Here is a 576716-nt window from a genome sequence, read left to right on the forward strand (position 1 = left end):
GCTGCTCAGACAATTTGCATGTTTTAGTTTCATCCAAAACAGAGTGGTTACGAGATTCTTCTAGCTGCCTGGATACAGACCCGGGGAATCAAGCTTTGGTAGAAAAGACGGCAGGATACTATGTATATTTGCCATGGTGAGGGGAAGAATATATTCATTGGGTTTAATCGGGCACAATCACAAAGATATATGTACAGGGATTTTCATTGAGACAAGATCGGAAACAATTTAAATTTCCAATGGTAGAGAATTGGCTCGATAAATTATGGTAGTATTCACCCAAAAAAGTCATTAAAATAATTAAGTAAAATATTAAAAATGAGGAAGTAGATATGTGTTTAAATATATATGTATCAGTATAAAAACGTGATTTAGCTGTGGATTATTCATTAACATAAGTAGTTAATAAGGTGATATATGTATAATAAAACTTCACTTATATAAAAATAAATGGTTTATTTGTGTAAATTATTAGAGGTGAGAGGTGAGGATTTGGCACTGCTGTAATGGTGGTATGGTCAGGGGTACAGGAATGCCAGGTTTCTGCCACACTGAGCATATGTCTTTCTCAGGTGTTGCCAACCAAGCAAGTGATACTCAAGGTACAATAGGAGACAGCATTGTCTACCAGTAACTGGATAAGCGTCTAGTTCACCCTGGGAGCTCTCTGTTAAAAGATCGATAGGACAACAAGGAGAACATGGTTAAATCCGGAGATCTGTAAGTGAGGCCTTCTAAATCAAAGATGGCTAGGTCTGTCCTGGCTTATCTATTTAGTTATAGATATAGAGCAGATGGGACATACACACACACACGCACGCACACACAAACCAAAATAGTCTTTGGTTTTCTTATCATAGAATTGTATAGAGAAGTGAGCCAAGGACTGGAACCTTTAGGGAGAGCTTGGGGTCTTTAAGTCATAATAACTTGGCCGACTGGTTAAATATGGCACAGAGGCCATTTTGAACTCAGGCTAATCAAATGACCAACTATCCATTCCTAGGTGATGTTTGAGTGGAGGTATGTGTGGAGTTGGTAAGATGAGCAGAAGGGTAGATGTATTTTTTACCAGAACATGCATGTATAGAAGAAAGGCTGGAAGCATTTACACCAAAATGCCACAGTGTTTTTGTTCTGGGTGGTGGGATTATGACTGATTATGATTTTTTATAAATTTTATACTTCTTGGGTTACATGGGTTTCTTGTGTAATAAAAAAGTTATGCACGTAACCTCAGCTTTGATGTCATTTTAAACAAACTCCCCTTACCTCCGCCAAACACTCATGTTCTAATCAGCAGATATTTTGCCTCTGATAATTTAAAGGTATTTTGAAGAAATAAGCTCCTTCCTTTTTAACCTTAGGTTGCTCATTAGCCAGCCCATTTTTCAGATAAGACTTAAGTGAATTCTCATGAGCTCTGATCAGAACCTTCACTGAACGCCGGTAGCATTGGCTACCCAGATGTACCTGAGATGTAAGCACATACAAGGAAGATTATAACTTGCCTGGAACCTTTAGAGAAGGACATTGGGGGAAAGAAAACCAATAATAATAATGATAATAAAAGTTAACACTAAACTAGAGCTTGCTGTGTACTAGGGCCTGCAAAAAGCTTTACTTGACACATTTGATTCCCACAACTCCATTAATTAGAAATTATTGTAATTCTCATTTTACAGATAAAGCCCCAAAGGGTCAAATGATTTCCCAAAGCTCACACAGCTCATAACTGGCAGAGCTGGGATCCAAACCCAGGCAGTCTGTCACCAGTGTCCAGATATCAACCCCTCTGCAGTGTGTGGGTGGCTGCAGGTGGGGCACCCTATCCTGTGGCTAACTCCTACTTGCTCTTTAGGCTAACCGTGATCCCATCCATTTAGCTAGGAGGTTTTCAAATTTTATTCACAGTATCTGAAGCACTGGTCACATTGAGTTGTGATTTTTTTTTTTTTTTTCCACAGTCTATCCCTCTCCTAGACTGTGAGATCCTTAAAGATAGGGGTTATATCTTGTGGTTGTCTCCCTGGCAATTACTCTGTTGCCTGACTCACAGAAAGTGCTCAATCAATATTAGGTGAATATTTAATTTGCCAGGTATGGTGGACCCACCAATTCCACGAATTGTAAACTTCCACTGACTCATGAGTAGGAACTGAAAATATACCCAAGGGATAGACTAGTTTCTTCCAATGATGTGACTGTATGGGCAAAATGTCCTCCTCAGGAACTGGCTCAATGAGTTGCCCATATGCGTGGCCCGGGGCTTAGTTACATGGAGAAATAATTAGGTGTAATCTCTGCTTTCTAAGAATTTACAGTATAGAGAGCCAGACATGAAATTACCATCATATGTTGCCTATAAAGGAAAAAACAGTTTTGCTCTGGGTTGAATATCATGCTTGTCATTTTGTGGACTACAGAAAGAAGTAAAAGAACATAGCCCTAGTCTTAAAAAATGTTATGATTATTAAGTCAAAAAACTATACATCCGTTGTTTTGTTTTTTCTTTTTAATGCATTGAATTAAACAAAAATAATTTTGTGATTTGTGAAAACAACAATAATAATTATAGTCAGCAGTTCCTATCAATGATTTTTTAAATTTATTTTGTTTATTTTTATTTAAGTGCATTACATCTCTTGCCTTATTTAGTCCTCACAATAACACTTTGAGGCAAACACTATTATTATCTCCATGTTATAGATGTGACTCCAGAGTTTTCTAGACAACACAATTCAATTTATTTGTTTTAATCATTTTAACTGAAAAAGTAATAGAATCATATTTCAGAATTTTGTAGAAGATATAGGACAAAATGTCTCATAGTATTCCAAACCAGCATAGTAGCAAACTATTACCAAGTACTTTACTCAATTTTGCTTCTTAGAGCTAAACAGTGTGACCTTATTGCTAAGCACATGCAGAGTTCAGAGCAGACATTTCTTGGAGGAGATGACTTCAAGTTTGTCCTTGAAAGATTAAAAAAAGACAAGTTTAATGTTTCTTTAGAAATATTTGATTTTCAACTTTAAAAAAGCCTATAATTGTGCACTTCTTTCTTCCTCGTTGCTGATTAGTCTGCAGATGAGCAGAGGATTCTGTGCAAAGCGACTGATTTCTGCATAGGCTATAACATTTATTATTTCCAAGAAGTTGTCCTCCATCACTGAGAATCAGGACATCAGTTCCACAAATATGGGTCTCTTTCATGAATCTTCCCTAATTCCTGGTATTACATGTCTAAACTTAAAGGCAAAACAGGTGGGAAATTTGTATTTAGTGACAATCAGTAGGAAGAAGTAAAAAACGTAGAAACATATACCAATTCTATTACGAGCAATCATTGGAAATTCTGAGGCAATATGGTGGGATGCTGTGTTCTCCAGATTTTCCTTTAAAAAATCCTTGAAGATATACAGTCTTTTCAACAGCATTGGAAATGAATGATAAGAGTAGGCTGGCATTTGAGGTGAGTTTCCACTAATTGAAGTTGATTGAATTCAATTGAGAAATATTTCCCTAGGTTATGCATGAAAAGGTCTTGACTCATTTTCTCTGTCTTCCTCTAGCTCAAAAACAAAAGGGATATACTAACCAGGCAGGTCACCCCCATGCTGCACAGGAAATATTTTCTGAAGCAGTAAAGGTCTTATACCATTGTCGCAGTGTTCCACCTCCCACTCTAACCCAAACAAACAAATCATTTTTTTCTACCTCAATTTTATACTGCAGCTTCCAGAACACATCACTAGGAGAGAGGAAGATGTGTATTAATTCCTTGCATCCTGGGATATGTTATGTATTTTATTACCTAACATGGAGAGTCCAACAGTAAAGGAGAATATTTCAGCAGAACCACAAAGGATAAATGCTTGCTATATACCATATGTTGTATTAGGGATATACTCATTATTCTGTTTCTAAGCTTGGATTTGAGATAAGCCATCTAATACCCCAAATGCTCAATGAAGAGATGCTTGAGGACACACTATTTACCACGTCTGTTGGCAACACTAGAGTTGAACAGATTCAACTTAGTCAACCGTGAATATAAAAAAATAAGCAAAGAAAAGCAAAATAATTTGGTCTGTGAAATATTCTACAGCACCAAGAAGAAGTGATGTTAACCTGAAAGTTCAAAGGAAAGTAAACCTCTAAAAATTATTTATGATAAGAAATAGAAGAATATCCAGGTAATCTATTTAGTGTTCTCAATGAAAGGTTTGAAGGTATGACCTTTATGAAGTGTGAGTAACTAATAATAAAGAGAAAATTGTCTGGGATAAAGGGCAACGTGAAATGGAATGTAGTTGTTATGAGGAAAAGAATTCAAGGAATTTTAATACATACAAGCAGAACCAAATTATCTGTAGGATGCAAAATTGACATTCTAGAAAATTTAATCACTGAGATGAAGAAAAACTTTCAAAGCTTCATAGACTAAAGTAGAAAAGTACTTCTATAGACTAAAGTAGAGAAGTAAATACAAAGAGATAGAAAGAAAACAAAGCAATAGAAAAAGTTAATAAATGGAGAGTCTACAAATTTTAAGTGTTCCTAAATAAGATAAAAAAATATAGGGGCCGGTCCAGTGGCATAGTGGTTAAGTTTGTGTGCTCCACTTCAGCGGCCCAGGGTTCACAGGTTTGGATCCCAGGTGCGGACCTACACACTGCTCATCAAGCCATGCTGTGGCAGCGTCCCACATAAAAACTAGAGGAAGATTGGCACAGATGTTAGCTGAGGGCCACTCTTCCTCAAGGAAAAGATTGGCAACAGGTGTTAGCTTAGGGCCAATCTTCCTCACCAAAAAAAAAAAAAAAATATATATATATATATATATATATATATATATATATATACGTGTGTGTGTGTGTATATATATATATCTCACAAGCACTAATGTACCCTAAAATAGATACAGAATTTCCAGTTGTCTACAAATTATAAAGGATTTCTGTTTTCTAGGTAACATTAATGGTAGTATATCCATTATCAGGCATCATAGAAGGCATTTTAAATTTCAGAAGTAATGGAAAAAATCCATGATCATCAAGGTGGAAAATAAAATCCAGATTTGTTTAAAGGAATGCGAAGCAGGCTGACTTCATACTTTTAAAATACAACATGCTATAAAAAAATGAGGCAACGTAAACAGAAAATACCCAGTGGAGTTGCCATTCATGATCATATATTAAGGCAACAAATAGATTTTTAATGCAGTCAAAGCTTTAGGATATGCCAGTTTTGTGAACTGCATGAAAAAATAATTACTCAAAGTCATTCTTTGATTGAGAGATTCTTTTGATTGAGAGTTGAATTATTAAAAGTCAAAAATTAAAAAAAATGAAAAAGTCATTAGATGAGTTTTGAAACAGTATATAGAAGTCAGAATAAAAAATGTTTTAAATAGAGTAACAAAATAAAATCCAAAGGTTTAAAAATTCTCAAAAAGAATATAGATATAAACAATATTGTAGTACTAACCTGAAATATGAACAACTGATTCCAGGCACTTTTGGTTCTAGTCACAATGAAGTAGCTGGTATTGGATTTCACCTCCGATAGTAAACAACTACACATTGGAAAATACGTAGGAAACAACGTTTTCAGGCATTACACAGTGGACAGCATGGATCTGCAATCTTTGAAAGAAGGGAAGCATGTGAGATAAAATCTACATTCACTCCAGCTTTCTGTCAGGGTGCATTTTCCAAATGCAGTGAAGTGGAGCCCAAGCAGAGAACATTAGCCTCCTTGGGCAGAGGAATCTGAGATTGGAGTTTGTGGTTGATAACGTAGCTGAATTCAAAGGACAGAGTATCAGAGCAGAAGAAGCTGCAAAGAAAATTCAGAAATTTGTGTAGGGGTTCCTCTTGGGTTTTTGCCAAACCCTGAGCTGTGCGTTGGCAGGCGGGATAAAGCTATTCAGGGCTGGCAGAGAACAGCTGCTGGGGCAGAAGAGAGATCACGCGGTACTGAGGAGATATTGGTGTTCTGACCCAGCCAGAGTGGAGAGATCTTTGTCAGCATCATGATTACATTTAAGGTTTTAGAAAGGTTCTGCTTAAGAAGTAGGTTCTAGGAGTAAGGGCTGTTTTAGTTTTGAACTTAGTCTCAGACACCTAGGACTAAAATATATATGATACCTAGACACTTAGGACTAAGTTCAAAACTAAAAGAGACCAACTCTGAAAAAACCTAAAATTAAATATCTATAGGATTAAAGTGATCCACCAGTAATTTATTGTCTGACAGATAAAATATAGCCTTCATTAGAAGAAGATGACATAATCCAGAGTCTCCATAGTGTCTTATTTACAATGTCCATCAGACAATAAAAAACCCACTAAGTATTCAGAAAGAAGAAAACTGTGACCCATAACCAAGAGAAAAATTAGTCAATAGAAGAAGGTCTAGAGATGACTGAGATGTTGAAATTTGCAAAGACTAAAATTTCCATTATAAACATATTATTTATATAAATATAATTTAGAAGAAATAGTAGATAAATATAGTTGAACACATGTGGCATTTTAGCAGGGAAATGAAAACTCTAAAAAGAATTAAATGGAAATTTTTAGATTAAAAAATACAATATTTTAGAACAAGCACAAAACATAAAACAGAGTATCTGGGACCTGTGGCACAATATGAAATGGTTTAATATATGTGTATTGGAAAGCTCATAAGGAGAGGAGAGAATGCGGTAGAAAAAGTGGATAAACCTTTTCTGAAAATGATGAAAGACATCAACCCCCAAATGCATATCCTACAGAGGATAAATACAAAGAAGACCACACCCGGCACGTTCTAGATTAACTTCTAGAAACCAAAGGTAAAGAGAAATTCTAAAAACAGCCAGAGAAAAAGGACACGTTGTATTTAGTAAGACAACTGACTTCTCATTAAAAACAAAAGGAAGCTAGAAGATTAGAATGTAAGCTTTAAAATTCTGAGAGAAAAAAAATGTCGCCTGGAATTCTATATCAAGTCAAAATGTCCCTTAAAAATGGAGATGAAATAAAAAATTTTTTAGAGAAACAAAACACTGGACAATTTGTTGCTATCAGAAACAAACTATAAGAAATTTTTCTATAAGAAGTACTTCAGGCTGGAGAAAAATGACCCCAGATGAAAGCAGAGCACTAGAAGCGGTCAACCTGTGCATTAAAAACGTCCATTAAAATATCCTTAAAAGATAATTGATTCTTTAAAGTAGAAATAATGAAAATGTGTGGTAGGATTTATACTATGTTTGGAGGTAAAATATATACGACAAAGTGACGCAAAGGGCAGGGAAAGTTAAAAGGAATTTTATTTTATGGGTTCTGACATTTTATGTGAAGTGGAATGACATTAATTCAATGTAGACTGTGATTGTGAAAGGTTAACAATTCATATTGTAATCTCTAGAGCAATTATCAAAGAAAATAAAAAGAGATATAGCTAAAGGACAGTTAGAAAATAAAGGTAAAATACAGAAAGTACTCAATTAATGGATGAACACTCTAATTAAAAGACAGATATTGTCAGACTGTGTATTTTAAAAAAAACAAATCCAACTATATTCTGTTTACAAGAGACATTTTCTTAAATCAAAGGACAGATATGGTGAACATGAAAAAAATGGAAAAACATATATGTTACTAATCTTGAGAAAGGTAATATGGCTATATTAATTTCAGACAAAGTAGATTTCAAGACAAAAAGTATTACCAGCTATAGAGAGGGATTCTTTGTAATAATAAAATATTGTTTCATCTAAAAGATGTGAAATTTCAAACATTTGACTTTCAAATGTAGCTTCCAAGTACATGAGGAGAAAAATGACCAAATTAAAAGAAGAAATAGACAGTTAAACAATGATAATTGGAAATTTAAAAACTCCTCTGTCAGTGATTATTTGAACAAGCGGACAAAATTCTTAAGAACATAAATTTGAACACTATACGCCAGCTTGATCTAACTGACAGTTAGGAATACTGTATACCCAATAGTCATAGATTATACATTCTTTTCCAGCACACATGGACTATTCATTAAAATATGGTCCATATACTGGAGCATAAATAAATCTTACAAATGTCAAAGGTTGGAAATCATATTGAATATGTTCACTGACAGCAATGGAATCTTCTAGAAATCAATATTTTAAAAAGTAACTGGAAAATCTCCAACTATTTGGAGATTTAACAATATACTTCTAAACAGCCTATGGAAATTAAAAAATATTTCAACTCTAAACAGTAATGTGGGTAGAACATTTCTAAATTTGTGGGATGTAACTAAATCAATGCTTAGAGGGAAATTGATAGCTTTAAATGCACATATTAGAAAGGAAAGAAAGGTTTAAAGTCAGTGATATGAGCTTTCACTTCAAGAAGCTGGGAAAAAATAGCAAATTAAAAATAAGAAAAAAAACAAGAAAGCAAAAGAAAGGGCAGAAATCAAACAATAGGGAAAATTAACAAACCTCCAAATCTCTTTTTTGAAAAGATTTATAAAATTGAAAATGAAAGAGAGGAAATAAAAATACAGAAAAGCCATTTAAGCAAACTAAGAATTGTTACTTCCTTAATATGGTAAAATATATACCTTAGCCCAAAAGCCCACGTTGTAATGGGAGAAATGTTATAGGTTTCCTTGATAAATGCAAAAGCAAGATAATAATATCTACCCTCTTTACTACTTTTTAACATGGTGTTGGAGTTATTAGCCAATGCAAATAGATAAGAGAAATAATTAGAAATATAAGAATAGAAAGAAGAGATAAATATTATCTCTTTATTTGCACATATGATTATGTGCTTGGACACCCCAAAAGATTCCAAGTAAAAATTACTCTAAACAATAGAAGAACTTTTAAAGTAGCAGGTTGCACAATCAACATAGAAAAACCCATAACTTTCATAAGTACAGAGTTATTGAGGAGATATAAGGAGAGAGGGCATCAGAGAAAATAAAATACTTAGGCATAAACAGCACAAAATGGCCATAATTTATTTGAGAGAACTATAGACACTCCTAGAAGACAGGAAAAGTAGACTTGAACAAATCAAAGACGTATGATTTTCTTGAACGTAACAACACAATGTCATACAGATGTCAGCTGCCCCTAAATTTATTTATAAATTTAATGCACTCTTAATAAAAATGACATCAGCGTTTTTGGTTTTTTAGCTAGACAAATTGGTTATAACATACACTTAGAACAATAAACAAGCAAGAATAATTAGGAAATTGGTGGAAAAAGAACAGCAATTCATGGCCATAGCCCCACTACGTGTCAATGCCTTGATATAGGTGCATGAATAGACAAACAGAAAGAACAGAACAGAAAATCCAGAAATAGACTCAATTACATATGAAGATTAACTTATGATAAATCTGGCACCTCAAATAGTAGGAAAAGATGGACATTGTAATAAATGGTGATATGATAACTGAATTGTCACATAGAAAAAGATAAAATTAGTTCTATTCCACAAATTGTGACCAGGATAAATTCCCCAAAGGATCGGCAATTTAAATATAAAACATGAAAGCTTGCAAGGACAAGAGTAAAACTTGAACTCCTTCATTAGCTAGACGTGGGGAAAACATTCCTAAATAAGACCTAAAATTCAGATGCAATATGAGAAAGAATTGATAATCTTGAAAATGTAAAAGTAAGTTAAAAAGATCATGCATGAAAAAAATCATAAGCAAAATTTTTAAAAAACCCAATAAACTGGAGGATATATTTGCAAATATATAAAAACTGAGCATTAATATCCATAATATACAAGGAGTTTCTACAGATAGAGAAAACGATGGTAAACAGACTTATGGAAAATCGAGCTAGAAAAAAGAACAGACAGTTCAGAGAAAAAGAAATGCAATTTGTTCTTACTCTTATGAAAATATGATCAATTTGCTCATTATAAGAAAAAAGCAAATTAAAGGTGCTCCGTGATTGTACTTCTCAATTATCAGATTGGAAAAATTCAGAAATTTGGTGACTTATTCTATTAGCAGGGCTTTGGGGATATAGGTACTTTCAAAAATTGGTGGTGAGAAAGCAAAACAGTAGAACCACTTTGAAGTAAAGTTGATAATATCTAGTAACGTTATGTAGGAATTTACCTTTGACCCAGCAATTCTACTTTAGGATTCTATTCCAAGGGTCACATACAAAGTTATATACAAAGATATATAAACAAGGCTATTTATTGTAGGCACTATTTGCAATAGCTTAAGTCTAGACAGAACTGAAATGTTTATCAATAGGGTATAGTAAACTATGAAATGTTCCTACAATGGAATACTATGCAGCTAAAAAAAGGGAAAGAGGGTTTATTTACTATTACAGAATGATATTTAGGATCATTTAAATAAAATGAAGGTTGAAAAATTATGTGGTGTCTGATCCAAGAAAGGTGGTGGATACACACATATTTGCTTAAGTTAAAAAATGGAAAGACAAACTAAAATTTTAATGAATGGCTATAAATGGGAGAGGGCAGGTATTGGAGGATGTAACCTAGATTTATTTCATGAGAACATTTTTTTAGATCTTATTTGAAACCATGTAAATATTTTCTACCGTTATAAAACAAAGTTAAATTTAAAAAGCAATTTTTAATAATTAAAAACATAATGAAATAAGTGAATTTAACTTTTTACTGCATTGGTAGTAACCAAACAGAAAGGAACTATTTCAACTGTTTTTAGAACTCAGTAATTTTTACATTCTTAGTGGGATATACTTCAGTATAAAAAGAACTAAAAAGATCTTAGATTGTTTTCAATAATTATATTAACAGCATTGGTTGTGCGTGGCTTGTGTGATAAAGCAAATGGACAATTATGTCAGCATTGTGGAAAGCCAGGATTTTTGGCATTGTTGAAAGGACATGCAGATGTAATGTTGATGGGGTTAAGTAAGAATCTTGTCATTCTGTGATGAATTTGAAATGGAAGTATCAATTTTATATTATGTATTTTGTCTTAAAAATATGTACTTTCTAGACCTGACCAGCAGCAACAAGCTCACTAGCACCTAAATTATGTTCTCTAAATGTCATTTTCCCTGAAAAGAAACTGAACTTCTTGGAAAAAGGGCTGATTCCATGTCTGAGGAAGGAAATGTGTAAGGTGAGTCTGGAAGATTATGTTAGATCAGACAGCAAGGAAGCTATTAAAGACTAGTATGGGTGACCTAAAGGACTTGGAAATAAACCTGAACAGGATCACACCTGCTGAAGATGGGATAATTTTGAGCATCCATAAGAACAATAACTGCAATGGGTTGAAACACATCAAATATGTTTAAATCCAAGTGTTTGTATTTACACTAAAATTAAAAACAACAAAACTCATTGAGGTTTTAGAGGACGCCAGGAAATCAACTCTTTGTTTTAAAATCTGATAAATGGAGGGAAAGGTAAGACTTGTCTTTCCAGTATAAATTGTACGGGTAACCAAGTAGTTGACACAAGGAAGATATTCCAACTAATAAATGAAGAAGAAATGATAGAATGAGAATATTACCATTTTGTAATCCCTCTGTGTCCTGATATTTTTCTCTTGATCCTCAAGGGGACACTTCCTGCTCTAAAATTACCCAACTCTCCTCACCCTTCCCCAGGGCCTTTTCTCCTCTAATTGTGGGAGTCAAGGTGAGTTAGTGGACATGTTATTCACTTTATCTCAGAGAAGCTGATCTTATGGCCCAAATTTTAGGAGCAGGAGCTGCATACCCAGATATTCTCTAACACTGTTAATTAGACACAGGCAGACCAGGCATTTGACCCAGATTGGGACAATCAAATTCTTTCTGTTGGCCATTAGGACACAGAATTTCTGGGTAGTATCCAATGAACATTTGATCTGGGAGGTCAACTAGAACTAATGAAGAGTAATATAGAAGGCTGTGCATACATTTTTTAATAGATTTATTTTTTAAAACAGTTTTAGATTTACAGAAAACTGTAAAGATAGTACAGAGTTCTCATACATCTTGCACTCAGTTTCTGCTGTAATTAGTATCTTATATTATTATTGTATATTTGTTACACTTAATGAATCAACATTGATATATTATTATTAACTAAAGTATATAGAGTATTCAGATTTCCTTAGTTTTTACCTAATGTCCCCCCCTTTTTTTTTTTGGTTCTAGGATCTCATCCAGGATACCATCTTACATGTAATTGTTATATCCCCTTAGGCTCCTCTTGGCTGTGACAGTTTCTCAGATTTTTCCTTGTTTTGATGACCTTGACAGTTTTGAGGAGTATTGGTCAGGTATTTTGGAAATATACCTCTAGTGGAATTTGTCTGATGTTTTTCTCATGATTAGAATGGAGTTATGGGTTTTGGGGAAAAGGATCACAGAGATAAACTGCCATTTTCATCCCATCACACCAAGATACATACTATCAATATAACTTATTGCTGCTGATGTTGACCTTTGTTCATTACTTGCCTGAGGCAGTGTTTGGCAGGTTTCTCCACTGTAAAATTACTCTTTTTCCCCCCATTTCCATGCTATATTCTTTGGAAGGAAATGGCTATGCACAGCCCACACTTCAGGAGTGGAGAGTTATGCTCCACTTTCTTAAGAGCAGAGTATCTACATAAATTATTTGGAATTCTTTTGCATGGGAGATTTGTCTCTTTCTCTCTATTTATTAATTTATTCACTCTTTATTTATATCAATATAGACTCAGGGGTATTTATTTTATACTTGTGTTATAATCCAATACTACTTTGATTTCTTGCTCAAATTCTTCCAGCTTTGGTTATTGGGACCTCTTTCAGTTGTCCTCTGTGTCCCTTTAACATACTTACTACCATAAGTGGTTTTTGTTTCTTTCAACATTTCTTTGCTTTGGCACTACGAGACGCTCCAAGCTCATCTTGTATATTTTCTCTTTCAGCCCGGTCCTAGAATCAGCCATTTCCCAAAGAACTTGGTTCCTTCTATTGGACAATGGTATTAGAAACCAAGATGTGGGCACTAATTGGGCTCATTGTTACTGTTAGCCTCTTTTAGGCTCTCTCAGTTGACCTAACAAGGAAATATATGTGTGTATCCTAACACGCGTATCTACACATATCTATAAATATTTCTATATGTGACCATTTATATCTTTATTAAGGTAAATATGAGTTCATTCTGATGTTTCCAACTCTAATCCATTACTTTAGCGTCCTTTCTCTGCTATCTGGAAATTCCCAATCCAACAGTGGGAAGCCTGACTCCCATCATCCACCATCAATTTACTTAATTGTTCAATTCCAGTATACACTTATAACAGTATCAAAATAGTTAGACCGTATCCCTGTGGAAAGTAACTTTATCAACTAGAGTGCAGTGCTTATGTGTAATTATTTTTGCCTTTAGTCTTACAGAATCCACTCATTTCCAAAGTTATTTAAATCAGCATCATTTTCCCCACCTATTCAGTGAGGTTGGTCCATACATTTGTTATACAATTAGATTCTCTTGTCACAGTCTGCATTTCTTTCTGGGATCTTTGACCTCCTAAATGATTTTTTAAAAATTGCATACCTCCGGCCGGCCCCGTGGCTTAGCGGGTAAGTGCGCGCGCTCCGCTGCTGGCGGCCTTGGTTCAGATCCCGGGCGCGCACCAACGCACCGCTTCTCCAGCCATGCTGAGGCCCCGTCCCACATACAGCAACTAGAAGGATGTGCAGCTATGATTCTCCAGCCATGCTGAGGCCCCGTCCCACATACAGCAACTAGAAGGATGTGCAGCTATGACGTACAACTATCTACTGGGGCTTTGGGGGAAAAAAAAAATAAATAAAAATTTAAAAAAAATAAAAAATGAAAATTGCATACCTTAAGGTTCAAGCTTTTTATGCTCTGAAATTCTATGGGTTTGACAAATGCATAATGTCCTGTATCCACAGGATACAAATAATTGATGGATAAGCAAGAGGAGAAGATTATATAGACAGTTACATCACCTGTGAACAGACAGTTTTAATTTTTCCTTCCTAATCTATATGTAGGAAATATTTAGAATAAAAAAATATTTTGCTAGAAGTGGAAGGAACGATTTTTGCTCTACTCATCATGTGATATTTTCTTTGAGTTTATCATATGCTGTTCTCTTTCCTTTTATGTGTCTCCAAAGCTTCAAATAGAAGAATTTTGTTTTCCAGCATAAAGTTGCCTTAGTTACAAGAGAAGACCATTTGGAGCAATAAAATTTTCCTTTCAGGGCTGGCCAGGTAGTGTAGTGGTTAAGTTCACGTGCTCTGCTTTGGCGGCACAGGGTTCACAGGTTTGGATCCTGAGGGTGGACCTGCATACTGCTCATCAAACCATCCTGTGGCGGCATCCCACATACAAAATAGAGGAAGACTGGCACAGATGTTAGCTCAAGGCCACTCTTCCTCAAGCAAAAAGAGGAAGATTGGCACCAGATGTTAGCTCAGGGCCAATCTTCCTCACCAAAAAAAAATAATAATAATTTTCCCTTCAGATCCGATATTAAAAATGGGAAAAATGTCTTTTTTTCCATTCACTTATTTAAATCCTAGTTCAGTCTCATTTGATTGAATATAGACATAATGCAATTCTATGATTTGGGATTTCTAGGTGAGAAATTGGCTAGTCTCACTGAAGATTAATATACCACGGGGAAAAGCACAATCACCATAAGCAAGGTCTTTGTCTTTTGTGAATGTGAGGATCAGTGAGTATGTGGTTCTGAGTTCTTAAAGCATGCTCTTTATTTCATATGTTCTGCCCATGCAGAAGAGCAAAGAAGAAAATTTCCTACCCAGACAGAGCTTGGGTTTGTCAGGTATGATTTATGGCTATTTTACTTGCTGTATGAGTAATCAAATTTTCCTTGACAGTCTACACTACTGTTTAGTTTTGCCCAGTTTTTAATAATGAATAGAACTGAATTTGAAAATTGAAATGGCTCCAGCAGTATATGTGAATGTGCAGGGAAGGATATAAAGGAGAAGAAGGGAGTTCTCTGAAGGAGGCAGCTGTGTCATTCTTGACTTTCTTGTTCCTGGCACTGAGACATAACGGGTGCTGAATAAATGCCACTGAGTAAATGAAACAGTAAAATGAAAAGTGACCTGGTGTCATTTTTACAGAATGGTACCAGGAATGGAGATGGACCAACACATATCCATTGCAGTTATTTGATAATTCAGAAGTGGGATTTATTATGGTCTCTCTGGCAAAATTTCCAGGCCTACAATAGTCCTTCTATCTGCAAAGTCAGATTTATTTTGGTTGTAAGTGGCAGAAACACATTCATTGTAGGCAAAAAAGGAAGATTAGTTACTGCTATGGACTGAATGTTTGTGTCCCCCCAAAATTCATATGTTGAAGCCCTAAACTCCAATCCAACTGTATTTGGAGATAGGACCTTTTTGGAAGTAATGTAGTCCTAAGGGTAGGGCCCTGATCTGACAGCATAAGTGTCCTTTTAAGAAGAGGGAGAATGACCAGACCAGAGCTCTCCTCTATGCATGTGTAGAGGAAAGGCCATGCGAAGATTCAGCAAGGAAGCGGCTACCGGCAAGCCAGGAAGAGAGAGATCACCAGAAACCGAATTGGCTACCACCTTGATCTTAGACTTCCAAACTTTTAGAACTGTAAGAAATAAATTTCTGTTGTTTAAGCCACCCAGTCTATGGTATTTTGTTACAGCAGCCTGAGCAGATGAATATAGTCACTCATGAGGTAGAAAAGGCAATGGCATACTTACAGGGTTGTAGGGAGAGCTATAGGAAGTCTAGCCTCAGGGAAAGCCACCAAGACTTGCTCTCTCTCTGTCTGTTGTGTGTGCTTGTGTCTGCTTGAATTTGTCCTGTAGAAAGAGTCTCTACGTGGCAGAAAAAACTACCCAGACTCAGATTTACGTTCTTCCAGTCCAGCAATCCCAATAGAAAGTTCTGTTTCTCATGTCTGAAAATGAATCCTGGAGAAGGACTCTGATTGGCTCTGCTCAGAACACAGGTTCACACCTTAGGATAAATCTCTGTTGTTGAGAAGGTAGTTAGTTATTGTTCTTAAAGCATAGGTCACATGCCCATTGCAATTACCGTGGAATAGAGAAGAGTCAGGTGCAACCCCATCGAAACTATGCAGAATGGGTTAGTGGTGGTTCTTTAAAGGAGAGGATGTGTTAATATGAAAAGAACATATGTCCACTCCAAATATGCTGGGCCAGCCATATCTATGATTTGGGGGAATTGAAGCATCTCCAAACCAATGCTCAGGAACTCAGAATCAAGCCACATTTGAACTATATAGCTCTGATGGTGCTTCCCATTTTCAGAAAATAGGCTTCGGTCTAGTTCCTGAGGCCAAGTTGTTGTCCAGTACCTTGGCTCCGAGTATCTCAACACTATTGCGTCCCCATTTCCATAAGATCCTCCATCATCACATCTCTGGTATTCCTAGTTCTTCTTGACCTGAAATTACTCAGGAATTAGAGTTCTATGGTTGGACCACTACTTTGAGATCAATTTTCTACCTTTTGATTCCTGAACATAATTTGCTTCTGGATTTCATATTGCCATGCTATGGCCATAGTATGTTTATTATAAAAACCCATTCCCTGGGGCAGGCCCAGTGGCGCAAGCGGTTAAGTGCGTGCGCTCTGCTGTGGTGGCCCGGGGTTCGCTGGTTCGGATCCCGGGCGCGCACCGACACACTGCTTGGCAAGCCATGGTGTGGCAGCGTCCCATATAAAGTGGAGGAAGATGGGCACGGATGTTAGCCCAGGGCCAGTCTTCCTCAGCAAAAAGAGGAGGGTTGGCATGGATGTTAGCTCAGGGCTGAACTTCCTCCCCCCCCCCAAAAAAAAAAAAGAGAGAGAGAGAAGGATTGGCAGATGTTAGCACAAGGCTGATCTCCTCACAAAAAACCCCCACTTCCCTCATTTTAGACTCCGTGAGGCTGGCTGATGTCCTGGACTAACACTTACTACAAATGTTTGACCCAGTGGGAGGGAGACTCTCTAGAAATTTGCAGAGCAGTTGAGGTCCTCCTGATCCCCTTACCAGCTTCAGTAGATGAACTGACTCCAGGTTTCTCTCAGTCCTCTTCTATCTGATCTGTCCTCCTGCACTTTATGGCTTTACCTGAGATGGGGGAAAAAAAACATTCCTAACTCATAAATTTTACAGCATGTGTGCCATGCCTTTTGATATTCACAGTTCATGTAGTTTCCCATATTGACTCTGGGCTTTGGTAAGTGGGACATTAGCAAACATGACACAAGCAGAGTTGACAGACTGTCTATAGCGGCTAAAATGCTTATCAATCTTACTTTTTCTTCTGAACTTTCTTAGACTCCTGCTGCGTTTTCTCGGTGGCCCCCAGAACACAGGCATCTGACTAGGGTTTTGCAGGTGGAATGGGGCTCCATCTCCATCTAACTGACTGAAGCTTTCGGCTTCTTTGTCTTTAACTTTGAGGGCACAAAATTTCTGGAAGTATTTGTCAAGGAAACGGTTTTTTTCACCTCATCTCTCTCCACACTTCTGAAGCTGCACTCCCACCATGTTCTCATGGCTGCACTCTTCCCTCAGGCTTCCAGTACCTGTCCTGTAATCAAAGTGAGTCCCTCATCCCCATGTCTGGATTTTTTTTTTGTTATCCGACAAATCCTTACCGTTATGGATTTGGCTATTTTCCCAGCTTCGATTATGTTTAGCTAGGGCTGTGACGCACAGCCCTATTACAAGCTACCCATGGAAACTGATTATGTCATTCGGTGGCCTCAGCCTCATCTGAAAATATGATTTTTGACAGATCCATCCACAGCTCTGAAATATGTTATGGAAAGATAATTGGCTAATGCCCATGTGATAGCTCTCTCTTCTTTGGGGATTAGGCATTGAGAATATTTGAAAGAAAATGAGCTGGATAATGCACAGTGTGATTATTAAACTTTTCTCCAAAGGTTATACTAGTTGAATATACAATCTCAAATAATATTTAATTAAAAGTTAGAATTTCTAGTCTATGGGTTTTGGAGCATCAGAATTTTTAAATAAAGCTTTGTTTGCACTGGTATATTTTCAAAGGTTATTAACCAAAAATACAATTTGAAAAAACCTGATTTTTAGATCAAGCCACTAACTAACTTTGTGCCCTTAAATAGGTCACTTAACTTCTCTGGGCTTCCACCTGATCATCTATGAAAGGACAGGTTAGATATGCCAATAAATTTGGATAAATTCCTAAAAAAATAAAATTTAAAAAGAAATAGAAAGCCTGAATACTTTAATAATCATTGTATTTATTAATCCGCTTAGGCTGCTATAACAACATACCATAGACTCGTGGCTTAAACAACAGAAATTTATTTTCTCGAAGTTCTGGAGGCTGGGAAGTCCAAGACCAAGGTGCTGGCCAATTTGGTTCCTGGTGAGAATTCTTCCTGGCTTGCTGCCTTCTCACCGTGTTTTCACATGGCAGAAGGAGAGAGCTAGCTCTCTGGCATTTTTTCTTATAGGGACACTAATCCTATAGGATCAGAGCTCCACCCTTATGACCTCATTTAACCTTAATTACTTCTTTTTTCCAAATACAGCCACACAAGGAGTTAGACCTTCAACGTATGAATTTGGAAGGAGCATAATGCAGTCCATAGCAATCATTAAATAAATTAAATCAGTAGGCTCTTTTCATGGAGAAAATATGTGGAAAATATAGTTTTTATGAAACGTTCAATGAAAAGATCATTCCGAACTTATATAAACTGTTTCAGAGCCTAGGAAAAGAGTGAATATTTCCCGAATCATTTTATGCAGCTAGATAGAGACTTGATAGTAAGACCAGAGAAGAATAGCATGAGTAAGAAAATTACTAGCAAATCTCTTTTGTGAATATAAATGCATAAATTCTAAAAAAAAATTATTAGCAAACCAAATCCAACAGTATATAAAAGGATAATACATCATAAACAAGTTTGGTCTGATAGAGTAGTTTAATATCAGAAAGTCTACAAATGTCATTTGTCTCATTAACAGATGAAAGTAGAAAAATAATATATAGTCTTCTCCAAAGATGTAGAAAACTTATTTTTTAAAATCAGCACCCTTTCATGAGAAACACCCTTAGTGAAATATGAATGTAAAGCAACTTTCTTAACATAGTAAAGAGGATCCAAGAACAATTGAACACAAACATCCCTTTTCATGGAAAAATGCTTGAAGCACTTCTTTTAAAATTAGAAGTAAGATAAAAATGACCATTATCACCTTTTCTGGAGGGCCTAGCTAGCATAGTAAGAAAAGACATCAGACAAAATGTGTAAGAATTAGAATGAACAAATCTGTCAATATACAAAGGTGCTATGATTGAATACATAGAAAATGCAAAAGAATCTACAATCAAATTATTAAAAATAATACAAATGTTTAGTAAGCTGACTACTTTTGGTTTTATCTGAAAATAGAGTCTAAGAAAGGGGCTAAGATGCATATCATTTATTTAGGAGGTGACCTCAGAGAAATAGCAGTGAGGTGGCTAGAAGAATGAGGTAGAGAGTAAGAAAAACCAATACGTGGTGTGTTATTGAGTTAGTTACTGCTATGGGCAGCTGGAGTTTAATCCCACTGGTGACTTTCTGAAGATCTGTGTAGAATGTGAGTTAGAACCGTCTTTCCAAAAGATGAGAGGTTGGTGGAGAGACACCACGGTATATGCTTGAGGTAGGACACTGGCAGTAGGTATCAAATTGCCCACCACTGTTGTGCTGAAATTGGAAGCAGGATGAAGAAATGTGGAGCAGGGCACAAAACTATCTGCTGCGTTGACTGGTTATAAGACCAACATAAAAATTGAATTGGATTTCTACATATAAGAAATAAACAAAAAAACCCCCCAAAAAACAATTAAAAATATGTGTAGACACGTATGGAGAAAACTATAAAAATTATAAAACTTCCTTGAATGTTATTATATATGGCTGAATAAGTGGAGAGATTTACCATATTCATGGAAAATGTCTTAATATTGTAAAGTTGTAAATTCTGCCAAATTGATCTATAGAAGTGAAATCCTGTCAATATCACCTTCCAGTTTTCTTTTTGTTTTTTTTTAATACATGTGGATTTTTCTTGTCTTCCCAAAGACAATGAATTATAAGGAATTTATATCAAAGCAACCTGATAAAGTGGAAAGAACATGCACTTTGGAGTAAAACAAGACGTTATTTTAATGCTGTTCCCAGCAAAATACTTAACCTCAGAGAGGTCATTTCTTTAACTTTGTGAAAGAAGGGGTAATACCTAAACTCAAAGAATAGTGAGGGTTAAATGGGAAAAATGATTAAGTGAGAATGTAAATCAAAATGCCTGGCACATAGTAGGCATGTAGGAAATGTTCCTTTTCTTCTTTTCTCTTTGAAGACAGGCTTCCACTTCTGTGGCTTTCAGTATCTCCATTTCATGATCAATGAACTTGGAAATAGAAAGTAAATTTTACCAGCTGCTAAACTTTTTGGAGAATTAAAAAAAGTAAATATCAAGTGAACAAGCAATTACAATCATTAGTTTGAAATGTCAATATTCCCTTCACAACTGGACCTCTTTTTTCTATCACTATCACCTAAAACCCTGTTGTTTGTCACTTTCTTTATGGTGTTCCCTTAGACATTTGTGATTTTAAAGAAATCAATTTTATCAATCTTTCTCTTATGCTTAGTGCCTTTTTGAGTATTATTCAATAAATTATATGATTATAGCTTTATAATAAATCTTGATATCTAGTAGAACAAGTATTCTGTATTATTCTTGTCAACTATTCTTGGGTCTTGGCCCCTTCATGTTAATTTTAGAATCAATTTGTCAAGTTTATCAACAAACTATGTTGCGATTTTGATTGATATTTCATTATTCTATAGAGTAATTTGGGTGGATTTACATTTTTAGAATATTGAGTTTTTCTATTCATGAACACAGAATATATCTAATTTATTCAGCCTTATTTAATGTTTTTTAAAAAGTTTTAATATTTTTAAGTTGGATGTTGAGTTCATGAGTGTGTGTTTTGTGGTTATGCTTCATAACTTAAATGTATGCATTATATGTCAAATATAACATAATCTTTTTAAAAATGTGAAAATGTTCTGTGAGTAGAATGTAGCCATTAAAAATGATGTAAAATTATTGATATGGAAAGATCCACAGCATATTAATAAGTGAGAAGTTCCTTTTTTCATAATAGCATATGTTTTATGTAAATGTCATTTATTTAAATATATGTAAAATTATGAGTATGGAATAAAGAGAGATATTTAGAAGGCTTTTAAAAATGCAGAGTCAGAGACAAGAGTCAGATAGATAAGCATGTCCAGAATAGTGGAGTAAAGACCTTTGAAAATCTATTCCTCCTTCCAGAAAAGCAACAAGAACACTGGCAAAAGTTGTCAAAATTAAAATTTTCAGAACTCTGGAAATTAAAGAATCGCAACATTTGAGGAACATTTGTTCAAGAAAATCAACTGGATCATAAGAACGTTGAGCTTTGTGGTGTTTTAACTTGCTGTCTTCCATCTCCCTTTCCCTAGATCTGCATTAGCTTTGAAAACCAACACCCTCACAACTACAATAGCTGTAATAACCAGCAAACTAGTGGCTACTGGAGGGAGTGATTTGTGTTTAGATCACTCTAAAAGCCCCTTTCCCCAGAAATTTGGCATTATTTGACCTGTCTGGTAGCTCACTAAGAAGTTCCATTCCCAGGGCTTGTCTTTATTTGACCTGACTCAGAACTCACTTTATGTGAATAGTCCTATTCCTGGATCATTTGTCAAAAATAATTAGCAGTAGTTGTTTAACACTGCCCAAGGTGGTGTTACCAACTGGGGCTAAAAGAGGCAGACCACAACACTTAAAAGGAAAAAGTTGAGAACGAGATGTCTACATGGGGTTTTGAAAAGCTCCAACATATTCACAGGACTCTAGAAGGCCACACACGTGTATGGACATGTGCATGCCTAGGAAAGACCTGAAAAGGCCCTAATCTCTCACTGACCTTGAAGCTGTACAAGCAGGAAGTGAAGGCTAAAGAAGAGTTGTAAACTGCCTGCCAGAGCATTGAAGGTGTGCCCCGATATATGCTCAGAGCCCCTCAGCAAAGACTGGGCCACTTATTGGCTCAAGGCATTTAAGGAAATCTCTGTCCAATTATTAGCTGACCATTAAGTTAATCAAACAGAGACTTCACTGGCCACATACAAGAAAGAATACAGACTTTACAGTGTTAGTTCAGAAAAGTCACTAGACAAATAACAACAAATCCTGGGTAGGAGAGGGATCAGATTTTTATGTAATTGAATAATAATTATATTGTTTAAAATATCTAGTTTTTAATAAAAATTAAGAGACATGTAAAGAAATAAGAAAGTATGGCCCATACCCAGGAAAAAATGCAATCAATAGACACTATCTCTAGGAAAGCCAGACATTGAACTTACTACACAAAGATTTTTAATCAGCTGTTTTAAATATGTTCAAAGAGCTAAAGGAACTATGTTTAAAAAACTAAAGGAAAGTATGAGAACAATGTTTTGCCAAATAGTGAATACCAATAAAGAGATAGAAATTATCAAAAGGAACCAAAAAGAAATTCTGGAGTTGAAAAGTACAATAACCGAAATGTTAAATTCACTAGAGAAGCTCAATAGCATATTTGAGCAGGACAAAGAACATATTAGAGAACTTGAAAATACATTGATCTAGATTTTGCAATCTGAGGAACAGAAAGTAAAAAAGAGTAAAGAAAAATGAGCTTCAGAAGTCTGTGTGACACCAGTGAACCAACATATACATAATGGGAGCCCCAGAAAGAGAGAAGAGAGAAAAAGGAACAGAAAGAACATTTGAAGAAATAATGAATGAAAACTTCCCAAATTGATGAAAACCTTAATCTACACATCTGAGAAACTCAACCAACACCAAATAGGACAAACCAAAGATCCATACCCAGACACATCAGAGTCAAACTGTTCAAAGCCAAAAAATGCAGAATGTTGAAAATAATAAGAGAAAAGTGACTCATCATGTACAAGGGATTCTCAATAATATTAATAGTTGACTTTGCTCATCATAGGCACCCAAAAGCAGTGAAATGACATATTTAAAGTGTGGAAAGAAAAAGACTATCAATTAAGATTTCAATATCCAGCAAAACTATGATTCAAAAATGAAGAAGAAATTAAGGCCTTTCCAGATAAACAAAAACTGAGAGAATTTGTTGCTAGCAGACCTGCCTTGCCAGAAATACTAAAGGGATTACCTTAGACTGAAAAGAAACGACAATAGATGGTAATGGGAATCCATAAGAAGGTATAAAGCATACTAGTAAAGGTAACTACATAGCTAAATATAAAAGACAGTATAAATGTATTTTTGTTTGTAATACTTTTTTCTCTCCTATCTGATTTAAAAAAGAATTGCATAAGGCAATAACTATAAAATTCTGTTGATGGGCTTATAGCTTATGAAGATGCAATTTGTATGACAATAATAGCACAAAGGAGGCGGGATCAAAGCTATATTGCAGCAAAGTTTTTGTACACTATGGAAATTAAGTTGTTCTTATCTAAACCAGAAGGTTTTAAGTTAAGATGTTACTTTTAATACTCCAGGGTAACCACTAATATAATAACTCAAAAAAATAATAAAAGAAACAACAAGGGAATTAAAATGGTATACTAAAAAATATCTATTAAACACAATAGAAGCAGTAATGGAGGAAAAGGGGAACAAAAAAAGACATAGACTTATAGAAAACAAATAGCAAAATGACAGAAATGTATCTTGTCTTATCAGTAATTATATTAAATGTAAATGGACTAAACACTCCAATCAAAGTCAGAGATTGGCAGAAATAAATAAAAAACATAATCCAACTATATTCCTTGAAGAAGAGGCACACTTTAGATATCAAGATCAAATAGATTGAAAGTAAAAGGATGAGAAAAGATATCATGCAAACAATACCCAAAAGACAGCTGAAGTGGCTATGCTAATATCAGCAAAATAGATTTTAACAACAACAAAGTCTGACTATAGGATAAGAAGAATATCTTATTGACCCTTAGAAAAGGGTCAATCCATATCAAAATTACTGGGATACGGGAAAATCAGTGCTTAGAGGGAACTTTATAGCTTTAATTACAAATTTATAGCTGAGAACTAATAAAGGAGTCAGCAAGATTGCAAGGTACAATATCAATATACAAAAGTCAGTTGTATTTCTATACACTAGTAATGAACAATTCAAAATGAAATCAAGAAAAGTAATTAAGATATTAAGAAAATGAGAAAAACTCCATTTACAATAGAATAAAAAAGAATAAAATAGGAATAAATTTAACAAAAGAAGTATAAAATGAAAAAAAAATTTTTTTTCTTTTTCTTGTTTTTTTCATCTACATGAGATGATGGAAGTTAACTGAGCTTATTGGTAGTCATTTCACAATGTAAGTCAAATCATTATGCTGTACACCTTAAACTTATACAGTGCTGTATGTCAATTATATCTCAATAAAATTGGAAAAAAGTATAAGACATATACACTTAAAACTACAAAATATTGTTGTAAGAAGTATCGGTGAGAATGGAAAAATTACAATCCTCATATACTGCTGATAGAATGTTGTAGCTGCTTTGGAAAACAGTTTGCAGTTCCTCAAAAAGTTAAACATAGAGTTACCCTATGGCCCAACAATTCCACTTCTAAGTATATATCCAAGAGCATTGAACACATATGTCCATACAAAAACTTGTACACAAATGTTCATAGCTGCATTATTTATAACACTAAAAAAGTGGGAGCAACTCACATGAATGGAGAAACAAAATGTATTATATCCACACAATGGAATATTATTCAGCTGTAAAAAGAAAGGAAGTACTGATAAAAGCTGCAACAGGGATAAACCTTGAAAACATTATGCTAAGTGAAATAAGCCAGTCACAAAAGGCATATTATATTGTATAATATTGTTTAATTCCATTTATATGAACTGTCCAGGATATGCAAATTCTTAGAAACAGAAAGTACATTTGTAGTTGCCGTGAGCTGGAGAGAAAGGAGAACAGGAAGTGACTGCTAATAGATATAGGGTTTCTTTTGGGGTTGATGAAAATTTTCTTGAATTAGGTTGTGGTGATGGTTGCACAACTCTGTGAATATACTAAAAACCACTGACTTGTATGCTTTAAAAATTTGAATTTTATGTTATGTAAATTATGTCTCAATAAAGCTTTTATTAGGAAAATACATTCCAAGGTCCTTTTTAGGTCAGATATTTTGTTTTAAGGCACATTACCCAAATGCAATAAGTAGCTATAGCAAACCTAGATAATCACAAAATCATTTCTAAAAGTAAACTTCAATTTTTTTTTAGTGCCATACCCATAAATAGAGAATTTTTTGTACATATTTTACCTGTACAAAAACTGTTTGAAAGTGGTTCAGTTGGAAGTCCCTGGCTGCCAAGCCAGACCAAGGGAGTGACTGCAGTTGGTGGGCCTGACTCGTTGCATGGTTCCAGAATTGGAAGATCACCTTCTTCTTTGCCTGATAGAAGAGGGAATGTTGCCTAGTTTTTAAAATGTACAGATTCCACATCCCTCATTATGCTGAAGTTCACCTCTGCTCAACTGGGCCGTTTTCTGCAGTTGTATCTGGCCACTCTGGACTCTTGGCAACTAGAAGAGTGAGCATTCAGACACCCTGGTCTCTTAAGAGGGGAGAGTTCTTGTAGTAAAGCAACATAAACTTAAGTGATGCAATATGAAAATGTACAATCTTTTAAAACAGCAATTTATTATATTTAATTTTTTTATGTTGAAAATAATATATGTACTTTAAAAAATATTCAACAAGTATAAAAGAAGGGTCTTCCTTTGTCACTAAACCCAAGTTTCACTCCCGAGAGGTAACCATGGTCAGGGAGTTACTGTGATATTCTGCCAGTCATTTGCCTATTTCTTTCAGATCCTCTCTCTCCTCTGTTCTGTATTGCAGAGAAATCATTTCCCATCCTCAGGTTTATTCCAGGAAGGTTCAGACGATGGAATACACTGGTGGGAGACTGTAGGGTGGGAAGAGGGAGAAACCCACCTCAGCTTCATGTGACGCTTCTAAGGCAAGTGCACATCTTCTGTGGTCCCATCTCCCTCTAGGGGAGCCCATCGTGGTTCCAGCTTCCTTTGAGTGGCTCAGCATCTGGGATTTGGTGACTGTCCCCTCCCTGTGTTCCTCCAGCCTAGGGGTAGTAGTGATTTCCTGCTTTTGCTAAACTCTGCATCATCTTACGCTATAGCATTTAACTTCTTAGCTTTTTCATCATCTGTTACACAGGAGTGTTAAGTTCCTCTATTTGAAATACCTAGAATAGTTTGTTCTCTGTCTTGGACATTGACTGATACAGTATTCTTCCAGAAATTTCCTGTGATTATATATTCATGTACACAAATATCCTTTTTTATATAAATGAGATCATAGTATTTATATATTGCCTTTTTGTTTTAAAATATATCTTGGAGAGCTTTCCTATAAGCCTGTGTAGATTGACATCTATTTTTTTGTGAGGAAAATCAGTCCTGAGCTAACATCTGCCAATCCTCCTCTTTTTGCTGAGGAAGCCTGGCCCTGGGCTAACATCCGTGCCCATCTTCCTCCACTTTATATGGGACGCTGCCACAGCATGGCCTGACAAGCAGTGTGTTGGTGCACGCCCAGGATTCGAACCTGCGAACCCTGGGCTGCCGCAGTAGAGCATGCGCACTTAACCACTTGTGCCACAGGGCTGGCCCCGGCATCTGTCTTTAAATAGCTGCATATTATTCTTTTGTGGGGCTATTCCATAGTGTATTTAACCAGTGCTCGATTCGTGGAACGTTATGTTGCTTCCGGTTTTATGTTATTACAAACACTGATGCATATATACATCTTTGTATATGGAAACATTTGGAAATTTGAGAGAAGTTGCCACATTGGTTTTGAAAGAGATTATCCAAATTTTTACTCCATACCAGTGTGTATAAATACTTGTTTCCTTCTAGTCTTACTCCTGCTGTATATTATCGAACATTTGATCCTTTCCAATTTGATAGAGGAAAAAGTGATTTCTTATTGTTTTAAAGTTAGTTTTCAAATAATGGATGTGATTAAGGGGACCTATGCCCTTATGTAGAGCAGCCCTGGGGCATGACCTGGAAGTCGGAGGTTGAACAAAGCAGGAGATGGCTATAGCCTGCATAAGAATGAAAAGCCAGGGCAGGGGCTGTGCGGATCATAGAGATATTCTTTCTTCAGTACAGGTCAGTAGCAAACTGATTCTGAGAACAAATGCTTGTTTTGTGGAGGTGCAGTGTGTGTGTGGGGGGGTGTGCATGTCTGCTGGCATGCTTCTGTTTCACTGGATTTCATGTTTACTCCCTAGAACACTAGGCAGAGCCCTCATTTGGCACCTCACACTGACATGGAGGGCCTTGACCCAAGAGGGTCAAGCTCCATCCTCTTGCTGAAGCTTTTGGAGAGTCAGCCTTAAGTAGCTTCGACTTCCGGAAGAATTAACTGCTGAAGATTAACTCCTAGAATAAGAACAGCCCCCAGTTGAGATTGGGTGTTTGGGGTCAGTGGGGTTTTTCTTCGTGGGATTGAGAGTCACACATTGGAGGCTTGATGACAGAGTTATTCTCCTAAAGGAGAGCAGATGCCAGGAAAGGGGACCAAGCCTTGGGTTGGACTTGGGGCCCTAGAGTTCCAAGCTGTGGCTAGTAATGAAGTGGACAATAAAGGATGGGAGTTGGGGTGGAGGAGTTGAGATGCAGGGAAGAAGCTTCCAGGGGGACAACCCGGGAGTAGTTGTTGGGGAAAATCTACATGGGGGAGGCTGATCTATACACCTCAACATCTCTGTGGCCCTTTTCACTACGGCACCGCCACAGGTAGGTTGGCCAAGGAGGGAGAGGGTGTGAGACTGTAATCAGGAAAAGGTGAGTGGGTGATCTTCTGAAGGTCACACTGAAGGTCACACTTACCCAGTTCAGGGATTTACTCTTGCTCCTGCCTTAATACCCTTCAAAAGCTACAGATTTGGTGTTTCTCCATTTTAAAGTTTTTAATGTCTTAGCAGAGAGCTCATTCTTTGCCTTTCTGTGTGGTCTTCCATTTACCTTAAATGACGGAGAAGGATGAGAAAAAGGGAAGAGAATGGAGAAAAGAAGAGATGTGAGATGAGGAAAGAGGAAGAGGAGGAGGAGAAGGATCTAATGCCCTAAATGAGTCTCGTACTCAAGTCTAACTGCCATTTAATTATTTTTGGAATCCAGTTCCCTGTCAGTTTAAGTCGTGTAGATGAGATTCCCTCTATTCATTCTCCTCGGTCCCTGTTCATCCTCAGCTGTCTCTAATTTTGAAGAGCAAAACTCTTTTTCGCCAGGCGTTAAAAGTGGAATTGCTTCTTTGTTGTCTATATAGATAAAACTGTTTCTGAATATCGAAAATCTACTCAATCAGACAGAAACTGCTACTTTTCCAAGCATCCTCTCCCTCTTAACAGAAGGGAACCAACCATGAAAACTGCCCTGCCTTCCAAGAGGCACCCACCGCATACTCTCCACTGACCTCGGAACCTCGGAAACCCCGGGGTAAACAGCCCCATCATCGCCTTTACTCCACAAGGATCTTCCAGGAGGAGGAATTCATAGCCTGCTAAATGGAACAGGCTAAAACTGGAAAGGAAATAAGTTGTATTTTTCTGCTTCTATGAGCATGTTATAAAAATAGAAGCTGAAATTAAAAAAAAAAAAAGAATTCTCAACTGTAATGTGATGCATAGAACTGAAATTTCCCTTAAGAATTTTGGTTTCAGGAAAACCATTCTTGCAACTTTTCACAGCATCATGAGTGTGAGATATTAAAATATTTAATAAATATTATCTTTAATTCAGGATAGCTGAGTCAACAAAGGTGACTGTCCCTCTTGGTTTCCTCTTCCTTGCTATCTTCTGATTAAGAGGAATTTTCAGCCAGGCACACCTGAACTGCTTTCTAGCTAACCTGCAATTGCCTTGGCCTCTAGGCAAGATATTGCTTAACTGGATAGTATGTTATTTAAAATATTTTGCATATTCTCCTGCAAATTATTTAAACATAAAAGCAATCAAACAAACCTATGACCCCTGCTATTGCTATTAGGAAACACAGCTGCTAAAGGAAGCACATGGATTTCCAGATATACCATTTGCACAGTTGTATTAAACAGTGTATTTCCCTACTGTAGCTGGGACAAATCAGGCACAAGGAAGCTTGACTGTCAGGGAGTTAGATGTAATAGATTGTCTAAGAAGCAGGGACATGCTCCTCGTACCAGGGGACTGTGTGCCGCTGGAGTTAACACACATCAGATGAGATGTCACACTTTCAGAAGCTCTGGAGAGGCATTTAACTCAGGCCAGATCTCTGCTTTGTACACTCCCTTTTCCCCATTCATGTGCCTGTGGTGAGAGCTGAATTTATAAAACACCAGAGTGGGGCTGGAAGGCTGACAGCCAGTGGGAATTGGAAAGAGCAGAGGTGAGATTGTCTGTGATATTGGGAGCCGGTGGAAGAGAGGTTGACCTTGTATTCTGTTGCATTAGGGTAATGTGCTGGGACAGGGATGTACTGAGGTCTTAGATTGCTCTGTGTTGCCTGCATGCTGAGAGGGTCCTGCAGTTGGTTCTGAGCAAAATGCAAAATGCAAGATGCAAGATGCTAAAGGGCTGGGTATCCCTAGATACCATGTTTTAATGGTGGACTTCCGGGGATATTGTTTCTAGCTTTGCGGCCCAGCCTGGAGAGTGACACATAGTGGGGATTTCAGGCAAGAAAGAACAGGGTGCTATGTTCATGTAGCGAGAGATAGTTGACCAGGCCCCCAGTTTTGTCGTTCTTGTGGCATCCACTGCTCTCTGGAGGGTGGTCCTTTATCGCTTGCTTTGACTGTTACAATAACCAGCTACCCTTGACCCTGTCTCAGGTTTTTTCCTATTCCAGTGTACGCGTCGCATATGCCACACACTGTGCTTGGTGCCAGGGATACACACAGAGGTGTGGTCTCTTCCCTGAAGGATTCACAGCGTGTGGGAAATGACGTAAGAGACCAATTAACTACAATTCTGTGAGAGTTGCCAAAGACATGGACAGAGTGCTGGGAGAGTATCAAGCATTGTTTTCTCCTGTAAACCCTTGAGATTGTTAACTATTGATTTTAACTCAAGGGAGGAAGTTTCTTTATTATAAATAGCCAGTTAGATTTAGAGTCTTTTGGTAGGAGGAGTGGGGTTTATGGTCACTACAGGTAGTCATAAATAAAAATAGTCATCTCCAATTTATTAATTGGAAGCAAGGAATCCAAATCCAAACATCAAAAAATCATTCATATATATTTTAAACATGTTTCAATATATAACCAGTTATACAAGCTTGTATCACTCATCATAAGAAAATACATTTCCAGAACTTAACAGAGGAACTCTAACAAAATTTCTATCAAAGCTCTGTACTTATATTAATAGTATGACTCAGGACAACTCTCCCCTTATATTCACGATTCCCTTAAATCTAACACATATCTACTAAATACGTACTAGGTACATAGTCCAAATCCCCATGCTAAGCCCCAGAAGCAAAGAGAAGAGGGAGAGAGAGTAGGCTGGGAGGACCAGTGGCTGCACACCATGGCTTCACTCAAGGAAAGGAAGTGAAACCTTGAAGTGTCTGTAGGAAACCAGAACTTCAGTTCTTGGTGTAGGCTGATGCCTTTACTAGCCCTTTATACTAGGATTTGGTGAATCCTTTAAATACATTTTTCATTAGGCACCCAGGTAACCAGAAGACATATGGTGCTAATGTTTCCCTGGCCGTTTATGAAGAGAAGCAGCTGGTAAGCAGAACGAAATTTTTAAAAAAGGAACAAGTGAGCCTAAGGGGATTGAAATTGTTATCAATCAGTCCTGAATTCTTCAGGCTTCACTCATCTTGAACTATCCAGAGGGGGTGGAGAGAGTACACAGAACCAGCTCTGCTTTGAAGAGCTTGGCTGGTACATGTGTCACTTGTGGCAGGAACAGATGTGATCCTCTCTGGGCTTATGGGCTTCCATCATGACAATATACATGAAAGGATTCTGTTTCAACAGGCAAGAAGCTATGCCAGAGGCTCCAGGGAAGGTGGAGGGATGCTGGTTGGTGTTGGCTGTGTGGGCTGTGGGTCGGGGGGTGGTAGGTAGGGAGTGGCAGGGATTGATCAGACTGCCCTTGTGTTGCTCTCTTAGTTCTCAGAAGCAGCTCACATCTGATTTTGTAAATCAAAACCATGACGACTAAACTTGGAACAAGTCCAATTAACCAACTGGAATGGTTCACAATCTCATTGAGAGTTAATTTTTTTTTCAACTAACTAATTTCAGATTATTAGACTCCATTTCTGTACCTTGTTTTGCCTCCAATGTTAGGCAAATTCTATTTCCTTTGAAACCCCTATTATGATAAACATTGTTTCTTGAAGGCTGAGCACCTACCAAGTGTTGTACTAGACACTTTGTATTCATCATCTAGTGTGAGTCTTGTAAAGAACATGTTGCCCTTTCTTATTGACATAAGGAACCTTAGGCTCAGAGAAGTTAAGCAATCTGAAGGTTTATCTGGCTAACAAGTGGTAGAGCTAGATTTTAACCCAGCTTCTCTGACTCCAAAGCCGTTCTCTAACTAGCCATTTGTGGTATTGGAGGAGTTGTAATTGCTGAGGTCTTTCCATGACCCCAATGTAATCTTAGACAAAGATTGCCCAAAGTTGTGTATTCTGATGGTGAAAAGGATGAGGATAAATTTTCTAAAGGATTATGTAACTCTCAAAGGATTCAGAGACTGGCATTGGCCTGAATTTTGCATCTTTGGCAGGGGGAACTCACGGTAGCACTGGCTTGGTGCTCCTGGAAGTTTGGCCTCACGGGAGGAGGGAGCAGAGACTGAGTTCTGCTTGGAGTGTATTCTTTGACTCCGGTTCTGAAACTTACAGGGAAACTTACTGCCAAAGCTCCAACTCCTACGTGCCCTGGAAAACATTTCATTCTCCTCAAAGCTCTTTTTTTAAACATGAGGTGAGTGGTCCTAAAGAGGAAGGGGCAGCAATCATTCTTCTGAAAGAAATAAAGATTTCAACATCCACTGCCAAAAATGTGCTCCATTAAGCAGCTGAAAGAAAGAAAACCGTCAGTTGATTTCTTTATAAATTGTCTAGGTGCTGCTGGCCGGTTCCTCTTCATCTAAAGGCCCAGACAAGCAGCTCTGCTTCTTTTCCTTAGCTCCTAGTCCTTCCTGGGAGAGGAGATTATCAGACCTGGTGCTTGAAGGAGACAAGAGAAAGAGTCCTCTTTTCTCAAGCCCCACCTATAAAGTGCAGGGTTAGCCCTATAGTCTCTGCCTTTTCTATTACCTGACTTTGAGAATAAGTCATCTTGCTGACAAGGCCTGACATGCTTTGTCCATTCATATAAGTGACCACAGGGCTTTATGTCTGCTGAAGGTCCAGCTTCCTCCAGTGACTAATCCCTCACACTTTTATATTACTATTTATCTAAATGCTTCCAAACACATTATCTCATTTAATCCTCACATTACCCTACGGGGTAGGTATTATTATCCTCAGATGATGAAACTAAGGTCAAGGTCCTGGAGCTTGTAAGATGCAGAGCTGGAATGCAAACTCAGGACTGTCTGACCCCGAAGCCTATGTGTCTTAACTATTACACCACACTTCTTTTACAGACATGGAAATGAGGGCCTGGAAAGGTGAGGCAGCCTGTTTGACACAGAACTAGTAAGGGGACACAGAACTGATTTTTTTTTTTTTTTTTTTTTTGTGAGGAGATCAGCCCTGAGCTAACATCCGCCAATCCTCCTCTTTTTTTTGCTGAGGAAGACGGCCCTGGGCTAACATCTGTGCCCATCTTCCTCCACTTTATATGGGACGCCGCCACAGCATGGCTTACCAAGCAGTGCGTCGGTGCGCGCCCGGGTTCCGAACCAGCGAACCCCGGGCCGCCGCAGCGGAGCGCGCGCACTTAACCGCTTGCGCCACCGGGCCGGCCCCGAACTGATTTTTTTTTTATTACAACTCTCTGCCTTTGGCTCTTAAAAAAGAAAGTGCTATTTTTTATTATTTATTCATTTATTAACTCTTTTTTAAAATAAACTTTACTTTTTAGAACAGTTTTAGATACATAGAAAAATTGCAAAGGTGCCATAGAAAGTTCCAATATACCTCTCACTCAGTTTCCCTCATTATTAACATTTTATATTAGTATGACACATTTGTTATGATTAATGAACAAATATTGATGCATTGTGATTAACTAATGTCCATGTTTTATTCAGATTTCCTTAGTTTTTACCTAATGTCCTTTTTTCTATTCCAGGGTCCCATCCAGGTTACCTTATTACCTTCAGTTGTCACGCCTCTGTAGGCTCCTCTTGGCTGTGACAGTGTCTCAGACTTTCCTTGGTTTTGATGATTGACAGTTTTGAGGAGTACTGGTCAGGTATGTTGAAGAGTGTTCTTCTATTGGGATTTGTCTGATGTTTTTGTCATGACTAATCTGTTACAGGTTTTTGGGTGGAAGACCACAGAAGCAAAGTGTCATCTTCATCACATCATATCAAGGATGCATACTATCAACATAAGTTATTGCTGTTGATGTTGACCTTGATCACTTGGCTAAGGTAGTTTATGTCAAGTTTCTCCACTGTAAAGTTTCTCTTTTCTCTCCCATCCCAAACACTGCACAGCCCATGTTTAAGGAGTGAGGAGTTATGCCCCATTTCCTTGAGAGCAGAATATCTACATAAATAATTTGGATTTTCTCTGCACAGGAGATTTGTCTCTTCTCCTTATTTATTTATTTATTCAATCATTGACTTATATCAGTATGTATTTAGGGATACTTATTTGTTCCTGATGTTAAAGATTATCTAGTCTACTGCAATGATAAGGAAGTAGATTAGTAGAGCCTCATCTTTTTCTAGTTACGTAGTAAAAGTTTCTAATTATTCTGAAGGGGTAGTGTTATATTTAAAGGGCATAGTCTGTCTGTGGGCTGTGTATTGACTCATGGAATGTTGGTGCTGGAAAGTATCATGGGTGTCTTTTGTTTTACTGATGAGGAAGTGTAGTCACAGCAATATGACACCACTGGCCCAGTTCATTTCTCACCTGCACCATCTCTCCCCATTGCCCGCACCTGGCCAGATACCAGGGGACCCCAGTAGCTTCTCTGTGACTCAGAGAACTGTGTCCATTCCTGATCTGAATTAAGACAAGCAGCTTATATCTCATGGCATGCAACCCCATCCAGGGTGCTCTCATCTTTGCAACATAGTGAGGACCAACAAGCCATACTCTTTCCTTTTAAGGCAAGGAGGGAAGGACCAAGTAATCCTTAGTGCACTTACGCTCCTTTAGGAATAAGAAGAATGTGGTATTGTTTTCCCTTAAGTACCTATTGTGTTGTGTGGGACCCATTTTGGCAAGAGAAGCCAAATATATCTGGGCAACAAACGTTAGTGTGATTTGTGCATATTTTCAAATTGAAATGATAAAATTTTGGGATTTGCACCAGCCTAGCATGGGAAAAACTGATTAGTAAGCCTTTGCAGCAAGAGTGAAATCTTATCCACCTACTCATGCTGTCCATATTAATCATCTCTGCCATGTACTGTGGTGAACGAAGGTCTCCTCGGCATGCCCTGACGGTTGCCAGCACAAAGTGGAGTGGAACCCTTACCTTCCCTCCTTTCCATGGCTTTGGTAAGGATGAATAGCTTGTATGAAGAAACAGAGATCTACTGCCTCTCATTTGGAAAATCTCCATACATATCTAATTCTTATAAGAATAGTCTTGGCTTTCAAGTATCATTTTTTGGGTAAGAGCATCTTGCTGATCTAGAACCTCTCCAGGGTGTCAGTAATTACCAACCATATTTGCTTTCTTGTCTGGTGCTGCTCCAAGACTGAAATTGTTTTGTATCATTATTTCAATGACATAGTCTACCTTTCTGGGACACATAAAGTGTAGTCTGGTCCAGTGATGCAGACAGTTCTGCAAAGGCAGAAAGCTGCCGGATAATACTTGGTTTATTGGTGGAAAGCCGACCTTCAAAGAGTGCTGTGGGGTTACCTCAGTCAACTTGCATGTGGGAAGTGGAGGGTTCTAACACTACTGTCAAGCAGTGTAGACTGGTGGTAACTGCTGATGTAAATAAGAGAGATTTGAGTTGTAATCCTGCTCTGTTCCTTATTAACCAAGTGACCTTGGGCAGTTCTTAACCCCTGTGAATCTCTGTTTCCTCATCTGTAAAGTAAATTTAGATATACCTATTTTATGTGATTTCTATATGGATTAAATGAGAAAAAGTATGTGAAGAACCTGGAGCATGATAGGGGATCCATAAATGATAGTAGTTATCATTCTCCTCGTCAAAACATTGGTGTTGTATTCTCTGTGATTGCAATTCCAAGATTCTGAAACACACATGGTACATTCCAACTTCTCTCACTTTGAGCTTGGCTTCTATGAGAAGTACTGCCCTTCATGAAGGAAAGTGTCTCTTCTGACCCCCCATCACTACAGCATCGCTTTGAATTATTTTCCACAGTAGGCTAATTTGTTCAGACACGTTCTCTCTCTCTCCTGATTTTATTTATGTTCAGTGATGAACATTTTATAGGATCACTTGCCCTGAATGTGATGTACTCACAGCTCAAATAAAGAAATGGATGTTGCTACACAGGGATTGAAACCAGAACCATGACCTCACAACTTTGAGCAGAGCTGAATTATCCTAACAGGTATTGGCACACCCTGGCAGACTGTCTCTGAACCTGCAGGTGGCTCACTCGCTTTCATCATGTGTGGGTGGTTCCTTTCGCTCTGTCTCCCCACAGGCAAAACAAACTAAAACTGCCTTTAGTGATGTGTAATCTCTGTTTGTTAGATAGAGATTGCAGCTGCTTTAAGGTTTTACCTGATATGTAACCACAGATGCTCAAGTCTGGAGGAGACCTCACTAGTCCTTTAGTCTTAACTACCCCCAACCTGGGAACCACTTGTGGACAACTTGGGGTATGTTTTCACTTTTCTACTGGGTTGGACAAAAAGAATATAAGCATCCACTTGCTAGAAAAATGTTTTTGACTTTCACCTAATACAACATGTCTTAGCAACCTCTCCATATTCCTGGCTAGGCCCTCACATTATCACCCTACTTATACCTTTGCTTTGACCTTCAAGAGAGTAGACACTATGGGGCTGGCCTGGTGGCGCAAGCGGTTAAGTGTGCGCGCTCCGCTGCGGCGGCCCGGGGTTCGCTGGTTCGGATCCCGGGCGCGCACCGACGCACTGCTTGGTAAGCCATGCTGCGGCGGCGTCCCATATAAAGTGGAGGAAGATAGGCACAGATGTTAGCCCAGGGCCGTCTTCCTCAGCAAAAAAAGAGGAGGATTGGCGGATGTTAGCTCAGGGCTGATCTCCTCACAAAAAAAAAAAAAAAAAAAAAAAAAAAAAAAAGAGAGTAGACACTATGCCTGTTCACTCCTTTTCCCAGCTGCACTCTGCATCTTGTCTCCACCATAATTCTGAAGTTGCTCCTTGGAGGGTCATATTCTTAGTAATCTCGTGGTGGTCTAACAAATTACCTTTCCTCAATCCTGTCTTCCTTCCTGGTGTATCTGACACTGCATCACCCTTCTCTTTCTGCTACTGCTTCCTTGACTTCTATTCTTTTATACTACTCAGATTCTCCTGCTACTTGTAAGATTATTCATCTGTCTACTAGGCTGATTTTTCCTTCTTCACTCACCTTAGAAATGTAGGCATTCCCAAAAGGCTGATTCTTGTCTGTATTCTTTCATCTTCCTTCCTACTCATTTTCTCACTCATTTCATCCATTACTATGGCTTCAAATGTCACCTTCTTACAGATGGCTCCCACATCTTTATCCAGATCTTACCTCTCTTTCAATCTCCTGTTCTCTCTTCAGTTGATTGCTGAACCTTTCTACCTGTGGATCTGTTGCTACCTCAAAAGCAGTATCTCTAAATCTCAAATTGTTTTCCAGACCCCTAAGGTTTATGAAAATGCCTTAAGTGGTACTTTGGGGTGGGGTTAGTGGTTGTGAGAATGAGGGCAACAGTCTTCCAACTCAACTAACTGGAGCACCTTTGCTTTTCTGTTTTATATGTGGGACCTCCAAGTAAGATTTCATTTTTCTCAGGATTGCAAAAATGTTTAGAAACCACTCAGTTACCCAAATTTGTTCTGAACTAGTTCCTTCTACTCTTGACTTGTTAATTTCAGTTATTGTTACTAGGAGTCACTAACTCAAATGCCTACAGGAGCCAAGTAAGATATGTAAATGAGTAAAATGCCCTGAGTTTAAGACAAAAGAGAGTAGTAGTAATTGTGATGTACTGAAGATAACATACCACTTCTAAAGGCCTTCAAATAAAAAAGTTAACTCAGTGTGTGAGCCATAAATCTACATCTGTAAACTTCATCTTCCCAAGAGTTATAAATTGGCAATCTTTGGATAGCAGTAGGATCCTAATTACCCAGGCGGGACACCTTGGAGAGACTTCCTTTCTTCCTTTTTCTTCCTTGTCATTAGTTTTCTTCCTTGTCATTTCATTCCCATTTCATTAATGACCAAATGTAAGGCTTCTTCCCTCTCAATGGTTCCCTCACTCCTTTTCATCCTATGCTTATTGATCCTGGTTTAGACTCCTTATCAGCTGAAAATTGGTGAGAAGCCAATTACCTCAGATTGGCTTTCAAGGCCATTCACCTTTCCACCTTATCTTTGTATTTCCTCAGAACCTAATTATAATCATCCACTGATGTTTACTACCTTCTGTATCTTCTGTCTTATAGTTATTTATATACATATCTCATTTATGCTACTAGATTGTGAACTTCTACTGTTTCATTTAATGTAGGTATTTTTTAGTACCTACCATGTCTAACAGGTACTGTTTTAGGTGCTTTGGACATAGCCTTTATCCTTAAAGAGGTCACAGGTAAGCCGTGAAGACAGTCATGCAAACAAATAATTAAAACATTAAATAATGAAGGTTAATACTAAAGATATTAGTAAATATACAAAATGTTATGGGAATACAGAAAAGGAAGTAATTAATTCTGAACAGGTTTTGGGGGGCATGGTGAAGGATAGGGGAATGTGACACTTGTGCTGGAGCTTGAAGGAGATCCCCTTGGGGTAGGAGTTTTCCAGGATGTAGGAAAGAGAAGAGAAAAGAATTGTAGGCATTCCAGATGGCTGAAATAGGATCTTGGAAATAATGTTATATAAGGAAATGTAGAAGATATTGAGGCTATTTTTCTGGAGAATAGGTAACATATTTGAAGAGGAAATGGACTCTTCCCTAGGTAATAATAGGACTAATTCATATAGAATTTATATATATATATATATATATATTTTTTTTTTAATATAGAATTTATAGAGGGAAATTTTGGATTCAATGTGATAAAGATCTTTTCCCTAGCTAAGGACTCTGAGCTTGAGCATGAGTTGGTTCAGTAGTGAACTCTCTATGAGGTGGAAGCTGAATGAGCACCAGAAACTATTGAAGACGGATTTCAAAATGGAAAGTTTAACAATAAAGTACTTTAAAAATAACATTTAAGGGTGTTTCTGTATCAGCCAGTCTGACTATTTTGGCCAAATTGATTACAGCATTATTAGACTAATTAAATGTGTTGGTTTTATCTATACTGCTTAGCACAGGAAAGATTCTCTACAATAGTGGAATTGAATCCAAGTGGATGAATAAACTGTCTGTGATCAATAGACTGGTTTCTAAATAGGAGCTTTGTAGAATATTTTCAATTACTGTGCTTTCAAAAACTCTCTCCAGGGAATTGGGAAATGGGTACTTTTATCCCCTGCTGGTGAGAGTGTAAGTTAGTGTAACCTTTCTGCAGGGCAATTTGGCTTTACATATAAATAACTTCAGCACATTCATATCTTTTGACCTAGTAATTCTATGTGAAGCAATGTCTCCTAAGGCAATTGACTGTCAAAATTTATCTGTGAAGATGTTCATCATAGAAGTGCTAATAACAGGAAAAATTGGAAATAATATAAAGGTCCATCAATAAGTAATTGGTTAAATAAATTACAGTACATCTATACAATGAAATATTATTCAGCCACTAAAAATAACATCATAAAAGAACATTTAACAACATGGGCAACACGTTCACAACCTATTGTTACCTTTGAAAAGCAGGTTTCCTAAGTACTGTAATTCTACTTTTATTCTATGTAGGCATTGATTTCTGAGTTGAGTGATAATAAAAGATTTTAATTTTTTCCTCTTACTTATAGCAGTAAACATTTTTCTACAATAAACATATAATACTTTTGTAACAATTAAAAAAGCTAAAAAAAACCCCACAAAACCCCAAACCTGTCTGCATTGGTGTCTCTGCTCCCTTGGAATCAGAGCCACGACATCTGCAGTATGGAATCCACGGAGGTACATAACCTGGAAACCAGACCAAGCTGGAAGAACAGAGAGGTCCTGAAGGAGTGTTCAGTCTCTTTGGTCAGGAGGACATCCCCTGTCTCTGGCAAAAGGGCTGCCTTCCTCCTCTGCACTGTATTGGCCATGAATTCATATAAGAAATTTTCCTTTCTTTCTTTTTAACTTTTCCTCCTAAATGACTTACCTCATTTGCACTTCCTAAAGCCTTTCTGTGCTTTTCCTCTTCTACCTTCTCTCCCTCACTCAAGTCCTGACTGGCTCGCTGCATCCAGTGAGCTAGTGCTAGGCGGTACTGTGGATGCACAGACAATTAAAGTGAGTGCTCTCGTTTAGTAAGCTTGAGGAATAATTCATGTACTTCCTTGGGTGGGGACTTGGACTTCCGCTGCTTTTGCTACTGAAGTGGGCCTACTGGCTTCCATTCTTTTGCTACCTTCTCTTTCATGGAAGTAAGAGGAGAGAAGTAGCTCATGGAGGACAAGTACATGGTGTAAGGAGCTGAACTACATAAATCAGAGCTGGACCTTCATCTGCCTCTATGAGAAGGTGAGAAGAACATAAAAAGAGACCTGCCTGGGCAAGCTAAGATGGCTTCATTCTTTTTCTGGTGGTTGGGACTTGGACAAAATGACTTTCCTGCTCTGAGTTTATGTGATTTCATGATGATTATGTTCTTTTCTCCCTTACTAGACACAGAGATCACCCTCAATATAAACTACTCTATTTTAACTTTAACCCTGTATTTAGGGAGAAGCATTTTCTTTGTATTTGCCCTTCCCAAAGTGAGAAACTCCCGGTGGTGGGATCACATCCATTTTATTTTATTTTTCATTTATTTTAAATATGAAAAACATAATGGACAGTGGTACCATGCTGGGGCAGCAGCAGCAAAAAACCCTGGAGCTTGTAGGAAAAGTGCTATAGAGTAACTGTTCCTACATTTATCCAACAACAACTTATGTGGGAACTTTTGCGCCTTGGGCATACAAAGAAGATGAGTCATAGTTTCTGCCCTTAAGTAGAGGAAATAGACTTTTCCAGATGATTTGAGATCATTACAGTGTGTGTTAAGTTCAAGGGCAGAGGAATGCATAGAGGTTGGAGGATTGTGAGCAGGGACTCCTCGGGTGCTGGTGCTGGGAGTAAAGCTAGGATGTGAGGATGAAATGAAGCCTGAACTGAGTCTTAAAGGATGAAAGGAGGTAGGCCAAGACAGAGGAATAGGGGAGATGTTCCAGACAAAAAGACAGCATGAACAAAGGCGTGAGGTGTGAAAGTGCATGTTGTGTTCAGGTAATTAGAGTGTGATGTGATGCTGGCTTAGATAAGCAGATAAGGATGCAGAATTGGGCATACCCAGGTCTTGGAGGACCTTGTGCACTTTATTAGTGAGTTTCGACTTATCCTGCAGGCAGTGGGGAACCATTAAGGAGTTTTAAGCAGGAAAGCTACATAATCATATTTGAGCTTGAGAAAGGTCATTTGATTAAAATGATATTGAACAGAAGGAAGCTGGATGAAGGGGCCAGTTAGGAAGTACCAGTTGTTATAGTTTAGGGAGGGATGGTAAAGGCAAAGGTAGTTAGTAGTTTGGAGAAATACTTAGAAAATTAACAGGATTTGGGGATTAATTAGATGTGTGTGTGTATGAGAGCACAAAATTGGGAATCAAAGAAAAGACATGGATTTCAGGTGACCAGAGCTGTGAATAATGAAAGCCACACGCTTCTCTGGGTTCCATTTTACCATGAGCAGTTGTTCCATGGTCACAGTCGTGGGTGTCAGTTGATTTGGCTCGGCATTAGGATAAATTGGTTGAAGGCATTTTCTTATTAAAAGAATACAAGGCAAACATTTTTCATTTAAATTTTCTTTCTGTCTCTCTCTCTTTTTTTTAATGAGGATTAGGAAAAATTAAAAAAGATGGAAAAGAATCCCTAATTTTTTATTAAAAGAGACACATTTAAAACATTTTTTAGAATTGAATTATAGCCTCCTTGGTATCAAGGCATTGGGGATTAATGGCCCAAATCAGTTCTAACTTTGGATGTGAAGAATTAAACGTTGGCAAGCAAAATATCTGTTGCTAAAGGAGTAATTTGAATGCCTAAATAGGTAAAACCCAAGGTAGTTAATTAGACTAAGTGCTGGTGGGGAAGGCTCTCCATTGGAGTACTGCCAGGAGAGATGATTAAGGATTTAGAAAAATTAATTTTGCATCCAGAGAGAGGTGAAAGACACCCAATGATTCATTCAGTGGCTGTTAAGGACGTTTTGGCATATGAGCTGTAAAACAAAATGCTGTCTTTGTGTGAATTATGTTTCCCTAATGGTTCCCTGGTGGACGCCGCTGGGTCCAGGGCTCACCTTTCCTTCCACGTGTTCTTTCAGTGGAGGGGAAGAGGCGATGATGCGGGGAAGATTATGGATAAATGAGAAAAGATAGAGGAAGCTGTACTTACTTTAGGGACCACTTTGAAGGGGGACACCCCTTTTCTCAGTAATGGTGCTTTACATCATAGTGTAACCATGTTCCTAAAATTTATTCATATTTCTCTTTTTTCCTTTCTCTTCTCTCATCTCTCCTCTTTCTCTCCTCTCCTCAAACCTCTTTTCCCTCTCTTTTCATAAACCCAAACATTTTATAATAAACTCAACATGGCAAACAGTAAAAAATCAATTTATTTTACAATTTGCAAAGTAAAGGGCACAATCTGCAATTTTTGGCTCAAGAGCTTAGAGTTCTTAGCTATGCACATTTCAGCAAGTGAGATTCAGAGAGGGGTGGCCCAGTGGCACAGTGGTTAAGTTCCTGTGCTCCACTTCAGCAGCTGGGGCTTCGCAGGTTCGGATCCCAGGCACATACCTATGCACCACTCATCAAGCCATGCTGTGGCAGTCATCCCACATATAAAGTGGAGGAAGATGGGCACAGATGTTAGCCCAGGGCCCATCTTCCTCAGCACAAAGAGGAAGATTGGCAACAGATGTTAGCTCAGGGCTGATCTTCCTCACCAAAAAAATAAAAATAAAAAAATAAATTCAGGGAATACTGACAATAGTCTTTCACAACTAAACCCAAATGTCTGTGTGGTTATGCTTGATATATATTAACTTTACAAAGATCCTGAAAGGTACCCTAGGAAGTGAACTCACATTTATAACTTCTAACTCTAAAAAATATGTATCTATTCAAAGTTCTCCTGATTTCAGAGTAATTTCTCTAAGCAAATGCAATTTGAAAATGATACTAATATGTCAACAGGCCAATAGGTCTTTGAGTTAAAAAAACTGCAACAGCATGATGGTGTCAGTGTTCAGTTCAAAAACATGTTTCCTATGGGTCTAAATGCCAATTAGTATGATGTAGAAATTGGTGACACAAATGAGGGGTGTAAATGTCAACATCATTAATTATCTCTAGCTGTTAATTAGGCAGTAGATGCATGGCTAGAAAAACTCAGAATGTCCTAAATCTGTTAAATGAATGTTAAATGAACTTTCTTGTCCCCATTTTGATTCAGCAATGGAACTCTCCTTGAAAAGATACAATAGAACATATGAACAGAAATGTTTTGTTATTATATTCTCTTTGGATCCAGTTGGTCATTTTTTTGGTTGATTAATATCCATTTCCCTTACCTAAAAGCATCCTAATTTACTTCCGGGAAATAACCTCATTCTCACTGGGTATAATTTGATTGAAATGTTAAACATGTGCATTGACCTTCCTAGCCAAAGGGCAGGCATTTGACAAATGTTAGATAATTGGATGCTTCCTCCCTGAATTTTTTTTTAAATTAAGACTTGATTATTTTAGAGCAGTTTTAGGTTCACAGCAAAATTGAAGGGAAGGTATGAAGAATTCCCATACACATACATAACCTCCCCCATTATCAATGTCCTCCACCAGAATGGTACAATTTGTTACAATGAACCTACACTGACACATCATAAGTATTCTAAGTCCGTAGTTTACATTACAGTTCACTCTTGCTGTTGTACATTCTACGGGTTTGTATCCATCATTATAGTATCATACAGAATATTTTCACGGCTCTAAAAATCTTCTGTGGTCTACTTGTTCATCCCTCCCCGTGCTTCAGCCCCTAGCAACCACTGATCTCCATGGTTTTGCCTTTTCCAGAATGTCATACAGTTGGAATCAAACAGTTTGTAGCCTCTTCAGATTGGCTTCTTTCCCTTAATGATATGCATTTAAGGTTCCTCTATGTCTTGTCATGGCTTGATAGCTCATTTCTTTTTGGTGCTGAATAACATTCCGCTGCCTGAGTGTATCACAGTTTATTTATCTATTCACATACTGAAGGACATCTTGGTTGCTTCCAACTTTTGGCAATTATGAATAAAACTGCTGTAGGCATCCGTGTGCAGGTTTCTGTGGACCATGTTTTCAACTCCTTTGGCTAAATACCAAGGAGTGTGATTGCTGGATCATATGATATGAGTATGTTTACTTGTGTAAGAAACCAGCAGACTGTCTTCCAAAGTAGCTGCACCATTTTGCATCCCATAAGCAATGAATGAGCGTTCCTGTTGCTCCACATCCTTGTCAGCATTTGGTGTTGTCAGTGTTCCAGATTTTGGCCATTCTAATAGATGTGTGGTATCTCATTGTTGTTTTAATTTGCATTTCCCTGATGACATATGATGTGGAGCATCTATTCACATGCTTATTTGCCATCTGTATATCTTCTTTGATAAGGTGTCTATTAAGGTCTTTGGCCCACTTTTTAATCAGGTTTTCTGTGTTATTATTGTTGAGTTTTAAGAATTCTTTAAATATTTTGGATAACTGTCCTTTATCAGATGTGTCTTTTGCACATATTTTCTCCGTTTGTGGCTTGTCTTCTCATTCTCTTGGCATTATCTATTGCAGAACAGAAGTTTTTAATTTTAATGAAATCCAGCTCATTAATTATTTCTTTTGTGAGTCATGCCTTTGGTGTTGTATCTAAAAAGTCACTGCCATACCCAAGGTTGTCTAGGTTTTCTCCTATGTTATCTTCTAGGAGTTTGATAGTTTTCTATTTTACGTTTAGGTCTGTAATTCATTTTGAGTTAATTTTTGTGAAGGATGTAAGCTCTATGTGTAGATTCATTTTATTTTGCATCTGGATGTCCAGTTGTTCCCGCACCATTTGTTGAAAAGACTATCTTTTCTCCATTGTATTTCTTTTGCTTCTTTGTCAAGGGTTGGTTGACTATATATATGTGGGTCTATTTCTGGGCTCTCTAGTCTCTTCTATTGATGTATTTGTCCATTCTTTCATCAATACCACTCACTCTTGATTACTGTAGCTTTATAGTAAGTTTTAAAGTTAGGTAGTGTCAATCCTCCAACTTTTTTCTTCTCTTTCAATATTGTGTTGATTCTTCTGGGTCTTTTGTCTCTCCACATAAACTTTAGAATCAGTTTGTCCACAAAATAACTTGCTGGGATTTTCATTGAGATGGCATTGAATCTATAGATAAAGTTAGGAAGAAATGACATCTTAACAATATTGTCTTCCTATCTATGAACATGGAATATCTCTCCATTTATTAAGTTCTTTGACTTCATTCATCAGTTTTGTAGTTTTCTCATATAGATCTTGTACATATTTTGTTAAATTTATTCCTAAGTGTTTCATATTTTTGGGTGCTAATGTAAATGATATTGTGTTTTTAATTTCAAATTCCACTTGTTTGTTGCTGATATGTAAGAAAGCAATTGACTTGTGTATATTAACCCCCTATCCTGAAACCTTGCTATAATTGCTTATTTGTTCCAGGAGTTTTTTTGTCAATTTTTTCTGATTTTCTACATAGACCATTATGTCATCTGCAAACAAAGACAGTTTTATTTCTTCCTTCCAATATATACACCTTTTATTTCCTTTTCTTGTTTTATCAAATTAGCTAGGACTTCCAGTATAATATTGAAAAGGAGTGGTGAGAGGAAGCATTTTTGCCTTGTACTTGATCTTAGAGGGAAAGCTCCAAGTTTCTCACCATTAGCTATGATGATAGCTATAAGTTTTTTTTGCAGATTTTTTTTATCAAGTTGAAGAAGTTTCTCCCTATTCCTAACTTACTTAGAATTTTGATCATGAATGATATTGGATTTTGTTGAATGCTTTTTCAGCATCTATTGATGTCATCATGTAATTTTTTTTTAGCCTATTGATGTGATGGATTACATTAATTGATTTTTGAATGTTGAACCACCCTGGGGTAAATTCCACTTGGTCATGGTGCTTTTTTATCCTTTCAAGAAATTTTCAGTTTTTTTGCGCTAACTGCAGTTGTTTTCTGTTTCTTACAGTCTAAGAACCTTAACCAACACAGACAGCATATGACAATAATTGCTTTGAATTTTCATAATTAAACTTGCTTGAATTAGGCCCCATTTGGACCTTATAAAACTAGCGAAATAATAATGTCCATCATATTTTCATATATAGGTTTCATCCTTTGTAATCCATGATTATACAACTGAAGCTTATTCATGTCATTTGAGTTATGTTATTTCTGCCCAGTATATTGAGAAAATTCCTCTGATGATAGGTCAGCAATAGAGACTGATAAGTGTGTGTGTGTGTGTGTGTGTGTGTGTGTGTGTGTGTGTATGTGTGAGAGAGAGAGAGAGACTTCGAAGACCAGAATTTTTCTGCTAGTTTCCATTTCTTATTCCACTTGCAAACGTTTGATTAACAATAACAGTAATGATGACAATGATGATAATTTTATGAGAATCATATATTTCATTGCAACTGGGAAAATAGCTAGTATGGCTTTTGAAATAGTTTAGCACAGTGTGTGGATGGCTGAAAATCCAACAATATATGACAGCAAGTCTTCTCTACCTGTTTATGTCCACATGTTGTATATGTTGGTCTGCAATTGCAGCCATCACAAAAAGTTTCTTGATGGTTGTCGTTCTACCTCTGGACACAACACGTTTGCTCAAGAAGAACAAGGTCCTCCTGGAATTGCCTGAGGCTAGGCCTTTGAGCCAACCTTTTTTATAGAGACCTTCAGATGTACTGCATCATGTGAAATAGAAGATCAAGTTCAAACTGTCACTGAGTTGTCCTTGAACTGTCCATGGTCAGAAGCTTATAAGGTATCCACTTGTAATTTGTTTTCATCCCCTTACAATACAGTTTCAATATATGGCATGGCCCTTACTATATGGCATGACTGAAAAGTAAAGATGGTGTCACACTTACATACTGAGAAAATAACAGCACTAGCAAAAATCTCTTCAAAGATTCATTTTTTCTTTCACCAGAATAGAACTTTAGGTGGAGCAAAAAGTCAGCCAAAGTGCAATAATGGGTATTGACCTATTTCTCTGGGAACACTACTAATGGGGGAAAGGGAGGGGAAAATTGAAGGAGTGAAATCCTCGAGAGGGTAAGAGGGGATTGGACCCATAGCATAAGTGGAAGGGTAGCTTTAATGGTAGCACAGACCCCTCACACACAGTAGTAGGAAGAAAAGCAGAGAACGTGGGTATAGGTGCCCGAAGGTGAGAAGAGGAGAGCATTCTTATCTTTTCTTTTCCATGAAATTTGAGGCAAGGTTATCAACTGAGTGTAGTGTGTGAAAGTAAAGAGGATTTTCAGAGGAAAGTTGTGAAAAGGTTATTCTGTAGACTGGGAGAGTCTATATGTTCAGGAGTTATAATAGGAGTGCCAGGCCATGATATGTGCCCATTTGAAATTGGTGGTCATGAATTCAAAGGAAGAACAGTCAGAACAGTGTTTTATTAGTCTCCACGCTTGTTCAGCCCCTCAAATAATGACTCAGAGAAAGTTGAGTTTAAGCAGAATTGAGTTATTTCAAGTTAGGATAATATAGTAAGTGACATGAGAGTGGTTACCCAAATGGATTGCGTCAGGTGAAAGTGAAAAAGAGAGAAGTGACAGATAATGAAAAAGAAGTTGGGGTCAATATATGAGATGTCTTGATGGGAACAGGAGGTAATGATCAGAGAATGTGAAGCTTAGAATCTAGATTTCAGACACGATATAGTTATTGGAGGTGACAAGGTCAAGAATAAGACTGAGAAATTGGGTAGCTGAGGAAAATTGTATAACCAAGGAAGTCTTGATGAGCATGTAAATTCATGTATAGTAAATCTGAAATAGTGATAAAAAGCAAGTTTCTCCCTATATTTTATTTCTGTGTTGACTCTCCAACTATATTACTAGGTGCAATGCATCAGAGCTATACACCAATATATTCAACTCTTGATCACAGCAACCTTCCAGATGCAGGATTCCGTAGAATTGAACTTGCTTCCACATTTAGAAACAAACATCAGTCCATTCCTTTCCAAATCTGTGTACTTGGAGCTATGTAAAGTAGAAAGGCATGGTCTTTTAACACATCCATCACCTCACATATTTACCTTTTTTGTGTGTGATACCATTTAAGTTCTAGTCTTGTAGAAAATTTCAATTATACAATACCAGAGCTAGAGAGGAGCTTACGGGTAACCAAATCCATTGAGTCCTTGCATTGTCATTGCTGAGAGCACTGTTACATGTTTCACTACTGTGGTCAGGAAGGTTTTGTCTACTATGTAAATTGAAAAAAAAAGAAAGAAAAACATGGTTTAAATCACTCTTCACTATCAATTTAAGGGCATATAGTTTTAGTGTACAAGGTTAGCATTCAGTCTGGGCACTCTCTGGGACCCATGTAATATATCTTTTAGACAGACTCCTTTACCAAAAACAACCCCATGGATGGAAGAGTGAATAGGACAGGAAAAACAAAAAAAGAATAAAAACAGTTCCTGTCTTTGTGATATGTATGTATGTATATATATGTGTGTATTTAATTCTTATATAAAATAAGTAATTTTTTGAAGACCTAGTATACGACTGACCATAGATTTGATATTGTTGATTGAAAAATAATCATACTCTCTTCCCTCAAGAGGAGGTGAGTTAGTGGGGAGAGAGACATGCAAATCAGTTATTATAATATAATAATTACTATAAATTGAAGTTATTGTCAAGAGTAGTGGAAACACTGGAGAAGGAGAGTCTGTGTCCCAGAAAGAGTCAGGGAAGTCTTCCCATAACAATCTGCTCTCTTGCTGATTCCTGAAGACTTAGCCCTTGAGATGTCAGTTTAGTTTAAAGGGTAATCATATATTTAAATAGGGAAGTTAATGTGCCTAAAATATAGGTACAGATCTTTCTTGACTTAAATGGTGTTATATCCCAATAAACTCATTGGAACTTGAAAATATCTAAGTCCAAAATGCATTTAATACACCTAGACTACCGAACATCATAGCTTAGCCTAGCCTACCTTAAATGTGTTCGGAACACTTACATTAGCCCACAGCTGGGCAAAATTATCTACCACAAAACCTATTTTATAATAAAGTATTGAATATCTCATGTAATTTACTGAATACTGTAGTGAAAGTGAAAAACAGGATGGTTGTATAGGTACAGAATAGTTATTGTAAGTGTATCAGTTGTATACCCTCGTGATCTCATGGAGGGAGCTGTGACTTGCAGCCACTGCCCAGCATCACAAGAGAGTACTGAACTGCACATTGCTAGCCCAGGAAAAGATCAAAATTCAAAATATGAAGTACAGTTTCTATGGAATGTGTATTGCTTTGCATCATCATAAAGTCGAAAAGTCCTAAGTCGAAAAATCCTGCATTGAACCATCGTGAGTCGGGGACCATCTGTATACATAAGGCGCTGTAGAAGCTCATATGAAAAGACAATTAATTTTGCTGAGTGAGGATTAGAGAAAGGCACAGGCATGAAGTGCCACTGAAGCTGGGCTTAGAAGGATGAGCAAATGGAAGCACAGAAAATGGTAGTGTGGCCATTTATCCATGGAATACAAGTCAGCAGTGAAGTCAGACATAGACAAGTTACTGCCCACCCAGGGGCTTATTTTCCAGTCCATCATCCTGAGTAATTATAAATTATTACTCCTCCCTATAGCCAGGTCTTTAGATTAATCTTTGGCATCATGTCACTCTGGGGAATTTTCTTAGGCTCATCTTTCAAGACTTCAAGTATTTAATGGAAACCATTATTGAGAATGACATGATTTTTTCCCCATTAAAACCAAATACACACACACATGCACAATTTTCTCACATATAATATTTATTGGACATAACACTTTTGCAGTGCCATCTAAAATCTCATTATTCATCCTTTATAGGAAGATTAATTCAAAGATGAAAAAATAGGTGGGCACATGAATGAACAGAAGCAAGTGATAGAATGCGGGAATCTATGCATTCATGCGTTAAAGTGTGATGACCACAGAGCACTGTGACAGATCTTGTAAACACTCTTTAATACAAAAACATAAGTAATATGACTTGCCAAAACCAGGGAAGGAAAAAATGCATTTTCTCTTTCTTATGCTTGAAAAAAGTCCACCCCTACGGAATGATATGCTCATGTAAATTGTTAAGGGCACTGTGTATGGCATTGCGTTCTTCAGAGGATAAAAACATTGTGTGATTTTAAGTTTTAAAGAGCCACTCACAGCAGGTATGTGTTATGCAAAAGGCCCTCCCTGGCATAACTTGTGAGGATTTCTTGGAAGGCGTGAAATTATGTTTTCAATAAGCACAGACTTATTTCTAACCATTTTATCCTCAGGAAGGGCCATAAACGTGGATTATGGCAGCTTTATTTATTTTTTTTAACTAGTCCTTTTTTTTTTCAGTTGGTTAGTTCTTGAGCTCCTGAGATGAGAGAAACCAATAGGACTCCATTTGAGATGGAGGGCTCATGCCCACCGCTTAAAACCAGGCATTGGAGTGGGACTCTTTGCCACCATCAACACGTGAGAAGAGGTTGAAAGAAACTGCTCTGAACTGATGCCCAGGGTTATCGCTGTGGCAAGCTGAGGTCCAAGAGAGTAGGAGGATATGGACACAGTTTCTCTGTAAGAATATGAGCAAAGGCATTTGCTGGCTCTATGGCTTGGTGTATGATAGTCTCACTATTATCATGAGGCAGTTACCTTGAAAAACCCACTTGAGGCCTGGTTCTGGCTCAGTGACCCAGAAAACCAGGTAGAGAGAACCATAAAACTAGTTTTGTGGATGGGAGAGAAAAAAAGAGGGAGGAAGGAAAGAACATGTGTTAAGCAATCAAACAACACTTTTCACTCAAAATAAGACTGGGAATGAAGATTCCCAAACTCAAAAAGATAATCAACAATCAGAAGAAGTTGAAATTAATGCTGATGAAATTACTATTATAACATAGCCTAACAAAAAATTTAGAATAAGTATTTTGAAGATATTCAAAGGCCTAAATGAAAGTATGACTTTATTAAAAAGAACCAGAAAGTTAAAACAAACAAGATACAAAAAAGAAAGAACAACATATATGAAAACTATAGTTATTGAAATAAAAAAATGCAATCAATGCAATCAATTCTAACCAGGACCTATAGTGAATTTGCCCATAGTATAGTTTCCACATACAAGGAAGGACACTATAAAAAGAATGGATAAGAGGCGTGGAAGATGGATTGAGAGGCTCTGTATTAGTTACATATTACTGTGTAATAAATTACCCCAAAACTTAGTGGCTTAACACAACATTTATATCTCATAGTTTCTGTGGGTCAGGATTCTAGCTTAGTGGTTCTGGCTCAGGGTCTCCCATGAGGTTGCAGTCCAGATGTTTCAATCCAGTTGTTGGTTAAGGATGCAGTCATCTGAAGGATTGACTTGAACTGGAGAATGCATTTCCAAGCCCACTCAGCTAGCTGTTAACACAAAGCTTCAGTTCCTCACCAGCTGTTGGTTGGAGACCTCAGTTCTTTACCATATGGGCTTCTCATGACATGGCAGCTGTCTTCCCTCAGAGCAAGTGATCTGAGGGAGAGACACCAAGACAGAAGCTGCAATGTACTTTATAACTTAATCTCAGAAGTTGCACACTGTCACTCTGGCATATTCTATTGGTCACATAGACCAACCCTAGTATAATGTGAGAGGGGACCATACAAAAGTATGAATACCAGGAGGTGGGATATTTGGGGGTCATCTTGGAGGCTGGCTACCACAGTCTGACCTCTAATGATTCATGTCCCACCCACATGCAAAATATACTCACCCCAACCCAAGGCCTCCCAAAGTCTCATCCCATTACAGCAACAACATAAAGTCCAGAATGTCATCATCTCACCCATTTTATTACGTTGATCCTACAATTCTCCTGGTTTAAGCCGCCATTGTTTCTTGTCTGGATTATTGCCATATCTCTTAAACAATTACTCTACTTCTGCCATTGCATCTGTGAAGGCTATCCAGAATGATCTTTTTAAAATGTAAGTCAGATCACATCTCAAAATTCTCCACTGGTTTCCCATTTCACTCTTTAAAAAAGGCTTTAAAAAATTCTTGTTATAACCTACTCTGCCCTGCAATATCTGCTCCCGTTACCACTCTGACCTTCTCTCCTCTTACTCTCCCCCTTATTTTCTCTACTGCAGACCTGCTGGCCTCCTTGTTCTGTAACACACTATGAGCACTCATGTGCTTGAATTTAAAGTTCAAGGAGGAAGCAAAGTCAGGCTCCAGTAGAGACTAGACTGCACTAAATCATGTCCTTAGTCAATGTCATATCTTCAGAGAGGTTGTCCTTGACCGTCTTATACAAATTATTCCATGTCCGAACCACTCTCTAGCCCATTAACTTGTTTTGCTTTTTTCTCCATAGCATTTACTACTCTCTGGTTTTATCTCATATGCTTATGTGTTTATTTCCGCATTTCTAGAAAGTAAGCTCCGTGGAGGCAGGAACTTCGTTTTTTCTTCCTTTCCTTTTCCTTTTCCTTTCCCTTCCCTCCTCTCCCCTCCCTCCCTCCCTCTATTCTCTCTCTCTTTCTCCCTTTTTCTCTCTGTGTGGTTGTATTACCAGCATCTACAACAATACCTGACACATAATAGACAATAAATATTTGCTGAATGAATAGGTGCATATTATATCATTGAATTCCACAATTATCTAATCTACCCTTTGTTGATACATATATGGTCTTGCAAAGAACATCCTTATACATATATCTTGGGACACATGTGCAAACCTGTTGTTAGAGATAATTCTTAAGGAATATGTGTATTGAAAATTGTGAAAGACACTAGCAGTTTCCTTCAAAGTGGTCGCAACAATTACACACTGTATGAAATACTCAACTCCCCATACCTTGATGTACATAGAATGATCTTTGCAATCGATAGGTGAAAAAAATGGTATTTCAATTTTACTTGTTTAATTACAGATGAGGTTGAACATGTTCACGTCCATGTATTCATAAGTCATTTTGGTTTATTTTCCTGTAAACTGTTTGCCCATTTTTCTATTGGGTTGTTGGCATTTCTTTAACATTCTTTCAGCAAGTAATTTTGAGGGTCTGTTATGTTCTAGGCACTTTTTGGGGTGCTGTAAATATAGCAAAGAACAAAATAGACAAAAATTTCTGCCCTCACAAAGCTTACATTCTAGTAGGGGCAAACAGATATACAAGTAAAATATATAATATGGCAGGTGAAGGAAAGTGAAGGAGGGAAGGAGGAGAGGAAGAGCTTGGAGTGGGGTACAATTTGTGATTTTTAAACAAGAATAATTGTACCTCACTGAGAAGGTATTTGAACACAGGCCTAAAGAAGGTGAGAGCACAGTCCCTAAAGGTATTGAGAGGGACAGTACAGGGGCAGGGGCAGCACGTGCAGAGGTGGCATATACCTGGCGTGTTCAAAGAACAACAATTAGACCACTGTGGCTGGAGCAGAGTAAGAGAAGTAGGAGATGATGTCAGAGAAACAGTATGGAAGCCAGATTGTATAGGGACTTGAAACATTTCTTTCTCATTCTGAAAAAAGAAATGAAAGCCATGTGAAATGGGAAGCCTTTGGAACAGAAAAGTGAGTTGACATATTTTTAACTAGATTACATTAGCTGCTGCTTGAGAATAGTTTAAAAGGAAGCAAGGGCAGAGAGAGAGAGAGACCATCTAGGAGGCCATTGCAATAATCCAGGTAAGATATGATGGTGACAGGACCAGGGTAGTAGTGTAAAGGGGATGAAAAATACTCAGATGCTAAGTATATATTGGAAGTAGAGCCAACAAGGTTTGTTGATATACTGGATGTGGAACTTTAAAGAGTTATTTCTATGATAATATTAATTCTTTGTTAAATGTGTTAGATATTTTTATAATTTTTTATTTTATATACACATTTTTGCCACAAATGAAATTTTAATTTTTATGTGGTTGATTTGATCCATTTCCTCCTTTGTAATTTCTGGGTTATGTGTGTTCCCTATAAAAGCTACCCTCTCTACTTCAAATCACACAAAATATTCTCCTTTTTTCTTCCATCTGGAATTTATTATAGTGTTGAGTGTGAAGTAGGGCCTTATTTTTATCTGTCCTTTAATGGTCACCCCAGCCATCCCCCAAACAATCATATTTTGCCCAATTAAATGTGATTATCTAATTAAATTTTTATTTTATCTTTTGTTGAGATTACATTAAATCTAAGGATAAATTTAGGGATATGTACATCCTTTCCTTTATCTAAGTCATATTTCTTTATCTATCTAAGTCTTAGCCAATGTCCCTCACAAAATCTACCTTCATGTTTTTAGGTATTCCATCTTTTCTGCTGCTACAGTAAGTGGGATATTATATCAACATATTTTGGGCAGTTTTATTGAAGTAAAAATATAACATAAAACATAAAATTTTTCCATCTTAAGTATACGGTTTGGTGATTTTTAGTAAACTTATAATTTGTGCAATAATTACCCCCAAAAGTTCCCTCAGGCCCATTTGCAGTCATTTCCTGTTCCCACCTCCAGCCCCAAGGAAGGATTAACATGCTGTCTCTATAGTTTTGCCTTTTCTAAAAATTCTATATAAAGGGAATCATATAATGTGTAATCTTTTGTTCTTGATTATGTCAGGTGTTTATTTTACTATTTTTTAAGAAACAGCTTTAGTGTTTAATATGTATTATATACAGTATGGATCATTTCAATCCATTAATCTTTTATCTTTATTAATTGCTTTCTTCTCTTTTCCTTGACTTTTTTTGTTGTTACACTCCTAATTTATTGAAGTGAACCATGATTTTATTTACTATTGTTCTTTCTTGCTTAGTAATTAAGTATTTAGGGCTATGAATGTCTCTCAAACCCTGTTTAATTGTATTCCATAGATTCTGAGGTGTACGTCTCTGTCATTTTATTTTCTAAACTTTCTGCACTTTGGTTTTGATTTTTCTCTTTGGCCCAAATTGTTTAAGAGAGAGTTTTAAATTTTCAGCTGGTCAAGGTGTTTCTTTCTTTTCTAAAAATTAATTAATTAATTTCTAGATTTTATAGTTTTTGTAACAACTGAAAAGAGTGTGGTCTTTATTATTTCTACTTTTTTGACTTAATGACACTTTCTGGTCACTTTTGTAAACATTCTATGGTCATTTGATTATCAATTGTTTATTCTGTTTAGTGTATATTTATATCCAAATATGTTAGTACTACCTTAGTAAGTATATAATTTACACTCTCTATAACAGTGCATGAGGATCATTTAAAGTGCTCGCTAAACAAAATGCAGATTTCTGGGAACCACTCCCAGAATATTTGACCCTATAGGCTGGGGTAGGGTCATGGAATATACTTTATTTCATAAAAGTCTAGCAAAGTTTGCTGCAAGTGATCCTTGCACCACACTTTGAGAAACTTTTCTCTATTCTTATTTTTATTGTATGCTTGATTTTTTATGAGCTAAGACAGGTGAATTAAAAGTACCTTAATATTATTCTACTTTCTGTTGTTGTTTTTGGTTGGCATTTTGAATGATGATACTATGCTATTTGATACAGCCAAATTTATAAACAATTTACACTTTATTATTATCAATTGCCATTTGTTTCCTCACTTTTTCTTTTTAAACCCTGTCTGATATTAATACCTAACTTCCAGTTTCCTTATTTACTTACGTATGTGTGTATTTTCCTAGTATGATTCTGCGCATTTTTTTTAACTTCCCATCTTTCTAAATGACTTTGCTGCAAATGGATTTCTTATGGACAGAAAATATTAGTTGGTTTTTTTTTTTTTTTTTTGGACCCAGTCTGACAGTGTTTTCCCTTTAATGGTTCAGTTTTTTCATTTTCATTATGACATATGTGTGATCTTGGGCTGTCATTGTATTTTGGAAAAATGAGACTTTGTGTTGGCTTTAGATTTAGAAATTGTCAGAAGCACTTCCATTTAATTCAAGCTTGTCATAAACAGCTGTAGCAGGGATCACTAATTATAAAACCTATCTCAACCACCAGAAGTTACTCTGAGTTTTTATAGTGTGTGTTGAACAGGGTTTCATCCAAGGTGAAAAAGAAGAGAGAGGAAAGGAAAGAAAATTTGCAGTGAATTCTCTTGCATTTGAAATGATCAACTATAGACACAGTTCTGAGCTATTAAAATGTTATATATGAGCTAAGTTTATAAAATTCTAAAACATATTTCACAAACCTAGAGAGCCATATACTCAGAATACTACTTTCTCAGCTTCATAGAGGTATGTGATGTACAAAAACTGCATCTATTTAAAATGTACAATTTGATTAATTTTGACATGAAATATGCCTGCAACCATAACCACAATTAAGTTAATGAATATATCCATCACCCTTAAAAATGTCCTCATTCCCCTTTGTAAGTTCTGCATTCTATGCCCACCCCCATCCCCACCTCAAGCATCTGCAGTCAACCACTCATCTGCTTCCTGGCACTATAAATTACTCCACATTTTCTAGAATTTTAAATAAATGAAATCATGCAGTAGGGATTCTTATATCTCTTTTCTGTACCTCAATACATGATCATTCTGCGATTAATTTTGTTATTGCATGTATCAATACTTCATTTTTCTTGCTGAGTAGTATTCCTTTCTATGGATATACTGCCATTTATTTATCCATTTACCTGTTGATGGGCTGTCTCCAGCCTTTGGCTATTACAAATAGAACTGCTATGAACATTTGTGTACAAGTCATTGTGTGGACATTTGCTTACACTTCTCTTAAATAAAAAACCTAGGAGTAGAATGACTGAGTCATAAGGTAGGTATATGTTTATTTTAAGAAACTGCAGGACTGTTTTCCAAAGAGGTTGTACCATTTTACATTCCAACAAGCAACATATAAGAGTTCCAAAATTTTTCCCATGTTTTCTAGTTTTAGCTTTTATATTTAGATCTGTCATCCATTTTGAGTTAAATTTTGTGTGAGAGTGTGAGGAAAGAGTCCATACTGATTACAGTTCTTGCATAATTAGTCAAACTTTTATTTATTTATTTTGCCATTAAAATACCTTGCCAACTTTGTGAAAAATCAATTGACCGTATATGTGTGGGTCCATTTCTAGAGTCAGTAATCTGTTCCATTGTATTTATTTTTACATCAGTACCACACCATTTTGATTAGTGTAGCTTTATTAAATCTTGAAATCAAGCAGGGCAAATTCTTCAAATTTGTTCCTCTTTTTCAAAGTTGTTTTGGCTGTTATTGTTCCTTTCCATTTTCATATAAATTGTAGAATCAGCTTTCAATTTCTACACAAATGCCTATTGGGATCATCATTCAACATTGTATTGAATTTATAGATCAATTTCATATCAATATCGAGTCTTCTAATTCGTGATCATCATGTATCACTCCATTTATTTGAGAATTCTTTAATTCCTCTTAGCAAATTTATTTTTTAGTTTTCAGTGTACAAATCTTGCACACTTTTGTAAGATTTATCCATGAGTATTTTGGTTTTTTGGTGCTTTGATAAGTGGGCTTGTTTATTTATTTTCAATTTCTAGTTGTTTGTTGCTAGTATATAGACATACATTGGATATTTGTATATTGATCTTGCATCCTGAAACTTTGCTAAATTCACTTATTAATTCTAGCAGCTTCTTTTTTAGATTCTATTGAATTTTCTACATAAATATTACAGGTCATCTGCAAATAAATACAGCTTAACCACTCTTTTCTAATCTGGATGCCTTTTGTTTCTTTTTTTTTGTTTTATTGAACAGCCAGAAACTCCAGTTGAATGAGAGCAGTGAGAGTGGCCATCCTTGTCTTTCAGAGTCTTCTTGCTAGTATGTTGGCAAGCAGTCTCATGTCAGCTAGAGTTGAGTATTTTTTCCCCTAAAAAATATTGCATTTTAATGTTGAAGTCCCATAACTTTCTTTACCCAGAAATATCTTGCTATATACTTTTCTATATAATATGCCCCCTTCTACATTACATGTGGTATGTCCTTTCAACCAGCAGATTCAGGTTTTCATTTATTTCAGAAAAGTTTTCTGCTATTATATCTTTGAATGTTTTGTTTTCTGTTCCATTTGTTCTATTCTTGTCTTCAGGAACACCCATTAGATATTTTCTGTTTTTTGTATGTATTCTGAATTTATTTTATTTTCTTTAAGTCTATTTAACTCTGGTCTTTTTAATTTCATTCTATTCTACTTTACAATGATGTTCACCATGTTCTGGACCTCACTTCTCCTTTTTATGGCTTTCAATGTAATTATATCTTGGTAATTATTTATTTTTCTCTTCAGTTTCTTATTGAAGTTCATGGCATCTTGCTTTGAATCTACTTTGGTTGTCTTATCATCTCTTGTTTGAAATCTCTTGTTTCAGAGAGACGATATTTTGTTTAATTCACCAGGTGATTATTCAAAGTTTTTCTTTTATTTGATATGATACTTTTAACTTTTTCTCATTTTTAGTTATTTACTTTCATTTTCTTATACTATATGTGCACTGTTTCTTCACTGTCAGACATCACTGATCTTTAAACAGGGGCCATTTTTTCTAGGCCTGGTATTTAAGGGAAAACAATGTAAGGGAAAGGTAAAGGGAACAAGCTGGAGCAGTAAGCAACTTTAATTATTGCCTATATTCATGATGAGGTCTCTCAGTTACACCTCTGCTTTGGGTGACCTGGACATCTGCCTGGTTAATAATGAAACTACGCATCACACTGGCCCTTCATATGCCAAGCTAACATTGACTTCTCCATACATTGCAGAGCTGATTGCTGCTCACTCCTCCTCTTCTACCCTGCCTCACTAACAGCCTACTTCTTTGAAAGATGACAAATCTGAAGGAATCTTTTTTATGCCTGTTTCTTCCACTCCATGGCTCAGTGACTTTCATTTTGCCTAGTCTGCTAGATCTTGCTAGTTCAAGCGGTGGATCATTGATTTGTTACATCAATTTTGCCACCCGTTTAGGTGGATTTGGGGTACTACCAGAGTTTTACAGAGACAGGTTTATGTGCTCAATGTCCTCCTGGATTTGGTCCAAATTATATTGTATTTGAACCCTGTCCTTCATATATTGTCCCTTAGAGTTGTAGCTGTTTCCTAATTTGATCAGAGACCCAGCAGAGTTTTTTGTTTTTTGGTTTTTTTGCTTCTCATTCTTTCCACTAGTTTTGGTTTTGAAAAGGACATTGTAAAAGGACAAAAATCACTAACTAAACATAATCTTTATTATTCCACCTTAGTTAACTTTAAGATGTTAAAACCATCTTTCTCTCCTCATCCCTGGGTCAGTGTTTAGCTGAGGAGAGACAGGAGAGCAAAGAGATGGGAAAGGACTTTGCTATAAAGAACTTTGCAGGAATCTGTTTTACAGAGTAGGTGCCAAATTCACCTGGCAGGGACTTTCTCAACATGGATCCCATGTGTGCCCTGCAAAGATCACCAGACACTCTGCCTTATCAAACAGATTTATCAAACAGCTTGTCGCTAAGCCAGCTGAGATAAAAGGGACTGCAAATTTCCAGAATAGATAAATTCACAAAGCTACCATTGACTTACCAGTTTCTGGGAACCTTCCTTATTCCAGATATGTACCAGTGTCCACTGTCCATTTAGCCTGGATCATTTCTAGCTCTCATTCTTCAAGTCCTGATCCCTGATTATGAATCTGGTACGTGTTTGCCCTCCAGTAGCCTGCCTGAGCGCTAGCAATTTTTTTTATATACTGTGTGAAGAAACTAAGGTTCGGAGACGTTAAGTGACACATTCACAGATATTAATTCAGACATTTCAGAGCCAAGACTTAAATCCATCTTCTTAGACCCCAGGTGTTTTTATTTCATTAAAAAAAATATTATCTCCAATTACTGTCCTAGGAGGATTGTATTATTTCTGCAGGAAGTGAGTCAGAGACTATAAGTCACTTGCCTCAGGTCATATAGAGGATAATGGTAGAGCTAAGCTAAGACTCAGATCTGACCTAAATCCAGAGAACTTTCCAATGCAGAAGGCTGCACCCTGACTATGCTGATTAACCAGTGCTTCTTCCTCTTTCAGCCCAGCAGCTCCAATCACACTTCCTTCGCTATATTACTATATTTTTAAGCCTTGTATATGCTATATGCATTCCTCTGATAATTTCTTGAATTGGTCGAAACGGAACAGGTCAGTTTTTCTCTATTATGCCCTCGGGCTCTGAAAGATTGTGCTCCCTGCTTGTGAATATTTAAAACTTTTCATCCTTTGTGCTCATACCAAGGCAGTTTCAGGCTTTGAATGAAGCCAATGGGGGAAAATCCTTGCTTATTTATAAACCCTTTATTGATACTGCTCTAAAATGTCACCAAGGAATAGAGATTTGGAAAGTTCCCACTATAACCAGGATACGTGAATTATCCAGCTGTGAGATACTGAGTTAGAGGCTCTAGAAGTGAATAGTCTTGTGTTGTAATGATTGCAGCACTGAGTTGAATTTTCTGATCTTGTTTCAGTTTTCACCCTACCCTGAGAAAGATTGGGCTGCTTAACTACCTGGGATGGCAGAATTTCCATGAATTATCTGAAGTACTATGCTGTGTCTGGTACGTAGGAAAATTATTTTCTTGAATTCTTTTAAAGGAATCTTTAAAGATGCCCACCTGCATTTAGAGATTTCTTTTCTTTTCTTTTCTTTTTTGTTAAGGAAGATTGGCCCTGAGCTTACATCCATTGCCAATCTTTCTCTTTTTACTTGAGGAAGATTGTCCCTGAGCTAACATCTGTGCCAGTCATCCTCTGTCTTTTTTGTATGTGGGATGCTGCCACAGCCTGGCTTGATGAGTGGTGTGTATGTCCCCGCTCAGGATCCAAACCCACGAACTTCAGGCTGCTGAAGCGGAGTGCATGATCTTAACCACTATGCCACTGGTCCAGCCCTGGAGATGTTAATAAGATAGCTTAACATTTCATGAAACTCAGCTGATTTGAGCTCAGTACATGGGGCAGGCCTCAAACTATAGGGTTACTGGGGACTGTGGGGCTGAGGGGTTTAAGCAAACATCTTAAACCAAGTTCTAACATACTTAGTTAAATAAAAACTTGAATCATTCCTATGCAAAATATCTTTGTTATTTTACGCTGAATTTCAATCAAATGAATATCAACTTTAAAGGATATGCTGTATTTTTTTCATTTACAGTTATCTGATTGCAATGTCATTTGAAAAGAACATTACCTTTTTGCTATTAAAAAGGAGCATTGATGTGGTTAATAACTAGTGAGTTTAAAACCTGTAACACCTGAATGGTGGATGCAGTTTGGCTAAATGTGTTCTGTCTATTCTTATCTAAACCAGACTGGTTTCTAAGAAGGACTCCACTAATGCCAGCCCCAAAACACTAAGGCCCATATCAGGTTTTGCATTTTGTTTTGTCAAAGCATCATTGCCTCACTTTAGGAGATGTGTTTCTAAGCCTTTCTAGTATTCTAGATTTATCATGCAACCTTTCTAGTAACTTCTAGTCTAGAAATATCTGAAGATCGTTAGCTATCTCTCTAAAACTGATTACATATAAATGATAATCAATTGCCTGTGAATGAGTTTTGACTGCCACGATGCCTGATATTACAAAACTGACTACGTCAGATCTTTTCATTTTGGTTTTTTTACTGGACAACCCATGGAATTGCAATTGTTTGCCCTGTTACATTTCTCTTTTGAAAAATAACCCCAGGAAGTTCTTTCTTCAGAAATTGTTAGGCTTTCGGGCAAAAGATCTTGTTGTCTTGGCCATGACACATTTATTGGAAGATACGTGCTCTAATCAAAGTAAACATCTATAAGAGTGATTCCTAGCCTGAGATCTGCAAATGGATTTCAGGAACATTTGTGCAAATTTCTTTGAAAGGGTCTATAGTTTTACTGAATTTTTTAAGGCAGCATTTCTTAAAATGTGGCTAATGTATCGCTCAGAATCCCTGTAAAGCTATAGAGTACTCAGCGGGCTCTTGGCAATTTTAGAAGAAAAGGTGATGGAATAATTTCACACAAGTACATTATATATTTGAAATGTAAGATTGATTACATTTTCAGAGAAATATACTATTCTCTATTTTAATCACTATGTTCTTAAAGACTGACTGATTTAGGATGGCATTCATGTCTTCTATAATAGTCAGTAATCAGGGTGAAGTTTAAAATGGCTAACCTATTTTTACATCATTTATATGCTGTTGTGCCTGCTGAATTTACCTTTTCGCTGTTACTGTGTGAATTACGTTACATAAACAATTCATAAAAGACAAATCTATGTCTCAAAATGACAGTAATTTAAATACTACAACTCCCAAGACCGTACATAATGGACACGGCTCCGTTGCCAGTTACGGATTGTGACAGTTTATGAGCTTGAATAACAAAATATAAAGTGTGATCACTTTCTTAAGGGTCACAAAAGTAATAAAGAGTACAACAAAGGCTCTGAAAATACCTGACCCTAGACCTGTCTTATAAAACTTTGAAAAAACATGGCATGAACTCTTAGAGGATTTCATGCTAAAGCACAATGACCCCTCCAGTAAAATCAAATTTTTCCAGAATAAGCATAACATATTGCTTCCAGTATGAAAGTGATACATTTTGATGTTAAAGGCAGAGAAGAAACGAAAACAAAACAATGGATCATTAAAAAGTTATACTCTATATACCTAAAAAAGATATGTGTTATTGTACGGCCAAGAAACTTATAAAACCAGTGCAAACTTAAGTAAATTGATTTCCCCAACATAACAGACTAAAAGCCACATCCCATTTGATGGGATTATCAAAGAACTGCTTCATCTTTGAAAAGTAAACTGGAAAAAAACTCTGCATACTATCCTTTGAAGTTGAAGTATAGATTTGTTTTTATTCAAGAATCTAATGGGGTAAAAAAAAGTCATTCCTAAGAATGACACCCCCTTACCCTAGCCCATGGAAGGCACAGGCATAAGTTTAAAATTTAATTACACATAGTGCAATTATATCAAATTGAGAAATAATTAGCATAAAACTATTCTGAGAAGTCTTCCTCATTTGGCCAAGATAGAGTACTGGGATAAGATTTACGTTCCTACCTGAAACCTCTAAAAACACAGACAAAATATATGAATCAAAGGATCTCATCAATTGGGCATTAGGTGATTAAAGATGTTGGTCTTTAGACATGGGAAAGAAATGAGGTGAGCCCTGTGATTGCCCCAGTTTATGCCCTGGAAAAAGTTTCCAGGACAAGGCTGGGGTGGGGAGGAACCTCCTCCCTGAGTTGAGGAGACAGATCTGGAAGTCTGGAGAGTAAGGAAGGCAGAGTAAGGCAGCTAGAGTTTGCATGACAGAATAACAGAGGAGAGAGCTGCACAGAGAGAAACTCCAGAAATCAGTAGACCAGTAGACACTCCTTCAAATATGTCATAGAGTACTGATCAGTACACGCATGTGCGAAAACTACCCAAAGAGTGGCAAAAGGAAACCCCCAAAGAGTAGAGGGAACAGTGCCTAGAGCTCACATGTGGCTGGGAATAGTGTTTATTTCCAACAACGAGAGTGAAAAACCACATTAAATATAACTGTTCTAGACATTCTAATCAAAAGGTAGAGCTTGTCAGATTAGATAAAAAAGACATTATTATATGCTGCCTATAGGAAACCTACAAGAAACTTTAAATATAAAGACACAACTAGGTTAAAAATACCGAAAGAATGACCACAATATACATACCACAATAACCTTAATAGAAAGAAAGCTGCAGTGGTTATTTTAAATTTAGACAAATTAGATTTCAGAGCAAAGAATATAACCTGGGATGAAGAGGATAATTTCATAATGTTACAAAGGATCAATTTATCAAGAGGGCATAAGATTCTGAAATGTTTGTGCACCTAATAACACAGTGCCAAAATAAACAAAACAAAAACTGATAGAATGGAAAGTAATTGACAAATCTACAATTATTGTTGGCTATTTTAACACCTCATCTCAATAATTAATAGAACAAGTGGACAAAAAATCAATAAGTAATAAAGACTTAAACAGTACTATTGACCAAATCGACCTGTGTCATTTATAAATTGCTCAAACAACAGATACTTTTCAAGTGCACACAAACATTTATTAGGATAGACCATATTTGGGGCCGTAAAACAAGTCTGAATACATTTTAATGGAGTCAAGTCATACTAAATATGTTCTCTGAACAAAATTAAATTAAATCAAATAAGTAGCAAACAGCAGAAATATATCAGGAAAAAACCCACAATATTTAAAAAACTAAAAAAAGTTGATTAAAAGTCTAGCATAAAATCCAAAATAAAAAACAAGCACACATAAAAACCTGAGCTCGTGGATATAGAGAATAGATTGGTGGTTGCCTGAGGCAGCAGGTGGAGGGTGGACACAATGGGTGAAGGGCGTCAAAAGGTACAAATTTCCAGTTATAAAGAGTTAAGTCATGGGGATGTAATGTACAGCATGGTACTATAGTTAATAATACCGTATTGTATGTTTGAAAGTAGCCAGGAAAGTGGATCTTGAAAGTTCTCATCACAAGGAGGAAAAAAAATTGTAACTATGTATATTGATGGATGTTAACAGGACTTATTGTATTGATCATTTTGCAATATATACAAATATCAAATCATTATGTCATACAACTAAAACCAATATAATGTTATGTCAATTATACCTTAATTAAAAAAAACCTAAATAACATACTTCTAAATAATCCAAGATTCAGAGGCGATAAAAAATTAAAAATATTTTTAACTAAATGGGAATTAAAACAACATTATCAGATGTATGTGATGTGGCTAAAGAAATATGTACAGGGAAATTCCTAGCACTAAACAATCGTGTTAGAAAAGAAAAACAATTCTCAAATCAATGGTCTTAACTTTTACCTCATTAAGAAGCTAGATAAAGAAAATGAAACCTAAATTAAGTAAAAGAAATAAAATAATAAAGATCAAACTGGAAATCAATAATATTGAAAATATAAACCAAATAGAGAAAAATCAGTGAAAGTAAATGCTGATTATTTGAGAAGATAATAATATAGAAAAGCCTCTAACCAGAATAATCAGAAAACAGAGAAGACACAAATCATTAATATGAAAAATGAGATAACTGACAAAATTATAGATTCTACAAATATTAAAAGATTTTAAGGGAACATTATGAAAAACATTTTGCCAATAAATATAACAACTTAAATGGACAAATTTCCTGAAAACACAAACTTTCAAAGCTCACAAAAGGAAAAAATAGCTAACCAGAATAGCCCTGTATCTACTGAATAAATTAAATTTTATTTAAAACCTTCAGTTAAAAACTTTTCCCTAGGCATCCAGTTTCCACTCTGACATGTAATGAGCTTGGAAGTCATCATTGCCATCCTCACAATGAGAAAAAGCTGGACAAACTGAAATCAATGACTTTTCTTGGACCTATTAGTGAACTGAAGTCTCAGGGCAAACTGCCATGCCAAAATCTGGACAGACAGACACATCCAGAAAGATACAGAAACCAAAATCTGCTTACCTGGAACAGAAACCATGAGAGCCAAAATCTCTGGTAGGAACACTTAAATGGTAAGTTTGATGAATTTCTGGAGGCTATGTGGAGATTTGCATAAGAGTGAGAAATTCTGGGGTCACAGCCTTAGGGGCCCCCCAGACTTCTAATTAGTCATTAGGGAAATGCAAAGTAAAAGCACAATGAGATGCCAGTATACAGTTATTAGAATGGCTAAAATTAAAAAGACTGTCCGTATCAAGTATTGATGAGTATGTAGATGACTTGGAAGTCTCATAGTCTGTTAGTAAGAATGTAGAATTAAAATTGTACAATCACTTTGGAAAACTGTTTGGAAATTTTTAAAAATGTAAACATATACCTTCTATATTACCCCAACACTCCATTCCTAGATATTTTCCCAAGAAAAATGAAAGTATATGTCAATACAAAGACTTGTATGAAAATGTTCATAGCAGCTGTATCTATAATTTCCCCAAACTGGAAACAACTCAAGTGTTCACAGCAGGTGAACTGATAAACTTTAGTACATTCATACAATGTTATACTACTCAGAAATAAAAAGAAACCAATTATTGATAAAAAATAACAACATAGGTGAATCTTAAGATAATTATAGTCCAATGAAGTGTCAACAAAGAGTACATAATCTATGATTCCACTTATACAAGGATCTAGAAATCGCAAACTAATCTATAGTGGCAGAAAGCAGATCAGTTGTTAGCTGGGGAGGAGGGAATGAGGTGTGGGTCAGGAGGAAGAAATTACAAAGTGGCACAGGAAACTCTTTTGGGTGATGAATATGTTAATTATGTTGATTACAGTAATAATTTCATGGGTGCACAGTATGTCAAAATTTATCAAATTGTACAGTTTAATCATGTGAATTTTATTTTTATGTTAATTATACCTTAATAAATCTGTTCAAAAATTACTGGTCTAGGACTGCTGAAACCTTTGGAACCTTGCAGTAGAAAAGCAGAACTTTCTAGAAGAGATACTTCTACAGTCCAGAGTACTTGTGATTATCCAGGAGAAAATACACCTAGAAGAAAAACAGCTCACAATAACAAAAAAATTATAAACCACTCTGTGAAAAATAGTGAGTATAACACTAAGTAGTAAATTAGATATAATTAAACAGAATTAGTGGGCAAAAATGGTGCTATAAAAAAATCTTTCAGAGAACAGAATAAAGTGACTGAAAATATTAAAGAGTGATTAAGAGTCGTGGAAAACATTTTAGAATAACTACAAGAGAGATAATATGGAAAGAAGTGGTGGTTAAGAATTTTCCATAAATTAATAACTTGTTAGATGAATAAAATAAATAGAAACCTGGATACATTATAGTGGGGAAAAAAAAGATAAGTTCTCTGAAAGGAGTACCAATTAGATTGACACCAAAGTTCTTATCAACAGTTCTTATCAATGAAACAATAGTAGCTAGGGCATAATGGAATAATATATTGAAAATGCTGAGTGAAAAATAACTGTCAACTGAGGATTCTATACATCTAAACTTTTTTTCAAGAATAAGAGTAGAAAAAAAGACAAAGACTGAGAGAGCTTACTAATCACAGATCAACCCTTACTGAAAAATCTGTTAAAAGTATACTTCAGAGGCTGGCCCGGTGGTGTAGCGGTTAAATGTGTGAGCTCTTCTTCGGCGGTGGGGTTCACAGGTTTGGATCCCGGCTGTGGACCTACGCGTCGCTTGTCAAGCCATGCTGTGGCGGCATCCCATATAAAGTAGAGGAAGATGGGCATGGATGTTAGTCCAGGGCCAATCTTCCTCAGCAAAAAAAAAAGAGGAGGATTGGCATCAGATGTTAGCTCAAGGCTAATCTTCCTCACACACACACAAAAAGTATACTTCAGAGAGAAAAAATTGAATCAAGAAAGCAATGCAAAAGTACCAGTGTGAGTAATGAAACTAGTCAACATAATTGTTTGCATTAATACTGACTAGAAATCAATATCTTTAATACAATTAATTTAAGTGTTTTTAAAAATAAGGTAGAAATAAAATTCTAGACAAAAACATAACATGGAAGTGTGGGGCAGTGAAGCAAGGATTTCAATGTCAGAAAAATCTGCCTATTTAATTCTCTGAATTTAAACATATAAAAGAAGAAAAAATATGACCATTGCAATGGATACAGATAAGGCAGTTCATAAAAATCTAACAGCCATTCATGTAAAAAACTAATGACAGAGTAAAAATAGATGCCCTCAATTTGATAAGGAATAATCTATACAAAACCAAGAGTAACTATCACATGTAATGATGAATTTTGTTTGAGTGCTCTCATTAAAGTCAGTCAGCAACAAAACAAGAATGCTTGTTATTATTACTCCTATTACTGGTCCTAGGCATTGCAATAAGATATGAAAAATAAGTAAAATTTATGATTAAAAACAATGAAACAAAATTGTCATTTTTTGCAGACTATATGATTGTCTACATAGAAAATCCAAGGTAATTGACAAATAATTAGAATTAAAAGAATGCAGCAAAATTTCTTGATAGAAGCTTTATATAAAATAATGTTACATTCTTATACACCAGAAAAATTAAAAGAATTTTAAAAGGTTGATATCTACAATGTTACTAAAACTATGAGATACTTGGGGAAAACTTAAAATAGTGTACTGTTGATCCAAAAATAGATTAACAGAGGGGCCGGCCCGGTGGCGCAAGCGGTTAAGTGCGCGCGCTCTGCTGCGGCGGCCCGGGGTTCGCTGGTTCGGATCCCGGGCGTGCACCGACGCACTGCTTGGCAAGCCAGCACTGCTTGGCAAGCCATGCTGTGGCGGCGTCCCATATAAAGTGGAGGAAGATGGGCACAGATGTTAGCCCAGGGCCGTCTTCCTCAGCAAAAAAAGAGGAGGATTGGCGGATGTTAGCACAGGGCTGATCTCCTCACAAAAAAGAAAAAAAAAAAAAAAAAAAATAGATTAACAGAATAGAATAGAGAACTCAGAAACAGGCCCACATGGTTACTGAAACTTGGTACATGAAAGCTGGCACCTGGAGGGTGCCAGCTTTCATGTACCTGGATCTACACACTTTAAATTACACGTAGAGGCAGAGGCTATGAACGGGGACGCAAAGTGAAATGGGTCTGTGTTTCTAGTCTACAGTAATAAGTGCAGGAACTGGATAAGCAGAAGGTGACAAAAGCCCTCCTGAACCTGATTTGGTTCAGAGAAGCAGAGGAGGCAGGACTACACAAAGAACTACACAGACAAGCCATGTTTGCAGGAAACAGTCTAGTATTTTAACTCTATCTGTAGTGTTGATGTTAACATCAATGTTCATGTTCATTACATCTGGGAAGTGTTTGTCATATTATTCTTGTATTATTCCATATGTTTAAAATATAAAAACAAAAACAAAAGGACCCAACATTAATGACTAATATTATATTTAGATAGAAAGCCAAATGAGCTATTGGCAAAATTCCCTCACATTGACTTCAATATGGAATAGCAGTAACTAGTATGTTTGCAAGCTAGCGTATATTTCAATTTCGATTTGATTGAAAGCCATGGGACTCAGATGATAAATTAGATGTGGATACATAGAGGGTGCTTATATAAGAAGTAGTCAATGATTTTGGTGGTTGTTCTGTTCATTACGAACTTATGCTACAGGGAAAGAGATTTTTAGTTTTGATGAACAACTATTTTGTGAGCCATAATTAAGACTAAAGAAATAAGAGCTATGTCTAAAGCAAGATTAGATTTGCTACACAGATAAGAGGTTGTAGCTGAATGTGTGTCTATATACAGCTTCTCCATTCAGAAAATAAGTGGTGTCTATATTGTATCTCTTACTGTTGGCTCACTATTAATGGTAATAGCAATATGATACAGTGTGAACCACTGAGCCTGACTTCATTATCTTATGCAATGTCAGACCCAGATATTGTGGGATCTGAGGCTTATACAATTTTGAGAACCCCCTTGAAGAAAAATATTATGAAATTACAAATACAAAATTAGAAGCTAAATTAATATTTATCTCTTCTGTTTTCATATTCATTATCTAAATATTCTTAGATATTGTGATTCTTTTCTTGAGCTTCGTAATTTTGCGCATCAGAGGTTTTAAATTTTATTTAAAATTAAAAGAATTTATGACACTTTGAAGTTTCTGCCTGCTTATATTATCAGTTGGACACTGATAATATAATATTGAGCATATCTTAAAATAAAATCACATTCACATGCTGTAACAGAGCATGAAGAAATACTTTTCAGAACTAAATGCAATCAAAAGAATCCAGTTACTTCCACCTCCAAAGTTGGAGTATTCAGTCTTCTGGCATATGAACATCATATTTTTGTCTATTTAATGTCTTCTGGAATCCTGAAACTAGTCATCAGTAAGATGGTTCTCCATAGTTTCTGAGTCCACATTCCATCTTAGAATACAAAACTATCTGGAAAAAAAAAAGACACTAAACACTTACTGCTATTGCCAATATTGTATTATTTTGACTTTAGATTTTTTAATTTTGTAGAAGTTAAAATTAAGATGTGAAAGGTGACATGAGTGAAGCCATATTAAAATAGAGCCAGAGCAGCCATTTCAGAGGAACTGTCTTGCATGTCTTGTTTTCTTTATCTTCCAAACTGGACCAAACCACCAACATTTTGAGAAGTCAGTAAGGACAAGAATGTCCTGTCTGTAAGAATTGATGGAACTGGACTTTGCTGATGACCAAATCGCTAGTCAATGAAGTATGAACGTAGCCTTTAGCCTGATGACCGGATCGCAAGCCAATCTATGAAGTACAAACCTAGCCTTGCCTTGCCTTGCCTCATCCAGCACCAATGAACTCTTTTTTTTTTTTTTTTTTGTGGGGAACATCAGCCCTGAGCTAACATCCATGCCAATCCTCCTCTTTTTGCTGAGGAAGACTGGCCCTGAGCTAACATCCGTGCCCACCTTCCTCCACTTTATGTGGGACGCCGGCACAGCATGGCCTGACAAGCAGTGCATCGGGGTGCGCCTGGGATCCGAACCGGGGCCGCCAGCAGTGGAGCGCACGCATTTAACCGCTATGCCATGGGGCCGGCCCCTGAACTCTTCTTTAATACAACTTACCTCATCTTCTTTCCTTTTTCCCATAAAAACCCTGAGCCCCTCTCCTATAATTGGGACACTGGGTTTTTACCTGAATCTGTGCTCCCTGAATTGCAATTCTTTGATCCCAAATAATACTTTGCCTCAAACTGATTTCTGGTTTTGTAGGTTGACAAAGAAAAGAAACTTCCTATGATAAGAAACAACCTATGATTTAAGCTCTCACTGATCTGTATAAAAACATATTATCTTCCCTCTTACTGAAACAATATTGTTATTAAAATATTATTCATATGTAAAAAGTATGCTTTTATTATTTAAATGTTTTATAATTCTCATACAATTTTAACCTAAAATTGTTATTGGAGGTATATGTACAAATGTCCGTTTAATGATCCAAGATACTAAAATTTTGAGAAACATTCTCTAAGTTTCTTGTGACCCCTGAGAGATTAAGACCCACTCAACTAAAGATTGAATTAAAGGTTTATAAGGTGACTCAATGGAAGAACTGTGTTCAATAGGGTGTATGTGTAATGGATGAAGACATTCTTACCCAATAAGATTCTCTCTTTTGGGGAGATGAAATCCATGTAGAGGAAAGGCAATAGGAAGTATTAGATGCAGAGAAATTAGGCAGTAGAAGTGAAAGTGTGCAGAGAAAATGATAAACTACAACACAGACACGGCAAAGACACTAGAATATGGAGTAACAGACCTTGTTTCTGAGAAATGACAAGCTTACTGGGGCAGAGCTGCTGTAGGGTCATTGGAGTGAAGTGATTCAGTTATTCTGAGTGGTGATGAATGATGCCTGTTCCCCTAGTCCTGGAGCATGGCTGCTAAAATGGCTTCCGGTCTTGCTTACCATTGTGACTTTGTTAAATTAACACTTGTTAAGTAGAGCCCCAGGGTGTCGTACACGTTCAACAAAAAAACCCAAGGGAATTAAAATAGGGAATTTTATTACTCACAGGTCCTGGAGGAGGTACAGAGCCTGCCTCGAGGGGCCACACGGAGAGGCCAAAGAAGCAGTGCAGGCAGGGAGAGCCTGGTAGGACCCAGGGTATGCCATTACTATGGTCGGTGAGTGTAGTGCTTTGGGGTTCCCAGGCTAAGGCCAGATTGGTCAATTCAAACCAAAAAGAGCTGGGTTTTGGTAAGCTTCACAGGGGTCTTATCTTAGAGGTGTACAGGGGAAGGCCTTGGGAGATGAGTACATTTGCTAGTCACTCTGTGGGCTTTTATCTAGGGCATGCACTGGAGGGAGGGGCCGGTGTCAGTTCAAGGCCCCTGCAGGCCCCGTGGCCACACAAAATGGATGTTGAGGCAGCAATATTATAGAGTAGTTTAGCTAAATTCTCAACATTCACCGTTTTCTATTCTAATATTTCCATTACTTCAGAGTGACTGGACCTTGCAATTAAATAGAGCCTGTTAATACAGAATAACTCTAATGGTTAAAGCACTTCTCTTAAAATCATCATTTTGTGATGAGCCTGCCATATTTGCAAACTTTATTTTCTTTGTGATTTTTCTGTTCTTCATTCAGTTCTGAATTTTGCTCTTATCTAGTAGACCACTAAGTAAATCTGTTGTCATTCTAGTGTCTTAAGGAAGTACTAAATTTATTTAAAATTAAAGATTAGAGTTTAAACTGAAGGCTAATGAAACTGATTCCAAAGGACCTTTTGTGCATAACAATGCTGTGAATTAGCTGATGTTAAATTAACTGCAATCATGTGTAAAATGGCCAAGGGCAAAAGAAGGACAACCTTAAAACATCATGAGATAATAAAACCTTGCCATTTATAACAAGTGAATATATTATGACTAGTTTGATATGGAAGGATTTTTAGAGAAAGTAAGGAGCAATTATCAAAACTGGTCTCTCATCAGGACATGAAAGCTAAAAGCAATTATTAAAAACTACATACTTCCATCCTTTCCCTTTGTGAACTCAGATTAGAGATAACCTACAGACACATTAATGTAAACAATATATGAAAGGTCTCATTCCAGAGTAATTTGTCTTTCAGAGGAGAAATGTTTTCGTTTTCCCAACAAGATTGCCAGAAATACTTTAAGCACAACCACGTGACCCACTAACCTTTGATGCTCTCCACAGATTGGGTTGCTTTGGAAAGAAGTCAAATGCTGTCTTCTCACGGAAGCCAGAAGTCAACATTTCTTACACGTAGTCACATAGTCACCTCCTGGCCTTTTCAGCAGAAAAAAGCAGTTAAGGAAACCCCTGCCCAAGACAAGAAGAAGATCAGAGATAGACGGATCAGTGCACAGAAACAACTCTGGATGACATAGAGCGTTTTGTCAGAGGGTTCTTATTTCATATGAAATATAAAGAGGGTGAAATCATCAAGCAAGTCTTGTGTTTACTAAAGGCATGGTAAAAAATGTCATAGATTCATAAGAATTTAAGACAGATAGATCTCTAGGAAGAGGAGAAGGAAGTCCCATTTATTGGTTACTTGCTATGTATCAGGCACTTTACGTACCTGATCACATTTAACACCCAGGTTCCCTGTTTTCCATATGATAAGAGGTGACAACTTTGGCTTAGCTCCCCTAATGAAATCTTGTTTTCACACATCTTCAAAGACTTGCTGGTAACCATCAATGATTGTCCGTTTACTTGTTAGTCTCCTCTGCTACACTATTAGCTCTCTTACAGTCTGGACCATGAACTGTTTTCTCTGTGGTATTCAAGAGTTTTGCAGACTGACACAAAGTATTAATTTAGCAAATGTATGTTGAATGATTGAACAAACCGGAAAGCAGTCAGGCTGCCTCAGGACTGGGCTGCCCCAGGTAGTTGTGGTATATTACCGACCTATGGAATTATCCGTTCAATGATTCCTCCTCCAGCAAGTATATTTGGGTCTACTGTTAGAGAAAGCCAGATACTCTGCTAAATATACTTCATCACTACAACAACCTATGAGATGGTTGTTGCTATTCCTTTTTTATAGACAATGAAACTGAAGGCCAGAAGGGTAAAGACATTTTCCCAAGGTAACTCAATCACTTAATTGAGCTGGGATTCAATACCCAGATCTATCTGACTCGAGTCTTCCCACATTCCTCTCCTACACTAAATTCCCAGGAAGGCTTCCATTTTATTCTCTGGCTTTTTGTGATTTCAACTCATAGAGCCTTTCAAGGAACTGTTTTCCAAGTTGGGGGTGGGGTGTGGGTGAGTAGGCAGTATTGTTTCTGGTCTGTGCAGGGATAAACTCCCTTAATGTCTGTGGAAAATTTACTGCCCTCAGGGAATATAACTCCTCTCTCAACTACTCAGTTAATATCAGTCTTTGAGCCAGATACAAGTTCTTTCTGGCATTCTCTGGAGTTCTCATTTGCCAAAAGAGGTTACTTCAGAAACCACATTTTTGGATTCAGAATTTGTTTATCAAATTGCATTGACTCCCAAAATGTCATTGGCTCCTTTCTACCTCTGCTCTAAGAGTTAAGCATTTCCAAATTGAATTCTCCTTATCCACAGCTGACTTCAAGCACCAGTGTCCCTTAGGCAGTCTCCTATCCACCACTGCCACCTCGGGAATGTAAGAAACACGCAGAATTTTTCTCTAAATTCTAACAATTCCAGCCTCTTCTTTTTATTTCCCTGGTCATGTAAGAGCTACTTCCTAAGTTTGCTACCTCTGTGATATCTTTGTGTTCTCTTTTTACCTCTCCAGGGCCTACTTAATCGTTCTGTACATAAAAGTCTCTCTGTTGAAATTACTGGTGTGGATTTTGTGTCATGACTGAACACTGACTGACACAAGGATTCAGCAGCAGCAGATTATGGATTTTTTTCTTTTTAATCTAGAGCAGAGCCATCACAGTTACTCAGAGCAATGAAACTTTCTCTCTGGCCCCAAGTTTTATTTTTTCAAATGTTCAGGACAGATTGACTGATATGTGTCAGGAGCCTACTCTTGGATCAATCAGCTTTGGTAAATGGGAAAGGGATAGGTAGTTAAAACATGTTTCCCTGGCAGCCGGCTCCAGAGAAGGAGGAATTATGAAGAGAACATCTACTATATAATTATGACTTTAGGTAATTAAAGAAGGACTCTGTTAAAGGAATCTGAATCCTTCTGAATCACAAAAGGAAGATAATAGTATCCATCCAGATTTAGTATTAATTCTATTACACCATATTTTATTTTTTTAAAAATTCATAATATGTGTAAGAACATAATTTAACTCACCATTATATGGATGATTTGGTAAATAAGAATATTCCAACTTGCCCAAAATCAGAGTTTAAAATACCTAGTTTCCAGAAGTTTGTATTCTTGGGTACCTTAAATATACACTTTTAATTCCTCACCCTCATACTAGGTTCAGAACTCTATTTCATCATCTCCTTATTTTAGCACTTACCTATTTTATAAAATAGGAAATCTAAGTGGAGCTGAGGATTGGGAAAATAAGGATGCTTGAGTCTTCTCCTAGGTCAGGTCTGTAAGAAAGTGATTAGCAGAAATTCATAATTTCAGGTTCATGATGTATTTTAAAAAAGAGTAAATCTTTAATAAGCTCGCTGTTCAGACAGTAGATATCACTGCAAAGTAGGAATTCAAATGGTTAAAATAAGTGGTGTGAGGGAAAAATGAAGCAAACATAAAAGGGGTAATATAATCCCAATTACACTCACCCAGTGGAAAATTTGCTCTATTCAGTAAGCCTGGTTTTCAGAAGCTTTTCTTGCATTTGTAGCCCATTGCGTGGCAAACGAAGTCAAAATGTTGCAAGAACAGACTGTGGTAAAGGGGCACATACATATGGTGACAGATAAAAATTAGACGACTGGTGAACACAATGCAATCTATACCTAAACTGGTAAATAATAACGTACACCTGAAATTACACGATGTTATAAACTATTATGACCTTAATAAAATAATTGAAAAAAATGTTGCAAGAACAGACTGGGGTGAGGGGTAGGGGGTGGGGGAATCCCTACTGCTTTGGAATGCAAAGCATTCTATTTTTGTTCTTACCCTTTAGTTTTGGATATTCTTTAAGTTTTTTTTTTTTTAATTGATGTTTTAATGGTTTCTAACATTGTGAAATTTTGGGTTGTACATTTTTGTTTGTCCATCACCCCATATATGACTCCCTTCACCCCTTGTGCCCACCCCCCACCCCCACTTCCCGGGTAACCACAGTCCAGTTTTCTCTGTCCATGTGTTGGTTTATATTCCACATATGAGTGAGATCATACAGTGTTTGTCTTTCTCTTTCTGGCTTATTTCACTTAACATAATACGCTCCAGGCCCATCCATGTTGTTGCAAATGGGACGATTTTGTCTTTTTTTTATGGCTGAGTAGTATTCCATTGTATATATATACCACATTTTCTTAATCCAATCGTCAGTCGAGGGACACTTAGGTTGCTTCCACTTCTTGGCTATGGTGAATAATGCTGCAATGAACATAGGGGTGCATAAGCCTCTTTGGATTGTTGATTTCAGGTGCGTTGGATAGATTCCCAGTAGTGGGATGGCTGGATCATAGGGCATCTCTATTTTTAATTCTTTGAGGAATCTCCATACCGTTTTCCATAGAGGCTGCACCAATTTGCATTCCCACCAGCTGTGTATGAGGGTTCCTGTTTCTCCACATCCTCTCCAACATTTGTTGTTTTTTGTCTTGGTGATTATAGCCATTCTAACGGGCGTGAGGTGGTATCTTAGTGTTGTTTTGATTTGCATTTCCCTGATGATTAGTGATGTTGAGCATCTTTTCATGTGCCTATTGGCCATCTGTATATCTTCCTTGGAGAAGTGTCTGTTCATTTCCTCTGCCCATTTTTTGATCGGGTTGTTTGTTTTTTTGTTGTTCAATTGTGTGAGTTCTTTATATATTATGGAGATCAACCCCTTGTCAGATGTATGTTTTGCAAATATTCTCTCCCAGCTGGTTGGTTGTTTGTTCATCTTGATTCTGGTTTCATTTGTCTTATAAAAGCTCTTTAGTCTGATAAAGTCCCACTTGTTTATTTTTTCTTTAGTTTCCCTAGTCTGGGTAGGCATGTCATCCGAAAAGATTCCTTTAAACCCAATGTCAAATAGTGTGTTGCCTATATTTTCTTCTATGAGTTTTATAGTTTCAGGTCTCACCTTCAGGTCTTTGATCCATTTTGAGTTGATTTTTGTGAATGGCGATAGCACATGGTCCACTTTCATTCTTTTGCATGTGGCTGTCCAGTTTTCCCAACACCATTTATTGAAGAGACTTTCCTTTCTCCATTGCATGTTCTTAGCACCTTTGTCGAAAATTAGCTGTCCGTATATGTGTGGTTTTATTTCTGGGTTTTCAATTCTGTTCCATTGATCTGTGTGTCTGTTTTTGTACCAGTACCATGCTGTTTTGATTACTATTGCTTTGTAGTATGTTTTGAAGTCAGGAATTGTGATGCCTCCTGCTTTGTTCTTTTTCTTTAGGATTTCTTTAGCTATTCGGGGTCTTTTGTTGCCCCATATAAATTTTAGTATTCTTTTTTCTATTTCTGTGAAGAATGTCATTGGGATTCTGATTGGGATTGCATTGAATCTGTAGATTGCTTTAGGTAATATAGACATTTTAACTATGTTTATTCTTCCAATCCACGTGCATGGGATATCTTTCCATTTCTTTATGTCATCGTGGATTTCCCTCAATAATGTCTTGTAGTTCTCATTGTATAGGTCCTTCACCTCCTTGGTAAGATTTATTCCTAGGTATTTTATTCTTTTTGATGCAATTGTAAATGGTATTATCTTTTTGAGCTCTCTTTCTGTTAGTTCATTATTAGCATATAGAAATGCAACTGATTTTTGTAGATTGATTTTGTACCCTGCAACTTTGCTGTAGTTGTTGATTGTTTCTAACAGTTTTCCAACAGATTCTTTAGGGTTTTCTATATATACAATCATGTCATCTGCAAATAGTGAGAGTTTCACTTCTTCGTTACCTATTTGGATTCCTTTTATTCCTTTTTCTTACCTAATTGCTCTGGCCAAAACCTCCAGTACTATGTTGAACAGGAGTGGTGAGAGTGGGCAGCCCTGCCTCGTTCCTGTTCTCAGAGGAATGGCTTTCAGTCTTTCCCCGTTGAGTATGATGTTAGCTGTGGGTTTGTCATATATGGCCTTTATTATGTTGAGGTACTTTCCTTCTATTCCCATTTTATGGAGAGTTTTTATCATAAATGGATGTTGTATCTTGTCAAATGCCTTCTCTGCGTCTATTGAGACGATCATGTGGTTTTTATTCTTTGTTTTGTTGATGTGATGTATCACGTTGATTGATTTGCGGATGTTGAACCATCCCTGCGTCTCTGGTATAAATCCCACTTGATCATGGTGTATGATCTTTTTAATATATTGTTGTATTCGGTTTGCCAATATTTTGTTGAGGATTTTTGCATCAATGTTCATCAGCGATATTGGCCTGTAATTTTCTTTCTTTGTATTGTCTTTGTCTGGTTTCGGTATCAGGGTGATGTTGGCCTCATAGAATGATTCAGGAAGTGTTCCATCTTCCTCTATTTTTTGGAATAGTTTGAGGAGGATGGGTATTAAATCTTCTTTGAATGTTTGGTAAAATTCACTGGAGAAGCCATCTGGTCCTGGACTTTTATTTTTTGGGAGGTTTTTGATTACTATTTCAATCTCTTTACTTGTGATTGGTCTATTCAGATTCTCCATTTCTTCTTGGTTCAATTTTGGGAGGTTGTATAAGTCTAAGAATTTATCCATTTCTTCTAGGTTGTCCAATTTGTTGGCATATAATTTCTCATAGTATTCTCTTATAATCCTCTGTATTTCCATGGTATCCGTTGTAATTTCTCCTCTTTCATTTCTAATTTTATTTACTTGAGCCTTTTCTCTTTTTTTCTTAGTTAGCCTGGCTAAGGGTTTGTCTATTTTGTTTATCTTCTTGAAGAACCAACTCTTTGTTTCATTAATCCTTTCTACTGTTTTTTTGGTCTCAATATCATTTATTTCTGCTCTGATTTTTATTATTTCTCTCCTTCTGCTGGCTTTGGGCTTTGTTTGTTCTTCTTTTCCTAGTTCTGTTAGGTGTAATTTAAGGTTGCCTATTAGGGCTTTTTCTTGTTTGTTAAGGTGGGCTTGTATCGCTATGAGTTTCCCTCTCAGGACCGCTTTTGCTGCATCCCATATGGTTTGATATGGCATGTTATCATTTTCGTTTGTTTCCAGATAGTTTTTGATTTCTCCTTTAATTTCATCAATGATCCATTGGTTGTTCAGTAGCATGTTGTTTAATCTCCACATCTTTGTCACTTTCCCAGTTTTTTTTTCCTGGTTCATTTCCAGTTTCATAGCCTTATGGTCTGAAAAGATGCTTGTTATGATTTCAATCTTCTTAAATTTATTGAGGCTTGCTTTGTTTCCCAACATATGGTCTATCCTAGAGAATGTTCCATGCGCGCTTGAGAAGAATGTGTAGTCAGCTGTTTTTGGTTGGAGTGCTCTGTATATGTCTACTAGGTCCATCTCGTCCAGTTTTTCATTTAAGTCTAATATTTCTTTATTAACTTTTTGTCTGGATGATCTATCCATTGCTGTAAGTGGGGTGTTAAGATCCCCTACTATTATTGTGTTGTTGTTGATTTCTCCTTTTAGGTTTGTTAATAGTTGTTTTATGTACATTGGTGCTCCTATGTTGGGTGCATATATATTTATAAGTGATATGTCTTCTTGATGGAGTGTCCCTTTTATCATTATATATTTCCCTTCTTTGTCTTTCTTAACCTGTTTTATCTTGAAGTCTACTTTGTCTGATATGAGTATGGCAACACCTGCTTTCTTTTGTTTGCCATTAGCTTGGAGTATTGTCTTCCATCCTTTCACTCTGAGCCTGTGCTTGTCTTTAGTGCTAAGATGTGTTTCCTGAAGGCAGCATATTGTTGGGTCTTGCTTTTTAATCCATCCTGCCACTCTGTATCTTTTGATTGGAGAGTTCAATCCATTTACATTTAGGGTAATTATTGAAATATGAGGGCTGAATGTTGCTGTTTTGTCACTTATTTTCTGGTTCTTTTGCATTTCCTTTGTTTCTTGTCCCATTTGTTTTGGACTGCCAGTTCAGTTTGGTTGTTCTGTCTTATGATTCTTCTAGTTTTCTCTTTGTTTATCATATGTGGTTTTAATTTGATTATTTGTTTAGTGGTTACCTTGAGGTTTGGGCGAAAAATCTTCTGTATGAGATAGTCCATTATCTGATAGCCTCCTATTTCCTTATACTAAGTCAATTCAGTCACTTTCCTCTTCCCCTTCTAAGTTGCTCTTGTTATACCTTATTCTATCTTGTGTTGTGGCTGTGTGTTTACAGTGATGAGGTTAAATTTATTTTTGGTGAATTTCTTCCTTTGATCTTTGAGTTTAGTATTTAAGTGGTTGCTAACCTAGTCTGGTAAAGATCTACTATTTCTCTGATTTTGTCTACCTACTTTTCTCCTTACTCCAAGCTTTGTGTTCCCTTTCTCTTCTTGTTTTCAGGCCTGAGGGCCTTCTTGAGTATTTCTTGTAGTGGGGGTCTTGTGGTCATGAACTCCCTTAGCTTTTGTTTATCTGGGAGAGTTACTATTTCTCCATCATATTTGAAGGATATTTTTGCTGGATAGAGTATTCTTGGCTGAAAGTTTTTGTCTTTTAGTATTTTGAATATATCATTCCAGTCTCTTCTAGCCTGAAAAGTTTCTGTTGAGAAATCCGCTGAGAGCCTGATGGGAGTTCCTTTGTACGTTATTTTTTGTTTTTGTCTAGCTGCCCTTAATATTGTTTCTTTGTCGTTGACCCTGGCTAGCCTTACCACTAGGTGTCGTGGTGAAGGCCTTTGTCTGTTAATATATATAGGCGTCCTGTTGGCTTCGCTTACTGGTATTTCCTGCTCCTTCCCCAGATTTGCGAAATTTTCAGCTATTATTTCCTTGAATAGGCTCTCTGTTCCTCTTTCCCTCTCCTCTCCCTCAGGAATACCTATAATTCTTATGTTACATTTTCTAATAGAGTCCGATATTTCTCGGAGTCTTTCTTCATTTCTTTTTAGTCTTAGTTCTCTCTCTTCTTCCATCTGGAGTATATCTGTATTCCTATCCTCTAAAGTACTAATTCTTTCCTCCATATTGTCAGCTCTGTTCTTTAAAGATTCCAGATTCTCCTTTATCTCCTCCATTGTGTTCTTCATCTCCATCAGCACTGATAGGTTTTTCTTTATGATTTCAATCTCTTTTGTGAAGAAACTCCTAATCTCATTTAATTGTTTGTCTGTGTTGTCTCGTATTTCGTTGAGTGTTTTTATGATAGCTATTTTGAAATCTCTGTCATTTAGTTTATGGATTTCTATGTCTTCGGGGTTGATTTCTGGGTGCTTGTCATTTTGTTTCTGGTCTGGTGATTTCATATATTTTTGCATTGTGGTTCCTGTGTTGGTTTTGATTTTCCTCATCCTGGAAGTCTCTGGTTGCAATTTCCACCTGCTGCCACTGTCTGGTGGTAAAGGGCTGTGTAGTCTAAGCCCCCTGCGCTCTGCCCCAGTTTTTCTGCTGCGATCCGCAGTTCTGTTTTGTTTTGTTTTGTTTTTTCCCCACTGCGATCCACGGGTCCAGTCCAGTTTGTTCAGGTCTGCCTCGGATCGCTAGATCTGGTCGAGCTGCAGACTCCAGGTTGCGGGGAGGGGGGAGCGCTCTCTTTTGCCCTCTGGGTCCCTGACGTGGGAGGCTTCTCGTTTGCCCCTCTTTATCCGCTCTCTGGGGTGCTCAGATGTTGATGGTAGCCCTGTGGCTCCTCTGAGCCCTCTGTGCGGGAGTTTCCCACTGGCTGAGAGCGCCCGAAGAGCTACAGTTTCCCGCCGAGGGCCGCCCCTCCCCCCTCTCTGGGAGCCGCGCGGACCGGATCGCTGATCTGATGGGGAGGGAGCGGAGTTCTCCTTACCTCTCCCCACTTCCTCCCGGGGCCCAGCACGTTCCGCTCTCAGATGTGCGGCAGTGTGGATCCCTCCGCTCTAGCTTTTCACTGTCTGGGATTCCGTTGTTGGTCTGTGGCTATTGCTTTTGTTGTATCTTGTGGGGGAAGAATTCACGGGAAAGCTCACTCCGCCATGATGCTGACGTCACTCCCCTATTCTTTAAGTTTTAAGCAGAATTCTCAAATCAAATGGAGAAAATTGATGTAGGAAAATTAAGAATGCTGTTGCTCCATTATAAAGTACAAATAGATTTACAATGATTCTTTCTGTCAGTGTTATTTATATTCTGCTATTATTATTTATTTCCTTTTGTTAAACTGTTTTCTCTCTTTAACATTCTGATTGATGATCACACATCTACATATACAAAAATATTTATTTGTAGGATTGAATAAATTATAAAGCTTTTCATATACAGATGTAGAAAAGTTTTTACTACATGAATGTGTGTCTGCGTGTGTTTGACCCTACTAAATATATATTATTTGATGTTCTTCTAGGAACTTTAGTATGATATTTTATTGCCTAAAAATTATTTCTTGTGTACTTGAAATGATCATTTGTATGATTGTTTATCTTAAAATAACATTTCAAAGTAGTTTACCCACTAGCTCTAAATAGTTTTTAAAATAGATACAACATATACACTTTGTAATAAACTATGTATTTAAGTATATTTGAAAATTTACTGTCTTTATAGAAAACCCTAATAGGTCTTATTGTTGATTTGGTCGACCAGTCAATCTTCTGTGGAGAAAATTTGTGATCGTAAAAGGAGAGCATTCAGTTTTTCACCAGTAAGTATGATGTTAGCTGTGGGTTTTTCCCGGGATGTGCTTTATCGGGTTGAGAAGGTTCTCTACTATTCCTAGTTTGTTGAGTGCTTCATTGTGAAAGGGTGTTGGATTTTGTCAAATGCTTTTTTTTGCATTTACTGAGGTGATCATGTGGTTTTTATCCTTTATTCTATTATTCTGTGGTGTGTTGCATTGATCAATTTTCAGATGCTAAACCAACTGTGCATTCATGAAATAAATTCCACATTGTTGTGTTGTATAATCCTTTTTATATGTTGTTGGATTTGGATTGCCAGTATTTTGTTGAGGATTTTTACATCTATCTTCATAAGGGATATTGGTTCGTAGTTTTCTTTTCTTATGTTGTCTTTGTCTGGTTTTTCTGTCAGGGTAATACCTCATAAAATGAGTTAAGAAGTGCTTCTTCACTTCTATTTTTTGGAATAGTTTATGAAGGATTAGTATGACTTTTTTAAATGTTTGGCACCAATGAAACCATCTGGGCCTGTGCTTTTCTTTGTGGGAAGCTTTTTTTCCGGCAAGAAATTTTAAAATTTCATTCAAGGATTAGAATATTGGTCAGATAAAATAAAATCTCCGACTTATCTGGATGAAACAATGTAAAATCTGGTTGCTTTTGCAACACTATATACAATTATGCATCTTGATTTTTACATTAAACAATATATCTTGGAGATCCTACTATATCTGAACATAAAGAGCTTCCTCACAGTATTTTCAGCTTCATAATATTCCATTATATTAATTCCATTATATTGAAGTCCTGCAGGTGGACTCTGAGATTGTCTCCAAACTTTTGCTATTATCAGCAATACTACAAAGAATGATTTGTACACAAGTCATTTTGCTCATATGCAGTTATATCAGATAAATTCCTGGAAGTGGAATCGTTAAGTCAAAAGATAATAGCCATTCATAATTTTGAAAAAATTGCCAAATTTCCTCCACAGTGATTGTATGTGGGAAGTTTTAAAATTACTAATCCAGTCCTTTTATTTGTTATAGGTCTGTTCATATTTTCTATTTCTTCTTGATTCAATTTTGGTAGTTTGTATCTTTTTAAGAATTTATCCATTTCATCTAAGTTATCTAATTTGTTGGCATATGGTTCTTCGTAGTATTCCCTTATAATCCTTTTTAATTTTGTAAGATTGATAGTGATGTCTCCTCTTTCATTCCTGACTTTAATAATTTGAGTCCTCTTTCTTTATTCATGGTCAGTCTAACTAAAGGTTTGTAAATTGTGTTGATCTTTTCAAAGAATCACCTTTTGGTTTCATTGATTTTTCTCTATTGCTTTTCTACTTTCTAGTTTGTTTATTTTTGCTCTAATCTTTATTTCCTGTTTTCTGCTTGCTCTGGGTTTAGTTTGCTCTTCTTTTTTCTAGTTTCTTATGGCAGAATGTTAAGTTTTTGATTTGAGATCTTTCTTCTTTTTTAATATAGATGTTTACAGATACAAATTTCCCTCTAATAATTACTTTAACTGAATCTCATATGTTGTAGGATGTTTTGTTTTGTTTTCATTTACCCAGAGAATTTCTAATTTCTCTCATGATTTCTTTTTTGAGTCATTGGTTATTTAAGAATGTGTTGTCTAATTTCCACATATTTGTGTATTTCTCCGGTTTCCTTCTTTTGGGTTTCTAATTTCATTTCATTGTGTTTAGAGAATAGACCTCATATGATTTCAGTTTTTTAAAATTTATTGAGGCCTGTTTTATGACCTCTGTGGTCTATCTTGGAGAATGTTACATGTGTGCTTGAGAAGAATGTGTATTCTGCTGTTATTGAACAGTGTTCTCTAGATATTTGTTAGGTCTAGTTGTTTTTTTTCAAGTTTTACATTTCCTTATTGATCTTTTGCCTAGTAGTTCTATCCACTTTTGAAAATGGAGTATTCATGTCTCCAACTATTGTTACTGAATTGCTTATTTCTCTCTTTAATTCTGTTGGTTTTAACTTCATATTTTTGGGGCTTTGTTGTTAGGTGTGTATATATTTATAATTGTTGTATATCTGTGATGGATTGATCCTCTTATCTTACAAAATGTCCTTTTTCTTTAGTAAAAATTTTTATCTTAAAGTTTATTTTGTTTGATATTCATATAGATAACCCAGGTTTCTTTTGGATAATACTTGTGTGGTATACCTTTTTATATCCTTTTTATCTCAACTTGTGTCTTTGAATGTAACATTTATCTGTTGTAGACAACATGAAACTATATGCATTGAATCTATAGGTGGGTAATATGGACATCTTAACAATATTAATTCTTCTAATCCATGAACACAGGATATCTTTCCATTTGTGTGTTCTTCAATTTCTTTTGTCAAAGTATTGTAGTTTTCAGTGTACAAATCTTTCACCTCTATGGTTAAATTTATTCCTAAGTATTTTATTGTTTTTGATGCTATTGTGAATGGATTGTTTTCTTTATTTCTTTTTCAGATATTTTATTGTTAGTGTGTAGAAACACAACTGATTTCTGTGTGTTGATTTTGTATCCTGCAACTTAACTGAATTTGTTGATTGGTTATAACTGTTTTTAGTGGAGTCTTTAGGATTTTCTATATATAAGATCATATCATCTGCAAACAGAGGCAATTTTATTTCTTGCTTTCTGATTTGGATGCCTTCTATTTCTTTTTCTTGCCTTATTGTTCTGGCTAGGACTTCCAATACTATGTTGAATAGGAGTGGTGAGAATGGGCACCCTTCTTGATCTTAGAGAAAAAGCTTTTAACCTTTCACCATTGAGTTTGTTAGCTGTGGTATGTTGTATATGTCCTTTATTATGTTTAGGTGTGTTCCTTCTATATCCAATTTGTTGTTTTTTTAATCATGAAAAGATGTTGTATTTCATCAAATGCTTTTTCTGCATCTATTGAGATGATCATATGATTTTTATCTTTCATTCTATTAATGTCATGAGTCATATTTATTGATTTACACAAGTTGAACCATCCTTGAATCCTAGGGATAAGTCCCACTTGATCGTGGTGTGTGACCCTTTTAATGTGCTGTTAAATTTGGTTTGCTAACGTTTTGTTGAGAATTTTGCATCTATATTCATCAGGGATATTGGCCTGTAGTTTTCTTTTTCTGTAGTGTCATTATTTGGCTTTGGTATTAGGTATACAGGCCTCATGAAATGAGTTTGGGAGTGCTCTCTCCTCTTCAATTGTTTGGAAGAGTTTGAGAAGAATTGGTGTTTAAATGTTAGGAAAAATATTTTTTAACAGTGGGAAGAAACTTGGGATAACTGGGTCATTAGAATCAATCTTATAATAGGGCCTGTACTAGTGATTGGCCTTGGACCTTGTAGAGGCAGTGTGACAGTATTGGTCGCAAGGTGAAAGGGAGGGCAAAGCCAAAGGGAAATGGTGCAAAGGAATTTGTGTTTATACACCCACTAACCTGACGCATTCGTGTAACGGCCTACTCCATATTGTCATAATTTCTCTTTTTTTTCTTACATCTGATTCCCACCAACCTTTTATTTTTACCAGTGTGTGCAGGTATCTTCCAATTTACCCTTCCATATTCACTCTACCCTGTCTTTGCCCCAGAATTCTTGACCCACAGTAACAGGCTTCTTATTCCTCTAGCTTCAAGATAAATTTGGCTAAGAGGGACAATCCCAGGAGTTGGAAGGAGGAAGAGAGTGAGGTCAGGGTATTTATTCCCTTGGTTTCCTCTCTCCAGGGTCAGCTTTGGGCTTGTTCCTTCCTCCTTGAATGACAAAAGGCCACAGTGACTCCCACGTGGCCCTCTCCACACTGTTCTCTTTGTCTCCAGGTTCTAGTTACCTCTTCATTTCTTCATCGTTTCAGGCCTGAGGGTGAATGGAATCATCAGTCCATGTGATTTCCATGATGATTGCTCAAACCTTTGTAAATAATTCCTTTATTAAACTCTCCTCAAATTCTCCAATTTGAGTGTGCCAGCTGTTTCCTGCTGGGACCCTGACTGATATAATCACTATGCTCACCATCTTGCTGTCTGCCTCGCTCTATTATCCGTTCTTTATTTGAAGGAAGCAAAGGATGAATGCCTTTCCTTTGGAACAGCATGTTTTAGTTAGGGTTTGTTTGTTTTGTTTGTTTATTTTGTTTTTAGGTTTCAAAGAGCTGAGACATACTCATGCTACCTTAAGTAATAGGAGTTGATTGTGAGGACATCAACAGAAATAAAGGAGACAGTAATTTCTATCACAAAGTTAGCCTTTACAGAAGAGCTGATACTACACACAGCTAGATCTCAAGGGAACTGGAAGGCAGTCCAGTTTCTTTTAAGTCATAATTCCTTTTCATACTCCTACAGAACATCAAGGACTCCTATATACATTTTTCTAAGTTCTCTCTTGACCTTAACTCTCCTTGGAAGGTCCAGGGGTCCTATCCATACCCTTTGAAACCAGGAAATTCAAGGCCATATGCTTAGTGGCTAAGGGTTCTAGATTTTGCATCTGGTGGCCCTGGCTTGAATCTAAACTTCATTTACTGGCTGTGTGCCTTTGGGCAAGTTACTTAATATTTTCTAAGACTTAGTTAGTCTACTTGTAAAATGGGAATAATAACCAGTCTTACTTCATTTGATTCTTGGGAAAAATTCAATCTGATAAAATGGGCTGGGTAAAGAATAAATGCTCAGCAAATGTAAGGTACTGCCACTGTCATTTTCATTAGAAGCAAATTGTTTTGGCAATGACTTAGGGGAAAATAAATCACTGAACCCCAGTCTGGCTAGCAGCCCACAGCAATAAGACAAGCCTCTGATACTTACATGACCTGATTAAAGGAGTTTTGTTGACAAGGACTACGTACAAAGTTGCCGAAATGGGCATAACCAGGGTCAAGATCAACTATTGTTAGGATGCCTTGGGAGACTGGTTGCAGCACCAGCTACACAGGGAACTCTGGTAAACCTTGTGTCTTAGTTGCTAGTTAGGGCTCATTCACTCCTCAATGGAGTTGGGTTGGAATAGCCTCTCAGCTCTAGGGAGCAGACTTTCTCATGGATCCCTCACGGCAGGATTCTACATTCTTTCCTTTAGTATGATAATAGCTTCTCACTTTGTCTCTGCTATATTCTGGGTGTTGTATCTTAGCTTCTAGGTCTTCAGTTCTCTATGTCTCAAGTTCAAACTCTCTCAGAGAAGCATATGATCAGTATAGGTGGTCACTATCTTCTCTGCTGGGCAGACTTTTTTATTATCTCACCTCATGGGCTAAGGGGTGCCTGTAGACTGGTTGACTTTGGGTCTGGAGCCCATTCCTTATTGAAGCGGCTAATTGGTAGTTTGAGGGGTGATGTGGCAGCAGCATGATGACTTAGGTGAAAGTAGTTAAGAAGGAAACTCTAGGCAGGAACACCTTAGAAGGAGATTTGTAAGTAATGAGTATTTCAGTGATTTTGCCCATCCAGTAAAGGATATAAATTCTACCCCCTGAATGAATTTTATGGCATATAAATTATACCTGAATAAAGCTGTTTGATGGAATTGGAATAGAAAAGACAAATGATACTGAGTAGAGTATGGTAATGACTGTTGGGGGCATCATCTAACAACACGTTATTTGTTGATATCTACTATGTGTTATATACCATACTAGCTATTGAATATAAAATATAAATAGGTATATTCCCTGTCCTTCTTGATATAATACTTGGGGTATTAAATCTATATTTCACTTCCTGGTAGAAGTGCAATATAGATGGCATTGTAGTACGGATTTTGTTTCTCTGGGCATGTGATAAAAAGCCATATTTCTGTGTCTTATCTACTAAGTATGAAAATGTTTATGGAGTGACACAGAGTATGTCAAGAAAAATTATGTTCAGATCAGGCAAACTTTCCCTCCAGGCTATCACTTCAAATATTGAGTAGAATTATAATTTTGGTGACTTTATATCTAACTGACAATATAAAACTAACTGTACCTATTTTTTCATTTTCTGGATATGTCAAAGAAGTAGTTCTTGCCCTAATAACAATGAAAATACTTTTAAAGTTGTTGCTGTCATAGGTGTAAAACTTATTCTTTTCATGGCCTTGGCGCAATCTGTTTAATTTACTATTCTCCGTGAGATACTTCTTTCTTTCTTTTTTGTGGATCTGAGTAGAAAAGAGTGAGAGAGTATATAAGAAGTGGCTGGGGCCAGCCTGGTGGCATAGTGGTTAAGTTCACATGCTCCACTTCGGCAGCTTAGGGTTTGCAGGTTCAGATCCGGGGTGCCAACCTGCACCCGCTCACCAAGCCATGCTGTGGCGGCGTCTCACATACAAAAAGTAGAGGAGGATTGGCAGAGACGTTAGGTCAGAGATAATCTTCCTGGGACAAAAAGAGGAAGATTGACAACAGATGTTAGCTCCGGGCCAATCTTCCTCACCAAAAAAACAAAAAAACAAAAAAACATGGCTGTTTGGTTTTCCTTTAAAAGAGTGTTTTAGCTACACTATTGAGCAAAGATAGTCATTATCTCTTTTTCTTTATGCAGGCATACATAGTTGGTACTTTGCCATATTTTATGTTGCTCAACATTTATTGATTTATCTATTCAGCAAACATATTTTTAGTACTTTGTTTGTATCAAGCTGTGATCTTGCTGCTGTATATAAAAATGCAAACTATGGTCCTTTTACAAAAAAAATTACTGTCCATTGAATGATGATCCATGTCCTGCATATGGTCTTCCCTTCAAATTTTGTAAATTTTGTAAAATTTCTTTCAAATTATGCCTGTGTGTCATAGTGTTTCAAAATAGAGAAATAATAGTTTAATTCACAAAATTAATCAGGGGCCATATAGTTCCAAAGTCAAAGAGTATTCACTCCCTTAGTAAATGTATCACTCTGAGTTGATGCTGCACGAGACTCAGCTATTGGCTCTTTGTGGTACTTTAGAAATAGAATCTCAGGGACAAAAAATATTTAGAGTTAAATTTTGATAGATTATGTCAAATTGACCTCCGAAACCGTTGTAATAACTTGCATTTTTACCTACAATTTACAAAACTGCTCTTCTCGTAAACTTGCCAATCCTGGATATTATCAATTTTGTGTGACATTTTAGGCTAAGCTCAATGTGTAAAACAGACTAAGAGCTGAAATAGGAGGCCAGCTGGGGAGGGCTCATAGCCCTGTCTAGTTGGCGTCCCCTTTCCCTTCCCTGTGGGTTCTTGGCGGCATCTCTGAGGAATCCCAGGACTCCATTAAACATAGTTTGAAAATTATGGTTTTCTAGTTTATCTTTATGGCTGCAATTGGTTGGTTTCTCATGAGTAATAGTAGTGTATCTTTTCTGGCATTTGAAGCAGAGATACTTAGCTTTCAAGTTAACAGTGTGTTTCTTTTGTTTGTAATCTTTGAATTATAGTAGTATTTAAATATTATTTCCGGTTCTCCAGGCACAAAATAAAAAGTCATTATATGCTTATGCATTGATTTCAAAAACTACTAACCAAGATCTCAGTAGGATGCCAATATAAAGAACTTTATTATCTTCAGTGCCACCTCATTACAAATTAGGCCATCTATGTCAAATTAACTCCTCAGGTCACAAGAGAAACATTTAGCAAACTTCAAGGGTAACATCTCTAAATTTAATACTTTTGTGTATTCCATTGTGGCCTAAAAGGCTTCCAAAGGACTGAACTAATGTTTATGGAAATACTCATGCTTAGGTTGGAAGACTTGTAAATACCAGGACAAACCAGAGAATGCAGAGGGTTCTAACTAGACTGCATTAGGTTGGCCAAGGGTAGAATTTGGACAGACGTACTAGTGACAATGGATCTTTTGGATAATGCTTTCCACCTACTTTTTCCGTAAAGGCACATCCTAAAATTGTACTCAGTATACATTGACTACAAGCCTGATCTGAAACACTGTGAAATATTTACCAGACATGAATTCTCCTAAAAGATGATGAGTTTCCAGTTCCTTTCAACTTGGAAAGGAAGTGGAGGTTAGAGCAGCAGTGCCTTGCCAATCCAGAAACTCAACAAAGTGGCCACATCACAGAGCAGTCATCTAACCTTGCTTTCAGCCATAAATGATTGTATCAGTGACTACACAGTAGGTAGCCCCCAATGGTCTCCACCTCTTGGTATTCATACCCTTGTGTCTTTAAAAGAAATAAATCTAATACCATTTGCTCCTGTGATCTGACACAGCTCTGCTAATTCTGAGATAAAATGAACTGCCACCTACACCTCATTTGGCCTCTTACTATTCCTAACTTACTGTTAGGAGAAGCCCTGGGGCAGGTAGTTGTTATGAATCTAAATGTGCATCATCTTTATAGCAAATCATTCATTTATATTAAATGCACTTACATACAGGCTTTAACCTATTCTATTTTGTTAGCCAAAAATATAAGTGACAGTTTTTATAATTATTTTCCATTTTTTTCAAGCAGTTACAATCTTTATGAAATTGAATTTAAGTAATTATATCCTTCTGGGATTTATTTTTCAAAAAGCGTTGTGTGTAAAGCTAAATTTGTAATACTTCATTTAACATTGCTGAAGGAAAGAACAGATACTAAAATATTTTGAGCTGGAGCTTTCTTTACATAGGTAAAGATAAACTGCAAATACTGATTACTAATTGCATTCATATTTGGTACCAAAAAAATCAGGAGGAGTTGCAAATACATTTGACAAGCTTCAAACTTTGGCATTAACTCTCTTGTGGAATTTTAAAAGTTTGAAGCTGATTTTTTTAAGTAGTAAGAGTACCAGCAGGTGAAACCCAATCTGAGTGGCTGCCTCAGGAGCTCTGGGAAAATAGGGGGATCTATTGAGAGTCCTATTCGCATGAGGATATACAAGCATGACTGATGGAGGAACGCTAAAACACTGGGGCTAAGGTTTTTTGAAGAAGTGACGTGAGGGAAGGAAGAGTTAATGCTGCTACCAACCCGTAAACTTGAGAGAGTTGCAGTTAGTACGCTTCCTCCTGGGACCCTGGACTTGAGTAAGATTTGCTGTTGGGTCTTTTAAATGGTAGTGACTTCAGCCTAGCCCAAAGTGCTGTAAAATTAAAGGATCAGGCTACCCTTTTGGAATGCTAGTAAAAGAGACAATTCCTCTTCTCTCTGAGCTCTGTGGTCGAGATGGTTGATGTGGAGAGGTCAATAGCAATGGTGATGGTGACCTTGGGGGCTTCAATGAGGTCAGCATCTACAGTCTTGATGGGAATTGCTGAAACAGGACCTTCGAATGTGCCTGATTTGATATCATGCATATTTCATGACCTTAAAAACTACCTTCAGGTTCTAGCTTGTGACGTCCCCAAGCAGCACCAGCAGACGCTTGCACTCCCCTTCCATCCAGACCCTCAATTCCCCTCTCACCCTTACACCGCTGTTGTAGACCATCTTTTATTTTTTACCCCATCCCGGTTTCTCAGGGCAGTCACTCAGACCTCCTCAGGATGAGGGAGGGGTTTCTTTTATGTGTAGTACTTTATTTAAAAAAAATTAAAGTATAATTGCTTATTTCTTAGAGGCAAGTTAAAATGTGAACATGTGCCTATATCAAGTTGGCTTGTCAGAACATCATGTATCTGAAGTTGCAGCTACTAAGAAAAGGATCTCATGAGTCAGAGTGGAGGGTGCACAGGCAGCAGGATGAAGAAAGCAAAAGGACTCCACAGGGAGAATGTAAGTCATTGTGATTGTCGCCCTTGTTACCCCTCCAGCTCCTCTTCCCATACAGCCCTCCTCCGCACCCCAAAGCACCACATTAAATTGATGTGGCCTGTGGAAATGAAGCTGATCTCTTGTGGAGGCTTGGTGGGGGGATAAAGTACAAAAGAAGCTAACATTTATTGAATATTTAATATTTGCCAGGTACTGTGCTAGTTGCTATTTGATTTTCACTTAAACCTCACAAGTTAGATAACATAAACATCATTTTGAAAGATTAGAAACTGAGGAGAAAATGCTGAATAATTCTATAGTTATTGTTTGAGCCTGTTTTGAACTTAGGTTCATTCGACTCAGGCTATTGTCTCAAAAATTTGCGAAGGAATACGCCTGTCCCTTTGAGATGTTTGGACATCTTGAAGCTTCAGGAATTGCACTCTTGTAGGCTACCTTTTATTCAGTGTGTGAGTGTGTGTGTGTGTGTTTGCATGCACAGGTATAATAGCTTTGAAAAATGGGTGGAGCTCCAGGGTATTGGGGAAGGCTGAGTTATTTAATAAGATCCATCATGGCAGATACATGACTAAATCTTTACTGATTTGTAATCTATTCTGGCCAAGCAGTGGGAAATAACATTGATTCTCATTAATTTAGTTATCACCATTTAGAGGGAAGTTGGCAACATATTTAACTGCGCTTCTGAATTCTACCTTGTGAAAGCCCCACTCTAAGTCAGCAATGTTTTCTTGAAGACTGTTCACATGGTCTTATTTTTCAGTCAAGTGCAGTAAAGGCGCGGCGATTGGAATTGAGGAGAAAACTACAGTTTGAGGCAGATCCTATAGATTAGCTGGCTGAATTAAATTTGAAGGTCAACCCAAAAGGAACATTGCAAGTCTCACCACTCTAGTTTATGCAAAACAGGAACAAAAAACAGAATAAAGGGAGGGGAGGAGGAGATCAGGAAATAACTTCCAAAAACAAACTCTAATGTCTCTTTTGAACTGTCTCTTTTTCCTAATGAAATTTTTAAGCTTTTCATTAACAATGGGCATCATGCATTTTTCAAGTGGTTTTTGATAAGGTGAATATATTGTTAAGTTTATCCGGGCCTCTTCTCTTTATACTTATGGCCGTGGAAGAATTCTTCATCTCCATCTTTCTTTTTCAAAAGTGTTCCTGTTTGGATAATCAATTGTATGGTCATTCTGTTTATTGAACAGCTACTAGTGCTAGGCACTGGAGATAGAAACAAAAGTGAGCAAAACTAACATAGTTCCGTATCCTCAAGGAGCTTATGTTGTTGTGGAAGGTCCAGCGCCCCCCTTCCAAAAAAAAGTCACCGAAAAAATAAACAAAAGAATTACTGGGTAATATGAAGGAATCAAGCCAGGACCTGATATAATAATTGAGAATGAGGGAACATCTTTAATTACAGAAACTGTAAAAAGACCTTTAGAGGAGGTAACATTTAGGCCAAGACCTAAGGGATGAGGAGTTAGCCATACAAAGTCAGAGGAAGAATATCTCTGGCAGAAGGGGTGGCAGATGCAAAGGCCCCGAGGCTCTAGTACTATAGCATATTTGAGAAATTGAAAGACTACAGTAAGGATGTTGTTTAGTAGCAAAGAAGAGTGCTATAGGGTGGTAGACAAGGCCTGGGTCATGCAGGGTCTTGGATTCAGACTATGGTAAGAACCCTGGATCATATTCTAGATGTAATGGGGAGCTACTGAAGATGTTTTAAAACCATTTTAATTGTCATTTCTAAGCCCAGATTTTCTCTTTTTAGATTGTATAGCATTTAGTTGTTTGTATTTTCATACATAGAAATACAAAAATTAAATGATTCATAATCTTCCCTCCCAGATAGCCTAGGATATTTTATTTAAAAACAAAAGTTTTGTTTTTACATGTTTAGATACACACACACACAACAAACACACAAACACATATATATATTTCTCTTTCTTACTATGAGATTCTTGCGCTTTTTCTAAGAATAGTCGTTATTAAATTTTCTTGTGTTTCTTTCAAAATTTTATGCAAATACTTATTTGTATAAATAAAAAACAAATGGGATCATGTTTATATTATGTTCTGTACTTTCTTTTCACTTAATATCAACACTCAGGAGTATATCTCATTCTTAGAAAAGCTGCATAATATTCTATTTTATGGATGTACGATCTTTTTTTTTTAACCAGTCACCTATTGATTGCTATTTTTGTAGCTTTTTTTGTTTTTCTCTTTGTCATAACAAACAATACCGCCAAAACATCTTTGACTATAAATCTTCAAACACTTTTGCAAGTGTACTTATTGAGTAACATTGTTATATGTTTTTAAAGTTTGAAAGATATTGCTGAATTGTCCTTCCAGAATAATTTCACCAGTTAAAAAGTGCTCCCTTCAAGTATATGAGAAAGCCAGTTTTCTGACAACCCTGAATACAGGATATCATTAAATATTTTAGTTTTTGCCTATTTGATAAGTAGAAAATGATATCTCAATGTCTTTTGAATGAATTTCTTTGAATCATGAATGGGATTGAGTTTCTTTTTGTATGTTTATGTGTTTTTATATTTGTATCTTTGTGACTCTCTGTTCATACATTTTAATTACTTTTCTACTGGGTCATTCTTTTCATTATTGATTTATGTGAGTTCCTTGTGAAATGATTAATTTGTAATTAAGGGAAGTATGCCTGGCAATATTGTAACAAGTATGTTTTCCCAACTTGATATTTTGTTGTCTATAATTTTGGTTTTCAAGTAGTCAAATCTATCAAGTTGTTTTATGGCACCTAGATTTTATGCTGTGATGAAAAAATCTTTTCCATACCTAGATTATAAATAAATTATAAATAAATTCAACTATATTTTCATATAGAACTATTATTTTAAATAGTTTCAAGCATGAGGACGATATGGTTTGATTTGTATTTAAAAAGTTCATTTTTGGTGCTGTGGGATGTATGGATTTGAGGAAAACAAGAGTGGATATGGATAGACTAGTTAGGTGGCAGTTAGGTGGAAAGAGATGATGGGGGCTAGCTTACTGTGGTCACAGAGAAGCTCCAGGAAAGCGGACAGTTACAAGCTATTTTGGAGATTGTATTGACAGAACTTAATTATGTACTGATGTGGGTACTGCAGGATAGGGAGGGATCAAGTCCAGCTCCCTATTGAGTGGATGTTATGTTACTCACTGAAGTGAAAAAGGTTGTAGCTGGTGGCAGGGATGTTTTGTGAGAGCAAATCTAGAGTTCTAGTTTAGACATGTAAAGTTTGACATGTTTTAGCGACATCCAGTTGTAGCTGTTTACTGTTAGGTAGGTAACTAAATATATTAATCTGGAGCTCAGAGGCCAGGTCTGGTTGGATAGCATTTCAGTCTTGGAGATCAACCAGAGAAGAATCTGAGAAACTCTGACACTTAGGTCAAGATAAAGGGGAAAGAGTCAACAAAGGAGGCTGAGAAATGATGGCTAGAAAGAGAGGAGAAAATCCTGGAGAGAGTGGTCTTGCTGAAGCCAAGACGGGAGATTCTGTGAGGGCGGGAGAAGTCAACTCTACGAAATGCTGCTGAGAGGACAAGTAATACAAGGACCAGATTTGGCCCATGGATGTCATTGGTGATCATAGGAAAGCCCCAGTGGGGTTGTGGGGTGGAAGCCAGATTTGATGGATTAAATTTGGATGTGAGTACATATTTATTATATTATCCTCCATCGTCCAATACTCACAGCATCATCACAACACTATCTGCTTTGAATTTACAGCAATAATCTCGTTATGATCATTATCTATGTTTTGTCTTCGTTAGAACCCCGGTTCCCTTGTTGCACTCTCATCTCCCATACTCTCATTCTCATAAGCACCTGTGCATATGTTCTCTTCTCCTTCCTCCTCAACTCCTGAAATTCTTTCACTGTGCCCTCTGAAAATCGCGGTCCATTATCAGCAAAAGTTTCTATGTCTTAACCATTTCTCTGAACGCCCCTTTCTCCTTCTTGTTCTGACAGAAACCTGGCCCTCCCCGGAGGACCCTGCTTTCCCTACAGCCATACTAAATGGTGGTTGTTTTTATTTCCTGCCAGGGCTGGAGAGGGGATGGGAGCCCTCTTCCCTCTCCATTGTTGTCTTCAGATCATGCTCACTCATCTTCTAAAAATTTCCATCTTTGACTCTTATGCCATTAGAATATATTACCCTCTACCACTCTTTTCATCTTCACCCTCCTGAAACATTTTCTCTTTTTTTCCCATCATTTTAGCTCCTGCCTAATTGGAACTCTGTAATATGACTCATCATAATTCTAGTTTTTTTCAATATACTTGATCCTTTTAATACCTGCAGCTATCATTCCTTGAAGTTATCTCCTCCAGTGGTCTGGTCCTCCACTCTACCTGAGCAGCTAGCTCAGCCCCATGTGCATACCCTAGATCTTGTTATATCAATACCTGCAACCCTCCCATCATCTCAACTGCATCCTCTCTTTCCATCTCACTGCTGTTAGTACTCCAATTCTAACAAGTGATTTTTCCCACTAGGATCACCAGTCCATTGATTGATTTTACCTCCTTTTCATTGATCTTCATCCCCTTGATGTCCTCTTTTCCCTCTTTACCCAGCTTACATTTTTGTAGTCAATTATTATAAGCACTCTCTTGGATACCCTGACTCTCTTGACCCTTCGTTAAATTCATGTCCTTGAACCCCAGGTATTCCCTTAATGCTGCTTGACACTTACTATATTTTCCTAGTATGTTTGCTCTCACACTCTCTAAACAATTATTTCAGACCTTTCCTCTGCTCTAACATCCAACAAAGCCTTCTCCAAAATACTCTCAGCTTATGAAATGTTTTACTTTACTAAAAAATTGCAGCATGTAGATGAGATCTTACACTGACTACCATTCCAACATTTATCCAACTGCCCACACTTGCACCCGCATTTTCCGCTTTCCCCCCTGTTACCATAAATGACCTATCTGTAGTCTTTTTTTTTTTTTTAACAAATTTATTTATTTATTTTTTTCCCCCAAAGCCCCAGTAGATAGTTGTATGTCACAGTTGCACAGCCTTCTAGTTGCTGTATGTGGGATGCGGCCTCAGCATGGCCGGAGAAGCAGTGGGTCGGTGCGCGCCTGGGATCCGAACCTGGGCCGCCAGCAGCAGAGCGCGCGCACTCAACCGCTAAGCCACGGGTCCGGCCCTGTAGTCTTATTTATAACCAGTCTTGCCAGTTGTTCACTACTCACCTCTCTCACCTACTCCAAGACTTTGCTCCAGCATCTCTCCTTCTCTCCAACATTATACATTTTTACTCTTTACTGCAACATTCTCATCAGCATAAAACATAGTGTTACTTCTCCTTTCATAAAAACCCAGAAAAGGAAACAAGACAAAACCTCCCCTACAGACCTATTCATTTACATCTCTTTTCCAGGAACTCCTCACAATAGTTGTTTACACTTACTATATCCACTGTTTCCAATTATTCTCTCTTTCCTTCTTAAACCAATTCCAATTATGTTTTCCCCCCACTACTTGACCTAAACTGCTCTTGTCAAGGTCACCAGTAATCTTCGTGTTGCCAAATTCAGTAGTCACTTCTCATTCCTCATTTTAATTGAATTTCCATCAGCATTTGGAATTGTTCACTTTCTTCAGCTTCTCATACTTTCTTCATTTGGCCTCCAGGACACTGCACTATCTTGGTTTTCTTCCTGCCTCACGAGTTGTTCCTTTAGAGTCTCATTTTGCTGAATCCTCCTTTTGTCCTTGATCTCCTAATGTTGGAATATCTCAGGGCTCAGCCCTTTGTCATCTTTATTTTTCTATATGCACTCATTCCTTTGGTGATCTCTTGATGACAATGATTCCCAATTGTATATCTCCAATCCAGACTCTCTCCCAAACTCCAGACATATGTCCAGCTACCTACTTGTCATGTTCACTTAGAGACCTTCAATTCAGTATGTCCAAGACTGAGCTCGTTCTCCCAAACCCGCTCCACCTACAACTGCCCTTACATCAATTGGCGGCAACACTGTTCTTTCACGCAGCTGCTCAACCCAGGTGGAATTAGTCATGATTCCTTTTTTTTTGTGAGGAAGATCGGCCCTGATGCTAACATCTGCCAATCCTCCTCTTTTTGCTGAGGAAGACTGGCCCTGGGCTAACATCCGTGTCCATCCTCCTCCACTTTATATGCGACGCCGCCACAGCACGGCTTGCCAAGTGGTGCGTCAGTGCGCGCCCGGGATCCGAACCGGCCAACCCCGGGCTGCTGCAGCGGAGCGCGCGCACTTAACCGCTTGCGCCACCAGGCCGGCCAGATATTCGTGATTCTTTTCTTCCTCTCAATCCCCATATCCAATCTCTCAGGAAATCTTTTTGATTCTGCCTTCAAAATTCATTCAGAATCAGACCACGTCTCACTCTCCCTAGTGCAGTTTTCACTGTGTTTCTCCAGATTATTGAAAGAGCCTCCTAACAGAACTCCCTGTTTCCATTCTTCCCCAACTCTCCTTCCCAGTCCATTCTTAACACAGCAACGAGAGTAGCCTTTTTAAACATTAGTCAGATTATGTCACTCCTCTGCTTAAAACCACGCAGTGACCCTCCCTGCCCCCATTTTACCCAGAGTATAACACATACAATGTTCTCTAAGGCCCTCCATGATCTGTACACCCAAGCCTCCCCCCATTTATTTTTTTGACCTCCTTTCCTACTTCTTGGACCTTAGCTCACTCTGCTCTAGCCGAAGTGGTTTCCATGATGTTCCTCAAACTCTCCACACATGGCTAAATCCCTTACTTCCTTCACATTTTCCTTTGAATGTCAATAAGCCCTACCCAAACAACCCTATTAAAAACTGACAACTCCTTCACCTTACAATCCCTCTCATTCTACTCTATATTTTCTCTCACATTACGCCTAACACATTCTAACATGCCTTGTATGGTTACATACCTGTTTATCATAACTACTATTTATTCTCTCTCTCTTCCTTTTAGAATATACACTTTAAAAGGTCAGGGAGCTTAGTTTTGTTCTTTATTGTATCACAGGCACTTAAAATAGTGCCTAGCACATTGTCAGTACTCAATAAATATTTTTGAATGATTGAATAACATTTTTGAATGAATGAATGAATTGTTCCAAAGTTACCAGTCACTAGCAGAGTGAGGGTCCCATCCTGGTGGTCATGTGCTTGAACTCTTTCTAATCAGCCAATTCTACTTCCTTTCAAAGCCTGTATTAGACAAAGAGTAGATGTTGCATGTACAGAGGCAAAGGAAATTGGCTCAGACATTTATTACTCTGTAAGACATGACCAAATGGGCTTACTTATCATTCATAAAATCTCTAAAATCTATTAGGCTCTCTAGGGTCTGTTTACTGAAATCAATAGTACAAGCCACATTATTAAGAATTATGATGGCAAAATTGAGTGCTTGAGTGCTTTTGATATACAGCCAAAGATATAGGCAAGCAAAGCCAAAAGAAGACTCACTGCCCCTTTTTAATCTTTATGGTTGGTTAAGTATTGTCAGTGAATTTGGGTTCTACCTAAAATATTTTGTTAACTGAAAAGGGAGAAAAATGAATAGTATCCAGCATTGTGAGTCTGTGATTAAACTAACGCAAATGGTTCTGGAAGGTTGTGTAGACTAGACAATACTCCTTTCTGTTCCCCTTTAAAGAGGTGATGATGATGATGATGATGACAGTGACATGATAACTATATTAATAGTGATGAAGGAATAATTCAGTTCTGCTTTTTAGTTAGATATCTAGACAAAAGGGAATATTTAAATATATCTCATATTGCCAAGAGAGGCTGTTTTCTTCCACGCTGTCTTTGCAGATTAGACACTGATTTATTATTTTAGAAACAAGTTTGGGAACATTGTAGAAGTAGAAAACTTGTCCAAGTTAATTCCTAAGGTTCTAATCCCTATTCCTCTAACAACATGAGTGTGTATATCTCTGTGTGATGGACGATGTGGCATGTGGGTGGGTGGTATTTGTTGAGAACAGAATACACTTGCTACCATCCCTTTTCCAAAATACCTCATAATCCACTAGTTAATATTTAAGAATTCATATGCTCCCCTATCGGTAAAGTTTTTGTAGTTATTCCCAGCATGTAATGAGATTTTCTGTAATGAGATTTTTACCTAGCTGAAGGGCTGGAAGCATGTGTGTGTGTGTATGTATGTTTGTTGGGGAAAAGATGTCAAAGCTCATGTTTGGGACTTATAACACCTCAGGGAGAGCAAATATGGATGGAGCCGGTAGAAGAGGTCTTTGAAAATCACCATGAGATTGGCTGCTGGTGTTGAGGGGGGCTGGTGATGGGAGGTTCTAGAATTTTGGATGGGGGAAAGAAAGAAAGAAAAGGAGATGTTGAACAGATAGTTGTTGTGTCAATAAAATAATGAGTGATTGGACATTCCCTGAGTCCAGAGAGTGATACTAAAAATCATCTGACACATTCCACAGGATGTCTGTGGGTGTATTTTTCAGAGACCACTGGTGATTGAAGTTTTCTTTTTGGGTATGAGCAGAGCACTTTCAAAAGAAGCGGTTTTGCCTCTTTTTTTTTTTACCCTCAAATCTACAGAAACCATTTTACCTGTCCTAATGGCATTTCCCTTAAAAGAATTTCTCTTTGCTAACATTTTTATTCTTTTCTTCATTCCTGACTTATAAGTCAAAGAGATCAGATGACCTACACTTAGTAATTTTAAATTGACCTTCCTTGCAGGTAGTAGTTGGAAAGGAAGATGACTTTACAATCCCCTTTCTCCTTTGGTTTTAAAAAGTTCTTCGGTGTCTTTACCAAAGGTGATTTGGTGCTTTGAGGGTAAAATATAGAGCAAATTTAATGTTCATTCCTTTCTTGATGTAGAAATGAATAAAAGATGCTTCTAATTAATGTTTATGTTGTTACTGTTGTTTTGTTCTCTTTCTCTTTCACCATGTATATATAATTTTTCGTTTAAACCTTTGTTCTTACAATGGGATAGCGAGAGGGGACAAATTCTTAGGATTTGTGCCTGAAGTGAGCAACGGCCAGGGCTTAGTCAGTTTGTTGCTTTGCACACCCCCAAAGCTGAGGTTTATCTTAGAATGTTGATGAGGTTGCATCTGGTTAAGACACTTCATTTGAAATGATCTGAGGGTCCTGCTGTGGGTAAAATAAAGTGGAAGACTTGAGCTTGAACAGAGCTCTGCCAAATTCTGAAAAATCTACCATGGTTCTACTTCAGAGCTGAATATTTATGCATCCAGAATTTTATTGATCCCAGAACTGTGGCATTTTATTTCCGTCTTAGTTGCTCACACAATTGCTTCTTAAACAAGGCAGGTTTCGGGGCCGGCCCCGTGGCTTAGCGGTTAAGTGCACGCGCTCCGCTACTGGCATCCCGGGTTCGGATCCCGGGCACGCACCAACCCACTGCTTCTCCGGACATGCTGAGGCCGCATCCCACATACAGCAACTAGAAGGATGTGCAACTATGACATACAACTATGACATACAACTATCTGCTGGGGCTTTGGGGACAAAAAGGAGGAGGATTGGCAATAGATGTTAGCTCAGAGCCAGTCTTCCTCAGCAAAAAGAGGAGGATTAGCATGGATGTTAGCTCAGGGCTGATCTTCCTCACAAAAAAAAAAAATAAGGCAGGTTTCAGTTTAAGTTTGAGGATGTTTGAACCCATCTTACAAAGCATCTTGAAGAAAGGGTGTATTAGTCAGGGTTCTCCAGAAAAACAGAACCAATAGGATGTGTACATGTATTTACACATAGAAGGAGATTTATTATAAAGAATTAGCTCATGAGATTATGGAGGCTAAGTTCCAAGATCTAAGATGGCATGCTAGAGACTTAGTTTCAGTCTGAAAGTGCGCAGGTTTGAGATATAGGAAGAGCTGATGTTTTATTTCAAGTCTGAAGGGACGAAAAAACTAATGTCCCAACTCAAAGGCAGTCAGGCAAGAGGAATTTCCTTTTATTTGGTGGAAGTCAGCCTTTTGTTCTGTTCAGGCTTTCACCTGATTGGATGAGGCCTACCCACATTAGGGAGGGCAATATGCTTTGCTCAGCCAAATTAAATTAAACCAGTTTAAATGTTAAACTCACCCAAAAACACCCTCACAGAAACACTCAGAATAGTTGTGGCCAAATATCTGGGCACCCCGTTGCCTCAGTCAAGTTGACATATAAAATTAACCATTACAAGTCCACCTCTTGTCAACCTGTCACTCATACACATCTCCTTAAACCATACTTAATCTCTAAATGAAGATGATAGCAAGATCTTAATTGTGCCTAACATGATACAATGATCCTGTGTATGAGTGGAATATTATGGACTGAATGTTTATGTCCCCTGCAAATTTGTATGTTGAAACTTTGATCCCCAGTGTGGCTGTATTTGGAGATGGGGCTTCTAAGGAAGTAATTAAGGTTAAGGAAGTAATTGAGGTCATAAGGGTGGAGTCCTGATCCAATAGGATTAGTGTCCTTATAAGAAGAGAGACTAGAGCATTCTCTTGAGCTTTCTCTCGTGCGCATGCACCAGGGAAAGGCCACGTGAGCACGTCGTGAGACAGGATGCAGCCCTCCCAGAAACCCAATAGGCCAGAACCTTGATCTTGGACTTCTAGCCTCCAGAATTGTGAGAAAATAAATTTCTGTTGCTTAAGCCACTCAGTCTATGGTATTTTGTTACAGCAGCCAGAGCAGACTAAGACGAAGGGAAACTTGTGGACAGAGAGTAAATCTAATCTTTAGATTTCTTGATATCAGGAATTTTCTTTAAGAGCACGTTCATTGCAGGTGTTATGGCAGATTATTAAATGACAATAGTCATTAAAGAACAGCAATGAGGAATGGAGAAATCCTTTTTGAGCAAGTGTTTCTTTCTGCACATTGAACAAAATGGTAAGTTATAAACATTTCTTGAAGAACTGAGTGAATCATTTAAAATAAATGTTGAGCATTTATAAAGAAAATAATTCATGGAAAAATTTTAAAAGTTGAATTCACATATATATTTCTCACATTACTCTAAATAAAGATACAATGGAAATAACCTTAATTATCTACCAGAAGAGGGAAGTTACATAATTTATGGTTCATCTACCTAGTGGAATCTTATGTGATAATCAAATATGATAATTATGAATGCCACTTGGAAAAATGTTTATCATATATGTTATATGAAAAGTATAAAATATGTCTACTATGAGTATGCTGACATAAAATTGTGTATGTATATCAACAAGACCTCGCTATTTGTTTTACAGTAATTTTATATTAGTAGTACTTTTGCAATAATGTTTAAAAGAATTGATATTTATTTAATGACCAAGTGCCTCAAAGCTGCCAATATCTATCATTCTGTACAGCCTGTCCTTTACCATCTTTACATGGGTTGTAGATTCCTTTGCCTTGATGAGCCAGGTGGCATGCATACATCAGAGATATCGGAGTTTGACATCCATTTGAGTCACACTAAATGTATGTTTGGGTAAATATTTTTCTACTTTCTGTAAATCGTTCTTATTAAGTCCTTTCTCTAAAGAGCACAGCTTTCCTTTTTTCCTCTGCAGAAGCACAAGTTATACTGAAGGAAAGGGAATGAGGATTAAAATGGTTAAAGTATCCAGGTGGGTGAAAGCATTGAAAAACTAAAATTATATTTGGAATCATAAACTTTATTTAAAGGGACAGTAGTCAACTTTAGCATTAGATTATCACTTCCTGGCAAAAAATTCCCCCACACTGTCCTTCCACACTCATGCACAGATTGTTTTGGGTACTTCTAAATGGCTCAATATATTCTTGGAGTTTATTGACTGTGATATTTAAAAGGGCATTAAATGTCTTTTTTGGCCGTTCCAGCCCTTTCTCACACCCCGTTATGATTGTCCCAACCGAAAGTTCACTTGATGCCTGGCAATGGCTTCAGGCCATCAGTGCCACAGGGATCTGTGAGATGAAGCTTAGGGATGTGTGCTGGTCTGACTGGATATGGAGTTTGAGTTGGAGAGTTATGGGGGACATGACCAGAGTGGTAATACAAGGCCAGACAGTGAATGTGCGAAGTACGCGTTAATTTTAGAGTCTTTAACATCTGTTTATGTAACAAAAAATATTATGGATGCCTAAAGGAAAAGTCCCTAAAGGAAAAGCATGAGAATTTTCTGCCTTACAGCTGAGAATTTTCATATTTATAGAAGCTATTTGTCATTTTCATAGATTTTTAACCTAATTATTACTTTGGCAAAGTTTCCTCCTCAGAAGCATTCTCTTAGATATTCTGACTTTTTTCTCTCTGACATTAAGGGAATGGGGAGAGAAACTCCCTGATATTGTGCCTCCTGGACCTCTCAGGTGCCATGTCAGGCCCTGACGCATTCATTCACTTGATCATTCAGAGCATTCAGCAAAGATCCCCTACCGATCAATTGGTAGATACTAATCTAGGACTGGGGACAATGGACAGAAACCCCCCTTTGTGGAGCATAAGTATTCCGTGGATTAAGGAGGTAATTTTATTTAATCCTCATAACAGACCTGTGAGGTTGTTATTGTTATCTATATTGAGAAAGGGGAAACCAAGGCTATGAGAGACTAAGCAGCTTCCAGCAAGGCCGTGTAATTGGAAGAGCCAGGATTCAGTGCCCAGTCTGCTGAGTCGGGGGTTGGAGGTCTTTCTTGAGCTTGGCCTGCACAAGAGTTTTCAGTGATTGAAATGGTGAAGATTTGTATGGATGGCTTCTCCAAAAGCAGCTTGTACAGTAAACAAATATCAATGAGCTCATGTATCAATTCAACCAATATTTAATAAATTTCTGTTATGTTCCAGGCACTGTTCTGGAGCTGGGGACACAATCGTGGGCATGACAGGCAAGACGAGATTGGAAAGGGGATGCAAACAATAAACGAATAAACACGTATGTGTCTTGATATAATATGATACAATATGTGATATAATTTTGGGTAATGATGAAGGCTATAAAACTTAAGCAAGGTAAAGAGGTAGTCACTGACATGGGGAGGGGGGTACTTTTATGTATTGTGCAGACAGAAGACCTCTCTAAAAAGGACATATTTGGGCAGAGACCTGGATGAAGTATGAAATCAGGTTATGAAAATACCTGGGGGAAAAGTGCCCCAGGTAGAGAGGATGAAGCTCTGAGGTATGAACAACTTTCAATGTTTAGGGACTAGAGTTGCCTGAGTGGAGTGAATAGGGATGCCTGGAGGAGGGTAGAGGATAAGATTAGAGAGGGTGGAAAATCAAGATAGGGTTTTAAGCAGAGGAATTATGTATCTTATTTATGTTTTTCAAAGGGATGCTCTAATAAGGGAATTTTTCATCAGGAAACCCTGACCAGCCCTGACTAGATCCTTGCTAGGTAACAGAACCCTTTCCCAAACTGCTTCCTAAAATAATTTGGAGGCATCAAATCTCAAAAGCTTTTTGAGGGTAGTAGAAGGAAACAAGACTAAAAGATTGACCAATAAGGCCCGAGAAGTAAGTTTAAATATATTAAGATTTTTTTTCTGGCTTTATTGAGATATAATTGATATAAAACATTGTGTAAGTTTAAGGTATACAATGTGTTGATTTGATATTTTTGTATATTGCAAAATGATTAGCATCTTACAATTAGCTAATGCCTCTGTCACTTCACATAATTATCATTTCTTTTTTTTTTTGCAGGGGAAGATTCACTCTACACTAACATCTGTGCCAATCTTCCTCCTTTTCTTCCTCCCCCTCCCCAAAGCCCCAGTACATAGTTATGTGCTTAGTTGTAAGTTCTTCTAGTTCTTCTATGTGAGCCACTGCCACAGCGTGGCTACTGATAGAGACAAGTGGTGTGGTTCTGCGCCTGGGAACTGAACCCGGGCCACCAAAGTGGAGCACACCAAGTTTTAACCACTAGGCCATCAGGGCTGGCTCATCATTTCTTTTTTGTGGTGAGAACATTTAAGGTCTACTCTGTTAGCAACTTTCAAGCATATAATACTGTATCATTAATTATAATCACCATGCTGTACATTAGCTCACCAGAACTTATTCATCTTATGACTGAAAGTTTGTGCTCTTTGACCAATATCTCCCCATTTTCCCCTCCTCCCAGCCCCTGCTAATCATCATTCTACTCTCTGTTTCTATGAGTTTGGCTTTTTTAGATTCCGTATATAAGTGATATTCATTATAGAATTTGTCTTTCTCTGTCTAAATTATTTCACTTAGTGTAATGCCCTCAAGTTTCATCTATGTTGGTACAAATGGAAGGATTTCATTTTTCTCATGGCTGAATAATTCCAGTGTGTGTGTGTGTGTGTGTGTGTGTGTATATCTATCTCACATATTCTTTATACATTCATCTGTTGATGGACACAGTTTGTTTCCATAAATGTCTGTGAATAATGCTGCAAAGGTATTAGTTTTTTGTTTCCTAATAAAAATGAGAGGACGTTTCTACAGGAGCATCTAGCAATTGGCATGGTAGGGAGGCCAGAATGGAATCTATTCCTTTGCCTGTTGTGCTTGGCCCCGTGATCAGACTCTATGGAGAGGAAGGTCCAGGCAGATGTTTCAGAAACTCTTTTAGCAAAGGTATCTGTGAAACGTGGGGGTATAAGCTGTGCTTCAGCCCAGATGGACAGTATTGGTGCCTAGCTCTGGAGAACTTGGTGAGCATCATAGGGGCACTTTCCAGAGGGCTGAGGTATTGCCAGAGTCAGTTGGGGCAACAGCTGTTAGAATTTGCATTATTATTATTGATGTGCTTTCGTCTGGAGGCAGGCAGGTGGATGAGACCCGGAAACACTTAAGCGTAAGTCAGATGTTTCCTTGATTCTGCTTTGCTGTTAATTGTAAGATTTGACACTCACTTAAAACAGCTGTTTTGCAGGGATTAGGGAGGGGAAGGTAACACAGCTACACTAGATGCCCACACCAATTTTAAGAAACATCCAGAAACTTTATTCCAGAAGCTATAAAATGTGGAGGAAGTATGTTTCTTAGAAACAAGGAGATAAGGTATATAATATGGTAATTATTATAATATGGTGTACCAAATATCATGGCATATTTCACTGGTATTAACTCAGCTACATCACTTTCCAGCAAAAGCTTTGGAGTCAGAGACCTGGGTTTGTATCGTGGCTCTTGAACAGCTGTAGGTTACTTAAGGATTTATTTAGGCTCCCTGTACCTCACTTTCCTCTTTAGTAAACTGAGATAATAATGATTAAATGAGCATCATAAAAGATAATTCTTGTAAAGCTCTTAGCATACTGAATGGCACATAGTAAGGGCTCTATGATATTGTGATTTATAATAAGAAATATATATTTGGTCTTTGTCCTCCTTTCTGGCAAGCACTCCTAAAATCCTTGGAATTTCCAAAGTGATGAAAGCAATAAAGGTGTCTTTTGTTACGTTTTGGACCCCACCTATGGATGGGGGCTGGTTGCTAGGAGCACCAACCCTTTGGTTAGAGGATTAGAACCTTCAGTCTCCCCACCTCAGCCATTTCCAGGGAAGGGAGCGGGACTACCCGGTTGAATTTGTTGCCAATGGTCACTGATTTAATCAATAGTGCCTATGTAATGAAGCCTCCATAAAAACCCAAAAGGATTGGGTTCGGTGACTTTCCAGGTTGGTGAACACGTGGAGATTTGAGGGAGAGTAGCACTCCTGGAGAGGTCATGGAAGCTCCATGCCCTTTCCCGATGCATCTCTTCCATCTGGCTGTTCCTGAGTTATATTCTTTTATAATAAACTGATAATCTAATAAGTAAATTGTTTCTCTGAGTTCTGTGAGCAACTCTAGCAAATTAATCAACTCCCAAGGAGGGGGTCATGGCAACCTCTGATTTATAGCCAGTTGGTCGGAAGTACAGGTAACAATCTGGACTTGGACTGAATCTGAAGTCCAAGATGGAGGTTGTTGAAACCCCCACTCTATAACCAGTTGGTCAGAAGCTCAGGCGACAGCCTGGGCTTGTGACTGGTTTCTGAAGTGGTGGGGGCAGTCTTGTAAGACTGAACCTTTAACCTGTGGAACCTGATGCTATCTCCATGTAGACAGTTTCAGAATTGAGTTCAATTCTCCTCAGACCCCCTGCTGGTGTCTGAGAATTGTTTGTTGTGTGGTGGCAACTCTCCCCTCCATGTTGGAATTGGGTCCAGGAACCCAAAAAATGCTCAAAAATGGTAGTTATTATTATTATTTTATTTTTGTGCAGTAGAAAAGTAACCTTTTACGAAATACCAAATCACAATTTAAAAGGAACTTTAACATTTGGAGAAGGATATCTAGGCTGAGGAAGGATTTGTGAACCAAATTATACAAATAATTGCTGGAAAAGTGGAAATAATTTGCTGCGAACCAAGCAAGAAGTAGATTGGTAAAGAAAAAAGGCATAATTGTTAGGTGCAAAAGTGAAGTGCTATCACGTATGTAAAATGGGGAATAGATTTGTTATGTGAAAATCTAGATTTTAAGAAGACAATCATTCTCCTACATTAATAACCAGGAATTTAAAAATGTACAAAACTTTCTACATCTTTACTCAGACCACCGTTGACTCGGACCTGGTCACCATTGCTTTTTCCGACCACACTTCTGCTTCTTGTGCTGTTGCTCATTCTCGGCTTTGACCTGCATAGAGAGAGCAAGAGTAAGGCTTCTTGAGGTCGGTGCCTTAGAAATTTGAAACTGTCATAAGGTTGGTGTGATTTGGTTCCTTGGTTGTTTTAGTGGCTTTTATAAAGCCTTTATTTTGGGCCTTTAATACAGTGGGAATACGAGTAGAGGCTGAGTCTCTCGTTGAACAGTGGGTGAGGCAGGCTTAGTTTTATTTCTGTTAATCACCATCAATAGAACCTTAGAAAATTCCTTCTAATCTCCTGTACTACAAGCTCCTTATCTGTAGAAAGAAATTAATAAATACAGTATTGGAATCTCATGTAGAAGTGCTGTTTTCATCTAGGTCTTATCACTTTGACTCCATGCTTGAATGAGTGGCAGTGAAAGAACACGACCAGAGTTCATAGTATGAGTATGGTGATGCCAATATTACTGGTGTATTTAATATAGTATTAAAGTACTAAACAATAAATAATAAATAAAATAAGTATTTAAATATAATACTTTAAAGTAGTGTTATCACTTGTGATTGACTATGAACACTGAATCTTATTCTTCAAATGCAAACCATGGGCCTGGCAGAGCCTAGAGATGCTCTGTGGCAGAGCTCTTATTTAGTCTGTCTCTTTAATAAACCTGATCCAAGTGTGGTATTAATAAAGTGCTCTGTGTGAACTGACAAAAGAGTAGTTTCTTAATGGTTTGTGTGTATCTCCCACAATCACATCAATGACTATGTTTAACTAGCGAGTTGATATGCAAGTGTTGCATTTCTGTGATGGAAACAGGTGCAGGTTTAAGAAGTTTCCAGAAAAAAAAAAGGCAAACACAAAGGCAGAGAGGAGGGGCTGGCCCAGTGGTGTAGTGGCTAAGTTTGCACGCTCCGCTTTGGTGGCCCAGCATTCGCAGGTTCGAATCCCCGGCGTGGACATATGCACAGCTCATCAAGCCATGCTGTGGCGGCATCCCGTATACAAAATAGAGGAAGATGGGCACAGGTGTTAGCTCAGGGCTAATCTTCCTCAGCAAAAAGAGGAAGATTGGCAACTGACGTCAGCTCAAGGCTGATCTTCCTTACCAAAAAAGGCAGAGAGGAAGTATTACCAACTTTGGGCCTAGGTTTGGGAAGCTTCCTTGTAACCCTCTGCACTGCTCCTGTGTTATTCGCCAAGTGAGTTTAATAGCTGTAGGCAAGTAGCTAGCTCAATCTGTTGCCAGTGTTTGTTCCATTGTTGATCTGTTTAGTTTGAAAGAGTGTAAGCGTGCATAATATGGACAAGGAGCCGAGGGTAATTTTGTATGTGCTAGATGGAACTGTGCGATATGGTCTCCCTGACTGCAGAAGCGCCTGGATTAGAATGTTCTTGAGCTACAAAAGCATCTCCTCATACTGTGTACAATTAATTACATGCCATCAGCTTATTGTTTGCTATAAATAGCCACAGATTTGTCTTCATTTACATTTTAGAAGGCATACTCTTTGCCCAACAAAGCATCATTTTTCATAGGAATGTGTGTTGGAGAGAAACGCAGATGCTGTCTCTCTAAGGGAGATGCAGCAAAACACTGGCAGGACTCTGGTATTTTTAAACAGTAACTCTTGGTTACAAAGAGTTTTCCTCTGTTTTAATCATTAAGTATCTCTTTTATTCTCTCTCTCTGTCAAGCTTCCCATGTTTTGAAAATTGTTGTCTATCAAAGTGCATATACAAAGCAAAATTTCTTCCCATTTTAATTAATCACAGCAGCCATAATTCAAAAGTTCTGATCAGTTAAAAAATTATAGCTAAGAAAGAAAAAAATTGATGTTTTAGTCAGGCTTTTGTTGACTTTGTAGAGACATAAAGTATAATTTCCATTAGCTATACATTAAAAATAACGAAAAACAGCTCTACAAATTTTATTAGGCCTTCAGACTCCACTAGAAGTCCAGGCACCTTTGACTAGGCAACTTTGAATTACCACGTCCTAGCATCACATAGCTGTTTTATTATTATTAATTATAATAAATAATTTTTGTATAGAATTTTCTTGTATTACTTCTTGTAAGTCAACAGAATAATACTTCAGATAAATATTTTGTTCCCATAATATGAAGCAACTATGAGTCAGAGAGTACAAATGACTTACTCAATATCCCATAGCTATTCTGAGACTTCAGCTCCAAAATCAGGCTCAAAGCTCTCTTTGCTAACATTGTGGTCATTCTAAAAGTTTTGAACAACTCTGCATCCTTTCATGCATTTTTAAGTGGATATGTAAAATTTTTATCACAAGTTTAAATAGTTTCAAATGTAAAGCTTCCAGCATATTGTAAATGTTTCCATTTTAACTAGAAAATTTTTACATCAGTCTTTTGAATGTATCCAATAGTATACTGTGATCATCATCCAGTTACAAAATACATGGACAAGTTCTTCTCTAATGATAATCACAAATTATACATCATTCTTTCTTTTCCTTAGACTTGGGTTTTTATTTCATTTTCCCCATAGAATATTATCTTAAAGTTTTTTATACTCAAACATATTTTATTAATCATAATATTTCTTTGCACCCAAAATACAGTTGATCTTCATTATTTGTTGATTCTGTATTTGCAAATTCACCTACTCAGTAAAATGTATTTGGAACCCCCAAATCAATACTTGTGGGACTTTCACGGTCATTTGTGGACATGCACAGAGCAGTGAAAAATTTGAGTCACCTGTTGTGCACGTTCCCCATAGAGGCTGAGGGAGGCTGCACTCTGCTTTCTTGTTTCAGCTCTCATACTATAAACAAGTGTCTTTTGCGTGCCACATTTTTTCACATCGTTGTGCTTTTTTGTTGGCAATTTCTCTGTTTAAAAAGGTCCCCAAGTGTAGTGCTAAAGTGCTAACGTTCCTAAGCACAGGAACACTGATATGCCTTTCGGAGAATATAGCTGTGTTAGATAAGTTTCATTCAGGTTATAGTGCTATTGGCCATGAGTTCAACGTTAATGAATCAATGGTATATATTAAATAGGATGTTTTTAAAGAGAAACACCATAAAACAAGGTTATATACTGATCAGTTGATGAAAATGTTGACCAGAGCCTCACAGGATCCCAACCCTGTATTTCCCCTGGGAGCAATGGTTCAGTACAGTTGTCCTTTGCTATCTGTGGGGCATTGGTTCCAGGACCCCCAGCGGATACCAAAATCGACAGATGCGCAAGTCTCTTAGTTGGCCCTCCCTATCCTCAGGTTCTACATCCACGAATTCAACCAACTGCAGGTGGTAAACATAGGCCATCCAACGTTGGTTGAATCCGTGAATGCGGAACCTTGGAGAGCAGATATGGAGGGCCGACTGCATTTGCTAATTCAGTGTTCCCAGAAACTTTGTAGACCATAACTACCACAAATAACAAGAATCCATTGTACATATATAATTTTAAAGTATTTTAAAAATACTCTGTAATCAAAAGCTCTAAGTGTTAATCCAGATCTTCTGTACTGAGCTAACATTAAATTTGTTTTTAGTATGTAATAGATTACTTATTGAATCAGGTTTTATAGAGTGGGCAATTAAGTAAGTGAAAACAGAGGACCATAAAGAGAAAAAGAGAGATGGAATGAGGGAGATAAATGAATCATACCATTTACTGAGTTTTTACTATGTGCCAGTAAAAGAAAGGAAGAAAAAAACAGAAGAGAGGGGAGGGAGAGAAAGTGAGAGAATCAGAGGATGAATGAAGAGAGAGGAGAGCAGAAGCTAGGGAAAAGGAAAAGGGATTTTATTACATATTTTGGGAGGGGTGAAAGGTGTAAGAATTACACCTACCTGTAAAATGGAAGTCATTGGTAACACACACACACACACACACTCTCTCCAAGAATGCTTAAAATGTGTAAATTAAAAATCTCATCCATCTTTTTTACAAAAGAAAACCCTTAGTTAATTTTTATAGCATTGTTTAAATGTCACATACCATACAATTCATTTAAAGTATACAATTCAACCCTAAAAGAGACATCGTACCCATATGCCATCAATCCTAACTCCCCATCTCAGCCCTAAGCAATACTAACCTACTCCCCCCCCCCGTTTTATTGAGATATAATTGACATATCACATTGTATTTGTTTAAGGTGTACAACAAAATAATTTGATATATGTATATTTTGATAAATGATTATCACAATAAGTTTAGTTAATGTCCATCACTACTCATAGTTACAAATTTTTTTTGTTGTAATGAGAACTTTTAAGATCTACTCACTTAGCAAGTTTCAAATAAACAATACAGTATTGTTAAATATAGTCACCATGCTGTACGTTACAGCCCCAGAACTTATTTATCTTATATATATATATATAGGAAGTTTGTACATTTTGACCACCTTCACCCATTTCCCCCACCCCCACCTCTGACAACCACCAATCTATTCTCTGTAGCTATGAGTTTGTGTTTTTTTAGATTCCACATATAAGTGAGATCATACAGTATTTTTCTTTCTCTGTCTGACATTTCTCTTAGGATAATGCTCTTAAAGTCCATCCATGTTGTCGCAAATGGCAGGATTTCCTTCTTTTTGACAGCTGAGTAGTCGTCCATTGTATATATATACATTTTATTTATCCATTCATCCAGTGATAGATACTTAAGTTGTTCCGTGTCCTGGCTATTGTGAATTATGCTGCAATGATCATGGGGGTGCAGATATCTCTTTGAGTGATTTCGTTTCCTTGAGATAAATAGCCAGAAGTGGAATTGCTGGATCACATGGTAGTTCTGTTTTTAACTTCTTGAGGAACCTCCATACTGTTTTCCACAGTGGCTGCACCAAGTTACATTCACACCAACTGTGAACAAGGGTTCTCTTTTGTCCACATCCTCACCAACACTTGTTATCTCTTGTCTTTTTGATGACAACCATTCTAACAAGTGTGAGATAATATTTCATTGTTGTTTTAATTTGCATTTCCCTGATGATTACTGATGTTGAGCACCTTTTCACATACTAATCTACCTTCTATGTCTATAAATTTGCCTATTCTGAACATTTCATATAAATGCAATCATACAGTATGTGGTCTTTTATGACTGACTTCTTTCCTCCCCCCCTCCTTATTGACATTATAATTGGCAAATAAAAATTGTATATATTTAAGGTGTACATGTGATCTTTTGATATACATATACAATGTGAAATGATTATCACAATCAAGCTAATTAACATATTCATCACCTCAGAAAAAACCCAACCTTTTTTTTAACTAACTACTCTTGGTTAATTGATTCAGTTGTCTATGGAAGTGATTGTCCAAAAGTGTTATTAGGGATGAAATTTAGTGATAAGAAATTTATGGGAATTATATCAGTATAGATTTGTTTTGCTTTAAGAAATCCTATGAAGGACAATTAAATGCATTAAGCTGGTAAAATAAGAAGACTCTTTTTATTCCAAAATTATTCTTCTTTTCAGCAAAGATTCATTAGGTGGGTACCTCTTAAAGTAGGGATACTTTAGTACATTTATATGTCAACTTACAATCAATTAGAAATAAAAATAAAATGTCTGTGATAATATATACTAAATATACAATTTAATTCAATATGAAAATATTACCCAACCTACAAAGGAATTGAGTCTATTTTAGGAACCTATTTTATTGCATCAAGTGAAAGTATTTCTGCTTCTCCCAAGTTTTGTCATTTACATTAGCATCATATTCTTCCTTTTAAAGTTAAATGGTAGCTTATGAAAGGAGTTCTTGGGCTGTGTGGTATTATGTCATATCAATGATGCAGTAAATGGAGTACAATATTACTTGAAGAATGTTTGTAATTCACATTTCATGCTTAAATTTCTCAGCCATCTTGACACAGATCCAAATATAAGTATTTTTATAAATTACTTGTGTCTAATTCAATCAAATTCAGTTATATGGTCATGTCTGAGTAATTCTCAGTTTGATAATTGTATATAAGTAATCATGATATTCAGAATCATACTGTGGTTAACTAAATTAGAAAGAAATATCTATTTTGAATTGCATAGAACAAGTTCCACTTAGCATTGAAAGGTCAGGCTAAAAACATTTCTAAATGACACTTCCAAAACCTGCAGTGTTTTTACTGGCAAAAGTCAGGAAAAAATGCATTTCTCCACAAAATTTTGAATGTAAAAAAAGAGGAGATCAAAGAAATAAATTCCAATTTCATCTTTTAGCCTATTAGCATAAATCTTTGCCAAAATGTCTTCCTTAATAGTTTTGTAAACTGTCATTTGCTCCAAAATTATAATGGTTGTAGAAATGGTAGAACAGCATCATTCTGTTCTTTTTGAATGGTTTAACTTTCCCTATAGAGTTCCTAAAAATTCCTTTTGAGTTTTCTTGCTTTTGGTTTGCTGAGCCAGAAGAGGAAAGTTACATGAAGGCTTGTTTTATTTAGCCCTGATCTTCTGTGAAAACAAATATACTGAGAGAAGTGGTTTGTTAAAGGAATCTGAAGTAGTGCACAAACACATTTGAGTGTCTTTATTGTATAGCTAAGGAGTAGGAAATCGTTCACTCATTGGCCATGTCTTTCCCTTAGCCCACTTTCTTTTGGCCCAAACATAACTAGGAATAATATCATTTATGCCTATAGTTTCAAAAACACAATAGGACAGTGAGAGCCTTTAGTCACAGTTTCCTAGACTACCACACGATGGGGCTCAATTATAAGTAGACAATAATTTTTGTGGTCTATCACAGCTAGTGTTTACCTAATTTTGTTTTTGCTATTGTTGCTGCTGTTGTGAGGGCGAAATGAGTTTGTAATAATGTAAAGCTTACACACTTAAAATAGTAATTAAAATATTTTAAAACAACTCTGAAAGAAGTATTTCTTTTTCCCAGATGATCTATTTCAGTGGATATATATACTTTTTTCTTGCCAAATAGTGAATTTGAGTTTTTGCACTTACTATATAGGTACCCTGAATTATTGTACTGATTGATTGTGATCTGTATATATAACATCACACGGTACTTTTTTTTGTGAGGAAGATTAGCCCTGAGCGAACATCTGTTGCCAATCCTCACCTTTTTGCTGAGGAAGATTGGCCCTGAGCTAACACTTGTGCCCATCTTCCTCTATTTTATATGTGGGACTCCTGCCACAGCATGGCTTGATTAGCGGTGCATATGTCCATGCCTGGGATCCGAACCCGTGAACCCCAGGCCACTGAAGCAGAGCTCATGAACTTAACCACTACACCACCTGGCTGGACCCATAAAATGGTACTTTTAAAGAGATTTTTATAGCATTCCATAGGATAAAATACCTCTTCCTAGCCTTTGTTTCTTTTTCCATCTCTTTTTCTCCTCCTCCTCTTCATCTTCTTCTTCTACTTTTCCATCTATTTCCCATTTTTGCCAGATGACAAATATGCTAAGGGTATTTTCCCATTTCTTATACCTCCTCCCACTACTGTGACTGGGAAAGGCTGAGATAGCCATGCTCAGATAGAACCGAAGGAATTTTCTGGGTTGGAAAGAGTGTGTACCCAAAGAATTTGGATCTGATTTTGTGCGCCAAATATTGATAAAAATAAAATTATATTGATAATTATTCATTAATCAACTATTCGTTGAGCACTGACTCTGGGCTAGGTATTAAGTAGATATTAGTTGATAAGACAAACACGAGTTCTTTCCCAATCAAGTTTTTGTAAATGCATAGATAATGTTTTCAGTTGGAGAGTCCTGACAAATATATTTACCTGTGTACCTAACATCCAAGTTAAGATATAAGACATTTCATCACCCTAAAAAGTCCCCTCATACCCCTTTAGCCCATTTCAAGTCAGTTCTCCCTGACCACCCCTGATCCCCAGCAACTATTCTGATTTCTATCACTACAGATTAGTTTGGCTTCTTCTTGAACTTTATACAGTAAATAGAATGTGCTTTTTTATGTATGATTCTTTCACTCAGCATTGTATTTTTGAAGTCTATCCATGTTGTTGGGTGTATCAATAATAGTGTGATTATTTTTATTATGAGTAATATTCTACTGTATAAATATACCACAAATTGCTTTTGCATTCTATGATTGATGGACACTTTAGTTGCTTACAATTTTTTGATTATCATGAATAAAGATACTATGAACATTCTTGTATATATCTTTTTGCAGAAAAGCTTTCATTTCTTTTGGATGTATATCTAAAAATGGAATTGCTGGGTCCTAGCGTAGGCGTATTTTTAACTTTACGAGAAATTGCCAAATAGTTTTCCAAAGTGGTTATGCCATTTTATAGTCCCAACAATAACATAAGAAGTTTCCAGTTGCTCCACATACTCAACAGAATTTGGTATAGCCAGTCTTAATTTTAACCATACTAGTAGGTATAAAATAGTATTGTGAGGATGTGCCCCTAACTCAATTAGTAACAATACTACCAGAGCCCTGGAGGGCATGGTGGGAAAACTTAAGAGGTCAAGAGCGAAAAGAGAAATCTTGGAGATTTCTCCAAGTGGCGTGGAGATGAGATTATATGATGAGAGGTGATAGATGATCAGAGTCTTTCATTTTGAGCAGCTGTCTAAGAGAGAGAGGGAAGAGTCATTAGAAGTGCAGGTAGGAGCGGGGAGAGACCTCAGATATGTGGTTCATTTAGCTGTGTGTAGCCCAACTGATAGTTAGCTTAAATTTTACGGTGTCTACATGATGGTGGAATGTTTGAACTAGCATAGCCCAGAACCTTGTATTGGTCTCATTCTTATCTTAAAATGCTGTTCATACTCTGCTAGAGTAATTAAACCTACTTATAGAAGATATTTCATCCTGAAGAGTACCCTAATATTAAATATACCCTTCACACTTTGCCTTTTACCCAAACTCATGTATAGATGGGATATTCTGGTTTGAAACCTTAATGATAGCTGGGAAAGGGGGATTTCTCTAGATCTACTCGTAGTATGATGACCATAAAGTCTACTAAAAGGAGAATATAGAATTTATTGCTACCATAGTTCATCAAAACGTTTTGGCGGACTTTTATTGGTCATAGATATGATGGAGCTAATATATTTAGATCTTGGCATTAAAAAAAATCACTCATTGCTGTGGTTACATTTCACGATCTCAAATGTTAAGTTCTGCATTTTAAAACTTGCCAACCAACTTTATAAAAAATAAACATTTTATACTGAAAGAATTTTAGATTTATAGAAAAGTTATGAAGATAATACAAAGATCCCATATACCCTTCACCCAGATTCCCCTAATGTTATCAACTCATATAACCATGGTGCATTTGTTAAAACTAAGAAATTAAAATTGGTACATTACTACTAACTCTCCAGATCTGTGACAATTTCTTAATCTTTTCTTATTTTTCATGATCTTGGTAGTTTTGAAGAGTCTTGGTCAAATATTTTGTAGAATGTCCCTCAATTTTGGGTTGTTTAATGCTTTTCACATGATTAGACTGGGGTTATGTTTTTTGGGGGACAAATACTACAGAGGTAGAGAGCCCTTCTTATCATATCAGGAATACATAATATCAACATGACTTATTGCTGGTGATGTTGACCTTGATTACATGGATAAGGTGGTATCTGCCAGATTTCTCCATTGTGAAGTTATTATTTTTCCCTTTTTGTACTCTAGTCTTTGGAAATGGGTCATTAGGCCAAGTCTATACTCAACACATGTGTGCCTGTGGTGGGAGTGGGGCAAGGAAAAAGATTAAGCTCCATCTTTTGGAGGGGAGAGTATCTATGTATATTATTTGGAATTTTTCTGTAAGGGAAACATATCTTCTCTTTATTTATTTATTTATTCAATAATTTATTTATATCAATATGGACTTATGGGTATTATTGTATACTTTGGGTTACAGTCTGATAATGGAGTATTTGTTCTTTAAATTTTTCCAACTTCGGCCACTGGGGGCTCTTTTAGGTTGGCTCCAGTATCTTATTAACATACATACCCTTTATTTATTTATTTATTTATTTATTTATTTATTTTCCCTTTTAGAGCTTCTTTACTTTCTGGCGCTAGAAGATGCTCCAGACTCATCTTGTATTTTCCCTGCACCAGCCCTAGAATCAGCCATTTCTCCAAGGATCCTTAGCACCTTTTATTGGAAAATTGTATTTAGAAACCAAGATCTGAGTGCTGGGTGTGCTTGTTGCTACTGGGGTGTCATTACCTCTAGGCTCTCTCTAAGGCTAGAGCTGGGATATATGTGTATGTGTACTAAAAATGTATACACACTTATCTATAATCTATCTATCTATCTATCTATCTATCTATCTATCTATCTATCTATCTATCTATCTATCTAATGTCAATACTACGCATGAATTCATATTGATGTCTCTGACTTTAATCAAGTACCACAGGGTTATCCTAGAATTCCTCCTTGCTTATTTGTAATTCCTTTCTCTGATAGTAAGAAACCTAAATCCTATTTATCTAGCATTTATTCACTTATTTTTTTCAATCCTAGTAAACATATAAAGTAGTTTCAGAGTTGTTAACTGATACTCCTATGAGAAAGAAATTTACTAACTGTTTATGTACAGTTCTTTTTGTCTTTAGTCTTATAGTTTTCAGTCAAAACACCATTTTCCTAACTTAATTAGGTAAGTTCCTTTCTTTTCTACCACCTTCAGTGAGGCTATGTCATACAGTTATAATACAAATGAATTAATTATACCAATCAACTTTTGTATAAAAAGACATTTTTTCTCTCTGTTGCTATTCTTTTGTTTAGCATTGTAAGTTGTTATGATATATAGATACCCTTTATATTTTAAAGAGATTTTAGTAACCAAAGTACAGTTTTCATGGGTAGAGTACCTGGGCATGAATTTGAGGACTGACTCATATAATATTTAAAATTCTCTATGAAATTTAAGTTATATTGTGGAGTTTTTTTTTTTTTTTTCAACAGAGCAGAGTATTTCACAAAGAAATACCTTGGCATGAAATACAGGACATACCAATATTATTAAAGTCAAAAATGTGATGGAAAATATCTACCCCATGCTAGATATTGCTCCTACAGTGCTTCTTTTGGTAGACATAGATGCTAGGGACTTGGCAAATCATTGGCAGAGCATCACACTAATTTTTCAAATGGCTGAATTGTGTTTTGATGTTTATTATTTCAAAACAGAATTTGTTACTCTTAATCTCTCCTCCTCCGTCAAGATTTTGATCTGAAAACTATCTCTACCACAAGTACTTCTTCCACTAATTCTCCAGGCTATTCCTGTGATTATTTGCCATCTTTTTATGCTTCAATATTTGACTATTTTTTTCTTTACCTAATAAGGCCTGACATTTTCACCACTTAAAAAAACCCCTTAGACTAAAGATGTAAACAAAATCTTACTTACATACCGAAAACTCTTTCCCACTTTCCTTCAACTATCAATCTAGCTAGTTAAGCCAGATGTAGTCCCCTGATCCCGCTTCAGTACTGCCTGCTTTACTCCAGTGATGTTTACTAGTATTAAGATCTTCAAGACAACCATCTCTTTCTTCTTCTCCTTTCATAGTTAATTTTGGGTATCTGAAGGTTTTATTCCCTACCAATTATTTTTTGTTGTTGTTGCTGCTGCCTTAATGTCTTTTTCTATGCATCTCTCTATACTGTAGGGCTTTGTTCTTGGTCTCTTTCTTCTGCAGATTCTTATGGAGCACGTGTTCAAATCCCTCTGCTATCCTACAGTATTTGGCTAGATACCCAGCATCTTTATTTATTGATTATCACTTGTTGGAGTAGTTGGGGGAGATGTATTTGTATTATCTCCATAGAGAAGTAGAGGTAGAGTATAAAATAGTCTATACTGCATATCTCCATTTCCTCACTTTCACTTTGCTCATCTCATTGCAAACTGGCTTCTAGTCTTTACTAAAACTGCTCTCTTGAAGTTTCCCAAAGACCTCTTATTGCTAAATCCAATAAATATTGTCCATTTAAAAAAGTTAGTATTGGATTACTCTGCCATGTTTAACTATTGACTCCTCTATTCCTAAAATTCTTTGACATGACATTCTCCTAATTCTTCCTAGTCTTTGTCTGACCTGTCTTTTTCTTTCTTCTCTGAGAGCTGTCTTCTTAGATGTTGGTGTTTCTCAAGTATTTTTGTTTGTTTTTATTTTCACTACATTCTCTCTGGTATCAGTTTCGTATTGCTGATGTAACAAATTACCATAATCTTAGTGGCTTAAAACAACACAAATTCATTCTCTTACAGCTCCGGATGTCAGAAGTCCACAATCAGTTTCACTGGACTAAAGTCAAGGTATCTCGAGGGCTGGTTCCTTCTGGAGACTCTGAGGGGAGAATGCATTTCTTATCTCTTCCAGCTTCTAGTGCCTAGCGGTATTCCTTGGCTTGTGGCCTCTTTCTCCATCTTCAAAGTATATCACTAAAATCTCTGATTCTTTCATCACCTTCTCCTTTAACTCTGATTCCTCCTGCATTCTTCTTATAAGGACCCTGTGATTACTACATTGGGTCCATTCAGATAATTCAGAATAATCTCCCATCTCAAGTTCCTTAACTTAATCACATTTACAAATTCTGTTTTGCCAATAAAGTAACATATTCACAAATTCCAGGAGTTAGGATGTGGAGATCTTTGGGAGGGCCGTTGTTCAGTCTACCACATTCTTGTTAATCTCCTTCATTCTTACAGTTTTGATTAAAACCTAAATGGTAATGATTTCCATATCTGCATCTCCTATCCAGTTCTGTCTCCTGCATTCAAGATGCATATATCTAACTGCTTGCTAGACATTTTCTTCGGAATCTATTTCAAATTCAATTATAAGAAACAGACCTTATCATCTTCACCAGACCATTTCCTCTTCCGATGTTCTTTATATCAGTTGATAGTCTCCAAAATTGAAACAGAGGCCATTCTTAAATCTCACCTCTGTCTCAGTTCCCATATTAAATCAGTCACCATGTCCTGCTAGCAACTTCTGTATGTTTGTCTAATCTGTTCCCTCTAATGCATCCTCTTTTGAAGTATTCTCTTGTGCAAAATGGGATAATAGTATATAATTCTTGTAAGCATTACTATACTAACTTTACAGATAAAGAAATTGAAGCATAGGGAGATAAGGACCTTGTGCAAGGTTACTTAGTGAGAGAGTTGGGATTTAAACATGGAGTCCAGCTTCTTCTACTGCACTAGTTAAATTCCTCCTATCTTTTCTGGGTTACTCAAACAGCCTCCTAACTGCTTTCCTTGGTAACAGTTTTGGCTCTTCAAGTCTATTCTTCATATAGTCATGTAATCTTTCTAATATGCAAACATGACTCCTCAATGAGATATACAAGGTTCTCTGTGATCTGGGACCTGTCTACCTCTTATTATCATATTCTACTGAGCCCTGTTTTAACTTCACACTCCAACAACTCTGCACTCCCTGTGTTTCTTGGTGCACTTCTGTTGTTTCTCAATTTTGTGCCTTTACTCTGGCTAACTCACTGCCTAGAACACCCCATTAACTCTTCTGTCTTCAAAGTCCTATTTATTCTTTAAAACTCAACTCAGAAGGGTCTGCCCGGTGGTGTAGCGGTTAAGTGCACGTGCTCTGCTTTGGCAGCACGGGATTTGTGGGTTCGGATCCCAGGCATGCACCAACGCACCCCTTGTCAAGCCATGCTCTGGCGGTGTCCCATATAAAGTAGAGGAAGATGAGCACTCAGCAAAAAGAGGAGGATTGGCATCAGATGTTAGCTCAGGGCTAATCTTCCTCACAGAAAAAAAAAAAACCCAATCTCAGACATCTTTAGCTCCAAGAAGGCATTTAAACTTTCTTTTTTCTAAGTTCATATTGAGTGCTTCTCTGTATCCTGGGTGTATCTCCATTATTAAACCTATCATTTATACATAAATTTGTGTGTCTGTTTCTCCCAAGGTTTTTTTTTTTGTTAACTCTATTGCTGAGTCCTTGAAAAGAAAGATTATGTTTTAGTCTCCTTTCTCTTCTCAATACCTAGTGCAGTGCCTGACACAAAATATTATTCAATAAATGCTTGTTGAATGAAGGAATGAGTTAATATATATATGTTGGCTTTATTATTTTTCTCAATAAAACCAGAAACATTCTTTTTGTTTTCTGCATGAAGCCATTATCTCTGAGTCTTTAGACAATAATCATAGTATGGGCAATTATCAGGCTGAAGAAAAGAAAACTAATTCCATTCTTTTTTTAAAAATTTTTTGTTTATTGCAGTAACATTGGTTTATAACATTGTATAAATTTCAGGTGTACATCATTATACTTCTATTTCTGCATAGATTACATCATGTTCACCACCCAAATACTAATTACAACGCATCACCACACACATGTGCCGAATTATCCCTCTTGCCCTACTCCTTCTCCCTTTCCCCTCTGGTAGCCACCAATCCAATCTCTGTCTCTATGTGTTTGTTTATTGTTGTTATTATCTACTACTTAATGAAGGAAATCATGCGGTATTTGACCTTCTCCCTCTGACTTATTTCATTTTGCATTATACCCTCAATGTCCATCTATGTTGTCACAAATGGCTGGATTTCATCGTTTCTTATGGCTGAGTAGTGTTCCATTGTGTATATATACCACATCTTCTTTATCCATTCGTCCCTTGGTGGGCACTTAGGTCGCTTCCAAGTCTTGGCTATTGTGAATAACGCTGCAATGAACAGAGGGTGCATGTATCTTTATGCATTGGTGTTTTCAAGTTCTTTGGATAAATACCCAGCAGTGGAATAGCTGGATCATATAGTAGTTCTATCCTTGATTTTTTGAGGAATCTCCATACTGTTTTCCATAGTGGCTGCACCAGTTTGCACTCCCACCAACAGTGTATGAGAGTTCCCTTCTCTCCACATCCTCTCCAACGTATGTTGTTTCCTGTCTTGTTAATTATAGCCATTCTGATGGGCGTGAGGTGATATCTCATTGTAGTTTTGATTTGCAGTTCCCTGATAGTTAAGGATTTTGAACATCTTTTCATGTGTCTGTTGGCCATCTGTATATCTTCTTTGGAGAAATGTCTGTTCAGGTCTTTTGCCCATTTTTTAATTGGGTTGGTAGTTTTTTTGTTGTTGAGATGCATGAGTTCTTTATATATTTTGGAGATTAAGCCCTTATCAGATGTATGGTTTGCAAATATCTTCTCCCAATTGTTAGGTTGTCTTTTCATTTTGTTGATGGTTTCCTTTGCTGTGCAGAAGCTTTTTAGTTTGATGTAGTCCCATTTGTTTATTTTTTCTATTGTTTCTCTTGCCCGGTCAGACACGGTGCTTGAAAATATGTTGCTAAGACCGATGTCGAAGAGCGTACTGCCTATGTTTTCTTCTAGAAGTTGCATAGTTTCAGGTCTTACATTCAAGTCTTTAATCCATTTGGAGTTAATTTTTGTGTATCATGTAAGGTGAGGGTCTACTTTCATTTTTTTGCATGTGGCTATCCAGTTTTCCCAACACCATTTGTTGAAGAGACTTTCTTTTCTCCATTGTATGTTCTTGGCTCCTTTGTCAAAGATTAGCTGTCCATAGATGTGTGGGTTTATTTCTGGGCTTTCGATTCTATTTCATTGATCTGTGTGTCTGTTTTGGTGCCAGTACCATGCTGTTTTGGTTACTATAGCTTTGTAGTATATTTTGAAATCAGGGAGTGTGATACCTCCAGCTTTGTTCTTTTTTCTCAGGATTCCTTTACCTATTTGGGGTCTTTTGTTGTTCCATATAAATTTTAGGATTCTTTGTTCTATTTCTGTGAAAAATGTTGTTGGAACTTTATAGGGATTGCATTGAATCTATAGATTGCTTTAGGAAGTATGGACATGTTAACTGTATTAATTCTTCCAATCCAAGAGCACGGAATATCTTTCCATTTCTTTGTGTCTTCTTCAATTTCTTTCAGCAATGTTTTATAGTTTTCCATGTACAGCTCTTTCACCTCTTTGGTTAAGTTTATTCCTAGGTATTTTATTCTTTTTGTTGCAATTGTAAATGGGATGGTATTCTTAATTTCTCTTTCTGCTACTTCGTTGTTAGTGTATAGAAATGCAACTGATTTTTGTATGTTGATTTTGTATCCTACAACTTTACCATATTCGTTTATTACTTCTAAAAGTTTTCTGGTGGATTCTTTAGGGTTTTCTATAAATAAAATCATGTCATCTGCAAATAGTGACAGTTTCACTTCTTCCTTTCCAATTTGGATCCCTTTGATTTCATTCTCTTGCCTGATTGCTCTGGCTAGGACTTCCAGTACAATGTTAAATAGGAGTGGTGACAGTGGGCATCCTTGTCTGGGCCTGTTCTTAGAGGGATAGCTTTCAGTTTTTCACCATTGAGGATGATATTAGCTGTGGGTTTCTCATATATGGCCTTTATTATGTTGAGGTACTTTCCTTCTATACCCATTTTATTGAGAGTTTTTATCATAAATGGGTGCTGTATCTTGTCAAATGCTTTCTCTGCATCTATTGAGATGATCATGTGATTTTTATTCTTCATTTTATTAATGTGGTGTATTACGTTGATTGATTTGCAAATGTTAAACCATCCCTGCATACCTGGAATAAATCCCACTTGATCATGGTGTATAATCTTTTTAACGTATTGTTGTATGCGATTTGCTAGTATTTTGTTGAGGATTTTTGCGTCGATGTTCATCAGTGATATTGGCCTTAATTTTCTTTTTTTGTGTTGTCCTTGTCTGGTTTTGGTATCAAGGTAATGTCAGCTTCGTAGAATGAGTTAGGGAGCTTCCCCCCCTCCTCAATTTCTTGGAAGTGTTTGAGAAGGATAGGTGTTAAGTCTTCTTTGAATGTTGGGTAGAATTCACCAGGGAAGCCATCTGGTCCTGGACTTTTATTTTTGGGGAGGTTTTTGATTACTGTTTCGATCTCCTTACTGGTGATTGGTCTATTCAAATTCTCTACTTCTTCTTGATCCAGTTTTGGAAGGTTCTATGATTCTAAGAATTTATCCATTTCTTCCAGATTGTCGATTTGGTTGGCATATAGCTTTTCATAGTATTCTCTTATAATCTTTTGTATTTCTGAGGTGGCTGTTGTAATTTCTCCTCTTGCATTTCTGATTTTACTTATTTGTGCCTTCTCTCTTTTTTTCTTGGTGAGTCTAGCTAAAGCTTTGTCAATTTTGTTTATCTTTTCAAAGAACCAGCTCTTGGTTTTATTAATTTTTTCTATTGTTTTTTAGTCTCTATTTCATTTTTTTCTGCTCTGATTTTTATTATTTCCCTTCTTCTACTGATTTGGGGCTTTGTTTGTTCTTCTTTTTCCAGTTCCTTTAGGTGCATTGTTAGATTGTTTATTTGAGATTTTTCTTGTTTGTTGAGATAGGCCTGTATCGCCATAAACTTCCCTCTTAGAACCGCTTTTGCTGTATCCCATAAATACTGACATGTTGTATTTTCATTTTCATTTGTCTCCAGGTCTTTTTTGATTTCTTCTTTGATTTCTTCATTGACCCAGTCGTTGTTCAGTAGCATTTTGTTTAATCTCCACGTATTTGTGGCTTTTCTTCCTATAGTTGATTTCTAGTTTCACACCGTTGTGGTCAGAAAAGATGCTTGGTATTATTTCAATCTTCTTAAATTTATGGAGACTTGTTTTGTGGCCTAATATGTGATCAATCCTGGAGAATGTCCCATGTGCATTTGAAAAGAACGTGTATTCTTCGGTTTTTGGATGGAATGCTCTGTATATATCTACTAGGTCCATCTGTTCTAGTGTGTCATTTAAGGCCAATGTTTCCTTATTGATCTTCTGTTTGGATGATCTATCTGTTGGTGTAAGTGGAGTGTTAAAGTCCTCTGCTATTATTGTGTTACTGTCTATTTCTCTTTTTATGTCTGTTAATAATTGCTTTATATATTTAGGTGCCCCTACATTGGGTGCGTAGATATTTACAAGTGTTATATCCTCTTGTTGGATTGTTCCCTTGATCATCATGTAATACCCTTCTTTGTCTCTTTTTACAGTTTTTGTTTTAAAGTCTATTTTGTCTGATATGAGTACTGCTACCCCAGCTTTCTTTTCATTGCCATTTGCTTGGAGTATCTTTTTCCATCCCTTCACTTTCAGTTTGTGAGTGTCTTTAAGTCTGAATTGTGTCTCTTGTATGCAGCATATATATGGGTCTTGTTGTTTTATCCAGTTAGCCACCCTATGCCTTTTAATTGGAGCATTTAGTCCATTGACGTTTAAAGTGGCTATTGATAAGTATGGACTTACTGCCATTTTTTAACTTTTTTTTTTCCTCAGTGTTTTAGTAGTCCTTCTCTGTTCCTTTCTCCTTCTATACAGAATTGATGGTCTCTTTAGTTTGATCTCTGTCTGAAAGCTCTACTCTTTAACTCCCCTCCTCCCTCCTTTTATGATTTGGATATCATATCTAACCTCTTTTTTGTGCATTTGTATCCATTACCCTCTTATCATGGAAATAGATAATTTTTCCTATTTGTGGTCTTCTCTTTTCCCCTCAAATCAGTCCCTTTAACATTTCTTGTAGCACTGGTTTCTCGTTGACAAACTCCTTTAACTTTTGCTTGTCTTGGAAATTTTTGATCTCTCCTTCCATTTTGAATGATAACCTTGCTGGGTAGAGTATTCTTGGCTGTAAGTTTTATCCTTTTAGCACTTTAAATATATCGTGCCACTCTCTTCTAGCCTGTAAGATTTCTGCTGAGAAGTCAGCTGATAGCCTCATGGGGTTTCCTTTGTATGTAACTTGACTTTCTCTTGCGGCTTTTAGGATTCTCTCTTTATCTTTAATTCTGGACATTTTGATTATGATGTGTTGTGGTGTGGGCCTCTTTGGGTTTATCTTGTTTGGGGTTCTCTGTGCTTCCTGTATGTGGATGTCTATTTCCTTCCTTAGGTTAGGGAAGTTTTCATCTATTATTTCTTGAAATAGATTCTCTGCCCCTTTGTCTCACTCTTCTCCTTCCGGGACACCTATAACACGGATGTTAGTGCACTTGGTGTTGTCCCAGAGGTCCCTTAGACTGTCCTCACTCTTTTTAATTCTTTTCTCTTTTACTTGTTCAGCTTGGGTAATTTCTTCTATTCTTTCGTCCAGCTCACAGATCCGTTCTTCTGTATCCTCTACTCTGCTTTTGCATCCCTCTAGTGAATTTTTCATTTCCAGTATTGTATTCTTCATTTCTGATTGGTTCTTTTTTGTATCTTCCATTTCTTTGTTGACATTCTCACTGAGTTCATCTATTCTTCTCCCCAGATCAGTGAGCATCCTTAACACTCTTTGTTTGAACTCTCTGTCAGGTAGGTTGCTCATTTCTGTTTCACTTAGTTCCTTTTCTGGGGTTTTGTCCTGGTCCCTTACTTGGAATGTATTCTTTTGCCTCCTCATTTTGCCTCTTTCCCTGTGCTTGTGTCTACATATTAGGTAGGTCAGCTACGTCTCCTGCTCTTGGATAGGTGACCTTATGTAAGTGATGCCTTAGGCAGCCTGCAGTGTGCTTCCCTCAGTTCTCAATGTTTCAGGGGTGACCCCTATGTGGCCTACGTGTGTCCTTCTGTTGTGGCCTGTTTGCTCTCTCTGTAGGCGTCCAGGGAGGCCGAGTTATGCTCCTGGCCAGCTGTTGTAATGCTCAGCTACTTGTAGTTGTTGCGGGCCCTTCAGTCTCTTTATCAGGTGTGCGGAGCCCCAGCACAGTTGGCTGCAAGTTCTAATACCACATTTGTGTTGCAGTATTTCTTTTAAGTGAGTAGGCCCCCAGTGTGGCAGGTTGTTAGGCTCAGGGCCTTACAAATGCTATAAGCCTCCAGCCTTTAGGTCTCTTGTCAGCTCTCTGAGGATTGCAGGTGGGTGGGGCTGGCCTCAGGCATGGGAGCACCCTATTGTTTCAAGCTTTGGAACGTGTAGCAAACCCCCTATGTGGTTCTTTGAGAAGCACAAGTCTTCTACAGCTGACAAGCCCTGCTGCCCACAGGTCCACACACACAGTCAACACAGTCCTGCCCCATGTGCACGCCCCGACCTCCTGAAGCGGACCCAGTCTCTCCACGGCAGGTGCCCCACACACTCCACCACCACCCCACACTCTCCACCCGCTCCTTGTGCACGCCCTGCCCCACTGAAATCAGCTCAGTTGGCAAGCTGCAGAGAATCCAGTCACCAATCTATACAGGCCCACCAGTTGCCTGAGGGCTTGTTGTTGGGTGGGGCCAGTCTCTAGGGTGGGCTGCCTGCCCTGGCTGAGCTGGATTAAATCGGTGCTCCAGTGGGTGGGGCAGACCCTGGGCTAGCAGGCCCCAGGGAGAACTCCAATGGGGTCCGCATCAGCACGCCCACACCAGGCCACAACAATGGCTGCCGGCAATGGTCCAGTCCCTGGAGAGGTCTCACCTCTCACTGAGATGCACACATGGCCTACTTGGTGAGTCTCTTTTCACCAAAACGCTGTGCACCTTTCTTTCTGGTGATTTTAGGATGCTGTCTGAAACGGGTGAGTGTGCGCGTGGGCCCTTTAAGAGCCGGTTTTAATTTCTCTGTGAAACAGGTTTTTCTGGGGGTACGCCCCAATGTTTTAGTAGCAGACAAAGTCAGATGTTATGCCACTCGTCTCGATTGTGCTGGGTCCACAAAATGACCGCAGCGGCGGCGCTCCCCGGCTCAGGGCCCCGCGCCTCCAGGGAGGGCTGCATACCTGTGGGCTGCTCCTGGGCGGCGGTGAGGCGCTGCGGCTTGTGAAGGCAGCATTTTTCTCTTCCAGAAGGGAGTTTCTGCCTCTTCTACCTCAGTTAGGATTGTCCATTGTTGCAAGAGTTCCTCTTATCTGGTTTTCAGTTCTGTCTCAGGGGTAATTTTTCCACGAGTAGTTGTAAATTGGCTGTGTCCGTGGGAGGAGGTGAGTTCAGAGTCTGCCTACGCCGCCATCTTGACTTCTCTCCCCCACTAATTCCATCCTTGATATGAATTCTTGTTTTAACAAAGAATTCCCTTATATAAAATAATAAAAATATAACAAATCATGAAATTAATGTTTAATAGAAAGAAGAATGGTTTCATTACCCTTAGGAAAGCATTTTCTCCTTTTCTCTGTTTAATATAAATAAGTTGAAGATATAATGAAAAGAAAATGTAAAGGACCTTTATTCATACAATATAAATGCCTCATAACTAACTAATGATAGACGTGAAATCTTTTCCTGTTTGTATATGTATCTACTTAAGCATGAAAGTACCAATAGCTTGTTCCAAATTGTCCATTTACTCAACAGGAATATGTCTATTTTGTGACTCAGAAATTGGGTACCAAAAACTTAGGGGAAAAAAAGATTGTTTTCCTTTGTAAAAAGAATGTATAGCTTTGTTTTAGAACATTGGAGCTTGCCACAATCTAATATCATCTTGTTATTGATTGCTATAGTCCAATGAATTTGAATGACAATGCAACTATGCCAATGCTCGTTTACTTAATTCCCAAGTATATGAAGGGTATTATAATCTATTTTATAAATTGACATTATTTTTTAGTGATTAATATTGACTTCCTTTTAAATCTGGCTGGATTGCATAGAAATTATATTATGTCTTTTATGTATAATAAGAATACTGTATTGTTTTTTGCTAATGGAAAAGTACCAACAAAAAGCAAACAGTAAAAAGCAAAAGTGTTCATTTTTGAAATAGGACACCAAATAGAGCAGGGAACAACTGAGGAAGAAATTCTGCTAAAATAATTGGAAATCAAGGGCACAGAGAATCTATGACCTCATCAGCCTGGAGACAATTAATTTTATTATGGTTCATTACATAACCTCCTGAAAATACAAGCACAATCTAAACTAAGAGAAATGAAGAAGCAATGAAAACTACAGATAGAGAATAACTCGAGAATTTCCCTTTGGTGGCTTTAACGCTATTTTGCTTTCACAAATGCTTTAGTTATCTTGTTACAAAAACATTTTGGGAGTAATTAATTGTGATATTTGGATGGGGCATTTGCATTTATACTCTAATCAAATTATTTACACTACTCTTTGAGGAGCTTTTAAAGTTGCAAATGGTGGCTCCTGCCTTATAAAAATGGACAGTGTGTATGAGAAATTTTGGGCATGAATCTTGATTTCTAAATCTTTTTTTATTTGTTTTCTCATACATAAGTAGTGAGCACTCTCAGTTGTCTGATTCTGAACAAAGATCTGATTCGTTAAAATGTTCAGTAATATATTAATTAGTGCTGTCCCCTAAGATGCTCTTCTTTATATTGTGCTTAGTTGGTGAACTTGTCTAGCCACTGCTTCAATATCATTCTAGTCTGGTCTTTTCAAATACTGCATCTCCACTCCTGTTGGCCAATCTTTGTTCTACAGATTGTATTTATTGACGACCACGTGGTATCTCCCACTGGATATCTTATAGTCATGTTGACAAATCTCAATATTCACTCAGGCATCTCTGTCTCTCTCTATTCTCCCTGCCTCTAAAACCTCCTGGACCTGGATGACAGTGCTTTCAAAGTATATATTTGTTCTGGCCCACTAACTGACAAGAAATTCCTGAGAGCCAATCTTTTATATGTATTTGTACAAATCCATAGAGTTTGTATGGATAAAGATTCTTTTTCATTTGTTGAGACCAAAGCTCAAAATCTTTCCCTGATGGAAAAGGGAAATGTACTAGATTGAACATAAGAGCATAATATATTTGGTATGAGTCAAGGTGGGATGATTTTTCTTGACTAGTCTGGTTTAGAATCCTCTTCATTGAGTCAACCAAGTCATTGTTTTAGGACACCAAATGAAGGATTTTTGGGTGTGTTTGTTAAGTATAAGACACATCACTGACCCTAACATAGAAGTGAAACTTATCGGGTCTTTTGGAGGTTCCATTAAAAAAAGTTTCTGTAGAGGGTAACTTTTCCTTCTATTGGTTTATTAATGACTGATGTGCTTTGAAAATTGGCCATTTTAGATAATAGGGAGCTAAAATAGGGAGGGGATGTACTTTATTGACTTGGATTATATTCTTGGACAATGTCACAGGCAGATAATATATAACAGGTATGCCCCAAATTTGAATAATATAGAAAATGGTTGTGTGTGTGTATGTGGAGGAGGGGAAATCACGAAGAGGCCACATATCTTAGTGTTAATGGTATGCAACTGATTTCCTGAACACCTGAGGCCGTCTGCTCTGTTGGTTTATGTTCTTGGGTATAATGGAGTGTGTGGATGAATGGGTAGCTTTTCTTTTTTTTTTTTTTTTGTGAGGGAGATCAGCCCTGTGCTAACATCCGTGTTAATCCTCCTCTTTTTGCTGAGGAAGACCGGCTCTGAGCTAACATCTATTGCCAATCCTCCTCCTTTTTTTCTTCCCCAAAGCCCCAGTAGATAGTTGTATGTCATAGCTGCACATCCTTCTAGTTGCTGTATGTGGGATGCGGCCCTAGCATGGCGGGAGAAGCGGTGCGTCGGTGCGCGCCTGGGATCCCAACCCCAGGCCGCCAGTAGCGGAGCACGCGCACTTAACGGCCAACCCACCGGCTGGCCCTGGGTAGCTTTTCTTGATCTGTACAACACTCTCTTCATGTCATTTCCCAGGTCAAAAAGTTAAAATGATTTTTTTTCAATGACTGCCAGAGAAAGTCCATAGTAAGGCCTTTCCAAAACTGTTTTTTTTTAATTCTATTTTTCACCATTCCTAAATATGCATTCTCTGATCAAGTTTGGATGGCACACCCAGTATTTCCAAACACAACATACTTTCTGTCTTCTCCATGCCCAATTCATTCACTTCCATATACTCAAATTTTATCCATTCTTCATAGGCCAGTTCAAGTCCCATTCCCTTCATAAGGAAATAGCTAGTGTTCATATTTTTCTTAAAATATTATAATACTTATTTTCCTTATGACATCTGATCTGGTACTATTTTGCATGGCCATTAAACTTTTGATATTATTTAACTTTTCCTATGCTTATTAGAGTGTACATTCTCCAAAGGCAGAGACCATATCTTGTCTTTATAATGTCCACTGGCCTATAATGTCCACTAAACTTTCAGTTACTCAAGTGTGTGTTGAGATGAATGGATATGGATAAGTTAACTCAGCCATGCCAGGGGTGTGTAACTGGATTAATGCACACCTATTCTTACTACCTAAGAAAACAACTCAAAAGCTAGACGTTTTTTCCCACCCCAAGGGATAGTCTTTCTTAGGGAGGGCCTTCTACAATAGAACTATGAAATGAGATTTTGCAGGGCTAAGAGCTCTGCCTGTGATTAACTATGTGCCATTGGACCATGGACAGATCCCTCAATCTTTGGATGCCTTCATTTCTCTATCAACAAATGCAATCAAGTGCCTTTCTTTCCCTTACTCAACAGTAGAAATTATAGGGAATAATGAGCCCTACTCTTGCCTTTCCTGTTCTTTTCAAACAAAGAATAGTTACCAAGATTTCAGGGTCAGTTTTTTAAAAAATATAAAAAATCTTTAAAAAATATTTCATGAGATAATATTGTTCTGCTAAACTATCAGCATATAGAGCCCATGATAAAGATTCTTTTTTTTTAAATTTTTATTTATTCATCTTTCCCCCAAAGCCCCAGTAGATAGTTGTATGTCATAGCTGCACATCCTTTTAGTTGCTGCATGTGGGATGCGGCCTCAGCATGGCTGGAGAAGCAGTGTGTCGGTGTGCGCCCGGGATGTGAACTCTGGCCGCCAGTAGTGGAGCGCACGCACTTAACCACCAAGCCACGGGGCCAGCCCTAAAAAGATTCTATGTATAAGAAATATCAAAAGCAGTATTTTATGTGTCTTTCTAATTATTTTCTTTTTTATTATGTATTCAAAGCTTAGTTGATAAACAATTAATAAGTTGAAACATTATAAATTTTTAAATTATAGATTAATGCACTACATATAAATCACACTTTAGGTAATACTCTGTACACAAATTTATTATAGCAGAAAAGGACATTAAGATGCATAATTTTTATTTTACATTTGTAAGCTCTTATTGTCTATTTACTCATTTAGAGTCCATAATCAAGATAAAAGACAGTTTTATCTTATCTTTTGTTTTCTGAGAACTTGGGGAAGGCTGAGCAACAGGGTCGCAATTCCCAAACCAGGTACCAATGGATCCTGGGATGCTGTAGGGAATGCATAGGGGTGTGGAGGGATATTTTAAAAATTTGAGGTAAACACGGCGATAGCATCGGTTGAAAACTGAGCAAACTATTAGCTTGAGGTACTTTATAGTTTTAACACTGGATCATGCTACATTATTTCAATCACTTCATACATTTGCGAAGGTGAGTTTTTGGAAGTTATTATGATGAAAAGCAAGAACCATGGGAAAATCAACGTGGAACAGAAAATCAGGGTGGCAATGTCTAATCTTATCCTAAGGTTTGAGAAGCTGTGCAGCGCCCAACATCATTAATTAATTAGTTAAAATAATTAATTAAATAATTACAATTATTTAAGAATGAAATAAAATATTATTTTCCCCACTTTACATATATTGTATTTTCAAATGCTACTAAGTTGTTGGGATATAAATGCTTATTAAATTGTTTGGGCAAAACTACCTTATAAATTGAATTGTTAGGTAGTTCTTTTGGTGTAGGGTGCTGTTAAAAATTACTTAGAATATCTGAAAACCAAGAAAATTTGGGAATTTTCTCCTCTGAGATAGAAGTGCAAAGACTTTATTGGATTGAGCAGACATAGATCCAGTTTACATCTGCATAACCTGTAGGGAAACACCGAGTTGCTTGTTGGGTCTTGGGGCAGAGGACTTGGGCTTTGGAATGACTGTCTACATAGCTACATGCTGCTCATCTGGAAACAAGGATTCATCTACCTATGTGGCCCTAATAAGACCCCATGTGAATTAGAGAAATGGAATATTTTTATTTTAGTTCACTGTGGTAGTACAGATGCCTGTCCATTTTTGTACACCAAAGTGGAATTAATGCTTATTTTGCTCACTATAAGGAGAACTGATAGAAATAAGTAAACATATCTTTCATTTTAAAAGTTTCACATCTTTTGGTGGAGAAATGTTTTAGCATTATTTTAACACTAACTTAGTTTTAGGCTTGAGTTAATCTATTCATTGCTCTTGTCACTCATTTCAATATCCACCTTGAAATATTTTCCAGAAATGATTATAGCATGAGTGTAAATTATGATTTGTTTCTTAATTTCTTAAACAGAAATTTTTTCCTATTATTTTAAGGGATCTAAGTAGACTGACATTTAATCATTATTGGTAACATTTTGCTAATGTTTATTTTATATTGTGACAAGGGCACAACATTTCATTCTTAAAGTTAACACTTTTAAGAATTCTAGTATTTACATTAACATTGGATTTTTTTAAAATAAATTCATTATTTTAAAATAATAATTAAATAACAGATTGCATATTCATGACAAATTGGACATATTTAAGTAAATGTCTATTAACATTAACAAGGTTATATCAAGACACTCATTGATAATTCATACTTATTATTGTTAACTGTCAAACCTAATAAGTTGCAGACAGGAGGATATGATTCCTTTCTATAATATAATAAAGCAGACAGAAGAATTAGGTTATGAAAAGACAGAGAGATGGTGAACATCTAACCAAATACAATTGAGTCGAAATTTTTCTTTTTTATCCATTTAATTCCGTGGGCAGTGTTCATGGCAGCTTCATATATGGAGGGGTTTGCAGGAGAACTGCATTCTCAGAGAGGATAAGATAGGGAGGAAAAAGAGAAGCTGGCCTTAAGATGTGTGAGGGGAAATTTTTCTAGGCACAAGATATGTCTAAAAAGAAAAGGAGTAACTCCTCAAATAGAAAAATTATAAAATATTGGGCATTGATGACACCCTAGAGATTTAACCCAGCCCTTTTAATTTAGAGGTGAGGGGTCTGTGTCCAGAGAGATTAAGCAACTTGCTTTTGGTCACATAGCTAGTTATTAGCAGAGTAGCTACTAGAAAGTAGAGCTTCTGCACAGATCAGTGCTTTTCATGACATTGTGTTCCAGGGAATAGTTCCAACATGTTAATTGTGTATGTAATGTTTATTGGTAATGCAATAAACCACTCACATTGTGATTTTAATTCATCAGATTTGTTTTTCTCTGTTTTTAGGACATTTGAGGACAATTACCAGGGACAAGCAGGAACTGTGTTTCAATGGAGATAGCATGGGCTTAGGATTGTAAGGACTAGAATTCTGACTAATGTGTATCAGCTCCATGACCTTGGGGAAGATATTTAAAATCTCTGTGCAAGAGTTTTTATATCTGTAAAATTGGGAAAACACATTGTAAAGATTAAATGAAGCAACAAGCAAACAGACCCTGCTCCATAGTAGATTCTCAGCAAATGTTAATTCACCTTTTCTTACATAGATTTAGAAAGCAAAGGTTTGGGTACAAGGTGGAAAGAAGTATTTAAGAAAATGATTAAAGACTACTGTAGACACAGTCGAATCACTTATTGACAAAATATTGCTCTTACTAGACATATAAGGGCAATATTGTGGTCTCCAAAAACATGTAGAGAAAGGCACAACAATCTTCTCATATAGTGTGCATTTAGTACCTGAGAAAGAATGCCAACCACAAGTGTGTACAGAGCTAATGATGCTGAAGACAAAAAGGCTGGGAATTGTAGGAGGCATTGACTTTAGGGTCTCTCCTCAGAGGAGGATGGATTTCTGCAGTGCATGGTCAAGAGTGCAAAGCCACTTAAAGCCACTTAAGGAAGAGAGTGTTTTCTGCCAGAGGCACCAAAAGACACTGATTATTTTTCCTCTTTCGTGCTTTCTTGGATATGGTGGCATCAAAACGAGGCAGTCATCCCACTCATAACTCGTAAGTATCTTTCTGGTACAAATTCTACTAAGTGCTGCATTGACTTTATTGCTTTCCTTTATTTCCTCCCGGCCTCATCCCCCTTCTTCTTCTTTTGAGCAACAAGTACCCTATCCCTTCAGGATGGTTTTGTGATGAAACAGAACCATAGGTAGATGGGTTGCATTGCCATCCACGTGTCCCTTTGTATATGAATAAAGCAGCTGGTTCTTCACATTTTGATATTATCTTTAATATTTAATTTTACTTACAAAATTATGCAAGAATATGAAGCACAGTGTCTCCACTCTTATTTGTTCACTATCTTTCACTGAGGAAGTATGTTGGCCCTCTTTAAAAAAGAGAGTATGAGAAAGTGGGCGGTATAGACATATCTCATTCAGGGAACATGGACATAGGGTTAACCTGCAGGTGAGGAATGTGTGTGTATGTGTGTGTGCGCGTGTAATTTTCTAGGTTAGGGATCCAGAAAAATTTGGCGTAGTTAAGAATTCACCAGCATCTATATTTCTTTAGAGAATTTGCTTTAATGTTACGTGCACAGTTCCTGTGAGTTGCCAGATTTATGTAAAGATTGACTACAGGGAGAGATTTCCTAGTCTTCTGATATCAGGCAAGAGCTCTGCTCCAGGGAATCCTTAGGCAGATGTTGCAGGTTGTCTTGCTAGAGACTTAGATGGATGAAAAGAAATTAGGAAAGAGTTGAGAGCTCTAAAATGCAAAGAATTTGGGGAGTGGAGACTGATTGTAGTTTTTATTTGAATTCGACAGAGGTGATTTTTCTTTAACCAATTCTGTGGGGAGGATGAAAATCAAATTAAATGAGGCAGGGTAAGTGAAAGGAGTTTACAAATAGCAATACTGTATATGAAGGTAAGGCATGTACAACAATAGTTGTTGTATGTTTAAAGGGGAAATAGTCACCATCTTAATTAAGGTGGAGAATCTGCTTTCTTAAGGAGTCCTTCCCAGCTCTTGATCAACGTGAAGTGAGCCCTCAGGTGCCCTCACCGACTTCACAAACACACCAAGTACATTTCTGCCTTTTGCTTTTCCAGTAGAGGACTGGGCTTTGAGGAATTTATTGAAACACAATATATCCAGCAAGGCTGAATTTGTGAGGATGAGTCTGTGCAAGTTTCTGTTTCTAAAATCAGAGCACAAACTCTTCATTTTCAGTGGACTACTCTTTCCTAAAGTGTTTGGATTCCTTTTACTAGCTCTAAGGCTTTTAAAAATTTTTTACAGAGAATAGGTTATTTAAACCTATTAGGTCCTCTTAAAAATGTTAATTCAAGTAGTATAGAACACAGCACTCTTCATATTGAGAGCTTTTGAACCCTGCTTCTGAACAGAAATACAAAGGAAACCCTTAAAAGTAATACAGATGATGTACTGTCAATGTCTAGGCCTCCATTTGCTTATAGTTTAAAAATCAGTGGGAAAATCACGATCAAAGGCAGGCTAATTCAAATGGAAAATTGTAAGACCACTTTATCTGGCCAGATTCTGTAAAGAGTCTTTGATTCAAATGGTTCACACGAAGGAAAAATGTCCCATAGGTTTAGAATTCTTTCTGGCAATAAACTTCCAGCGTAAACAGGAAGATTCTTGGGCCTCTTCTCAATTTTAGAAACAAATGATACTCATTGCTTTGCACTCAGTCATTTTGACTTTGAGACAAACAAGATTTGGAATGATTAGTAAAAGTTATGGTTTTAAGTTCAATGGCAAAGGTTATTTACCATTAATATAATAGAACCCTCTGTGTGTGTGTGTGTGCGTGTGTGTGTATGCATGCACGCAGCAGGAGTTTATTAAAATAATGTGAAGGGGATATGCTTTAGTATCCTTAATAGAAGTTCTAAAACTGTATGACTCTAAAGAACTTGACAATTACATCACCATTATTAAAGATGAGGATGAAGAACTCCAACTTATTAGGCTATGATCGATACTGCACAGCAAGAATATTAAACAGTTTCCCCAAATGTGGAGTAATGTAATTTTCAAAGGAGCCATCCATTGTATTTGAGGGAAAAAAAGGCCAGTGAAACTTTTTAGCAGAATTGATGACTATTCTTTATGATAAAAAGTATAATTTGTGTCTAATTTCCAGTGGAAACAAATGCATATAGAGTTATGCATATAGAATTAGAAGTGCAGTAATGAGGAAATCAACAGTAGATACACCACACAATCAAAATAATAATAATAATAGTAATAAACATTATTATTTTAAAAGAGAGGCCTGAATTTCCTCTGCTAAGAGGAGAAACTATGCAGTTAGCAACTTACTCAGCAGGTTGAGAAAGAATATATTTTTAAACGGGAGCATGTGAGTGATAGCACACACTTTTCGTATCTTAGATGCCTACATAAAATCTGAGAATTAGGCATATCTCTGAATCAATTTAGTAGAGTTTTCCAAAATATAAAAGGAAACCTCAAACAGCGTTTATATTTATTTGGGTCCTCACAAACAACCAGGAAGATTTAGAGTTAAAAGCAAATTGGGGCTGGGGTACAGCAAAGGTTTGTTTTGTTGTTGTTTTTTTTTTTTAAATAAACACAATCCACAAACCCATCTGCCTTCGCCTTGGAGGGACCAGTCCCTTAAAAAGACGCTTTGGCTTCTGTATCCTTGGGGAGCTAAAGCCAGAGCCCCTGAACTTTTCTTTCCGCGGAAGGGAAACGCGGGGAGAGTGCTCATCGGCTTTGCTGCAGGGGGAAGTGCAGCCTGTGACTCCTCTTCTGGGATACTCTTTATTTGCCCCTTCTTCCCATCCCTTAGTCTAATGTCAGAACAAGTCCCAGGCTTTTCTGGAGGTACAGGAAGCGCAGTGGGGCTGGGCGCTGAGAGCGGCTGCTGGTTTGCCCTGAGGCAAGCTCTGGAATGAAGCAGCTCCACCGCAAAACTCTCAGCGAGAGAGAAGCTCGCGCTGTGGCGAGCGTTCCTGGGCTTTGAAAAGCCTTTCTTCCCCACTCCCCTTAGCTTTCCGAGCAGAATTTGCAGCCAAGTGCAAACAGATCGCATATCTGGCGTAAAGAGCCTAGAGAATGAAGGACATGTGCTCACTCTCCGGTCTTCCCCCAGCCGGGTCCTAGGTAGTGGAGTCTGCAGAGGAACTGTCCCCCAGTTCGCGACGCCGGCAAACGCGGCTGCAGGTGGCACGCGGAGCTGTCCAGCACTAGTGCGGAGCCGGCGGGAGCCAGGAGCCCCGCGCGCCCAGCCGGGCTGACGCTCAGCAACAGGGCTCTCGCCCGAGCAGACGCTGTCCTCATTCCCTGCCGCCCGGCTCTGGGCTCGCTCGGAGCCCACGCGGCCTCGACCCCGAGGCGGAGAACATTCGTCCCCACGAGCAGCTCCAGCAGGATGGGTGCCAATATGTTGCCCCTTCCCCTCCCTTGTAAGCGTCTCCTCTGGAATGGGCGGGCTGGACCGCTCGACATTTCCCCTGCGCCTCAGAACTTACTAAATAAAGTCGGAGGAAGGCGGGCAAAGGACAAATATGGACCCTCGTCCCCCACTTCGAGCTCTCTGGCTTCCCCGAGGAGGCTCACAGGGAGGTCTTCCGCCCCTGGCCGCGCGCCCCTCTCCCTTCCAGCACCCGCCGGGGCCCGACTGCTCCCCAGCTGCCTCTCCCGCGGACGAGGGGTAGGGCGTTTGGGGTTGGGGCCTTTCGTCTGATCCGAGCTATGGAGCACTCCTCCTCCTCGGAGGGGACGGTGGGAGCGAGGAGGGCGCGTAGAGGACGGCAACGAAGTGTCCTCGTTGCTCCCGAAACGTGGCGACAGGCGAGGCAGAGACTCCCAAAGAGTATGACGGCGACACGTGATACCGGCGGAGGGAGAGCATGGGGGGGGGGCTGGGGGATAAAGGGAGAAGGAGGAGGCGGGCAGCAAGGGGAGAGAGGCGGGAGGGGAGGGGAGGGGAGGGGCGGGAGGAGACAGGGGAAGGGGGCGAGATAGGCGCGCAGGCGGCAGAAGCCTCTGCCTCCCCGAGCGCACGGGCCGCAGCCCTCCCCGCCCGGCCTCCGGCGGTCACACACTCCAGCCTCCCCGCGAGCGGGAGCGCGGCGCACGGCGATGCGCCGAGGCGGGCGCTGAGGCGGCGCCGCGCGAGCAGCAGCAGAGGCGGCGGCGGCCCCCAGCCCAGCCCGGCGCCGCCGCCGAGCCCGGGCCCCACGGTGCGGCGGCGCCCCAAGTTCCCGCCATGAGCAGCCGGCTCTGGGGGCTCCGTGGCTCCGGGGACCCCCTCCCGGCCGAGCGCGACCGCAGCGCCCCGCGGCCCCGACGCGCCTAACGCCGCCGCTCCCCGGTCCCGCCGCCGCCGCCGCCGCCCGCGTCCCCGCTGCCGCCGCCTCGGCCGCCGCAGCGCCGCCAGCAGCATGTCTCGAAGGAAGATTTCGTCCGAGTCCTTCAGCTCCCTGGGCTCCGACTACCTGGAGACCAGCCCCGAGGAGGAGGGGGAGTGCCCCCTGTCTAGGCTCTGCTGGAACGGCAGCCGGAGCCCGCCCGGGCCGCCGGAGCCCCGCGCGGCCGCCGCCGCCGCCCCGGCCCCGGCTGTCTCCGCCGCCGCCGCCGCCGCCGCCACGGCCGGGGCCAGGAGGGCGCAGCGCCGGAGGCGGGTCAACCTGGACTCGTTGGGCGAGAGCATCAGCCGCCTGACGGCACCCTCGGTGAGCGGGGGCGGAGGAGGGCCCGCGCTCGGGAGAGAGCTGGGCATCGGGAAAGTTGGCGCCGGGCGAGGCGGGGCGCGCGCGCGGAGCCCGACCGCTGGGGGGCAGCCCGGCCTCGCCCCGCCCGGCTTGGGGTTCCCGGGGCGCCGGGCGCTTGAGACCCGGACCCCGGGGGCTCTGGCGGAAGGGGGCATTAGAGCACGGGTAAGGAGTCAGACTTCACTCTTCCGGGATCTCCTGCTTCGGGGGCCTGTCTGCCCACCTCCGGCCTTGCTCCCTCCCTCGTCGCGGTCACCCTGACGCCCCAGTGCTCCTTCACACCCACCTGTTTTCTTTCCCCCAAACTTTCCCAGGCGCTGTGTTCTGCAATTCCCATTTCCGTGTCTTTCATCTCTGTTCTCTAGCATCCCAAAGGAGCCCCTACCCCTTCCAGGAAACTCTTCCTCTTTTTTCCCACACTCTCTTGGTCTTAGCGTGACCTTCTCTGACATCTTTGAATTCCACAGGCTATCTGCATTCTATGTTGCATCTCTTTTCTCAAATCTTAAGGAACTGGCTGTCAGATACTTTTTTGAGTTGCCTTCTGATGAAGAAACCTCTAACCTCTTATTTCCTCCCCGCCTCATGGCCTTTTTTTTATTCGCTGGGTATTTATTGGCTCAACCTTCTTCTCTGGGTAGACTTGGTGTCTGGTTTTCTAAATCTCTCTGGTATTTCTTGCACCCGTACCTCATCCTTCACTCGCTTTTCCCTGGATTCTTCAGTGCTTTCTCCCTCATTTTTTCGTTCCTTCCTTATATGAGGACCTTCAGAAATATCTGTTGAATGAATAAATGCCTTCCTGGTCCTCTCTAAACTTGTGCTTTTTCAGGGATGTCTGTATCAGCAGTTCCAGGTGTCCGCCTGGTTCTGGGTATCTTTCCAGAGCACTTCTGCCTCACTCCTGCTCAGGTACTTCAGCTACCCTTGACTTTCACCGTTTGCAGGAATGCCAGAGCTTGTCCCAGTCTTTCTCTAACTGGAAGAGGTCTGTTCTGAAGGAATCTACTCCACTGGGCAGAAGGAGAAGGAGAGTCAGTGTCAAACCTCCATCCACCTTTTATTCTCACCTTGATCTTGGGTACAAGGATGTCAATTCCTGACAGCACTTTTCCCTACCCACCCCTGGGACTTTTATTTCTTTAAAATTTCCAAAATGAATTTGAACATTGGTCTTGTTTGACTATTCTTGAGTCTCCCTTTTGAAAGTACTCTTGCAGTTGATAGCAGGAGGGGCCTGAGAAGGAGCGGGATCCTGAGTGACTGGGTACTGGTACCAGGCGGTCTTACAAATATCCTTGTGGCCATTGCATTAATAAAGAATGACCTTCTCTTTTATCAATGAAACTACTCTTCGGTCATCTTCCTCTTCTTGTGTATTTTCCCTTTAATTTACCTTTCTGCCACTTTTCCGTTGATAACCTAGAAACAAAACTCAGAATGAGTTGGCTACTGTTTGCTGTTCTTTACTACAAATATTTCCCAGGAAGCATAATCTTAGGAACTGTTTGATGTTGCAAATTGTTGAACATAAACCTTTATAAAAGGAGTCCAGTAATCCTGTGCATTTATAGTTTTGTGTCAGTATCTAAAGCAACATTTGTGTAATATACTAATTCTTCAGTACAACAGATTCATATCTGATACAATGATTTTACTAAAGATAATAATTAGTTTTTGGAGGAATTGTTTTTATAATCCTGGAGCTTTCTTTTTGCCTAAGAATCAGAGTTTGCAAATTTCTAAAAAGTAATAGCATTGACTCTGGTAATGCCAATTTAACCTTAGACTATTCTCAACATCTTATGTGAGGGGTAGATAAAATAAACTGAACTCAAGTCTTTACTACCAGAATAAAAGGGAGGGAAAAGTCTCTGATTTTTACCTTTATAACCCAAACTTGAATGACTCTTGCTTTTTGCTGGATAAAAAGCATGTACCCAGATAATGGTTTTCAAGATAAGAAATTTGAAAATAATTGCGATGATCAAATATATGCAACAGTTATATGTACTTCCATGCTGCAATTCTTTTCTACTTTAGAAAGGTCTTTCAGCTGGAATGCTGAGAATATACAGGGTGAATATAGTGTAAAAATTTTCAACGTCCTAAGGCACCTATAAACAAATTCTCATTGGCTAACCATATCACCAATAGACTTGGTAACACAAAGAAAACAGATTATATTTCAAAGCAGTGACTTATTTCTGTGGTCTCCACCCCCATTTTCTTTTATTTGACAATCTAGAACACTTCTTCAAAAAGTTCGAGTAGTTTCATTCTCCTATGTTGTCATTATTCTAAACTTCTTGGAACACTTGGGGACATGAATTATGTCATGTCTATTCTCTGTCACTAGAGCCAAATAACTTTTTAAAAAAAATAAATTTCTCAAAATAGCCATTACCGGAGCATTCTTAGATGGGAATTTCTAGTTGTTGACTCTTGTGAACCTTCTTGCATTCGTCACAGTGTATTTAAGGAGAAACTGTACTTGCAATGGAAGCTGCTGTCTTCTTAGTGGTCTCATGGAATGTTGTCGCAATCACTGGAGATTTGTTCTTTATTCAGAATAATTTGCAAGTAGGAAAATGGAAATGAATTTAATAAATACTAGGATATTGCCAAGTAATTACACTAGTTATTTGATGAATGGGATATTCAAAGTCAGGTTTTTGATATTTTAATAGCCATTTTTAGATGCATTGATGTTGGCTATACAGATTATATACAATTTTAATAATAAAAGTAAATTGAATTGATGAAATTGAAAAAATTCCAGAATTCAGGAGACCTAGTTCTCATTCATTCTGCCTTGGACAACTAAATACTTGTGTATCTCTGTGCACATTACTTTAACTCTTTAGGATCCTTCTCATCTGTAAGGTATTATACTTAGGGTCCCTCCTGGTCTTGGGATTCTGCGAAGACATATATTGTATTGTCAAGCTTTCAGTAAACTCTCATAATGGCCTGTGAAAGAAAAGCAAGCACATGTCATGAGTTTTAAAACTTTGAGGAAAGAAGATTACTTTCTTAAGTAGGGGCATCCAAGTACTATTATTCCACCCAATTATTAAAAAATCTTTGAGGATCTACTATGTGGCAAGTATTGTGCAAAGCACTGGCAGTACAAATGCCAAACAAAGCAGTCCCAGTCTTTGACCTCATGAAACTTCTTTAATTATAGCCTTTGTTTTAAGGAAACTGTATTGAGGGAAAATATCTCCGATTGTCTTGGAGATGTCTAGGGGAAGTTTTATTTATTGTCCACTTTGGATAGTTTTGTTCACTGTGAATCTCTGGGGTGCAGCCATAACAGTAAAAATAATCCTAAAGACCTGGCTGAAGATGAAAAAATCACTTATTACGTTATTTATTTTGAAATAATTTGCTTGGGAGCACATATGGAGAAACAGCTGGGGATTTTACATCAAGGGTGAATTTAGTAATGCATTTATTTCTATTTTACCCTTATAAATGAGAGTTGGGTAGAATCCTATCATTTTGATGTCGGTTTTGGGTTGGTTAATGTCAGCCCTTCAGTGAAGATATTCCAGGAGACTGACTCAAGGGCAAGGCTTCCCTAGGTTTCTTGTCAGGGAACTACTGGCTATTACAACATTGCAGATGGCTTTGAAGGCTTCAGAAGCTATAGAGAGGAGAACAGCAGGAAGAAAAGTAACAGAACTGGAAGGATGGCAAATAAAAGAAGGAAAGCTACTGATGTAGGGAATAGTCCAAGAAACTGAGAGGACAGGGAGGAAAGAAAATGGGAGGGAAGCCTGGATTCAAGTAGCGAAAAAGCAAAAATTCTTTCAGTATTTTTGGAAAAGAAGTTATATTGATACGTACCTAGGAAAAAGTGAAAGGACATAAAAAAATATGTTTAACCTTTCTTGATATTAAATAAAATAAACTCTCTGATGTGTGTAAACCCTTAAGAAAAACCTCCGAAAGTATGAGTGTAACTAACATGTAAATGATGAAAAATATATAAAATATATTTGTGAGGTAGGATATTTGATGTTTATGAAGTTTTTAAAATTTGGGGCTCAATTTGGCTAATAAAGTTTTAAGCCACAGATTCATTAAAATTAGAAAATTAGACAAAATATATTTTATAATGTTTTCACATTTGTAGAAATTAGATATTATACTCTGAAATCAGAATTTAATGGCCATCTATTGCTTTTCTCTACCTCACCCCTAATCATTGAGAAACAACAGAGCAGAGTAGTAAGAACAAGAATTTGGAGTTTGACGGACGTAAACTAGAAGAACTCCCTGCTGAGCCCCTTACTAAGGGTGTGACCCTGGGAAAGCAAACTCTACCTTCTCAGAGCCTTAGTTTCCTATTTTGTGAAGTAGGTATAATGACTACCATATAGATTTGTTGTGAAAGAGGAGTGATATTCTTTGTAAAACTCCTTGAACTCAGTTAATGATAGTTTCAGGCTGAGATTCATTAATTTCAACCAAATTTGAATGCCTCCAAATGATCTAAAATTTTTCTTTTTTTCCTCAATAATTTACTTGCTATTAGCCTTATAGAAAGAGTTCGTAGGTTAACTGATGTCATGTGCCTAAAAAAAAAAGTGATAAGAAGGAGTTTATTTTGTTGGCATTGCCCAGCCAATCTATTAAAAAAATTAAAACTGGATTCCCTTTCTGGCTCCCTGGCTATGGCTCGTGTGTACACAAGCATATTAATCACTGCGGATTCAAACATTTCTATCAAACTACTGAATGCTATGTGGCAGTATGGAGACCACTTTTATAAATTCTATAAAAATACAAGGACATATACATTTGGTAGAATGTGGGTATTTCACAATAAATTACTTTTAAATGAGCAAAAAAAGTTAGATAGGTGAAAGAGAAACTGCTTATGTCATTTGCCTGAGAATTTCAAGTGTTCCCCATCCATTGCATTCAAACTAATTTGTCCATGTGTTCAAAGGTTTAGTCTGTGAGATGCAACAATTACCCAGCTAATAGTATTTATGGTTAGTGTACAACCCTCTATTCTTGTTTGTCTACAGCTCAATTGTTAGGCCTTCATTTTAAAGATGAGTTTTGACAATGGGAAATGACATAAATGCTTATTAGTTTGTAGGTAGAGTTGAGAAGTAATTATATATTCCCTTTTAGTATATAATTTATCACCTTGAAGGACTCTGAGATGTGTGGGAAGAGTACTTGAGTGCTATTATGTTTTTTTCCCACTACATCATTATTGATGTTTTCATTCACCTTTGTTTTGTTGCCTCTATCACATGGAGCTGAAGGTAAAATAAAAAAATACATATTTTATTGAATATGATAGAAAAATAAATGCATTATCTCTAGATATATACATTGTTCACCATGAGTTCACAAGAAGATATAATTATCCCTTTTGGAATTTCATACACATCTAGGGAGAAAAAAAGTTAGGTGGCATAAGCATAGAGAACATTTGCAAGGGCTATCTGGTGACTGGGTTTTCTTTGCAGGCCCTTGTTTGATGCATGAACCAGTGATATAGCTCAAAATTCAAAGTTCCTCTGTTTAAATTCTGACTCTACCCTCAATACTCTTATATTTATCTCGTATTTAGCATAATACCTGGTACCTAATGGATGTTCAATAAAATGCTCAGAATAAATGAATGGATGTTCTTGTTTAATTGTCCAATTACATTATTTCTTTTGTGTTTGATGTTTTTTGTATTATATTTGGTTCTGTCAAACAAAATACTTAAATTTTGTACCCAGCCTACGAGAGATACTTTCAAGTGTGCAAAGCTGTTTGGATTTTGCTTACACCTGCCATTTAAAGCAAAACTTCAGAATGAAGTTGTGTTAAAAGAGAGCAGATGGAATAGTATCCTCCTCCTGGAACTCGTTAAGTGGCCCATTTATATTTTAAGAAGTTAGGTAAATGTGACGACTCTCCTCCAGTCTCCAGTATAAGTCTGCTTGTATTTTCTGTATAATTCTCTTTCAAATGAGAGAGAAATGTTTGTCAGCAAGTGGGCTACTGTTGCCAAAAATGCACTGCTAGGAGACGGAATGACATAATCTTGCTCCTCAAATATCACTTCAGGACAGGATCTGAAGACCTAGAATTATGTGCTGTAAACTCAGAGCACCTCATAAAATTGAAAATTCCAGTCTACAGTGATTCAGGAAGTAGGGGAGCTGGAAATATCTCTGACGCCTGGAGATTTGTTGGGGCTGTTGTGGGGAATTGAGAAAGTGAGCAGTCTTATAAATAGAACAGTGAGAAATCACTTCCTGTACAGCCTTTTTTGAGGCTTATTAAATAGTTCTTCATTTAAGCTAGTGGTTATCAAATGTCAGTGGACATAAGAAATACCTGGAGAAAATGGTTAGAATGCAGATTTCTGGGCCTCTTCCACACAAGGTTTGGTTTGATAGCTCTAAGGAGGGGCCTGGACTCTCTCTCTCTATATATATATTTTTTTTAACTTCTCACCAGCTTGAGATTTTTCTTTTCTTTTTTTTTTTTGTGAGGAAAATTGGCTCTGAGCTAACATCCATTGCCAATCCTCCTCTTTTTGCTGAGGAAGATTAGCCCTGAGCTAACATCTGTGCCCATCTTCCTCTATTTTGCATATGGGACGCTACCATAGCACGGCTTGATGAGCGGTGCATAGGTCCCTGCCTAGGATCCCAACTCTAGAACCCCGGGCTGCCAAAGCAGAGTGTGCAAACTTAACCACTACGCCACTGGGCCGGCCCCCCTGGACCCTATGTTTTAAACAGAACACCAGGTGATTGCTGGGCACACCAAAGTTGTGCCTAAAGGAGACTGAATTGCACACCCTCAGGATCGTTGATCTGGGCTCAGTGAGCTCTGCAGGCTGATTTTGTGGAAAGAGTGATCCTGGAAGTGGCTCCTTTGGGATGACTATATCCCAGGCCATTATTGCCCTAATAGGGACAGAATAAAGGGGGTGACTTGGAGCCACATCCTATGGTTGTATCTTTTGAGTTCAAAATAATCTTGTTGGTTGTGTGGTAGAAGGTATTTGAGGCTTCACTGTTTGTAATTTTAATTATTTGTGGATTTTCTTCCCCTTTTTCCTGAGGATGCCTTGTTAGCTCCCCTGAGTTTATGCTCAGTAGGTCACATGCCATTGCTATCAGTGTCCGGTGACTTCTTTCCTCAAAATAAAGAAACAGCTATTTAAAAATGTTGGAGATGGTAGAGGAGAAGGGAGTAGAAGGGCAGTTGTGAGGGTCAATTTTATATTACCGTCAGCATCTGTGTGTTTCAGAGTGAGATTGACATATTTCTCAAATGCCCTATCTACTGGTTCATTTTGGAACAACGACTTGCTCACATGCCAATGAGAATTTTTTAAAAGGGTGAAGGGAGAAAGAAACAGATCTGAATGCCAGAAAAAAATTTTTTTCCTAGAAAGGAAGCAATAGGAGGTTCAGATATCAGATGCATAGACCCACCCTTCAAACCCTATCAAAATATGACAAATATAATCATTGTTGCTAATGTCTACATCCTTAGCCAATTATTCTTTCTCTCATTCAGTGGCTAAGTTGGGTACGGGTCTAGTTGAACTCTCCAAATAAATGGTGATCCAACATTTGAAGAGATTTGCTTTTGCAGAGAACTCTAGAACCTATCTTTCATGAGAGGAGGCTGTCTGTGTGGAAGTCCTGATGTTACCCTGACTGCAAGTCCTTGAAGTCCACTTGACTCTTTTCCATTCACTGTACTATATTTATTAGGTGTGAGTCTGCTGTGCCCAGTGGGAGAAATAAAAATGTTCTAAAACTTGCTTCCATTCCTTGTTGCTTTATGCCTATGCTTCTTCATGCATGAACTCTCCAACTTAATATTGGGAGAGAATGGGTTTTCTGATTAGTTTTGTACACACTCAAACACAGACAGACACACTCATACACACACGCACACACACATCCATCCTGTTTTCTGTCACTGTATTTTTTTCCTTGTAGAATACTAAGTTATTGCTCACATCTCTATAATAGGATTTATTGTGTTGTAATGTGATTTTGGTTTATTCTGCCTCCTTCAGACAGAGATATATGTTTGTCCATCCCTAGTAGAATGTCTGATTTATAAAGGCACTCAATAAATGTTTATTAGGAGAATGATTAAATGAGTGAATAAATCCTTGTGTAGTTTGTGATGTATCTGGTAATGCTATGTAGGCTACAGTGATTTTGTGCTGCCATATTTTAGTTGATTATTTTAACTGTTCTGTTTGTAGCTTTTTCTCAGACACAAACAATAGTAAATATAGTTATAATATTACTTTTTAGAATGCTTTAACAAAACACTCCCATATTGGGTATTTTATTGGCACTTTACAGTTGTCTGTAGATTCGATGCCAATTTTCTGTAACCTTGGTTAGTATGATTATCTTAAAATGCCTATAGAAACAGTAACTATTTGGGGGAGCATATGTGCTGCCACTTCTAAGTGTTTTATACTATCTCTTAAAGAGAAGTGTATCTCTCTCTCTCTTTTTTTTTTTTTTTGTGAGGAAGATCAGCCCCGAGCTAACATCCATGCCAAACCTCCTCTTTTTTGCTGAGGAAGACTGGCCCTGGGCTAACATCTATGCCCATCTTCCTCCACTTTATGTGGGACACTGCCACAGCATGGCCTGACAAGCGGTGTGTCGGTGTGCACCAAGGATCCAAACCTGGGCCGCCAGCAGCGGAGCGCGCGCGCTTAACCGCTACGCCACAGGGCGGCCCCAAGAGAAGTGTATCTCTATAACATATAGAGAAGGTATCTCTACCATGCTATTTTGTTCATTATTATTTCAGTGTGTAAGAAATCCTGTGTAATCAAACATTCTGTTGAATAATATCTCTGCAAACCAGCATGTCCACATAGCTACTCTATAGTAATCATTACAGGCATAATAATGGCACTGGAGGGATAAAGTCCTTGAGAAAAGTGGTAAAGGTAGGGTATTTTTTGAGGGCCTGGCTGAAGTTGGAGATAATGAATTTGTAGCCTAAAATGAGAGGATGAGTATGACTTGGAGAAGTATAAAGTGGTGAAGGTATTCATTGTATATTAAAAGGCTTGTATGTCAGATTGAGTTTGAGGTGTTTGGGGGCAATCCATTGGAGTGGAGGGTTATGTCTTGGGAAATAATGAGAGTGGATGTCAAATGGCACAGACTGTAACATTCAAAGGCAGCTCTAGCCTTCCTGTATTGGACACAGATCTGATGTTAATCTTATTTAATATATATCTGGGTCTTATTCTTTCACTATTCAATTCATTCTCTTAGAATAGCTGATTGATTGGTCCCCCTCCCCAGCCCAAAACAGAACTGATAACTAGTAACTAGTTAGTCTTTGAGAAACTCAGTTCTAACTGCTTGAATTGGTATTTACATTATGTTTTCAAAGTTAGAACTAATCCTTGAAAAATATAAGGATATTCAGTTACCTCATTCAGTGCATTATTTATGGGTCCTAGTTGTTCCACAGTAAGGTTTCCTTGGCTCCAACTTGATACATTGCTTCTTGAGTATAAGAAAGCCTATGGGATTTAGAATAATGGGTGGCTACCAAAACATTTCCTTTTGTACTGGAGAGCACAGAAGATGTTTTCTTATCTGAAAAGATAAAAATTAGTTCTGGTGAATCAAACATTCTGACTAAGTAAACTGTCACATATGCAGTATTAATTTGTGAGTGGATGAAATTCAATAAAATACACTTAAGAGTTAAACAATTTTCATTCTGTTAATCAGTCTTTGATAACCCCAAAGACTCTCCTGTGTGTTTCAGTGCCTCAGTGTCATCATTATGAGTCTTAATTATCACTGTGCTATAGATGTGTGGACACCCTGGTAAGTGGAGTGTTTTAGATCATCAAATGCTTCACAACAGGAAACTTCCTCTGCATAGATGCCCTGAGGAGCGGGTTCTTGTGGTCTGAAAGAGTTAATATGCATACTCAGTTTCTCATACTCCACCAGGGAGTCTCTTAGGCAAAGGGAGGCTAATCAGGAGTGGATTTTAACAAAAAGTTTTTTTTTAACATTTAGAGTTCTGTGTATAATTTGGTTTATGTGCTCGTCTTTTTTTTCTTGAAAAATGTCTGTTAATGTATGTGTGTGTGCAGGCTGGGGGTAGGGGGCAGAGGCTATGACTCAAATAATTCTGCGTTCTGATTTTTGTATTAATTTGACTTTGGGAAAATAACTTTTTTATCTTCATTTCCCAACTCCGAAATCGTATATAATAATACTAATCTTTCACTCAAGGGTAAATATGTACTAATAAAATGTGACTAGTGAATTGAAGACATTGTGTTTAACAATTATTACTTCTTTGTGCTGCTACACTGATTTCTTGAGAACTAAGGCATTGCTTCAGATTCCTTTACTCTCTACATTCTGGGAAAAGAACGGGTTTTGGAGTCAGATACTAACTCCGATCGTTATCTTGTGCATTCTTGGATAAGCCTGAGACTCAGTTTCTTATCTGTAAAATGAAGGCAATACTTAATTTATAGAATTATGAGGGTTAAAAGTATAATGCATAGCACAGTATTTGGAATACAGTAAATGACCAATTAATTTTGATGCCTTTCTCCAGCTCCTTATCAGCTGTTTTACCGATCTGCATATTGTTAATCACATCTCCTGATGTCTTCAGTTACCTCCAGCCACAATCTTCGGCAAAACCCGTAGATATTTCTCTTCTTTATAGTTCTTGTTTAGCATTCTCATGCTTTTTATGGGAAATATTTTCAACATTTTTTGAGGTACAACCTTTCAGTGTTATGAAATCTCCCAGAAATTCCCTCCCAGAAATCTTAAAAACAAATGTGATCTTACCAGTCACTTGTTTTATTCATTCATTGCCTTACTCCTCACATTCTTTCATTCAGACAGCATTTATTTAGCAAATGAGCATTTACTGATTCACTCAGCATGCACTCAATATGTGTTAAACACGTGAATGAAATGGGGCATTCAGACAGAAATTTGATGTGGTCCTTTTGGGTTTAAAGAATGTAAAACCACATTTAAAAAATCACCAAATAATCTGCACGACAGCTATTTCTGCACCTTCCTCTGTCTTTTCCCCTCATCCTATCCTGACTTTTCCTTATTTGGCACAAAATGGAGGACATATGGACAAAAGAAGGATCTGTATGTAAAAAGACCAGTTAAACTGTAATGATGATGATGATGACAGTAATAATAATCATGTTGATTTGTCAAGCCCTCATCATATACTGGACACTATACTAAGTGCTCTACACATTTGATTCCATTAAATACTCACAACAGTAATGCAGGAGGGATGCCTTACCATGGGCTACAAGATATCAAGAGACTACCTCTCTGGCCTCACCTTGTGAAGTCTAGCCTACACTCATGGTTCTACAGTGCACTCCTTGACCATTCCAGGCAAGTATCATTTTGCCTCAGGACTTTTATTCTGTTATCCATGTCAGAAATGCCCCCTCGCTCCTGTTCTCCACATGATTGGCTCTTTCTTGGCTTTCAGATTTCCGCTCGGTGTCACCTCGTCAGACAGTAGCCTCCCCCACCAACCATTCTCTCTCACATCACTATTTCCATCATAGCACTCACCATCAGAAGTTATCCTTTTATTTATTTGTTTACTTATGCATTACCTGTTTTCCTCACTGGAATTTAAGCTCTGCAAGGTCAGAGACCTTGTCTGGGTTGCTCACAGTGTCTTTGCAGTGCCTAGAATAGTCTTGGCTAGAGGAAGGTTCTTAATACGTCTTTATTGACTGAATGAATGTGTCATTTTGAAAGAAGTCTTAGTACTTGGAAAAGAAAGAGAATAGTTAAAAACAAAAACCTTACAGGGTGGGAAAAGGAGAATTAATGTGTGTTAGGCAACTATTATGGATCCAGCATTTAACTGTTTTCATAATACGTATCATTGAATTTTTAAAATAATCTTATGAGAGATTCAGAGAAGTTGAGTAACTTGCCTGTAATCACAGTTAATTACCGATAGAGCTAAGATTAGAATCTTGGTCTGTTTAGCTCCAAACTCTGTATTTCTTCCACCTTGTTGTATACTTCAAGCTTCTGAGTGTGGTGGACATTGTGAAGCACTGCCTAGATGTCCCTTTAGGAATGAAGGACTTATTTCCCTAGATGCTAGGAGAGCTGGGACAGTCACCCTCAACTGTCAGTCTCCTGTGTTATTGCCTGGACTGAAGAGAGCTGCCTTGCCCAAGGTCATGCCCCTTTCCCATGACTAATCATCACGGGGATATGAAGGCTTGGCCTCCTTGCCCTAATTCACACGACTCTAAAGTTAGAATTCCATATAGGGTCAACGGAGGCATCCATTGAGACTGCATCACAGTCCAACTTCTTCTTCTCTCCAGTTTGCTTCCTTCTATACTCTTTCTTGGGTATTGATCCCAAGAGCACTCCCTACTAAGCTTTCTACATGCTAATCTTCTCAGAGACTGCTTCTCAGGGAACCCAACCTGTGATAGTGAGTTTGAGAACCATGATGCATTAATAAAAGTGCAGAAGTCAATCACTGTGAAGGTGGCATTTGGAAGAAATATAATGGTAAGCTTGGATTTGGATCTTTTGAATTTAGGTGCAAATGGTCAGCTCTGGACTGTGAGCTCTTTGAGGGCTTGGTGTTACCAGATCATTAGCCTCAGCGCAGTGCCTGTCACATTGTAGGCAGTCACTCAATAAATAGAATGTTGAAGATTTGGGATTGGAGTTTGGGTAAGAGTTCATGGAAGTAACAGCTAATATCTTGATAATTGACAAGCCCTCTGAGTGAAAGAGAGAGAGAAATAAGAACAATAGGGAATTAAGAAGCAATATGCAAAGAGTACCAGAAGGATGCTTTTTTTGTTTGTTTGTAGGAGAGAGAGGTGGCTGGAGAGCAGCTGGGAGCAAGGACAATAGTGGTTAATGTTTGTGAAATAATGATGAAAAATTTAAGGATGGTACTTTCGAACCCAGTGTGAATGAGGTTGCTGGTGGCCTTAGAAAAGTGATGTCAGTCCTACATCTGAGATAGGAACCTATTTAACAAGGTTTAAAGAGGGAATATATGATGATATCATGGGCATATATTTCTCCTTCAAGACATTTGACAATATAAGTAAAGAGAGAAAGATAGTTGGCAGGGCCTGTGAGGCCAAATCAAAATTTATTAAAGAGGTGGAGACATGTTTGAAGGTAAGAAAGTAGTCAAAAAAGTTGGAGATGGATGAGATAAATAGAATTTGGGAAAGCATAGGGTTGACCTAGAGGCATCCTTTATCTCCTTTGCCAACAGTGAGGACACTTCTTTCTCTGTACTCGAGGGGAATGCAATATGGCGTGGTAGGAGTATAGTACAAGGGCAGCTGTCAGATTTTGGTTTTATTTACACCTAATTTATTACAGTTTTGTCTCGATTTTTTCACTGTAATTCAGTGATTGGTCAGTAATTTCATATATCTAATGACCGTTAAATTTCAATTGCCATGCTATTTGCTGTTCTCTAGGCACATCTTAATTATGGTAGCTGCAGTGGCCATGGGATGTCAAATGAGGTCAGAAATGTCACTAATTGATCCTTCAGAAATTTTATGCTCAAATCATGAAATGTACATTTTTTCATTTGTTTATTCCACTGTAGATAACTTTTGGATTGTTTTATCAATCTGAAAACTTCAGATTTTCTCTTATCCTTCTGAAAATAGGACTTTATAAATTGAACCCCGTGTGGAGGGAACTGTTTTGTGATTTGTGCTTGTATTAGCTTGTTCTCTTTCCGTTTTAATAAAATCAATAACAGTTTAAATAAAATCAATAACAATAACAAAATCAAAATAGACAAAACAGAATATACAAATGCAAATAATTATGTCCTATTATTTTTATTGCTTCATTATATATTTACTATACACCCACTATCCATGCTTGACTTTATTGTGTCCTGAGCCAAAACACAAGATCTATGGAGCGGAAAATGGCTCCAGTCACCTGCAGAATTAAAAACAGAAAGTGTTGAGTTTTTCTTACATGCTCTCGTAATCTGCTACACCAATCAACTTACATTATGTACTAAGAGGAAAAAAGAAGTTTTTTCTACATGATCTAACTATATTAAAAAAAAATGAACATTACTTTTTCATTAAACAAATATTTGTTATGTCCTTTCCTGTGCCAAGTGTTTGGTATGTCTCATTTATATGGGGAAGATACTTATAATTGCCCCCTCCACAATTTTTTTTGTGATTATGTTGCAAATATTTCAGGAATAAAATTTCAGAAAGATTTTATCTTTCTTCCAACCTCTTTCTTGTACGAAGTCTTCCCAAGGGAAAGCAAGAACTTTTGGAAGAAAAATTCTCATTACCCCGATAGTAAATTTAAGGAGAACCTGTCACTGTACTAGCGAGAAGCTGGTCGTCTTAATTCAGTAAATTTCTGTAGACCTGAACAAAAGAAAAAGCTATCATGTTTAAATGCCTGTTGACCAAATTCTTGCAGTGCAGGATTACTCTGAGTCTATCTTCCATTTTCATTTCTTCCTTGTGTGATTGGTTTAATTAGTGTACGAGAGATGTCTTGATTTTTCAATGTTGTCTTACCAAATATTTGATTGTTAACTTAAGGAATTTGTTTATTTATTTGTTTTTCAGAAAGGAAAGGATGCAGAGATTCTTACAAATTGTGTTTTTGTGATAAACCCGTAAATACTATGTTTATTTTAATAGCATTTTTGAAATCTATCATCTATCTATCTATCTATCTATCTATCTATCTATCTATCTATCTATCAATCAATCATCTATATAACTCTGTGTAATTATGTATCTATGTATCTGTCTATCTATTATTGATTATATAGGGCAGAAGAGAAATGACTCTGTTATTGGATTCTGAATTAAAAAATGCCATGTAATAGAAATCTGGATTAGGCATAATTACTCTCATTGTGTCTTAAAAATTTGCCACAAATAATGAAAATGTCTTCTACCTCCTTAACAAAAGAATCTGCATCCAAAAGCATTTATTGTAAAGAGTGATAATGATGAGATGATTTGTGTTGTAATGGAATGAAGACTGAGGGAAAGAGTAAATTTTAGCTACAGACTATTATAATTCCATCTGCAGCTTCAGACAGCTATGAGGGAGTTTCTGGTGTGGTGCTGGAGAAGAGAGATTTATTGTTTCTTCCTGATATAAAGATCAATAAATACTTTGTGGATCTGACAGTGTTTGCAAGCTATATAGTCTCTCTTTTTTTTCCTCTTGTGTTAACTTATTGCTGTTATAAACACATTTCAAAGAAGATCAGTCTTTCCTTTTGTTCTGAATTAAATTCATTCTCCAAAAGTGTGTTTGCAAAGTACAAACCTAACTTTCCTGCTGAAGGAGAATGGATGGGATTCATCCACAGCTTATAAGAGGCTAACTGTGTGAATTGTGGTATATGAGCCTGCTGCCTGCTGGATCTGTAAACCTTGGGCAGTTCTCTCCTTATTCAGCTGCATTCTTGGGATGGGAGTGGGGGAAGATGAAGGAAATCAAATACTAAATTAAATTGTATATATAATTTCCCACAATCAGCCTAGCATTTTGACTATTGAGAAAAATCTAGGTCTCAAAATACCTAGTTAACACAGATATTCAATTATTTTGGTTATAGCAATGGGATATATCATCTTAATCAATGGCCTTAATGTTGACAGTAATGATAGAAATTAATAATTCCCTTGGACATGTAATTGGAAAAAGCATTTTACTACAAGTTACCCTAAGAGACATAATAATTTTTCAAAGAATACATATGAGTAAGTCATTTTTGAATATGGGTCAATAAAAATGTTACCATTGTAAAACTATAAAATATGAGTCTATAAATTTGAATCTAAAAATAAGATCAGACCTACAATTCTTGGCCATTAGATAAGGTATTCATCTGCTTTATGTGATTTATAAATCAAATCAAGATATGCCTGCCTGGAAATATCTTAAAAACCTAAAATAAAAAAGTTTCTTATTTTGCTCTTCCAGAGTAACTAATAGCAGTGAAAGCAAAGGCGTATCAAAGCAAAGCATATCAGTGTTTCTGCCTTGGCATTTTATACTAGTTTAAACTCTGATATATTATGGGTTAAGGTTGAGAAAAAATTGTAGGAACATTTACTTTTGATAGTCCCTGTTCTCAATTTCTCTCTCTCTCTCTTAATTCCTATATCAAAACGTCATGCCACAAAAATCTGCTATGAGTCTCTCCCACCAGACAAATTGGACTGTGTACATTTTAAATACCTTATCATGTTAAATTATTAATTGATAAGTACCTCCCTTGATTTTAAGTACCTTTGCAGGAGTGGAAAGTAAGTTTTTGTGGGGAAGATTGGGTTTGGATGAGATGGAGATAGCTCTCTCGGTGCTCCTAGAATCAGATGTGGTGTCTGGCCCCATAAGGCTCTAGCATACAGTGATGGCTTTGTAGAAGTGAGTATGTCTGGGCACTTCTCAGGCAGCCATCTGGAGATCTCTGTGGCTACAGTAAATTATTTAATGTTCTTGGTCTGTAAGGATAACATGGATATATTGGTAGATGAAAATATAATAATATATAGCACTTTTGATTATATGGCATTACACTTATTAATTCTGTGTCATAAACTACGTTCTGTTATTTTAAAGAACTGTGACTGCTACTTCAGTGTTCATTTTAAATAAGCCTCACAGGACTAAATGGGGCTGATGTCGTCCTTATGTTTTATAATGTTTAGAGATTACAGAGATTTTGCTACTTAAATGAATAATTTATGGATTAATGTGTATTGTGCCAATTATGGATGCTCCTGCACTGGGTTTGCCTTGGAAATTCCAGTTAAGAGCCCTTATGCAGGTGAGGAAATTAAAATATGTTTTAAAGCTGGAACATAGTGAATGATATCCAATCAGTACCCTCTTCCTAAATATTATGTCATTTAAATTCCCTGTTGTTTGGTGTGAATGTGTGTACGTGACTTGTGTGGGTCAGTGTTTGACTGATATTTGTAAAGCTGATTGGCAGAGCAAGATGTTCAAAACTCATGTAGTATTCTAGAAAGAATTTGAAAAAAAATTACACTGTGCCAGAGACAATTCCCCTCTTCTGTAGGCAGCTGTTCCCAATATTCCTTTCTTACTCACATCCTTTCACCCTCCTCTTTTCCCAGTTACTAATTTTCCATTAGGTAATGAGACAAACAAAAGGCTAAGAAATACTAACCGTTAAAAATTTGGTTCTAATGTGAGCAAGTGTCAATGTCTTTTGTTGAGGCTCTTCTAAAATGACCTTGACAACAATTCACATTATGATGGCCATTTTTGTGACTAATGGCTTATTTTGATTAGTTTTTGGTGTAAGTAGATTTGAAGAGAATCTGGAAAAACCGGGGGCTTTCACTAACTCTACTGTTTTTTAACACCTACAAACACAAGGCCTTAGTGACATCATTTTTTTTCTTCTTAATTTTCCCCACATCAGGAATGACGTGCTGAACTATACTTTCCCTATGGAGAAGCCACTAGCGATGAGTGACATCTGCTTAGAGTTTACGAAGCATGTTTTTAACACACATTATCCCACCCTGATTCAGCCAGGAAATGTATGAAGTAGGCAGGGCAAGGATTACTATTAGGCACAATTTAAGGATGAGGAAACTGAAGCTCAGAGAGAAACTGTAACTTGCCCCAAGTCAGGAAGCTAGTGACCACTTACATTTTAGTACCCGGTTCTCCTGTTGTGGGTCCTAAGCTCTTTCCACCATGACGTGTCTCTCAACAGGTCCCTGAATTGTTCCATCCTCAATATACAAGATACAATATACAATATTGTTTAGTGTATACTCCCTAGTCACCTCTCATATGTTTCCTATTTTGTGACTTGCTAACGGGTGGCTGGTAGCAATTTCCTGTTGGTTTTTTCAAACCTTACTTCCTCTCACCAATCGTTTAGTTCCTGACTGTGCTATGAGTCCACACAACATAGACCTATGTTAGAAATGAGAAAGGCTCTTTTTTCATCAGGGCTCTGCCTCTAGACTGACCTAGTTTGCCTGTCCACTGTCATGTTTGTATGCTCCAGGCTCCCATGGGTGAGGCAGCTATGAACAGAGTGACAAAAGCCACCACAACTGCCAACAGCTTAGCTTGTGCTGCAGAGTCTGGGAAGAGCAATGATGTTACTTGTAGTTCAATTTCTGAATATGATGGAAGTCAGGGTTATCAAAGAAATAGCTACATGCGTAAGGGTATGTATTTCTCTTCATAGATAGTATATAATTGTGCATACCCATACATACACAGATCTTGGTATAATTAAATAATTTATTAGAAGGGATGAGAAAGCAATCTAATAGATATTATATAATGGAGTGATACCTAGCTTAAAAATGTGCTCAGATAGAGTGAAATGAAAAAAAGTAAGGCTTTTTATGTCGTGCAGTATTAGTGTTTTTCTGCCTGCATGTTTTTCCAGAAAGTAGTGTGATTATTCTGTACCTCTAGCTTAGGAATGTAGTGTATCATAAACACTGATGACGTGGCAGTCATCACTTGCCAAATACCTGCCTAGTAAGCAGGTTTCGTATCCGTTTGGATCATCAGATTATAGTCAACACTGGATCTGACTATATTTAGACCCTTGTTGAGTTTTATCTTGCAGGAGAGGTTGAAGCGGTAGAGCTGGGCAGGGGCCACCCTGGGTAGTATTTTGATGGTTTCTGCATGTTTCAGCATCGGAGACTTTTAAATTCCAAGAACTTGTTCTTATTAGTCTCCTGAAATAATCAGACTCTCAGCCACTGACTGGCTAAACAGAATGCCCATGACACTTTGGTTGGCATCTGAATGACGGTTTACTTATTTACAGCGAGCAGTAACTGTGAAAGGAGGCTTATTACTCAAAGTCTGCATGGTCAGCGCATTTCTTACCTGTTCAGACTACGTGAAGAGCCAAGTCATAATCAGAAATTTGCTTTAATCTACTTAGAGTCAAAGCAAAATAAATTCCATGCCAAATTCTTCAGTCCGGTTTAAGGAGCTATCTGGTTGTATTGAAGGCCTTGCCAATAAGACCTTATGCTCCATGTCTGTTCATAAGGCTCCCTTTTTAAGTTCAGTTGGTTGAAGAATTTTCCTCACCTGAGGAATAATCTTTCTCAATGTGACAGAGAGTCAATAAGCTCCGAACAGTATTAGGTATAATGTATCATAAACTATTCCCTCCCCTCTCTTTCCTGTGGGTTGCCCTCTCTAACTTCACCTGCCTTCCCATGCCCTACCTGTTTTCGTCTCCCTTAGATATGTTGCTTCTACTGCTCAGTGGCCCTCTTTGCCTGGAGCTATTCCCTGACTGGTGTATAGAGGTAATTCTCTGCCACTCATTTACAAATTATTGTTTAACCTGGTGCATTTAGAATTGACAAAACATTTCCCTGTTTTATGTCTTAATTTTATAATGTAACTGTCAGGCAGAAATATTACTTCCCTTATTTCCAGGCTTTTGTTGGGAAACACCTCACTAAAGCTCCCAAGTACTGGAAACAGTAGGGAATTCTTTGGAAATGCTTAAGTGGAGGCTGCAAAGATGTTTTAAAAAGCTAGAAGTGATTTCCTTACATAAGGGCCATTGCTATCCAGTAGAGTACTCATGAGTTGAAATGGCGCTAATTAGCTTTGCAGCATCTAATTGGCATCTTTGGGCTGTGAGGCATGCCTGGCACCAATCCTAGATATTAGATGTGGTCAGTTTAGTTCAATACAACACTTTTTTGACTACTTCCTCATCAAGATATTTTTGCATAGAATTGTCATATAGTACATGTTGTTATAATACTTTATTGCTTTATTTCATTTTGACCTTACAACAACCCCGAGAAATAGTTATGCTAGGAATTTCCCTATTTTATAAAAAAGGAAATTGAGGTTCAGAAAAATAAATGCTGTATCCAAAATCATACAGTCTAGCCAAAACTTAATCCCTTTCAACTGCAACCTTTTCTGCCTTGGTGAAGAGAGAACACTGTATTTCAGTTTGGAGGAGAAAATTATTTATTTATTTTGGTGAGGAAGATTGACCCTGAGCTAACATCTGTGCGAGTCGTCCTCTATTTTGTATGTGGGATGATGCCACAGCATGGCTTGATGAGCTGTGTGTAGGTCCGCTCCTGGGATCCTAATCCTCGAACCCAGAGCCACTGAAGCAGAGCACGCAAGCTTAACCACTATGCCACTGGGCCAGCCCGTAGAGGAGCAAATTAAGAACTTGGCTTTTGGAGGCGTTAGATATAGAATAGATACTTACATAGACTCAGACACTTACTACCTAAGTGACTTTGGGCAAGTTTTTTAACTTCTCTGGTTTCGGTTTTCACATTTATAAGATTGGGATAATCTTGTAGGATTTTTGTGAGGATTAAATGAGTTGCTGCAGGCAAAATGTTGGGCTCAGAGTTGTTGGCTGCTATTACAGTGTGTTTAATCCAGAAAGCTTACCCTTATTTCATTTTGTAGACTGAGTCAGCCCTGTGCCATCTGTGAGGTTCTATTTGGTTTAAGGGTTTAGGCCTACAGCCATGTCCCTCCAACGGTTTGCAATACGGCTTGATCCATTTTCCTGAGAAGGTGGCTAGAAGCAGTACCATCTTGTCTCATAGTCAGTGTTTTTATTCACACAGCCAAGTTGGCCAAGATGGTGACCAGTGAAGCATGTTTCTCCTAAAGTTTCCCTGTTAAGAAGCTAATGATCATACCGGAAATATCTAAATAACAATAACATCATACAAATTTGGGAAAACAATTTTACATCATTTTCGTATCCATTCAAGAAAAAATAAAAGGAAACAAGGGATTTCAGTTAGATACATGGAAGAATTTCCTAATAGTCACCAAAGCAAAGTAAGTTACCAATGGGGGCAACAGTCTGTGGGAAAAAAAGCATAGAAGACCTAAGTCCTTGTCTTGTTGGCAGCTCTTTCCAGCTGCATAGCTGAGGCAAAACACTTTGACCTCTCTGAATCTCAGTTTTTTCATCTGTGAAAGTGGATAATTATATCTGAGACTCACGAGGTTGCCGTGGATATCTAATGAGATGAAGGAAAAGAAAGTGATTTGTAAACTGGGAAGTGTGATACAAACTGAAGGTGGTGGTGTTATTCTCCAGAGTTTGTTGAAAACATCGAAAATTCTTAGATGACTTAAAAGTGCTCTTACCTGAAGGTGGGAGAAGGACTAAATAAGTAACCCTTTGGATCTCTTTCAGTTCAAGGAATGTATATTTTCAGATTCCATTAGTATTGATGATATTAGGTCTTGTATCAAATTGAAATTCAATGGCTATTTTTGGAAAGGCATTAAAATAAAATAACAAAGGGGAAAATAGTTGGAAAGCAATGTACTTTGTATAGAAAAGCTTAATTATCAAATTGATTATATGTTAAGTATTTTCAGTTACAATCAATAATTACAATGAGAGGGGCCGGCCCGGTGGCATAGCGGTTAAGTTCTTGCCCTCCGCTTCGGCGGCCTGGGGTTCACAGTTTCGGATCCCGGGCGTGGACCATCGCACAGCTTGTCAAGCCATGCTGTAGCGGCGTCCCACGTATTAAGAAGAGGAAGATGGGCACAGATGTTAGCCCAGGGCCGATCTTCCCCAGCAAAAATAGGATTGGCAACGGATGTTAGCTCAGGGCTAATCTTCCTCAAAAAAAAAAAAAAATTACAATGATGGTAACCACCATGCTTTGCTAATTAGAACATACTTCCAATAAGGCCAAGGGTATCAGTTTGAATCCCTTTACGGGTCAATTAGCATAATGTCTGCCTTCACCCTAAGGTCACTCAAACGTGTACCTGTGTTCACAGGAGAATAAAGTGGAGATTGGATGAAATGGTGCAAGTGTTCAACCAGTGTGTGTAGAAGAACTCTATATTTATGCATATAGTGCATCTCTAGCTTTTATTTTTTTCTTTTAGGACACTTATCATTTTTGCTTTTTGTAATTAATTGTCTGGACTACCGGTTTTGTTTAGCAAATTACTGGTGTCGGTCACTTGAAATGGTATTCCAAGTTTCCTGAAAGGTGGTTTAATCAGAATCATGTTCTGACTTGCTATTTATAAGTGCTTAACTTTGCAATGCTTTCTTTCAAAATGACCCTGAGAGCTATGAACTTCTTATATGTGTTTTTCAGATGGGAAAATGGAGGCTTTTTTTTTTCCCAAGGTTTCTTACTCCCAGGTGAAGAGATTTTGGCTAATTTTATAAAAAGGTCAGTAGCACAGCTGGGCTTGAAATACAGAGGTCCTGACTCAAAGTTCTATATTTAATTTGCAGTCTATTTTTTTTTTTTTTTTTTTAGTTTATATGTAGTAGGTTTAGTCAGAGGCTGGGAAAATGAATATTATGTCTGGATATTTAGCAAGATAAATTAGCAAGATAATTACTACAAATACATCTCTTTCGGAAGTAGTTAAGCTGGTTGTTTGAAGTGACTTATTATTTTGACTAGTTTTATTAATAATACCAATCATACGATTTGATCCATGGTGTCTACAGGCCTAGCCATAAAGATAGGGTATTTAACATTATAATTTTGATCTTTTTAAATGATGGAATTTGACATGTCATGTCCTAATAGCAAAATGCTCTCGTGTTGTGGAGAAAGTGGAGATCTCTGTATTGTGATTTGGAGGATGATAAGAAAAGTTCCTTTATCTCTCAGTGACAAGCCTATTTACCAAAATTCCACCAGTAGTGGTTCAGACCATCTTACATAATGCAGGGAAGCTCATTTATACCATCACTTACCTTAGTATGGATTGAGGATTGAGTTTTTGAGGAAATGGTGGTAGGATTCCGCCTGAGCACCTTCTGAGGTCAAATCTCACCTACTAATGAGATTTGAAATTTTGATGAGGAAAGGAAAAAGAATATGTAATGATGATTTTTGGAGACCTGTTTTGGGAGTTTAGATGATAATGGTGGGGATTTGGCCTATCAGCATACAGCATAAATACACTGGACACCTGGAGGGTAAGGAAGAGGTGAGCTGGAGGATGAGAGAAAGCTAGGGAAGGGCATCTAAATTGAGACTTAATTCACAATTTTGCCCATGGCCTTCTTTGTTTATACAGGTTTGGTTTAAAGAACGTTAAGTGTGTCTAGAAGCAAACAACTAATTGGAATCCATGTGATTCTTTTATGTTGACATTAAAAATTACTTTATTATTGATGATAGTTTTATAAGGGAAGAGATGCTCTTTTTGTAAAAGAGGGCTTCTAATCTCTTTAACTTTGGTTCCTTTTCAGTCAAATGGTAATAATCACACCATTCTGACTCTTTCACTGGATTGGTGCAAGGATCAATTGGGATAACATCTATTAAAAAATGTGAACTGTAAAGGGCTCAGCCAAATACAGAGTGTTAAATATTATGTGCAGTATGGGTTGGAGATTACATGCTTGGATTCTAGAGCAGATTACTTGAGTTTCAACACTGGCTTTGTCCTTTTTCCCTCTGTGACACAGGGCAACTTGAACTTCCTGTGTCTCAGTTTTCTCATTTGTAAAATAACAACACCTAGCTCATAATGTTGATGTGAAAATCAAAGGAGTTCATATATGTAATGGGCTTACTCACATGGAGTAAGCACAGCAATCACACTAGGTGTTATATTGCTATGTACGTGCCAGCGCAAAATTGAATGCTGGCATAAGTGCACGGGAAATTAAAAAACATCCTGTATTTATGCCTCAAGCAATATAGTTATTTGTTTATCCAATGAATTCATATTTGGTTATAAGCCATTAGTGACAGTTGATAAATGGAACTGTGTTGAATTTAGCAGCTTCTTTCAGAAGCCTACTTGATATTTGAATAAAGAAACTACTCTCATTAATGCTGACTTATTCAGATAAGGTTTATAGAGTATTAGTCTTGATCATCATGTTTATACCTTAAATGAAAGGTTTTCAACCCTAACTACACATTAGAAGCAACTTGGTCTCCCAAACCAGTTGAATTGGAAAATTTGGGGGTGGTTCTCAGGCACTGGTATTTTTTAAAAGCTCCCCAGGTGATCTTAATGTGCAGATAGAGTTGAAAACCACTGCCTTAAAGCATTAGTAATTAAATATATACCCATATCATTTAATTTCTGACATTGATACATAATTTTCTCATGTTTAAGTAAATAAGATGACATGGCTATATATGGATGTTTCTTTTAAAGGCAGACCTATTATTTCTATTAATTCTGTAGCTTATGGGTACATGTTATAAAGCAGAAATAAGAAGTTTGTTTTTAAATTATCTGTGGATTTTTGTTTGTTCGTTTTTGGCATGATGAAGTGCTGTATATATTAAAACAGAATATAGAATCACAGACTGTTAAAGGTGAGAGGGACCCTCAAGGCATCTAGTAGAAAGAGGGCTCACTTCGAAGCCAGTCCTGGCTTGCAGTGACTTATTCACTTACTAACTGTGTGATCTTGGAGTACTTACTTAACCAATCTGAGCCTCAACTCCCTCATGTCTGTAAAATTGAGATGAATGTGTACTTTGTACTATAACAACTGCGTTTCATGCCACACACACACACACGCACACACACAGATCTTGACTCCCTACCTCCTGCCCGATCCCCGCAGCAGCTGGTGCGGATATCCAGAGCAGGGACTGTGTGGGAGCCTCCTCAGGGCTGTCTGAGCTTGCAGGGCCAGCTGCTGGGAACTGCTTCCTCCCACTCCTCAGGGATCATTTCTCTGGCTCTGCTGGGACTGTTTCATGGCTGGCTGTTTGGATCCCATGACCTTTCACGAGTATAACATTTAGTCTGTGGGGGTCAGTCACTACTGGCCAAGTAGAGTGAAGCTGTTAATGACACTAGAGATGAAGATGGCTTCTTGTTACCACATGATGGAAGCTTTTGGGTGCCTTCTGATTGTGCCCCAGACAATACTTGTGCAGGACATAGACAGCTGCTGTCTCTTTCCAGCTGTTTTCCTATCCATTGTGTCTTTGTGTTGAGTAGGGACAATAGGAGGCCACTATCTATGTCTTAGTTTAGGGGAAGCAGAGAAAAATCACAGACCTCTTTGATTTTCTTTTTATGATAGGTAGAATAGATTTTGTCTCCTTTCCCACCCTTGTCTCTCAGATCCTCTAGCATATGGCTATAAAAGCCTTAGGCCACCCAGCTCTCCTGTTGAACATTCTTTGTGTCCTAGAGAGGAGGTTCATGGGTTGTTTCTTATTAGTTGTAAAGCATAATGCCTGGGGTCCTGATCTTAGCTATGGTGCTTCAATGTTTTTCCCAGTTGTAGGCCTGGCTTTAGGTCTATTGTCAATCTTAATTTTGAGAATTCTGCTTTTGTCACCATCTCTCTGGACTGATCTGAAGGTTTCATTGAAAACATTTATTAATTCAGCTGTCATTTTCCTATTTTTTTCTTTTATCTACTGGAATTGGCACCATCTTCTCTACTAGTGGTAGGTCTATTGATTTTTTAGTGATGAGGATCTTGAAACATTACCCTTGTGGGGTGGGTGTTCTAACATATACCTTGTGTTCCTCCAACTAGACTAGGAGACTCCTGAGGGTAGGAACCATGTTTTCTAGCTGAGCATAGTCATACTATCATTTGTTAGGCACCTACTATGCACCAGAGACTTGACTTTAATTATTTCAATTGATTTCTGTAATAATAATATATACATAAGGAATCTTATTTCAGGCAGCTTAAGTAAACTGCCCAAGGTCATCTAGCTAGTGAGTCACAGAGCTGGACTTTGAACCCAGATAGATCTTAAATCCTCTGTTCTAAATCATCTTTCTAAACTCCTTAAATGAAAGGACAGATACAGATAAGAGGAATGGAAACTCGGCCTACAGAAGGTTGGATGGAACTGTTGAATAGGGGACTGGTATGGAGTGGCATTCTTGGAGAGGAGAGAGGATCTGCATGTCTTCAAAGCCAGTGCTTTCCCACTAATAATCTACACTGACTTGCATCACTGGCATACACGGACACTTAGTAAGTGGACCATAAGACCTTCCAGGCAGAAGTTACCCCTGCAGAAGGCTTTGGTCCAGGTGTGGAACTTCACTTCATGATTTTTATTCAGGTCAGAGAGACCTTGAAATTATGTGAAGATGTCTCACAATTAGGCAAACTGAAGCAGATTCAAATGAATCCATGGAGATAAGACATTCTGAGCAGCAACACAAGTCTGTGTTGAAGTCAACCATGTCTAGCTGAAGATCAGGAGATACTCTGCAGTCAGCCTCTATGCACATAGTTCAGACCATCAGAATGTGCCCACTGGCTTTGGCAAGCAACAGGAAGTATATAAATGCTTTACCAAGTTGAAGCTTTGTTGAACATGCCCAGAGAGCATTTTCCTTTTAATGTGTTTGGAAACTATACATTTAACTCCTGCTGGGAGTAAAAGTAATTGCTTCACAAAAGAAAAAAGTCAGCTCTTTAAAAGGCTTAACTCCTTTCACAAACATGTGCTTTTTAATGACTGGGAAATTCCTGGTACAGGAGAAAAATGTCTTTTGTCCAAATGAGCTCATTGTGGTCTTAGCTCACCCTGTGCACTCTAGTTCCTGCTTTCTGTTCCATGTTTTGTGACCAGAGGTTATTGGAAGGATAATCCCTCTGTGGATATTCTCTGCTTTTTGGGCATGTTGCCAAAGAGAAAGTTATCTTAGCTCAGAAACTGCCAAGCAAGTGCAAGAGGCCCATATCCCAGGGGTCCTGAGCCTGTGACTGATAATGACTTGGTTTAGGTTGGCTGTGGGTTGGGTTTTTCAAGCACACTTCATGTGCACTAGGATGGCTGTGTCTGCTTTGTCCTCTTTAGATTTCTCAACAGTTCTATTGCTTCTTGATTCCGGAATGATTTTTCTTTCCTAGGTACATTGTATTTACTCTGCTTTGATTCTATCCTGATGAGCAGAAATATCTGTGCCAGTCGGAGGCCTCATGTTTATCGTTTTAACCTGGTATAAATGAAAAACAGCTGTTGAAAGAAATAGCCCTGTATCTCTTTCTTTGAACACTTGGAGGCTGATGCCTCCTAAAATTAATTTCTGTGTTGGCTTGGCTAAAGTGAAGAATATGTCTGAGGCCTTAGATTTGCTCAGTGAAAGGGTTCTCCTAAATGGTAGTGTAGAGTAGATCTCAGTGGATGCCCTTGATTTAATTGAAGCTCACGTTCCTCTATCTTTAAAATAACCGTTTCCTACCATGGAGGAAGTTGCAACTTTGAATGGTGTTAGTTAGGGAGATTGTACATCTATTATGGATGTTTTCATAAAGAGGCGAACATGGAAGGGGTTCAAATGCACCTTGACAATGACCTCTGTAGTCTCCTTTAAAGGAGACTATATTTTTAAGACAGTTACTTTGAAGGATTAGGGATGGGAAATAAACTGATATTTATTAACTGCTTCTTAGGTACAAGCACTGTGCTAGATCCTTTCTGCAGACTACCTTTTTAGATTTATCTAGGTTTATGTAGTTAATTAATGGCAGCCCATGAGAACTAAACTACCATGCTGCCTCACATCTTGAAGGGTCTGTGTTAGAGTCACTATATTCCCCTAAAATTCATCCATGGCTATAATGAATCAATATTTTGATAAGCCTTTGATAGCTTCTCTCCTGCTTGATTGACTACAAGTTTTTATTATTTTAAAAAATTCACACTCTTGCCACTGAGAATTTGGTTCTTATCATAATTTGTTAACAAAATCTATGCTCTGGGATTTTTGTGTCACTTTCATGGCTCCCTCGGTCTGAAATTCTAAGTTCAGGCTCTGATGCCTAAGTAAGTCTAAGAATAATTTCTTGGTCTGGGATTAAGAAGCTCTGTCTTCAGCTATTATGAAGAGGAGAGGATTATAAAATTCGGTCATGAGCTGCTTAGGTACTATTTGCCGTAAACCCCATTTCTTGCCCAAAGCACTGTGGCCCCTCTAGGAGGCTCCAGAACCCTTGCCTGAAATCCCTTGAGGAAACCAGGCTTGACCTGGGCATGACCCATGTTTATTCAGTACACCCCCTCTCCAATGCCCCCAAGGCCTAGGTTTATTGTATGCAGCCAATGAGTGTTTCACTGAATATAATAGCTGGTACAACAGAAATGGGAAAAATATGGCTGGGAAATACTACCATACTTGAAAGTGGGAAATTCTGGGTAATTGCTGAGTGCCTCATTTTAGCTCCCATGGGGAAAATACATGGCAAAATGCATAATGGGTTAATATTGTAAAGTGAAAACTCTTATGAGATAAATCAGAAGCTACATATCTGCCTGTGATGCTCAGAATGGGAATGGCACTGATTTGCTGATAATGTATTTTTATTATTATTATTATTCTGTAGCCTCAGACGATACAGCAAACTCTCAAGAGGACATTGCAGTATTATGAGCACCAAGTTATAGGGTAAGTAAAAATGAATTTTGGTTATTATTAAGGGCAAATTAAAGATAATTACTCAAACATAGCTGTTGAGCATGGGGTTTTCTGCCACTGAGGTCAACCTTTTTTCAAAGTGGTTATGCTCTCAGTGTGGAGTGGGGGCTCGTGGGGGCTCATGGGGGCCCCTTGAAATGATTTCCTTTGCCTTATTTGCGTTGAATCCTTCTAAATGAAATTCTCATTGGTATTGTGTTCCTTTTTTTTCTCTTTCCTTTTTGTGCTCTTACCCTCTCTTTGTTATCCATTGAATCTCATAGTTTTGCCTTAGTAGTATGGTAAGGCTTATTGGTACCAACTGAGAGCCTTTAAATGGGATTTTTAGACTCCTTCAGTAAAGTTTAATCAAAATCACTACAAGCTTAACACAGTTCAGTGAGGGATACTGGTTTAGCTAGAGTCACGTGCTCCATATTTTTCTTTATTATCTCCCATTTCTTGAAGTGGTTGTGATATGGTGTAAAGTAAGACAACTTGAGGTCAAAAGGTAGGAATCCAAGGCCTCACCAGCACATAGAACTTTAAGTAACTTTATCTCTGTTGTAAAGAGTGATGTTGATGATAATAATAACTAAATCAAGGATTAGATGTCATGATTCAATGAGATCATTTCAATGAAAGTATTTTGTAAACAGAAAGCTCCAAGTGTAGGATATACCTTTGATTGGCTATGGCAGAAAGCAATTGGCAAATACAAAAGCCTAAATTCACTTTCTGATGCAATCTAGCTATTTAAATTAAATTCATTGATATTAGAGGCAATGCATATTTTTAATTCACATTGTTAATATTCTCTAAGTGCTACAATGATTTATCTTTGTAAGATTTTAAGAGCTTTTGAGGAGTCAAGATTCAAACCCTGGTACCTCTGGAAATGCTATGGGGAATCATTTAACATTTATGGCTAATAGTCACTCCCATGGGGATCAAGAATATATTTTTGGCTATTAGGATGTAATGTGATTTTTTTTTTTTTTTTTTACAAAACATAAGGGAAGAAAACTTAGTGGAAAAATAATCTCAGAACCTAGTATAATGCCATATATTTTAAGTGCTTGATGATTATGTTAATTGTCATTTCAAAGGGAATTGCTTTGAAACTTTGTCATATCAATCCTCAAGAGTGCAGTACTAGGAGAAACATATTATTTAAACTCATGAGATGGTTTTTAGTTTGAGGCCATTAGTGATTTTAAATGGTTTATCCTAACGGAGATAAAGAATGTCAAGTTAATCTCTCCCCACATATTCTAAAATAAAGCTTAATCACTCTCACTGAATTTGCTACTTTCAAAGTATGGTATTTGGATTAAATTAGTCAATATACTTAGAACAGTTCCTGGCATGTGGTAACCACTACATACTTATTTTCTCTTATGTTTATTGTAATTATTATTATTAATATTTTTATGACAATACCAGTAATCAAATGCAAATCATTTTCTAGAATTATGAATGCCCTCTGTTTTGAAATCAAATAATAACTGATGAAATAGTCACATCTGTGAACTGAAGTATGTCTTCATGGCAAATTGGAGTGGGAATCTTATGTGATCAAAATAGATAACTAAACTATATTACCATAATCAGCAGAAAATTCTTTTCTCCATTAGTAAGATGGAGTTCTCTTTTATCTAAATTACTGCCTCAACTCTCCTCTTCTCTCCATCTGTGTAGACATAGCCTGTGGGGATTCTTTTTTCATTGTCTAAGTGGTCTTTTCTAGTTCTGTTTATTGCAGACACAGCATAAAGAAAACAAACAGGGAATGCAACTCCAATATAAAGAGGTGTCTTGATGTCGGACAGGTTCCAGATAGACCTATTAGCATATTTTCACTTGGGTATTGGCTGACTTCTGAGGACTTGAAGTACCTTTGCTCACTGCCTCTACTTGTACTCACGCTAATGAAGACAAAAAGGGCAAGTTGGCAGCAATAGTGTCACATTTGCCTGTCTTGACTTTGCCTCCCTCCTCCCTCAGTCATAGCTTCCCTGTCCATTCCCTCTTTTGCCTTTTAGACTCCATCTTTCTGCTTTCTATTTCTGCTTTCAATACTGAAAAAGGAGAGCATCTATTATCACTAACACTTGGATTAAAATGTATTCACATGTATGTGTTGTTCCTCTTAAAAAAACACAATTGAAGGCATTTTATCTCTAACTGTGAAAAGGAATGCGTTTCTTACAGTTCAAGGGATTTCAGGCAATTGAGAATAAGTGCTGGCAAGTATTATTTGCGTATTTCTGGGGAAGAAGGTGTGGCAAAGTTGCTTTTCCTAATCCTTGAAATTGGGCTTTGCCTTAAGCTTGTCTTGAGGTAATTCGGCTTTTAGGTGCCTTGGGTTGGGATGAAGAATCAGGATGGATAACAGAGAATATGAGCTAGCCCTTCTCTTCTTAATTTTCTAGTTCAGCCTCCAACCACTAACCTCCTCATCCTCCCTTTCCTCTGCTTTAAAACTCTGCCCTTGGATCTGTGTCTTGTATCAGAGCTCCAGGATTGTATAGTTCTGCTCCTTGATGAATTCTTATATCAGTAGCCCATAGAAACTCTCTGAGGCTTTTTTAGTCTCCAAGACCTAGACTTGATTGCAGGGAGCAGCTGCTCAAAGGATCACACAGATGGAGAATTGGGAGGGAGTAGCCGACGGAGCTTCTTTGCTAGGGAGTAAGACAGCCTCTCTGTACCTCAGCTACTTTCTTTTTTTAATTAATTATTTATTTTTTTTTGAGGAAGATTAGCCCTGAGCTAACATCTGTTGCCAATCCTCCTCTCTTTTGCTAAGGAAGATCGGCCCTGAGCCAACATCCGTGCCCATCCTCCTTTACTCTATATGGGACGCTGCCATAGCATGGCTTGACAAGTGGTGCGTAGGTCTGTGCCCAGGGTCTGAACCCTCGAACCCAACCGCTATGCCACTAGACAGGCTCCTTAACTACTTTATTTTTAAACATTTATTCTCTTCTTTAACTTAGCCATTCACTTGTTCATTTATTTATTCATAGAGATCATTTAAGTTGGGAAAGTGAGTGCTAAAATAATTTATTCATGCAATGTGATGAATCTTTTCTTCATCTGCACTGTCACCATCGTCTCTCACCTAGAGATTCCGATCTAGTTTTCTGGCTTCTCCTCTTGTCCCTCAACCTTATATTTTCATGACAGCAAAATGATTAAAAATTAGATCATGCCACTTTCTTACTTTAAACCGATGGTTCTCAAATGTTAATATGCATCAAAATCACCTGGCAGGCTTCTTAAAACACAGATTTCTGGGCCCTACACCCACAGTTTCTGATCAGCTTTGGCTGGGTGGGGCTCAAGAATTGGCATTTCTAACAAGTTCCCAGATAATACTGGTGCTACTGGCCCAGGAATCACACTTTAAAATCCCTGCTTTGAACCATATAATGACTTATTGGGATAGAATAAAATTTGAATCTTCCTGTGATCTGGCCTCCACTTACCTCTCTGATTTCATCGTCTTCCACTCTCCCTTTCCCTCCCCTGCAGCCACTCCAGCCACCTGGTGGTTTCTCAACTGTACCAAGCTTGCTTGGCCTCCAGGCCTTTCCACATCCTGTTCCATTTTTCTGGAATGCTCTGTCCCGAGATGTTCACATGGATTATTCTTTTTATACATTTAAGTGTCTCTTTAAATGTCCTATCTTCAGAAAGGCCCACCTGCTCTGACCACCCAATCTAAAGTAGCCCTCCATCCCTTACCTTAATCTCCAACCCCAATCTTTTTTTTTTTTTGAGGAAGATTAGCCCTGGGCTAACATCTGTTGCCAGTCCTCCTCTTTTTTGCTGAGGAAGATTGGCCCTGGGCTAACATCTATGCCCATCTTCCACTGCTTTATATGGGACACCACCACAGCATGGCGTGATAAGTGGTGCGTAGGTCCGCACCCGGGATCCAAACCTGCAAACCCCGGGCCACTGAAGTGGAGCGTACAAACTTAACTGCTATGCCACTGGGCAGGCCCCCCAATCATTTTTTATTATCTTACTCTTTATTATTTTTTTTCATAGTGCTTATCATTATCTTATATTGTTTTGTTTATTTTATCTTTTGGTTATTTATCGTATTTACTTCTATATTCCTGTGCCTTTATAAATCTTGGTACATAGGAGGGACTAATAATTTTTTTTTGGAGAGGTAAGTGTGAATAAATGAATAAATTGCACCCTAGAGGTATGTACACAGAGGTAAGTACATAGTGGATAAAAGAATAAGTTGTGCTTGAGAAGGGAGTCTAAAATAAGGGGTTGAAATAATCTCCAGGGTCCATTTTGGTTCTAAAATCTATGGTTCTAGTATCCAGGACCCTTTTGTTTATAGCATAAATTATACTGATTTATTTGCATAGTTTCCCATTTATGCTAAATGTCCTGCTGCTGTGTGTCAGATTGACTTTGGTAAATTTAGATTACTATAGAAACTCTACACAAGTATGCTTACTTGGATTGCTTCCTGTTCGTGTAGCTCAGTCTTCTTCACTCAACATAAAATGAAAAAAGGGGCATTGAGTGTACATCTTTATGTTATGTTGTCTCTCTTTGACTCCAGCTTCTGGAGAATGGACTAGCTTTCTGGGCTGTGTGGGGTGGAAAGAATAGTGAGAAGCAAAAGGGGTAAGTAGGAGGCAGGGAGGGTTCACCTTAGGAATTAAAAGGAACTCAGGACTGAGGAAAATCTGGTTGGCATTTTTTCTTATGTCCTTCTTGCTCTTATCTTGTGCCCTTCCTTTTCTCTGTGCATCTTTGTTGTGTAATGCAGAGCAGGGAACTGAGAAAATGTGCTTTGGAAGTAGACATATCAGATTTACTAGACTTAAAGTCAGATTCTGCCTTTGAATGATCTTGGCAGATCTTGACCCTCAGTTTTCTCATTTTTAAAGTGAGAATACTAGCGGGTTGGGGTGAAGTTTCAATGAAATATTAATGATAATAATGTGTTAAGTCATAGAATCATATAAAGTAGTTAGTACAGTGCCTGGTATCCAAAGATAATCAACAGATTCGTTGGATTATTATTACCACTATTAGTATCTGACTCTATTGCATGTCAATTTTGGCTGATTGTCTTTCTCTTTGTCCTCCTGCTGTATCCTTTCCCTGTCCTCTTTGAGCCTTTACAAGTTTGGAATCAATTGTTTAGCATCAGGAGCTAAACATGCCCAGTTCATGTTCCAGCTACAGCTTTCTTCTTACAGAGACGTTGGATTTTTTTAAATCTACATTTCTGCCTCTAGAGTGCCTAAGCCAACTGCTCTTACTCATGTTTACACTACCTGACTACTACCGGTCTATAGCTCACAAAAATGGATTCCTACGGCCATGCTGACAAAGCAGACATTTCTTTAAAACTGTGATTGGAAAACACATGATAATCTTTCTGAGATATAATGTTCATTCATTATATATTTTATAAAGAAACATGTACTCAGAATCATGCCATTCATTTTATACTTTTTGCCAGAATAAGCATTGTTGTGCTAATATCATGGGTAGGACTGCTGCCAACCTCATATTAGTTTGACACACCATTTCCTATAGTCATCTAAAATTAAATTCTGTTACTCCAGTTATCGCTGTGGGCCCTATGTTTGTTTTATACAGCCAACCTTCTGTTCTCTTTTTATTTTGACAATTGAATAGGGATTAAGCTAGAATAATTTCAATAGAACATTAGAAGTAAAATTAGGAGTAGCTGAACCCTGATTATTTTAGGAAACAAACTTCAATGATATTACTTATGCTTTCGTGATCAGACTTTGTGACTATAAATTATTTTATCTAAAAAGTGATCTAGCTTCACTTTCATATATTTATGTAGAATAACTATCTATCTTATTGAATAAAAACAAGTGAGACAAAAGCTAATATCTATTGATTACTTCCCGTGTCTGAGGCAATACACTGGACACTTTACATCTGTTATTTTATTTAATCTTAACCATCTATTTCATAGGATCATTGTATTAAGCTCATTTTACAGACGAGGAAATTGAGGCTGAGAGAAAAAAATATTTTATCCAAGGTCACTCTGATTAAAATGATGGAGCTTGATTTAAAAATAACCCTGTATTTGTCTGTGTTTAACAACTGTGCTCCCCGTTCCACCTTTTATTAGGGATTCCTGCATTCTAGAAACTGTAGTTCAGTATTTTGCCTTATTGGTTTGTTGGAGTCTGGTCTCAGTGAGGTGTACAAACATGAAACCATTTTATTTTTTCTCTCCAATCATTTCAAACATGCTCGGATGAGTCCCCTTTGATAACAGGCTGGGTAGATTGCTGTGTCTCCAAATACTTGCAGGGAGTGTAAAGTCCATTCCAGACCAATTCGGATCTTCAATCTCATATCCAATCTCAGTCTTGTATGCCTTTATGCCCGGGTCAGGCCTTGGCCTGAGGAACTTGGAATGCATTGTAGACAGGATGTGATGTGGTTTTTCATTCCTCTGCTCCAGGCCACTCCTTTCTGAGACTCTTTCTCTTCTGATGTATTTATCAGGCAGGAATAAAATGAAGAATGGCAGAAGCCTTTTGTAATTCACTGTTGGTTCTAACAGTCTCTTGGCTGTGAGGCCCTCAGTGAGGCGATGTACGGGCTCTGCCTTGATGGCTTCAGATGCGACCGCTCCTGGCCCTGAGGATTGCACTCCACAGTCTTGCTAGTGGGATCCTTGCCCCTGGCTGGCAGTCCCTAGACTGGGAAGCAGTCAAATGGGACAACCCAAGCTTAGGGGTATCTCCCTAACCCATGGGTAACTCATATTTTTTGCCATGCCTACTGGTGGGGCTGTAGGCCGTTCCCAATTGGCTCTATTTCTTTCCCTGTTTATAATTCTCTCTGAAACCTTCTTCCTATACTCAATCAGGCACAGAGGGATGATCAGGAATTCCACTACCTCAGCAGATGTTCACCGAGGAATGAGATATCCAACTCCCAGTCTCTGTCAGGGGTAGAGCCCTCTCTCACCAATGGGGCTTCTGCAGGGAACACTCCTCTTCTCTCCTTTTCTTGTAGGGGAATAAAGAACAGCAGCATTCTCTTTCTAGGCCAATTACTCACTCTTCTGAGGATTTCCTTTTGAATTTTTTCTATTCCTTTGCTTCTGTAGGCTGGTGGTGGGTGACAGTGGCAGTAACTATTTAGTCACTTCTTAAGTTCTGAAGGAGATGTCTGGTCTTCCTGGCTACTCTTTTGGAACGTGGGAGCATTTGGCCCCTATTGTCTTCAGCTTTGGTGCCTTAGCTCTAATTCAGAGGCAACTGAAAAAGTTCCAGTCAGTATCTCCTTACACAGACATTTTGTCCTTTGGTCCTCACAAGACTCTAGGAGGTATCTCCATTCTATGAAGGAGGAAAGTTAAACTAACAGAGATTAGGTTACTTGCCCAAAGTCTCACAGATGAAAAATAGTAAGACCATGATTCAAATTCTGTCAGACTCTAAATGCTGTAATGGCTTATTTGTTATCCATACACCATACTGCTGTCTTCTTCACTGTCTGTGATAGAGGTTAAGAGGTGTTTACTTTCAACACAATTGAGGGCCAGTGCACCAAATTAGTACTGTTAATTATTCTTTTTCTTGGCATCTTCTTTATAGAAACAGATGACCAGCAGTGATGAAGCGCTCAGATAAGGAAACATTAGCTATACAAAGCTAATATATTTTCTGGTTCTCCTCGTTTATTTTTTTCACACATAGCCAGCTTATTAATGATTGCCTCCAGTTCCAGGTCCACACTGCTAATGCTGATGTTCATAATGGGTTATTCCAGAAATTACATCTTAAAACTTCCGTTGTTTGAAAATGTTATGCCAAGAGCAGAGAGTACGTGTGCTTGTGCGTTATGTATATGAGTGCATTTGTAGATGCTTTCAAAAATTTCTCCATATGCTAATTTTGTTTTCTTCTTAGTTATAGAGATGCAGAAAAGAATTTCCACAATATCTCTAACAGATGCTCCTATGCAGACCGTCCCAACAAAGAGGAAATTGAAGATGTCTCAGGAATTCTTCAATGTACTGCTAACATACTAGGTATACTAACTATATATTTATACGATTGAGAGAGAATGAATGAGGGCAAGATGGGAAAGTAAAGGTGTAAACGTTTCATTTTCTACTAAACAGAGGTTTGGAGGCTATTGCAAATTGAGACCAAGATCTTGTCTTCAAGTGATTTAATTTCAACATTCCTGAAGATGTTTGAGTGGAAATTACATGCATGCCATTTACTTGGAGATTGAAAAACACTATAATAAAAATACTTACATTCCAGGGAAACTTTTCTAAATATTCATGTATTAGTATTATTAGCCTCCTATAATCCATGTTTTTCTGGCTTTTACCCTGGGCTAAAATTGGGGATTGCCCTCTCCTCTCAAAGTTCATACTCTATTTCTATTATTATTATTACTCTGTTATTTCTGGGAGGCCCTAGCTGGGCTGGAGATGGCTCACATGTACTCTAGTGGACTCTACAACACAGGGGCAGTGAGGCAGGTCATCTACTGAGGTCTTGGTGCTCTACTTGGAGGGGGTGTCCACCTTGAAAATACTAGTATTTATGACAGAGGGGCTGGTAAGCACAAGGTGACACTGTTGGCTCAGCACAGCTTAGTTGCCTTTCAAAGTTGCCATGAGATGCAGATTAAGTAGAGAGTGAAAGGAGCAGCAGGCACTCTGCTGCCTGATGATATTAGGGAAAGAGTAGTTTTAAGTTAGGTGCTTATAATTGAGAAAGTGACTGTATAACAAGGTTTGGATTTCCATAAATATTAAATTGTTCTAGAAAAGACATATTAGGGCTGATTTTTTTCCCTCTAAGTAGTGATGGGTTGTGCTGAAAATGTAGAAAGCACAATCTTGTAAAATTTAAACTTCTGAAGGATGAAACTAAATGCCTGCCACCTGTTGACCTTATGCTGGTACAGATCCAACAGGTGATTATGTGCCTAAGAGGTGGCCGTTTTCTTTTAAATACTGTCTTTTCATAACTCTTGGAATATACACTGTCGGAGGACAAAGATAACAGCTTTACTGGTCGTATTTAATGAAAGCTTTGTTTTTAACAAGTTACTGAGCTATAATTCATCTTTGCTTGCTTAGATTTCATTTTTTAAATTACATTTAAATTCTGTGCAATCACTTATGAGAATGCAAGAGCTGATTAACTTACTGGACAGAAAAATACCATACAAGAAATGAAAACTTTTTTGGAGTGGCGGGGGTTGGCGGGGGGAGGTTGGCAAGGAGAAATAGAGTTTCGACCAAGTTAAGAGAAATTCTGATGCCTGGAAACCTTCTCTGCGAATGCCAGAGGGCAATTTTCCAACACTATGATTTATATTTTTCACTTTTGGGGAGTGTGATTAGAATATTGGGATTGGGGAATACATATTTCTCTCACCTTCTTAACCTGTTACAGGGTTGTGGTAGAGACTAGAAATGTGTTTGTTCACTCGTCTTTGTGTTATTTATACTTCACGTATTATCAAAAAAGACTACAAGTCATAGGTCAGAAAACATGATTGGAGTAGCAAATTTTTCTCCTTTCAAAATGGCCATCTCTATTGACTTAGTATAAACTCTGGATTGTTTGATCATTTACTAGCTCTCCAGGTTGAGGTTTGAGTTTAGCGGTTGGCATGGAATAGAAAGGGACTTGAAGAGAGGGAGAAAGCTTGTTGCAGAAGACCAGTTATGCATCTGTCGTGCATTTGTTCTGTCGCCTTCTCCCTGGGACTCCCTGGAAACACACACACGTTACAGTCCCTCTAGTAATGGGAGAGAACTATTTCTAGATATCAACATTTTTACCATTTATTTCTCTTTCGTTGGCTTAGAAACCAGTTGTTGCTATTTTCTGTCTCATCATTTACAAATTAGGGATATTAAGTACAGATTGCTCCTTATCATCTGGTTGCCTCCTTTTGGGACTCTGGCAGTCTCTGTGATAATGCAGTACAGTACTCTAAAGAGGCTTTTACTCTCTGGAAAAAGGCTATACAAAGATAGTTGTGAATGATGCCCTCCCTGCTGGAGGCTTTCAGTGTTAAACTGACTGCTTTATTTGGTACATGTCTTTTGCATACCAAAATGGTCTTATAATTTTACTTGTCTGAAAAATGTAAACCTTTTCTAGCCATAATCTGCGAAGCCCATTTTTAGCTCCAATTAAGTAGTAAAAATGTGTTTAAACTCTTGTTAGATGCAGCATTGAATATTTTCTTGGAAATTACAGTTGAATGGTATGATGAAGCATCTATGATAAAGCATTAAAGGGTCTAAACTGTGTTTGTTGCTAAGTGTTGCTGCCTGATCCTATGGATTGGACTTAGCTAATGTTGAGGGGAGGGAGGCAGAGAATGGGTAGGGAGAATTAAGGGAGAAGGATGATAAATTGCACATCTCTCTTTGCCATAGTACAATTTAAGATAAACGAGTGTTATGATTATTTCAGTTTTAACAAGTTTTAATACTGTGAAGGGGTGTAGATGTTTCAGTTGTAGAGCATCAAGAGCTGTAATATGGGGGAGATGGTGCAGAAAAGAGACATTCCACAGTAGGACAGGAATCAGATAGAAATGAGAGCTCTAGGTAATTGATTTACTGATGAATTATAGCAAACTACGGTTTGCTGTTTTAATAAACATTAGTTATTTGCCAAGTATTAACAAAGCATAGTTTTATACTGCTTTTGCTAAGTGCATTTTCTCTCAAAATAATCAGGAAGAACATGAATTGTGAAAGAATACTCATTAAAGTTTTCTGTTTTAAAGGTCTCCTGCTAGAGTGGGGCTTTATCTTCTCCAAAGTTTAGCACATTTAAAGTCAGAATCAGAGTAATGTTGTCGTGGGATTATTTGTTGGGAAAGTGCTAGTGAGAAGGGTGGAGGAAATGACCTTTGGGGCTTATACCTCACAATTTTTTCCTAGTATCAGGGACTCTGAAATGCTATGAAACCAGAGTTCTCTACAAAGTGCTGCAGATTCCAGAATGATTAGCTGGTACAGAGCTTTTTGTTGTTTTTTTTTTTTTTTGTAAGTAATAATTTGTTCCTTATAAGTTAATGTGCATGTACATTTTGATTTTATTGTGATTTGGAATGTGCATTTAGCAGCCTTTTAATTGGCAATAAAACTGAAGAATTATTTAGCCTTACTTATGGTTATGATTACCTTGGGGGTTTTCTCAGAATAACTCTAAATCATATAATTGTCCAGTGAATTGAAATATGTCTAACATATTTAGCATCTTGGAGAACTAGTTGGTGCAATAACCACTTACCATTTTTATTGATGAATTAAGATTAGCAATGAATAAATTCTGCCAATATAGTTCTTGTTACTGTAACTTAGTAACTGATATGTTTTCTCTTTTATTAAAAGTAAATATTTAAAGTATTTTAACAAGATGAAGGAGTTAAGATGGCTGGGGAGGAACTGAATTAATAATGATATTATAATGTAGTGGTTTAGAGCTAAGACTAGAGCCAGACTTGGGTTGAAATGTGGCTCGGCTACTTCTTAGCTGTACGAACTGGAATGAGTTACTTAATCTGTCCATACTTCATATTTCTCATTTGTAAAACGGAGATAACGTAATTCTATACCTCCTGGAGTTGTTAGGAAGATTAAATAAGTTAATTTATATAAAGTACTTAGAATCGCCTGATATATAACAAATGCTAAAGTGTTTGCTCCTATTATTGAATATTCACAAAATAATGTTTGCATCAGACCTGGGAGGTCAATATTGCTTACATTTTTGGGTGAGGAAACATACTTTGAGACGTTAACTTGTAAACTTCTTTTGTCAGCAATGACAAGCCACAAAAGCAGGATTTAAACTCATGTCAGTCTGATTCTGAACCCCGTGTTCTTTCCACTGCTTCATGCTGCCGGCCAGTCATTGGACTGGGATTGACTTTACCTCACCTTTCTAATGCTAATTACACAAGGCTTTCTAGTTCTCTGAGAACTGTCAATTATGAGAATTGTCATGATATTTACTGAGTTCATTACTATTTCAAAACGTACTTGGGATACTTGCTTGTATGTGACAAGTAGTATCAAAACTGTTTGACTATTTCTCATTGGTATTGAGGAGAGTGCAGTTTCATTGTAATTTGGATCATTTTCAGTTTAGAAACAGTATGTTTTTCTTTAAATTTCAGAATTTTAATTTGCGTTGTTGCAATATTAGCATTGTCACAACAAAAATATTGCAAGGGATAAGAATTCAAATTTTAATTTGTATTGTTGACAGTGCAAATTAAGGGCGATTCTGTTGCCATCATGACACACATGGTTTCATAGTAATGCTGTAGTAAATGCTATACTGTTCCATTGGCTGCAAGATTTTAAGCTGATCTTAGCACGTAGGTGGCTTCACTTAATATGTTAGACATCATTGGTCTGGCACAAAGCTAACAAAAGGCTGTATTTCTGATGCCATAGACTTTTTTTTAGTGGATAAGTTTAGGAATATTGGCACAGTATCTCATTTAACAATTCCTAACAGAGACCTTGAGTAGTGGTTCTATGTAAATTAGAAAGAACTTCTGTTTTCTGCTCTCTGCTTGCATACTTTCCCAGAAACGATTAGATGTAGTGGGTAGGCCTGAAAAGGAATGAGACCACTGAGTGTGAACACTGCCTCAAATATGTATAAAATAAACACTTTCATAAAAACTGATGCTTAAATTATGCAGATCAGTTTTAGAAGATAGAAGTATATTGAACAGAAATGTGGAGTGCTTTCTCTCCTCCCGTAGATATTCTTTTTCTCTTAAGAGCATTTTCTTCTAAATCTTATGAAAGGCCTTTTCCCATTTATCCTGCTAAATTTCCCCACACTTAGCTACTCTTCCTTACTAGAAAAACATAGCAGTCATTTTTATTGCTTTTTTTTCGTCGTCTTAGTTTATCTCTAATGCATTGTTTCCCTATGCAAATTTCTGCTCTGCACCTCTTCTTTGTGTGGGAGGGCAACCTCTCACATCCTAAATTCTTCAGACTGTCTGTTGTTCTCTTTTCTGCATTGTTCAATGGGTAGGTTTTTACTTTTCTTTTCTCTTTAAGTTTTTTTTTTTTTTTTTGTGAGGCGATCAGCCCTGTGCTAACATCTGCCAATCCTCCTCTTTTTTTGCTGAGGAAGACTGGCCCTGGGCTAATATCCACGCCCATCTTCCTCCACTTTATATGGGACACCGCCACAGCATGGCTTGCCAAGCAGTGCGTCGGTGCGCGCCCGGGATCCGAACCAGCGAACCCCGGGCCACCGCAGCGGAGCGCACTCACTTAACCGCTTGCGCCACGGGGCCGGCCCCCCTTTAAGTTTTTTTAAAGTAAACTTTTAATTTTGGTATAGTTTTAGATTCATAGAAAAGTTGTGAAGATAGTGCACAAAGTTCTCATATACTCCACACCAATTTCCCCTGTTATTGACATCTTACATTAATATGGTACTTTGGTCTCAATTAATGAACCAATATTGATACATTATTATTAACTAAATCTCATGCTTTGTTCAGATATCCTTAGTTTTACCTGTTCTTTTTCTGTTCCAGGATCCCACTCAAGATCCCACATTTCATTTGGTTGTCATGTCTCCTTAAATTACTCTTAGCTGTGACAGTTTCTCAGACTTTCTTTGTTTTTGATGACCTTGACAGTTTTGAAGAGTACTGGTCAGGTCTTTCAGTTGTCTGCTGTCTACTTAGACATATGCCCATCATTGTGTGTGTGTGTGTGTGTGCACGCACTTGTGCGTGTGTTTTGGGCACTTCCCTACTTTCTTGCACTACAAGATGCTCCAGACTCATCTTGTCTATTTTCTGCCCCAGTCCCAGAATCAGCCATTTCTCCAAGGAGTCCTGGTTCCTTTTATTGGAGAATGGTGTTAGAAACCAAGATCTGGGCATGACGTATACTTATTGCTATTGGGTGTTGTTGCTTCTAGGCCCTCTCTGCTGACAGAGAAAGAAAATATATATGTTTATACTAACTCATATATTTATGCCTATCTATAAATATTTTTATATGTGTCCATCTGTCTCTGTATTATGTTAAATATGAGTTCATACTGATGTCTCCAGCTCTAATCCATTACCATATGGGTCATTCTAACCTTTTCTCCTTGCTTGTCTGTAACCTCCTACTCCAAGGGTGAGAAACTTGGCTCTCTTTAGCCTTCCATTTACTTAATTGTTCAATTCCAGTGTACATGCGTAATTCTTTCAGAATTATTAACACATACTCCCATGGAAATCAATTTTATCAACTAGAGGACAGTGCTTATGTGCACTTTTGGAGTATGGAGCTATGTATGAAGCTTTACAGGTTCCACTCATTTGATCAGCACCTTTCTACTCCACCACATTTAGTGAGGTTTTTTTTCATACATTTGTAATACAGTTATATTCTTTTATTATATTCTTCATTTCATCTTGGGATCTTTTAACCTCCTAAATATACACATTGTAAAATATATATTTTTTCAAAATTTGCATACATTAAGGTTCACTTTTTGTACTGTAAAATTCTATGGGTTTTAATAAATGTATAGTGTCATGTATCCTCCATTACAGTGCCCTACAGAATACTTTCATTGCCCTCTAAATACCCTGTGCTTCAACCCCCACCCCCCAATCCCTGACAAGTGCTGATCTGTTTGCCATGCTATAGTTTTGCCTTTTCCATAATGTCATGTAAATGTGCATTTAAGATTAATACATATCCTTGTGTGGCTTGATGGCTCATTCTTTTTTTTTCCCCTGAATAGTATTCCATTGTATGGATGTACCACAGTTTGCTTTTCTATTCACCTACTGAAAGACGTCTTGGTTGCTTCCATTTTTGGCAATTATGAATAAACCTGCTATAAACATTTGCTTTAAGGTTTTTATGTAGATGTAAGTTTTCAAATGACTTAGGTAAATAGCAGGAGTGTGATTGCTGGACTTTGTTTAGCTTTATAAGAAACTATCAAAGTGTCTTCCAAAGTGGCTATCCCTTTTAATTTGCTCCTTATCCTCTCCAGAAACTGGTATTGTCAGTTGTTTGGATTTTAGTCATTTTAATAGATGTGCCTTTTCCCTTGAAGATTTCTTTTCTTTTCTTTTCTTTTCTTTTTTTTTTGTTGAGGAAAATTAGCCCTGAGCTAACATCTGCTGCCAATCCTCCTCATTTTGCTGAGGAAGGTTGGCCCTGGGCTAACATCTGTGCCCATCTTCCTCTACTTTATATGGGATGCCGCCACAGCGTGGCTTGACGAGCGGTCCGTCGGTCTGTGCATGGGATCCAAACCCCAGAACCCTGGGCCACTGAAGCCGAGCACGTGAACTGCTGGCCACCGGGCTGGCCCTTCCCTTGAAGTTTTAATAAAGAAAAACAGCACCTGCTATCTCCTTACAATTTCAACATACATAAACTATAATTAAGAATTTTGTTTTCCTATTTTGTCATTCTGTGTGCTTTTCCAAGATTTTATGATTGAATTTAGAAGCCTGCTTAAAAAATTCTTAGTCGTAGCAGAAATTGTCCATAGTACTAATAGGTAGAATCTTTCTCTCTGATTTTCTAAAAATAAGTCCCTGAAATGGTGTTAGCCTGTGTTACACAGTGGGAAATGAAATCTTTTAGGAATTTGGTTGCAACTTTGAAGTGATGTGACTTGTAATCCTATTTACTGAAGATGTTCAAAATATTAGGTGCTCACAAGCAGTCTTTGTTAATATCCTTTTGCACCCCTAGTCCCCAACTTGCCGTAGTTTGAATTCCTTTTGACACTATCAGTAGCTGCTGAGTCAAACTCACTTAACTAAACTCCTATTACTCAGTTCATTCTCATAAGCAGGTTTCTCAAGTCTCTTAAAAAATCTCCTACTGCTCTTTTCTCAGGAGATAGTATCACTTCCATTTAAGATCTGTAAAATTCTTAACATGGGAAAATAATTATCTCTGGGTCACACTATGAGTTTATGGGAAAGGCAGGAATACTGTGAGGCTCCGATGTAAGTCTGCTGCATTACTTATTGACCCCTCAATTGCTTCTATTAAAAAAGAGTAATGGTTAGTTTTATTTTTGAGTTAGAAATTTTATTCTTTCCTTACTATGTGAGAAAGATGATTGTGGGCCCATGTCATTTCATTTCATATGTCAAACTCATACCTCATTTTTGTTGCGAACTCGTGAAGCAAATTCATAATGATTTGGCACAGTTGCTTTTGTAATTTAAATAATATTTTTTTTGTCTTTACTCCTTTTGAATCTTTTAGCTCAGATGAACACACCATCTCCCCTACTTCCCCCATTTTTTGCTTTTTATTTGATGATGTTTATTCATTAAATTAATCATTTCTTACCTATGGGTCTAATTTTTTTTGGTCTATTATGTTATTTCTGTGTTTTTATTGCTATTTGCTGCATAACTCTAACTTTGACTCAACTTTGACATAAATTTTAATAATATGTTATTTAATTATCCTGAAAATTTTAAGTAAGATTAAAGTTCAAACATCCTAGGTTCTATGCTAGATGAATTGTCATTCTTATTAGCCTTGAGTTCAGATCTTCAGTCAATTTTAAGTGTTTTTGACAGCATATCTATCACAGGTTTTTACATTAATTTGTTGAGTAGAATTTTATGACTCACAATAAAGATGTTACTCAAATTAAGTCTTTTTATATACGGTAAATTCTCTTCATTATCTCACTGTCTATTTTTCATAAGCAAAAATATTAATCTCTTTTGATTTCTTTTTCATGAGCCTACTCAGTTAAAGATTCCCATGTGTTTTATTTTCCATGTGGGGAGCTATGGACGATTATGTATTGTGGATGATTTTTATAGGTGTTTTGGAGTTCTCTTTCTCTATTTCTGTTACCCATAATGGTAGGTAGTTATGGTGAGATGAGATTCATTTCAAAATGTAGTATTTCAAATCCATTTCAAGTGTAATATGATGGAACCCAAACTTCCACTTCCTGGCCTATCATGCTTTTTCCCTATATTTCCACCAAGTCTGGCCTTAACCTTAGAATGAGAAATGGTAATTTCCATGTGCAGAGAAAGAAGATGTAGATTTGGAAATACCAGTCAGAATTTTCTCCTGTGATATAAATGAATTTTTTTGTAATCTTTGTGGGCAGCTTGTACACTATTATCTACCACTGTTATGGTCCAGACTCAGTTGGGGTAGATTGTTGGGAGATAGAGAATGGTTGGGGATGTGAAGGATTGGGCTTCACTTTCCATGTGAAAAAGAGGAGTCAGAAGAACTAGCTGTGGGTCTCCACAGAAGAGATGAATCATTGATGGTATGAGACAGAACATCATATGAAGTAAGGGAAGTGCTGGTGACAGATATGGAAAGGAACCAATGGAGCACATATAGGAGTCAGTTGAAGTAAAAACAGATGTGATTTTCATAAGCAAGGATGCTGAAGTAATCCTGACTCATACCTACTGGTCAGGATTGAACATTTTCCAGAGCTAGATGAAGGAAAAAAGAGGAAAAGCCAATTCTGAAAATACCTATTTTTATTTTAACATTTATGAATTCATGCTTTTGCCCTTCCTAGGGAGATATGATTTGTGTTATTGATTTGAATCCTAATCCCAGAAGTAATTATCTCTTCTCCAGACTCTAGAATAGTGGATTCACTAGTGATTTTATGGTAGGATCATCTGGAGACATTAAAAAAAAAAGGAGGCCTGTAGACACTATACCCAAATAGTCTGATTCATCATATCTGGGATGGGGACCAGGAATTTGTATTTTTAAAAATAAGCTCCCCAGATAGTTCTGGTGTGCAGCCATGACTTTATACCTTAATTCCAAGGCTAACCCTGCTCTTGCGCAATTATGCTTAAGAAGTTTTAGTTTAATTCTTAGGGAATTTGGTACCAAGTTACACTTACGGCTACTTGAGTTTCTGGAATCTTGGTTTCTCTTTCTGTCTTATTTCTGAGAGTGGGTTGCTGCCTTGTACTCCACTCAGTTCTTTTCACTTATTCCATTTTTCTTTTCAACATTTAGTTCTGCTTCTGAACCCTAAACAGGAACTGGGGCCCTGCTTCCGTTCACTGCTGTTTGTCTTCAGGATACAGGCTTAATGCCTCCTGCTAGATGCTCTGTGCTCTATTCGTGCCTTTTTTTTTTTCTGCCTTCATCTTTTTGCCAAATCTTGATACTGAGGACTGCTGGCTCATCCTGCCACCATCTACACCACACATTTATGATGTCATGTTTTTTCTGATTTTCTCCTGTCTCTGCATAAGTGGGCATATCTGGTTCTGGGTCATCAGTCTGTCTGTTTCTCCATCCTATGTCACTAACTTTGCACAGACATGTGGTAAGTTGCTGTTCAACCAACGTCAGAAATAGTAGGTCACACGTAGTTTTAGTAAAATGCTGGCTTTAGCAACATTTTTCTCTCTACTTCTACTAGGACGAAAAATCCTATTAATCACAGAGAACAAATGTAACCTAGGGAGAAAATAAAGTGGGCAATAGAGTAAGTATGCAGCTGCTGTGGGAGAGGGAAGTCTATACTTATCTGTGAGCTTTCATAAAGCACCGAGTCATTTTAGGGTCTTTACAAAGGAGAGATCAAGAAGGATTTCAGCCAGAGAATAAGCAGAGCAGTGACAAATGATCCTGGTTCTTGTGAGTTACTGAGTGATTAGTGCCCAGAAAAATTTTGACTGAAAATACCCCTGATTGCCATCATATTTCTAGTTTTCCTTCTGTTCTCTTGGTTCTGTGGACTCCCCACGACATTCTGAAACCCCTTTTACCTCTTCATTCACAGTTTTTTATTTACCTCTTTTCTTGTCTGTTTTCATACCCTTTCCTTTTCATTATTCTGATTCTTGATCCTACATATTAATGAAAAGGGACAATGCAGATCTGCCAAGTGTTTATAAGTTCACTTTTCTTAACTTGTCATTACTTTTTGCTTTCATGCCCTATTTAAGCTTAATTTTTTTAGATGGCAAATTTGGTAATCAAGAGACACTAACTTGTTGCTAATCTATAAAATTTCTTTAGTTTAATGTTCTAAATGGTCATTGGGGCTTTAGCTGTGCTAAAGTTTATTGTACTAACTACAGGAAAAGATATATTAATCCAGAGATGTGTGTATATAATGTTAGAGAGAATGTTTGCCTTACTAAAGAAACAATTTTCAAGTACTTTGTTCCATCAATACAAATCATTATTGAGTATCTACCTTTTTCAGGTATTGTTTTAGCTGCTGGTGATTAGCTGGGAGACAGAAAGTGAGGAGGCAGACAGCAAAAAACCACACAAATGACAAAAACAACAACTTCAGAGTGATAATGTGCTCTGAAGAAAAATAAGACAGTGGAATGTAAAAGAGAGAGGGAAGGGCTTAATTAATTTGTTAATGATAATAATTTTTAATTTATTTAAGCAATTCTAATAGGATTGCTACATGACTATGATGTTTATGTTGTTTCAATGGTATTTATGGATTCAAAAGTTCGTTCAAAAGGAACGAACTTTTTTTTTAAAACATCATTGACCTAATGTGGAGGAAGTTGATGAAAGTTCTGGTTTCCCCACTGATGTTTGAGTAGCAATTGCCTCAAGAAGGAGGCAGTGATGCTGTGTCATAGTATTTTGCCTTGGTAAAGGTCCCCACAGGTGTTCCCCATTCCATAGGTATTTGTTGAGTCTCTTCTATGTACCAGGCCTGTGCTGTGCTGGCTCTAGAGATTTGACAGTGAGCAAGGCAGACGTAATCTCTGCTCTCCTGGCACTGTCAGTCTAGAAGCTTATGGCAAGGCCACATGACATGAAGAATAGAATTTCTCTACTTAGTGGACGGGATGGAAGGCTGCTTGTGTGTGGCCACTGGAAGACAGCTGTCCCAAGAGAAGTGGGAGCACCACTTCCAAATAGGCTGAGAAATTTGGGATTCGAAACTCTCCTATGTGGTGATAGGAAGGACCCTGTCAGTAAAAAAATCCACAAATCGAATGCATCCTTCAGCTTGCTCTCGCTCTCATTCTCTTTCTCTCAGTCTGTCGCCACATAAACCTACATACCCCTATACACCTCTATACTTAAGTACATCTATAGACACATATATGTACCTATATGTGTACACACACACATATATACATACACACATATATAAATTATATAGTGCTTCACTATTTACAAAAATCTTTCACATATATTATTTTGTACCTTGTTACCTTGTTAAATTCTATAGTTAACTATTATTATCTCTTTTTATAGATGAAGTTATTAAGCCTCAGATTGTAAGGGACTTACCCAAGATCACTTAACTAATAAATGATTAAGATTTGATTTGAATATAGCTTTTTCAACTACAGAAAAGGAGCACAATTCTTTTTACCATGTCAAATTTTCTGTTTCTGAAAATAAATGGTAATTGTAACACATCTTCCATTTAAAAGAACCATTTCTATTTCTTAAAAAAAATACTATGTGTGTGTATGTATATTACTGTATACTGCTGTATAGTACTCTATATTACTTTGGCCAACTGCTTGAATTAAAAGACATTTTATAAATAACTTTTGCCAATGATGATTCTGGCTGTAGAAATATTTTCCTATTTCCAAATGGGAGATAGATAAAAGGATCCAGAGAGCAAGGGTTTTGAGCTGATAAAAAGGGGAAGAATCCAGCTTATGCTTCTATTATAGCACATTTCATGATATGTTTTCTAATTGTTTACATGTCTTTCTTTTCAACTTGACTGTGGGTAACATGGTGGTTAGGTGCCATGTTAATCCTTTGTAACCACATCAACAAGGCAGAGCGCCTGGAAGGATAGGTATGTGAGAAATATTGTTTGAAAGACCAAGAAAGACTGAGGGACTGTTCTAGAGGAAGGAAAACCAAAGACACAAGACAAACAAATGCAATGAATAATCCTATATTGGATTCTGGACTAGGAAAAAAAGTAGCTATAAAGAGCATTGTTGAGACAAGAAGCAAAATTTGAATATGAACTGTGGATTAGATAATAGTATTGTACCAGTTTAAATTTCCTCATCTTTATAATTGTACTGTGGTTATGTAAGGGACATCCTTGTTATCAGGAAATATGTACTGAAGTATTTAGGGGTAACGGGGCATGATGTCTGCTACTTACTCTCAAATGGTGTGTGTGTGTGTGTGTGTGTGTGTGTGTGTGTGTGTGTGTGTGACAGAGAGAGAGAGAATAATAAAGCAGATGGGGTAATTTTTTTTAACAAATTGGTGGATCTTGGTAAAAGAATATCGGAGTGCTTTGTACTATTCTTGCAACTTTCCTCTGTTTTAAATTATATCAAAATAAAACATTTCTAAAAATTATTGAATAAAATTATACTTAAAATAGGTCATAAGTCCAAAGGGACTTTCTTTTTCTACTTGGTCATAGCCTCAATTAAAAAAAAATCCAAAACTAAACTAAAATAACTAACATAAGTGAGTTTAAGAACTTGTAGTCTATTTTTATACTTATGTGTATTTTGTTCTTCCTAATGTCATCCATGAAAGCACCAAATTCTACATAATTGATGTCCAATTGGAGCCCATGTATAGAATATATTTTCCTCTATAAGTAAGTTTTGTGACTTACTTATAATCTGATTTAGGACCTTGAAGATGAAATTAGAATAGTGTCTGAACATAGTCCTACTCTGCTTATCTAATTTTGTAAGGCAATTGATATCAGAATAGGTGATTTGTTCCTCTATATTCCAGATCATTTTATCTTTTTCCACATAGAAAAATATTCAAGAATGAAAGCATACATTTCAGAACAATAAAAATAATAACACTGCTGACTACTTCTATTGCTTAAGTTACCTATTTTCTTGATACTATAGTGAGTGACATCTATACTAGGACATATTCCTTTCTTCTTGTAATCCTTTTACTCTTATGTTATGACATTTTTGGACTTCTCGAATACTTTCCCTGAACTCAAAAGCCTCATCAATCATTGACATCATCTCTTCTGTAGACTCTGATTTTTTCATTGCTTCCCTGACATTTTAAATACCCAGGGTAAATTATTTTTCACAGTCTGTCATCAGTCATTAGATAATATTGCAATGTGCTATAGAAGTGTTTCCATATTTAGTAGCAGTGCTTTCTGCATCTTTATGTAGCAGTGTGTACAATTAGTTAAATAGAATCTTCACCTGAAGCAGGACATCACACTAAGTAGCTGTTTAGTGTTTAAACTGAGCTAATAGAAATTTAAAGTGAACTGTGTAGAAGATGATGAGAAACCCTAGGACTATAACTATATATGGTTAAATTATTAGCACTGCCCAGATTTTTAAATTAATCACAGGTGAGAGCATCCAGTACATGCTAGATATTAAGTTCCTCTCTTGTTGGAATAAAGTATCATTTTAAAAAAAGGTGTTCATTTTAGACATAATCTATTTAATTTTAAAACCTTAATTGTTGTATAGAAATAATGGGGTTTAAGTGAATTATAATAGATAAATGTCTTCTCAGGTCTTCTAATTTTTTCTTAGCTTCCCTCCCTACTCCCTCAGTCCTGCACACACTCCTCTATACACTTTCATGCTGTCATGGACCTCATGATCTTGATCGTTTGGGGACAAAATTTTTAATTAAATGATTGGATGAATCTAGTTGCTAAAAAATCCGAGTAACAGCGGTATTCACAAACCAATGTTCCTGTTTTCATCTTAGTACAAATGTTAGGCAGGTAGGACAGAATGTGGGATAGAGTAAATTCGTAGTATTATCACATAGGAGCTTGACTACACTTGGCTTTGTTCTTATCTTATTTATGTAAGTCCTTGGATAATTCTGATTAGTGAAACAAGGATGTTAGTAGTAAGCTTTACTATAGTATAGGTTCTGCAAACAGCAGAATTTAAGTTCATTGGCTCATTGTTTAAAAAGAAGATTGCCCACATTGTGAGATTTGCACTTAGAACAAGGTTACCATGGTCACAAGGCTAAAAAAAATCTCAAATATCTATTTGCCTTCTAGGGCACCAGGCCAACCGTTTCACTGTTAGTGCCATAGAAAAAACAAACTATGTTGATCTTTGACATCTTTCTGGAAGCTGGAAAGGAAATAGCAGCAATATTCTGGCAAGACTTGGGAATGGGCTAAGAAGAGAAAAGCCAGCATTTTTTTACTTTTAATTTTGACTCTTTTCTACAGTGCACTAAATAAGCGCTTTGAAAAGAATGTGGCATCTTCCATTGTGTGTGAATTCAAGATCTTAGAGCTTTGTAATATCTTTTTCCTGTCAAGTGCTGGATTTGGTTGACCTTTTGGATAATTCATTTTTGTTTGCTTTCAAATATTAAGAAAGCTCTCTCATAGAACCTTTTGTTTTCTTTAGGAGTTAAAGATTGGCGGGGAAGTGATAAAAGTTAATGGGAAAAAGAAGAGCTCTAAATTCAGACATTTTTGTGTTATATCTCTTTTGGGTCAGGTAGTCCTAAGCTTACCTATTAAGATTATCTGTAAGAATAAACTCAGCCTTCTGTGCAGTTTCCTTTCTCCTGCTTCTGTTTTTCAGTATTCCCTATCTCCTATGTGACATCTTTTTTCCTCCCTCTCCTCTGTAGGAAGTGGAGTGCCCTCCTCTTGGTCCCCTCTGCTTATGCCTATCCAGTGGGGTCTACTCTCTTTTGGAGATTCCAGGGGAGGCAGTGTGAGTAACAGGACACAGGTTGAAATGAGCAAGGTGTGCTCATAAGGCATCAAAGACAACAGCCTGATTTGAGAAATGATTCTTGTTGGGGCATTTTAAGAGACAAGAACAGGGAATAATTTTTATATTATGTTTATAGGATCTGCCAGTGCATCTCACTAGATGTACCATGTCCAATTTAACATCCTCCATCCTCATCTGCCCCAAATTTAAATATTTGGATTTTCACTAATATCTTCCAATCTCTGTCACTCCTTTCCATGAATTTGTGGTATGTGTCATGGTGTGATAATAACAAACTTTGCTTATTGTTTTCTGGTTGACTCTGAGTGCTTTTATTAGTTATTACTTTATTTTATTCCTCCTTAGCTCTTCGTTTTTAGTCCCTCTGCTGGCTTTGGCATAAAAGAGGATCTAACACATACCCACATGTGGTATCACTGTTACCACCACCATCACTTTTGCTTTGGAATGGAACAATTTAAGAACTTAAAGCCAAGGGCTTCTTGGTATCCAGTCCATATTTTCTATGTTATCTACATTTTCTACATTAATGAGCCCTCTTGAATTTAAGTTAAAATTTAAAGCTTCCTGAATATTCATTTATTCATTCATACATATATTCAACAAATATTTATTGTATACTGGGTGCTGGCATTGTGTAGGTTCTGATTTACTCAGCCAAGTACAGAATTAGCTACATAAGTTAATTATAGACTATTCTGTTCTCTTTTTGTCTTTGAGCCTCTCAAGCATCCTATTTTGAGTCTTGGGTCAAATATACCATAATACATAAAATAATCTGTCCCAATTCCTTAGTATACTGGTTGTATATCTTACTATTGAATTTATGTTTACAATAGTATAATCTATAAAGCCTTAATATTAATAGACTGAAAACTTTCATATCTCTATCTTAGTAACGTCCCACACTTCAATTTTTTTTAATGAAATAATTCAAAACAAAGAGAAGCATTAAATGATGGCTTAATGATGTTTATTGAATCCTCTTTATGCAGAGACAAAACATTGGCAACAACCAATAAGGAAATGGTTGGAAGTAAGGAAATGGTCAATTAAAATATGGTAAATCTGCTTACAAGAACATTAAACAGCTGTTGCAATGAGAACTATGTGGAAAGATTATGCTACAGCATGGGAAATTGTTTATGATGTGGTCATAGCTCTGGTTCCCCAGGAAACAGACTCTGAGATGGAGATTTATGCTCAAGAATGCTATTGGATAGTGCCGTCAGGATCAATGACCCAACCAGGCAAACCACATTAGGGTTCAAGGCCTGAGAATAATCCTTTGTGGCTCACATCTCCACCTTCTGAGTTGTCCTTTTTCATGAAAGGTGGCACATGTTTGCAGCTTAATAATTTTACTAGATTGTCCCCTGTGAGGATGTGAAGACAGTAGAATGGGAGAAGTTGAACTGCTATGTAGATTCAGCCACCACAAATATCTCAGCTGATCACTTCAGAACTGCCCCCCACCAAGGTAAGGAAGCCTTGCCTTTGTATTACAGCTCACTACCTCCTGAACTAACCATCTTTGGATGCAGGCTGCCCTGGGGAGGGGACAGGACACTGGGACAGACAGCTCTCTTCAGCTGAAGGCAATTCCCAGATCAAGACTCAGCCTAGAGTTGACAGCTTCAGACACTCCCAGCATCCACGGGAGATGAAATATTACATGAAAAGGAAAAGAGCCAAACACAAAATGTTTTTTGTGTACATTATTACATTATGAATCCAACTATGTAAAATATGTATGGGTCTGTACAAAAACTGGAAGGGGACACAGAAAAAAAATGAACACAACTGTGTTACAAAACTAAAAGAATTCATAAGAACTTAACCCTTTCACCAAATAAACCATGAAACCAAACAGATTGTAGTTTACTTTACAATAATGGAAGAACTCAGGTGTATATTGTCTCCTTCTCTCCCAATGTTAAAAGATTACCATTTTTGTTAATTCGTGCATGTCTCAGGCTTTTTCTTGCACTCTGTTTGTGGAATATGCCTGGGTGTGGTATGACAAACATAGCTCGGTGTTCCTGTCGGATTCACTTGGAGATAGTAACATGTGTGAATAGTTGCCCTGCTTGGTGTGCTAGCTTCAACCATTCCTCAGGTGGCCTCACCCATGGTGCAAAAGAGGCAGTGGTGTTGCATTCAATCCCTACATGTGCCATTGATATTTTTTTTCACAGCCCTAAATTGCTTCCCTACCCAGCCCAACATCTCATATTTGCATGATCAGAGAGGAACTGAGTGTGAAAAATGTGAATGGAGCATGGCAAATGAATCACATATGATACTGGAAAACAGTGTGAGGTGTACACTCGAGGGAGGAGGAATGAATACAGACAGCTGTTTTCCCGAGTTAGAGCACATACACACAAAAGACTAACTCTGGCATAAAAGCATCTTACATTAGCTCCTCTTATCTGAAATAGACCTCCTATATCTCTACTGCTTTCTTGTTTCCTTCCAAATCATAACTTGTAATGTCCTTCTGAATCTCACATACTCTAAGTGTCTTTTTTCTAATGTGCCTCTGCCTTTTATATCTATTTAAAATAGTTCTTTAGAGCTGCCTTTAATGCATTTTGAATTAGTTGTTTGAAAACACATGATGAGAAGACAAAGGAGAGCATGAGAGCTATTTTCAGGTACTTTAAAGGATTTTTGTGAGGAGAACAGGTAGGTTTGTTCGAATCACCATAGAGGATATAATAGAGCTAGTTGACTAAAGTTACAGGAATAGATTTTTGCCTCAGTGGAAGAAGGCAGGAACTTAATGATTACTAGAGATAGTCGGTATTGGAAGAGCAAGCTTCAGGAGCTCCTTATCGTGGGTGGTGTTTAAGCAGAGGAAGGGTGACTATCTATGGGGACCACTATGTTTTGAGGGAGGTTGGACTGAATTACCAGTGAAGTTCCAGTGCACTTGTTGACTTCGTGCGTTGGAATTATGCAAAATGGTGTATCTCCAAATTCTCTTTTAAATAAACATGCATAATCACGTATTGTCATCCTCCAGAAGTATAAAAAGTATGAGGATTACTTGCTTGTGAATGCTGTAAATGCTGTCATAAGCTACTGTAATAGCTACATCATGGACACGTGATGGATGATGCACTAATTTCTGTCATACTTAAAATCTGAGGCTATTTGGCTAATGAAACACATATTTTAGGCCTGTGGCTAAGTATTTATGTATTAGCTAATTCAATACGAAAGTTGTAAAAATTTCCAGATTCCCATCGATTTTATTACTTTACCACAACACAACTTTTATTCCAAAATTTAATCCTCTCTGCACAAATTGGATAGAAGCACAGCTCCCAAGACTGGGTTGGAGCAGTTGAGGAGGGTGAATCACAATTTAGCGATTGTAAAAAGCATAGCAATTAAAGAGGCATTAGCAGTGATTAACAGCTCTGAGTAAGCCCTCTGAGGATCCACCCTTGTGGAAACTAGGCTCTCCTGCTGCCACTATTTTGGCCTCCAATTTGAATAGGGCCGGTCATCATCAGCGGAAGCAAGAATCCATGCGTTTGCATAGTAATTCCCTCGCCTACCTTCTTAGCCAGCAGGTGAAAGACTGGTAAAAAGGGCAGGTATGAGAAATGATGATGGCACATCTCTGTAGGGAGATTCCGAAGCCTGTGAGCCGCTGCCCTGTTTTCACAATGTGGCAGACCGAGTTTCAGAAGCAGAGGCCAGGTGTAGGTACCGGGCTGAGGCAGGTGCTCGTGTAGCTCCCCTTTTTGAGTAATTAGCTAAGGAGTAATTAGCTCATGTCTGTGCCTTCTTTGACTCTGCACCACACTGCTGCGGAACTGCTGGCTTAGTGTCTTCCGCAGCAACGTGCCAGAGTGCTGGGAAAATGTGTTGGGCCTTCAGTCACCTGACAAGTGGCCAGCTCTGATAGCAAGCATGGCACAGAGCCCTGATAATGCTGCCTGATTATACGTGTGCTGCCCTGTGTCTGTCCACTTCGTAGTTCTCACTTGTGGCTATTTGTTGGCAAGGGAACAAGAATTCGTCAAATAATAAGCATTCACACCTATTAAACTAGTCATTTAGTATAACTTTCCCACGCTTGTGTACAAAGGCCTGCCAGTGAGCACTGGAGTATGAAAAACAGCAACAGAAAACCTCACATAAACACACATGTGAGTGTATGTCTACTATATATATTATCAAATATATACATCATATATTATATATATTTTACATGGATATATGGTCAGTTACACACAGCTTTGTATATTTGTTCATTCATTAATTGATTTATTCTTTTATCTATACATTCAAAAAATTCACTATAGACAAGGCGCTGTGCCAGGGATTGGGGTTACAATAGTGGTCTTCATTTAGTTTCTCGAAAGCTCTGTGTGAGTTTCTCTTCCAGGACCTTTGCTTATATGTTTCTTTGGCTTGGAGTGGTTTTCTTTCCTCCCCTGTCTGCTCCTTCTTGGCTGCCTGGTTGACTTGTACTTATCTTTCACATATGTCACATTTTTAAAGGAAGCTTTCTTTGACCTAGTAGATTACATTAGGCCCTTGTTATATGCTCTTATAGCGTTCTGCACCTTATCGTCATAACACATATCATCATGTGTTTTCCTTGTACAGTTGTTGCATTATGTGTACAATTATTGGATTATTCTATCTTTTCCATAGCTCAATAAGGGTAAGACTCATGTCTATTCTGATCATCATTACATCTCCAGTGCTTAGCACTGAGACTGATACAGAGCAGGTGTTCTCATTTTTTTTTAAAATAAAGAGATAAATAAATGGTGAACAGGACATAATTCTTGTCTTCAAAAAGGTTGAGTCTAGTTGAGTGGACAAGCCAGCTGCTGTGTGATAAATGCTAGGATGAGGGTACTCAAAGTGCTTTGGACTCCAAGAAAGAAGAGGCATCTATCTCAGTCTTGGAGTGTCAAGGAAAGCATTCTGGAGTAATTTAGGTGTAAAGATCTGCAAGATGAGTCTAAGCAGATAACTAGCTAAGTGGGTTAGGCAGGAGAACAGAATTCTATTAAAACAAAACAAAACACAAAACTAGCATGTACAGAAGCCTGTAAGGGAGAGATTGTTGAGCATGTTCAGGAAACTCTGAGTGGTTCATAAGGGCTTGTGCAGAGATGTGAAGTGGAGAAATTGGGAGAGATGAGGATGGGCCCGTAAGTAAATGCTGAATTAAGCCCTGCAGAGTTTGGGCCTTATTCTAAAGGCAATGGATAATCATTGGAGGGCTTTAGGCAGAGAAATGATATGATAAGCTTTTTGATTTCAAAAGGGTGTATAGAGAATAGGTTGCAGAGAGATTGGAGGCAGAAAAATTAGTTAGGAGGCTGTTGAAATAATTCTAGACAATTGATCATGGTGGTCTAAAACAAAATAGAGATATTTAGGATGGAGACTAGCAGAATGTCAGGGAAGATGCATCACACACACACACACACACACACACTCTTATATTTTTACTGAAATAAAATTGTATTCTATACATTATTCTGACAGTTCTAGCTTAGCTTTATATCATACAAAATCAAATATATCTTTATGTCTTTTTTGTATGTTTGTTTGCTAGTTATCGTTAAGGCATGCATATGGTCTCCTAGATTTTCTTCTAAAATATTTATTGTTTTTGCTTTTACATTTTAAGCTTTTAATTGATCTGGAATTTTGTTTTGTTTGTTATATGAGATGAGATTTAATTTTACTGTTTTCCAGATGGCTAGTGCCATTTATTAAATAAACCACTATTTTCCTATTGAATTAAAATACTCTTTTGTAGTTAAAATTTCTCATATATGCACATTTACTTCTGAATTCTCTATTCTGACCCAGTAACTTCTTCATTTGTTCCTATGGAAATAAAAAACTTAATTACAGTGCATCTTATTTGTTCTAATATTTGGTTCCTCCCCAGTAGTCTTCCTATTCAAGAGTTTTAGGGCTATTTTAAGCATTTACTCTTTCATATGAATCTTAAAATTACTGTATTGACAATAAGTCTGGTTGCAGCTATAACTGGAAATGCATTAAATTTATATATTAATTTTGGGAGAATTGATAGTTTTATAAAACAAGGTCACTGTATCCTAAAAACTTGGAATATTTTTCCATTTGTTTGGTTTTTGTTTTCTGTGTTAAGATTTTATGGTTTTCTTAATATAAGTTCTTTGCCTTATTAAATGTATTCTTATTAAAGGTATGACTTTATATTTTTCATTGCTACTTTGAATAGAATATATTCCCATTTCTACTTCGGATCCTTACTGCTAACATAGAAAAAAGCAATTGATTCTATATTTATTTTATATTCAGCTACTTTTTCTAATATTTTCTAATTAATTATAGTAATTTTTTAAATTTAAATGTATGTTGCAAATGTTTTGAGCATCCAAAAATGAATAAAGCAAGATAGAACCTCCAAATTAAAAGACACTCTAGGTTTTCTAAGTGTACTATCTTCATTAGCAAAAAGAAGTAATTTTACTCTTCTTTCCAATGTGTATGCTAATTATTTTATTTCATATCTTGTAGCATTTGCTAGAACCTCCAAGATAATATTGAATAACAATGGTGATAGCAAGCACATTTGTCTAGTCTCTGATTTTAGATGAAATGTTTTTAGTATTTTACCATTTAGAATAAGCTTTGCTTCTGGTTTTTGGAAAGCAGCATTTATTATATTTGAGCAGTTTCTTTATATTCCTATTTTACTCAAAATTTTTATTAAGACTGTTGAATTTCAGACTTTTTGGAATCTACTGATTCAATCATATTTTCTTATTTAATTTTATGTGTGTCATAATTAATGCTGATAGATTTTCTTTTTTTATATTTTGAATTTATTTTATTTGAACTGTAACATGTAATACATTTACAGGACTCTAATTTTCACTTTTTGTATATTCACTCTTTTTTTGGTACATTGTGCATTTTTTTTTTATTGAGGTAACATTGGTTTATAACATTATATAAATTTCAGGTGTACATCATTGTATTTTGATTTCTATGTGGACTATATCATGTTTACCACTCAATGACTAATTACCATCCATCACCGTACACATGTGCCCTTTTACCCCTTTCACCCTCCTCCTTCCCCCCTTCCCCTCTGAGAACCACCAATCTAATCTCTGTATCTATGTGTTTGTTTGTTGTTGTTTTTATCTTCCTCTTATGAGTGAAATCATATAGTATTTGACTCTCCGTCTGACTTGTTTCGCTTAGCATAAAACTCTCAAGGTCCATCCAAGTTGTTGCAAATGGCAAGATTTCATCTTTTTTTAATGGCTGAGTAGTATTCCATTGGGTATATATACCACATCTTTATCTATTCATCCACTGATGGGCACTTAGGTTGTTTCCAAATCTTGGCTATGGTGAATAATGCTGGAATGAACATAGGGGTGCAAATATCTTTTCACATTTGTGTTTTCCTGTTCTTTGGATAAATTCCCAAAGGTGGACTAGCTGGATCATATAGCATTTCTGTTCTTAATTTTTTGAGGAATCTCCATATTGTTGTCCACAGTGGCTGCACCAGTTTACATTACCACCAGCAGTGCATGCGAGTTCCCTTTTCTCCACATCCTCTCCAACACTTGTTATTTTTTGTCTTGTATAGCCATTCTGATGGGCGTGAGGTGATATCATTGTAGTTTTGACTTGCATTTCCCTAATAGTAATGTTGAACATCTTTTTATGTGCCTGTTGGCCATCTGTATATCTTCTTTGGAAAAATGTTTGTTCAGATCCTTTGCCCATTTTTTAATTGGGTTGTTTGTTTTTTTGTTGTTGAGTTGTATGAGTTCTTTATATATTTTCAATGTTAAACTCTTATCAAATATATGAGTTGCAGATATCTTCTTCCAGTTGTTAGGTTGTCTTTTCATTTTGTTGATGGTTTCCTTTGCTGTGCAGAAGCTTTTTAGTTGGATGTAGTCCCATTTGTTTATTTTTTCTTCTGTTTCCCTTGCCTGGTGAGACATGGTATTCAAAAAGGTACTGCTAAGACCGATGTTGAAGAGCATACTGCCTATGTTTTCTTCTAGGAGTTTTATGGTTTCAGATCTTACATTCAAGTCTTTAATCCATTTTGAGTTGATTTTTGTGTATGGTGTGAGATAATGGTCTTCTTTCATTCTTCTGCATGTGGCTGTCCAGTTTTCCCAACACCGTTTATTGAAGAGACTTTCCTTTCTCCATTGCACGTTCTTGGCTCCCTTGTTGAAAATTAGCTGTCCTTAGATGTGTGGGTTTATTTCTGGGCTCTCAATGCTGTTCCATTGCCGTGTGTGTCAGTTTTTGTGGCTGTACCATGCTGTTTTGATTATTATAGCTTTGTAGTATATTTTGAAATTAGGGAGTGTGTTATCTCCAGCTTTGTTCTTTTTTCTTAGGATTCTTTTGGCTACTTGGTGTCTTTTGTTGTTCCATGTAAATTTTAGGAATTTTTGTTCTATTGCCATGAAAAATTTTGTTGGAACTTTGACAAGGATCTCATTGAATCTGTAGATTGCTTTAGAAAGTATAGACATTTTAACTATGTTAATTCTTCCAATCCATGGGCACAGAATATCTTTCCATTTCTTTGTGTCTTCTTCAATTTCCTTCAACAATGTTTTATAGTTTTCAGCGTGCAGGTCTTTCACCTCTTTGGTTAAATTTATTCCTAGATATTTTAGTCCTTTATTGCGATTGTAAAGGGGATTTTATTCTTGATTTCTCTTTCTGCTATTTTGTTGTTAGTGTATAGAAAGGCAACTGATTTTTGTATGTTGATTTTGTACCCTGCAACTTTACTGTATTTGTTTATTATTTCTAATAATTTTTTGGTGGATTCTTTAGGGTTTTCTATATATAACATCATGTCTTCTGCAAATAGTGACAGTTTTACTTCTTCCTTTCCAATGCTGATAGATTTTCTATTATTGAATTCCTTTTCATTTCTGATATAAACACTACTTATTCATGGTGTAATATTCTTTTATAAAGTGCTAGACTCTGTTTGCTACTATTTTAGCAAATGTTCATAAGAGAAATTGCTCTTAGATACTATATCAAGTTTTGGCATTAAACTTAGGTGAGCTTAATGTGATCTACAAAATCTTTACTTAGAAATATATTACGGGAATTTTGTGGCTAAGTACTTCAGCAGTTTTTGTAATTTCTTCAAATACATATAAACACATATACATATGTATATACATACATACACACATATATACATATGTGTTTTGAATTTGTTGCTTTTGTTATTCAGTTTATTGATTTTAGTTTCATTTTCCCACAGACTTTACTTATTTATTTATTTATTTATTTATTTATTTATTTATTTATTTTGGTGAGGAAGATTGGCCCTGAGCTAATATCTGTTGCCAATCCTCCTCTTTTTGCTTGAGGAAGATTGTCACTGAGCTAACATCTGTGCCAGTCTTCCTCTAATTTGCATGTGGGACACCTCCACAGCATGGCCTGATGAGCGGTGTGTATGTCTGTGCCTGGGATCCGAACCTGTGAACCCCGGGCTGCCGAAGCAGAGCAGGTGAACTTAACCACTATGCCACTGGACTGGCCCCTACTTTTTTATTTTTTATGATTGCTAAAATTTATTTAATTTATCTATGACTTTGCTTTTTTAATCTTTCTTTTAGTTTCTTTAAAGAGCATATTAGAGTTTTCCACTAAAATTTTATTTTGATTTTTTTTCTTAATTGTTTTGTTGTATATATTTTTATTTAATTTCTCTACGATGTTGCTTTTTTGTCTGTTAGATCCATCTGATCCTGAGAGAAGTGTATTAACGTTTCCCACTATGATTGTAATTGCATAAGTTCTTTTATTGTTAATTTTTAAAATATGTAACAGCTTTATTGAAATAAAATTCACATATCATGCAATTGACCTATTTAAAGTGTACACTTTAGTGAGTTTTTAGAATATTCATAAAGTTGTGCAGCCATCACTATAATCAATTTTAGAACATTTTTTATCACTCCATAAAGAAATCCTATACTCATTAGTAGTCAGTTCCTAATTGTTTATTCTTTATATATTTAGCTACAATGTTGCTTGGTTTACACAGATTATATCTCCTAGTTCTTCTTTGTAAATTGTGATTTTGTCATATAATGCCTCTCTTTACCCCAATTAGCACTTTTAACCTTAATTCTATCTTTGATATTGATATTGCTCCTCCATTCTTGCTTTTTTCTTCTTGTAGTTTCTTGGATTTTTTTTGTGTACCTCTTATTTTTAACCTTTTTAAAAAATCACCTTTTATAAGTGCAATTCTTATAGACGAAGTGAGACTTTTTGCCATTTGATGGGAGGATTTATTTTTTACATTAAATGAAAAGCATAATTTACTGATTTTCTTCCATCTTGATTTATGATAATTATTCTACATTGTTTTTTCTTTCCCTTATTTTTGCTGTTTTGATGTTGAAATTCTATATGCATATATTTACCTTTATAGGACATTGCTATTCTACTTTCCCATTTCATTATCTTCCTTTTCCTATTACTAAAATTAGATCCATGTGTTTTTTCATTATTTTGAAACAAAACATCTCTTATTTTCCTAGTAAGAATATGTTTTTTCCCTAGTTAGCCAGATTCCATTTAGAAAAGATCTTTAGAATGCTGTTACTTTTCTCCTTTGCCCCTCCTTCCCTGTTTCTCTCCAGCCTCCCAACTCCCGGGTTTTGCTGAGATTGTTTAGTTCCAGATTATGAATAAAATATACTTTGTAGTTGTCAGTAGTTTCTCTTTTCCTCTATTTCAGGATTCTTTATTTACGTTACATTACAAATTTGCAAACAATCTGTTATTATCGTATTAACCTATCTATCTATCGATCTATCTACTTACCTACTTTATCCATCTACCTATCTGTCTATCTATCTATCTATCTATCTATCCATCCATCCATCCATCCATCCATCCATCCATCCATCCATCCTTCCATCCATCCATCCATCCATCCATCCATCCATCCATCCATCCTTCCATCCTTCCATCCATCCTTCCATCCATCCATCCATCCATCCTTCCATCCATCCATCCATCCATCCTTCCATCCATCCATATCTCCATTAGTGTGTGTGTGTGTGTGTGTGTGTGTGTGTGTGTGTGTGTATTGCAAGGTTCATTGCTCCTCAATGTTTTGACCTTTCCCATCTTCCCTTACTAGGACTTCTCTGTTCTGTTCCATTTGTTGTTTGGTTAAAGTGTTTTCTCAATTATTTGTGTAGTTTCTGAATCTTTGCCAGATATCTTGGCTGGGTAATGAATTCTTAGATTTAAATTTTATCAGTATTACACATAGATTATTCCATCATCATCTAGCTTCCAGCGTTGCAGATGAGAAGAACAATTCTTTAAAAAAGTTTTTTTTTCAAAATTACTTGTTCTTTCTTGAAACTTAAGAGATTTTCTTCTTTATCTCTGTGTTTAGTAATTTAACCCGATGTACCTGGACGTGTATGTGTGTCTGTGTCTGTGTGTGTGCATGTGAGTGTGTTCTTATCAATCCTGGCTGGAACTTGTGCCTTTTCCATCAGTAGATTCAGAATTTTCTACAGTTCAGGGGGACATTCTCTTGATTATTGGTTTAATTATAGTCCTTTCGCCATTGGTTCCTTTTTCTCATTCTAGATCATACTGTTTCTAGAGATTGTATTTTTCCTGAATTGTCCTACTAAATCTGTTTATAGTCACCAAAAGGATCACAGACAAATATCTGTAATACAAGGTAATATCTGCTATTTTAGAAGAAAGGCACAGAGATGTGCTTTGCTGTTTGAAAGGAAAGAGTAACAACTGATAATGTTTGTGTGTACTTTTATGATGCTCTACTTTTTAGGTGTAGTTTCTGGATGAAAAAAGTATTCCCCAGTACTCAGAATTTGACTTCATCTCCATTATGCCACATTTCTCACTAATAAAATTTATATCCTATATAAATTAAAGCATACCTTAGCATATTCTCAAAATTACAAACTGTAAACTTAACCATCACAAATATTTTTGTGCCTGAAGCACTTACTATGCTTCTAATAATACCTATTTCTTTTGGTATTCAAGAATTAATCTTAAATATGTTAGAAGGTTTCCTCTATTGCTATGCTTAGTGAATTCTTTGTTAGCTCAAAGATATTAAAACCCTGTTTTTGAATCTGAATATGTGTCCTGAAACACATGTTCAAGATTATCTTTAAGTATATAATTAAATTTGAAAAATATTAAGGACAATTAATTTTAGCTCACCTATGCTTAAAAATAAATATATGACATATGCTGTATTCTTTTTTGGAGAAGGACGTAGATGCCACAAATGCAGTAAAAGGAGGAGAATTATATGCCTCTAAAATGGTAGAAAATCACTGTTTAACCCTTCATAGATTAAAAGCAAAATTGATAAGGATCTTTCTTTTTACTATTATCCCAACACTTTTACTTACTGAACTGTAAAGTACTCTGTAACTGCAAAGATTTTCTCTCACCCCACCAAGATTCAAATGAGACTCTATTCATAGGTCAGATTCAAAGCAGTTTTCCTTAAAATTACAAACTGAGCAGTGGTATTTCTTTCCAGCCTTTCTTTTTTGGTATTATTTAGACATATGTACTATTTACCCTTAAATCTCCTCTGGGAGGCAGAGATAAACTTCAGTCATTTCTTTGTAGATTGGCATGACACTAGAATAATATATATATATTTTTTTTTTTGTGAGGAAGATCAGCCCTGAGTTAACATCTGCCAATCTTCCTCTTTTTTCTGAGGAAGACTAGCCCTGGGCTAACATCCATGCCCATCTCCCTCCACTTTATATGGGACGCCGTCACAGCATGGCTCGACAAGCGGTGTGTCGGTGCGCACCCGGGATCCGAACTGGCGAACCCCGGGCCACCGCAGTGGAGCGCACGCACTTAACTGCTTGTGCCACCGGGACGGCCCCTAGAATAATATTTTTATAAAAATATTAGTTTTTACTGAGAAGAATTATTACTTTTCACGCTCCTCAACCCATTACACTCAGTTTTCTGTCTCCACGTGTCCGCTGAAATTGCTCTGTCAAAGGTCCCCAAAGTTTTGACTAATCCAATTTACAGTTTTCTGTCCTTACCTTACTTGACCTTGCTGAGGCATTTGGTAACTGTTGACTGCTCCTATAACTCCTTTCTGTTGACTTCAGTTATGCATTAATTCATTCAACATCCGGCTAATATTTATTGAGCACCTACTCAATGCCAGGCAGAATGGCAGGTATTGATGATGTAACAATGAGCAAGACATGCGTTTTTCCCTCCATACAGACATTTTACTCTTTTGATACTGTGCTTATTACACAAGATTTGGTATTAGAAAGATTTCACTTTGAGACCCGGCTTTGCTACCTACAGTTGTGTGAACATGGGCAAATTTCTTTACACTCTTCACCTATAAAATGAGGACAATGAAAAATATCTTCTTGATAAGAATTTTTAAAAGTATTAAATGAAGTAATCTAGGAAAATCTTTGGCACACTGCTTGGCACTCTGGTTCCCATTCTTACTGGGACCGCCTAATTCAGTCAATATTATCTTCTTTTAAGGACATCACAGCATCTTTCCAGCTGGTATCTTTGACTCTGGTCTTGGCACCCTTAGTCCGACTTCTACACTGCTGATTAATTGCTGGCTCATCCGCCCGCCCGTGGTCCCCAGCCGTTATACACTTACTACTTGCCCCTCCCTGACCACGCCTGGCTCTTACCTGCTTCATCCCTGCTTCATTGCTGTCCGTCTGCTGAGTGCTCATTCCTTCCCCATTGGCCTTTTGAACACCTACTTTTTCTTCAAATCTCTTTGCAAACATTATCTCCCTGAGGAGAGAATCAGACATTCTTTTTTCCATACCTCTGTGGTACTCCTGTAGGCCTCTGTTGTAGCTCAGTCACACTGTAGTTTAATTATCTCTAGGGGTCCATTAGAGAAAAAAATGTGTCTAGTTGTCTTGGTGGCCTTAGATGTGGTACAACTGTAGCTTTAAAAGCTTGATTGTATTTATCAAACAAATACTTAAATGAATGTTTAGTTTCTATGAATGAATGCTCAGTCTCCATGTGCCAGGCATTATGCTAGTGACCAGTATGCAGACATAAATGGGATAAAGTCCTTGTCCTCAAGAAATGTACAGTGTGAAGTGGAAAGCTAGCAGAGGAGGGGCAAAAGATCCATGTCATGAATGAACAGGCTATTTCATTTACGGCTAAAGGATGTCAGCATTTAGGCTAGTCTTTTTTTTCTTTTTTTAAGAGGTGAATTAATAGTACTTTAAAATTCTAACTTTTAATTTACCTGTTAATGGGAGCAGTTTTGTTATAAGTTTTGCCTCTTGAGGAAGTGTATTCTTATAGACCCAAATGTCAAGCTGTCATAGCGTCTTGTGATATAGGGAGATGAGCATTGTCTATATGTTTCAAGTGATTTACTGTAAGTAGGGGGTTTGCATCAATCGTAGGTGGAACCTTGGGAGTGAGAACTGTACCAATTGTCTACGATGAACTACTTTCTCAATTTTGAGATAAAGTTTAAGGTGGAAGTCTTGGCTGTTGATTCATAGCATTTTGCAAAAGTTGAAGTGATCTTTCCTTAGTTTTAATTTTTTAAACTCTGAGAATTTTTTCTTCTTTTCTGATCTTATACAGTTTAACAATTGTGAGAACAGAAATCTTTATTAGTTAATTGAATATTGTAGTTTATATAGACTTACCATGTATAGTATTTGAGTATAAGATTCAACATAATTCAGTTTTTCTTTATTGATACAAGTCACTTTAGTACCCTGGTAGGCCTTAGTGTTATCAGTTGAGAATTAGCTATCATTGTACCTTAAGTACAGAAGTGCTTTTTAAATCAGCAAGGATTTCTGGTTGCTAGAATGCTGTACTCACAGAGTAGTTTTTATTTTGTCTCCTCTGGTGAATTTACTTATTTGTTATTTTCTGGGTGATTGTTTGGGATTCTGGCATTGGAAATTGAACATAAGCTTACTGTATTATATTAATATCTGTGTTCTTAATAATTGTGAGGGCATGTTTAATTTTATGAAAAATGCAAGTTAGAAGAAATTCTCTTTTTCTCTTCTGTGCATAAAGACCCTAAGTCCTTTTAAGACACCGTTCTTCAAAGTACAGAAGCAATCCATGGAATATTGACAGTGGCACATGGAGTTTTGTTGTTTAGCAAATATAGTCAGGTTGTAGGAATTTTTATTTATTCTAAATTTAGTTTTTAATATGAATTTCGTAATTAAAGCATTTAATAGCAACAAAGAAGATTGTCTTTGAGGGGACATAAATTTAATTTGTATGTATTAGAATTTTTAAATTACAATATAGTGATGTAAGGATTTGGCATAGAAAGAAGTTTTAGTGAAGGAATTTTCAGATAGGTAGTAATCAAACCAGGAGAATATGGTTTATCAGCCAAGAGAGAAGAGAGATTTAGGAGGGAGAGATGATCAACAATGTGAAATTAAAGGAAAAATAACAAACAAGTTTAAGTAAGATAAGGATAAAATGGGATAAATTTGTTTAAATAATTATAAAACCAGTTTCAACAGAGCAGTTGGAGCAGGAGCCAAATTCCAATAAACTTCATCTGTCTTATTTTCTCTCTTCAACACCAGAGGACTGGGCAGATAAATGCCATTATTGTCAATTGCAGCTGGCAGTACTGTTAGTGAATGAAACATATGTTGAAGGGCAGTCCCGTAACATGACAATGTGAGATGAGTGGTGATGTTTTTATCTTACTAGGTGACTTTCCCAGCTTGCCTTGAACATCAAATATATAAAACTGAAATTAATGTGAATTGCTTCTTAATAAAGGGACTCTTTTTCACTTAAATTTTCTACTTTTTTTCATTTCACATTGATTTTAAGGACTTTGTCAAACTGACCTCTTAACTTGGCTATTACAATGTTTAGACTCTATAGTAAGCTTTCAAAAAATATTTGATGTGTTTGGACTCTATTTTTAAAATAATATTGTTGACGCTGTTTTATCTCCTCAATTCTGGATGAGGAGAACCCTTAAAGAATAATAAAGGTAGGAACAGCAAACTAAGCCCTAGACAGCCTAGACTGCTTTGCAGTCTAACAGGACACTAGCAAAGTGACCCTTCTTTTCCCAGTCATGCTTGATTGCCAGGACCTCCTTATAAGATGGAACAGACAAGGCAAGAAAATATGAATATGTAAACTATATGTATTGATTTCAGTCAAAGTCAAAGGAGAAGCAATAGAGTGACTCTGTGTAGAAGCTTTCTTTAGCATACAGGCTCAATTCTTTCATTTGTGTTGTGTTCTTCTTTGGACAGTAAGTTCCCCCCTTATTTTTCCTCAGATCATCCTCAAGGGTGAATCTTAACTAGATTACATGTGACTCTGCTCTCACTATATAATGCATTGTGCGTTTGTATGTCTATGTATGTATGTATGTGTGTATGTGTTTATCATTATAATTCCATTACTATAAGGTAGAATTCCTTTTGCTACAGCATCTGGGAATGAATATGAACTAGAAAACTTAACACAGACCTTTAACTCTGTCTGGTGAAATTCCTTTCCATTTTTTGCAGCTCTCATTTTTGTGGGTAAAAGAATGAATGCAAAGCATTCCCTAGTTTTAATTCCTTGTTTTGTCTTTCTCTCTCTGGGGTCTAGCTGACCTGCATGACTTCCTCTGAGATTACTAACTTAAGTGCTTCTGTTTACACTACATAACCTGACGCTTTTCCCAACTCATTTACCATAGATTCCCTCTGGTTTATATTTCCCACTTAACAAATGAATTTTTGTCCTCTGTAATGATGAGGAAAATCATTAAGAAAAAGATATTATTTGTGATAATTACAGCATATGGAGTAGGGTATTGAAAAGAAAAGTGAACAGCTAGATTAGCAACATTTAAAAAGTTCATGTTCCAAGGGTTGAGGGAGAGGGAGGAATGAACAGGTGGAGCACAGAGGGTTTTTAAGGCAGTGAAACTACTCTGTATGATATTATAATGGTGGACACATGTCATCATACATTTGTCAAAACCCAAAGATGTCCAGCACCAAGAGTGAACCCTAATGCAAACTAAGAACTTTGGATGATAATGTTGCGTCAGCGTAGGTTCGTTGATTGTAACAAATGTACCACTGTAGTGCACAATGTTGATATTGGAGGGGGATTGTGTGTGTGTAGGGATGGGAGGTATATGGAAAATATCGTTACTTCTGCTCAGTTTTTTGCTGTGAATCTAAAACTGCTCTAAAAAATAGTCTGTTTAAAAGCAAACCAACAAACGGAAAGTTTACACTCATTAACATCTTAGAAGCATCCAGAGATGAACTGAAATTTATTTTCTCTGATTCAAGATGAGTGAATTAACCTATATGGGAAATTTGTGGACCCAAGGGAAATACCTCTCTTGCTTCACTCACTAGCTATCTCGTTTGATAAGCATTAAAAAAGCTATACATACAATTATTTATATTATGCTTCACTAATATTTGCTTCCCATTTACCTCTAGGTTTGAAGTTTGAGGAAATTCAAGAAAGATTTGGTGAGGAGTTCTTTAATATATGCTTTCATGAGAATGAGAGAGTCCTTCGAGCTGTAGGTGGCACGTTGCAGGACTTTTTTAATGGCTTTGATGCTTTGTTGGAACACATTAGAACTTCTTTTGGAAAACAGGCCACTCTGGAGTCACCATCGTTCCTATGCAAAGAGCTTCCTGAAGGTACTCTTATGCTCCACTACTTCCACCCTCATCATATTGTGGGGTTTGCAATGCTGGGCATGATTAAGGCTGCAGGAAAGAAGATCTATCGGCTAGATGTGGAAGTGGAACAGATTGCAAATGAGAAACTGTGCTCTGATGGTTCAAACCCAGGCAATTGTAGCTGTCTTACTTTCCTTATCAAAGAATGTGAAAATACTAATATCACGAAGAACCTTCCACAGGGAACCTCCCAAGTTCCTGCGGACCTCAGAATTAGCATCAACACCTTCTGCAGAGCCTTCCCTTTCCACTTGATGTTTGACCCCTACATGTCAGTCCTACAGCTGGGGGAAGGCCTAAGGAAGCAGCTCCGATGCGACACTCACAAAGTGCTCAAGTTTGGTGACTGCTTCGAGATTGTTTCTCCAAAAGTTAATGCCACCTTCGAAAGGGTCCTGCTGCGACTGTCCACCCCGTTTGTGATTAGGACCAAGCCTGAGGCTTCTAGCACTGAAAATAAAGACAAGGTAAGTGGCCATGGACTTGAGGTGGGTGATGGGAACTAGAAGAGTACATAATTATTTCAGTAAATTACATGCTGGCTGTACTTGTAATTATTTAGGCAAGAGAGCTTAAAGTGCCATTTAGAAAATTACTGGTCCCTGGATGTATATAAAAAGATTTGGCCCTAGTCCCAGCCATTTTGCATAGTGTCTGCCTCTTCCATTAATTTATTTGAGCACATAAAAAAGAAGACATTTATTAATACCAGCCACAGTAATTACAAAAATGATAGGACTAACTAAAAACCTGATACTGTAAAACCGTGAATCTTTCCACTGACTGAAGTCAAACTATGAGAGAAATGGTAAGGCTGATTTCAGCATTGTGGGATTTGCTTGTCTTATCCTTAAATAAATACAGGTAAAAAGCTAGCTATATTTTGACTATGTTCTTTTCTAAATTTCATAATCTAGGAACATGTGGTTTACATTCTATTTTTATTTTTATATGCAGAATAATGTATTTTTTAAAAGTTGGAAATTAAGTGACTATCTCAAGACTTCTCTTCTAATTAAATTTTAGTATTGGAATAGAGACTTATTCCTTTAGAAAATGTTCACTCCTTGGGAAATACAGTGAACACTCGGAATCTTTATTGTGAATTTCTTTGAATCCCTTTGGAGAAAATCTGGGTTATAAATTGTAAATAAATGATGAAAAGATAGCAGAAATAAATCTTAAAATAGTTGAGTTTAAACAAACATATTCCCTTAGGTAAAATATTTTATAGGAAAAAAATCAACATTAAAATAAATAATAAAATGTAAAGAAAAATCAAGCATGACTATTTTAAATTTGGTAATATACTTTCAGTGATTAAGGGAAAAATAATGTTAATTTCCAGAGTAGACATTTGAATGTACCTTCAGTTTCCAGTAGAGCTTCTTTTCAATATTTTGTATCAAGATAAATAAAGTTCTTTTAGGCTATTCAGCTTGTTCCCAAGCATGGTGGGAAAGATGTTGGCTTTTGGAAACGAACAGGTTGCTCTGGGCTAAAGGAAGGAAGAGTTGCAGAAACAATTAAAAACTCAGTGAATGAATAATCTATACATATTCTGGAGTGCCTGCAATGATCAATTACATACATGAGGAAAGAGCCTCCTGGAAGCAGAGCCATAGACTTCTTTGAGAATTTTATACAACATTAGTTTCATAATTGATTAATTTTTATAATTTTGAAATTCAATGGAAAAACTTTAAACAAAATATTTGAGAAAGATGGAATGATGCAAATTTTATTCAGTATGATTAAATCAGATGATTTAGGAAAATCATTCAGTAATGTTTTCATCATGTAAGTTCAGTGATTTGAAAACATTTAAGGATAAACCTGAAGATTCCAATTTGGCACATTTGGATATTTTAGTCTGAATGAATTATTATCTCTATGTGATTACACATCATGTTTTAAATAATGTTTTTCACATGTGCATATTTTATTTATATATGTATGTATGTGCATATATACACACACACACTTTCAATAATTGCTACCCATTTTGAAGCTCTTTGGAATGGAAGAAAGTTGTTAAATGTGTATTTTTGTCCATATCTGTAGTTGCTTTAAAACTGGAATTATTCTTTTTAATTTAGAGAATATTAAAGCTGTCAGTTCTGTTTTACAGAAGTACAATATTTGGCTAAGAGGGTTTGAAGCATTTTTGGCCTTTAGAATTGAAGTTAATATTTTTGAAAATGTGCCTAAAGTAGAATATATTATTACCAATGTTAATTACTTTCTATATCTTGTAGATTTGAGAAAAATTAATTTAATTTAAAGTTACTGCTTCAGATTTTTTCCCCTATATTTCATCTGGCTTGTATTTCTATTTAACTTGTATACCAGGGTAAGAAATACACATAATGAAATGATGACTCAAATGTCAAGGCCCCCTGCCAATTCCAATAATAAGGAACTGTGCTCATTGAGAAGATGCAATTATAATTTAAACATGTTAGTGGCAGTTTAAAAATAAAGCAATAGGCAAGATTTTTAGTTAGAATAAGGATAGCAATCATCTCATCCTTATGTTTACATTTCTTCTTTTTCACTGGGGTTTGCCAGAGCGGGACATTTGGGAGGCTATGGTCCGCCCAAATTGAAACTATAGTCAATAAAGTTGTGGCATGGAGTATTAACAAGATGAATAACATTTTTGAATTATTCTTTTGCCAAATTCCAACTTTGTAGTTTCTTTAAACATGGAAAGAAGAAAGAAAATCAGGATTGAAAATTATGATTCTGTTGATAAATTTGACCTTGATATTCATTATTTTCCCCATAATGGCTATTCTTGTTAATAAATAACTCCATGTTGTCTGAAGTTTCTAATTTTTTAGTGGGTTTTGACAAGAAATTGCTATTTTTAAATAATTTAGCATATTTATTCCTTAGTCTAACAATGAAGGCTTTCATGATAATTTATTTTGGCTGTGTACTTAATGCTAATGAACCACCACCCCCGTGGTCAAAAAAGAAAACAACAACAACAACAACAAAAAACAAGAGCTAATCATGCAGCTGAATGACAGCAAATCATTTGCAGAATGAACTGTGATGCTTTTGCTAAACCATGATCTTTGTCATTTTGTGTTGTCAGTCAATAGTTAACTATATGACTAGAGGTAGAACATGCTTGTGAGCAATTTGGTGCGACACTAATGAAACAGAAAGCCATCATCCTAGTTTCAGAGAATTAACATCTTGATTTGCAGTAATGAGTTATAAAGACATGGAGGTTGGTTACCAGAAACAAGAATGTCACTGAGAGGCATCTGAGGGAGTAATTGGTGGCAGGCTTCAATTCAACAGAGTTTTGAGGGCAGAAGGAACTCTTACAGATGGCTTGACCAAGTTTTGATTCCCATTATTTGGCACCTTCTACGTCTTCTCTAGGTGATCATTCATGCCTCACATATTCTTCTCTATTTTCTTTTCTCCCCATATGAAATTCCTATATTTTCATCTTTCCTTAAGCTCAACTTCCTTTCCATCACCTTCTTTCCTTATCAGATATCAAGCATTAAATATGAATGAATGATTTCATTTTTTATTTATTATTTTTTTTTCTGAGGAAGATCAGCCCTGAGCTAACATCCATGCTAATCCTCCTCTTTTTGCTGAGGAAGACCAGCTCTGAGCTAACATCTATTGCCAATCCTCCTCCTTTTTATTTGCCAAAGCCCCAGTAGATAGTTGTATGTCATAGTTGCGCATCCTTCTAGTCGCTGTATGTGGGATGCAGCCTCAGCATGGCTCGAGAAGCAGTGCGTCGGTGTGCGCCTGGGATCCGAACCCGGGGCCGCCAGTAGTGGAGTGAGTGCACTTAACCGCTAAGCCATGGGGCTGGCCCCTGATTTCATTATTTAAAAAAAAAAAATGAATTCAACATCAGGAATTAAGAACTGGGAATCCATATTGATTTGTGTTGTGTATCTTTCAAGTCATTCAAATCTAACTTTGTTCTGAGAATTTGGAATTTTATCACATAGATCTTTTGAGGCATTTTGGTGCATTCAAGAAGAAATTTATTACAGTCCAATATGCAGTTTAGGGGTTGACACTTAGTCATATAAACCTAACTCATTGACATAGACTCCAAAGCTTCTTTGTATGGAAGGGATGATGTTTGTAGATAGGGCTGTTAGAAATTAGAGTAATGGCACAAAGCTTCCTTCTCTGTATTGTAAGGTCATGATGTGGGGGGAAGTGGCAACCGACTGGGAGAGAGGTGTCTGCGACAATCACAATCTTAGTGAGTCTCTGTAATTTCTGAGCCTCAGATTGATTCCTTTGGAAATTAAGGAATCTACACTAATATTAGTGTTTTTACGTCTTTACAAGTCATCCTTAACATACATAAATTTATATGAGGTCAGCTGATCATGAAGCTTTCTATCATCCCTTTGTTCAATGAATTTAGATGTATTTTTTAAAAGAGGCAGAGGGGAATCTGACTTCAACCATAAAGAGCTCATACTATTATCAAGACTAAGTTAAAATAATTGTCTGACAGCTTAGGCCGCCTACCTCAGAAAGTTATTTGTGAAGATTAAATGACATAATCCATGTAAAATTCTTATTATATCTTCGACCTCAGGGTTAAGTGTTGAATAAATGTTCATTATTATTACTTCTACCACTAGTATTAGTGGTGTTCTTTTCCACTTTAACATTCTTCCTATCCATTCTCCCCCTCACTTCTTGCCTTACAGAAGAAAGTACTGGAGTTCAGTAGGCTTAATAATTTTAGAGAAATATCAAGCCCACTTTACGTCGTCACAAAATATTACTTGGGCCCTGCTTCTTGTCACCTTAATAAAGACTAGAAGACCACTTGCCACAAATTCTATAGGAGCTCTGTTTGGATCTGCTTTTTATTTATAGATTATCATTGTTTTAAAATCACTAGTCTCCTTTTCAGAATCACTAAGGTTTGGAACCAAGTTTTTATTACCTGTGTCTACTAATATCTTTTATGTTCACTTGTTACTGCGCTTCCCTGTGCCAGTGGCTTCCAAAATAAAATGGACTGGTTAGCTTAGGCACAGCCTGAAACAGCAGTGGATTTTGAGAAACAATAAATGAGTTCTTTTGACATTTTTTTCTTAGTAGCAATGCTTCAACGAACTTTAATAACATTGTGGAAGGAGTCCAGCATTTGAAATACATCATCCCTACGACAGAGCAATAGGATTATTATTCATCTTCACTTTTGTTCTCAGGGTTGGAACTGAGAAAAAGCATAGCAACAACACATTTCTTTTTCAATCTCCAGAAATATCCTCACATTTGTCTTATTAATTAGAAGCTGCAAAACAAATTCTGGGAAACAATTTTCAAAGAGTAAAGGAAGAATGAACCTCTGGTTTTCTGTGGTCAAATCAGTTTCCAAAATGTTCCTTTATCTTTTTAGACACATGCCAATCTTTTTCTGACATCATGATTGAAAAGTTTAAAATATATTTATTAAATCTTACCATACCATAATGACACTGTTGAAAGACAAGTTTCATCTGGCTGTCGAGAATACATTATTTGATTTCAACCTAAATTTAATTTAATTTGGGAAAATGTGAGCATTCCTTCTCTTTTTAGATAATAATATTCTATTAGAGAATTTCAAATATTGAACAATAATTTTAGTGATGGACAAAATGACATTAGGGCTTTCTCTATAAATTAGCCTTATGGAACATGCACATAACTTTGTTCAGAATTATCTGGAGTTTTCTTTACTCTTGTAATTATAAATGAGATCTTTAATTTTAATTTTCGTGTTATTCATTTTTCTCTAGAACTGCTGCCTGAACATAAACTGCCTTTTAAAGTAGATTAGACAAATTGAGATTCTGATATACATATTACTGAGGTTCATCCTGGCTCGCTCTCTCTCCATGTTTTTTAATGCCTATAATGTTAAAATTACTGTATGTGCTATGTTACTGTATAGGTACTTTATTCTGTAGAGTCAGAGGACACGGTAGATGATTACATGGTGAATGATACTGTCAACCCTCCATATTCGTGGGTTCCGCAAGTGTGGATTCAAGCAACCACACTGATGGAAAGGCCTACAATGTGCCTCTGTACTGAGCATGTAAGACGTTTTTCCTTGTCATTAGTCCCTAAACAATATAGTATAACAACCATTTACATAGCATTTACATTGTACTAGGTATTATAAGTAATCTAGAGATGATTTAAATTATACATGAGGATGTGCATAGTAGGTTATATGCAAATACTGTGTCATTTTATGTAAGGGGCTTGAGCATCCGTGGATTTTGGTATTTGTGGGGGTCCTGGAACCAATCCCCTGCGGATACTGAGGCGCTACTGTATATTCCTTACAGTGATCCTCATGCTTAAAGTGCACATTTTGCCATGTTTTTATTTATTTGTTTATTGTTTTGGTGAGGAAGATTGGCCCTGCAACATTCTTCGCAAAACTTTCTCTTTTTGCTTGAGAAGTCTGTCCCTGAGCTAACACCTGTGCCAATCTTCCTCTACTTTATATAGGACATCGCCACAGCATGGCTTGATGAGTAGTGCGTAGGGCTGTGCCGGGGGATCCGAACCCATGAAATCCCCTGCCGCTGAAGCAGAGCGTGCAGTCTTAACCACTACGCCACTGGCCGGCCCTGCCATGTTTTAATTTTTGTTCGCAGGAAATTGCAGCCCCTGAACTTACAAAGGAGGTGCCTCCTACTGGAGATCAGACATTATAGTTCTAGTGGTGTTGGTTTTAAGAAGGGGGAGGGAATTGGACTTTTTAATTAAAAATTGTTCAGAATCTTTCTTTAATTTCTCCTTTTGTTTTTAACTTAGAATCATAGCTTTTAGACTCAGTAAGTTAAAAGCTGAAGAGCTGTTTTGAACCTGTTGTCTACCTCCCAATTTTTAATGATGCTCTTTAGTCATATTAACATTTTTTGTAAGTATACAGTGCAAAGAATTTTAGTAAATGTATATAATTGTGCAACTATCACAATAATACAGTTTTAGAAAACTTTATCTCCCCCAAATTTCCTGTGCCCATTTGCAGTCAACACCTGCTCTACTCCCAACCCCAGGCAACCACAGGCCTACTTTCATCTCTATAGAATTATCTTTTCTAGATATTTCTTATAAATGGTAATCATGCAAATATGTAGCCTTTTTTTTTTGTCTGGCATAATATTTTTGAGATTTATCCACGTTGAAGCATGTATAAGCAATTTGTTCATTTTTAGTATTGAACAGTATTCCATTGCATAGGTATACCACAGTTTGTACACTCATTCACCAGTTGATGGACGCTGGATTGTTTTCAGATTTTGACTATTCTGAGTAATGTTGCAGTGAACATTTGTGTACAAGAGTTTGTATTAGATACATTTCCATTTCTCTTTGGCAAATGCCTAGGAGAGGAATTGCTGTGTCATATGGTAAATGCATGTTTAACTTTTTTAAAGAAATTGCCACACTGTTTAACAAAGAGGCTATGTCATTTCACGTTTGACCAGCAATATATGAGGGTTCGAGTTTCTTCACACCCTCACCAACACATGGTATTGTTGCTGTTTTTAATCATAACCATCCTAGTGGGTATAGAGTGGTATCTTTGGTTTTAATGTACATTTCCCCAATGACTAATGATATTAAGCATCTTTTTTTGTGCTTATTAGCCATTGGTATAATTTCTTTGGTTAAATGACTAGTCGAATGTTTTGCCCATATTTATTGTGTTGTTTGTCTTCCTGTTATTGAATTGTATTTTTAAAATGTATATACATTCCAGGGGCCGGCCTGGTGGCGTAGCAGTTAAATTCGCATGCTCCGCTGTGCTGACCCTGTGTTCGCAGGTTTGGATCGGAGGCATGGACTAACGCACCACTTGTCAGGCCATGCTGTGGCGGCGTCCCATACAAAAAAGTAGAGGAAGGTGGGCACGGATGTTAGCCCAGGGCCAGTCTTCCTCAGCAAAAAGAGGGGGATTGGCATCGGATGTTAGCTCAGGGCTAATCTTCCTCACAGAAAAAAAAATACATTCTGGATATTATATTGACTTCAAAAGGTACAGTCTTTTGGGCCGGCCCCGTGGCTCAGCGGTTAAGTGTGTGCGCTCCGCTATTGGCGGCCGGGGTTCGGATCCCAGGCGCGCACCAATGCGCCGCTTCTCCGGCCATTCTGAGGCCGCGTCCCACATACAGCAACTAGAAGGATGTGCACTTATGACATACAACTATCTACTGGGGCTTTGGGGAAAAAAAGGAGGAGGATTGGCAATAGATGTTAGCTCAGAGTCTTCCTCAGCAAAAAGAGGAGGCTTGACATGGATGTTAGCTCAGGGCTGATCTTCCTCACAAAAAAAAAAAAAAGGTACAGTCTTTTGAAGCACAAAAGCTGTAATTTTGATGGCACCATCATGTTCTTTTATGGGTCATGCTTTTAGTATGATATCTAACAAATCTCTGTATACACCAAGACTGCAGAGATTTTCTCCTTTGTTTTCTTCTAGATGTTTTATAATTTTAGCTCTTACATTTAGATTTGTGATCCATTTTGATTTGATCCATCACTGTATCAAACTAAGTTTTGCAGTTGGGCATTTTAAGTCTTCCAAGTTTGTTCTTTTTCAAAATTGTTTTTGCCCTTTGTATTTCCACAGAAATTTTAGGATCTGCTTGTCAATTTCTAAAAAAGCTTCTGGGATTTTTATAGATATTGCACTGAATCTATAGGTCACTTTAGAAAGAATAGCCATCTTAACAATATTGAATCTTCCATTCCGTGAAGATATTCCTCTCAATTCATTTAGATCTTCTTTAATTTTTGTCAAGAAATGTTTTATAGTTTTCAATGTACAGGTCTTGGGTTTTTTTTTAAGGTTATTTTAATTTTTTTCTTGATGTTATCATGAATGGAATGTTTTAAAATTTTATTCTTGTTAATATATAGACATATAAATTATTTTTGTATGTTGATCTTGAGTCCTATGACCTTGCTAAACTCAGATTAGAATAGTTTAATATTATAGAATAGAAACAAGTTCTATTTTTGGGGGGAGTAGATTCTTTAGGATTTTTTACGTATAGGGTCATGTAGTCTGAGAGTTGAGATAGTTTTTCTTCTTCCTTTTCAATCTATCTTTCCTTCTTTCTCTCTCTCGTTCTTTTTCTTACCTTATTGTACTGGCTAGAACCTTAAGTACAATATTGAATAGAAATGGTGATAGTGGATATCCTTGTGTTTTTCTGAACTTAGAAAAAAGTGTTAGTCTTTTACCATAGGTATGATGTTAGCTGTAGGTTGTTTGTGTATGTTCTTAATCAGATTGAGAAAATTCTTTTCTATCCCTAGTTTGTTGAGACTTTTTATCATGAGTAGGTGTTGGATTGTATCAAGTCTATCTTCTGCATCTATTGAGATGATTATGTGGTTTTGCCCTTTATTGTGTTAATATGGCATATTACATTAATCTATTTCCCACTAAACTTAAAATCTTGGGATAACTCCCACTTGATCATGTATATAAAGATTACTATATGTTGCTGAATTTGGTTTGCTAATATTTTGTTAAGGATTTTTGCATCTATGTTCATGAGAGATATTGGTCTGTAGAATTTTTTCTTTCTTTTTTAAATTTTTTCTTGTGCTGTCTTTGGCCTCAGAGAATGAGTTGGTAAATGTTTATTCTTATTCTTTTTCTGAAAGACTTCAGGTAGGGTTGATGCCATTTCCTTCTTTAATATTTGATAAATAGTTACTGTTTGCATGCTGTATCTTTTTCTATCTTTTGCCTTTCAAACTATGTTTGTCTTTGAATCTAAAGGGTGTCTCTTTTAGACAGCTATAGTTGGCTTTCACTTTCTTTTACAGTCTGATAATTTCTGTCTATTGATTGGATTATAGTATATTCACATTTAATGTAATTATTGATTTGGTTGAATTTATGTCTACCATTTTGCTATTTATTTTTTCTATGTTCATATCTTTTTGTTCCTATATTCTTTCTTTAATAATTCTTTTGTATTAAACAAATGTTTTTTAGTATGCCATTTTAATTCCTTATTGATTTTACAAATATATTTTTTGAGTTATTTTATTAGTGGTTGCTCTAGAGATTACAATGTATAACTTAATTTATCACAATCTCCTTCAAATTAATACTGACCCAAAGTTGGTAGACTATAACAGTTTTGTTCTTATATAGCTCCACTCCCCATCCCCCTTTTGTGATATTATTTTACATGTTATAAACTCAATTATGTATAATAATTGTGATTATTATATATAATTTAATAATTGTTTATATAATAATTGTAATTATATATATTATATAGATGTATTTTTTAAAGGAATTAGGAAAATAAAGGAAAAATATGTTTGTGTGTATTCATATACTCTCTTATATTTATCCTCATATTTACCATTACTAGTGCTCTTTATTTCTTCCATGTTTCACATATTTTCTTTCAACTTGAAGGAGTTCCTTTAGTATACTTTGTACAGTATGTCTACTAGCAACAAGTTCTATCACTCTTTGTTCATCTGGGAATGTCTTTATTTCACCTTCATTTTGATAGTTTTTTTTGATTTTTGGATATAGAATTCTTGGTTGACAGTATTTTTTCCCCCAGCAATTTGAATACACAATTCACTGCCTTTTGGCCTCCGTTGTTTCCAATGAGAAGTTAGTCATTAATTGTATTGTTGTTCCTCTTTACTTCTGTGAAGGACAGAGGACATGGTGATGTCATAGAGAGTGACTGGTCTTAGGGGTTAAAGAGATTGATTGGGCAAAGAAGACCTCACTGAGAAGGTGGCATGTGATCTTTTTAAAAGGAATGGATAAGGCTCATGCATTTCTCTCATATCCTCATACTGATAGGATTCGTAAAGTGGTTACTTCATTGCACCATTTGACACATTTTGTGTCCTTGCTAAACATTCTTTCCCAGGGCTTCCTTTTTTTTTTTTCTTTTGTTGGCTACTGCAGATTTTAATCATATATTGTTTTAATCTGTTATTGGATTCTTTTTATTATGAAATAATTTATTTGCACAAAATTTGGAAGATGTAGAACATTAAGAAAAGAATCTTTTTTCATTATTAATACCCTGAAATATCCACTAATAACATTTTGGTGTGCCCATTTTTACTTTTTTGTGAATCTCATTAGTTGTATATTTGTAGATAATTGGGTTTTTAAAAAAATCTGTTTTTCTGATGGAAAAATAGTAAGGTACCAATTTAGTCTTTACAATTTTTTTTTTAGATTGTCTTTAGTAGTGAAGTTAGCTATTATTTTGTGTCATATTTTCTCTAATTACTCAATAGCAGTCTAACATATTTTGGTACATCTACTACCCCCATCCTTGTTATTTCCCATGGAGTTGTCTTCTATAACCCTCAATTTACTCTCCGGTACAAAGTTTCTATGGAGAAACTTCTGTTCAGAAATTTCTGTTTTGTAGAAATGTAAGTCTAAGTCTAGCCTTTATCAGTCAATACTATTTACATATTTCAGTATCTCCTTCTCTTACACTCAGCTTTTTGCTTTCTATTCATAGCTTAGGTTGAAATGACAGATATATCTCTGGGAATATTCTTTCTATGTGCCCATGTGGTAATCCAGCAGCTATAGTTGAACCACAAGGCCAGTATATACCTTTAGACTTCTTTTTTTCTCTGAGCAATGATTGAACTCTATGGGCCAATCCAGCACTCTAAGATCATTAGAAAACATTATTGACGTGTCAGTATTGTTATGACACCACAGGATGCATCACCTAAGAGAACACACAGCAGTTATCTTAGCAACCTTCATCCATGTTCATCAAAGGAGGACTCCAGAGCCTGACTGTTACTCTGTTATCAATGTGTTAGGAAGATAGCTTAGGCAGTCATGGTAACTGTCTTCTGTCTTCCTGAAGTACATTCAAGACAGAAAAAGACACCAGAGGCATGGCAACATAATATACTGGATTTTCTTTTCTCCTTTTGTCCTGTGATGTTTTTACTCTTCAAGGATTCTGAGATTCGGTTATAACTGTGTTCCAGAACTCATATCACAACTACTAACTGTAGCAACTTTTAAATCATAACCTAAGCTATATCACCTTTCTTTTTTCAAGTGGATTTTATGATAGTATCCAATTATGATTCTGATTGAAACAATTAGCTTTACATGTGTCTTGTTTGGGCATCTTCCTTGAACACTCACGGAAGTGGTGTTGAGAGGCAGTATTGTCTGTGGTTAGGAACAGAGTCTCTGGAGCAGAACTTCCCAAGTTCCAATTCTATCTCTGTCATTTACTAGCTGGATGACCAAGAGCAGTTTAACTTTTAAAGTTTTTCTTGCCAACCTCAGGGCCAATGGGCCTCTCTTGTCCTTTCCCATTTTCCTTCCACAGCTATCACATTCTTCTGACTTCCACAAATATGTTTACTACTTGTTTCAGTTTTACCACCAAACTTATTTAACATTCCCTTGGTTGTTTTCCTTATCTTTAAATCTTAGTTTTGATTAAGCCCTAATCCCTTTGTTAACTTTTGGTATCATTCATTCTTAATGTGGTTTAATATTTAAAAAGCATATATATATTTTCATGCAAGGCATTTGAAACAATGCCTGGATTGTTGAAAGATATTAAGTGCCTTACATGAAAATATTCATAAGAAAGAAGTGGAAACTGCCTTCAAATATTTGAGTAGTTATCAAATAGAAGAGGGATACTATTTATTCTATTTTGTTTCAATAAGTTTTTTTTTTTAATTTTATTTATTTATTTTGTTCCCCCAAAGCCCCAGTAGATAGTTGTACATCATAGTTGCACATCCTTCTAGTTGCTATATGTGGGACGCAGCCTCAGCATGGCCGCAGAAACGGTGCGTCGGTGTGCGCCCGGGATCCGAACCCGGGCCGCCAGCAGTGGAGCGCGCACACCCAACCGCTAAGCCACGGGGCCGGCTCTATTCTATTTTGTTTCAGAAGGCAAAACCAGGATCAAAGAGTAGATTTATAAGGAAATAGAGTTAGTTTAGTATTAAGAGAAACTTTCCGACAAATAGAGATGTTACAAATAGAGTGAGTTAGCTTGTGAGATAGCGAGCTACACAATACTGGGGAGTTCAAAAAGATATTGAATGAGAACCTTTTAGAGATATTTTACTGACGATTCACAGAAGGAACTCAAAATATTCAAAGGTAATTGATATGATCACATTATTTTTGCAATGCTATTTTCAGAGAATAAGAGTAGTACCCATATTACAGACTTTCTGTGCATTATGGGGAAAAACTTCTATACAATTTTATTTTCATAGTAGATATGGTTTAATCTGAAAAACTAATGAATTTGTGGAATAGACAGATTTGTAAAAGCTGTAATTCTATTTAGCAATCTCTATTCTTCTAAAAGTTAGTACATAGTGCCATTCAAAATTCAACTCAATAAGGTGTCTTTGAAATGCTACCTACATTTGAGTTACAAGTTTAGCAACCAATTTTCACTCCTCAAAATGCAATGAAAACTTGATTTCTGTGACCTATTATGAACAGTTAGACATAGTAAAATCTGTCTTGAAAACATTTTCCACATACAAGAGTACTTTATAAGAAAACTATTTATTTATGCTTCTCAAGATCTATGAAATTGGACCTTTAGGAAATCCTGAAGTAGTAAACAAGTCATTAGGATAGGAGTCTTTAATAAGTTTTATTCAGGCCCATTTAGTTACTAGAAAATATAAAATCAGTTTTCACTTTTCTAGAACATTGGTGGTTAAAGACTTTAATTTCGTATTAGATAAATCTGTTTCTATGGTACTTGAAAAACATGATCCAGAACCCTGGGTCATGTTTAACAGTATTTCCTTATTTTGTGAGAGAATGAGTCAAGTTTACCACATTTTGTTTTTCTGAAAAGAAACAAAATATTTGTTTGAATCACATGGTAGTCTTGGTTTGTTTTCACTTTTTCCTTAAGACAAGGTGTGTGTTTTTCATGGAAATTCAGGGGAATAAAAATCTGATCTTATTGCAAGAGACAAGCAGAGGAAGAATGTTGATCCCCAAACTCTTTGCCTTTGAAGGAGAGGTCAGGAGCTATATTTCTTGTCAGGACAGACTTATCTGTGATGTTGTTGATGGTTAATATTAGGAATACTTATGATAACAAGTACAACTCCTTAAAAAGATTGAGATTTCAAGTTTATATGTCTCAAAATTATGGGTGAATGAATGACTCTCTGTTGACCATACAACAGCAGCTTCAGAAATCCTTCCTTCCACTTTAGAAAAGGTGTGAGGGAATCTCTCTTTCTCCATCTACATATATGGAGAATTTATACTATGCTCTATAGTACCTTGCATTTCTATATTTTCTAATTTAGATGTTATTAGAAATGCAATAATAAATGTACCTCTAATACTAGAATTTCAGTAAACAAGAGTTAGGAAGAAATTCTTATAAACATTTTACATTAAAAGGGTTCTGTGCTACTCTGATGCATTTCCTAGGTAGATTATAAATTCTTCTAATCTTAAGATCTTTATGAGACTAATTATGACAACTATTTCCAGTGGTTTAATTACCGTTCAGCTCTGCTCAGTGGTTTTAGAGACTTCTTCCATACTATGAGTTTTATTATTCTGTGAAATAATATACATGTTATTTTATACATAATATTTACATTCCATATAAACTCCAAAGGGAATAAAGTTTTGTGAAGTTAGAGTCCTTTCTTATTTCCCACCAATTTACAGAAAGAAATAATACCTAATAAATTATTTACAGGTTATGTTTTCTGTTTTTCTGTAATTCTTTTGATTTTATGGGACTATGTATTTCATAGAGTTTACATTTCAGTCCGTCAGTTTCTCAGTTAATAAGTAGATACTTTTTAAAATTTTATTTATTGTGGTAAGAACACAACATCAGATCCACCTGTTAATAAATTTTAAATGTACAACACAATTTTGTTAATCATAGGACAATGTTGTACAGCAGATCTCTAGAACTCATTCATCTTGTGTTATTGAAATTTTATTCCCATAGATATGACTTTTTAACCTTGAATTTACACTACTAAATTGCAGAAGAGAAAGAATAATTTTGTCCTTATCTGGGAAAAAAGATTCTAATTTTCTATCCCTGATAGGGATCGTTGGACACTATAAAAATGTGTTTGATTTTCTTAAAGAACACTATCTTGGAAACTTTACATATAGTTTGGTCTCTTTAGCTTTCTCCAAACATTTCTTTGAAGAGAACCACTGTTCTATAGTGTGACCTTCTGAGTGCTGCCAACGTTCAATTTGTATGGCTGCTTCTCACCACTATCATATGACAATTTAAAGTAATTTAATTTAAAAAATATGTTTGAGAGTCTTCTTAAAGGCTAAATATAGAGTATATGTACATCTGCTTTGTTTCCCTTAACCACTAATTTGATAATTCCAAGGGGAAAAAATGATTAAGTGGGTCTGGTTGAAATGTTCTTTATAATCTGAACAAGGGGCTGATCTCATGTTTCCTGGAGGAAAAATAATCTCTCATAAATTTCTAAATGCTTTTGTTATGTGTATAAAAATTGACTTGCGTACTTTATTATTTTCCTATCTTTACTTGTAATAATTCTTGACTCATTACACCTAAATTACATTTACTTTTACCTATCATACTGTCATAGGTGTGAGGATTTCCTGGGTTAACTTTTGATTATATGTATTCCCCTTACTCCCTACTCCAATCAGTAATTGGTATCACCAAAATTTATGGTTTATTTCAAACTTTCAAATTTATTTTATTTGAGATGCTCTATTCCCCAATTTTATCTGTCTCCTTTATCATTGTTTGTAGTTAATGTTTGAGATGGTTTTCTTGATTTGGCATAGCTGGATTGACTAAGACACTATTTTTAGCATATTGTAAGTTTCAGTATATTTTTCAAAAGCACACTTTATGATTGAGAAGAAGTCTTCTAGTGATAATAGCATGCATTCTGTAGGTTGCTTATCAGATCAACCGTTGACTTATTTACAAACTATTATGTATTATAGTATAGAAGATATTTTTATTTATAGTATAGAATGTCAAAAATTATTTTATTCATCTTGTCTAGAGTATAAAATTATCATCTAATTATTTATTCCATTTATTTTTCCACCAGAAATAGTTGAAACATTAAAAAAATCGATTTTTATTTAACTTAAATTGAGGCCCAGAATTCCTAACACTATTTACTTTTTTAGAACTAAAGATAATTTAAAACAGGTTTCATACCTCTTGGTATAGAATTGGCTAGCAGTAGGAGAGAAGAGAATGTGCTCTAAAATTCTACCAGTGATGCTACAGATGTGAAACATGTTTTGTATAGCCATTGTTGTGAAGGATTAATAGCTAATTGAAGTTTAAAATAAACATGAAGTTCTTTAAAATTAATGAATTCCAGTTTATTTATATGTATATATAAAGAGATGATCTTTGGGACTGATCCTTTTGAAAACTTCCTCAGGATTTTAATGTAGTTTGGGAAAATAGCTTGTAAATTAGCCTGACAGGTTATGTAATAGTTTCTTGCTGCCCTTTCAAAGGTAATGATTATGATGACAACAATGATGCATACTTATTGAGTGCTTAGTACTAGGCCCTCTTCTAAACATTTTATATGTATGGCCCCATTTAATTTCCACAACAACTCTGAGGTAGATACTGTTACTAAGGACCACTTTATAGATAAGGAATCTGAGGTACAAAGATGTTAGGAAAACTTTTCCAAGGTTATATAGATATTCCACACCAAAGGCGATATTTGAACCCAGTCAGGCTCCAGAGCCTGTGTACAATATATGGTCTGAAATAAACTTCATTGGCATATTCTGCTGAAGGGATATAAAACAGCATGTATTTTTTGAGTGTTTATTATAAAAGGGACTGTTATAGGCACTGTATAAAGTTTTTATTCTTACAGAGTCTAAGATCAATTTGGGAAATAACATATAATTGGCTGTAAAGGTCATAATTAATACAGAGGTATAAAGAAGTTCTCCACTGACTTAATGTCAGTCTGAGCTTATAATGCTCCTTCTTTGAGAGAAGCTTAATTTCTTTTTAAATACCACATTTAGATAATTCTTTCGATTGTCCTGTGAGCACAAATGTAAATGATGACAAACTATACTGTTGACAACTGTATTTTTGTTTTTTTATGGTATGAGGAAATCTATCTGTTCTACTTCTGGAAAATTGAAATTATTTAAGTTTCTTTCTCATCTGTTATAAAATCATATAGGAAACTCTAGTACTATCTTGATTGCTTTGTATAATATCCTTAAAGTCTTAAGTCTATCATTCTCCTCTGTTTTATTCAATAAACTTTTGATATATTGTTGCTATCCCCATTTCATATATCAATATTTGCTAAAATCAACATTTTAAAAAATGTTGCTTTCAATGCATCTTTTTATCATATATTTCTTTAAAAGTTTCCACAGTATTGCATTTAAGTTGTCCGTAATGTCCTATTGACAATGGCTTGTTTAGGAGGATGTGGCTCTGGGCCTTCAAAAGAAGTCCTGGGAATTCATCTGGGCCAGTCACATGCATGACCCAGCATCTGTGTCTTGTCCTTTCCGTTCATTTTTGAGTCAGACGTGTTGAGTTTTGTTCATTATTCTACTCCCAACATTTAACCATTGTCTGGCATACAGCAGGCGCTCAGGAAATATTTGCTGAGGGAATGATTGACTGATTTTGTAATTCATTCTGTTTTGTTGTTAAGACCAAAGTGTGACAATACATGTGACAGCATTTTGTAAAGTACTGTTCAATTGTGAGGAATTATTAAATAAAATTAAATCGTTCATGAATTAGTGGTCATATTTAAACTTTCACTGTGAACGTAAAATAATTTGATTACTTAAACAATGTTTCTCTAATTTACTTGTCTTTACAATCTGCCTGGCATAAAATGAAAAGGCAAAAGAAAAATTACAAATAAAATCCTAATGCAGTAATTTTCTGATAATGGGTCCCCACTTATAATTATTAGTCCAAGTTCCATCATTGCCTATAACATAAGTAATTAAATCTTGTTATAATTCTCCTTATTTTCTAGCATGTTTCTACAATAGATATTCCAAATTTTGACCTCAAGTCCCTAGTCATCTTTGTTTCCTTTCTTCCTTTTCCATTACTGCCTACGTATATTCAGTCATGGTTCATTTCAAGACCACTTATTGAACACTTATTTCATTACAAGCATATTGGGAGTACACATATGAATATGACACATTTCCAGCCCTCAAGGAATCTATCACTCACTACCCATGTTGTGTATGATTTTTGTTTCTGTGTCTGTCTCTCTCATTTAATCGTGAGTTTATTAAGAACACAAACTGTATCTTATCCACCTGTATTTCTTTAGCATCCCGTACAGTGCCTGGCATAAAGTAGGCATTCAATCGTTGATTAAATGAATAAACTCACAAAGACTTTATCCTTCATTATGAAGGTACATATAAAGCTATTTCATGCATAAACCTCAATTCAAAGTCTCCTTTCATCTTAACATTTTAAAGTAAGAGGGCAGGTATTTGTTATCATCACATTATAGTTGAGAAACAGAGAGGCAAATGATAGAAAGGATTTACCATATGCTGTGTTGTTAGCACCCTTTCTGCTAATACCTGTTGCAGAATCATTTTCAGGAGGAAAGCAATCTATGCAAAAAGCTAATTGTAGGAGTGTTAAGAGTTCAGCAATTTTCCAACTTTTATAGAATAAATACTTTTTTGGGTTGAATTGAAGTGCACCTGATGACATGATTCTATTTGGAAAAAGAAATAGGCATCTTCCTTAATAAATTCAGTAACTTCATTAATTCTTGAGAACCTGTTTTATGCTAGTCACTGTGACATGCTAGACGTTAAGGATGCAGTGATAAATAAGCCATCTGTTGTTAATGAGCTTCCACCCTGGTAAAGGACAAGACCAAATCCATTTTGGTAAACATCCGATACATGGTGGTAACTGCTAAAATGGAAGAGGTTTGTTTGGTTTTTGTTTGTTTGCTTAGTTACCATGTATCAAGTACTTAGAATGAGCAAGGCCTTGAACTAAACACTTTAAATACAGTTTCATTTAATTGTTTCGACAGCCTTATAAAGCCAAATTACAGATCAATTCTCATTTTATGGATAAGAAAATTGAGATATAAATATTGTGTTGTGGGACCATCAAAAAGTGAATAATTGGTTCTCTGTAGAGGAATTGAAGAAGGAAATTGAGACTAGGAGAATGACATGACCATATTGGCCAAGGAAGAGATTTAAAAGACATATGTAAAGCATATTCTTGATAAAAGAGTGGCAGTTTTCCACCAGAATTGTTTCAATCTTTTAATCATCTTTGAAGCCTTTTTTGGATTACATTTTGTCTGGAGGATCACATTTCTGGCATAGATCCCTGGGAATATGAGGAAAGAACATCTTAGAATGTTCCAGTTGGCTGGAAGTATGGAAACATCTGAGGGATTTTTCTGGTCAGGTCCAGGAGGAGCAGAAATCATGCTGCAAGTTCTGATCTTGGAGCATTTCAGGATATGGGAAATTGAATTCAGTGAACATGGAAATAATGATGAGAAATCCATAAACAAGGTTTAAAAATAGGTGACTTTCATGCCCTGTTCCTGGTTTTTCCCATGGTGTCACATAATTACATTACATTGCACATGGACTGAGTAAGGCAGAGTGTATACCAGTTGACCTTATAACCTGATACCTTTCACTGACTTTAGGACATATTACATGTGTTGAATTGATTATAAAATGTGAAAAGAAAAATCAAAAGTAGGCTTATCATAGGATTCTGAATATGATAACAAACAGAGAAAGCAGAGCTCTATTGCTTTTCATTACTACTATGTCATTGCTTCAGTAGTTAATGAAGCACTGAAGTATCATTATTTGAGAGTAATTGGAATAAGGACAGTCTGAATAAGGGGAACTCCTGAAATAGATATTTTAAAAGAAATACAATTTTGTTACAGTCAACTTTATTCAGTATTGCGAAAGCAACCAGCAACTTAATGTTCTGCTACTCACTTGACCTGCTAACAGAGTGTTAACAAGAAGCAGCTTGCAGGACTTGCTTTAAGGGCTGTGTAAGAGTCATATGTAATTATATGATCCAAATGGCAAACAATTGGAAATGTTTAAACCATTAAACATGGTTCAGTTTCTTTTAATAGATTAAAATTACCCTGAAATAGTAATCTTATTTACAATTTTAATGAGGTTTAATAAATTTACCCTTCACCCACTTTGATGTATTATAAATTTTGAATTGGTGGAATGTGATTTAATGACTTTTTTATTTATTTCCAGTGATAGAAGTAAAGCAATTAGTCTGCATTTCTGCATGCTAATTACTCAGTTCTAGCCTAATTCTGGGTCGATCTGTTGGTCTTGAGTGTCTTCTCTAGTCCCAGGTAACTATGGACAGCCTGACCTGTTCTCAAGTTATCTGTTGAAAGATCACAAAAGCAGCTGTTTGTAGCTTTAAATCATTTCATTTTGAGACTGAGAATTATTAGCTTCTTAAACTCCTGCTCATGTGATATGTTTTTCACAGATTGCATCATCCAGCTTCCCCTCCAACGGGCAGTTTCTCATTTTGTCACTAGGTCCTGAACTGAATGCTATAATCTAGATGTGGTCTGGCCAGGAAGGATTGGGAGTGCTTGATGTGGAAACCAGCCTTCCATTAATGCAACTGGTGCTTTTTTTTCCAGAAAATATTGTGCTTTGGGCTTATGTTGAATTGGTAGTCAATTGCCATGCCCAGATCATTTTGATGTAAACTGTTTTAAATCAGTTCTTCTGTTTGCTTTTGAATTTTGTATTTGTGTAAATTATTTATCACTATTAAATCTCATCATCTTAGTGTTAGCTTGTTGCTCTAGTTACTAAAATATTTTTGAAGACTGAGTCTGTCATCAGTGAATTACATATTCCTTCTGGAAGGATGTGTTTTAGCATGTCTTCAAGAGTGGAAGGGAAAGATGGGAAAATACAATAGGGAAATCATATCAAAAAACACATTATATGATGCTATTGTAAATGTTTTAACAATAATTGTTGGTATTTTTATAGAATTTACTCCCATTTTCACTATGATAAAAATCTTTACTCATATTTACATATGCTCTCAGAGGTAATTACTAACAATAATGCATTATAATTACAATACATCTGTTCAAAGCATATACAACATCATTACCAAATATTTTTTCTTTCTACTGGGATAACCTGTTTTCCCTATTATAATTATTTATAAATATTTTAAAGTGAATTTAGTAAATGCGTTTATGTGACTGTTACCATGATTGACAGTTTAGAGCTCTTTTCTATAATTATATTGGTGATGGATTTCACAGTGTTTTTAGTTCTCTTCAGGAAACATCCGCAAAATTGTCAGTACTGAACAATAAATCAACTTTTTTTCTCTATATTCTCTGGTTACATACTCTTTGACTATTATTATTTTTAAATCTCTTAGCATTTAGCTCCTAGGGCTTTGATGTCTGTTTCTATAGTCTCTGGAGTTTCAGGAAAAGATGTAAGCAAAGAAACTGCATTGGATTATGCTGTACTGCACCCACCCATATAATGATGAATTGCTAGCTATTTTTCAATATTCGGTAGTACCAACCCACTGTGAAGCTTTTCCTGACTCTCTCAAGTAAAACTGAACAACCACTCCATCTTTAAATTCCGTCAGTGCTCTGCCCATATCTCTAACAGAGTACCTCTAATACTTGATTATACTCCTTAAATTTTCTTGTTATACAGCAGAGTGTAAACATTGTTGCATCTATTTTTATAAAATGTGTTCAGTGTCACTTCACTGAGTGATGAACCACGTCATAGTCCCCTTTTTATGTCAGTGCAAAGCTCAGTATCAGGTGCGGTATAAATCCTCAGTAAATGTTGTCAAATGAAAACTAATGAGTGCATGAAATCTGCCTCTAGGCCTTCCTCTGCTCTCCGGTTGCTGGTCTAGAGCCCTGCTGACATGGACTCGCTCCTGGTCTACAACTTCCCTGCTTTTCACTCCCTTTTAATTTAATTTACCTGGTTTTCCCATAGGAGAAAAATTTATTCCTTGCCTTTTATTTTTTATTTTTATTTTTTGGTAAGGAAGATTTTCCCTGAGATAACATCCGTTGCCAATCTCCCTCTTTTTGCTTGAGGAAGATTAGTCCTGAGCTAACATCTGTGCCAGTCTTCCTCTATTTTGTATGTGGGATGCCTCCACAGCATGGCTGATGAGTGGAGAAGGTCCACGCCCGAGATCCGAACCCGTGAACCCGGGCCACCGAAGTAGAGCACGTGGAACTTGAACCACTCGGCCACGGGGCCAGCCCCATCCTTGCCTTTTCTTGATAAATGTGATTGAAGAGGAATAAATGGTTAAAATAATTCTTGGGCTACTCTAATTTTTTGGTCAAGGAAAAAGGTTTCTTTTCTCTTGAAAGATTTACTTTTGTGTTAAAATGTTACTGGGCCGAGAAAGCAGGCTAAGAGATATTTGTGGGCTAGTGTTTACAACTATTAAGTTATTCTTCCGAGCCATTGCCCTAAATAAACAAATGTATAGCTAGCTAGAAGGGACATTCCTACTTCTTTGTCTCACCTTTAGTAAGTTATTTTTTTTAATATCAAAATATTTTTCACCTCTAAAATAACTATTTAAACTTCTTAAACTTTTAAAAATAAACTAGCTGCATATTTGTTGTTTTAAGGAAAGTTTTTGTGATTTTCAAGAGAAAATGGAGACTTCTAAGTTAGGAGTCAACAGAATAGGAGTCTAGCCACCTGGTACAGAAGTGATGAAGAACTGCATGAGTGACTTTCTAAGACACATGTTTGCCTAAGTAGGCTGAATTGGCACTCGGCTGGGAGCAATGATCCCTAACATATAGCAGATTTTAGCATGTAGGAGCAGTGAGCCTGATATAAAGCTGGTGTTTGCACAAGTTCAGCAGCCTTGCGGTGAACAGGGGCAGCAAACAGGCAATCTTTAGGGAGCCATAAAGATTGAATTCAGCCTGAGGCACTGTGGGAATGGTCATCAAGGGAGGTTTATGAGTGACCAGCCAAAGTGTGTGCCTTGATTCCTACCCAAGATAATCACAAGCCACATGTTTGAATCAACTTTGGAACAAGAGGTAGATAAGTGGAAGGATGTGGCATAAATTAAACAGTGTAGGATGGAATGAATGAAATCCTATTAAAGGACTGCTCGCTGCCAGGCTCTTAATTCATTCAATATGTACTAGGTATATCTTATGGGTCAAGAAATGGTAGCTATACAAACTGCGGCTAATTTAATTCTTACAACAATGCTATGAGGTTGCAAATTTTTTTCTTTACTTTACAAATGAGGAAATGGAGCTCAATGAACCAAAGTAATTTCCCTAGGCCTCTGAAGATACTAAACTGTAGAATCGTGTCTTATGGCCCTAGTACTGGCTGCCCTCACTCACAGAACCATAGAAGGATTTATGAGCACTAACATTTGTAAGGGATCCTTTTACCAAGCCTGGAAGGAAGAGATACTAACAATGGTGTATGATTTCTTTTTGAGAGCCACGGAGGCAGCCAAATAAGGCCCCAGCTTGGAAGACTGAAAAGTGCACACTCTTCCTAAGATCCATCAACACCACTGACTACTGATCATTTCTAAAAATTCAAGGGAACCAAAGGGTAGTTATAGAGAAAAGGACCCCAATATATTGAGAACTACTTTCATTCTTGTGCTAGTCAAAGTTTGATCTCTGTCAAAGGAAAAAGAAGAAATATGAGGAGAAGAGTCAGGTATAATTGATGGTGCTGAAGACCAGGATTGTGTTCTATACACTGTGGCTCCTGATATCAGAGGATGCTTTTCTAGAAAGGAGTAGAGTACAGTTCACAAAGACTCCAAGGACTGTGCTTAGTAGGCTACTCAATGACCTAACCAAGAGATCTTTTAATTGAAATTTAAGATGACAATTAAAAATGAAACTTAGACAAGTTTGGGAAACCAGATGTTGGAAGTCATAGAAAGAAAATGCCTTTGTACAATAACTGACAGGAAAAAGTAGCAGAGAAGAGAAGTCAAGAACAATTGTTGTGGCCTCTGATAAATACATACTGAAATACATTTTATGAGTAATAAATTGAAACAGGAGGTTTAATACATTACAGTTCCGTGAGTAGCATCACTAAAACTTAGCAGCATTGTGACTCAATGGAAAAGTAAACTTTGTTTTAGAAAACAGATCTAAGAGAAACAGAAGATTAGCAAAGAAGTGATCTCTAGGTAAACTAGTCAACCAAAACATGAAAGCATTACAGGTATACTTTAAAAAAGAGATAAATTAAAGTGATGATTTCATGGGAGTACACGCTAAATAGAAAATGGCCAGAAGATGTGACAAAAGCTTCCGCAACTGAAATTGTTGAACTAATACAAAACTAAGATACACGTAGTTGCCTCAATTTTCCAGATGCCAGTTGACAGTCTATTGACAGTTTGGCTGAAAGCAGAGCACACGATATGAATTTCTTTCTTGCTTTGATGAAAATTCTATCTGTTAGAACACATGTAAAAAATTATGGAAATTGAGTGACCAATTCTCTGGATATATTTCTTTCTAGCAAGGATGGTTGGTTGTGGAAATGAAAATGATAGGAATCTCAGGAGAACATGATCATATCATCTAGAGTTCATAATAGCCAAGAAAAGGAACACTGGTAGAGTTAGATAAGCAGCCTGAATTTTAGAAAAGTAGAAACCAGAAGTTTTAGAAAAGATTAAAGTATAATTTCATGGAATAAGATTCCAAAATACTTTAAATGGAAGACAGTATCTCTCTTTTTCTCTCTCTCTTTCTTTCTGTCTCTCTCTCTTACTCACACACACACAACCACAAACACACACACTTAGTATTTAGGAAGACTTCACCTAAAGGAAACACTAAATAGTGAAGAAAAAGAAACAATGATCAAAAATATTTGAAAAGTCCATATACACTCTCTTACCGTAGCTGAATTTTCATTCATTAGTTTTTCCTGTATTTATTTATTCATTTATAAATTATAAAGCACTTATTATATGCCAAGAATATAAAAATTTAGATGTTGATACTTTTAAAAGTATTTGTAAAATAATAGATTATAAATTGCTTTTAATCTATTCCTTCAGTTTCCTCAAACTGTTGTTAATTTGGGATTCAGAGTCAGTCTAATTTAAAAATATATATTAAAATTTAGTAAATCTTAACAATTATTGACATATTGTCTTTAAATTGAAGAATTATTTTAGAACTTTCATTTGCATTTCTTTTATTTGTGTGAGGATTTGCCCTTTGTCTGGAAGTGGGACTCTCTGGATTAATTTTGTAAGATTCCCCCCAGCTTTAAAGTACTTTGTATATTTTCAGTATTAAATTTGGGCCAGATTGACCAAAATCTTCAATGTAAGGAATAGATTTTCTCTGAACACAATTAAATGCCAGAATTTTTCTTTTAACCTTTTTATTAAGTAATCTTTTATACAGACAAAAGAATATAATCTATATATAATATAAATGCAAGTTATGAAGCATAAAAATAAAATAGTAACTTGTGAATTCATTCCCTAATGTAACAATTAAAACATTCTCAATTTACTACTGGGCAACTCCCTGAATCCAGTCTCTTTGCCTTACCCTCTGATTCCACATGACTCAATCCACTAAGAAATAATCATCTTCGTTTTGGTGTTATCACTACTGTATTTTTGGTTTTGTTTTTAATGGCCTTTTAATAATGTACATATCCCTAAATGTGTATTGTTTACTTTTACTTATTTCTGAGCTTTATAAAAAATGTAATCATATCAGGGAGTGTTGAGTTTAGGAATGAACTAGTTTACCTAGGATTCTCTAAGCAGGAGCATAGATATTATCTCAAAATCAGTTCCCTGAAAATAACTGCTGATAACTGAGAGCCTACACTATGATCCAGGGCCAGGGCTACCTGCTTTGATTTATTACTCACCTGTAATACAACAGCAGAATGAGATAGGTATTATCATCTCCATTTTACCAAAGGAGGATTAGAAAGAGTCAGTAAATTATAATATTTATTTTACATATATAGACTGATAATTTTGCAACAATGAAATTTTTAATATATAGTTTTTGCTAAGCAAATATTTTTTCCTGCATAACTAAAATGGATAATAAACAAAATTGATGTAACAGCTGCTGTCATTTATGATTTGCAAAGTAGTGTAAATTTAATATTTAACCTAAAAAGTACTTTTTGCTTTTGACTGAACTGTCAAATCTTTTGTCTTTTAAGCTTTAATCAAAGGAATGCTTCTTGTGACCAGTGTTTGTAAAGCTATGTTCATAAACATAGTCACAACTTAGCACGTTGATCTTACTACGTTTTGATCACATCCTTAGTACAATTCATCGTGTTATGTATCTCATTCCCCTGAATGCTCTCATTCCCCTCAGGTATTTTTCCAGTGACAGTGGTGTTCACCAGGTTAGATAGCAAATTCTATGTATTTAGAAGCTCTTCTATTTCAGGGTAGGTTCCAGAAGGCTTTTTTTCTGTTGTTGACAAGTCCAGAGTGGCTGAAGGGATTTCAGCTTGTAATGCCCAAATGCATTTCCAACAAATAGATATGAGATTTAAAACATACAATTAGTATGAAATCTTAAAATCAAGTATAATCCTTTTTTCACTTGGTTTACCTGGTTCATCTACATCGAAATTGGGTTGAAGCAAGAAGCCTCCTTTTTTGATGCTTTCCAGAAGTGACTTAGGAGTCCTTCAGTGGCTATTGAATCCCCAGCAAGACAATCACCATATTTCCTTCATGTTCTTGAATAGCTTTTACTTTACCCAGGATTAACATTAAGCCCACAAATATGCAATGTTCTAGCCACACTTTCAAAAGTTTTTTCATCTCTTATTGATAAATTGTCAATGCATAAACATAGCAATTTTCGCATGTATTGTGACTTAATCTTAATGGTTGCCTCAGATTTCACAATGTATATTTACAAGTAATCCAAGTGCACTTTCAAATAACATACACTGCTTCATGGGTAGTGCAGATACTTATAGTAGAGTGTGTGCCCAATTCCTTCCTCCCTATTCCTTATAACATTGCTGGCATTTATTTCACTTATCCGTGTGCTATAATCACACAGTACATTGTTACTGTTATTACTTGAACAAAGTTACCTATTAGATCAGTTAAGAATAAGAGAAATAAAAGATTTTATTTTACCTTTATTTATTCTTTCTCTCGTGCTCTTACTTTCCTCATATATATATATGTGTGTGTGTGTGTATATGTATACATATACATATATGTGTATATATATACACACACACACACATATATATATATCTATATATATATATATATACTTGGGCATATATATATATATATATATATATGTCCAAGTTTCTGACCTATATTATTTTCCTTCTCCCTGAAGAACTTATTTTAACATTTTCCTGCAGGGCAGGCTTGCTGGCAATGAATTCCCTCAGTTTTTGTTTGTCTGAGAAAGTCTGAATTTCTCCTTTACTTTTGAAGGATTGCTGGATATAGAATTCTAGGTGGAATTTTTTTTGTGTATGTGTGAGGAAGATTAGCCCTGAGCTAACATCCGTTGCCAAACCTTCTCTTTTTGCTGAGGAAGACTGACCCTGGGCTAACATCCGTGCCCATCTTCCTCTACTTTATATGGGACGCTGCCACAGCATGGCTTGATAAGCGGTGCGTAGGTTGGCGCCCAAGATCTGAACCCACAAACCCGGGGCGCTGAAGCAGAGCACGTGAACTTGACCACTACGCCACGGGGCCGGCCCCTCTACGTTGATTTTTTAAAAATTTTCAACACTAAATATTTCACTCTGCTATCTTCTTGTTTGCATTATTTGATCCAAGAAAAGTTATTGATTGTCAGTTTGTTCAGCTTTTTTCTTATTGGAAGATGGAGTGACATCTAAGTTCTTTACATTCAGTGCTGAAACCAGAAGTCTCCTTGTGACTTACTCTTTGTCCTTCAAAATACTTTCTACTGTTGGAAAATTCCAAACATTGTACAACATTCTTAGATTTTCAGTTTTTAAAATGTTGTTATCTTAACTTACCTTGTACTTATTTCTCTTTTTATTAGCACTTTTAATATTGTCCCTGTATTTGCACTTACTAGACGTGGCATGGCTAGTAATATTCTTAAAATATCTCAAAATCAAACACAGAAATGATACATCAACTGAAGACTATTTACTACATGATAAGGCAATTAAATGTGAGCCCACTTGGCTGTCATCACCATTGCTGATGGCACCAACGTAATTCTACATCTGATTTTTTTTTATTTCTATAAAAATTTTAAGTAGAGTCAGTTTCCCATTAATTACGTAGATCACAGTGGAGCTGTGGATAGATAGTTAGTGGGAATAGATATGAGGTTTTGTGATCTGGTAAGTTCAAGGGCATGTCACAGGATAAAAACCTGTGTAGACACTGGTGCCTCCCCAGGGTAAGTTAAGATCCCCTACCCTATGCTCCCATAGCATTTGGTCTATCATACTTACTACACTGTAATTGCTTGTTTTATCTGCCTGTCTCCCCTACTAATGGCTTTTTTGCCCTTTACCTTTATCTGATATAAATGAACAATTTGACAAACATTAACATTCATCTAGTCTTTACTTAAGTTATACGTGATGGGCAGTACAGAATCAGGTTTAGTACTCTTTCTGTGTTGGGGCTAAGGAATATTTTAGCCCTCAGGTATAGAGTATTTTCCCCTATAGGAAATCTGTTTGGAACTTAAGAATAATTTAGTGGTATAAACTTCAGTATTTTAATTTAAATAATTTTGAGATGAAGCAAGTTATACCTATAGGTATAGCACATTAGGTCTACACCTGTCTGGCCTCACTTGGCTACTGAATTTGTATTTTGAAGAGCTGTACTTTGACGTATGTATGTGTGTGTGTTTCATAGATCTGACAAATTGTGTTGAAACATTTGGGTGCTTTTAGATATGTTTCTATTAAAAAACTATCCCATGGCATAAGCAATACATCAGTTTACGTTTGTATCTGTATAGAATACTGTGTCTAAAGCCGACATGGTTCCCTAGGTTGGCAAATGTCTCCAGAGTGTGTTTGCTGAACACGAATAGATTGTATCTGTACCATGCAAAAGTGTTTGGTTGTTATGAGAAATTCAGTGATAGAAGTCAGTGTATGTTGTTTGGAAGCAGGCAGATCAAACTTCTAGTTGGTTTGAACAACTGCTCAGCTGGTTGTTCTAATGCTGTGTAGGCATAACTTTAGTCAAACAGAGAAACAATGGGTATCATTAAAGGGCACAGTTAACAATTTTCTTTTTGTACAGTGCTGTGCTTTTTCTTTTCATAGGTTGATATTTCATCTGCGTTATTTTAGCGTCCAAGTACTGTTAGGGCCTACAGAAATCATTTAATCTATCCACTGAGGATTGTGTGGAGTTACTTCCCAAGCCTTTTTTATGATTGAATATAGAAAATTGCAGAGTCAAACCTCACCCCGTTGCAGTTATCTCAAATTGAGGAGGAAAATTTAGTTCATGAGTGTCTGCGGGTGAAAAATACCTTATGATAGAGATTTAGACTATTCCTTCTCCTTCATAGCTGTTTATGTGATTCAGGAGAGAATATTCTTTTAAACACAGAGAATATCTGGGTCGAAGGGAAAGGCTTGGGATTAAATGAAATTTTGGCCTTCTCTCCACAGATGTGTTTTCAAGATGGTGAGAAGATTTGTGAGCCAGTGAATAGCTCAACAAGTATTTTAAAATATTTTTAAAGTGGAAGGCAGTACAGTCATGTGCCACATAATGATATTTCAGTCAACAACGGACCGCATATACAATGGTGGTCCCATAAGATTATAATAAAGCTAAGAAATTCCTATTGCCTAGTGACATTGTAGCCATCACAACATCATAGCACAATGCATTACTCACGTGTTTGTGGTGATGCTGGTGTAAACAAACATACTGCGCTGCTAGTTGTATAAAACTATAGCACATACAATTATGTATGATACACAATACTTGATAATGACAATAAATGACTATGTTTATATATTTACTCTACTCTACTTTCTATTGTTACTTTAGAGTGTACTCTTTCTACTTATAAAAAAAGTTTATTGTGAAACAGCATGCCGTGTTACACAACCAGCAGCCTCATAACGTGTTGTGTTTACTGAGTCCCTTGAGTGCATCATTTTCTCTTGTGCTTGATTTAATCTCATTGTTTTGTTTGTTGTGGCCCCTAAGTGTACAAAATCCACTGCTAATGTTGCCATAAGAGGCCACATTGAGTGACTGACAAATTAAAATTGATTAAGGACTACAAAGGTGGAAAATCAGTGATAGTTATTGCTTGTCAGTCAGGCATGTCCCATTCTACCACAACTACGATCTTAAAGAACAAGAACAAAGTGTCAGAAGCTGTTAAAAAATCTGCTTCATTGAAGGGAATGAGACTAACAAAAATTTGAGAAGGCCCTGTATAATACATGAAGAAACTTCTACTGACCTGGATTGAAGACCAGACACAGAAGCATATCCCCTTCAGCACCATGACAATCACAGCTAAAGACAAAAGTTTGTTTGTGATGTTGAAAGAAAAGGCTAGACCTAACTACAGTGTTGAATTTACTGCTAGCTCTGGGTGGTTTAAATGATTCAAGAATCATTATTCATTACCTAATGTGAAAGTGAGTGGTGAGTCTGCAAGTGCTGATGTGAAGGCAGCTGAAGAATTTTTGGAAACTCTGGATAAGCTGATTGTGGAGGAAAATTACTTGCCAGAGCAAATATTCAGTATGGACCTCCCTATTCTGGAAATGGATATCTGAAAGGACTTTCATCCATAAGGAGGCCAAGTCAATGCCAGGTTTCAAGGCTTTTAAGGACAGGATAACAGTCTTGCTTGGGGGCAATGTTGTAGGCTACAAATTGAAACCTTCGTGATTTGGCTTGGTGAGAACCCCAGGAACTTCAAGCAAATCAATAAGCACACATTGCCAGTGTACTACAGGAGCAATAAGAAGTCATGGATGACCCAGCTTCTCTTCCAAGATGCCCTCCTGAATTGCTATGCCAGCAAAATGGAGAAGTGCTGTTTGGAGAATAACATATCTTTCCAGATTTTGCTTATTGTTGCTAATGCTCCTGGACACCATCTTATTATTGGTGATCTTCATCCCAATATCAAAGTGCTGTTTCTCCCTCCAAACACCACCTCTTTGACCCAATAAGTGGATCAAAGAGTTATAGCAGCTTTTAAGGCCTACTGCCTGAGGACAACCTTTGCCCAGGCTATTGCTGCAACTGAGGAAGACACTGATGCAATTCTGGAAGGATTACAACATCCATTTCTGCATCAAGAACCTTGCTTGGGCTTGGGTGATGTCACCAAGGATTGTATGAATGGTATCTAAAAGAAGACATTCAAGAGGTTCGTATATAACTTCGAAGAATTGTCCAAGGATGAGGAGGTTGCAAAAATGAGCAAGGCTGTGGTTGAGATGGCAAACAACTTTTGCCTGGGTGTGGATGAGAATGACATTGAGGAGCTCCTTCAGGTGATTCCTGAGGAATTGACTAATGAGTTATTTGAACTGGAACAGGCATGCATAGCTGAAGAAGAGGCAAGAGAAAAGGAAACTGCATGAGAAGAAAAATAACAACTCCCAAGAAAATTCATAATTAAGTGTTTAGCAGAAGATTTTACAGACTTCAACAAGCTGCTTAAAATGTTTGAAAACATGGACCCCAGCACCGAAAGATTTTCATTAATAAAGAGGAATGTTCACGGTGCATTATCTGCTTACAAACAAATCTATGATGAAAAAAAGAAGCAAACCACCATGGACATATTTCTGAAAAGAGTGACGCTTTCTCAAGAAGAGCCTCAGGCAGGTTCTTCAGGAGGTATTCCAGAAGGCATTGTTATCATAGGAGACAATAGCTCCATGAGTGTTGTTACCTTTGGAGACCTTCAAGTGGGACAAGATTTGGAGGTGGAAGACAGTGATGTTAATGATCCTGACCTTGTGTAGGCCTAGGCTAATGTGGGGGTTGCGTCTTAGTTTTTAACAAAGAAAGTTTAAAAGTTAAAAAAAAAATACTTAAAAATCAAAAAAGCTTATAGAATAAGGATATAAAGAAAGAAAATATTTTCATACAGCTGTACAATGTGTTTCTGTTTTAAGCTAAGTGTTGTTACAAAAGAGTCAAAAAGTTAAAAAAAATTTAAAAGTTTATAAAGTAAAAAAGTTATGATAAGCTAAGGTTAATTTATTATTTAAGAAAGAAACTATTTTTTTTATAAATTTAGTGTAGCCTAAGTGTACAGTGCTTATGAAGTCTACAATAGTGTACAGTAATGTCCTAGGTCTTCATATTCACTCACTGACTCACCCAGAGCAACTTCCAGTCTTGCAAGCTCCATTTATGGTAAGTGCGTTATACAGGTGTACCATTTTTTATCTCTTACATCATATTTTTACTGTACCTTTTCTATGTTTAGATACACAAATACTTACCATTGTGTTACAATTGCCTGCAGTATTCGGTACATTAACATGCTGTACAGAGTTGTAGCTTGAGAGCAATAGGCTATATCATATAGCCTAGGTGTATAGTAGGCTATACCATCTAGGTTTGTGTAAGTACACTCTATGATGTTCACACAATGATGAAATCACCCAATGACACATTTCTCAGAATGTATCCCCAATGTTAAGCAATGCATGGTTGTATTCTAAGCTAGGATGAGAATTGTTTTTGAGAAAATTTAATCTTAGTGCTTTTGAGGATGGATTTGCATTGAGACTTGATTTAAAAAAAACATGGGAGTTGATGTAGAATTTAGGTATGAATTAATAAGAACCTGTGAGTTAATATGAACTCTAGGGTATATTTACAGTGTTCCAATGACTTACAGTATAAAACTTGTATTCATTTTTATTTTTTCCAGCAGCTGGTTTGCTGGAGGAATAAAGAAACAAGAATAGGCAAATGACTATGGAATACAAATTTTCTGTGGTTTTGGATTTCTATTCATACTAATTCTTAAGTAAAAACATATCAGTTCTTTTAAATATTCTATATGGATTCAATAATTAGAGCAACCAGTTTGATGCAAGTGATTAATTGAAGTACCAGAAATGTTAGAATATTTGGTTATTTTTGTCATCCAAAACTTAATCTAAATGATTATATAGTATAATTTAAAATTTTATTTTAGAAATCTCAAAATTCTTAAGCTAATTTTATGTATTTAATTATGCATAGCTTCCAGTAGTTTGCTTTAAAATGAACATTTATTAATATTTTCAATGCATAGTTCGTGTTTGTACAAAAGAAACAAGGTCTTTTCTTCTTGGTGGTAAACAAAAATATAAGATTCTGTGCATACAACTTGGTATCATTTTGTGAAACCCTTAGGCTGTATAGCTCTTGGGGTTTCAAATTGTCATTTACATGCAAAACCAATGTTTGGGCATTTAAGGGATGATTATCAAATCTGAAGATTATCTAAATTCTGTGCTTTACCTTCCGCTGCTTCTGATTATTGTTTATTTCATTGCTAATTGGTATCTTTCTCAAGTTAGAGTTCCAGGCAAATGTTCCAAATCAGGAGGAGAGAACTCTGCTCTGTATGTTCACTGAGGCACCCAGGCTGATGCATGGCACATTGAGTCTTTGCCATTTCAGCTCATCATGTAAGGGGGAAAAAGCATAGACTAAAGTGCAGGAGAGGTTTATGGACCAGAACTGGGAACAGTATACATAATTTTCATTCACAATTTATAGTCACATATTCACACTAACTGCAAGGGTAATTGAGAAATGGAATCTGGTTCTGTGCTTAGAAAGAAGTGGGGGATGGATTTTGATCTACAATTAGTAGTCATGCATCCATACTCATGGATGACCATCTTGAGCTGGAACTAACCAGTAGCTTTCACAAAGATACCCTCTATTATAACTAATTTTCAATTTAAAAACCTTAAAAATAATTTCTAGCCTTTTTTGTTCCTGTTTACAAAAAGTGCTCCTTGTTCTTTGTACGAGACATATTATATATATAATCTATTTAGAAGAATACTAAATCTGCCCCTAATCACATAGCCCAAAGAAAGTTATCATAATGCTGTTGTATTTCGCTCTAGCCTTTTACATGCATTTGAATATATAATTGGGATTATATTACATTTAGTTTTGGATTATATTTTTTTATTTAAAATTAATAGTTTGAGTTTTTTCTCATGCCCACAAGAATACTTGAAAACATTACTTGTTACGGCTTTATTGATTTTTCTTATAAGAACACACGATAATTTAATCATTGTCTTATTGATGGAGTTGAAGATTTTCCATTTTTTATTATAAGTATGTCTTTGGTGAATAACTTTTATACATAAATCCATGCCTGCCTTTCTAATTATTACCTGAGTAGACTTCGTGACTCAAGAGTGTGCATATATTTAAGGTTCTTAATACATACTGTTAATTCAGTTTACCTTCCCAACAGCAGGAATAAATGTGCCTATGTGATGCATGCAATTACCAGATGACCCAGCAGTTGCACTCTTGGGTATTATCCCAGAGAAATAAGAACTTATTTTCATACAAAAACCTATACAGGAATTTTCACAGAAGCTTTATTCATAGTAGCTAAAAACTAGAAACAACACAGATGTCCTTTAATGGGCAAAAGGTTAAACAACCTGTAGTCTATCCATATCATAGAATACTATTCAGAAATAAAAAGGATGGAGCTATTGATACATGCAAAACTTGCATGAATCTCCAGAGAATTATGTTGAGTGAGAGAATGACAACCCCAAACAGCAAAATGCTCTGTGATTCCGTTTATATACATTTTTGTGCTTCGTGTGTTTTTTTTTTTTTTTTTTTTTTTTTTTTTTGTGAGGAGATCAGCCCTGAGCTAACATCCGCCAATCCTCCTCTTTTTTTTTTGCTGAGGAAGACGGCCCTGGGCTAACATCGGTGCCTATCTTCCTCCACTTTATATGGGACGCCGCCACAGCATGGCTTACCAAGCAGTACTTCGGTGCGCGCCCGGGATCCGAACCAGCGAACCCCGGGCCGCCGCAGTGGAGCGCGCGCACTTAACCGCTTGCGCCACCGGGCCAGCCCCCCGTTTATATACATTTTTGAAATGAGAAAAAAAAAAAAAGAAGGACACATTAGTAGTTGCCACGGGTTAAGGATGGGGGAAGGGCAAGCAGGTAACTGAGTGTGGTTATAAAGAGGCAACACTAGGAATCCTTGTGGGGATGGAACTGTTCGACATCTTGACTGGTGGTGGATACTCAAACCTACACGTGATAAAATGGCACACACACACACAATTAAGCACAAGTGGGGAAATCAGAGCAAGTTAGGTAGTAGATTGTGTCAATGTTAACATTCAGTTTGTGATATAGTTTTGCAAGATTTATCATTGGGGAAACTGAGTAAAGGGCATATGAGATCTCTATGATTTCTTACAACTGCGTATTAATTTGCAGTCATCTCAAAATAAAAAGTTTTCTTAAAAACAATGATGCATGAAATTTATTGTGTAGCCTTAGTACTTTCCATATAATAAAAATTCTGTTGTTTGATGGCCGTAAGCTTTTCTATAATTGTAATCTGGAAATTGTCCCTTTCTTACTCATTCTGTACTTTTCCTAGCTGGTAGTTACGCATTCAAAATACAGCTGAGACCTTTTCTTGCTTCCTGCTCCCAATTTCTTCTTTTATCTTTTAGTAATTTTTGCAACATAATAGCAATTCCAAAAGATATTTCTTTATCCTCTCTCCCTATTGTTTGGACATATGATCACAAATCTTACACTTACAGTGATCTATCTTTGTGGTAGCTGTGACCTAAGCTTGATTTTTAAGTTTTTGTTTTCGTTTTCTTTAGATATAGAGTGATCGCCAAAGGACTTCTGGGACAGCACTGGTTGTTTTAGTGTATAATGAACTGATTGTGCCTATTGATACACTCTAGGTCAATAAGTAATGCTGTTGAAAGTGTTCTTTTATTTTATAAAAAGAAACACTGGGGGCCGGCCCGGTGGCGCAAGCGGTTGGGTGCGCGCGCTCCGCTGCGGCGGCCCGGGGTTCGCTGGTTCGAATCCCGGGCGCGCACCGAAGTACTGCTTGGTAAGCCATGCTGTGGCGGCGTCCCATATAAAGTGGAGGAAGATAGGCACCGATGTTAGCCCAGGGCCGTCTTCCTCAGCAAAAAAAGAGGAGGATTGGCGGATGTTAGCTCAGGGCTGATCTCCTCACAAAAAAAAAAAAAAGAAAAAAAAAGAAACACTGATTTTCTTCACTTTTTCATTTTTAAAATTGCTCTAAATAGGAGAACTGAGTTAATGAGATTCCTTACGTCTTCAGTTTATACCACTTTATCATCATCACTCTGTGCTAAGCCTTTCTTATCAGTCTTTATTTATTTGGTTATCATTTCTTCCTTATCACTGACTCCCACTCCCATACTCCACATCCCATGGTCAGTTTTCTGTTTCATGTATGGGTGTATCCTTGTAAAATGTGTAGCATTTTGTGTGTGTTTCACAATCACATAAATATTATTGTGCTGTATATAACTTACATCTGTTTAAATGGTTTAGTTATTTGTGGACCTCAATTATTCCATGTAAATTTGAGGATGAGTTTGTTGAGTTCTTTAAAATATTTAACTGGAATTTTGGTTAGGATTACACTGAATTTTTAGATAAATTTGAGAAAAATTGAGTTCTTCACTGTGTTCAGTGCATGCCTCATAAAGAAAGGTCTAACGAAAGAGAATACACTTGATAGTGTCTATGTTTCGTTCTTCTCTTGAGATTTTAACAAGGGACCCCTAGTGTCATTTGCCTAATGTCTGTTTGATGAAGCTGTTAATACCCATGCTTGAATCATTTTTATTGCATTTTTGGTGCATATTGCTGTACATGAACTAATACCTAGGTGGTTGTTATAATACTGACATGTAGGTTTCTGTTATGATGCTTGTAAATGTTCCCTTATTATTGCATTGTGTAATTTTCAATTAGAGCAGTCTGTCAAAAGGATTTGAAACCCAATTTACACCTTCTTAAAATCGTGTGAATAAACTTATCTGTATAAAGATAATCATTGCTATGACTTAGCTGTAGCTAGAACCGTCCCAGGCAAATGGGACTTGGTTTATTTGGACTCAAGCTAAGTCTTGGCTTATTTGGACTTCTTTTTTTGTCAGTGATGTGTGCTTGATCTCTAAGTTCTATGGACTTGAATTATGTCCCCTCAAAATTCATGTTGAAAACCTGAAGCCCCCACGTTACTGTATTGGAGATAGGGCCTTTAAGGAGGTGATTAAGGTTAAATGAAGTCATAAGGGTGGGGTCCTGATCCTATAGAGCTGGTGCATTTATATGAACCAGACCCTAACACAGGAGTTCTCTCTCCACCATGTGAGCACAGAGTGAGAAGGCAGCTGTCTGCAAGATAGAAACTTGCAGATCCCTTACCAGCACCTGACCGTGCTAACACTCTGATCTCAGACTTCCAACCTCCAGAACTGAGAAAATAAATTTCTGTTGTTTAAGCCAGCCAGTCTATGGTATTTTGTTATGGCAGCTTGAGCTAAGGCACTAAGTCTGACTTCAGAGTGATTGCCGTATTAATTAATGCTCTGGTAGATAGAGTTATGAGTCAGCTTTCCATTAGAAATCATTTTATAAGTCTATTTTTGTTCTAGAGTGTTTAGGCGTTAAATAAAATAAATGAGCCATTGTTTGTATCTTTCCACGTTTGCTGACTCCTAACGAGCTACATGAAATGGCAACTTCTTTTTCTAGCCATCTCAGTGCCTTATATCATGGTTAGGCTTTATGCATCATTTTCTGTCTTTTCTGACCCTCAGGATATGAAATTATTTTGCTGTCTAATTCAGTTAGGTCATCTGAGACACTTAGTAAGCTGGGCTTTTGAAATGATACTGCTTATACATCTTAATATATATTTTTTTTCAGAGTAGAGGTCATTTCAGGAGTCAGAGCCACCTAGAAAATTAGACAATTGGGCTTATGTTATTTTTGATATCAATTGGCATCACATTTTTTTTCCTCAAGAGGATGTGTCATAACAATCTGATGTTTTCTCATACTTATTTTTGAGACCTCATTCTCAGATTGAATGTATTAAATTTGTAGTAGATTTTGGACTTACATAAAACATGGGCTTGGTTATAAGTATGGAAAAGAAATTGTATCTTTATTTGGCTTTAACGCCTATCTCAGTGCTTGAAACCTATTAGGACAATGGATGGGTAGATATTTGTTACACATTATAAAACAACTAAAACACCCCTTCATATCAATATTGATCCATGTAAGAATTTGAAACATTCTGAAGTTGATTTTTTATTTTTAAATGTGATCATTTAAATTGTTTTCATTCTTGGTTTTCCGTTAGCCACATTCATGCCCAAAGTCCACTTATAGCCAGTTCACAGCACTTCTTCTAGAAATGAGTTGTTCTTTTTTTTTTTTTTCGTGAGGAGATCAGCCCTGTGCTAACATCTGCCAATCCTCCTCTTTTTTTGCTGAGGAATACTGGCCCTGGGCTAACATCGTGCCCATCTTCCTCCACTTTATATGGGACGCCGCCACAGCATGGCCTGATAAGCGGTGCGTCGGTGCGCGCCCGTGATCAGAACCAGCGAACCTCGGCCGCTGCAGTGGAGCTCACGAACTTAACTGCTGGCGCCACCGGGCCGGCCCTGAAATTGATTTTTAAAGCTCTTCGCCTTCTACTGATTTGATAAATTATTATAAACTCATCAGGTAAATCGTATCTTAAAATGCAAATTTAGACCTCAAGTGTTTGATCTTTAAATCCACACAAATATATACACAATGAAACTGAGTGATGGGTGAGAAAAGATTGGAGTGATGGAGGTATTAAAAATAACTTTTACTACAGAATTTTATATCAATGGGGAAGACTGAATAGCATATTTATAATTCATGAGACTTTAATTCTGTTTGAAAAAAGCATTTTTTGCAGAGTGTTAAAGTTTATTATATGTTTACTAAAGAAAAGTAAGAAAATATTTAAGTATGCAAATAAAAACTTAAAAGTCAAAAAAAAAAAAAATAAAGCTCTTCGAAAAGAATAATCATGAAAATCTTCTCTAAAGGGGTTTGTGGAAACTTCTGAGTTACTGGCCTAGAGATGTTTACTAACAAAATGATTATGCATTCTAAACATTTCGTCAACATAGTGGAATATTGAGGCAACATTACAGGAATTTAAACACTGCCATTGTCTTTGGAGGTAAGGACAGCAGTGAAAACGTCTTGTGATAAACACTTTCAGGATGTGCTCATCTCCGTTTTGGGTGAGACGCAGGTCAAGTCTTGCAGAGTTCCGCTCTGCCTCGCGGAAGAGTGCCTGCTGCTCTGCTCTAAGGACTGTGCAGGTCACACGCAGAGTAGTTTGTTTAGCTTTTTTTTTAAGGCTGTTAACATCAGTAGTTCTGGCTTTGTGTTCACTTCCAAATGTTTGCTTAGAAAGAATCTTAGGTTAAACTATGATAGCTGTGAGTGACTTGATAGTTTTCTGTCTAGTGAAGAAGAAAATGATTCTGGTCACTTCCATTTCATTCATTTAGCCACAGTTTATCATATAAAAAAGAGCTTAGAAGCTGGATTAGAAAAATGCTTCTTATCCTCTAAGAAATAGTCCACATTCACTGTGTCGTCTTTATATTATTACCTGGGAATTATGGGGTACTATCTTGTGAGTATTCTTACAAGAAGCCTTGCAAGCAATAATAGACATTTTTGCCCAATTGTGACCCTGCTATGTTTGACGGTAAATTGGAAGAGAGGTAATACAATTCACAGAAAGCCCTCTGTCACTTTCTAGCACCTTCCTTGCCCTTGGCAATTTCCTTGTCTCCTTTGCTATTTAGATGACAATAGATATCCAGCATTATTATTTTTAAAAAATCTTCTCTATTTCATTGCTGGTGGGAATGCAAAATGTGCAGCCTCTTTGGAAGAGAGTTTGGTGGTTTTTTTTATAAAATTAAACCTAATCTTACCACACAATTGATCCAGCAATCATACTCCTTGGTATTTACCCAAAGGAGCTAAAAACTTATGTCTACACAAAAGCCTGCACATGGATGTTTATAGCAGCTTTATTCATAATTGGCAGAATTTGGAAGCAACCAAGATGTCCTTCAGTAGGTGAATGGATAAATAGACCATGGTACATCCAGACGATGGAATATTATTCAGCAGTAAAAAGAAATGAGCTATCAAGCCATGACAAGACATGGAGGAAACTTAAAGGCATATTACTAAGTAAAAGAAGCCAATCTGAAAAGGCTACATATTGTATGACTTCCACTATATTATATTCTGGAAAAGACAAAACTGTGGAGACAATAAAAAGATCTGTGGTTGCCAGGGGTTAGGGAGGAGTGAGGGAATAATAGGTGGAGCATAGAGGATTTTTAGGGCAGTGAAACTGCTCTGTATGATACTATAATGGCGGATACATGTTATTATGCATTTGTCAAAACGTAGAATGTGCAACACCAAGAGTGAACGGTAATATAAATTATGGACTTTGGGTAATTATGATGTGTCAATGTAGCTTCATCAATTTTGGCAAATGTTCTACTCTGGTGGGGGATGTTAATAATGGGGGAAGCTATGCATATGTGGGGGCAGGAAGTATATGGAAAATTATCCTTTCCACTCAATTTTGCTGTGAATCTAAAACTGCTCTAAAAAAGTGTCTTAAAAAGAATCGTGAATCTTCATTTGAGTGGTGTCTAGCAATTCAAACTAGGTAGCCAAGTCATTAAAACCTGACTTCCCTTTGGGTGGTCAGCTACAGATTCCACCAGGGCTTGAGAACTGTGATGGTTTAAAATGAACTCTGACCAAAGATTCATGGTTTTGTCTGAAAAGGAAATTTGGTTCTGGTTAAATCCAAATTGATTGCGGGAAAGTTATAGGAAGCAAATACTTTTTTGGTGTAGCAAACTGAAACTTACTGGCCTCCAAAGGAAATCTATAGGGTTACTGGTGGCGTTACTTTTGTGTTTTGGGGCAATATAATGCCAGAATTGGTCATGTAAGCTGAAATGTAATACAAAGAAATTCCATAGCATTGTTTCTCTAGAGACAGTTCAGTGAGGGTCAAAGTTAGATTGAATCAAGATAGGGAGACAAAACAACTGAACTGAGAAAATTGGATATGGCCAGAGAGCATTAGAGAACAGGAGAATGAAATTGACTCAGGCTATGAAAAGCTTCAGACATTGGTAATGAAAATATTTTATAATTTCAATGGATGTTAATAATTGTTAAATAATATTAATTTAGCACTCTCCTGTGTTTGGGACTGTGGTCTCATCTATTTACTATTATACAGATTTATTTTTTATCCTTTGGAAGTTTCTCACTAAAGAATGAAATCAGCGTTTTAGGACAGAATAAGTCACTGGACACGTGTTTGAAGTTGGGTTAGAGTTTTTATAACTGAACAGTCTTTATAGCACATAGCTTCTTAATGAAGATACATGTAAATGCTTTCACAATTATAATGGAAGACTGGCACTCCTGGACATCTGGATGGGCCACTGCTTTGATTTGTATTAAGGTGCCAGCGATTTTATCCACCATTGCTTTTGTGCTATCCATGAAAATGTCAACACAGTGAAAAAGGCAAATAACGTCTTGGTATTATTTTGAAAACAGTTTTGACCTTATGAACTCCCTGACATTATTTCTGAAACTTCTGGAGGTCTGAGGACCATATTTTAAGTAGGAAAGTCCTAGGTCTAAGATATGCAAGGAGAAGAGAGGGAATGCTCTTTCTTTTTAGCTATTCCTTCTGTATGATCTTGAAAGTGCAACTCTCTTTTTTGAAAAGTCCCTAAATTCCATACCACTGGGAATATTGATTTTCTTTAATGCTAACATTTCCAGTTTTCTCCTTTAGAAGAATTACAATATCTTTTTGGAAAAATATTATTTGTACAGTGTTTTGATTAAGGGTAAGAATACGCAATGATTTTTTTTTTTGGTGATGAAAATGTTTCATACATTTTCTTAAAATGTACAGGCATTTGTATAGGAATCTTGTGGGAGAATACAGAAAAACTGGAGATATAGAAGATGTGTTCAGATTATTCAAAAAAAGAAGCTTATCTTTAGAAACACCGAAGAGTCTTCTTCAGATTTGCTGTAGATGTTATGTGTTTATTCGAGTATAAATATTTTATTATTAGCCTCTTTGCTAAATTGAGCCATGCAATTACGGCTAATATATTAATAATTATGCTTGGCTTTTTTCCAAACATTATAGCAGTTACCAGATATCATACACTGATTGACTACATATATTATAGGTCCTTAATCTATAACATATGGTGTTATTTCAGGGGCTCTAAGAAATCCCTGAATTACTAATATGCAAAATTTGGTACATGATTACATTTTTGAGGGTGAAGGTCCATCAGATTATCGAAAGGTTTCCTTAGAAATACTTCCAGTTATTCTATATTTGTGGAAATGACTACGAATACTGTATTTCAATTCTATGGGGAGGAAAATATGATTTTTAACACAGGATAGATTAAACAACTGGTTCCTTGAAGTTTTCTGTGTAACTGTTATTTTGGTGTTGTGTAGACACACCTCAAGTCCCTTAATTATGTCTGAATTAATTTACAACCCATGAAATTCACCCACACTTGTTCTATTTATTGCTCCATGGAAACAGCATGCTTTGGGCTGCTACTAAATTTTCCACATGCAGGACATTTCCACTTTTATATTTAACAATATATTCTTCTAGATTATATTGTTTCATTTAAATTCTTTCTGGAAATGCAATAAAGTTTAACGATCTTTTAAAAAATTTATTTTGAATGAGTCAGCTTTTCATTGTATACTTTGATTTCATTGTCATCATGTATTCCATGTTTTTTGCTTGTATGTTTTCTAATGATATTTATTGGTATCTTCTGCTTGAAAAAAATTCTTATTTTAGGGGCTTCATTACAAAGTGTTTTCTATGTACATATTCCACGATATATTTTTATTTTAATTTTTCTTGAGGTATAACTTACATATAGCAAAGTGCCCAAATCTTAAATATATGGCTTGATGTATTTCTTTAATAGACATTTTTTTAGAGCAGTTTTGAGTTCACAGCAAAATCGAGTGGAAGGTACAGAGATTTCCCATATACTCCCAGCCCCTAGACATGCATAGCCTTCCCCGTTGTCAACATAACTCACCAAAGTGGTACATTTGTTATAAGTGATGAAAGTGCACAATGCCTAGGACAGCCAAGATAGTCTTGAAGAAAAAGCACAAAGTTGGAGAACATGCCAGATTCAAGACTTATTATAAAGTGGCTGTAATTAACGCAGTATGGTATTGGCATTATAATAGGTAAGCAGATAAATAGATCAATGGGATAAAATTGAGAGTTTAGAAATAGACCCAAACATATATTTGATCTTTGACACAGGCACAAAAGCAATTCAATAAAGAGTTGAAGAACTTTAAATAAAATGGTGTTGCAGTAACTGGGTACTTACATGGAAAAAAAATGAACCTTGACACCTATCTCATATATAAACAAAAATTAATTCAAGGTGGATCATAAACATATATGTAAAAGCTAAAATGATAAAACTTCTAGAACAAACCACAAAATATCTTTATGAACTTAAGGAGGGCAAAGATTTCTTGAACAGAGCATAGTAAGCACTAACAATAACAAAAAGCAATTTAAATTGGATTTCATCAAAATTAAAAACTTTTCTCATCAAAAGACAGAAAGTGAAAAGGCCATTCATAGACTGAGAAGAAATACATCTGACAAAGGACTTGTATCTAGAATACATAAGGAATTCCTATATCTCAATAAAAAGAGAACTCAATTAAAATATGGGCAAAGTGTTGCTCAAACATTTTTGTAAATGGGCAAAAAGTATGGGAGAAGGTACTTAACACCAGGGTTGTCACCAGAGAATGTAAATTAAAACACGATGTCATACCACTACAGAATGAGTCATGTTAGAAAGCCCAACAATACTGAGTGTTGGCAAGGATAAGGAGCAAACGGAGCTCTCATACATTGCTGGTGGAAATGTAATTGGTACAACTACTTTGTAAAACTGTTTGGCAATTGCTAATAATGTTAAACATACTCCTACCATAGGACCAAACAATTTCATTGCTGGGAATATACCCAAGGGAAATAAGTGAAATGTTCATAAAAATATTTGCATAGGAATGTTTCTAGGAGCTTTATCAATAACTGCCCAAACCTAGAAACCACCCAAATATTCTTTAATAGGTTATTACATTATAATGTTCTCTTTTTATATTTTGTCTAACATTGCTATATGATGGAACTTCAGTGGTTTCTCTAGGCTTAAACTTAAATAACTATCTTGATCAGAAGTCTAATGTTCTTCAAATGGTGTTTTATACAATGTTAATGCAGTACATAGAGCTGTGAAGACTGCAGGCACCTGATAGGTGGTATTGCAGGTGACTTAACTAGATGAAATTTTGTGTAAAAAATGATTGGATAGCATAATGTCCAAGTGGTGCTATTTATTGACAGCAAGAAATATAGTGCTGAAGTGTAGGAGGGTGAACCATCACTGACAGAGGAAATTAGAATCTTGAACTTCCTAAAGAGTGAGTAAAGAAGCAATGTAATAATGATCATACACTCAGCCTTTGAAAGAACTCAAGCTTTAGGTGGAAGGAGTGAAGAGGAATTAGTCAAAGAGCCAGAATCAGCATTCTGTAGCGTATCAGCAGAACAAGAGAGGGGTCTATTACTGATGTCCTCTTGGTGTTTTTTTTTTTTTCCTTTTTTCCGTTTTTTTTTTTTTTATTGCAGTAACAGTGGATTATAACATTGTATAAATTTCAGGTGTACATCCTGTGATATATGCATATTTTACATAATCTTTTAAATCTACAAGAATTTGTTCATTTCTTTTTTTCTCCAACATCCCCCTTTATAATAAAGGATTTTCAAGGAACTTGAAAAAAATGGTGGCATCCCCCTATGGTGGTGGTGCTATCAAACCAATTTTTGAGAGAAGAAATAATAATGATTTAAGAAGTTGAAAGATATGCCCTCAAGTTGTGTCTACAAAACTTCAGAATATTGGAACAGCAATGAGATAATCTGTTAATCCAAAATTTTGCCTTCATCATACAAAATTTCAGTGGCTTGCCTCTTGGTGTTCTTATTAGGTAGTAAGATTGAGAAGAACAATAAAAGAGAAGCTACTGGATTTAGCTAGGATAGGTTGCTGGTTATACAGTCACAAACGCACTTAACGCTAGCAAAATGTTCAGTGAGGAGTTGGGTTTTAATGAAGTAGGTTCATTGGGCATAGATAATAAATTCATAGATTTTGGCCTTAAAGACAGGAAAAAATATACAATGGTAGGTTTAATGGCAATGGAGTTCAGGCGATAATTTATTACTTAATTGGATGATTATAATTAGAAGAAGAGGAAACCTGGGGCAGGTCAAGTTGATGAATTATGTGATGATATTAGAGTATACTATTCAACAGAAACAATATTGGCATATAATTGCAGATGTATCATTTTAGTAGTAAAGTTCTGAGAGGTTGAGATTTTTATTTATATAAGATGTGCTCTTAGTATGAAAGTTTCTGCAAGCTTGTATTTTTTGGTAACTGCTTTTCTATTATAAATTAAAAAAATCCTCATTAAAGAACCCTCTGAAAACAATGAATTGCATAGTGCCAAAAATTAATATGCTTTGTCACACTGAAGAAGCTTTAGTTGTGATATAGGCTTCTGTTTCTTTTGACATTTTTCAGCAGATATGTAAAACCACATGTATAAGATGTCATTGACTGATATTGGGAAATGACTGGAATTTTATTGGGCAGCAGGAGATGAAGCCCCCAAGACATTTAGCTTTGCTGACATGTCAAGAGATTTCAAAATTAAAAAAAAAAAACAATTTTAGCACTTGAGTAAAATAAAATCATATGTTTCATCTTTGATCTAAAATTTCTTCAGGTCTCAAAGGTCCTGTAATAAATGTATTGGTACTGGACTTTTCCTTGCTGCAGAAGTGAGCTGTAAGACAGTAGACATAGATTTTGAAATGCTTTAGACTTGAGAGGTTAGAGTTTGGCGTATCGGTTGGATTTAGGCAGATCTGAGATAAGGAAGCCAAGATTCTATGCCTCTTCAGATGTTTATAAGAATCTGTTACATGACCAAGTCATTTGACTTTCTGACTGATTTGTCTTTCTTTAAGCTTCTTTCTGGGCCTTTTTAAAGACATGGGAGCTCATCCTGGCGAAAACACAAAAAAATAAAGGTACAAAAAATACTAAGTCTAACCTTCCATGAAATGTATAATGTAATTATCTTCTGAGAGGCAGAAATTAAAGTACATTTTATCCTGGGAATATTGTTAATTAGCTTTTAAGTTATCAATAAGAATAAGGGATAGAAAACGCAAACCCAGAGTTATGGGAATGAAAAGATATTCATAGTACCCAGTTTTCATTTAATTTATGTGTATTATGTGAAAAAGAGATACAGTACATTGCAAATAATTGCTTTTTATCTGATGGACAGTTTTGGAGGTTTTTTTTTAAATAAAGAGTACTGGATTAAAATATAGCCTTATAAATTGTAGCTTTGAAGAGAGCTTTTCTTGCTGTCTTGAATTGCCTTTTTGTACTATCTATAGCTTACCCTGATCTTCCTGTCCTCAACAAATCTTAAAAGAATTGGTTGTTCTAAAGTAGGGAATGGGGCAAAGAAGGAGGATATATCAACATGCCAAATTGGAAAGGAAATTGGTTGCTTTTCTAATGATCAAAGAGAATATAGTATCAAGGATATGAACTTTTCTTACTATTCTTATGGGACAAGCAAACAATTGCCATAACCATGCTATCCAGCACCAAAAATGATGAATTAGACATTTACTATATCATTATACTTATTGTGGTACAAACACCTGTTAGCTATAAAAGAAAAATACAGCCCTTAAAAGAAAGCAAAAGGCAAGGAAAGTAAAAACAATTGTGTTACTTTCCCAACAACATGTGATGATGAATTTCTCGCTCAAAGCCTGTGAAATAAAAATAGGTTGCTCATTCAGAGTCAGTTTTCTTTCTCAGCATCTTTAAAAGACTTTTTCAGACAACTTACCCTCAGAACATAGTAGCTAGGCACAGGTGATTATTCATATTTTTTTCCTTTCAAAGAGAGGCCTGCTCAGGCAACTTTTAAAGTGATTTATCTACCGGCCGGCCCCGTGGCTTAGCGGTTAAGTGCTCGCGCTCCGCTGCTGGCGGCCCGGGTTGGGATCCCCGGCGCATACCGACGCACCGCTTCTCCGGCCATGCTGAGGCCGCATCCCACATACAGCAACTAGAAGGATGTGCAGCTGTGACATACAACTATCCACTGGAGCTTTGGGGGGGAAAATAAATAAAATCTTTAAAGTGATTTATTTAGATTCACTGTGCTAAGAAGCTTCAGAGACTGATAAAGAACTAGGTAGGACTCTGGCCCTACTGGCCAAAGATGAAGATGATATTATAAATTGCAGCAGATGACAATCTCTAGTGGAATAATGGGAGGCTGGAATTACTTCTGACTTAAGAGATCTAATTCTATGGCTTTTACTCAAAGCAAGTATCTTAGAATATCTTAGGAGAAATGACCTACTTTAGTTTCGATGCCTGCCATTTAGTCTATAAGTCTTTATCTCTGTCACAGGCTACCTTTTCTTCCCCCAGTAGCACCTAGCATTATAAACAAATAATTAATTTGAGCCAGGTGTAATGGTTGGGTAGGAGACACAACATAAGGATGAGAGGAATGAGGGAATTAATAATGCAAGTGAGAGTAATTGAAATGATTGGCTTGAGGTCTAAGCTGGGTAGGAAAGGAAGTGAAACAGGTAGGGATTTGGTGGCTGGAGAGAAGCATGAAGTCAAGGGACTGGATGCTTAAGAAGGTTTAGTGGCGGAGAGACAGTGGGAGAAGTTTTATGGATGAGTAAGACAGCTTGCAGATTTGAGATTTAAGATATCTTTGTCTCTGGATAATGCTGTCTAAATTCAGGCCATGTAAATGGAGAGAATAAGGTCAATAAAATAAATGAAATCAAGGAACTATGACAACAGGGTGCTGGATGGGTCATCCAGTTGAATAGTGAGTACAGCAGACTCCCAATTATTAATTAGTCAATTACTGAACATCTGTACAGGGCACTAAGGATGAAAGAAATTGGAAAACATACTATGTTCTCTAGGACTGTGGGTAACGGATTAAAAAATCAATTACAATAAATCTGATGGTTATAATATAGATAGTGCCTGCCACTCAGTAGACACTTAAATTTTTGTCAAAAGAATAAATATATGCATGAAATCCTAAGGGAGCGTGAAGGAACTAACCCAGCAAGGCAACAAGGGAATGAGTATGGAAGAGTGTCATGGAAAGACACCCAGAAGAGATATGATTTGAGCTGAAGTTTGAAAGATAGTTAGCCATCAGCAAGGTAGATGTTAGGGTGAGAAATTCCAATCAGAAAAGAAAGATGCCTCTCTGTGCAAAGGCAGAGAGTCACGGTGAGGCTGGAGTACAGGATGCATGCAGGAGAGGACTAAGGAAGCTCCCTTAGGAAGGACCTGAATGCCTTGCTTTGCTATTTGGACTTTATCTTGAAGGAAATAGAAGGCCATTAGAGGATTTTAAGATGAGATGTGATAAGATCAGATGTAGAATTAGAATTTCTAATGACTATTTTATTGGCAGTGTAGAGATTATATTGGAGAGGGTAATAGGCCCTATGGGGCCTTCCACATTTGAAGTGTCTATTCTACTAGACAATTGAATAGTCAGTCTTTTGTTTTTGTTTTACATCAAATTGTGTGTACAAATATATATGTACATATATGTGTAAATATTTGTATATATTTATGCTTGTGTTTACAAAGAGTTGTACATATAAATATAGATAACATCCCACACTATATATATAATATGCAGATAAGGCAAGGTTTGTCTATGAGTAACTGAAAACCCAAAATAACAAAGGTTTATTTCTGTGTCAGGAACCCAGACACATTTTCTCTCTTTGCTTCATCTCCCTCAGCATCTAGGCTCTTCTTCATGGCCCAGGAGGTCTGCTTGAGTTCCAGTTTCATATTCACATTCCAACTAACAAGAAGGAGAAAGGGATGAAAGAAATAGATACCCTTTACCTTAAGAACCTTTTTACTCTAAGGATACATTCAACATGATGTGTCAACATATATCCCGTTGACCAGAACTTAGCCTAAGAGCCTCACTTGGCTGCAAGAGAGGCTATAAAATATTATCTGTTCTGGGTGGCATATGCCCAGTTAACAATGATGGTTCTCTTACTTGGAAGAAGGGGAAGGAATACAGTGTGAGAACTAGCAGTCCCTGCCACATTCAAAGTGGTTAGTCTTTCCCCCTCCAGTAATTCTATCTAGAGAATATGTGAGTGTGTGTGTATGAAGTTGACATGTTCTTAGAAGTTCTTGCATTTGAAGAAACACAATCAGCACACGTTTTGTGGGCAATAGTAACGATAAATACAAGCATTTTTCAAAATGAATGTGTTTATATAGTTGGCTTAGTGTACCCTACATGTGATGATTGTAATAGGTTGCATTTGTATAGAGATTTAAAAATTTTTACAAAGTACATTCACACCTCACACCTCCACCTCATATAGTCTATATAGCATTTCTAAAGTAAACATGATGATGGTACTATCCCCATTTTATTACCGGAGAAATGGAATTATGTGGTTTGATCTTGAAACTGGAATTCATGTTCATTAACTCCTAATTTGGGCTGTTAATAGAAGGGAATAATAGCATGGATTTTTGAGAACAGAGGATAATTTGTATTTTAGTTTCAGTGAATGTATGCTAATGGATATGACATTCTTGTCATTTGAAAACCTAGCATTCGAGAATCCATTTTTTTTTTATCTCTTACCTGAGCAGTGATATCTTAGCCATGGTCAGAGCATCCCATTTTCCCATAAGTGTGACTGTTTCGTTTTCCCAAAGAACACATCAGTTATTTGGTGTTGCTCAGTTAACATAAGTTTGACAGATAAATTGACTCATCAGTCATTTCCCTGCAACTGCAACACACAAACCTTATCTACGTGTTAATTGTGTTTGACATATTCACTGTACAAAATAATCAGAGAATTCAACTATCTTTGTTTTACTGCAATATTATTTTGTAAAAACAGTACTCTGGTAAATATTATCACCATAAATGCAAAATGAAACAAATGCTTTCAACAACTGACTCCAATCATGGCATACATTGCTGGAGGACATAGTTTATCATTTCTTCTCCAGTGGCCTTTCCAATTAATACAAAATATTTACAGCCTATTATCTGTGGGAATAAACCTTCTGAAGATACCTTTGTGTTAAAAATAACAAAAGGGAAAGAAAGCTATTGAGTCACTGACTGGGCCAGGAGTTGAGCCATGTCTTTTGAAAAGATTGAATTTTTAGTTAAAAATCCAAGTGACATTGTTTAAATTTTAAATTCTCGTTTGGTAAGAACCAAACTGACCACTAATCAAGGGCTGAAACAAGATAATCTGACATGAAGTTTCTTTATTTGTTTGTAATAAGGTTATATATTGTAGAAACTAATAGTATAGCTTTTTGCTAATTATTAATAATCTAATAATTAATAATCTCCATGGACATTTTTCAGTCCTCATCATACGTCTCTGTTCAGTAACATTAACTATTATTAAGTACTCTCTATGTCTTGAAACATTTTCTTCCTTTGATTTCTGTAACTTTACTCTCTTTTTTCTCTTTTCAAAGACTTGTCTGCTCTTCTTGGTTGCCTTTGCAGGCCATTGGATGAGGTTTGTTCCTAGCCTTTCCTCCTCTCCCCAGCTTCCTTTGCTTCTCTCTTCTCACTTCAGAGCAACTGTACATGCTGTTCTCTCCATCTGAAATATTCTTCTCTCAAATCTTTACCTGGTTAGCTTGAATTAGTCATTTAGATCTAAATTTAATCATCACTTGTTCGGGGAAGCCTTCCTTGAACTCTGATTAGTAAAATTACCTGTTATAGCTGTTATAGCATCATTCAGCTCTTCTAAACACACAACGTAGTGACATGTCCATGGAGACAGAACTCATGTTGTTTTACTCACAGTTTAATCCCCAGTGTCTAGTACAATCTTTGTGACACACTAGGTGCACAATAAATATTTGTGAATGAATGAATGAGTGCATTTTCATGGATATACATAACACATTATGAAAATATCCTTTGTGTAAGTTATACATGTGGAGATAAATATATCCAGAAGTCTCCTTACTTGTTGGCTGAGTTGAGATTGAAGCATAGTCAAAAAATGAAAGATGAATGTCAAATCATCAGGTTTCCAGGGTGAGATGTGGGCTTTGTTCTAAGTGTTGTGGGACTTAAAGGATGCTATTGCAGGCACAGAACAGGATGAGTATAAGTGGTTAGATAGTATCACTTTAATCCCTTTCAATAATATTCTGCTTTCTCTGGATACCTTCAATATGTAATATCAAAGGCAAATATCTTTTTTTTTTATCTAAACACGGGCTTGGATACACAGAGAAGATGACATAGAGATATTGAAAAATTTCCCAGTTAGCTTAATGATGACCCTCAAATATTCACTATTCATGTGTTTCTGTGATGAAATCTGAGTGATTGAATGAGGAATTGTGGGACTTCTGGCATGGGTCAGTTTTATAGTTTGGGGGACAGAACTAATAAAATCTTAACATAATATCTCTAGTCAACATGTAAGTTAATTACATTCTTATAGTCTTTCATTAACAAGCATATGATGTTTTTTCCTCTAGAGATAAATTTTATTCTTTCGAGGGTAAATTTCAATGGCAAAAAATGCATATTTTTGACATGTGTAATTTTCTGTGAAATGATAGTAGGAAAATTGCAGATACTGTCAAATGAGAACAAGCATCAAGGTTCAGCCCTGGGTCCAGATAGTTTCTTCTGTGGATTAGATTGATAAAGTCGTAGGAGAATACTTTGTGTCTGTTTTCACTAGATATTTTAAATCTTATAACACACATTTTGTCATAACTTAGCCGTTGGAAAACAATAATTTAGTGATTGTTCAAATAATTATTTCTCTTCTTCTCCCCCACCCCCACTTTGTTTTAGACTGACTGTTATAAATCATGACTTTGTTAAATTCTTACAAAAACATTTTGGAAACTAGAGCTATTAGGCAAAAGTAAAGTGCGCAGTTGGCAATCATCTGAATAACTTGAGTCATGTAAAATTCCACTTTGAACAATGCAAGTCCTAGTCCACTCACTGTGTCTTCCTTTTAGCCTCTCCACATCTCCACAAATTATGTAATAACTGGAGTAAATGCTTTGGCTACTTAGATGACAGTGATGCATCTATAAACCTCCCATCTCCAGGTATTATGTACTGAAATGGAGTGTGAAAAGCTGAGTCAATTTTTATTTTCTCTTGGCCAAAAAAAATGAGAAAAGAAAGAAAGGAAGGAAGGAAGGAAGGGAGGGAGGGACCGAGGGAGGGAGAAAGGAAGAAAGGAAGGAAGGAAGGAGGAAAACAAGAGAGGAAGAAAGAAAAGAAGAGAGAAAGAAAGAAAGAAAAGAAGAGATAAAAAAAGAAAGGACAGAGAAAAGTGCTTGGCAAAAATTTCCAGTTGGGGAAGAGTGATTCATCATGCTAGCTGCCTTGCCATTGATTGATCAGGGCAAAGTCAGGGATATTAGGAAGGAACTTCTGAGGGATGCCCTTCTCGTATGTTGTGATGACATTTGTGTCATTCCTTACTCATTTTCACATAAATTATATAAGAACGTACCCCTTACTAGTTATTAACATTTCAAAAATGCTATAAAACAAAATATGTTTCATGCAGAGAATGTTTAAATCAATAAAATTGATATGTCAGAAATTATTCTGGACAATTCTGTAGAATTGGTTGCAACTGTATTTACTTTAGAGCTTTCCTTGTTTATTTCTTTGTTTTATTTACTACTGAAAGTGCTGTGGATTACCTCTGAGGAGAAGAGGAAGAATGTAGTCTGGGAGGGGAGATCTAAGGGGCTTCAATCATATTGGCAACATTTTATTTCTTTAGATGAATGATGAGTTAAATGAGTATTTGTAGTCTTATTCTGTTTCATATGTAATACATTTTTAGTAAGAATACTACATTATAAGGCAGACTTAATAGTCCCTAGTTTTGTGAATTTGAGCAAGCAAGTCATATAATCATTCTGGATCTCAATGCACTTCATGTAAAAAAGCAAAAGACAAACATGATAATTTGTGGAGTTAGAGACTGACTAAGGTGTGACCATCTTTTGAAGACTACTCCAGTTTTATGATCAACTATTAGATCATTTGTAATTCATTCATCCTTTGAACCTTTATGGCATGGCTAACATTTACATGCAGTTGACCTCATATATAACTCTGTTTTATATGTAAATAGAGTTAAAGTTATTATAAGACTTCCAACATTTAAAAGGGAGGTAACTTTTCTAGAATTAAGTGTAATTGGAAGTGAAAGTATTAGGTGTTCATTGTCTGAACACAATCCAAACCACTGCACAATTAGATTAATTCAGGGAAAATAGAATCATAAAAGGTTACAGCTGGAAGGAACCTCAGAGATGATCTAATTTGCCCCTTCAATTATAAATGGGGAAATGATTACAATCCACAGAAGCTTTAGTCACACAGCTAGTTAATGGAAGAGCTAGTACTAAAACTAAGATTTCAGAGCTTTCCTCACTGTTTCTTTACCACTGTATTGGTATTTCCCAAACCGTCATTTCCAAAATTGTTCACATGAGTGTAACCAAACAAATGAACAAAACTAACAAACTATAACAATAAAGCCGGGATTTTATAGTAAAGTAACTTTTTTGAATTTTGCATCCTATAATCCCATTGTGGATTCACAATGCACTTTAGTGCTCTGAGAAGTCCTGCAGTAAAGGAATCTGTAACTGTTTAATCCACTCTTTCCAAAATTGTTGACAACTGAACCCCTATTGTATGAAATACTCAGTACATTTTGAGGGAGAAAGTTTGAATAATGCTATAAAATTAGTCAAATCACCTTTTATTATCATGCAGTCTAATTGAACAATAGATCAATTTTTAAAATTAGGTTAACTGATATGGCAGCACATAGATCCACCTTATCTGCCACTTAATGAAAAGGGTATTGACCCCTTTTCTCAATAAAGAGGTTAGCGTTCCGTAAGTGCTTTGAAAACTTTTCATTCATGGCTCAGTGAAGAGACTGAGGAGAGAGAAGAAGGTTCTCTCTAATGAAAACTGACAAGGGAACATGCTCATGAAAATGGTAGTTAGTAATTATAATGTAAATATAGATGTTAGGCTGTGGCAATGGAAACAGAGAGAATAAAGAGAAAGAGGGAGAGAAGAAGAATCAGAGCCATTTCAGAGTGATAGACTGTTTTAGCTCTATCCTTTTCTCACTGGGGCAATCCTCAAACCAAATAAAAATACCAGAAAGTGTCATGAGGAAGATGATTACTGTGAGGGAAGTAGGAAGGAGGGAAGGACATAAAAAACAGACATGCTAAAGATAAGTAGGGCAATATGCTACCTCCTCCATGAGATTATTTTTGAATCTCCCAACAAAATGAACTCTTCCAGTCTAAACTCCTAAAACTTTTCCTTCTTAACTCTGTAATTTTACTTAGCCTGTTCTGGATTTTCCTTTATTTAGCTGAGTATGTATTTTATCACACCCAAGATGTTGTTCTAGAGAACAAGGACAGTAGTTGTCTTCTTACAGGTACCGGCAGATTACTTTGTATGAATCCTCCTCTCAATGAACATTTGCTGAATGAATGCAAACATGACAAAACCAACTAGCATGCACTGTACACATAGTGCATAACTACAGTTGAGTATGTGAAGTATTAGCTCTGATGATCCCTTCTCTCAAGAGGTTTAGAGTTTACTCAAGACAACGCACTAAAAAGGAAAGAACATCCTTGTATAAAACCCTTGATATAGGACATGTCCATAAAAGAGAAAGATCAGAGAAGGCTTTGTAGAGAAAATAGCGTTGAAAATTATTATTTATTGATGGCAGTGTTGGTGGGTGTACATTTCTGACTGCCGTTGTAACAAATTATCACAAATTTAGTGTCTTAAAACAACACAAAGTTATTACCTTATAGTTCTGGAGGTCAGAAGTCTGAAATGAGTCTTATGGGACTAAAATTAAGGTATTGACAGGGCAGCATTCATTCTGGAGTCTCCAGGAGAGACTCTGTTTCCTTGTCTTTTCTAGCTTCTAGAGACTGCTTGCCTTCCTTGGCTTGTGGCCTTTTACTGTATCTTCAACCTCACATCACTACAACCTCTGCTTCTATCTTGCAACTCTTCTGACTCCTTCTTATATGGACTCTGTGATTACATTGAGCCCAACTGAATAATCCAGAATAATCTCCCCATTTTAAGATATTGAACTTAATTATATCTGCAAAGTCCCTTTTGCCACATAAGGTAACACATTCACAGGTTCTGGGGATTGGGACTTGGAAATCTTTGCAGGGCCATTATTCTTTCTACCATAGTGGGAAAACAGCATGAGCAAAGTTCTAGAGGTAGAAATAAGCATAGAGTGTATAGCTGAACAATAAAAAATCGAAACAAAATGTAGTGTACGTGTTAAGAAGTATGGCAAATAGAATTGCTAGTAGGCAGGTATGAGTTACCAAGGGCTTTAAAATTTAGGACAAGAGATTTAAGTTCAATGCAGTTAATATCAGAGAGCCATTCCAAGTTTTTCAGAAGTGGCTACTGTTGTGAAAATGATATTTATAAGAGATTATTCCGGTAGGATTTGTAAGAGAGCCTGGTGGAGAGAAAATTTGAAGACAATTGAGACTGGCAAATGCGCAATTGGATGTGTTACCTTGTATGTTTCTTTACATATATGGACACTTAGTATACTTCTATAGATTATTTGTTTTGTTAAAGGCTTGAATTAGAGCGGCAGTTATTAAACTTTTCACAAATCAATAATTTTAGATCGTATCTATATTTGGATCATAGTCATGGTCGTCTTTCATGACCACGGTAGTCTCTGAAGCAAGGCTGTAATTCAGTTGTCAGTCAATTTTTTTTCCTTGCTTCCTCATCATCTTTTGTTCTGCTTTAATATCTATATTCCAATGGCTATTCTGAAGGGGCTCTTCTTTTTCTCAATTGGAGAAATCTCTCTTGTTCCTGTGAAAGTAACTTTATGTAAGGAATGATAAATTACTTCTTTTGACATTGTTATAAATTTTCTTCATTAATTCTTATCTTTGTGATATTAATGAATTCTTCCTAGAAGGAAGGTACTCATATCAGACTAAATATTTACTTTAAATGCAGCTTAACTGGAGCTTTTATTGCTTTTACCTGGAAAGGGTCAATAGTTAATTGGATAAGAAGGATTCACATTTCTAATTGTAATAGAATATACTCTAGTGTGTGGTTTTTTTGGGTTGTCACAAAGCCATGGAGTCCTAATTATATTTAATATCATTGTGAAGAGCCACATGTGCTGTGGCACCAAGAGGGAAAAGACTGCATGTAAAATAGATATTTGTTGTTTTTGCTTACCTAGCATCCATCCTTTTTTCTAACCCTTCCATCCTTTCCATATCAAAATCCATGAGTTTTGCACTTCCTGTAACCCCACTCTTGATGGCCATTTAGTGTCAGATTAATGAGTTCTATAGTTGGCTTTTAACCTAACTTAAGTCAGTGAGGGTGAGGCCTGAGACTTTTACTAGAACTACTGGGGTTGAAGCGCTCACTCTCTACTGGGGTGGTTAAGCTGGTAGGATCTAAGTCTGGGGCTGTAGAAAGTTGCCATTAGAGAGAGCTTCCCCTGTAATGAAGCCAAAGCAGGAGAAAGGAAAGCCAGCAGATAAAAAGAGCCTTAGTCCTGGCAAGACGATTTGAGTCCTAGAGCCAACTATGACTGAAGCTGAAATTTTTCCTTGCATTTTTGGTTTATAAGCCAGTATATTTTCTTCATTATTTAAGCTGATTTTAGTTGTACATCTATCAATTTCAATAAAGAGTCCACCCTAATATCATACACGTACAATACCCAGAATCTCACTTGGGCTCCTTGGTCTTTTCCAAGTCTTTCTCTGGAATGTTGACCAAGGTCTTCAGAGTGTTTGCCCTCAGTTTCCTTTGTACTTTCAGGAGGACTGCGCTGGACTTCTTCACTACCTCCTGATAATTTGCAGCTATAAAACTCTCTGCAAATATGATGCTATTATTAGTAGCACCAATAAAAATACAACAAAAGTATTTTGGAAAATAGAATTTCATTGTTTTAATGAGGGCTGGAACCTGGTTGATGAATCCTCTTCTCATATTTTCCTGTTTATGGAATTAGAGGAATGGGCACGTGCCTGGCTTCAATTTATTTATTTGCCATTATGGATCACCCCTATATTTCAGTAGTGATATATTTTTTAGAAATCCTGGGATAGTTATAAAGAATACAGAGACAGTTTTGCCAGAAGACTCTTAAAAGATTTTATTGCATACATGGTATCCATAAATGACAGGAATCAGGAATGATTCTCATCCATTCTCTGTTTAGAGAGAAACTTTAACAAAAATATTTTGAACATTAAATATTACAATATTTTGTCAAATTTTCTTTCTTTCTTTTTTTTTTTTGTGAGGAAGCTTTGCCGTGAGCTAACACCCGTTGCCAATCTTCCTCTTTTTGCTGAGGAAGATTGTCCCTGAGCTAGCATCTGTGCCCATCTTCCTCTGTTTTGTATGTGGGATGCCACCACAGCATAGCTTGATGAGCTGTGCGTAGGTCCGCACCTGGGATCCGAAACTGCAAGCCCCAGCCCACTGAAGCAGAGCATATGAACTTAACCACTACGCCACCGGGCCAGCCCCAAGTTTTCTTTCTTTTAATAGCTTTTCATTCTCATCACTCTATATATAAGGAGACAGAGGGAATAATTCTGTTGCTAACTCTTGATAGGAGCCATGCTTCTTTTGGTTTGCTGAGATTTTTTGAAAAAATGGATTACCTAAATTTTAAACATAGGTGACACTACACAAATATTTGAGAAATAATATTTGGAAAAACCAAAGGAACAAAGCAAAGTCACTGTACAACGTATGACCATTCAGAACTACTCTGTTTGAGGCTTTTTGACAATAGGATAGGCAGAGGGAGAGAAGATTCAAAAGTCTTCATTTTGGATAGATAATTAGACTACCTTTTAATTGATATCAGGCCTCTGTATTTTTGCTGATTTTATTTCTCAACACTTATACCTGCTATTTCTGTATTAATCAACTTGTAGACTACTTGGTTTCTGCATTCAATCCTATTGTATGTACAAAGGCTACAGTCTATTGGATTTTAAAGAGCCCTTAAAGGTTATCCAACACAATGTGCGTCCTGCTCAGTAGGAGAATGTACTCTACAACATTTATTCAGCAAATATTTTTTGATTATCTATTAATTAGCAGACCTTCTTCTGTACATCAGGGAGGGATAAGATGAAGACTCTCCTTCTGTTCCCTGGATGCTCACAATCTAATGGGAGAGAAAGAAAAGTGAAGTGGACAGACTACTGGAATACCCTGTAATAAAGGATAAAATAGTTGTATATGTTCGAGATATAGGAGTACTGGCGAAGGATACTTAACACATGTGACAGAAGCTGGAAAAGACATTTTGAGGAGTAACATTTGAGCCAGGCCTTGGACATGAAACTTAGGCAACAAGGAGCATGGCAGGCAGAGAAGACAATGTACAAAGACATAGAGACATGGAGAGATCACAGACAATTTGGAGAATTATGAACAGATTGACATTTGTAAAGACTGTACTAAGAAAGGCTTTTTGTGTGTATATGTCGTTGTGAAGAGTTGAGGCTTAAATTGGTCGTGCACACAGCATGGTCACATCCAGACTTCATGAAGTGGCAATTACACTTTCAAATAGTGCTTATTGCCAGATATTTTTGCCTATATATTTTGCTGAGATCTGCCTCCAGTTTTTATCCACTGGCCATATTCTCAACTGCATTACTTAAAATTAGTCCTATTTCTCTTTTATGTGCCCATCTTTCAGATATTTAAAGGTGTGTCTTCCTTACCTTCTATTCTCCAAACTTAAATTTCCAGTCGTTTCAGTGTTCATCATACTCTTCTTGGAACATGCCAGCCTTGAAATGTGGCTAGTCCAATTAATCAGTAGCCCAACCTGCATGTAGCAATGTTCTGACCTTTTTCTGGATTCTAAGAGTAGGTCTATGAGTGCCATTTATGATTGTATTGGTAGTTTTCATTTTTGTCATGGTTAATTTCATTATATATCGGCATATATTGACTTTAAAACTCATAAATTGCTTTTATATGATCTTCTTCCGGGTTGATTCTGCCCAATCTTGTGATTGTTCAGGTGGCTTTTTGAACCTATGAATGAGTTTTTACATATATCCTTGTTCAATTCAGTTAATTTAAATTTAATATTGGTCTAGCATAATTGTCTGTAGAGGTGCTTAAATTTTCATTCTGTTTTTCTACATTATCAACTCCTTATGTTTTTGAATCATGTGCAAGTTAGACAAATATACTTTGATATAAATTTTTGATAAAAATATAGAATTTCAAAGGGTATATTACAGCATCCTGCAGCAGAGCACTATCGAGCACCATCAAGGTTGATAATATGCAAAATTTGGGGGTTCTGGCTGATCAGTTCTGAATTCACCTAAACCAGCTAATATTTCCCTATCTATTTTCCTAATTCATAATGACTATGTTAAATGCCTTTTTAAATCAAAGTACACTATGTCTTTGACATTATCCAGATCAAGCAGTGTAATAACCTTAAAGCAAATGGAAATAGTGTTAATTTGGCATCCTTTTTTCTTGATGAACATTTGTTGAGTCCCATAAATTTCCATTTCATTTCTCATGTGAATGTGACCTTATTTGAAAATAGGGCCTTTGCAGATGTAATCAAGTTTAGATGAGGTCATTAGTGTGAGCCCTAACTGGCCTCCTTATGAGAGAAGAGACACAGGGACAGACACACAGGAAGAATGCCATGTGACGATGCAGGCAGAGATTTTGTGATGTGTCTACAAACACATAGGAATGCCAAAGATTTCCAGCAATACCAGAAGCTAACAGAAAGACATGGAGAACAGGTTCTCCCCTAAGGCTTTAGAGAGAGCATGGCCCTGTCAGCACCTTGAATTAGGGCTTCTAGTCTCAAGAACTGTAAGAGAATAAATTTCTGTTGTTTTAAATCACCCAGTTTGTGGTACTTCGTTACGGCAGCCCTAGAAAATTAATACATCTAGGCATGGATGTAAGTGTCCACAATTCACTTCTACCCCCTTTTTGAAATTAGGCCATTATATACTCATCTTATTAACTTCTGATGATATTTGAGTCTCCAAAGATTATTGAAGGTGGATTCATAATGACATTTTCGAGATATTTTAATGTCCTAGGATACAACTCCTCTAGGCTTACACAAATTTCAAGTAATTAGATGCTTGTTATCCTACTATTTACTCATTTGAAACTATTTATTGATTGCTAACTATGTATTTGAGACTAAGGTGGGCACTGGAAATACAGACATAATCCTTGGACTCGAACAGTTTATGGATAAATGAAAGTGATAGGCCAGTTAAAATATCAATACAATATAGAGTATTGAAAGAGGAATACCCATAGACCTAGGAGAAAGCAAGAATAGGTTTACCTGGGAAAGCTTATCATAGCGTTAATTTAAGTCTGCATACTGTAAGATGTGTGGCAGTAGCCTAAGCCAAAAAAAAAAAAACAAAAAAAACAACAAATTTACTAGTTAAAAATAAACCAGAAGAATGAAAGAGAATTATATAACATGGAGATATGAGAGAGCAGGAAGCTTTCTGGGACTTGAGATAAGTAGACATGTTTGGAATGCACAGTCAGTGTCAGGAAAGAGAGCTGGAGAAGGTGGCCAGAGCTAGTTCGTGATAGATCTTGGATTTCTTCCTGAAGGTCATGGGCAGCCATTAAAATGACTGTCAACCCCTCCAAACTTGAGTAATAAAGCAAATTCTTTCAAAGGAAAAGAAAAAAACAATAACAGCAAAAAAATCCCCAAACAACTTCCTGTTGATCCCCAGTGTTGACTTAAATTATTTTTATTTTAACCTTTAATTAGTTATGTACAAACATAAAAGTATCTAGAATTCTTGTGCATATACTTCATATACAGTGACATAATGAAAATATATTTGTAGATGACATACCAAAAAACCCACAAAACTAATCAAATTCGATTTTAAAATATTAGGTTATATGAAAATAAATATTTTTCTGAAACTAAATTGCACCTGCTATATTATAGTTTTGTTTTTTAAAGTTTTCAAATTAGTGCTTTATTTTATTTTAATAATATCTCATCCTCTCCATGCAACATTGATAAAAACAACATGCTCTTTTGAATCTTTGGATGAAAATATGTAACTTCTCCTCTGACATTTTCCATCTACCAAAAGCCATTAGCATATTCAGCAATTTAATAAAATTTCATTAAAATCTATGACAGCAATACACTTCTTTGGTATTAAAACATCGTAACCAGACAAGAAGGAATAAGAAGTAACACAGTCAAAGGCAAAGCTTGACTATTTAACAAGATGATTTAGAAAAATCTAATAATTCAACAAAAGTTCTAGGATTTTTTTCCTAATTAAATGCTTTAAAAACTGTAACCAAACTAATAGATTAGCATTATTTGCTATCCTATAGATTTTACTACCATGTGCCAGGAAATAACTCAATTCTGGTGCCATTTTTTTCTGTTTGAACCACTGTGAAACCTTCACCATCACATCCTTTCTTGATATTCTTTCACTTTCCTTAGCACAAATGCAACCTATTTTTTTCTGATTGACCTATGAGAATAAAAACTGCTATTTAGAACTAAAGGTAACAGAAATTCAAATACAAAAGCACTTAAATTATATGGTAATTCTTAGTTATAACTCAAAATATGCTTATACTAAATATATTCTATAACATGAAATTAAAATTTTGTTAAAAATATTTGTTTGTGGATCAATCCCAATTGAAAAAATATTATATTACAGCATTTTAAAGCAAGAGATTTTAAAGAAACATTTCAAACTGATCTTGTCTGTTTCCTACCAGGTTTGTTCTCTTTTTTCCAGTTTGAATATTATCCATGTGGGTAGCAAAGACTTAGTAGAATAGCAGTGAAGTAAGAATATTTTGCTTTTTTCTTTTGTCTTTTAGCATTATTTATTTTTTTACTTATACAGTAGTTACTCAGACATCCTGACAATACTGAGGATATAATGGTGGGTTAAAAATACCCAGGTTCTTTTCTTCCTGAAGTTGAAGTCTTTATAGGTAATGAGTCAGTCACTTCCAGGGCTGAGTTCAACTATTATATTTGGAGAGCAGAGTTAACACATAATAAATTATGTAAGTTTTTAATGTACAGAACTGCACTGTCCTATATAGTAACTACTAGCCATGTGGGGTTATTTAATTTTAAATAAATTAAAATTAAATAAAATTTGGTTCCTCAGTTACACAAACCATATTTCAAGTGCTCAATAGCCACATGTGGCTAGTGACTACCATGCTGGACAGCACTGGTGATCATAGACTTGATCAAACGTTGTGAAGTTGTAACAGGATAAATACTTATTGTTGAACGGTTTAATTCTTACAATTTATTTTAGTTGATGCTAAGGATGGATTCTGCTTGAAATTAAACTATACCATGTACTCATGTAATTCTAAATTGTGCTATTTATACTCAATGCTTTGGTTAATGATGACTCCTGATTATTTCGTTTGTTTTTTGAGACTGAATAATTTTGTAGTTTTGATAACGTAAATTGGATTACAGGTTTCTTTCTTTTTTTTTTTTTGTGAGGAAGATCAGCCCTGTGCTAACATTTGCCAATCCTCCTCCTTTTTTGCCGAGGAAGACTGGCCCTGGACTAACATCCATGCCCATCTTCCTCCACTTTATATGGGACGCCGCCACAGCATGGCTTGACAAGCAGTGCATCAGTGCTCGCCCCGGATCCGAACTGGTGAACCCCGGGCCGCCACAGCGGAGCGTGCGCGCTTAACCACTTGTGCCGCCCAGCCAGCCCCTCAGATTTCTTTTGAAGAGAATCGTTTCAAAAATATAGTCTTTGTAAATAGCAGTGGCCATCCAGATACCAAATCAGAAGGCATTCACATTTAAAAGCATTTATTTTAATGTAATCTTTCTTTTCTTTTTTGTGTGGGAAGATTAGCCCTGAGCTAACATCCGATGCCAATCCTCCTCTTTTTTGCTGAGGAAGATTGGCCCTGAGCTAACATCCGTGCCCATCTTCCTCTACTTTATATGGGACGCCACCACAGCATAGCTTGACAAGCGGTACATCAGTGCACGCCGGGGACCCGAACTTGCAAACCCTCAGGCCACTGAAGCAGAGAGCGTGCACTTAACTGTTGTGCCACCGACCAGCCCCTAATGTAATCTTTCTTGAACAACAAATTAATATAATAAAATTATTATAATATAGTACCTGTATTAGAAAACTCTTCTTTTGAAATTGGTTACTTGGTTAATACTGCTCTAAAATTCTTCCATAACAAATCAGTGACCTGGACTTTTTAAGTAACAGAGGATGGAAATGAGGCAATATTGGAATTGTTGAAATTTTTAAAAATTCCTTTTAAAATGTAAAAAAAACCAAACAAACTTTTGCTTTATCCCCTTTGATCTGCACAGAGTTGGATACTTCTCAATGAGCTTTATGTGTCTATAATTAAATATGGACAGTAAGTATAAAGATGTTCTAAATGCCACCTGTCAACATTATGCTATGTTCACATGGAATTTTTAGGACTGTGTTTATGGTCATCACATTTATCTTTCAATATCATTGTATTCCTGTAGAACCTCTACTTACTCTCAAGCAAGCAGTATTTATGATCAAAACTGCATTGCTTGTTAGGTTACATACGTGAGGTATAATTTTCCTTAATTGTAAATTATAGTTCAACGTGATCATTATGAATCACTTTACCTACTCAATCTTGCCTTTTCCTGGTACAGGCATGACTTTGTAGTTACTGGATTGCAGATCATGTCCCCTGACCTAGATTCTATCCAATAGTTTATCAAGGACTTCATGATATCACAAAGTCTACATTTGTGTCTCTCCAGAGGCATAGAACTTCCAGGATTTCCTTTTAACTTTTTTTGAGGGGGGAAGGTGTGGGGGGAGTGATGGTAGGGAGATGCAATTCTTATATAGATTCGAGAATAGGGCTGGCCTTGTGGCTTAGTGGTTGGGTGCGCAAGCTCCGCTACTGGCGGCCCGGGTTCAGATCGGGGGCACGCACCGACGCACCACTTCTGTGGCCATGCTGATCCTGCGTCCCACATACAACAACTAGAAGGATGTGCAACTATGACGTACAACTATCTACTGGGGCTTTGGGGAAAAAAAGGAGGAGGATTGGCAATAGATGTTAGCTCAGAGCTGGTCTTCCTCAGCAAAAAGAGGAGGATTAGCATGGATGTTAGCTCAGGGCTGATCTCCCTCACACACACACACACACAAAAAAAGAATAAATTGGAATTTATGTTATTCCGTATGCAGAGTAGTTTATAAATAATCCTGTGTTTGCCAGCACTGAGCTACCACAGGATGGGCAGTAAAAATATTTTAATTCCTTCTCATTCTTCTCCTTTTTCTTGTGACCTAATGCTTCAAAAGTTAAAACAGGTGTTATTTAGATTTAGTAGTTAAATCAATATATTGATATCCTAGTCTGATATAAAATCAACTTTATAGTGGTCTACATTAAAAATTCATTGGGTCTAACTCTGTTTGTTTTGGAATTTTTAGCTTATTCTGAGGAATCAATTAAACTTGAATTTTGCTTGTAAAACATTATAAGGGCCCTTAGCATTCATGTTGGGACCTTGAACTGGGATTTAATTTGTTCTATCTTATGGTAAAAATGTTATAAGATGCTGGGTTAGGTATTTTGGATCTTGGATGAGACAGTACTAAAAATTAGCCAGTCTGAATAAATTTTACTTCTACAGGATTCTGTACACACTAAGAAGTTAAAATGACTCCGCAAATAATCTCAACTAGAAAATGATTATGTTTTAGTGTGAGCTCTGCTTTCTCTTCCTAATTGGGGAGCCTCTATTGCTCATAGTTTATGTTGGTGTCTGATATTTGTGTCTATCTCTCAGATCCTGTAGTGTCTTCACACCGCAAGATGGTAGAAAATAAGATTGAGATTATGACAGCAGGCTAATATATATATTTATGTTTCTTTTGTTTTCCTGTATAGCATTGATCACATAGTATCCTTTGGATGATGTTTCAAAAGTAAATCATACGTTATTATAGAAAACCAACTATAGTAAACGTAGATAATTGCCTCCTCCTGAGAACCATCAGACATTTTTGCTTCTTAAAGGAGTGAGCCCAGTAGCACTTTATTTTTAATTAATTACTCAACCAATTAATTAATATGGGGAAACTCAGTTGAAGTACATAAGGAGTAGTTTAAAGAAAGATTGGTTAACATTTGAACTTAAGGGAAGGCAGTATTTGGGGCTTGTTGAAATTTAGTGAACAGATATGATCTGTGCTGTCTTCTAAAATGAATTTCACATATTGGAATAAGTTTTACTACTATCAACTAACAGCAACATAATTGATTGCTGGAGGTTGTTACTACAAGATAAGATTCTTGTTATCTGCATTTCAGAAAAGACTCTCCTGTGTTATTCCATGGAGCAGGATAGAAACAATTCTAAACCTTTAAAGTACACACTACTGATACTGTGCATTTTAATTGACTGACTTGGCTCTTTACCTTACGAATTACAAAGATTAGGAGCTGGATGGATGCTCAGGCATTAGCAAACAAAGAGAGAAATTTTAGTATTACCACAGATCAAATAAAAGAAAAGGTACAGATGTGCTAACTCAACATAGCAAGACCATCTTGCAGAATGACATTGGGAATTGGGAATTTTCAATGGCTCATCCACATTTTCTTTCTTGCATCTAGCTAGGCATGGGAAATTTCATTCTTTCTCCAGATCCTTTTCAATTCAAAATTTGTCTTTAGTTACACAGTAGTGGTGACTGCACATTTTCTGAAGCTCTGTATTGAAGTCATTAAATGACAAGTACGCTTCTTTAGGGAATTTTCTGTGATTTATTAGTGATAGAAGTGATAGAAGCAGCACTTTTTCCCTCCCTCCCTCCCTCCCTCCCTCCCTCCCTCCCTCCTTCCTTCCTTCCTTCCTTCCTTCCTTCCTTCCTTCCTTCCTCTCTCATTTTAGATCTCAAAGTTGAATTACAGATAATCCAATTCAACTTTTTAATTTGAGGCAACTAAGGCTCAGAGAAGTTCAACAGTGACAGAGCCAGAACTAGACCCTAGATTTTCCTGGTCCATGTCTTTTTATATTGCCTCCTTATAATATACATACTATAATATTGCCTCCTCATATTATACATATTGCCTCCTTATAATATATTGCCTCCTTATAATGTACATACTATAATAAGAATGCTATTGTGAAAATTGGAGACACATATTGCCTCCTTATAATATACATACTATAATAAGAATACTAACAAATGCTGTAAGTCTTAACACATATATATTGAGCATTTACTGTGTGTGAAGTGCTATAATCGATGTGGAGGAAACCAAGGTGAGTGAGACAAGGGTTATTTCCTCAATTAGTTTGCATTCTACCAGGAAAAATATATGTGATAATTGCCTTAAGAGTTTTTAAAAAAAATTCTAGGGAGAAAGGATTTAAGTCTAGGGTCATCTTTTACTTACATCTGTTTTTATCTTATTACATATCTCTTTAATTACAAGTTTATCTTTGAAGCCAGGCAGGAAGAGTGGGTGGGCATAGTCAGGGTCAGCCATATCCACCTCAGTCCCTGGTCACAGAGGATTCACAAATGCCCCCAATGTTGGAAAAATCCCTCTTCCCCTTAGTTTACAAAGTATAACATTTTTCAAAAGAAGTCTTCTCTAGGAATCTAAATAAAAGAGAGAAAATGTAAAAGCATAGAAACAAAGAACAGTTTGCCCTGCCCAAGTTTCGTGTTCTAATGTATCTTAAGGTCTAGCTGGAGATCTGTTTGATCAGGGCAGTTTACAGAGCCCTTTCCATGTCTCCCTTCTCTTCAATCCAAACTCTCAGAAATGAACCCAGAGAATTTCCCAGCCCAATTCCCTCCTTATCCCAATTTGTGGTCAAGAAAAGGATTGGAACAGAATCTCCAGTCACTCTAGCAAAACTGTGTCATAGAACATTAACTGCCTAAGGGAGAAAGCAATTATTATCTTTCTCTGGGTATTCCTAGGATGCAAACAAACGTTTTAAGATATTTCTTCACTTCTTCAGTGAGGCACTGCTTCCTCCAGTTTTCACAATAGGAAAGGCTATTTCTTCACAAAGGGTTACATAAAATTCAAGAGCTGTTCAGAGGAGAGTGAGATGCTTCTGGCTAGAATGATGAGGATGGCTAAATAATAAGAATAATAATTACAATAATAATAAAATTATCAGCTACCATTAATCTCCTTGCTTGTACCAGGAACTATTCTATTGTCTTTATTTTCTATATATTGTTTAATCCTTATAACAATTATACACAAGTAGTAGTATTGTCTCCATTTTACAAATGAGATGCTAAGTAACTTGTCTGAGATCAGTAAGTAACAGGTCTTTGATCCAAACACAGATCTCCAACCTCAAAGTCTGTACACACACACTCTTTCCACTATTAACAACGCCTCTCTTGAAAAAGGCAGCATTCTAAATCTATTGACAGGATGGGTGGGGCAACTGATGCCCTGCTTGCTTTCTTAGCGCACTTAAAGACATCTGTGTACATTATTACAACGGCTTGCTTTCTTTTAAGAGGAAGATGGGGGCCAACTACATCATTTCTCACTTTTAGTTTATTGTGTCTGTAAGCACAAATTTTTCTACAGTGCTTAACGAGGAGGAAAACTGAAAAACATACCTAACACTTGCTTTTAGACATTTTCCTCTATTCACTATTAGTTTGTCAGAGTTTTATTTTACAGAAATTTGGTATAAAGATGCTTTTTTGTGTACTACAAATGGTGATTTTTACTATATGCAAATTATACTTCAATTTTAAAAAGTGGAATAAAAGCTAAGTTTAGGTAATGATAAGCGTTGTTATGAGAATAAAACAGGGAAATGAGATAGAGCAAAGAAGATTTTTTTTTTAAACTTGAGTGATTTCCCCACATTTGATTTTGAACATTTCATTTTTTAATATCTTGTTTGTTCAAGAAAAAATTTGCAATTACCATATATTAAGCTTGAATATACAATATATAAAAGGAAATCCCAATTTTGAATGTATTCTTTCACACACATCTCTGCCTTCAGAATTAGGGATGTATTATCCTAAAAACATGACTGCAACTTGCTGTGGATGATGTAGCCCAAACTTGTATTTGAAGCTTGGTGCTTTGGAGAGAGGAATTATTTCAGAATTGAGAGTTGATGGGGATATGGCTGACAAATGGCAAGTGTATGGGTAAGCAAAAAGTCCTACCAACAAAGAGAGACCTACCCACATCAATGTGGAAAAAAAACTCCACTGATTTATTATTGAGTCAACACAACTGAGTACATGCATGTAGGTGGCCCACAAAAACCAGGAAATCAGGATGACATTGCACACAAGTTATACAGCAAAGCAGAAGAAAATACAATATAACTCTTATTTCTTGGGTTACATCTCAAGATAGGCTCCTAGATTAACTCTGGAGGTGTATGTTTACATTTCAAGGGGTTAGGAGACCTGTGACCTTGGAGACATCTTTGCGCTGTAAAACTAGAGACTGGGCCCCTTTGGTCCCTGGAGAGATCCATTTTCATTCCAATAGGTTAGAGCAAGGGCTCAAGTCCATTTTGTGTTCAAGGAGACCCTTTCAAGAAGGGTAGTGAAGACAGCTGCCTCCTTTCCCTTTTTAAGCAAAAGAAACTATTCTTTTTCATCTTCCTCCTCCTCTTCTCTGTCTTCCCCCTTCTCTTGCCATGTCTCTGTCTCCTCCTTTTCTTCCTCCTCCTCCCCTCACCCCCTGCCTCCCCTCTGCCTCCTCTCCTCTTTTCCCCTCCCTCTGCTTCTTCTTCTTTAAAGTTTGTCTTTACAATAGGAAGGGTGGAGCTTTCTCTTTCTGGTCTATGACCCATCCCTTAGACTGGAGTCAAGCTGAAGTAAGGGTTGGGCTGGGCATTTTTAAGCTGTTTATGATGGCATTATATATCCAGTGGCAGCAACAGAAGATGCACCCTTTTAATTTTTGTGGGTTAATTCAGCCATTATAACAATAAATGAAAGTATAGAAATTAACAGCTTCTTTATGTGGAGTTGCGATGTCTAACAACCTCAAGTTTTCTGAAATTAGCTAAGTATGAGAAATGGCAAAAAGCTCTGAGGAGTCAAAACATAGCCCACAAAATCCATGTCTCCCGTGTAGAGTCCATTAAGCCCTCACTCGGTCTCTTTATACATGGTTTAATTTATACATAGTTTAGTTATCTAATTTCTCAATCTACGACAGATCAGACACAATATGTTAAAATGTACTATGGAGAGTTGGAGAGTTGCTTCTAATAACAGCAACTATGACAACGTGATGTCAATGGAGCTATAAAGAAAAAAACCTATAATTTGAAAGACAGGAACTCTAATGGCATGGACATTAAAATATGTACTTTATGTAGATATATAAAGTGTTGGGTAAATACTAGATACTTAATTCATGTTAGTTCTCTTTTTTTTTTTTTTTGTGAAAGCATTATTGTGTTACATTGCAGCAAAAAAATCAGTGTTTATAATATTACCCTGAGTTGTGAGAAAAGTTTTATGAGTAGAGTACTCTATATAAAAGAGCAGAGCAGTGAATATGTATATAATGAGCTCATTTTAACTCAAAATGTTAAAATTGAAACATCTTTGATGTTTAAAGATATGAACTTAAGTAATTTATAAAATTTAAACATGTTGAATAGTAATAATAGCTACTTGTATTAGGAACTATTTTAAGCACTTTACAGGTATTAGCACATGTTATTTATCTTATTTATGCTGAATCATATAAAACTCTTCTTTTCCCATCAGAGAGCTAGATTATATTATGCTCTACCTAGTATTATTATTATCATTATTTTTCCTGTAATCTTATTTCACTTTTTAAAATGCAAGTTCCTTGAGGACAGGATTCTGTCTGCTAATAGATGAGTTTTTTGATCATGTCTTTTGCATAATAGATGCTTAGTAAACTTATGGATTTAATAATTAATTAAATCCATTGTAAAATTTCATTGACACTGTTTTTTTTTTTTAAAGATTTTATTTTTTCCCCCCAAAGCCACAGTAGTTAGTTGTATGTCATAGCTGTACATTCTTCTAGTTGCTGTATGTGGGATGCGGCCTCAGCATGGCCGGAGAAGCGGTGCGTCGGTGCGCGCCTGGGATCCGAACCCGGGCCGCCAGCAGCAGAGCACAAGCACTTAACCACCAAGCCATGGGGCCGGCCCTGACACTGTTTTTTCTTGTAATTTATTTCTTTACAGGCTAGGGATAATATATGTATGAGATTCAACAGAACAAAGACATAAATTAAGCATGGATGGCCAGCTGAAGTTAAATATGAGACAATATCTATTATCCTCTGTTGGTTCTAAATTACTGTTCTTTAGGGAAGTTTAAATATTCATACAAAAAAGAAAACACAACAAGCTTTAAAACAAGACAATTCAGATTTAAAGTTGTCAATTCAGAACAACCTTGGTTTGCAATTAGGTGTCTGATAATCTAATCTAATTTTAGATGTGAGCACATTTACAATTTCTGCAATCTTACTTAATTTTGGTGAGGAAGACTGACCCTGAGCTAATATCTGTTGCCAACCTTCCTCTTTTTGCTTGAGGAAGATTGTCCCTAAGCCAATGTCTGTGCCAATCTTCCTCTATTTTGTATGTGGGACGCCTCCACAGCATGGCTTGATGAGCGGTATATAGGTCTGAGCTTGGGATCCAAACCTGCGAACCCTGGACCACCAAGGCGGAACATGCAAACTTAACCACTATGCCATCAGGCCAGCCCCTTACCTTTCATTTTAATCTGAATTCATTAATTAATTTTATATAATGTCAATATTAGGTCAAATTATTATAACAATAAACTACAGTCCCTGAAAACTATGACAAAAGGAAGCCAGAGCTAATTTTAATTTAGACTTTTTAGATTTCATAACCTACTTATGCTTATATGTGATCAAGGAATCCTCAACTATTGAGTGGCTGTTGGTCCAAAAGATCATTTTTAAATCAGCTATTTGCAATTTAGACAGCAATTGTCTACTCAGATGAAATGATAATTTATTAAGTCCCCAGATTACTGTACAAAAGCCTATTATCTAAAATGGTAGCCTGGGATTGTACTTATCTAAAATTTTGACCTCAAGAAGTGGGGGGTGTGAGGACTGGGCAGCATAATGATTTTGTTAGCTGTTTCCTAGATCTAAGACTACACCAACATTTGATACCAATGAAGCTTGTCTGAGGAATGGCCCCACACATCTGCACTTCATCTTTATCTATCTTATAAGTCCTAGTGCTCTGGTCTTCAGCCTTTAGGTGACCAGTCATCATAGAGGTTTAGAACTCTGGTTCTGAGTTCAGATAGACCTAAGTTAAATCCTGGCTCTACCTCTTGATGGTGTGTCCTTCGACAAGTTTCTTAATCTCCTTTAGTCTCAATTTTCTCATCTATAAAGCAAAGATAATAATGGCACCTATTTCATAGGGTTGCCAAGAGGATTAAGTGGGATAACTCCTTTGGAATTGTGCCTAGAACATACTAAGAATGTGATAATTGTTACCATTATAGTGCCCTAAGCTCTTTACTATGTTATCCTGCCAAATCTTTTCAGCTTTACAAATTGCTTTTCATTCAAAATGATCTTAATCTACTTTTTGTTTCCTGCCAAATAAAATTATTCATTCCTTCAAAATAACCAATAGAATTCAGGTAGATCTTAGAAGGAAAGCAATCTAATTATATTAGTTTTTACTAAGATGTGAGTCACTGTTAACCATAACGCTTCAAAAATTATTTGTGTTGTAAGAAGAGTTTCTTATTTTCTTCAGTCTAATCTCTAACTATTGAAGATTTAGGCAAGGCGATAAATTAAAGTTAAAAGCTATAGAAACTACAGAGATAAAGGTACTTTTGTGGCACATTGCCATTCAGGTTGATTGGTATTGCTCAGAGGCTTTTCTCGGCTTCAGCAACCAGAAATTTAAACTTTCTGTCAAGGTTTTTTTTCTTTGTTTCTCTTCTTAAAGCATATATTCTACAAAAACTATGAACTCTTTGGTGGAGCCAATGAGCCCTACAATAAAGGGAAGGGTTAGAGAAAGGATGCAGTCGGCTGGAGGTAAGGAGAGTAGGATAGGAGAAGCAGTGGTGGCTGATTATATGTAGTTATGTGTAAGTAGGGGACTAAATTTATTCTCATGGATAGAAAAATAAATACATTAATTCACTTAATGCTAGGTTTGGACATATAGGTAGATATTAGCAGCTCATTTAGGTAATTCTCTAGGTAGGAAATAGTCCATGTTAGGAAAAACACACCAGGCATTTGGAGATTGGCTTTGTTTTCTTAACAGTGAAAACCACTACAGGGACTAGTCTTCACTGTTCAGTTTAGGTGAAAAGAATGTCCAGGTGGTGGCTGATTTTCTCGTAAAGACAATTTAATCGCAAGTAAGAAAATTGGCAGAGCTCTGACTTCCACTTTTGGTAGTATAGGGTTTAGAAGAAAGAGTGATGGGAAGAAAGAAAAAGGAACTGGGTAACACATTGCCTCAGGTACTCATTTGAGTATAGTGTACACTGAGGTTGACATGATAGTTGCCCCAGGGGCATAGAGTAAGGTGCTAGGCTTGCTTCTCAGATACTTAATGGAAATTATGACTGTCTGCAGACAGAATTTTCTGTAGTATAGCCAAGAAATAATAAACATAATAGGGTATAGTGGAATGGCACTTTCTGGCTACAGAAAGCTTTTACATCCATCATTTTACTTAATCTTCAAAAGTAATCTTTGGAGATAGATAAAATGGATGGTTTTATCTCTAAATTACAGACACGTTAAATGAGATTGCCAAAGTCACACAGCTTCTTCTTAATAGCAGAATCAAGAAAAAAAAAACATGGATCTTCTCTATTCTTTGTGGTTCTTTCTATTATCATATTACTTTTAGAAAAAGACAACAAAACAAAGCAATGCCCAGACTCCACTGCTGAATTCTACCAAACATTTAAAGAAGAATTGATGCCAACCCTCACAAGCTCTTCCGAAAAATAGAGGAGGAAGGAAGTCTTCTGAAATATTCTATGAGGCCAGTATTATTGCCCTGATGCCAAAGCCAGACAAAGACATCACAAGAACAGAAAACCACAAACTAATATCCCTTATGAATATAGATGCAAAATCCTCAACAAAATACTAGTAAACTGAATACAACAACATATAAAAATGATTATGCACCATGACCAAGTGAATTTCATCCCAGGAATGCAAGGGATGCATTGAAAATCAATCAATTTAATATACCATATTATTAATGGAATAAAAGATAAAAACCTCATGATCGTCTCCATAGGTGCAGAAAAAGCATTTGACAAACCAACATCTTTTCATGATGAAAACATTCAGTAAGCTAGCAATAGTAAGGTAATTTCCTCAGCCTGCTAAAAGGAATCTTACAGAAACCCACAGCTAACATCATAACTAATGGTGAAAGAGTGCATGCTTTCCCCCTAATTTCAGGAACAATACAAGCATGTCTGCTCTCACTTTTATTCAACATTGTACTGGAGGTTCAAACCAGGGCAATTATCTAAGAAAAAGATGCAAAAGTCATTCAAATTGGAAAAGAAAAAGTATAACTATCTCTATTCTCAGATGATATGATCTTCTCTATAGAAAAACTCTAAGGAATCCACAAAAAATATTACAACTAATAAAACTTTATCAAGGTTGCAAAATATAAGATCACTACACAAAAATCAGTTGCATTTCTGTGCATTATCAATGAACAATCCAAAACAGAAATTAAGAAAATAATTCTATTTACAGTGGCATCAAAATAAATAAAATACTTAGGAAAAGATAGAACTAAAGAAGTGCAAGACTTGCACACAGAAAACTTAAAAACATTGTTGAAAGAAATTAAATACCTAAATAATGGAAAGACATCCACGTTCATAGATTGCAAAACTTAATATTGTTAAGGTGGCAATTCTATCCAAAGTGATCTACAAATTCAGTGTAATCCCTATCAAAATTGCAGCTGCTTTTTTTGAAGAAATTGACAAGCTGACCCTAAAATTCACATGGAAATGCAAGAGACCCAAAGAGCCAAAACTCTCTTGAAGGTTCAAGAACTGACACTTTCTGATTTCAAAACTTATTACAGACCTACAATAATCAAGATAGTATAGTTCTGGCATAAGGATAGATATATAGACCAATGGAATAAAATTGAGAGTCAAGAAATAACCCTTACATTTGTGGTCAATTGATTTTTGACAGGGGTGCTGAGATAATTCAATAAGGAAAGAATAGTCTTTTTTCAACAGTGTTGGAACAGTTGGATATCTGCATGCATAAGAATGAGTTTGGACCCCTACCTCACACCTTATAAACAAATTACCTCAAAATGGATCTTGGACTGAAATGTAAGAGCTAAAATAATACAACTCTTGAAGAAAACATGGCATATGATTCCATTTTATGAAATATCCAGAAGAGGCAAATCTATGAAGACAAGAAGTAGATTAGTAGTTGCCTAGAACTGAGAAAGAGGAGAGAGAGAGTGATAAGGATTGACTGTTAATGAGTACTAGGTTTCTTTTTGGAATGATGAAATGTTCTAAAGTTAGTTCATGGTGATGATTGACAACTGTGAAATCCACTGTAAAATCTACTAATTGTACTCTTTAAATGGATGAATTTTATGATATGTGAATAATAGCTCAGTACAACTGTTAAAAATAAGTACAGTGGAGTTTCCTCAGCTGTATGTATAAATATATATCCTGTGTATTCAACTAAATTTGTAAATTGTAAGTTTCTGGAAGACAGAACTTTTTAAAGTTTCTTAAAGACCTAACACAGTTCTCTACATATATGAGCTAATTAATAAGTGTTTCTAGTTGGATATGCCAATCTCTACACTAGGGAATAGGGGTTGAGTATTAATCTCTGTGGGTGGCCTTTATCAATAATTCAGAAAATTATATAATGTATTAAGATTAAAGATGCTCTGTACCCTCTTACAAGACTCATCATTTAGTAGCTAGCCAAATGAATGGTAGCTCCTTATAAAATATATTTGGCCTAGAAGACTGTGACTTCCTAGAATTGTAAATAAAGTTCAAAATATAATTTTTTCCTCCTATAAATTTTTAAAATTGAAAAACAAATGCAGAAAATACTTCATATTGTACAAGTATCCCATAGATGCAAGGTATGATATAGAAATAAGATGAAATTTTTAATAAATGACCATTCAAATAAACTTCTTTCATAGGAAGTTCTTGGCAGGCAACATACTTTTATCACTAATGGTGATATTATAAAAGCATTTTTGAGTTCTTTTGGAATTTATATCAAAGCCAGAGCATAATTTACATGAGTAAACAGTCTTGGTATTTTTTAATCGTATTTGGTTTATAACCAAAATTATATTACTCAAGTAGTCAATCACTTTATTCTAGGCTTAGCTCAGAATCACTTTAGAGTGCTTCCAAAATTATATCCACTCTCAAAACAGGAAGATATGCTCCCATTAAAAACAGTCTTTAAAAATGAATTTTAAGCTTTGTAATACAATAAATGTGTATCTTGATTCACTCCCAGGTACGTGTTGAGCATTCAATTAAATGTTGCTTGAATGAGTGAGTGAACAAATGAATGAATATCATGTTTGTGTTACTTTGTGCTACTTTGAAAAGAATAGTACTCACTTAACAATGTCTGTATATATTTCTCAAAAATAAATTATTTTATTTTCACAGTATGCCTATACTGATTCTTTGCTTGCTGTTTGGATTCTTATTTTTTCTTGCTCGTGAAATGGGTTTTAACCTATTTGTATTGGCATACATTCTATTCCTTTATCTACCTGCCATCTTTGTTTACATGTGCCTAATCATAAAAACAAAATCTAAGCAATAGCTGAAAGGAAATTTGTTTCCGATTTCTCACTAGCCTTCCGTGCCGCCTCTCTTATGACTGGGAGAGCTTTGTGATGCCTTCAGCTCATTTCTAAATGCCTGCATAATAAACACCATTGGGCCTACAGATTTGAATGCATTTAATTAGTTTAAGTAATCAGAATCCAAATCCTTCCCTATTTTGTTGTAGTTTCCTGCACTCTTATTGCTGTGGCTGCTGTTCTGGTAATTAGATTAGAGTTGACCTTCACAGAGACAGAGTTAAAAGATGTTGCTGAAAGACCGCAATTTTCTAGAGTCATTTATCCTATTTTTGCCCTCCCCCTTTAATAAATCAGTGGCATTTCTCATTTTCAAAAAGTGTTTATTTCTCTTAGTGTCCTTTAAAACTTGTTATTTATTGTTTTGCCTATCCTTCCTTTAGCCTCTTATTCCATGAAAAATAGGCACATTTGCTGAAAAAGAAGAAAATACAATGGATTTATACATCTTTCAAAATTCTCTAAGGCGCTTTCTCCATAGGCTCAAATTTTAATTAACAGTTCATCTTTCTTTGTGCCACTGAAATTTACTAAGGGCATTTGAAATGAAACATCACCTCTTCAAGAGGTCTCCACTGATGGGGCTCAGCTTAAATAATCTCTCCTTCCTTTGAGTCCCCAGAGCTCTCTTGGCTTTGTTTATTTTTCTTTGTTTTGCAGTTATGTGTGTGCAGGTCTTAGTTGTCCTAAATAATAAAAATATTAACAATGACTACTATTGATTAAGCATTTCCTTTGGGCCAGCCACTTCATATATACGATCCTCTTTCTTTCTCACAACTACCTTGTGGTGAAGGTGTTATGATCATCTTCATTTATATGATTATATATGCATAAGATTATATATATGGGTGTGCATATATATGTAAATATATACTATATATCTACAAAAATTGTGGTTTTTATAAAGATTATTTCTGCCCATAATGAAAAGTCAAGCAAATTATTCTGGGTAAAATAACCTTGAGTTACATTTTTTTCCCTAAGAAATGTGTTTCCTGGCATCTAATGCTCTTGTAGGGATGTTTGAAACTAGCCTGATTTGGTCCCTTCTGAAGGGACTTGCTTTTTTACTGCTTGAGAACCTGAAGAATTCTTTATTTAATCTTGAAGTTTAATAACCTTTTCCCCTGATACACTGCATGCCATTTTTTTTCTGAAGATTTAGTTCTCTCCTTATTTCACAGAAAGTGTCCTGTATTATATCTTTGAATAGTTTTGTATTTCATTTGTTTAGTTCTCTATTTCAGGAAAATGAGAGCAAAATACAAAATGATTAGATGCTGAACAGGTATTGGACAGTATGAGGAGCAAAGAGTAAGGACAAGTGTCATGTATAGAGTTCAAGATAATTACTGTTGAAGAAGTCAGAATGTCCAGGAAGCCCATCCCAAACGCTTCCCCTAAAGATCTCTTTAATGTGCATCAGCCATCGTAGAATCCTTGCAACAATACAGTTAGAGAGCACTACTCCCTTTAACTGTTCCTTTAAATTAGTATTTAACTATAATTTAGTGTGAATTTACTATGTGCAAAATTCTGTAAAGACATTAATACTCTAATTCAAAATCTAAAATTTTTTTCCACCAAATTTTTATTTAAGAAAGGTTTAAGTCCCCAGAAAAACTGGTAACTAGCAAAATGGATTTTTAATATCTAGGTTTACTGATTGTTAATATTTTACTATTTGAAATTAAATTTCACCACCTTATCCCTAAAATTTCAGCGTCTCCTAAGAACAAGATTCATCTACACATTATCAACCCCCCAAAATTTAACTTTGAAAGTATATTACCTAAAATGTAATTTATGTTCAAATTTCACCAATTGTCTCAAAAATTTTGAATTTTGTTTATAGCTTATCCCCCCTAGGATCCAACTGAATATCACACGTTATATTTACTTTTCATGTTTCTTATAGTCTCCTTTATTCTAAACAGCTTCCCATTGTTGTTTTTATGACTTTTAACATATTTTTAGGAGTTCTGTGATCTGGATTTTTCTGATTGTTTCATCACATATAGGATTAGGTTACGGTTTTTGGCAAGAATATTGGGATAGGTGATGTTGTGTACTTTCTATTGCATCACATCAAGAGAAACATAGTATCAGTTTATCCTATTCTTTGTAATGTTAACTTAGATCACTTGGTTAAGGTATTGGCTGCTGTATCTCTCCACTGAAAAGGTAACATTCATTTGGTAATTAACAAGTTATCTGTAGAGTGACATTTTGGACCATGTGAACATATCCTATTCTCCAATAACCTTTCACTCAATGGATTTAATATTCATTAATGATGCTTGCCTGAATCAATTATTACACTGGCACAATGGCAATTTTCTAATTCTACCCTCTGGTCTTTTTAAGCACAACTGTGACCTCATTCAGAAGAATCTCTAGCTATCCCAAATATGCTGGGCTTCTTTTTTTCTGTCTAGTGGATTAGAATGAGATCTGTATAATAGAAAGACATAAATATTGATAGATGTCTGATGAACACCAGGAACACAGATAAAATGTACCTATGTTCATCAGCTCTGTAACTCTTTCCAATCTGGAAGGGGAATTCAACCAGTGTGTGAATAATCTTTAAGGAAAACAAAGACAATCCATATAACATGTTTTTCTCCAGTACTAAGCCGTGGATATGTTTCTCTTCCTTCAAGTAAAATCTAAAGAAACACCCAATTGCAAATATTAAAGCTATGCCAAAAGATAAGGAAGAGTAATACTCTAAGGACTCAGAAATTGATTCATTGCAGGAAAATGGAGAGTATTTTAGAAAATATCTGCCTCAAGTTTTTTTGTTTTGTTTTTGTTTGTTTATTTTTTTTGCTTTGCTCTTTTAAATAAGAAGAGAGTATTGCTTCTATGAAACACAAGCCAGCTGCTTTCTAATTTAGTTGGTCTGGGGTGGACCCTGGACATCGATATTTTAAAGTATTTCTAGATGATTTTAATGTGGAGCCAGGGATGAGAGCCTTTAGGGGAAGAAGAAGTAACTCCAGCTTGAAAGATGGGTGGAATCTGGACATGTGGAGATTGAGGGTGGTAACTCCAAGTGAAATGAAAAGCATGAACAAAGGTTAACCTACTGATGGCAGAGATTTGCTTTTCTTTTCCCCATATGAGACCTTTTTTTCTGGCATGTTTACCTGACACGTAACTTGAAAGATGACATAATAATGTTCACTCATTTGTAAGACTCACAGGCAGGAGAAGTCCTGTGATTTTGTTATTTAGGGAAGAGTAAGATACTATTCTTGATAATGTCCTGCAGCTTATCATTTGTAGCACAACAAGCCCTTTCACTCCAATCCTATTAGACAGGCCCATTTGTATAAGGAAATTACACTCTTTGCTGAGTGGCAAGATATTAAGCAAAACATGGTTTATTGAAAACATATTCTGATATAGCAAAGATACTGGAAAACAGCAAAAAAGTCCAAGCTTGGTTTTCATGGTTCTGCTTTAACAACAGGCTTAAAAAGTGAATTTCAAGCCTGTAAATATTGGTTATAAGGCACGAGAAACATAATGTAAATATTCTGAAGGACTAGTAATCAAGAACAGTGAGTCAAAATATCTACCAAATGAAAAGCATAAAACTAACCGTGTTAGGGCTTCAGATTAGAGTAAGGTTTCAATTTTGATATCCACTGAGAAGAACCAAATTGAAGATGAATATGAGTAAATATTGACAAGTCAAACAATTGAATTTGTCTGGTAATAAACGTTTCTTGGGTTTCAAACATATTCCTAATCTAAAAATATGCATGCTATGTAAAAAGATAGATCCTTTGGAAATGTTTTCTGTTCCTGTATTACATTTTACAAAAGTGTAAGTTTTAGAGAATCAGATAAGCAGAATGGCAGGCATTATGGACTCTTGAGGCTAAAAATATGTATATCTGCAGATTTCAGAATACAAAGGAAAAGTAATATCAGCCAAATTTGAAATATAAATACTGTTTTTTCTTTGCATTTGAAAACGTTGCTTAGGAGTTCTTTATAAGAAGATAGTTACTTTAACAGTGCCCTCCATCAGGATTATAAGATGATGACCCCATGTTCCACCCCATTTCCTGAAAAGTTCTAGATGCCCTTAGATGGGTCCTATAGTGCTGGAACTGAACAACCTATGTAAAAATAAATAGATTTTTCTCATAATTTTCAAAGCAACATGACATTTCAAAATAGAGATAGGAAGAAGAGAAGGAAAAAAATCGGAGGCAATAAAGTGGTAAGAATAACTGGCTATAATGTTAGGAGACCTAGATTCTAGTCGTGTCTTGGTCACCAACTAGATAATGACTTCGGGTAAATCATCTTACCTATTGACTTCATTTAGTAATTTATGAATGTTTAAAGAAATAGAATATTTTCGCTCTTAAATGAAACCTTACTTGAAGTCATAATATGTAAAAGAGATGCAAGTAAAGATGCAGAGGAGAAGTCCTTGAGGCCTACCCTCTCAGCCTTCCCCTTGCTTCTGAGACCCACTCTGAGGCACTGCCACAGATGTCCAAGGACCTTGATACTCAAAGTGTGGTCTATAACCAGCAGCATCAGCTGGTTGGAGAAGCAGATTCTCAGAATCCAGTTAGAAATGGAGAATCTCAAACCCCAGTGCAACCTGCTAAATCAGAATCTGTGTTCTAATAGACCCTCAGTGATCTGTTTCACAAGAAAGTTTGAGAAGCCCTGCTCTAGAGATTCATGAAACTCTATCTGAGTTTAATTTTGCCCTTTGACACACCACACTGACGGATTCTCAGCTGGAAGCCCAGTGGACAAGAAGAACAAGAAGTAGTGTCAGCAATGCCATTTTTAGAGCCTTGGAATCTAGAATGCAGGTTTTTTTATTTCACAGACAGTCCATTGTTCTGTCCATTCCACAACATTATCTCAAAGAGGGGGACTATATAACGGTCTTTATGTATGTTAATGTACCAGTCAAGGGGCCGACAGGAACTTGATGGCATACTCAACGGAGATAATTGAAGAGCCTTTTTAATAGATGGGCTATTTACAGAGTTCTGGGCAGGGTTAAGAGAACCAATAAGGGATGGTGAAGGACCCAGCAACTAGCAGTGGTGAGAACCATGAACACTCCTAATCTTGATGGAGCAAGGAAAGAGACGGTACCTTGGGAGAGCTTTAACTAGAAAGGGCTCACTATGGGAGCTCTTGCCTTAGGTGGAAGGATACAACCACTGCCAAACCACAGATCAGCATGGAGCAAACCAGGAGAATAAATAAGCCATACTTTCTTTCCTTTCCTACTCTGATCACTTGCCCGTGGCTATCACTGGCCAAACCCAACTGGAAACCAGAGTGCAAGGGAGCTAGTTGATGTATTCCATACAATCTATCCTCCTGGGGCACAGCACAGGATACAGAAAGTTGGAATGTGATTCCGGAGAGCAAATTCAGAATATCTAACGAAGTAAATAAAATGGTTGGATTCGTAACTAGGATAATAATAGGATAACAGATAAATCAAGTAAAATTTTAATGGAAAGATTTGTTTGCATATATGTTTATATACTTAGGTATATATGTATGAATGTGTGTTAAATATCAAGAAGAATTGTCTAAGGAACAGTAAGATGTAGCAGAATGTGTGCTTCAAGAAGAAATTTTTATACTTTCTTATGCTGTGAAAAGTTTTAAACGAGAATTATGGCAATTTATTTAACACACTATTTGCTAGGTACTATTAAGGACGCTTAATAAAATACATCTGGAATATACATATGGAGTGGAATGATTTATTCAGTTGCATTCATTCAGCCAATATTTATTAAGCACCTACTATATACCAGGCAATGTCAAGAATGATATGGTTCCTGTCCACATAGAATTTATAATCCTGTTGGGAAGATAGACATTAATTATAGTTCGAGTGAGATGAGTGTTTTGGAAAAAGAAATATAAAGTTCTTTGGGAATTTATAACAGATACACCTGACTTAGATTGGGAAGCCAAAAGAAGCTACCTTGAGGCATTGAGATCTGCAGTATAAGTAGGAAGTCAACCGGGTAATGGAGGGTAGGAATAGTGAAGGGCAGTTGAGTGGAGCAGCGGAGGTCAGGATGTATATGTGTATGTATGTGCAGTGCTCCAGCCAGAGCAGGTCATGTCTTCAAAAGGCCCAGAGAGGCAAGAGATCATGCTATGTTTAACAAACTGAAAGGAATCTGTTATAACTGGAGCAGAAAGCAAGGGGAGTGTGGTGTTTGGTCTTCATTTGAAAGCCGGGTGAAGCTACTGAAATATTTTAAGTAATGAATCACTTGATTGAATGGAAAAATTCTGAACATAAAATATTGAACTTCCTATTATTATCATTTCAGCTAAAACTTTATTTTAATTTATTGTCTACTTCTGAAGTTTTGCTGAGAAATAAGCACAGAAAGGCATTTTTCTCAAGACTTTCCCAGGTTTTATTTTAAATTTTTTTTCTAATGTAGGAAAATAGCTGAATTGTTCTGAATTTTCTGTCAGGGTTTGCTGTACGTTAAACATCTTTTTAAAGGAAATTCTTAATATGTTCTTTATTAACAATCTTATAAAGGTAAAACCATGTTTAATTAATTGTTGACAAAAGTAGGGTGCAAAAAGTATCATAGAATCATGTTGACAATTAGGAAGTAAATTTCATGTCTGTGTGTGTGTGTGTTTTATGCTTATGGCTGACAATTCTTAAGTCTCTTTATCAGTAAAAGCCCTTACCATCAGGTTCCTTCATTTAGTACCTCCATCATTTGATATTTCTGTGACAATGCAGTCATTTTGCCTTTCTGGAGAGGGTAACTCATGACCAATATGTATTTCTCTGAGTGTTAGACAACTGAAAAGGACATACAGAGTCCCTCTTGAGCTAGAACCATCTCTGCAGACACGATCATTTCATATAAACATTTATCGTAAAAATCCATCATAAGAGCACCGTCAGAAATGTTGGAGAGCCTGCCAATCATCTGTTTCTCCACATTTTTTCCAAGTGTCTTCTTTTACCACTACAGTATCCCTCATGGACACTAGGACAGAAAAATGAATGGTACAATCAACAGCTCTTTATTTCTTGCAATACCAATACTGTCATTGTTGGTGCATATGAGAGGTAATACCTTACTCTCAGACATGTGAATCTATACATGGATGGACATGTTTGAAGGAATGATTTCTTAACCAGCTTACAATGTCCTATTTTTAAGCTTTGTGGATTCAGTGGCTTATTTTAAAGCAGATGTTTTTCAAATCATGAAGAGACAGGAAAATTTGTATATAATAGGCTCTGCTCTTGCCAACTGTGGGATTACACTAATATGTAGTTTATAATAGATTAGAGTAGTTGTTCATAGTTTGGATTGTTCATAGGACTGGAAAAAGGCATGTTTCTGTCTGTGAATAAAATCTTAACATAAGATATGTGCTCGGAACAGAGTGGTTTGGTTTTGACAGGAGCATAGTGTGAGAGAGGATGCAAATGTTGGAATAAGATTGGATCTTGAAAAGGCTTGGAATGGTGACTAGACTGCATGTTCTACAACAGGCAAATAATGAAAAACTATTATTTCACAGACATAAAAAAGTACATTTCTCAGGAAGAAACTAATTATGCTCTGGGGGTCATTTATTTATATAGCAACATGGGAAGAATTACAATATAGCAGTAACTATAAATTTACATGTACTAACTTTTCACTATACTTTTCTCATTCATAATAATAATTTATCTTCTTTTACATCTATATGGTTTATAAAACATTTTCAATTACATCATTGTTTCTTCAATTCATCCAATAAAAAAAAAGTCATCTGGGATGCTTATGAAAAAGTAGCAACTACAATTGCTGTTGATATTATGTTATATTTCATAGACAATTTTTTTTAGATTTACCTACACTTTTCCAATTTCTTTTTTCCCCATCTTTTTCTCCTTCTTCCTAGACTGGGTTTCTTTTCTTTTTTTTTCAATAATACTTTTTTTTTTAAAGTTTCTTTTGTGTTGTTTATTGGTAGTAAACTCTCCTGGTCTGTATTTATCTCATTAGCATTTTTAAAATATAGCCTTTCTGAGGGCACCATTCTAGTATGACAGTTATTATTTCTCAGCCCATTGAAAACACTATTTCATTGTCTCTGGCTTCTGTTATTGCTGTCTGCTGGCAGTCTATCATTTGCAGGTGATCTTTTCTCGCTATGTGCTTTTAGGATCTTTGTCAAAGCTGGGTATTCTTCAAATCCAAGTGTCTAGTTCTGGATTTCCTCTTATTTATATTTCTTGGTGGGTGTTGTGCTTGATGTTGTGGGTTTATATTTTTCCTTAGTTCAGGAAGATTCACAATCGTTAGTGCTTTAAATATTACCTTTCCTCCATTTTCTCTATTCTCTCCCTCAGTTACTCTGCTTAGACTGAGGTTAGATTTCCACATTCTTTCTTCTATATCACTTGACCTCTTTTCCATATTTTCCACCTTTTGATCTCTCTGTGCAACATTTTACAGTGATTTCAGACCCATCTTCCAGTTCTAGTTCACCAGTTTTCTTTGGTGACATCTAATGCTCTGTTTAACTCACCTACTCTTTCATTTTGTTTAAATTTCAACCATTACATTTTTCATTTATAAAACTTCTATTTTCTTCTTTTTTAAACCTCCTTCATCAGTTTCGATTGTCTCTCATTGTTTGCATTTTTGCAATGCCACCTTTTATTTCTTTAAACATCCTATACATATTTTGCATACTAAATCTGAGACTTCAGTATCTGATGTTCTTGGTGGCTTAATCTATTGTTTTTTTTGTTTCTTCTGACTCCATTCCAGGTGGTTAGTTTCCCCATTAATTTTGTGATTTTTTATTGTTATCTTATATTTGACATTATTTTATTCTGAGGAAAATCTTGGAGGCTAAATTAAACGTGTATTCTACATGAGAGAAAGTTCATGTGTTTCCACAGAGATCCTGGGGTCATTGCAGACCTGGAACCACTTTAACCCCTTCCAGGGTCTCAGGTATAATCCAAGCATCTCAGGTTCAGCTCCCCCTCTTTGCTGCTAGTGTAAAGCTGAGTCTTCAGACCTTAGTGCTGATATTGGCATTTACGCTCAAACTACACTATCTTAAGTTTGCAAGTACAACTCACAGTTAGGATTTTTGCTTCGACGCCTTGGAGGTTTGCTTCACCTGTTTGAAGCCCAGCAATGCTATAAAATATTATGTTTTATGCAGGATCTTTTTTTTTTTTGCTTTTCAAGAGGCTATTTTAGAGTCTCTAAATTGGCCTACTGCTAGACGCTGAATGATAGGTCATTGTCTAAAACACAATAGCAATCTAGGAATTATCAAAATAGTTTGATCAATATAGATAAAACAAACTGGAATCTTTTAGAACAAACAAACAAAAACTAATTTGACATGGGATTTGTCCAGTTTAGTTATCTATACTGATTCTTGCTACTTTGTGCTCTTTGGATACAACCTAAATTATTGTATTAATAAAATATTGAAAGTGTTATTGTTTCACAGAAGAAGTAACTGGGCCCCTAGGAGACTACTACTGTATAGCTCTTCCTAAAATTTCTATTTTATTTATTCTAATATGTCCTAGAATATTCAAAGTAAGGGAAAAGAGAGAGTTGGTCCATTAAGAAATCAAAGACCTGAAGTAAGACAAAAGAAGTCATTTGTCCATTCTTCCATTGGTTAATAATCTTTATGCATTTATGCATGGTTATTTTCATATAGATTTATTTAATCTTTCCATTTACATTTATAGAGTGCCTACAATATGGCATGTACTATTCCACATGGTAGAAAACACAGGAAAGAACAAATAGAAATCTCTACACTTATGGATCTTGCACCCTATTATCAAGACAGACATAAACAAGGAAAAGTAGTAAAATAAATAGTATGGTAGATGGTATAAGTGCTAGGGTGAAAAACAAACCTTGGAAGAGGAATAAAGTATGGTGGGGTTACAATATTAGGTGGGTAGATGGATTTACTGATTCTGAGCACTTTAGTAATGAACCTTGGAATCTGAGCTGATATGTCACAGCCAGAACACTCCCATAATCAGGTGAACAGATTGTTTAGGAAAGTTAATGTTATGGATTGAACTGTGTCCCCCGAAAAAGATATGTTGGAGTCCTAGCCCCCAGTAACTCGGAATGTGACATTACTTGGAGATAGAGTCCTTACAGAAGTAATTAAGTTAAAAGGAGGCCATTAGGTTGGGCCCTAATCCAATATGACTGGTGTCCTGATAAAAAGGAGAAAATTTGGACACAGAAACTGACACATACTCAGGGAGAACGCCATGTGGAGATTAACGCCATGCTGCCAAAAGCCAAGGAACTACCAGAAGCTAGAAGAGAGGCCTTCCGGCGGAGCATGGCCCCACCAACACCTTGATCTTGGACTTCTAGCTTCCAGAACTGTGAGACAATACATTTCTGTTGTTCGAGCCACTCAATTTGTGGTACTTTGTTATAGTAGCCCTAGCAAGTGAATACAGCCAGTAATTCATTGTAATTAAAGCTTAACAGTATGTAGGACAATAGGACACGATGAGCTAAAGGGTTCTAAAACTTAGAGCCTGCTCTAAGCTAGGCAGTTTTTATTTAGCAAATATATAATATTATTATATACCAGTGACTATTCTAAGTACCTTGTAAATATTAACGAATATGTATCCAAATATCAATCTTATTATGTAGGTTCATTTATTATTCCCATTTTAAAGATGTGGAGTCACAGTTTGGCAATGCCATCTACTTCCCAAGAGAAGGAAAACATTCAAGCAAACGTCACATGACGGTGCAGAGATTCTTGGGCCTCATACAGGAGATTTTTCTGAGGGTTTCCCATAACACATGTGTACATATGCAATTTCTGAAAGTCCCTTTTTTGGTTATAGTGAAAGATGCAGGAAAAGAACATGCCCAAGATGAGAACACCCATGTTCTAGTCCCATCTCTATATGTCCTTAGCCACAGACCTTGGACACATCACTTAACTTTTCTCAGTCTCCGTTCTTACACTGACTCATACTGAGTTACTGTAAAATTAAATCACAGGATAAATTTAAATTTAAAAATAAACATCAAAAAAGAAATAAAGTCTCTAATTCATAGTTTGCCCTGGAGATTTTCATTTTTAGAGGGAATATCCCTGCAATATGCCCCAAATAATGTATTAATTTATATGCTTGGTAGATATATACATCTAAGAAACTATTTAAATTATTTACAGTATACTTGAAAGGCTTTGGCACCATCTTAATGGAATACAAGATATACATGTAATCCAGTTTCAAAGGGATAAAACATTGATATCAAGTTATAATTCATGATGATTCGTGTTGGATAAGCATAAAACCAACCATATATTAGTCATTTTAGCAAAGCTTTAGATTCAGACTTATAGAATGAACTATGTATTAATCTCAGGACTCTTCTTTTAATTCACTGATAGCATAGAACCTTAAAATGGGAATGATATTAATTAGAATAATAGTGAATATAATCAGATTGGATGGGAAAGAATCATGATGGATTCTTTTCACCAAGGTCCTAGCATGAAAGAAATTAAGTTTAGACCACTTCTCAGGTGTATGATGGAGACGGAGGAAAGTGACCTTTTACCAAGACCTATCAGTGTATCAGTCAAGGTAAATAATGCTAGTTGCTGTAACAATCTTCAAATCTCAGTCCCTTCACACAGTAAAGATTTATTTCTTGCTCACATTGTAAGCCTGGGGCAGGTTACGTGTCTCTTCTGAGCAGCCCTGTTGCAAGAGAGACTTCAGAACCCGGGCTCCTTCTTCTGATTTCAGCATCTTTGGCGCATGGTCTCCATGGCTGCAGGGGAGAGAGTAGAGAGAGGACTGGAGAATCACATGGGGCTAGGCTCACATTCCAATGGTCATAACTCAGTCATTGGCCTTGACCTGACTAGATCCTCGTCAATCCCCTTTTGCTCTCTGCTGTAATCAGACTGGACCTTCTTCAGTGCCCTAAAGGTGCTATTCTCTCTTTTCTCCTGGGCCTTTGAACGTTCCGTCACTCATCTTGGAACACTTTCCTTGCCATATCTCAGTAACTCCTATGCTTTTCACTACCATAGACAGCCGCCAAGGCATGTTTCTCCAGTTAAATGCTATTATCTTGACAAGGAATTTTTACACATTGTTCATGTTCATGGGAATGTTTACAAAGACAAATTCTGATGATGTGTGTCTGAGACATTTTGCGAATGCAAAGTCAATCTTCATCATGATATTTTAATTACTGTAGCATTTTGTATGGTTTGTGAAACTTTTTTTAATTGGTGAAACATAACTCATTTAAATAGAAATCTATTTACAGATATTTAAGTTGTTTCTAGTTTTTCGTGTTACCGAAAATGCTACAATGAATAAAGGGATGTATTTTTAATCCATGTTCCATGCCTATTCAATATAGCTTCATAAAATGTATTATCATCATAGTTTCTTCAACATAATTACATTATCATTTCCTATTTGTAGTATCTCTCTAGCACCAGCCAGAATGATCATTATCGTTGTCATAGTGCTTAATAACAACAACAATAATAATTGACAGTAATTATTGAGTGCATGCATATGTGGGTCCTAGATTAGGCTTTTTATATGTATTATCTCATTTAAATTTTATCCTAATGCTATTCCATTAAAATTGTCATTATCCCAATCTTACAGATGAGATTGCTAAGGCCTTGAGAGGTCATGTGATCTGCCTATGATTACTTGGCCAGCAAGTGGTGGAACTAGGCTTTAAACTCAGATCATTTTTAGTTTCAAAGCTCTCACTCCTTTCATCCCTCTACACTATATCTGGAAAGAACACTGGGTTAGGCAGTCCAGGATCCATCAAGTCTCCCTAACTTATCAACTGTATGATCTCTGGCAACTCACTCAACCCTCCCTGTTCTAAGTTTCCCCAATTACAAGCACCTTGATTATGTGCTCCTTACAACATCAGGACAAAATGCAGCAATGTCTGTGGAAACATTTTGAAAATTCTCCATGCTATACAAATCCAAGGGATAATTAAGAGATGTTATTTGGTCACAAGTAGGCTTTATTTGTCAAGTGGACCTTTAGCAAACACTAAGGATATGCCCAGAAAACTCAAATCTCCAAACTGGATAACAAAATAAACATAATTCTTCTCACAAAATGTAGTAGTGCCAATGAAAAAATGTAAGGGACCCCTTCACATCTTTAATGTTTCCACAAATACAGAGGAAAGTCATTCATAAAGTGGTTAAAACAGATACTATCCAGAGCATTTGTTGAAACAGTTTTGTGATTCCCCTTTAATTAATATATTTATAGGCTATTTCATGGACTTGTTCTTGTTCTAGCTCTGAGCCATCACTGAACTTCACATGCTACTTTTTATTTTATTCGAAATATATTTTATGACAGAAAACCATCTACAGTGAGGCTGTGTATGTCAAGAGATCTGGGTTCAAGTCTTTGCTTTTGTAACCCCATGCAAGTTGTCCCTCCTCTCCATTCCTCATTCTCTTCATTTACATTTATGAGGTGGGTGGATTGGACAGATGATATTTGAGACAATAGTTCCCAAGTCTAGCCAATTTTAAGATTTACATGTAGGTCGTATAAAGAAACAAAGTCCATTTCTGAGCCCAACAACAGGGGGTTCTGATTCAGGAGATTTGAGGTAGGTTCAGAATCCACTATGAGGTTAGCTGACAGTTATTGAAGACTAATTTGTGTCAGGTATTGTGCTCAACATGGTATACAGGCCTGTTTGTATTTATATCATTACAACTGTTTGAAGTAAGTACTATTTTCATTCCCATTATGATATATTCCAAGTTTTTAATTGCCTGCTCGTTCCTTTACAGTTTCTTGGTACTTGCTTGTCTTTGTGATTGTATTCTTACTTATAGATGTGTAGCTGCTCTATATTCTGAATGTGACAATTCCCGTATCTGCAGTGTTTGGAGATCTAAATCTAGCATTCATTGTTTCTTTGCTTTCATTCATTGCTTGAGCTTAATCATGTTGAGAATCTTAAGAGCCTAATCTGGGGAAATTTTAGATGCCAGCCACGGAGAACCCCTCCAGCCTTCTTTGAGGATGGTGCTTCAGCTCAGGAATCTCTGATGAGGCTTCCTAACCTTACACCTGTCCCAAGTCTCAGAATCCCAGTAGCACTGTTCTCTCCACATGGGTCTCCGGGCAGCCTGGCTTCTCTCTGCCCTTGCCAGGGGCAGATTAAGGTTTCGCTTTTTCTTTGTGTTTTTGTTTGTTTTGTTTTAGTTTGGTTATTTCTTTTCTGGTGTGTACACGTGTCGGGGGGGTCCTTGGAAACCCCTCCTACCTCTTAAGATCGCCAGTGCCTCAAAAGTATGTTTTATCAAGATGTATTTGTTATGCAGCAGGAGGGTCCCTCAGCTCTCCATAACTTATCCTTTTCTTTTTCATTTTTTAAAGTAATATATATATCCTCTGTCAGAATAGCTTCATGAGGGCAGAGACCATGACTGTCTTAAACTCAGTTCTATCTCTAGTACTCAGTAAAGTTCTTACACATATTTTCTCACATCTTTTATGTGACATTGTTAAAAGCAAAAAAAATCTGTGTGACCCAAATATTAGTTCATTTCTTACCCAAAAACAAATGAAAAATAATACCTAGATCAAATGATGGATTGAATATTGGAGCCACAAATTTTACTTCAGAGCTATGCTATCCAATACATTACTCAGTAGCTACATGTGGCTATATGCATTTTAATTTAAATTATTAAAAATCAAATAAAGTTTAAAATTTAGTTCTTCAGTTACACTAACTATATTTTCATCATTACAGAAAGATCTATTGAATAACAGTCCTCTCTGTAACAATCTTCCGCATAAAAACTAAGTTCTGCAGCTCTCCGTATTTCTTTAGCCATGGTGTATGCCATAGACTAAGCAGCTGCCTTATTCCATTGGAAAATTCCTTCTGCACTCTAATATCCTTAATTCTGATTACCCAACAGCCAGGATTCTTAGTGTGTAACAATGAGTTTTGCCAACCTGGGTTTAAGCACAAGCTCTAGTTACTTCTTTTAAATATTGAATGCAATTGAGTCAAAATGCAAAAACACTATTTCTATTACTAAGCAATATATTAAATAGCCACCCCTGATCTCCCATCCTACCCCTGATTCACAGGAATGAAATAAGATGTGGGAGAACAAATATTTTAACATGAAGGCACACGCATACAACACACACATAAAAATAATGTATAATTGGATAATTGGAAATTAGTTTTTCTTTTTTAGACCTTATCAGAATATCCTCATGTTAAATTGGCTGGGTCAGAATGACCAATATTTTTTACGCTGGGTCAGAATGGCCAATATTTTTTACACATCCAAATGGCTCTCTATTACTATATAGAGTCTTCATTTATCCTTATGTAACAGTGTGTTAGTGCTTTGTGCAAAATCATTTTTGTAGTATTTCCTTGAAGAAAATGTGGAATTTCCTTTCTTTGCAGAATATTTTTGTGGTGGTCCCAAAAATTTATTATAGCCTTTTGAAGCGTAGTTTTGTAAAATGGATGTGTAGAAATACAACCAAAATCCCCTATGGGATATGTGAGTGACAGTGTGGTGACAAAGACACCCTAGGGGTGCAGCTAACTGCGAGAGTTGAAACAAGGAAGACTTTCAGTGCTGTTCCTTTAATGTGTGTGATTTACTAATTGTGTGAATGTGATGAAAAATAAAATCATTTGTACCCTTTGGGAAAAAAGGCAGTTTGTGTATACAGGGTATTAAAAACTGCATATCAATTTTATACTCCCCACATAGTGTGAAATTTAGTACTTGTTAAATAAAAAATGAATAAAGAATCTAAAATCAAAACATAAACATTTCACGTTTGGAAAATTTGCACAACAGAATGCCAAAACATTTGCTGATATAATTCTTTCAACTATAAAGCATAAACCTATTTCCTTTAAATATTATATGAACCCTACTGTGATTTGAAAAGAAAAGTGGCATCTAAACATGGAATATTAAATCGACTTGGTTATGTGGCTTACTGGCTTATCTATCAAAACAGAATTCAAATCCATTTTTACAATTAATTTCTGAGATTTAAAGAATAGCAATAAAACTAAATATAAACACATGGGAAAATAAAGCAAGCACAGAAAGATAAAGTGTCTGAAGGGTTATGTTTTTGCTTTTTTGCTGATTTCATCAATAAATGATATGAATTTTATTGTATCTCAGCTCAATAAATGCAACATTTCAATCTATAGAATAAATAATAGCATAATTAACTTCAGATGTTAATATTCCCCCAGATGCATATGCACTTTACTATTGAATTTACTGTTCAATTCAGTAAAAAAGCAAAGGTGTTCTGCTTAAATTCCTGCATGTTTAAAGTGCTTAGCATAGTACTGGCAGGTTGTAGATATTATTTAAATATTTATAAAACAGATGAATAAATGAATGAATGCTTTTAATTTCTTTTAAATTATGTTTAGTGTACTTAAGAATTTTTAAATTGCCTCTTTAAATAAGAATATTTAATGAAGGATTCTTGTCAGACAAAATCAAAACATTTTTTACAAATTTTTAAAAATTATACCTACTATAAATGCAGAAATAAGGTTGAAATTTTAAAAAATTAATAGCCCTCTGGGGGAATATTGGTTTTGTTTCAAAACACCTTATTTCTTAGGATAGTTACAGTCTGAGAATCAAAACACAAACAATTGAGTGATAGAAATAAATAAGCAAGCAAGGAAAACAAAAACCCTTCTACTTTATTAACTGAGCAGTTTTTCGCTCAGCATAATTCCCTACAGATTCATTCAAAATTTTGCCTATATCAATAGAATATTTCTCTATATTGCTGAGTTGTGTTCTCCATTTGGTTTAACCACCCACCTGTTGAAATACATCTGGATTTTTTCCAGTTTTTGACTATTATGAGTATGTCTTATGGTTATTGATTTCTAGTTTTACTCCATGTAGTCAGAGAACATATTCTGTATAATTTCAGTTTTTAAAATTTGTTGTGGTGTTTTTTATGTAGCCCAGGATATAGTGTATCTTAGTGTATGTTCCATGGCCTCTTGTAAAAATGTGTATTCTGCTGTTGTTGGGTGAATCATCCTATATATGTCAATTCGATCCTATTTGTTGATTTTGTTGTTCTAATCTGTATTAGTTTCCTGTGACTACCCTTAACCAATTACCACAAACTTGGCAACATAAAGCAACAGAAATTTATTCTTTCATAGTCCTGGAGGTCAGAATCTGATATCAAAGTGTGGATAGGGCCATGCTCTCTCCAGAGGACCTGGAGGAGAATCTGTTCTTTGACTCTTCTGGCTTCTACTGGTAGCTACTGGCATGCCTTGGTGTTTCTTGGCTGTGGTTGCACCACTCCAATCTCTGTCTCTGGTCTTCACATCGTCTTCTCCTCTGTGTGTGTATGTAATCTCTCTCTGCTTCTCTAAGAATACTTCTGATGAGTATCAGATGGTGTTATAATTTTTGTTTCAATCATCACATATGATTTAAACAACTCATGAGGAGAAGGATACTCTCTTGATATATTTCTAGTCTTTCTGTTCTTTTTTCCTTCCTGATGCTCTAAATGTCCTTATTTTCTTTCTGTTTGAAGATCTTTCTTAACCATTGTTTAAAGGTAGGTCTGCTAGGTCAAACACTTTTAGTTTTCATTTGTTGCAAATCTCTTTGTTTCCCCTTCACTCTTGAAGGATAGTTACCCCAGATATAGAATTTACAATTGACACTTTTTTTCTTTTGATATTAAAAAAAATATGCTACTTTCTTCATCGTAGTTTCAGATGAGAAATCTACTGTCATTTGAGGTAGTGTTCCCTATAAGTAATGTGTTATTTCTCTCTGGCTGCTTTCAAGATATTTTCTTTGAACTTAATTTTCAGAAGTTTAATTATGGTGTGTCTTGAAGTGAGTTTCTTTGTGTTTATCCTATTTGAGCGTCGCATAGCTTGTTGAATCTGCGGGTTTATATCTTTCATCAAATTTGAGACATTTTCAGCCATTATTTCTTCAAATGTTTTTTCAACCCTACTCTGTCTCCTTCCCTGGGACTTCCATTATATGAATGATAGACCTTTTGTTATTATCCCACAGGTCTCTGAGTCTGTTTATTTTTTTTTTCAGTCTGTTTTCTCTCTTTGTTCAGATTGAGTAATTTCTATTGTACTAGCCTCAAATTCACTGATTCTATCCTCTGTCATCTCCACTGCATTGTTGAGCCAACTCATCAAGTTTTCTATATTTGTTGTATTTTTCAGTTCTATGATTTCTCTTTGGTTATTTTTATATCTTCCATAGCTTTACTAAGATTTTCTAATTTTTTATTCTTTTCAAAACAATTTGTAATTGCTTGTGGAAATGTTTTATGGTGGCTTCTTTAAAGTTCTTGACCGATAATTCCAATATTTGATTCATGTTAGTGTTGGCATCAATTAATTGCCTTTTCTTATTCAAGATGTGATTTTCCTGGCTCTTGTTATGGGTTAGTTTTGTATTCTATCCTGGACATTTTGGCTATTATGTTAGAAGACACTAGGTTCTGTGTAAAATTTTTATTTTAATAGGCAATTGCTCTGTTTAGGTTTGGCATGCGGGTCCTGGCCTACTTTTGCAGGCTGTAGTTGCAATGACAATGTAATTTTCAGAGCGTATATGGTGCTATTTTCATCTGGTTGGTTTATTTCATGCCTCTGGAGCTCCCACCTGTGCTTGTCAATGCTGCCTGAGGTGGCAGAACAAGCTCTCTGAGGCTAAGTATCATGCGAGGGAGGAGGTTTCTTGCCCGTGTAAATAATGTGTACTTCCTGGCTGGGCATTTATTGTGGCAGGATCCCTCTTGCTGGTGACTCCAGCCATGTGATGCTTTGGGTCGGGGTTTGTGAAAGGGAGAATCTCAGGACTGTGACGACACAGAAGTTTCTCGGACTGGGCACTTGTTTTCTCCTACTTTTTTTGCTAGAGCTAATTCTTCAAAAATGAATGTTATTCTGTGAGAACAAAGGCCCTTCTGGACACCAGGGACATATCATTCTGTTTGTGCTTTCATAAGTTATATCCCAGAGATCTGAAAGATCTGAAATCACGCTAGAAGTGACCTTTTTACTGAACTGAATTTAAGTACATAAGCATGCAAGTAGTTATTTTATCTACATCAATAGCAACAACTTCTCTCTTTTCAACTGCCTATTGTGAACATCTCATTAAAGTTATTTTGCCATCACATTGATTCATATTTAGAATTGTTATTTCCTCCCCATGCCTACCCATCATGCTTCCTCAGTGGTTAAGAGCGTGTCCTCTGGAGCCAATCCAACTTGGGTTTGAATGCTGACTCTGCTGTTTATTAGTTGTGTATTCTTAGCAAGTCTCTTAACCTCCCTAAATCTCATCTACAAAATGAGGAGAGTTATAGCTAGCATAAAGTAAAATTCAATAACAAAATATAAATTTAGTACTCAGCATAGTACCTAGCTGATAGCAAGGACTCAATTGATGTGTTGAGTTAGCGACAGGCATCGTCCTCATCACCATCATTACTATTATCATCTCCATTTATAGATAAAGAAACTGAGGCTTTGAACGGATAAGTTATTGAACCTAGGTCAGTTTGCACACTTAAATGTTAAGAGAGCTGGAATTCAAATCCAGATCTGACTTCTTCCAAATCCTTATTTCCTGACCATTATATAAGACTGCTACAAATGATTATCTTATAAGACTTGAATCTCCATGAGACCATAGGTTAGTCCATGTTCAGGATATTCAAAAATATAAGAGCAGGTAGTATACAGTTATATGACCTGGACATAGTTTATTTTCAATTAATTATTTATTATACTAGGAATATTTTCATAGAGATATCTATGCATAAACATAGAAATAACACGGGTCGTTTACCAGAAGCTGACAACCAAGCTTTGTGATAGGATGATTTTTAACCCTTTTGCCAAGAGTTGAATACTCCCCTGTATTTTATGCTTTACCAGTTTCTGAAATCTAATACATTTAAAGAGAGTATATTTTTCTTATGCCTTATGCTACTTCATTAAAACTTTAATATAATTTAGGATCCAATAAAAACTTAGAGAGATGTTTCAATTTAATGCAGTTTTCCACAAATCTCTTTCCTGTACATAAAAATATGTGGTTTCTATAATAGTTTTGCACATTGCTAAATTAATAAATGCAGATCATGTTGAATTTCTGAATTTATAATTATAGTGAAACAAAAATAATTCAAGAAGAATAATTTATGTTATTTTCCAATTAAAATAAAACTGAATTTATGACAGAGACACAAATGTTCCAATTGAATTTGCCCAATTATTAAATAAGGAAAAAATTTGCTGATGAAAAATATAAAAAAGGGAAGTTATTTTTTATTTTTTTGTGAGGAAGATCAGCCCTGAGCTAACATCTGCCAATCCTCCTCTTTTTGCTGAGGAAGACTGGCCATGGGCTAACATCCATGCCCCTCTTCCTTCACTTTATATGGGACACCGCCACAGCATGGCTTGCCAAGCGGTGCGTTGGTGTGCGCCCGGGATCCGAACCAGCGAACCCTGGGCCACCGCAGTGCAGCACATGCACTTAACCACTTGCACCACTGGGTTGGCCCCAAAAAAGGGAAGTTATTAACTGTGTGTATATGGTTTATACAAATATTTGGGCTTCTCTTTCATGAGTTGTTTTTATGTAGTGTAGGAGGTAAATTCAGCCTTTGCTGAATCAGAGATTTCACAAAACCAACTAATGGCCATATATAAATCAAGAATATATTTATGTTTTATATTTTTGAGATAGGAATATAACATCTTTATTCAGCTTCTTTGTAACTTAAAGAAAAACACTCTCATTTATTACATATAGCAAATAAATGTGATATTATTTATGCGTATACACATGTACTGATTCTATGATTAAAATAAAGGGGAGGGGGCACCCCGTGGCTTAGCGGTTAAGTGCACGTGCTCGGCTGCTGGTGGCCCAGGGTTCGGATCTTGAGCGTGCACCGATGCACCTCTTGTCAGGCCGTGCTGTGGCGGTGTCCCATATAAAGAGGAGGAAGATGGGCCTGGGTGTTAGCTCAGGGCCAGTCTTCCTCAGCAAAAATAAGAGGAAGGTTGGCATGGATGTTAGCTCAGGGCTGATCTTCCTCACAAAAAAAAAAATTAAAAAAAAATAATAGAGAGATGGAGGCAAAGGTAAAAAAGAAAAAGGTCCACTCGTGATGGGAAATAGAAAGAGAAGAGAAAGAAAAAGAAAAAAGAAGAACTGAAGAGGAAAATAAGGAAAACCAGTGATGAGAGAGAGAGATGGGCAACAGGAGAGAAAATGACCAAATGAAGAGAGGATGTTGAAAAAAAGAGTCAGTCCAAAGAACAAAGGGGAGAAGGAAGCGAGATGGAGAAGAAAAAGAAAATAATTCGAAAGAAATGTGAGGGGAGAAAGAAAAACCAGATAGAAGTTTAAATCTAAGAGCATCAGAGGTCTGCTTTTACCTTGAATCTTAAAAAAAAAAAAAACCTGATTTTTAACTATGAAGTTGTATATTATATATATCTTCCTTAATAATCTTTAATAATCTAACAGTGAGAAAGAATATATCATTGACAACACCCCTCCCCAAAAAAGCATATCAGGCATATAGAAAACAATCTGGAAATACTTTTCAGATCAATTATTTTCTTTGTATTCAAACCATAGCCTGAAGTCTTGTGAGAGCCCACCTTGAATGGGGAATTAAAGTGTCTTCTTCACTCTGTTCTCTGGGCTGTATAGATTTGGCTCCCTGCATACTGTGATATCTTTGAAGAAGGAACCTTATTCTATCTTTTTATGCTTCTCATCCAGAGCAATACTAGTAAATAGAAAACACTCAATGAATACTGCAATGAGTAAATTAGAGTATTACATATAAAAGGATGAAATACTGATCACTAGCAGAAACTTTACATAAGATAAAGTGAGCATTTCATTTCATAAAAATGATAACATCAAACAAGGAATCAATTTTATTTCCTTATATGGACTAGATCTTGGTGAATGCTGCAGAAGGAACAAAGTAAAACATATTTGCTGGCTTAAAAATCCAAATCTCAGTAGTTTTATCCCATATTTGTTCTATGCCTCTAGTTTCATCAACTAGTTCATGCTATGAAGAACAAAACAAATAAATTTTTTTTATATATATGAGCACATTCCATGTAGTAGTGGAAGGTGACACAGATGAAACTGATGCACCGTCTCACTTGGTCAACTCTCAGGCTGTTCTCTCCAGGAAATTACAACCAACTTCCTCTCCACGTGTGCTGAAGTACCTTATTCTAACCCAAATAACTACATTTGGATAGCCATATCCTAAGTCCACCTTCCTTTCCTACTATTGCTCATCCCCTATGAGTGTTCCTTAGGGCACCAAGCTGAGATGGCATAAGCCTGTGTTCACTAAGTTTTCCATTAAATATCAATTCCCCAAATTCTCCAGTCAAAGAGCACAGAAAGGAGGGATGGATTTAAATTACTACATCTTCAGATTCTTTATCTTATTAACTGAATTCCTTTATTGTTATCTCGATTTTGGGGGTTTATTTTTAGCTTATATTAAACATGCTAGTTAAGTGATAGTTATTTTCTGGTAATACTGGCTGAATGATATCTAGTTTAAATTTTATTTTTAAGACCAAGTGAATTGTCCGTTAATCTAGTCAGTGCAAAGACTACTATATTTTCAAAGGACTGTAACTAGTGGAAAAATGACTTATGTAAAGCCAAACAATTATTCTGATTCTTTTTAATCTGGACTTATTTTCTGAGTGTTATTTTAATGACAGTTACATGTGGTTATTTTGACAGATGGATTTATTCTAATTCTATTATTATTAAGCAGGTTGAATTTTTTTTTTTTTTTGTGAGGAAGACTAGCCCTGAGCTAACATCCGATTCCTCTTTTTTTTGTTGTTGCTGAAGAAGATTGGCCCTGAGCTAACATCTTCCTCTACTTTATATGAGATGCTGCCACAGTATGACTTGACAAGAGGTGTGTCGGTGCGCGCCCGGGATCTGAACCTGCAAAGCCCGGCTGCTGAAGCAGAGCACGCGCACTTAACCACTTGTGCCACTGGGCCGGCCCCCAGCTTGAAATTTTTTGAACTGGCTCATGAACCAGTTTTGTGATGTATCTGGGTATAGTTTCATGTAGAATGAAACTGTTTTCTTGTTTCATTTCTCGTTGATCTCACTTTCCATTTCATCGGGGTCTTTAGAAAGTGGCCAAGTGGGAGTCAATAACAAATGTTTCTATTTAGAACCATAAATTTTACACTGGCTGTAAATCATATTTAAATTTGCTTATATGAAAGCAGAAAGTCAGTGAAGCTAATAAAACACTTATTTTTCTTTCTCTTCATCAAATAAATTAATTTTTGTGAACCTACTATGTGAAGAGCACTGATCAAAATTCCATGTTAATTTTGCAGGTGATGGAAGTCAAAGGACAAATGATCCATGTCCCAGAATCAAATTCCATTTTGTTCTTGGGCTCTCCCTGTGTGGACAAGTTGGATGAACTCATGGGCCGAGGGCTGCACCTCTCAGACATCCCTATCCATGATGCCACCCGAGATGTCATTTTGGTTGGCGAGCAGGCAAAGGCCCAAGATGGCTTGAAGAAGAGGATGGATAAATTAAAGGCAACTTTAGAAAGAACTCACCAGGCCCTGGAAGAAGAGAAAAAGAAAACAGTGGATCTTCTATATTCTATTTTCCCTGGCGATGTAGCCCAGCAGTTGTGGCAAGGGCAGCAAGTGCAGGCCAGAAAGTTCGACGATGTCACCATGCTCTTTTCAGACATTGTTGGCTTCACAGCCATATGTGCCCAGTGTACTCCCATGCAAGTGATCAGCATGCTGAATGAACTGTACACCAGATTTGACCACCAGTGTGGATTTTTGGATATTTATAAGGTAATGGGGTTTAGTTACTTATATATAAATATTTTTAATAGTAAATTGTCATCTTAATTAAATTGCAAAAATACAATCTTCTTTTTCTATTTAAACTTGATAGTAAATGGTGGATATCTCTTTAATTTAGAAATATTTATATAGAATACAAGTATTTCTGCTTTATGAGTAAACTTTCTTTGTGAGTTGATTTATACTATTGACATAGGTAACTGTGAATCATGATATTGCTCAGTAAGGAAAAAGTCTGTGCAGCTAGTCCTCTCAATTAATTATCATTAAAAAATTAAACTTGCTGATTTCTTAGAGAGCAAGATTCCAATATAAACTAAGAATTTTATGTTGGCAATTAAAAAGAAACAAGTTATGTTAAAATATGCATTGCACTATCAGTTAAATCATAGTTAATCAGAATTTTGCACTTCATTGTCAGTTAGGTGACGTCCCTCTAATTCTGAAAGAATACGTGTAAATATTCTAGCTGTTGCCAAAATGACCAGTGGTTTTTGGTGGAAGCACCTTAATTTTCCAAGCTACATAATGGAAGAGCTTTGAAAATGGTTACCCTTTGTCAGTCTGAGATGGTGAACTCCTTATTAATTTCTTATTAAAATCATCTTGAGTGATTCACCCCCATATCTACCTAATGAATAATTCTGTAACTTTACATAAAATTTCACATGTATTGTACAATGTCAGGGTGCATGGCTTTTTTATATGAAGGACAGCAATTACTTTTAGTATAAATAATCAGTAATGAACTTCAGGTTTTTATTTTCTTCTTTACAAATCCATCTAGACACTACTTCTCTTTATAGTATGATCTGCACATAAGCAGATTCAGAAAGAACCTGTCTGTTTCACACTGTAGTTTGATATTATGGTCCAGAGGGTGTTTTCATTAAGGTGTATCTCCTTTAGAAAAAGGTGTTCACTAGTTCCATTATGTATGACATACAGCCAATGTTAAATATTTTAGTAAGTCTATTCTGAGTGCTAAACATTCAGTCTGAAGTACATATGAGGGATTTGCTTTGTTATACAAAATAAGAGTTCTTATAAATTATCTTTGACTTCCTTATAATCTTTTGTTAAGTAATTTATGGTAGAGACAGCCAAATGTTTGATTCTAAACCAGAGAGATAGCACAATGAGTCTGTCACTGTTTTACCCAGTCGTTTTCAGAAGAGAGAGCAGATTGGCCTGAATCTGCCAGCCCTTTTCCCCCCCAGACTTTGAGCACTATTGCACTCGTCTCTGCAAGCACCAATCTCCTCCTTTTAAACCACTGATTTGCTGTGTTAGCTTCCTCCAGCTAAAGTAGTCATATGTTTTTTTGGCCCTAAGTTCATGCCACTAAATGAGAATAATAGATAGATAAATAGATTGTCTTCTGCTAAAACATGGGAATCCCTGATTTAAATATAAGTATCAGTTAGGTTTTAAGGAGAGAAGAAATGTGGTATCTTCTGAGGCTACGAAAACAATTTTAAGGTTTCAAAATGTAATTAGATTTCACGGACATCAATCAAGTCTCCCTTCTCTTGAGATAAGCTGGAACATCTCACAGAAAAAGAAAATCTGTGGGACTATCCTGTATGACCCTCAAATTTTCCTATATATTATTAAACTGGACAGTTTCATATAGTTATAAATAATTATCAGCAAATTTTAACTTACAAAATGCATCTACTCTTTCTCCAAGACTCAAAAAGCACCCAGTGCTTTTTGGAAAAGAATAAAATGTGATCTCATTTAATCCGCTAGGGCTAACATGTGGAGTTGTTACATTATCTCCATTTTCAGATAAAGCAACTAAGTTTTAGAGAAGTTAAATAATCCGGATAATACAGCTAATAAATCAGAATTTGAACCAGGATTTGTCTGATTCTAAAGCCTACAGTTTTTTCACAAGTCTGGGCTGTGGTATAGACAAAGATCAATAATAAAAACAAAAATTGGAAACTGTTTCAAAACTATGTTACATGATCAATAACTATAGTTATGCTGTCAAATGATGAGAAAAGCTCTATGACCACCTTACCCAAATCTACCCCATCCCTTCCAGTTGCAAATAGTTCGGAGTTCAAAGAAGCTGCATCTTTAAAAGTTGGGGACTCTTTCATCTGCCACCCTCCCTTTTTGTCCGAAACTAGCTAGCATCTTCTGCCTTAATTCCTGTTATGGAGAAGTAGCATACCAAGAAGGGAACAGTGGGATCAATGATCCCAAGTGCAGGCAATAAGGGGTATAATTTAAAAATAAACTGAGTAAGAGTTGATGTTTTTTTAATCACCTTGCCCAGGCAACTTGGAAAAATATTAGTAATAAAATACTTTCCTTTGTTGGAGTAGGGATAGAGGGGCATTCCCAACACAAACCCCAAACTTGGTTTACAACTGTTGGTGAAGGTAAACGTTGAGTATCAGTGTCAGGCTTGAGCTGGGGAGAAGGGGTAGAAAGGCAAGATGGGGCAGTTGGGAAACGCCAGGACCAGAATTCTGTTAGATCAGGGAATCTGATGTTGAAAATCTGAAAAACAACAACACAGAGTTTATATTTACAAGTGAATGCAAGTATTCTAAGTCCACGTGGAAAAGCTGAGTCTAACAAAGTAGTAAGGTATAGGAATCTAGGCTCACTCTTAGCGGACACAAGACCTTGGGACTGGGCACAAGGGGATTGTATTATGGAACTGAAAATCAAGCAGCAAGTATGGAGAAAGGCACCAGAACAAACTTTGATACAGAACCAGAGTCATTTCCCTGGCCAGGATCAGACTTACGGCCAGAGGATGCATGGGCCCCCCTCTAGAGAGTCAAGGGTAACCAAATACGGCAACTGCATCAAAGGATACAGAGATGTCCGCTGAGCTTTTAAATGCTAAAACAGGAATTAGATCCACAGAAATGCTCGAATTAGCAGGTTTGTTCTATCCATTCTTGAAAATGAATAGAATACACTTGGGGACACTCTTGGCATTAATGCAATTTGCAAATTGTTAGATACCTTGAGTTCTTCTGAAAATCTCCAAAGACAAATGGAAACACTGTGTTGACTTTGTAAGCTCCAAACTTCCATAAACACAATACTAATAAAAAGGGCTAGAAAAACCATTCAGATCGTGTACATTGTACTTAGTTTATATAAGTAGATTATTCTGCTTTAGTCTCCTGTTAACTACAGACTCTTATTAACTATAACTCCTTAACTGCTTTGTGGAAAAAAGTCTATACATTTTAAAAATAAGTACGGAATGCAGAAGTAAACAGTGATAAATATCCATGGTAGCAAGGTTTATATGTAAGGTGATCAGAGCTGAGTTTTGAGTGGGCATGTTAATATCCCAGAGAAACTGAGAGTCAGACAAACCCTTCTGGTTCAGAGGTCCTGGTGAAGACCACTTACGCTTTGCACTGATAGGCTAGCAGTTTGTAAATTGGATAAGGAGCTATATCAGACTTGAATCCCCTTCTTTAACCTCCTTGGTAAGAGCTGAAAGCAGATATTTCTCATAAAGTTACAAGGCTACAGAACTCTATGCCTCAAGAATTTTGATTTGTCTTGACATTTGACAATATGGAGCTACTAAAGCCAAGTGTTCACTGGACCTTCAGCCAGGCTTCAGAAAATGAAGTAGAATCTCAAGGATATCACTTCAGTGTGAATTGGATTTTGCAGAAAAAAAATAAAATGCTTCCTTTCCCTCTTGTTTTGTTTTAGGATAAAATAGCCTTTTAGAGTACATAGGTACTTAGGTTATTCTTGGAATCTTATAAATATGTATATATTATTTTACTCCATTTCTTGGCACTAAATGCCAGTTCCATTTAGTAAAGAGTGACTGGCTCATTTTTTCCCCAAGATTTACATATTTTCTGCTTTAATGATCAGTGCACACACTTTTGAAATTGAAAACTACTAACGGTTTATACTAGTTCTTTTTACTGGTTTCCGTCAACATGAGTGACATTTACTTTTGCTGTTATTTTACTGGAAATGAAGTAACAGTGTCTTCTAGTAAGGCTAGAAAAAAGGAATTTCTGAAGTAAAAATAATTATTCAATTCGTTTATTCACTCATTCAATAAACATTTTTGACTCACTTGATAACAGGGCATGATTCCCATAGAAGTCTACAAAATGTTATGGAAATTAGTATATATTTTTAGCACAATTTTAATGAGTAGAAAAGAACTAATTTATATGCTTTAGAAGGTAAAGTGAAAGTCACAAATAAGCATTCTGTTCTGATATCTTTTCTACTGGGGGGATTATATTGTCACTTTCAAAATACCATCATGCTGTAAAAATTATCTGTTGAAGGCTTTGCCTCATTTATGCTTTTGCCTTTGGCAAACACTTGAGCTGGAGTCAAGGGAGAAACAAGGAGAAGGATGGATCCTTTTAAATGTTCCGCTCATTCCATTCAGCTAAAGCTGCTGAATCCCAGCGCTGTCTTAAATACGCTACTTGGAGGTCTCATCTTTCCGCTTTTAACCACTTATTTAACCTCTCTGCTTCAGTTTCGCCATCTGTAAATAAAGAGACTAATTTTACCTACCTTATAGTTATATTTTACGAGATTTTAAATGAAACACATGTATAATGCTTATTACTGTGTCTGGTCCATGGTAGTGAATATAAATGTTAACTATCATTTCTCAGATAGATCTTTCTGGGCATATACAGTGAATGGGTGTGTGTTTTATATGCATATGCTTGTATGTGCCTGTGTTTGTATGTACATAAATATCGTGTAGCCAGTGCTTATTAGAAATAGATAAAATGCTTGTTTGCTTGGGTTCATTCTTCCAGGTTGAGTTACATTGCATTCCTGTGAAGGAGGGGTAGGGAGAGAGATGGAAAAGTAGGTGGCAAGAAAGATAACTCCCTGAAATGCATTATTTGTATCATCTTCACTAGGTCCTCAAGGATTCTCATTCTGGAAGATGGGTCCATAGTCTGTCTTCATAGATTATTTTTATCTGAATAGCCTGAGTTACAATATGGAATTTATGAAGATGACAGTGTTTTTCTAAGTCATATTGACTCATGCAATGTCTATGACCAACATTATGAAACTGAACCTAAAATGTTTATTTTTTTATATTCTAATGTGATGTCTTAAGTTATTTTCCTTTTATATTCAGAGAACTTTTTCTTTTAGTTTTGGGGCAAATTCTGAAACAGTTAGAAGGCTAAGATAATTTGAATTGCCAAGCAGAAATAAAAATTGATGAAGTGTCTTACTGAATTTATCAAGCAAAGTGTTCTGGGGTTGTTGTTTTTATCCCTATTGATTTTTAATTTTCTAGAGAGTGGTGGCAACTGCTAAGAGATTGATCTTTTTGATCTTTTTTTTTTTTTTCTGGTGAGGAAGATTGGCCCTGAGCTAACATCTGTTGCCAATCTTCCTCTTTTTGCTTGAGGAAGAGTGGCCCTGAGATAACATCTGTGCCCATCTTCCTCTATTTTGTATGTGGAACATCGCCACAGCATGGCTTGATGAGTGGTGTAGGTCTGCACCCAGGATTTGACCCTGTGAAACCAGGGCCACCAAAGCGGAGCCCACCGAACTTAACCACTGTGCCACCGGGCCAGCCCCTGATGTTTCTGATTTTTATAATACCAAGTGTTATGGACTGAATGTTTGTGTCCTCCCAAAATTTATTTGTTGAAGCCCCAACCCCCAATGTGGTGGTATTTAGAGGTAGGGCCTTTGGAAGGGTAACTAGGTTAGATGAGATTATTAGGAAGGGGCCCCATCATGGAGTCAGTATCCTTATAGGAAGAGGAAGAGACCAGAGTTCTCTCTCTGCCATGTGAGGACACAGGGAGAAGGTGGTCATTTGCAAACCAGGAAGGGAGTTTTCACTGTTGAACTGAATCACCCGGCACCTAGACCTTGGATTTCCCAGCCTCCACAACTGTGAGAAAGAAATTCCTGTTTTTTAAGTCACCAGGTCTATGGTAGTTTGTTATAGCAGCTTGAATGGAATAAGACACCAAGGAAATGTATTTCAAATCTAAAAACAGTCTGGAAATTTATGATATAAGTTTCTAGCAAGTTTTCTTATTATATTAGGCCCATGTTGCTAGAATTTCCTGTATCTATAAGAATAAATGTTACCCCATGATTCACCAGCCGTATGGAGTTTATGTCATTACACAATGTCTCTCTTCTGTGTATCAATAAAGTGTAAAGAAGTTAAGTTATGAGCTCTAACTGCATGATTGCCCTTGTCACTAACACCTTTATCAGAACAGTACGAGAAACTACCTTTTTAGTTTGTGTACATTTTGCAATTTTAAGTTTTACTACCTAGTTAATTACTTACTCCAATATGTTTATTAAAAAATTCGCTTAAAAATATCAACTTTCCTTCATAAAGAATTATTATCATTAAATAATCATCTCTGTTACCTTGAGGTCATTTAGCAGAGGATTTCTGGAAAGCCTTAAAATGGGAATATATCAGTTATACTCCCATCAAGGTTCATAATACCCGGGGATTGGATGAGTTTACCAAAATGGAAATTGATCTTCTAGACAAGACAGATACCTTTCAGTTGACTGACAGGATAGCATCAATGCAATCTGCAAATCTTATTGAATTGGATTATTTCTATTACCTCTTTCACCAAACCTTTAATTAATGCTGTTATGTAGCAGAAATGCTGTACATAATTCTCTCGCTATTTACCACTTAAAGTGCAAATTCTTTAAAGCAAAATGGAACTAAAGTGTTGAAATTCATGTTTACTAAATACAAACTGTGTTCCAGACACAGTGCTAGATGCCTTAACTGTGATATCTTACTTATTTTCTAGAAGAACCCTGTGGGATAGGTGTTATTATGTGCCTTTTGAAGATGAGTTTAGTAAGTGACACACGTTATTCGAATTTAGTTCTGATTCAGCTAAAAGCTCATATTTTAAAAACAATGGTTAAAATCATTCATCTATCAGGTAGCTAGTGTTCCTAATTAGTTAAATGCAGGACTAGGACCAAGATTGTTCTAGCATTTACATATGTATGTTGCATAAATTGGTATCCTCTATCCAGCACCTTTGACAATCACCAGGCAAATTTCATGCCTTTAAAATGAGAACAACGGTATGTCACAGGGCTGTTCAGACGGTGAAAAGAGCTAATAGCCAAAGACTTTTATTATGAACACGAGGCCCTTGACGTAATAGTTGGAGAATGAGTTTGAATTTTTAAATTGCAATTTGAATTTTAGCCTAGAGTTAAGAATATAACTAGGTCTCCTTTTTTAAGGCATTCAACAAATCTGCACTGTTTTTTAATATGTGTGGGACTTCATAAAGATTTGTTCTCTTTGGCTCCAGGAAGCTAGAGAGGATCTTTATGCAGAAGTCATAAGAATAATTTCAGCCCAGTAGAAGATGCTTATGAAAGTCAGTGTTCCCAACAATGAAATAGATTGGCTGAAGCCATATACTCAGGTCACCAGAGTGATTCAAACACTAGCTACAATCTTTTGATGGGGCAGGTAGAAGAAATTCTCAAAAGGTCCCTTGATTCTATGAGATCCTAAGATTCTAAATACTCAATGTTGAAACTGTATGTAGTTGGCTAGGAAAATGTTCCTAAAGTGCAAATCAACCCAGTTGACTCCCTATAAATAGGTTATTCATATATATGGCAAGTTTAAAATGATTTGGCTTTATTTATTTTTGTAAACATCTTTTAATGTGTAAAAATAAGAATTTAACTTTGTTATCTTAAATTCAAGTTAAAATGATTCTAAATGTTTATACATTTTGATGCATTTTTCAACCTTTGAAACAATTAACATGGCTTTGAATAAGCTGGAAAACTGTAAGAAATCAGCTGACGCAAAATTCTTGTTAGACTACTGATCCACTTCTGTGTGTGTGTGTGTGTGTACACGCGTGCACCCATGTGTTGGAATTTATGAAAGCTGCGTATTAAGATAATGTTGTTCTTAAGATAGTCCAAAGCAATATGTTTTAATTTCGTATTTTCCTTTGATAGTCAAAGTTTGATATTATATAGATTTTTTTATGCTGTCATAAAAAGAAAACTTTTTGCCTATCCTTTTTCCGCTTACCAAATTCCGTTACTAATGTCATTGCCTCATAAACAATAGGGCATATTTTGGCCCTCTGATAAAAGGTCTTCTGATTGTAAGGGACAGGCCAGATGAGGACTGTTGAAGTTGCTTATGACAGTGCAATGACAGTTAAGTGTAGGGGAAAGGATATTGGATATCAAGTCTGAAAACCTGATTTTAATTGTCTCTGTCACTTAACTAAGTCACAGAACCTATCTGTGCTTCTGCTTCTATAAAATGGGAACAATATTATTGGTCTCACATTTTTGTTACAGTTTACACATAAAATGTGCTCAGCAAATTATTGTTGGGAATTTTTTCTACTCATAATTCTGAATAATAACAATATCTGTGGAAAATAGACTGTGAATTAATGAACAGTACAAGCAGTTGTCTCCATCTGGAGTCATTCATGTGAAAGAAGACCAAGGCCAGAGAGATTGTCTTGGGGAATTTGCAATGAAGGGAGGGAAGGAGATGGTTTTAGTCTATTCAGTCTTCTATAACAAAAAAACCATAGATTGGGTGGCGTACAAACAACAAAAATTTATTTCTCACAGTTCTATAGGCTGGGAAATCCAAGATCAAGGCATAGGCAGGTTTGGTGTCTAGTGAAGGTCCACTTCCTGGTTCATAGATGGCTGTCTTCCTGCTGTGTCCTCACATGGTAGAAGGGACAAAGGAGCTCTTTTATAAGGACACTAATCTCATTCATGAGGGCAGAGCCCTCATGACTTAATCACTTTCCAATTTGGATGTGGTCCCACATCCAAATACCATCATATTCGAAATTAGTTTTCTACATATGAGTTCAATCTATAGTAGGGACTAATATTTGTTGAATGCCTAATATATGCCAGGTACCATGCTAAATTCTTTATATATGTTTATTCATTTATTTTATCTTCAACAAATAATTATTGATCACCTGCTGTGTTCTAAGTACTAAGCTGGGCATTGGGGCATAATGGTAAATAAGACAGGCATGGTTCATATTTTTAAGTGCTTATAATTGAGCATTGGGAATGGACTTTAAACAAATTATTGCATAGTCAGTTAATGAATAGTAATTAAAATTATGATTATAACTAGAAAGGTATAAAGTTATCTCATTTAATCTTTTCAGCAACTTTGTAAAATAGATGTTATCTCCCTTTCACAGAAGAAGAAAATGAGACTTAAAAAGGTTAAACAACTTCTTTGAGGTCACAAAGCTAAAAGGTCGTGGATTTTGCATTGCTCAGACTTTTTCCATCCCAGAAGGCTACTCTGGGAGGTCTCAAGACCAAATGATTTTAGGAAGGTCCACAACTTTGCTGACTGCTTTCACCATTTATACCTTGAAGAAAAGTTTCTTGAGCACATACCATGTGTCAGGCACCACACCAAGTACTGAGAAAAGTAGACAAGATGTCTGCCTTCTTGGAGTTTACAGTCTAATGAGGAAGACAGTGATTAATCAACACTCACAAAAATCTGTAATTATAAACTGCAATGACTAAGAAAAATTACATGGTATTATGAAAGCATAAAATAGAAACATTTGATTTAGTATGGGAGTCCAGGAGGGCACCCCTGAGGAAGTGACCTTTAAATTAAGATTTAAAGGATGAGTAGGAGTTAACCAGGTAGAGGAGATGTTGAGAGGACAGTATTCTAAGCGGTGGAATCAGGGTATGTAAGGCTCTGAGTCAGAAAGGAACACGATGAAATTGGAACAACTAAATGAACATCCGTGTGGTGAAACTTAAAGGAGAAAAGTAGCACAAGATAAAGATACAGAGAGAGGTAGGAGCTAGAAGCTATAGGGATTTTAGCCATTTCAAGGATTTTGGTCTTAATCATAGGAGCAAAGTGAAGTCTTTGAGGGATTTTGAATAGAGGCACAAGGAGATTTGCTTTATTAAAATCGCTTTAACAGCAGTGTGGGGTATAGATTTGAGGGAAGTGGTTAGTGGACAAAAGTAGAACGTAAAGATATTATTCCCATAATTCAGACAAGAGATGGTGGTAGAATTACCTGGGCTGGCAAGATATGTAAAAGAGGCTTGATTCAATTTTGGAACCCTGAAGGAAGTGGTCAGTTTTGTCTACTTAGTAGAAATACTTCCATTCCATCATTCATGCAAATCACCTAATCACCTGACTATATTCTTGTTTTGGCATTATGTAGGCTTAACCAGAGTTGACTCAATAGACATATTTTGGCATCATATAACAATGACTTTGGTTTTGAAAGGTAATTTGCACATTATCTCTATTGACCTAGCTCTTGATAGATATGTTTATAATACAATTTGACCCAGTCGTAATTCTCTGCGTGTCTACTGTGCTAGCGCTGTGCTACCCCTGCAGGACTTAAAAAGGTAAGTAAGACATTGTCCTTGCCTTCAAAGTTAAATGACAGCAATCTAGACAGGATGATAGTGGAGAAAGTACGAATACAAATGACTGCAGCGTAAGAGATGTAAAAGCTGAGTTTTATTGGTAGTTCTAAAGGAAGCAAAGATGACATGCCACTGAAGGATTGGGGATACTTTCAAAAAAGATAGAGCATGAAAAATGGACCTGGAAACATGTGACAAATTTTACTCATGAAAGAGGGGTTGGGGAAGGCATATTTTCTAACCCTATTCTTAATCTGGGAGGATACAGTAGTAATTCCATAGATACCTGGGGCTAGCAGGCTTTATGAGGTTAGATTATCTTCCTTAAAAACAAATTCTTTTTTGTATATTCTTTTTAAAAAAAAATATTTTATTGAGATCATATTGGCTTGCCACATTGTGTAAATCTCAGGTGTATTATTATATATCAGCTTCTGTATAGACTGCATCATGTTCACCACCAGCAGTCTAGTTTTCATCAGTCACCATACATAGGTGCCCCTTGACCCCTGAAAACAAATTCCTAATGAAATATTTCTACTTGATTTGCTAATTGGGCTGCACTATTCACTTTTTTTTTTTTAAAGACTTTATTTTTTTAGAGTAGTTTTAGGTTCACAATAAAATTGAGAGGAAGGTACAGAGATTTCCATATGCCCCTGTCCCCATAGCCTTCCCCATTATCAACATTACTCATCAGAATGGTACATTTTCACCAAAGATGAACCTACATGACACATCATTAATAACTCACAGCCCATAGTTTACCTTAGGGTTCACTATTGTATTGGGCAAATGTATAATGACATATATCATCATTATAATATCATACAGAGTATTTTCACTGCCCTAAAAATCTACTATGCTCCACCTATTCACCCCCCTCCTCCACTAGTCACTGGCAACCACTGGTCTTTTTATTGTCTCTATAGTGTCATCTTTTCCAGAATGTCATGTAGTTGGAATCATACAGTATGTAGCCTTTTTAGATTGGTTTCTTTCACTTAGTAATAAGCATTGAAGTCTCCATGTTTTGTTGTGGCTTGATAACTCATTTGTTTTTACTGCTAAATAATATTTCATTGTCTGGATATACCACAATTTATTTATCCATTCACCTACTGAAGGACATCTTGGTTGCTTCCAAGTTTTGGCAATTATGAATAAAGCTGCTATAAACATCTGTGTGTAGGTTTTGTGTGGACATAAATTTTCAACTCCAAGGAGCGCAATTGCTGGATCGATCATGTTTTAAGAGTATGTTTAGTTGTGTGAGAAACCACCTGAATGTCTTCCAAAGAGGCTGTACCATTTTGCATTCCCACCATCAATGAACGAGAGTTTCTGTTGTGCAACATCCTCACCAGCATTTGGTGATCTGGATTTTGGTCATTCTAGTAGAATCTCATTGTTATTTTAATTTGCATTTCCCTGTTGACACGTGATGTGAAACATCTTTTCATTTGCTTATTTGCCATCTGTATACCTTCTGTGGTGAGGTGTCTATCAAGGTCTTTGGCCCATTGTTTAATTGGATTGTTTGTTTTCTTATTGTTGAGTTTTAAGAGTTCTTTAAATATTTTAGATAACAGTCCTTTAACAGATGTGTCTTTTTAAAATATTTTCTCCCAGTTCTGTGGGTTGTCTTCTAATTCTCTTAATACTACCTTTCACAGAGCAGAAGTTTTTAATTTTAATGAAGTCCAGTTTATCAATTCTTTCTTTCATAGATTGCATCTTTCTTATTGTATCTAAAAAGGCATCGCCGTATCCAAGGTCATCTAGATTTTCTCCTTTGTTGTCTTCTAGGAGTTTTATAGTTTTCTATTTTACATTTAGGTGTGTGATCCATTTAAGAGTTAATTTTTGTGAAAGGTGTAAGGTCTATGTCTAGATTCATTTTTTTTTGCAAGTGGATGTCCAGTTGTTCCAGCACCATTTGCTGATGAGATTATCTTTGCTCCGTTGTATTGTCTTTACTCTGTTGTCAAAGATCAGTTGACTATATTTATGAGGTTCTATTTCTGGGATCTCTATTCTGTTCCACTGATCTATTTGTCTATTCTTTTGCCAATACCACACTGTCTTGATTATTGTAGCTATATAGTAAATCTTGAAACTCTTCACTTTTGTGACATCAACTAACATTATTTAGCACTCATCATGTGTTTGCTGACAATATATCAGACATTCACTGTTACTGGGGACATGTTTAAAGTTCTGTTAAATCAGGAATCCCTGGATAACTTTTCTTGAAAATAATAGACTCAATAATTATTTTATAAAGAATGGATGGATGGATTTTAGGTAGAGCAATAACTCTGAGTATAAACACTGTGGTAGGAGGTACAGAAAGTTTGTAAAGAAGATTGGCTTATTCATTTTGATGGAACATAGAGTACATTAGAGTGATAGTGGTGGATGAAAGCGGGAAATTGGAGCTCTGTTATTGAAGATCTCACAAGGCAGACTACTGTACAGCAGAAAGAAATTTTCAGTGGCCCACGTCTAACTTGAGGATCTAGAAAGAAATTTTGACTGAGCATTTCAATATATTTTTCTTTGCTAACATGCCTCAGTATTCAATAAGTGTTATGATAAACAACCTGGGGCCTGGTAACAGTATTTTCCACTTGTTTGACGTTCCTGGGCAGAAACTGGAATTTACATTGATAGATCTACTGAGAGTTTTATCAGGAGAAAGGCTTTCTTTGATCAGCAGTCATTTGGAATCCATTTTCCCTCATTTGGGAGTAGTTCCCAGGCCAAATCACTGTTCTATTTTTATCCATGACCTCCTTTCCAATGCTGTATCAGCTAAGCACTGTAGAGACATCCTTAAAAAGTAGTATTTGGGTCAGAAACATCAACCAAAATGAGTGTAATTAGATTTTTTTTTTTAAGTGAAGGGATTTTTTTGAAGTAGCTTTATCAGTAAATCCTTAAACTTGTTTCCATTTGAATTGTTAACCATTATGCACAATGCACTTGGATGTATTTAATTGAAGTCAACAAACTTTCTTTGCATCCTTGAATACCTACTGTGCCAGATGATTCTCAGTATTTGGGGTCTGGAGTTTATTGCCCCTATGGATAGGGTGGAAGACAGAGAAGGAGTATATGGGAAAGGCTGGGGTTCAGGGTAAGAGTGCTTTTCTCCTTTCTGAAAGTTCTTTGGCTCTTTAAAAAAAGGTGAATATCTGGGTCGATATTGTAGTATTTTTAACTCACATCATATACCAGAAGACTTCAAACTTTGAGAATCATAAAATACATCTAGAAACACATGAAAATGCAGATAGCTGAGGCTTATTTCTATATTTTGATTTAGTAGATCTAGGTGAGACCTGATGATCTAATTTTTAACAAGTATCATCTGGATGATTCTTATATAGGTGGTCCTGAGTTTTGCATTTGGAAAACTTGCTTAGGGGACAATTCCAACCCCTACATTTAGAAACTGGACACAATTTAAAGCATTTAATAAAACCCTTATTGATCATCTTGATACTGTCCTAGGGTCTAGGCATATAAATTTAAATAAATATCTAATAAGGGGAGAGTAATACACACACACACACCCCCCAACATGATACATACTGTGATAGAGATAGAAATTTCTTCACTGGATATGTATGTAAGACAGGTACAGATCCAGAAGTAGGAAAAAAAAATTGAAAGAAATGACAGTGCTCAGTCCTGAGATAGACTTTGTCTAGTTTGCAGTTTTGTTTGGAATGTTCCCTAAAAGCTGTGTACTCAGTGAGGTGAAAATAGATTTTCTTCTTCTCTTTTTGAGACTTCTGCCTTCAAAATAATGAGTGCATCCATGAGGTTTTCAGCACCTTTAGAAAAGTAAATAAGCCTGGTTTCAATCCAGCCTCTAAATCCAGGTCTCTGAGAATAATCAGGCTATGAATTTAAAGCTACACTGGGGAAAATAGCTGTCTATGTATAAAAATGACAGTAGGCTTTGAGAGCAGTTGACTTTGATTTTCCTGAGACTGTGCAAGGTGTGGGTGCCTGTGTACAGAGACTCCTCTCTCTGAAGTGCCAGTCTAGATTACTGACAATGCCAGTGGAGGACTTTCAGTTCCTTGTATGACAAGGGGTGACACCCATAGAAAGTTAGAAGTATTATGAGGTTACTTTAATGACTCATCACACCTTATTCTTATTACTCATGACTTCACAAGGAGGACAAGTACAGATCTCTAGCCTTTGCAGCATTAACCTCATTAATATATCAAAATTATTTCCAGACTGTCAACCTTTAGCATCATAAATTAGGACCCTATAATGAAGATGCTAATATTGAATGACTACAAGATTATTTACAAAAACTAAAAATAACAGCTTAATAATAATTTTGCTTTTTGGTAATCACATTTTATATGAGGAGAATAAAAATGTTGAGGTGGATTCCCAATATAGTGTCTGATTAGAATGAATATGCATATGCCAACTGCCAAGGAGGTAGAGGCTGCTCCTTGGCCCCCAGTGGGAGGTGGAGCTTCTTGCTCAGTTTCAGTTACAGTTCTGTCTCGTCCCAGCAATTGGGACCAGGGGTGCCCCCTCCTTTAGAGTGGGGATGGCACGGGTGTGGCAATATCCAGGCTACCCCATCCTGCCAGCCATCATCTGTGATGCCTCAATTTCCTCTGCCACCTCTGGTACTACTTTCAGAAAGGAGGTGTCCCACCATACCCTGTTAGTGTTGCATGAAATGCCCTATAGAGATCTGGTTCACAGTGGGGTAGAGGTCTCAGGCAATAGCTGGTTTGGGGGGTTTGGCTAAAAAGGTGATGACCGAAGAGTATGCCATCTTCTCAATGGCAGCAGAAGAGATGAGGAAAGTAAAGGAAGTGGTGAGTGAAAAGCAGGTGGAGAGACAGAAATGTTGGAGAAGGAATAAGTGAAGGGGAAGAATGTAGAGGAAGAGATGATGAAGTGATGTCCATAGGGAGAGCAGAGGAGGTGGTGAAGGAAAATAAAGTGGTAGAGGTGAAGGAGGTGGCAAGGCCTTGATCTCTGAATGTGATCTCTTCAAAGACTTTCTTGAGTCTGGAGTTAGAGACAGTGAATACTCAGTCTTACAGGGCCTTTCTCGCGCTGGAGCCAAGTTTGGGAAAATGCAGTGCTGCTTGGGTGAGGGCACAAGATTCACCAACCAAAATACACCCAACTTCTGGGACACCAGTTTTTGGAACAACCCCGCACAACAGCCATGCCTAAGGGCTACAATGCAGATTTGCTGAGGTTCGTATCAATTAGAATTGAAAGAGTTCAGAAATCCCAGGACCAAAAGGTTTTCTTTTGAATGAACTCCTACTGTAGATACAAGGTGATCATTAAAGAATATGAGCTCAGATCTTGACAAGTGGCCTTTCTTTCCATTCTAAACATATGACCAGGATCCCATGCCACAAATCCTGTATCTGCAGGAGCAGGACATCACCTGTAGCTTCTTCACCTGGTCCTCAGAATACAGCCTCCCAGAATCTGACACGGTTACTGTTATTAAAGGGGATCTGTGGTCCAACTCCTACAATACTACTTGCTATGTGAAAGGAAATCAAACTACTTCAGCAGGGCAGCCCATGGAGATACTCAAGTCATTTGGGTACTGGTGCGGTTGACTCCTACCTTTGGAAATTGTCCCCACTCCATATTACCTGCCATCGATTGTTGGACCTGTGCTTGGCCAACAGTGTGATGCGTATGTGCTGGCCTCTGCCCCTTGCCTCCTCTGGACCATCAGTGCTCTCACTTTTAAGAATGTAGCTTTTGTGGTCATGGCCATCACTTTGTCTAAGCCAAGAAAATGATGCTGAAGACTTCACTGCCTTCATCTACATAGCTTGAATGTTTGTCTGTGTCAGGGCTTTCCTACCTGCTTTTGGTGTAGGAACTTATAAGTCATATTTGAAGAGGATCAGTGTATCTTCAAGAACTGCAATCTCAAGAACAATGAAAAGCTGGGTTCATGCTTGCTGTCTGTGTCGAGCTGCTCATCTTAAAGTATGTCCAGTGGACATCCCATGACCCTAAGACCTCTGCTTGGCCACCATCACCTGGATTTTCTTCTTTGGCCAGGAGTCTGTTTCACCCGCTCTGCTGAGTATCTGGAAAAACAGGGATATAAACAGCGGAGAGCTGCTGAGCATGTGTGAGGTGAATGACAAAAAGTAAGGGGCCTCTAAATCTACCCAAGTCCACAATTTTTCCTGCTCTTCATGTCTTGATAAGTCTTATCATATCATGATAAGTCTTCATGAAGGCCTATGCCATGCTCTATCTTTTCTGGCCAGCCTTTTGGGTAATCCCTGTCCAGACCGCCATCAACTCCATTGTCTAGTTCCTAGTCAACAAGGACCTCCAGAACTGCCTGTGGACTCAGGCTCCCTGCCAGCCATTGGAAAATCCCTCTACCTCAGCCCCTCTCCCTGTCTCTCAGGAACAAACTGGAATGTCAGACAGGTGATTGGGCTGGCAGGTGTGGCCTAGTCCTCTCAGAAAGGGTGAATATGGTACTGTGTCTGAGAATCAAGTGCTCTTAGCCACAGCCAATGAGTCCATGAAGAATGTGGCACATTTGTCAGCCCCTTTCACCCACCTGAACATGACCACGTGACCAAGCACTCTGTGAGATGCTAGCGGGGAAAAGAAGACATTTTTCATCTTTAGGCTTCATCTGTCTGCCTACATCTCATTCCAACACCTCTCTTCTCTCTCTCTCCTCTGTCTCTCTCTATCCCTCCCTCTCTCTCCTTTCTCTTTCTGTTTATGAAGAAACTAGAGGCCAAAACCAGAAAGAAAAACAACTAGAAAAGCAGACTTTCTAATTTGCTTTTCTTGATTATATCCAGAGGGTGAGAGGAAGGTTGTTCAATAAAGTAGACTGCCAGAGTTCTCTGACCCTCTGCACTTATGTCCCCTCCTCAAACTCTCTTTCACAAGTCCTAGAAAGTTCAAAGGCAGACAGACTCAGAACTGTGGGATTGAAGGACTGAAGTGGGCATGAGTCCCATAGGATGGGGGTTATTAATTGCCCAATTATATGCAGGGTTCTTTTAGGCTAATCCTAGCCCCAATATCACCACCACCCTTCTCCACAACACACACACCCCTTCCTACCCACTGTGCCCAAATCTCCAAGAAACCTCCCAGATATTTCTTGAGCATTAGCCTGGAGAGGAGGGAGAAGAATGTTATGGGAACGAGATTTTACTAGGAGCTAAAATAAATTCTTTCATATGATTAATCTAAAACTAAAATAAAGTAAATAAAAAGGGTGAATGCACAGCTCTAAGAAGTTTATTTACACCACGTTTATTTCTGGAATAATGTGATGATTTGGTTTATAAAGTGTTGAAAAGACGATATACCGAGAGAGGTGTATTCTTTCAAGTTTGATGAAAGCAACTATAATAATATGTGGGAAAGCAGTTGTACATAATACTTTTAGTATTTAAGCCTCCTCTTATGTCTTCATAAAAAGATGTAAAGTTTTTCAGACATTTGCATAAGCGCTATCCTTTCCATCTCCATGCTTAGTTTAACCATATTTATTCTTATGTAATGTCATTCAAGAACAGGTTGGAGATGCTGAAAATAAATGAGATGCACTATTTTAGATGGTGTCTATTAAAAAAACACTGAAGCAATAATAAATGAATTCAGAACATCGTCAACTTTTGTAGTTTTTTTTTTGGTAGTACGTTTACAATGTCCACTTGTTTTGTTTTGTTTTTTTTTTTGAGGAAGATCAGCCCTGAGCTAACATCCATGCTAATCCTCCTCTTTTTGCTGAGGAGGACCGGCTCTGAGCTAACATCTATTGCCAATCCTCCGCCATTTTTTTTTCCCCAGAGTCCCAGTAGATAGTTGTATGTCATAGTTGCACATCCTTCTAGTTGCTGTATGTGGGACGCGGCCTCAGCATGGCCGGAGAAGCGGTGCGTCGGTGCACGCCCGGGATCCAAACCCGGGCAGCAAGTAGCGGAGCGCGCGCACTTAACCACTAAGCCACGGGGCCGGCCCCAATGTCCACTTGTTTAACTTTGGTTTCACTCAAGAAAACAACCTCAAGAGCCATCATAATTGGTATATAGTGCTTTCACTTTCTCTGCCTCCCGTGAAGCAAAGCTGACATTATTTTGAAGGGAATCTGCTAAAATTTCCACATATATTTAATTCTGCTAAACTTGTATAGACCTGACTTAGATGAGGGGAGAAGAAGAAAGAAGGGAGCTTTGATGGAAAGCTGCATTACTAAGGTGGTAGTGTTTCTGCCAAGATTTTCATGTTAAGATGCTGAATTTATCTGCAAGGAAAGAAAAGCATCACGTAGATTTATTACGTGCACGCTACATCTGGGTGTTTGAAAATTTCTAAGAAATTGCCTATTCATTCATGTACTCATTAATACTATTCACCATATATTTTTGGCTCTTCTCTGGGCACAAAGGTGTTTGCATTTTCCCATCCCCTTTATATTAAGCATGGCCATGTGACTTTCTTTGGTGAATGAATCTTAGGAAGAAGCTATATATGTCACATCTGGGAGAAGGCTTTAAAAGCTAGTGTACAATTGGTTGGAACCTCTTTTCCTCTGCTATGGCAACCAGCTTCAGGAGAGAAGGTTCTATTAGTCTTGTTCCTGGAGTGAAGAGCTGTGGTACAGTGTTTCTTCCCTCTACCTCAATTCCTTAACCCACATGAATATGTAGCATTAATGAGAAATAAACCTTTGTTATTTTAGAGTATTAAGATTTGGAGGCTATATTGTTACTGCAGCATAATCTAGCCTAGCATGCTGGAAATATCTTTTAAATTTTTCCGGTATATTGTGTGTTTATGAATAAGTATGTGAATTCTGCATCTTAATATAGGCCATTGTTTTTTGATGTTTATTTCTTGCCTAGTTCTTTATCCTCTTATTTCTGATAGCTAACCTGACTTCAAATATTTGGAAACTAAACATTATAAAAGTCTTACATGATCATGCAGGGATTTTAATGTGAATTTGTTATATTGTGCACACATTTGCCTTGCAGTTCATTAGATTTATGTGTTATATCAATTGGTAATATATTTGTCCATCTTCTCCATACTATTATATTACACACTGCTAAGGATAAAGTGCAACATATATTATCTTTATATATTCTTGTGGTACAAATTTTAGAAATACACATTGGGTAGAACCCAATAAATTTTTGCTGAAAAGATAATGGAGGTAATGCTGATGATGAGGAGGAGGATGATAGAGATTTCAAAAAGGATCATGCTCCTAGAACATGCATGTTCAGAGTGACTGTAAAGCAATTCAATTTATGCAAATAATTTACTGCCTATGTGTTCTGGTATCTGCAAGTCAGAAGTTAGTTTCAAAGTACATAGCTAATAGCATTCTAGGTTTTAAAACTGTATAGAAATACAAAAGGATGAGATAAATGTGAGGATTAGCAAAGGACATTGTATTTTTAGGGGGAAAATGGTTAATGTCCACATTTTAGACGTGTATTATTTGCTGGGTGTCTTAGTGGGAGTTCTTTGGGGGAAATATGTTTTAGTCTTTGGAATAAAACTTTTGCCAGCTCACATAGCACTGTCTTTCTGTTTTTATTGTATGATTTTGTTTCCATTTTTTTTGCATCAGAAAACAGATCTTGAAGTGAAAATTTTGAACTTCATGATAGATCTGAGGGTATTTGAATCATTTTTGATGCATATTTCCTGATAAGATTCTGATTATCAAGTGCTAATTTTGGCACTCCTAGTCCCGTGAGCTTCTTAAGTGCTCTCATCATGTTCCCTAAATTAGTGCTCACAGAATTTAATGCATTACATCTTTTTAATACTATAGTGTTAAAAGGTATTCACATGACATTTAATTATTGCTATTAAATCGTAATTGATTTAAGTAATTATAATTCTTGGTATATTTATGATAGAAGCATCTTCAGTCATTTAGGGGCAATTTTTTCCTACAAAGATCTACCTAGCACACAAATCTACTGATGCTCATAAAATGAATGGTGAAAATGAGCAAATGATTAGAATGACTGTTGTAATCATGGTAAACATGGTTGATTTATTTATTCATTTGTAAATATTTATTAAATAGCTATATTTTAGACACTATGATAAACACTATGAATATAGAGATGAAAAAGACATAGTCCCATTTTTAAAGAGCTCATATAGTAACAGGGAATCATACTGATTATACAATACGTATAATCAATATACATATATACAATATATATGTACAATATACAATACAGATATGTGTTGATTATAGCCTATGATGAAAGCTATAGCAGAGAGGTATAGAAAATATTAGTTCTAGAACTAATGGACAGACTGGAGGGCTTTACGGAAAAGGTGATATTGGAATTGGGCATTTAATACAATATTTCATCACTTTGCTCTAATATTAGAACTAATGAGGATTTTACCACCATATCTACTCTGGACAATTAGAGAATGTTCCTCTGAAAATAAATTGTGCCTAACTTTTATGCCATGTTCTATGCTTTGGAAATTTGGGGATTTTAACCTAGAGTAAATGTTTAACAAAAGCAATGGCCATTCAGAATGGAGGCTAACAATAGAATTAGAACAGGGTCTGGAAAGACTCCTACAGTGACTATTAACTCTTTAACTGTAGAATTATGGATGGGTTTCTGCACATCAGCTTCTCATCTCTCAAAAATAACCAATACTAGTTTCTTCCTTTTACGATACTTGTGAATATTAAATGAGATAAGGCATGTAAAGTGGTTGACACAATTAATGGTCTGGAGTATGAATTCAATAAATGTTAGGTATTATAATTATTAAGAGTAAATGAGAGTAGACTTGATAACAAATTACAGATATATCAAAAAGTGTGGAGTAGTGGGGAGATGGAAAAATTGGAAAATTACTTTCCAATGAAGGTCCACTTGAAAGTTTGAAGGAGACGAGAGGGTGACTTTGTAAAGGTCATTATTTGGGTATTTTCCGAGCAAAATACTGCCAATTCTATTTTTGTGAGGGATAACTATTTTATATTCCAGTTGTTCCGATTGCAATGATCATGTACGGTGATAATGTTGATGAACAGCCCTGGAGTGAGATGTCAGTATTTGACTGTGGCTGTTTGCAAACTCTGCTGTAATTACATTCAGTTGTCTAATTGCTTAATTTATCGATGTTTTGCTGACATGTTTTTCAGCAACATTTGTGATTGCAGATAACTAATCATTTCTATCCTGGCTCATTATCATATGTTTGCATTTGATTTGTCTGATTGCTGCAGGTGGAAACAATAGGTGATGCATATTGTGTTGCCGCAGGACTCCACAGAAAAAGCCTCTGCCATGCTAAACCCATTGCTCTGATGGCTCTGAAGATGATGGAACTTTCAGAAGAGGTGCTGACACCTGATGGAAGACCAATTCAGGTAACCCTCTCAAAAATCTGGTTTGAAGTAGTAATGCACCTTTAATTGAAGGGAGCAAGAAATTCCCTTCTGAATCCTACTTACTGTAACTCGTAGATCTAGACAAGTTGGGTGCTCAAGGAGGATGAAAAGTAACTAGAAATGACTCATAGATCCAGGAAAAGAACAAATGGAATGTGGTCTAAAATAAGAAAAGGTGTGTGGAAGGCAAATTACCATGGAGAAAAGAAAGAGCTAAAGCATTAGACCCAGGGGAAGAACTTGCTGTCAGTGACTAAGTCACCAAATCCAAGCAAGGATGACAGTGAAAATCAGAGTCTGAGAGAGAATCCAAAAAGGAAGAAACAAAGAAGCAAGAAAACTGAGGATCTGAAGAACTTCCTGTGTGTGGTGTACAGGCGTTCCTTGCCTTAGGCCTCAGGGTGACTTTTGCAATTTTTTATGTGGCAGAGCTTAAAGGAGCTCTTAAAGTAGCTCCTGGTGTGTTTTACTCTTGTTGGTACTGATGGCTCTCCGCAATCTGTGATTTACCTCTGGGAATGGATTAGGTTACTTACCTAGCTGTAGTTTTGCCAGAACCCGATGGATCCCAGATGTGTTGTTACTATGAATCCTTATAAACCTGAAATATTGTATTTGGAGAAGTAATCTTGAATTTAAGGCAGCCCTCTTATAACAGTTCACCAACTATGGGTTTAAAAAATACAGAAAAAAAAGCCTCAAAATATGAGTACTTCCCTAGTTCTGACATAGTGGCAAATTATATACCCTGAGTGACTCTTCGGATTCAAATTATTAAAATGCAGTGTTAAATATTTTAAAAATATTTTTAAAACTATTAAGCATATCACTGAACTCATAGGAAAAGGAGAAATGTGCCAATCACATTATGTATGTAGATTGAACAAAATTTAAGTGGTGAATTTTAACTTAAGTGCTCTGTCATTACACTTAGTAGAAATTTAGGAAACACTGTTCTGCCCTGGAGGAAGTCAACTTCAAGTCCCATCCTCAAAGAATTTCCACAGACAAAGTACTCTGAAAAGTGAATGGGTAATACTAAAAACAAAACAAAATAAAACAGGGTCCGGCCTGGTGGCGTAGTGGTTAAGTTTGCGTGCTCCACTTCGGCAGCCCCGGGGTTCGTGGGTTGGGATCCCAGGCATGGACCTGCACGCTGCTCATCAAGCCATGCTGTGGTGACGTCCCACATACAAAATAGAGGAAGATTGGCACAGATGTTAGCTCAGGGCCAGTCTTCCTCTCAAAAAATAAATAAATAAATAAATAAATAAATAAATAAATAAATAAAACAAAAACAAAAACAAAAAACCACACACTCACACAGGAAAACAAAGTACTATGGGTAAGAACCAGTAGAAACAATAGATGAGAAAAACACATCTGGAGTGTCGTCAGATATCAAAGTTTTCAGACAGGATCAAAGGACAATTTTTAATATAATTAAAAAAATAAAAGAGAAGCTTAAAAATGTCAGGCGGGAACAGTAGATTTAAAAAAAAGAGAACTTATAAACAATCTACATAATACTTAAGATAAACAGCTCAGTGGATGAGTTTAAAAGCAGATTATATACAGCTGAAGCAAATATTAGTGCACTGAAAGTTAGAATTGAAGAAATCCATAATTAAGTCCAGAGAATTAAAAATGCAGAAATATGAATAAGATAATGTAAAATATGTAGGAGACATGGAGGAGAGAGTGGGAAGATGTAATATACATTCAATTAGGGCTCCAAATGGAGATAACAGAGGAATGCAAAAATAGGAATTTTTTTCTGGAACTATTAAAAGATATTTATCAGTTCTTAGATACATTAATCCCAAAGAATTCTACAAAAAGCATATCATAGGAATCCAAAACTAAACACATCTTAATCAGACTGCAGTATATCAGAGAAAAAGAGGACTTGAAAATGACAAACATGACATTGGTCAGTGGGGGAAAGGATGGGCTGTTTAATAAATGGTTTGGCGACAATTGGTTATCTGTGTGGGAAAAAAAAATTAAAATTGGATCTCTATTTCATAAATCTGGCCATAAATAAATTCCAGGTGAGTTAAACGTGAAAGGCCATACTATAAAATTATAGATCTATAATTAGGAATTTTCAACTTAGAGTAGAGGATTTTTTTGTAAATTAGTCAGGTCAAAAAATTTCCAATCATAAAGGAAAGTATCTATAAATTTTATTCCTTGAAGGACATTTGGTCTCGTCCAAAACGTCCTTAAGACATTTGGTCCATAAGACATTTGCTCCACTCCAAAAAGTCCTTGATATCTGGTCATATTTGGTCCTATCCAAAACATCCATGGAGACATTGGGTGCTTGCCAAAAGACCCTTAATATCTGCAAGACCATTTGGTCTTGTTCAAAACATCCATCTGACATTTAGTTCACACTAAAAGGTCTTCGATATCTGGTCATATTTGCTTTTGTCCAAAATGTCCATGGAGACATTGGGTCCATGCCTAAAGGTCTTTGTTATTTGGTCTTATCCAAAACCATTTGGCATGGGCCAAATATGCTCATGGATGTTTTGGACAGGACCAAATGTCAAAGATCTTTTTGTGTGGACCCAATGTTTTATGGATGTTTTGGACAGGGCCAAATACCTGCTAATCATTTTATTACATTAAAATTAAAACCTTCCTGTTTATCAAAGAACACCTAAAGAGAATAAAAAGACAACCCCAAGCTAGGAGAACTTTTTGCAACACATTTAACCAATAAAAGTATCTTTGTTAACCTCACCAATAATCAGATTAATATATATTAATAACACTATGATATAGCATTGCCACCTAATAGTTTGGTACAGCTTTGAAAGTCTAACAGTGCTACTGTTGGTGAGGATTTGGAGCAGCAGGAAATCTCACACACAGCTGGTTGGAGCATAAATGCGAGTGGGAGTACAATTTACTTGGCCTTAAACTAGTAAACTTTAATTTGTGCCTTTCCTACAATCCAACAATCTCTCCCCTAGATGTTTGCCCCAGGGAAATACTTGTGCATGTGTAGCAGAAGTCACACACAAGATTCATAATAGTTTCAAACTGGAAATAACTCACATATCCATCTAATAGAATGGATAAACTGTGATATATTTATGCCTTCATATACTATACAGTTGGGAAAATGAATGTCCAGCTACTGACATCAACATGGATGAATATCAAAAATATAATATATGAAAACGAAGCAAGTCATGGAAGAATACTGCAGTATTATTCCATTTAATTAAATTTTAAAACTGGGAAAATTGAAAACATATGCCATTTAAAAATACCTGCAGTGATGGAAAAAGTGTAAAGGAAAGAAAGGGAATTAATACAATTTCAAGATGGTGCTTAACTCCAAGGGAAAGGAAGAATATGATGGGAAAGGGGAGGATGCAATAGGAAAAGTGAACATAGGGGTTACAGTGCAAAATTATTAATTTTATTACTGTTCTTTAATATGCACATGTATGGTTTATATTTGACAATTTAAAAAAGTGGAAGGGGAAAGAGTTTTCTAACCACTCCCACCAGTGGTGAAAAAAGGAACCATTAAAAAAACTGTAGTTTAGGGGCCGGTGTAGCAGTTAAGTGCGTGTGCTCTGCTGCTGGTGGCCCGGGTTCGGATCCCAGGCGCCCAGCGAGGCACCATTTGTCAGACCATGCTGTGGCAGTGTCCCATATAAAGGGGAGGAAGATGGGCACTGATGTTAGCCCGGGGCCAGTCTTCCTCAGCAAAAAGAGGAGGATTGGCATGGATGTTAGCACAGGGCTATTATTCCTCACAAAAAGAAAAAAAAAAGCAAAAACTGTAGTTTAAGTCCCCTCAGGACATAATTATCAAGTTATTCAGGCATACGAATGACACTTCTACCATTGCCAGGAAAAACAAACAAACAAAAGGAATACTGTCTCAGATCTGCTGCAAACTGCGAATATACACATTCCAGATTGAATTCATATCAGTTCTTAAATTTTCAAGACTACCACCTGGGCAGTCTTATCATTTGGGATTGTTTTTCTATGTTGGATTTTCTTTTATGGGAGATATATTGTCAGTATTGATTCACCGTTGTCAAAACAAACCTAAACTACCATAGAACAAAACCAGGGAATTGTGTTTTACAGCGTGCTCATCCATATTTTCATTTGTGGGATATAACATTAGCTCTGTCTTATGAATCAGATAATTTTATTAAATCAGAAGAGGAAATGTCCATAAAGATTTAATAAGAATACAGAAAGAGAATTCAAAATAATAAAACCACCTTAATAATTTTAGCTTCATTACTAATTTATATTGTTTTCATGGTTTGGGATTGTTTTTTGGCATATTAATTTGATTTTGAATTGGCTTACAACTTGGTGCTATGGGAACATTTCTAAACATATTGAAAGAATCTTTTATTAAAAATGCTTGTGTATTGCAGCAGAGTTGATATGATCGGTTGATTGTTTCCTTCACACTAAGTTTTTAGATTATTTAAAATTTAAGCTATTTGAGTTGCAATAATTGCTCAAAATGATTAGCAGACATTTGGTCATCCAAAACGTCCATAAGACATTTGGTCCATGCCACAATGTCCTCGATATTTGGTCCTTCCCAAAATGTCTGTAAGACATTTGGTTCAGAAGACATTTGATCCATAAGACATTTGGTCCATCAGACATTTGCTCCACACCAAAATGTCCATAAGACATTTGGTCCACACCGAAAGGTCCTTGATATCTGATCGTGTTTAGTCCTGTCCAAAATATCCATGGAAACATTGAGTCCGTGCCAAAAGGTTCTTGATATCTGCAGGAGTGTTTGGTCCTGTCCAAAATGTCCATCAGACATTTGGTCCACACCAGAAGATTCTTGATATTTGGTCCTGTCCAAACCATTTGGCATGGACCAAATATGCTCATGGATGTTTTGGACAGGCTCAAATGTCAAGGACCTTTTGGCACGGACTAAATGTCTGATAGGCCAAATGTATTATGGACCAAATTCTTATGGTCATTTTGGACAGGACCAAATATCAAGGACATTTTGGCGTGGACCGGATGTATTATGGATGTTTTGGACAGGACCAAATGTCCTGCGTGGGCTCAAAACAAAACTCCCAAAACCTCTCAAATTTTGAAAAATAAATTGATAATTTTAATATGGTTTTATAAACCTTTGAGTCACCCATCTTGATGGGAAATAGGAAACTGAATTATCAGTTATAATTGCTTGCAAGTGATTAGTAATGTCCCTGAATCATTAACTGTAGAATTGACTGCATTAATTTTTTAAATTTTAAAAATAACCAGAGAATATAGCATTTCACTTATTCAGTGTATAATACTCAAGAAAATTATTTTTCTATAGGTACTCTAATGAAACTCAGAGGCTGGTTCTAGACTATATCTACAAAGCATACACAAATATGGTCTATTTATATAATAAATTCTGAAAGAATCAGCCTAAAGTAACTTTAAGTAAAACTGCTATTAAAAATAGAGATTAGAATTTTTTGTATACTCTATCAGCATGATGTTTATCCTACTGGCTGAATATGTGAAAATGGCAGCATTATGCCTATTCTGTTTTTCTTTTTCCTCCCTAGAGGAAATCTGATTTTATTATATCTTAAATGATGGACAATTGAAGAAAAGTAAAATCAGTTTTATATTCACTCCCCTTTGTTTGAGCTAGCTATATTGTGATTTCACTAGAAAATTATGTAATTTTTTTCTGTTCTTTAATCATGTGAATCTAATCTCACCAAAGTATTTTGAATAGAGTTTTTAGTGCTGAAAGGCAAAACTTTTACTAATAGTTTAACCACTCATTTAAAATAATAAAATGTTTATTACTGCCTGTGCTTTATTCTTTTTAAAAAAAAGCGTTGGTAGGAAAAGAGAAACTGGGCTGAGGACTGATTAGAGGATGTTATTAAACATGTATTAGAAAGACAAGTTGCAGTTTCATGATTTAAGGCTTTCAAAGGAGATTGAGTTAGTGTGTCCAAATATCTAAGTTTTACTTCTGGACTTCAGTTTCTAAAAAATATTTTCATTGAATTTCATTACATAGGCGTACAAATTTAAATTCTCTTCATTAGTTCAGAGATCAGTACAATTTATATAATGAGCCAATTATAGGGAAATTGTGAAATAGAGTAAAAAAAACAATGTATAATCATGTAATACTAATGTGTTTAGCAATCTCAATTGCGAATCAAGGAAACGCTATGAATTTCTTCTAACTGCCTAGTCCAAAGGCAGGAATATTAATGTGTACAATTTACATGGACTGTAATACACTAAATTCTAGCTCCTTAAGCTTCATCTTAGTCTTCTAATGAGTTTACAGGATTTTTTTGAGATTATGAAATAATTATTCTCCAATTAATTTTTAAATAGTTGTTGTAACTTGATGTTGTTATTTAATATTTAGAGGGATTTGCTTTTTGCAAATATTGTGATATTTAATTAACCCCATGAGATTACAGCCCAAGATTTTACTTAGAAACAAGAAAAACTAATTCTTTGATAACTTGATTAATTCTCTGTGATTCTTTGGTAATTGTTTATTTATACAATTCTAATTATTACTTTTCATCCTGAAGTGTGTGTACTTGTTTGAAATGTTCTACCTCTAGAATCTATATCTAAGGAGAGAGACCTAGGAAGTCAGAAAGAACTGCATAGGCAGTCTACGAACTCACTATTAAGATACTGAGCCCAGTTATCCTTGCTTCTCATGTTTATCCAATAGACACATTTGATTTGAATTTACTTTTACACATTTGAATTTACTTTTAATCTTCTAGATAATGCACATGTGGCATTTTTAGTAAATTATTGTTTTATTGTAGCAATAATATAGGAAAATATTATATAATATTACTGGTAAAATTTATGGCTAAATATATTTTCAAATAGATCTATTGCATATAGTGAATTTATTTGGTACTAGAAATATGTTTATGTTTTTTAAAAAGAATATGTTTAAAGGATTTTTTCACTGAGAATTTGCCAGTAGATATGGTTATAACCGATTCTCTTCTGTAGTACTTTTCTGTTTAATTATTAGAGCTTAAGTCTATATACTTTCTTTAGATCTGTCTTCTAATTCACTAATACTCCCCTCAATTGGTTATGAAAATCATTTGTAAAACCCATCCACTTAATGCTTAATGTTGATTATAGCCATTTATAGTTTTTTAAGTTTCCATTTTTCTGACAAAATTTTTCATACTCTTTCTGTTTATTTCCTTGAATATATCAGCCATAATTAATTTCAGCTCTTTGCTTGATAAATCCATTCTCTAGAGCCCCTGAGGTCTATTACATTGTCTGTTCTTTCACTTAATTTTCAGTCAAGTTACTTGTCTCCTGTGTGCATAATTATTGTTTTTTGTTTGAGTGCTGGAGATTGTGTATAAAAAATTATAGAAATAATTTGAGACCTAGAATGATGTTACCCTCCTGTAGGGAAATTTTATGTGTGCTTCTGGTGGGAAGCATTGCCAGGAGCCCTAGCCATCAGGGATCAGATGATTTAATGCTGGGTTTCAGTCTCTGTGAGAGCCAACTTACTTCTCATTCAACTTTATGAATTTGATATTGCCCTTATACCTGTGGTGTTGCCTGTCAGGGTCTCATCTCAAAGTATGGAAGGTTTACTGAAGTCTTTTCCTTGACAATCCTTGGACTCTTAAGTTTTGTCCCTATAGGGTTGTCAAAAGTATTGCTCAGTTTCTCAACCTCAGTCACTTCTGAAGTCAGAAGATGCCCAGAGTGGAAAAGCTCCCTCAAAATATAGTGATCACCTCTCCTCAGGTTCATCTTCCCTCATATCTTGGTGCAATACTTTTTCATTGCCTTCTGAGCTGATCTGCAGAGGGTTGTTCAGATTATATAATCAGCTGTTACTAGAAATGGAAGTCAAAATGATGTATATGTTTTATAAGAGTTTTATCTTACTAATACTGATTCATCCCCACTAATCTACATATGTGCCTATTTTCAGCCCAAATCAGAGACGAAATTATCTTTAAATAGAAAAAACAAAAACATCTAGCTGTATTTAAACTAGCTACTGCAGAATAACAATAACGTCTATTGAAGCACTTCATGGTATGCCAGGCACTCACTGTTCCAAGTGCTTTCCACGTAGTAACTCTTAAGTCTCATAATAATTCTCATAAGTCTCATAAAAAAGGGAAGTAATGCTATTATTTCCATTTTATAAGTGAAGAAAAGAAGAATAAAAACTAGTTAACCAGGGGTCCTAATTACTACACTCTATAGACATTAAATAAATTTCATATTGTCAAATTTTTCCTATTGCTTTGAGTATCCTATTAAGTTAGACTTTTCATCGCTTTAGTCTCCAAGAAAATTTACATTTATATTAGATGTCCTCTTTAAGAGAATGGAATTAAATAACCTATTTTAGAGATATTCCATCCAAAATGATTAATTTTTTAAATTAGAAAGTAAGAGAGATAGGTTCAGTTGTGTGTGTGGGAGGGGAATGAGTGTTATTCTATCATTATTTTGAAAGTTGATATTGTCAGCCAGATTGAGTAGGGGCATCCATTAGCCATCTTACTCCATTGTTTTTTTCTCTATTTTCCCTTTGTTTATTGTTTATATGGATTGTAATGCAGAAGCTACATATTTAAAAATGTTATATCTACACTTTTTCATACGGAAGTCTTTGAATTTAAAATTGTCATATTCTAATAAATTATTTTTATGTTGAACAAAATATTTGTTTTAATCATAGAATTATTCTTCTGGTATTATACTGTAGTGCTGAACTTTAATAGACAGAGCATCCTTAATGCCTTACAATCCCTTTGTAAGATGTTGGCATAATTATTTAATATACAATATTATATATGCAATGTATATGTCAACGGGATAGCATTCCATTGCTAGTTTATTTTAGCTTTATCGTTAATTGTGACTGATTCAAACATAATATAGTCACAGGCTTTTAATCATATTTTCAGTCTAGGTAAGAATAGTTTATTAGGCACACATTTCTAAAAGTGCTGGTCTTGCAAAGAGTTTTATTATGGTATTTGTTGAACAGATTTTCCAATCAGTCCTTTTGTGAAGGTGTTTGCATATTTTTGCTATATGAAAAAAACAGTAATAATAAGTTAGTGAAAGGAAAAAAACAAAACCAAGCAATGGGGAAAAAAAGCTAAATTGATTTGCATCACACTGTGCACATAAAATGCAGAATCGCTCAGTTTGGTTTTGTGCAGCAGTCTTCTCACTTCCAAATTTTCAGAAGAGAAGTGCATTCTTTCATGGAGACATGGTTTAAATATTTTATAAAGTTACTCTGTTAAACAATATCACTATGGAGTAAATACTCCTAAAGAAGTTAGAATTTATTTTAGCCTGTCTGCAGAGAGTGTCCCCTCCAGGAGTACTTACTTATACAACGTCCTAAGAAGAGGCTAAAAAATTGTATTAGTAAAGGCATTCATTTTTATTTGATTTTTGTGTGGCAAGCTTTAGAAGTGTGAAGCCTCCAAGCAGTTATGTATCTTATGTTTATCTAAGTTTTATGTAAAGAATAAGAATCTGTATGCCAATTCTTGCTCGTAAAGAGACATTAAAATGTGATTTTTACCCACCCATTCTGGGAGTAGGTTAGCCCATTATCTTTTAGAATATGTTCTCTTTCTCTGGCATTGAACAACAGAGCTTTATTTTTTACTGCCAGTTTAACTTAATCTCTTTTAAGGCTAATTTTCATATGCACCTATGCCAACATTAGCAGCTTGTATCTTATAATACCAAAAAATGGCCTGAAAATAGCAAGATAGAATAACGTGTAAGACAGTAATGTGCTGTTTGCATGCTAACCACACTGTTAGTTATGTTTGTGGTTTGTTATTCTGTCTTGAAATCTCATATGTAGCTCCCAATAAAAGCTTTAAAATTATTTAAAATTAACTTTATTAGTTTTCTGAAGTTACAAAAAATAAAATGACCCCTGAAAACTGGCACACAGAAGACAGTCAAAATCACCTATAATTTACCAACCAACCATAACCACATTTTACATTTTGTTGTATATTATTAAAGGCTTTTTTTTCCTATGAATATACAAACACATAGGATATACAGACTTGAAAAGTACATTCTTTTATTTATTTATTTTATTTTATTTTATTTTTTTTCCCCCAAAGCCCCAGTAGATAGTTGTATGTCATAGCTGCGCATCCTTCTAGTTGCTGTATGTGGGACTCAGCCTCAGGATGGACGGAGAAGTGGTGCCTCGATGCGCACCCGGGATCCGAACCCGGGCCACCAGCATCGCAGCGCGCCCACTTAACCACCAAGCCACAGGGCCGGCCTAAAGTACATTCTTTTAAAAATTGAGTGGACTTCATTAAATTAAGTGAGGTTAGGAGACACCATGTACCAAAGATGTACATGCATCCTAAATACACAGGAGAGACTTAGTAAGCCCTAGGAAGCATCTTCCATTGTTATTAACTCACTTTGGTTTTGTATTTTCCTGTTCCTACAATTGAATTTTCGAGTCATTTAAAGGTAACTTTTTAATCACCTGAGTTGCAAATGTGTTATGAACAATTCAGTGTCACAAGTGCTTTTAAAAATTTGTTAAGCTTTGTGTTGATGTCATGTCAGGCATATGGTAATTGTCTGGGTCACCACTATAATATTCCTTATTTGGATTGTGGTTTCCTAGCAACTCTTGCTTTTTCCTAATGGCTGAATTGATTTCTGCACATTTGCAATACTTCCTGCTGCATCAGAAATTGTCACCTTGTGTGCAGATGTTACAAGATCAAATTTACATGTAGATTCAATTCTAAGAAATTATTCTGCTTTATCACTTGCCTTTAATATGTTCCTTCAAAGGTTAAACCAACCATAAAAAAACTAAATTTAGTAAAACCTCATTAATTCAGACCTCACTCTTTGGAGAAATATGGTGATTTTGACAACACTGTTGGAAATACATGCAAATAGTTCCTAGTAGGAGACTGGTTGAAGTTGAAGAAACAGAGTAATTCTGATGGTCAAATGACCATGTAATCAGCAGGTTGATAGGAATATAGGCTATGCACTAAATGTCCCAGAGGGTGAAAGGCTTTTATTCTGGAGGCAGTCTGCTGTTTCAACTCGGATGAAGCCTGATTCTGCATGATCCCGGCTGGAACCTTGCTAGGAGTGACTTTGACTCATTTGTTCAACAAATGTTTTTGAATACTTACTATTTTCTAGACATTTGGTTAGACACTGAGGATGTAAGGGTAAGCAAACCAGATACAGCCCCGACCCTTCCAGAAATTACAGTCTACAGAACTAACACCCTAAATGACTGACTTGGTTAGCAAGTGGAAACAGACACTTGGATTTCTCTCAATACTGTTTCCGTCTTAATATTGAGAAATTTTTCTTAGGTTTTTGGAAAGATTTGGCAAAGACTTTAAATTATTCTTAGAGAGAATATTTAAGATATTGTTGTTGTACGTTCAGACCTACATTATTTTGGTGTCTTTGTAGATTTTGTATACATCTAGGGAAGAGGACTTGAAAGACACTGAAAACCAACTATGTGCTAGTGGTTGGTTTGATGGTTTATGTATCATCTCATTTAATCTACACAACAACCCTATGAAGGGCATATATGCAGTTTTTATATATTTAAACATCAAGAAGTAAGACATCATTGAGGCCGGCCCCATGGCCAAGTGGTTAAGTTCGACAGCTCCAGTTTGGCAGCCCAGGTTTGCGGGTTCGGATCCCAGGTGTGGACCTACACCACTTGTCAGCCACGCTGTGGTGGCGACCAACATACAAAATAAAGGAAGACTGGCACAGATGTTAGCTCAGGGCTAATCTTCCTCAGAAAAAAAAAAAGGAAGAAGAAGTAAGAGGGATTAAAGAACATGTGTAAGAAATACATATTGTACATCTTCTACGTCAGAATTGTGCTAGGTATTTTATACACTTTATCTCTTTTAATCTTCCTACCCCAAAAACCCTGTGAAGTAATTTTCATTAACGTTGTTTTACATTTAAAGAATTTGAGGTTCAAAAGTTTACATAATATGACCAAGATTATGCAGCTAGTCAATTGCAGAACTAAATTTGAACACAGATATATCTACTTGAAAAAAAATCCTTTATTTTCCCTTGTACCAGATTGGCCAATACCTCACCAGAATGCCCAGAATAGAATTCTGTTACCTGAATACTTAACAAGAGTTGTCTCTCACTGAGTACTTACTATGTGCCAGGCTTAAGTGTGTGCACACTCTCTCCCTCTGTCTTTTACATGTTCTCTCTCTCTTTACATACATATATAAATATATACACACATATATATTATGTGCACGCATATATGTGTGCAGTTAATTTATTTACATATATGTGTATATATTCAGCATATTTTCATATTTGTGAAATATATATGTATTGCATATTATCATGTAAGTCTTACAACAGTCATAGACCATGAATCAGATGTTAATATCCTTATTTACAAATGAGAAAAACGAAGACTCAGAGAGGTTAAGGGCCTTATTGTCAAATAAGAATAATTAGGTAAATAAGACTAATTGTAGATTCAGAATTGGAATTTAAATCTGTTTGACTTCAAAGCTCAGGCTCTTAACCATTACCCTGCACTGCCTCCCACAATGTAATTAGAACATATGATTTCTAATCTTATGACTAAGCTAATAACTTTAATGTTCCTTGAAAAAATTATTGCTCCTCTCTCTTCCTTAAGAAAGAAATGTTCAAATGTAATAGCAGTGCAGTGACTTGAAGGCATTCTAATTTGAGGCAAACTCTGTTGACTATAACTGTACATGGAGATATTGAAATAACGAGGATAATTATGTCTGCATTTAATATAAGGAGCCAAAAATTGGTAGTTCTATAAAATTTCAAAATCTCTGACGAAAAAATGAAGTTGGGAATAATATTGAAATATAAACTTCTGTAATATTAGCTTCTTATAAAAAATAGAAGATATGATCTCCTCTTTGTGGCAATATGATAATCCCCTACCAGGCAAAGAGAAATTTAAAACCATAACAGAGAATCCAAAAGAAATATTGCTCTTTAGTACATATTATTTTCCAGATAGTATCAGTTGATCCTTTTGTATACTAAGTTATCCAAATTCACTTTTATATTTACAATAACCAAAGCACTGATTGGAAATGAAAAACATAGTAAAATTGTTTGATCACTCAGCCAGCAAGCATTTACTGAATTTCTCTCATGTGCAAAACTACATAATTGAGTTGCAGACTGAACTGCAGGAGTGCCAAATACTAATCTGCTTTTTTCTTGGCTCTCATTAAGTCAAAATTCTGTCTACACAATACCAAAACATCTGGTCACTTAAATCCATTCAGTCAAAAATTCAATCAGCCGCCCAGATTTTCAGACTCCAGGATTCCATTCAGCTTGTTTGCTTTAATTATTGGTTTATCTGAAAACTATGTCAAGTAGTCAATAGCCTATGTTTAGTTATTTCAACACGCTTGGCAGGCCTCTTACCTAAGAAAAGGTACAGACATGGAAGAGAGAAAGCTCAAGGCCCATTTCTCATGAGCCCTCAGTTGTGTTTCCACAGTCCTGTGTGTTGTTCTCTGCCTCCTGTTCTGTTGACCTTCCTTTCTGAGTTTGTTTCCCCCATCTCTAGACCACCCCACCCCACCCCCGGAACCCCCTCAGTCTCCCTTTTCTTTCAATTTCATAAAAGTGCTAATCATTTTTCCATGGACTACCTAAGAATTATACAAAATAGTATTGTTATGAATAATACAAATAAACCTGTTGATATTGGTTAATTTAGGAGAGGGAGTTTTTTCTACTTTTAACCTTGAAGTTTTATATTTGTTCAAATTTTCCAAATATATGCATGAATTACTTTATATATTCATTTTTAGTATCAATAGGAATTATACAGGTGGTGCCACCATGGACTATTTTTGTTTCCTTCTTTCTACGTATCTATAATTTTAAAACCTCATAAATATAGTTTAAAAATGAAATAAGCACAAGCTCTCACCTATATATTCAACTCATAAGGAACAGTAAGCAGATAATGCCTAAAATCCAACAGGGTAAAATTTTTTTATTGGCTAAAAATTGATGGGAGCATCAAATCTTTTTGACAAAATTGTGCTGTAAAGCATTTGGCCAGGAAAATTAGGGTTGGTAGAAATAGTGGTCATAAAAGAAAACTATAGTGGCGGAAATTAATATGACAAATTCCTGATTAACGAATCACAAATCGTCACTCTAAAGTTTAAATGGGAAAGAACTGATGCCAATGAAAACATTTTCAGAGGAGCACAACTAGAAATGTAAAATACTAAAATGAGTTTAACTGCATTATATAGAAAATAGATAAAAGAATTAAATTTACTTAATGACGTTTAGTCCAGAAAATAATTTCTTCATGATAATTCTTCAGCATTGGTAAATTTCTACATTCAGTCTTTGTATTCCTTTGCTGGGGCCCAAATGTCTCAAACTAGAACTGTTTTATTAGTCAAGGGAATTATTTGATGTTCTAGACATGCAGGCTCAGTAAACTGAATTAAATTTTACCAGTCGTAGGAGAAAGTAGAGAATTTTATTTAGTTGTTATGGCATTGATAATTATTATGTCTTTGTTTGTATGTATATAGTTTCTTCCCTCTGATCCTTTACTATACAAGTCAGCATACTTTTATATTTGCAAATGTTTTCCCATGTCATTTACCTGATGTACAAGTAGATACATTGACTTCTGGTGTTTGTATAAATTTATAGTAATCTCCATTCCTTATCTCTTATTTTCCTTTCTCATGTTCCTCTTTTTCTAAATTTGCCTATTCAGAATCACGTCCTTTTGAAAAATACTAAATGTAGCCCATGCTCATATTTCACCTTTACCACTCAAGACAGAAATCAATAATTTTGCCACCAAAAATGTAATGAAATAATGAAGCATCTGCTTCATTATGCCAGTATTGAGAATATGTACGATGAGGTTATGATTTACTGTGATGTCTGTACTGTATGCAGTGGAGCATCCTGTGCTATATTGAAATCACTTTACAATTTGACTATGTTATTATAGCAAGCTATATCTGAACGTTGTCTATAGTTTTTCTTTTCTTTTTCTTTATTTCGTAACTCTAGTTTATGAAAATGCTCATCTTATGATTAAGAAGGCATGCCCATGGAAGCAAGATTCATATTATACTTTTAAAATACACACTCTATCAGAAGTCTAAGCATAATATATTAGCCATAAACAACCATGGCAAAGCTTTCCTTTTAAAGTTGGTGCTTCAAGGATTGTTTATGCCTTCAAATATTTTCTCCAAAATGACTAAGCCTTATTTTAAGTTGGAAAAGTTATTAATGTGTTCAAGTAGATTGGTATTTTGATTTGAAAATTTTTCTCAGGCAAACATGTTTCTATCCAGCTCTAAGGCATTGTTTGGATGGCCAGTTAATGCCAGACTCTAGAGCCAAATGCATTTGTCTAAAGACTCCAGATGTTTTCTGATTTGCTACTGCTGTCTGGTATAGCAATACAACTAAGACTTTAACTTCAGCTTTTTGGCTTTACTGAACTGGGGCTAAAATGACCTGCTTTTTTTTTTCTTATAGTCCAGTTTAGCCAGAACTAACCAGAAATAATTTACAAAAGAATAATTATATAAGAGCTTAGGAAATTCAGTTGTGAATAACTAACCAGTAGTAATTGTAAGATTTTAAAAGTGGGAAAATTTGGAGGACAACTTTTTCATTCCACATTCCGTAAAACAGGTATAAAAAATTATGTGACTGGTTAGCAATGGAATCTCAACATTTGAAATTTAGGAAGGAAGCTAATGAAGAAGATAAGGCCAGCCAGGAGAAGGACAAATAATTTTGAAGTTTTTGTTTTTTTCAACAACTGGTCATTGCGGTAGAAGAAATGTCATTTGGAAAGAGTGTTTTTAAGGTTATTATATAAAAGAAGTAGAAAACATTAAAAAAATTTGTGGCAGAAGGTCCAATTATTTTGACCTCTTGAATGTCATTTCTCTATTAACAGAATATTACTATTTTTACTGTTTCATTTTAATTCTTTTAAAAACTATTAATTATTTTCTCCCAGTCCCTGGGAGATGTTTTCCTTCTGCTTTTGATGTTTTCCTTCTGCTATAGCCTTTCATTATGATTTTGGAGCAACTATTTACATAGAATTTGGTCAAAGTTGGCAATTAGATTTCTTCTTTTAACCTTCAGCATTTCCTACTGTTATGGTGGCTTGATTATTAGCTTGTAAAAGGGAAAAACATCAATAAATGAGTACACTTTTGAATCCCCATGCCTCTTCCATCTCATCTCTAACAACGTATTTATTTTTGAAAATAGTAGAGTGCATGTGATGTGCCTTCAAGTATGAGCATTTTTCATTATTTCTTACATTTGTTGCCATCTTTAAATATGTCAAAGAAATTAGATAGAGTAGGATTATTTTTACCTGCTTTGCCCAAATATTAAGTTATAAATACTATTAACTTATTTGGAAGCTATTCTATAAACTTTATGCTCACATAAATGATAGTTCTATGTTAGCATGTTGTTACACTCCACTTCAGAAATTCACACACAGCCAGGCCTCAGAACTCATCTCATAGCTTAGAACTGCTTCAACTCTCAACTCCAAATGATCTTCCCCAATCACAACCTCTTATTCTTCTGCCATTTCGTATTCTACCATTCCCACTGATGCTGTGGCCTCCAAACTTTATGTATTCTTAGCTTGTTCTTAGTTTTCTATGGCCACCGTAACCAAGTACCACAAACTGGGTAGCTTAAGACAACAGAAATATATTGTCTCACAGTTCCGGAGGCTAGAAGCGTGAGATTAAGGCCATGAAGTCCCTCTCAATGCTCTAGGGAAAGATCTATTCTAGATCTCTCTCCTAGGTTGTGGTAGTTCCTTGGCTTGTGGCAACCTAACTCTGATGTTCACATGGCATTCTCCCTGCGTGCATGTTTGTCTCTGTGTCCAAATTTCTCCTTTTCATAAGGATACCAGTCATATTGGATTAGAGGTTTACCCTACTTCAGTGTGACCTTATCTTAACCAATTCTATCTGCAATGACTCTATTTTCAAGTAAGATTAGATGCTGAGGTACTGGCAATTAGAATTTCAACATAGGAATTTGGAAGAGAACACAGTCCAATCCACAACTGCTTATCTAGCCAGGATCCCACTGTGTCTCACACAACATTGCTCCTAACAGCCCTCTAGTTTTACTCTTCTTTATCTTCTGTCATACTGGACTACCTAAGTAGAAAATTCTTGGTCTGGAATAAATGAGCATTATTGGGGAAAATGATATAATCATGGTAATTAAATATTCATGCCTTTTGAACTCAACTGGTCCCTAAATCTTCAGGGATGTCATTTTACTGTCTACTAGCTATGACTGTTGCAAATATTTTTCACTGTCTTTAAGTTTGTCTTTTAATCTTGCTACTTTTATTCTCAGCAGACACTTCCCTTCCTAATTAGAAGGAATGTTAGAAGACATCAATATGAACAATTTCCACTTTTCTTCCACACCCCTCTCCAATATAGTCCTTTCTTCAAATGTTTTCTCCTTTGCCTTTTTCAGCTCTCTCCCTCAACTGGCCCCCATGTGTGAACAAAATTTGCTCTATTATTAACACAAAATTGTCATTTTCTTTGGAAGCTTTCCCCTCTGACTATGCCATGTTCTGCTTCTCTGTTTATGACCAAATAACAAAAAGCCACTCTGTTGGCTCTCCATTGCCTATAAAATAAGGACTAAATCCTAATCAGTACCTTTGATCTGTCCACAGGATACCTTTTGGAACATACATCTGATTAAACGAATGATATCTCACCATAATATTATGGCTTTAAACATATCAGACTAATTACTGTTCTGTATATTGCTGCCTCCTTACTTGAGCCATGCTGATATTGTTTTGTTTTGTTTGTTACATTTGTCTTGTGTTTTTATTTTTGTTGTTGTTTGTTTTTCTATCCTATCTATCCTTGGCTCAGCTCAACTCCTAGGAAGTCATCCCCAACACTCACATTCTCTTTAATGGCAATTATTTGCTTCTTCTTTAGGAAATTCATAACTTTTGTCACACTTAGCTGTTGATATTTGACATATCATGTCTTGCAAATAAATTGTTTATGTATATTCCTGTGTACTGTGAACTAGACTGTAAGAACTTTCATGTCTGGGACCATGTCTTGTTCATCTTTGTGCATTATAGTGCAAGCAATTTATTAATATTTGTTGAATTAAATTAAAACTGATGCACTAATGCAGAATATTTAGTCTGACAAATAGGGAAAATGATATCCTGATACAGACTTATTTATTCTTTATTTTTTCACTCATTGTTTTTCCATCTAAAATACTTATCAATGGCATAGTGGTTAAGTGCGCATGCTCCGCTGCTGGCGGCCAGGTTCGAGTCTTGGGCGCACATGGATGTACCACTTGTCAGGCCATGCTGTGGCGGCGTCCCATATAAAGTGGAGGAAGATGGGCACAGATATTAGCCCAGGGCCAGTCTTCCTCAGCAAAAAAGAGGAAGATTGGCATGGATGTTAGCTCAGAGCTGATCTTCCTCACAAAAAAAAAAAAAATAAATAAAATAAAATATTTATCAAGACACTACTATGTGCTTGATACCAGATACTCAATATGTGTAGAAAACTGCAATTTATTGTATAATTTCATTCTATAAATAAGCCCATTGTGATAGCATTTTGGGAACATAATATTGACTTTATATTTTAAATTAAAAAGATAGAAGTTTATTTTTAAAAATAAATCAGAAAATTCTTGTGGGTGTCTGCATGTAGTCTATTAATAACCATAGATCAGGACGCTGGATGGTAACCTAGTCTATTCGTAGTCAGTAGTCAGACACATTGGAAACCAGGTCCTTGTGTCGAGTCCCAGGAAGGGAATCCCTAAGGGAATCGAGAAGTGATTTAATCTAATGACTAGATGAATGACACTAACCAAAGGAGAATAAAACTTCAGAAGAAAGTCTTCATAAACTGGGTTTAATTAAACTGATCATGCTAATTTTACTGTACATTTTTGACTGCCTAAGCTGACAAGGCATGACAAGAAATAGAGCAGATTCTTCATTGTGATATGTGTACATTTTAATGTCTTGAAACTAGAGACTAGTTCAAAAATTCACTGAAGTTACCAAAGATTGAATAATTAGCCCTTTCTGTCATTAACTATTATTAGAATTGTCATTATCAACCCTTTGCAGTGAAAAGTACAAAATGCACCAATGGTTGGGCTATTCAAATATTTTACATAGCAATATTATCTTATTAGGATAGTATCCTTAAAGAGGAGACACGTGAATTAATATTCAGTGGCATGTGGGGAGAATTAACAAGGTGTCATCTTTTCATTTAAGAAGCATTCACATGATTAAATTCTGGAGCTAAAAATTCATCCTCAAAAGTTAAACTTTAGCAGAATAACTAATTTTATTTTATAGCTGTCAACTTGATTGACAAGCAGGACTCATCAAGTATGTTTCTATTCTTGTAATTCAGGGACACTTTGAAAATATTTCTCAAGAGAAAAGAAAGAAATATACGGGGGGGGAACAAAAAGGAAACTGCCTTTCTGATTAAGAACATATTTAAGCTAAAATATAGAAAATTTTCTACATCCACTGTGGGGCTAAAACCACTAGACTGGAAGAATGCCTTGGTGGTGGGTGATGGGTATAAATCAAATATTTCATTCTTCTTTAGCAACCATTTATAGTGCTGCATAATTCATTTCACTTCTAGTAGTGTCATTCTGTATTTTATGCAATTTGAATTGGTACCATATTTTCTAATTGCAGCAAGGGCTTATCTTTCCTGTATAAGAATTTAGAATTTCAGCTTTATAATAGCTTATTGCAATATTTAATATTTTTTTATTTTGTTACTGGTACATTTAGTGTTAGATGTTTATGTGTGGCTGTGCTATATTGGATATCATCTAATTCACGTGAAGAGATGTGGTTTTCATCACCCACTTCCACAGTGAGACTGACATACAGACATAACTAAAGCTTTGGGGCCTGTGTTCCGTGCAGCATTTTACTGTTTCATGTTCCTCTGTTATTGTATAAGAAAGAATGGAACTTCAGTACCGTATTTTTTACAGTGAGATTTAATTAACATACCGTAAAATTCACCTTTTTAAAGTATACAATTCAGTGGGTTTTAGTATATTTAATTAATTAGTATATTCAAAGTTGTTCAATCATCACCACTATCTAATTCCAGAACACTTTCATCACCTCAAAAAGAACCACCCATTAGTACTCTTTAGCAGTCACTTCGCATTTCCCCTCCCTCTTCCTAGCTGCTGACAACTACTATCTTTCTGTTTCTGTGGATTTGCCTATTCTGGACATTTCATGTAAATGGAATCTTATAGTATGTAGTCTTTTGTGTCTGGCTTCTTTCGTTTAGCATAATATTTTCAAGGTTCATCTGTGGTGCATCATGTATCAGTGCTCCATTCATTTTTATGGCTGAATAATATTCCATTGTATGGGCATATAATATTTTGTTTATCCATCAACTGACTGGCCTTTCGGTTTCCATTTTTTGACTACTGTAAATACTGCTGCTATGAATGTTCATAGCATACCCAGGTATAGCATAACATACCTAGAGATAATCTGGGTAAAATTGCTTGCTCACATGGTAAGTCTGTGTTTAACTTTTTGAGAAACAGCCAAACTGTTTTCCAAAGCAGCTGCACCATTTTACATTCTGATCAGCAGTGTTTGAGGGTTCCAGTATTCATACATCCTTACCAACACTTGTTATTATCCATCTTAAATGCCATATTTTTAAATAAAAATTTCATTTATAACTTGCATGATATTTTTGCATATACATTTTGAGGAGTTCTTAACTTTATGTAGTATACATTTCTTTAGAAATTTTATTTGGTTGGTAGGTATTTTTTCAATCCTTTTGGAATATAATGTCACTCTAAAAATGATATGACACTCAATCCCTTCTATAAAAATTTTTGAAGAAAGGCATACTGTGTGTTTTTTTTTTTTTTTTGGTGAGGAAGATTAGCCCTGAGCTGACATCTATTGTCAATCCTCCTCTTTTTGCTGAGCTAACATCTGTGCCCATCTTCCTCTGCTTTATATGTGGGGTGCCTGCCACAGCGTGGCTTGACAAGCAGTGCATAAGTCTGTGCCTGGGATCTGAACCTGTGAACCCCAGGCTGCCAAAGCAACTGTGTGAATTTAACCACTATGCCACCGGGCCAGCCCCCATATTGTGTATTTATTAAGATCAATACTTTGATGGTTCTAATAAGAGTTACAGGTGAAATTGATGAGTATATTTCATTACATCACGGATATTGAACTTGACCCACCTGCCCTGTAAATAAGGACAATCAGTTATATAATTCCAATGTCTCAAGCTTTGCTCTCCTGCAATTATAAAAATGGATTAAAGGAAATACATCGCTTCCAAACAAAGAAACAGAAATCTTCAGGCCTCCTTTATATTTTTCTTATTTCTGCTTGTTAATGGCAATTATAGGTAGAGTTTCCTAGAATTTTCCTATAAAAATTGAGCTGCATGATAAATATTTGATGAATACTGCCTACAGTCCTTTCAGATGTTTTAGAAATATTTACTACTAACTATCAGTGCAAATGTTGGAAGAGTGTATATTAACTGGAAACACAGCTATTCCAAAGTTAAAAGACCCTTTGTCAGAAAAGTTAATGCAAGTTAGATGCTAAAAATAGATGACTTCTAAGGAATCTCCCAAACTTAATACTTGATAATTCTACCTTTAAATGTAGATATTATGGTATGAGTTCCTTGAAAGAAAAGTCAGAGATATGGTCTTGGGTTTTGGTAGTTTATTTGGAAGGTGATATAAGGCGTCAGGTGTGCGAGTGGACAGTGAGACAGAGAAGAAGGAAAGGACAATGTAAGTCGCTCTCCTGTGAGAAGTGTGGACTTGATTCTGCTAGGGGTTCCTCCTAGGAGGCATAGAGAAACCCTCTTAAACTCTCTGTCTAGGGAAAGGCAGGCAAGAACATATATCCACTGGCTCTGTCCTATATGGGTTGAAGATTGCCCCAAGGGTATTAACCTCCTCTCACTTCCAGGCTATACTAACTCACCTCGGTGGACTACAGAGCATTAGAGAAACCCTAGGGTAAAAAGTAAAAAAGAAAAGAAACATGGATGTGCTTGAGGCAAGAGGTTCTTAAAGCAGAGTGAGTCTAAGAGCTTCTAGAACTGTCCACTACAATATGGCTGAACTCAGGTGGTCATAGGAGCTGCAAAGTGGGGCAGGAGAAGGATCTGATTGGCATAGGGTACATGATTGATTCCACAGCACAAATGAAAACTTGACACCCAAATATCACCTAAAACAATAGTTTCCAAATATTTTTTTCTTATGAACAACAGCAAGAACAAAAGATTATATCATGATCCTACTGGGCATACAGAGACAAAAATTTATGAAACTATATTTAGCCTTACTATGTACAAAGCAATCTGATATTTTCTCTTCTATACTACGCTATGTTGTTGTTATGTTCTTTTTAATTAAAAAAATACTATTCATAACTCCATAAATTATTTCAAAACCCATAGTTTGGAAAACACTGGCTGAAAAGATAATTAAACTAATTTACTAAGAAGTTAAAAGATAGCATATTAATATAATTAAAATTATGTGACCTGGAGCCATATGAAATGAAATTTTTAGAAGTAAAGATCATACTATCACGGTCAGTTAAAAGAGAGTACACTGAATTCTTAAGAAATGAGAAAATAAGGTTGCTTGGGTTCATGTTCCATGGTTCTGAATTTCATCTGTCAGTGTTTCAAAATCTATAAATGGGTAAAGAACATCTAGCTCCCTAAGAGAACGAACAGGGTGGAACACAGAAGGGCTGAATAATGAGGTGCTGTGTCTCCTGTTTTTCCCTCAGCTGCTTTGTTTCCTGCTGTCCCAGTTCATGTGTATAGAGTGAGGAGACTTAGTGTATACATTCTGCCTAGGTGCGTGCACATATACACAGCCAGCTGTATGTCGCTCTGTCGTTCAAGCTGGCCAATGTAGTATCTCAGGATCCTTTTGCATTTTATGTTTGTTTCAGGTTTATTGTTTTGACAGTTGTCACTCTTAAGCTTCTTTTCTCCTTTCATAGAGAAAGAGCTTTTAGTCTCCTAAGAGCAGAGCTCTATTATCGTAATCACCTTTTAGAAAAGAGAAAATTACCTGTAATTTTTATGCTCTTTAAGGTGTATCATAATAATTCAACCACCCACCTTACCCTGAAAATCAAATAGTGTTTTTTTAAAGAAACTACTTTGTTCTTTCCTATTTCTTCATTTTCTTTGGCGGAAATGAGAGCTTAAGAATCTGGGAAATCCCACCAAGCCTCTCTGAACTTTGGCTGCCTCTTCCTACTGTCAGCTATTGTGTTTAAGGATATCACTGCTATGGGAATTCCCCAGCACTGCTGTTGTAACACATTCTAATAAAAGGGCACCGTTAAAAAGTAAGTGAACAAGTAAGGGGACAGTAAAACTCACATCAGCCATAACCTTTCCAGAAGGTCTTTCACCTGTAGGAACACCACCCTTGCTGGTGTATATAGCCCCTCCTAGGAGCCCCCACTCCTAACCCAGCACTCCTGTAAATCTGGCTCATGGAAAAGATAACATGCACACACACACACACCCCCCACTAAATTACAGCTTACCTGTCAGTATTAAGATCTCACAAAATTCTAATTGTAATTGATTACCTTCCAAATACTGGAGAAAAAAACAAAGGGATTGGTAGGGGGAGAAAAGAAGCAAAAACCCAGGAAGTCATGCCTTTTGCCATCTATTGCTGGACGTCTTCTACATCGGGGTTCACAACTGTTTCTAGGAAGCACCTTTAATATGAATCCTTAGGCAGCTGTTGCCTTCTTCACATTACAGTGGACCTTCTAGTATAGCAGTTCTAAAACTGATCTCACATGATGTTACATGAGTGTCGTATGAAATGAAAATTTGGTGATGAAGTAACTTTGGGAAGCACTGTCTACTACATGAGGATTCGCAAAGCATGTTAGCATTTTAAAGATTCTGAAAAGTCTCAAGGTTAACAAATTTGTTTATCTTTTTTAACCCAGTATTTCCCAAATATATTATTTCATAAAACATCTTTAGATTTCTTGAAAGACAGTGGTTTTTTGAACAATTCTTTATGGAAAACAAGGTTCTAACCAGAGTGCCATTTTGTTTTGTCCTGGGTGCCCTGAACATTTCTTTTTCTTTAATGCTTTTTTGTCCTTCTAAGTTCCCTTGGAAAACTTTCTCATCCCTTCAAACAACAAACCTCCCTCTCCTGGGTAATTTCTTTATTGTACCACCATTGTCAACATCAGTGATATTAGCTAGAAACCACACAATCATGGCTATTTGTATATGCAAATATGAAAATGTCACAATATCGATTCTTGATTCTTCTCCTTTGATTCTGGCATATCAACTTGACTTTTTAAGCTCCAGAGGACTGAACTCTTTCCCTCCTTTCTCACCACCATCCAACAGTTTTTGAATCAGTGTTAAGCTGAATGGAACTGGATACTGGAAGGATGAGGGGCTTCAGTTATAGGGAGAAGGAAAACAGAAATATAAATATGCATTTTGGTTATTACCTTTCTTTCTTGATTATAATCTTCATTTCTTCATACAAACATCATCATCATCATCATTTTATTAGTCAGAGTACTAGTAGTTTGTTCAGTGTCTACTTCATGCCAAGCATTATGTTAGAGCATATGTCAATGTAATCTTTTTAGTCCTCACAGCAACTCTGTAAAGTATGCCTTGCTTTCCTCACTTTACAAATAAATAGGCTTGGATAAATGAAATGATTTGCCCCACTCACTTGGTAATATATGGCTGAGCCAGAAATCAAACCTAGGTCATTTTAGCACAAAGCTTTTGTTCTCCCACTATGACCTGCTGCTCTCCAATATTGATTATCTCTTAGGTGCCAGGAACTGGAGTTGCTGGGCACTGAAGTACTCCCAGAGCTCAGTGGCTTTCACTCATGTCTTCTACTTTACCAGGCCTGTGCCTGAAAAGTCTGACTTGCAGCCAAAGAGAAAACCCTTTTATTCTTGAATCTTAACAGTGGGGCTAAACATAGAAACTCACTGTGTGTTTCTCTAACAGATACTGACAATGACTATGAAAATAACTGAAAATATGCAACTTTTAAAACAAAGGCTTAATAAAAAGGGTATAAATTGAAGTTACATAGTAAACGTATTTGCTGGGCTCAAAATATATCCCTATGGCTGTCATTAATGCGGAACCACGGTAGGATTTAAGGAAAGCTTGAAGAACTTATTGGCAAGAGACGGAACTCGTTATCCAGATGTAAGACGTCACAGTGATCATGAGGGACCAAGGCTGCGAATATAGTTTATTCTGAGAGAAGCTGTGTGGCATATTAGGACAGTCATTACATATGGTTAGTCATTATTTGTGGGGTATCTATTGTGCACAGATGGGTGAGTAGTTGAGAAGGAAGTATCTGTTAGCTCTTGTTGCTATAGAATAAACACTGATTCATGTTTATGCCATGTCATAAAAAAGCATTTGAATATTAAAATCTCAGCCCATTAAAATACTGATATGTAGCAACAAATTGTAATTACAATAAATATTCGATAGGATTTTATTGTTTAAAAATGGGAGGCAATTTAATGAGAGATATAATACACAATGATATAATAAAATGGCTAATAAATAACTGCCTATTTTTTGAAAAAGATAAAAACCAATTAGACAAGACATTTCTCATTTATTTTTTAAGAGTGTGCATGTGCGTGCATATATCATTACATATTCCCCAAGAATTGTTGTGGGGTTTAGTAAGACCCTTTTAAGTACAGATGCCATTAAATAAAAATACAAGAGCTAAATAATTTTCAATCTGAATATTGTATTCTAGTAACTGCTAGTTACACTTACTGTGAACTATTTAGGAGGGGTAAATCTATGCCAAATAGTTCAATCCTTCTTTTCCTTTTTTACATACTCTGTTAACTCATGGTAAATTTAACTTGTTTTTCTCTCTCCTAAATCTAACAATTTTTATTCTTTTCCTTCATGATTAACAGTGTTTTAGCATTTTAAATAATTTTGTACAAATAGTTTTACACTCAGGAGCTTAAAAAAAACAACAAACTATTTGGTTAGACAAGCTTTTTGGAAATGTCAAAGTGGAGGCATAATTTAGAAAATAGCAATTTAAGGACAAAGAGAAGTCAATCATTATCCACTTTTGACAATATAAGTACCCACTGAAATATGATTTTTGATGAAGAATATAATTGGCTGTTTTTCCATGGACCATAAAATGAGTTCTGCCCCTGTCCTCACCTCATCATTTTATGGTGGCAAATTATAATTTTCGAATGTTAGGGAAGTCCTAGCAGGCTCTGTTTTCACTCAATAATACAGGTTCCCAATTGCTCTTCAAATAGCTCATAAAACAAACTCATTATGTGACATAACAAGGAAACTTTCCTGCTCATTACTTTTCGTAAGCATGTCTTCCAAAAATGTCTAAGGAAATGTAAGGTCAAAAGGATAAGGGTGGGGAAGTGTGTACAAGATAAAGTTAAATTCTTCAAGAAGGAACAGCGCTGATAATTTTAACAATATTCATTTTGATGAGCACACAGGAAGACATTTGCTAAGTGGAAATTTCCAAAGGCTCTCACGCACTCAACTTTCTTGTTTTCAGTACCCTTTTCAATTCTGAGTGATAGCAAACTGTATTTCCTTCACTTAATGCAGTAATGGATGGCAGATAGGTATACTCATAATTTAATAATGATGTATATTGGACATCCATGGTTTTCCTGGTAGTTCAATTCTGACCTAGTTTCTAAATTAGAACGTGATTCATCTAAGATTGGGGTGGATTCATAAACTAGGGACTTACAAAAAAGGTAACCTTTTAGTTCTCAGGTATTATATTAAACACAGGAGTTTTGTATCCAACTCTGGGCATGTTCATAGATTTAATTCATTTTGACAGATATTTACTGAGTGCCTCTTATGTATGAAACACTGTTCTAGGAATTCGTTTCTCAAATGGAGAAGATTCTGGCATGTGCTATCTCATGTGAGGAACTAAAGATTAAAAAAAATTGATGACTTTCCCTGACCTCAGTGAGCTATAAACTAGTGGGAGAGAGACATGTAAACATGTGATCCTATGTAAGTGGAAAATTAGTATATGATAACATATGAAAGATCAAAGAGAATCCAACTGCAACCTGTAGCCATGAAAAATACCAGTTCAGTATTAACACAGAGTAAATAGTGGGTAATCAAGGACACGAAATGAAACATACTGGGCAGAAACCACATCGTGGAAGGCTTTGTAGTCAGGCTAAGGACCTTAGCATGACTTTTTTCAAGCAGGGAAAGGAGCACTCTGGTAGATTTGTGGCTTATGAATTTGAAAGGGCAAGCTTGAGAACAGAAAGATCAATTAGCAGATTATTATGGGAGTCCTGTGAAAGATGGTGTAAGTCTGAACTAAAGCAGCAGTGTTAAAGGGGATGGAGAAGGGTTCAAAAATACATATGAATCTGAACTGACAGAAATTATTGTTTGATTAGACGAGGTACAGGAAGGAACAAAAGACTGCTCTCAGGATCCTACCTTGCGTGCTAGCAATTCAGCTGTGTGATACTATGACATGGAAGGGAACCTATCAAAGATGAAAAGAATTTTTGATACTTTTATTTACCTTATTTATACTATACACATACTTTTATACTATACTATATCTATACTTTTATTTAATTTTTCTTATTATTAAAACCTAAAGAAAACTCTTAGATTAGCAGACAAATACCAAACAAAACCAAAATTGGATCTTCATGAGAAGAACACTTCTGAAGTTCAGAAAATCTTAAATATCTCTTTACCTGTTGAGAAGTCAGCCATTTGAAATTCCATGTGCCTGTTTTTTTTTTTTTTCCCTCCACTTATTATTTGATTTTGTTGCATATATTTTGGTAACAACATGAACTGTGATAACTCAAATGGCACTCAACTGGAAGATAGTAATTGCTAAGTAAGTAATACTAAGTAGATGTAGGAAGGTCATTTCTTTTTATCAAATGATCAATCTGTTAGTCTGAGAGAAGAAAAATGAGCAGCCTTGTTACATATTCAAATGTCATAACTTTACTCAGTCTTATCTATTGAGCTATATGCACTATGTAGAAATGAATATTAGTCAAATTGATGAAGCAATTATCCAGATTAAGAACTAAAAGGATTCAGTGCACTTGATTGTGACATTTTATTTAGTGGTAAAATCTATTATGGTCATGGTAATTGCTTGTGTCTGCAAGATGAGGAGAGGTTACATGTATTTGTTGTCTTGACGTTATCATCATCGTAAATTTTTTTCTAAACACCTACATGTGGGTGGTGCTAGAAGTACCACACTTTTGTTAAAAGCATTACATTTCTTTCTTTCAGAATAATTTGGCGATGGTACAAAATTTATCACCTTTTATTTTGGTCCCTTAAATCCTCCTATTTCCAGTAACTTCTCTGCTTCTACTAACGGAACACCATATCTGATTCTTTGAAGCTCAATTTCTATGATTATTCTGTATTTTTTCTTCTTCCTTTCCCCATGATACACAATGCCATCACACCTTGCTGATCCTTTCATTACACTGCTTTTTCATTCAGTAAAAATGTGATATCTCCCTCCTCATGTTCAAGCTTCAGTGTGCAGCTCTTGAGCTACACTGTCACATTTGTGGGGCTGAGCCACACGTGGCTAGTGAGCTCTTTAGATATGGCTAGTCTGAATTGAGATGTGCTGTAAATAAAAATTACATACCAGATTTCAAACACTTTCTATAAATAAAGGAACATAAAAGTCTCAATAATTTTCAATTTGATTACTGTTTGAAATGGCAATATTTCAGATATATTAGGTTAAATAAAATATATTGTTAAACTAATTTCACCTGTTTTTTATTTTTAATATGGCCACTAGAAAATTTTAATTTCACATGTGGCTTACATTTGTGGCCTGCATTGTATTTCTGTTGGACAGCACTGCAATAAAGGATGCTAGAGTTAAAGAAGGTATGTTTTCTACCCTGAGGTCATGCAGCTAGATATGAAGGTAACTATAATATCATAACGTGATAAGATCCCCAGAAGGATGTAAGAGAAGAGTGAGTAATCATTTCTGACAGAGCTTCCGAGGAAGCATCCATGGAAGAAGTGATAGTGGACCATCACAGGAAGAGGATAGGAGTATTAGCATTTCAAGTAGAGAAAACAACCTCCGTCAGGTCTGTCGACAAGAAAGAGGCTGCTGAAATAATCTCCTCAAATATTATTTAATCACATTGCTTCACTATGGCCAACCAGGGACACTAAAAATATATCAGGAAAATATTTCAACCCCCCTACCAATTCTCCTCAACAGCATGTTTCCACTTCCATGCCTACTTCCAGCAAGAACGACCCCTCTCAGTGGGGATGTAGAGGGAGTGTTGCTTTATGACAGACTAGAGAGATGCTACTTCAGTCATGCGGATAGGGAACTTTGAGGAGCTGGCCTTTGGTTGTGGATACTGAAATGGAAAGGTAAGATGTAGCTCATCTAACACCTGTGGCTAACTCCAATAGGGAATGGAAAGAGAAGAGTAGAATTCCTAATAGTATGTCTCCTGAGAATTAAGATATCTTATTATTCACCATAAAGTATTTGATGAGTGGGGACAAGTGAATGAAAGAAAAAGAAGGAGAAACGGAATGAAGGAAGTGTGTGGGGGGGTGGGGTTTATAGGAATGGTTTATAGATAGAGATAAGCACATAAAGAAAGTAAGAGAGGAGTGAGGGTTATAGATGAGGCAGTGAAGGGTCTTGCAAGGGTTTGAATTAAGACTCTGGCCTGTGCCACCTTTTGATTGTGGGCAAGTTCCTTAATCTCTCTGAGATTCGGTTCCTGATCTGTAAAATGTATAACAAAGACTTCCATGCAGAGTCGTAAGAATTAGAAATAATGTAAAACATAGTGTCTGCACCTTGTAGTGTTCAATAAGTGTTAGCTATTATGTTTGACCACTCATGGGTTAACTAATTTTGAATGTTTTTCTTATTTTGGCTGATTTCCTAGAAGGAATTGGGCTGGTTAAGTGTCTTAACACAAATCTCTGACCTATTATTTTTAAAGAGAAAATAAAAAAGACAATACAAGGAGAATATTTTATTTAATCAATTCTAAAACACACATTTTTTTCCCCTCCTATTTAACATCAGTGAACCGAGGATATGTGTTAACAGTTGATGATGTCATACAAAAGTCAGCCAGGGTGAGGTAATTGTTATTGTCTGTGCATGTGTAAAGTTGTTACTATTTCTGGTGGCATGTGCACACAAATGCAACCCTAGATGTTTCAATCTACAAACCATTTAAGGATTATTTGAAGAAAGACTGTGAGTCTAGTGATTGTTTTGCTCATCTTCTGGTAAAATCCAGAAGTTTTAACATCAAAGCTTGCTGAAGAGTGGAACCCCTTAAGATGTCACAGAGGATGACATAGATGGGAAAACATGGACAATAATAACTCCAATTTAAAAAATGATTCAGAAGAGTTAGAGTCTAAAAATGAAGAACTTTTAGGAATAACTTCACTAATCATTTTGCTCATATTTTTCTTTTTGTGGGTGCACAGAGTGACTATGACAAAAAATATGTAAATAAGTCTAAAAGAAATATTTTATTAATTGTTAAAGAAAATTCTGAGAGATGTGAAAGCATTGTCATGGTTTAATTGCTTGTGTTTTTTTCCTTTCTTAGTGGTACATGAAATAATCGTGCATCTTATAATTTACGGAGTCTTAAATTCTATGAAGTACAGTATTTTTTCAACCTATTGTGAAAGAGAATAAATAAACAAATGTAGTCCAGGATAATATCCTCAGGTTTACAGGATATTTTTAGTATGTCCTAAGGCCATGGCAGACCAGGGGCAAAATCATGAGGTAAGCAAAGTATGGGTATCTTTGTTTTTGGTTCCTTTTCTTCTCACTCAAATGGAAAAGCAGGTCAGTGTGATCAGAGGGCAAAGGATCTGGAGTGCAAAGACTCGGGTTTTGGTTCCTGCTGCAGTAATTGCTGGGCTTGTGAACTTGTGTGGGTCACATCACCTCTGAGTTTTCTCTGGAGATAAAATATACCCACTTTTATGTTCTTCAGAAGATGATTAGTTTAAGAACACATTTGAAAAGTGCTGTACAATATTAGTTACTATTTAATAGTCCTTCTACTTTTTCTTGTTTTACAGATAAAAAAGGAACTCAGATTTGTTTGTCTAGAGGGGAGAGAGTGGAGGGAGAGTAATATATTGTTATCTATTCACACTCATAATCATACACTATGACTGACCAGTTATAGTCTACAGTCTATATGTGGCCGAATGTTTCAGTCTCCAGGAGTTAGAGGAATACTCCTCTGGGAGGAGTTGGTAAATGCATTCTCAGGAGAGGAATGATAATATATCTAAGAGACTCCCTAATTTCCTTCAGTATTCCAGTTTGGGCATCCTGTTGCCAAGGTTCTTCTGTCTCCTGGCCCAGCATCCTCACTCTTTCCTTCTGGATCTTGAGGACCAGGTTCCCTGCCCAAGCAACTCCTCCTCTCCCACTCTGGGACCCGTGCTAGTTCCCCACCACTCAGTTGGCTGTCTCATTAGGAAGACATGGTCGGTATGCTCTGTATCTCTTGTTCCCTCAGAGCCAGTCTTTCTGTGGCTTCAGTCTACTAAATAGCTAATATCACAAACTAGACAAAAATTTATCTCATTTTAATAAAAATCATTACTTTAAAAATGACCTTGAAGCAGACTTTTTTTACTCTTAAAGAAGTACTAATGGAAATGGGGAGATAATGCTCAAAGGGTACAAACTTCCATTTATAAGATTAACAGGTTTGGGGATCTAATGTACAGCATGGTGATTATAACTAATAATAATGTATCATATACTTGAATGTTGCTAAGAGAGTAGGTATTAAATGTTTTTACCACAAAAAAAGAAATGGTAACTATGTGAGGGGATAGAGGTTATAGATGGTACTATAATGGTAATCATTTTGAAATTTATAAATGTATTAAATCAACACATTGTACACTTTAAACTTACACAATGTTATGTGTCAATTATGTCAATAGAACTGGGAAAAAAGAAGTACTAATTGTGAGACTTAGGTGGAAAGAGAATAGTGCCTTGACCAGTGTTTGGGGAGGTAACTTCTTGAGGAAATATTTCTTATAGCCATCTATCAACATATTATAAGCATTCAGTCAGTTCATTTACACCTTGAGTTAATCTTGCCTAAGGAAATTTAAACATTTCCATTAGACATAGTTAACTTATTCATGTTTCTTAAAATTATGGCTTTCAAATTTTTTGACTACAACTCATAATAAATACATTTTACACCCTAACCCAGAGCACAAATATATGCTTATGTGTGTATGTAAGGTACACATAGTTAAAACAAAAGATTAATAAACAACACAACATTACAACTCACTAAAAGATTGCAACCAGCAGTTTAGAAAACACAGATTTAGAAAGTAAGTCATTTTGGCCAGCTTGATTAGAAATATGTTTGGTAGCCTATAACTTACTTTGCTGGAAAATAAGTATTTCAGAAAGCATTACAGTGTTAAAAGAAAGTGTAACAATCTTAGATTATAATTGTCTGTGATTATTTCATATATGAATTTTCCATTCCTATGTTATTTTTCTCTCAGGGACTGAGTTTCTACACATGATTTTGTAGCATATGAATAAGACAGGGAAAGTGAGGATATTGTTTTTATAAGATCTAGTCTATATTTTCTTCCAGTCTTGTTTCTACTATCTTTTATCCTGTCTTGGGCTTTCTTATCACTTAGCTTTGGTTAAGAAATTATTTCTCTATACATTTGCCTTGTTCACAAGTCAGTTTTCTCTCATTTCTTACTTTCTGTAGTGAAACAAATTGTCCATCCTAAAGACAGAGCTTAAAGAATTTCCTGCTCCCAATATTGATTTTTCACTAAGTCTAATCCCATTAAACATTTCACTGTTAGGGATAATATATTTTTTGTTTTTCTTCAAGGAAATACTTCATCATCATCACCATCATCATCATCATCTCGGCCTAAATATGTTGTTGACAATATGGAAAGGCAATTATAATATTTGATATTTAAATATCTTATAATAGGTTAAGGATTCATTAAATATTTCATTTTGTCATAGTGAACAAATTCAATAAAGGTGGATAAATGTCTTATGAAGCTAACCTTATCTACATAGGATTGAAGAATATGAATATAAAATATACCATCTTAATTAAAGAAAGTTGTTTAGACATCTGAGTGACTTTTTTTATCACTTTAGAATAATGTGCTTTGTTATGCCAGTGTAGAAAATAGACTATAATTGTTCATTCGTTCCATTCATTCCAGAAAGATAACTTTTGGAGATTAAAGATATACGTGGATACAAAAATATTACAATCTAGAATAGGAAGCCAGGTTTATAAAAAATAGTCAAATTTTACAATACGATCGATGAACTAGTTGAAGTATATACAGAGTACAGTGGTAATGAGGAAGGAAGGATTAGATGTCTTGAGAGAAGTGTTCAAAAAAAGAGCTCACAAAAGATGGGCTCCCCAAGCTGGATCTTGATGGACACACAGAGGGGAAATTATTCCAAAGGAGAAAATAGTTATGAGAAACTATCAAGATTTTTTCAATTTTCCTAGCCTGCCATAATTAATTGTGATGACTCTGGCAGGTATGACATCTTCTAAATTTACAAAAAGAGCTATTTTGTCATTGAAAGAGTCGTTTTTTCCTTGCTACTTTTACAATAATAGGCTGGCTTTTGTCATTGCAGAAAATGGTCTCTAATTAAATTTTACTGAACTTCTAAAGAGCAGTTTCCACTAAATGGCTTTATGTTTTTTACCTTTATTTTTCTCAGCTAAGACATGGCCGCTACAACAAAAAGCAAGACCTTTTAAAATATACCTCTTAGTTTCCTGGCAAATTTGCTCATTTGCAAAGTCACACACCCAGCCCACAGAAATGAAAAATTATTTTGGTCATTCAATTGGCAATGCTTTTTATACAAACAGGCCAGAAATACTAGAAGGATTTGAAAAGTCTTAAAAATCTGAAATTGCAAAGCTCTGAGTTTGTATTGCAGAGTGGCAGCAAAACAGAGCAGACCCCACCAGTTCTTCCCTCCTGATTTCAGCCCCCATATCTAGCTCCTTGCCAGGTTTTAAACAGAACAAAGAGCCATTTTTTAAAATATGAATTTGTGGTGGTATGGGATTTTTATTTATTTGTTTATTGTGTGTTTCCATTAGAATGTAAACACTATAAAAGCAGAGACATCGTCTGTTGTATTTATTCTCATATCCTCAACACAGGGAACAAAGTGCAGCACATACTAAGAACTCAACAAATATTTGATGTGTGATTGAATAAAAATAAGTGAAATAAATCAATACTGAAGGAAGTAAATCTTTTTCTCTAGCAATCACACTTTAAATAGAAAGATGTTGTCGCACTGTTATTCTTCTCAAAAGCGGGGGAGAAAGGAATGAGCCTTTTGTGACTGTTTAAACATTGCAATTGAATTTTAGGTATCTGGTTCATTTACTCACTTAACATTTGTTGAACATCTTCTGTTTCTCACACAAGGTAAATAGACATAGTCCCTCCTCTCACAGAATGTAGATTTAGATGGGGTGGCAAATGTATAAACAAGTAAGTGCCATAATATTGATCCTTGGTATTTATAAAATTTACATTCTCAGTTTCAACTATTCACAAATGAGCTCAGAATAGGTATATAATAAATAATATTTTCACCTAGACACGTATTGAAATCACCCATGCTGCAAGGCTGGAACAGGGAGCTAGTCAGTGAGCTTAGATTACTGTTCACCATCTGCATGTCCACATGACTTGTGTTCTGTCTCATTCTTAGATAAACATTTTAGGGAGAAATTATTTGATGCTGTGGCATTGTGAAGTTAGGGATCTCCAAAGATTTGTTGAGGTTTCCAAAGAGATGTCCTCTTCATCTCTTCAGTAGGTTTCAAGAGTCTCGTGTTATTTATACATGCTAAAAAGAGGAATTTGTGAAAGAAACCAAGATAGCAGAGAGGATGGGATGATAAACTGTGGCTGGTGAAGGGTGGGAGCAGGGAGGGCAAGAAGGCAGGGAAGTCTTTATTAAGAGAGAAAATGAAGTGAGTATTGAAGATTAATAGATTGAGTAGAAATTTGACAGTTAATTAAGGTAGAGAGGACAGTACATGTAGAAGAAATATCATGTACAAAAGCCCAGAAGTGTGAAATTATTCAGTAAATTTAGAAAACAATAAGGTACATGGTGCTTTAAGAGCAAAAATTGTACAGGCAGGAGGAGTGTCAGATGAAATGGGCCATTGGCAATGAACCAGATCATTAAGAATTATGGATTCTTTGCAGAGGGGTCTGTATATTATTCAGTGGGAAGTTAGGAGCCATTGAGAGATTCTAATTGGGGAGACACCTATTCAGATGACTGTCTTAGAATGTTTTGGAAAGTACCATCTGGCAGCTTTGTATTGGAAGATTGAAGAGTAACTAGGCTAGATATAGGCAGACAAGTTAGGAGAGTCGTGATAGTTCAGGTAAGAGAATAAGAGCCCGGGCTACGGTAGGAACAGTAGAAATGGAAAAGAGAGGCCAATTAGAGAGAGATTTAGGAGCTAGAATTGACCTGACACTTCCTAAGTGATTTCAGTGTTCAAAGTCTAAATTTCTGAATATAAGTTGTTTTTCCTTATATTTTTAAGAAATCTGTAACATTTTTCCATAAGTGTTATGGGTTTTTCTTTTGGTTTTGTTTTGGTGAGGAAGATTAGCCCTAAGCTAACATCTGTTGCCAATCCTCTTTTTGTTGAGGAAGATTGGCCATAGGCTAGCATCCGTGCCCATCTTCCTCTACTTGCTATGTGGGATGCCTGCCACAGCATGGCTTGATGAGTGGTGCGTAGGTCTGTGACCGGGATCCGAACCTGCAAACCCCAGGCCACTGAAGCAGAGCATGCAAACTTAACCACTACACCACAGGGCCAGCCCCCTTGTGGTTTTTTTTGTCTTGTTGAATTCTTTTTAAATGACTGGGGCAAAGGAACAATTCAAAAATGTGACCTTAGTGCTGTGTTTAGTAGATTGAAAATTCTTCAGAGGCTTAAGAAATTAAGAGTGTCTGTGGTTTTCTTCCAAGATCAAGAGACTAAAGTCATCTAACTAAGAAGCTCATGTCATGCTTTGCATCTTCTCATCTTGCAGATGTGGAAAAATGCCAGTGGCTGGATTGTTTGTCAGATTTGATGAGCCTGGTTCAGGGCACTCTGAGCAGGAAAGCTCTCAAGATGGGCTGCCTCTCTTAGGACATCTCTTGAATTTGGTCTCCCATTGTCAAGATGGACCCCTGACTCTGCCCATCACAATGTGGATGTCCTTCTTACCTGTTTTCTTCTTTCTCCAGACCTTAGGCTGACTCTTGACCTAACATTTGCTTCACTATCAAGGTCTCCTTTTTTCCTGGCTTCAAACTTCATCACTTGACTTCTTATGCATCTCCCCCTTCCTGACTTTGTCCTTCCATTTTGCTCTGACCTATAACCCCTAGCTGCTCTAAAATTTCGGACTCTTGACTTGGCTTGCAATCCTTGGTTTTACTTCTATTGTGAATCTTTTAAATATTCATGTTTTTCAAAATTATTCACCGAGTTCTCCCCCAACCCCCAGCCCATGTTACATACTCTAGTAAGTCTGCCACAGCCATGGCTTCTAGAACCACTTCAAAGCTGATATCTCCCAATTCAAATTTAACTCACATTTAACTCTCCCAGTAAAAATTAACTCACAATCTCCCACCATCTTCATCCGATCCCAAAGGAACTTATTCTTTCTCCTTTAGCCCCTTTTTCAACCCACAACACCCAACACACTAATCCAGGGCATTCTCCTTTATAACTCTCTTTCTTTTATTCTTTACATCCAGTCACTCACCAAGTCTGGTCAGTTTGCTACCTACAAATCTCTCTAGTAAGTCTCTTCCCTTCTATCAACATTACCACTCAAATTTCACTAAGAATTCTTTTGCTCAGCTATATATTTAAAGTCATTCTCCATCCTGTAGCCCATGTTAATATTCTAAATCAGAAATATAATCTACCAATGTACTGTTTAAGTTTTGCTTGTTTACCTAATACATACATATTTATCAATCACCTATTTACATGCCAAGCACTGTGAAAAGATGCAGTGTTATCACAATAAACAAGATAGACATGATCAAGTCTTATACACTTGGTGGCTTTCAGAATCACATCAAAAGTCCTTATAACGCTTGAAATGCATGGTCTGCCCTTGCTTACGTATTGAAAAAATGAGAATCATACTGGGTAAGATTTGCTTTTATTTGGCTGTTCCCCGCAAAAGTACTCCACACTCCATGCATAGCTATATAAAAAGGCAGACGGAAACGATCTGGTGTAAGAAACTAGGGTCCACTGCTGTCATTGTGATAGCCACTGGAGATTCAGACACTTGATAAAACATGCAAATGTCTGTCACTGACTACCTTATAAGCTCATAAAATAAGTTGATATCTTGCCATGTCTAACATTTGGCTCAAAGTACTCTGAAATATTTTTAAGTCCTTTCAATGAGAATATACTCATTATTAATATTATGACAGAAAGTAATTACATATTGAAATGTATTACTTTATGCTAAAAAATGATATTCTACCGTGGCTTGATTTTTGTTTTCATAATACCCTCACATAATTGAAATAACTTTTTAAAAATATATGTTTAAAATTGAAGTATTTGGTATAATTTTGGCAATTGTAGGATATGTATGTCCTCCTACACATGCCATTCAAATGGATATCGTAGCTAGATATTTTAGCAGGTAGTGTCAGTAACAAAGTAGATATTGCCCACATTTTGCTGTGTCTGTAGTTCCTGGTATACAGCTCTCATAGGCAACCCTTTGATAGGTCCACAGGGCAGGTGCCATGGCTCGGACACACTCACTTAACCTGACTTGGCTTGTTTGGTTTGTTCATGTGGTTGTTTTTAACTTGGTAGAAAAAGTAGAGTGAAAGGGAATGGAGGAATACCTTAGGCAAGTTTCTGGCACGTTATTCTTTACATAAATTCATTTTTTAGGATATCCCTTTTATGAAGAGGAACAGTTGAAGAAGACAAAAAACATTTCAAATATCTAATTCGAAAGCCATATTAATTTATATTCTGAGTTTTTTAAAGAAGTGGTTTAAATTCATATTTCACTGCAATATTTATTGAGCCACTACTATATACAGGAAGGCTCTAGTAGATACTGGGAATATAACACTGAGTAAGACAGATGCTATCCTTGTTTTCCCAGAGCTTAGCACCAAGCAGAGGAGACAGATAATGAAAAAAAATTAAAATAAAGTGTAGTAACTGTTAGGAGAGGGAAATACGGTGAATACTATACATACTACTGACACTTAACTTCCCAATGAAAGGCTATGTGGAGAAAGCAACTTCTAAGCTGTGAAAGGTGAGAAGCCATGCAGGTAGATGAAGAATTGAGGAAAGCAGAGGAAACAACTTATGTACAGCCGTGGGGCAGAGATGATGGCTAAGCTGGGGCTGTGAAGATGTTGGGAATTACCCCAGAGAAGTGGTAGAAGGCAGTCCAAGCAGGTGAACAGCAACAACAAAGGGCCAGGGGAGTAAGGCAGCGTGGCGTGTGTAGGAGTCTGCTGGTGACTTGGGACCATAATAAAATATAGCAAAATAACTGTATATATTTTAATAATCTTTTAAAGTCATATGTTAATAAACAAAGTAATAATCAAAAATTTATTTTTTAATAAAGAGATTGGTTTAGTTAAAACTACAGATTTCTTATTCTGAATTCCATGTGTCAGGGGGAATGGGATCAAAACAAAACAAATCAGTACACACTAAGTGTTCTTAAAGTTCTGTGTATGGAGAGATTCCTTAAAATTGACATTGTGTGCATCACACACACACACACACACACACACACACACAGAATTGGTCTTCAGTGACTACTTTGAGTAGGTCTTTCATGTATCAAGTTCCCTTTTTTTTTGTCAGGAAGATTAGCCCTGAGCTAACATCTGTTGCCAATCCTCCTCTTTTTGCTGAGGAAGACTGGCCCTGAGCTAACATCCATGCCCATCTTCCTCTACTTTATATGGAACATGGCCACAGCATGGGTTGGTAAGTGGTGCATAAGTCCCCGACCAGGATCCGAACCTGCAAACCCCGGGCCACCGAAGTGGAGCACGCAAGAACTTAACTGCTACGCCACCGAGCCGGCCCCAAGTTCCCTTTTTAACGAAGCAAGTTTCCTACTCTTTTTTCCTTTTATTTGCTTGGATGGGATCAATGGCATGCTAATTACAAAAAAATACTTCAAACCCTTTCATTTCGAACATGAGAGCTTTTTCTCAAAGCCCAGGTTAAAAGCACAGTGCTAGTTAAATCAGATGACTTGAATTCTAGTCCATGGACTGGTTGATTCGTGAGAATCTATTATTCTTTTATTTTGTGCTAGAGTACACCATCAAAATAAAAATGTCACAGCTGGACGGAAGCAGCACTAAAAGAACAATTTTGAGTTTTGAGTAGTGATTTTAGCCTCAGTTGCTAAGCTTTTTATTTTCTTTTTGTAGCCATTAACTAGTTTCTTCTAGTTTTTAGCTACATTTGGGAGGATCTAAAGATAAAATATTATAAGGTCTGGGATGATGTTACTTTATCAGTTGTTATACTAATGTGATAAGCAGAAGCAGAATTGGGTATACAACCTTTATTCAAGGTCCCTTTTTTAAAGGTGCTTTTAATTCTTAGTTTGCAAATATAGATGAGGGATACAAAGATGAATGAGCATCCAATGATTTCAGTGGTAAAAATATAGTGCTGCAAGTATTTAGAGGAAGGAAAGGGTGACATTTGTATCCAGCATAGAGTTTCCTTTTATTCATTCTTATCAGTTCACTTATTCATTCAACAAAATTTTTAAGACTGTGTACTAAATGCAAAATTCAGTGGTAGATGTTGAAGATACAGAAATAATTTGAAACTGAAAGGGATATTAAAGTAATAGTTCTCAAATATTGGAGAATCCATGGGCTCTTTCGAAAAGCTGATAAACACTATGGATGCAACATACATGCACGACTTGAGGGGATCTGTGGATGCCTTCAAGTCTACCATTGGACCCCTTGGGATTTATGAATACTACTTAATGATTTCTTAATGTCTAGTTTTGTTCATTGTTTGAATTTTGCCACCCAACCCAAGGTTTATTTAAACCTTATTATGGGGTTAACTTTTTTTTCACAGTTTACCCCTAAAATTAATATTGGGCCAGATCTTCCAGACACGTCTTCAGTCAAAATCTGTTGCTGATATTAAGGAGGCAACCTGCTCAGTAAAATGAGCTTGAGCGCCATCTAATGCCCAAATGGAATACATGTTGGTAACAACAGTAATAGACAACAGGATTTAGGGTTGTTATTGCCGTTTGGTTGGTTGGTCGATTGGTTCAATTCTTTCTAAGATTTGTAAATTATTATTTTTTATATTATCACATTCACTTCTTTTATTCCACATCACGATCCCTTGAGTTAGCTGTTACTGTCTAAATTTAAAAATAAGAAACATTTTTAAAGATAAGAAACTTTGTCAATTTATCTTTTTATTGGTGGAAGAGTATATGATTTAGGTTTTTAAATAAACTTTTTACTTTATAACAGTTTTAGATTTTCAGAATAATTATGAAAACGGTACAGAGAGTGTCCGAATACCCCACATCCAGTTTTCCCCAAGTATGATATTGTTGTTATAATTAATGAACTGATATGGATGCATTGTTATTAACTAAAGTCTATACTTTATTCAGATTTCCCCAGTTTTTCCCTAATGTCCTTTTCTGTTCCAAGATCCCATCTAGGATACCACATTACATGTACTCATCTGTCCTTGGGCTTGGTTTTGACAGTTTGATTTACATTTGATGTTTTGTGTATTTGAATTTTATTGTAGCTTTGTTATTTTTCAAAATCTATAAAAGAAATTTTCAAAGAGCACTTTCAGTTGTTCTGTTTCTTTGGTAATGCTATATAACTATTGAAGCAGATTTTATGGAGGTTTGTATCAACATAAATTATCATTATGCATTTTTCATCTTTAATAATGAAAAAAAGGGATTAAGAAAGAAAAGTGCCAAGATGTTCTGATAGAAGGACCAATTCAGTAGAAACCATAAGAATTATGTTTCCATTTGGACTCTTATCCTCACTGGTTGTGTTGTTTAGCAGGCCATTCACCCTTTGTGTTTCAGTTCCCACACCTGTGGGATAAGTTATGTGACTCAGAAAATTTCCCAGCCCTTATACTGTGAGAAGATAATTAAAATTGACCACTATTTTCCTGGTGAAAGTTAATAATCATAATGTTTCATATTGGATATGAGTGAATGCTTATTATGTACCAGCCCAAGCTGGTATACATTATTATTATCTCTATGTTATAGAAGATGAGTTTTAGAGAGTAATTTGCCCAGGATCATACAGCAGATAAGTGATAGGTCACATTCTGAAGCCCATGACAACTTCCAATGAGACAACACAGCTTTCAGCATCCATAAGCCTAAAATGCCCTCCATCCCAGCCGCCACGTTGTTGCTAGGGATCCTCTAATGACCAATACTCCCAGATAAAGAAGTTTCTTTTTGCAGTCCCATTGTCCCTAGGCATGTGAGACTGTATAAAATACTGTAGATGAGGCTGGGTTACTACCCACCCAAAAACAGATGTGCTGAGGTCTCAAGGAAGCCTCTGTCTCCAACCAACTGAAATGTATTAAGTCTGAGGAGTAGTTACAGTTCTACCCTATCTGCTGATATTTTAATTAAACATATATTTTTATTGCTTTTAAAAGTTCTTCAAGAGATATGCAGGAATATTGTGTCTGCTGGGAGCAGAATGGAACTTTGTGTTTCCTTCTCAAAATTGAAAGGCAGTATATATGTGTGCATGCATGTGAAGGAATTTACACAATGCTGGCTAAAACCATTTGCTGGGAAAGAGCAGAACTATGTAAACTTCTTGGCTCCTGCAGTATCAACAATTTGTAGATATATCTGTGAAACTTAAATGATGTTCTACACTTGTGGTTCTCAATGTTGGAGGCACATTAGAAACCCTAGAGAGGGTTAAAAGTCTCAATGCTCAAGCCTCATTCCAGACCCATTAAACCAAAAATCTCTGGAAATGAGATCTAAAACAGCAATTTTAAAGCTCCCTCATTGATTCTAATGTGTAGCGAAGAGTTCTACATTATAACTCAGGAGTCTAGTTTTGTTACTGCACTTTTATTCTAGAGGTAAACTTGTCTATGCTATTTATTCTTAAAATATAAACAAAAAAGTTATGGCTTACACAAGAGGATAATAATTAATGTCTAAATTCAAACTCATTTTTAAATTCTATTTTTTTTGCTTACTTAACTATCAAATGCATTGTTTTCTGTCTGAGATATAGAATTTTTGAGACATCAAATGAACTAAATTTTCCCTAAAGAAATTCAATTATCAACAGTAAGCATGGGCATCATTATAATATATGCCATTTTCTCACAGAGGAAGTTTTATTTTTTTTAAGTAGTGTCTAAGTGGAAAATCATATATTTGCAAGTTTTATTTTTAGTTTTTATAAAATACTAATTTAATATCTAAAATTTTGGAGGCAATATTTGTTGACCATGTGTATACTTTTTCTTAAGGAATAAGATCTCTGTCTTTCTTTGTGTAAGATTTCAAGATCCTTGAAGGAAGATAATAAAGTCTTTCTCTCCTTTGTATTATCCACAATGCCTAGCAAGTGTTTAAGACTGAATTGCTATGTAATAACCTTCAGAAGAAAGAGAGGGATATGAAAGGAAAGGACGGGAAGGGAGGAGAAAGAAGGGATGGGTGAAAGATGAATAAGTCCCCACATTTTGTAGTTTACATTTCCTTTGAGAGATGAAAGACCAGAGGTTATTTTCTTTTCTTTGAAATTGTGCATCTATCAGGTTACTATTAAAAGGGCTCAAACTTGGAGATATTTTTGTTGAAAGGTAAGTTATTCTGTTGGTTGACTTTGGTTGTTGGTCTTGAGAATAAAATTCAAATAAATAAATAAATTTTGATAGATAGATTAATTCATGAATTGGTAAATACACACTTCATACTATTAGAATTCTTTCCTAAATCTCTTTATCCCTTTCAAAGGATTCCATTTCTACGTATTTAAGATTTTCTTAAAATTACTTTTTTTAATTCACAATATTGTAAAATTTCTTTTGTACTAGAAATTTGTTCCAGATTGTCTGTTGTTAAGATCTGCATTTTGACAGAAAATGATTTCCATCAGTTAACAGAGAGAATTACTAAGTTGGTAGCAATATTTTCTAGTGGTAGTCTCAAAATAGAGACTTCTAAGAGCTTTGAAGTTTTAGCAATTAGCAGACTTTGTTAAAAATGAAGCCGTTAACAAGGAAAGACTTTATGATATTAGTAAGAAGTAGATTTCAATCTGTGCAATTAAACAATAAAGATGTACTTAATAGACTAAGTGATATGTCACAGAATGATTTGATTGATGTTACAGATGTGATTAGTAGAATAAGTATTACTTGAGCTTCATTGGTTAGGTAGCCAAAGATTGGAAGTCAGAACAGGGTTTCTAATTCTTGTCTACATATCAGAATGGAAATCAAATGCTGATAGAAAATAGTATCAATCACTTTCTTAAATTCCTTAAATATCTTTATCATCTTTTTATTCTACTGTTACTCTTTATTATAATAAGCAGTTCCATATGTGTTAAGAGTATGGCACTATGTTGTTAAATGACATATCAACTGTCCATATTTCTAGCACAAAATGATGTGTTTCTCAATTGCTAAATTATATGCTGGTTATTTCTAAATACATACATATTTAACTTATGTATCTCAATTGCTTTAAATCAGTTTATTACTTTGAAAAACAATTCTTAAAGCATTTTTTTCTGCACAAAGGTAAACTTCAGATTTAGCTTATAGGCCTTCATAATAACACTTATGACAAGTTGGGTCAAATTTAGATCTTTTATTAGGGTCACATGTATTTAAATAATCACATACACGTTAATTAGTGCCCTGTAAGAAGTAATGGTAAAGCTGAGCCATTTTGTCGTCTCCCCTTAGCAGTCTCTGATATTGTCTTCAGTGCTGTCTGCCATGGGATTCTAGGTGTGCCCTCCTAATCATCTTTTGAAGGGTTCTATCTTTCCCCATCAAAAAATGAAAGCAAGATTACAAACTCATTTTCTCCAACTTCAAAGTACCAATCATTTAAAATTTCACCGTGTTTTATTTTATACAAGTCACTATATTTCTTTTTGCCTCTGAAATGATATGTTACCATACCAGTGATGAGAACAGTTTTTTTGTCAAATATTTTCTATAAAGTGAAATTTATCTATGAATGGTACTTCTGTAATGTTCAAAATAAACACTGTGAGACATTTTGCCCAAAGTGCTATTTGTCCAAGCATATTACTTGAGAACGTGGCATTTTGACACCGTCAGACCGGAGGCTGAGTCCCCTGATAAAAGGGAAAATGCCACATATCGACAGAGATGGTTTCTGTTTTCTTGCACATTGGGGAAACAAGGAGAAATTGTAAAAGCTACATAGATTATGTGAATTGATTGTATTCTTCCTAAAAATCTTGAGCTTTTGAAATAAGAATTTAAAACATTACTTGATTATTTCTTGTCAGGGAAATATTGGTTATTAATAAAAGAATAACAAAAAAATGTGAAAAGAAATTTTATTTATCTCATTTTATTGGTGAAAGGAGTATTTTATGATAAAACTTTGTGATACTTGTTAACTAATACCGGGAGAAGAATGAAGTACTTATTTTCCTCACTCTTGCTGAGCAGTATGAATAATGATTTTAATCTCCTTACTTTTAAAACAGTTAATTAAAGATTTTTCAAAGCTTAAAATTTTAATCATGTATATCTAAGAACAATACTTAAATGCAAACATGAGTAAACAGCTAACTGGCTTTTTCTACTAGAAGTCTTTCTTCTTTTTCTACTGTAGACTATTTTAATTTTGACATTTGTCTTGCTCAAATAAGACCATTTCAACACAAACCGGTATTTGTTTATTAACTTGCTAGCCCGTAATGTTAATCATGGTTTCAGTTTGACTTGGTCATTCCAGAATTAGTAAACTATTTACTGAATTATAAATGGTGTGTGGCATTGTCCTTGACACAATAAGCGATGCAATGGCTACCAAGAGGTGTGGGAAGGGAACTAGTAATTTTTTGAGTGCCTACTATGGATCTATAATTTATCCCATTTGATTTTGATAACAGCCCCACCAAGGAGGTATTATAATTATTATTTTATGAATAACTTCAGAGAGGTTATTAACCTGACTAAATTCATATAGCTAGTGAAAAGAAAGACTTAAGAATCTTTCTTTTGCAAGTGACAGAATAAACAAGATAACGTAAACAATTAAAGGAACGCATTGACTTGAATAACTGAAAAGCTTAGAGTAGGGCTAGCTTCACATGAGGCCGGAGATTGCTGCAAAATTGATGTTACCGTGAACTTGGCTTCCCTTTTGTTCTCTTTGGTTTGCCTACAGAGCTGGCGTCATCCTCAGGTTCCACAAGGTGGTTCCCTGCAGCTTCAAGTCTCCCCATTGTGGCGTCAAAATGGCTCCGGCTGTTCATTGGAACACTGCGCACTGTTCACAAATGTATACCACACCATCTTGGGGAAAAAGAGAGTCTCTTTTTGTAGCTCTCAATCTCTGATATTCGCTCTCTCATTGGCTTATATTGGATCGCTTTCCTTTCTTAAGTTAATTGCTAACACATGGGGACTGGCATACCCTTGCTGGTTTGGGTCTACTCCTGGACCTGGAGGTGGAGTCAGTCCCACAAAACATGCAGGGCTGAGAACAGAAGCAAGTGAATTGCCTGAAGAAAATCATAGTGCTATTGGCTGGAGAATGGCTACTATCATTAAAAAGATGGCAGAGCCAGGATTGCATATAAAGTCTATACCCTTTGGGCTCTGCAACAAAACTACCAACACATAATCTCTGCTTTCAATCTACAAATAGCATTTAGTAGACAGAGACCAGGGACACTAAACATCCCACAATATACAATATAGTTCCCCCCAAAAAGGAATTATCTGACCCAAAATGCCAAGATAGTGCCTAGATTGAGGAAGCTTATTCTATATGATCTGATGGGCATACTCCCTCAGCCTCATGTCCTGCCTCTCTCTTCCTTTTTCTTTAAGCAACAGCCGCCTTGACTTGCCTTCCTTCAGTACTCAAATGCACCACAGTTCTTCAGTCTTAGGATCTTTGCATATTATTTCTACTCTACCAGGATGCTCCCCTCCCCTGCTTCTGACTACAGCTGTGCCATGCCTCCCCACTGAGCCAAAGCCAATCCTTCTTCAGCACTGAGCTCAAAGGGTACTTTTTCAAGGGAGATTTCATGAGTCTCCCAGACTCGGTCAGCCCCACATCCCTGTTGCCCGTATTCTTCCCTCTTTTACACTTTAACTTTTTAGCATTTATCATAATTTCCATTAGCTATTCTTTTACGTCAAATGAAAACTCTAGGAAGGCAAGGAACATACATCTTTTGTTCCCCTTTATACCCTGAGCATGTAGTACAGTCTGGATGGTATTTCAGGTGAGGCAACCAACACGAGTAAAAGCTCAGAGGCGTGGATATGCCAGGCATTTTTTGGGTGTAGTGACTAGACCAGACAGAAAGATTCTGATGTTGGATTTAATTAATGTATAACTTATTTTTTCTGAGTTTCAACTGGAAAGTGCTAACCTTTCTGTGTATATAAAGTAGGCAAACCAGACTAAATCAAATTTCTTTTTTATTGTCTGACTTAGTCTGATGGACTTTATAGAAACAGCCTGAGGCATCATTTAAATTTGAACACTTTTTATAGTCCACTGAACCCAGAGCCAGGTGACCTAAGGTCTAGGGCTGGCCCTAACACTAATCGCTCTTTTCATTGTGCTCCTCTGGACTTCAGTTTATTTGTAAAATGAGGAAGCTGGACTAATGGATCTGTGCTGCCCTCCCAACCCTAACATTCCTTCTTTACTAAGCCAAAAAGAATTTTGGCTAGCTGAGGTCGAACTATACAAGCCTTCTATTTTTAAGAGATGTAGGAGGAATGTTATCTAAAACTGCAGTTGTTGATGTGCCTTGGCTTAATAAATAATCAGTGGAGTATTATGAGAATAACTGAATCCTTTGATAATTGGGGACTTTGATGTGTCCCAGATTTTTGTATTATTTCATATAGTTCATACAGATGTAGGAGATTGGGTAATAGATACCCTAACCTCAAGATAGATCCTAAGGTTATTATGTTTTTCGATAAATCCCTAGGACAAATACTTTTTTTCATGAACTTTCTCTAAAAAGTGATGTCTAATGAGATTCATGAAAGCTTTGATCTAATTAAAGCATTTATTATTTGATTTTTTATGTATGTTGGTCTACTAAGTTTTTTATGGCTTGCCAGAGGTCTGCTTAGTGCAGGGTTTCTCCTTGGCACTGATATTTTGACTAGAAAATTCTTTGTTGTGCGGAAGCTGTCCTGAGAATCTTTAGCTCTACTGAGTAGATGCCAGTAGCAGCTCCCCACCCCAGTTGTGAAAATAAAAAATGTCTCAAGACATTGCCAAATGTCTTGAGGGGCACAAATGGCCTCAGCTGACAACCACTGGTTTAGTGCAAAGCAATCCTCTTTAGCTAGGGCACATTGGCCAGATGGATGCAAATATTACTGCTTGGTTAACCCATTTAAATAAAGTTAAATCTTGCCAAAATGAATCTAAATCCCTCATTGATAGTTAAATGTATCTCTCTATTTTGTCTAACTGCTAGATGCTCTTGGCATATTCTGAATGAGGCAATCAGTGACTTCCTTATATAGGCAACAATTCCTGAGAAATTTCGATAAGTTGTCAAAAGAATTGCAAAAGAAAATGGAGTCTGATGATTCAGCTTGTAAGTTCCCAATGGTCTGTCCTCACTTCCAAGATTAAATAATTCTCTGTGTCCTGTTCCATTATAGGGTGGTGAGAATGACAGTGAATCTGTGCTATTTTTGTGGTTGTTGATATTCTTGTGCATATTTTAGGTGGCCTTCTAAGAGATAAGAATTTTTTTTAAATAACCATTTCTCCATCCAGCTCCTCAAGGATATCAGTTTTCAGGGTTTTTATCTTCAGCATTTTTCAGTTATAATGATTCTCATTCTGACAATTTGGTTAAAAAAAAGTAGCCTCAGGTCTTTTGAAAGGAGGTAGATGTGGAAGTATATAAGCCTTCTATATAGTTGGTGTGAGGTGTAGAGTCTTTGTCTCAAACAAAAAGCACAGAATAAAGATGCTGTGAAATGTGTGAATGTGATACTCACTTCTGCTCTCCTCCTGCTTAAAAAGATCACTACAGTGATCACAGGCCCAAACTGGTAATCTTAATATCTAAGATCTGGGTGTTTTTTAGGCAAGCCTGTATCGCACAAGGTAATTTAATATAAATAGGCCTTCTGAAAGCAAAGAGAAACCCAAATAAATATGATAATATTGCAAAATACTTTGCTAACTTTAGAGAAAAGTGCTTTACACTTATCTTATTTAAAAGGGATAATACTATTCAGCATTTTTTTCACCCTTAAATCCAAATAGATAATCTCTCATAAGAAATAGGCTTAAATTTTTCGGATAGTTTACTTTCTTAAAAAAAGTATATTTCATTTCTGCTGTCAGCCAATATGGAGTATCAAGTCCTAGATTTATACTCCCACCTTAAACAATTAAAAATCTGGGCAAAATATACAAAAGAATAGTTTTCATGACACTAGATACTAGGCAGTGGAAGATAGCAATCTGAGAGATAAGAAACAAGTAAGATGAAAGATGATTTCCCTGGCATATTGCCTTGGGAGACTTCCAGTCTGTGGTGCAGGGAGGAGCAAACTGGGAGGCATCCAACAAACTCCCAGAGTCAAAGAAATGGAGCTGAGAGACTGGGGAGACCGAGGAGGTGAGAGGTCACAGACAGAGTACCAGCAAGGAGAGGATTGCATAAAGACCACCAGAGAGCTTCCAAGGGGCCTCTTATATGTTCTGCAAAGTACTTATTGTTTGTATGTGAGAAAACTACCTGAGCTCAGGAGGGAAAAAACGCTTGATATAATTAGAAGGAAAAGTTCCCAGCACTCACGCAGGACTTGGAAAAAATGCCTGTTCCCATCAGGAAGACTGGAAAACCTCATATATCATCAGCATTGGGTCCAGTACTCAAGGGTTTTTGCTTCAGTAGTGGGGAATAATTAGCCCTGCATAAAACACTGCTCAAGACTTGCCTAACAAATCATAAAAAGCAAGACTTGAAAGGAAAAAACTGTTTCCAAGTAACTTGATTGCATCCTAGGGCAAAGCTCAAGAATAATTATAAGAATACAAACATATCCAGCCCTCAACACAGTCAAATTTATGATGTCTAACATCCAACCAAAAATTACCAGGCATGAAGAAAAGCTGAAAAATATGACCTATAATGATGAGAAAAATCAATCAACCAAGACTTGATAGAGAACTGAAACAGATGTTAGAATTAGCAGACAAGAGTATTAAAACAGTTTTTTAACTGTATTCCATATGTTCAAAAGTTAATTTGATATGTGAAAGGTAAAAGAAATCCACAGTTGAACTTCTAGAGAAGAAAATCACAATGTCTGAGATAAAAAATACGTTAGATGTGATTAACAAAAGATTAGACACTACAAAAGAAAAGATTAGTAAATTTGAAGAGTTGAAATAGAAATTATTCAAAATAAACAGAGAGAAAAAATATTTTAAATGAACAGATAAGTGAATTGTGGAAATACTTCAAACATCCTAATATACATGTAATTGGAGTCTCTGAGAGGGAGAGAAAAAATATTTGAAGAAATAATGACTGAAAATTTTCCAAATTTGACAAAACCTATAAAACCCACAGATCCAAGAGATTCGACATACCCCAAACACAAGAAACATCAAGAAAACAACATCAAGGGAAATCATAACTAAATTTTTCAAAACTAGCAATGCATGGAAAAACTTAAAGTAGCCAGAAGGAAAAGATATTTTACATATGGAGGAATTAAAATAAGATTGACAGCAGATTTCTCATAGGAAACAATGCAAAGGAGGAGATGGTGGAGGAACATCACCAAAGTACTGAGAAAAAACCATTGACCTAGAATTCTACACTCAGTGAAAATATCTTTCAGATATGAAAGCAAAATTTAGACTTTTTCAAACGTACAAAAGCTGAAAGAATCCATCACCCCTGGACCTAACAGTACAAAAAGATGTTTAAGGAAGTCTTTAGGCAGAAGGAAAATGATACCAGATATAACTCTGGATCTACACAAAGGAATGAACATTGCCTTAAATGGTAACTTCTTGACCCTTACCTTTGACTTCTGCTATCTATCTTGCCACATCATAAATTGGAACATGAGGGTGTTCTTGATTCAGCTTCAAGTTTTCTAGCATGGAATATGTGACAAGACATGAGGAGGAACACCTGGTCCCTGACTACAGAGGGGAACAGAGAGAGCTGCCTGACAATCTGGACCACTTACCTGGGAACTGTTACTGAGAAACTAATAAAAGTCTATACTTTTTAGGCATCTATATTTTAGAGTTTTACTGATACTGCAGATTGAACTTCACCTTAATTAAAACAATTATTTTTAAAGCTGTAAAGTTGTGCTTTCTATGTTAAGATCTTTAATCTACTTGGAATTTTTTTTCCACACGAAGACACAGTTGATCTAGAGCATCCTAATACAAATGCCATCTTTTTCTTACTAATCTGAAATGCCAACTCTATCATATATCAGTCACCTTTCTTTCTGGGCTACCTATTCTATTAGTCTATTTCTCTATCTATGCACCAATGTTATGATATCTATGTACTAATTAGATATGTATAGACTTGATGTCTTGTAGGGCAATTATTCCAACCTTTTTTCTTCTTTCTCAAATGTGTCTTGGCTCTTTCTAGCATAGTGAATTTCCAAATAAATTTTAAAATTAGTTTTTAAAAAATAGATGAAGAGGTTATTTGGAGCTACAGCTGGATCAAATTGGTTTTAATGTATCTCATTATGGGTTGATATACACAGAAGTCTCCAGTCCTATGATGAGGGTTAGTCTCAGTGACTTTTTGTCCTCACAACTATAGAAGCAACATCAGGCATGGTAGCGAAGGGGTGACACTTTGCTTACCTAGTAGGCATCTTGAGGTCAGTCTCCTCCTCCCTTTCTCCCAGACTTACCCACATTCTCCTAGAACTAAGGATGTCATCTCCCACTTGGTCACCATTAGCTTCAGTTATTTTGGTGTAGACCATGTGGATACAACTTCATTACTGTAATCACATTTAGGTGTATATCAACTTCATGCTGAGGGCTCCTTCAATGTATAGACCAGACTAATATTTATCTAATTCTCGATTAAAATATACAGCACTTAGTTTACTCTTCAGGATTTTTACTTGAAGCTTCTTGACTAACTCAAAGGTTGGATTCTCTATAACTCCATTCTGATTCTATATTAGGGAATTTAGGCAATTTATTCAACATTCATCACTTACTATTGAGTGCCTACTTTGCTCTAGGTAGAGTACTAAGTGCTGAATATTCAGCAGTAAGAAAATAGATACAGATCCTTCTCTCATGAGAAAAACCAACATTTAGGCAAAATAAACAATTATAAATGTTTAATTTATAATTCTGTTTGATGTTATGAAGGGAAAAATAGGGTTTTATGTGCAAATAGCTGGAGGGAGAATAATACATTTTCCGTATATTAGAACATATTATAACAAATGAAACCTGATTGAACTTGTAACGTAATCAGATTTATTTAACAAATTAAACATTGTTTTTTTCCTATAATTAATCCATTCATTCATTTATTCCACAGCATGCACATTCATTGGCACTATAATGGTCCAGATGTTGGGTTCAGAAAAATGACCGAGACCCAGTCTCTGTCTTTGAGAAGTTCGTAGTTTAATGGTTTACATAATTAGGAGTACCTCTCATTAAAATAATTGCATACCAAACGAAAATATTCTTTTTCTTTGTTCTTTCTTTTTAGATGAGGATAGGCATTCACTCAGGCTCCGTGCTGGCTGGAGTTGTTGGAGTGAGAATGCCGAGATATTGCCTGTTTGGAAATAATGTCACTTTGGCAAGCAAATTCGAATCGGGAAGTCACCCTCGGCGCATCAACGTCAGCCCGACCACTTACCAGTAAGTGTTCTCTGGCCCCTCCCCCTGGCGTTGGCATGGCCTTGAGCTATATCCTGTCATTTATGAGACTCTGTCCTTTTTCTTGATCCTGTTGTTCTCTAAGATAATATGATAGATCCACCCAGTCTGAAAGAGAGCAATTATGTCACAAACTTTTATTTGCACTCTGAGAGAGTGTGTGGAAAACCTTATTTGACTGAGAGGTAAATACAGGTTTGTCATTTCCCACAGCCTCTGTCCTTCTGAGGTATACCTGTTTAAAATACAGGAAAGCAAACATTAAGGATGTGCACTACAGTAGAAATCCTAATATTTTCAAAATGTTCCTCAATGTTTGTAAAAATCAAAGGAATAAGATAGAAACGACGGTTTGTCTGTTTTTATTCTTTTGAATAATGAATATAAATAAAGACTCTCCAAAGTTAAATATATACTGAATATGGAGTAAAACTTAAAACTCTATCTTAAAGGTCATATTTGACAGCTCTACACATTTTTGACAGCTAAACATCCTTATTTTGTGTCTGGTAGATGTAATCTCACCCACTAGATATTAAGCTCCATATGGGCAGGGACCATGTCTGTTTTGGCTCATCATTATATCCCCAGATCTCACAAAAAATGTTTAGCACATAATAAGCACTCTATAAATATTTATTGAATTAATGAATAAATGCATTGATAAGATGAACTTCTCTAGAATGAGAAAACGGTATGAATATCTCCTACCTGTTAGACTTTGGCTGTATGCTACACATTGGTGTGCAAGCTATTTAATTAGTGCCAAGATTTAGATAACTTGGAAATCATATTGTAAAACTGTAAAGTAGAAATAGTGACCACTGATATTTTTTATTAACATGGTTATAAAAAACCCTGAAGCAGAAAATTTGAGTATATAAATAACAAAAGTTGATTACAATAATAGACAAAATGGTGATACTTTGAAGCTTTTGATATCACATCTATATAGAGGGATGTTGAAGTCTTTTAGATGAATGACAAGTATTTCCAGATTCCTGAGGAGCAGATAAGAAAGGGGACTGAAATTACAAATAATAGAATCAAGAGAAAGTTGCTTAAGAATTACCTATCATTTTTAAGGTATTTACATAATGTTTTTGCTTCTTTTAAATTTCTCCCAATTTTCCTAACATGATTCTGGGCATAACACAGATGATCTGCCAATAATTTTCATATTAAATTGAATTTTGGAAACTTCTCTAGATCAGTGATTCTGACACTTTGTGCTCTAGACCACAGGGTGAGGAAAAGTTCCTGAACATCAACCACCTCACCTATGTCCTCTTACCGTGGTTATGATTTTTCCCAACATGGTGCTAATACTTATGTTCCATGTTTGTGTAACTTAGTGTAGATTTACATCTGCTGTGGAAACTCCATTTTAAAAAGTGATGTATAAAGAATGGATCAACTGTGTGAGAAGTTCATGCCCTGAGCTTAGACATCATAGATGTAGCTGGCTTTGTTTACATGTGACCAATAAAAGAAACTCTGCAAGCCACACAGGGTCTGTGCATTTGAGTGCTGTCTCTGAGTTTTCATAATATTTTTTGCATTAATTGAGTTTGCAATGATCCTTGGTGATCAATAAGGTCTGAAGGATTGAATCATTTTGACTACTGCAAGCACTGAAACATCTTGTTCTGGTATTGTCTGCCCCTGCCCCCAAAATCAAATGGAGCCCTAGCTAGACATATTGAGCTTCCATATGGCTAGATTATGAAAGATATTTTCTCTAATTGGCCACATCATGTAATTCCTACTATTACTTTATAAAAGTATTTTTACATTTGGTCTATCCTCGAAATAAATCTTTTCCACTCTCTTTCCCTTGTTCCCCCCTCCTTCTCTTCTTTCAACAAACGTTTGTTGAGCACCTGCTGTAGTCCAAGCACTATGGTAGGTACTGATGTTACCGCTATGAACAGCATAAATGTGATCTCTGCCCTCGTGGAGGAGATCACAGACTAGATGGTAGATATGCCCTAGTAAGTGATTAGTTACAATAGACTAGTTCTGAGGTGAAGAAACCCTGATTAGAGTATTAGAGCAAGAAAGGGGGTGTGCTAAAATGAGGATGGAGAGATAAACTGAAGTCAGACCGGCCAAAGCTGGTAAGTCATGTTAAAGTGTTTCAACTTGCCCCTGAGAGCAGTGAAGGACATTGAAGAGTTTTAAGCAGAGGAGTGACTTGACCAGATTTGTACTTTGAAACGATCATCAAGATTGTGGAAAGGAGAACAGATTAGGGGGTGGGGAAGGGCAGCAATCCAGTGATTAAGAGCAGATAATCTTATGCCCATTTCCATGATGGAAGGGCAGCTGATTACTGAGTCCCCAGAGTCCCAACCGTATGCTAGTTCAACTCGCCTTCCCATGCTTCAGAAGAGTGGTTGAACTCAATGACCTTTGACATCCATTTTAATCTGGGATGCCATTAAATAACCCAGATTAAAATGTACTTTGGCTCCTGGTAAATTTCTAGAAAATTAAATTTAGGTATTTGATCTCTGTGTGACTAGGTTTTCAGATTCTGGATGTGTTTGTGCCTAAGTACTTTCTGTTGGTTTTGTCTACGCCAGTCTATACAGTTCAGCCATGAATAATCGTTCTATTCCACACTGCACAAGTGATTTATGAACCCACAAGTGTAGAGTGTACCTCCTTTGTCCCAGGATGCTCAAAGTGAAATGCCAAGATTGACTTCTCGGGGATATTCTCTACAAGGAGATAAAATTACACTTTCTTAGAGCAAATAGGAATTTGTGAAACAAAACTGAGTATGAAGCTCATGAGAGCTTGAAATTTCCAGTTTTCTTCCCTGAATTAAATCCTGTAGAATGTCCAATATTGTCTGGATCTTGAAATCTTCAGAGAGGTTTATATTCAATTTATTTTTCATAAGACTATATGATTATCATAAACTTTGAGAGAGTGAATTATTTAGATATTATGATAAATTGAAATAATTTTCTGAATAATTCATTCCAAATACATTTTGCCTGAAATGTTTAAATAGTTGATTTCAAAAAACACTTCTATATATGTTTTGAAGTACTGAAAATGAAAAGGAATAATATAATTCTCATGATCCCACTATTGGTTTAATACTTTATTATAGTTGCTTCAGATATTATGTAATAAAAATAAATAAAACATTTCCTTTGGAATTTTTCCTCCCTTTCATTGTGACAGATACCCTAACGAATTTGGTATATTTCAAAGTCTAGTGTTTTACACACTAATTTTTTCATATATATCCATAAACAATAGAATTTTATTTTATGTTTTAATTTGCATAAGTGATATTTCACTGTATGAATCTTGCTCAGTTTTCTTTAATTTCGTATTTTTAAGATCTATCCATGTTGAGACATATAGCTCTAGCTCCTCATTTTAATTACTATACAACATTCCAGTGTATGACTACACCATATTTTAATTTTTATTCATCTATTCCTCTACTAATGAACACTTAGGTCTTTTTTTAAAATTTTCAATTATTAAAAAGAGTGTTCCTATGAACATTACTTACCTGTTATTACATAACTTAGGCTACTTTACATTTCATATGATATAAATAATTGAGTTTCCTATAGGTTACTAGAATTGGAATCATCAGATGTTGTTTATCTCAAAATTCATTTGGACATAACAAATAAAGATGTTAAAATCAAGGCTATAATTTTAATATGATAGTTTTCATTTTTTTAGACTTATTGTGTGAGTCATTTTATTGCATGTGGTAATGTCCAAGGACCATTTCCTCTTCATCTAGAGCACTTTATTGCTAGTTTCATTTCTGGACAAAAAGAAATCTTTAATGAGTTTTGAATTTTCTATGTTTGATGTTTTCATTTTTCTCTAATAAATGTGATGTTTACACCCATCTTTGTTCCCACTCATCCAAATTTAAAAATAATGCACACATTACAGACAATTGTCTTTTAACATCATGCTACTCATCTGTGAAACTGAAATAATTGCTTATATTAAGGACAGTTTCAGCAAACTTTGAAATGGCGTGAATAATTGTATGATTTGCCTGAGCAGAATTAATTGTATTTCCTTGCTACATGCAAAATAAAAATGTGGAACGACTCTTTAATTACTTTGATATGAAAGTTTTCTTGACCTTTAAATATTTTTGCTTTTCTCGTTTTCCAATTGATCTACTTCTGGACTTTTCAGAATGCCTATTTTTCATTCACTGTGAAAGGCCCCTTCTGTTAAAACCAAGTTTCTTCTAAGCACTGGTGTCACATGAGGGAAATGTACAGTGGAGCAGGATAGGGTAGTGTGGTTAAGCGCACAAGCTCCAGAATCAAAGTGCCTAGGTCGGAATCCAGGCTTTAAAACTTATTGTTTGTGTGAAAGTTATCAACTTAATTTCTTTGGGCTCAGTTTTCTCATCTTTAAAATTGGTACCTATTTCAGAAGATAATTGTTAGGGTTAAATATGATGTTTATAAAGCTCCTAATACTTGAAACAATAGACATTCATTTATTGCTTCATCCTGTTCTTTCCATGAAGGAATAGATTATCTTATTCCTGCACTTGATTCTCATATTTTATAAGTTTAGCCGTGTTGAATGACGTGTGATAGTTGGATTACAGACCTCATCTGGCAGTCCCAAAGAAAACAGTAGGTTTGGTAATTTGGCCAAAGGCAATTTGAACTATGACTCAGAACTGAGCTAGTAATCAGCTTATTCCTACAAGTTTTTATTAGCAAAGGCATCTTACTGATGACTAAATCACAGTCATGTGATTAAAAAACTGGCTATTTTCCTGGCAAATCCTCAAATTTAAACAGAAACACATAATTACCTATATGTTGATTAGATTATCACAAACTTTTCAGCTTAAATGACACAAATTTATTATCTTACAGGTCTATGGGCTAGAAGTCTGATATGGGTCTCACTGGGCTAAAATCAAGGTGTCATCAGGGCTGCATTCTTTTCTGGAAGTTCTAGAAGATAATCTGTTTTCTTGCCTTTCCCAGCTTCTAGAGACCACCTGCATTCTTTGGTTCATGGCTTCCTTCCTCCATCGCAAAGGCAGTAATACTGCATCTCTCTGATGCTGCTTCCATTGTCACATCTCTGTATCTCTTTTCTTCTTCCTCCCTCTTCTACTTTTAAGGACTCCTCTGATTACGTTGGCTCCACTGGATAATCCAGGATAGTTTTCCTATTTTAAAGTCAGCTCATTAGTGACTTTAACTCCATCTGCAACCATAATTCATCTTTACCATGTAACCTAACATATTCACAGGTTCCAAGGAATAGGACATGGAGGTTTTTTTTTAGTGGCAGAGGGCATGGGGAGGTGGTTATCCTGCCTACAACAAAGGAAAAATCTAAGGGCTAAAACTGCCTAGAACTGTAGCCCCCATCCTACTTATGCTTCCTCATCTTTGAGAATTTTTTTTTTTAGCGTATCAATTATGTAAAAAAAAAATCTGGGGAAGAAAAGGACTTTTGCAAGATGAGTGTACTGGCTTGTAAAGGATTTTTACTAGAACTAAAGATATAGATAGATTCCTGAAGAGAGAAACCCAGTACAAGACTGTCCTAGTCATTTCGTGCTGCTATAACAAAGTCCCATAAAGTGGGTGGCTTATAGACAACAGAAATATATTTCTCACTCACTGTGGAGGCTGGAAGTCTGAGATGGTGTGCCAGCATGGTTGGGTTCTGGTGAGAGCTCTCTTGTGGCTTGCAGGTGGCTGACTTTTCCTTGTATCCTCATGTAGCAGAAAGAGAGAGAGGAAGCAAGCTCTCTTGTGACTCTTATAAGGGCACTAATCCTCTTTATGAGGGCTCCCCCTTCATCTAATTCTAACTCCCAAAGGCCCCACCTCCTAACACCATCACATTGAGGAGTACAGTTTCAAAAACTGAATTTTGGGAGGACACAAACATTAAGTCCATAACAAGGACTGAATTATATTTCTATATTTAAGGAACAGTAGAGTCCCCGGCTTGAGGAGGAAATTAAGGAGCAGTCCTGAGAAACACGGAATTTTTATAAAGCTGACTGCAGTCCCTTCACTGCACAATCTGCCCTCAGACATCACTACCCCCAAATAATCTCTAAAAAAGCTGGGCACTCAAGAAGTTGTAATACTTAACTTACAGATATCTTTAGACCACTAGCGCCAAACTTAAAACTTAAACCACATTGTTTAGGCTAGAGTTTGGCATAATGCATAGTTTTCTAGCTTAGGAGTCAGGAGAACTGAATCTCATCTTGGCTCAGATTTTAACTTGCTGGGTAATTTTTGGCAAATGAGATCATGTTCCTAGGGTTAAAGATGACCTAGATGATCTCTAAAATATCTTTTAGCTCTAAAATGTCATGATAGTAATAGCAAACGTTTATTGAATTACTTATTCTCTTTAAGACGTCTATTCACATTACCTCATTTAATCTTCACAGCAAGCCTGTGAGTTAAGCATTGTTATGATCTTTATTTTTCAGATGAGAAGAAACTGAGACTTAGAAAAGTTAAATAAGTCACCAGGAACACACAGCTAAATAAGTGTGGGAGTCAGAATTCAAATTCATAGTTGCCTTACTCTAGAGCCTGAATTCTTATCCATGGCCAAACTGTTTCTTTGGATCAATAACTAATGATAAGGTAGGATAGGTAATAATTTCTGACTATAACTTGCCTTGATGAGGGGACTTCCTCTGTAAGAGAATGGTAAAGAGAGCAATGGGGAGCAGGCTGGAATCAGAGCAGGGGAGATTTCATTCCTTTCCTATCTCATATAAACACGTCCAGGTTGCAATTTTGCTAGCCTGGAGTTCTTTCCATACTCAGGGTAATGAAGAAGAAGTGTGTTCCTCCTAAAATATTTACTCGATGTCTCCATGTTTCTAAGCATGTCAGTATCCCTAGCTCTGGATCTGAACATGAGTGTACATGACAAAGTTGTGGCAAACAGAAAACTCCAAGTTAAATGGAAAACCGTCTTTTGTTTCTGTGAGGCTAAAACATTTTGTGTCTAATGTATACAATAAAAGTCACTGGGAATATAGGCTTGCTGTTCAGAATTTTCCTTTGTATACAATTTGGAGGAATGCATCTTTCTAGTATATTGAGATATGCATGAAATAGTTGAAGAAAGATGAAGTTACTTGGGTATATTTTTCTTTGTGTGTTAAAGTTAATAGTTACTAACGCTAGTTAAAAATGCTAGCTAGAAAATCTGCTTCCATTCCTTTGTCAATATAGTTATTATACAAGAGTGAGGTACTATATTGTAAATACTATCTCTTCTTCCTATGGACACCTAATATGGGAAAGACATCCAAAGAGCTTCAGGAAATTCTTGCCTAGTTGTTCACTTGTAGCCTCCTGTTTTTAAAAAATCAAAATGCTCATCTGCACTAGTGACTTGATAGTTTAAAAAATAAGTAAATAAATATTTGGGCTGGTATTTTATTGTCCTGTCAGTCTTTTAAGTGACTTTATAGATCATCCTATCCTTTATAGAAGCATCAAAACAGTAAGCATTATATTTTACAAAAGAAAAATAATCAGTAAAGACAAATGACTTAATAGTTTTCCCAAAAGGAAAACCTGAGCTGTGTCTCAAGAATTATATTTCTATTTTTACAATTACAGATGGCAAGACTAATATTACCCGTTTAAAAGTGCCAATAAAAGTCACCTTTAACAAAATTGAATGAGATATTCTACTCATTTAGACATTTTTATTTTTCTCTTTCTTCCTTTGTCTCCTTGTGGTATCAAATAGCATTTTTCCCAGAAAGTATAATTCTGAGGATTGAAAAAATAAGATTTCCTAATTTCTTAAAATAAATCTGGCGTAATTTTTTGACTTTTGGAATATCCCATCTCAAGCATTCCATGTATTTACCAGCACATTTAAGGTCATAATAGTGAAGTATTTGAGGATCAGAGTATAATGTTGCAGCTGTTTTTATAGTAAAAACCGTACACACTTACCTATTAACTCACTTCCATAGGTCTAATTTCTTAAAGTAGTTGTCAAAATCAATGAAAAAATATATAGATAAATACTGTGTAATAATGGTTCGTTATTTTTATTATTTTATAGACATGAAGTGAAAGAGTAGGTCTGGCAATTTTGACACTTTCTTCTTTATGGTTTGGTTGATCGTTTGGCGTAGGTTTGGTCTACATGATTAGGCTCAGGATTAAAGGTACAAGTATTGCTGGTCCTATATTAGGACACATTCGCTACTATGTATGAAGGATGTTTCCTTTTTCCCATGATCTTAATGCTAAAAAGCTAGTTATCTAGTTTAGGGCTCAGAATTTAAAGACGCTAATCTTGTTCATGTCAATGGTTCTTATATGGAGGACATCTATTAAAACAAAAAAGGAATTTCTATGAAGTATGAATAATAGCTATTTTATTGGCCATAAATAATATGTTTACAAATAGTGCCAAGTTTAACTAAATTGTTCACTCCATCTAAATCACTGTAAAGTGAAAATTAGTTACTAAGAAAATTGAGCATAATCTAAAGCAAGAGAGGAAGCCAATCTACGTCCTCCTTTTCCTTTCTGCATTAAAAAATGGCACCATTTCAGGTGACCTGGAGGTTAATGTTTATTTTTCAATTAACAAACAATAAAGGACACTTTCTGATTTTTTTTTTAAACGTTCACATTTTAGCTTAAAAGGCCAAGTAGAAAAGTAATTTTTAAACATTTGTTGGCTGTGGAACCAATTCAAGTAAAATCTAACTAAAAATCCACGGTAGAACATAGATAAAAGTGGTGTTGTTGAGATATTCGGGAATGGTGTATCATTTAAGTAAGTCTTAGGGTTAGTGTGTTTATGAGTTTCCTGACATATTTTCTATGTGTACTCTACATGTGTACTTTTCTGGAAAGGTATACTTTTCTGGAAAGGTGTTTTTTCCTAATACTCTCATTAGATTTCCAAACTGGCCCATAATTCAGAAAATGTTAAGAATCACTACTATCTGATTAACTAAATGAATGACCAAATAAAAGATCTCAGGAGACTGAAGTTCACATTCCTCTTCTGCCATTAATTAGTTTACGACTCTGGGTAAGTCACGTGAATAATCTCTTCCTCCATTTCTTCGTAAATTAGAAAAAACAATTAAGTCTAGATTATTTCCAAAAATTTTACACTAAATCCTGGAACAGAAAAAGTACATCAGTGGAAAAGCAGCGAAATCTGAATAAAGCTTTTAATTCAGATAATAATAATATACTATTATTAATTCCTTAGTTTTGACAAATGTACCAGAGTTACGTGGAATGTTAACATTAGAGGAAACTGAGTGAAGAGGTTAGAAGAACTCACTGCACCGTCTTTGCAAGGCTTCTGTAAATCTAAAATTATTCCAAAATAAAATGTTTATTTCTAAAAAAGTATTACAGTTCTAACATCTGGTAAGGCTGAGAATTTATTTTCAACTTAGCTAATAGTGGGTCTTATATGCTATAAGACACCCATTGAATGTTTTTGAGCCTGGAGACGACATGATCAAAGGAAAACTTATTTGGGGGTGATGTTCCACAGGGAGTGGAGTGGGGAAAACTCGAGGAAATATGCCTATTAAGAGGCGACAGTGTTGTTCCAGGCCTACGGTACGGTCATGAACTAGGACTGTGTTAGTGGGACTAGAAGGAAAGTATATAAGGTATGAACACCTTTAAAGAAATAATTACAGGTTTGACTGGGCAAAAGCACATAGCCATTCTATGTATTGTGTGGTCAATTCTGGGCCTTGGAACTAGAAAGCCATTTTTAAAAATGACTTTTTTAAAATAATGTCTTATGAACTTATTTCTTTTAAAATTCTTACTGTTAGGTTTAGCATTTAACCTAAATCAATTTCTCTTTCTCCTTTTTTCTCATTCATGCAGATTGTTCTTTAAAGGAATTGGCAAAATTTTATATCGTATTATATTGAATTGCTTGTATATTGTGTTGTTATATTAAGTAGATAGATATGTTTCAATTCCCCTCAGAACAAAGCAGTCTACCTTCCTCCCCCCAAAAAATGATCATGAATTGTATTATGAGAATACATTTTAATATGTAATAAAATAGAGTATGTTTGGAGCAGTCATTTTTACACTGGAAAATTGAAAATGGTCTTAAGTGGAACTTAACCTTTCAGCAGTCAGTTCCTCTCACTGTTGCTTTGTGTGTAGCACTTTGTGCACAAGGAGAAATCTCTGCTCTAAGTGCCACACTCAAGAATCCTTTTTATGGCTCTGATTAAAGTGCAAAGATTCTCATGCATTAGTCACCCATTACTAAATCAAAATTGTTCTATAATCAGCTTTTATGATATTGGCCAGCACAGCAGTGTTTTCTCTGGAGATCTTACTTGTGATTTTTTCAGATTTGCAAGTCTAAAACTAACGTGTTTGATTATGTTGCTTTATGTGACCCTCTATAATCTGAGTAATATACAAACTCTCAACCTCCACTAAATATTAGAGCTGTAAATAATCTTTGAAATAAATTAGATCAAGATCTTTCTTTTTCCACAAGGAAATTGAGAGAACCAGAGAATTTAAGTGACTTAACCAATGCCATTAGCTAATTTGTTCCTATGTCACCTATATGGAGAGGGGGGCCCTAAAATGTAAGAGACTAGAGTTACAGTTTACCTACCAACCTCCTCACCTGTCTCATCCCTATTTACTACCTTACCATAGTTTGTCTCCACAAAAATTAGCATTTCTGAGAAACATCACTGTAGGGGAATTTGGTGAGAATGTTTGCTATAAAACATTGTTCAAAAAGAAATAGAAACAAATTTTCTTGTAGAAAGGGAACAAACTTTGACTTTTGTTTTCTAGCCCCTAAATAGTTTCCTCAGGCTGACTTGCCTTCTTTGGAACTGAAGTCATTACAACTCTGTGTGTTCTTCTCACAATACATCTAGGCAAATTCTACTCTGATTTGTTCAATAACATATAAAACATAGAACATAAAATTCTTTAAAATCGATCTGGTCCTAATTTTTTTTATTTATAATAAAATCAATGGAGGATTGTCCATTTTTAAAAATAAATGTGCCACTCAAATAGGAAATGCAAGGCAGACAACGTGCATTCTCCAGCAGGCACCAGGTATGCAGACTACGAAATCCATAGTAAGCATGCTTTGTCGTTAATAGTTAACTGAATAAGGTGCAGAAAGAAATGAACTGAGGTGTCACAGTAGTGCCTCTGAAGCTCTTTGCCTTATATTTTTCAGGAGACATACAGGGAAACTATCCTTTTTTGAGAACTAATCTATTATTCTGAATTTTAAAATCCGAAAATTGACAGTCTTATAAAATTGCCACAAAATCTGCAAGGTAAAATATTTATAACCTTAAAATGCATAAAAATTTGGTGAGATCCCTCCTTTGTTTGATTTCTTAGTGAGCTAGATTCTTACTTTCCTTATTTGGACAAGAATGTTATTTCCAGAGAATGTACATTGAATTTCAAGGGATTTTATGCTGTCTAGCTGACTCAATAACTATAGTTTCATTGGGCCTCTCTTCAAACTGCATCAGATGTTGGAGCAGGGAAGCACAAAGCAGAAATACTGAGCAGAATTCCTTCTTTTCTTCCACTCAGGTGGAAAGAAGGTGAATAGGAAAAATTCAAGAACCAGAGAACACTTAGAAAAACACAAGGAATCTTCATCGTTTTTATTTTCTTTTTTCAGAACTGTCATCCTTCTCCAGTACTCAAAGACATAGTGTCTAATGCCATCATAATAGAGTCCAAATGTGTTCCTTAGCAAAAAGATATTCAGATGAATAATTAGCAACAACAGAAATTTCTAATTTAACACAGCAGATTGAACACCTGAGTTTATCATTTATCTTTTCTAAAACAATAGTAAAATGGTAGTAAACATATATAAGAAGTGTAACCCTCTCTCATCATATATATATATGCAAATATATGCATGCAAGTGTTGTTAACGATGGAAGAGAGCAAGATGGAAAGTGTATATATGAGTGGTATTTGGCTTAGTACAGAGGAGAAATCGGAAGTCTCAAGTCCTACAGAAAAAGGTACAGATAAGAAGAGCTTATTCACTCTAAATCTAAATAGCAGCAGAGAGAGAGAGAGAGAAGCTAATTAGAGGATTAATCTACAAGGCCCAATATATAATCAAGAGGAATTTCAGAAAAAGTACAGGAAGTAGAAACCACTCCAGGTATTTTAAGCAGAAAGAGATTAGTACAAGGAATGATGTGCTTACAGAATCTATGTAAAGGATAAAAGAACAGGTTCCAAGCTGGATATCTTGAAATGATGCCCCTAAAATATAAAACTGACCAGTAGGGCAAGCTCCCACCTCTGAGGCCACCACTGGAGCTATAAGGGTGTGGGTCTGGAGCCAGGCCACAGCCATACTAGCCTTTGAACATCAGGAAAGTCTAAAATGGATGCCTAAATATTCCAGTAATAAGGAAGTTAGGTGAAAAAGCCACCAATAGTGGGCCATTTCCTTGGCACTCAGGAAGCTAGAAACTGAATTCTGCAAAATCTAATCTTGATAGCCAGTGTTAATAGTCAGTTGCCAAAGGAAAATGGAATCTACTTGACTTCAGCCATTCTTGGGCAAGTGAATCTAATTGTAGGAACCTAGTAATCACTCAGAACATTAGTTGCAAGAGAAATTGGGAAATGTAGTTTCTGGCTGGGTAGCCATGTGTTTATTTAAAACTCTATTACTAAGAAAGAATAGATTTGGGGGGACAAGTAACTCTAGAAAGAAATAAGAGGTTTATTTTCCTGAGATATTGAACCAAAGTGGCTCTAAACTCAGGCAGGTGAATATAGGGGGATTAAATAAAAGTCTGCATACTGAACAGTGAGATTCCCAGTCCATTTCCTCCATTCAGCTTCCAGAATGCCAGAAGCTAGTTGTAATCCCACAGGCATGATTGGAAAATTGTTACTTGGGTATATTAGTCCAAGAGAAAAACAATAAATATATTGATATTTAGGAACCCTAATGAAACGGTCAGGGGAAACACACAATTCCACAAAATCTTGCCACACATAAAGCTTCCAATCAGATTTTAATGCATCACACTTAAATAGAAAGAGATTTCCAAGGATACTAGTCATTTGTTGAATGCCTTTAACATGAAAGAGAAAGACCAAAATAAACAAGCAAACAATAACAACTATCCCTCCCCAAAAAAAAAACCCCACAACAACTAGTCAATGAACATTTGGAGGGAATGGAAACAATACCAATAACAAAAGAAAACTCAATAAAAGGATGATTAGCATTGTCATAGATTTAAGATAGTAAATAAAAACACAGCACAATAAAGAAGAAACAGTAACATAACAAGAATGAGCTCTTGGAAAGTAAAAATGTGATATCTGAAATTTTAAAATTCAATATAAGAATTAGAAGATAATATTGGATGCAATCTTGCTGAAAGTAGAATTTACAAATGAGCAAGTAAATCAGAGAGAGGAAAACAAATTGGAAGATCAATTTACTAAGTCCAGTATCTGACTAAGCAGAAATATAGGGAAAAAAATGACAGAAAAAGCATAAGAAATTATCAAAGAAATAACACAAAAAATTTCCCAGAACTGAAAGATACAACTTGCTGTATCAAAAGGTTCCACTAGTGGTCATTTTAATGAATAAAAAAGATACATTGAGGCATATTATCATTAATTCTTAAACCACCAGAGATAGATGATGATGATGATGATGTGTGAGAGAGAGAGAGAGAAAGAGACTGACAGATTAGGAGAAAGTTTACATCTACTGGATTAGGAAACAGAATAGCATCTGCCTTTTTAGCGCAAAATACTGACGAGAAAATAATTTGCAAACAAGAATTTAATGCCTAATCAAACCAATGAAGTTGAGAGAAGAGTGAACTAAGGACATTTCAGACATTCAAAGTCTTTAAATGGTCACTGCCTACATATCCTTTTTAGCCCTCAGCTCTGCAAGATGCATCATATTCTATTGTCTCTTGCCTTGGTCTTAAAGCATTCTGTGGTAGAAAAGCATGGTAAGTCATAGACAAGTTTGTGATCACTCTGGTAGATAGCAGTCCGAGTTGTTGCTCTGTTATAGCTCTGCACATTACACAGACCTTTCCAACTGCTGAAACAAACAAAAGATTTTCCAGTCTTGCATGATGATTTCAAACATGCGGGTGTTAGAGGACTGCATATTACTAGTTGGTCATTATTAGAGGCTGGAACTAGATCTATTAATTTCAGTAAGGTTAAGGTCTTTGGAGTTGTCCATGAAGTCCACTCAACTAAAACAAACAAACAAAAATGCCACTTTATGGGAAGACATTTTTAGCAAAAGTCAAAATTCCTTCTTCTTTCCCTCGCAGTCTTCTCTTTCTCCATAACTACTATGATCAACTGCTATGATGAAGTAGGAACATGTTGGTTCAGCACCTAGCTCATAGAACACACTTAATAGCTAACTGTTGGCTGGCTGACTGCTGAACTCACTGACCAAATGCCTGCATGATTCTAGATTTGAGGGTGAAGCCTGGCTTGAGAATTGCGTGATTGATTATCTTTCCTAATTCTACAGTCTTGGAGTAGTATGGGAAATGCACATAGCAAGTGGCCATAAAGACCTCCCTAATTAGTAATGGAATCAAAGCATAGAATTGGAGAAAAAGATAGAGGAATAAAAGACCAAATTCTGATCTCAGCCTTATAGATGTACTTTATATATACCAATTGAATGTATGATTTGGAGAAGACAATAAATGCCAGAATAGGTGCCTGAGATGTTTCCATTAAAATTCCATTATGTTTTTTTAACTCTGAATCTTGTTTTAACACCAATGTAAGTTACATTTGGGTCATTTGTACCTCAGTGTGAATAAGTTTCAGGTCTTTTTCCAAGACAGAATATAGGACAGAGCACAAAGCTTGGTGAAAACAGGGGGAAATGGGTGCATAACCAAGAGCGAGTCGGAGACCAGCTTCATTTCTGCAGCGATAAGGGAGCAGCTCCATGGACCTCCATGGTATCAAGCTTGCCTCACATGCTTGGGGGGCCATCCATTGATCCAAAGGAGCAATGAATTTTCATCTTAAAATCAATTTGTAGAAAAATCTCTGTTGAGACGAGGAAGGGTGACAGGCAGGTAAACTAAGATTTGTGTGGCTTAAAAATACTTATTAAACATGTTGCTGAAACTCCCAGGTTGTATATCAACCAGCTGGGGATTATAGCTGGGGATTAATTTAGATTTATGTAGAATCTAAGCTTCCATATCTGTCCTCAGTTGTTGAAGAAATGGTTTGTTATGCAGAGCTTTAGAGCCAGCCCAGGGATTGAACTTAATAAAGCATTTTGGAGGGGATCAGAGTTTCTGGGGTGATCGGTGTCTCAATTCCTAATCCCTGTATACACTTTTGATCGTTTATTCAGCACCATGCCTCATCATCACCAGGCATGCTGTGGGCAATGTTTCCCCTGACCTCCTGCACAGACCCACCAGTAACTCATTCAGATGGTCCTTTTGGAGGTCATCTGAATATTGCACCTTAGTGTTCATATACACAAAGGCTGCCAAAGCCTGGATATCACAGGGACTTGGATCAATTTATCCTTATGTGTGCTCTCATTTTTATTATTGAAATTTAAAACCATATTTAGTTTATTGATACCAAAATGTTTACTTGGAAAAGAATAAAATCCCATAAAAGCTGTGGTCTCTGTGATTTTTAGCACAGTATATATGAGATGTATTTAAAATGTCAAGAGATCAATTAATTGTGAAGAGTTTCTTTCCAGCCAAAGTGGAGTGAATTATTTAAAAGCCCTGGCATCAAAAGCAGCTAGTGCACCCTTTTTTTTGAGTTATTTACAAGTACTTTCATAGATGTAACCCCAATTTTATTTTTCACTGTCAGAAAATCTCAATTATAGCAAAATATAAAGACCTTGGTGAGGCAAACAAACCATGAAAGAGAGAAATTAGAGGGCTTAACATTCAGGGAGAGAGGAATGTAGCTCATGTGGAGTCCTATTTGTTGATTATGGGTCTTTAAAGAAACTTGCAGGCAAGACTGAGTTTATGGCTCTGTTTTAGAGTTGGTGGAAGTGAACTTTATTGCTCGGGTTCTTGACTTTCCTGCTAAGATCCGCAGTCATCATTTCTCCCTTTGCCCTACAGAATTTCCTCCTTTGGATTGTATCATATGTCCATATACTGCCTTGTATTGCTAATTTGTTTCTATCAGTATTTCTTGCCTTTTTAATTTTATATTAACTTATTCTGTGCATCCCTACTTACTTTCCTCCATTCAGAGGACTATTTTAGCATGTGACAGGCACTCAACAAATGCTGATTGATTGACATCATTGATTGACACCGACATGTTGCACATCGATGACTGTTCTGTTTGAGCTTAGCAAAATTGTTGTTGAATTCATTGCTAACCTAAACTATTTTTTAGGGAATTTTACATTTTATTTCTGAAGTGATTAATTATGTATTATATGCGAATAAAACCAACATCTGTGAAAACAAAAAGAAAGCAAACAGTACTGATGATTTCCATTCTGATTGTCATTGATGCCCCACCTACCTCCCAGTTTAGTGATTATTTGATGGAAAGCTATCTTGGTGTAGTCTTACTATTTACTGTAGGGCTAAGCTTGACTAGGAGTTAGCAGATCTGGATGCCAGTTCCCGTGCCACCGCTGTTTGCTCCTTTCATGAGCAGATCACTCAAACTTATTCTGGACTCACTTTCACCCTTTTGTCAGAGAAGAGCATGTTTTGCTTCTGCACAGGAGTATGTCATGCGGATGAAATGATAAGGCATTTGAAAGAATTTTGAAACGTTGGAATGAGCCTCACTTCCTCATATCCCAAGTTAATATAATCCTTGCATAGTACTTTTTAAGGGATGGTGAATTAGATTTTTTTTTCTTTATAAGGCAAAATGCTATAACTCCAGTTCATAAACATAAATATAGATTGCTCATATTGTAAGAATTCTTAACACCACCAACTGTTATTTTCAGATATATTCTATCCATTAAGAACCTTTGAAAAGGAATGATTTTTTTTCTTCTCCTTTGTGTAAAGATAATTATCATTGCTTGTGCAATGATCTTACATTTTCACACATTCTTTGTTCTCCTTGAACTCATTGCCTTTTGAGAAAAAGAAGACTTTGCCTTCTCTCCGTCACAGTGATTCCTTTTCCCCGGCCCATCTCTATACTGAATAACTTGGATCTGTTTGTAACATTAACCTGTTTTAGGAGGATGAGTTGTTTTTAGGAAAAAGGTGATTGGTTTGGCTCCATTGTGCCTTCCAAATACAGTCTAAACTTTCAATTTAGGATTTCAAAACTTTGTCTTAATCTACTGCCTCAGCCTTATCTCTCACCCTTACCTCATTCTGTTGGAATGGTTGGAAACGTATTGATCCTGATCATAATATTCTTGTTTCTAAACCTTTGATTATGTTGTTCTCCACATTCACCTGTTGAAATTCTGCCCATCTTTAAGTACCATCTCATCCAAGAAGGCTTTGTGGTCCTCCCACTGCAAACGTTTTTCCTCTTCTGGACTTCAGTCCCTTTTTGTATCTACCTTTCTTGTGGCATCTAGTCTGTTCTGTTTTAATAGAACAGAATTTTTTGTATTTGCTGTATTTTTTGGGTTGTTTATTCAGTTTTTATTTCCTGCTTCTTTTATTCCCTGTTTCTATCTCTGTTGACAAAACTTTAAGCTTCTTAGGTTGTGTTCTACTTGCCATTATATTCATAAGAGTGTCTAGGAAATTTTTCTTGGGCGATAAGAAGTAGCTCATAAGAGTTGTTAAATTAAATTGAATTACTGGGCCACATTTTTAAATATGGGCATAAAACTGAACCTTTCATGGAACTGAACAAGAATAAATCTCCAGTGTTAGTGTACTAGAAGAGTCTTGATGTGTTACTGGAAGGGAAGAATTAAGCTGTTTGACCAATAATGCTAGTTAGTTTAGAAAATATGTATTGCCAGGAATCAGTAACCAGATATCACAGACATTTGGAGTCATGAATGTTGTTCTACAAAGCTAAATACTTGATTTATGTGTTTGACACACAGCACACACATTTAAAACTTATCAAGAGTCTACAAAACATAGAAAGAGTGTTTTAGAATTTGGGCAGGTCTTAAAAACAGAAAGGGTAAATCCTACATGTTTTAATAAAAACTTGTATTACGCAGTTTCCTTAACCTTTTGTTTAGAAAAGTCAAACTTGAACAAATATTTTCAAGTAGTACCAGGAACAGCTTTGTGTTTTTATTATTATTATAACATGAAGGGATCTTTCTGGAGAAGTAACATTTCCTAGCATTTAGAATCCTATGAAGGCCACTCTATACAAAGAAATAGGGGCGTTAGCATGAGCACAGTCATTGATAGGCTTCCTGACTCTTTAAAATTTCTATCCATTTATTCACATTTCCCCTGCCTATTTGATTCGCATTGTCTATATTTTCTTCTTAGATTATTAAAATGGGAAGAAAGTTTCACATTCATTCCTCGATCCCGTGAAGAGCTTCCAGACAACTTTCCAAAGGAAATCCCTGGGATCTGCTATTTTCTGGAGGTAAGGACTGGTCCTAGGCAGCCGAAGACTTCTCTTTCTTCATCGAGAATAAAAAAGGTTTCCTACAACATTGGCACCATGTTCCTCCGGGAGACGAGCCTCTGAGACCTGCTGCAGATCAAAGACTCCTCCAAAAAGCACAAGCCCAGAGCATGGGTCACCACTGGAGAGTGGAAAGAGATTGCTTCTCTTTCACTGCTTTGTTGAGAACAAGCAGCGGAATTTCTGTGTTATGTCAGGCAATAATCCTAGAAAAAGGTGGGTGATGACTGTCAATAAAAAAACTGGAGGGCAGGGGAGAAATAGGACGTGTCCATCCATCTGAGTGTTTTTGGTCATATCTATATTTTAATTACAAGTATGGGCCCCCTTTCACAACTAACCAATAAATAGATTCTGTGTTTTCTTGTTTGTCACACATACAGGTATCTTTCCCTATATATTTGTATCACTTTTGAGAGCCAGTTTTGATTACATATTCCTACATTTAGTGAGTTGGTATGTGAGGAATATTTTCTAATTTGGTTTTTCTGAACAGACATTTCATATGTATATCACGGCGGTGTGGTAAACTTCCCAGCAGGAAGAACTGTAACTCAGCAAAATATTTTAGGGATATTACCTATTTTTATACACATTTCTTCTTCTAGATGATTACATTTCACACAACATTAATAGATTTTCAGAATCTGCTACTGTATAGTTGGTATATTATGTGACTCTAACCTATTAATCTAATATTGTTTCACTTGTTTAGAGAAATTAGTGCTTGGACTGAGAATACATATAACTAAGGATTTCAGATGCTGAGAAAGCATTGTTTGTCTGCTTAGTAAATATATCTTTTAGATTTAACTAATGTAGCATGGAATCCAGAGGAAATGGAATTTCCTAATAGCAGATATATCTGTAACCAAAATTAAGGAAAGGTCTTTTTGCCATCTTCTGACAAATATGGTTAAAATGAAATGCTCTGCTACATTGGACCCTTTTCAATTTAGCACTTATAAATATAGGTAGTTCTTGCAACATACTAAAGTGCATTCTGATAAACAGAATCCTACTAAATGACATGTTAGTACTCCCCCTCCCCTTCCTTGTTGGATGCCTGCTAAGGGTTAACTGCCACTCTCGGGCGCAGATCCCTGAATAGTGGCATTAGTGAGAAAGAGGTGCAGGACATGTTGCCAAGGATGTTGTTTCTCCTTGCATGATAAAAAGCAAGGATAAACTTGTATTTTATGACTTTGAGATAAAAAAAAAAATGTTCTTCTGCAGTTTGATTGATGTGGCTTTTAAATTCAGTGAATCACCTTCATGAGCGCTGAACTAGGTCTAACCTTTAGACCTGGTAATCACCATAGTTACCAATAGGCTTCCATCACATGTTTGGCTAAAATGAAGACATGTTCCCATTAATTAGCACTGCATGAAAATGTAGTTACAGACTCACTCTGAAATTAGGAGCACAGTGTGTCCAGAGTTTTCCTATTTTGGATCAGATATAAAACCTAAATTTCTATTGAATTTCATGAGCTGGAAGCATTTGTTTCCTTGAAACCTTAGAGTGGCCATTTTCTTACTCCAATAGGTATAGTCATTGGTAACTTATGTCAACTGAAAGTAATGTTTTTCTTTTTCTGGTCAGAGATTTTGGCTACATTATGATTTGGTTATGATATAACTCAGCTAAGGAACATACTAACTAGCATCCAATGTAGTCTATGAGGCTTAATTAGTGTTTTTAAGTTCTCTAAGTGTGTAGCTAGAAAACATTTATAGATATGCAAAGTATTTGTTATAATGAGGATCACTTTTATAATTGTTGAACTCTATTCTCACCCTGGGGCTTATGAGGATGCTAGTGCAACACTCGTCGCGTGGAAACAAGACCTAGACCCCGAGCTCTCTGAGTCCTTGCCTGTCCCTCTCTTCCCTGGGTCTAGGTCTCTGTTTTGAACCACGTGGGGGTGAGAAGACCAGGGTGTTTACAGGAGGCTGTGTAGGCTGAGGACAGGGTGCTCTCATGGGGGTAATTACTCAGAAAGGAATCTTTTCAGGGGACTGGGAGATTAACCCCCTTCCTTCACAGGGAATAGGGAGGAGGTTTACAGTCAATGTGGACAGACCAGGCTGGGAGCACCTAAATACTCATGCCAAGTTAGGAAATACCTTAGCTGTGCTGAGAGGGGTTCCTTATAGCATGGGAGTATGGGGAGAAAACCAAGCTCACTGAAGTCATTTATCCTTATTCTGCACAGTAACCTAGAACTTATTATGATGTAGTAAATCAGTAAACATTTTGGTGGTAAACAATGTGTTTTGTAACCATAAGGCTGAACAAGACTTCCAGGAATCATCCAATCTATTTCTCTGCTTTTTGTAAAGATTTGTCTCAACAACTATTGTAAACATATGATTATTCTTTCTATAGTTAAGATTATCTATGGGAAGCATATTTTAAAAGCATCATTGAAAATCCACTTCATTATCTGTTAATTGGTAATAAGACCCAAGACATGAATTGTATATACATTCAGTTTGTCAGAAGAATAACAAACTCTTTCTTAGTTTATATGATTTTACTTAGAGAAGAAGTAGCCATTTACATTGTCACAAATGTCAGAATGAAGAATATGCCAGAGAACTATTAGACAGGATGTAAACTACATTTTTCATACAATATAATCTAAATGTATCTTTGAAGCTCTAGTCTGAGGCAGTGGTCTAATCTGTTACTATTTTGCCAACCTAGTACAGTTTATTATTATAGTTACACTGTTGCTATATGTGTTTGCAAGGTACTGTATAAATTAACTCATTCTAGCTGCAGTCATAGAATTTAGAAGCTGTGAAAAAGTATTATGTTTTTATTTGTCCTATATGATATAGTCCACATATCCTCCATTAGGAATTGTGACAATAACAATGGGTGGTGGTTGGTATTTCATTTGACTAATATCTATACAGTATTCTCACCTACAAACTATTACACACATCGTGCATTTTAGAGTGTCAGATTAAAATGAATTTAAGTGGATGTCCCATTAGAAATCAAGTGGTATTAAATTGGGAAAATGGCTTAAACCCACTCTAAAAGTGATATTTTAAGATATAATTTTGTACCTATACCTCCTCTGTTTTAGTGTTCTTTCAAGCAACTAATTTGAAGAAGTGACTTTATGACTAGCCATGAGTACCAAAGCTTCATATTGGCAGCAGAATCAAGTTAGAAACCTCCATATGCACCCAAAACATATTGCACAGTATGTGCTTTGTGAACTTTAATAAATAGGTAACATTAGCCATAATAAAAAGAATAATACTCAATGCCTGGATAACTCATATAGTTGGGTCTCTTGGCTGTGTAGTATGGTGTGAATAAGGGAGAGAAGATATAGCTTCTAGGTGACAGGTGACCCAACTGTCTAAAATCTTCCTCAATATTCGTCTATTCTCTTATATTTTAAATTATTTTGGATTTCACCTTTAATACCTAATTATGTATGGAGTCCAGTGAGCTATGACCTATTGTGACTCTGAGACAGGCATGGATGCCTGAGACTTGAGAGTGTGTCTGTGGATTCACTGCTGCAAATGTGAACTCTTGTGGTCTCACACTTGTTCCTCTTGTTCAGTGACAAGAGTATCAGGAATGTAGTGTTTTATTGTGAAAGTGCAAAAGTGTGTGCCTCTCCAGGAAAAACAGAGCAAAACAGGACAGCAACTTAAACAAAATTTTGTTCACAAGTGCAGCAAGGCTTTTAATTTTGCAAATTCCTCCAGAGTTCCAACAATAAAGCAAAATTAAATTGATAGATACAAAAGGCAAAGCCACAGAGAATTTGGAAAACCACCAGGCTCTGTGTTTTGTGCAGAATCATATTGCTACCAATTGAAATAGTGTATTTGAGGTTGTGAGGTATCAAGAGTGAGCTCAAGATTATGACCATCATTAAATGTATTTATTGATGCCTCCTTGAACTCCTGGCTTGCTGAGGGCAGGTGTTGTGGACCATCGGGGTAGAGAGTAAAACTTCTACACTTAGATTTCTGTCTCATCATGCATTTTGAGCACTACTTAGCCCATGCCCAGGCCCTCTCTTACTCCATGCTGTCACTGGAAACCATCTCCCTCCCCACCCCCAAGCCTGGACTCATCAAACACCATCTTCTCTGTACCCCTGAACCTAACATGGCCACCAAAAGAGTTGCTGTTGCCTGTTTCAGGCAGAGAGGAAGACCTACACAACTCCTGGCCCAAGGAACAATGCACTTCTGAAGTGAACTAACCATTCTCAGTTGTGCTGGGGCGTGGCTTACATCTGCAGCTTCTCCCTCTGCTTTTTCTTCAAAATACAATCTGACTTCAAGCACTTGGTGTAACTTCTCTGAATGTTCCTTCAGAATCAATTATCCATGACTCTGAATAGGCTTTGGGTGGCACCAGATGCCTTTCAGCCAACAATACCCAGAAACTCAAGTCTAAGAACCAAGCTCTATATTACAGCCTGAGTATTTATATTATTAGATTATAGATCTTCAACTACAAAAATTATGTCATTTCAGAGGTTCCTACAAGCATACCTTATTAGGTACCACCTGAAAAACATGATGCATGAGAGACTAAATTATTAAGGTTTGACATATTGCAGGCTGAGTGGTGATTCTTTATGGGTAGCTCTTGATACGAATGTACTTAAACTCACAACCAGCTGATTTAAAATACACGCAAATTATGTTGACGAGATTGAACAAATTTTATTGTTAAATGGGTAAATTGACCCCAGCTTTGGACTCAATTCAGGCTCCTCAGGTGGTGAATGAAGAACACTGATATTATACACAGATTAACATAAATCTTGTCAGAGTATATTGAGATAGTGTGCAAAATTCCTTCCTCACACTTGATTCAAACAATTGAAACCTAAATATTATTGTCCTGCCACCTTTCTATTTCCTTTATTCCTTTGTTCTTTCTTTCCTTCCTTCTTCCTTTTATGAAAAAAGAGAGTCATTGATACATTTATAACACAGGAAGAATCACAGTTCATCTCATGTTGTAAAATAGTTTTATAAAGTAATGAATATTCTTAGTTTGAGTGTGTGTTGAAGGTAGATATTACATAATTAAAAGGAGTGACATTTTAGAAGGACTTGGGATGTAGAGAAGTAAAGTTTGTGTCTTTATTTCTAATGTGTGATGACCAGACCACAGCTTCAGTCAAGTGCCTCATTGCCATCCCATACTTATTAAGAAATGGTCCTGCTCAATGGTTCAACTCATCAGCTTGGCAGTGTCTGGCTGCCTTCATAAGAATTACCTAGGAAGGTTTTAAGAATACAAATTACTAGGTTTTACCTTCAGAGATTTGGATTCAGTAGATTTCAGGTGGGGCCTAGGCATGTGTATTTAGAAAATCACTCTAGGTAATGCTAATATACAGCCAGATTTGGGAATCATTGAAGAGTACTCAAATAATCCCAATTACTGGAAATAAATACAAGTTGACTGAGATAGCAATATATTATTTGTAGTTATTTTGAAAAGCTAAATACCCTGGGCTTCATAGCATTATTTCTTTCACAAATTTTAATTTTAGCTTTGGTTTCAAGTTTATAATCTGCCTTTGAACATGAGTCTTCAAACTTATTAGAGATAGAAGTCAACACTGATAAGCATGAGGGATGAATATTGCTCACTATAGGGCTATTAGGCACACTAGATATGGTACCATTTTCTTAGTTACTGCTGGAGCTGTGCAGTGTATCACAATATTTGCTGATCCTCACCACCAAGATATAAACTATGAACTTTTGGACAGAGAAGCAAATGTCGAAGTGACAGCCTTGTTTCTGAATGCTTCGATTTTTATATTATGAAAAGTCACCAACCTAATACTTTGTCTCACTCTGTACTTTTCATATTGAATTGTACATTCGTCTAAAAATGATTTCCTAGCAATATCTTGTAACAACCTTTCAAGCAATAATTTAAGCAATGGTGATGATGCCATATGAAACTTCCACTTCTGTGCACTTCATAGAACCTTTAGGGAAATAGAAACATGTTTTCCATAAGCAATAATATAGCTAGTGTGAACTTTTAAAAGATACTCACCGTTTACGACAGCAAAATGAGCAGCAGTTGATGACTCAGATATAAATTATCTGAGCAAATAACATGCTTAATAATCTATCTCATAAGTCATTCTTTTGCACACATGCTATAAAGTAATTAATATACTCCCATCACATTATTTCTGTTGTATAATTTTTAAAATACCTCTCATAATATGATTTATATTCCTCTTAAGAGATTTGTGTGTGTATGTAATGTTGCCCAGATTTTCAGATCTTTGTAGTATATAATAGTAAAGAGTAGTTAAGCATGGAGAAATGAGTAAAAGCAGAGCATAGATTGGGTGAGTTGACTGAGAAAGTACTCTTTGCAAAAATATAGATGGGTCTTCAGACAAGTTAATTAATTCAAATGTTGGTTTGATAAAGTCAGAAGACGAATGATTAAAGATAAAAAGAGCTCATTACCACTGTTTTCTATGATGGCAAGTGTTTAGTAAGTATAATAGTACTTTGGCTTCAGAATATGATTGGTTGAAAGTCATCTGTGGTATAATTAATAAACATCTGAAAATGATCATGTAGTCATATTGAAGATAACCTGCCCTTCTCAGCTGTTTTGATGATAGTGCTAAAACTTGCAGATTTCAAAATGGATAATTCATATTTTTAGTCTCATTAAAATATAATTTTAATCAAATGTGGCATAGTCAATAATAATCATCCCTTTAATAGTTAAATTACCCCTCCATCATTTAGGATAATGTATTAAGATTACAGCTAAAAGCAACTGGTAAACTTATGTTACACTGAGGAGCTTCTAAGCATCAGATTATTATTTAGCAAAGTCGTATAAGCTTAGGATCCATTCCTAAGCATCTAAATGAGATTACAGCTCCTCTTATTGCTGAGCTGGGTCAACTCCCTTCTAATCGTGAATCCAACCCCGACCACAATTGGAATGGTGTGTGAGTTGGCTAGTATTTTTACCTTCTTGTTACCCGTGGCAAAACTCAAGTTAGCATCCTCTTCCCCATAATTCAGAAAATTTCCCTATAAAAATCAAACAGGATTGTTGTTTCACTGAGAAAGATTTTGACAATTATCTTTTTGTATATTATTGGATGCTTAACTCTTAAGAAGCTTGCTTTTTAATTTTTAATAAATAATGAAAAATACTTAATTTGAATCCATTAAATTATAGTGAATTTATCCTCTCAGTTAATTCATCTAGTTGCTGATCAGATCATTCTTCATATTAGACTTAAGCGCTGTTGGTTATTATTTGAAAGCAGCAGCAACAAGAAAAACTAGGTGGCAAGCCTAAGTAATAGCTTGCTTCTGGTTCTTTCGATACAAATTTTAAAAGTAAAGGAATCGGTTTATATTCATTCTTCCTCTGTGGCTTTTTCACTATTTGGAGATAAAGAAGGGATTCTACTAAATATATTTTTACTATGGTCTATTAAATGTAATTAAATTTAAGCAGGACAGCAATGTATTAATTGAGGTAAAATCAGAAATGTGCAAAATTGCTTCTTCACACCACCTCACTTTTTAAAGACAATTTCTGCCATTTTGCTGCCTGGCAATCATACATCAGACTGAGGACACAGGGACAGATGGAGAGAGTGGGATGGACAGGAGTTTTAGATGAGATTGAACAAAGAGATTTAATTTTTTTCTTCATGAAGGTATAGATACCCTTAAAGGAGAGGCAGTTTCTATAGCAGACACCTCTTGTTTAATGAAAGCCAAATGATTTATCTGACTGCTGTTCATTTTTATTTTAAAAAGAAAAGAGAAAAACATCCTTCACAAGCCATTTTTGTTTTTTTTAGTAGTGTCAACCTCTCAGCAGCTGCACATATCAGTGAAACTGGGATTAGAAACTCACAGAGCTATATATAGAAATTCTCTGAAGGTGACGGATAGAACTAGTCTTGGTTACATTGATGAAGGTAAATGAAAGTGTCAGAACATCTGGACTGAAGGAAGAAAGAAGGCCAAATACCAGCTCTGCCATATGTCACAGAAAAGCCTGCTAAAATTAGCACAAAAGAACAGACTATCAGTGTGCAAGTGATATTAAAACAAAACAGTTTTTTCCTTTTATAACATGCCTGGCTGAGCTAATATTCAGTGAGAAGAATGCAATTTAATTTTATACATTCTTTTTCTGTTGTTCTGACATTATAGAAATTACATCTTTCCCTAGTTGGAAAATTTAATCATAAAGAACAGGAAATATTTATTCTATGTCCTAAAATCCGTAAAATTATTTCGGGGGCTATACTATACGCCATATGCTTCTTCACCTTGTTCTCAAATTGGGCTTTGGCTGCTAGCAAAACAAGTGGTCAACTTTAGAGTAGAAAGAAGCCTTGATGACCCCAGGTCTATCCATCTCATTCAGGGATGCTCCAGAGAGTTGGAGCTGGGGAGAGAGTCCCGCACAGCATTTGATGGGGTTCTGTGGGAGAGATGAAGATATATTCCCAGTCTTCTAAAATTAAAGGTGGTTAGGTAGCCTCTTATCATCATTTAGAAATGTTTCACTTACATGTAACTGGTTGATTCAAGCAGAGTTTGTTGAGAACAGAAATTTTAAAAGGAAGAAACAAACTGGAACAATTTTTAATCAGAATTATCAGTTAGCAAAATAATTTAGGACAAAAACTTGCTGTCCCAGAAGAGTCAACTTACTCATATCCAAAAGTCAGAATGCTAGACACTTTTGAACATTTTCTAAATGTATGGAGTTCTTCATCACTGAGAAAAAAAAATAATTTTGTTTACGGATTCCTTAATGTTTTATCCCCTGGAGATAAAACGTAACTATAAATTACATAAAATTTTTTTCTCCATGTTTTCATTTGTTGCAGAAAAAAATGTAGAAGATGCCTTAAATAAGACAAACTTACAGATTGTGGCATTGAGCCCTGGTTTGCAAATTTGGCAGCATCCATTTACTTAAAATAATAAACTGGTTTTAATAATATAAGGATTAAAGATAACAGTCCAACAATACTGTATTCAGACTTGGTCACATTAAGATATAGAGCAAAGCATCTCAAATTATACAGAATGAAATCTGTCAAAGTCAATTTATGTTTAAAGCCTTTGAACAACAAATATGAATGTTTCTGTGTCGCCTCTAACAGGGAACTGTGCATTTCCATACCCACACTTCAGTTCCTCGAGCAATTCTCTTATTGCCTCCCAAGAAGCTTTCCTTTGTGGCCGATATCATTAACTTTCAAGGCTAGCAAGAGAGTATGGCTTTCTCCTGAGACTGGAGTGATCTGGATCAATATATTTGTGTATAACCACTTACAAGCCCTCCTGCCTTTTAACTTTTTTAGTTCAAATCTCCATGGTTAAAGTGAAGCAAAATATTGGAGCAGCCAGGCAGTTTATCAACAACATGAAACCTCTCTCCAAATTTTATTGGTATAACTTGCCATGTTGAAATTAAAGCCTAACTTCGACTTGGAGTCTCAGATAAATTCTTTTGTATTATTTGACTAGAAAGTATTATCAAGAAGAAGAAATTAACTCTTATGGTAGATCTCATTCTGGCCAAGAAGGTCTAGATAAACTAGATGGCTGTATAATTATCTACAATAATTCAGGGAAATTTTTTTTTTAATTCTTTACTTTTTGCTCTTGTTGTGCAAAGATAATTATTAGTAGACGGCAGCCAAAATTATTATTCCTATCTTTTAAATTTGTTTCAAGTGTGTCACCGGGCACTTGTAAAATCCATCCCTTTCATTTGTTATGTAACTCAATGACCTGGAATAATGGGTACTCAGAACTTTTTTTTTTTTTTGTGTGTGTGTGTGTGTGTGAGGAGATCAGCCCTGTGCTAACATCCGCCAATCCTCCTCTTTTTTTTTTGCTGAGGAAGACGGCCCTGGGCTAACATCTGTGCCCATCTTCCTCCACTTTATATGGGACGCCGCCACAGCATGGCTTGCCAAGCAGTGCGTCGGTGCGCGCCCGGGATCCGAACCAGCAAACCCCGGGCCACCGCAGCGGAGCGCGCGCACTTAACCGCTTGCGCCACCGGGCCGGCCCCTCAGAACTTTTTTTTTGATCCTTAAAAACGTGTTTTTTTTTTTTTTCCCTGTCTAAAAGAATTCTCCTACTACAATGCAAATGAATACCTGACTATGAATACCTGACTATAGGACATACCCCATTTTATGAGCATATATGAAATAGTTTAGCTGGGTTCAACTGGACTGTAACAAAGAGAAAGAAAGGACAGAAAATGAAAAGAGACAGAAAAATCAAAGTTTACCAATAAATGTCTAAAACCCAACCCTATTAGCCTAAAACAAAGCTAAAAATAGATGGTAAGGTCAACTGATTATAGATTTTTAAACACAGTATTCATATTTAACAGAATGTCATAAAATTCAGCATGTCAAGACTTTGCTAAAACAAACAAGAAACTTAAGAAATATGCTAATCAGAATGAATTGATTTAAAGGAACAAAAAGAACTTTTTTGTGTGTGTATGAGGAAGATCAGCGCTGAGCTAACATCTATGCCAATCCTCCTCTTTTTGCTGAGGAAGACTGGCCCTGGGCTAACATCTGTGCCCATCTTCCTCCACTATATGTGGGACGCCGCCACAGCGTGGCCTGACAAGTGGTGCATGGGTGCGCGCCCGGGATCCGTACCGGGGCCACCAGCAGCAGAGCTCTCGCACTTAACTGCTATGCCACTGGGCCGGCCCCAAAAAGAACTTCTTGAATTATATATGCCCACCAGTGCAGAATTTGTTTTCTCTTGGGAAAATTTGGTACTATGTTTTCAATCAATATTTGCTGTATGATCAAATTAAACATTATATAGTCTTTATGCTAATGAGAAACCATGAAAAGTCCAAACATCAAGTGTGGCCATAACTTGAATATCAATAGAGTTTGATATTATTTCTGAATAGAACTCTTGGTGAATGTAAAATGAGTGGGCTATATGTATAGATATTACATGCAGTGAACTAATTAGGCCCTTCAAGTGTGTCAGCATCCTCAGCTTCTCTTTTTCTTTCATTCTGTCTTTCTTTCCCTCCTCCCTCCCTCCCTCCCCCCTCCCTCCGTCCTTCCCTCCATCTGTCCTTCCTTCCTTGCCTTCCTTCCTTCCTTCCTCCCTCTCTCCCTTTCTTTCCTTCTTTCTTCCTTCCTTCCTTCTCTCTCTTTCTTCCTTCCTTCCTTCCTTCCTTCCTTCCTTCCTTCCTTCCTTCCTTCCTTCCTTCCTTTCTTTCTTTCTTTCTTTCTTTCTTTCTTTCTTTCTTTCTTTCTTTTTCTCTCTTTCTCTCTTTCTCTCTTTCTCTCTCTTTCTCTCTCTCTCTCTCTTTCATTGTCTCTTTCTTTCTTTCTCTTACCGAAGTTTTATTATTTTGGCTGGAGCCTCACTTTTTCACTTTCACATGATTGAACACTTTGTGGATTCGTGAAGTAAGGAAAAGAAGGTGAACATTTAGATATAGATCATTTGAGGATAGCAATGACTGAGACAATTCAGACCTTGGCTTCTAGAGGTATCATCAGTTAAGAGAAACATGAGTCCAAAAAAAATATGTTGTTCTTTTTCGCTGAATTTAAACACTTTCTCAAGAAGTATCAGGGTCAACTTTTCTGGACAACTTCCTACTTTTTGCCGCTACAAACATCTTAATATAGAAAAATCCTTTTATTTTCACATAGTAAATTTTTACTTGGGTACCACACTGCTAAAGATTGAAATAGAAAAGAAGCTTCTATTTGCAGGGAAATTGTTTTCTAAGAACTACTTCTCAATAAGGCAAATATGCCAAATGCTACTTGAATTTACTGGCTCTTTATCTAGAGATAACCGGTACACTGTCTTGCTTTCTGTATACCCCTCTGTAACTCAGTTTGGCATAGCATGGTGTTTTGGGTTCTTTTTTGAGGGTTTGAAAACATTTGCCATCAATTTTATAAGTTTACTGTATTGGAAAAGCAATATACAATGTATTCCATATTTCTTAGCTCTATGCCTTTGAAATTTTAACATATATTCAAATAGCTGTTTATAATCACAATTTTGACTTATTCACCAGTTAACAAATTGCCATGTTCTAAAATACAAAAGACACAGGTTGGATCATTTTACGATATATCAAGGGATCAATCATTTACAAATCCCAATCCAAAGCCATTTTGTTTTTCAGGGAATATTAATCATTTAATATTAATTTGCTTCACAAGGGAAAAGAAGTCAAATAACTTACTTAAAAGAGTAATAATCAGGAAGACAGAAGAGAGTATGTCCTTCCATTTTAGGTACCCCTCAACACTATAATAATTTGAACAAGTCTTAAACAAGATTTAAAGAATCTTTAATCTCCAAAACCGAACATTTTTTTCTGTTCATGTTATTTTATGTTAGTGTATTAATATTACATTCAAACTACTTAAGAAGTTGTTTCCATGACATAAGTTTGTGTTCATTAACAGAAAATCATATAGAAGTAATACAGCTTTTTCCTTTCTGGAAAGATATGCTTCAGTGAGTCAAATATCTTTGAATTTTGGTTCTTATTTCTCATCTGGACTTCTTTGTTATACACCTCAGGGGTCTTCTACTCTAACAGATCAGGTACTCTGTCAAAGGAAGGGATATAAAAAATTCGGAAAAGTTAAAAACTTCAAAAGGGAATTTCTATGTTAATTGACTTTTAATTATTCCACACAGACAAATCTGTTTTAAAATTGTGAAAAACAGGCAGCTCCCATATAAATTGACACCTATGAAAATACAAATTATTTTCTTGCTGTTATTTTCAATGTTAAGACAGCCTTTGTCTTAAAGTGATAATACTTGTTCAGATGAAGAAATATGACTGTCAATATCTTTACCATTTTTATTTCTTGAGGGAAACATTTTTAATAATGAATGTAAAAATAGAAGAAACATGATTGAGGAAAACAGAAGAAATTAAGATGAAATTTGAACACCTGTGATCCACACTGCCATTTTCTCCCTCTATTTTGTTGCCTCTTACTGAGTTGATATCTAAGACCCAGATTGGCAAAATTTACAAGCTACTAATCATTGTCTCCTTTACGAATTTGGAGGTAGGCAAAAATTACTCTGATTATGTGGAAATTGATTCACGTCATCATGGCAGGTTGTGACTACTAGGAAGTCAGGTTAGGTTCAAATAGAAAAATGGTCCATAGAGAGAAAGATTTTCTGATTTTTCTTAGAGCTGTATGAACAGCTTTTCCTTTATTAAAAAAAAAAAAGAAATCTTCCTGAGAATTTTGCCTTGGAAAAACTCTAAAGTTTTGTAACAACTGCCTGTAACCACGTTATAACTTTAGTAATCAAGTGACAAAACTGAGTCATTATGCTTTTAAAATGTACCGATTAAGTGCATTTCAGAAATAATACATATCATTCTTCATTTCCAAATCAGCCTACCTGAATTCTGACTCTTTCAACTGTGAGCAGCCATTTTACAAAACCAAAGGGTCTTATTTCCCAGATAGTACTATAAAAAACTTGCCTGCTCATTTCAATGCATACAATAAACAGCCAATGCGTTTCCATCAAACATTCCAGCACTATATAATAATACATAGGTTTCCCAACTCACTTAATAAAAACACATAGTTTTAATGTGCTAGGCCTTCATTCACTTCCTCTGCATGGGGTAGGTTTTACTTAACCAGATACCTGAATTATTTTAATGTTTTGTCCAATTCATTTGCTGTAATTTCATGGGTCTAACTTTTTGGTTTGGCTTGCAATGTAAATAATATTGTACATCTGCTATTTTGCTATCAGATTATACTTTGTGAATCATTTCTTTTAAAAATCTAGTTATCACAACCTTAAATTACAAGGTCATCAAGTAATACCAGGTAAATATACTAATATATCAGTAGGGCATGGTTAAATTGCATATATTTTGAAATGTCAAGCTATTTTTTGTTTTTTTAAAAAATGAATGCATCTTTTAAACCTGTACCATTAACAAAAATAAAGTTTCATTTAGTGTTTCACATTATGTTTTAAAATATTCTCCTTTATCCAGTAGTACAGGTTTAGAGAAACTTTTCCTGATTGAAATGATCAAATATGCCTCATTTCACTAGAATTTTAAGAATACTAGTATATGAAAAAGTATGTAAGCATTTATAGCATTATAAACATCCACTGTGTCTTCTTTGCTTTTCATGTAACACCACTTTTTACTCATTTGATTGTTTATTTGTAATTATTCAAATCATGCACAATGTAAATAGCATGTTTCATTATGCAAAATGTCTTTGTATTTACAGACTTCAGAACAAGGTAAATTTGTATGTGAAAAATAGAGTGATAAAAACCTGGGATTCTTATAAAACAAAGTGGAAATGACAGTTGTGTGTTATATTTACATAATTCATTACAAAACTACCTGTTTAAGCCATGCATTTATTTACCTTATAATTCCAAACTGTCACTTACAAAATATTTAAATCAATAAATAATACCAAAAAAGGACAAGTCTATAGATTCTTTAGAGCATCTTTTTTCACACTGTGAATGACAATGACTAAGAGTATGAATGAATAGTAAATGAAAGAGTGGGGAACAAATAAATGAATGAATGGAGTGTTCTCAATGCGTTATCATTATGGCTGAAGTATTAGGCAAGGCCAATTTTGAATTATTTTTATAATATGAAATCTCTCACAAAACCAAACAGCACAGGTTACACTTTCTGCAGTTTTATGCACTCTAAATATATGTTACACAGAAGAGGCATGATTCACCTGTTTTATGGCCAGACAGCTCCTTCCCTGAAAGACAGAGAAAAGTGATCCTTTTACTGTCATTATTAAATGTTAATTGAATGCCCACTGGGTACCTGTCAGTGCCCCATCCTACGTACAGTTAGATTAGGTGCAGCACGTACCTGTAAGGAGATCATTTTAATCCAATGTTCCTATATTTCAGCAGTATATACGTGTCTACAAAATCAAGCCATGTCTGTTATTTTGTTGGTCCCCTCCTCCATAACCACTTGGTCTCAACCATACAAATCTATTTAGAGCTATTTCTAGCCTTTCCCAAAGGACTTTCCATCCTGTGTTCACAGAGCTACTCTCATCTTCTGCCCCAGTCTTCTTATTGATATCTGCTGCTCTGGAGTCATGGCACTAAGAACTACTTTCCTTAACCATAAGAGAAGTGAAACTGAGTAGGCAAAAGAAGTAGAGGAAGTGTGTATACACACACACACTCACACACATGCTCACACACACACACACACACACAAAGGCAGGATAATTGCATATTGCGATTAGAACGCTCATTCAGAAAATAGAAGAAAGGGAAAACATGTTGTAGTTCACTAGTTCCTGCATGGTGGGCAGGTACTACGGAGCCCTTGCTCTGGCTCACTGTTCATTGTCTATGGCCCCTGGCCCATCTATGGCACTTGGCTCTATTTGCTGGGGAGTATTTCCTTGTTCCATTGCATTCGATGGCTACATCTGAAGTGGGCATTGGGAAATATACGCTCCTTGGGAGCTGTACAGCTTTCACAGCCCACCTTCTGGTATACATGTTTGTAGGTTGAAGCATTGATGTAAACTCACAGATGGTTTCAGGACGGGATCATATTTGTCTTTGTTGTTGGAGAAAATAATCACCTTAAAACCCAGAAGGCTCCTGATCTATTTGCTTCCAATCAGTTCCATGTGCCAGCATACAAACCAAGGTTTTCTCCTAAAGTTCTTATTCTTGCCTTATTTCTTTGTCCCTATGATTGTCTCTTAATTTAATGGCAGCCACCTTGATGTCACATAGTACTGGAGGGACGGCTTTGGAGGGAAGGCAGCACTCTTAATCTGATCTCTGCCACAGGACTGAGTCCCTTTGTTACACTGAGAAGTCTTATTGGAGTTCAGTTGTTCACTTCATTCTTGTCTTTTTCTTGATCTGTTTTGGGCTTGTCCTTTTTCTTTGGAGTAGAGAAGTCATAAGCATTTTGCAAATTTTGTGTGTAAACCACCTAGATTTGTCCTAAGCTCAGTTCCTTCTCTTAATTCCTTGCCAAATACAGCAAGAAGAAGCCAAAACACACTAATGTTCTGGGTCCCCAGAACGACTTCCTCTAGAAATGCAGACTCTGAAGGCACTTGACATGCTTTCCAAGTTATCCAAGGTCAACGTTTTTACCAAGTGTTTCTACCTCCTAGCACTTGTCCTCCTCTTTTCAACCTCACAAACCCCCACCTCGCCTCCAAGGTTTTATATTCTGCATATTGGTTAGGATAGGATAGGCTGTACTTACAAAAAAATCCGAACAGCTAAGAACCTCGTGCGATAAATGTGTTTCTCACTCATATATCAGAACAGAAAGGTTCCAAATTAGAGTAAATCTGCTTTATGCTGTTATTCAGGGGCCCAGTCTGATGGTGGCGCTGGCTGGTAGGGTTTTATAGACCAGGCATGGTAACAGCATAGATCACTTTTGTTCACATTCCCACCTCTAGACTCAGTCACTCAGCTACACCTAACTGCAAGAGAGCATGGGAAATGCACTCCAACTGTGCATCCAAGTGAGTAAGGGTTTGATGAACAGCTAAACTCTTCTGCCATAATTATATTTTTAGTTTGAGGTTATTTGTTATCTTGTTCTCAGGAAAACTAAACTATCTCACGCTTAAGTCTATATCTCCCTATGTAAAACAGAGCTGGAATCTTTCAGAAACCATGCTTGTGATGTTAGCTATGAGGTGGTCTTGGTTCTCTAATTCTCATGGGTAGAAATGCGGTAAACAAATTAATTATTAGTATCTGCAAACAAATCCCCCAAATAAAACATACTGACCAGATCACAGATTCCCACAAGTTTCCAGATTCCTGTTGCGTGAGCTCTGCTAATCAGGAAGGGACTCCACTGCAAAGTGTCATCTTTCCTATGATTAGATAAGAGGATGGAAGGTGACGTAAATTCCTCAAAGACAAAGCCCATCTCATGTATGTGCCAGGCACATAAGAAGACGCTAATGATCTAGTTGAATAGAAAAGCCGGTAGGTGCAAAGTGCCAAAAGAGGGGTTCCTACATTAATTTAAATAAAATTACAATGACCAGAACAAGGGAAGTAAGAAACTCCTAATCACCCCAGTACTGGACAGATTAAACACAGTTTTGGGTTTTCAGTTTTGGACTTCAAGCCCAGGACATTTTCCATTATGAAGATGCAATGTCCATAAGATGTCAACTTTCAAAATACAGAAGTTATACAGAAGCACTTCACCAAATTTTGATCTAAATTTATGCCTTTTAGTTGAAGGTTATGATTACAGAAACATATGTACAAAGAAGTAAGCACAAGTTGTTATTATTTAAATGTGTGATATTTGGAATTACTATACAGACCTGGGACCAATCCCAGCTATGCAATTTATTAGCTGGGAAACTAAAAGAAAATTCGTTGTTGTTATTGCTCTCGAGTTGATGCTGACTCCCAGTGACTCTCTGTACAGCTTTTTTGTGCCATCGTCTCATCTTCTGGTGCTATACAACAATGTCCCACTGCTATTCATAGGGTTTTCATGGCCAATTTTTTCAGAAGTGGATGGCCAGGTCCTTCTTCCTAGTCTGTCTTAGTCTGGAAGCTCCACTGAAACCTGTCCACTGTGGGTGACCCTGCTGGTGTATCGGTGGCATAGCTTTCAGCATCACAGCAATATGCAGCCACAGACAGGTGGTGTGGTTCCCTGACCGGGAAAGAACACAGGTCTCGGTGGTGAGAGCCTCGAATCTAAATAGACCACCGGGGCTGGCTAAAAGAAAATACTCCTATCCAATTAGACAATTGTGCTTCTGTTAGCCTAGATAGCCACTGAAGGAAAACTCTTCCCTTCCCTTTTGCTAAAACCCAACATGGGGAGACTGGCGTGAGTCTCTCTTTTTAAGACAAAATGAAGCAATTTTAGAACTTAACTAATTTCTGTATTTTAGCATGTTATTTAGCTGATACTCACTTCAAAGAAGGTAATGGCTTACATTTTAAAATGTTCTTTGTTGATGAATCTATGACAAGCCTTTGTCTCTCAATGCAGAATGCTTGAAGGTCAACTTAAAATCACATGTTCTGTTTTTAAATTACAAACGAATGGGAGGAAATCTGTTGATTTTAAGTGCATTCTGTGCAAACCTCTTTTGACAGCATTAGTGATTCAGGTGGCCTCAGTCTCAGGATTGCTTATTAATTTTCTTGTTGTTGTTGTTTTAACAAATAGCTAACTATGCAAGACTAGACCAATTACATCTCCTTCCAAAGGCTATGTTTACAATATCACCTAACTTTAAATTATAATCTCCAATGTGGTGCCCTCTACGCCACTAAATAAGTGTTGACTAGCAGGAAGTAACTGGGAATGCATCCACCACTATACAGCTGCAGCTCAGTGCTCCGACCTGCCCTGTCTTATGGGTATTTAGATCTACCTCTTAATCAAAATCTAAATATAAAGGATTATTCTACACATCATCTCACTATGTTCTTGGCTCTAATATATTAATGCATTTCTGCTGGATAAGTGCTAATTGTCTAGTTCCTCAATTATGTTAAATATGCCACAGAGTGTCCCAGCTAAGCTTAAGAAGAAATTGGAGGAATGAGCCTGGCTGTCTATTTGCATGAGCTGATATATGTAAAGAAATTTATTCATCTGCTAAAGAGAAGGAGATGTAGGTGGGCTCTAAGGAGAAAGACTGATGAAAACTGGAAAAATGAGAAAGCAATATGGTATCTGCTTCCCAGCCTGGCCCCAAGGGATAAGTGTGAGCTCTTATAGGAAGAAACCCAAAAAGCCGAAGCTGAAGAAACTGTTCTGCTAAGGACACGTGTGATACGTGGACCACAAGGAGTGCCGCTTCAAAGCCCAGTTGCTGAATTTGGCATAGAGTTGAGGAAGGGCTGCCCTCTCTATTTTACCTATAAAGTCCTGTTTAAACTTTAGAGAGAGGATTTAAATTCAATGCCATTGAGTTTGTAGAGATGAGGTCACACAAGATAAATCTGTGGCATAATTCAATATAACACGTCACATGCACTTGCTATCACCAAATCCTGAAGTATCTGCTCTAGATACTTCTCTCCCACCCTACCAAAAGCATCTCAGTTCTTGCCCTTATGGATATTGCAAATGCAGTTCTCTCTTATCTAGACAAATGCTTCATAAGCACTGGTCCTGGAGTAGCACTTGTCTGTAAAAACTTTTGTTTGTTCACAAAAAAAAAAGGGAAAAAATTTTTGTGAAGCTAAATGAATTCAATCTGAAAAGCTGTTTTTAATTGGAGATTAACAAAAAATCTAAGTCAGCTGTATTGAAGAGTATTATTGACAGTAGCTGTTTTTTTTCTTCTTATATTTTTTACTTTTCAAGGATACTTGCCCCTTACCCTGATCTATCCAGAGAACATTTATTCATTCTTCAGAGTGACCACTCTTCTCTCTTTCTTTATGAAATTTCTCGTATCTGCTCTCCAATGCCCTTACTGCCACTGTAGGATACTATTGGGATACGGTAATGCCAGCCTTAGGAATCTAAAACAGAACAGAACCATTATTCATTAATAACCACTAATTGCAGAGCAAGTTCTGTCTTTTAAGATGGGTATACTGGCAAGTAACAGAAAACCCAACTCAATGGGCCTTTTTTTTTTTTTGGTGAGGAAGATCAGCCCTGAGCTAACATCCATGTCAATCCTCCTCTTTTTCACTGAGGAAGACCAGCCCTGAGCTAACATCTATTGCCAATCCTCCTCCTTTTTTTCCTCTTTTTCTCCCCAAAGCCCTAGTAGATAGTTGTATGTCATAGTCGCACATCCTTCTAGTTGCTGTATGTGGGATGCCGCCTCAGCATGGCCGGACAAGCGGTGCGTCGGTGAGCGCCCAGGATCCGAACCCGGGCAGCCAGTAGCTCAATGGGCCTTTTTAACAGGTAAGGAAACCATATTGGCTCATGAAACAAAGAATCCAGTCTTCAGGTGTGGTCAGCACAGACTACATTTATCTGTGACTGTACCTTCCTTTGTGTATTTGGTTTGGTCCTCAGACTGACTGCCCTCATGGAAACAAAATGGCTTTGGCAGTACTGTTGTTCAGTCATTGAAGAAAGAGAAGACCCTCTCTCTTCCTCTACGTAACGTTCTGTGTAGATGGTAAGGCGGAAACAAATCTAAAGTAATTACTTTGACCCGAGGAATACCGTGTTCTCATTGCCCTTTAACCCTACCATGGTTTAAAGAGGGAGCAAACTATACTGTTATAGCTTATGGCAACAGGAACACCCATGTAGCTTTTGACTGGCTATTATCCAAAGGCAAAGGGTGGAGTGGATTCAGGGAGGTAGCCACAATGATGCAAAATATTTCAGGATTATTTAGTCTCCTTATGGGCCACCTAGAATATGCAACATATTTTACACACAACTGGTGTCCCAGTGCAGCCAATCTAAGGTATTGGAGATATCTGCACTGGCATTTTCAAAGTAGGAACCAACTGCAATGGTGAAATGTTGCATAGAGGCTAACATTTCAGGATGAAGGATAGTTTCTGATGTCCTTTAAATCACATCACATAGGTAGCCTTTGCTCTGTCATGTATAAAGTCAGCACTGTGAGCAGACAAAACGTAATGTGAGGTTTAATATCACTGCTAAATCATACCTCCTTTAAATTATTAACTGCATTGAGAGCAGGGACTTCAAGATAGAATCTACCATGTGAAGAGATATTAAAATCTTAATTTAAATAGGTTTTTTTAAGGTTCCTTCTCTTCCTTCCTTCTGCTCCTCATCTTTCTCCTGGAAGGAGTCTTGCCTGCTGTCTCGGGAGGGAGATTCACGTTCAATGGGAATTCCGAGCTTGTGGAAACAGCTGTCGCTATATGGCCAGCAGACTGAGTTTTCTTCTTGAGGATCACAGGTGAAGCACTTCATTATCAAGATGCCTCATTAAGATAGTGTAACTTAGCTTATTAGTGCTAATGTGAGAGAGTGAGAAGTGATTTAAATACCTGACACTCACTGAGTAACACTTTTAAATGTAGAACAAGCTTTTCAGCCGGTTAAGGGGGAAAGAAATCTTCAAAGAACATTTGCTGTTCTCCCTGGTTATGTACAATTAATCAAGCTCATAGGTGGGAAAGATTTAAATGGCCACCTAACCCAACCTCCACTTCAAGACAGGAGGACTCAAACCCACTGCGCATAATAACAACAGTTCCACATGCAGGTCTCCAGCAGAAGCTGACAAATCTCCCCCAAGCTCGCTGGCCCATTCTTGCATATCTTTTCTTAGGGATGAGCCTAGTTTTTTCCATCTATGTAGCCTCTCTTTTAAAGTTTCCCAGGGGAAGAAAGGCTATGGTTATTAGTAAATCTAGACTGTGTGCTAGGTCCCATTTTACATTCTTTATTTTACTTAGTCCTCATAGTAACCTTACCAGGTGAGCATTATTATCTGTCATAAAAAAATACAAAGGATGAGCAACATTTCCAAAATCTCCTGGTAGATTATAGAGTTATCCATCCAATTCTGTGCTCTTCCCTGTATTTCTCCAACACTTACAGAGGGACATTGTCTTTCCTTTTGACACTTTTCTTCATCTTAAAATCAACTTCCAGTTTTCCTCATCTTACGTTACAGAGCCTACATTCCAACAGTTGAGTGATATGTGTTAATTTTTCATTATCCTTCTCCAGATTCTCCATCTTCATTCATTCATCAAATATTTACTGAATGTAAACTTTGTGCCTGGAACTGTGCTAGGTTCTGGGACCATCATGAGTAAGCAAAATATACGTGTTTCATCCCATGATGGAGTTGAATAAATTGTGGGGGAGGCAAAGATTAATCAGAATTGTGCAATAATGTTTAATTACAAATTACGAATAATACGAAGTAGAAAACTTACAAAGTACTGTGATAGCATATAATAGGAATGAAGAAATACATCACTGAGGATGTAACTTTGGAGCTGAAATCTCAAGGGTGAGTAGGAATTCTACAGGAAATATTAGGGGAAGACCTCTCTCTCCAGCACTATGATAGAGAAGAAAACCTGAGAACACCCTTCTAAAAAATAGCTAGAAATGAAGGATAAAATGGATAGCTTAATGAAGAAAGTAAGAAGATGAACTAGCAGCCCAAAGTAAAAGGATCAGGTGAGCTGATGCTGCAGAAAGCCTGTGGCAGTGTGGGGAGAGGGAGAAAGAGGGTGGTTCAACAAGTAGAGTCTCATTAAACAAAGGACTTCAACACCCAACATGCATGAGAGAATAGGCCACAGGGAACTGAATACACTTAGGATAAAGCCAGAACTCGCCCGGGATTGCACCGGCAATAAAAAGGTTGGCTAGCAAAAAAAATCCACCCTCTGCTCCAAAGTTGCATGGAGGAAGTTTTTCTGTCTCAGTATGGCTCAGGTGGGCGAAAAACAATGGTTTCCCGTAAGAATTGATAACCATAGACCACAGTTAGGATTTTTAAATTACACTACTATAAACAGTTTCCTGCACTGCTGCACGGGTGAGATTCCTTGTGTCCCTATCAAAAGAAGATGCAAACCATCTCTGGAATGACACTACTTCAACCCAGAATAAGTTAATGCTTCTAGATAAAGTACTCTCAAATATTAGCTCACAATCTAAAATTTTAAAACACAGAAGCAGGAAGAAAACCTTCACCAGGGAAAACAAACAAGCAAACAATGCTGGGGGGTGGGAAACGTGGAGGGGCAGGGGTTATGGATCTCAGTAAACATAATAGAACCATCTTAAACAAGAGCAGAACTTAAAAGCAACCTACGGAAAAAGATAGATTTCCTACAGTGGAATAATAATTAGAGAAATAGCATGTTTCTCAGTAGCCATAACATAAGCCAGGAAGTAGTTGGCATATTGTAGTGTGTTGAGAGAAAAAGACTATAATTTAGAATTCAAGAATTAGCACAAAATAAAGACATTTTTACATAAAGATGAACTCATTAAAAGATCTACTTAAAACTATACTTCTGGAAGAAATGAAAGGGTCTCAGAAAGACTTTCTAAAATGTAAGAAGAATAAGGAGAAAAGATATCAAGACACACATTGGTAACTTCAAACAAGCATTGACTATATAAATAAATAATAGCCATGATGCTAATTTAAGAGATTTTTTTTAAAAATCAAGGTGGAAGTAATATAGAAAGTAATGAGATGTAAGATGGGAGTAAATGATCAGAGTTAAGTACTTGAAGGTCTTATATTGTTTGAGAGGAGGATGTAAGTGTTGATTAACATCAGACTTTCTACATCAGTTATGCCTGTGAAAATTTAAGAATAAACTCAACAGAAACAGAAATAAGTTGTAAAACTGCCAAACATAGAAAGAAAAAAACAGAGGGGAGGGGGACTAAAGAACCTCGATCAAAACAAAGAAACAGGAAAAGAGAATGAAAAAGCACTTTAACCATAGATGTTAAAGAAAATTGCTTTGTTCTATTTCTGGAAATATGGCAGTTTAGGTACCTGGGCCCTCCTGTGGGAAACTAAAAAATAAAGGTAATCATTATATATGAAGCATATATGCTTCATATACAGGAAATAAAATCATATTCTTAAATATAGCCAACTTGCCTCTTGAACACTTTGCTGTGACTGGTGAGACTGAACGTTTGTGAGTTGAGGACTTGTATCATTAGAAAACAGAAAATGAGTGACGTCAGCATCATGGCGGAGTGAGCTTTCCCGTGAATTCTTCCCCCACAAAATACAACAAAAGTAACAGCCACAGACCAACAACGGAATCCCAGACAGTCAAAAGCTGGAGCGGAGGGATCCACACTGCCGCACATCTGAGAGCGGAACGTGCTGGGCCCCCGGAGGAAGTGGGGAGAGGTAAGGAGAACTCCGCTCCCTCCCCATCAGATCAGCGATCCGGTCCGCACGGCTCCCAGAGAGGGGGGAGGGGCGGCCCTCGGCGGGAAACTGTAGCTATTCAGGCTCTCTCAGCCAGTGGGAAACTCCCGCACAGAGGGCTCAGAGGAGCCACAGGGCTACCATCAACATCTGAGCAACCCAGAGAGCGGATAAAGAGGGGCAAACGAGAAGCCTCCCACGTCAGGGACCCAGAGGGCAAAAGAGAGAGCTCCCCCCTCCCTGCAACCCGGAGTCTGCAGCTCGACCAGATCTAGCGGTCCGAGGCAGACCTGAATAAACTGGACTGGACCCGTGGATCGCAGTGGGGAAAAGAAACAAAACAAAACAAAACAAAACTGCGGATCGCAGCAGAAAAACTGGGGCAGAGCGCAGGGGGCTTAGACTACACAGCCCTTTACCACCACACAGTGGCGGCAGGTGGAAATTGCAACCAGAGACTTCCAGGATGAGGAAAATCAAAACCAACACAGGAACCACAATGTAAAAATATATGAAATCACCAGACCAGAAACAAAATGACAAGCACCCAGAAATCAACCCCGAAGACACAGAAATCCATAAACTAAATGACAGAGATTTCAAAATAGCTATCATAAAAACACTCAACGAAATACGAGACAACACAGACAAACAATTAAATGAGATTAGGAGTTTCTTCACAAAAGAGATTGAAATCATAAAGAAAAACCTATCAGGGCTGATGGAGATGAAGAACACAATGGAGGAGATAAAGGAGAATCTGGAATCTTTAAAGAACAGAGCTGACAATATGGAGGAAAGAATTAGTACTTTAGAGGATAGGAATACAGATATACTCCAGATGGAAGAAGAGAGAGAACTAAGACTAAAAAGAAATGAAGAAAGACTCCGAGAAATATCGGACTCTATTAGAAAATGTAACATAAGAATTATAGGTATTCCTGAGGGAGAGGAGAGGGAAAGAGGAACAGAGAGCCTATTCAAGGAAATAATAGCTGAAAATTTCCCAAATCTGGGGAAGGAGCAGGAAATACCAGTAAGCGAAGCCAACAGGACTCCTATATATATTAACAGACAAAGGCCTTCACCACGACACCTAGTGGTAAGGCTAGCCAGGGTCAACGACAAAGAAACAATATTAAGGGCAGCTAGACAAAAACAAAAAATAACGTACAAAGGAACTCCCATCAGGCTCTCAGCGGATTTCTCAACAGAAACTTTTCAGGCTAGAAGAGACTGGAATGATATATTCAAAATACTAAAAGATAAAAACTTTCAGCCAAGAATACTCTATCCAGCAAAAATATCCTTCAAATATGATGGAGAAATAGTAACTCTCCCAGATAAACAAAAGCTAAGGGAGTTCATGGCCACGAGACCGCCACTACAAGAAATACTCAAGAAGGCCCTCAGGCCTGAAAACAAGAAGAGAAAGGGAACACAAAGCTTGGAGTAAGGAGAAAAGTAGGTAGACAAAATCAGAGAAATAGTAAATCTTTACCGGAATAGGTTAGCAACCACTTAAATACTAAACTCAAAGATCAAAGGAAGAAATTAACCAAAAATAAATTTAACCTCATCACTGTAAACACACAGCCACAACACAAGATAGAATAAGGTATAACAAGAGCAACTTAGAAGGGGAAGAGGAAAGTGACTGAATTGACTTAGTATAAGGAAATAGGAGGCTATCAGATAATGGACTATCTCATACAGAAGATTTTTCGCCCAAACCTCAAGGTAACCACTAAACAAATAATCAAATTAAAACCACATATGATAAACAAAGAGAAAACTAGAAGAATCATAAGACAGAACAACCAAACTGAATTGGCAGTCCAAAACAAATGGGACAAGAAACAAAGGAAATGCAAAAGAACCAGAAAATAAGTGACAAAACAGCAACATTCAGCCCTCATATTTCAATAATTACCCTAAATGTAAATGGATTGAACTCTCCAATCAAAAGATACAGAGTGGCAGGATGGATTAAAAAGCAAGACCCAACAATATGCTGCCTTCAGGAAACACATCTTAGCACTAAAGACAAGCACAGGCTCAGAGTGAAAGGATGGAAGACAATACTCCAAGCTAATGGCAAACAAAAGAAAGCAGGTGTTGCCATACTCATATCAGACAAAGTAGACTTCAAGATAAAACAGGTTAAGAAAGACAAAGAAGGGAAATATATAATGATAAAAGGGACACTCCATCAAGAAGACATATCACTTATAAATATATATGCACCCAACATAGGAGCACCAATGTACATAAAACAACTATTAACAAACCTAAAAGGAGAAATCAACAACAACACAATAATAGTAGGGGATCTTAACACCCCACTTACAGCAATGGATAGATCATCCAGACAAAAAGTTAATAAAGAAATATTAGACTTAAATGAAAAACTGGACGAGATGGACCTAGTAGACATATACAGAGCACTCCAACCAAAAACAGCTGACTACACATTCTTCTCAAGCGCGCATGGAACATTCTCTAGGATAGACCATATGTTGGGAAACAAAGCAAGCCTCAATAAATTTAAGAAGATTGAAATCATAACAAGCATCTTTTCAGACTATAAGGCTATGAAACTGGAAATGAACCAGGAAAAAAAAACTGGGAAAGTGACAAAAATGTGGAGATTAAACAACATGCTACTGAACAACCAATGGATCATTGATGAAATTAAAGGAGAAATCAAAAACTATCTGGAAACAAACGAAAATGATAACATGCCATATCAAACCATATGGGACGCAGCAAAAGCGGTCCTGAGAGGGAAACTCATAGCGATACAAGCCCACCTTAACAAACAAGAAAAAGCCCTAATAGGCAACCTTAAATTACACCTAACAGAACTAGAAAAAGAAGAACAAACAAAGCCCAAAGCCAGCAGAAGGAGAGAAATAATAAAAATCAGAGCAGAAATAAATGATATTGAGACCAAAAAAACAGTAGAAAGGATTAATGAAACAAAGAGTTGGTTCTTCGAGAAGATAAACAAAATAGACAAACCCTTAGCCAGGCTAACTAAGAAAAAAAGAGAAAAGGCTCAAGTAAATAAAATTAGAAATGAAAGAGGAGAAATTACAACGGATACCATGGAAATACAGAGGATTATAAGAGAATACTATGAGAAATTATATGCCAACAAATTGGACAATCTAGAAGAAATGGATAAATTCTTAGACTTATACAACCTCCCAAAATTGAACCAAGAAGAAATGGAGAATCTGAATAGACCAATCACAAGTAAAGAGATTGAAATAGTAATCAAAAACCTCCCAAAAAATAAAAGTCCAGGACCAGATGGCTTCTCCAGTGAATTTTACCAAACATTCAAAGAAGATTTAATACCCATCCTCCTCAAACTATTCCAAAAAATAGAGGAAGATGGAACACTTCCTGAATCATTCTATGAGGCCAACATCACCCTGATACCGAAACCAGACAAAGACAATACAAAGAAAGAAAATTACAGGCCAATATCGCTGATGAACATTGATGCAAAAATCCTCAACAAAATATTGGCAAACCGAATACAACAATATATTAAAAAGATCATACACCATGATCAAGTGGGATTTATACCAGAGACGCAGGGATGGTTCAACATCCGCAAATCAATCAACGTGATACATCACATCAACAAAACAAAGAATAAAAACCACATGATCATCTCAATAGACGCAGAGAAGGCATTTGACAAGATACAACATCCATTTATGATAAAAACTCTCAATAAAATGGGAATAGAAGGAAAGTACCTCAACATAATAAAGGCCATATATGACAAACCCACAGCTAACATCATACTCAACGGGGAAAGACTGAAAGCCATTCCTCTGAGAACAGGAACGAGGCAGGGCTGCCCACTCTCACCACTCCTGTTCAACATAGTACTGGAGGTTTTGGCCAGAGCAATTAGGCAAGAAAAAGGAATAAAAGGAATCCAAATAGGTAACGAAGAAGTGAAACTCTCACTATTTGCAGATGACATGATTGTATATATAGAAAACCCTAAAGAATCTGTTGGAAAACTGTTAGAAACAATCAACAACTACAGCAAAGTTGCAGGGTACAAAATCAATCTACAAAAATCAGTTGCATTTCTATATGCTAATAATGAACTAACAGAAAGAGAGCTCAAAAAGATAATACCATTTACAATTGCATCAAAAAGAATAAAATACCTAGGAATAAATCTTACCAAGGAGGTGAAGGACCTATACAATGAGAACTACAAGACATTATTGAGGGAAATCCACGATGACATAAAGAAATGGAAAGATATCCCATGCACGTGGATTGGAAGAATAAACATAGTTAAAATGTCTATATTACCTAAAGCAATCTACAGATTCAATGCAATCCCAATCAGAATCCCAATGACATTCTTCACAGAAATAGAAAAAAGAATACTAAAATTTATATGGGGCAACAAAAGACCCCGAATAGCTAAAGAAATCCTAAAGAAAAAGAACAAAGCAGGAGGCATCACAATTCCTGACTTCAAAACATACTACAAAGCAATAGTAATCAAAACAGCATGGTACTGGTACAAAAACAGACACACAGATCAATGGAACAGAATTGAAAGCCCAGAAATAAAACCACACATATACGGACAGCTAATTTTCGACAAAGGTGCTAAGGACATGCAATGGAGAAAGGAAAGTCTCTTCAATAAATGGTGTTGGGAAAACTGGACAGCCACATGCAAAAGAATGAAAGTGGACCATGTGCTATCGCCATTCACAAAAATTAACTCAAAATGGATCAAAGACCTGAAGGTGAGACCTGAAACTATAAAACTCATAGAAGAAAATATAGGCAACACACTATTTGACATTGGGTTTAAAGGAATCTTTTCGGATGACATGCCTACCCAGACTAGGGAAACTAAAGAAAAAATAAACAAGTGGGACCTTATCAGACTAAAGAGCTTTTATAAGACAAATGAAATCAGAATCAAGATGAACAAACAACCAACCAGCTGGGAGAGAATATTTGCAAAACATACATCTGACAAGGGGTTGATCTCCATAATATATAAAGAACTCACACAATTGAACAACAAAAAAACAAACAACCCGATCAAAAAATGGGCAGAGGAAATGAACAGACACTTCTCCAAGGAAGATATACAGATGGCCAATAGGCACATGAAAAGATGCTTAACATCACTAATCATCAGGGAAATGCAAATCAAAACAACACTAAGATACCACCTCACGCCCGTTAGAATGGCTATAATCACCAAGACAAAAAACAACAAATGTTGGAGAGGATGTGGAGAAACAGGAACCCTCATACACAGCTGGTGGGAATGCAAATTGGTGCAGCCTCTATGGAAAACGGTATGGAGATTCCTCAAAGAATTAAAAATAGAGATGCCCTATGATCCAGCCATCCCACTACTGGGAATCTATCCAACGCACCTGAAATCAACAATCCAAAGAGGCTTATGCACCCCTATGTTCATTGCAGCATTATTCACCATAGCCAAGAAGTGGAAGCAACCTAAGTGTCCCTCGACTGACGATTGGATTAAGAAAATGTGGTATATATATACAATGGAATACTACTCAGCCATAAAAAAAGACAAAATCGTCCCATTTGCAACAACATGGATGGGCCTGGAGCGTATTATGTTAAGTGAAATAAGCCAGAAAGAGAAAGACAAACACTGTATGATCTCACTCATATGTGGAATATAAACCAACACATGGACAGAGAAAACTGGACTGTGGTTACCCGGGAAGTGGGGGTGGGGGGTGGGCACAAGGGGTGAAGGGAGTCATATATGGGGTGATGGACAAACAAAAATGTACAACCCAAAATTTCACAATGTTAGAAACCATTGAAATATCAATAAAAATCCAAAAAAAAAAAATAAAATAAAAAAGAAAACAGAAAATGAATCCCAGGCTTGGCCTTTGCTCCAAGAATTCAGACCACAAAGAACCATACCTTTAATATAACGGTAAACCAAAATATGATTTCTTCCCCCTGCCACAGCCTACCACCCAGAAAATAGCAAAGATATCTGTCTGTCTCATTCATTGACATTGATTGGAGGAGGAAATAAAATTTTCCCTTGAGCAATTATAACCATCTTCTGACTCTAATGTAGGTGTGTAAGCCAAACTGACACCACCTGGGTTGGCTAAATAACTTCAACCCAAGAATTATTTTGAGTCATTTCAGACTGACTGCATCATAAGCACCTGACAAGCAAATAGAAAACTTTTCTAGAGGAAGTTATCTTTGCCCTGGGATCAAAAATATTTGATCAGATAAGTTTCAAGGAAAGTGTCTAAGAGAGAAAAATAACTAAATGCACAAGGAAATAGGCATTATGAAAAAGAGATAGTTGAAAAAAATGGCAGAGCTAATGCTATGAAACCTTTCGGATGTTGGAATTAATGCCCCATAGAATACTAAATGAATCTATTTAATACTTTCAAGATATTTAAAGAGGCTTTACAAAAAGAGTAAACAGCAAGCAAAATTTAAACAAAGCTAAGAAAAATTTAGAAATGCATAATATAATAGCATAACTTAAAACTCAATTTTTAGGCCTAACAGCAGAGTAGATACGATTAGAAAAGAATAGTGAAGAGGAAGATAGAATAGAGAAGTTAGGGAAGGTAGGTCGGAGAAACAAAGAGATGGAAATATAAAATAAAGGTTAAAAGATGTGGAGGATAGAGTCAGAAGAGCTAACACATGTCTGACTGGAATGGCACAAAGGCAGAAGGTAGAGATGGTGGTGGAGAATGGAACAGAAGTAATATTTGAATAGAAAATGGCTTGGACTTTCCAGAACACTTAGAAGGCAAGCAATATCAAAGAAGAACGAATAAGGAGAAATCTAGAGCTAGACAGAGCTTTGGATACAGTGATTTTTAAATCAGTGAGGAAAAAAAAAGATTGCCTAGAAAAGTCACAAATAAACTAATTAGCAACAATGGGCGCCACAAGCAATGGATGGTTTCCACAGTAAGCAGGTAGAAAATGAAAGTCAATTTACTGAATTCTGTTCACAACAAAATCTTTTGAGAATGAATGCAAAATAAAACATTTTTATAAGGCAATGAAAAATATGCCAAGTCTGTCTCTGGCAAAACTTTATTAAAGAAAATTCTAAAGGATATGCTTCAGGTGAGAGGAAAATAAACCGAGAAAAAATACCTGAGACTCCACAATAATTGAAAAAAATAGAAAGTGGAACTATGTTGATAAATATAAACAAACATTTGCCACTTGAAGCAATTATAACAATAGTTTGAGGTTATAAAACACAGGATAAACTCAGAATATCTGACAACAATAACATATAGGTAGGGACAGGTTGATCAGAGATAATATGGAGGATATTTATACATCCATATATGTTCTAAGATCAGATCCTTGTGTTATTTGCTAGAGGCTAAATAAAAGTATTGACTAATCTGAGATTTTGGTAAGATATAGATGCACTTTTAAATTTATAGGGTAACATTAAAATAATAAAAATAGATTATAACATAACCAAATGAATAGAGAAAAATATAATGAAAAATGAAATAGTCACTTAATCCAAAAGAAGGCAAGAAAACAAAGAAAAAGAAACAGAATATGCTAGGCAAAAGAAAGCACAAATAATGTTAGAAATAAATCCAAATATGTCAGTAATTATAATAAAGGGAAATGAACTTAAAGGTCAAGTTAAAAGAAGAGATTGTCAGGCTGTGGGAAAAGGTCCATCTATATGTTATTTATGAAATATGTTTATAATATAAAAATATGGAAAGGTGGAAGTAAAAGAGTAGAAAAAAGATTTATTGAGTGAATGACACACTCAAAAAATTTAGCTATATTCATATTATGGAAAAAGATATTTAGGCAAAAAATATTATTAAATGTCAAGAAAGTTGTTTTCATAATTATAAAATGTTCAGTTCACCATAAGATAACAAAATTGTAAACTTGCACTTAGTAAAAAAAGGGTTATATGTACGTTAAAGATATATATAATTATATAGTTAAATGTATATAAAATGTTGTGTATATATAATATGCCAATATTACATATAAATAAATTTGGCAGAACTAAGAGGTAAACTAGGAAAATCAACAATTATAGTGAAAGATATTTTTTTAGACACTTCATTCAGTAATTGATAGATTAAGCAGGTAAAAGATCCATAAGGATGTGGAATACTTAAACAATACATTTAGCTGCATGTACAGAACACTTCTACCTAATTGCTGCAGAGTACTCTTTCTTTGCAAGTGACCAAAATAGGTTTGAAATTGTACCACAATGGGCCATAAGACATGTCTCAACAAATTCCAAAGGATTACCATCTTTCAGTTTTAAATATAAGTTAAGTTCCCCTATGGTTTGTTCTTTGACCTGTAAATCATTGAATTTCATGATTTCAAAACTGTAAAGCTTTTCTAGCGATTCTTGTAACATTCATGTGGAAAGATTAAATCAGGCTTCCATCTCATATCATACACAACATCCATCCCAGGTAGTTTAAAGATTTAAATGTACAAGGCAAAACTATAAAACTTTTAGAGAGAAGTAGAGCAGAAATCTTTATGATCTTAGGTCAGGGAAGGATTTCTTAATGAGACACAAAAAGTGTAAGTCATAAAGAAAAATATTCATCAACATGGAATTTTGTTCATTTTAAGAGCCATAAAGAAAGTAGAGGGGCCAGCCCCGTGGCTTAGCAGTTAAGTGCGTGCGCTCCGCTACTGGCGGCCCGGGTTTGGATCCCGGGCGCGCACCGATGTACCGCTTCTCCGGCCAGGCTGAGGCCACGTCCCACATACAGCAACTAGAAGGATGTGCAACTATGACATACAACTACCTACTGGGGCTTTGGGGAGAAAAAGGGAAAAAAAGGAGGAGGTTTGGCAATAGATCTTAGCTCAGGGCCGGTCTTCCTCAGCAAAAAGAGGAGGATTGACATGGATGTTAGCTCAGGGCTGATCTTCCTCACACACACACACAAAAAAAAAAAATTAAAAAAAAAGAAAGTGGAAAAGCACTGGAAGAACTCAAAGAATTTATTTGCATTGCATATAATCAATAAAGCATTTATATCCAGAATATATTGAAGAACTCCTACAAATAAGTGAGAAATAATAAACTACTTAATAGGTAAACTAACAAAAGAAAAAGGAATTTCACAGAAGAGAGTACACTTTACCCAAACATATGAAGAATGTTAAATCTCCTGAATAATTAGAGATACGCAAATCAAAACAACCATGTGACATTGTTTACACCCTTCAGACGGGCAAAATGTAAAAGTCAAACAACATCAAGTGATGGCCAGAGTGTGTGGAGGAATGGAGATGCTCACCCACTTTTGCAGGGAATGTCAAACCATTTTGAAAACCAGTTTGGCATCATTTATTAAAGTTACATATACACAACATAACTATAACTTATGACATTAATTCCACTATTGTGTGCACACCAGAAAGTAATTTTTTCTCATATGCACCAGAAGTCACATTCAAGAATATTTATAGAAACCTTGTTAAAAATCAAAAACCTAAAATTATCCAAATATCCATCAACAATGGAAAGATTAAGTTGGTTATCGTATATTCCTGAGATGATCTATAAAAAAGTATGTCAAATTAAGTAACTAAACATGGTGCAACACTGATGAGTCTCTACAACATAATGTTGACCAAAAGAAACAAGTTTCAAAAAAGTTCATACAGTATGATTTTACTTACATAAATTTCAAAAGCAGATAAATCTAAAAATGTATTGTTTAGGGATAAGTAAAACCACAAAGGAAAAGTATGGGAATAATTAACTCAAAAGAGGAAATACAAATGGCCAATAAACATATGAAGGGTGGTCAATTCACTGGTAATCATGGAAATGCAAATTGAGGCAACAATGATACCCCATTTCAGATCTAGATGTTGGCAAAAATTAAAAGTGTCACAAAACCAAGATTTGTCAAGGATATAAAGCGAAGTTGAAATTTCAGATACCCACATCCCCTAAAACCAGAAATTCTAGACCTAGGTTTATATCTAGGAGAAATTCATACATATAGGCACAAGAAGACATGTACAAAAATAAAGTGTGACACAGTTATATAATATCATTCTAATTAGCTAGAACTAGAATTACATAAATTGATACTGGCTTAAGACAAGGTTGACATAAGGGAAGCCATATTGTAGAAAAGAAAAACTCTATTGTAACTTTGACCTCTGACAAACTAACCCTGCTGGATATGCACCCTCCAGGAGATCTAACTGCTCTGTAGATTATACGACCCCTGCTTGTGCATGTACCTCCCAGCTGCGATAAGATGATAACTGATTTTTGAGTTCCTTAGGAATGTGATGACCACCAAAGAGAGAATCTATGCTGATAGCCATCATCAGTGAAAACTGAAAGACCTGGTGCGGCACTCCCAGTCTGTAACACCAGAAGGTCAACATTCCTAACCCCCTCCCCAATAACCCAATGGCCTATATGACTGCTGTAAGATTTCATGCCCCCCTAAGATGGTTTTTTTTAGACATTAGTCAGCCATCTTCTGTCTTGCTAGCAAGCAATAATAATAAAGTCCTTTTTCTCCTACCACCTTGCCTCTTGACTATTGGCATGTCTTGCGGTGGGCAGAAGGCACCATGTTGGGCGGTAACCCAGTATAAGCATGGTTAAATCTCAAATTCAGAATAGTGGCTACCTCTAGTGAGGGAAAGCATCAGGCATAGGTGCCCAGAAAGTGTCACTTTATCTGTGTGGTTTAATACTCTATTTATTAAAAGAGAGTGATTTAAAGCAAATATGGCAAAAATGAGAAGATTTGATAAAGCTTAATGGTGGGATGGCACATAGTGTCCATTATATTATTCTCTTAATAATTTTATGTGCTCAAAATATATATTAATAATAATTATCTATTAAAGGTAACAATAAAAATGAGACTAGAAATAGTAGGATGCCATTTCTAGGTTTAGGGAACGGCACGGACTATTCTGGGATCCTGGTCTCCTTGCTTCTTTGGCTTGTGAAACCTGACTCATCCTCAAAATTCACCCGAAGTATCACCTCCTCTGTGGCGTATTTCCCAGGCCCATATAAAGAAATACTAACCACCTTAACTTTACTATATAGTATTTATCACTCTATTTTATGATTTTATAATCTATTTGCAAAATGCACGGTAGCTTCAAGGAGGGGCTGTGTCCTCTTTTTTATTTTCCCACTGTCTAGCACCCGTTTATTGAGCAGTTAGTCAATAAACGATTGTTGATAGAGTTGAAAATGTTGGGGCTATATGCCAGCATAGTATAATGAAGAAATAATAGCATTTTAAGACCTGGGCTCACCTTAGGAACCTAGGCCCACTTTTAAGTATAGTAGGCAAATTAATCTCTTTGGATTCCATTTTTTCAGTCAAGATAATATATTGATTGCCTACTTATACCCCAGAAAATTAGAAGCAGATCAAAACTTAGAGGTCATTTAATAAAGCACACATATATTTTGTTGATTGGATGATATAACTGTATATAGAACAAAATAAATTCTGTAATCTAAAATGTTTTGACTATCTGAAGTGTTTTCATTGAAATGTTTCCACAGAGAGCCATTAAGTAATATGCTTAGAGCCTAATATGAGTCGCATGGATATGAGGGAGACAGCTTACTATTAAAGCTGTGAAAGGTTTGAGGTCAAAAGTCCCAGGAAGAAGTATAATAGAAACTCAGGGGTATGGTTCAACCTGGTTGTTTATGACTGATGCCTGTTCTGATTGAGTTGTTGCCTGTGCTGTACTAGTTGTCAAATATTTTGGTCATCACTCCTGTTCTGACATAGTATGACTTAATCAAACATTTTAGATAACAGTAAATTCCTATACACACCATTCAAAAATTGGCAGGTTACAAATAGGTCAAATGAAACATATTCAGTGCTAAAACTTTATCCAAATTAAAGCAAATTTTACTTTTGTAATTTTTTGGTGATTCTAATATTTTTTCGTTTCTTGAAGGGCTTCAGGGTTATTAAATGAAGTTCAAAGAGCACTATGTAGTGGTTCAACAGAAATGTAGGCTGACAGAGTCTCGGTTAATTATAAGATGAGTCCATTGTTGGATGCATTAAATTTTTATCATGTACATCTTATCCTGTATGCATGTGGGAACAAATGGAAGTAAAAATAGAAATAATAGTAAGATTTAACATACTAGTTTTGCTTGAACTCACAAACATTTTAATTTAAATTTTCACGACTTCTTGGGAAGTATACACATTGGTATGTGAAAGAAAGACAAGAGATTATCTTCTCTAATTAAATGATAGAAAGTTGAGAAACAGGAAGTGTATTTTCCTTCTGAAAACTAGAAAAACAATGCTTTCCCTGAGGAGCTAGTTTAAGACAAGAATCTGACAGTCTACAACTAGGATAAACTGTGGGTCTTCAAAAAGAACCAAAAGATCAAGAGCTTTCCAGAGAGACCTTAAAGGAACAGACTGGAAATGTCAAAATATGCGAAGGCAGAAGACTGGGAACACTTCTGCTGAGGGAAATGTTTGGAAAATACTTTGTAACAAAGGGGTCTCTGAGACTTTTTTGTTCAAAGCAAGTGTTCTGTACTCAGGTAAATGACTCCCTGTGAATCCAAATCTAAACACCTGTTGCCACACAAAATTGGGGTTCTCTGCCTGATGAGCGTAAGCAAGCCAATTAATTATGGCATCAGGCTTTGGGGGAGAAATCAGCTTTTATTCTGTGAAATCTATCTGCAGGGTGACAGGGGACACGTGCCTTCACATCTGTCTCCCCGATTCACGATTTGTGGCAAAATTTAAGCGGTTAGGGAGAAGAGACTGGCATGCAGAAATGGTGGGCTTAAAGCATTTATGGTAAGATTTTAAACATTTATGACAGGATTTTAAACATTTATGTTGAGGTTCTAAACATTTTTGATGAGATGCGGAAAGAATTTTAACACCGAATCTTCTGAATGTGGGACCCCTCACTTCTGATAAGTGTCCGACTTTCAAATTCCGATCATGTCCTGGTCCTTGGGTCCCATGGGGAGGAGGATCTTTGGTTTTGAGATTTTTTTCAGGTCATAATTTCTTCTTTTGCGCATGCCCTGTCTATGTGACTTTACAGTTTTTCTGAAAGACAATTCTTAATCACTCTGTTGATAAGAGATGAGGTCAGTTGAACTGGTTGTGGAGGGCCTGTGGTTACACACCCACTCACCAGGACAGTATGCCAAAGAGAAATGAACTTTGAGGAAGCCTGGGTAAAGTCTGTAAACATTTAAGCACAGAATTTTCTAGGCTTTACTGACTTCCTCAGTGCTAATACCAAAAGGAGAAACTGGGATATTTCGAATATCTGGAGTTGTCAGAAAGGATGATCTCTTTTCGTCACGTTTCCTCATCCAGCACTGAAATTATTTGCAAGAGGGCATAGAAGGATTTGAGCGGTGGAGAGGGCTGAAGGTAAAATGGGATATGTTACCTTCCATGATAGGAACATATAGGAGAGGTTAGGATTGGCACTCTCTAACAAGGAGGGGCTAGAGGATTTGTTTTGAAGCAACATTTGTATGCAAGCACATTGTTTTCAGGCATTGCCTTTATTGTAGGTAGAGACCTACATCTTCTTTTAAGATTATTACCTTCATTATTGCTGTCAATATCATTATCTGGGGGAATTGTGGTGTTGATTGAGATTATGGGAAGTGCAAACCACCTGCTAGCACTGCCATGATCAGAAATCCAAAAAGTTCAATTAATGTCAAGGAGTTTATTAGCATTCTCAGGAGACAGGTGAAGGGAAGTTAAATTCTGGGTGTTCAGTAATATGAATATGGGATTCTTAGCTTCTCTCAATGGAAATGAAGAATAGCATGACATTCCATTTTGAAATTTTGCTTCTTTTGTGTTTTATGCATATATGAGGTAATAAGAGGTATCAATGAAATTGGGTCTTTTTTAAATGTTTATTTAAACATACAAAAAAACCTCCACAACATAGAGTAATAACAACCCATATAACAATCAGCTAAATTCAATAAGTTTTTGCCAGACTGGCTTCATCCATAATTTTGTGTTGGTATTTGATTTTTTATACGTAATCTATGCACAATGAAATGTATAGCTCTTAAGTGTGCAATTCCAAGAGATTTGGTGAATGCATAAACCCATGTAATTCATAGTCTTACCAATATATCTATTTCTCTTACCACAGAAGTTCTTTCATATCCACTTCTAATTAATTCTCACCTCCCATAGGCAACCCCTTTTTTGTTTTCCATTGCAACAGATTAGTTTTACTGGTTCTAAACTTTATATAATTGAAACATTCAGTAATTATCTTTATTTGTCGGACTTCTTAGCTCAGAATAATGTTTTTGAGAATTATCAATAGTGTTGTACATATCAGTAATTCATTCCTTTTTATCGCTGAATAGAAATTCATTAAATGTATACACCAGTTTGTTTATCCGTTCTCCTTTTGAAGCTTTTTTTTTTAGTTTTTAGCTATTATGAATAAAATGGTTATAAACATTCTGTGCAAGTTTTTTTGTGGATATATATTTTCAGTTCTCAAGAGTAAATACCTAGAATTCACTCAGATCAAAGAGTAGATGTATGTTTAAATTTAAAAATAGGTTTCTTAATTGATTTTATAATATTACATCCCACCAACAAGTGTATCCTGATTGACCTACACCCTCTTCAACACTTGATGTTGTCAATTTTATTAATATTAGCCGTTTAGTGAATGTGTAGTTGCATCTCCCTGTGGTCTTAATATGCATTTTCCTGATAACTAATTATGTTAGAAACCATTTCATGTGCTTATTGGTCATTCTCTTGAAAAATATTCTTTAACTACTTTCAATGTTTAAAAATTTTATTGTTGAATTGTAAGAGTTCTTTATATATTCTCGATATAAGCTCTTTGTCAAATATACGTACTGTGACTATTTTCTTCCAGTTAATGGATTGCCTACCCATTTTCTTGATTTTTCTATTCCTGAGCAGAAGATTTTAAGTTCAAAAATGTACAACATATTTCTCTGTGTCCTAAGAAATCTTTTGCCTATCCCCAAATTTGTGGAGACATTCTCTTTTGTTTTCTTGGAGAAGAATGTTCAGATTTATAATTCATCTTGAATTATTTTTGGAAATAGATGTTAAAATTTAGTTTATCCATATGTATATACAGCTGTTACAGCATCCTTTGTTGAAAAGACTTTCCTCTTCCATAGTTGCTTTTGGTGGCTTTGTCAAAAATTAATAGACTGAATAAGTATATTCATTTTTTGGACCTCTAATAAGAGGTCATTTTCTGGACCTCCACTCTGTTTTATTGATTTGTATTCTTCCTTACATTAATATCTCACTGTCTTGATTAATTTGCTTATAGTAAGTCATAAATTGTGTGGTGTAAAGTAATGTAAGTCTTCTGACTTTGTATTTCTTATTCAGAATTGTTTAAATCAAGATATTTGAGATTATTTATATTTTCCTTTAAGTTTTAGAATCTTCTTAACTATTTCTACAAAAAAGCCTTCTGAGATTTTGAATGTGATGGTATTGTTTTGAATTAATAGAACAATCTGGGAAGAATTGAAGTCTTAGCAATATTAACTCACCTAATCCATGAGTATGATATAGCTCTCCATTTATATAATTTTTCTTTATTGTCTATCACCAATATTTGGTGATCTTAAGTGTAAAAAATCTTGCCCCTCTTTTATTACTCATTGTTTAATGATTTTGATGCTATTGTAAATGGTATTTTTCTAACTTTATTTTCTAAATGTTTGTTGATAGTACATAGAGATGCATTTAATTTTTGTATATTGACTTGGTATCCTGCATTCTTGCTAAATTGGTGCACCTAAGTTCTAGTAGCTTTTTTTGTAGATTCCTTAAGATTTTCTAAGCACACAATCATGCCTTCTGCAAAAAGAAAAATTTTATTTTTTTCTTTCCAAACTCTATGCCTTTTATTTTTTCTTGTTTATTAAACTGCTCAAACCTCTATTACAATGTTTAATAACAAATGTGAAAATGTAAATCTTTTCCTTGTCCCTTTTTATCATTAAGTATCATGCTAACTGTAGGTGTTTTATAGATGGCTTTTATTAATATTCATCTATTCCTGGTTTTGAGACTACAGATACTCAGACACACGTATACACACACACAATAAACGGGTGCTACGTTATGTCAAATGCTATTTTCTGCATCTACTGAGATGATCGTATGATTGTTGTCTTTATTCTGTTAATGTAGTGAATTGAATTGATTAGTTTTCAATTATTATACCAGTCTTGCATTTCTGTGATAAACCCATTTGGTCATGTTAAATTATCCTTTTATAGTTATTTTTTATATATAATTTACTAATATTATGTTAGTGATTTTCTTGCCTATGTTCATGAGGGGTATTGCTTTGTAGTTTTCTTTTTGTATAATCATTTTGCCTGGATTTTATATCAAGGTTATGCTGGCCTCAAAAAATGAGTTATATCTATTTTTTCAACTTTTTGTTTCTTTTTTCATCTTTTATTTAGTAAGATTAAATTCTAATTAAATAATACCTATTCTAGTGGCTTATTAGCCAGAGTTTTTTTTTTTTTTTTTAAGTTGTTGCTCTAGGGACAACATTATGCATCCTTAATCTTCACAGCTGGCCATGAATTTACAATATATCACTTGTATTTGTTTTCTATGGCTGCTGTAACAAATTATAACAAATTTAATGGCTTAAAACAACATAGATTTATTATTTTTCAGTTCTGTAGGTTAGAAATCTGACACAGGTTTCTCATTGGACCCAAAGGTGTCAACAGAATTGCATTCATTTCTGAAGACTCTAGAGGAGAAGCAGTTTTCTTGCCTTTTCAACTTCTAGAGACTGCCCAAATTCTTTGGCTCATGGCCATGTTCTTCCATCTGCAGAGCCAGCAATGTTGCATCTCTCTGGCTGTCCTTTCACAGTCAGGTCTCATTCTGACTACTGCTGAGAAAGGTTCTCCACTTTCAAGAACCATGTAATTGATTGTACCACCAGGATAATCCAGGGTAATTCTCCATCTCAAGGTTCTTGATTTAATCCACCTGCAAAATCCCTTTTGCCATATAAGGTAAGATATTTGCAGGTTCTAAGGATCAGGACATAAATATCTTTGGGGAGTATTATTTGCCTACCACATCACTTCACATAAAATGTAAGAAACGTTCAACAGTATATGTTCACTTAACCTCTGCCCATCCTTTGTGCTATTATTGTCATACATTTTATTTTTATATGTGTTTTTGTGATACCAAAATATATTCCTCATATATATTTGGTCTTTATCCACAGTTCTTGGCTCACAGCTCCCCAAACCCTTTGAATTTCCTAACCAATAAGAGCAATGGGAGCATCTTTTGTTGTAATATTTGGTCTCTTGTCCTCAGTTCCTGCAAAAGTCTTCAGAGCCATAAAGGTGACATAGGAATCAGATTATTCATAACAAGCCCCTTTCCACCACAACTGGGTTTATGTTAATGAGGTGACTTTTGGAAAGCACCTAAAGATGCGCGCTTGTTGCCAGGGGAACCAATCATGAATAGAAGGGTGGAACTTTTAGTCTCATCCCCTGATTTGCAGGGAGGAGAGAGGGGCTACAGGTTGAATCAATCACCAATGGCCAATGATTTAATCAATCACGCCTATGTAACGAAGCCTACACAAAAATTCAAAAGCAAGAGTTCACAGAGCTTCCAGGTTAGGGGACCAGAATGCTTTCATGTGTCACTGTGCCAGGCCCAAACTCCACAGGGACAGAAGCTTCTCTTTCCAGGACCTTGCCCTATGTATTTCTTTATCTGGCTGTTGATTTGTATCCTTTAATATTCTTTGTAGTAGACGGGTAATCTAGTGAGTAAATGGGTTTCCTGAGTTCTGTGAGCCACTCTAGCAAATTAATCAAACCCAAGGAAGGGGGTTGTGGGAAACCCCAATCTGGAGCTGGTCGGCCAGAAGCACAGGTCACAACCTGTGCTTGCAATTGGCATCTGAAGTGGAGAGCAGTCTGTGGGACTGAGCCCTTAACCAGTGGAATCTGATGCTCTCTCTGGGGAGATAGTATCAGAACTGAGTTGAATTCTTGGACACCTAGCTGGTGTTGGAGAACTGCTTGGTGGTGTGGGAACTCCCTCCCCACCCAACACACACAAACACACACACACTGAAATTGGGTCCAGAATCCTTTTAGTTATAAACTCTGCAAGGCATTGTTCTTACTTTGCTTTAAATAGTCAATTATCTTTTAAGCAAATTTAAAAATGATAAAAAATATATTCATATTTACCCATGTATTTGCCATTTTAGTACTTTTCATTCATCTTTGTATTTTTTCTTGTAGAGATAATTTTTCATTAATGTCCAAGGAATCATTTTTATTCATCTTTAAGAACTCTCATTATCATTTCTTACAGTATAGATTTGATGACAAGCTATACTCAGCTTTTGTTTGTTTGAAAATGTCTTTATTTTACCTTGATTTTTAGAGGTTTTTTTTCTGGATAATGAATCTAGGTTCACAGATTTTATTTTTTTACTTCAGCATTTTAAAGATTTCATTCATGTCTTCTTGCTTATACTGTTTTTATAAGTCAGTGGTACTCATATATTGTTCCCTGGATGTCGTGTGTTTTCTCTTTGGCGTGTTTTAAGATTTAAAAAGAATATTTTCTTTTTAGCAGTTTAATTATAATGTGCTTTAATGTAGCTTTCTTTGAATTTATCTTTCTTGGCATTCATTGCTCTTAATGGGTCTGGTGGGCTTATATTTTTCATAAAATTGGGAAATTCTCTCTTCTTTCCTCCTGACACTCCAACTATACATATGCTAGGCATTTTGTTATTTTTCCAACAGATCACTATGACTCTCTCCATATTTTTCTGTAGTCCATTTTTTTCCCTCTATCCTGTAGGTTGTCTGTATCTATTTGCCTCTCTTCTAATTCACTCATACTTTTTTCTGCAGCATCCAATCTCTGGTCAAGCTTACCCAGTTAATTTTTTTCAGATGTTTTATTTTTCAGTTCTACAATTTCTATTTACTTGTGTTTTTTTTATAGTTTCTATTTCTCCCTGGAGAGTACCCATCCTTTTTCCTTTAAATCTTCAAACACAATTATAATGCCGCTTTAAAATTCCTAATCTACTACTACAATATCATGGTCACCTCTGAGTGTTTTTCCGCTGATTATCTTCACATTTTATTGCTTTTTTTTGTTTGTCTGGAAATTATCAATTGTATGCTAGACATTGTGAATGCTTCTTGTTGAGAGTCTGGATTATACAATCTTTCTTTAAAGAAAGTTCAATTTTATTCTGGCAAGTTGATTCAATTTACTTGCAAATCAATAATATCTTTTTCAGTGTTGATATTTGGATTTCTTAGTGTGGGTCTAGAATAAACTTTACTCGAGCTAGAATAGCCCTATTCCCAAAATTTGGTTTTTCTATAGCTTCAAATAAATGTCTACTTTATTCACCAAGGTCTCTCCACTAGGGATGATTGGGACTCCATTGTCTTCCAGCCCTTTTAAAACCTCTGGAATTTCCATTTAGCCTACAACCCCCAGGTAATTTTTCTTAATCAGATCACCTGAAGTCTTATCCTGAATATACACAGGATAAGACTGTGCATATATATATATATGTATTTTTTTTGGGGTAAAGTTTAATTGTCTTTATTCTAGTCATTTCTTATAAAATTGTTTTTTTTCTGTTTAAATAGTTATTTTTCCCTGATCATTTTCCCTTTTTGGAATATTTTTCCTTTTGCTTTTTCTGTATTTTATTATTTGTGTCTCCAGAGAATCAGCTTTTATATTCATTTTCTTTAATGGTTTACTTTTTTCTAACATGCTGATTTCTTTTTAAAATTTTCTTAGTTGTACTAGAGTTTGTAATATATATTTACAATTAATAAACACCAACGTTCAAATAACCCTACACTACCTCATGGGTAGTGCAGATACCTTATAAAATTATTCTCAATCTTTCCCTCTCAGCCCTTATAACATTGGTGACATTTTTTTCATTTATCCTACACAGTAGTCACCCAATACATTGTTACTATTACTTTGAACAGAAAGTTGTCTATTAGAACAATTAAGAATAAGAAAAATAAAAGATTTTATTTTAACTTTATTCCTTTTCCAATATTCTTTTTTTCTTCATGTAGTTCTAAGCGTCTGGTCTATATAGTTGTCTTTCTGACTGAAGAATTTCTTTTAACTTTTCTTGCAGGGCAGGTCTGCTGTCAATGAATTTATTTATTTATTGTCTAATAAAATCTTTATATCTTCTTCATTTTGAAGGAGAATTTTACTGAATATAGAATTCCAGATTGGTGAGTTTTTTCTTTTAATACTTAAAATATTTCACTCCATTCTCTTCTTGCTTGCACGATTTCTAAATAAGAAGTCCAATGTAATTCTTATCCCTTTTCTAAAGATAGGGTGATTTCTTTCTACGGCTTCTTTCAAGATTTTCTCTTTGTCTTTGGTTTTCTACAATTTGAATATGCTATGCCTGTGTATAGATTTTTGGTATTTATCCTCCTTGGTGTTCTCTGAACTTCTTATATCTGTGGTTTGGTGTCATTCTTAATTCTGGAAAATTCTCATTCATTATTAATTCAATTATTTCTTCTGTTCTGTTCTCTCTTCTCATTCTGGTATTCTAATTGTGTCTCTGTTATACTTTTTTGAAATTGTCCCACAATTCTTGAATAAGTGTTTTTCATTCTTTCTTTCCTCTTTGAATTTCAGTTAGCGAATTTTCTATTAATATATCTTCAAGCCCACTGAATCTTTCATTGTTCATGTCAAATCTACCAATGTGCCCATTAAAAGTGTTCTTTATTTCTGTTACAATACTTTTGATTTTTAACATTTTTTCTTGATTCTTTCTTAGAGTTTCTATCTCTCTACTTACAACACCCAGCGATTCTTGCATATTGTTTACCTTTTCTGTTAGATCCCTTAACAAATTAATCATAGTTATTTTTATTCACTATCTGATAATTCCAAAACTTGTATCATATCTAATTTTGGTTCTGGTGCTTGCTTTGTTACTTCGGATATTTTTTCTTGCCTTTTAGCATGCTATATTAGCTTTCTGTGGCTGCCATAAAAAATCACAACAAATTTACTGGCTTAAAATAAAACAAATTTATTCTCTTACAGTTTTGGTGGCCTGAATTCTGAAATCAAGGTGTCCACAGGGACACATTCTCTCTAGAGAATCTCGTTTTTGCTGCTTCCAGCTCCTGTTGGTTGTTGGCATTCTTGGGCTTGTGTTTAAACTTTTATTTTCTCTGCCTGCAACTTCATATGGCCTTCTTCTCTCTCTGTGAAATCTTTCTCTGCCTCACCCTTATAAGGAGACTTTCTATAGGATTTCAGATCTACCCAGAAATTCCAGGGTACTTTATGCAGCTTAAGATCCTTAACTTAATTACATCCTCAAAGATCCTTTTTTTCCCCCTCAAATAAGATAACATTCACAGATTCTGGGGGTTAGGATATGGACATATCTTTTGGGAGGTAATGTTTCATCCCATTACACATCTCCTATAATTTGTTGTTGAAAGCTGAACATGATGTATCAGATAATAGGAACTGAGGTAAAGGCCTTTAATGTGAAGTTTTTTGTTAATCTGTCTAGGAGTTAGGCTGTTTTTAATGTTTGCTGTAGCTGTAAGTATCAGAGTTTTCAATTTCCTCTAATATCCTTGCTTTTCTTCCCTGTTGTCTTTGTTTCCCTAAGAACTCCTTCCTAAATAGATTCTGTCTCTTGCAGCTCTTTCAGCTCTACTCCACTTTTATTATACTGGATCCCTATTGATATGATGGTATGGGGGAAGGTATAGGTGAGGTATGAGGGCTAGGAAACTTTCTATAAACATATGACTACATCTCAATCTTATACTAGGCCTGTGTCCCTGGACTGTGACCTATACAAGTGTTTCTTAGCTTGTCATACAGGAAGGCTAGAGTTGGATAATTGCCCTTTCCCCAGGTTAGATAAGGCTCTGGTAAAATCTTTTTCCTAGAAAATAAGCCTTTGTTATGGAGAGTGCTCTGGGCATATTCAAAATGGTGACTTTTCCCTTTCCCCTGCCAGAAACATGAGGACATTTTTATGTGTGTCTTTACTGTGAAAACTGGTTCCTGGAAGTAACACACAGTAGTGCAGTGGCTCCCATAAGACTGCAGCTCCCAAGAGTTTCTCACTCTCATGCTGGTCCACATTCACCTCCCAGAAACTTGTCAAACTTATCATTTATTTGTTTGTAATAGTTTATGTCTATGGTGGCTTCTGTTCCAGGTCAGCTGATCTAGGCTGTGATTCTCTATATTCACTTGTCTCTCTAGGTTTTGGGGTGATAGGTTGTCCTCAAACCTCAATTCTTCGCTGGGTCCAAAAAAAGTTATTGATTTTTAGTTTGTCCTTTTTGTTGTAATGATGAGAATGATGACTTCAAAGCTCTTTACATGTCAGAGCTGAAACTGACAGTCTGATATATTGATTTGTGGCTTTACTTTTATTAATTAATTCACTGTTATTTTTTCAAAATTTTTGAGTACATATTTAATTTTTTTGTCTTTATGGATAGATATTTAATACTATACATGTTCCTTTGGATACTGTTATAGCTTGTAGATTCTGATATGTTGTGTTTTAATTACTATTTCATAGATTTCTACAAATTCTAATAATTAAAAATTTTTTTCCTTGTACATATAAAATTTTAAAATTTCCAGTTAGAGGAACTATTTTATTATTGTTTTTGTTCATTTTGTTGTAAATTTTTAGTTTTATAGCATTGGGTAGGGGATTTTTTTTTTTTTTTTTGTGGGAAAGATCAGCCCTGAGCTAAAATACATGCCAATCCTCCTCTTTTTGCTGAGGAAGACCGGCTCTGAGCTAACATCTATTGCCAATCCTCCTCCTTTTTTTTTTTTCCCCAAAGCCCCAGTAGATAGTTGTATGTCATAGTTGCACATCCTTCTAGTTGCTGTATGTGGGACGCAGCCTCAGCACGGCCAGAGAAGCGGTGCGTCCGTGCGCACCCGGGAACCGAACCTGGGCCGCCAGTAGCAGAGTACGCACACTTAACCGCTAAGCCACGGGGCCAGCCCTGGTAGGGGATGTTTTGTATAATGTTTCTTTTTTGGTCTTGGATCATCATGAGAGACACATGTGTGCATGCTCATGTGTCTGTGTGTGTGTGTGCAAACATACGGTCAGTTTTTAAACATGTTCCATGTATACTCAGAAGAGAATTATACTTTTCATTACACGTGTTTCAGGTTTTATATTTAACTAGAAGAGCCACCTTTTAAATTTTTATACGATTACTATTTTGCTGTACATTTGTACTTTCTAAGATTGAGGAAATTGTGTTCGAGTCACCTATTATAGATTTGTCTTTATTTTCTTTCCTCTTTTATATCTCTACACTATGAAGTTTACTGCTTTTTTGGGTAGGGGGGATATTTCATATGAATAATTCTTACTAACCTCAAAATTTTAAATAAATTCTTATAGTTTGAAGATTTGCTGCCCTTGAGATTATTAAAAGAAAGAAAGAAAGAAAGAAAGAAAGAAAGAAAGAAAGAAAGAAAGAAAGAAAGAAAGAAAGAAAGAAAGAAAGAAAGAAAGAAAGAAACAGACTACCAGCTCCAGAGATAATTCTTAAAGATTTTCCCTTGAAAGATTGTTAACCTCCACATGGCCTTTAGTGTACTTAGAGATTCCCTACACCCCTCTTTCAACTACTGTGTTCATGGGTCACTAACAGGCATGAAGTGTATTATTTGAACCACACAATATATTTAAATAACAAAGTTGAGTTGAATACATTCACCAGCCCTTCCGACTTCCTATGTTACTACACCAGGATTACTTCTCTCATAAGTGTTAACCTACTTGGTCCCTGTAGAAATCTCTAAGAAATCATTTTAGATCCCTGACTTTGTTTGGTCTAAGTAAGCCATTTGATAAATCAATTTGAATCATGTACTTGGTATCTCTTTGAGTATTTTAGCCCCTTCTTTATCATGATTTGAGATATTTGTACAAGTATTTTGTAAGAGGAAACAATAGATGTCAGTGGCTCGCTGCAATTAGCTGCATTTAAACTTTTCCAAAATAAATTTTTATCATATTGGATTTAACAGGATATTTCTCCACCAAAAAGAAATGCAGCTAGCTGTTCGTTCAATTCAAACCAGCCACTAAATACACCTGCTACCTGAGTGCTTGTCATCTGACACAGTGATGCTAAGGGGCTTGTTGTCTGACACAGAGAAGCCTATTTGGATATTAAAGGGCATGTCTTTTTGATCTTTACAGAACTATTTCTGAAGTAGTTTTCTTATATTCTTGGCAAGTGCTTGTGTTGATCCAAGCTTTCTAGACTTCACTATGGCAATGCATTATTGCTTCTATTCCTGCATAACAAGAATGACCTTGAATTTCTGTAGCTCTTATCACTCTCGGCTCATAAGTAAATTCTCAACTAATTTGATATTCTCTCCATCTTACCTTCTGAAATGGCTACTAAATCCCAGTCCTTGGATTGGGGGCAGGGTCTTGAGTAATTAATAGAATATGGCACTCCAGAGCTGTGGTCTATCAAACTAATCTCATTTCTATCTGCTCAACCCATCATTAAGAAGACATATGAGATACAGAAGCAGAGATGGAAGCCAAAGTTTAATGCTGACCTGATCAGCAGCCCAGGCAGACAGCCAAGAGCTAACCTCACCTCAGTTATTCCAAAATTCTAATATTGATGATTCATTTCTTTAGATTAAACCACTCCTTAACTTAGCCGTAAAAAACTAAAAATCAGTTAGTGAAAAAAAGCTTTTCTCAAGTATTTTCACCTTTATTTTACCAGATTTTAAAATAGTTCCTCAAGTGTGTGTTAGAAGAGGAGTATTGTCCTACTTAACTTGTTGTTGACATGAGAATCAGTTTAAATTTCAGACACACACACACAATTTGTATTTGTATTTTATTGAACATATTCCATAGTTTTCAATAGCATTATTTTTCACCCTTAGAGGTTTATTGTGAGTATAGATGTAATGGTTAATTTTTTGTGTAAACTTAACTGGGTCACAAGGTTTCCAAATGTTGGGTTAAACATAATTCTGGGTGTGTCTGTGAGAGTGTTTTGAGGTGAGATTAACATTTGAATCAGTAGGCTGAGTTAACAGATTGCCCTTACCAATATGTGCAGCTCTCATTCAGTCCTTGAAGGCCTGAACAGAATAAAAGAATGAGCAAGAAAGAATTTGCTCTCTCTGCCTGATAGTCTTGAGCTGGGACATAGGTCTCCTCCTGCCTTTGGACCCAGACAGGATCTCACACTATTGGTTCTCCTGGTTCTCAGCCCTTTGCACTGCAGATCTTGGGACTTCTCAGCCTCCGTAAGCATGTGAGCCAATTCCCTATAATAAATCTTTCTTCCTCTCTCTCTATCTACCTATCTATCTCCTGTTTGTTCTGTTTCTCTGGAGAACCCTGACTAATGCAGTAGTCTAGCCTCGGATCTTTATATAATCCAAAAGTACTTGGTTGCACTTGCTGTTTGTACATGTGATTGGATATGAGGTGGGGAGGCATAGAGTCAACCACAGGAACTTAAATAACTTTGGGCTGTTAAACATTCTATTTGATTAATATCTGTGACATTAAAGAAGACAATAGACTCAGAGTAAGATATTATTTTATATCACAACCATAGAATGTTGTGTCTAAAAATGAATCAGGCATGGTATTGAAGCACAAGGATCCAAATGTAGCCACAGGCAGCATAAGAAAGGGATCTGGGGCATGCTATGCGCTGACGTGTTCACAGAGATCCTTTGTTAACGCGGTCTTCGCATAAAAAACATTTTTAATAACAAAATCATTGAGAATGCACTAAATTGTCCATTTGTCAATTTTCTCTTTTGTGGGGAGAAAATGATATATAATAAATGTTCATTATAACCATTGTGTTCTCCCCAAAGCATTTTTCAGGTGTCTGAATGCTATTTTGGGGACAAGACATTGTTGCCAATTTCCATAGAGAGTGCTCACTGCTTCTTATTCCCTCTACTGCCTTATTAGAAGAAGAAACAAAGATTTTAGCCTATATTTAGAATCAACCTGTAATGGAGAGAATAAAGGAAATGCTGGCTAGCAATGGCTAGCTGCAGCACTTGCATGTTACCCGGACGTTTACAGACAGTGGACAGCATTTAGGGGCTAATGACCTGAGGAAGTTTGTTCCAGTACCTCAGGCTCAGGTGCAGGCAGAGATCTGGGAATCTGGGAAGGTGCAACTATCTGCACCCTGTGAAGAGGCAATGTGGGAACAACAAAAACATCTTTGTCCTCATGAAATATAATCATGTGATTTTTGACTTATCAGTAAGTCATAAATAGAAGACAGACTTATTTGGGTGAATGTTCTGTATTCTCCTTGGAGAGCCCGTCAGCGTGTATAAAAGTTTTGGAAACCACACTAGAAACAATGATAGATTCCACAAAAGCTGTTTAATCACATATATAGCTCATTTTGTACTAGGATTTCTCAACCTCAACCTGGGCACTATTAACATTTGGGACTGAATAATTATTTGTTGTGGGGGGCTGTTCTGTGCATTGTAGGATGTTTAGTAGCATCCTCGGCCTCTACCCACTAGATGCCAGTAGAGCCATGAGCCCCAGCTGTGACAACAACAATAAAAAAAGTCCGCAGACATTGCCAAATATCAACTGGGGGAGAAAATTGCTCCCAGTCGTCACCCACTGTTCTACACAGAAAAGATTTCTTCCCTTCAATAACTGCAATTTTTAAGATATTTCTGAATTGGCTTTTTAACGAGAATTTTTTTTTGCATGTGAATGGCCTAAGACTTCTACACATTTTTGTCTTTTTCCTAAGAAAAATGTTACTTAAAACAATAATTTAAAATTTTGTATTTTCTTCAAAGTCAGCTTGACAATAGATTAAAACAAGGGTTGACAAATATTTTCTCTAATGAACAGAACTAAATATTTTAAGTTTTCAGGCAATCTCTGTCCCAATTACTCAACTCTGCTGTTACAGCATGAAAGCAGCCATCCCATAGACAACATGTAAAAGAATGGGCACGGCTGAATTCCAATAAGACTTTACCCATAAAACAGGCTTCTCCTCCAATTAGAAAATTAATGTAAATTTTTTTTATTGAGGTGTAATTGACAAACAACATTACACAGTCATGTGTCACTTAATAAGGGGGATACATTCTGAGAAATGCATCATTAGGTGATTTGGTCATTGTGCAAACATCATAGAGTGTACTTACACAAACCTCGATGGGATACTCTACTACACATCTAGGCTATATGGTACTAATTTTATGGGACCACTGTTGTATATGCAGTTCTTTCTCGACCCAAACGTCATTATGTGGCACATGACTGTGTTAGTTTCTGGTGTACAATATAATGATTCAATATTTGTATATATTGCAAATGATCACTACAATAAGTTTAGTTAACATCTGTCCCATACATAGTTACAGAATTTTTTTTTCCTGTGATGAGAACTTTTAAGAATTACTCTCTTAGCAACTTTCAAATATTCAATACTGTATTATTAACTATAGATGCTATGCTGTACATTACATCCCCATGAATTATTTATTTTATAACTGCAAGTTTGTACCTTTTGACTTCATTCACCCATTTCACCCAACCGCTCACTCCCTGCCTCTCAGCAACCACCAATGTGTTCTCTGTATCTATGAGCTTATTTTTTGTTTCTTTAGATTCCACGTGTGAGATCATACAGTATTTATCTTTCTCTGTCTAGCTTGTTTCACTTAGCATAATGCCCTCAAGGTGTATCTATGTTGTCGCAAATAGCAAGATTTCATTCTTTTTTTTATCGCTAAATAATATTCCATTGTATAAATATACCACATTTTCTTTATCTATTCATCCATTGATGGACATTTATGTTGTTTCCATACTGGGCTATTACAGATAATGCTGCAACGAACATGGGGGTGTATATATCTTTTTGAGTTAGTGTTTTCATTTTCTTTGGATAAATACCCAGAAATGGAATTGCTGGATCATATGGTAATTTATTCTTAATTTTTTATTTTATTTTATTATTTTTTTTTTAGGAAGATTGGCTCTGAGCTAACATCTGTTGCCAATCTTTCCCTTTTTCTCTCTTCTCCCCAAAGCCCCGGTACATAGTTGTATATTTTTGTTGTAGGTCCTTCTAGTTCTTCTATGTGGGACGCTGCCTCAGCATGGCTTGATGAGTGGTGAGTAGGTCCGCGCCCAGGATCCAAACTGGTGAACCCTGGGCTGCTGAAGCGTAATGCATGAACTTAACCACTATGCCACAGGGCCAGCCTCGATTCTTAATTTTTTAAGAAACCTCCATACTGTTTTCCATAGTGGCTGCACCAATTTGTATTTCCACCAATAACACACAAGAGTTCCCTTTTCTCCACATCCTCCTCAGCACTTGTTATTTCTTGTCTTTTTGATGATAGACATTTTAACAGGTGTGAGGTGATATCTCATTGTGGTTTTGAATTGCAATTCCCTGATAATTAGTGATATTGAACATCTTTTCATGTGTCTGCTGGCCATCTGTATGTCTTCTATGGAAAAATGTCTATTCAGATCCTCTGCTCCTTTATTAATTAGATTGATTTTTTTTTTTACTATTGAATTGTATGAGTTCTTTATATATTTTGGATATTAGCAATTTATTAGATATATGATTTGCAAACATTTTCTCCCATTCGGTAGGTTGCCTCTTCATTTTGTTGATTGTTTGCTTTGTTGTGCAGCTTTTTAGTTTGTTGTGGTCCCACTTGTTTATTTTTGCTTTTATTGCCTTTGCTTTTGGTGTCAAATAAAAAAATCAACACCAAGACCTATGTCAAGGAGCTTACCACCTATGGTTTTTAGTCTTCCATTCAGGTCTATAATCTATTTTGAGTTAATTTTTGTGTATGCTGTAAGATAATGGTTCAGTTTCATTCTTTTGTATGTGGCTGCATTTCTATACACTAATAATGAAGTATCAGAAAGAGAAATTAAGAAAACAAGTCCACTAGCAATTTCAGCAAAAAGAATAAAATACCTAGGAATAAATTTAACCCAGGAAGTGAAAGATTTGTACACTGAAAATTATAAGACATTGATGGAAGAAATTGAAGAAGACACAAATAAATGGAAAGCTATTCCATGCTCATGGATTGAAAGAATAATATTGTTAAAATGTCCATATGACCCAAAGCAATCTACAGATTCAATGCAATTCCTACCAAAATAGTACAAACAATCATAAATTTTGTATGAATCACAAAATGTAAAACTTCTGAAGTATCATATTTGGCAGGTAGTTTCTATTACCACATTCACAATAGAGAACAAAAAGCAGAAGTGATTTAAATTATATATAAAAGAGCTTCCTAATTATAAAATATAGTATGGCAAGAAAAGAATTATTCAGTAAGTCACTACTTCATGACATGTACTATGTGAGTATTTTTACACAGATCTCCAACTGTGTGTGTAAATATTATTATCCTCAAATTACATATGAAGATAATGGCTCAGAGGATTTAAGCCACTTGAATAAGGCCATACAACTAATAAGCGACAAAGCCCTGACTCAAACCGAGGCGTTCTGACCTAATTCTCATACCTTTTTATTCCATGCATCATTCTGCTCTGAGAGACAATTGAGGTATGAAATCATCTTTGTTTTAAAAAAGCTGCTGAAAATAGTCTCCTCAGCCTGGATTTTTGTGATCCAGTAGTAGTGCCATAAGGAGAGAGTTTCATAGCAGATGTCAACAGTATGTATTATAACATTTTATAGTCATTTTCTTAAAGTTATGTTAGGACACTGGGAGGGTTTATTGTAGGATAGGAGTTAAGATATGTATGTGAGACTTCCAGATCAAGAGGGCTGAATGGGCCTTTAATCATTAATTTTCACAACAAATGTTTACTAGGAACAGGCAACATGCGTTGCCTTGTTCTGAGTGTTGAGGACACTGTGGTGAAGAAAGCAGATGAGATCTCTGCTCTCACAGCTTTACATTCCAGTGTAAGAGAGAACCAAACAAATAAACAAATGAAATAAACAAACCCACGGGATCATTTAATACAGTAATCTCAATTCTAATAAGACTATAGTGTTGAGAGATAGAGTGTGTATGTGTGTGGTGATCGTGGTAAGTAACATTAAATACTGTTGTCAGGGAAGACATGGATGAATATGGGATATTTGAAGGGATATCTGAATGACCAGAAAAAGCCAGGCATGAAGATATCCTCCCACGGAGTTCCCAGGTAGAAGGAGCAACAAATACAAAGGTCTTGAGATGGGAACAATTGTTGACCTTAAAATGAAGTCTTGCTGTTTGACAACGTCCATCTTTGTTTCCAGTCATCCTTTTTATTATCTAACCCTTAAATATAAATGGACAATCTAACACTAGCTGTTATTTGGGGAAAGATTGCAACACAAAAGAAAAATCACACACACACACACACACACATATACACACATAGAAAAAAATGGCCTTGAGTAATACAAGAGTTAGTTCAGGATAAGAGAAGGGAATATTGCTTTATGTGAAAGTAACTCAGATTAGTATATTTAGGCAGACTAAAGAACATATTGCATCTGTAAATCAAGAACAGAATGCTAGCTAAAGGAATAATCAGCAAAAGCGGTCCTGAAAATTACTGCACAAGAGTGTGAATGTCAGGAAGCATTCGCCAGGGAGCCAGCTTTGGACTTGAGCTGCCAGTCTTCCGTATGGCTCCCAAAGAGTCGTGTAACTCTCACATGTAAAATAAACCCAAGGTGTCCCACCCCCAAAAATCTCATTCTCATACAGCATGGGACTGAGGCTTGGATTCTAGGCTCTTTTCTAAATAAGGTCCAGGTGTGAATAAAGCTTTTTGAGGATGAGTCCTCTCAATCTGAAGACGTGAACTAAAGAGAGGTTATCTGCCCCCTTTCCCGACCACCACCCAACATACAGTGATGACACAGGGACAAGAGGACCGCAACAGCCACTTCCATTCAAAAGGAGGAAGAAAAAACTGGAGGCACGTGGTAGTTACTCATTCCTAACAGATCTGAACTGCAGCCAGGAACGTGTTGCCAGTTCCTGATAAAGGCCCATTCTTGTTGCCTGGAAGTCATTCTCCGTGCCGTTTGGCTTCACCCTCGAAGTTTTTGGCTCCAGCCTCTGAGTCACTCTTCATTTTCCGTAAGAAATAGCGCATTTCACAGGTTTCTCAGCCTGCTTCTCGGCCACAAGAGGGGCCCAAAAGCCTTTTTTCATTTTGAATGGCCTCTCACCTTTCAGTCCAAAGTGATATAATTTCTTTAAAAACTTGGTCAGCTTTCTTGTGATTCAAATTGTAATTTGTTCTATTAGACAAAAGCCATACCCACATATGTCTTCAAGATAGGTCCTTCTCTACATTCGGTTGAGAGTCAGCGTGCTAGGAAATAATACTTTTAAGATTGTAAAAGCCCTTACAACTAGCTGAGAGGGTCTATAAGGACCAGTTTAGTTCTTTCTGAGAACTTAGCAAAGGATCTTGAGATCTTGACCCTCCCATCACATTTTAACTGAGAAACTCTGGATTTGATACTTCCCCTAAGGCCATTTCTTACTTTGAGAGTCTTTTGCCAGGGACGCAGAAGGTCCTGACTTGAAAATGTTGCCTCTGTCTGCTTGAAAATGGAATAGGTCCTACTTTAGCTAATCTTTTTCTATATCCATATCTTATTAAGTGCAGCTAAAGGAAAACAGTTGGCACTTCTAACATTATGCTTGGAAATTTCCTTACCCAAATCTGCAAAGTTTACTAGGTATATTTTCTATTTTCCACATTACTGCGCATGACAGTGTTGACTAACTACCCGTCCTCACATTACATGGGTCACCATTATTGCAGACTCCGTTGAAAATTTCTTTCCTGTCCTTATCACCTTCTTTGGCGGTAACATTGAGGGCTTCTGGCCTCAGTGTGCTGCCCATTCCCAAAGCTAATGCCGCATGTTTGGGTCTTTGTTATAGCAGTACCCCACCTTCAATTTATGTTTTGGTCATTTATTGCTCCCCAACACACCATCCAAAAATTTAGTGGCTTGAAACAACAATTTACTGTCTTTCTTGGTTCTGTGAGTTGACTGGAGTCAGTCGGTGGTTCTTGGGTTTGCTGTCTCATGTGCTTACAGTCAGATGGTAGCTAATTAGAGGCTCACCTGGGACATCTGGGTGTTCCCTCTCCAGGTAGTCTCAGGGCCTCTCTTCCCCATGTGGCCTCTCCATATGGCCTTTCCAAGTGGTCTCTCCAGCTGGGTGGCTGATTTGGCATTACATGTGGCTCAGAGTTCCCAAATGTACAAAAGTGGAAACTACTAAGCCTTCTTACAGCTTAGGCCTAGAACTGGCACATGTCACCTCCACCACATTTATGGGTTAAAGTTAGTCATAAGCAAGGCAATATTCATTGCTGTAGGTGACTATATAAAAGTGTGAATTCCTAGAGGCATGGTTCATTAGAGGGCATTTTGGAGACTAGCTACCATAAGTATGTATTCTCTTGTGTCCAGGTTCTTTTATTTAAGAATATGTCTGTGAGATTCATTCATGTGGTTCCATGTAGTTGGAATTCATAGTCTTTCTAATGCCATGTTTTATTCCACCGTATAAATATTCCACAATTCACTGTTGAGGTCATTTGGGTTGATTCCAGTTTTTGTCTACTATGAATAATGTTGTTGTAAACCTTCTTGTGCCTGTCTTTTTAGGGCGCACATTAACACATTTATTTTTTGTGTATAACTAAGCATAGAATTGGAGAGTCTAGGGTAAATTTATGTTCAACATTGGTAGATAATGCCAAACAGTTTTTCGCAATAGTCTTACATCTTAAAAACTTCACCAGCCTGCTTCAAATTTTGCTTCCCTACAATTTATGCTGCACACAGCAGCCAGTTTATAGTTTTAAATGTAAGCTTAATTATGCCTCTACTCTGCTTAAGACCCTCAAATGATTCACACAACGCTTAGAATAAAGCCCAGGCTTCTTACTCTTGCTTGTAAAGCCCTCCACGATCTTGCTCCTCCTGATCCCTGCAACTCAACTTCATACAACTTTCCCCCCAGTTAATGGGCTGCAGCAACATTGATCTTCTTTCCATTTCACAGAGATGCCAAGCTCATACCCACCTGAGTTCTTTTCTTTAATTATTCTCTAACTCTGGAGTGCTGCTCCCCCTGAGATTTCATAAATGGCTCTATTAATATTCATGCAACAATTATGAACAGCTATCATGTATCATACACTGTTGTAAGTTACCAGGATACATTAATGAACAAAACAGACAAAAATTGCTGTCCTCTTGGGGCTTACATTCTAGCAGAAAATAGACAAAATAAATAAGACAGGTAAATTATATCATTTCTTAGAGGACAAAAAATTCTACAGAAAAGTAATAAAGGAGAGTTAGCGTCATGGGAAAAAATTAGAGCAGGAATAGAAATATTGAGCAAAGGGGATGTTATAATTTTAAATACAAAGTTCATGATAGGAGAAAGCAACATTTGAACAAAGTTTTCAAGGAGATGCAAGATTTAAGATGTGGATATCTGGGGAAAGAACATTCTGGTAGAGGACAGAGACTTTGCAAAGGCCCTGAGGTGGGAGTCGGTCGGTTCAATGGAGACCAAGAAGGCCAATGATGCTAAAGCAGAGTGATCTGAGATGACTTCAGAGTTAATGGGAATTAGGGAATGGTCAGAGAAATGTGAGCAGAATACTGAAGAAATATGAGGTAAATTTTTAAAATTTTATAAGTATTATCTGACTGTGACATGAGGGTAAATGTGGAAGCAGAGAGACAGGTTAGGAGGCCACTGTGGCAATTCAGGAGAAAGACGATGTGGCTCACCCTAGGGTGGTAGCAGTGGGGCTGGTGTGAAGTGTCAGAAACTTTTGAGTGTAGAGCTAAGATGTATGTGGAGTATGGGTAAAAAGAGAGGTTTTTGGGCTGAGCAACTAGAAAGATGCATATGTCATCAACCAAGATGGAAAAGATTACAAGTAGAGCAGTTTTAGGGTCCAGGGGAGATCAGGAGATCAATTTTGTACATTTTAAACTAAAATTTATTAGAAATCAAAAGGGAGATACTGAATAGGCAATGGGATATATGAACGTGGTATTCAGGAGAAAAACATGTAAGACATAAATTCGGGGGCACAGTCATATAAATGTTATCTAAATGCACGAGAATATGAAATCCCCATGGGAATGAGTATGGATAGAGTAGAAAGCAAAACCAAGAGTTTGAATTTGTACTCCAGCTCTGATATTTACTAGCTCTCTGACCTTAGATGAGTTACTTAACCTTTCTGTGTTTCAGTTTCTTTATCTGTATGATGAGACTCTAGAGTGTAGTAAAGATGAATTGAGTTAATACAATATACGTAAACACTTAGGACACGACTAGCACAGAATATGCACTATATAAATATTACTTATTATCCAGTAGAATGTAAATCCCACAGTATCAAAGATTTTCCTATTTGGCTCATTACTATATTCTCAGCACTTAGGACAGTTCATGGTCCGCAGTTGGCACTCAAACGCTTGTTAAATGAATTTTTGGACCTGATTATAATGATAAAATCCAGTCAATTGGTGATGTAAGGCAATGAGGAAAAATAATTCCTTAAACGTGTTATTATGATTTTAAAACTCAAATCATTTGTTTCTACGCGAGCATGTTTCTACCTGAGTTAGAGGTGACGGAAGAGAAGAGAGAAGAGTTACCTCTGAACTGGCGAATCACAAGCTGAAGAGAGAAATGAGTGAATTTAGAAGAGGGTCTGGGATTATAGAGTATTTGGTGAACATTCTTATTCAATTGTCATTTGGATCTCAATTTAAAGGAATCCTTTACTTCTCTAATTACTGGTGGGATAGCTCTTTAATAAGCAGATAGATACAGTATTTTAATTTTTGCTGCAACATGCATAATATGAACTCTTGCCCAATTTTATGCTTGTATTTTTTTTTATTCGTGAATATGAGATATCCTCCAGCTGGAATTTATAATATTCCCTATAATAAAAATATATTCATGAACTTCCTTTTTAAGTCCTAGAATACTTAAAGTGACTCTTGGAAATGAATTGATTTTAATAATGCTTGGAATCTGCAGGTTGGTACAATTGATGGATTGAGTCTATATTATTGGCCAGTCTACTAAGAAATCATTGGTCTTGGTTTCAGGAATTGAAAGATGGAGTTCAAGACTTTGACTAAGAACAGTAGGTGTAAGGGGGCTGGCCCTGTGGTGTAGTGGTTAAGTTCAGCGAGTTCTGCTTTGGCAGCCTGGGTTCAGGGGTTCGGATCCCAGGCTTGGACTTACACCAATCATCAGCCATGCTGTGATGGTGACCCATATGTAAAGTAGAGGAAGAATGGCACAGATGCTAGCTTAGGGCTAATCTTCCTCAAGCAAAAAAAAAGAAAAAAGGAGGAAGATTGGCAACAGATGTTAGCTCAGGGCTAATCTTCCTCAGCAACAACAACAACAAAAAGAACAGTAGGTGTGAAATTGTTGGCATTTAAATCAGAATCAAGATGGAATGGAGCTTCACGTGTTTCCTCTGCCTCCATGTGGGGAGCCAACATGCTTCAACAATGGATCACAGCCATTATTTTGTTTATCTCACTTTTGCATCTGCTTCAGCAAACATCTGTTTTTGGCAAGTTTGTTTGATATCAGGTAGTCAATTAAGCTACAATGTATTGGCACCCAAATCTTAATCTCCTTTAAAGAGCAAAAGATTGAAAAGCCAAAGTACTTTGAACTACACCTGGCATCATTTGAATCATCTGATCACTACAGGTGAGCAAACTCAGCAGCTGGCATTAAAGCAGCTAACGAACCACAGGAATGCGTCTGGTATTTCTCTTTGGTTTGCTGCTGTTTGGAGAGGATTTAAATGTTTACCAAGTGAAGTTCTGTTTCTGTACTAATATGCTGACTTCAGCTATGGGAATGCCATCTCTGAGTGCCCTGAATGGTAGGAAAAATACAAGACAAAGAGACAAGAGCCCTGGATTCTAGACCTGGATCTGCCATTAGGATTTTAATCAAGTTGCTCTTGTCTCCAGGACAAGAGTTTCCTAATCCATCAAATGAGGAGTGGAATAGTACGTCTATAAGGAATTCTAGACCTTTATGTCCAATCCCCCCATTAGACATCCACACTTTCATGTCCAAATTGATCTCAAAATATAACAATTCCCAAATCAAAGTCATTATATTTCCTTCCTCTTTTTAATTTCTTATAGTCATAACGAAGCCCACCCAGTCGTATGAGCCAGCAATCTAGAATCATACTCAACTGTCGCATCTCCTTCAGTCCCATCATCTATATTGTGATTATATTCTCTGTATTTTACTTTAGAAATTTGTTTCCAATCTGTTATCTTCCTGCTATGGCCTGAATGTTTGTGTCCCTCCAAAATTCATACCTCAGAACCTAAGGCCCCATGTGATGTTATTAAAAAGTGTGGTCTTCAGGAAATATTTAGATCATGAGGGTGGAGCCCTCATGAATGGGATTAGTGCCCTTATAAAAGAGACCCCAGAGAGCTAGTCGCTCTTCCACCATGTGAAGCTATAGCTAGAAGGCGCCATCTACGAGCGAGAAAGTGGACCCTCACCAGATACCGAATCTGCCGGTTCCTTGATCTTGGAGTGCTTAGCCTCCAGAACTGTGAGAAATGAATGTTTGTTGTTTAAGCCACCCAGTCTCCGGTATTCTGTTGTAGGAGCCCAAACTAACTAAGCCACATTCCATCTGCCCTGGTATTGTGTAAAGTCACGAAAATAAAAAAAATATTTATTTTCTCTCCTACACACATGGCAGGCATTGATAATTGATCACATGTGCTTTCCTGTTCAATCTCTCTGCAATCTCAGAATTCTGCTCAATACACTTCAGGCGGCCAATCCTATGTGTTGTTATACATGCTCATTCTGAAATTATTGGGGATTACAAAACACATATCTGACAAAAAAACCAGGGTCTGGTACATACAAAGAACTCCTACAAGTAAGAATAAAAGACAAACAACCCAATAAAAATAGGTTAAAGGTTTGAAAAGACACTTCACAGAAGCAGATATACAAATGACCAATAAGTACATGAAAAAGTGCTCAACCTCATTACTTATCAGGAAAATTCAAATTAAACCACAAATAGGTATGACTATAGATCCACCAGAATGGCTAAAATTTGAGACTGACAACTGTAAAACTAGTGAGCACATGTAGTAACTGGGATCTTCAGATGTTGTTTGGTGGGAGCATAAATGAGGTGCAACCACTCTGAAAAACTATTTGGCAGTTTTTTATAAAACTGAACATATATCCATCCTAGGACCCTAAAATTCCACACCCAAGTATTTACTCAGAGGAAATAGACATGCGTTCATAAATAAAAGGCTTGTACAAGAATGCTTGTAGCAGTTTTATTAGTACTAACCAGCTACCACTGGGAAGAGCCCAGTTGTCCATCAATAAGAGAATTGATAAACAAACTGTGGTATATTCAGTCATACAGAAGAATATTACTATACAATAAAAAGGAATGTGCTAATGATACACACAACTGCATGGATGAATCTCACAATTTATGCTGAATGGAAGAAACCTTACACAAAAGAGTATGTATTATATACTCTAATTTATATGAAATTATAGAATAGCCAAGACATATCTATGGTCAAAAGAAAATCAGAACAATGTTTCCCTCTGGGAGTGGGCATAGGAATTGACTGGGAAGTGGTATGAGATAATTTTTCTGAAGCGAAGAATAGAAGTTAAAAACCTCTCTCAATAGAGGTTAAAAAAATGCAGGCATTTGTCAAAATTCAGCAGATGAGTATTTAAGATTTGTATATTTTACTGTACAAAAATGTTACCTCAAAAGGTAAAAATGTATCAAATATTAAACTCTTGTGAATAATGTGCACATTGATATGTACAGTGAGAGGGCAAATGATGTTTGAAATTTACTTTGAAATGAATCAAAAAATAAAATGAATTGACGATTAGATAGAGGAATGGATGGATGGATGGATGGATATATAACAAAGCAAGTTTAGTAAAATGTTAATGGTAATGTCTAGCTGGTGCACATATGCGTGCTCTCTCTTTTTTGTTTTTTTTTTTGTGAGGAAGATCAGCCCTGAGATAACATCCATGCTAATCCTCCTCTTTTTGATGAGGAAGACCAGCTCTGAGCTAACATCTATTGCCAATCCTCCTCCTTTTTCTTCCCCCCAAAGCCCCAGGAGATAGTTGTATGTCATAGTCGCACATCCTTCTAGTTTGCTGTATGTGGGACGCGGCCTCAGCATGGCTGGAGAAGCGGTGCGTTGGTGCGCGCCTGGGATCCGAACCCGGGCCGCCAGTAGTGGAGCGCACGCACTTAACCGCTAAGCCACGGGGCCGGCCCGCGTGCTCTCTTTAAAATTCTTTCAACTTTGTTGTTTGTTTGAAAATTTTCATAGTAAAATGTCAGAAAAATTATTGGTCACCCATAGTTAAGGCCTCTTTGTCATTTATTTTGACTTTTGCATAAAGTTTTATCTGATATCCTAGCCACTGATGTCTGCCTTCTCTAATCCATGTTCATATTGGTGCCAGAGTCTTCTAACTCAAAAGAAAATATAATCATATCATTCATTTTAGCTTGACATAAAAAGTCCTCCAAAACCTAACTCCTAGGTTTATATATCCTTACTCTACCCCACATATTTTGTGCATCAGCCATGTTGAAACTTCAACAGTTTCAGAGCACATTAAGATTTTAAGGACCATCGGAGAAAGCTCTCTACTCATCCTTCCAAGCCCAGATCAAATGTTACTTTTGGTGTGCAACCCACTTAACTTTCCTAGTAACCATCTCATTGTTGTTTCCACATCACATATTCAACACCATTATTAAAGTATTGATTACATTGTGTTGTAATCCATATGTTTCCATCTCACATATTAGCCCAGTGGTTCTATAGCATGGATCAGAATCACCGGGAGGACTTGTTAAAACTTGGATTGCTGGGCTTCATCCTCAAGAGTTTCTGCTTCAGTAGGTCTTAGATGAGGCCCAATAGTTTGCATTTCTATCAAGTTCCCAGGTGATGCTGATGGGTTTAGGGACCACACTTTTAAAACCACTGTATTGAACAATGACATCCTTAAAGGTAGATGCTATGGCTGATTCATTTTTGTATCCCTAAAATATAGGGCTATGCCTGGAAGACAGCCGACATTTAATAAATCCGCGTTGAATTCCCAAATAGCAATCATGTTATAAAGAATTTTTTAAAAATGATAATACTGTATGTGGCATGTAGGGTGAGCTTTTGGGACACATATATTATTTCCTGAGGGCTGTTGAGTGTTGAGCGTGTGACACAGGCATTTGGGCTGTGCCTAGCTAAGAAAATCTGCAATCCCTTCTTGACAGCCAATTTTTTTTTTTGGCTATCACTGTAGTTGTCTACAGAAGACATTCATTTTTTGAGTTGTCAGACTCAACACTTTCCAAGTTTTGCAGACTAGAATAGAAGCAATATCAAACCCGCTTTAAATATGGCGAAGATGAATAAAACTCACATATGGGAGTTGCTGGTTCATCTTTACAGGTTAAGCTCTCAGGTAAGAGTTCTCATAGATGGCTGTTTTGTTATGAGATCACAATAAACCCTAGAGAGCCTGCTCATAATGAATGGAGTTGGGGAAACACAAGCGAATTGCTCCCACCTTCCCCTTCATCAGTAATTACAGCGCAGATTTGTTATGGAAGTAAGCCAGTTAGGACAAGACAAAAAGTTGACAGATTTAAAGTACCCTTGTGTGATAGGCTGCACAAGGGCCCCCCCGGAGAATTCCACATCCTAATCCCTAAAATTTGTGAATATCTTATTTTATATGACAAAAGGGATTTTGTAACTAAGTTAGGTTCTTGAGATGGGGAGATTATCCTGGATTATACAAGTGGGCCCGATGTAATCATGAGGGTCCTTAGAAGAGGAAGGCAGGAGGATTAGAGTCAGAGCACAAAATGTGACAACAGAAGCGGAGATCAGAGGTCATGAGCCAAGGAATGCAAGCAGCCTTTAGAAGCTGGAAAAGGCAAGGAAATGGTTTCTCCCCTAGATCGTCTAGAAATAATACAGCTCTGCTGATTTTAGCCACTGAAACTGATTTTGGCCATCTGATCTCCAGAACTTCAAGATAATAAATTTGTTTCCTTTTAAGCCACTAAATTTGTGGAAACTTGTTACAGCAGCAATAGGGAACTAATATACCTTTTCTGATAAAGCTGTTCATAATACAGCTGTCTTCTTAGCAAGAGATTTAGTGACATTTGCTGGTTTATATTTTAGCAGGTTTTAGAATTAACCTCAGGCCTGGGGCAAACTACCAGGAATTCAAGCTTGAAACCCTGGAGTCCCTAATATTTGTAATGTAAAGTATAATACATTTCTATGGAAAAATAATCAATGTGGTATCATGGTAAGAGCTTAGAATGAGATTCAAGTGAAACAGAATCTCAGCTATAGTCAAAATTCTTGTATTTGGGCAAATCATTCATGTTTCTAGATTTCATTGGAAGATGTAGGGGTTAGAGTAGAAGTACATTATTTTTAATGGCACATCTAGTACATTTATTTACCAAAAATGAGACATTATTTGCCCACATTACGTCATCTGATTGGGAGAAGAATAAATGAAGCGTTCCAAGCAGCTCGTTGCTCTATAGCTCAACGGGAAATAAGTAGTACAGAATTCAAAGTTTACAAGGAGTGGAAAGAAAAGATATTTAGGATGTTCTTCATCATCATTATAGTAAACAAAAATAAGCTTACAAGGGGCCGGCCCCATGGCATAGTGGTTAAGTGCGCGCACTCCGCTGCTGGCGGCCCGGGTTCAGACCCCGGGCATGCAACGACGCACCACTTGTCAGGCCATGCTGTGGTGGCATCCCACGTAAAGTGGAGGAAGATCTGCACGGGTGTTAGCTCAGGGCCAGTCTTCCTCAGCAAAAAGAGGAGGATTGGCATGGATGTTAGCTCAGGGCTGATCTTCCTCACAAAAACAAAATAAATAAATAAATATCTCTGTCCTCTAATAAAAAAAGAAAATAAGCTTACAAAATCTCACAGAGAAAAATTAAATTTGTTTCGACATTACCACCAATATAATTAATAAAAACTATCTTAGCTGAGAGAAGAAAAAAATCAGACATTTCATTAGAATAAAATATCAATGCTCATCTTCCTACAGTATATAAATTATATCCTTATTCTGATACTGTTTAAATTATTCCATCTGTGTTACACTTTAGTTTAATTTTTCAAGTAACATCAAGTGGAATATTAATCTCATTTTCATTTGTCAAGCAAAGGAAGATTTTTACAATTAATATAGCAAGCACAGAAATCTGATTCCAGTGTAGATAAAATTACTTCTCTATTTAGTCACATGCTTCTCCTTCATTGCTGTCGTAGATGTTCTTCAGTTGTCCAAGTGGCATCTGCTTCAGGAGGGAGCCCATTGTATCTGGCTACAGGAATGAATTCTCAGATTTTATCACCTGTACAAGGCACAAAAGGGAACTCGTATGATTTCATGTCTGCCTCGTCCCTTCCCTCTTTTACTGTGCCCATTTCTAACCGTATTTCCGGCCCATCACCCAGTCATTGGAGAATTTTGTCCAGAGGAAGAAGATAAATGTAGAGGGACAAAGTAAGGTGTGAGGGCATAGGAAATGAAAGATGGGGCATTGGGACGATATTTACATATATTTGTTATGGGGAGGCAGAATTAATGTTGCTCTGTCAGTCTACTCCCACCCCTGACAATTATGATAACTGCTAAAGTGTATTGGTTGGTTACTACATGCCAGTTGCTGTGCTTGCCATGTGCACTGTGAACCTCTTACACACAGATCTCATCTGTTCCTCACAACTTTGTGAGCTGGGCACCAATATTTCCTACCTCTTACAGATTAGAATACTAAAGGCAGAGGGATTATGTAATATTCTGCAGTTACCTAGTTACTAAACAGTTCCAATGTGTATCCATATCACTCCAAAACCTGTGGTCTTGCCACTACAAAGGTACCCCCAAACTGTTTCTCATCCACACCTCACTTCACTCATTTCCTGAAGTTTCATAGATATGTTAGCTTTGTTCACTCCCTCAAGTCTAACCTCCAGCATTTTCCTCATATTTTCTATCATATTGAAAGTGAAGTATTTCAGATACCATGGCTAGATAATTGGCTATATTTACTACATGTTGTATAGCATATTCTAACAACCAAAACTTCAGAAAAATTAAATGAATAAACTGAATAGGTTCCAACTCTCAGCACTCAAAAATCCCTATGTTTAAATGGTCATTTACACTGCATATTCCTGTTAGGATTCTCTTTACCTAAGAACTGGGACCATCGTGATGCAGGTAAAGGGTGCAGTTACATCTCTAACTGGCAGACTAAGTGTCTTTATTCCCTCTTTTACCATTCCTTTTCCTAAATGTGCTTCTGGCCCATCTACTGGAGAAAATTGCTAGGGATTGATTTCAGAAGAAATTGATGCTCAGAGAAGTCAATAGGTGACACAATTATTAGGCACTCTCTTAAGATCTTGGTATAGAATGTTTTGGCTTACCACAGAGATGACCTGTATAATCGAGGCACCATTGCATATCAGTACTACATATGCTAAAGGGAGAGGAAAAAGAGAAGGGTGAGCACCCACTATGTACTAATGTTTCTTCGATACTTTATCATTTAATCTTCAACACAATCCTGTGAGGTAAATATCATTTCTTGATTTATTCAAAATTATCTACTGACTGTATACTATACATCAGGCACTGTTCTATGTACTAAGGATAGACCAATAAATAAAATAGATCAGATTCCAGCTCTTACAGTTATTATATTCTAGTGGGTGAAAGTATATGATTAGAAAGAAAATAAAGGAATAGTGTTTCTGAGAAAGAAAATTTTACGCTCAGATTCAAATGACAAGGAGTGCCTGGTCCTGAGCTGATCTGAGGGCTGGATACTCTAGGCAGCGGGCAAAGGCCATAAGCTTCTTGCATTCTAGTACTGAAGAAATACCTGGAGCGTGATGGAGGAGAGGTTGAAATCGTATACTCATGAGGAGATCAGGAGAGCCTTACAGGATAGACTTCTCAAACTTTAATGTGCATAGGAATTATCTGGGGATCATGTTAAAAAACAGTAACTGCTTCAGAAGGTCTGCAGTATGGCCTGCGATTCTGCTCCCAGGTTGTCTGATGTTCCAGGTCTTGACTAGGAGTTAATATAAAATTCCAAGTGTCATTGAAGCCACAGCAAGTTTTTAAGTGGGCAATGAAGTGATATGATTTACTTTTCAAAAATTGTCCTCTGGATAATGGCTTTTACTAGGGCAAGAGTAAAGCAGGAGACCAGACAGAAATGGACTGCAGAATAAACCATGCTTAGAGAAGTTCCATAATTTGCCGAGGTCTGTAGATTCATAATGCATGTCTAGGCCTATATGACCCAAGTCTGTGGTCCTTTATCCCCAGATCATTGCATAGATATGAAAAAACTCCCCTTAGAAGATGTACACTCATGTGACAAAAGTAGTTTAACGCAAAGACAAATGGATTTGTTAGCTTTACCATGAGTGTTTTGAAAGGTGATCTGCCAAATAAGTACCATTCATGAGGTGCTAGGAGCATTTTGTTCATTTTCTGATTGTTTGTCGTGAGAACATCTTATGTATCAGGCACACTGGAGAAGAGTCCAGCTCCTTAATATGGGGAGCCCAGGGCTGGCCCCGTGGCTTAGCGGTTGAGTGCATGTGCTCCGCTACTGGCGGCCCGGGTTCTGGTCCTGGGCGCGCACAGATGCACCGCTTCTCCGGCCATGCTGAGGCCACATCCCACATACAGCAACTGGAAGGATGTGCAACTATGACATACAACTATCTACTGGGGCTTTGCGGGGGGGGGCGGGGGGAAGGAGGAGGATTGGCAATAGATGTTAGCTCAGAGCTGGTCCTCCTCAGCAAAAAAAAACAAATTATGGGGAGCCCACTCATTTTATCTGCGTCATGGTAGACACGGACCATCTTCTGACAACTTCCAAGGGTGCCTTTGACAGCTGAGCTGTTTACTTCTTTATCAGCTTTACCACACAGCAGGAATGAACCCCAAACAGAACCAGAGGGAGCTTTCACAGCCATCTAACAGCTGCGCCAGGTAGCAGAGACATTGCTCAGGCACCCTCTGAGTGGCTGGAACACTAGGACAAGGAAATAGCAGCAGCTGCTTAATTGCATGTGCTGTCACTAGAAATGAGTCCCAGGTTTCTACTGCAGAAGAACCTCCCAGATGTTTTACTTCTTGAACAGCCTAGCACGCATGCAGCTCATCACAAGGTTTGCTTATGGACTACAAATCTAGTCATTTATTCCATGAATCCGTCTTCAGAAAAATGCCATGCCTTTTCACATGTGAAAGAATCTGATATCGTTTCCAGTAATGCCTACATTGCACGGTCCTTTTTATCCTTCTTTTTAACTTTCTCACTGTTATTTTCCCTCATCTCAAATAAACTGACGTAGGTGAAAGAATATAACTTTTTTTATTCCATTTTGGGTTTCCCACCTGGTATGACTAGTAATGGTTAACATTTACGTAGCTATCACTCAGTGTCAAACGCTGCGCTGAGTGCTCTACACGTATTATCTTATTTAAACTTTACAGAAACCAGAAAAGGAGGTTCTATCTCTGTCTATTCTGTAGCCGAGGAAGCTGAGATTTTGGTGGAGTTCAGTAAGCCGCCCATGTTCTCGCAGGCGGTGAGTGAAAGGATGAGGATTTTAACCTAAATCTGTTTCTGCTCCCAAGCCACTTTTTACCACCAGACCAGTGATTTTCCAAGCATGGTTCCTGGATCTGCAGCATCAGCACCAACTAGGAACCTGTTAGAAATGCAAATTCTCAAGTTCTATCCTAGACTTTCTGAATCAGAAATTCTCGGGGTGGAAATCAGTTTTAGAAAACCCTCCAGATGATTCTGATGCATGCTGAAATTTGTCAACCACTGGTCTAAACCAGCGTCTGCAAACTGAGGCCCAAGAGCCAAATCTAGCCCACGATCTCTTATTGTAGGGCCCTGAGATAAGAACGGTTTTTACATTTTTAAAAGGTGGTCAAAAATAAGACAAAGAAGAACATGTGACAGAGAATGTATGTGGCTGGCAAAGCCTAAAATGTTCGGAGCCTGACCCTTGAAAGACAAAGTTTGCTGACCCCTGATGTAGACTACGCTTTTCAGGGGACTGTGATGACTGGACTTGTTCTTATCATTCATTCCTCTATTAATTGATAACAAGTAATGACTACTTCCCCATATTGCCTCCCTCGGTTTCTCTCTATATACCTTCATATTTTTTCACTCCAATGTTTTTAACAAAGTACCAGCACTGTGTTTTATACATTATTGTCCCTCTATATTAACATATCTTTATAGATTTGAGTTTGCAGGAAGTGTTCTAGAATTTCTTCATGTTCTTTGGGGTGCTTTGCTTTTAAGCACTCAATTCCTTGGTGGCTTGGAGTAATTTTTATGGTCTCCTTTGTACATGCAAGCTCCCAGAGCACTTATGAATATACTTATGGGATGTATCTCTTTTTTCGTTATGTGAATATACACTTTTATAAAGAAAATAAGTACTCTTTTCATTGACTCTAGGACACACTTTTTTGGGTACATTTTAAAATCTCTGGAATAGGGATACATCTTAAAATCTATGGTGCTTACAGCTGTTTTTGACCAGGCAACGGTCATGCCATAGTTTTCATTTCCTACGAGGATGAACTGGGTTGTAGTTATTCATATTCTACAGTTATGAACATAGCCAATACTACCCTTGTTGAGTTTAATTGATATTTAAAATGTATTAAAAGATTACATGATGTTTCAGTATAGAAAAGAAAAGCTGATCTTTGTTCAGAATAACATGGGGAAAGAAGAGAATGAAGCAAATATCCATTGTTAGGAGAGTGACCGCAGTTTCATATTTTCTTGCAAAACAACAACCAAGTGCTTTATAGGATCAAAGAAAGGAAGATACTTGTGAGTATATGAAGCTGTGTTACATTCTGTTTGTGAAAAAAGTGCAGAAGAATTGCCTGACACATGTTAGGCAACACAATGAAAGTCAGGAGTAACTACCAAGATCCTCGGAATAGATGAAAGTAATTTCCAAGCAAGAAGAGGCCGTGTGAACACTTCATGCGTCATGCAAAATTTCCTTTAACACGTTGTGCCATATTTTATTTGGCAGAGTTTTTGTCATTCTTAGTGGTTCATAAGATAGTGGGTCTTGCAATCGATGTTGTCTTAAATTTTATGCAACATTCTTAAAAATTGTATTGGTGAGTGTTGCTAAACATGATGTCGTTATATGCTAATTAAAGCAATCTGAATTTAATAATATCTATTCTTAAAATTCCAATATTTGAATGCTACTTAGCCTACATGCATACAGATAGCATCAAAGGTTGTTTAGTTAACCGTTCTTATCCTACCTTAATTAGAAATGTTTTCCTAACTTATCCTAAATTTATTAAACTCAATTTTTTCCTGAGGTGAAAAAGGCCAGGATGTTCTTGATTAAGTCTGTCAACCTTTTGCAGATTGCTTCTTGTTTTTTTATTTTGTTTTACATCTTTTTTTTTTTTTTCAGAAAGACTTTTAACCACCTTTCTATGATCCATCTGAAGAAAGGCTTTGATTACTTTTCCAGAATAACTGTTTTCAACTTCAGCTTCATCAGAGGAAGCAGAAACAAAGAAAAGGAAAGATCATTCACCATCATGAAAGCCTTGGCTCTTATAGAAGCCCGTGATTATATATTTCCAATTAAATAGAAAGGAGGTGGCTTTCCACCCTCACTGTCAGCCTGTCCCACTGAGAAGACTTCATTGCTTCATCCTTCCATTTGTCCCCTTGCCGATCATAACAATGACCTTTGAAAACTGCTTAGCATTAGGAAAACAACAGCAACAACCACAAAACAAAATCAATGGTCAAAATCTAACAATTTATTTATATTTAAATGGAGTGTGCATTTTTAAAATTATAGCAGATAATTTACTGGTCTTTGAAAAAGAACAGTAACATTTGAATCCACTCTTACGCCCTCTACTTGAATCAAGAGAAATCTAAAATTTATTTCCTACTCAACCCCCCAAATCTCTATCAAGCAAATTGCACAGTGAACATGGATTGGTGATAATTTAAGATTCACATGCTGTCCTGCCCGATAATGATCTAGTACTATGTGAGTGTTTCTAGGTGAGGGAGGATGTGCCCTTACACTTGCAATTACAAAGACAAGTAGCACTTGAATTTTGTGAGGAGAAGATTGGCATGGGCAAAGCAGCGGCATCTTATGTTTAGCTCATTTCCCCTGAATTTCATCAGTTCATTTGTGAGAGTACTTTGCAATAAAAGTTGTCCTGATGAAATTACAACCTGCAGTACTAGTGATGCAGAAAGAAGCAGAGCAGCACTGCTCGAAGCATAGATTGAGTGGAGAAAAATACAGCATTTCAATGCTAGCAGCTCCAATGTGAAAATAATAGAAAAATAACAGTCTCTCCCTGATTCAGGTACCTCTTTGCTGTCTAACAAAAGCTTTGTGAGGGAGGTCATTATCTCTGTTTAGTTTCCTTAACAAAATCCTATGATTTGAAGAAAGTTGTGACTCTTTGAAGATAGGCTGCTTTCTGAAGTATGGGCACAAATCCACTTTAGAATGAAGAAAGAAGTCTTAAAATATTCTTTATTTTCTTTATTGTATGGAAGCAAAAAACTGAAGATGTGTCCCGTATGTTAAAAATATTATTTTACGGTTTCTTTGATTTACTTTTACTGAGTTAGCTGAATGGTCAGCTGTTGAGTTGGATTATAAGTTCCTTCATGATAAGATCTTGCCTGATCATTTATTTTTGTCTATATAGCATCTGGGGTAACATGTATAATAAAATGCTGATAGAAGATAGGAAGGCAGAAAGGATAAAAAGGAAGAAATGGAAGGAAAGAGAGAGAGGAAACGGGAAAAAGGAGAAGAAAGGGAAAAAGAGAAAGAAAGAAGGAAGGGAAGGAAGGAGAAAAGAGACAAGAAGGAAGGAAAGAGGGGAGGGAGAAAGGGGAGAAAATGTTAAGATGATTTAGAACATGTTGGAAACATACTTAACATTTTGGCTGATTTTCCAAAATGTGTAGATATATATAACAACAATCAAAATTTGCATATAAAGAGCTTACTTTGGCTATTTCAATTATTAATTATAGATTGGAAATAGCCTTGCAATGCTGATTTCTGGCATAGATGGGGGACTATAAAGTATAGCACATTCTGAAAAGACCTATACCATACACCTATACTTTCAGTGGGTGAAAGAATCCTTTAGTATAATTTTAAAAAGATGTTCTAACTTTGTATTCAAATACTATAGGTACGTTAAGTGGCTGTCAAGGAGAACACACCTCTTTGATTGATGGGATACACTAAATCCAAAATTATACAGGAGTCGAGGCTGGGCTTAGTTTTGTTTCTGGAAGAAGACATAAACTTGAGTAAAGCTTGTTTTTCCTTTGTTTGGCTCTTCGGGAAATCTGTGGGAGGCACAGAGCAGTAGTGGTAGGACTACACGGACAGGATTCTAAATGGGAGGGCTTGTTATTGGCATGAGGGGCCAGCACCCGGAGGGATAGGAGCAGCGCCCAGGAGGTAGACATGACCCGTCAGTGTCCTGCCCCTCTGCTCTTCTCTCTTAGTTTGGATAATTCAGCATTGATTGAATCTGAGGACTTTAAAGGCTTTGGGGATGGCTCATTAATCATGACAGCTCTTTGAATTCTTTGGGTGTAAAGTAAAATACATCAATTTAGTTATTTCTTTTCAATTTCAGAGGTCAAACAAACACAGCAATGCTAATAATTACTTGTCATTTAAAATATGTATGGCAAATTGCGTCTCATTTGGCATAATGTGATGTATTTGAAAATGTTGCCAGTTGTTTGCTTTCATGTAAAGTGCTCATTGAGTTCACCCAAAATAAAACTGGTAAAGATGAAGAGGAAAACATGAAGAATAAAATGTCCAGTATGAGGGAAGGTCATGTAGGGAGTGCTGAGGAGCTTAACAAGATATTGTGAACATACTTTGATTTTCTTGAATAAAAAAGGCATTTTTAAAAGGACACACAGAAATTCCTTGTTAAGCTGATTAAAATGTTTAACAGAACAGTCTGGTCTTTCCTGTTTCACACAAAGTGAGCAGTGGGAAAAATGTGCCATCAGGTAGCAATTTAAACATTAGACTGCCCATTATTTGTAAATACCTAAATGGGTGCTTCCACCTCTTTATCCTTATTAAAAATTTGATGCTTCAGTATATATGACATTCTTAGTATTGATTCTATCCACATCATGCATTTTATTGCCAGGTATATTTGGAAATCTATGAGTATATTATGAATTCCAAAATACCAGTGTTGGTTTTTTTTCATTTAAAATTTCTATGGTTCACAGAAAGGAGAATTTAAAAATCACTAACATTAACAGAGTTTACCATGAGAAATGGCATATATTGTTACCAGTCTTCATAATAACTCTGCAAAGCAAGTTTCTTTAGTGTCATTTTACTGACAGTACATATTGGGGTAAAGAATGTGGGGTTTGTAGTCTGAGGCCTGGGTTCAAATCCTAGCTCTTCTCCCTACCTGTGATGTCAGGCAAATGCTATAATGCCTCCCTCACTTTCCTCATTCAGAAAATGGAATTATTAGTACATATTTCAGGGATATTTGGAAAGAATCAAATTAGAAATGCACTGGCATATAGTAAGTGTGCAATATATCTTAGCTTGTATTACTTTAAAGTATCTTGAACAAGGCCATAGAATTAGTAAGTAGAAGTTTCAGGAATCAGATCTGGCCTATTTAACTTCAGAATGAAAATCAAGTTTTCTGCTATACCACACTATTCACAAATCATCACAAAAGGATATTTCGAATACATTTAAAGTGTGCAATAAGTAATATATAAATTCACTACAAATTGGACTATAGAGTCACAGTAAATAGAAGATTTTCTACAAACAGTTTAGCGCTTTGTTATCAGTTTTTTTGTAAAATAAAATATCTTCTAGCCAAAAGAATTTCAGATGGCTTACCACTGGTAATGTTCATTATAACCAGGGATCACCTTTAACTGGGCACCTGAAAATAATTATATTGAGTTCATTTGAGAGCAAAACTTGTCAGATAAAATAACGAAGTGATAAATTCTTAAAATAATAATAATAATGGAATACAGCTTTTTAAAATGTTCTTAACTTTCTGAATGACATTATGCTAAGACCTTTAAATACACTTTCTCAATTGAACCTCCAAACAAAACTCATATGGTAGTTCACATCCTCTTCCCAATTTGTGGCAGAGCAGCAGAGGCTTGAAGGAGTCCAGTAACCTAGTCAACTGGCAAAGCCAGGATTGAGTCCAAGTGGGCCTGATGCCTAACACTAGTCCTTTTTTTTGTTTTTTTTGGTGTTTCCAGAAAATTTTTATTCTGCTAACATATTTTAATATTCACCACAATGTCCTTTTAACAAGTTTAGTTAAGGAACTGTTTTGTAGGTTAAGTCAGGGTACAGAATGATCAAAGCCTAATTCTTAACCTTGAAAGCAAAAGTGAATTTAATGGGACATTTGAATTAAGGCACAAGGAGCCTTTTATACGGAACTATAGCCTTGGATAGAAGCGGACATGAGTATGTTTAGATGTCCTTCCCTGGAAATTGCCTCAGAGAAGAGAAGTTCTAAATTACCTATAAAACTCTCAAAAGAAAATTATTTTATTCAAGGGATGTTTTACTCTTGATCCTCCTTGATGTTTCTGGCCTCCCAAACATCTGTGTCTTGTCGCTCTGATGCCCGAAGCCTCTTTGGGTACACATCATGAAGCTGTAAAAGGCCCAGCCACCACGGGCTGCAGAAGTTCCGGATGATAGTCTATCTCCTTCCCTATAACTTCCTGTGGAGAGTTCTCTTCACTGCCTGCAAATGATGACCAAGCAACTTCCAGTCTACATGTGGGGCAAATACAATCTAATCATCTCACCTGGTGTCTCAAAGCTACCTGAGGCCTGAGCTCCCAAGGTAATCAACCGTGTTGCAGCCCTGTCATTTACTACCATTGGCTAAAATGCCTGTCATTCTTCAACTCACTAAACCCTGTGATAGAGGTAGCCAGTGACCTCATAATAGCCAAATAGGCATAATAGTGAAAAAAACCCTCTTTCCAGGCCTGTTATGGCTGATCCTTTATGTACTATTTGATATTGTTGTCCACTCAACTTTTCCTGAAAGTTTGTTTCAATTTTCTCACCATCCTCTGTAGTAACAAAGCTCATAGCACAGTATTTAACACTCAACATGGTTCATTAAATTTTAGATATGCTTATTAGTACCTCTCTCATCAGTTTTATCCATGGCCATACCTTCCTGCATTGTCCCCCATAAAGTATTCAGCTAACTGGAGTGGATATAGAGGACCATTTGCAGATTCTCAAACATTCCATGGCGTTTCATAGCTCTAGTTCTCTCTCTCTCATATTTGGCTTCTCTGCTCCCTTTCTTAATCTCCCAGTTTTCAAAACTTAGCAAATGCATCACTTCCCCTTAAAAAGTCATTTCTGACCATTCTATATAAAATTGAACACTCTCTTCTTTATATTATTGCTTAACACTATGCATATTTCTATTTTAGCACTTAGATAATGCTTTATTGCACTTATTCTTACTCATCCCTTCTGTAACTAGACTGAATTTATTAACTTCTCATGGACCAACTATAGACCATATTTAGTGAAATTAAGTCTCTCTCTTCTCCCCACTTCCAGCCCCAATTCTACTCTCCAGATATAATCAGTAACAGATTCATGTGTATGCTACCAGAAATTTTCTATGCATATGCATTTATATTTACAATATTTAGATTTCTATAAACATTTACATACTGAAAATAGTATACAAATTGGTGTGAAGCTTACTTTTTAATATATTTAACACCATCATGGACATTTTCTCATATCAATACATTGTTTTAAATAACTTGATGATATTCTATTACATGATATGCCTTAAGTTACTTAAACAGAGGGGATGTATTGTACTTATTTTGTGTTCCTTCCACTTAGTATGGTGCTTGGTAACAGAGCACACCTAACAAATGTTAGAGGAATTATTAGATGCCATTAGTCAAATAGAGACACATGCCTTTTCCACTTCCCAAAGAGGTGGCCTTTTGCCTGAACCAAGTCACAGCAATTTACCGCTGGTTCTTTCTATACTCTGCCTTTCAATTCCTGATTTTTTCTGAAATGCAGTTTTGGAGTGAATAACCATGACTTTATCCTTAGAACATCTGATTAAGCCTGTTTTTTTTTTTTTTTTTTCCCCTTCCTTTAAGAGCACCATCTGGACAAAAACAGAATGGCTGATTTAGAAACTGATCTTCAAGATGTCTTGGTTCCAATCCTAGGACCACTTCACTGCTATCCCTCTGAAATTAGGATGTGCCAGGCAGCAGCCAACAGCATTGGCCTGATCAACATTTGTTCTGCTCAATTTGTGGCTCTAGTCAAGGAAATGAAGATTTGATTTGGTGGTTGTCTTAGTCAGCTCAAGTTGCCATGACAGAATACCACAGACTGGGTGGCTTAAACAACAAAAATTTATTTTCTCACACTTCAGGAGGCCAGAAGTCCAACATCAAGGTGTCCACAGGGTTGGTTTGTGGTGAGGCCTCTCTTCTGACTTGTAGACAGCTGCCTTTTCACTGTGTCTTCACATGGCCTTTTCTCTGTGCACACATGGAGAGAGAGAGAGAGGGAGAGAGAGAGAGAGAGACAGAGAGAGAAAGATCTGGTATCTCTTCCTCTTCTTATAAGGACACCAGTCCTATCATATCAAAGCTTCACCTTTATGATCTCTTTTAACCCTAATTACCTGCTTAAAGGCCTTATCTACAAATGCAGCCACTTTGAAGGTTAGGGCTTCAATATACGAATTCTGGGGGGACACAATTCAGCCTATAACAGTGATAACACATCTAGGGTAATGTATGTCCTGTTTGCCTGAGGCAGTTCTCAATTATGTCTGTTATCCATTGCCCCATTCAGTGAGCACTCCCTTGGACCCCTAATAAATACGGTCACCCTAAGCATCCTCTCTCTCCAGTAGGCTTTGCCTGCTCTCTATCTGGTTGGACTAGTCATAAATTGAACCACAGCAGAAGCATTATTGTGAGCCCTACTCTGCTTCTTTGGTATGAAGTATATCATTCAAATGTATAAAAAAATGGCTTTTAATGCACAGATTTAATGCTGTTGTCTATCCATGATTTGTTGTCTCTATTTATTTCAGTCAAACTGCCAATCAATTGTTATCTCTTATGCCCTTTGGTCTTGAGCCCTGATGTGACATTTTACTCTCTTTGTCACGCTTTTCTGAGGAAGAGTTTTTGAGTGTAACAATGTGTACCAGTGGGCCTTTGTGAGCCAAGAGAGGCATAAGAAGTCTGCCTACTTTCTAGATTCCTTCAGCACATGACTCTCAACATCTCTTTAACACTTGTGCTTCTGGCTTGAAGTACTCATCTGCTGAAATTTTCTCCTGAGGGTGTTTTCTTTTTCTTCCTTTCTTTCTTTCCTCTCCTCATTTTCTTTCTCTTCCTCCTCCTCCCTACCCTCCTGCTCCTCTCCTCCATCTTTTTTCCTTCTCCTCCTCCTCCTCTATCTTCTTCTCCTTCTTCGATGGCTTCTTTTGGAATTTTGAGCAATGTTTCCCCCTCCCTCACTCCAACCCTTTGTCTCTCAGCCCTTTCTTCTCTTCTCTGAATACTGGACTGATCCCTAGGCCTTCTCTCTTCACTATGCTCTTCTTAGACCTTTGCTATGTATGAATTGCACTGAAACTTTCCTCTACTTCCACCACTGAACCTGAGCCTGTAAGGCAGAAATAAAACTCCTGCTCTCAAAAGATAGGATGGAACACCTTTAAGGTAGACCCCTGCTATCACTCAGAACATTTCTTTATCTGGCCTACAAACTGATTCTGCGGCTGGAAGCAGCTGCTCAAAATAGAATTCTCCTAACACTGATAAAATTCAATGGAAAGTGAAAAATTCAACTAGATGCCAGTCTCACCATTGAATATAGATAAGACCATCCTAAATTCAACACTTTCGGGCTAAGTATCATATATACCATTGGAAACTAACCATTTGTTTTGACCAAGTGTTATCTTAGCAGTGCAATAGTATTTCAAAATGAATTTGTTCCTTTATCATTTCAACACATATTTACTGAGCACCTACTACAGTGTGCCAGGCATTATTCTAAGTGCTGGGGATTCATTGGTAAATAAAATAAAGGCATAGTTTGTGCCCGAAAGGAACTTGGAGTGAGTGAAGGAGAATAAAAATTAAGTCCATTATTAGAGCATAATGAGGTAAATGTTTTAAAAGATGTAAGCACTGAGAACTATGAGATCACCAAAAAGGGCACATAATCCAACATGTGGGCATTATATATGGTTTAGTCTTAAGTCTATATCCCTTATAGTGCTCCATGGTTTGGAGATTGAGAAGGCAATCAAGAACTGTGGCTGGGAGTGAATGGGGAATATCTCTGCCTCTGCTGTCCAATATAGTAGCCACCAGTCACGTGTAACTATTGGGCACTTGAAATGTGGTTACTGCACCTGAGGGATTAAGTTTTGATTTTATTTAATTTTAATATATTTCTATTTAAATTTCAAAATTGAAGCCATATACAATATTTCCAATTAAACACAACTTCGTTTTGATAGGACTCTACTTCACTTAAACTGTGATATTTAGTATTTGCATTGAGATGTGCTGTAAGAGTAAAATACACAGGAGGTTTCCAAATTTGGTATGAAAAATAATATTAATAATATAATTATACTAATAATTTTTATATTTATTACATGTTCAAATGATAAAATTTTTGATACATTGGATTAAACAAAATGTATTATTGAAATTAATTTCACCTTTTTTTAACTTTTTAAAATGTGGCTACACTACATAGGACTGGCAAACAAATAAACACTGACCACACCAAGTGATAGCAACAATGCAGAACAAGTGAAACTCTCACACTCTGCTGGTGAGAATGTAATATGGTGCAGCATTTTTGGGAAACAGTTTGACAATTTCCTCTGAAGTTAAATATAACAGTTTTCTTATGACCCACCAATCCTACCTCTAGGTATTTACCTAAGAGAAATGAAAACTTATGTTCACATCAAAACCTGTATAAGAATGTCTATAGCAACTTTATTCATAATCACCCAAACTGGAAATAACCCAATTGTATATCAACAGATGAATGATTAACTAACAGTGATGCATCCTTATAATGGAATAAAAAGGAGTGAACTACCGATACTCCTTACAACACCCATGAATCTCAAATGCATTTTCCTAATGAAAGTAGCCATATTCAAAAAGCTACATACTGTGACTGACAGCAAAAGAGAATGTCCAGAATAGGCACACTTATGGAGCTAGAAAAGTAGATTCCTGATTGCCTGGGACTGGGGTGGGAGACTGGGGGGAAATGGGGAGTGACTGATGATGGTATGGGGTTTCCTTTTGGGATGATGAAAATGTTTTAAAATTAATTGTGATGACTATTGCACAACTCTCTGAATATACTAGAAACCATTGAATTGTACACTTTAAATGTGTAAATTGTATGACATGTCAACTATATATGAATAAAGTTGACAAAAATTAAAAAATGAATGAAATGAATTATTAAAATAAATGTGGCTAGTAGAGATAATGCGAAATTACATATATGAAAAAAAATTACATACGTAACTTGCATTATATTTCTATTGGATATAGTTTGCCTAACAGTGAATTGGTACTAGAGTGAAGTAGACTAGGGAGAAGAATGTGGTGGTATAATCTGACATTTGTATCTGACTTTCTGGGAGGCCTTGATCAGATCATTGACTCTTCCTTCGTCAGTGCTCTTCTGTACACAGACATACCTCATTTTATTGCATTTTGATTTATTGCACTTAACAGATACTGCGTTTTTTACAAATAGAACTTTTGGGGCAACCCTGCGCCGAGCAAGTCTATTGGCACCAGTTTTCCAATAGCATTTGCTCACTTTGTGTCTCTGTGTCACATTTTGGTAATTCTCGCAATATTTCACACTTTTTCATTATTATTATATTTGATAGGATGATCTGTGATCAGTGATCTTTCATGTTGCTATGGTAATTGTTTGGGGGCACCATGAACCATGCTCATATAAATGGCAAACTTAGTCGATAAATGTTCTCTGTGTTCTGACTGCTCCACCAAACTGCCATTCCCCTATCGCTCTCTCTCCTCAGGCCTCTCTATTCCCTGAGACACAACAATATTGAAATTAGGCCAATTAATGACCCTACAATGGCCTCTAAGTGTTCAAGCGAGGAGAAGAGTTGCATGTCTCTCACTTTAAATCAAAAGCTAGAAATAATTAAGCTTAGTGAAGAACACATGTTGAAAGTTGAGATAGGCTGAAAGCTAGGCCTCTTGCACGAAACAGTTAACAAAGTTGTGAACGCAAAGGAAAAGTTTTCAAAGGAAATTTAAAAGTGCTACTCTAGAGAACATATGAATGATAAGAAAGTGAAACAGCTGTATTGCTGATATGGAGAAAGTTTTAGTGGTCTGTATAGAACATCAAACCAGCCACAACATTCCCTTAAGCCAAAGCCTAATCCAGAGCAAGGCCTTGACTCTCTTCAGTTCTATGAAAGCTGAGAGAGGTGAGGAAGCTGCAGAAGAAAAGTTTGAAACTAACAGAGGTTGGTTCATGTGGTTTAAGGAAAGAAGCCATCTCCATAACATAAAAGTGCACAATGAAGCAGCAAGTGCTGATGTAGAAGATGCAGCCAGTTATCCAGAAGATCTGGCTAAGATAATTAATGAAGATGGCTACACTTAAAACAAATTTTCAGTGTAGACAAAATAGCCTCATATTGGAAGAAGATGCCATCTAGGACTTTCATAGTTAGAGAGGAGAAGTCCATGCCCGACTTCAAAGTTTCAAAGGACAGGCTGACTCTTTTCTTAGGGGCTAATGTAGCTCATGACTTTAAGTTGAAGCCAATGCTCATTTACCATTCTGAAAATCCTAGGGCCCTTAAGAATTATGCAAAATCTACTCTGTGTGTGCTCTATACATGGAACAACAAAGCATGCATGACAGCACATCTGCTTACAACATGGAGTTTGGAAGATGTTGATTCCAACCATCATGGATGACTTGAGGGCTTCAATTCTTCAGTGGAAGAAGTAACTGCAGATGAGGTAAAAACAGTAATAGAACTAAAATTAGAAGTGGATCCTGAAGACATGACTGAATTTCTGCAATCTCAAAATAAAACTTTAATGGATGAGGAGTTGCTTCCCATGGGTGAGCAAAGAAAGTGTTTTTTTGAGATGGATACTGGCAGAGTAAATTGAAAACCATCTGGAAAGAATTAACCATTCTAGATGCCATTAAGATCATTTGTGATTCATGGGAAAGGTCAAAATATCAACATTTTAATTTCTAAAATGAATAAGTGAAACAGATTTTAAAATTGCCTTTTTTAAAAATTATTATTTAGACTTCAACAGGCTTAATAACACAAACGATCACAAAACTGAGAAGGAAAATGAAGCTAACTAAATAGTTTATTTAGGTCACTACTGGATATAACACTTGTAGCCACCATTAATTCAGAAATTTCTCTGTTCTAGGTAAATGTTATAGGCAGAGTTTAATTTAATACTCACAGCAACCATTATAAGGAAAGGATTCTAGGCCTAGAGAACTAAATATGCTCAAAGACTCATAGCTGTTAGATGATGTGAATGGTCATCATAGCCACATTTCTCATTCCACAGGATTTGAGTTCTTAATCACCTATAGGTGTAGCCCATAGGCAGCCTAGATGCCATGGCAATGGAAAATCAGAGCAGGTAGAAGGAGGTCCAAACACCAGTAATGGAACATGATCCAGGAAGTCAAGTTGTCATCATGGAGGTCTAGAAGTATGCACAAATAAGTCACTGAAGATGGGCCAAGATCCATGTAAAATATTCTGGAAGCAGGAAAGAGGCAAAGGACTAGAGAGGCACGTAGCCTGCTCCAAGGATCTGGAAGTAAGTCACAGAGATCCAACCAAAGTAGCCAGGATTCAGGGGCACAAAGCTATTTCCTGAAAGGACTGTGGAGAAGATATAAAAGGATTCCATTTTCAAGGAAATGGAAGTGTAGACAACTCTTGCCACAGCCATGAGGTGCGTTCTCGAAAACCTACTCCCAAAATAAATATATCAAAAGTAATTTTTCCATAAAAGATTATAGTGAAAGACTTTGTTATATAATTTCTAGGGTACTAGGTATAGAGGAATGTTCATTGCATAAGGAGCAACTAGCATGACTCATCCTAGACCTGATTCACCCCAGGGAAGTCATTAACACATATTGGATTCAATTATCCTCCTATTACCCTGCTTCCTGTCACAGTCAAATATTAAACACACACAAAAAGTCTATGAAAGATGCCTCCACTTCTTTACCTTTGATTCACTCACATATGGATTTTACCATACCGTTACACCAAAACTGTTCTCCCAATGACCACCAGTGACTCTCATATAGTCAAATCTAATGGAAGCTTCTTGATCTTCCTCTTATTTAACCTTTCAGCAATATTCAGCATAATCAACTAGTACCATTCTGCTATAATGCTTTCTTCTGTTGGCTTCCCTAACATCACAAAGTCCTGATAACAAATCTCTCACTATTCTGGTGACTTCTCAATTTATTTGGCTAGCTACTCCTCCTGCATCCAACTCTATTTGTAGGGGGTATGGGATTTGGTTCTTGCTCTTTTCTCTATCTGCACATTAGATAATCTCATTCATATCTGTGTCTTCAAATATCTTTTAAATGCTAATGATGGCTAGATTTTGATCTGTAGTTTAGACCTCACTCTGAACTCCAAATCCATTATATCAATTAGCCCACATCCATCTCAATCTACAGGCATCCTCCAAAGCCCCTGTGTCTTAGCCAGCTTGGGCTGCCATAACAAAATACCACAGGCTGGGTAGCTTAAACAACAGAAATTTATTTCTCACAGTTTTAGAGGCTATAAGTCCAAGATCAAGATTCAGTTGATTTGTTTTCTGATGAGAGTTCTCTTCTTGGCTTACAGATCACCACCTAATCACTGTGTTCTCACATGGAGAAGAGAGAAAGAACTTTGGTGTCTCTTCCTCTTCTGATAAGGGAGCTAGCCTTATTGGATTTGGCTTTCCCCTTATGACCTCATTTAACATTTACCACATTCTCACAAGGCCCCATCTCCAAATACAGTCACATTGGGGGTTAGGTCTTCAACATACGAATTTTGGGAAAGACACAATTCAGTCCATAGCACTTTCTTCAATTTTCCCCATCTCAGCAAATGGTATTACAAGGCACCCAGTTTCTTAAACTCAAATCATGGCGTTTGCTCCTGTTACCTCAATAGTTATAAACAATAGAATTTGCTGATGGATTGGATACATCCTGAGATGTCATCTACTTCTCTTGTTTCCTCTGCCTTCACTCTAATTTAAAGTCACTTTTCTGCACTTTCATTCTTGACCCTCTCCATTCCATCCCAGCCAGTGTTATTTTTAAAATAACTGAGATTGTGTCATCCTTGGCTCAGAACACATAAATTATTTTCCATTGTACTTAAAATCAAGCCCTAAACTGTTAACGTGGATTATGAGCCCAGGTTACTGTGGCCCCTGTTTATAGCCCCAGTCGCATTTTGGGGGACTTTACCCAGTGCTTTCTACGGGTCACAAACTCTGACTTTTCACTTCCCCAAATATAACATTTTCCTTCCCATCTCACAGCTGTCCTGCCTGACTAACTCCTACTTAATATTCATTTCCTTGCCTAAATGTTATTTGCTCATAAAGACACCCTTGGATCCCTGATCTGAATTATGCCATCCTCCTTTCTCTCTCACAGCTGCATATAACCCTTCACAGGAAAATGATGTAGGTTGATGGTCTTCCCTACTGAGCTTAAGTAGAGACTGTATCATTTTTATTTACTTCTGTATCTCCAGTCTAGCAGAGTACCTGCTACCTAGTAGGTGTTCAATAAACACTTGTCTTGTCAAACACTTGCTGCTTAATTGAGTGAATAGTTAAATAAATTAATTAATGAATAAAGCTACATTTGTCAACCTGTTGCTTAGTCAAAATAAAAAATGCCCGTCCTTAATCGTTGACATGTCCTTCAGTGTTAACTGCCACAGATATCCATCAAGTGACAAATGTAGCATTGCATAGCCAGGAGACAGTCAAGAGGCACAGTTTCCATTAGGAGGCCAAACTATTTCCATGCCCAGAGCTGACTTAACAGAGATTGGACACAGATAACATCTCCTAGCTGGAGATTAACCAACTGAAATATCTTGCCACCTTCCTCATCTCATTTCAGATCATGAGCCTTTGAGGAATAAGTCAAGTTGGTTATAAACAAATAAATAAATTGCTAAACTAAGTTTTATTGCACTCAAATGGTGATAATTCAACCTTGAAAAGCCTAAAAAATTGAAATGGGAATTACATACATTAAGAAAATGTCAGATATTAAGAAATTTAAGATAAAATGCACCCCAAACTTTCAGCTCCTGCATATTAAAGCCAAGAAAATAGGTCACACGAAAAGAGGGAAATTTAATTTTTTTCATTTTATTGTTGACTTTTCTTCATCTTCCTTGAATTCATTAAGAAAAGTGGTTTGTTCTTTCTGGAAATGGATCTAATATGCTTTTTGTAAATCTCTAGCAGTAAGCACAGGTCATAATATATAATTTTTGCAAAAACTAATTTCAAAGTGATTAAAAAATAACTGATACTTGTTTTTCCTCTCAAGTAGGAGAAAATAAACTGAATATTCTACTTTTGGAGAAAAATTCGCTAAAAGATGAGATCAAAGCTATAGAAAAATAGGGCAACCAAACGTTGATTAAGATTTCCATTACTCCATTGGCTCTTAAAAATATATTCTGAGAGGATCAGTGGGACATAAATGTATCACATTTTGGAAATCTTGGCATTTTCTAGAAAAATCAAATTGCATTCTTGTTGCTGAGGAAGATTGGCCCTGGGCTAACATCTGTGCCCATGTTCCTCTACTTGATATGGAATGCCTGCCACAGCATGGCTTGATAAGCTGTGCATAGGCCTGAGCCCAGGATCCAAACCTGCTAACCCTGGGCCCCGCAAGTGGAGCATGCGAACTTAACTGCTATGCCACCAGGCTGGCCCCAAAACATCATCGAGTTTTTATTAATACATTTCCATTGCAGAAGACTGAAAATTCCTATTGTGGCTTTAACATTGTTATTTGAAAGTTGGTTATTTATTTCCTCAATGTCATATTGATCTTGGAGACAAGGGAAGAAGAGCTAGAACTTTGGGTGTCTATATACAGGTTCATTCAAGATATAGTAATTTTAAATAATTTGTATACATTCTTTATAGTAGGCATTTTGGGAGCACCTACCCAGTCTACTCTACCTTTTCTAGAATGTACTCCAATCACAACCACCTTTATAGGAAGTAATTCCTCACCACTAGCTGACTTGGCTGAGGTTGAATGCCAATACAAGAATAACCAGTGCATAGGCGGGGTGAAAAAATTAGATTTTTCCTCTTGAGAAGTTGCACTTGAAGACACAGGAACTACTATTTAGATGATAGTGGACAGTTGAAATGTTGGAGCAAGTAGAGGAACGTGGAACTCTATGAAGCCCAACAAGAGGAAAGAGCAGAGATGAGGGGAAATCTCACGCTTTAGAAACACAGAGAATGATCATGTAACTGATTTTTTCTATTCTAGTGTCTGTCCCCATGTGGCTTGGCTCTATTTCATTTCTTATCCTTAAATGCCGGTGAGGTTGCCTATTTTACCCTAAAAATAATTCCCCTTAACTTTAGCTGGCTTAAGTGGGCTTTTGTTCCTTGCAACCAGGGATCCTAGGCTGATATATTATTTTATATAAAGGTCTATGGCTGAAGTTAAGTAGTTCCCTCTCCTAAAATCAGTCTGTATGTGCAAACACAGCTTGAATGTGTATAAATGGACTCTTGGCTCCTTAGTCAGCAAACATCGTTTCTACTGGCCAGTCCTTACACTTTTAAATTTACAGTGACCACAAAAGAGAAGCTTCTAGGATCAGGCAAACTCTCATCCTACTTCTCCATTGTAGATACAAAATTCAAGTGGCATCCTTCAGAACCAGCCAGGAGGGAGTCATTGTATCTAGGGGTTCAGGCTTTCAATGCCAATTTCCCAGCAGTGGTACGTAAAGCCTTTGAAGCTCCATCCTAAAATGTCAGCACTCTAAATAACACAGTTGAAACATATTGAGACGAATTCACAACTCTCTGCAAAAGAAATCTCCTGCTGACGTCAATTGGAGTTTATCCTGCAGGCCCAAGAATTAGGCAAGTATTAATAAATTTTGCTGAGTTATTTCAATCTGAGCTGAAAGCTTTAGCTTGTTCCTTTCTGAGAGTGGGTTGGAGAAGAGGAGGAGGTGACTATGTGGGAACACTTTGATGTTCCCAATGTTTTACTTGGAGATTTTGCTTAGGAAGTTCAAGTAAAAGAAACTTAGCCCAGGTTTTTGTTGCCCTTTACGCTTTGACTATCTCTTTGACTCCCTCTCTCACCCCATTCTAGTATTCCTGCACTTCTCTTGCATGATTTCAATTTTCACTGATTATCAGAAAAATTTCTGAAAATGATATTTAGATTTAAAAGCAGATGGCACTGCAGATGTTGAGTATTTAATCATTAAGTTTGGAAGTCTTGGTGTATGTGGTCTTCTTTTCATTGTTTCTCTTAAGAAATTGGCTTGTTTTTTGGCAGAATGGGTAGAAGCATTCAAAGTGACTAATTTCAGTGGAACAATTAAAGTAGGCAAAACCTCTTGACGTTGTGAAAGGAAAAAGGTTGTCACAAAAAAGAAATGCTATGGCTTTGGAAATGCAGAATGTTTTTTCAAAACCATATACATATGAATAAGTTATTCTGATTTGGAAATTCTTATTGCACAAACTAAAATTCATCATTTGAAAGACATATTTTTCTAATGTTTCAGGTGTCTAACTAAAGAATGCTAAAAATAGACATATACTCATAATTTGTTGTCCAAATCAGGACACTTTGAGAATGAAAGGGTAATATTAATAACTACACGTGGACAGCAGGTATAAACAAACCAGTATATCTCACAAAGAAGGTCCCAGTTGTTGCCATTTCCTTAAAAGTTCAAAAGCATTGAAAATAGGTTTATTCCAGCTTTCCAAACAAAATAATTGAAATATTCTCTGCTTAGTTCATAGAACTGACTTCAAACATAAAATTTCCCTTACTATAGACGATTTGAGATTGATCTTATTTCAGCTTTGAAGTTAATGTTGATTCTATGTAATTTTTTTTTACAAATTACTTGGCCTTCTTAACTTTATTGTTGATATTCAGTTATTTTTTATTGTGAAATATTATAGACATATAGAAAAGTACATAAAACAACAGTATATTGAAATTATTATAAAGAAAACACCAATATAACAATCTCCCAGGTAAAGAGATGGAACACTACCATTACTCCAAAGCTCCCCACAAGGCACTTCCCAATTAAAATACTTTGTCACCCCCAAAGGAAACCACTATCCATACTAAGGCACTTACTTACTTGATTTTCTTTATAGTTTTACGCCTAAATATGAATTCCTAAACAATGGTCTTTTAATCCTGTCCATTTCATTTGAAATTTATATAAATGAAATCATATTGTTTTCATTTGTACAGGTCTGGCTTCTTCTGTTCCGTATTACTTTCTAAAGAATCATCCATGTTGTTGTGTGTAGACATACTTGTTCATTATTATTCATTAACATAATAACTACGTTATTTCATTGTCTGAACATGCTACAAATTGTTTTTTCATTCTATTGCTGGTATATATTTGGTTTTTTTCTAGTTTCTGGTCATTAAAAATAATACTGCTAAGAAAAATTCTTATACGTCTCCTGGTGCATAAAAATATGAGTTTCTGTAGGGACATATGGAGAGAAGGATTTGCTGGGCAAGGTATGTATAACTTAATCTTTAGCAGCTAATATTAAACAGTTTTTCACAGTAATCCTATCCAATACATTCCCACACTTGTATTATCCTGGTGACTTGGATAGAAATACAAATTCTCAGGCCCCTCTCCAGACCAGCTGAATCAGAAACTCTGGGGGTGGAGTCCAGCAATCTCTGTTTTAACTAGTCCTGTAGGTTATTCTGACATAAGCTCAAGAAGAGTAGGTACTACACTTCGCTACACACTGAAGTTATTTGGGGATCTTTAAAAAAAACCCACCAATACCTAGCTTCCTTACTCCAGATATTCTAATTTAGTTGGTATGGGGGTGACCTGGGCATCAGGACTGAGAAAGTGGTTCTCAGTCTTGATTGCTAAATTAAAATCACCCTGGGATCCTTAAAAAGAAAAAACAAAAATCCTGCCCCCAACAAAGATTCTGATGTAATTGTCCTTGGAGGATGAAGAGCTTAGACATTGACCTTTGTTTGTTTTGTTGTTTTCTTTGTTTCATTTTAAAATAGCTCCCTTAGTAGTTTTAACATGCAGCCGGGATTCAGACCACTGCCTTAGAGTGGTGAATGATAGCATTATAGATGTCTCAGTCTTTTCCAATTATCTTTCCCCTCCCATAACCCCTCCCATCACCCACTCCCCTCCCATCACCCACTATCACTTCCTTCAAGATGAGTCAGCTCAATTAGGGAAAAAAAAAAAGGAAATTTGATTTAAGTAAATCATACAAATGTGTGAACAATGTATAGCCTCAGAGTCCCAGAGTTATTTCTTATTTCACACTGAATTATCTAAAATGAATCTCTAATTGGCAGAATTTCAGGTAGAATAAAAAACTGAAATAAAAGATAATTTGGAGCAGAAAGAGCTACTTAGCACTTCTTAAATCACATAAAGCACAATCCATTTGAGATTATGGTAAGCTTCTTTTTTCCTTTAAAGTGTCTACTTCTAATTTGTTTTATAATCTGGTGGAGATTATTTTTACCTTTCAGTATCCATTTCTCATCGAAAGCTGCTCCTATTATTTTCAAAATGGCATTTGATGGAACATTTTGATAATGTTGTAAAGTACTTTGGATGTCTTAGTAGAAAAAAATTATGTAACTTAAATCTATTTCAAGAAGATACATGGGTATCAATCTTCTAATGTTTAAACCCTAAATAATTATTTAAAGAAAGAATTAGAAATACAATCAACCAGGCCAAGTTTTCAGAAAAGACAAAAAATTATTTGGTATTTGATCTGTTATTTAAAGTGGCTCCTAAATTCAAAATAATTTCTATTATTTTTGACCACTCCATGATCCATGTAATGTCCAAAGCTAAAGATATAAAAAGTCCTGTTTTCAGCATGTTTGTCCCAACGACCTGTGTGAGTTCTATGATACTTCACAGAAATTTTAGTGTAACAGATAGTAGAAAATGTATTTAATGATTTTTAAAAAGTCTTTTTTTTTTACAGCCCCCTAATTTAATCAGCACCTATCTACAGGGTAGAGCATTCAAGATTCTCAACCAAAACTATGGTTTTCACAGCTCTGGAGTGATCTGTTAGTGAAGACTGGTCTTCAGAAGCAGGATTACATCCTCCTCTCTGATTCTTGCTTCAAATCTCTAGCACGGGCTCAGATTCCTTCTCTTTGTTGAGGCAAAAATGTAGGAACACAACAAAATATTAGCAAATTGAGTAAAACAATGAATAAAAAGAACTATACACCATGACCAAGTGGGATTTACCCCAACTACACAAGGCTGGTTCAGCATTTGAAAATCAATTAATGTAATCCATCACATCAACAGACTAAAAAAGAAAAATCACATAATCATCAATAGATGCAGAAAAAGCATTTGACAAAATCCAACATCCATTCATGTTAAAAACTCTCAGTAAACTAGGAATAGAGAAGAACTTCCTCAACTTGATAAAGAATATGTACAAAAAAGCCCCTATATTTTTCTCACTTAATGGTGAGAAAATCAAAGGTGTCCCACTAAGATTAGGAGCAAGGCAGGGATGTTCCCTCTCACCACTGTTTTCAATGTAATACTGGAAGTTTTAGCTAATGAACAAGACAGGAAAAGAAAATAAAAGTATACACATTGCAAAAGAAGAGATAAAACTGTCTCTGTTCATAGAAGACATTATCATCTATGTAGAAAATTGGAAAGAATCAATGAAAAAACTCCTGGAAAAGTAGGCAATTATAGAAAAGCAGCAGGATACAAGTTTCATATACAAAAGTCAATCATTTTCCTATATGCCAATAATGAACAAGTGGAATTTGAAATTAAAAACACAATACCATTTACATTAACATCCCCCAAAAGAATGAAATACCTAGGTCTAAATCTAACAAAATAGGAACAAGATTTATATGATGAGAAAAACTAAAAAATTTTGATGAAAGACTTCAAAGAACTAAATAAAAGGAGAGATTTTCCATGGTCATAGATAGGAATACTCAATATTGTTGAGATGCAGTTCTTCCCAATTTGATCTATAGATTCAATGCATTACCAATCAAAATTTAATTATAAATTAAATAAAAGGAGAGATTTTCCATGGTCATAGATAGGAATACTCAATATTGTTGAGATGCAGTTCTTCCCAATTTGATCTATAGATTCAATGCATTACCAATCAAAATTTCAGCAAGTTATTTTGTAGATATCGACAAACTTATTTGAAACTTTATATGGATGGGCAAAAGACCCAGAATAAACAGCACAATATTGAAGAAGAAAAAAGTTGGAGGATTGACCCTACCCAACTTCAAGACTTACTATAAAGCTACAGTAATAAAGAAAGTGTGGTATTGGTGAAAGAATAGACAAATAGAAAAGTGGAACAGAATAGACAGCCCAGAAATAGACTTATATAGATATAATTAACTTATACATGACAAAGGAGCAAAGGCAAAACAATGGAACAAAGATTGTGTCTTCAACAAATAGTTCTGGAACAACTGGACATCCACATACAAAAATATGAATTTAGACACATACCTTACACTTTTCACAAAAATTAACGCATAATGAATCACACACCTAAATGTAAAATGCAAAATTATAAAACTCCTAGAAGATAACATAGAAGAAAACCTAAATGACATTGGGAATGGCGATGAGATTTTAGATGCAACACCAAAGGCAGCATCCACAAAAGAAAGAATTGATAAGCTGGGCTTCATTAAAATTAAAAACTTCTGTTCTGCAAACAAAAGGTCAAGAAGATGAGAAGACAAGCCACAGACTGGAAGAAAATGTTTGCAAAAGACACATCTACTAAAGAACTCATACAAAATATACAAAGGACATTTAAACTCAACAATAAGAAAAAACAAACAATCAGATTAAAAAATGGGCCAAATATCTTAACAGACATCTCACCAAAGATGATATACAGATGGCAAATAAGCATATGAAAAGATGCTCTATACCATATGTCATCAGGGAAGTGCAAATTAAAACAACGAGATGCCACTACACATCTATTAGAATGGCCCAAGTCCAGAACACTGACAATACCAAATGCTGGTAAGGATGTGGAGCAATGGGAACTCGCATTCAAATTCACCGTTGAAAAATGGTACAGACACTTTGCAATGGTATAGCCAATGCAAAATGGCCTCAGCACACATCTCAAAGTGGGATGATGGAAATACGATGGACCAGTGCCTTTTCTTCTATTGTTGACCATAGTTAAAATGTTGTAAAATTCATCTCAAATCATTATACTTTACCAGGGGACAGCCAGAAGAAACCCAATTGGCATGATATTTTTTAAAAATATTTTTTATAGTTTCAGGTTCACAGCAAAGTTTAGAAGGAAGGTATAGAGATTTCCAGTATGCTCCCCTGCCCCAAATACTATGACATTTTATTTATTTTTTATTGTAATAAAATATATGTAACAAAATTTACTATTTTTAGGTGTAAAGTTCATAAGTACATGCATATTATTAATTACATTAAGTGGCATTAAGTACATACATATTATTGTACAACTATCAATACTATCTATTTTCAGAACTATCTTGTTCCTGATCTTAGAGGAAAAACTTTCAGTTTTTCACAATTGAGTATGATGTTAGATGACTAGCATCAGAAGACATAAAACACACAAAGAAATTTAACAAAATATGTGTCAGAACTCTATATGAAAAGATTGCTGAGAGAAATTAAAGAAGTCCTAAATAAATGTGGAGCTATAGCATGGTCACAGATTGGAAGACATTTAAAACCTTTGCGTTTCAAGTTTACATCGAAAGAAAATCTAAACAAATATTAAGCTCTAATTAATGACATACATATTGAAGTGTTTAGGAGTTGTGTAGTAACATTCGCAATTTACTTTGAAATGCATTAAAAATAAGATGGATAGATGAAAGGATGGATATATGGGTGGATAAATGATAAAACAAGCGCTGTTAAATGTTAATCGTAGAATCTAAGTGGTAGGCATATGGATATTTACCGTAAAATTCCCTCAACATTGCTATATATTGGGAAGTTTTCATAATAAAATACTATCTATGCATAAGAATATAAATTAATTTATGCTTGCGTACGCGTGGAATACTTTTTTGGTGAGGAATATTCTGTCTGAGCTAACATCCGCTGGCAATCTTCCTCTTTTTATTTTTTGCTTGAGGAAGACTACCCCCAAGCTAATATCTGTGCCAATCTTCCTCTACTTTGTATGTGGGATGCCTCCACAGCATGGCTGACAAGTAGAGTTGGTCCACACCTGGGATCCAAACCCGTGAACCCAGGCCGCTGAAGTGAAGTGTGCAGAACCTTGACAACTTGGCCACGGGGCCAGTCCCTAGAATACTTTTGGAAGGATATCCAAGAAGCCAGTCATGTGGTTGCATCCTAGAGGTGTATTGCATGGCTGCACACCAGGGTGGCACAGAGATGCTTCCTTTTAACTGTATACTTTCCTTTACTTCTGAATATATACCACATGCATGTATGATATATATGAAATGGAGAAAAGGACATGTCCAATTAAGATGTCCTCACCCCAACATGTACTCAATAAATCTCTATTCTCTTAGCCTACTTTATCTTTATGATATGTGAAATTATACTACATATTTATTTGTTAATATATTTGCTGTGTGGCTTTCACAATAGAATGTAAGCTCCATGATGGCAGGGACTTTGTCTTGCTCACCACAGTGTTGTCAGTCCCTAGCACAGGACAGGGAGCTTCTCAATTAAAACAAACAAGCCAAAACCTTAAAACTTGACCACTTGGTATTCTCAAGAGAGCAGGAAGGCAAAGTATTCAGTTATTCAGTGGTCAGGCCTGGCCAGGGAAGCCAAAGGGTACCGGCCATCTGGATGACTGCTGAAATGGGATAGAGGGCTACAGAGAAGGACTGTGAGAGAAAACCAAATACAGATGGCTTTACTGTCCCTAAAGTTGGACTCTATTTTTATTTCCTTTTGACATTGATGTGTCTACATTAGGGCACATATAGGGCATATCCTGGGATCCCGAATAGCCTGCTGAGGGCTTCAGAGTTTTTCTCTTTCTGAACCCAGACCACTATGGATGCCCATTATCACATGCTAACTCTCTAGGCTGCTGATGGAGCTACCCTTCAAATCTGAACAATGGCAGATATTCCTTTAGGAGGCCTATTTTGGCCCTCATTTGAAATAGTCAAATCATTTCTCTCCTTCCTAATATAGTATATTTCCTGAGGGCCACTTTCCAGTTAAATAAAGCCCAAATCCCAAGTTCTTTTTGCTTCTTATTTTCAGCCTCTCCAGCCGCTTACTGCCCTCAAATTCTGGGATTACCTCGAGCAGCTGCACAGCCCACGGGTGGGAAGACTCTTGCTCTCTCGCCGGCTATGCTTGAGGGCAAAGTTTTGATTTCTTTGACAACCTGGGTTTATTTTTAGAGATATTAGGATGACTCACCTCTCTTGACATTTGTTTCTATAAAAACTAACTTAAAATGTCACACTTCCAACTCTGTACAAAGAACGAGAGAAAAGCTGCAAAAGCTATTGAACCCGAAGAGGACTCCACTTGAGAGCTCCTTTCGTTCTGCCTTGTCTGTCCTCCCTTCCCTTCGCTTCCGAGATTGATATGCCTCTTCTGACCACCCCCTACAGAGCAATACCCTGCAAGTGTTTGTGTGTGTGAGTGACCTGACAACAGACATCTGGGGCAGGAGGTGAGTTACACAAGCCAAAATAAAATGAACTGGTGTTCGCATTGCTGCCTCTGCACATGTATTACTGGCTACAATATTAGTAGCAGTTAAAGTATACATATGGTTTACAGAATACCAAAGAAATATTATAAATAATTGTTAAAAGGATATACAACAACACAGAAAAATGTTTCTGATATAATATTCACTATACCGCATCTCTCTCTTTTTTTTCATTTATTCCTCTCCAGGGAAGTTGACAGACTTGAAACAAAGAGAATGACAAAGCATATGAGGCAACTGATAAGTATGTCATGATAGATTTCAATAGGAAGGGGAAAAAGAAAAACGCAGGCTCCAAAATGAATAGATAAAGAAGGTGAGTAGAAATGTACAAAAATGCAAACATATTGGCAAAATGCAAGGCTTATTGTGAAGCTGGGATTATAAGGATTTTCTTTTCTGTGTCAAAAAAATTTAATTTCCATGTATTACTTTTAAAATGAAAAAAATAAGTATAGTAAACTTGGAAAAATGTTATTTTATCATTATTCTCTAAATGAATATGTGTGTGTATATTTAAAATATATTTACTGTTAAAATTTCTGAATTTCTAGATTGGTTACATGAAAGGATTCAAGGCGGCCAGTAACCAAATGGTATATATAGAAATCCACTGTGGCTTAGTGTGCTAAAGGGATATTACAGGAGCCAGTGGGGAGTGCAGGAGAATGGGTTCTGGCTGGCAGAAAGATGCAGTAAAAGTCTGCAATTGTTAAGAAAGGTCTTCTCATATATCCAAATTAAGTAGAGAATAAGAGAAATAACTCAACTAGAGTTCTAATCTGGGGATAATGACCCTACTAACCAGCCAATAGATTTGAAATATTCACCAAGCCCTTATCATGCACTAAATGCCCATATCTGAGCTAAGTTTTATGACAGTAAGATAACAGATATAATAAAGTGTTCCAGTTCTTAAGGTGTATACCATTTGGAAATGATACACATAGCCACTTTTCAAGGCTTAAAAGATATGCAGCAATTGTACAGGCAAAGGGAGCTTGGATGAAGAGTAACCAGGGGGAAATTTGGCGAACCCTAGATGACAGAAGGCCTTTGGCTGAATCTTGAGTGATGAGTGACAGGAGAAGGAAGAGTACTAGAAGTGGGAACATCAGCCTGCCTTGTTACAGATGGACAGCAGGAAGCATGGAGGTAAGCTGCATTTCTGTGTATTTTAATGTTCCCAAAGATTTTCACAGATTCTCAATAACTACTGTATGACGGATGAATGAATGAATAAGTGGGTGAGTGAATGAGTGAACAGTAAATCGTGTTGAAATGAATTGCGTGCATTTTAAACTGGTGGAGAGCGTTGGAAACTCGTGTGCTCTCTGCTCCTGACACTTGCCTCCCTCCCCGCAGGGTCATGCCGTGGGTATTACAGTCTGTGACTCTTTACCTACCTTTAGGATCAGAAATTTCTCACTTCCCTATTCTCCAGCATCTGATTCAAAGTGTCTTTTTTTCAGCTCCCTTTTGTTCTTCATTTTTAATTGCCTCCCTACCTTTCTATTCTTTTGTCTATGCCTGCTTGGTTTGCTGACTCTTTTTCAGCTTGTGTCTGGTCTGGAACTCTAGTCTGGAACTCCCTCTGGACACTGCTTTTAGTAACCCTCCCATTGCCTCTCATGCTGCAAAACTGGAGCAGGGGCAGTGTCACTATTGTTCTGTACCCAGGCCTCCAGGATCCAGCCCTCGGGATCTTATCTGGAAAAGGGTTTCCTGAATTGGCTAGGAGTCCGCTCCACTGATGCCATGGTGAGTCTGCTATGACAGAAGACTGGATTCCAGTTAGGCTGACCCCATTAATTAATTCTAGGTTCCATAATTCAGTGGTGGATAAGACAGATATAGTCTCTGCCCTCATGAAACTTACATTCCAATAAAGGAGAAGATATGGGACATGATGATAAGTTTGGAATTGTGAAAAAAGTCATTAAAGGGTGTTAGATTCAGCAGTGATATGATCCCATTTATGTATTAAGAGATTACTCTTGCTACTGTGCATGAGAGATGACTTGAGGGAGGTAGGAGAGGACAGCAGTTGGTCAGTTAGGTGACATTAAAGTAGACCAAAGGAGAAAAGATGGTAGTTGGATAGACAGAGTGGAGATGGAGCAAAATGGGTGTATTCAATATGTATTTGGAAGGTAGATTTGAGAAGTCTTGTTATTGCAATAGATGTGAGTGAAAGGAGAGGATGATGATTCACCCTGGAGAATCTTGGGAATCAGTGGAGCCCCAGGGCTCTGCTGGCTTTGTGTTGAGCTTGACTCACAGCAGAGAGGCAAGAGGGATCTGAATATTAGTATTGCAACCAGTCAACCTCAACCCAGCAAGTTTTTCAGTGTAAGTGGTTGCCCTAATGTTAAGTAAGCCAGATCGCACATTGCTGTAGTTTGTCAGTACTTAAACTAGAAGTTTGTCCAAAGCTGTGAACATACAGTGCCCGGATTCAAGACCATCTGTTGGGTGGGATACAGCTCACTCAGAAGCAGATCTTCTAGATTTAGCAGTGGCCAGCTGCCAAACACAGATGAGACAATTATAAACCAAAGGAAATTGTTGGTATTTCCCTGAAAGAGTTGATTTTTGTGGAAAGGTCATGGCAATTCCTGCTCTTTGAATTGTTTCCTCTAGTTACTTAAAAATAGAAGTAAACAATTATAGGAAGCCCTTTGGAATGGCAGGATGAATGCCACCTGTCTTGGTCTATGAAACCATTTTGGCAGCCTAGTTGATTTTTATTTACCTGACGAAACTTTTATCTCCAGGCCATCGTTTCTGCTGAGAGATCATGCCCAAACTTGTAGATGTCAGTATGCTGGCTTCCATATCAGATCTTCATGCTTTGGGCTCTGACAGGGCTACAAAACATTGTCCTAATTGGGGATACTGCATGGTGTTATGAAGACCCCAAATATTTAACAGCTAAAGGAAGTTTTCTTTCAATTATCTTAGCCTATGCTTTCAAAGCTGTAAATGCTTTCTTTACTTGTCTCCCTGGAATTTCCAAAAAATACAGACAAGATTCGAGAAAATTTACTCTCTTCCAGTTCCACGGTCTCATGATACATGTACTCTGCTTCTTTTTGAAATTATTTTGATAGTACTCAAGAAAGAAGGTGAGGCAGAGAGGCAATGATACAAATATTATGGTATATCAGAGATGGGAGAGATCCCTTTCAGACTTGAGCATTAGAGGATAATAATAATACTTCCATTAACAGAACTTCTGCTATGGACTAGGTTCTGCTAGATATGTTACATGTATCTTGCTATTTAAACTTCACAGTGACCCTATAAAATAATTGCTCTTATTTTACAAAAGAGAAATCTAAGACTCAATCACTCTACAGATCCAAGGATTCAAGAAAAATATTCTAGTTGAGTCAAATGAATGAAAAATGTATGTATGAAAATTGTAATTTGCAATAAATATTGAGACTAGACATTGTTCTTTCTGGATCCCCAGGTGATCCTAAGATATTGTCTGAGTGAAAGCCGACTTCCTGAGATTTCATGCCTTTCTGAGAGAACAATGCCATTAAGGTCTCTCTCACTCAGACGGTTTGAGATAACATGAAGAAAACAACTTGGATTATTTAATTCTCTCCACCCATTTGCCTAACGCATAACAATTTGATAAAGATATTTCTCTTCTCTCTCTAGTATATAAAAGCTCAAGCTTGTCACTCTAGTATTATCTGCAGTTTTTTTGTTGTCATGTCTTACTAGATTAAAGGTATTTTTCACTCTGGATTTATCCAAATGAAAACCATTGTTAAAATATAAATGTTAACTGAAAGAGGTAAAAAAAAAAAAAAAACACAAAACATGCAATAGATAGTTTTAAACATCTTGGTTCAAATTAATTTTAATAAAGGAAAGAGCAAGGGCAGGAAGCAGGGGGTAGTTGACGTTGGGGGTGGGGGCTAAGGTGGGTGCAAGAGCAAGTTCTACAGAATTTAGTGTGAAGGCACAGGGGAGAGAGGCAGAGAGAGAGATTGAGAGAGAGAGACAGAGGAAGAGGAGAGAGGAGGAGAGAGGAAAGGAGAGGAAGAGAAGAGAAGAGGGGAGGACAGGAGGCAAGGAGACAGAGTAAGCCTAAGAGCATTGGGTACAAGATGAGCCTGCCTCACAAGTTTCACATCAATAGCCCAGGTACAAGTACACTGAGACTTGATTCTTGAATTTCTTTGTGTTTAGACTCTACTCTCTTCTTAAGGACTGATGTTACACGACCAGGGTGCTTTTTAAAGGATATATTACTTCTAAAATAATTATCTCTGAAAATATACTGCAATGGAGACTAGTCCATGGGACACTAGGTTAAACATATCTTTGTTCCTTTGAAACTTCTTTAGTCATTCTTCAGAATGGATGCTGCCTTTGAAGGGTAATCAGCAGGGGAACCATTTTACGTTTGCACACCAGGAGAGGAAGAGGAGAAAGAAGGAAGAATCGTTAAGGTGCCCAGATTTAGCTTAGGCTGGGTAATCCAATTTCTAGGGCTGGTGAATGTAACCTTTTCCTCCAATGATCTATGACATAGGAAGATAATACTCATAGGAGAGGTGATCCTAGTGTAGGTAGCTTTTCTTGTTTTTTGGTTTCTGTATTCTGCTAGGGAAAATGTGATATTTCTTGAGATTGCTGAAGCCTTGGAGACCTACCTGTGCTGTCATGGGTTTCCAGGCTCATTGAAATGTGACTTATTGTTCTTCTATTTCTGTTCAAGCAGGACCAAGAGTTTCCTTCAACAAATATTTATTAACTGTCACCAATTGCAAAGTAGAAGATTCTGCTAAGGGTAAAATAATCCATAAGGTATAGTCTGTGTCTTTGAGAAGCTCAGCTAATTGTACCTAACACTTAAGGTTTTCCTCATGACCAAGAATTGTGAAAGTTTTTTTGTCAATTTATATTTTCAGTGTTGCAATAGCAGCCTAAGTAAATTGATCATTTTCACTTAGATACCTCACTTGTAGTTTCCCATGACCAATGGGTCAGTGGTGGTACCGTAGCTATTTTGGTACATGGACTGAGTAACAAAACCTGAGCTCTTGCCTACTATTCACCAGTGCCAGCCCCCAATAGTCGCCCTGAATCCAGTCTCTTCCAGCTTGCAGATCTCTGGATCAGTGTCTATTAAATACAATTGTGAGCCTCCAGTGAGCAGGAGCAACCTGGTCATTTCTGTCCATCACACTGTATCAGTCAAGATGTTAGTAGAATATAGTTATGCTTTAGTGATAAAAGATTGAAACAAAGAGATCTGCTTTATGAGCTATTACGATTTTCACATCTAATTCTTCGAGGTGTCATTTTTTGATGAGATTTATAATAATAAAACAAATTAGTGATACAAGGAAAATTTAAGTGATGCAAGAAGTATACAACTCCGTATTCATAGTGGAAGACTTTAGTACATTTCTCTCAGCAACTAATAGACCAAGAAGACAAAAAAAGTCACTGAGACTATGGAACACTTAAACACCATATTTACAAACTTGACCTAAATGACTATATACAGCACTGTATATAAAGCTCTAGAACACACATTCTTTTTAAGTCCATATGGAACGTTTTCTGAATTGACAATATAAAAGGTCATAAAGCAAGTCTCAACAAATTTAGGAGGATTTAAATCTTACCGAATATGTTCTCTGACCACAGTGGAATAGAGTGACGTGAGATATAATAATAATTGTTAAAAAACTAGAAAATTCTCTTATATTTGGAAATTAAGAAAGTATTTTTAAATAACTCATGGTTCAATGAATAAATCACAATGAATTTTAGAAAATATTTTGAACTAAACCATAATGAAAATTACACACCTGAAAACACATGATATATAGATAAATCCATGCCCAGAGAGAAGTTTATAGACTTAAATGTGTATGTTATAAATTGTAACCAATTATCTAATCATCCATATGAAGAATTTAGGAAAAGAACAGAAAATTAACCCAAGGGAAATAGAAGGAAGAAAATAATAAAGATAAGAAATATAATAATTATGGATAAAGTGAAAAACTTTATGGCTATACATGGATGGAATGGACAAAATCCTAGAAAAACACAACTTAGCAAATCTGTACCTAAAACAAAGAGAAAAATCAGATTATTCTTACATCTATGAAATAAATTGTATTCATTATTCAAAAGCTCCCCCCAAAAAAACTCCATGCCCAGGTGTTTTCTACCAAATGTTTGGTGATTTCTAACAGTTAAAGAAATGATGTCAATCTTACAAAAATTTTTCTAGAGAGTAAATAGGAATGGAATACTTACCAAGACATTTTATGGGATCCGTGTAATCTTGATATCAAAACCTAACAAGTATATTACAAAAAAGGACAATATAATAGATTCAATATGATCTCTTTCAAAATCCCAGGGGTGTGTGTGTGTGTAAACTGACAAGCTATTTCCAAAATGCATATGTAAACTATAAGTTTAACAATAACTAAAATAATCTTGATAAAGATAAGCACAGATGGAAGACACATATGTCACATATCAAGACTTATTACTAATTTCATTAATTAAGTCATATGCTATTTGTGTAAGGATAGATAAATAGACCAATGACTTAGAATAGAGATTCTAGAAACAGGTTCATACACATATGGACATTTGAATTATGAAAAAGAAGATACTTTAAGGTTATAGAGAAAAATTGTCTCTTCAAAAAATAGTGCTGGAACAGTTAGCTATCTGTGGTAGGGAGATGTGGGGCATCTGACTTCTAGCTCATACTTAAACATAAATTCCAGATGAAATTAGATCTAAAGATGGATGACAAAACAGAAAAAATAATTTTTATATTTTTAAGCTTGACACAAAAGGCATTAATTTGACTATATTAAAATTGAAATATTTTTATTAATTAAAAGATCCCATTAAGAGAGCAAAAAGGAAAATCCATAAATCAGAACACACTTTTAATATTTACATCTGACTAAGGGCTCATTTCCAAAATGTATAAAGAACTTCTATAAATCAATAGAAAAAACAGTCAGATCAGTTGAAAAATTGACCAAAAAAACCCAAAAAACTTTGAAGAGGAACTTCAAAAACAAGCACAATCAAATGACCAGTGAGCATTGAAAAGATGCTTAACCTCCTTGCTCATCAGAAAAATTCGCATTAGAACCACAATGAGACTCCACTACACATCCACCAGAATGACTAAAATTTAAAAGACTAGCAAAGTCAAGTGTTTATGAGAATGTAGAGGAACTCAATTCTCATACATTGCTGATGGAAGTATAAACTGTTACAGCACTTTGGAAAACTCTTCAGCGATATTTGCTCAAGTTGAACATACACATATTCTTTAACCCAGATATTTCAGTCCTAGCTATATTCAACGGAAATGCATATAAATGTCCAGTTGTAATAGCCCCGAACAGGATACAATTCAAATGTCTAGCAACAGTAGATGGAAAAATAAATTGAAGTATATTATAGAATATATTATACAGCAATGAAAAGAAATAAACCCTAGTTTAATGCAACAATATGGGTAACTTTGAACAAAAGATGCCAGACATAAGAGAATATATGAAAGAATCCATTTATAAAATGTTCAGAAACATTTTATTCCGTAATCAACCCATAGAGTTATAAGAATTAAGGGAGCAATTGCAATATCTTATCCAGGAAAACTATAAAGGTCTCTTTTAGAATGATAGCAGCTGGAAAAGAAAGAGGGCTGGTATTGGGGGAAAAAAAAGAAAACCTTATGTAAATTAAATAATTTTTAGGTTTGCTTGAATTTTTGTTTCTGCAATGCATTTTTTTTATTGGTCTTAACCAATACACTCATCAGGAATGTACAATGATGTATTGATAAACCAGCTCTTAAGAAGAAGGCCCTAATTGGTAGCATTTACTATATCCATGGTGTAAATACTCCTACCATGGCCAGTTTCAAACTATCCAATGAGATGTCTCTGAACCCAGGGTTGGGAAGAGATACTCGTAATCGGCTCTCCTGAGCCTGTAGGAACTAGTTCCAGCATACCACTGAATGTAACCCATAATTAATAACATATTTAAGACGTCACAAGTGGTATCCCTTAATTTTGAATTAATAGTGTTTCCAGTGCAACCAGGTTGAAAGCCATCTTGTGCTGTTTGTAACCAAAGGGTTTGTTGAGGAAATTTGGTTAAAAAATATTGAAGGGATGTAGTGGCAGCATGGTGCAGTGGAAAAGGCCAAGTTCTGGGAGTCAAAACCCTAAAGCAGTGTTGCTTAAGTTGGTAGCATTCTCCATGCTTACAGTATTTCTGGGAACACACCTGCAAGTTTTTACAATGCATTGGCAGGTAATTTTGCAGGCATGACAATTTTCAATAACTATGTCTTCTCTTATTTCCTTTTTGGGTTTTTTAATTCTTCTTATACAACATTTGATCTACTGTTTCCTGTTAGTAAGTTGTTCTTAATGGCAGAGAAGAGAGAAGTAAAATAAGGGTTGAGTCACTCTTCTTACTCTGTCATTTGTTAAAATTACAGCTTTATCCAAGCAATGCATCTATCCTATCAAACTGATCTGAATGTAGCTGTGAGAATGTGTGTGTATGTTGTGTTCGCATTTTTTACACATCAGCTGATTTCAGTGCCTGGTGCAAAGGTTCACACTTGGGATGCATTCAGTAAAACAAAATATTTGTCAGAATAAACACATGATAAGAAATAAAAATAAATAAGTAAACACATTCCAGGTTTTAGGATTTATATCATATTCTTAGAAGATTGTGTCACTTTGCAGTACTTTATCTTAGCCAGCTCCTGTACGTGGTCTAATAAAATTTGAGCACATGGGACTGCTCACTACTCAGCAACCAAGGTTTCTTGCATTTATTTCTCCTTTCCAAAGAGATTATTAATATGCAACTGTTTATACAAATATTGATTTTAGACAACCTTTCATCCTACTGATATATTTATACTTGAATCTTTGCCTATGGAAGCACATAGAATCTAATCTCTTTATTTTTTCAAAGCTTACTTTTCTAAAGTGCAGACGGTGATTTAGCAAATCAGCATCAGAGGTAAATCACTGTGTCACTCAAGAATCCCATAGATCAGTAATTCCTAGTCCTGGCATTTTATCAAAATCATATGTTAAAATTTTTAGCAGTTCCTGGATCTCACCTTCAGAGAGTTGCTTTCAGTAAATCTGACCAGGGAGCTTGGCAGTTGCGTTTTTTAAAGGTGATTGAGCTGTATATCCTTGGGCTTGAGCAGAGCTTCTCAAACTTTACTGAATTTGCCTTGCCTGGGGATCTTGTTAAAAGTGCAAATTCTGATTTAGGACGTCTAGGATGGGGTCCAAGATTCTGAATTTGTAACAAGCTCCTGGGTGATAACGCTACTGCTTTCACACTTTGAAAGCAAGGGTCTAAATTAAATATATGTCATCTTATTGGTTTGGATTGGTGGAATGTGACTGCAGAGTAAATTGCTATTTCAATTTACATTTAGGAGTACCTAGGACTCTATGAGCATACAGTAATCTCTGAAGGCAGGACATTTGAGCAAATTAGTATTTTTTTGGTTTTAAAATTTTCTCTCAAGAAAAATATGAACAGATGAATGGTTGAGTAGTTACATATAACCATGTCAGACCAATGCATTCAATTATTATGAATGTAAACAAATATTTATAGAATGTTTCAGAGTCCTTTCTTTGCTCAGGTATAACTTACCACCCTATGGTCTCAGTGGTATCACTAAGGTAGTTTGGTCTTTCCATTAGAAAATTAGTCTTGCTCATTGCATTCATTCATTAATATGCAATGACTATTAAGCAAGCTTTTGAGAGCACTAAACCGTTACTTTAGGGGAGGAAAAGAGAGAAATTATTATAAGGTGCCAAAATTAACACAGCTTCTCAGAATTTAAATAGTACCAATGAAAATCATGAGAAAAGGAAATTGTAATTATTTACTAATGGTCTCAGTTGGAGGCATAATTAGAGGTGATTACTGGAAGTAGTAGTACAATAGAGAGTGTTGAAAAAGTTTACGTGTTATCGCCCGGCGACTTGCAGGCAATGAATTACAACGGGACATGGCCTTGTAGCATGTGACTTGAAAATAACAAATGGAAATAATTCACACCTGGGAGCTCCACTGCAGAAAAGTATGTGGGGGGGCAGGAATTTATCTTTTATCCTTGGTATTTGGAACAATGATTTATATACAGTGGATTTGCACTATGTTTCTAGAGAACCTGACCAGTCGTTAATAATCAACTTTGTCTAGCTTTAGTTTGTCTGCATATCCATGAATTAAATAAGACCATGGGCTGGGATGGTGTACTCAGTGACAACATATTCCTTGTGCAACAGCAGCAAGAACAAGAAGAAAAAAAGCAAAAAGAGTGAACAGTTATCAAGAGCTCACTGTGTACCAGGCTCTTACATTCATTATAATTTTTAATATTTATAACATCCCTGATAAGATAGTGGGGAGGAAAGAATATTAGAAGCTCTCTGGGTAAAAGGGTGAAACCACAGAAAGTGGGCCTGTGTGAACAGTTGGAGGCAGAGACATTTATTTTCTCTAGGAAAACATTAACTCTGTTTTTTACTCCCAGATGAGGATGTTGCTTTGTTGACACTTATTGTGACTCAAAAAGCAAGAGAATTGTGGATACCTGTAATATTTTAATTATAAATATGTTAATTTCTAATCACTTTTCACCTGGACATTTGCAGAAGTCTCCTAAGTAATGAAAATTTTGAACTTTACTTGAGCCCTATAGTCCTGGAAAACAACAATCGTTAAAGAAACCCCCCTATCCTGTGTATTCTGGGAAATGACTTACTGCAAAGAGCCAAGATTCCTACGTGACTTAGATAAGACTCCTGAATAACCAACACCCTTGTTTACCTTAGGACAAGACCAGACACAGACCCTCCCAATTTCCATTTTTTGCCTCATCAGTGATTAGCTGAAATGTTTGTCTCCATTGGTCAAACAAAATGCTTATAAATTTGACTTGACCAAACTTTAATTAAGCTTCTCCCCTCCCCACAGGACCCTGAAATTTGACCTGAGCCTGATCCAGCATCAAAATGCAGAACTACTATATTTGTCTTTCTCTATCTGCCTTATTTTGCTTAACATAATACCCTCAGGGTCCATCCATGTTGTCAAAAATGGCATGATTTTGTCTTTTTTTCTGGCTGAGTAGTATTCCGTTGTATATATATACCACATCTTCTTCATCCATTCACCTGTTGATAGGCGCTTGGGTGGCTTGCAGGTCTTAGCTATTGTGAATAATGCTGCAAGGAACAGAGGGGTGTATATATCATATGCGGAAAATAAACAAACATGTAGACAAGGAAAACAGTGGTGGTTACCAGAGGGAAAGGGGATTGGGGGAGGGTGAAAGGGGGAAAGGGGCACATATGTGTGATGATGGATAAAAACTAAACTATTGGTGGTGAACATGATGCAGTCTATACAGAAGCTGAAATATAATAATGTACGCCTGAAATTCATACAATGTTATAAACCAATGTGACCTCAACAAAATAATTAAAAATGCAAAAAAAATTAAAAAAAAAAAAGTGAAAAGGAAAATTAAAGGACCCCTCCCATGCGTCATCTTCTGATCAGGGATGGGGAGGTGGTGGTGGGGGGACACACGATGATGACTGACATTCTCTACTCTGCCCCCTGATCTTGGCTAGCCTTGTTTACTCCTCCCTATACAAGAAAGCACCTTTTCTGTCTGACCTTTGAGACACTTGCAGATCTTATATTCAGAGTGTTATCCCTGTCACAATAGTCTTTTCAAATCAAATCTCTCCTTACTTAAGTTTGGATTTGTTTTTATTTTACAATAGTCTCCCTGGTCTCCAGAAACACCTCTCCAAGCTAGCCCTGATGCTTCCACAAGCAGGCCTATCTCGTTACACAACCTCAGAGGGCACCATTTACATGGCAGTAGAGGTCAAAGGCATTCCCTGGAACTGTACAAGCATGTCTGCGGTCATACATGACAGCACTGGCCATGGGAGAGCAGTCTTTAAATCTCTGACGGCTTCACTCCCCTGCTTGAAAATATGTTAATTACTTTTAAGTCTGAGTGGGAAATTTCCAAACTCCTTGATTTGGCGTACAGGGACTTTTACCAATTGCTTCCCACTTATTTTTCTAGTGTTATCTCCCACCACTCTCCCTGTGTGTCTTTTAATAATCTCAGGATCTGTCATTCCCAGTCAATTCCCTCTGTCGGACAGCCTATTCCCGCTGCCCTAAATGTCTGTTCCCTCATTTCTAACTAGTGTACTCCTGCTCATCACTCAAGGTTAAGTGTGACTGTTACCACACACCTTTTTCTAATCCTCTCTTTGACTTACAATCAGAGCTGGACACTCCATAACATAACCAACTATATAGTAGGACAATAAAATATAATCTACAGATATATTGTTAGAATTAATTACTGAATTTAGCCAGGTTAATGGATACTAGGTTAATATTTAAAAATCAATTGTATTTTTATATACTAGCAAAAATAAATAGAATGAAAAATTTTAAAATATAGAATTTATAGTAGTATTAAAAAACATCATATATCTAGGAATAAATTTCATGCAAGATCTCTACATAGAAAACTTCAAAACAGCTTGAGAGAAAGTAAAGACAAAGAAAGGGGGCTTCCTTTCCAGCTGTGTAGATTAACTTATTTGCTCTCCCACTGTAAATAGCTAGAAAAGTGGGAACAATATATGTGGAATCTAAGGAAAAAAAGGCTGATTTCTTAGAAACAGAGAATAAATGGTGGTTGCCAAGGAGGGAGAAATAGGAGATGTAGGTCAAAGGGTACAAACTTCATTTATAAGAAGAATAAGTTCTGAGGATCTAATATACAGCATGGTGACTATAGTTAATAATTTGGTATTGTATACTTGAATGTTCTGAGAACAGATCTTAAGTATTCTTACCACACACCAAAAAAGACAGTTAACTATGTGAAGTGATGGATGTGTTAATTATCTTGATCTTGGTAATCATTCCACAATGTGTGTATACATATTTATAAAATCATCACATTGTACACTTTAAAAATATATAATTATGTTTGTCAATTATTCCTCAACAACATTAGAAAGAAAAAGAAAATTGGAAACTATAATGTATAAAAGAAACATTGAGCAATGCAGTGCAGGATTATGATCTCTGAGAGAGAGTAAACTGATAAATGAGTTTGTTGCTAGGGGCAGGCCGGGTGCCATAGTGGTTAAAGTTCACTTGCTCCTCTTTGGTGGCCTGGGATTCGCAGGTTTGGATCCTGGGGGTGGACCTATGCATTGCTCATCAAGCCATGCTGTGGCAGGTGTCCCACATATAAAGTAGAGGAAGATGGGCATGGTTGTTAGCCCAGGGCCAACCTTCCTCAGCAAAAAGAGGAGGATTGGTAACAGATGTTACCAATCATGGTTAATCTTCCTCACCAAAAAAAAAAAAAAAAAAAGAGTTTGTTATGGTGTATTGTTGCAAAATCTATTACGTGCATATCAGCAGTTTACCTACATTCTTACAATAACCAGATAGTAAAATAGTTTGTTTCCTATAATCAAATGCACTATTTACTATAAGAAGTAAAATGGGAACACTGATAGTATTGTCTAAGATTAAACACATGTGTAACCCATAAGCTAGCAATTCCACTCTTTGATTATCCAACAGAATTGTGTGTGTATATATTCACCAAAAGACATGCACTAGAATGTTAATAGCAGTGCCATAGACCCAAAGTGGAAATACTCAAATAACCACTAATGGTAGAATGGATAAATGAATTGTAAATACCATACAGCAATGAGGATACACAGTCTACAACTACCATCAACAATGTGGATGATCTCACAAAAATAATGTTGAACAAAAGAAATCTGACACCAAAATAGTGAATATGATTTGATTCCATTTATATAAAGTAAAAAAAATAGGCAAAAGTAATCAGGAGGAAATTTGAATAGTGGTTATTCTTGACAATGGATAGTGAGTAGAAGGGAACACAAAGGAGACTCTTTAATGCTTGAAATATTTTGCTTTGGGATCTGGACAATGTTTACACTGGTGTATTCAATTTGTAAAAATTGATTGAGTTGTACCTTTATAGTATGTGCCATTTCTTGTATTTAAATTTTATTTCAATAATATTAAAAAAAATTCATAAGGAATTCTCCACACAGGTTGCTGGTTAAAATGTGCTCTAATGAATTTAATGACAATTTAAATGACTGAAGTCTAAAATCTCTCAAACTTTTCAAAAGCATGAAATTAACAGCCATCTGCCTCACACTCCCAAAGGCTGACAAGGATTTTCTGTCAGTACCTACTGAAGAACAAGAGAAATAATTGGGCACATGCCATCAATTCATTAAAATTTTCCACCTTTTTATCCCTTTGTCATTCAGGTAAATGCTTAGCCTAGAGTGCTGGATTGGATTGAACTCATTCCACATTTTTATTTTTATAAGTTCAGTGTATAGCATTTAGTGGTGTTTTTCTTGTGTTTATGTGTATATTTAGTGCTTTTGTCCCATAGCATACATTCCTTCTTCCAGAAACAATACCTCCCATCTTTCAGGGAGCTAATCCTCCCCCTCCACCCAATGGCCAAAGGAAAAAAGACTGACAGTACCAAGGGTTGGTGAGGATGTAATCAACTGGAACTTGCACACACTGTGGTCTGAATGGAAAGCTGAGGGGAATGTGACTGTCCTGGGAGGAGGCAAGGAAAATTTCATACAGATTACATTGGAGTCACCTTGGAGCTAACATTTTAGTAGAAGAGATAGATAATAAATAAAATAAGAAAAATATAGAGTATGTCAGAAGGTAATAAATGCTATATTTAGAAAGTATGGAAGATTTGTAACAAATATAACACTCTTGTGTGAGTGTTGATACTAGGGAAGGCTATGCATGTGTGGGGATAGAGGGTATACGGTAAATCTCTGTATCTTCTAAATTTCGCTGTAAGTCTAAAACTGCTCTGAAAAAATAAAGTAAAAAGAAAATGGAAGGAGAGGGAATGTCGGGACTGGGGATGTATGACTTTAAAATATTGACAAAGATGGCTCTCTTGAGGTGGCATTGTGCAAAAAGCAAAAAAAAATGAAGGCGTGAGCTTTTGCGATATGTTGGAGAAGAGTGTTCTAGTAGAGAAGAGAATATGGGTAAATCTGCTGAGATAGGACAATGCCTGGTGTCTTCAAGAACTAGCAAAGAAGTCAACATTGTTGAACAGAATGAATGAAGGGGAGAGTTCTCTAAGATAAAGTTTCAGAGGTAAGGAGGTGGATATTGGGAGAGCTAACTTGATAGGGCCTTGTAAGTATTGTGAAGACTTTGGTTTTACTGTAAATGAGCTGAGAAGCCATTGAAGGATTCTTAGCAAGGATGTGATATAATCTGCAAGATATGCTTTAATAGTCTGGCTGCTGTGTTGAGAATATACTGTATTTGGAGTAAGGGCAGAACCAGGGAGAACAATTAGAAGGCTAATGCAGAAATCTAGTTGAAAGATTGATAGGCAACGGTGGCTTGGTGCAGGAGGCTAGCAGAGTGATAGCAACGGAGGCAATGTTAGATGGACAAATAATTGATATTTGGGGGAAAATTATGTTTTTTACTCATGCACATTTTTACCACATCTGGCAATCTTCATTCTTTTGTGTAGATACAAATTTCTGTCTGGTAGAATTTTCCTCCTGCCTTTAATCTTTCTTGTAGTGCTGGTCTACTAGAGATGAATTCTCTCAGCTCTTGTTTGTTTAAAAAAATATTTTACATTCATTTGTTGAAGGTATTTTTTGCATAGTAGAAAAATCTAGGTTGGCGTTATCATTCTCCTTTAATATTTAAAGGTCTCCATTGTTTTCTGGTTTGCGTGGGTGCTAACAGCAAGTCTGCAATAATTCTTAACTTTGTTCTCCTATGTGTATTCTTTATTTTCCTGACTCCTTTATGATTTTTCTCTTTATCATTGGCTTTCAGCAATTTTATTATTATGTGCCTTGGTGTGATTTTCTTTATGATGCTACAGGTTTGCTAAAATTTTTGAATCTTGGATTTAGAGTTTTCATTGAATTTAGAAAACTTGTCCATTATTTTCTCAATTCTTTTCTGTTCTTCCACCTTTCTTCGCCTCAAATTATACATGTTTTAGACAGCATGGATCAATGCTGCTCTTTTAATTTTTTCAGGTTTTTCCTCTTCTCTCTGTGCTTTATTTTGGGTAGTCTATGGGTACATCTTCAAGTTAACTGATCTTTTCTTTTGCAATATCTAATCTGTGGTAAATTCCTTATCTTCAGATCCTATAATATGACCTAATAAATTTCCTTATTATAAATTCTATTACTTAGAACCAAAATTATCCTAAGGAGCTTATGATTCTAAAATATATCTTCTGCATAGGTGGCAGAATAACTGCCCTAAAATGCGTGTCTGATCTTCTTTTCTCCTCTCCATCTCACTTATTTTACCCTATCCTCACAGTTTTCCTGGCTTTCCCTGGCTGACCAAACATTCTTTTGTCTCAGCCCATTTATAGTGGCCAGAGTAAACCTCTTCCTGGAGTGTCCTTCCACCAGGTATTTGTCAGGTTTACTTCCTCATCTCCTTTACGTATTTGCTCAAACCTCATCTTTTCAGTGAGGCCTACACCAGTCACCCTGCTAAGACTGCAGCACACTCCCCACCAGCACTCCTAATTGCCCTTGCCCAACTTAATTCCTTTTCCATAGCACATATTACTTCTAACAGACTTTATTTTTGCTTATTAGTATTTTACTGTCAATTTCCAATAAAATGTAAATTCCACAAAGGATTTTTTAAAAAATTTTGTTCACCAATGCATTCACAGCACCAAGAATAATATCTGGAGCATAGTTTTTTCTCAATAAATATTTGTTGTGGGCGTGAATGAATTAAATCCTCTATGGAAAATCTTTCGGTGGTTCTTTGTGAACTATAAACCATTAATGTTCAAGATGGTTAGCATATCATACAAAGTCTTTCTCGAACAAATCCCTACTGGTGTCTCATACCTCACCCTCTGCCACTCTTTCTTCACTCCTTAAAGTTGTATCATGCCACTCATCACTTTTGTCATGCACGATGCTGTCTCATGTTTCCATGTCACAGCTGGTGATGTTACCTCCATGTTTCACTGTTGTTTTATTTCCAGTTGTCCTTTAATACTCAACCCATCCCCAAAGCTCTTCTTTTATTTTTTTTGTGAGGAAGATCAGCACTGAGCTAACATCTGATGTCAATCCTCCTCTTTTTGCTGAGGAAGACTGGCCCTGGGCTAACATCCGTGCCCATCTTCCTCCACTTTATGTGGGATGCCACCACAGCATGGCTCTACAAGCAGTGTGTCGGTGTGCACCTGGGTTCCGAACAGGTGAACCCTGGGCCGCCGCTGCGGAGCGCAGACACTTAACCGCTTGCACCACCGGGCTGGTCCCCCAAAGCTCTTTTTAATTGGATTTCAATCATGATTTTACTTATTATAATTGTGATGTAGAACTGAACTCTATGATTATTTTTATTTCTTTCATTTATTTGTTTCATTGTTACAACAAATATTTATCAAACATAAATTGTGCATAGGTCTCTCAGCCAGGTGCTATTGGTACAGGGATAAATAAACCAACTATTATAGTTTAAGGAGTTGCTTTAAAGCATTCAAAGACTCCAAAACGCTTTTAGTTAAGGTCCGAATCCTTGGCCCAGCAGCAAAACTTTTCATATCCTCACCCTGGTCTTCTCCTGCCTCAGCTTCATTAGTGTAAACAAGATACCCACTCTGCTCCAGTGATTCCAGGCTATTATCTCATAGCTCTGTATCTTTACCAGTGTTGGTCCAATTCAAATCTCTTCCTATTAAAATAAAACCTAAAATTTTAGCTCCAGTTAAACGATAGGTGGTGGCAGGGAGAAGGGCAATAGTGTAAGATGTTGAGAAGAAGTAGAGCCAGGCTTAGTGAGAAACAGAAAGCTTCCTTCAAGACCTATAGCTGCTGTTGTCTCAGTGTCTTTCATCATCCAGAAGCTTCTTTCTGCTTCCCTCTTCTTCCTCTAACAGTTTTCTCTGCTTACTCATGGTTTCTGATCCTATAGCCTGTTGACTCACATATGACCTTGGTTCACTTCCTTCTCTCCAGTCTGCTTCAGCCTCAGCATGAAGTGACCAACCAGAGCAGCAAACCATCACCACATGTACACCACTATGAGTATGGTCTTTTTGTTCACATTCTTGAGAGATAATCTTACTGACTCAGCTTTGCCTGTTGATAGGTTCACTGTCAGGTCAGCAATAGCTGGCAGTAAGGAGGGAATCAGATATTTCAGGAGATATAGGCAAGGTAGGTTAAATGAGAAAGAAAAGTTGAGCATATCTGTCAAAATATGAGTACATTACACCCTCAATGTTCAAACTCGTCCCCTCTTTTTTGGCTTAGTGGAAGGAACGTGGGTAGGAGGACTCTGATGCAGACACAGATCTCAGTTCTGCTGCTTATTTCCATGGTAACCTTGACCAATCTATTTGAGCTTTTGTTTCCTCATATATAAAACGTGGATAACGTGCCATGCAGGGTTATTGTGAGGAAAGAAGAAAAAGATCATAACAGGCCTTGCATAGGGCCTGGCTCATGGTAGATACCCTTAAAATATTAAATTCCTTTTCCTATTAGCCACTTTATTCATTCCTCTTTTCCCTTTATCCTTTTTCCTAGTATCATTTGATCTTGTAACTCTTCTGGAACTCCTTCCCAACACCACACAGAATTGTAAGTCACTCCTTTCTGTATGCCTTTACAACACTTTTTATTATTTATCTTAATGTATTAAATTATTAAATTAATGTACTAAATGATAATTTATTAAATTATTATAATTTCTGTTATGTTCTCCTCCACCACAGTGAAAGCAACTTGAGATTAGAGACCTTTTCTTATTTATCCATGTATTCCCACTGGTAACTCATTGCTTAGCATATAGTATGAATTCAATAATTGCTTTTTAAAGAAATGGATGAATGGATGCTGAATGGATGGAAGTAAATGGATAAATGAGTGACAGTGGAATAGAGCCAGCCACTCTGTGAAGTAATGCCATTGGTCACAAATGAGGTTACCAATCCTCTTCCACCCACTCTTAAATAAATAACTCAAAGGACCAGGCCAGAGTCCCAGTTCACAAACAGAACGGTTTCCATGCGCCAACAGCATCATATTCCATTTGAAAATATTTTTCTTCCAAATAGAAGCACAGAAGAAAACAGTCTAAGTAACAAGCTCCTTAGGCTATAAAGAAAAAACAGAAACTGGAGTCTTGAACTGAGCCCTACTTCAACATTAGATAAAACACCTAGTTAGACTTTCTATACTTTCACGAGGGATGGTATTTTAAAAACCTGGAGGCTCTAAAAGTGTAAACATCATCTTTTTATATTTTAAAAATCTTTTAATCCTCCAAAGGTTTTAGTGTTTTTTAAAAGTATTTGCTGTGTTCCTATTCTATCTAAATCTGCTAGCGTCCTACATCAGACTAAAGAAATACAAATCAATGCATTTTTCATGACTGAAAATCTTAAAGTGAAGAACATTCATCACCCTAAGATAGGATTTCTCAACCAGCCCTGTAGACATTTTGGGCTGGATAATTCTTTGCTGTTGGGTTTATCCTGTGCATTGCAGGATGCTTAGCAGCACCCACGCCCTCTACTCATTAGACGCCAGTAGCGCACCCCTCCCCCCAGTTGAATCAAAACAATCAAAATGTTTTGATTGATGAATCAGACAATCAAAAATGTCTCTAGACATTGCCAAATGTCTCCTGAGAGTAAAATCTCCTTCAGTTGAGGACCATTGCTTTAAACGTTTAATAGACAATTATTTAGGACACTTGATTTTTCTTTTTCTCAGCCTACCAAGACATATTTTTTGTGCCAAAAAATCTTGAGATGGCATCTAACCTTTCATTCTGGCTTTCCAGGAAGACTGCTCCTCCACCACCTCAGAACAATGGCAATCTAATAATTACTGACCGTGTTACTGAAGGATATTTAAGTCATCAAGGATTTTGATAAAAGTAGTGTTTGAGAATGTGATGGGGGAGGGTGTATGCAGCTAAAACCTTCGAGGAATAGAGGGAGTTACACAAGACCAGTAGAGCACTAAAACAAGAAAGGTTTGTGGGGCAACATTGTTTAGTGACAGAAGACTCAAAGCTGGTATGTTGCAAGGAAAAGGGCAGGAGAATGATGTGATTGAGGCAGTGAGGAGCCCCCACCTCCAGGTCCAGATGTAAGAGGGGTGTGGAAGAGAACATATCTACCACTTAGAGAGGACCAGTGGAGAAGCAATCCACAGAGGAGAGGTAGGTGTATGTTAGAGAATGAAAATGAAGAAGATATTGACTATACGGGAAATTTTGCAGATGACTGATCCAGGGAGTACAGTGAAAGGGATTCAGAAGACAGGTAAACGTGGAAGATGGTGTCAGAAAAAGCAATGTACAGAGCCGTATGGGAATTACAGTCTGGAGGATGGTGGATGACTAGGGACTCTGGGTTTCTTGTGGTGACATATGTAAACAGAAAGAAAAGGCATGGTAAGTCCTGATAGTTACAAGGCAGATAAATATAAGTGTCTGGCCAGGAACACACTAAGTTCTGGGGATCCCTTTAACTACAGCTGATGGAAGAAGCCTGGAGGCTGGGGAAGAGGCAGCTTATGGGATCCCTACTGATATCTATTGACATCATCCGCATTAATTTCAGTCCCTTGACCACTTCTTTCCCAGTAACATTGTCCTCCATCTCACCTCAGGCACTCTCTTCTGTGGGCACATCCTACTAATAAATAATTACCAATAATTGAAACCTCTTTATAGGCTCAATTTCTAGCACTATGCTCCTTAACCACCACTTCCTGTTTAGCTCACTCCCTCCAGTTCTTCAAATTCCAACAATTCTTCAACACAACAAAGTAGCTAAAATCCATTTAACCTATCAACTTTTCACTATCTCTTACACTGCAAGACCTCTTTTCCCTTCATATCTTGCTAAAATGCCATGGTTGGTCAATGTAATCACTCCTTGTATATGTCCTCCACTCCTTTGCCCTTCTTTCACTTTGTTTCATCCACTTTTGTAAACCAAAACAAAATTTGAATTCAAATGACAACTTATTTGATTGCTGTCTACTATGTTTGTCTAGTCTATTTATTCTCCCACTCTCTTAGACGACTATTTCATACCTTCTTTTCTTTCAAATTCCAACATCATTTCCCCATTGTCATGCTCAGCTGATGACCTTCCTTCCAATTTCACTATGAAAATAGTGGAAATAATAGGGAAAAATTTCCACACGTTCCCACCAGCACAATTTCCTCCACCGATATCTGTGTCCATGGAATCTGTTTCCCCTTCTCTCTGTATGGATATAATATCAGTGATCCTAGTAAACACCACGGTCTATACTTCAACACTAGGCTACACCCTCTTTCTCTACTCAAGGATATTGCCCCAGGAATTCTTTTTTTCTGCATCATTAGTTTTGTCCATTCCTGTTGGATCTTTCTTTTCAGCCAACAACCTTGCTCTTATGACTTGCATCTTTAAGAAATGTCCTTTTGACTTCAGTTCCCCTTTCAGCTATTGCTCCATTTCTTCCCTTCTCTCTACAGCAAAAATCCTTGAAAAACTTTTCTATATTTGCTGTTTCCTATTTTCCTACTCTCATTCTATCTTAAATCCATTCTAAACTGGCTTTCTCTTATAACATTCCATAAAACTTATTTTATCAAGGTCACAAATGACTTCTATAGTGCTAAATCCAAGAGTAAATTCACCACGTTCACTGTACTTGACTTAGCTGTAGCATTTGACGTGGCTGATTATTTCCTGCGCCCTGTTCCTGAAACACTTTCACTGGCCTGCCAGAACGCTCTGCTGGATTTCTTTCTGTCTCTTTAGCGGCTTCTTCTTAGTCTCTTTCACTTGTTCCTTCTAATTCACCAACTTGTTATTATCAGCGTGTGTCAGGGAGTACTTGGACTTTTCCTCTTCTCAACTTCTGCCCATTTTCTTGATGATCTCATTCAGAATCATGGCTTTGGATACAATCTATATGCTGATGATTCTCAAATTTACATCCCCAGTCTGTATTACTCCCCTCAACTCCAGATTCATGCACCCCGTCTGTCTACTGCACACCAACCACTAGATGTCGCAAACCTAACATGACCAAAATTGATCTATTGATTTGTTTTTCTGTCTCAGCAAATGACAACTTCATTCTTGCAGTCATTCATGAGTCATCCTTGAATTCTCCCTTTCACTCATGCTTATATCGAGTGCATCAGCATATCCAGAATCCTACCAATTTCTCACCATCACCACCACTAACATTTTAGTCCAGACCATCATAATCTCTCACTCAAATATTCCAATAGCACTCTAACTGGTCTCCTTCACTCTATCCTTAACCATCTGTAGTTTAATCTGAATATAACATCCAATAATCTTATTCAAAGCTGTCTTAGTCAGTTCAGGCTACTGTAACAAAAATACCACAGACTGAGTGGCTTAAACAACAGACATTTATTTTTCACAGTTCTGGAGACTGAGAAGTCCAAGATCTGGTGTCTGGTGAGAGCCCATTTCCTGGTTTGCAGACAGCTGCCTTCTAGTTGTGTCCTCACATGACTAAGAGCAAAGAAAGAGGAAGCAAGCATTCATATCTCTTCTTATAATGGCGCTAATCCCATCATGAGCGCTCCACACTCATGACCTAATTACTTCCTAAAGACCTCATCTACAAATACCATTACATTGAGGATTTAAAGTTTCGACAAATGAATTTTGGGGAACATAAACATTCAGTCCATAGCAAAACCTACATCAGCTCATGCCACTCTTGTGCTGACACCCCTCTCCCCCAAATAGATTTCAAACTAACTGTGAGAAAAAAACTAAATTCTTACTAAGGCCTGAAAAGTTTACACAATTTGCTTTCTCCCTTAACCCATTTACTTCTCTGCTCTCATCCCCTACTATTCTCTGAGGCACTCATCTCCAACTCACAGGCTCCCTGCCGTCCTTCAAACATGACAGGCAAGCGCCTTTGGACTTACTGTTCCCTCTGATTATGCATTGTTTCCCCAGAGAGCTATATGACTTAACTCCTTTACCTCTTTTAGGCTATTGTTATCACCTAAGGCTATCTCTGACCACACTAATTCAAATTACCCCCTCCTAAAAAGAATCCCTGTTTGTTTTTTCTATTTAATTTTCTCTTTATCACTTATCATAATATAACATTCTATAAACTTATTTATTTGACTAGTTCTATTATTTGTTTTCCCTTCTGGAAATCTAAATGAATAATACATTTTATTCTATGTATATAGAATAAATCTAATGTACAGTTTATTTAGGTTTAGTTTGGGTTAATATTTTCACCAGTAATAGAAAATAGCCTAAAAGGGGAAGCTATCATTGCTGGCAAAACTAAGAAAAAAGCACCCACTTATGTTGCCAAGGTTTTAAATTTGCTGTCAGTAATCAGAGTTAGAAGGTCTACTTAAAAATACTATTATGCATGTCATCATTTGTGGAAGACTTATTTCATAAGTGATTTACGGTGTCACTTTCCTAATAGTATGGCAAAGTTAAATGCAAGAAGAAATCATAAAGGAAGAGAGAAATTTGGAAATGTAGACTAATAAAAAAGATGAATTTTCAGCTAAAGTTTTAAATAAAGCAAATAGAAATAGAAAGAAACAAAAAAAGAGGAAAAGAAATATGCTTTATGTGAAACTTAAAAAATAAAACAAGTTGTAGATTTTAAAAAGCTATAGAGGCCATAGGGCCTAGAAGTTTTGTCTAGTTCAAATCATTGCCTTAATTACTTAAATACAAATAGTTAGAAAATAACTAATAGTCAGGCACAAACGTCTAATGGGAAGCATTACCAGTTTAGCAGTAGACTCTCTGTATGTACATAAACATGTAAAATGTATACATATAATCCTATATAACTAATATAAGAGAAAGATAAAAAATTTGATATTTTAGTGTTTTTAATAGGTCTTTCTGTGCTTTATATTATAAAATATACTATGGATGCCATAAAAGAGATAACAGAAGAGGTCAGCAGAACATGCTAGGCTTAAAATATACATTGAGAGTCACAGCAAAACATTTTTAATGTAATGATAATGAATGAGATCATCAAGAAAATGAGCATCGGAAGAGTAGTGATCCAAAGACCAAGACGTCTGAAGCCTTGAGGTTGAGCCTAAGAGGTTGGGGAGTGAGGAGAACCTGGCAATGCAAACTGAAAAAGACCACTCAAAATGACAAGAAGAAGCCTGTAGAGTTGTGTTTTGGAAGGCAAAGAAGGCTTTTTTGTTTGCTTTTGGTTTTTTCTTGAGGAGATCGGGAATCAACTGTGTGAAATATTGTTATTAGTTCATGGAAGATGACCACTGAGAACTTACACTTGTATTTAGCAAAATGGAGATATTTTTGTGACTTTGATAATAGCTGTTTTGGTAAAGCTGAAGAAGTTGAAAGCTGGATTAGAGTGGGACTCAAGAGAGTATCAGGGAGGCACATTGGAGAAAATAAGGAGTTTGTATGAGGAAGGAGAGAAATGGAGTTGTAGATGAAAAAAGGAGTTATTGTCAAGAGGTAATTTTTTAATGGGAGTATTTAAAACAAGTTCGTAAGCTGGTGAAAAATATTAAATGAGAATGAAAAATTCTTGATGCAGGAGATTAAAAGGAGAATTTCTGGGTCAATGTCCATGAATAGAAAATAAAAAATGTGATCTAATGCACAAATAGGAGAGTTTGGAATTTGCTTAGGTTACTGAGGAATCACTCATAGTAATAGAAGAGAAGGCAGTGCACCTGGCTGCAGAAACAGATGGGTTAGTAGATGTAATAGTGGAAATTTGTGGAAGTTTTCCTGATTTTCCTCCAAGAGGTTATAATTTGTCATATCTTAAGAAACCCATAAATATGACTTTGACTTTATAATGATTCATTCTGTTATGTTTATGTGCCTTTATATGTGCTTTTGTATTTTTCATATTAATATGGAAGTACCTTGAGCATGGAAATCATCTTTAATCATTCCTCTTTTCTCTTTACTTACTCGGATGATAGAACTTAAAACACAGAATGTGATCTTTTGAATTACAATGAATGTGTGATTCCATTGCAAAATATAAGTAATATTTACATCCTTCTAAATCTCTGATATATAATAAATGGGGACCCTTGGTGAGGGATCAAACATTGCTCTCTAAAAGACTATTATTTAAGGAAGATGGTAGAGAAGACAAAACGGACTCCTCAGCTAGCTGGCCTAAAATAGACCTGAATCTAAGGGGATAAAAAATTCAAATTCCAAAAATAATGACCTTACTTCTGGTCAAGATGAGTAACCAGGACTGGATTTACCTTTCCATTTGAAACAACTAAATGAACTGAACAAACTATGTGAAACAATGACTTTCACAACATTGGATATCAGGCAACAAAGGCAGTTATCCTTGAGAGAGGAGAAACAAATGAGATGAACTATACAATTCCCCCAGCTTAATGTCTTGAGAGAGTTTTTAGGCCTAGTTGCAGAAGGATGTGGAGGAGGACCAAGGTAGACCTGGGTGGACTTCCAGAGTTGAGGAGACAGAAATCTGAAGTCTGGAAGTCTGATGAAGCCAAAGCAGCTGGGCAGAGTACTGAAAATGAGGAAGCTACACAGAGAAATCATTTCAGAGATAGACACAGGTCATCCTAATGAACTCAGTTGAGAACTTATAAGTACTACTTTGTGAGGAAACTTTCTAAGGCCGGGGAACGAACTACCTGATGGAATTAATAGAACAGGACATTTAAACACTCCATATGTTCAAGAAGCTGGAGGAAAGATTGAGTATGATGAATAGAGACAGGAAATATATTTTAAAATGAGCAAGTCAAACTTTTAGAGATAAAAATATACAATATCTAAGATGAAAAATACACTAGATGAAATTAATGGTATGGACATCGTAGAAGAAATAATTAGTGGACTTGAAGACATAGCAATAGGAAGTATCTAAAATGAAACATGCAGAGAAAAAAGACTGAAGAGAAATGAAAAAAGAATTAGTGAGTTGTGGGGCAACTTTGAGCAGCCCAATATTTATGTAATTGGAGTTTTCAAAGGGAGAAGGGGAAGACATAAAATTATTTGAAGTATTTAAATCAGGCTTAAAAATTTCCAACTTTGAAGAAAATTCTAAACCCACAGATCAATGCATCACAACAAACCCAGGCTCAAGAAATATAAAGAAAATCACATCAAGACACATCATAATCAAATTGCTCAAAACTAGCGTTAAAAAGAAAATCTTAAAAGCTACCAGAGGAAAAAAGTCATGTATGGAGAAAAAACAAATAAGGATGACAGCAGATTTCTTTTCAAAAACAATTCAATCTAGAAGGCAGTGGACACTTTTTTCAGATAACAAGAATTTTAAAATGTCCACTTAGAATTTTCTATCTAATGAAAATTTCATTCAAAAATAAAGGTGAAATAAAGACCTTTTCCAGCATGGAAAAGCTAAATAAATTCATCACCAGCAGACTATACGCCTATTAAGATGGCTGAAATTAAAGAGTAACCATTAGAAGAGTTGGTGAGAATGTGGAGAAACCGAACTCTTTTACAATTTGGGAGTTTCTTAAAATGTTAAACATATACCTATTGTATGATACAGCCATACAAGTCCTATGCATTTATCCAAAATAAATGAAAGGTCATATGCTCAATCAAAGACACATGAATATTCATAGCAATTTTACTTGTAGTAGCCCCCAAACTGAAAATAATCCAAATGTCCATCATGAGGTGAATGGAGAAAGTAATTTTAGTATATCCATAAAATGAATACTACTTAGAAATAACAAGGAATAACTATTAATACATGCAACAACTATGTTGTTTCTCAAAATAATTTTACCACAGGAAGGTAGACAGACAAGATAGAGTACATACTTTGTGATTCCATTATATAGAATTATGGAAAGTACAGATTAATTTACAGTGACAGAAAATAGATCAGTGGTTGCCTGGGAATCAGAAAATAGATGGTGGCACGAGGAAGGGATTACAAAATACCATGAGGAAGATTTTGGTAGTGATGGATATGTTTTGTGAGGTTTTCATGGGTGTATATATATGTCAAAATTTATCAAATTGTACACTTTAAATATGCGCAGTATACTGTATGTCAATTATACCCCCATAAAGCTATTAAAAGAAATTAATATAGAATTCCAAGGCACATCATATTCTTCCACATGCACACACACATATGCACACCATACTTAAATAAAAATATAGAGAGCAAAAATAAGGAGGCTTGCATCACCTCTTCTATTACTCAACACATATTCATTGTTCACCTATCTTGGGCTAAAAATTGTGCTATGTACTAAAGAAAATATGAATCAGACATAATCATACTTACTGTCATGTTGCCACCCTTGTAACATTTTTTCCTCTTAAGGGTTACTTTAAGCTAATCACAAGCTCTGAGAGTAGAGACCATCTAAGAGCAGAGATTGTCCCAACCTAATTTGTTGCTCTAGCTCAAGATTTCTCAGGCTAGGCACTGTTGACATTTAGTGCTGAATAATTCTTTGTTGTACGGAGCAGTCCTACACATTGTAGGATGTTTAGCAGCATCCTTGGCTTTTACATCAAGTAAAAGATGCCAGTATCACTTCTCCCCCCCAGCTGAGACACCAAAAAACATATCCAGACATTGTCAAATGTCCCCTGGGGAGCAAAATTGCTCCCAGTTGAAAAACAGTGCTCTAGCTCCAGTCCATAGAACAATGATGGAAACATAGTAGGTGCTCAATATATGTTTTTTGAACTGATGAGTGAAAAGATTTCATTTGTACAAAAATACTGAGCACAAAACATGAACAACAAGTATGCAATATAGTTTGTTCCTGATCATGCATTTTGGTTAACAGCATCCCGTCCAATTGTGTATAGGAATCTAGAGCAGGTGATATTTCCTGCATTTTTAAACATGACTGTTTATTTGGGAAAAGACCAACTTCTCCCTGGAGTCTGCTACTCTTTGTATCAACAGGAGAGTCTGAATGAACTGACAATCTTTTTTTCCCCCAATTCTAGGGAGTCTACAGATTTTCCTTGACTAAGAGCTTATTGAGTTTATTCCATTTTTCAGCTGGGAAATAAAGTCAGCTTTCAGTGTCCACAGTATGGAGCTGATAATAATATCAGAAGAACAAGTTCCCATTGACTTCCTTGACTTGTTTTTCTGTTCTCAGTTATTCTACCCGAGCTGAGAAAACCACTTGAAAGGATTTCTGCCTCCTAAGATGGTGGAGAAAGCACAGAGAGGACAGAGAGTTGCAGTTTTGGCTGAAAAAAAGGCAGGTTTAAATTTAGGGGGAGGCAGAGAAGCGAGATGTCTACCTGGAATCATTCTGTGGGTTCTGGGAAACTTGTCTTGCTTAAAAATATTTCCTTTCTTCCTCCTCAATTTAATTGCAATACAATTCAACCTTATTGATTGAAAGCCTACAATGAGCTGGGTACTGAGTTGATTTTTGGATTATAGACCACAAACAAGAAAGATGCAGTTTCTGCTTTCAGTCAAGTTACAGACCATCCTGAAAATCAAATGTTGTGTCTGGGCGGCACAAAAGAAGAAACATGGAGCAGCACGGGAGTGCATAGCATGAATATTTTGCCTTTATGGGGCTTGGGGAGGACTTCTTGAGGAAGTGATGCCTAAGCTGAAACATGATGGTAGAGTAAAATTTCACAAGATTTGGGTGAAATCAGCAAGTATACAGCCCTTGATATGACGAAAGTGAAGGCTTTTGCAAGGGTGTCCATGCTAGATCTTGGAGGGACTTCTGAGCCCTGGCAAGGATTTTAACCTTTATTCTAAAGCTTCCGAAGAGTTGTTGTTGTTTTTAAAATAACTTTGTTAAGGTATAATTTACATATAATAAATTGAATATATTTAAAATTTAACCAATTTGGTAAGTTTTGTCATATGTATACACCTATTAAGCAATCCCCATAATCAAGAAAGCGAGTACATTAATCAACTCCACAAGTTTTCTCATACTCACTTGTAATTCTTCCCTTCTGCACTGTCCTGCCCCTTCCCATCCTCAAGCAAATCATTGAACTTCTTTTTGTCACTATTGAGTAGTATGAAATTTTAAATTTTTTTAAATGTAAATGGAATGACAAAGTATGTACTTTGGCTTATTTTCAATTCACTTGTGTTGTTATATGTGTCAATTGTTCATTCCTTATTAATGGCCAAATAGTATTCCATTTTATGGTTATGCAACAGTTCCTTCATCCATTTACCTCTTGATAAACATTTGATTTGTTTCCCGTTTTTGGCTACTATAAATAAAGCTGCAATGAACATTCGTGTTTAAGTACTTGTATGAATATTTCCTTTTCTTTCTCCTAGATAAATTCCTTGAACTGGTATGACACATTCCCACCAGCAGTGTATGAGAATTCCAGCTCCTCCATATCCTTGCTAACTCTTAGACTATAACCAGTTTTCTTTTAGCTATTCTAATAGGTGTGAAGTGATATATCACTGGAATTTTCCTAATGACCAATGGTGTTGAACATGTTTTCATGTGTGTATGTGTCATCTATATATCTTCTTTGATGAAATGTCTGTCCAAATATCTTGTCTATTTTCTGTTGCGTTGTTTGTTTTCTTATTACTTAGATTTGAGAATTCTTTATATATTCTGGATACACACCCGTTACAAGATACATAATTTGCAAATATATATATAACCTTTTTCAAAGAGCAAAGGTTTTAATGTTGAAGTCCAAATTATATTTTTATTTTCTTTTAAAGATCCTGCTTTTAGTGATGTATGTATGAAATCTTTGCCTAGCCCAAGACCACAAAAAATTTTCTCCTGTGTTTTCCTCTACAAGTTTTTAGATTCAGGTTTACATTTAAGGCTATGATCCATTTTGAGTTAATTTTTGGGTATGGTGAGAAGTATGGATTAAAGTTATTTTAAAATTTTGTATATGGATCTTCAATAGCTCCAGCTACATAAGCTAGAAAAAAATTTCTTTCCCACTGAACTGCCTTTATATCTTTCTCAAAATGTAGTTGTCCATTTATATAGGAGTCTCTTTCTGGATGGTCTATTCTGTTCTATCGACTTTGTTAATTTTTATGCTAATATCACACTTTCTTTACAAATTTAACTTCAAAATAAATCTGGAGTTCAAGTATTGTTAGTCTTCCAATTTTGATCTTCACTTTCAAATATAATTTGACTCCTCTAGATCATTTGAATTTCCGTATGAATTTTATAATCACTTTGTCAATTTCTCCAAAAGACTGCTGGGATTTTGATTGAGATTATGTTGAATTTATAGATCAATTTGCAGAGAATTGACATCTTGGCAATATTTGGTCTTCTGACCTATGAACTTGGTATTTCTCTCTATTTGTTTGGGTTTTCCTTTATCAATGTTGTAGTTTTCAGCGTACATATCTTACATGTTTTGTCAGATTTACCCCTAAGGTTTTCATATTTTTTATGCTGTGGTAAGTGGAAAGGTAATTTTAATTACAATTCTGGATTACTTATTGCTCAAATATAGAAACACAATTAATATTTTATATTGATTTTGTATCTTGTAACCTTGCTAAATATAGTAGGGTCTTTTAGTAGCTATTTTTAGTAGCTATTTTAGTAGCTATTTTTCTAGTACCTATTTTTTGTAGATGTCAAAGGATTTTCTACATAAACTATCATGTCTTCTGCAAGTAAAGATAATTTTCCATCTTCCTTTCCAACATAGATGCATTTTTTTCTTGTCTGTTTTACTAGAGTGATGGTTAATTTTATGTGTCAACTTGGCTGGGGTAAGGGATACCCGGCTACCTGGTAAAACATTTTTTCTGGGTGTATCTGTGAGGGTGTCTCTGGAAGAGATTAGCATTTGAATCAGTAGACTGAGTAAGGAAGATTTCTCTCACTAATGTGAGTGGGCAACATTCAATCCATTGAGGGCCTGAATAGAACTAAAAGGCTGAGAAAGGGCAAATTCACTGTCTCTGCCTAAGCTGAGACATCCATCTTCTGCCTTTGGACACCAGCACTCCTGGTTCTTGGGCTTTCAGACTCAGACTGGGACTTACACCATTAGCTCCTGATTCTCAGCCTTCAGACTTGAATTGAATTACACCATCAGCTTTCCTGATTCTTCTAGTTTATAGACAGCAGATCATGGGACCTCTAAGCCTCCATAAGCAAGTGAGCCAATTCCTATAAGGAATCTCCTCATATATAGCTACATACATATCTTATTGGTTCTGTTTCTCTGGAGAACCCTGACGAATACAACTGGCCAGAGCCACAGGTACAATGCTGAGTAAAAGTGGTGAGAGTGGAAATCCTTGCCTTTTTCCTGATCTTAGGAAGAAATCCTTCAGTCTTTCACTATTAAGTATGATGTTAGCTATAGGTTTTTTGTAGTTGCCCTTTATCAAGTATAAGAATCTTCCTTCCATTACAGTTTGCTGGAGATTTTTTCAGGAATGGATCTTGGATTTTGTCATATGTTTTATCTGAGTCCATTGAAATGATGATATTTTTTTTTCTCTTTTGGTTATTAATATCATGAATAACTGCTTGACTTTTTAATGTTAAACCAACTTTGTACTCCTAGGATAAGCCCTCTTGGTTAGGATATATTATTCTTTATAAATATTTATGGATTAGATTTGTTAAAACTTAGTTTAAAAATTTTGCGTCTATGTTTATAAGGGATATTGGCCTATATTTTTCCTTTATTATAATGTCTTTGTCTAGTTTGTGTATCAGGATATGTTCAAATCATAGATTGACTTGGAAGTATTCTCTCCTCTTCAATTTTTTTGAAAGAGATTATATAGTATGTTTTAGATCTTTTTAAAATATTTGTAAAATTCTTGGGTGAAACTATCTAAGCCGTGTATGTGTGTGTGAAAAGGTTTTAACTACCAATTAAGTTTCTTTAATAGATATAGGATGTTTTAGGTTATCTATTTCTTCTTGAGTCAGCTTTGCTAGTTTGTTTCTTTCAAGAAATTTGTCCATTTCATCTAAATTGTGTCCTTTTTGGCCTAAGGTTTTTTTCTTTTTTTTTTAATAGTGTTCCACATTGTTATCTCTTTAATTTCTGCAGAATCTGTAGTAGTTGTCTCTCTCCTTCTTGATACTAGTAATATGTGTCTTCTCTCTTTTTTCCTGATCAGTCTGGGTGAGTTTTATCAATTTTCTTAATGTTCTGAAAAAAACAACTTTTGATTTTTTTTTTTTTTTTGGTGAGGAAGATTAACCCTGAGCTAACATCTGTTGCCAATCCTCCTCTTTTTGCTGAGGAAGATTGGCCCTGGGCTAACATCCATGCCCATCTTCCTCTACTTTATATGTAGGACGCCTGCCACAGCATGGCTTGGTAAGTGATGTATAGGTCCTCGCCCAGGATCCAAACCTGCGAACCCCGGGCCACTGAACTTAACCATTATACCACCATTGATTCTTCCCTCAGCTTTGTGTAGTTTTCTCACATGTATGTGTTGATCAGTTCTTTGCTGAATACTCCAGGAGGACTTTCTCCAGATTTTAGAAGTTCTCTTTCTGGGCAGCTCTCTCCTCTCCTGTGCTTAGAAATTCTCCATGCCTCGACTTGGTGATTTGTTTCCTGTCTTTCAGGCATCACTGTCTCTTATTGCTTAATATCCAATATTCAGAAAGCTGTTGTTTCAACGCTTTTAGTTGTTCCAAGCGAGAAGGCAATCTGGTCCTTATTACTCTATCTCGGCTGGAAGCTGAAGTCTTAAGGGTCTTAAGAATAAGAGTGACAGGATAAAACATGCATTTTAAAAATATAATTCATACTACTATGTGTAAATTGGTTGGAAATGGGGGATTGCAATTAGGAGACTATTTAAATAATTCAGGCAACAGTGATTTGGACTAGGATAGTATCAGTGGGTTTGAACACAATTTGAGAGATATTTCAGCATTATAATTGATAAAATTTGATACTTGATAGTTCAAAGGGAGGCAATTTCTGGCTTTGAGCTATTGGATGGATGGTGATGCCATTATTAAAGGACTCAAACATCAGAAGAGTAACACTTTTGGGGGTACTCAAGTAGGATGAGGGAAATGATTTATTAAATTTAAGATTTATTGACTTTGAGGTAACTACAAAAGCCAAATAGAGGCATCCAGAAACAGCTGGCAATCTGTGTTTGAAGCTCAAGAGAAGGGAAGAAGACAAACTAATTGGATATAAAGATACAAATGTTTTTTTCAGGTCTTAGAGTTGATGAAATGAAATGGAAAGAGTTGTATGGGCAAAAGAGAAGTCTTAAAAAATAACATATAAGAGATAGATAGAGTAGAAAGAGCCAGGAAAAAGGGCTGAGACAAAGCAGGCAGAGATAGGAAGGAAAAAGGGGTGTGTGATGTATCACAAACCAAGGGTTATCTAGAATTTCTTTAATCAATGGGACTGGAGGAAATTACTCAAGAAAGTGACGAGTACAGTGATACTTATGTAAAATTTGATGTGCTCCCCTTTTTAATTCAAACAAATGTAATGGATAATAAAAACTTGGAAAAAATCTTAAATGCCATTAATAACCAAACAAATGCATGTTTGAACAACAATATTTTCATTAATTAGCAAATATTATTTAAAAGATGGAAAGAAAAAGAAAATATACAATGTTAGAAATGCCAATGCATTGATATTTGAAATGTAGATTGGTGCATTCTTTGTGGGAAGTAATTTGACAATGCAATTTGACCCATTTATATGTATCTTAGGACAATAAAGATCTTCAAATCTTTATATATATAAATGTTTATTAAAGTGCTATTCATTTCAACAAAAACTTAGAAACAATTGAAATGTTTCACAGAGAGAGGAAATAGCTAAATAAAGCAATCTTTACATGAGAACATTATGCAATTCTTTACATTTATCTTAATAAGATTTTTAATAATATGAGACATAATTTTTATATGAGGTTAAATGAAAATTTAAAGTATGTTTTCAAATATCTAAAAAGTGCATTGGGGAAAACACTTTAGCTGTGGGTGCTTTGAGTAATCAATTGGTTTATTAAGATATTTTTAATAAATATTATCAATAAGTAAATTTGAGGAATTCACCACTTTAGAAAGTTAGTTTTCCTTCTCTATAATAAATATAACATGGTCAGATAGCTTAGCTAACTGACTTAGAAGATATTTCATATTTGTCCAAATGACTCCTCAAGAGACCATGTTTTGCTGTAAAATTCTACTGCAAATATTAACTGACACATCATTTCCAACAACAGCAAAAAGCAGCTAGACCCTGAGAAAGGGGGAAATACTGATAGATCCATTTCCCTGGCTGTTAGATAAATTTTAGACTTTAAATGTCACGAAAATATTAGCAAGGAGCTAAGAAACATATACTAAAATAAATAAATAAATAAACGAGACCTAGAGTATTTCTAAAATACACAAAATTTCTGAAAAGTTAATTATTCACTAGGCTAAAATATGATGCATAGAGGGTTGAGTTAAAATTGGATATTGACTAGCTATAGTATAGACTCATATCAACCTTAAAGGTCAAATTATTTCCTCTAATTGCCATGAATATAGTGAAGACTGTGTTTTAACACTGTATCTGATATATGCTGGCAAAATATGCACTTTTAATTATGTACAAAGGTAAGAATTATATGTTATGAAATGAAACACAGAAATAAAATTCTGAACTTTATTCTTAAAATAAGTTTGTCTTTAAATTTATATTCAACAAACTTTTATTATGCACATACTGTGTGCCAAGAGCTCTCCTAGGCTCTGGGGATGTCAAGGGGAAAATCAAAGAGCCCAAGACTGAGAGACAGACAAAGATAAAAACAATTTAATGGTAAGATTCACCACAAAGGTATGTATGTGGGATGATAGGAGCATACAAGAGGGACATTTAATCAAAGCTGGAAGTAAGAGGAGGCGAGAGGTCGAGAAAAGCGTTGACAGAGTTTAAGATATCTGAACTGAGTTTATAAGAAATTAGAGTAAGATTTAGCCACCTAAAGATGCAGGAAAGGCAACAGACAGAGGAAACAGTTTGAGCAAAGGAAGCAAAAAAGAAAAAAAGCATGGCACAATTGGGGGTTTGAAAATAGCTTTTTTTTTTATTTTTTTATTTTTGAAGTCAACTTTATTGAGATATAATTTACACTCAGTAAAATGCACCCATTAATGAGTTTTGACAAATACATGTACCCGTGTAACCCTAAAAAGCTGCAGTTAATCCCCTTCACTCCTGGTCCCAGGCAATCATCTATATACTTTTTGTCACTGATTAGTGTTGGCAGAACTCACTTTTAATGCCCTCTGGTGAATATTGTTGTGAGCATATACTGGGGGAAAGCCACTCCCTCTTTCTTTTTTCTTTAAATTTAAAGAAAATAGCTTTGAAAATAGTGGTGGGAGAAAGATCTTTGTTAGTGGTAGTACTATTATTATTAAATTTGTTTTTTAATAGCTGGGGCAAGATCTGGCTTCTGTGCAGTCACATAAATCCCATGTTTAAAAGGACATTATGCTTGGTTTAATGCTCTGCTGTCATCATCTCAAATTTCTTAATGCTATTTGAACAAGGCACCTGTATTTTCATTTTTCACTGATCCCCACAAATGACGTAGCCAGTTCTGGCTGGAACACAAATTAGCATGAGCAAGAATGAGAACTACGAGAAGCCAGTTCATATCACGGCCTCAGTGGCATGGTTTAGAGTTTGAGTTTTCCTCAAAAAATAATAGTCCCTACTAAAAAGAATTTAAGCTGGGGGTGGACACAATCAGTTGTGCATTTTATAACAATAACATTGTTTGAAGTATAGAGAATGAATCGAATGGGCGGCAAGGCTTGAGGTAGGGAGATAATGAGAAAGCTACCACAGTAATTCAGAAAGGAATTATTACCATATGCCATCAGGAGGCAATAGAAATGAGAAGAGATGACAATTTCCAGAAATATTTAGGAGGTATAACTAGAGGACTATATGAATGAGAGAGAAGAGTTAAGGATTACTCTAAACCATGCCATTTCCCAAAACAAAATATTTGGGAAGAGGCAGGCTTTGGGGGAAGACAACTTCTCTTATCTTGCGGTATTCCAGCTGCACACATAGTATGTGAGTGAGACAGTCCTGCCTAAATGATGTGATCTCAGAGGCTCTAAATGTCCCTTCTCCTGCAATCTACTCCCAAAGAGGTGAGCGATTGCAGATGCCACTATTAATCACTATCTTTTAGGTTAAGGTGCTGGGAAAAGAAGGCTTCTGGCAAATTGCAGATATATTACCTGATATTGATAATCATCAACCTCCAATTACTTGTTGGGGGGGCGGTCTTGATATGTGAAGGAGTAGCAAGCATGACTGTGCTGTATGATGGTCTGGGTAGTTGGAGTTGGAGAGAGAATCTAAAAGAAAAGCAAATCAAAAACTAATTTTACTTCCTTTTTGTGAAACAAGATAGGAGCTCCTTAGAAGGCTAGTAGTCCCTTAAATAAGCTCCCTCTCACTGGAGGTATCCAGGTTGAAACAGGATGACTACTTGTCAGGAATCCTGCAGAGGACTTATTCAGAAGGAAATTCCTTCAAAGGAGCCTCAGGCATCTTTCAGTGTCTGAATAGAGAAACGATGACTGAGATCCAGAGTCTCATCAGCACCCCTAAAAAAATCATACAACGCAATGATGACCTATCCCACTATTTCCTAAGATTGACCCTGAAGTAAGAATCTGTTCTTCCTGTGGTGGGTACAAAGTCCAGTCCTTTCACTCCCAGTCTTCTCATGGGTCCACTTCTCAGGGATTGTGACAAATCTATACTTAAAAAGTTTTAGGGCTTTCCACGTCTACTTCCCCTTCAAAGAGAAATAGCTCCACCTAGGGCACAGCTGAGGGGACGGTGACCAAATTTTGTACCAAGATATCCTGGCTTCTTAATCATAGCCTATCAGACAAAGGCTGGACACTTGACCCAGTCAATTGGCAAGCCAAAAAATTACTATATGATCCATAGTTTTAAATCCTTCGCCTGATGTGAAAAGATGTAGTGAGGCAATCAGTTTCCTCCCTAGGAATTCTTGGGTTGAGACTACTAGAAAGAGAAGGCAAAACTTGAACAGAAGGATCCCGTGAGGAGCAGTCCAGGCTGGAATGCCAAGGCAAGGCAAAGTTGAAATTTTGAGGAATCAGAATTTTTGAAAGTGCAAAAGACCTTGAATGATATAGAGAAAGCCTAGAGCATATTCTCAGGAAAAAGCAGAGAAGCTAAAAGAGGATACACTGTGATAACTGACAGAGAAACTGATAGTCAGTCCCAAGGACTGCCTTACTCCCTGTTAATGTTTAGTTTCTAATTCATTGGTATTTGTAGAATAAACTATCCTTTCTTTGACCTAGTGTGAGAAGATGTTTATTCATTGCAAACAAACGAGCCACCAACTTTAAGCAACCACAGATCCTATTAGGTTTTAATGTCACCTACATTCATGTGATCATATCCATGCAATGGGCAAGGTTGGCAGCATAGCGGTCAGAGATGATGAACATTGTTTTGCCTGTTTGGAGTTAAAGGTGCATTTAATGAAAAGTTAACACAGTTTTGCATGACAGTAGATTGTTAAAAGCAATTAGCTAAGACAATCAAGAGCCCATATTTTTAAATCAGCCCATCTCAGGAAAAATAGTCAATAAAGTAAACTTCTGAACCAATTAAACAAAGCAAGCAAGAAATCTTGATTCCACTGAACTGAGTAAAAAAAAAAAATTAATAGCAATGAAGAACATTAGACATGGATAAAAGAGAAGCAGGAGATAAAATTAATCAATATCTTAGTTTAGGAATGGAGAAGTCACACTAAAATTAGAAGTCTGAAGTCTGGGTTTGTGAAAATAAAATGAATGTATTCAAATCTGTAGTCTAGAATATTTTACATCTTAGTCATATTAGGAATGGGTTTGTTCTAGAAATTTCATGAATGATTTGTCTGTTTCTGAAACGCCGAGAGGCAAACTCTGGGGCAAGTTCTAGCTAAAGGATTGCTAGGTAATGGGAGGGAGAATAAGAAACTCCTGAGAACCAAGTCCTACAGTGTTTAGCAACAGAGTTGACTCACTATTTGGCTGGTGAGCTACTGAGTTATGTGCTTTATTATGTACGCGGGACCAGAGGGGGTCTGAATGCTTGGGAGGCACTATGCAAGGGAACCCAAGAAAATACTACCAATCTATCTTTCCATTCTTACTTCCATTCATTCCCTACTCCAGTGGAGCTTGTTTGTGAACTGTTCGATATCATTAGCTGTTCAGTGCTTTTCACATGTTCTGCCCACTCTCTGGAGTTCTCTCTCCTGTCTCTCTCTCTCTAAATTCTACCTTTTTTTTTTATTTTTCAAAGCCAAGCTCAAATTCCATCTCTTCTATAATGCCTTTCTGGTCCCCTGGGATTAAATGGAGTTTATCCACTTCTAACTGTTACAGAACTTACTGTTCCTACTTCTGTCTTGAAAATTGTATTAAATTTTAAAGCATTGCTTATTTTGTTGGTTTTAAAAGTAGCTTATGTGTTAACTTTTCATATTTGACTTTTTCATTTGATCAGGCTTGTTTTATCTATATAACATAATTTTCAGCTCCCTCCCTGTTACTAGGTCTTAAACACAGGACTCAGCCCAATGCTTAATATCAGGTTACCAGTTCTATTGATTCAGAAGCCACTGCTATGAAAGAAGGTGACACCATGTATTACACTCCATTCTAACTCCACCACTTCTTTCAGTGTGCTTCCCAGCCCACACAGAAAAGTTCTCAGGTTACAGGAAATGTGCCTCGATTTGTGATCCTGTGGACACAGTTCAGTGTCAGCTTTTGTTCCTCATGTAGGCAGTCATTAGCACACAGCTTTAATTTGTTTCCATGGCTTCCAGTGTTTCTATTGAAAGAGAATCAACACTCTCTCATCTGCCTCATTCTCTAAAATAACGGGAGTAGTACTTGTCCTCATTTTGGTAATTTTGGTGCTAGTTTCCGTGGAATAATTTTTACCACTCAAATCTCAAACTTCACACGATAGCATGACTTTCAGAGCTTTCAGTTCGATTTAACTTAATTTAATTTGATTAAAATTAGTATAACTGGAAGACTGGAACCCATTTCCCCACTTCCACACTAGACTGGAGAAAAAGACAGCATCTTGTCTGGAGATATAATTTGGTCTTTACAAATGACAATTTTAAAGTCATGACAAGAACTATTTGTAGCTAAGGGATATGTCGTTAAAAGGTATGTGGCTCACTGATGAGTCTTTTTATTATTTCTAGTATGCTGACAATACATATTTTGGACCAAGATGCTGCTGATAGGAAGGAACGTCCACCCCTCTGCATAATAATATAAAAGACCAATGTATGAAGTGTAGTAGCTTAGTTGCGATTATGAAGCAGACATATGTTTCTTTTCCTCCGTAGGCTATGAAATGGTGGAGTATTAATGATAATCCTTGGGAGGAGGGGTGTGTGTGTGTGTGGGTGTGTGTGTGTGCAAGTTTACTCAGACTTGGAGAAATGTACTGTATAAAGGTATAATTTACCATCAACTTCTCAAAAGATTGGTGAAATTTTACAAAATAGATGTTAGAGAAAAAGAGAGACATTATCTCCTGTCTTGTCATTCCATTTAGTTTCTCCTCCCTTCATCTATTCAATAAATTCTACATAACAGTACAACTTTGTGTGGTAGTAGGTTGAGAAAAGTGATGGGTTATCTCAAATCCTAAAAAGAGACTTAAGGATTTCCCATATTAATTGCTAGTCCACAGCAAGCAGCAAGGGACAATGGTGGCCCACAGTACAGTGCAGAGGATTGGAAAATGTGGAGGAGCGTTGCCGAGAGTACGCTGAACCCTTACCCACATGACTACCTTCACCAATCATCAATATTTTGCCAAAGTTGTTTCATCTACTTCTCCCCTTTTGGGCTGGAGTAGTTTATTTATTATTTATTTATTTATTTATTTTTTCCCCCAAAGCCCCAATAGTAGATAGTTGTATGTCATAGCTGCACATCCTTCTAGTTGCTGTATGTGGGACGCGGCTTCAGCATGGCCGGAGAAGCGGTGCGTTGGTGCGCGCCCGGGATCCGAACCCGGGCCTCCAGCGGCGGAGCGCACACACTTAACCGCTAAGCCATGGGGCCGGCCCTGGGCTGGAGTAGCTTAAAACAATTTCCAGACATTATTCCTTCATTCCGAAGTATCTCAGCACATTTCCAAAGAAGGCGAGGAGGAATTTCATACATCATCATCATGATGTTGTCTTGCCTCTCCACTTATCAACAATTCTCTAATATCGTCTAATACCTGATTCATATTAAAATTTGCCCATTTCCCAAACTGCCTTTTTTTAGTTAATCTATTTGACTAATACTTGTAAAAAGTTTCTTTTAAACCTGTTTAATCATTTTTTTAAACACTACTGCATTGTTGAAGAAAATGCAGCAGGTCCCATATTCTGGATTTGGATAAGTACTTCTCCATGGTATCATTTGACTTGTTTTCCTTTCCCTGTATTTCCTTTTCACTGGAGATAAGATGTACAGTCTTGAACATATATAGTCATGTGTTGCATGATGATGGGAATACATTCTGAGAAATGCTTCATTAGGCAATTTCTTTGTGGTGCAAACATCACAGAGTGCACTTACACAAACCTAGATGGTATAGCCTACTACACACCTAGGCTATATGGTACTAATCTTACGGGTCCACCATCATATATGCGGTCCGTCATTGACAGAAATGTTATGTGGTGCATAACTGTATACATCAAAAATGCATCATAGACAGTGCTGAATTTTTCATATTGCCTCACATCAGGAGGCAAATCATGTTTGATTGTCTTAATTTTAGTCTGCTAAAATTGATCAGTGAATTCAACGTCACCTGTTCTCTTCGTTGTCACGTTCCCCAGCATAGGATGATCTGACATACCTTTGTCTGGAATTGTACCAGGTTATGCCTGTTCTCCTGGCATAATTATTAACAGTGCACCCTTCACTCATACAATGTCTCTGTTTAGACAATGAATTACCTGTGAACCTCATATGTAATAATTTTATCATCTATTGATGATGATTACCTGTCAGTTATTTCATTAAGGGTTGCATAATGATTTTATAATTCTATCATTCTTTCTGCATTTATTACTGGAAAACTTCTATATGAAACTGTTTCTTATATCCGTAGGACTTATGGGATACCCTGAAATACAACTTGCTTCAGAATGGCAAGGTAAATCCTAAATTCTTTTCCTGCAGTTGCCAATTTTCAGAATATTGAATTGGTGTCCAGGCAATCCCCAATGGATGTCTAATGTCTAATGAGTTTTGATTTATTTCTATCTTTTAAAAATATCATTATGAATGCATGGCTTTTTGTATATTAATTGTGTTCTAATCAATCATAGTTATTATTCTTTTTGATGCTCAAATTGTCCCATCTTTGGACAAAGAAAGTCCATTTGAGCTTGCTTATGTGTCATTTTGACAATACCTCATTTTCCTTTCATGGTTTTCTTATTTTCTGATGCATGATATTCCAGGCTTATCTTCTATATTTCTTCTCTTAGATCTGAAATCAAGTATTTCACAGGAGCAGTGATTAAGCAAATAACTTAGAAGAGAGCTTCAGGCAACTTCTTCCCTACTTTTCCCAAAATATTAGCAGAAAATAGCCCTTATGGAAAAAGAAAAAGCTGGCCCTTGGGTTATATTAGGACTTGACAATGACTACATATAAAGCTAGATAGTGACAAGAGAGCTACAAACAGAACAGATATGGTCTGTGTCTTCAAGAAGTTTATACGTTAGAGGGAAAATCAGACTTCTTCCAGTAATTGTAGGTGAACTTAGTGTGTTAGAAGCTCTCCAGCACTGCAAAATTAGAGAATTTCTGCTTAATTCAATTGGATATAAATAGCATACACCAATGTTTTGATTTTCTACTAATTGACTTAATAATCATTTTCTCCTAAACATATGGTTTTGATGTTTCCCTGGCTGAATAACTTACTAGGGAATTTACAGTCTTCTCAAAAATTAGATGGGAAAATGTATATATTCATTTCCCTTCCTTACGACTTTTATAATTACTATAAATATTTATAAAGAAGCTACCAATTCACATAGAAAATGTCAGAGGTCTCAGTGTACTTTGAAAAATAAACAGCTGCCTTTCGTTATCTCAAAAACATTGCAATGACGGGAATTTAACCCACCATACTTCTCCATCTGAGCATATATCCAAAACCTCAGATGAAAAATCTTGGAAGTGATTTCTTTTTATCATTTAGAAAAATATGAAAATAGTTCCTTCTCTGGTAAATCTTTAGTTCTAATGACCTAGAGCTTGGATCTTTGTGCTATGGTGGGAAAAATCGGCTAAGTAACAAGGAACGGTTTGAGCTTGTGAAGAGTTAAAACATGCTCTTGTGTTTGCCACTTGAATGTCACACTCTGAGCCCTGGACTCCCCAGTTCATAGGTGAAGTCTTCTTTAAACTCACATGTATTTAGCATGCTTTAGAAAGTGGTGTGGGAGGATTTGAATAATTTGCGGAGATTATTACAGGGCTAGTGTCTTATCAGTCTTAAGTTTCAAGCTGTTTTACATTCATTCTTTGCTATTCTTCTTACCATTTTCTCAGCAACATGGACAAAATAACCAACACTAGTCATACAAAAAATAAAATCTAGAGCTAATAGTGGAAAAACATGATTGACTTCATGAATCAGTATATTCAGTTACCCATCCCAAATCAGATAGACTTTTGCTCATTCAATTCTTTTTCTCACCCATTCACTCAGATATTCTGTAGCTGCTTAAAAAATATTTATGATAACTTTAGAAAGTTGCACCAGGTGCTATACTGGCATTTACAACAGAAAACTTCATAGTACATGATTCCTATCATTGAAATACTGTGAACCAGCCTTATAAATAATTATAGCATAACTCAGGTAGCATCAATATTATAAAGCAGCATCATGGTACTATGTTTAGAAAGGCTGAGTAAGTCTTTACAGAGCTGGCACTGTGTGAACTGGGTGCAAAGAATAAATGGAAGCTACTAGATAAAAAGAAAATGGGCATTTCCACAGCAGGATCTGCAAATACCAAGTTATTTATGTAGTAGGCCATTAAATACGTGTTTAATGTTTCCCTGGAAAACCTTAATTTCAAATACTTGAAACTGTATTCTGACAAATCTGAATCACATGTCCTGATTCAGTCTGAAAAAATAGTCATTTAATGGTTAACTGAATAAGAGAGAGTGAGAAATGTGTTTCCCCTCTCATACACTGTTTTTAAAAAAAAATCCATGATAAATCTTCATTAAAACAACTAAACTTAGAATTATTAAGGAACATGTTAGAGAAAGAATAAATTTATATAATTTAATACTTCTTCTAGTAAGTAGTTGTTTTAAATCATAATCTTTGTTTTGCTTTTCCTTGGTAAACAATGAAGAAATTATTTGATAACACCATCTGGGCCCTTCGTTCCCAGCATTCTTTCCTGGAGATTTTCTCAACTCTGCATCAAGGGAGAGAAACAAAGAAACAAAGAAAAGGAAGACAGTCCATGCTTTTTTCTCTTATCCGTAGTTCACAAGCTAGCTTGTCTTTTTGCAAAGAAAACTGAGATACAACTCCACTTTCTCGTTTGTTTGTTTAAAATTTGCATGGGTTTTCTGTTAGTCCAGGATTAAAATTCTGACTGCTTACTACCTCTAAAACCTTGAACTAGGTATATAAACTCTCAGAGTTTCTTTAATTATAAACTAGGGATTTTTTCTTACAAAGCTGGCAAGCCATGAGTATTTTCATAAAGATTGGTGTCTCCCCCTTCTTTTAACTTTTTATAGAACTTGAAATCTGAATTTAGTGGTTTCTGGAGCAACCAGCATTTTTGACCAGTTGCTTTCAGATTAAAATTTATGCCAAAAATTGTTTCTTAAGAGCACCATTATTTTTTTCCAGGATGTCATTTAAAATAAATATTTCAGGACACACAACAATGTAATTTAAACATGCACGATTGGTCTTTCAGACACAATCTTGCAAGATGGAGATGCTGATGTTAATTTTAAAAATAAGAGTTCGAAAATTGCTCTAAGTAATGTAGCAATAAAGCATTATTTTAAAAAATAGAATTTTCAGAATTAGATTTGAAGGAGTACTGTTTAATATTTATTTGAAGGATGAAGTTTGAATGTTTTTATATTCCATAAGGGGGGAGAGCCTAACTCATTCAAACCAGTTCCTTAAGTTTTTGATATTTATTTATCCTGTGAATTAGGGAAAATATATATAAATTAACTACATTATTAATGCAAAATATTTCTATAAATAACATGAATTTTAATATAGCAGAAGGCAGCATCACTAAGTAAAAAGAATATAAACTATGGAGTTAGCAGCCCTGGAATTTGATCCTATTTCCCACACTTACTAAATTTAGTATCCGTTTCTTTGTCTCTTTGAATTGAGGAATATAGTGGACATTTGTCTTTTTTTTCTTTTCTTTTTTTTTTTTTTCACTGTCTAACATCTATCCCCCTCTCCTATTTTGGGATATTCCTTGTGGCAGGAAGTGCCCAGATCTCCTTGCCCTTAAAAATCAGAGACTTGAAAATGACCTAGACTCAGACCTATGTTTATTGCATCTCTTTCCCAGCCACCCTTCTGAAAGACTTTGAATCCTGATCAAAGAACTCAAAGAAAAAGTTTGATTACAATTTATTCATAGTGACATTGTTCTGGGGTGGAATGTACATACTGCTTGGCCTCTGGACACCCACCCCTTTATTCTTTACCATTTCCAGAACTGGACTTCAGGTCTCCACCAATTGTGAGCCTCCAGTGTCATCCTGCAATAGATTCCTGCTCTTCTAAGGCAACTGGGGTAAATTCCTCTTACAAGTAAATGCTTGACAGACTCACCGACTGCAGTAGGTTGAATAATGCCTACCCAAAGATATCAAGTCCTAATCCCTGGAGCTTGTAAATATGTCCTTATTGGGAAAAAGGGTGTTTGCAGATGTAATTAAGTTAAGGATTTTGAGATGAGGGGATTACAAGTGTCCTTATAAGAGAGAGTAGAGACAGTCACACACAAGGGAGATGGCCATGTGAAGATGGAGGCAGAGATGGGAATGATGCAGCCACAAGCCAAGGAATGGTGAAGCCACAGGAGGTCAAGAATGGAATCTCCTCTAGAGTCTCTGGAGAAAGTGCGACCCTACCACCATGTTGATATTGGATTTCTCACCTACAGAACTGTAAGAGAAGTAATTTCTATTGTTTTAAGCTTAAATTTCTAAGTTTTATGTTATGTAATTGTGGACAGAAGGACTAAGGATCTGAATCAAAGTCTCTTTGGCTCCAAAGACAAAAATTCTTTTCACTCTAGATTTTGGTCCTTCAAATCTAGCAATGATGATGGAATCTGGAAGTTTGGGAAGAAATAGATGATTAAATAAAAGGGTTGGTCTGAGAAGGCAGAATTTTTGAAATCTCATTGAGACTTTTGATAAAGCATTACAGATTGAGCATGTATGTTTATTGCATCTCTTTCCCAAAATTTCACTAAAACGGTAATAAATGAATATAAAAAAATTATAAATCCTATGAGACCAATGAGAGAAGAAAACAGCAGATAAAAAGTTTTTAAGTATTTAAAGCACATTTATGAATGGTAATTGATTTTGGCAAAGAAAGTACCACCTAAGTGATTGGGGATGGAGTGCAGATTGGAGTGGGAGTAGTGGGATAAGGCGAGAGAATGGAGTCCAAAGGGATTTCTTCAAACCACGGAACCTGCTCAGGCAGTGGTGGTCCTAAGTGTCTCTCAAGATTGGAGTTTGAAGTGGACTGAAACAGTAGGAACTCCATTTCTTCTTCTGGTACCAATGATGCTTCATCTCCACCTTGACAGAAGATGGAAGTTCACTGCGTAGAGAAGTTGAACCAGAGGAGCAACTGACTCAAGGAAACCAAACAGAAATAGCTGTGGGTGAGGATGAGGATAATATTGAAAATAAGGAGATTATGTGGAATTTTGAACACAGAATAACAAGAATTGCACCTTTCTCTCACTCCTTCAGATTCCAGAATGCAGAAATTTCAACCTCAGTATTGGATGGAGTGGAATAGTCTGGGTAAAGATGGATAGATTGGTACCTTGGGTGGTGAAAATATGGAGATGTTCTTTTTGCATTGATTTTCTCAACAAAATATAAAATATGAGGCAAGATCACCAAGTAAAAGTGAAAGGAATGGATCAGGGTGATAAAGTTTAAGGAGAAAAGAGAAAGTGTGAAATAGTCATTTGAAGAGTGAAAATTAGAACACAGAGGGGGAAATAGAGGCTGATTCAGAATAAGAGAGTGGTAGATCAATGGATCAAAAGTCTACAGGACAGTGCCCAATCTTGCTTTCTAATCCCATTATCCAATAAAAGGAACCAGGATTCCTGAAAGAAATGGCTAATTCTAGGACTGCGGCAGGAAATATACAAGATGAGCCTGCAGCATACTGCAGTGCTAGAAGGTAAGGAAGTGCCAAAGGGAAAATAGAGGATGAGAAGTATGTCAAAGGAGCAGAGAAGCCAACTGAAAGAGCTTATAATGGCTAAAGCTGGGACAATTTGAGCAAGAAAATAAATATGTAGCTTTGAATTATAACCCAAAGTACAAAATAAGTATCCATGGGTTCATGCTGATGTAAACAAATGATTGAATAAATAAATAAATGGAGAAAAGGGACAACTTCCAATGCAAATGAATTACAAATAATTTCTATAGATACTCAACCCTCAAGGAGAAGTCTAACTCCTTACTCCGTAAGTATGAGCTGCACATAGTAACTTCCTCCCATAGAGTAGAGGATGGGAAAAGGGAAAAAAAGTAACTTTACACTTGAGAAAACTAACACTACTTCAGCCTGGTGATCAAGGTCAACATCAACAGCAATAAATAATGTTGATAAGATGTATCCTTGATATGATGTGGTGAGAGTGGCACCTCATCTCTGGGGTCTTCTTCCCAAAAACCCATAACCTCGGTCTAATCATGAGAAAACATCAGACAAATCTACATTCTGCAAAATACTGGACCAGTATGCCTCAAAACTGTCAAGGAAAGTCTGAGAAATGGTCACAGCCAAGAATAGCCTAAGGAGACAGGATGACTACATGTAATATGATATCCTTTATGGGATCCTGAAACAGAAAAAGAACACTAGGTAAAAACTAAGGAAATCTGTGTAAAGTATAGACTTTAGTTAATAGCAGTGTATCAACATGGGTTCACTAATTGCGACAAAGGTACCATATTAATATGAGGTTACTTAACAACAGGGGAAACTAGATGTGGGGTATAGGAAAGCTCTCTGTACTCTCTCCACTATTTTTCTATAAACTATCCTAAAATTTAAAATGTTATTTAAAAACAAATACAAAAAGGAAAAAATTCTCCAGAAAGTGAATAATTGCTGGAATGGGACCACTACACTACATAAGCTGGAAAGACCCAGGCGGTGGTGTTTAGAGAAGTCAATATTTTAGTGGTGGTTTTTTTTTTTTGTTTGTGAGGAAGATCAGCCCTGAGCTAACATCTGATGCCAATCCTCCTCTTTTTGCCGAGGAAGATTGGCCCTAGGCTAACACCCGTGCCCAACTTCCTCTACTTTATATGGCACGCCACCACAGCATGGCTTGACAAGCCGTGGGTAGGTGAGCTCCTAGGATTCGGACCCGCGAACCCTCGCGCATCCGAAGTGGAGCCCGCGCTCTTGACCCCTACGACACAGGCAGGTCCCTTGGAGGTGGTATATTGTTTGGGATGACAATATCAAGAATATGATCCAGGGAGGGGTGCTTTATGTGGAGGTTACTAAGGACAGGAAAGATGAAAAACTAAAAGGCTAGTAAAAATAAAATCATGCTTATGGAATTGAAGCCGTTTACAATGGTATCAGAAGTAAGGGGGGAAAAGACTAGGGGACATCCTTATTTCACTGCAAAATGATGTCAGAGAAGCTCTTTGTCTGCAGCACACAAAATTCTATGAAAATGAGCTCTTGCCCCTGAATGAATGCCAATTCCCAATTAAAACTCATCCATAGGTAGTAAGGGGTGCCTTTTTAAGTAACTTCAGTCAGCTTTCAAAGGAGTGGACAGTATCTAGTTTCACCAGAGTAACAGATTATCAAAAATAGCAGTGAAGTCAGCTGTTTTCTCCATATGGGACGCCTAAACAGGAGCATATGTCGATGTTTGATATCCAATCAGCCTTCTGCAATATGGCAACATATTCAAGCTCTAGTGGTCCAGAGAAAATAAGATTTTTTGAGGGATGATTGTTTACAGAAGTAGAGTCATAGCAGTTAAAAGGTCCTTTGAAATAGTTCTCTTTCTAGCTTTCTGCTTTGGAGCTTGGAGAAGTAATACAGAGTTGCAAAAAAAAGTGCCAGATTAAATTTATACCAGCAAGTTCAATTATTATTTTATCTGTTTTCTGATACTTGTTTAATGACTTTTTAATGGTGCCTCAATTTTAAAGCACTTTATAGTTTTAATGGGTTTGATATCTAACATTTATTTGAAGTAGGAAGAATAGATATTATTATCTCTATTTTACTAACATGAAAACAGAAGCTGAGAAGAGTTAAATCACTTTGTCAATGTCAGCATAACTAGTAAGGGGCAAATTCCGACCTGGAATGTACATCCTCTGATTTTTTTTTTTTTTACTAGATTATTGGTTTATTATAAAAGGATATAACTCAGAAACAGTCGAATGGAAGCGATGCATGGGGCAAGGTATTGGGAAAGGGCGCAGAGCTTCCATGCCCTTTCTGAGCATACCACTCTCCCCAAATCTCCATGTGTTCACCAACCTGGATGTTCTCAGAAGCCCATCCTTTTGGGTTTTTATGGAGGCTTTGTTACTTAGGTCTGATTAATTAAATCGTTGCCCATTGGTGGTTGATTTGACCTCCAGCCCCTCTCCCTTCCCTGGAGGTCAGTGAGTAGGACTGAAAATTCTAACCCTTCAATCACATCCTCTGATTTTGATCCAGTGTTTTCTCCCCATTATACCACAGAACATTTCATTACCACTAACTCACTAATCTCTACCTTATTAAGTGTTCATTTACTGTCTTTATCAGTTCTTCTTTTTCATGGAACATAAATAATAAAACAAATTTTAATAAGGTATTTGGAAATGTTTATATGACTTTCCTTTTTAAATCAAAATCACTGATCTATATACTCTTTAATATCAAGATCCCTATTTTGCTTACTATTAAATCTCCAGAGTTGAGCCCTATACCTTCACATAGCAGAAGTTCGATAAATATTGAACAAATAAATGAACGCCTTTTTAAAGTATTAAACAAATTCTTGAATATTGAACAACAATTGAATATTTTGAGGCAGTATATTTCCATTGGAAAGAGCATTGAGTTTAGGTTCAAAACATACGTTTCATATGTTTTATCAGCTTCCTCACCTAAAAATTAAATCTTTAATATCTTTGGCATTAAATTATATAACAAAATAAAATAGGTATTATATTATAATTTCATCTATGTTTGTGGTAGATTAAATTATTGGCCTTAATTCTTCACCCTTCCCTATATTTATTCCCTTTGCCATTTAACTTTGCAATTCCTCCTAAAAAAGGTTCTTTCACTGGGCTCAACCACATAACTTGCTTTGGCTAATGGAATGTAAGCAGACATGATACCAATAGGGCACTGACACTGGCTTGCACAATTGGGCATGCCCTCGTGTGCATCCGCCATTCTCACAAGAACATGTCCTGGCAAGATTGCTGGTCCCAGCAGGAGAATGAGCTGCCAACATGTAAGAGAGAAATATATGCTTGTTGCTGCATGCCACTGAAATTTAAAAATTTTTTATTATGAAGCAATATTTACTAATAACCTGTTCCATATTTTCCAATTAAAAAAATCATTCTCTCTAGGTGCTAAGAGTGCTTTTTGCTTATTCTGATCTTTAACATTATTCTTTCTATCCCAAACACTGGATCTTTGGTTCATGCAAACTTTAGCCATCCTCAAAGTTTTGCCACTGTGTCTTTGGTTAAAATACCCTTTCTTCTACTTTATGTACAAACCCCTTGAAAATGTGAGGGCTGTTGATGGTTTCTTTATAGATCTCCCATTTTTCTCCCTCATCAGAATCCAGTTTGAGAATCTCCCATTCCTCTATTTCTATCTTTATTTTATAAGTTTATGCTTTTCTCCAAACCTTATAATATTTGTTAGTCTGTTGTCTTGGACGTATGTTTCAAATCCTAGCTAACACAGGATTGACCTGGAAGAATTTTCAAGTTTAGACTCTTGCGCCATCCATCCCCATTAGCTCTCTGGGAATTGGATCAAAGAATCTGTTTTTGAAAATTTCTCCTGAAAGGATACTTGGACAGCAAATTTTTTTACAGTCTGGCCCAATTTTCTTTTTCTTGACTATTAAAACTGAAGAATGACATGACCACTTTTTCTCCCATATTGCCTTCATTTCCACTTTACTTGTTTATCTGAAAGGAGACTAGAAAAGCACGTTCCTGTATTTCTCCCACAAACTTCAGAGAGCTAAACTTGCCAATAATGCAAGGCAAAAAAATAATAGAAACTCTACTTTTGACAAAATAGTATTTCTAGTAAATATATATTGATGATTAATGTCTTCCCTCATTGTTCTATCTAGCTTCTTTGAGATGTTTTTATTTCTTTTTTTATTAGAAAAGCATGACCTATATTGTCTCTTCCGTCAGGTACTGGAATATCCTTGCTGGATTCTTTTTATTGCTGTTTCTGCTTTCTAGTTCATGGGTTTCCAAAAAAAAACAAACAAAAAACAAACCCAGATCTTTTACTTATATTATTTCATTTAATATTTGAAAATGTATAATAACATAAAGGGGAATTAACCCCAATTTGCAGATGAGGACACTGAGTCTCAGAAAGATTGTTAGTTACTTGTTCAATGTTGTACAATTTATGAGTAGCAAAAGTAGGTTTGAATCAAGGCCTATTTTATTCCAAAAGACCATGATCTTTCTACCATACCACATTGCCTATAGGCTAAATCAAGTTAAATTGAAATTACATTTGAATTCTCTCCTTTGTTTCCAAGACAAATTGTTTGATTTTAAATGTGTATATATATATCATGGACATTTTCTTATATATATATTTATATATTATAAAAATTCTATGATTCCTAGAAAAAAATTTATTAGAATCTTCTAGGTATAATATAAAAAGGAGCAGTTTGAAAAGAGCAGCATGCAAATAAAGGCTGTTAATAAGAAAAATCCCCCAAATGGGCTGATACTGTATATATTCCCGCTACTTTTTAGACACTCACGATTGAATTACTGCCGCATAGCCTCAGGAGCATATTTGCCAATTTGACATGGTTGCTATTTGTGTTCACAGTCCAGATGAATGTCGGGTGAACCTAAATGTAGCAAAAAAGATATCCTTGAAAATTTCAAGTGCCTGCTTTCTCTACTAGGCTCTGAGGTTCTAACATTTAGAACATATCACATTCAAACATTCAAGGAAATTAGAGATTGGCAGGGTAAAGGACTTAAACAAAGGCCAGTTTTCTAAAATTGGGAAGGCCTATTTCTCTGGGTTTGTTCTTTTTAAAAGAGCAGCAATGATCCCATTAAAAATATTCATTGCTTAGAAATATACCAGGCACTCTGATTTAGTCCAGGCATTATCATTCTGGTGGATTATGTGTTTTCCAAACTATTCATGCATCTAGTTTTTTTTTCTGCCTGATTCTCTCTACCTTTGGTTCATTACTCACCTCATTAAAATTTCCATCAAGGAGAGGACACATAATTCAATCCCGTCACTTGTTAACTGCTCTTGCAGAGGCTGCATGTGTTGGCAAATTAAAAGCAATGGCTAAGGTGTGGGTGAGCCTCGCTTCTATTTTCATGTTTTCATTATCAGCTAAGGAGCAGCAAATGCTCTTCTAGTGAACATTGTGTTCAAGGTGATCTATTAAGAAAAACTGAATTTCCACACTGGTCTGTCCATAAGGAGCTTGTGATCAAGGATAGAGGAGGTTGGGTTTTATGCACAGACCCATCAAAAGGGGACAAGTATAACAGATGTGCTTATACATATGCATTTGAACATGTGCTCTGCATGAAAATAAATACTGTCAAGCTTAAGGTACATGCATAAGGATGGATGTACTGAAAATAATTATTTTGCTACTAGCAATGTAAATGGAGTTAGATGTTGATCCTATAAAAGTGAAGATCAGATAAGGAAGATTTAAGGAATAGGGAAAAGGAGATGGTAAACAGACTGAAAATTGCAGCCAGCCCACAGTTGCCGTGAGTGTGTTCATTGGATCAATGAAGATCCCAGCAAAGGTGGTTAATTACAAGAAATACAACCCTGTGGCTGATTTTACCCGCTATGCTCATATGGCCTTCCTGTCTTCAGGGGCTTTAAACACACATTTAATGATTTCTGGGAGCAAAAATAAGTAAATGTAATCACCACAATAGAGAAGCACTCCTTTTTTTTGAGGAAGATTGGCCCTGAGCTAACATCTGTTGCCAATCTTCCTCTTTTCTTCTTTTATCTCCCCAAAGCCCCCAGTACGTAGTTGTATATCCTAGTTGTAGGTCCTTCTAGTTCTTCTATGTGTGACGTCATCTCAGCATGGCTTGATGAGTGATGAGTAGGTCCACGTCCAGGATTCGAACCACCGAAGCCCTGGCCGCCAAAGCAGAATTCGGGAACTTAACCGCTGCGCCACGGGGCTGGCCTGAGCACTCTTCTTTTTTAACCAAAAAATATAAGGTCTGAAATTAGAAAGGAATCTAGAGATTATCTGGTCCAAAATCATACAAATTAGAAAACCAATGTTGTGAATGATGAAGAAACTTGCTAAGTCTGCCCAATAGGTTCTCCTCATTCTTCATGTCACCCTACACCAGGGCGCTGAAAACTTTTGCAACTGATTTCAAAACCATTTTAGTAATTTTTGAGATAGCATCAAAAATGATATAGAAGTCAGAGATGGGAGATGGGTTGTTTTTCACCAGTAAATTTGATATTGATCAGTGTCTAATCAATTCTAAAAATAATGATCCAAGATAATCGGATCAAAGATGAATTCACTAAATGTAATTCATTCAAACTAAGCTTTTTCCCCCCCAACTTTTGTTATGGTAACAAAGAGCCTATCAAAACAAAGAATACCAGTCCTTTATCAGATATGTAATTTGCAAATATTTTCTTTCAATCTGTGGCTTATATTTCATTCTCTTGATAGTGTCTTTTGGAAGAGCAGGAGTTCTTTATTTTTTTTTTTTTTTTTTTTTTTTTTTTTTTTTTTTTTTTTTTTTTTGTGAGGAGATCAGCCCTGAGCTAACATCCGCCAATCCTCCTCTTTTTTTTTTTTTTTGCTGAGGAAGACGGCCCTGGGCTAACATCCGTGCCCATCTTCCTCCACTTTATATGGGACGCCGCCACAGCATGGCTTGCCAAGCAGTGCGTCGGTGCGCGCCCGGGATCCGAACCAGCGAACCCCGGGCCGCCGCAGCGGAGCGCGCGCACTTAACCGCTTGCGCCACCGGGCCGGCCCCAGGAGTTCTTTATTTTGATGAAGTCCAATTTATCAATTTTTTTTCTTTACAGATCGTCCTTTTGTGTTGCATCTAAGAAATCTTTCCCTAACTCAGGGTTATAAATATTTTCTCTTATGTTTTCTTCTAGAAGTTTTATAGTTTTAGATTTCACGTTTAGATCTATAATCCGCTGAGTTAGTTTTTGGATATGATATGAGGTATAGATGGAGACTCATTGTTTTTGTGTATGGATATGCAATTGCTCCTGCGCCATTTGTTGAAAAGACTATCCTTTCTTCACAAAATTTCCTCTGCATCTTGATAAAAAATTAGTTGACCATATATATTGTATTAGTCTGCTCAGTCTGCCATAACAGAATAACTTAGACTGGGTGGCTCAAACAACAGAAATTTATTTTCTCACAATTCTGGAGGCTGGACATCAAGACCAAGGTTCCAGACGATTTGGTTTCTGGCGAGAGCTCTTTTCCTGGCTTGCAGATAACTGCCTTTGAGTTCTCTTGTCTTTTATAAAGACACTAATCCTGGTAGATTAGGGTCCATCCTTATGACCTCATTGAACTTTAATTACCTCTTTATAAACGCTATTTCAAAATACAGTCACATTGGGGGTTAGGACTTCAACATGTGAATTAAGGGGAAGGGACACATTCAGTCCATAACATAAGTATTAATCTATTGCTAGTCTCTCTATTTCATTGATCTATTGTCTATCTTGATGTTAACACCAACTGTCTTGATCATAGTAGCTTTAGAATAAATTTTGAACCTGGGCAGTGTAAGTCCTCCAACTTTGTTCTTCTTTTCCAAGTTGTTTTGCATTTTCATAAGAATCAACTTACAAATTTCTACAAAAATTCTGCTGGAATTTTTATTAGAATTGCATTGAACTTATAGATAAATTTAGTAGAATTAAAAATTTAACAATATTGAGTTTTCCAATTCATGAACACCATATATATGTCTATTATTTCAGCTTCCTTAATTTCTATAAGCAATATTTTATAGTTTTCAGGTCTTGCACATCTTTTGTCAGATATATCTGTAAGAATTTTATATTTTGATGTTATTGTAAATGAGATTTTTAAGTTGCTAGTATATAGATGTACAATTGATTTTTTTGTATTGATTTCATATCTTACAATGTTCCTAAACTCACTTATTAGTTCCAATAGCTTTTTCTGTAGATTCCGTAGGGTTTTCTATGTAAACAATCAGGTCATCTGTGAATAACACAATTTTATATCTTTCTTTTCAATCTGGATGCAGTTTATGATTATTATTATTTTTTACCTTATTGCACTGGTTAGAGCTTCTAGTACAATGTTGAAAAGCATTGGTAAGAATGGGTATTCATTCCTAATTTTAAGAGGAAAGCAATTAGTCTTACACCGTTAAATATGATTTTAGTTTAGGCTTGTCATAAAAATTCCCTTCTATTCCTTATATGCTAAAAGATTTTATCATAAATAGATAGTAAATACCAAATGTTGTCCAAATAGTTTCTCTGAATCTATTGTGATGACGATAGATGTTTTTCTTTTTCAGACTGTTATTATAAAAAATTAAATTGACTTTCAAATGTTAAATCAACCTTGAATTTGGGGGATAAATCACATTTGGGAGTGATGTATTATTCTTTTTATAGTTTTAGATTTGAAGAGCTAAAATCTTGTTAAGAATTTTTATGTCTATATTCGTGATGCATATTGGTCAATAGGTTTTTTTTTTCATTTAATGTTTTTTGTCTGGTTTTAGAATCAGAATAATGTTGACCCTGTTGAATTAATGGGGAAAAATTTACATTTATCCAATTTCTGGAAGAATTTGTATAAAATGAGTATTATTTTTTCTTTAAATGTTTGGTAGAATTTATCAGTGTAGTCATCTGGTCCTGAGATTTTCCTTGTGGAAAAGTATTTAAATATAAATTCGATTTTGTTAGTAGATACAGGACTATTCAGATTGTCTAATTCTTCTTGAGTGAGCTTTGATAGCTTGTGTCTTTCAAGGAATGTATCTATTGTTCAAAATTTTTGGTTTATGGAAAAATATTGGTAATAATATTCCCATAATAACCTTTTTTGTATCTATAGAATCTATAATGATATCACCTCTATCATTCCTGATGTTAGAAATTTGCATGTTCTTTTTTTTTTCCTGATCAGTAAGGCTAGACATTTAACAATTTTTAGTGAACTTCTCAAAGAACCAGCTTCTGGTTTTATGAATTTTCTCAATGGTTTTTATTCTGTCTTTCATTGATTTCCACTCTGATATTTCTTATTTATTTCTTCTACTTTCTTTGGGTTTTATTTACTCTCCTTTTGTTAGTTTCTTGAGTCAGAATCCTAGGTCATTGAGTTGACACATTTTTTCCCTAATAGATATTTAATCTATAAATTTCCAAGTTCTGTTTTAGAAAGAATTCACAAATATTGATATATTATGATTTCATTTTCTGTCAGTTGAAAATACCTTCAAACTTTCCTGTTGATTTCTCTTTGACACAAGTGTTATTTAAAAGCATGTTACTTACTTTCCAAATATTTGTTCATTTTTCAGATATATTTCTGTAATTTTTTAAATTTAATTTTATTGTAGTAAAATACCATACTTTGTATGACTTGAATACCTTCAAATTTATTCTATTTTTTGGCCAAGAATTAGGTCTGTTATGTTAAATATTCTGTGTGCTCTTAAAAAAATATGTATTCTGCCATTGCTAACTGAGGGTTCTGTGTCAAATAGGTCAAGTTGTTTGCTAGTGCTGTTCAAGTTTCTATATCCTTATAAATTTTTCTTTCTACTTTTTCTATCAATTACCAATAAAGCTGCATTTTTTTCTTTCTGTTTTGCTTTGTTTATGTTGTTGTTATTGTTTGTTTCATATCTTTTGAAGCTCTGCTATTAATTTTAAGATTTCTATATTCTCTTAATGAATTGACCCCTTTATCTTTATGAAATTATTCTTTTTAATCCTGGTAATTTACTTTGCTCTGAAATCTACAGTATTAATTTTTGTCTGCAGCTGTTACAAATTACCACAAACTTAGTGGTTTTAACAATACGAATTTATTATCTTAGAGTTCTGGAGGTCAGAAGTCCAAAATGAGTCTGATTGGGCTAAAATCAATATGTCAGAAGAGCTGTGTTAATTTCTGGAGGCTCTAGGGGAGAATCCATTTTCTTACCTTTTCCAGCTTCTAGAGGCTGCCCACATTCCTTGGCTCATGGCCCCCTTCCTCTATAAGTTAAAGCCAGCAATGTTACATCTCTGATCATTCTTTCCCAGTTACATTTCTCTCTGACTCTCTGCTCCTTCCTCCTCTTTCCACTTTTAAGGACCCTTGTGATTACACTGGGCCCACCCAGATGTAAGATCAGGTCAGGTGATTAGCCACTTTACTTAATTTGCAAACTTAATTCTCCTTTGCCATGTAAACTGACATGCAGGGATTGATAGGGATTACAATGTGGACACCTTTGGAGAGCCATTATTTTGCCTACCACATCTACTTTGTCTAGAATATTATAACCAATCCTTCTTCCTTTTGATTTATGTTAGTATACTTTACCTTTTTTCCTTCTTTTACATTTTACCTATTTGTGTTTTTACATGTACAGTGGGTTTCTTATAGGCACTATGTAGTTGGATCTTGTCTTTTGTATTGAATCTGACAATCTCTACCTTTCAAATGAGGTAGTCGGACTATTTAAATTTAGTGTAATAATTGATGTTTAAATAATACCACCCTGCTTGTGATGGTTAATCTTATGTGTCAATGGGACTGGGCCGTGGAGTGCCCAGACATTTGGTTAAACATTATTTCTGGATATGTCTGTGAGGGTGTGTTTGGATGAGATTAACATTTGAATCAGTAGACTGAGTAAGGCAGATTGGCCTTCTCAATGTGAGTATACCTTATGCAATCCATTGCAGGCCTGAATACAATAAAAGGCCAAGTGAGGAAGAGTTCACTGTCTCTGACTGTCCTCAAGCTGGGATATTGGTCTTCTCCTGTCTTTAGACTTGGACTAGAACTTACACCATCAGCTGTCCTTGTTCTCAGGCCTTCAGACTCAGGCTGGAACTATACCATTGGCTCTCCTGGGTCGAGATTTCCCAGCGTCCATACTCGCATGAGCTAATTACACACATATACACACACACCACACACACACACACACATCTTGACTGATACACTGCTATATGTTTTCTATTTGCTATTTACTTCTTTTTCTCTTTTTTCTGCGTTCTTTTTGATTGAATAATTATCATCATCTCATTTTATGTCCTTTATTGGTGAATTTGCTATAACTATTTTTTGTGTTATTTTAGTGGTTGTTTTAAGGTTAAACTATATATCTTTAATTTAGCTCAAATGATAGTGTACTACTTCACATATAGTTTAAGATCTTTACAACAGCATTTTTCCAGTCTTCCCTCCTGGCCTTTGTAGTATTGTCATACTTCTATATAATTATACTTCTACATAATTATAAACTTGCAAATATGTTATTGTTAGTATTTTTATTTTATTTTATTTATTTATATTTTTTGTGAGGAAGATCAGCCCTGAGCTAACATCCATGCCAATCCTCCTCTTTTTGCTGAGGAAGACTGGCCCTGAGCTAACATGCATGCCCATCTTCCTCCACTTTATGTGGGACGCCGCCACGGCATAGCCTGACAAGTGGTGCAATGGTGCGCGCCCGGGATCTGAACCCAGGCCGTCAGCAGCAAAGTGTGTGCACTTAACTGCACGCCACCGGGCTGGCCCCTATTATTTTTATTTTAAAAAGTTAATTTTCCTTTAAAGAGATTTAAATAATTAAAAATTAGTCTTTGTATTTACCCAGGTAATTATCATTCCTGGTGGTCTATGTTTCTTTGTATAAAACTAATTTCCATCTAGTATCATTTCTTTGTTCAAAGGACTGCCCTTAACATCACTTGAAATTCATATCTGCTGGTGATTAATTCTTTCAACTATTGGATGTCTTAAAAAATCTTTATTTCACCTTTATCTTTAAGATTTTTTTTTGGTTAAATAATTCTAGATTGATAGTTTTTTGTTTCAGTGCTTTAATGGTATTATTCAGATCTCTTTCAGTGTGCATTATTTCTCACAAAAGATCTTCTGTTATCTTTATCTTGATTCTCCTATATGTAACAAGTCCTTTTTATTCTGGCTGCTTTTAATATTTTTTCTTTATCTCTGATTTTAATTAGTTTGATTATGTTGTGCCTCAGTATATTTTTCCTCATGTTTCTTGTAGTTGTGTTTTTTTGAGCTTCTTAGATCTATAATTGTATTGTTTTAAACAAATTTATAATATTATCAAGCATTATTTTTTCAAGTTATTTTTCTGACCCTCCCTCCTTAAATATTTTACATCTGTGTGTTTCTATTTGAATATTTCTATTGCTATGTATTTTTCTGCAGTGACTAATCTGATACTAATATTATCCAGTGTATTTTCATCTAATTTTAATTTTCATTTCTAGATAGTTGAGTTGGGTCATGTTTGTATTTTCCATGCCAATATTATTGTGTTCAGTCAACCCTCTAGCTTCTTGAACATATGGAATATAGTCATAAAAACTTTTAATGTTTGTATCTACTAATTCTATCAACTGAGTCATTTCTGAGTCAGTTTCAATTGATTAATTTTTCTTATAGATTGAATTTTCCTGCTTCTTTGCAAGCCTGTTACTTTTTGATTGAATGTCACACATTGTGAATTTGACCCTGTTCAGTGCTAGATATTTTTTATATATCTATAAATATTCTTGAGCTTTAATCTGAGACATAGTTAAATAACTTGGAAACAGTTTGATCCTTTTAGGTCTTGCTTTTGACTTTTGCTAGATGGGACCAGACCTGTGCTTATGCAAGGTTAATTTTTCCTCAATACTGATACAATCCGTCTTTGTCCTTTAATTGATGCCTGTGAATTATGATGTATTCTACTCTGGCTTTTCAAAACACGCACTAGTCCTGACCCTGTGTGGGCACCAGGTACTGATCTTTGTAATCCTTTTTGAGTGGTTCTTTCCCACTAAATCACTTGAGTGATTTTCTGAAATGTATGCACTGAATAGTACTCAACTAAATATTCAAAGGGAACTATTTGCAAATCTCCAGAATTCTCTTTCTGTGCAGCAATCTCCTCTCTGAGACTTGGCACTATGAATTCTAGCTCCCGTGGCTTTCCTGGACACACAGATCCCCAACTCATGGAGACTGCCCAGGCTCTGCCTCTGCTTCCCTCTCTCCTCTGTGGCCTAGAAACTTGAATCAAGAAGTAAGCTTAGGGGCCGGCCCCATGGCATCGTGGTTATGTCCGGCTCACTCTACTTAGGCAGCCCAGGTCTGCGGGCCTGGATCCCGGGTGCGGACATATACCACTCTTCAAGCCATGTCGTGGCGGCAACCCACATACAAAACAGAGGAAGATTAGCACAGATATTAACTCAGAGGCTAATCTTCCTCAAGCAAAAAAAGAAGAAGATTGGCAATGGATGTTAGCTCAGAGTGAATCTTCCTCATCAAAAAAAAAAAAATGAAGTAAGCTTACGCAATTGTAGGGATCATCATTTTTGTTTTCATCACACATGTTTCATTACCATCTGTTGCCTGAGGTCCAATGCCTTGAGTGCCATTGTTTCATATATTTTGTCCTGTTTTTTAGTAGTTTTATGCTGGAGAGTAAATCTATCTTTTTTTACTCCATTTGATGAGAAGCAGAAGTCCTCTTTACTAAATAAGTACATCAAATAAGCTACATGGTGACATAGAGGGCATATCATCACATGTAAAGACAGCAAACAGTGAAAGGTAACTAATGGAAGAATCAGTACAAAAACATCTAAATGAACCAAAATGAGTAAAATAAAAATAACAATAAAAATTTAAGCCTTAAATTATCAAAAAAGCAACCATAGACTGAGAATATTAATTTTAATATATTCTTCTTGAATAATTCTTCAAGTATTTCTTGTTCTGAAATCACATTTGATATATTTTCCTAAAAGAGTAATCCAACCTTAGACATAATTTATAGAGACATAGCATTCACACCAAGGAAAGTAACATCATAGTGTATTTTACCCTACTCAGATCATATCTAGAGCTTTATGTTCTATTCTAGGAAGTCTAGTTTCAAAAATAGCATTGACAACAGAAGCAATTCTGGGGAATAATTGCTAAAATGGAGAGTGGTTTACAAAACTAAATATCTTTTTGGAATGACTGAAACAATTAATGACATTTGGTTTTGATAAGGGATGACTTAAGAGAAGCATAATATCAAGAAGGGCTGTGGCAAAAGTAACAGACTTAGGGTATACCATAAGCTAGATCTAGCAGCTTCTGCTCGGTATAAGCAAAAATATACTCACAGATTTAGACACAAATGTAGAGTTAGTTGAAAAACATCATGACTGAAAATATTTGAACAGACATTTAGTTGACCACACATCAAGAAGCTATAGAGAGTATGGTAAATCTGTGAAGAAGCTAGGTAGAATGCCCTATAAATTCCCTTCTACCTAGTTTCTGAGGTCCAGTGTTTTGTAATCTATGCTCACTGACACCTAGGACTTCCGCTGAGTTCTTTCAGAGACCACAACAAAGGCTCGAGTACTGTAAAGAGGATTCTTCCATCCTCATCTCCCACTTCTCCTTCATTCAGAGGAGCACAGCTTTTAATTGCTTTACATTTTGACTTTCTCATGAAGAATTGAAGAAAAAATTTGAAGAGTTGCATGAATAAAACAGACTTGAAAACCCAGAGATGAAGTTCTGTGAATTTACTTTCTGATTCTTCAGTTAGCAGTAATTCTGAAAACTTTTATATCGGAATGACAAAATGCTGCAAAAGCGGAAAGCTCATTTATTTTGTGGTCACTTCTGAATTGGCACTAAATAAAAATGTCACATCATTTAAAAGCTTAAAAGGTGCAATTCACTCCGTACAATGAATTCAATTCTATGATGGCATTTCCAAGAATAATTCTTTGTCCTCAATTCAGAGTAGGAAGTGAAGGATAATTTTTCCATTTCACCTTCATTAGAGAATATGTTTTTTAAAGCCACACAAAAAATGATGTTTATGATAAAAAGAAATAGAATTATTTGGGTGAATTCAGAGCTTGTACAGTGAAGACCTGAAAGGAGGAATTGAATTCAGTGCTGTGAAGCTGAAAACCAATGTTCTCTTCCTAAAGGCATAGTAAGCAGAGATCCGTTTCTCATCAGATATTCTGCTTCTCCACAAGTTATTTATGTTATGAGGAAAGGGTATTTTTAGCACAAAAGCTTTTGTTTGTCTAGTTAGTGAGGTGTTCTATCTTTCTAATACACAATTTACATCATAGTCAAAACTTCTTTGGAACTACAGAAGTAAAAATACAGCAAGTGGACATCAGGTTCAACTTATGGATGACATACTCCTTGTCTCAATGTGGCTGTATCAGAAATGTACTGATTTAGCATATACGGTTCAGCACTCACTAATGGCAACTTTTTTCTTGGCTTCTGAGTCTCACATTTCTCTGTTCTGTTCTTACCCACAGATGTTTTTCAACATTCTTCAAGAGATGACTAATAATTAAATTATCCTATATGTAACGCTTTGGGAAGTCAGGGGAAACCTAGATTTGCCACTTTTAGCTATGTGTATCTTTGGAACACAGTTTTACTCTGCTGAAGGTCAGTTTCCTAATCTATGAATGTTTTGAGATTTAAATACTTAGGATATAATAAATGTCCCATAATTTCCAGTATTGTTATTACTATTAATAAATTATTTATTCTATTGTTCTCATTTGTTAAAGTTCAAAAAACCTTTAACATTTTAATCTTTGTGGATTTTACTTGTTTCTTTGACGTGATAAACATACTTTGTATTTATTTTTCATTGCTAATAGCCAGTTTAGGATACCCTCAAATAGAAACATATACTATTAAGTTCAAAATTACAAAATTATAAATAAACTGTGTACCTCTACCTCATTTTCAGATAGTTCCCTTCTCCATTTCAGGAAGTTCCTCCATGACCCCAAAACACATTCAACCAAGGCTTGTCCATAGGCATGACCTATTACCCCAATTATTTCATTTTGTCTCTTTTTTTTTTAAGTGGATGATGATGCTGATGCTGAAGAATAAATTTTGTAAATTTATACAACTGAAGTATGCAAAATGCTGTTACTATTACATATATTACTTGCTTGTTGACATATTCCAATAGAATTAGAATAACATAATATAGGTTTATGATATTATCTTTTCAGAACCATTTAGATACTTACATGTAATTTCTGAGAACCAATATGCATTACATTTTGGAAGATATTTTGAATCACAGAAAAACAGACACACAAATAAACCAGGCTCTTCACTTTAAAATAAAATTGTATATGTTGAGAAGCAAAAGCTGTGCTCTATCCCTTCTCCAAGAACAAAGGCCTGAGAAAGTCTGGGAACTTCAACTGTCAAAGTGTAAAGTGCAGTGACAAGCAGGTGATGATGTTGGAGAGTTTGGCAGGGACCAATAAATGAAGTGTCTTGAACACTACATGACAGAGTTTGAATTTTATGCTGAAGAAAATGGAACCTATTGAAAGATTTCTAGAAGGAATGGAATCTGATCAGATTTCCAGGAATCTGATCAGCTCACCTTGGTAGTACTAGAGAAGACAGACTAGAGGCAGGAAAACAGTTAAACCATGACAGTAATTAAGGATAGAAATGAGGAAGATGTGTCCTAAGATAGTAGCAGAGGGCATTTAAAGGAGGGAATCAATTCAAGGATTGTTTAGAAAGTATCTTGAAAGGACTTAACAGGTTGGAAATGACAGAGAATGAAAAATCTTGGATTATTGCATATTGTAATTCATTTAAAAAGGAAATATAGGACAAGGAAGAATTTTGAAATAGTACAAGAAATGATGAGTTTAGGTTTGAACAAGTTGAGCTTGATACTCTGCTGGAAACTCTAGATTAGAAATATCCCATAAGCAGTTGGATATGTGAATCTGGCGTTCATATGAGTGTTTTGGAGTTATCAGCATACAGATAAACTGAACAGGATAGCTCAGGAAGAGAATAGGTGAAAATGGTCTAAAACAATTTTAGAAAAATACTAGTGTTTAGAAGAGAACAAAGTCCAGGAAATGAATCTGAGGAATGACTACAGAAATAGAACACCAACGAGGAGCCGCAAATGCTGAAGAAGAGAGTTCCTAGGAGGGAATAATCTCCTCTACGATGTCAGGTAGGTAAGCTATGGAAAGTGTCCACTGTATTTGACAAATTAACTGGTCTTGGACCACCATAGAGAGTGGTTACAACAGTGTTGTGAGGGAAAAAGTCCGGAAAACAGAGTGAGCTGAAGAGCGAACACTCTGAGGGCCAATCCAGGGAAGACTGGACAATTCACCAGCATAGCTGGTACATAGCAGAGAGGAAATTGAGAATAAATGTATAAATTATTTCAAGATTGAATGAGTGACAAAGAGAAAAGTCTCTTTATCTGAGAAAGAGGCTTTAAAAGGAATGAGATGGGAAGCAGGTATATTTCAGGGAAGAAGTTGCCGTGAAGGAAGAGGCCATGTCTCTGAGAGACGAGGCACCTTGATTGACATAGGCCACTTCTGGGCTTTTTATTTTCTGAATTTTCCCTTCTACTCCCTTCAAAATAGCCCTAGAGTTAGTGAGATACTGTCACATCCTCAGACTCACCATTGGTGTCTTCCTCACAGAGGCAGTCAGTGTTTTCTGAAGAGGCATAGAACAGGATTGTACCACCCGCAGGATTGTTCCTCATGGTTTCCAACAGGGGCAATCAAAAGCATTTATCTTTAAAAGAGAAAAGCGAAAAACAATCAGCAACTTCTGGTAGCTTAATGTATGGAATTGCTTAATGGTCAGCTGAAGGTCCTCCTGCCCACCGTGCCAACTCCCTGGAGCCAGAAACATGGGTGAGCGCACTGTGGCCAATTTTGGGAAAACCCATTCTTCCTTCTCATTCTACCGAGTCCCCGGCAATGTCACATAGAAAATGTCCACAAACTCCAAAGCATTTCTTTCTCTTTATAATTTGAGGAGAGTGGTTGGGAGTGAGAAGTGTGCATTTTCCAGTATAATCTGTAAAAGATATGACCTTCATAAAAGTAACAGTACTTCCATGTTAAATGTCTTCTGGCATTGCTATTCTTTGTGGGGGAGGGGAGATATGGGGGGAGGACAAAAACAAAATATTCCATGGGCAAAAGATCCATGATTTTTCTTTGTAATTTGTTCTCTTCAGAAATAAGCTGTTATCAAGAAAAATATTTTTGGTTGCAAAGAACATAAATCTAACTCAAAACAGCTTTGGCAGACTTGATTGGCTTGTATAACCCAACAATGGACAGGCAGGAGGAGATTTGTTCTTAATGTCTGGATCCAGAGACTAGGAAATTGTCCATCACACACTTATGCTTCTCTCAGCTTACCGTTTTTGTTGTCCATTTTCTCCATTGATTGATAAGATGACCTTAAGTTGCTCTGATTCCAAAAGATATAGGTCTTCTCTCTGTCATATCATATCTAAGGAGGAACTAAAATTTGCCATCTGTGGTTCATGTATCCACTTACCCTTGAACCAATCACTGTGTCCAGGTGAACGAGACCTATAATTGGTCCAGCCTAGGTCAAGTTCCACTTTTGTGGTGGTAGTTGCAGGGTCTGTTGCCACAGAATATACCACTTTTTTAAGATAACAGAAGCGCTTATAGGGCTAAAACTAATTGCTCATAAAGTAGGTGTCTTTCTTCAAGTGCCTGGTAAGAATACAGACAAAGGCAACCTAACTAGTGAAAAAGAGAAAGCCCCTGATACGGAATCAGAGAATCCTGGGCTTTCTACTTACTTGCTGTGTGATGGTGAGCAAATTACTTAATCACTCTGAGCCCCAGTTTTCTCAGTGGTAATAATTATGCATTAAATACCCAACTCCTAATGTTTTTTAGAGAAATAAGCAAATTAATATATGTAAAATTCCTTGGAAGAAGTTTGGCCACACAGATCCTCCACAAAGCTCCCTTCTCTTTTTTACATGTCCCTTCTGGGCTGATGTGGGGACTAACTATGCTGGGTAGTATTTTCACATACCATTGCTAAGATTATCCCACCAATATAATGAATCTTTTCTAAGCTATTCTAGAGGCAAGTGCTTAATAAATTCACATTGCCTTCACTAAAGGAATGTGCATATGACACTGCTCAGTTTTTGACCCTGATTTTAATCTCATCATGTTACCATCTTTCTCACTAGAAAGAGCTGCCACTGCCCTCCTTGTGGGCAGTGAAGCAGAGAAAAGCAATGAGAGAGGAATCTTTCCACAGGTAGTGAATGAGATATGTTTGAGTTTGAAGAGTTGGATTAACTTGTGGTATTCCAGAGGCCCACAGGATAAACACTTAATATTGGTGTCTTGGAAGCATGTACAATAGAGTGGAATAATATAGACTCTTGAGTGGTTCTGCTATGGATTTAATACCTGGCTCTGACTTACTAACTAGGTGAACTTAGGAAAGTTGCTTAGCTGTTTTGAGATCCATCCACTGTCCACATTTGCCAAAATGGATATAATAATAACTGTCTTAGAAGGGAGGGAGTGGTAAAAAAAAAAGTGCTGAAATGGAACATACGCATGACTTCTGAACTCGAATCCAGCAGAAGTTGCCAAGAGTTCAATTCCTGCAGGGATACAGTGAACCAGGACCCACAGGAAACAAATAAACAGAGTCAGGCTCACAGGGACATGACCTCTGCTTCTAGTTTGGTGCCTACAACTTTTTCCTGGAGCTGTGGTCTCTATCAAGCTTCTGTCTGAGTTATGAGAAGAGAACAGAGACAGCTGTTCAGCAGGGACTTGCGTCAAGCTGCTGCTGGATAAGAACGTGGATTTGTGATACTCTTAAAGAAGAAAGCCCCAACACCAATGTAATACCTGATTTTGAACTAGGGACAGTGCCTAGGTGAAGGCAACCATTAAATCAACAGATATGAAAGGAAATTAGAAGAAAGAAAGAAAGAAGAGAAAAAAAGAAGAAAATAGAATGGGAAAGAAAAGACAAAAAATACTTTCCCTTAAGGCCCATGAAGCAAATCAATAACAGCAGCCAACAAAATCAACTACTGGGAAGCTTTACTAGAGTTCTGGTAAAGAATATGGTCTCTGGGTACAGAGTGTTTAGTTTTGTATCCCAGATATGCTATTTGCCTGTGACTTTAAGAAAATTAGTTCACCTCTATGTACTCAAGTTTTCGCATCTATAAAATAGACATAAAATAACACCTACTTGATAGACTTGCTGTGAGTATTAAATGAGTTGATATGAGTAAAATACTTAGTGCCTTGCTCATTGTAGATGCTATATCAAAGTTAGTGTATTGTTTTTATTTGACTTTGAGGAAATCCACTCTGGTGTGTTATTTAGTGTTTTTATTTATATAACAATCAGAAACTTAAAATTAATCCGTTTAGAATCCTCACAGAAACAAAGCAAGAATAAAATCATAAAGCAAAAGCAGGTAATAAAAAATATAATAATTATTAATCCAAAACAAGGAAGAAAATGAGGGAAAAGGGAAGAAGGAATAGATGGGAAAAATAGAAAACAAATAACAAGAGGATAGATGTAAACCTAACAATATCAATAATCACATAAAATATAAATGGTCTAAAACCCCAAATAAAAGATAGATATTGTTAGACTAGTTTTTTTTTTAAATGCCCAGTTATATCATGCTTACAAGAGACTCACTGTAACTATAAAGACACAAATAGATTACAAATAAATGGAAGGCAAAGGATACACTAAATGTAGTGGGTTAAATGTGGACACCCCAAAAATATGTCCATCCGGAACTTTAGAATGTGACTTTATTTGGAATAAGTGTTTTTGCAGATGTAATTAAGGCAAAATTATTAAGATGAGTTAACTCTGGATGAGAGTGAATCCTAAATTCAACAAGTCCTTAAAAGAGAGGAGAAGAGTAAAAAGAGACACAGAGAGGAGAAGACCTTGTGAAGATGGAATTAGAGATGGGAGAGATGTGTCTATAAGCAAAGGAATGCTAAGAATTGTCAGTAGCCACTACAAGCTGGGAGAGAGGCATGGAATGAATTCTCCCTCAGAGCCTAGAGAAAACCAATCCTGCTGACACCTTGACTTTGGACTTGTGACCTCTAGAACTGTTAAAGAGTAAACTTTCTGTTGTTTTAGCCCATCCAGTTTATGGTAATTTGTTACAAAATTCCTAGGCAACTAATAAACCACATCGTGTTAGAAAAGTCAAAGAAAAATTTGGTGTGGCTATCCATTGTAAGACAGTGGATTTCATAGCAAAGAACATTAGCAGAAATAAAGAAGTCTGTTTCATAAAAATAATGGGGTCGACTTATCAGGAGGACATAACGATCCTACACATTTATACACCTAATAATACAGCTCCAAAATAGATGAAACAAAAACTGACAGAACTGCAAGAAGAAACAAATAAATACATAATAGGAGTCAGAGATTTCAATATCCATCTCTCAAAAATTGACAGAGCAAGTAGACAGAAAATCATAAACATATAGAGGACTTGAAAAACACAACCAATTTGATTCAAATGACATTTGTAGAACACTTCATCTAACAAACTCAGACTATGTACCAAGACAAACCATATTCTGGGTTAAAAAGGATTCAAGTCAAACCAAGTATGTTCTTTGTCTACGATGGAATTAAATTAGAAATCTATAACAGAAAGTTCCTTGGAAAATCTCCAGATAGTTAAGAATTAAATAATACATATCTAAAAAAAACAAAAACAAAACAAAACACCAAAGCAAAAAACTTCACAGGTCAACAAATTAACCTAAAGGAAAATTAAAAGATAACTTTAACTGAATGAAAATAAACACACAATATGCCAAGATTTGTGAGATACCCTTGAAGCAGAAACTGGGAAAAAATTTGAAGCACTAGATGCCTATACTGAGGAAGAAGAAAGGTCTAAATCAGTGACCTTAGCTTCCTCTTTAAGAAACCAGGAAGGAAAGATCAAATGAAAGTCAAAGTAAGTAAAATAAAGAACACAATGAAGATCAGAGCAGAAATCAATGAAAGAGAAAAACAATAGAGAAAAATCAATGAATACAAAATCTGTTTCTTTGAGAAGATCAATAAAATTGATAAACTCTGGCCATGCAGAGGAAAGGAAAAAAGAGAAAAAGTATGTTCTCAATATCAAGAAGAGAAACTGACATTATTACAAATGTTAAAAAGACAAAAAGGGGGTATTATGAATAACTTTATGTCAATAATTTCAATAAATTTAGGTGAAATAGATGAATTCCTGAATAAAACAAACTACTAGTGCTCCTTCAAGACATAAATAACCTGAATATTTCTGTATCTATTAAAGGATATGAATTTGTAGTTAAAATCGTTTCCATAGGGACCTGGCCAGTGGCTCATCAAGCCATGCTGAGGCAGCGTCCCACACAGAGCAACTAGAAGGACGTACAACTATAACATACAACTATCTACTTGGGCTTTGGGGAGAGAAAATGAAAAAAGGAGGAAGACTGGCAATAGATGTTAGCTCAGGGCTGATCTTCCTCAAAAAGAAAAAGAAAAAAAGAAAAATCCTTTCCATAAAGAAAACTTCAGGCTGAGATGGCTTCACTGGTCAATTCAAGCAAACATTTAAGAAATAAATAATACTAATTCTAAACAAACTTGTCTAGAAAGTTGAGGAAACCAGCATTACTCTGATACCAAAACCTGACCAAAAACTTTACAAGAACAGAAAACTACAAACCAATACCCTTCATGAACATACATGCAAAAATTCTAACAAAAATTTCACCAGTAGAATTAAATATATAGAAAGGCTAATATATCATGCTCACATAGATTTTTTTCTTGCAAATACCAGTTGATTTAAAATTCAAAAATCCATCAAGGCAATTCATCATAATAACAAACTGAAAAAGAAAAGACTAGTGATAATCCTCAATAGAAGCCATAATGCATTTAACAAAATGCAAGTCCTCTCCTGAAAAACAAACAAGCAAGCAATAAGAAAAATGAAACAAACTAGGAATATAAAGGAATCTTCCAAAACAGACAAAAGACATTCACAAAAAATCTCCAGCTTACATTATACTTAATTGTGAAATACTGAATGCTTTCCTCCTAAGATTAAGAACAAGAAAACAATGTCTGCCCCCACCACTACTACACTGAACTAGCAGTCCTAGCCTGTGAAATAAGGCAAGAAAAAGAAATTAAATACATCCAGATTGGAAGGAAGAATTAAACTGTTTATTTATAGATAACATGACCATCCATGTGGAAAATTCAATGGACTTACAAAAAAGTTACAAGAACTAATAAATGAGTTTAACAAGGCTGTAGGGTATGAGATCAATATACAAAAACCAATTATATTTCTATATAAATGAACAATCAGAAAAAAAACAAAAATTATGTTTACATAGAATTAAGAACATGAAATACTTGGGGACAAATCTGACAAAACACACACAGAAGACCTGTACACTGAAAAGTACAAAACATTGCTGAAAGAAATTAAAGAAAAACTAAGCAAATGGAAATATATAACATATTAGTGAATTTGAATGTCCACTATTATTAAGATGTCCAATCTATTATAGTAGAAATTAGATCAGTGGTTGTCTATAGCATGGAGTAGGGAGAGTGTGATTACAAAAGGACATGATGAAACTTTCTGAGGAGATGTGAGTGGTTTATAATTAGATTGATGAAAGAGATGGTTATGTGAGTGTACGCATTTATCAAAAGTCATTGATGTGCATTTAAAAAGTGTGATTGTATTGTATGTAAAGTATACTTCAATAAATTTTATTTTTAAAATACACTAGGAAAAAAATGATGAACTCAGAATTTAGAATAAAGTTTGCCTTGTGACAAAGGATGAGATGATGGGAAGAAGGCACATGGTAAGATGCACATTACTCCCAAGGTCCAATTTTTGCTGAGACGGTTGATTCAGAATTACTTATATATGACTATAAAATAGTAAACACACACACAAAATGCTTAGACCAACCTTTAAAGGTGTGATGAATAAAGGATTATAATTAACACAATTCTGTTCAACTAAAGACCAGAAAACAAAACAGATAAAATGTTAGATACCTATCTAACATCATTCATGAAAATAACTTAAAAACAAATTGCAGGGCCGGCCCCGTGGCTTAGCGGTTAAGTGCACGTGCTCCGCTCCTGGCGGCCCGGGTTCGGATCCCGGGAGCGCACCAACACACCACTTCTCCGGCCATGCTGAGGCCATGTCCCACGTACAGCAACTAGAAGGATGTGCAGCTATGACATACAACTATCTACTGGGGCTTAGGGGGGAAAAAATAAATAAATAAAATTATAAAAAAAAAAACCGATTGCAATAAAAAAATTTTGTTACAAATCTATTAGAAGAAAATATAGCAATCATTTTATGAACTTTTTGGTGGAAAGATCTTGTTATAATACACACAATACAAATTTATAAAGAAAAAATTGTTATTTGATTATATTTTAAAACCTCTAGGGGCTGGCCCATGGCTTAGCGGTTAAGTGAGTGTGCTCTGCTACTGGCGGCCTGGGTTCGGATCCCGGGCGCGCACCGATGTACCACTTGTCTGGCCATGCTGAGGCAGCGTTCCACATACAGCAATCAGAAGGATGTGCAACTATGACATACAACTATATACTGGGGCTTTGGGGAGAAAAAGTGAAAAAAAGGAGGAGGATTGGCAATGGATGTTAGCTCAGGGCTGATCTTCCTCAGCAAAAAGAGGAGGATTGGCATGGATGTTAGCTCAGGGCTGATCTTCTTCACAAAAAAAAAAAAAACCTCTGTAGGATAGAAAACCACTAATGGAGTTAAAAGACAAACATCAGATAGCAAAAAAATCATTTGCAAAAGAATATATTGACACATCAGTAAAAAAAAATATGGAAAACCCAATAAAAAGGGGAAAATAATATGACGAGATAATTTACAAAGGTGGACAATACTTTAATATCTACAACATACAAATATACTATAATTTTCTAGAAGGAGGCAAATACAAATTGAAATAAAAATCAGTTATTTTTCAAATTTCAGATAAAAAAATTTAAAAATAAATATTGACAGGAAGTGAAGAAAAAGATATTGCTATACATTTCTAGCGGGTACGTAGTTTGGTACAGCCACTTTGGGGAATTATGTTCATACCCTATGAATAATCAACTCCCTTTTTTGGAACCTACCCTAGAGAAACACACGTACAATGGCGTACATTAAATACGGTTTGTAGTAGCCTCCCTCAAAATGAAAATTATTTCAAAATCCAACAATAAGGGATTTGTTAAATAAAATAGGATCTATCTTTTTCATGGATACTATGTAGCAGTTTCCAAAAAGAAGGTAAATTTATATGTGCTAACATGAAAACATCTCAAGAACATACCTCTAACATATAAGCAAGTTGGGGTATTATATGATTATCAAAATAGTATATATACATGAGTACAAATGCATATATATGTTTATATATGTACACATATATGTTTATACATATGCACACACATGAACATATACATAACTCAATATGTAATAGAACACTTTCTTTAAATTTCTCAATTCTTTTTTTCTTTCCACTCCCCCAGAGAACTTGTAAGTCCTCAGCTTGGTGTCTATTCTACAGCAATGTATCATAGATATGAATATAGGCTTTTAAATTTTTTATAATTAAAATTGGATCATACAGGGGTCGGCCTGGTGGCATAGTGGTTAAGTTCACACACTCCACTTCCGCAGCCCTGGGTCTGCAGGTTCAGATCCAGGGCGTGGACCTATGTGCCGCTTATCAAGCCATGCTGTGGCAGGCGTCCCACATCTAAAACAGAGGAAGATGGGCACAGATGTTAGCTCAGGGCCAGTCTTCCTCAGCAAAACAAGAGAGGAGGATTGGCAACAGACGTTAGCTCAAGGTTAATTTTCCTCACACACACACAACAAAATTGGATGATGCTATGTAAATTTTATATGATAAAAGAAAAATTTAAAAATAAACCAAGGGAATTTTTGTCAATTTTATTGATATTTACCATACGTACAGATACGTGCACAAATATTACATCTATATTTCACTTTTTTTTTTAGTAAATTCATATACTTGACCAAATGAAGACAGTATTCCTAGGTCAATGGCTTGCTCAAAATATATAAAGCTGGTGAGAAACAGAGCCAAGAAGCAAACATAAGATTTCAAACACCAACTTCATGCTCTTCCAGGTCATTTGGTAGCTTAATAAAAGAACAATTGATAATAACCTGGGATCAAGATGACCAAGCCAATTTGCACACAAAGGCATCACTTTATCAAAACATTTCCCCGTTGTTTAGACATAATAAAAATATCTGCTTATTGATATCTTTATTCTCTGATTATTTCACTATTTTTGCTCCCTTCATTATGATCAAACAGAGTAGAAATAATCAAAGTAAGGAGTTTATAAACTTTGGGATATAGTAGAATGAGGAAATGCCCTTCTCTACTTTATCTCCTTTCCCCTTTGCAACGTGTATTTATCAGTCTGGAGATCTGAAATTTCATGGTCTGTTTAACTCAGTGTTGCTGTTTGTGATTCCACAGGGCTCAGTAACATCACTGTACATTCCAGGCACATCCACATGACCTAGTTAATGAATGCCCTGAATGCTCTGAGTCAATTTATGCTGATGATATGCTGCGTTTAGGCCAGAGCACAGGATGAGGCCCAAGAAGGGTTCATTTTCTCTCTTGCCTACTGATTTGCTATGTAAACTTAAATATTATATTTAGTCTCGGAAACTTTAACTCCTCCCATGCAGAACAAGGCTGATAATAGTGTATTTGATCATGAAGTACTTCAGCAACCTTGTCAGGAAAGCATTGTGAGTGTATATATTTAGTATTTATGAAGTCTATGAGGTATTTAATGGTAACTGTTTCGTTATTCTACAAAAATTATTTCCGAGAAATAGATCAACCACTACTGACCCTGTTAAAACACATAGAAAACCCACTGAAAAAAATTAGGAACAAATAGTCTCACCTTAATGATTATCATCAGTGTTATTTTTAACCTATCATTCACAGGTCATGTCCATGTCATGTCACCAGTTTTTTTTTTTTAATCTAGCTTCCATCTAGATGGTTGCTCACCTCTTATTAATATTGAGTATAAGGTAAAAAACCATTAAAACATCAATTGCGTTAAACTATCCTAACAAATGCAACAGGTGAATTCCTATACATTAAGTAAATAATATTAACTGGTTAATTTAACCACTGGGAAATCAATCTATTGCCAGGAATCAACTGACCATCTTGCGTATCTGGCCATAGTCAAAGTTATGTCCTCCTTTCTAAACAGATTGCCTTACCAAAAAACACCAAATATTCTATGAATGTACTCCTCTCTTTGTTGTCTCAGCTCATATTGACTAGGTAACACTAAGCAATGTTGGCTTTATTCAACAAAAAGTTAAGTAATAGTTTAGTTAATTTTTACCTTTCTCTAGGGAATTAGAGATGTCAGTGGGAAATCTACAGAGACTATTACGGAGAATTTTATCACTGTAGCCTGAGTTAAAAAGTAAAGTCCCTTCTTCCTCTTCACACATACAGAATGGTAGATGAAATAAATTTCATTTTATAAAATACATAGGCAGGATTAAAACTAAACTCCAAAATTTAAGAGGTAACTCATAAGAGTGAGAAGATGAATCAAAACAGATATATAGACTTTGGGTTAGTGGTTCTATTATCCAGCTCAGGATTAACCAAACCAGACATATAAACTTTGTGTTAGTGGTTCTAATGACCACACGGAATAGATGAGCATTGGGCTAGAGAGCTCAGAAGAGGGTCTGGAACTATCAATATAGGAGTCTAGGAATAGTTGTCCCATCCTTGAATAGAGTTTTGGAAACCTTAACTCTCCAGTCCAAGGTGAGTCACTTGGTTGGGGTTCTGGCAGAAACAGAAATGACAATTTACTCAGAACGGAAATTTTGAAACATAAGTTTTGCTTAAAATGTGGGAAATCCTGGAACCTAAAGAAAAGAAATTAATATAAAAGAATGAACTAGAAATAATGAATCTCAAAGAGTCCTAGCATGATCTCACATAAAACCATGCCACACAAATACTTCCACAATCCACGGCTCACAAAAGACCCCCAAGGAAGATAATTTTCAATAAAGTTGAGCCCACAGACAAAATTACAAAGTTTGCAATGAAATCTATTGCCATGAGATATAAACAGCTGATATAAGAGTCAAATCCATGGAACTACAGCATAACAGAGCCATAGGAAAGAGACTTTGAGATAAACATTTCAAAATGTTCAAAAAGATAAGAAAAGAATAGAATTAATGAGTCAAAAATGGCAGATTTGAAGCATAGTGCAATGGAAACCTAGAAATGCAAAATGTAAAAATTAAAATTTAAAAAATAATACTCGGTAGTTCTTTGAACAGTAGAGCTGATACAACTAAAGAGAGAGTTATTGAATTGAAAAATAGATCCAAGTACATTACCCAGAAAGCAGCAGAGAGAGATATTTTTCTTTTTCTCTTTTTGAAAATATAAAAGAGTAATTATGAAGCATGGAAAATAGAATGAGAATCACAAAGTTACATCTAACAATGTTTCAGAAGAAAAGGCAATATTCAAAGAATTAACCATGGACAAATTCGAAGAAAGATTGGATCTTTGCAGGAAGATGCCAATATGTAAACAGAAAAAACATAAACCCAAAGTCACATGCAATGATTCCCTAA

General features: G+C 36.4%; 1 protein-coding gene across 1 annotated transcript; it reads left to right on the forward strand.

The window, feature by feature from the left end:
- Positions 1-140840: 140840 nt before the first annotated feature.
- GUCY1A2 (guanylate cyclase 1 soluble subunit alpha 2) lies at positions 140841-415806 on the forward strand. The gene is made up of 8 exons (XM_058545304.1): positions 140841-141430; positions 169925-169986; positions 177960-178081; positions 211377-212095; positions 312019-312504; positions 334307-334450; positions 387074-387228; positions 405800-415806. Exons 1-8 carry the CDS (start codon positions 141140-141142, stop codon positions 406005-406007), a joined length of 2187 nt encoding a protein of 728 aa, XP_058401287.1. The 5' UTR covers positions 140841-141139; the 3' UTR covers positions 406008-415806.
- The last annotated feature ends 160910 nt before the right edge of the window (positions 415807-576716 follow it).

The sequence above is a fragment of the Diceros bicornis genome, chromosome 7, assembly GCF_020826845.1.
Source record: "Diceros bicornis minor isolate mBicDic1 chromosome 7, mDicBic1.mat.cur, whole genome shotgun sequence".
In the NCBI taxonomy this organism is placed as follows: domain Eukaryota; kingdom Metazoa; phylum Chordata; class Mammalia; order Perissodactyla; family Rhinocerotidae; genus Diceros; species Diceros bicornis.

What these genes read in the sequence shown, in the direction of transcription:
- GUCY1A2 (XM_058545304.1), top strand. Translation starts at nt 141,140, where the DNA reads ATGTCTCGAAGGAAGATTTCGTCCGAGTCCTTCAGCTCCCTGGGCTCC. An exon ending in GCCGCCTGACGGCACCCTCG is followed by an intron (nt 141,431 to 169,924) that starts GTGAGCGGGGGC and finishes ATTATTCTGTAG; the next exon opens with CCTCAGACGATACAGCAAAC. An exon ending in CTGATGGAAGACCAATTCAG is followed by an intron (nt 334,451 to 387,073) that starts GTAACCCTCTCA and finishes CTTTCTTTTTAG; the next exon opens with ATGAGGATAGGCATTCACTC.